At 38.5% G+C, this 506,158-nt stretch overlaps 6 protein-coding genes across 14 annotated transcripts; 4 read left to right on the forward strand and 2 right to left on the reverse strand.

The window, feature by feature from the left end:
• Nucleotides 1–11,815: 11,815 nt before the first annotated feature.
• yipf5 (Yip1 domain family, member 5) lies at nt 11,816–19,088 on the forward strand. Its single transcript, XM_041800527.1, has 6 exons — nt 11,816–11,917; nt 12,638–12,755; nt 13,079–13,251; nt 15,334–15,479; nt 17,568–17,749; nt 17,956–19,088. The coding sequence occupies exons 2-6, from the start codon at nt 12,646–12,648 to the stop codon at nt 18,116–18,118; spliced, it is 774 nt and encodes a 257-aa protein (XP_041656461.1). The 5' UTR covers nt 11,816–11,917; nt 12,638–12,645; the 3' UTR covers nt 18,119–19,088.
• Nucleotides 19,089–76,385: 57,297 nt separating this feature from the next.
• LOC121518770 (glucocorticoid receptor-like) lies at nt 76,386–186,278 on the forward strand. 2 transcript variants are annotated; one of them, XM_041801356.1, is made up of 10 exons: nt 76,386–76,867; nt 78,685–79,940; nt 140,250–140,419; nt 143,741–143,767; nt 158,814–158,930; nt 166,754–167,026; nt 172,087–172,231; nt 175,923–176,053; nt 181,389–181,546; nt 181,967–186,278. In XM_041801356.1, exons 2-10 carry the CDS (start codon nt 78,694–78,696, stop codon nt 182,117–182,119), a joined length of 2,421 nt encoding a protein of 806 aa, XP_041657290.1. In that variant the 5' UTR covers nt 76,386–76,867; nt 78,685–78,693; the 3' UTR covers nt 182,120–186,278. The 2 variants fall into 2 exon arrangements, with proteins under 2 accessions (XP_041657290.1, XP_041657291.1); XM_041801357.1 differs by lacking the exon at nt 143,741–143,767.
• Nucleotides 186,279–191,871: 5,593 nt separating this feature from the next.
• LOC121518787 (rho GTPase-activating protein 26-like) lies at nt 191,872–324,030 on the reverse strand. 3 transcript variants are annotated; one of them, XM_041801387.1, is made up of 25 exons: nt 323,091–324,030; nt 322,719–323,014; nt 262,599–262,694; nt 259,430–259,491; nt 258,990–259,061; nt 254,545–254,646; nt 252,346–252,456; nt 250,357–250,461; nt 249,580–249,709; nt 247,762–247,862; nt 245,440–245,534; nt 244,220–244,298; nt 239,853–239,889; nt 239,631–239,696; nt 231,876–231,950; nt 231,690–231,774; nt 230,902–230,960; nt 216,296–216,401; nt 213,555–213,714; nt 211,800–211,944; nt 211,483–211,669; nt 197,454–197,489; nt 197,212–197,322; nt 195,611–195,702; nt 191,872–193,842 (listed from the first exon to the last, which is right to left on the reverse strand). In XM_041801387.1, the coding sequence occupies exons 2-25, from the start codon at nt 322,870–322,872 to the stop codon at nt 193,754–193,756; spliced, it is 2,355 nt and encodes a 784-aa protein (XP_041657321.1). In that variant the 5' UTR covers nt 322,873–323,014; nt 323,091–324,030; the 3' UTR covers nt 191,872–193,753. The 3 variants fall into 3 exon arrangements, 2 of the variants coding, with proteins under 2 accessions (XP_041657321.1, XP_041657323.1); XM_041801389.1 differs by lacking the exon at nt 323,091–324,030 and adding an exon at nt 276,322–276,446 and having other exon boundaries at nt 322,719–322,809; XR_005992672.1 differs by having other exon boundaries at nt 193,786–193,842; nt 195,611–196,519; nt 322,719–324,030.
• Nucleotides 324,031–324,541: 511 nt separating this feature from the next.
• Nucleotides 324,542–337,910, forward strand: LOC121518905 (putative fibroblast growth factor 1). 4 transcript variants are annotated; one of them, XM_041801593.1, is made up of 5 exons: nt 324,542–324,632; nt 328,891–328,999; nt 331,459–331,660; nt 333,999–334,102; nt 334,539–337,910. In XM_041801593.1, exons 3-5 carry the CDS (start codon nt 331,507–331,509, stop codon nt 334,722–334,724), a joined length of 444 nt encoding a protein of 147 aa, XP_041657527.1. In that variant the 5' UTR covers nt 324,542–324,632; nt 328,891–328,999; nt 331,459–331,506; the 3' UTR covers nt 334,725–337,910. The 4 variants fall into 4 exon arrangements, with proteins under 4 accessions (XP_041657527.1, XP_041657526.1, XP_041657525.1 ...); XM_041801592.1 differs by lacking the exons at nt 324,542–324,632; nt 328,891–328,999 and adding an exon at nt 329,381–329,533; XM_041801591.1 differs by lacking the exons at nt 324,542–324,632; nt 328,891–328,999 and adding an exon at nt 330,227–331,141.
• A 69,581-nt stretch (nt 337,911–407,491) lies between these two features.
• spry4 (sprouty homolog 4 (Drosophila)) lies at nt 407,492–414,476 on the forward strand. Its single transcript, XM_041801813.1, has 2 exons — nt 407,492–407,716; nt 410,133–414,476. Exon 2 carries the CDS (start codon nt 410,184–410,186, stop codon nt 411,309–411,311), a length of 1,128 nt encoding a protein of 375 aa, XP_041657747.1. The 5' UTR covers nt 407,492–407,716; nt 410,133–410,183; the 3' UTR covers nt 411,312–414,476.
• A 78,466-nt stretch (nt 414,477–492,942) lies between these two features.
• On the reverse strand, nt 492,943–504,551 carry LOC121519199 (NEDD4 family-interacting protein 1-like). 3 transcript variants are annotated; one of them, XM_041802031.1, is made up of 8 exons: nt 504,372–504,551; nt 502,456–502,543; nt 500,002–500,132; nt 497,644–497,703; nt 496,982–497,069; nt 496,690–496,814; nt 496,359–496,425; nt 492,943–494,458 (listed from the first exon to the last, which is right to left on the reverse strand). In XM_041802031.1, the coding sequence occupies exons 1-8, from the start codon at nt 504,399–504,401 to the stop codon at nt 494,355–494,357; spliced, it is 693 nt and encodes a 230-aa protein (XP_041657965.1). In that variant the 5' UTR covers nt 504,402–504,551; the 3' UTR covers nt 492,943–494,354. The 3 variants fall into 3 exon arrangements, with proteins under 3 accessions (XP_041657965.1, XP_041657964.1, XP_041657967.1); XM_041802030.1 differs by having other exon boundaries at nt 497,644–497,706; XM_041802033.1 differs by lacking the exon at nt 497,644–497,703.
• Between the last annotated feature and the right edge of the window lie 1,607 nt (nt 504,552–506,158).

A 506,158-nucleotide genomic window follows, 5' to 3' on the forward strand; every position in this document is an offset into this window, starting at 1 on the left:
CAAAGCCTTAATTTTTTGCTGCTTTTCTGTCCCCCTCCCTCCAGTACTTCTCCTGCTTTAAACCCTCTCCCATGGGATTAAAGGGTGCTTTCCACAGGTCCTCAGTGTGTGACAAATCTCCTGATAGGACCAAATCTCCAGAATCCTTAGAAGTGTGAAACCCATTTAAAGGTGTAGTATCCAATTTTACTCTTCAGCTAGCACCATCAGAATTTGCTATAAATGCTCCAAGTGATGTTTATTATACTGTATAATTAGTAGCTGCAAATGTGTCGCTAAGATACAGGAAATGTTTCAGTCATTAACTCCTCAACGGACACACACACTATTAGACTTTTGAAAGCAAACTTTCCTTCAGCGAGGATTTAAAGTCAGAAAAACTATGTGAAGTGATGAAGCTCTCTGTGTGTACAGTGACAATGAACAATTCTGTCATTCTGAGGAAGTGAAAGCACATAGTGAGTACAGCTGAACATTTGGAGGATCCCTTTCACTTCTGTGATTTCACTAAGGAACCAGTAAGTCCAGTGAGCAGTCACCCAGATGAAGTACGAGCCACATCTCACAAGTTTTGGTTTCTTTTAGCATCTCCATTTTCAGTGACACATCTCCCTTTCTTTTAGTGCAGCGTATGGCTGCGGGAAATTTTCATCAAATAAGTGAGATATACAGAGTATAATACCCATTTCATACTATTAGGCAATTTCAAGAAGAATCAATTATTTGTAGCAGATACTTAGCCATTTTATATCAGCTCAAGATACGCACATCTCAGTTAGTTCCTTTTTTCACATTAAACTACACCGTGAAAACATTTCTATACCCAATAATTCTGTTTGGATCCAACTAGACAACATGTTTAAGTGCTTTCCGCATATTATGGCTGATGTCTCGCAGGCAGGACTTCTGTAACTGAGTCAGTAACTTCACTCATGGTGCAAAGGTGTCTATTGCTGAAATGCATTTTGTGAAATCTATGCAGAATAAGGGATGACTGTCAAATTATTTGAGTCTTGAAGAGAACAGAAATCTCCAGCAACACTTGTAGTTTAGCAAACAACTTTATTAGGCCGATGTGTTCCAGCATGTTTCGGCATGTAGCCTTCATCAGGGTGACCCTGACCAGAGAAATCATTCCCTTCCACCCCCTCTTTCTCCAACTTTCAGAAAATGTGTGCTGAAACAAGCGTTCTAAGATTTTCCTCTCATGATGTCATGTGGGGAGTTAGCCCCACCCCAAGGTTCGGTTGGCCCTCCCCGCTTGGAAGAAAGTCCCGCCCTCCATTAAGAGCTACATCCATTAAGCCACATCCATTTCCTGTGAGGTGCGGAGTCAAACAGCTAAGTCATTTAAAACCACAGCCAAACAGCTTGTTCTGAGCAGGGCTGAAACAGAGGGGGTTTTAGACATGCATAAATCCAATACTGGAGTGTTTTTTCGGCAACAAACTTCGCAGACATGTGAACACCAATATAAACTTGTCTTAAAAGGGTAAAATATGTGACCTTTAACATAAAACTAGGGGTATGATGACATCTTGGGCCATGAGATCTCGCAAGACTAAAACATCAAGACATCTTGTTGCAGTGAAAAATTATCTTGCAAGATTGGCAGGCTGGACAACTTCATTCACAGCTGGTCTTTGAAGTAGCCCATCTGAAGAGGAATATGTGTTGCTATTGCTTGTGACACTTTGAAATAATTTGTGTGGCAGACCTGTCTGAATCCCCGTTGACGTTCCCCTCTGCGCTTTCCTTTGAGCTGCAAGTTATTGGTGGACTGAGGAAAATGAATCATCTAGGAAATAAAGCCACTGTTGCTAAATTCCTGTGCATAGTTACAGTGAGAAGAATATAATGTTTAGTTAGTGCATTTATGCACACAGAAACAGCTTCCAAAGTGATGAAGTCGCTTTCTCTCCTCTCCTGCTGCTGCTTCAGTCTTTCCAAGTTCATCTCACCACAACTGTCATTCATCTATCAGCAGCTGGCTGCACGTCCCATCAATCAGAAACTCATCATAGGTTACATAACAGCCTGTTATACGATGCAGCGGTAAACTTAATAGAACTAACAATACCGTAGAGCCAAAAACCAAATATATGGTTGCTAATAAACAATTTCTGACACACACACAGTCTTCGCTGAATGAACTAAATGTGTGTCTTATCTGTCCAATGCTGTCAGACACAATGAAATGACCACAGAATGATTTCAGACAAAAAATATCTTACACTTTATAGCAAAGTGTTATTAACAAGCAGATTTCTTAAGGTATATGGTTGTATCCCTGATAGAGGATTAGAAATAGCTGATATGAATGAAACAACTTTTTTTTAAATTCAAGTCTTTTTTAACTCACATTTTAAAATAGTTTTCAATGTCTAAAGATAATTCAGATTCATCAAATTACTTATCTTTATTTTTATTGGAACTGCAGCAAAAGGAAGTTAAGTAATTAGGATTTTAGACACTATTAACATGAATAGTTGTTATGAAGTTCTGTTAAAGAGTCATGGCTGGATGAGAGAATTTCAAGGAGTGATATTTAGTAAATGAGGATTAATTCATTGCATTTTGTGTCTTTAATTTTAATTAGAGAAAAAAATTCTAGTCATTTGTTCTGTTATCAATGCAAAAATGATATATATTGTAAAATCATCATGTCTTGTTCTCGTGATGAAGGTGTTTCGCCACATCCCTACATTAAACTAAAAATGTTCTTTACCTCAGAAGAACGGAGCCAAAAATAGCTATTTGGATTTTAAACTCTTTTGTATCAACCCTTAACTGTTCAGTTTTACAGTGCCAGTTTCTTGAGTACAAGTTAAGGTAATTTAATGCATGGTTTCTTCTCTCTACACAGAAAAATCATCTAACTCCAAAAGAGTTAAATCAAACACCGTACCAGAGTTTAAGTTATATAATTCTCACTGGTTTCAAATTAAATTTACACTTTGAAATGTGTTCAAATTTTAACTCTTTAATAGTGTTTATTTTTAACAGTCAGTGTTGTTTTGTAACACATTAAATCATACTTTAACACAACAATGTGCTATTTCCTTTCAATATGGTGTGAATTTGAAGTTTTGCAATTTTGATAATTGACAGATTCCAATGCATTTTATCATACTTAAGGTTTAAGTAAACTCCCAGCTCAGAGCTATCACCGCCCACTTTGAGATTTAAAAAAACTAAAAATAAATAGATAAATAAATAAATAAATAATTCAATGCTACACCCTTTTTATGCCAGTTATTGTACACCATGTCACTGGTATTCTTTATGGTAGAAAACACAAAAACACCATAATTCCCACATAAAATGATCTAGAAAAAAAAACTTTTTTTTTTTCAATAAATACAGTCTTGGCCATGTTGATAATGAGTAGTAAAATTGATTTTGATGCATTGAGATTTTTTTGTAGAGCCAAATTTCATATTTTAGCTCCATCTGTCCTTGTTTGTCCAGAAAACGGACATGCAGAAAGGTGTTAATAAAATACTCTTTTTTCAATTATTTTTTAAACTTTCACTGCTTCAGATTTCTTCAACAACTTCAACCCTGACACTTTAAAAAAAAAAAAATGCAGTGCAGGTGCAGGAGAGGCTGGGAGTGGTCTCTGAATGGTAAAGCCAGATAGAGGCGGTAACATTCTACCTTTTATGTAAAGATTGATTGAACATAAGCACCGCCTTCTCAGAAAAGATTTCTCAAAGCAGATGTCCGTTTGGGCTTATTAAAAGACGTAAAATGCAGATTTTTATCAGTTTGGTGCAAATGTCAGAAATAACACCGGCATTGATGTGTTTTATCGTCATTCAGTAAGATACCTCAGTGTTCAGCTGAAAAAAAAATTTAAGATGTTCACTTTTTCTTTAAAGAGTGCCAGCTTTTTCGAACACCTAAAACAAAGTCACACATTAGAATATCAGTACACTACTCTGTACAGCATAAGTTGGGGGCAGGGGGGTGATTAACTTAGTGACAACTTCACTCATGATGCACTAAAGGTCTAACATCAAAAACAACAATAATACAGTCATCACTTTACAACAGGCTAACCTTGCAAAGCTGATGGATTTGCCCGCTTCCGTGTTTCTCACTGGTGAATCCATCTTGCAAAGCTTCCATCTGAATCATTTCGGCCTGGTTAGAAAGCGACAGGACCAATCAGCGTTGAGGGGCAGTACTTTCGGGCATGGCAGAGTCCTGATGTATGCAGGCAGCGAGAAGAGGCGGGTGCAATTATGGCGGAAGACGTTAGCGTTGGATGCGGCTAAAGCACCAGTATTATCAGAACTTGATGACATTTCCTCGTTAAAAGAACAAAGAACAACACTGAATTGTTTTCTTTTCAAAAATGACAAAAGTCTTGTACTGACATATCTACAGTCACCATGGTTCACATCATGCAGCTATGGAGTCTATTCATTGGTAGCCACACACCTTGGTTTGGCGCTATTTCACGTGTTTTGTTGCTCTGGCCCATAAAGATGTAATAGACTGAACGTTCATCCAATCACCCTCCAAGTTTTTTTTGCAAAGGCTCTGATCTCTCCCAAACGCCATCAATAGAAGGTTTTCCAGATGGATGTGTTAAACAAATCCATCTGGTGTGTCAGGTTAACAACAGGCAACATCTAAACACATCTAAAACACTCAGCCCAAGGACATGCTGGGAAAACTCGGCTCAGATTTGAATTGGCAGTGGGCAGAGTTTAGATCAATTGACTCTCTACAGAGTTTGATTAACACTACTGATCAGCACTGTCAAACAACTGCAACACTGAAGTCCATTTCACTCAGAATGTTGTTAAAATTACACTCTGGGAGTTGAAGTCAATCCTGAAATGTTTAACACTGAGACTTCAACACTCCAGATTTCAGAACAGCCAAAGAAGGAAAATAAAAGTTTGTAATGCTCTGCCTATATGTGTGCAAAGAAAAACATGTTTTATTGTTTGTTTGTTTGTTTGTTGGTTGGTTGGTTTTTAGGATTTGCACAATATTACAAAGCTGCTGACTTCTTACAATAAGAGCAAAGATTCTAGGCCTTATAATTCTTACTCCTTACCTGATAATTCCAAAAACATCAATAGAGTCACACAAAAGTTGAAATCACAGAAATGTTGTTTTGTCCTCACTTCTGTTTATAGTGCAGGCAAACTTTGCTCAAACACATGCTTAGACAGCTCACGCTGTTAAATTTTCTCCTTGTTTGAGTGCTGTTTAAACCTGGTTACCACCACCTACCGGACAGTGGTGTGAATGGCAAACTGGCAGCCAAGCCCTTAGATGTTACCTGTTTACTTTGAGTCGACTTTACTTGAAACAGCAGACTCACACTTAATTTGTGTGAGTCTGGATAGCTATTAAGGTGCACAGTGTGCTTATGTACATTGACTGTTTAAAAATCATGGATTAATAGTGAAGGCTAGATGTAACCTGACACACCAGATGGATGTGTCCATCTGTGTTTCACACATCCATCTGAAAAACCACTGATAGACAGCGTTTGGGAAGGGGCAGAGCATTTGAAAAAAAAAACTTGGAAGGTGATTGGATGAACGTTCTGTTTGTCACATCTTCACGGGCCAATCAGAGCAAGAAAACATGTGACATCATAGCCACTACCAAGATGCATACACCGCTACTGAGAAATAGACTCCATATAGAAGAGCATAATGCGAACCATGGCAACTGAAGACATGAAGACTTTGGTCGTTTTTGAATAGATAACAATTCTGTGCCACTCTTTGTTCTTCTTTTAAAGAAGAAATGTTGTCAAGTTCACGCTAATCTCTTCCGCCATAACTGCACCGGCTTCTTGTTGCTGCTTGCTCACGTCACAACTCCACCATGCCCGAAAGTACTGCCCCTCGAGGCTAACGGGTGGAAACAATTCAGACGGGAGCTTTGCAAGATGAATTCGCCAGTGAGAAACATGGAAACAAGCGGATCCATCTGTTTTGCAAGGTTAGGCTAGATGTGTTTATTGGCAGAAAAACGTCGATTCATACAAAACAGAAAAGGTTACCTTTAGCTTCTCTGTCCACTCTGGATGTCATGAAAGGGGCTCCTCTTCAGACTCATCTTCAAGCAGTTATGTTAACAGTTACCATTAGAAATCCATCTATAAAGGACCCATATCCTTTTATTAATATTTATTAATGACTCTTACTTTGATAATGCATCAGTGCAACAGTGCATAAAGAAACTATATCTAGGCCTCTTCTTCTTCTTCTTTTTCATCTGATGTCAGACAAAGAAGGGAAACACAACTGAAAACATCATGACTGTTATTGAAGGCTTTTCTGAAGGCACTCTGTGCTTTATAGGGTGAAGTATATATGACAGTTTGAGGAAAAGAAGGCCTTATAGAAAACAGAAGAAATTGCAGCACTTCATCATAGCTTCAGAAACTTCAGAACTGCATTTAAAACCCTTAAGTGATGATATAAAACCCAGTGAGAGCATCTGAGGGAGGATTTTCTGGCATTGAGTGGCCAGACTGATGATCAGATAATGTGAGTTGGCAATTTCACAGAAGTCCCAAAAGGAATCTCTACTTCTCAGCCTCGGGCCCACTCTTAGTTCTGTCACAACAGTCAAAGGGAAGAGTGCACAAGCAGTGATGAGAGTTTCTGCCTCATGTTTGCCTCTATTTAACCTGCTCATAGTATTACTAACACTCTCACATACACTTTATAATTTGAAATAGTCCTACTTTTAATTTATCTGCACAAAATATTGCTTATCTGCTGCTCTCTATACAAACACATTGATCCTGGCAGCAACCCTGATGCTTTTATCAATCTCAATTGATCCTTATGTCAACAACTTAAGATCTGAACGATATGGGGTTTTAATTTTGAAATGTTGATCCTGCACTCTGGAAATGCAATAAACAGCAACTCCCAGGATGCTGTTATGTACAAAAAAATATATTGACTTTTTATCATTTGATCTGCACAAACAAAATACTGCTGTGTTAGCCTACAGGACTGAAATAATTTATGTCCGAATTAAATTATGTCAGAGCGATGAAAATTAGAACTGTCAAAGCAATCCTTATTTTGTCAACAACAAAGTAATTTTTAAAATACTACATTTTTTCACTCATGGCTTGATTAATTCTGTTCCTAATGACATCCAATGGCAGTGATTGCATTCGTAGCTGCATCATCGCATTTATATAAGTTGCATAGTATGTGTTGGCTGCACTCCATTACTGTCTACCAGTAGTAAAGTGCAGGATATATGCAGGATAGATAGAGGTGATCCACTTTTTTCTCTCTTTTGAGAGTATAACAACTCTTAAATCCTCTCTCCTGGATGGAAAAGGCAACATAAAAATAACCAGAATACACTTGTGCATTTCTTTGCGTGCATTACCCCTAACACTGCTGAGGAATACAGAGAAGTTAACTCAAAATGCATATCCATGAAGCTGGCTAGTAGAAGTCTTTGAGCAGTGGCGATGGTAAAATGTTGCTTGTCTACACTGTTAATTTCTCAATGATCCTTATTTCCAGTTAGCTGGAGTTAAATGCCAATGTACAAATTCCAAAGGCCCATTTTTTATAAGTGAACTAAATATGCAAGATTTTCTGACATATCTTTGTTTATAACACAGGGAGGTTATCCATTGCTGTATGGGCTGCTTTAAAATGTGAGAGATAATTAGCAGTTATTAGAGTATACCCACAACTACAAGCACCACTGTCAGCAAGGCCGCTCTTAAGGGGGATAAAGGGGAGAGTTTTCAGGGGGCCAGCCAAACTGAGGGTCTATTGCTGAGGTAGCACTATATTTAACAGTTTTAAACAATGGAGTTCACAGAATATGCAGTTTCAAGGTATCTACAACCTCTAAGTCAGAGCAGCAGTCATTTGAATAAAAATCTAGAAGTCATAAAGTTCATAGAGTCAGTTTCTTTGCATTGAGTTGAATCCTAAATCAAGAAACAAGTGAGAATCCCTTCAATACAAAATGACTGAAATTTTAACAGTAATTATTTTTAAAATTCATGAGGCAATAACAGGTTAAAATTTGATCCAATGACTGTATGCGTACACCATTTTCTTTAATAGCATGCTTCTTTACAGCCACCATTGTCAGAAAACTGATTCCAATAAAAAAAAAACAAAGCCTTGTCCAGTGTTATCAGGAGATTTAAAAATCTATTTTTTATAATAGCATTTCCTGCTTGGTATATTTTTCGGTAAACACTCTGGTCTGACCAGCCTCAACTCTAATTTTCAGAAGTAAATACGGTCTCATGATGACCATCATTTTGTCAGAAGCTATTAAATATTGAGTGGGTGGAAGTCTCGTTTTGGAAGAAACAAACTTCACAAACCCCTTCAGCTGCTAATTTTTAATTTAGTGCTTGTGTAACTTGCTCACAGAATGAAGATAGGCTGCGTCAGAGAAATGGACCCTGCAAGTGCCAGATGCCTACTAATTTATGATCTGTGCAGCAGTCATATCACAAGATGGCAGGAAATTGAATTAGATAAATTCAGGGAATTTAATCATGTAAATGTTCAGAGGAAATGTGCACATCTACTTCTTCTAAAAATAGAGTGGTGTGTGTGGTCACTCACATGTTCAGTGTGCAGATGGAGAAAATACTAATAATCTCCCATCTGCATACCAGTTAAACCTATCTTAAGCTCAGTCGTTTGTAAATTTCCTCTTGAATTAGACCAGAGAGGTGAAACAGAAAGCCTGATAGAGGGTGTTGTAGGTGGTTGCAGAAATTCAGTAGTTATAACTAATACACTCACCCATCCAGGCATTGAGAGCTGGATTAAAGCAGAGACTTCATAAAAGAAGGCAATTATGACAGCATATGGCAAATACACTGCCCTGAATTCAATTAGCCTCCATGGCACTTTTCAATTTTCTTTCATTAAGTGGATTAAGAAGAAAGGCATGTTCTTCAAGTGAAGAAATGATTAAAAGTCTTAAGGAGGATGAGAGGCTATGGAGTGGAGGCGACTCGTTTTTTTTTATTTCCTGCGATTAGTCACGGGTGTTTGCTGCAAGAATCCATGTACTGTATATCAAATTCTTTCAGTTCATCTTGAGGCAGAGACAGGATCCATGTCAGGCCTGCTGGGCACAAATGTTTCTTGGTGACTTTTAATGTCTTATGAGTGGTACTCAGTTTTTGCATCTTTCCAAAGAAAAAAGCAAATGCTGTAGTTTTTTGTTTGAACAAGTCATTCAAAAGTTTACTTTACGGGTAATGTGACTGAGGCACATGATGAAAGTTTTAAGGCAGAAAATTCCCTCTTACACAACCTCACTGAGGCAACCTCTTTATGCACCGTCTGAAATGTTTGTTTCTGTATTTATGCCCTAAGACCTATAACTCAATCAGCTTCTCTTTCAAAGATGTCTCAGGCTGTATAACGGCAGAGTTTCCCTACAGTGTTTTTTCCACTGCATTATTTTTTCAGTGTCTACCTCTGTAAAGAATTCTATAACTCAAGGCTGTAGGAGCCAGTCACACATCAAAATGCCAAGTCCATATGATTTAGTAACTTTCCAGACTGCTCCTAACCTGTGCCTGAAATCCAGCCAACTTTACTGTCATGATGGCTGGAGAGTTTGTGCATCAACACTGAGGTTGAATTTTTGATAAACTTTAATAGGCATAAATGATTTTATTCCTATGTTGTTTTTTTCCTTTCTCCATCCTCTCTCGAAAAGACTAAAAACTAGAGGATGTGATTCACTCATTTGTATTCTCTCTTCTTTGAGCTACAGGCCAGACTCCCATCTGTGATGCTCTCTGTCTCTCATTCACTTCTGTCTCTATTTCCTCTCTGCAGAGGTCATCAGCTTAATGTCCTACATTATCTGTCCTCTTACAGTATTTGGTTGCTGTGCAGATCCGCTGCAAAGGCAAAGTATTTGATCTGCTCCTCTGTCACCTAATGAAAGAGACTTTTGTTCTTGCTAGGAGCTCCGTGCCTGTCCCATTACATTATCCTTTACCCTCTGTCTTTCATGGCCCTGGTTTTACCAAATATGGTCCATTCATGCAATGTTTCATTCCCACCTGACATGGATAAAACAATAAAGTAGGCTTGTCTAACTAATTGTTTATGTTTGATTTGTTTTCTATAATGGTTTGATAGCCTTTCGTATGAAAATTGTGGCCTGAAACAAATAATGGTATTTACTACTGAAGTATGTGAAGCTTATTTAAAAACAAAAACAATAAAAACACATTGCTGTCATTGCAACAGAAATTGGATAACGTCATTAAAGAGCAATGTGAACAAATGATGAAAAGCATACCAAGGTAAGCTGTGACCGAAAATCAGGGTTACTCCATCAGATCTTAATTTTAGAAATACATGAACCCCTGGCACACTGTTTTTAAAATGAACATGAACTTTTTTTTGCATTTGTCAAAAAGTGAAAAAGTTGTATATTTTTGTTACCTTAACTAACCTCTTCTTTATAAAGACAAAATCTTAATCAGAAATTATCAAAAGTGGAAAAAGTACACAACCATTTTACTCAGGTTAAACTACAGATTCTCTTGTTAAAATTTACCCAAGTAAAGGTGAAAGTACTGGTCTATATATCTTATCAAGTATAAAGTATTTTTTAAGGTTTACTTTAAGTACTGAGTAGCTACTGAGGAGTTGTACAGTAAAATATGATATTTTCTTATTGGCAAGAACAACAACAGAATATGTATATCTCCAACCAGGTTGTTAAGGTAAAATTACACTTCTGAGTTAAAGTAAAATACATAACAAATTGACTATGGTTATGAGACTCATATAGAGTTAAATTTAACACTTAAAAAGCACCTACATTGGTCCAAAGTACATACAGTTAAACTTTTGAATGTGTTAAATATTTTACATTATGACAGAGCTGCAGAAAGACTTGAAAACATGTGGCAAGGTTGGTCTCCTCTGGCAAGAACAAAGCAGAGAGTCAACCTCATAGCAAGGCAATGTATACTGATAAAGAATATACACGATGCGTCCTTTAGGAACACCTAAAGTCACATGCGGGAACCCTAACGCAGCGGATAACTTCACTCGTGGTGCAAATGTGTCTCTCATCAAAAACAACAAAAATCCACCTGAAACATGGCCTAAAGAACCAAGCAGAGATTGCTGTATAGTCCAAGCATAACTAAACACACATTAAACATATCTATACACTCCACCCTCACATACCCCCAGACTTGAATCGCAGTGGTCAGAGCTTAGATCAATCCACTCTTTACAGAGTTGAACTAACACTGGTGGATCAAATAACTCCAACACACTCTGAAGTCTATTTCAGTCAACATGGAGTTAAAATTTGGGAACTATAATCAACCCTGAAACATTTAACTCTGAAATTTCAACACTCCAGTTTCTGCTGTGTACAACAGCTGTTTTGGGATGTGATGTGGAATCATTCGGTACGTGCTACTCTGGTTAAAACTTTCTCAAGAAGAAGTAAAAGTACCACTTTCAAAATGTACTCAAAAAGTACAACTACCTTAAAACTACTTTTTTACTCTCATTTGAGTAAATATAAATGGCTACTTTCTGCCCCTGGAAAATGTATCTGGAAGTTGGGATAAATGTATGATGGAATACAACAGAGGCCTATTGATTTTACTCAAACACAACCCTTTCAAAAATAAAGTTGAAGAAAAATAATTTTTCCAGTCTACAGTAGCCAAGACTGTATTTCCATTTAGTCAATATTTTGTGATACCACCAGTAATCACTAGAGTGCGCCACATTGTTTCCAGTAACTATTTTGTTCCTCTCAGCTTCCCGTTGCCAACGTATCATCCCGGAAGATTTACCTTTCTCCTGACACGTAGCAGCCGCAACCAAGTTGGCAGGGCTCTGGGAAGATTTGTCAGACATCACAGGTAGGTTTGAAAAATCCACAATGTATTTAAGACTTTTGAAGAAGAGTTTAATGAAGAAAAAAGAGATGGAATACCAACCCGACCAGTGCTAGTTGCATGATATGTAAACGAGGTGGCTGAACACATACAGCTAGCATTAGCTAGCCTGCTACCTGCAGAGTCAACGGTGGGTTAGCCTCCCAAAGAGTTAAAGCTTCTGCTTTAATATTCAAAACATAGGTCATATGTCCTTCAGGCGAGCTTTTGTCTTATTTTATAGTTGTTTTTGAGAATACGCCCATAGTATTGTAGCATCGTTCAATCATATCTCGGTTTTGTTTAAACTGAATAAATCAGCTACGCTAGCTGTTTTGGCTCTCATCTTTCTTCTCTCTGTAGTTACCGTTATCTTTAGCCTCATATCAGTGGCACAGCCAAGGTTTACTTTAGTCATGTAAGGTATTTGTACTGTATGGTTAAATGAAGTGTTGGACAGGACTTACACTGTCTATGTGGAGTTAATAGAAATGTATGTTAAACTAATGTGACCACGACCAGATGTGAAGTCGACACCATTTCACAAACAGCATAGCTGCAGTCGTTTATAGCTTTTCTAGCTGTCTTTGCAGTACTTAGTCATTGGATTAAGCACAGTTTATACTATTTTTAAACACTCAGTGTTACTGCTCACTGTGTTTGATAAGCGTTGTTCCTCTTTTTTCTACCTTGTGTTTCTGCCAGATTGAAAGATGTCTGGGTTTGACAATTTCAACACAGACTTCTACCAGTCTAGCTACAGTGTAGATGACCAAAACCAAGGCGGCTATGGCTACGGCAACACGGACAACCCCTACAACAAGTAAGAGAAGAAAGCTCATCTTACCTGATGCCACCCTGGATGTCAAGATATTAAAGTCAAAACATGTCATTGTTTTTTTTTTTATTTTTCATTTTAGCTGTTTAAACTACAAGTTTAATTATTGACTGAGCAAACTATGTAGCTGTATTCAGTTTTATCTGAAGGTCTGTTTAAAGAGGAAATATTTAAATAATGATCATCCATCTAATTCAAACACCTTATGGAAAATTTGTGATATTTTAGGTACAAGCTGTTGCTAGAACATTCACTGGGGTTTTTTTCTCACAGTGTACCTTTGACCTTTATTGTTTTGTCTTTTACAGGCAATACGGTCAGTATGACTACTCCCAGCCCATGGGTTATCCTTCCCCAGGAATGATGCAGCCCCAGCAGCCATACACAGGACAAATATTTCAGCCCACACAGACCTACACCCCATCCCCATCACAATCCATGTACAGTAGCAGTTTCGATGATGAACCTCCTCTGCTAGAAGGTGAGTGAAGCGTAACTTGGAGAGTGTGTATTTTACCTGCTTCCTTTGTTTACAGCTACTTTTTATTTTATTTATATATAGTCTTTGACATTTGGAAGTATAGAAATATAATTTATAGGAGTGTGATGAGATCTTCGCCAGAACTTCAATGAGTATCATTCTAATCTCACCATTTCTATCAGTTGTTTGCTGCACTTAACATCAGTCATAATCTTTTTTAACAGTATGTTGCGCAGCAAGCTGGTGTATACTTTAGTGGTAAATTTAACTAAACAAACTACATTTAAACACCATATAGCACATTTTTCACTCCAAAAAATGAAGATTTAGTCCCTAATGAATGTGGCCTGTTTGTAGTCTCTCACAGGCAGAGCAGAGACACACACATGTGCTAACACACACATTAACATTGTCAAAGCTCTTTTGAGAAAAAACAACAAAAATCTTTACAATAATGATTTATTTAAGTGTTTGCAATATGGTTGTCCATAAAAGAGGATGAAGAGTAGCCAATACAGAACAATCATTGTTACACATCACATGTATATCCAAACTTTTTAAAGTGCAGATTTGCTTCCAAAAAAATAAATACCTTTCTTTGCTCAGGTATTTAAGACTAAACTAGTGGCACAATTTACTGGCTTTTGGCAACAATTTAATTCTGTCAAAGATGCTCAGGTCCTGCTGAAATTCATCCGTTACCTTAGCCTTTTGTTTTAAATTCCTAATACCTTTGGCCAAGCACAGTTGTTAGCAGTGTTGGAGAAATTCACAACTGTAATTAAGTTCAAACTTCAGACGTAGCATATTACAGGCCAGTCTCTTTGCATGAACATACAGATCTGCAGACCAGGCTTGTGTGTGATACGCACATAAGCCAGCACTGTGAAAGGGATTTATATTTAAAATTGAAGGGGTCATTAACGTCAATTAAATATCACAGGAATATCACACTGTTATATTGAATTTGTTTTTTAGGGCTGCAGTAGTCTTTGATTTTGGAGGTCTAGCCTCAGTTTACAGTCATGCCTCAAAGACATTTTTTGATCGCTTTATGACTTATGAACCATATGATCTTGATGAAAATATCTTTGTTTAGCACTTTCTCTGAATGGGCAGCGGTTTCATTTAAAATAATTTAAGCAGTCGAAGTACATGCTCCAAATTTCACTTGACTTGTAAAGTTTGGTTTGGATAGCACGTTGAGCATTAGTGGTAGTGAGGGACAAAGCTGTTTCTTTCTTTCTTTATTTATTTATTTATTTAACCTTATGTTGCATGTAGAGATTTTTCTAAGTTTTGAACGGAGCTTGTAATGGGATGTAATTACCAAATTGTTATTTAAGAGTGAAGAATTGTACATTTGACTCTAAAATATTAACTCTAACAGCCTTTTGTGATTATCAGCAGTTTAAGCTGTACTCTGTGGTCCATCAAGTAATTTTTTAAAAAACCTCTTAAATGTCACAGTCTGACATTTGGAAGGAAAGATGGATTGGTTAATCCTGATAAAAGCAAACAGATCAATCTTAATGACAAAGTCAAAACTTTGGAATTACTGTCAGCTTTGTAACATTTGCAAAAAAATTACTGATAATAACTTCTTTCACCACCTTTTATTATGTGCACAAGCCTTGAATCATTCTTTAAAACACTAAGTAACAGAAGGTTTCTTTTTTTATTTTGCACCAAACAGCTGCTACATTTCTACATGTTAAATTGACAGTGGATACATGGTTGATGAACTCAGTCAATAAAAAAGGTGATAGTACTGTATTAACCTAAGTGGCACTTTTAAGACTAAAATAATTTGCCTTGAAGGGTAAGGATGCACACAAATACAGATTGAAAGTGCAATGCTGCCACAAAATATTTTGAAATGAAGATTTTTCTTTGTTTGTTCCTCCACATGCTAGGCATTTATAAAGCACCCCACTCCTATGCATGTCTTTATTTGAGGTATCATCATCATCCATTTTATTCCCTAGTCTTCTTGTCTGACCTTGTGTCCTGTTTTCCTGAGGATTGTTTGAGTTTAGTTAAACTGTCCAACATATGTGATGCTTGTTTTCTCTGTCTTAGAATTAGGGATCAACTTTGACCACATCTGGCAGAAGACTTTGACGGTGCTCCATCCTATGAAGGCAGCAGACGGCAGCATCATGAATGAGACAGACCTGGCTGGCCCCATGGTCTTCTGTTTGGCCTTTGGAGCAACACTTCTCCTGGTAGACTATATTTTATGGATTTCTATGTGATAATACCACAGATTGTAAATCACTGTAAAATCCAGAGTAGAAGATGCACTCAAAGCTTTTTTTCATTTCAGAAGTTAGCTGCATCCCAAATAGTGGTATGAGAAATCTACCAGTAAAAATGTTAAGTAGGGTTGTAACTGTATTGAAATCTTACAGTAAAATGATACCTTGGTAACAAGTCTACAGTACAGTACTTATTGCATTATCCAAAAAAAATCTAAAAATGATGAATGAAAACTTGGAAAACAGTGATTTCTGCATTAATTAAACAACAATTGCTCTTTGAATATTACAATATGTGTTAAAAGAAGTGCTGTAGGTGTGCATTAGGCTTAAAAATATATACTTATACTTTGGCTTTAGTGTGTTTACCAACCTAAAAGCTTTGTTGTCCACCATCAAAATAGCTGTTGGTCTTTATATATATATATATGTGTGTGTGTGTGTGTATATTCATTGTGTACATTCATTCATCGTGTGTATATAGCCCTTGCATTGTTGTGTGGAAGTGAGATTGTAAAGTCTTCCCGAAGAGTCTTTTAGCCTTGCCAGATTCAACTCCTCACATCTTCACAAATCTTTGCAGGGTTATGATTTGCCAAGTGGCCCCTTGTGCCACTCGTATGCCCCATCAAGTGTGTCACCACAGTCTGGCAGTGTCCACAGATCGTATTATGTTTGTCCGTCACCTTTTCTCCCTGACCATTCCTTTACACTGAGAAACCAAAATGGTCAAAAGTTGCTGGAGCCTCCACAATCTCAAAAACTTTGTCACTCGGTTTTCCCTCGCCATTTGTAGCATCCACCATTTTCACGCTGTTAGAGCCAGCAACTGGCACACAAAGGTTGATGGGTTTGCAAGGGCAGATGGTAACTTTAGCTCCCACTTCTCTTCACTCTACTCCAATAAAAAAAAACTACACTTTCTGCCCTGAAGACCTATCATTTGAAACAGTCACTTGTCCATGACGGTATTGAGGTAGTCCTTGATTTGTAGTCCTTTAATTAGGACTACAACATTTTTTGGTCATTCAGATGGCACAATGTCAGACTATGCAACAAAAATCTTGTCCCGACTTGGGTGATGGCCTGGCCACACTACATAGTATGCCTATGTCACTATTGTCTCTGTGATTGTGTGTGACTTCACAGGTCTTCTGGGAGGCAGGTCAAAGAGTGTCAATCAGTTTACAACAGAAGCACAAGTGATTTTAACAGTCTTTAATTCATAAAAGAAGAAAAAAAACAAGAAACTATTATGGATTATGAATAACAATTATAGATGTATCAAGAGGAGGACAGTATGGACTGGCTCTCCTTCAGATAGAACTTAAGGTATGCATGTGATAACATGAAGAAAAGAAAATGTACACACTAGTTCCCCAGAGGGAGAAAAAGTAGGGACTACTTGTAAATGATGATGCATCGATGGTAAGAAACAAGTGCTCTCCTGTTGCGTCAGGATTCGCGTGGTTGACATCAGGTCAGGATGTCAGATGGTGTTGTAAGAAGATTTCTGACATGCTAGTCTTGTCCAGTTGTGGTCATGGGGTGTCTTGGATGAGTTGTTAATTATGTCATACTACAAAACCATTTGACATTCCCAACGCTCAAAATCGGGCCGCCTGAGTTCTGACGATGAGCTGCGACGTTGCAGTCGAGCCAAAATCTGGCTGAATCTGTGTGGTCTGAGCCAGGCTAAAGTCAACAGGTGACAAGTGATAGTGCTCAACTACTGTACCAGTAGCAAGCAGGACTACAAACTCTGCTGTCTGATGAAAAATACAGTACCACAAAGACAGAGCTGCACAGAGTTTGTGTTCTGTGGGCCTTGTTGAACACAATGGAAAACATCACACCATTTAAACATTTTTTGCTGCATCTTATACACTAGTGTAGATTTCTATTCTGGATTTTACTGTGGTTAAAACTGTCAAAAAAAAAAACACTTGGGGTAAAAAAAAAACACATGGCTCTCTTCCTAGGGCTGTCTAAGTCTTAACTGTGCCAATCTTTGTCTGAATGTATGGATTTTTATTTTTCTCTGTTTTGTCACAGTCGGGGAAAATCCAGTTCGGCTACGTGTACGGTATCAGCGCAATCGGCTGTCTCGGCATGTACTGCCTACTCAACCTAATGAGCATGACGGGCGTCTCCTTTGGCTGTGTGGCCAGCGTGCTGGGATACTGCCTCCTTCCCATGATCCTCCTTTCCAGCTTTGGAGTCCTCTTCTCTTTACAGTGAGTACACAGATGGAAAAGTTATATCAATTGAGTATGTGATTTGTTTATATTTGCTATCTTAGGTGATCATCAGTGTTACTAGTGGATCAATTCCTTTTGATTTTTTGTGCTGGTTTCAGAAATAGCTAAATACTCTCTGATTTCTTTAAGTATAGTTTTGAACAATCAAAGCTAACTTCCTGCTTCCTCCTTGTCCTCTTTAGGGGCATGATGGGAATTATAATAACAGCAGCAATCATAGGCTGGTGCAGTTTCTCAGCCTCAAAGATCTTCATCTCAGCGTTGGCCATGGATGGGCAGCAGCTATTGGTTGCCTACCCTTGTGCTCTTCTATACGGGGTCTTTGCTCTCATCTCTGTCTTCTAATAAAACCATTCAGTAACACTTGAAAAAAAAAAAACGCTCCCCGGTCTCTGTAATTTCAGTCTAATTAGCTTCACTGTAATTTTGTCCAATTTTACTGTTATTACAGAAGAATGGGAGTTTCTGTCTAAAGTGGCACCAAGGGTTCTTTTTTTTTTTTCATTCCTTTTATAAGCCTCCACTTCTCACAACGTTCTGACTCAGCCACCCGTAGACTGGAGGATTTTATTTCACTCATGCCGCCACCGTCTTACATGTTAAAGGAGCGGACTGTCAAATTAACCTGGTGAAAAATAATTCTTCTGTGGACCACGCTGAGTCTTTGACTTCCAAGTACTGTGTAAAGAATTAAAGGACATGAAGAGGAAGGGAGTGAGAAATTAGTACACACAATGGAAACCAAAAAGGACCAACAACAAACCCTCAGCAAACCCTGCAGACCAATTTTGAGCCCATGGAAATGCTTCTATCCTGACGATGTGAGCCTACAGATACTAAAGCTGCAATATTAAAGGAAACATCCTCTTTTCTTCTAAACAAGGATACAAATGCTCAGTCTACTTCTACAACTATAAAGGGCAGAGGAGAACAGGGGGTCTCCTCTTGTCTTTTCTCTTCCTGCAGGATAAAGAAGCCCACATTTTCCCTCATTGCAAACAGAGCAGCTGTGCATTATCTTTTCATGTATGGATTTATTATATTTCCCTTAAATTCATTTGACTTTGGACGCTTTTCAAGAAGATGTAAATCAAGTTTGCACAGAAACATTGTTCAGAGTACATAAAGCAAACATAATTGATTGGAGAGTAAAAAGCCAGAGAGAGACTGTATATTTCTAGGCAAAGGCATGTCTGTATTAAGTTGTTGCCATAGTTTGCATTTCTTAAATTTTCATTTTAGCGTTGACTCACTTTGTACACTTTGATGTGTCATCTGTTCATGTTTTCACACATTAAAGTTGTCTTTGAAGGTTGATGTGCTTCGTGATATTGCATCACACGGACCAGTATTTAAAGAGATACAGGAGATGATGAATTAAGAGAATTAGAGGAGATTAACACAGCAGGATTGTAGATCAAAATCAACATCCATTGATCCAAAAGGCTGTCAGTTTGATGGCCTATAGGTCAGAGAGACTTTCGTTCTGTGTCACAAAAACGTCTTTTCCTCTGGTTCTTTAATCAGGTCAAATTACTTAAATGGCTGATTACTCCTCACATGATTAGTGCGGTGTCAGAGCTGCGATTTCCTTTGAGCAATTGTTACATTTTCTTTCTTATTTTACAACCCTGGACTACAAATTTAAATTTTCTGCCTGTTTGCCTTTGAAAGCATGACCGTTTTTAGACCCTGTTGTAAGAAAACACAAGAGCTGTACATTCACAAGCCAAACTGACAATTTCACAAGTATAGGTATTAAACTAAGTAATAAGACTAACAATCATTCATCAGGCGATGCTGGATGTAAAAATTTGACACATGCATCAGCACCGCCACAGATGACTGGAGAAATGGTCCTTTGTTTTTATAACAACCTCGATCACTGACTTATTTTAAGATAAGCAGGAAAATAAATGCAGGAATCTGCTGTACATAATCTAAACAGGAGGTGAGAAGAGAATAAAAGTTTACTTCTATTCATCCTTCCTTTGTCATCTTGAAGTTTCTTTGCACTACTGTACTTACTTATTTTATTTATTTATTACAAGGGACAATGGACATTAATGAACATGGACATGCAAAAGTGCCACACTGTAGCCATAGGCTTATTTTCATCTGTAGCCCCCGGCAGGTTGATGGTATAAACAGCAAAAAGTACATTAAACATGTGCATGATGAAAATAAAAAAATTAAATCTACATAAAATCAGACAACATAAACAGGACAATAAAATCAAAAGACCCAAATATAACAACATAAAATGCATTCACAGTGGGCCTCTTTAAATACATGCTAAACCACTTAGAAGAATGAATAATTTAATGATAAAAATGGAGTGACTTGAACAAATCCAACACCAAGGCTATACTTTGCATTTCTAGTAAATGTGACTGGAGAAGTCGGCTCTTACAGGCTGCTCTTAGATAGCAAAGTAAACGTGCACTAAAGTCTGTGTATTGTTTCGAGAAAGAGGTCAGATCACACTGAGCTTTAAGTGTAGCACTGCCCTTATAAGTTGCAAATGCTTTTTCAAACTTACTTCAGGCACAAATGGCACAGCTCTAAATGTCTCTAGTTGTAAAGTGTTCTGCACAACAGCAGAAGACATTTTAACAGTACTTGTGATCAGGATGTTGACATTTACACACGGCATGTTTGTACTCCTGGTTTCAGTCAGCTGACTCGTGTTTAAATGTCCTGCTGTATTCGGATTCATTCAGTGAAGTTTTACTTTCTCCATCACACATTTAAAGCAGGAATTTAATCTAAACTATTACATTTTTTCTGTCTTTATATGTCCTTTACACATTAATGAAGGAAGACAGGAATTTCCCCTGCATCCTGACAGGAAATTATCTTGAACAACTTAGTGTTTTGCTTGCCAAAATGTAATATTGAGATATTTGTAACATGTTGCCAAACTTAAACAATTCTGGTAGGACACTAGCTCCAGTTCTAATGATTTTAGGGGTGCTGGGATTAAATCTAATGGCAGCATTCCTAAAAGATAGTCCAGCACTGATCTGCTATTGTTCGACTTCATTATTGTGATCATAAGACAAAGCACCTGCTAAAATAACAAATAGCCACACCTGCAAAAACTCGGACATCAGTCTATCTTATTTCTAGTCAGAAATACTTCTGAACACTTACTTTAGGCCTCATTCACCTGATAAATCTAGGTAAACATCTCATAAGCACCTACAGCCGGTGGGGAGGAGGCAGTGACAGCATTGTGCAAGAAGGCGAAAGCGGGGCAAACAAGCCAGGCTGCAGGCTAGGCTAAGAGCAGTCCCACACAGACCTGTCGTACTGAGAATCTTTGTCCCGGATGCCTGCTCCCTTGCCAGCAGGATGAATAACGAGAGGCTTCTAGCCACCCCTTGGGCCAGCGTGTTTGCTGCTACAGAGGAGACTGCCAAAGGTAATTTCGTTGTGTTTTTACAATGCAACGACAAACTATCTGTCTGTATGTCTGTCTGTCTGTCTATCTATCTATCTATCTATCTATCTAAAATAATTATAATAATTCCAGACCTGTCAGTGGCTTTTAACTACATACAAGAATTTGTTTTTTAATGGAGGTTACTTGAACAAATTTGTTAAGATTTGAGATTGTTGCATGTTGTGCTTTGAAAGAGTTGCAGACACCTTGTTTGTACCTGTCAAATTTATTAAAAAGAAAACCCAAATTAAAGAGAGATTGCTCTTTAACTGTTCAACCTTGTCATGGTTTTTTAAAATTGATTTTTATGGTCTCGGTCTTGTCTTGGTCTCGGTGGACTCTGGTCTCGGGCGAGTCTTGGTCTCGGATCGTGTGGTCTTGAGTCCAACACTACTCGATAGCCTTTGATGACTTTAAAGGTAGAGGGTAAAATGAATGTGGCAAATTATACAAAAATCCTGCAGGACAATCTTATTCAGTCTGCAAGAGAACTAGGTCTTTGGAGAGGATTGATTTTCTGGCAAGACAATGACAAGAAGCATACAGCAAACGCTACAAAGACGTGCTTTAAAGAAAACAAGGTGAATGTTCTGGAGGGGCTGATTCAAAGTCCAGACCTAAATCCAATAGAGATGTGGTGGCTGTTTGCACCCTTGACTTGAAGGGGATGATTATTTATGCAGTCACTTAATTTGCATTACATACTTTTTTAGATTGACATTAAATCTGGTTTCACTTTGATGTTTAATTTTTTTTTTTTTTTTTTTTTTTTTTTTTTTTGGTCAAAAAGGCTGGATTATATTGACCTCGACTTTTTTATCAAGTCAATAAAAGGATAAAACATCCAAGAGGGTGTATACATTTTACAGGCACTGTATATCATGTATTAGCATCAAGCTCAATTTTCTCAAACCAAACAGTCTCATCCTTCTTCCCTTTCACTGTCAAATCTTTCACTTAGAACCTCTGAGTTATTTCTAAAGTCAATATATTGTGTAAGCCTTACCCTGCAGTAGCATTTTGCACAATGAAAACTGATATACAGAGATTATCTTTATTCTGAAGGTCTTCTTTTTGCATTTGAAGGTAATAAAGGCCCCTTTATTAACTATATAACCAACTCAAGATTTCTCACTGGAACTTTAAACTGAATAAAAAATATGTTTTAGCTAATGTGATTGTCAGAATTATTGGGAAACTTTTCTCATCTTCACAGTTATTGCAGCTCTGGAAACTGTCATTTTGATCTTGATGAAGTAAAGGAAGCTTTAGAAAGTCAACTTGAATGCTTCATCTGTTTGGGATGTTCTTTCCTTTTCCTACATAGAACCATTTCTCTAGTTGGAAAATCTGGGGGCCAGATGGCTGCAAAATCAGCACCTATCTACAATAAAACAGCCCTCTCTTATTTTTATTCTGAAAAAATTACACCTAATCTCCTGCAGATGTCGGTGTTGAGTCATGTATAGTTTCCCGTCTTGGCTGACTAAGTGTTATTTTTATTGCGTTCACTCGATGCAGCCTGGCATTTCCCCCAGAGTGATGACTGCATCTCTGCTTCTTCTTTCAAACTCTCTTATAATCACTATCTGCAAATTTATGGCTCCTTCTGGGCTCTATCAGTATTTTATGACTGGTGTGGGTCAGCCTGACCTGCATAGACCTCACCCCTCACCCTGTTTATGTGTTATTTATTTACTCATGCTTTAGTATGGTTCCTGCTTTGGTTACCTTACGTAACATAGGGGTGGATGCCTCTTAGCGGATTTATTTAGCTACTTCAAATATCATGGATACACATACTTAACTTTGAAACTACAGCATAAGAAATATATATGTCTTAGTGGTATGAAATATTTTTATTTTTGCAGGAAATAGTTACTGTGATATGCTGCATGTTTACTGTCATCGTCTTTGCAGCGATATCTCCCTAACTGACCCGCCTGATTGTGTCTGGGCAATGAGGACCACCGTACCACTGTGTTATCTAAAGGAGGATAATCTCACCTCCATCTGGCCGCCCTGAGCCACAGTCTGTTCTGCCCAGCAAGCCGGCCAGGCTGACTAGTGAGAGGCAGCTAGCAGTGAAAACCCTCTGAGTTCTAGTAAATACACACAGCAATACAAGCTATGGAGGCATAAACAGAGGAGAAGAGGAGGGAGAGAGGCATGAGATGATCAACTTATTAAATAATGAAAAAACACAACAGAATTTTCTAGTTAAAGATCTCATTAATCAAGGCATGCACAATAACTGCATCAGAAATTCTGTTTTTTATTAAATGATCTGAACAAATCGCTGTATGCTATCATGCCTGAGATTGTTAATGTGCTGTAACTTTAATTAGCCTAGGCTTATATTTACTTAGATTTGTTGTCTTTGAACATTTTCTGTGTAGCTTTCTCTGTATGCTTTGGGTCATTGTCTCTCCGGAAAATAAATCTTCTCCCAAGCTGTGGTTCTCTTGCAGACTAAATAAGATTGTCTTTGAGGATTTTTCTTCATTTTGCTGCATTAATTTTACCCTCTACCTTTAAAAGCCTTCCGGGTCCAGCTGCTGAGCAGCATCCCGACAGCATGATGCTGCCACCACCATGTTTCACAGTCAGGTGTGTTTGTGGTGATGTGCAGTGTTTGGTGACTGCCAAACATAGTGTCTTGTCTGATGGTAAAAAAGCACCATTTTGGTGTCATCAGACCAAAGAACTTTCTTCCACTTGTCCATGGAGTCTCTCACATGCCATTTGGCAAACTGTAGTCAAGATTTAATATGAGGGTCTTCTTCAACAGTGGCTCTCTCTTTGCCACTCTCCCATAAAGCCTGGCAAAGAACCCAGGCAACAGTTGTATGCAGAGGCTCTTCCATCTCAGCTGCTGAAGCTTGTATAAACCATTTCAGAGCAGTCATAGGTGTCTTGGTGGCCTTCATTGTGCCCATCCACATTGTCAACATTTACCAATAATTCTGTTTTAAGAAAATGGGTTTACATTTTGAAAAATAAGCAAAAATTTACACCTCGAAAACTGAAGCTTATGCATCTGAACAGCACTGACCTTTGTTGGCACTGTAACAAAGAGAAAGGCACATACCTCCACATGATTTGGAAATGCTCCAGAATGCAACTTTTTTGAAAGCAAATTTTGCTATGTCTATCTAGAATTATTCAAGAGAACATCCCTTTAGACCCCAAGTTATGTATTCTGAACTACATGGATGACAAAAGCTGGCCTAACTTTAAGAAAAAGATTGTATCTGTGGGGTTTATGAGCGCTAAAAGAATTATTGTCATGAAAAAGCGTCTGCTAAATGACATTGTAACTGGAAAATTACTGATAACATCAATCAGAGATCCTGGCTTCAAACTTTTGAAACTTTACTAGGTTTAGAGCAAATGTCTAACTGTATTTATACTTTGACTGATAACACATGGAATCTGATCAACTCACAGGTCTTCAGTAACATTACCTGTCCTGAATGAAAAACAAACATATGGACAACTATGATGACTCAATGTCAAACATTTAAACATACATTATTTCCCTCCCTTTAATGTTATTCTAGATCATACATTCATCACTACTTTTGTGTCCACTGTTAAAGGGTTCCTATACTTAGTTATTCACTTATTTTTATGTATTTTTCCTTTTCAACCTTTAACAGAGATGGTGCAGTCAACCAAAATTAATTACATTTAACTATAGGCTCTCTGATGAATATATTTTAATTTATTACATTTATAATCTAAGAGTCGCTCTGCAGACAGATCTCTTGCATTTCTTACGTTTTAGAATAGCTGTTTATAGGATATACGTAGATAGTTAAACATAGCAGAAGTCCAGATTTTTCCTCTTACTTCTCACCAAGATTTCCTTATTTCCTTTTTTTTTTCGTGCTGTGGTAGACTTTTTGAAATTGATGAGCCTGCTGAAAGCACAAATGATTGTCATTATTATTTTTTTTCTTCTTCTTTTCTTTTAAATTCTATTTTCTTCTCTATTAACCTGGGAGGACATAGCTAATACTCCCTGTGTCCTCTCTTGTAGGATGTTCTCTGTTGTAATTTATTCAACCATCCCCTTTTTCCTCCCCCCTTGTGAAACATTTATGTTAATGACCCAAAATGATGTAAGTTGTTATCAATTGTAAACCCTGAGCATCAAATAAAATTATTAAAAACAAAAAAAAGCAAAAATAATTAAAATTCATTGTTTGTTGCTTTGATAAGAGTGGTTATTATTCTGGTTATTATTCCATATTTGTCTTTATTTCCCCTTATGGGCAGCCTTAGTCATATGTACAATCATATGTCCAGTACACATGGGTTTACAGTTGCAGAAAAAAATATGTAAATCCTTTGAGATACTCTAGTTTTCTGCATTAATTGATCATCAAATGTGACCTGATCTGCTTCTAAGTCATAGACAAATACACTTAGAAGCAGACTTAGAAGCAGCAGCAGATCAGATCACGTTTGATAACCAATTAATGCAGAAAACTGGATGATCTAAAAAAGTTCACATGAAGGTATATCTCGAATAATTGGAATATCATAAAAAAATTCAATATTTTTTGTCACTCATTTCAGAAAGTGAAACCCATATATTATATGGTTCCATTACACATAGAGTGAAATATTTCAAGCCTTTATTTCTTGAAATGCTGATGATTATGGCTTACAGATAATAAAACCCCAAAGTTCAGCATCTCAGAAAATTAGAATATTACATAAGATCAATTTTAAAAAAGGATGCCGCATTGATGCAGTAATTCAGTGGTTCCCAAACTTTTTTTGTCGGGCCCCCCCTTTAACAGATGAAAATATTTTCGCCCCCCCACCCCCCACCCCACCCCTCCCTACATATCATATTGTAAAAACATGTAAATGTACGGCAAACACATTGGTATTTACAGTGCTTAACAAATTTATTAGACCACCCTAACCCTAACCAAAGTAAGGTTTATGCCACAGCTGCCCTAAATTAACAGCATTGGTAATTACCAAAATCATTTTTTGTGTTTCTGCAATGGTTAATACACCAATATGTAGAAGCTCTTTAACCCAAATGATACTTTTAATGCTAAAATATAATTTTTTATTGTTATCCATGAATTTTCAAACTTACTGATTAACAAAAAAACTGAAAAAATAGTAAAGCAAATTAATATTTCTTGATTAATATGTTAAATTATAGTTATTTACTTGCATTCCTGAACAGAGAAATAAGTTTTAGTGGTTGAATGTTATGCTTGATTCATTTCTGACTTCACAGAGAAGCCCAGTGAGCCGGCTCAAATTTGGGTGAATTCAGTAGAAAAGGAGTGTGGAGTCTAAAGATGAATTAATTAGTTAAATAAAGCATCTTATCTGCTTTTCCAGGGTTTTGAGGCAAAATGCACAAGTTTAAACACATTAAATGCAAACAGCCATTCTCCCAGTTCTCTCATCAGGCAACTAAAGAATTTCAGTGAGTTGACAAGTCATTTCATGAAACAATACTTCTCTTAGGTCATCATATAAGGTATAGTGAAAGAGAAATGGGACACACTTTCCATTTCTGCTAAATCACACAACTCACAGAGTCTGGGAATATTTTTTAAACTATTGTTCTCGATGGCCAGAAGAAGAATCCCAGATCTTAACTGTGCTACCAATTCTAGATCATCAAGATGTAACATGTAATTGAGGCATGCATTTCTGTATGCTTACAAAGATATATAGTATCTAAATATTTTAACACAATCAAAATCAGAATCATTTTGGAGTTGTTCTTATAACAAAATGAAACCATACATCTTACCAGGTGTTGTGTTTGCAATACTAATACATACAAATGCTGTGATTTGTATTAATTGCTCAGTAAAAGGTGAGACTGTGTTTCTGTGTTTGGATAGCAGGCAGCAGCAGGTGTAGCCTGATAGGATAATAGACGTGGCCAGTGTGCGGGCTGCGTTCCAAAAAGCCTTGCAGCACTGAGTCTGATTAGGGTGTTATCTCCACTGAGGGAGCAGATGAGCGACAGGTGGAAATGTAACGATTGGTATTCAGCAAAGCAGCGCCGCCTTCTAATGCATCCGCAAAGCCAACAGCACATGAATATTCACTGAACAACTGTTAGCACAGCACTGAGTGTGATTTGCTCTCGCGCTTCATTAGGCTAATTGTCTCCCCTCATTGCACTGCCGACTCCTCTAACAGTTGATTCAGAACTCAATGAACTAACCCAAACACCGTCAGGCATGATCAGCAGAGTCCAGCTAAGGGAACCGGTGTTTTGTGTGTGGTTACATGGATGCACACTCCTGTATTCATAGGTGAGATTGCAGGTAATGGATGTGTGTGTGTGTGTGTGTATTACTGCACTAGCAGTAAACTGATGTATGTGCTTATGTGTACATGCAGTATGGTTGTCTCTTTCTGCTGGGGAATCACATCAGATAGCCTACAAGGATGCTCAGCTTGCCATGTTTGAGGGCATTGATTTAATTCATGCATAAATAAACAGGATAGAAGGTGAAAATAAACTCATAGACATACACATGATTTACACTTTCATTTCAATGGTGGAAAACTGACCATGCAGAAATACAGTAGCAGGGATCTGTACTGGGAAATAATGGTTATTTTAATACATGTTGACTTTTAGTACTTTTACAAACAAAGGGCTTCACAAATGGTACAGAAAAAGAAAGCAGTTTGAAAACAACACAGAAAAAAGACACATATATGTAACACAATATGATACCTAAACACGATATGATACGATTTGATATAATAAAATATGAGATGAGACGAGATCTCAATATGATATGTTACCATATATTTATGTTCCCTTTTGGGGAAGTTTAAGATTGTAAGTCAAAAAAATGAAATAAAGGGCACTGTTTGCTCACTTGGTAAAGCTGACACCTGTCCACCATGGATTTGAGTTCCAATCCTGGTACAGTTTGGTGTGTGTCTCCGTCAGCTCCTCCTCCCAATATCTCCTGTCTTTCTTCAGGCTGATCTTTCTAATAAGGGCAACAACACAGATAATTCTGAGATATAAAAAAATTCTTACAACTACATTATATTTGCAAATGCTAAGTGACTGGCATAGTGCACAGAAACATTTGTGCAGGATCGAGATAGAAGACACCCCCCCAAAGGGGAATATCTGTGCTACGTTGGACTGCCATATCCAAATTCTCAAACTGGAGGTGGCGAATTAACTGGACATGGTGGTAGTCAAAACAACAGAAAAAGGCAGTGATGATAGATCTGGCCTTCACTGGAGATAAGGGGCCTTGCCCAAACCTTTAAAAACAGCCGCATACCATTATCTCTCCTCCTCCAAACTTCACAGTTGATACCATGCAGTCAGGCAGGTAACATCTCCCAGCATCCTCCAAACCCAGACTGCCGAAAAAGGAAGCATGTTTCTTCACTCCACATTTCCAGAGTCTTGTGTTGGTGTGCTTTACCCCACTCCATTTGATGATTGGCATTGGACTTGGTGATGTGAGGCTTGCATGCAGCACAGTTTTTAATGCTTACATTAATGCCAGTGAAAGTTAGAATTTCCTTAGCTATAAAATCAGCAGAGTGTTGGTGACTTTAACACACAATACGCCATAGCAATCGCTGATCCCCCACTGTGATTTTATGTGGTCTTTTGCTTCATGGCTGAGTTGCTGTTGTTCCTAAATGCTTCCATTTTCTGAAAATATCACTTACAGTTGACTGTGGAATATCCAGCAGGGATGAAATTTGACTAACCATTCAATGGCAATGGTGGCATCCATCACAGTACCACTCTTGAAGTCACTGAGCTCTTCAGAACAACCCACTTTGTATGACAAATGTGTGCAAATGGAGACTACATGGCTAGGTGCTTGATTTTATACTCCTATGGCAACAGGTAAATTTATGTTCCATTGATTTTCAATAAAAAAAGCCAATCCTTAATCTCTTCCCAAGATAAATCGTATCAAAAAAAAAAATGCTTTCACATAAGCCCCTAAAGTATACACATCATTATTCAAAAGTTTAATGCCACTGACCGATGGACCAGTTGGCATGCTCAGATTACAATTCAGTTCAGTTTTATTTATATAGCACATTTCATACGGATGTAAACTTAATGTCCTTAACAGAGGATAAAAACAGACGCAAAACAAACAGACAAACAGCAACAAGATACACCGCTGAGTCAAGAAAAACAGAAATTTTTGGCAAAATAATTAATGATCTTGGACACACCTTTCACCAATCTGTACAACATTTTGCATATACTAACGTTGGCATCTCCTATAAGGAGCTTTTTCTCTGGGAGAGAAAGGAGAATTCACTCTTGATACACTATTCCACATTTTAATAAAAAAAACTACTTTCTCTTTGAACTCCTTGAGACACCTGCAGCAGCTGCTGCAGTCGAGGAGAGTTACTTCACAGCTTCAGTCAATTCCCCGTCCAACACTTCTGCTGCCTCCTCTTCATTCTTCACAAATGCTTGTCTGTGGTTAGGTGTGTATTTCTTTATGTGCGGCAAAAAAAATCTTGTCCAAACTATGAGACTTTTATTTACTGCAGCAAAGTAAAGAAAAAACAGCAGAATGAAAAGTAGATTATAATAAAAACCCAGAGAGTTAAAGCCCATTATCACATCATATGTGTATTTAAAGCTTCATTTTGTAAAATTTTGACTGATTTCTCTTTGACAAACACATTTCTAAGATTGTCATGTGTTACAAGAGGATTGTGTTGTTTTGAGTATCTGTCTCCCTCTTTTGGTTATTTGAGGTAATTTAATGTCTGTAGTGTAGTTTTGCCATTTTGGTTGGTTTGGTCATGTGACTTGGCTGAGTCCCAGTAGAAGCTGTAGTTGGGAGACATTGCCATGTGGTCAGCCTGCATCATCAGTTGCCTTTCTTTCCCTCCCCCAACTGTGAAAGCATCGCTTGTAAGTTTATTTTCACTTGTGGCTGGTTATAGTGATGCATGATTGTTGTTTGTTTTACATTGACGTAAACTCAAGATGTAGAAACAAGCTAACACTGCTCACAGAGATAGCCGTGCATGATGTTAGTTTTTTCTTATGCTAGTTTTGATAGCTTTAATTGTGCATTTATACAGTACAGCGACTAATTTTGTATTGCATTCATGATTGATATACTTGTACAGCATATTAATGCAGCAGCATTTTTATATGCATGTATGATGTGTAATGTTTAGCTTTACCCTGAACAGCTACAAAGGCTGGAAACCCATCTGGTCTCATGCTGTGGGCATTCTTATACAATATGTATGCATGATGGACACACAATAACACAGAACATCAGCTTACCATGGCAAACAGCTACTTCAGCTGACATCAATCAGTATCACTGTTTTCATGAACAGAAATGTAAGTCATTATATTGATAATATTGTGATGTTTTTTTTCTATGAACTTTCACTGCTTTGTTATTTGCCCTCACACAGATAGCACTCGTTTCTTCAACATATTGATTTCATAGGTCAACTATCTGTGATTATTTACCCCTCTTTGTCCTCTTGCAGAACTCAGTGTAATATAAATTATATTTATTCAATTATTTTGCCTTTTTATTTATTGATGAACACCATTGCACCCTATTTAAAGGCGGGGTTATTTTTCTCTGTTCATTATGTAACAATCTGATACTCTTTCAGCTGAATGATCCAACTTCTAGACATAATTGCACAAAGAGATGATGGAGAGGTACATGTCTACGCTGTATGACTCTCCACTTATGCACTTGAACTCAGTTTTTAAAACAATCTATGTATGCTATGATACATTTTCAACATACTACATATATGAAAAACATATTGACCATTATTCTTGCTTATTTTTACATTGTCCTCATTGGATCATCAGATTATTGCTGCATTAGTCTAAGTTTATCCCTGCAACATATTGTATGTAATAATGGACCATGCTTTTATGGTCGTCAATGGTTCATGAATGTGGTTGAGCACAGAGGACACTTGTAGTGCATTGAAGGCTATGTCTTCAGAGAGCATATTCCACATTTATTATGCAAGCATGCACATTTCATGAGGCTCTGCAGTAAATAGAGAGCACTGAGTTTATTTTTATTCTCTGCATGGATTTCTTCTGGCCCAAGGAGTGAATTATAAAATAATTTTGTGCAATTTCCTTTTCTTATCACTATTATTGTCACTGCGTTCCAATTTTCTGCAAATTGTATTTTTCTACACTGCTCAGTGGGGTAAGGATAACATCATGATTATTTCAGGATTATATCAGGTCAGTGGTTAAAATAGCACATGCAAAGGCGGCAGCAGTAGTCTCAGCCAATCCCTCTCCCCTCCAGGAACTTGGAGGTTCTATGCAGCCTGTCGGAGATCTGCAGAGGGATCCATGAAACCTCATAGCGATTCAAAGGAAAGCGCTCAAGCAGAAGAAATAAATACAGGCAGAGCCTTGTAAAGACTTGAATGACTTTTAAATGTTCATGAAAATGACAAAAAGCTGCAGAATTTAAGAGAAAAGACAAAATAAGTGAGAGTAAAGCCTTTGCATTGCTTATACCCAACAAGTTTTTTAAGAAACAGACTTAGACACTTCTGTAGTTTGTGATATATATACAGTCCATACACAAAGTATTCACAAAGTAACCTCCCTAGGATGTTTAACCCTGTAATTGATTTTATATATCAATCATGGTCAATATAATTTGGCTTTTTTGGCAAAATATTCCAAAAAATATCTTTGATGTGAAAGTGAAAGAAATTTCTATGAGGTAATGTCAATCAAACCAAAATATATGTCAGATTTGTGACTACAGAAATGTTCACCCCCTTTAAAGTGACTGACTGAATCCAACAGAGGTCCAACCAATTGCTGCTAGTAGACTCATAATAAGTGAAATGGGGATCACCTGAGTGCAGTGAATATGTATCAGTGGTTGTAGTATAAAGACACCTGTGTCCAGTCACTGGTTAATCATTATTCCTGGCTACCATTACACCATGAAGACAAACAACACTCCAAGCAACTCAGAGAAAAAGCCATTGAAAAGTATAAATCAGGGGATGGATACAGTTCTGTTAAATCCATCATAAAGAAATGGAAGGCTCCTGGCTCCGACTCCATGGTCAAATGGAGAAAGTTCTTAGGTCTTATGAGATCAAATGGGCTTTTTGGACACCAGACAAGACGCTATGATTGGCAGACACCAAACACCACAAACACACCATCCCCACTGTGAAGCACAGTGGTGGCAAAATGAATGTGTTCTATCCACAGTCGCCCTTCTGCCAATAAAGGCACAAAAAAAAAAATAAATGAAAAGTTTTTTTTTTCCTTGATTATACAAGGTAAAATTAACCTGTGTTCATTTTAAGAGAATTAACTGATTAACTACTATTAAATTTAACATCTTTGTTCATGGATAGGTGAAGTTATTTTTTAAAATAACTGTGCCTCTGCATTCAAGCATAATATCCATCAACTATTTTAGTTTTGTTGCTCCATAGATATTACACTATGAATGGAGAATTTCAAAAATGTAGTGAGAAAGCTCAATTAGCCAAGCTTGTGGATTCTTTTCCTGAATACAAATATTGGTATGAATAGGAAATATGACACTGAAAAATGTGACAGCTGAAAACAATTAATTTTTAAATATCATCATATTTCAGTCAGACTGAGTTACATTGTAGTTGTAGGGTAGGAATTTGGAGTAAAAGTTCACAATTGTAACAATTAAATTTTAAAAAAGGACAAAAAACATGAGGTTTCAGATGTCATTTTATTCATGAAAATACTTAATATTTTAGATTTACAACCATGTTAACAGTACATTTATTCTGCACTGCAACTTTTTAATGGTAAAAAAAAAATGTTTCTAAGTTTGGCTTTAAGAATTTCACTTCCATGATGTGATCAGCAAGGCACAATTGTTAATATTTTATTTCTTTTTGCAGATTTCGATCAAAACAAATAGAAACATCATACTTTAAACCATCCTGAAGTATTCTGGGTTTGAGAAAACATTTGTGACTTAAGCACAATCATCAACCCCCCTCACTACAAACTACACGTTGTAGTTTTTCTGCTTAAACTTCCCAAAATATTTGCCACAGTGATATTACTGTGAGTACTGAAAACAGCCTCTCTAATCTTTAAAGCAGCGGCCACCAGCCTTTCCAAAATAATGATCCCTTATGATAAGCAGAGAAAGATAAATTTACTCTCTAAAAATGGAGGAAAAACCCAAGGATATATTTTAAATTCAACAACACCAGTTGTTTAATGTAAAACAAAACACATTGCTAAACTAGAAAAGCACTCATAAAGAACAGACCTCCGCCATTAGCCCTCTCTCCCAACAGTGAAGAATCCTTTAAAAATTCCTGGATCCATCCTCATGTGCCCCCCACCATGGCATTTGCCGATTACTCCCTCCCCGATGGGGTGGAAACTCTGTGAGGCAAAGCATTGGCTTCGCTACGGATGGACTGTCATGGCGAAAGCATTGCCTGCAGGTGCCAACAGAAGCACTGACAGTCTCATCCATGGTCTCACTGGATGACTGACAGTCATGGCAGGGGGTGAATATTCCTCTATTCCTCCCAGCATTGTGAGTATTCTTGCTACAATTCGCTGTCTTTCTCTCTTTTACTCTCCGACTCGTCTCCTCGACCGGGCGGGCATCTTTCAAACTCTATAAACTCCAAAACTTTGACTAGAAACACACCCAAAATGCTGCTGGGATTGAAGTTACTCGTGTCCACCATCTCCTGGTGTAAAAAAAAACAGCGCAGACCTCCGCCATTAGCCCTATCTCCCAATAGTACAGAATCCTTAAAAAAAATTCCTGAATCCAGACGGTGATCCGGATCACTCCCAAAATCTAATCAGTTCTCCCTTATGCTATTTCTGACATGTCCTGAAAATTTCATGAAAATCCGTCCACAATACTGAAATACTGAAAACTAAAAGAGAGGAGGAAAATCAATTAAAAGTTTGACCAAATGCACATTTAGTGTTATAGATCTACCAGTGGATCATGATCTACAGATTGGTGGTCTCTGCTTTAAAGTGAATCAAAAAAACCAAAACACTCATTTACCAAATATAACCTACAATGAAGAAATCCCCTGAGCAGTTACAAAAGCAGCATAGTCAATAGTGATATGTAGAGTGATGATAAAGACATTTTGAATGACATAACTGATCTAAAAATTAATCTGTGAGCTTCTATCTGTCTGACTAAACAGACACTGTCCTGCTATGATCTAATAATTCTCTGGCAAAGCCAGATTTACTGTACTGCACTCCAACATCACAGTTGCATCTCATGTTTGTTTATTTTTATCATAGTGGACTACTGAGGCCCTGGTTCTGGGCTTTAAGTGTATCTTCTGCTTACCTACAGACTGAACAATGCTGCATGTTCATAGAAATGACTGTTTCATGTACATTTTATAGAAAAAGACCAATATGTCTATTTATCCTGTAATATATCTAACTGCACAAAGGTCTATTTTCCATTCTCTGTATTTGTGTGCATTTGAACAGATTGTAAACACCCAGTACCTCAGTGAAATCAATTATCAAGTTCTATTAAAAGGCAGATTTCATTGCTATCAGGCCAAGGTGAGCATCTCAGTCAGTGTGTGCAAGGTCATTCGCTGATTTGTGGAGGAAAAGCTGTGATAGATTGTGAGTCATATTGTGAACAAAATACAAACTAATTGCATCTCATGCACAGCAGGTTTCATGCCTGTGAGGATCCTTGCAACCATGTAGCAGAAAACTGGATAGCTAATCAAGCTGCTACTGTAAGTGTGCATTTCACATTTAAACATTTAGAGTAGAATGGGTCTAATTAGATATTTTATAAACTAAATACAGACTGAAACAAGTTTTGTGACAAGGACTGTTTACAAGAGTTGAACCAACCTGAAATGGCAATTAGGTGGTAGCCATTTTTGGAAAAGTTATGCATAAAGTTGCAGGTGAGAATGATCAGACAGACATGTGTGAGCTTTATGCCAGGAAGCTTCAGGCCTGCCCCAAGTCCAACTCTGCCTGTGAATTCAATAACATTAGAGATGTTTCATGCAGAAACTTCAAGAACTGCAAAAATAAGTGAAACAAGGCTCAACTCCCCTTGGATGTAATCTTTAGTGCAAGCCTGGCAGAGTGGCTAGAGCATTTCTGGTTGGGAGCTCCATTGAATCAAAATCTCAGGATCTAGGCTTTGAGTGTATACTCTGCTCACCTTCAATGACATTAAAAATCAAGAAGCTGCAGGAATTATGAGCCAGCTTTGTCAAAAAGCCAGCACATAGAAGTGGTGACTATGGAAAAGAGGCCTTTATATTTTAAATCAATGGTGGACTCAGAAGAGGTGCAGGGAGGGAAATCAAAGGATGCCCTACTAGGAGGAAATAAGTTGTAGTGCCCCCTAGGTTGCTTTCAAGTGGAAAAAGCTGTAGACAACCTGTAGAGTGCTCTACCAGTGGGCAAAATGTGATAAAGTGCCCTCTTAAATGCCAGTATGATAGATTATCACAGCATGATGAAGTGCCTTCCAGGGTCAGATCAGGTATTGGAGCACATGCTGGTACAGCACTTCACCGCTTTAACCTTGGTCCTGCTCTGGCCTCCTGAAGGCCATCCCCCACAGCTGCCCCCTCCACAGTTGTCCCTTGCGCCTGGAACAGCCCACCAGATCCTGTGCACCCAGTATGCAGAAGCTCGATCAGGCCTGGGTCAGTGCCAGGTGCCCGTAAAGGCACAGCTGCTATCCTGTATCAGGCAGCTGACCCTTACCATCCCTGCTCTCCTGTCATCATTAGGCACATGCCAAAGATACTCAAAGATGCGCTGAAGAGAAGTTGTCCCAAAGGGGTCCAGCCGGCACCTTTGGCCGTCAGTCAAGGTCTAGGCCACACAAGAGTATGATAAGACCAGAAGGACCAAACAAGTCTGACTTTTGTTCACATGCTTAGATACCAGGAATGCCACACTGTCAGCCTCGCAATCAGCAGATTGATGGGTTATGCTTCCAAGGCAGGTGAGCTGCTCTACAACTTCCACACTTACCATTAGAAGACATAGATTTGATGACAGTGTCCAAGGCATCCCCAAATGATCAGATCTTTGTTTAGGAGACGTGCATTTCCAACACTTCAGCATCCTCACTCAGCAAGTTGAGGACATCTACAGTCTTATGTCAGTGATCTGGACATCGCCAAATGACACTTCGCCAACTGAAACTCCAAAGGTTGCCCTATACCAGTGGATAAAATGTTGTAAAGTGCCCAATAAAATGCCTTCCAATGGGCAAAACTTGATAATGTGCCCTGTAAGTGCCCTTCCTACCCTGACCTGAGCTCCCTAAAATACGTTATACGCCACATTGCCAGTGACAACTGCTTCAGTAAAGCAATATCCAAACTGAACTTAGTCAAGACCCTGACCAGGAGGTAGAGTTCATTATCACTGATATCCTCTCTTGTGAATCTTTTTGAAATGAATGGCTAAATAGTCAATAATTCCTCATCTGTCTTATTACAGAGGTGTAGTAGGCATAATCATTTACATGCACTCTTTTGGTCACATTGTCTGTAAACATGGTCTCACTTTTCATTTGTATGCAAATTATATATAGCTTTATTTAAATACCATACCATTCACTCAGACCCCAACTCACTGGTGAACTGTCTGCAAGAAATCCAAACCTATATGTCAAACAAAAAAACAAACTCTGACTGAGCAACAGCAAAATAGATCTCATGACTGTGGCACCTAACGAAAGGTCGGAGCTTGATGTGGACGGTAGTCCCATCTGCCCATCCTCTGAGGTCCAAAACCTTGGGATCATCCTTGACACCCTGTCCTTCCAGTCCTTTATCAAATCTGTGACCAAAACTGCCTTTATCCACCTCAAAAATATCTACAGACTCAGACCATCACTCTCAGATTCAGTGGTGGAAAACCCTCATCCATTTGTTCATCACCTCCTGTCTGGACGACTGCAAAGGAATCCTGTCAGGTTACCCAGGAAAGCCACGGACAGGCTCCAGGACATCCAGAACTCTGCTTCCAGGGTTCTCATTGGCACAAATGATGCGTCTTTATTAGAGCTCTTCAAGCATCCTGAATCAGCCACTGGAGTGTACATTTATTGTACATTAAAGTATTGTTTTTATAATAAAGACTGAGGCATAATGATAGATTTACATATAAATTATATACATCTGCTGTGCCTGCTGGCTTGCCTCAGTGCTTTGACATGCCAGTCTCAGTATGCCATCTCTCGGCTCTTTGTTACTCCTTACTAGATCACCATGGCGACCATCATAGGTTTCATAATGCCTTTTCATGACCACTGAGACTTACACAGTCTATGGACTTGCCTCTGTTTTTGGCATGTTTTAATTTGCTTCAGCTTTGGAGTAAGTGTTTGATATGCATTGCAAATCTTTGTAGAGTAATACCTGTAATACTTTCTAAATTATGAACCACCATCTTTAAAAAACTGCAAAAAGAACACTTCTTAATAAACTTCCAAACTGAAAAGTATATTTTACAGGTGTTTTCCACTTTAGATTTCAAAATTACTCACAGCATCTGGATACTGATTGGTGCTGAAGTGAAGGCATTAAAACTCAACATTACACACTGATAAAATTATAGCAATTTCCATTTGACTTTCACTTCCTCTCTCTCTCTTGTCCAGATGTGGGTAGTAACACATTACATTTACTCTGTTACATGTACTTGAGTAGTTTTTTTGAAAAATCCTACTTCTGAGAGTAGTTTTTGAGCAGAGTACTTTTTACTCCTACTCCGTTATATTTGTGATGAAAAAACTATAATTTTATTCTGTTAGATTGGGCAATACACTGGTCGCTACTTTTACTTGTCTATAATTTATTTTCACTGAGTATTTTTTTACACTCAGCTGAGCTCTCACAGCAGCATGAGGTAAAATCCTCAGCACCACAGAGTAAACAGAGGGGTGACCGCTCCCCCTTAACTATCAACAGTTGGAGATAATGGCTGCGTCTCCTTCAGAGGAGCATGTTTATCCTGGTCCAACATCAAGACTCTTTGCCTTTCAAACAACAAGAAACAACAGCCACATAATGTGCTGCCTACTGTGTCGACCTAAAACGGTGGAAATCTCAAGTTTCAAAAATATCCTGTCAAATCTAAGAAAGCATGCTATGGTAAGTAAGCTAAAAAAGTTAACGACTGCATGGCTAGTTAGCTTAAAATATAAGTTCAAATCTCTGTTTTAACTTGCAGACTGCAAAGTTGTGTTAGTGATAAATGGTGTCACGTGTCCAAGCACCTCTGCAACTCTGCCACGTTAACATCGTAGGTGAAACTATTATCATGTGTGTGTGGCATATCTCTCATATCAGTGATTTTACCTAACATGGTTATAACGTGGGGCTAGTGGGCCAAAGTTGTCTTTGGTTTTGATAAATTTCAGTTTGACTCGCTGAGTTTGTTGTGTGATAATCAGGATAAAAATTCATAAATTGGAGCTTAAAAGTAAAAGTTAAATAATAAAAGACGAAAATTCAGAAATGAGGACGATTCATAAGATTGAGTTCATAAATATGAGCCAAAAATCACTAATACATGATAATATAAATATAATGTGATTAAAAAGTAAGAAATGCAAGGTACAAATTCATGTATGAGAGATTAAAATCATCTTGTAGAAATAACATAACTACAATTAGACAGTCTGTTTTTTTCTCATTTTAATGAATTTTTCATTTCATAGTTGTGATTAACAAACATAACTCTACTGCTGCTTTGAGTATTAAGTTACATTTTTTATTTTTTTAAGTATTTTGGCAAGTTCATGACAATGTGCAGTTTACATTACTACCCCTGAATAATATGTCATAATGCAATACATTTTAATAAACTGCACAAAATGAAGTTACTCACTACTGGAGTAGTCTTTTAATAAGGTACTTATTTACTCTTACTCAATTACTTATTTTTATGAGTACTTCTGCTTCTTCTTGAGTAATTATTATTGCTAAGTAATAGTACTTTTACTTGATTACTGTAACTGTGTACTCCACCCACCACTGCTCTTGTCATAGTACTGTACACGTAGTGCCTGTCTCTGTCTTCAGCCATGCATACATGATGCACAGCATAATCACAAATTAGATCATTGTGCTCTGATTGTCAGTGCACTAATCACCTACACCAGAAAATACTGTCTCTCTAAGAGCAAAGTAGGCTATCACATGTGACAGTAGACCACATGATGTACTATCAACAGTACTACTGTACATAGTCCTGACTCTTGATCTAGTGATACACTTATATTCTGATTTTTATTGGACTGTTTTTTAGGCTGTTTCTATGTGAGTTCTGTTGTAACACTGCTGCTTTTGAATACGTGTAGCATTTCATGACAAGCTCTACTGCTAGAGTCTGATCATATCGCCTGAAGGACATTGAAGAAAAATATTCATGATTAGACTCAGCTGCTTTTTTCTTTCTATAAGCCACCAGTCTGAAAATTATCTTGGAGCAATGTAAGGAACAGTTTTCTGATTCTGCTGTTGGCAGTATGGGCCTGCAGTGAAGATCCACCAATCATGCGGTTTCCAACCAAAGTCCTTACAGACTGAGCTACTGCCAATAATGTGCATGACAGCTGCTGTCAATAATGGTCTTCAACTGTTGCTGGCTGTATTTTTTTTTTTTTTTAAGTCAAGGCCCCCACTTATTTTCTTATGTTATGTTCAGAATCATCTAGATTTACTTCCAAAATTATCAGTCAGCTGCATTTTTCCAAGTGTTAATAAATTAAAACATTCCTAAAATGTCTCCCTTTCATTTGTTTTGACTTTTATGGAGAATTATGAATCATAGAGATTGTTTGTTTTATATTTGATATTGCTGATTGATTAATGAAAGACTTGCCCCCCTGTTCTTGTTTCCTTTCATTTGTGCTGTATAATGTTTAAATATTTTACCCTTTTATTGATTTTATACATAAATCATGGTCAATGTATTTGGTGTTTTTTTTTTAAACTCTCTTTAATGTCAAAGTGAAAAAAGATTTCTATGAAGTAATGTTAATTAAACAAAAATATGTAGGGTAAAATGAGTATTTGCATCAATATTTACTCCCATTGAAGTGACTGGCCTAATTCAACAGAGGTCCAGCCAAATAGTGCTAGTTGTCTCACTACTAGGGAAATGGGGATTACCTGAGTGCAGTGAATGTGTCTCAAGTGATTGTAGTTTAAAAACATGTGTCTGGAAAGTCCAGTTACTGGTTAATCAATATTCCTGGCTACCATTACACCATGAAGACAAAAAAACACTCCAAGCAACTCAGAGAAAATATCATTGAAAAGTGTAAGTCAGGGGACGGCTACAAAAAAATCAGCCGGTGGAAGGCTTGTAAAAGTAGAGGGTAAAAGGAATGTGGCAAAATGAAAGAAAATCCTGGAGGTCAATCTTATTAAGTCTGCAAGAGAACTACAGCTTGGGAGACATATTTTCAAGCAGGACAATGACCCGAAACATAAAACTTCAAACACAACAAGGTGAATGTTCTGGAGTGGATGAGTCAAACCCAGACCTCAATCCAAAAGAGAATTTGTGGCTGGACATAAAAAGTCTGTTCATGCCTGACCCCCAGGCAACCGGGCAGAGCTTGAGAGATTTCGCAAAGAATGGAGTAAATTGCAGTGTCCAGATCTGCAAGCCTGATTGAGACCTAAACACTCAGACTCAGTGCTATGACTGCAGCCAAAAGTGCATCAACTAAAAATTGACTTCAAGGGGGTGAATATTCATGCTGTCACTTATTTTACATTACATGTTTTTATCTAATTGGCATTGCTTTATAGAAATCTGTTTTCCCTTTGGCATTACACAACTTTCTTTGTATTTGTTTTAGTCTACAAAGCCAAATTATATTGACCATGTTTAATTCATGAAATCAATAATATAGGCACTTTACATTGCAGTCCCACAGTGAACTACAGTGTCATCCTTAAGTGTCATTTGGGACTAACAATGGACTACTGTACAACTGTATGAATGTTGTGGTGGAAAGTCAGCTCAAACTTCATGACTGAATCTTTTATGACACATGATTTGTATTTCCTAACTGTAAGGCCTTCTTGTTATCAGGCATGAGTGCTCACTCTGTGTGAGTGAAATCAGGATGTAGCATTCACAATTGTCGATGAAGATTCCTTCAAAACTCCCTTGAGTTGGTACACACTAAAAATGTTTTAGAAGCCCCACAGATAGGAACATAAAATGGCAGATTTAACCATTTTGGTTGCATAAAGCTAAAAAACTTCAGAGTAAATAAGCTAATGTGGCTAGATGTAAGCGTCTGCTTCATCTATTGCCCAGTTTTGGCCCAGTTCTCTGGGCTCCTCTTTTGGCATGTTTTACAGTAAACATTTTATAAACTCTTGTGTTGGTATTACAAATCAACAAGCCATTTGTTAATTTCTGATGTCCATCTTACTAATGCTTCACATTTACTGTTGTTGCCATTGCTGTTTGTTGTGCTTCCTCCTTCACTCAGCTTTCTGTTGTTTTGTTTCATGTAACCATCATAAATTTTGAACTTGTTTAATATATGATCTTAATCTGGATCAGTTCCACTTGTCTTCCAAGGAGATTGGAGAGGGAAATATGGCTGTCCACACACCTGACACCTTTGGAAAATCTGGCAAGACAACCTTCAGAACCATTCAGTAATGGGGCCTTTGCTGACTTCAGTCAGAAGTGGGGAATCAGGCCCTAAATTGGTAAGGTTATCTTGTAGTGCGTGCCAGGCTTTAGAAGGAGGTCAAAGTCAGATTTAGTCACGTTGTCTCAAACAACCAAAAAGTTGAAATATTTTTCTTTAAAAGCCGTAAATTTACATGAACAAAAACTCTGAATTTTTGACATAGCCGATTGTGTGGAATGATGCTTTTCACTGGAAATGATCACTAGGAAGTATTTGTGGTTTTAGCCTCGATTTATAACATTGTTATTATTATTATTATATTATTATTATTATTATTATTATCTGGGCTAAGAAGAGACTCTTCTGTAAACTGGGTTTATCCAACCACTGTTGGATAATGATGTTTAAAAAGCTAAACATATTATTCTTTATATTTTTCTTGTTTATAATGTCAACATTTACAACATTTTAATCTCAGAAATCCTTAGTTTGGTTTTCTTTACATATACAACTTTTGTCCTTAAAAATTTATACTTTTTTCTTTTTCTTTTAGGGTGCCCTTTGTTTCCACTGAACTATCAGACAAAAAAGTCCAGATACCTAGAAAACAAACAAACAGAAAAAATTAGATCAATAAAATGTATGGAGGAATCACCACTTTGGACTCTTTTACTCAGCAAATTCAGCCACAGTATCATTCAACTGAACTTATGCCTTCATGGGAAATTAGTAAGAATCTTTGTCACACACCATGTGATATAAGTATATAAAATATGATTAGAGACAGTCTGCTGTTATATATGATCTTCTCTCATGACCTTAATCCAAAGACATCAGGCCATTTAGGGAGCGATACTGAGCTCAAATCAAAAGTTTTTTGTTCCCTTTTATTGCTGGAGAAAGGGGAAGAGGATACAACACTCTGTAGCTGGTATTGTAGAAATGTGCTCACCCTAACCATATGAACTTTCTACAACAACTATGGTGATGCTCTGCATTTATTCATTTTTTTCACACAGATGCTTATAGTTGGCATTTCTAAATGTCTCTCGTGAAAAGATCAGAAAGGCAAGAAGGTGAGCGACCAAAGTCTAAAAATCAACTCTAATCACATGATAACCTATAGTCACACATCACTTCCAAAATCTATGTTATTATTTGGACAAATACATCCTTTCTGTCCATTTAACACTTTGTATAAGTGCTATCATCCTTTGTATCTTGAGGCAAATTGTGCAACACATTCTTCCTAATAGCTGTGTCCAACCTGGAGTAGAACTAGGAACATCAACTCTGGCTGCATCCTAATGGCAGATTAAAACACCACAGCTCTAATTGTTACTAATTGGCACGTCCAATTACTCCTTCTAGATAAACAAGCTTCTCATTAGGGTGATAATTAGTCAGATAATGAAATCCTTGTTTTTGGATGACTTCTCAGTGTCATAACTGATGAAAGGTAAAGGGACTGTTGAAGCTAAAATACAATAATAAAACAAATAGGAAACAGGGACATCTGTGAACAAAGGGCGCATGAGGAAAATGTCTCGACTCAGTCATTCTTTGGCATTTTCAGTACCCAGTCTGAGATTCTAGGTGATATAATCCACCCAGGCAAAAGTTCCGCCTCCTCAGAAATACACTGAGGTCCACAAATATTTCAGGAAAACTTGTTTTGTCTGAGATTTTATGTATTTTACCCTGACTGCCATGATGCTTAGACAAGTGGGATGACTGACATCTAGCTGTGCGATAAGTCATGATGCACTCATTTTTTTGTGTTAAGAAGATCCTACTGTTTCATTATGTACTGCAACATGTGTCAGGATGTTTTAGAACAAAAAAAAGAAAAATAGAAAGTGCTTGTCAAGAAAAATTAAGATTTGTGCTTCCATATTTGCTAAAAAGAAGTTGTGTAATATTTTATAAAATGTTTTATAATTGACATTTTTTTGTGTTTTACATGAGTAATTCCATATTTTGGACAAAAAAAAACACTCCGATTCCCATCATGACAAATTGAAAACAAATTTTTAGATTGTATTAAAAATGTTTAAAAAATTAAATATCACATTGGCATAATTATTTAGATCCTTTGCAAAAACACTTGAAATTTAGCTCAGGTTTCTCCCATTTCTCTCAATCGTTGCTAAAATGTTTCTTCACCTTAACTGGAGTCCACTAGTGGTAAGTGAAATGGACTGGACATGATTTAGAACTGCACCCACCTCTCTACAGATGACCTCACAGCTGACAATGCATATCAGAGGAAAAACCAAGCCATGAGGTCAAAGGAACAGCCTGCAGATCTCAGAGACAGGATTGTTGCAAGGCACAGATCTTGATGAATGAATGAATGAATGAATGAATACAAGAATGAATGATGGAACTCGTGGTGCAGAGTGTCAGTCATTGTACATTTTAATGCTGCACAGGTTATCCAATCACATCAAAATCGCCCCACACAGTTTTCACATTTTGCAGTGAGGATGTGTGGGTCGGCCTATTTATGTGGCCACCTCCACTTCCTCACCAATATTCCCTTCCTCCAGCCTGAATCTTACTCACTTTCTGATGACTAATGTATGAGATGTGCACATTTATAATGCAGCACAGTGCACGGACAGCAAAGGGAGAAAAATCAGGACATGCAGAGAACAACGCAGTAAAAAAAAAAAAAAAAAAAAAAAAACATAGAAAAATGTAAAAGATGTTGGTGCCGTGCTACATGATGTTTAATGATGTTTTAAGAGAATCCACTCAAACCAGAATTGTGCAGAAATAAAAGAAGAAGAGAAGAGGATGCATTTAATTCATAAAGAGAAGGGCTGACTTCTTTGTCTGCTGATTGAAAGCTTACACATAAAACAAATTTCACATTGATGTCACTAAATGAACCAACAGTCATTACAGTATTTATCAATGGATCCTTCAGTTGCATGTTATTTCAACAGTTTCTGATCCTTCAATCATTCTGGAGGGAAATTATGAGAAATGAGTCGTGAATTAGGCATAAAGAATTCAAAGTGCTTTGCAAATGAAGCATGAATAACATTGTAAATAGTGTGAAAAGATATGACTTTAAGGGAAAAAAGGCAGGGCAATATGAAGTATGAAAGTTAAATACAAAAACGTTCAAGTAGAAGATATGAAAAGAAATGGCAAAATAAAACCAGTTTATCTCAAGAGGTTAAAGCAGGTCCATAAAACCAGTCTTCAGTAAAGCAGGGAACCCTTGAATGAAAATGATGCAGACTATAGGAGAATGTGAGCCACTATCCTCTGATTCAGAGATTTCCTACGGTAGTGCTGGGACTAATGCTGCTGTTTTTTTACACAAAGTTTTTTCTCTTCTGTTTTCAAAATTACTCCAGTCCACATATGTTGTACATTTACAAAACACATTTGTCCTCATGTAATGCAAAAATTCACATACTGTGAAGAGTACTCCATGTCTGTTCTTCACCAATTCACCAAGAGACGGCAACAAAATCCATGAAAAATCCCCTCTATTACCTTGCAATGACCGTTTTGATTTCAGAGTAGTCCCTTCAACTGGTCTTGTCATGAATGATCCTTCACAAAACCTTTACTGTGGAATTTAACTGTCCTTCATCGTTTTGTAGTTTTATTGGTGAGGTTCCTACATGGATGTGGCATAAACAGAGCTTAGGTTAGTCTGGACCATCAGTACTACTGTCACTTCACTCATCATACCTTTACTTGTAGGGCTGGATCCACTTTATACTTTTATCTTTGGGAAAAAAAACGGTATTAATTTTTTTCAGTATTTCCCCTTGTATTTAAAGTTATCTTGTGTTACTCATCTTTTGAACTGTAACATTGGGGCAACATGACACAAGGACTTCCTTTTTGATCGATAATGTTCCATCTTATTTTAACTTATTATTTCAATAAAAGTAATGTCAACTGACTGTAACAGCCCTAACACCTTACCTAAAAGGGAAAATTGATATTTATTTTAACATCTCAGTGCAGAAGTTATTGAGTGTCTGCTGTTGAATGGATATTGTTTTTCAAACTCATGTTATGATTGCAGATATGGTTATAATCCCAAATGCATCCAAGAAACATTATTTTTGCTCTTTGAGTGTATACACAGTGTTAATTTCTTGAAAGAATTACCATTTAACATTAACAAATAGTTAATGCGACAACTCTTGAACTCTACAGAGTGACAGAGTGATTAAATCATAAGCTTAGGCTGAATGGTGTGCAAGGTCTGATTATTTAAAGGGAAAATTTAAAAAATCACAGGCAAAAATGTTAAATTGCCAGAAGGGGGTGCTTTGACAAAGTAATGATATTGATATATTAATGTATTCAGGATCAATGTCTGATCATCCCTGTGAAGTTTGGTGACAACTGACATAAGCATTAAAAAGGTATACGGCCTTACTGGTGAATTTTCACTACAAAAAAAAAAAAAAAAAAAAAAGTAGTTCAAGTTTGGGCTCCGGTCATAGCCCTACTCTACGGTGAAAAGTCACCGTTCGCACAACTTTAGATCTCCAGGTCCTCTAGTATAAGCAAAAATATTCTGAAGTTAATTGGATTAAATCCCTCGGACTAGTTTGTTAAAAAACTGAAAGTTGTGAATCATCCAAAAACGTCAAATTTGATCTGTTTGTTGTGTGCTTCCTGTACATGTTAGAAGATGGTCCCAAGAGACTTCTTATTTTTTTCATCTAGACCTGATACATATGTGTACTGATTTAACAGTCCCCTACCTCATGTTTGGGGCCACTGTGGGTTTCTTTGCACAATTCCACCAAAATACAAAAAATTGCACTGGAAGACAATTTTTTGTAAAGTGTGGTGAGTTTTTGAGCAAGCTAAAGCCCCCAAATTAGCGATTTATATGCTGGAAGAAGAAAAAATAATAATTCATGCATTTCAATACTGTCCTTGCTCTGAGGTCAGTGCTCAAACCCTAATCAAAGCAACACTGCTGCTTGAGCTGTGACTTTCTGGATCTCTAGTCTTGATGCTTTCATATAGGTCTTGTATTTTTGAAACTTGTTCCCAGTAACAGCGTATCACTGGTCAAGATATCCCTGAGACCCCAGTCTTCTACTTAATTGACTGGCCTGCATTCAGTCGCCACCTATTTCGTGAGCTCTGTAGTTAACCTCATGGATTCAGTTTCATCCATAGCGGTTCACATAGTCCATTATAGAGTTCCTCCCACTTTGGTGATGGAATCAGCAGCCTAAATCACTCTTATCAGCCGCACCAGTATGTTTTGTTGTTTCCAACCAGTCCAACTGGAATCATTATGGTAAACATGGATGGGGTTTAAACGCTGAAATGCTGCTGAAGTGTCATGGTTTAAGCATACACTGCTAAAAAAAATCACAGTTGCAGCCTGGCTGTCTGTGCCCTGTGTGTTGCCTTGTGTGCATATAACTTGTCACTAAGCTGCGTCCTCAGCGCTTCGCATTTCCCAACCACTTAGCACATGATAGTTCGACCCCTAAAGGTCACGGGCACAGCATATAACCATGGTGACAGCTTTGCCAGTAGAAAACCAAGCTCAGGATCAGAGCTGCAAACTGAGCTAAATCAGCTGCAACCAAATAAACAAGCACACACTCAGCGGGTTTACCAGGGATATTAAAAAGTAGGAGGAGTTAAGATGGAGAAAAAATGGTGAGGGAAAGGCGTTGAAGACCCATCTGGGATTTTTTTTATTGAGTCTTTATGTTTGCCCTAATGCTCAGAGAAAAAGGACAGGAAGTTGTGCACTTCTTAGCTTTGTCTTTATACACTTGGGCATTTGAGAGAACGGGTAAATCATTTCCTTAAACTCTCTCCTAAAAACGTTCCTTTTTCTCTTCTTCCTCCTCGACAATAATGATGTGCAAACTGGATCAACATGAAAATTGGTGTTAAAACACAGACTAAAATAGAGACTCATTTCTAAAGCTTGCTTTCGCCATGAACCTGCATTATGTTGTCATGGTTGCAATTAACTGCTTGGCTTTTAAGTGTCCAATCCAATCCACCTCAGGGAAAAAAGGATGAGGATTTGCTTGTATGTCTTTTTTCTCCAGAATCATTTTAAACCTTTTCTCTGTTCTGTATACTCATTAAAATGTTTATTCTATAAGATACGGGCACACTCCATGAGATTTGGATCAAAACAAACCACTTCATTTATTATGAGATGAAAAGAAGATGTTTTTAAAAATACATTTGTTGCATAAATATATAATCTCAGACAGGAAATGCTTGATCTAATGCCAACATTTTTCCCCTTAGGTCAAAACATAAAGAACTACTTTAAAGGAAGGCAACAAAGCACCTGATTTTATTTGCTCTTTATTCTTAAAATAGTTAAATACAAATCACACTTTCTCTCCCTCTTAATAAATGCGAATTGGGCTTAAAAGCAAAACCTGAAAACAAGCATCCTTTTTATAGACGCAGTGGCTGTGAGACCTCGATAATCCATTTACATCGAACTGAGGATTTGTTACCTGATCCTGTTTCACTCTCGCTCTCTTGCATAAAAGAACAAGAGAGTGGGATCTCTCCCTCCCTCCTATGTCTGTGTCTGTGATTGCCAGGTGAGTGAGTCATACTGTGAAATCCAACATCTGTGTGCCATATATCAGCTGTGAAAACAACAGCTGGATAATCTCTGAAACAAAATAAGCAAATATCCCAATGTGGGCTGCAAAAAGAAGACAGGAGTCTCATCCCAACTTGTCTGAGTGAATAGAAAATGTACTGAACAACATCTCAATTAAAGTAAATGGTTCCTTTCTGTGCTTCTGTTGAAAGCCCAATGTCCATTACTGATATGTTTTGGTCTGTTTGTTGTTACACAATGCCATCTTGTTTAATTTCAAACCAGAGTATCTCATTATTCCACACAGCGCTCTTGTCTACTGACTGATGACAAATTAATTTGTTCCACTGTTCAGTTTGCATTACATCAGACAGAATGCTTTGTCCCTATTGTGCTGTGTTGTGTGTTTTTGTTCCCTTGTAACACCCCTAATAAATACTTAATGTTGAAAAAAATACAGTGTCTCAACACTTCTGTCAAACTTAAACTTGAACAAAAAAAATAATATGACTTCTTACATTAAACTTTACTTGTTTATACAGTACAGAGACTAAAAACGACCTAGTTACAATAGTTTTGTAATCATTTTAAAACTTGGTTTTAAAACTTTTGAAAACAGTCAAACTGACGAAAAAGAGGTGTTTGCCCCCAAAGTTTGTACTAGGGAAATTATTGCTTTTTTGCAGATGATGTAGTTCCTTTGGCCTCTTCAGCCCTGGACCTCCAACATGTGCTCGGGCGGTTTGTAGCTGAGTGCAACACTGTCTGGATGAGGGTTAGCACCTCCAAGTCTGAGGCCATGCTTTTATGCTGGAAGGCTTCCTCAAGGTGGGGAGAGAGTCCTCAGCCTAAGTGAAGGAGTTCAAGTATCGCAGGGTCTTGTTCACAGGTAAGGGTAGAAGGGATTGTAAGATTGACAGATTAGTGCAGCATCAGCAGTTTTCCAGACTGAGCTGGAAGGCAAGGCTCTCATTTTACTGGACGATCTTTGTTCCATCCCTCACCAATGGTCTTGGCTCTGCCTTAGAGATAGGGTGAGGAGCTCTGACATATAGAGGGGGCTCAAAGATGGGGCCGCTGCTCCTTCACCTTGCAAGGAGCCAACTAAGGTGATTCGGGTCTGATTAGGATGCATCCTGGTCGACTCCCTGTGGAGGTCTTCCAAGCACGGCCTCAGGGTAGACCCAGGACTCACTGGAGGGATTGTGTATCTCATCTGACCTGGAAACATCTTGGAATTCCCCATGAAGAGCAGTAAAATGTTGTTGGAGAGAGAGATGTCTGGGTGGACTTGATAGGCCTGCTGCCACCATGACCCAGCCCCAGACAAGTGTTAGAAAATGTACGGATGGAAAATGATTGATGTAAAATTTAAAGAGAATACATTCTTAAGTTTTCTTACCATTGTTTTGTAGATGATTTACAAGTCTATCTGCAGGCCCTTGATTAACATTACACAGATTATTCGCTGTGAATAAATATCTGTTGGAGGCCTCATTTTGCACAGGTGTTTCCCCTTTGTTCTGACTCAGACAGGTGTCTGAAAGAAATATTTTATCAAGGCTACACATTAACTTCTGCCATTGTTCTGCTAAGACTGTTAAATGTTTTTACAAATGGCCGGAGTGAGACTCATATTCAACCCTGGAATGTCATGGCTCAGACCAACCCACTTCACTTCACAAGCTTTAACTCAAGATATATAATTGTGAATTTAGTATATTCATCATAATAATTTTCAATTTTCAATCATTAAATAAAAAAAGTCCTTTGTGGGTGCAGCCTGTTCAATGTCACTGTACACCAGCCCACCCAGTCCTAAAGCAGCCTGGCCCACTGGGAATTCTCTCAGCTCCTGGTCTGTTTGACACAGGATGATATAAACATCAAAATCTGATCAGAGGTGAGAACTAGATATTGAATAATTATGTTTTAAAGGGATTTAATACAAGACTGAGAAAGTACAGCAACTCACGCAAGTACAGAGAGGGAGAAATGGAGGAAGGAGCTGGTGCAGCTAGAGATATAATCTACTGAGTATAGCACTTGTATCAAGTATTAAATCTCTGTGGTCATTGTTAAAGGGGACATATTTTACCCTTTTAAGACAAGTTTTTATTGGTCTCAGAGGTCCCCAAAATAAGCCTGTGAAGTTTGTTGCTGAAAAAACTCTCTAGTATTGGATTTTTGTATGTCCTAAAACCCCTCTGTTTCAGCCCTGCTCAGAACGAGTGGTTTCTATGTCTGTGGCTTTAAATATTTATGGACGGTCTGACTCCGCCCCTGACCACACCCCTCTCAGGAAATGGATGTGGCTTAATGGATGTGGCTCTCTTAATCTTCTTATCAGCTTGCAGCTAAGACGGAGATCAGGAGAGGAGGGTGGAACTTTCTTCCAAGCAGGGAGGGCCAACCGAACCTGGGGGCGGGTGCTCACTCCCCACGTGAAGTCATGAGGGTAAAATCTGAGAACGGCTTGTTTCAGCACACATTTTCTGAAAGGTTGAGAAAGGGGAGGGGAATTTTTTTGGTACTTGAAGGGATCGTGAACAGGCCAGGGGCACATATTTTTGTTAGAAAAGCCTGAAAAAGTGATTTTGCATAATGTGTCCCCTTTAAGATGCATTAGATCAGACTTAGGTTAGTTTTTTTTTTTTTTTTTTTTTTTTTTTTTACAAACAATGGCCTGTTGTTGAAGTATTTCATCCGTTAGCCTAATTGATGACCTTTTTATGATTCTGAATTACTTCTTTCATATGTATAAGTTACAAAGTTGCACAGTCTTTGTATTTATTGTTGAAAAAGGCTTATGCTCTGATTTGTAGTCTCATACAGTTTAATCATGAATGAACTTCAGCTTCATCAATCTCATCAAAAAGACAATAGACATCACAATATTTTGGAAGTTTTAATGGTTTTAATGGTGTTCTCTGCACCTTAGCCTCCTACAATCACCTGTCCATCACAAATAATTTCTAGATTTTTAGGTTACACTTTATAATAAATAAACACTTCTAGTTTGAACTGTTTCATGCTCCAAATGGAGCAATGTTTGTGCAACACAACAGATGCTTTTAGTTTTTCCCAGGAGACTCAAAACCTGTGGAGACAAAGGCTTTGTCTTAGCAGCTCCTAGTCTGTGGAATAATAATTTTTTCACTTTTTAAATCATCGCTCACAGAACTCACATTGCACTGGCTTTTAATATAAGGTCAGTGTGCCAACTGGTGATTTTTATTATATAACAATATATAATATTTTATTCTTACTTTGATATTTACTTTAGTATTTATTATCTACTTACTTGTAATTCAACTGATATTGTGTTTTAAACCTGTTCAGCACTTTGGCTGACTGTGGTTGTTTACCATTGCTTTGTAAACACACTTTGACTAAAGTGTTCAAATGTGTCCCAGGGTTTTAATCCAGACTGTCTGGTCCAAATAAATAATGAGGTCAACGAAACAAAAACAAGAGAGTAAAGTTACTGAAGCTATAGAACAGGGTCGAAATTTAAAGAGAGTTCAGCTGAGATCAGGTTTCATGGCTTCATTCATTGTTGATCACAAAGAGCTTTAAGCTACAACCAAGTAGATCAAATAACCCATTTGAAGAAAATTTCCACAAGTATTCACATGTGCTTTACACTCATACATGTCACCAAGTTTAGCTTCTGTTATTATAGGTGAACGCTTATGATCTAATGGTCACACTTTGTATGATCTGTTTGGGGATTTTGATAAAATATTAACATTTTTAAACCTTTGCTTGTGGGTCGCATGTCAATGCCAGAAGTCTAACTGGTGTTGTGTCCTTGCTGATTGTGTTGCAAGAAGAAGAAGCAAGCTTGAGAGTCCTATACGGATGCTATTGTCAATGGAGATGGAACCCATTATAGTATTAATAAAAAAGAAAAGAATAAAGGCTGATCTTAGTTCAAATCACCTGAATCAGGAACAGTTGAGGAGAGCTAGTTATAATGTAGCCTAGTCTGAACATAATGTCTTACTAAAAACAGAGTTTAAACTAACATGTCAGGTTAATGGTTTCATACTGAGAAGAGCTGTGGCTCTTTCACCTCTTTAAAAACACTGGGTCCATCCATTCTGACAGATTTTCAAATGGCACAAGTTTGAGGCCTCATATCATCAAGTCAAGTTTTAAAAGATAGGGCGCACCTTTTCAATTTAGTCTTTGTTATATGGCTGTGACTACATGATGTTTTTTTCATAGACTGGAAAAGTCTCAGGGTTATTCATCCAGAGAACAAGTACCACCAATGGATCTGGGAAGCCATAGAGATTTGGGACTTTGAACTGGGATGAGGGGGGTTTACATGTTGACCCACACTTGGGATGCTGTCCTCAAGAAGCTGCCAAACAGCAGGGGGCAAAAAAATCAGCTGTTAAGACACCTCACAGCAGCATCACGTGACTCTTTTGAGGAAGACTGCAGGAACTTAGCAGTTGTCTAGATAATGCAAAAATATACTCAGTAAGAAAACAGAAAAAAATATATAGTTTGTGAAGACAGTATAAACTTATTTGGATTAATAAGATTATTATTCTTTTTTAAGTGTCAGCAATTTTGGATAAAAAAAAATATGCTCAGGGCTTTACACCTACCTCCCAGTAGGTGAGTAGGTGCAGTCCTCCTTAAAATCTGGTTGTCTTGGCAATGGTTTTTTAAGGTGGGAGAGGATTTTACCGGCTGTTTAGTGTCAGCGATGTGTTCTCTATGTCAAATTGATTTCAGTGTGTGGAGATAATTTCCGCCTTACAAACAATAACATGCCAATGACATGTTGTGTAATAATTGCCAAATTGACTTGTTTTATTACATCAGCTGTAGGTTTAGGCTTTAGTTATCACCCAATCACAATGCTTTGTCATATTGTTCATTCATTTTCAGTGCTGCTTGAAGATTTATGACAGAAGTTATGATCATTCATTAGCCCATCTAGAGTCTCTCAATCAGGAGAGGCCCCACAACAAGAAATACATTAAAAATGCTTCTCACTAGTTGGTCAAATAAGGAGAAAATGTTTTTTCTGCCACAGAATTTTGGTTAGCTTGGACGTTACGCTCTACTATTAAAGATTTTCTTTACATCTCCTTTCTGCAATAGAACAACGACACAACTTAAGTTGCAGCTTAAGTTGTTTTAAAGTATGGTTTAGTGTGGCCTTCACACAATAACTTTTGACGTAACTTACACATAGCTGGTGTGACAGGCTGCAGGCCGTTAGTGTTAGCCCACATGAGCCAATACCAGAGACTATGAATGTGGTCTCTGAAACACTGGCATCTGGAGTGTAGTTTTGAAGGCCGCCAGTGGTTGTCAGCATACTAGAAATGCTGTGTCACACTAATTTGGCCAGTGTTAGTATTGCAAACATAAATCTTTGACTCATTTGTCCTCTTTCAAGCTTAATGTCAGTGACCAAACACTGATAAGGAAGCATAAGTGAGCAGGAAATAAAAGAATCAACAAAAATACGATGGGCTTTTATTTGCAGTGTTTTTATAAAATGGAGAAAACTTTTACAGGTGAATTAATGTGACAATCTGCAAAGATTTAATAGTATCATAATAATCTGTCATTAATCAATCACTGTGTAGCAACATTCTTGTTATCTTTCATTTGTTTGTTGATTTTTTTGTCATTTGGAAAACCCCCCCAACAGTCCTTTCATTAAAATTACCAAGAATAAGAGGGATTTTGAGCCATTTTCTTGTTTGAGTTATTATATAAACCTTAAACACTTAACATTAGTCTTCTTTATCATTACCAATGGGACGAGCAGACTGACACCATTATTTTCCCTCTGATCATGTGACAGTCCTCCTTTCAAACTACCCGACACTTCCACTTCTTAGCCGTACAGTACATCTGATTAGAAGTCACACTATAGCACTAAATTCAATGGTATGATCATGGAGAATGTAAACAGCTCATCCACCTCAGGTGACCTCCATACAGTGAACTCCTGACTGGATGTCCCAGTTAACCTCATGAAGATAAGCTATATAACCACATGTCCTGAACATAGCTTGCACAAATAGCAGATAAATAGTTGTATTTGTTTTGCACACAGAGAAAGTCAAAAAATGGCCCATGAATTTATGATGGGAATCTTTGCAATCCTCATGATGTCAACTTCAAATATGGTTATTGTTAAATCTCCATTGTGCAGAATTTACTGTGTCCTTAGTGCGTTTAGGACTGCAGCAATCATTTCAAAAATCCTTAAGTCATGAGTCATGAAACATCCATCTTTCAAAAGCTGATACATGTGTGAGCATTTTCCACTAAATGTACTTTATTTTTATTGGTTTTAGCACCTAGCTGGTAAAAATAAAGTTGCAAGTGGCAAACACTTGATTTAAAAGTCTTTTAATGGCAAATCATTTATTGTCTGGTTGTGTTAAGGATATTCATTCTATATACCAAACCTCCTTTTCCAGTAAATTACTATTATGTTATATTTTTCACATGTCACTCATGTCTGGAACAGCTCACCTGCTGGGCGTAAAAGCTGTGCTACCTTTATGTTTTCACAGTTTCTATATATTGTTTTTTTTATGAAAGGAAGGTGTTATTTGCTTGGATACCCTCGTAGGAACCGTGAGATCACCATCCTGCAGAGAAAGATCGACGATGTGCCGAGCCAGGCTGAGCTGACCCAGTACCAGAAGAGATTTATTGAACTTTACAGCCAGGTTTCTGCAACGCACAAAGAAACCAAACAGTTCTTCACTCTTAACAAGAAATAGTAAGCCCAGACAGTGCTTCTACAGAGCTCCATCTGAAAAGAAAACCCAGGTAGGCAGAGATGGTGGATTAGTACTCTTAGTCACTCAGCTGTTCATTAAGGTGACAAGACTATAGATTTTAACAAATCCAAAATGTAATGATAACTTTGACAAGAAAATGCAAAGCATATATGTATTTTTGGTTGCACTTTAGTGCGTTCTAGTAATTTTATTGTGATTTGTATAGTATCTCGTAATTTTATAGGAATAAGGTGGTAATTACCTTATAATAAGTTGGCATTTTATAAAGTAATAATTCAGAAATATGGAATATTAAGGAAGTGTTTACCCAGTGATAATGTTATTATCAAGTAAATCCTTGTAATACTGTGGCAAATCTCTGGTAATATGGTGGTATTTTACCCTTACCCCGTCCCCTACCCCTTGACCCTTGCCTTTAACCCTACCCCTAACCCTTACCCTAAAAATTCTTGAAAACTACTCAGGAAGGACTCACTTTAATTTATTGGGCCAAACAAAGCAATGTTAATTATCAAGCAACTTACATAGAAAAATATAATCCTATTTCTAAGAAAATACTTTGTAAATTACCACTCAATTTAAAGGCAATTGCAACATTATTATGCATGTTAGGGTAAAACAGTACCTAATTACTGGAGAATTGTAATCACATTATGAGGATTTACTTAATATGTGATAACCTAGTAATAGGATGGCATTTTACCAAGCAATAATTTGACAATTTTAAGGAAGTATTTCCCTGTAAAAATGTAGAAGTCATCAAGTAATTCCTAGTAATATCATCGTGGTTCTCTATGTGCTATTTTACCCTAACCCTAACCCTCATACTATTGTGGCAATTCTATGATAAATAGGTGGTATTTCACCAAGTAATTTCTCAGAAATAGGATGGTAATTTTCCATTTAAGTTGATGATAATTCCCAAGTAATGTCTTTAATTTGGCCAACTAAATGAAAGTGAGTCCTCCCTTAATAATTTGATAGTATTTTTAGGGGTTAGGGTTTGGGGTTAAGGTTAGGGGTTAGGATTAGGGTAAGGGGTAAGGGCAAGGGTTAGGCTGTAAGGAATCCGTGTCAGGGAAAATACCACCTAAAAATACCAGAGAATTCCCACAATATTAGCTAAATACTCCCTTAATATTCTATATTTCTGAGAGATTACTTGGTAAACTGCCAACTAGTTACACTGTAATAATTACCACTCATTTCTATAAAATAACTTGGTCATTAGGGACCACTTAGATAAGATGTTAAAGAATTTTTCACTCTTCACAGAGTATACCCACCTCTAAATCCTTTCTCATATGATGGAAAAGGAAACAAAAAATGGCATGCTTTATTGTACTCTTAGCTACTTTGTTATGCCACTGCAGCATCTCCCTGGAGCAACAGTGATGTGAAGTAAGGACACATGTACACCTTAATGTCACATTTCACTTTTTAAAAACCAAAAGAACAAACTGAGAATGAACCTGAACCTTGTGTAATCAAACTTTTACCTTTCTATTCTCTTATTTCCTCTTCAGTCCATAACAAGTTCCTTTTTCCATGGTTAATTTTATGCCATAATCTTCAATCTATGCAAATTTCCTAATTTCCTTTTAAATAAAAGCAGGTCAGTACATACTGTAGAGTACATACTGTAGAGTACATTTCCTCTCGTGTCCATTTAAAGAGGAGACGTGAAACGGTGGTAATGAAGGATGATGCTTGCCCATTTGGAATATGACTGGTATGCTAGATTACCAGTCCAGCCCTGAACGTCACTGCAGTGAGGTTCCGGTATGGATTTAGCTTCTGAGTGATTGAAATGTTGTCCCAGTTGTCATGTGATGTAAACAAACATTGTTGTGCAGAAATGGAAAGCTAAGAAGACTGTGCTGCAGCTCCACAGTGTTCAGTGGTGGCCACCTTTTTCCTGAGCTCCTTCTGCCCTTCAGGCCTCTGCACCACACACCTGACTAAAAACTTGCATTCCCTAAATTCATTCTGGCAATTAAACTTGAGTGTCATTTTGAAAGAGTTTTGGTCTGTTTTTATTTCAGCTCTTACAAAAGCACAGCTTTGTTTTGGATCAACTACTAGTAAATAACAAACCAGAGTGCATAAAAAAAATGTATTTAATTTATTTAATTTTAAACAGTATTTTTTCCTGTGTAGCAGATGACTAATTTTTCATCGTTTTCTTAGTTTTATAGCAGTGGAAAGCTGGTGAATCAGGCTGTGGGTGGTACACCTGTCTACTTTGCTCCCACTCTGTTGTCAGCTAATTGGTGTTTGTGCGGCTGATCTCCTCTAAAAGCCTTCTCTGCTGCTGATAGATCATATTGCCTCATCAAGCATTGAATCCAAAGGTCATTGTGGTCAGCTGACTTGAAGGTTAGCTCGATGGCTTGCTTGCTGAACAGATACTGATTCGGACAATCGAAATCTTAAGTTGTTTATTTGTCCTGAAAATCAGCTGCTGTGTATAAAACATCTTTAGTTAATTGTGCTTATTTTTTAACTAGAGCTTGTTGCATCACATGATCTTCAAATGCCACTGAAGTTCCTGCTAGGAAGAGCTTTTACATTTGTATAGAAAGGCTTTCTTAATGTAGACTCTTAATGAGGGACAAAAGAAACTACCACCATCAGCAACAAGACTGATTATTTTGGTGTTGTTATTTTTGAAGATAAAGCTCTTTGTCCTTCTTTGACACACCACACATGTCTTTCTTTGTTTTGGTCTGCAAGCTTCAAAAGAGACAACAAATACAACCAAACTGAAAAAAAAATATGAATGACATTGTGCATGTCATTTATTGTAGGTTCTCCAGTCAGTCTCTTACTAAATGGGGTGAGCAGGCTAGCATCTCTTGTGGATAATACACTTACTATTGGAAAGTACATCATATAACCTTACTTCAAAAAAATAAAAATTTCCCTTTAGTGAGAGGAAGCACTGCAAGACGGTTGGTATGATACAAGGTGACTAGCTGCCACCTTACCATGACACCAACAGCTATAACAGACTCTTCTCTGTTTCCACAAGATTTTGGAGTGTTATGGGAAATTTGGGTCCATTTATTTTGTACATCGTTTATGTGGTCAGGCACTGATGTTGGACAATAAGGCCTAGCAATCATCCCAAAGGTATTCAATGGGGTTGAGGTCAGGGCTCTGTGCAGGCCAGTCAAGTTCTTCCACTCCAAACTTACCAAGCCATGTCTTTATAACCCTTTCTTTGTGCTTTGGGAACAGTCATGTTGGAACAGAAAAAGGCCTTCCACAAACTGTTGCCACAAAGTTAGAAGCATAGCTTTCTCCAAAATGTCTTGCTATGCTGAAGCATTAAGATTGTCCTTCACTGAAATAAGGAGCATTGATGAAACACTAAAAAACCAGCCACATATTATTATCCCTCCCCCTCCAAACTTCACAGCTGGCACAGTCAGGCAGGTAATGTTCTTCCAGGATCCGCCAAACCCAGACTGGCCCATCTTACTGCCAAACAGAGACACGTCCTTCCTCCACAGAACATGTTTCCACTGCTCCACTGTCTGTTTGCTTTACAGCACTCCACTCCTTGGCATTTGACTTGGTGACGTGAGAAATGCATGCAGCTGCTTGTCCATGGAAACCACTTCTATGAAGCTCCTGCTGCACAGTTTTTGTGCTTACATTAATGCCAGTGGAAGTTCAGAACTCTTCATGGGTGGAATCAGCAGAGCATTGGCGACTTTTAGCAGTCGTTGACCCCCTCTGTGATTTTACATGGTCTTCTGCTTTGTGGCTTAGTTGCTGTTGTTCCTACACACTTCCACTTTCCACTAATATCACTTATAGTTGGTGGTGGAATATCCAGCAGGGATTCGATTTCATGAACCATCTTATAGCAGAGTTGACATCCATCACAGTACAATGCTTAAAGCCGCTGAGCTCTTCACAACAACCCATCTCATACCACAAATGTTTGCAAATGGAGACTGCATGGTTTATTGATTGATTCTATATAACTGTGGCAACAGGTCTGATTAAAACAGCTGAATCCAATAATTTAAACGTGCGGCCAAATACTTTTGTCCATGTAGTGTATGTTGCATTTTTGTGCAACTTAGGCCGGCCACACACTAGACGACTTTTTAATCTGAAACGATTTTAAAACCGTGAGAGACCACAGACTTCAGGACAATTTCCAAAGATTTTTCATCTTTAATCCTCTGAACACACACACTAGACGACTCAGCCAGACTGTCGGATCACTGGAGACCACACACCTGCCCACCTGCCTACGACCTCATGTCTGCCGATACCGTCTTGCTGTCTCTCCACAACAGGCTGTCCAGGCGTATGTTACAGGTGCAGCAACAATCATAAAACAGAGGAAAGACTTAGGATGAAATCCTGGCTGGAATTAAGATACAGTTGTGTTTATGGTTGTGAGTGGTGAAAGTATGTATGATTCGTCTGGTGACGCTACCCGGTGTGCTTCGCTCACATTGGTTGTAGAGGGTACTACGTCAGCGGCACAGCGACCTGGACTCGTAAATATCAAACATGTTTGATATTTACAATTCAGGGTCTGGGAGGCTACTACGCGATTTGTAGCAGTAAATGAATCGTGTTGACACCACACACATGCAGACAACTCAGACAAATAATCGTTCAGGACAAGGCTCCAGTCAGTATATGCCCTCACGATCGTCGGGGGAGTCAAATCTTGGCTAAAATCAGGCTCAAAATCCTGTAGTGTGTGGCCGGCCTAAGCAATGTTGATGTCAGCGTTCGCTCAAATCTGCAAAAGTTGTCCTAAATTCCTTTTATTTTTATTTTGCATTCCTCCATAGACACATCCAGGATAGTTGTGATTAATTATTAAACTACAAATGCTGGAAGCAATTTGACTGTCTAAATTTTTACAGGTAGCAAACCCTTTCTGCTGCCCTGGCTTGTTGCTAAAACAAGGTGTGGAGAAGAATCCAGCTCTGTGGCTTCACTAACTTCTTACATGCCAAGTGCATTTGAACACTGAAGCCAAAAACACCTTCATCAAGCTAGTCAGACACCTGTTGCAGCTGTATAAATGTGTGCAATGTAAACACTAAAACACAAACTTGAGCATAAGCACTTACTTTGTGTAGTGGGACAGTGGAAGATGGACATGTTCCAAGCACAATCCAGACATGGTAAGTTATCAGACAGATTTCCTGTCTGATAGAAGCATTGAATGTATGGAACAGTATGTGCTCTACAGTCTTCTAAATACACAAGCAAATAAAGTCTCAATTTTTCTGTGATTTCATGCATGTAAACGACACTCCTGATGTGCAAGTTTTGGAATAGCATGTGTGATCTTTATGATGTGTGCTCAGTTGTGTGTGTTCCAGGCCTTGGTAAGTTTTTATATCCACATTTCAGTTTATTCTTAAATCAGACATGTGGCTGACACAATATATCATCCTGTATATATAAGAGCTCAGCGCTTGGATCACTTCTCATAAGGCCTTGATTATATTTGGGTCATATGAGTGCCAGACATTCTCTGTCTAGCTGGAACTCTCTCAGATGATCTCTGAACTATGGTTGCTTCTGCTTCTGGGTTGTTTGGGCAGTTTGCCCACACAAACACACACTCGTCGCACACAGGGCAATAACGTGTTTGTTTGCAGTCTGTCTGGAAATCCTTCCTCATGTTATTTCCATCCGTCCTTTAAATGTGTTCTATTCTTTGTCCAACCCAACTAAAGACATGCCAAAGGGTGTGAACTGCCTGTTCAAGTCCTTCCTTCCTTTCTGGACTTCCCTCTCAGAAGAAATTCTCTCTTCCTCTGCTTTGCTTCCTCCTCCACAATTGTGTTGGATTAGTCCTGCTGTGTGTGGCTGCTCTAAATGGAGAGATGGTAAAATGGACCTTTCACTTATTTAGTGAGTTAATTTTCCTTTTGACTGGAGAAGCTGATTCAATGATGTGTGTGGCATCAAATCAAAAACAAGTTCAGGGTGACCCAGTTATTTTTATCTGATGGTTCACTCATGGATACCCTTTGGGACAGATTTTTAAAACAATTATATATATGTATAATTTTTTTGTAAATAAAACTTTTTGATGAGCATGCTTTACATTGACATTGTGCAAACTAAATAATGAACAGAAACTGTGCAAAATTTTCAGGTTGAGTCAGTTTCAGTGCCCCCCTGTTGACAAATTAAATGTCTTTCTTCTTTGCATATCTGTCTTATAAATACTGTATGGAATAAAGTATTTGGCCACACCTGTTAATTATTGAATTCAGGTGTTTTAATCAGACCCATTGCCACAGATGTATAAATTAAGCACCTTGCCATGCAGTCTACATTTCCAAACATTTGTGGTCTCCATTTGGGTTGTTGTGAAGAGTGCAGGGATTTTTTAGCGTGGTACTGTGATGGATGCCACCTTTGCAATAAGGTGGTTTGTGAAATTTCATCCCTGCTGGGTATTCCACAGCCAACTCTAAGTGATATTATTAGAAAGTGGAAGCGTTTAGGAACAACAGCAACTCAGCCATGAAGCAGAAGACCATGTAAAATCACTGCTAAGGCACATGGCGCATACATGTCGCCAATGCCCTGCTGATTCCATCCATGAAGAGTTCTGAACTTCCACTGGCGTCAATGTAAACACAAAAACTGTGTGGCAGGAGCTTCATGGAAGTGGTTTCCATGGACAAGCAGCTGCATGCATGCCTCACATCACCAAGTCAAATGCCAAGTGTCAGACAGAGTGGTGTAAAGCACACCAACACTGGACAGTGAAGCAGTGGAAATGTGTTCTGTGGAGTGACGAATCACATTCCTCTGTTTGGCGAGTCTGGGTTGTTTAGATGTTAGGAGAACATTACCTGCATTGTGCCAGCTGTGAAGTTTGGAGGGGGAGGGATAATGGTAAGGTTTTTTTTTTTTTTTCAGGGTTTGGGCCAGGCCAAAAAGGACTCCAATTGTCCAAAAGGACAATCTTAATGCTTCAGCATACCAAGACATTTTAGACAATGCTATGCTTCCAACTTTGTGGCAACTAGGGTTGTAACGGAGTTTGTGTTTGTCCCGAACCATCATGGTACGGCCGTCACGGTTTGGTGCACGCAGTAATACGACGAATACGTCTGAGTGAGTATTAAAAAGTAACTTCTCTCTTTAATCTAGGTGGCGGCAATGAGCCTAAAAGCTGCCAGCAACCGTCATTACAGAAGAAGGAGCAGTTATAAAAACAAATGAAGAAGAGTGATGGCGCTGTGGAGTTAGAAGAGCCGCCGGCTTCATTTAAATCACCCATATAGCAATGGTACTCTGGCTCTATGAATCATATTAACTTTACCTTCAGCTATCAGCCTCACTCTGCAGCTGTGTCATAGGTAGTTATCTTCAGATGTCACATGGCTTTAACCTCTTTATCCTCCAAGATGGGCTGTGAAAAGTTCTTCCAAACTTTGTAGTAGGTCCCACTGGTTAAAACAATAGTCCAGTGCTGAAGTCCGTGTTGAAATTGGCAAAAAAGATGCTAATTTGCATACTTCACAGGCTAACTTGTGGTTGTGTGATGATGCGTTCAAGTTAGCTGGGAAATTTTAGTGTTTAAAGAATGGGTATAAATATGTCAATATATCAATGAAAATAACCTAGTTATTCAAAAAAAATGTATTTATTTATTAATATTTTTAATCATTGAAGAACTTTTGGAGGGAGGTCGCAACATTATTTATAATTTAAATGTAATTTATTTAGCCTATTTATTTTAATACAATTTAATTTAAAAAATTTAAATGAAATTTTATTTATCTGCTTCAATCACCATACCAAAAACGTACAGAACCATGACTTCAAAACTAAGGTACGTACTGAACCGAAATTTCTCTGTATCGTTATACCCCTAGTAGCAACAGTTTGGGGAAGGCCCTTTTCTGTTCCAATATGACTGTGATCCACTGCACAAAGCAAGGACTATAAAGACATGATTTGATGAGTTTAGAGTGGAAGAACTTGACTAGCCTGCACAGAGAACTGACCTCAACCCCATTGAGCACTTTTTGGATTAACAAGAATGGTCTGACATTTTGGCAGAGGTCAAAATGGAAGTAAATATGAGTCTGGCCACTAACAGGACAGCTTTGTCTGCACTTGTTTAATCAGATTACCTTCACTGACATTCACACTAGTTGGTTACATCAAGGAAAAATGTAATGATACTTTCAACATCACCTACATTTAATTTTCAGATATGTGTATGTTCAGGACTCTGTAGATGATGTTTCACTGGTTAAGGGATAGTTCAGTTTCAATGAAATGCGGGTGTCTGAAGTACTTGTCAATATAAGCCACATGATATACTAGTCAGCTTGGCTCATTAACTTAAAAACCAGTTGGAGTGCCAGCATGGAGGCTAGGCTATATGACTCGGTGTACCATATGGTTTAGCTAATTTAGAACAAAAAACTGAGCTTAAAATCAATGAGGATGTAGTGTACACAGCAACAACTCAAATCCAAGTAAATGTGATTTTCTAAATTCTTGTCATAAATATCCGTTAACACTTAACAGGAATTGTTCATTTTTACCTCCACCAAGGAGGTTATGTGATTGGGAGGGTTTGTTTGTTTGTTAGTTTGTTTGTTAGCAACATACCTCAAAAAGTTATGGACTGATTTTGATGACATTTTCAGGAAATGTCAGAAATGGCACAAGGAAAAACTGGTTAGATTTTGGGAGTGATCCAGATCACCGGAATTTTTTAAAGGATTCTGTACTATTGGGAGTTAGGGCTAATGGCTTTTCTAGTTTAAAATGTGTGGTTAACAGATATAGATTTATTTATGTAAATGATGAAAATATTACAATTACAGTGCCACGGGTATTTGTTTATACAGCAGTGTGTGGATAGTGTGATTAATTTATAGTGTTGAGTCTACATTAAGCCAGAGCTAAAAGGCTTACAGTTACATTTATTTCATAGCTTTGTTGTCATGGTTGATTTTCTTTTCTTCTGTTTTTTATATGACTCTTTGTGTTTATATTGCTGGTTTTGTGTTGGAGAGGTATCTGTTTGTCTCTCTCTTTTGCTGCAGGTCTGTTGATGAAGGCAGGAGCACTGGGAAGTCACGGCTGCAGCTTGCCAGGCATTGCAGCTGCAGCTAATCCTTGGCAATCAAGATCTCCTCACCTAGTGTTAAACTGCCAGACAGCAGTGTGTACTACAGCTTCCTATCAGGTAACCTGGTCCTTCTTCAGCCTTTGAATAGAGTGATTTTCAGTGAGTTTTTTGCCTTGTCTTACTCCATTTTGTCCTCTTTTATCCAGTGCTACTGCCAACAACCAGCCAGTGCACTCAGGCTTAATGAACAAGCATCTTATACAACCCCACTTCAAAAAATACAAAACTATCCCTTTAAATGGAAAACTCTGTTTTTAATAAATGAATGAATAAATCTACTTTCATCACATTGTATTTGTCCTGTTATTTAGGTAGCCTGTATTTTTACTAAAACAAAGGGGCAGCCCACAGTTTGCATCAGTGCATACACATGAACTTGTCTGCTTAGGTGCTGTAAATCGAGCATAGTGTTTTCTTTTTTAAATTGAAGGACAATTTAAAGCTAAGCGTTGGCCTGTATTTGTTCTTAGCACATGCAAATGTACATTAATCAGTGAATATTCACACGTCTTTGCAGCGGCACACTCCCTGAATTTATTGTAACCTACTATGAATACAGAGCAAGGTGTATTACACAACCACACTAACATACTTTGTATTTCCAGTTGCACATATATGCACATGCAGGACCACATGTCCCGTGTTTTGATTATTTATTGGTAAATAGGATCACCCATTGTTACCCGGCATTAAGAAATTCACAGTGTTCCTTGTGATGTTTTGAGAACAGTGTGGTTTTCTCAGGCCCATGGGGAGCTCCTGCCTCTCTCCAGCCATACTAGCTCCTAATGAGACATACACATGCACAGGACACACTCTGCTCCTTCTAATCGAATGACTTGCATGGAGGGCCACACCTGCCCCCTCCTTTCTTTTCCTCCACATCTTTTCCTTTTGCTTCTCTCTTAGCTGTGGTTTTTGCATCTGCACATCCCACTTTCATTTTAGACCGATTAAAGCAGCATGGGGTGCTGTACCTTTCTCTAGTCTCGTTTTTCTCTTTCTCACTTCCTTTTCCTCTTCCTCCTCACCCTGAGCTGACTCTGCTGAACACATAACTCAAATTAGTCCCTGTCCTGGACCCCTAAAGTGCTATCAGAAAAATTTCCCTCTAACGAGAAACCTTGTCTGGTGAAGGTGAACAACAGAGTTATAGTCAATGAAAGGTCACTGTCCTGTTGTCGTCGTGCTCAAGTAGGCCCTTTAAATGCATTAAGGGTATGACACTGTTTAAATTATCCTAAAATATTAGAACTGAACTTGTAAGGTCTTTTTTCAAATAAAACAATGTTTCATCTTTCATGGCCTATTATGTGTACAAAAAAAAAACCCTACAATTTCCTTTATGTCTCATAGAACTGAAGCAGATTGAAGCTCATATGTGTACTATAATCAGACTGATGCCTCTTTATGAGCTAGAAAAGCAAATGGGACAATCAACAAACAAAATGAGTATTACTGTAGACATTTCTATAGTAATTTTAATGCCTTAATGATGTCAGAAAATACACTATTTTTGCTGGAAAAGCTTAGAAAGCGGTGCCAAAATCAAAGAAATTTCTCTCACAGGAGCTTTGTTTTCAACAAAGAGGAGAATATTAATATTTCTACAGCTCGGTCTACAGTTTTTCACAATTTCTAAAATATTATTTCCCATTCTCTGAATCAGTCAGTTGCCTAGACTGATCTATCAAATCAGCCCTCCTGTTGGTAAAATCTGAAACACTTTTCCTGGTTAGGCACAATTTGCAAAATTCATTTTCTCTTTTTTTCCAAAAAATTTAAACACAATCTCATACTCTAAAACAAACATTTTGCATTGTAATGCACTTGGGATGCATCATGGTAGCCACTGGTGACAGAAGACACAATTTAAGCACAGTTGTAAAAAGTTGAAATCAAAAATGGATGGAGACAATCTGAGAGTCTGAGGAGGAGTCTGTGTGGGTGAGACGTGGCAAATTTGAGCAGGAGGAGGATCCCTATTATAAAAGTATTGACAGATGTTAGTTAAGTAAAAGGTGAATTATCATATGGTCAGATTTGATCATTTCTACACTTTGGCTTTAAAAGTCTGTCCATATCAGCTGTAAATATTGGCTGTACAAACAAATAAGTTACAGTGTCTCTGGAAAGTACTCATAGTGCTTTACTTTTACAGCCTTATTTCAAAATGCATTAGGTTCATTTCTTATCTCAAAATTCTACATGATACCCCATATTGACAGAGTGAAAAAAGTTTGATTTTTTTTGCAAATATATTAAAAATTAAAAACAAAACAGAACCATATTACACTGAGTATTTGTTTGCCATGACCCTCAGATTCTGAATTAAGGTCTAACCTGAGGGCCTTACAGGGTCCACTTTTAACCAAACTGTCAACCTCATTTTCGTCGGTAATGCATTATGGGGAAAAATAAACACTGATGATAAATGATTTTGAGATTTAATAAGTCAAAATAATACGTTAAAAGACTTACAACCTGAGATAAAAAGTCAAACTTATTAGTTCAAGAGGTCAAAACATGAAATTAGATGTTAAAATAATGACTTTAAAAGGTAAATATAGAAAAAAGAAAGTCACAATCATGTTTTTAAGGCAAAAAATATGACTTAAAATTTAAAATGGTGCACCTGAAAGGTCAAAATATGAGATAAAGGTCAATATAATAAATTGAAAAGCTCAAATATGAGATGAAAAGAGAAAATAATACATTAACAAAGTCAAAATATGAGATAAAAAGTCAAAATTATAAGTTGAAAGGGTCAAAATATGAGATAAAAAGGGAAAATAATACATTAACAAAGTCAAAATATGAGATAAAAAGTCAAAATTATTAGTTGAAAAGGTCAAAATATGAGACAAAAGTCAAAATAATAAATGTTAATGTCAAAATATGAAATAAAAGTCCAAATAATAGATTTAAGTGTAACTGTACCAAGGGGCCGGATTCAGCCCCGGGGCCTTGAGTTTCACATCCCTGCTCTAAATTGCACTCAGGTGCATCCTGTTTCCACTGATCATCCTCTAGATGTTTCTACAACTTGATTGGAGTCCACCTGTGGTAAATTTAGTTGATTGGACATGATTTGGAAAGGCACACACCTGTCTATATAATGTCCCATAGTTGACAGTGCATGTCAGAGCACAAACCAAGCAATGAAGTCAAAGGAATTGTCTGTAGACCTACGAGACAGGATTGTATCGAGGCACAGATCTGGGGGAGAATACAGAAACATTTCTGCTGCGTTGGAGGTCCCAATGAACACAGAGGCCTCCATCATTCGTAAATGGAAGAAGTTTGGAACCAGAACTCTTTCTAGAGCTGACTGCTCTATACACCTGTAGAGAGAAGAGAACCTTCCAGAAGGACATCCATTTATGCAGCACCCGATCAATCAGGGCTGTATGGTAGAGTGGCCAGATGGAAGCCACGCCTCAATAAAAGGCACATGACAGCCTGCCTGGAGTTTGTCAAAAGCCACTTGAAGGACTCTCAGACCATGAGAAACAAAATTTTATGGTCAAACTAGAAAAGCACTTGGAGAACGCAAACCTCCGCCATTAGCCCTATCTCCCAATTGATAGAATCCTTAAAAAATTTCCTGGATCCAGATGGTGATCCAGATCACTCCCAAAATCTAATCAGTTCTTCCTTATGCCGTTTCTGACATTTCCTGAAAATGTCATCAAAATCCATTGTCAACTTTTTGAGTTAAGTTGCTAACAAACAAACTAACAAACCCACCCAATCACATAACCTCCCTGGCGGAGGTAATAAAACATAATTTGAACATCTGGCCTGAATGCCAAGCACCATGTCTGGAGGAAACAAGGCACCGCTCATCACCTGGCCACTACCATCCCTACAGTGAAGCCTTGTGGTGGCAGCACCATGCTGTAGGGATGTTTTTTGGCAGCAGGAACTGGGAGAATAGTCAGGGTTGAAGGAAAGATACTTGTAGCAATGTACAAAGACGTCCTTGATGATAACCTGCTCCAGAGCGCTCTGGACCTCTAACTGGATCCAAGGTTCATATTCCAACAGGACAACGACCCTAAGCGCACGGCCAAGATAACAAAGGAGTGACTTCGGGACAACTCTGTGAATGTCCCAGAGGGGCCCAGCCAGAACCCAGACTAAAACCCGGTGGAACATCCCTGGAAAGAGCTGAAAAGGCTGTGCACCAACACTTCCCATCCAACCTGATGGAGCTTGTGAGGTTCTGCAAAGAAGAATGAGAGAAACTTCCCAAAAGTATGTGTGCCAAGCTTGTAGCACTGTACTTGATTGGACTTGAGGCTGTAATTGCTGCAAAGGTGCTTCAACAAAGTACTGAGCAAAGGCTGTGTAGAATTTTGAGGTAGAAAATGAATTTGATTCATTATTATCATTCACAACATATGAAAAATGCTGTGAATACTTTACAGATGCCCTGTAATGGTGCTTTAGGCTGGGCCACCTGATCTACTTCAGCTTGCTGTAAGTCTTTGTCATCAGTCCTTGAACTTAAGGTGTGTTTGAAGTACTGAAATTTGCTAATTCTTTCCTCTTCAAATTTTACATTTGTTTTTAAGGACTAATAAGACAATAAATCAGGAGCTGTAGAGGCACAAGAAAGAAGAAGAAGACCAGGAATCAATCCCACATCAAGTGCATTGAGAACTATAGCCTCAGTATGTGGGCGTCTGCTCTACCAACTGAGCTAAACTGGTTCCCAGCAATTCTAATTCTAACTTAGAGCAGCCACACCTCCATGGGCCCGGACCCCGGGTTGGAAGTCAGTGGTATAATCTATGAGGATTATAAAACCGTATTTCCCATATAGGCAATACTTGGGTGGGCTGACCCATTTTATTTACAGCCATCAAAGTATATTTACCATCCATTAGAAGCTTTTTTTGAAAAAAATTGTCTCACCATCTGCACATGAAGAGAGACATCCACTAATACATCCCTTACATTAATGCATGGGTTGAGTTGTAATGTCTCATGTTAGAAAATAATCTTTGTATGTTGTTTTGACCAATTTTTTGCAGCTTTTTTGCTGTCAATATTATTCCATACTCCTCTGCTCCTTGCTCAGTCTGAGGTCCTCAATCCCTCAGAGAAAGATTCAGCCTGGAAATAACTAATGCCTTCATCTGAAACATCCATAGGAAGGTTCTCTTTCTTTACAGGGGTTGTTGTTTTGCCTCTAATGTTTGCATATGAGGGGGGGTAATTTCAACTTTTGACTGGCTATGCTTGGAGCCTGATTTCCTCCTTTCTGTTTATATTCCTGCATGCAGCCTGTCTCAGAGTGATTCTTGGTGCTGGCTGAGTTTACACTGCTCAGTTCTGACTTTTTTTTCTCTATTTTTAGGGCCAGAGCATTGAACCTCGGTGCGAGGACCTATTTGTAATTTGAAGGATTCTCGTTTGTTATTCTTATTATTATATTCTGTATTTAATTGGAGATTTCAACATCTAAACATGTTTAAAAAATCCTGATTTTTGGCATGTGCATCAGGTCTGGTGAAAAATTTGATCATTTATAGGACTTCACAAAAAAATATGGGAATTGCCTCGATAGTGTCCCTAACAGTTTTCAAAGTTAAAGCCCCCTCCATTAACTTTGTGCAATATCTTTGAAATTTTGTGTACTGATGCAGCTTGGGGAGGTCTACAAAAAAGCCTCTTGTGTCCTTCCCCTATCTCCAACAGGATATCCGCCATTTTTATTAACTAGCAAAATTAGGGGGTTTTTGGCCATAGCTAGGGGTCCTTTGAAAATTAACTCCTCCGACAGCGTTCATCCAGCCAAGCTGAATTTTGATATACTGCTAGAAGAGACATTAATGATCAAAAGTTATTCAGAAATTTCTCATTAGTCTTAAAGTGTGGCTATGGCAAGCCCTCAAATTTGCATATTTTTCAAGAAGCAGGAAGTCAATAACTCAGCCGTGCATAGTCCAATCTGACTCAAACTTCCTGTGTATAATGAAGAACAAACCTTGTACACATTGGCATGGCTAAACTTTGTACAGACTATAGCGCCTCCCTGTCATGACAGTAATTTTCATGTTTTACATTAGAAACTAATGTTCTTAAAGACCCTGTAAAGTGAAATCCAAAGTTTTTGTCTTAACACTCTAGAAATGTTGGAATCTGGTTGCTGTAAACATGTGAAACCTCTGAGATCTACATGTGACTGAATTCTGGATTTAGACTGTTAGAAAGTTTTTCACCTCATTCCTGGCAGGGTTTCATGTGGGCGGGGCCAAAATGTGGGCTCATGATGTCATGAGCCCACAGTAGATGATGACCCTGCCCCTCTGACACTTTTTGGGTATTTTCTTGAATTTGAGAGCAATGTATTTCTCCTGAGTGGGCGTGGCTTCAGCTCATTCAACAGACATGCCACACCATCCTGGAGCAGATTCTACTGCCTCATTTTTCATGATGTTAAAGCTTAATTTTATAAACTTGGAGATGTTTTATTTGACTGAAATTTGACCTGGAGGTTCATAACACAGTGAGCTATCATACAAAAAACCTAAATACAAATTTATTTTCACTTTACAGGGTCTTTAAATGATTAAAGGTTTTCCCCTTAAATTAGTGTCAGGAAGGCATTAAGACTTGGTGCAGCACTGTACAAAAATCTGTTAGTTTTAGAAAGAGGGCGTTATGGCAAACATCAAAATGGCAAAATGGCAGACATCAAAGTTGATTTTTTTGCCTTAAATTTTGAACAATCATAACTCAGCTGAATTTAATCATGCCTGAACAAGATTTCATGTGCTTGATGAGAGCAAGCACCCAAACACATTGGCAAATGTACTTTTCAAAAAATATACAGCACCACCTTGTGGTAATAGAAAGAAAACTGCTTCTTGTAAATCATTGCCCATTTCACTCTGGTTGACCAAATCTCACTCAAATTCTCTCAGACACATCCTATTATCTGTACCTTCATTTTTGTAGAGTATTAAAAATGTATGTCTAGGGAGCGCGGATGGTCGAGTGGTTTAAGGCGCTACCCATGTACGCGGGTGGCCCGGGTCGAATCCAGCCTGTGGACCTTTACCGCATGTCTCCCCCCACTCTCTTCCCTGTTTCCGAGTCTATCCACTGTCCTTCCTCTATCAAATAAAGGCATGAAAAGGCCCAAAAATAAATCTTTAAAAGTGTATGTCTAACTGTGACGCCATAGCGACATTTTGTTCAGCAGAAAACAGTAAGGAGTTTTTTTCATGTGCTTTATGTACTTGTAAAGACATGAAAATTGGGATATCAAATGCCCAGAGGAGGCTGAGATGAATGATATGAATTTGTTTGGTGGACATGGCTAGATGACTCAGTGGTGACCCCTCCAATATTTGAAAAAAGCAGCTCTTATGGCACACTGTGTTGATCCAATCAACTTCATCTTGGTGTACTATAAGCTGAGCCCTGAAAGATTGAAAGTTGGCAAAATGATGTACCAAACTCAAAGGGCGTGGCCATAGCAGTTCATGAAATTTAGATGTCTTTCCATGTCATAATAGTGGCTGTCCCTCACAAATGAATTCTATTTATTACAACATTTGCAAAATCCTGCTGGAATTTGCACACAGAGCTCCAAAGATGTTGACCTTACATATTTATGAAGGTAAAAAGTTCATCTGAAAAGCGTGGCCATGAGGATTTTTTTGTTCATCTTGAAACAGGAAGTAGTTAATTTTATATGCTTTACATATTAGCACAGACATGAAACTTGATGAACAAACTCCCTGTGAGAAACTGGAAAGAATGATATGGCTTAAACTGGGGGGTGTGGCACATTGGCTCACTGGCGCCCCATAGAAAATTTTTAAATAATCAGCCACTGCATGCCTTTTAAGGTAGGATATTGAAAAATGGTATGCATATGTATCAAGCCAGGATCTACAAAAAAGCAATTTGGACCTATGTTGTAAAAACTACCTTAAGTCCACCATTTTGAATTTTTGTACAGATATTGGTCAAGGTTGTCATTTCCAGGGGTCATTGTGGCATTATCTCAGCTGAGTAATTCTTCCAATATGCTTCATCTTTGGTGTGAAACAAGAAGAGCCTTCCAGGATTAAAAGTCAGCAAATTTTTGTACCAAGCTCAGAGGGTGTGGCCATGGCGGCTCATCAAAATCATGTGTTTCACCATGTCATTAAAGTGTCTGGTCCCCACAGAAAAAAGTCATCAATTACAAGATTAGACAAATCCTGCTGAGATAATCCTAGGCATTTCCCAAGATGTTGACCTTACACATATATGAAGGTCAAAAGTCAACATCAAAAGACATGGTCATGATGATTTATTTGTTCACCATGAAACAGGAAGTAGTTTATTCCATCCGCTTAACATACTTGTACAGCCATGAAACTTGGTAGCAAAAATCCCTGTGAGATCTCAGGAAGAATGATATGGCTTAAGTGTGTGGGTGTGGCCTATTAGCTCAGTGGTGCACCCTAGAAGAGTTTTAATAATCAGCCTCTGCATAACTTTTATTCTGAGATTTGGAAATTTGGTATGCATATCATGTCAAAATCTTTTTAAAAAGCCTCTTGGACCCTTATTGTAAAATCTAGAGGAAATCTGCCATTTTGATTTTTATTTATTTTTTTGTACAGATATTGGTCAAAGTAATCATCTCCATGGGGCATTCTAGCATCATCTCCTTTGAGGAATTCATCAAATCATTTTTTTTTTTTTTTTTTGGTTTCCAATAAAAAGAGTCTTGGAGGATTAAAAGTTTGCCAAATGTTCTACCAAACTCAAAGGGTGTGGCCATGGTGGCTTATCAAATTTAGATGTGTCTTATGTCAAAAAAGTAGCAGGTCTTGATGAAAAAATTTCATTCATTACAAGGTTGGCCAAATCCTGCTGAAATAAATCAAGGCAGTTCCCAAGATGTTTACCAAGAGCTTTAAAATAGTTTGGCTGAAAAGTCTATTCATCCACGAATATAGAGATGAGATATGAAAGCACTGAAGAAAATAATGAAACCAACTTGTACACATCTGTATTTCTGTATTTGCTCCTCTGCTCTTTCTTCATCACCAATGAGTGCAGCATTCAGAAGACTATCAGTTAATGCTTTTAGCCACTCCTTCATTTTTCTCCTGTGGAGTGAGCGTGCACATGAGGGAGAGAGAGTGAGGCTGCAAGCATGCAAGAGTGAGAGAAAGAGAAAGAGTGGCTGAGCCAAGCAGAGCAGAAAGAGGAGCTGTGAAGTTGACAGTACAGTGATTTGTTCATATTTTGGAGCTGCATTCAAAATTTTCAGGACTCATGCCTCCTGCCCATTTGTTTTAACTGCTAAAGTAAAGGCAAGCTCTAGATATTAATGAGGGCTGTTACCCTCCGTTTCTATGAAAGTGTGAGTGTTGCAATGCCAACATACCCCATGGGTGCAGAACACCTTGTTGCTAGCAACAATGGTTGCTACACATCCACGGTCACGACACATCCCGACATGCAACGTGTATCAAACTATAAGTGGTTTTGATGTTTAAACTATTTATTCATGTTAATTTTAACCCCTTATTTCCACTTCTCCCTAATTTTTTGCTACTTAATTTTTCTACTACTGTTTGTATACTTTTTGACGCTTTTTTTGTTGATGCAACTTTCACTCATTTTCACAGCTTTCTGTCCATCTTAACTGCATTCTGACCACCCATGTCACTTCTTTCTGGCACTTTCATTCAATTTTTAGCCCATTTTTACTACTATTTTTCCGCTTTTTACCTATTTTTGTCCATTTTTGCCCATTTTTTCAAATTTCTGTCAATTTTTAACCACTTTTTTTTAGGCATTTTGCTGCTTTTAATGGTTTTCCTTCCACTATTTTTGCCTTCTTTCTTTAATTTTTTGACACTTCTCGTAGGCATTTTTATCCCACTTTTGGCACTTTTCTCCTATTTTTTCCATTTTTGACCATTTTTTTCCTCATCCAATTTTTACCTATATTTACTACTTCCTGCCAATTTTTGCCACTTCCTCTTGGCACTTTTATTTAATTTTTGCCAAATTTTGCCCATTTTTACCAGTATTTTGCAGCTTTTTGCTTGTTTTTCCTAATTTTTTTTTGGTACTTCTATCCAGTCTTTGATGCTTTTCTCCCTTTTGGTATCTTTAAACCAAATTTTGCCACCCTTTTACCCATTATTACTGCTTTCTGCCCATTTTTGCAACTTTTTTTTTAATAGCAATTTACTCTGTTGTCCGCCCCCCCAAATTATTATCATTACTTTTATTTTTTTTTAACTCATTTTCACTTCCAGTTCTTGGCACTTCTATCCCCTTTGTTTCCCATTTTAACCAATTTTGTTTTTGTTTTGTTTTTTTTAACCACTTTTTCACCACTTTTCACCTGTTTTTTCCATTTTCTTTTTTGGCACTTTGTTTTATCCCATTTTTGTCCATTTCTAGCCATTTTTCCCACCACTTTTTTACCTGTTTTTTTTTTTCACTTTCTTTTTGGCACTTTTATCCCATTTTTTGCAGCTTTTCACCCACTGTTGCCACAATTTTTACCACCTTACTTATTTCTGATGATTTCTACCCATTTTTGCCACTTTTTGCTCACTCCACTTCTTTTTGCCAATTTATTTTTACCCACATATAGCCTACTGTGTGTTGTTGTTTCCTGTTTCTCTTTCTTGCATCCTGATGTTTGTGCACATTTTGGCCTATCTATGAAGTCCTACATTACTTCCTAATCATTTAGTTCAGCGTTCCCATCCACATTGTCAACATCCCCAATATAAAGGTAATTCTGTTTTAAGAAAACTGGTTTACATTTGGAAAAAGGCTATGTTGAGGCTATGATATTGTCGTTATCACTGCTTAACCTTACAGTGGACCGTGATTTTGCTGACCTCCATGGTCCCCCAGTGTGGCTGTTATCCCCCTTTTGTATTGTTCCTGTGTGTAGCCTGTCTCAGAGTGACTCTTGGTGCCTGCTGCATTCACACTGTAACCCTGTTCAATTCAGATTTTTTCTGATAGTTTTTCTGTCTTTGTTCATCTGCTCTTGTGTGGCCTGTACCAGACTTGTGTCTTCAATTCAAAAGATCCATAGATGAAAATGGCCCAAATCTGATTCGAAAAGAACAGTTTCCATTCAACTTGAGATGGTCAAACTGTCACATAGAATCAGATAAGATTCAAGAAGAAAAACAATGAAAACATAAATAAATCGGTCACTTCCTGCGGTGAGAATGCAGCCAAGAGTCCATACTTACGGACACAGCAGCGGATCATGAAAGCTAATCGTCTAATGTGACTACATAGGGGGGGTAAATGGGTTCTCCTCCTTTGCTTGCAACCTCGTTTGACCCTTAAAGGACCCCTGATGAGATTTGTAGCCTGTTAGCTCACTGTCCTTGCCTGGATGTTATGGAGGATGTGGCAAAGCATAAGTTACTGCATATAATGGCTCCTCGCTCCCTCCATGCCTGGAAGTTTGCGGTGGCCGACGAAGACACGTTTTGACAGATTCCCCAGCACAGAGTTTCAGTGGGGAAAGGGGCGTTCACCGGCAAGTGTCAAACCAAGAGCTGCTTCAAGCTAGCACACAGAAGCAGGAAGTGATGAGACGCTGAGCTAGAATCTTTTTAAATCAAGCGAAACAGAACAGTTGAATCCAACGTCTGAAATAGGAAATGGATCACAGCTTTGTTGTCGTTTACGTCGAATATCGTGTACTTTTCACTTTCTCATATGTAGGATAATAATACGAACATTGCTGTGAAAAATGTGGTAAACAACGCCTTTACTTTGAAAGGAAACAAAGGGAAAAGCGCGCCCTGACTTACATAACTTGACATCGTTTCACAAACTGTCCGCCATGCTCTGCCTGAGTTTGCAGTTGAGTGCACCAGGGCAGCGCGGCCGTCTTATATAACTTTAATACACTCACGAGTTTAATTGGCGCAGCAGCGGACTTATGCGCGGCAGATTTGTCTTTTCAGTGCGGATTTATCGTGAAAATTTCGAGTGACATTTTTGTCGATCACTTTTTTCTTCCGCTGGAGACGTGCGTTAAAAGTTACCGACTGATCGGCGCTCACGGTGGAACACGGCAACCCCAGCTATTCCAGCGACGGTGTTGTCTTAAGTGAGAAATTAGTTGATAATTCGGACGATGTTTTTCAACCAAACGGGGGGAGAAGCAGCAACACATCCAGCTGACGTTTCACCACGCATCGTCATCGCAAGGAAGGGGTTTTATTTGAGTGCTTGACTGTTAGGACATTGCGTTATTTCTCCTATTTTTTTCTAACTTGGACCGACAGGAGATGACCTAACCGGTGCATCGCATCCCTTTTTCACCACAGGTACAGTCTACGTTTAGATATCAGAACTTGTCTTGTTGTAATAATGCAGCAAAGAAATGTCGTTTAATAGAAAAGAGCGTAAACTGTCTGTGCCCCTGAGCAAGGCCGACGACGAGCGTCCCCGGCGCGTTGACAGCCGTGTGCCATTTGGCATACTGGCGTAATGGCAATTTCACAGTCAGCGCTCTGAGAAAACGCCAAATTCATCTGATATAAATAGACAACATTGCAAAAACTTAACTATAGTGGCTGCTATTTAGCCTCTCCGTTCGTAGGCGGGGGATCGGTGCAATGTCCCTTCACAGCCAACAGGTTGCACTAATACTGTAATGATATGCTGTGATGTGCAGTAGGAAAAGTACAGCAAGGCAAAGAAAGCCAGAACTTTTTTGTTACTTATGAACCCTCGACGCCTATATTTATTCTCATTATAAGAAATTAACCTTTTTTGTCACATGTCGACTAAACGCACGGTAGAGAGCCCTTGTGCTGTGCAGTGGGTGGGGAAAGTGCTTAAATCCTTGACCAAAACAATATTTTTAATCCTCAAACAGTAGAAACATTTAAAAAATAAAACCCACTCTTCATACTTGCAGACGTCTCGTTATATGCTATCTCTGCAGGACCCCCACACGTGCTGGGACCTCACTTTTAGCACCACAGTGCAAGCCTTATAATTGCAGGGGAAGTGTTGTAAACAGCTGCCCATATAGCGCCATATACTGTATCTGCTGTGTGCTGTATGGAGTGTCTTCTAGGAAGAGTGTCACGACTGCAGGTTGAGGGAATACACTGTTAAAATATGGCCGATCGGCTTGCTTTGATCAGAAAAAAATAATCCATAGGGGTTTTTTTACAGTTATTTCAATCTACGTCTTGAACGACAAGTAGAAGCACAGAATGCGCAGATCAGCGTTGGTCTGTGCGTGAATGGTGCGTGCATATTTATAATATCCAGACGCACTTACTTAGTGACACACTGAGCTTCCTTGGCTTCAGCTCTACATTTCTTCCCTTTTATCTTTGATCAACAGATCATTTGTGAGATGCAGAGCCCTGGCATGCACAAAGCTTTCCTTTGCAAGAGCTGGCTTCCACATGAGTTTTTTTTCCCAATGAAATCAATTCCATCACATCATATTTTATTTAATTTCCAATCTTTTAAATGAAGTTTTGAGTGATTATTTAATTTGCTCTCGCTCACCAAAACGGGATTGACAGTTACTGGTGACTACTGCAAATGCCCAGAGGCCCATTGTGGGTTAATCTCTCTCGACAGATGTATGTTTCTGCACACATGCTTAGCTGTTTGAGGGCCTGTCAGTTGCACGGCTTGTAACACAAGTTATGCCTGGGCATGTCTTGCACTGACAAGAGGGCACAGTTCAAACAAATAACATGAAGATTATAGTCATGTATGTAGTCATGTAGGCTGTGTTATGTAATAGCTATGGCCGCCTTATTATCTCTGGATTTGGGCCATTTGTACCTCTGCCATGTTGTTCCAGTGTGGGTGTGAGAGGAGGAGATGACCTGTTTGATACAGCTGCTGTCCTGTCTTGAAAAATAAAATAATAAGTGGCGTGGGCAGAGGCACAGCAAGCTTTGATTTTTATGCAGCACAACACATTTTTAGTGCAGATGTTTGAAGAGCTAAGTGTTTTGAAAGAAAACGTCTATTTAGTCTTACTGGACTTGTTTCAGCATATTGATCATTTTCTCCATCATTAATTCTATTTTTAAGCCTGAACTTGTCTATTTCTCTCTCTCTGTCTTTGTGTTGTGCTCTCTTTGACTCACATTCACTGTCCTGTCAGGATAAAGCAATGGATCAGGGTGGACTGAAGCGCAACGGTAATCGAGACGACAGCCTGACATTTGGGGAGACAGGAGTAGGAATAAGCAGAGGCACAGGTGACACGGCTGGTTCACTGCTCCACTCTTCTATTCACCTCCCCGGCTCAGGATCCCTGCCCCAGTCCTCAGTCGCCCCCAACCTCCAAGGAGGAACCAAAGACCAGGGTGATCTTGGAGGCCTCTTTGAACCCCTGCAGCGTCATATCCTGGGTGAAGGGCCAGACATGAAGGAGGGTAAAATGATCAGAATGCAGAAGCATCAGCACCAACAGGATATCGGCATATTCAACATGGAGGATGACTTGTCGTTTTTGAAACAGAGCATTTCTGATCTTGACCGGACGCCCACCTCTGTCATCAACACCTCGGACACCTCTGTTTTGGGAAACCTCCCTCTGCCTGACCTTTTCCCCTCACACATCAAACAGGAGAGGAATTTTTCTCCAGATAAAGACTTGGAAAGTTACGGCGGACCTACGAGTGCTGGTCCGTGCGATTTGGATGGCAACAGCAGTCGCCCAATTGAGGATACCGAGATTTGGCAAGACCTGGTCCTTCCTAGCTCTCTGTCAGAAATCAATGATTTTGATTTTGAGGTGGCACACTTGGATACCATCCCTCATGACTGCAGGGCTGGTGGCGGTCCTGTCAGCGGCTTTCTAAAGGAAACAAAGCCTCTCATGGGAAACGGAGTTAACTGCACCAATGTGAATGGCACAGACCAGCAGCACCACCCAATGCACCATCATCACCAGCAGCAGCAACACCACCAACTTCTACAGCACCAGCAACAACAGCTTCACCTTCCACAGCAACCGCTTCTTTCAAGCGTCATGATCAAGGAAGAGAAAAATCTGGATGACTCTTTCATCCACAACCGCACTCCTGGTGTGGTCAAACAGGAGAAGCAGGACGGCGCAGGTTACGTTCAGTCGCAGTGCCTCCAGAGCAGCATGAGTTCCCTTCATGGAGGAGGCCCCATGTCCTCGTCTATGGGTGTCGGAGCAGGACCTGGCTACCACTACAGAGCCAGTGTGTCCTCCACTGTGGGTCTACAAGATCAGAAGCCGTTTGGCACCTACTCTAACCTGCCTCTGGTTGGGGAGAGCTGGGCCAGAGGTGGCAGGTATGGAGAGTCATCTGGGATACAGAGAGGTGATGATGGGCTCCCCTCTGCCACAAGCATGCCAACTTTTTCTATCTCCAGCTTCACCAGGTAGGATGCTCAGAATTACCTTGTGCCATGCTTTTTTTTCTTTCAAGATATATTTTTGGGGGTTTTATGCCTTTTTTTTTATAGAGGAAGAGTTGGAAACAGTGATGAGAGAGTGGGGGAGAGACATGCAGCAAAGTAGCCACAGGCTGAACTCGAACCTGGGCTGCGTGTTCATGGGGCGCCTTAAACCACTAGGCCAGCTTTGCCTCAACTTTTATTTTTTTTTTTACTAGATATTAAAAGGTCATTTGAATAGTTTTGTCGGATTTTCAGAATGAAAGTTGGCATCCACATTTTCCCAAAGTAGCAAACAACTTCTAATGCAACTTCTCAGTAAAACTTTTCACATTATAGTCGTATCAAATTCTGTGAAAGTTCAAGTAAATCCTCACATTATTTATATTGATTACTAAAAAGTGGTGATGAGTGATACTGGTGCTTCAAGCTTAGGTGCAATGGAAAAAGACCAGTCTCCCCATTTTAAAAGCTAAACCAGTTTGCTTGTGGCTCTGCCACCTCAAAAATGTTGTATAATCCTCTGGTGAGAAGCCTTGAACCCCCAAAAAGTTAATAGTGATGCATTAGGATATTTAACTCCATGCTTTACACTGCGTTATAAGTTTTGTCAACATTTTCCCTGAGTAATTGATAGTATTCAAAAGGTCAATACTTAAAAAAGTAACTTTTTAAAAGTTTAAATCTACCAAGAGCAAAAGAGGGAGACTACTATCAAAATGTTGCCAGTGTATTTGAGCAATTTTTGAAGTTTTTCTGCATTTTTGGTATTTAAAACAAAATTTTAAAAAATCCTATATTTAATGCCTTAGCCAGTGATCATAAACTACCGGCCACATCAGGATCTCCAGAAGATGATGAAAAATATATATTGTGGTGTTTTTTCCTTTTAATTCTTACCGCTATTTAAGCAACCCCAAAGGCAACTGAGATTGAAGCAATTTTATCAGTGATAACTTAGCGGTGTATGAGTTTTATATAAGTTCACCTATTAGTGAATACTAGTAAATATTTAACTAAGAGTATGAGAGCATTTGAACACTGTCAAACCCAGTGATGGAGAACATGACAGCCCCAAAATACAGTGGTTAAAATATTATTATTTTCCCCTTTTAGCTGCGGTGTAGGCGATAGGGAAACTAAAGATATGATCATTTGACAAAAGTATTTAGTTTATTTTGATTTATCTATAAATTTGGCCTCTACTGTGTCTGCCATAAGAAAAACTAGCCTTTTTACAAAAGTAGTTGATGACCCCTGCCTTAGACTTTTGCTTTTGTTGCAATGGCATCAAAAACAGGCACTGATTTTGCTTATCAAAACTCTCTCTCTGATCTTTAACTGATCATGAAGCCCCTACTGTCTGGAGTGTTTAGTTTTGGAAAACTTAAACAGCTCTCCAGTTTTATTCTTTTATAACAGACACACAAGTACCATATAAAAGGGCACACATGTGTTATCATCTGTTTGTGTATGACTTTTGTTGTGAGGGAAGAGCTAGCACCCTTAGGGCAGAGGGCATCTAACACTTTTCATCTTGTAACAGACAGACAAAGCAGTGCGAACATTCCTCCAAATCATTCGCATCATATCACAATGTAGGAATGCCAAGGCAAATTAAAGAATTTGCTAGACGGCGCTTAATTTAGATGATTATTGTCAGAGGAGGCTGATAGGGAAGAAGGTTTTGTATCAGTTGAAGACATTTGAGGTCATGGGGAGTTGGGCGGGAACAGAAATACTGTTGTGTAATGAAGTGAAGAGATTTGATTGTGCTGACATGATGAAAATCACCATTATAAGACATAATTGTGGCAAAAATATTTCCAATCATGTGTTTTCTAAGTGTTGCAGTTCTGGTGATTCCATTTCCAGGAGTGTTATTTAATAGGGGAGATATTGTTGATTAAGGGGGCCAAGCAGATACTGGATCTTGTTAGCATGATATGAGTATTTCTGAGGTCAAATCCTGTGTTATATAAAGTTGTGAGAATTTATCCTATTCTGCTTTCTGGTATATTTTCAAAATTGTGCTGTTATTGTAGAGATATAACAAAGTTACATAAATCCTGCCATCCCACAGGAAATGATTCATCATGAAAACACAGTATGTGCATTTCTGCAGTGGTGTTTAACATGAGGGGAAATGAGTCCAGCTAGGGAGTAAGTCCAGCAAGAGAGTGCTGTATGTGAAGCGCAGTAAAAGAGAGAAAGTGTGTGCTGGACACGCCTCACTTCAGCTTGGAAGTACTATCAGATAACTGAACAGAGAGAAACGTTGAAAGAGAGAGCATTTATTTGCCCATTCAAGTCCTGTTTCTTTGTAAACAAGATCTGAATGGGCAGATCAGAAGACGGTGGTTGAATAAAGTGGAGTAATAATGCGAGTCAGTCAGTCCCTCTGAAGAGCTGCTGATGTGTTTGTCTCAGGCTGCTGCTTTGTTGATAAGCCAAACATGAACATGGATGTCTGCTTCTGTTATCTCTCTGCTGTTACACTGACACACATGCTCCTGGATGTTGTGCTATTATTAAGTTTGGACTGTGAAATCACCCCTCATTTGTCATAAGTACTTGCTTTGTAGACTGTCAAAAAATTGGTATTACTTTACTGACTACAAAAGCTTTAAAAACTGCATTTTGTGTCACGTGCCACAAGCTACAGTGCATTTGTTGTATTCAAGCTATTTCCTGGTAGATACACCAGCATGGAGTGTGCTTCTGAAGCTTTTACCCACAATAAACTCTTGACAGTAGATGGAGGGGTCACAAGAGGCAAAACAAGATCTTAAAAGAACAACATGGAAAAGGCAGATCAAGAAACATAACAGTTTATATCAAAGCTATGTGTAGTTTGACACACTTAATAGTGACCCGCTTTCTCATGGTACATTTTCCTTAAGAGTACCTACTGTGTTCTCACATCAGGTCACCCCAGTGTGATGTGCACAATTTACTTTGGATCTAGCAAGAAAAAGTCACTGTCAAGTTGGAAAGTCAGCTGTTTTACTGCATGTTACTCAAATAAATAAATGAAAAGAGCAGACCATTGGACTGAATAAGATGCCTCAAAATGATCATAATGCCTCATGATGATAAATAATGAGAATGAAAATGATATACTGATTAATATCAAACTAAATAAGATTACTCAGAGATGAAACACCGATCGCTCTTAATGATACTGTGCAAGTTCAGTTTATGCTAAGGCAGATTTTGAGGAATATTTTTAGGATTTTGTCTTTATTTGACTGGACAGCTGAAGAAGCACAGGAAACCTTTTGGAAAGAGAGTGGACCAAACATGTGCCAAGACTGGAAATGGACCCAGCTACCAGTGCATTGGGGACTATAGCCTCAGTATATGGGCATCTGCTCTACCAACTGAGCTAAACGGGTGCAACCAAAGCCTTATTCACTTCCTTATTCACACAACTCCTAAAAACTTAGTTTAAATGGGATTAGCTAATACTGAGGGCCAATTCTCCAAAGCCTCTGCCATCAGTGTGTGAATGTGGAGTGAATGGGTAGGTGTGATCTGCGGTGTAAAAGCACTTTGAATAGTCATGACTAGAAAAATGCTATACAAGCTCAGGTCCTATTCCATTTGAAAAAAAAAAAGTCTTCTTTGTATCAGCAGTTAGATGTACTTTTTGATTTTAAGATTAGGGTGGGCTGATGTGAGAACGTAGCAGGAAATAATCAGAAAGGTTCACAGTGAGTAAGTGGAAATGGGTGATGACATTTATAACGTGACCGGTGTGTCAGCATAGACAGTTCAGTGAATGACTGATGCAATCTCCATGCTCATAATGAAACCACTTCAGTATTTTTCCTGTTTGCTAGCATGTAAGTCTCTGTTCATTTGTTGATACCGTAATACTGCATAAAGAAAGTATTTTTCTGATGTTGCAGCCTGATGCTACAGTAAAAAACACACTTTTTTCTTATCAGCCTACACTCATCACCCCATTGTGACCAAGTGAAAACAGAGTTTTGAATATTTTTGCATTAAAAATACAAAATAAAAACTAAAATACCAAATTTACAGAAGTATTCAGACTCTTTGCAAAAACACTTGAAATTTATCTCCGGTGCCTCCCATTTATCTCTGTCTTTGCTGGAATGTTTCAACACCTTGAGTCCACCTGTGGTAAATTAAATTGATTGGACATGATTTGGAAAGGCACACACCTTGTTGCAAGGCACAGATCTGGGGAGGCAAGAAGTTTTTGTTGCACTGAAGGTTCCCAAGAGCACACTGGCCTCCATATTTCTCAAATGGAAGAAGTTTGGCTACCAGGACTCTTCCAAGAAGCTGGTTGCCTGGCCAAACTGAGGACCTTAGTGAGAGAGGTGACCAAGAATCGGATGGTCACTCTGACTGAGCTCAAGACATCCTGTGAGGAGATGGGAGAAAGTTATAGAAGGACCATCGATGCAGCTCTCCATCAATCTGGGCTTTATGGCAGAATGGCTAGACAGAAGCCTCTACTCACTGGAATATTTAGACTGTTTAATAATTACTGTACATGTTATATTTTAGTGTTTTATTTTACATATTTAAAAAGAAAAATCTGTTTTCACTTTGTCATGATGGGGTACTGAGTTTAGAATCGGGAGAAATAATAATGATATATTTCAACTGCAGCATCAGGCTGCAACATAAGAAAAACTAAAAAAGTAAGGGACTGAATGCACTGTATGTCAAATGACATGCAGAATTAATATAGCTAAAACTGTCATCAGCTGCTATGGCTTAATGGACTTCTTCCATGCTGTTCTTTTTTGTCATATTGTGTTACAAAATAATTATGCAATTCCTTTTTTTTCTTTCCAAAACGTCCCAGAATTGTGGAAAATCTCAATGTCCTTTTTTTTCTAAGAAAAAGAAACAGAATGGCACAAAACTGAAATTGTGTCAGTTTGTTGTTAATAATGCATTTTACTAGAAAATGCTCAGGATTTGGCTGAAAAACTCACCACTGATGTGTTATTCATATAATGTAAGATGATTTTTCTTTTGGACTAAAACTATGCATGCTTGTATGTTTTCAGTAATTACTTTGATTATAGTCAGTTCAGCTGGGTTATGGTACATTCCACATTAATGTAGCTTTTATGATTTCTTAAGGGAGATCCACATCAGCTTTACAGGATATAATGCAATTCAAACTGTAACATCTGGATAAGACCCATGAATGTGCTTGTCAATGTCTCTGTCATTACCATAAAAAGTAAAGAAGCTGCCCTGTGGATTACATGCTGTTTTCTCACGCTGTTGTGTTGGATTGCTTTGTATCAGGTCTATGTGTGATGCTGGGTTTATCTCAAAGTATGAATGAAAGCAGATAAATGACTGGCTGCCTGACTACCATGCGAGTTTCCTTAGCAACCAGCTTCATATACTGTATTGAACTGTAGGTGTTTTATCAGCCCCACCTCGCTGTTCTTTGGGAAGTTGGAGCACAGTTTGGCTTGATCACGTTGCCTGGCTCTGCCTCAGAGTTATATAACTGATCATCAAATAGACAAATGCTGTTGCTTCATGCCCAGGGTGAAATGAGGCCCTCCAAGGATTCTTTAACATTCTTGGAATAGCAATAAACTTGATTTCTTTTTTTATTTTTCTTCTGATTTATTGTGGGGACTTTTTTTTTTTGCAACGTCACATCTTTTTTACACAGAGAGTAGATAACATCAACTTCACAGTGTATTTTTCTTTCTTACACACATTAATCAAATGATTTCCATATGAACTGAATAACCTCCTCAGACAGTTCAAAGAGTTGCATATATGCTTGTTCCTCTTACTGATGTGCTGCATTCATCATTGTGTGCATGAGCAGGAAGACAGACCATGGCATGTGTGTGGCATGTGCATGAAAACACAAGGATGCTTGGAGGCCAGGTGTACAGATCTGCCTCTCTCTGCTGTCATTCAGTGACTTTGCTGCTCCTCATCTTCTCACCCTTGTTGGGCCTCTCAGAGTTCTCCTTATTTCACTGAGACATGCACAAACTGTATGCACAAAGATGTCATGCAAGCCAACACAGGCATGCTCTTATCATGCTGGACATATTGCTGATTCTGCATGTCAGTGCTGCAGAGGCACTCACATAAAAGCACTCATTTGTTTCCATGAAAATTATGTTTTTGACACCTTGGTTGTATTGAAATGAGTTCCACATGCTAAGTGGTTTATTTTGCATTATGAAATGCTTAAGCTAGGCTAGGCTTTCTGATGCTCCCTTATAAAATTTCCTTGGTTCAGTGAACCTTATGCTTCTATTCAAATACCTTTTTAGTGTATGTAAACTTTGCTGATATTTACATTCCCTGAAGGGCTGCCAAGTGTTTGATTTCTCCCTCTCTCCATCTCTTCAAATTACACAGACCACACAACAATGCTGTGCATGCAGATAGTCTGGCATTTTGAATATCTACTAAAGTTTAGATAGTCAGAACTTCAGCAAATTATTTTGAAGACTTTTCTTCCCACAGAACAAAGCAAAAGGCTCACAGATTTACAGACTGGTCCAAGGGGCCGGTAGAAGGGGGGAGTTATGCAGCAGAAACATAAACATGAGTTATTGTGATTGTAGACCAATGGGGCGTGTTTCTTTAATGAGAATTAGCGAGTAAATAATAATGGTGGTTACAGTGACGCATTAGAGGTGGATTTTATTGTGATCCGAATCCTCCACTTTGCTACACTCAAGGCTCAGATTGGATTTAGCACATTGGTTGTCTTCATTAGTTTCCTATTGCACGATCTTGCATGTGAAAGTAAAAGTTTCCCTAAGATATCAGTGATGTTCACAACAGTTGCAACTGTATTGCAGTGTTATACTCAAGGGTGCAAGCCTATGGAAGTAAAAAATACCCTAAGGCAAACGTGGGAACTGACATGAGTAGAGTTGTGTTCTGTCACTTACGTCAGCATTAGAAAAGATATTTCAAAAGCAATGCACTGAGATTCTCTGATAAGTCAACATTAAAGTTAAATGGCTTTCACTGGAATTGCATGAGGATGATTACATCAGTTCACAGAACTCTGATATCCAAGTAAATGATTCAGGACAAATCAAACTAAAAAATAAACAAATAGAATTAACTCGACAAGGTTTTCTTTTATTGGTGTGAATTAATTCGACTGATAAATCACAACCTTTATCATTATCAAGAAATGCTTTGTTGCTCAGTATGTCTACATTTTATGCACTCTGACACCACTTTTTGGCAGTCAGATGAAACTCTAGTTTTAAACAGGTTTTTTACGCAACATGCAACTTTAATGTTAGCTCTAAATTTGGTGACATGACTTTGTGTTTGGGAGAATATAGGGATTTATTCATATACATTATAAACATTAGTCGGGACCAAATGTAATTCTGCAATATGGATGTTCTTCTCTTACAGTTTTTATTGCATATTTGTAATATTATTGTTGACATGAGCAGCATTAATTTTATGAACTATTATTCTTCTAAACAGTCTTGCTGAAGTCCATTTCTTACGGCCACTCTCACTGATGGTCCATCTGAGCTGCCGTAAATCTCAGAATGGAAATGCATGCTAAACTTTCAAAATAAAATCAGATTCAACTTTTGTTTAGGGTTAGGGCAAGGATACCAAAAGTTAGAAGTTAAAACCTGACCTGCATAACCTGAATAAAAATGTTTAAAAAAGCAGAGTCAACGTTCAACTAACAGGATAAAAAACATTGTCCTCCATTAAAACATTTTAACACAGCACGCATTGTTTAGGTTCATTAGCTATATAAATAACGGCGCAACATAGCTAACAGAGCTAAACCTAAGCTCACAAAGTAGCGCTGTATACTACATCTCTATGAAGCTACATTAGCTTAAGCTTAGTTTTCAAAAGCCCATGTTGCTAAAGATAACTTAGTTATAGATAACATAGCTACGTAGCTAACATAGCTAAAGCTAAGCTCACAGGGCACCTAAATATAGAGGGAGAGGACTCTAACTAAGTGTGTATTATTTTTACAAAATCATGACAAGTATTTGTCAGGGGAGGACCACAGAATAACTCATAACACAGAATGGGATGTAACAGAGCTACAACTTCTTAATGTGTTTTGCTTCTTCCTCTTCTTCATTGGCTCTTTAAAAGTGGTTAGCAAACACTTTACACGCCTTACTGCCTCTTAGATTGGCGGGAAATACTGCTATTTGTGATTGTAGTTTTTCTCCATTTAGACTCCGGACTGTAGAAAGAATTCAGACGTACTTGTTGCAGGATTACGTGCACAGAACCGTGGCCCCTGAACTGTGACGGTTCAGGACAAATATAGATACGGTTAATCCCCTAATTAAAACCACAAGAGACTGAAATTGATGAGCAATAAGAGAATTATACCCATCCCCTGTACCTGGTACTTTGTTATATCGGCAGAAAATGAAATGTTAATAATTTAAAATACTTCCTAATTGCTGTTAATGTTTGTGTCATGTTGATTTCCTATGGACAAATAAAGAAAGCCTTTATCTGAAAACAGTTATTATTAAAGTTTGGATTGTGTGCACTGTATGAAAATAGACTTACAATCAAAATACTTGAAATATGATTGTCAGGATCAAATATTTTGTTTGTTATATTAATTTAGTCTAGAGAAACTCAATGAATGTATTTGGAATGCCCTTGTCAATTTTTTAAAATATATTTTATAACATATACTCGCTGATCACTTTATTAGGTATAGCTGCTCATTAATGCAAATATGAACTCATGGCAACAACCAATGCATTTAGACATAGATATGTTCAAAGTGATGTACTGAAGTTCAAACAGATGCTTGGTTTGAACTTAAGCTGATCATCTTGATCTTGTCTACATTTCTAACTGCGTTGGTTGCTGCCATTTGATTGGATATTTGCATTACGGAGCAGTAAAAGAGTTACATCCAATAAAGTGGTTTTGAGTGTCTATCACAAAGAGAAAAGATCTCACAATGTCCATTTTTCCAATCAATTTCAACTCATATTGAAAGCACTTTGGATGATGCAAATGTACATTTCTGTACTGAAGTAAATACCAAGATTAAAAGAAAAAAATCAGCTCGAATTTGGATAACTCTGACCAATCCTAGAACATATTTCGGTGAAATTCACATCCCCTCTGAACTCAGTCACCTTCCACACACAGTCCGTCTTCCTTTTCAGGTTCACATTAGATTAACTCAGCGTGCAGGCCTGCATGTACATTAAATAGAGTGCACACAGGGAATTTCATGTCCTACTGTAAGTGTCCTCAATAGTCATTTCACAACAGGTAGCCAGGCAGAAGGCAGATAAAATGAGCCAAACTAGGTCAGACTCATGTCTGTTGACTCAGTTTCCTGTACTTGTAATCTCTAAGATTATGCCAACCTCAATCCTTGTTGTTTGTACGAGTTCCTGCTGCTTAACAAGCTTAACCTTTGCTGTATGCAAGACTGCGCTTTGCTTTTCTTTTCCTTTCACTGTGCAATGACCATTTTCTAGTCCAAGGTTCTTTTGTCACACTCAATCGGCCAGCCTCACATGTTCTCATGGTTCATAAACATCCTTACATACAGATCATGTTAGCTCTGATCTGTAACCAAAAACAAGTTTCCCAACAAGATGCTCTTTCTTTGTGATGCTCCTTCCTTGGTTACTCCCCTCCCCTCCTTCCTTTCACCACACCTTCTCCCCACCTTCTCTAGGGTCTACTGTACCAAGTGTCTCATGTTGGCTTTGGTTGGGGTAACTGTAGTGCAGAGCCAAAGGAGGTCTGGTCCTCTTAGCAGCCAAGCTGTTTCTTTTTAAAGGCCGTTTTGGTGTCTGCTGGTATGTTTACGCCAGTGTTAGGTGTCATGTACATAAACGCTGCCTGTGTTACCAGTCACATGATGGATTTAACCTCTTTTTGCAAAACAAGCCTTTTAATTTATTTTAGATATAGACAAAAAAGGAAGGTACAACCTTAGATAGCCCTCAGTTATTCACTTTTATTTATTTTTTTGCCACTGAGCTGTTCAGTCAGTGAACTTGTTATAACTTTGAAACATGAAATATATATTATTATTCATGCTACATAACCACAGCCTCTGACACTTTCATGGCAAGAATAAAGCTAAACTAAACTAAAACTAAGGCTGTCAGCATTAATGCATTAATTGTTGTGCTACTAAGGTCTAGCTGCTATCCTGCTTCAACCATATTTTTATAATTTAACATGAGACTGCGGACTACAATCAGTGTATCAATGGAAGCATGAAGCAGTGGACTCTCCCTCTCTGTTTATCTGTAGAGCCTATATCAGACACCACTTGCACTAATTCAGCCATAACCAGTGGAGAGAGGTTTCTATACATACAGCAAATGCTCTCATAAGGTGGTTGTATATGGATAAAAATGGAGACATAGCTGGCAAAATAAGGCAAGAGGCCTACCCTGGTGTCGTCTCTGTCTGAAATTTGTCCATAAAGCTGAGGGAGTAGTGTATATTCTGTTTTTTTTTTCTGAATAGCAGATCACTTTGGATGAAAATGGACTGTTGTTGTGGATGCAGTTAAAGAATTTTTTTTTTTGAGGAGAATACAAAAATAATCAGTGTCATTCTTAACTTACTTTGCTTGCTGTATATTTTCCTTGGTTAAAATTTTCTAATCATGCACAATGTGTAACTGTTGATGTAACCTTATTGATAGTGATTTTAAATTGTTTTTGAAAAAAGTTGAAAATATGTATTTTTTTCTAATTCAACTTCATTTGTAAACATGCATAAATAAAACAGAGAAAAATATCAGAGGTCTAATCTGAGATTAAATTATGTAAAGACCTGTTTCAGAAGTGGTTATGCAAATGGTGGCTTTCTTTATCTTTGTTAGCTTTAGCTAAAGCTAACATAGCTACTGCATAAGCCAGCGTAGCTAAGTTAGCTTTAGTATTGTGAGCTTTAGCAAACGTAACTTTAGCAAACATAGCTACACAGAGAAGATACCTACATAGCTTACACAGCTGCTTTGTGAGCTTAGTTTTAATTACATTAGCTATGTGGCTTATGCAGCTAACAGAGCTACGTGAGCTATGCTTGCTGTGTTAGAATGTTTTCATGGAGGACAAGCTTTTCTTTCCTGTAAGAAGACTGTTTACTCAGCTTAATTAAACATTTTGTAACCAGGTTTTGTTGGTCAGGTTTTTAACTTTTTACTTTTGGTATTGTAACCATTACCATAACCCTTAATGGAAGTTTAATCCAATTTTATTGCGAAAGTTTTGGTGCATATTTCTGTTTTGAAAGTGATGGCATCACGGATAAACTGTCTGTAAGAGTTGCCTTAAGAGATGTACGATCTGCAGCCAGACTCCTCTCAGAAAAGTTGGGAACTTAATCTTGTACCAGCATTTTACAAAAAAAGCAAACAAAAACCAGAAAAGAACTGGAAACATAAATCTCAAAAAGGACATTCAGTGTAATTTGCCTGCTTAAAGCAGCCAGAGTTGCATTGTAATTACTGGAGATACATGTGCTTTGGCTGATAGCCAAACTGGCTGATTATTAACCTGTTTGGCTGTGACCTGTGGCCAGCAGGTCCCATTCTGAGCAGAATACAGGCTTACACAGCAGAGACACTTGATGTCTGACCACATGCCAGCTCCTAGGTACAGAGGCTACAGCCCTGGAGGCAAGTGACCCAGGTTCATTTCTGACCAGCAGCTCCTTTCTACCCCATCATTCCTCACTTTCTCTGCTTAGTTCCTTCCCCTCCCCACTGCCCTCTCCAAATTAAGCCTAAAAAATGAAATTACATTAAATAGTTTAAGTGTTTTATGTCCTACATTCGATGGGCAGGGGGTCATAATGGGGTGGCAGCCCACCACCCCAAACAAATGGTAGGGAGCTTTACAGTCATTAAGCATGGACTGAACAGACAAACATATGCTCACACAAATGCCTCAGTGCACATCATGTGATAGCTGTACAGTCGGGAAGCTAGCTGGGAGGCAAATTCTTCATATAGTCGACCAAGTAAGAAGAGTATGAGAGCTCCAGCAGGATTCTTTCTGAACATATCCTTGTCTAATGAATTATGTGATGGCCATCGGCACGAGGCTTTAAACTTCCTGTGAGGGTTCTTATATGCCTATGTCATAAATTCTTGAGCTTACTTACCAAAGAAACATAGCTCAGTGTTCAACCAGAAATTGGACTACAAACTGACAGTATGGAGTCAGTAATAGGGTCTGTTTGTGACGGCAGCAGTCTATTTCTTTCTTGCTATGCTCACATGAACAATTCTTTGGGCCAACTGTGCTCAGACATGTCAGCGGTGAGCATAAATATATCCTTGACTGAACTGATTCACTGTACTCAATGAAGAGAGGATTGTTTGGTTATAACTCTTTTAGGAAACAGGAACTATAAAGTTGTGTTGCTATAATGGGTTTAGACCTCTTCCCCTCATGACCTTTATAGACTAAGTGCAATCTTGCTTTTTTTTTAGGTATCTTTCCCTGATGTTTTTTCATTGTTTTGCCTGTATTTCTGAATGTTTTCTATTTTTGAGGCCAAATTCATTGTTATAGAAAATGTCTGTGTATGATATTTAGCACAACACAAACAAAAATACTCATCTTCGTTCAGAGAACGCTACATAGAAAAAAAGTTTCAGCTACACTGAACAAGCAGAATCAAACCAAAACAAAGCAACATGTGATGAAAATTAGCATACAGTTGAAACTGCAACATGTCTTTGGGTTTTCCCCAGGAAATAGGTAAGCGGAGGTGGTGGGCTATGTCCCCACCACTAACCGTGACATAACAATGAGAAAAAAACACAGTTTTTATCTGCATTTGTTTCCTGAATGCGCCCTTATTGGAACATAATGTTGGTTGATAAATGAAAGAAAACTAACAGCCTTAAGGCAGCATCAGAACTGGTGATAGTGAGGTTTAAGCCTCTTTTACACACTGATTTAGAGGCTCCCATAGGTCTGATGCCTGCAGTGCCAAAGCACATGACTCATATCATTTTCATACTAATCAAACCATTCAATGACCCCATGTGCCCTGTACGCAGGAATCTGCATTTCCCAGGTCTCTCATATAATTTAGGACCCCAAGAACTGCATTAATAATTATTTTTGTGACTCTCAGGCTGAATCAGGCACCTCTCAAGCTGGACCTGAATAATAACACCTTGCACACCTGGCCAAAATATACAGCTTGGCTATGTAATATAGAGATATATATTAGCTGTCACTGTGCTGTAATGACCTACAGGAATCTCTCACTCCGATGTCAGATTAGACAGATTTTAGATTAATCTGGCCATTAAATAGGGTTCTATTCTATTACTTTAAATTCATATAACTTTATCATTAATGACCTTCTTTGTTGAAATACATATTTTTGAATGGTAGGATTAAATTCCCTTTTATGTGTGATATTTTCCATGTTGTTTAGAGCTTCTGCTCTGAGTTTTCATCTGGTTATGAAACAGGGTAATTTTACTGCATTTTACTTTTCTGGGATAATTTTTAACTTGTTGGTTTCATTATTTTTTCATAGCAGATGTGTGACATCTTTGAATAGTTAAAGAAAGCAGGGTTTGATAAAGTACACATCTATTTGACAAAATTAGCAAAGAGATGAGAGGTAGCTTCATCCAAAGGGAGCACCGGATCAGCGCACTATGAAAGTTGCTTACTGGAGCTTTAAGGGTGTTAAGATGTTTTTTCTGTAGTAGTGCAGAGGTGAATTCAAGTTTCCTGTGAGGAACAAACATTAAAACAAGACTTGAGTGAGGGATGAATTTCCCACTGAGTCTTGTAAATTCTCTGATGTGTTGCAACTTGTCCTTTTTTGATTGGTGAATCAAGTGAGTGGAATTTCCTGACTTCACTGCTTTGAAGTGCTAGCCTGTTACTGTAAAAAACCCTCAGAGGGATTGAGCATAAATTTTCAGTATCTTTCTCTACCCTTTTCTCATCGTTATAAACAAATGCTGGGATACTTTGTGGTGTTTGTTTTTGTTGTAAAGTGCTTCTGCTAGTTGGTTACTTAACCCTTTTCTATTTAATCTGTAGTATAAATAGAGCAACACTTTCTGTCTTCCTTTCTTTTTAGATGAATTTCATTGAATTTAAGTATCAGTGCAATCCTAAGTTTGCAACCAGTGGTTCAGAGTTAAATGTTAGCTAGCTTCCTTATTAGTCCTTATTAATCATTAGAAGTAGAAAACTTTAGACTGCGTCTGAGTTGAACCCTAGTCTACCTAGAAAGACCATTAAAGTAGACTGAATGTGATTCCTTTACAGGGTAATGTTTTAAGAACCTCTGGTGAGGAGTTTTTTCCTTCACCTCAGCGGGGTGTCAGAGTAACCACGGAGACGTTCAGCAGGAGGCCAAAGGTTCAGCCCCCTTCAAGTGTGAGCAACTAGATAAAATCATGCAGGGCCCGGGCTTCTCTTCTTTAGTTGCTGCTGTTGGGAAATACTACTGACATGCCTCATTCTGAATCCTGAAAAGCACACCTTCCTGGTTGTATGTTTGTTTCTTCTGAAAAGTTGGACATATTTATTATAAGATGTACCTGAAAGTCTTTAAAATAATGAGTTTGAAAGTTCCAAGTTTTGTCTTTGCAGCATTCAAGGACATGCCCCTCCCAGAAGAGAAAATATACCAGGGCATTACAGAGGGCGTCTTTAAGAGGTAGAAGGTTAAATAAACTGTTTAAGACAGAAGCTGAATAGGGTGTAAATGAAGTAAATGAGGAGTTTAATGTGCTGGAAATCATTTCTTGATAGGCTTCACAGCGTTACATCATTAAAGGTGAAACTGAGTGTATTATTCCTCCTTAAAGGCTTCCATTTCCTGTTGTGAATGGCAATCATGTGCAAGCAATTGAATTTCTGGTGCAAAATTGGGTAAAAAATACATCTAGGGGGGAACTCAGAAGTTAATGTGTCATTTTCAGATTTTTGTGCTTTTAAGGTGTTTGAACATCTTTCCTGCCAGTTCAACAGCCTGTGGCTAAACTTTCAGCCGAACACGGGCTCCATTGCTGCCTGTGTTCAGCTGGCTCTGTCATAGGTTGCCACCAGACAACCCAGAGGACCTTGTGCCAAAGAGCAGTCAATAATTTACCTGACCAAGGTTACTGTACATGTGGAGGCAAACATATAAGCCACGAAGCAGCTGTTGTGTAATCTTGTGATTTATAGAGGGAAAACTTGATAATGGCCTCATTTTGTCTTGGTCAAAGTACTATTCATTGGCTTCAGTTCAGCTCTCACCAGTGCACCTCTCGGCCCCTCCATAACATGTGTGGGCCCTCATTCCAGCTGTAATCAGACTCTTTAAAAAAATGAGCATTACAAGATGAAAATGCTCATTTTACTACTATAATTGTCTGTGTCTGTGTCCATTTGAACACCACACTGTTGCTCCAGTTGTCCATGGTACCTCTTAGAAGGCTTCATATGTGTACTGGTTGAAAACTGGAACCATTAAGAAAATCATAGATATGTACCGTTTTTCTGTAAATCCTGAAATGTTGGGCAGAGTCATCATTTGGGTACTTCTGTTGCGTTCCATTTACCTCGCAAGTCAGATGTCGACTCCTGGAATGAGTTAAATGCATTCCATTTGCTACTAGCTAAAAGAATAAGTGAAAGAGTGACATGTTTGAATATGGGTCTGTCTCCACGTAGCCACCATCACACAGCAGGTGGGCTTTGTGATGCTATGCTTTGTTAAAGCTCCACAAAAAAGTATGTGCACTACAACTTTGTAAATAAGTCAAAAGGCACAGCTTTAATGCTCCCCTTATTGTGCTGGTGGTCTATCACCAAACATACATACTGGTGCGCAGAAACACTGATCCATTATGCAGTTATTTGAGGCAAAACGCCGCTTTCCATGCAAATTGGCCATAGTGCATTAAGTATGTAATGATAAGGGTGGTAATAACATCACATTCAATAGAGTAAGTATAAGTCTAATGTCTGAAAGAGAGCTGATGGAAGTGCGCTGCAGTTTTTATATCACACAAACTTTCTAGAGATCAGGAAACAGTTCCACCTCTGTATGACTTTAAATAAATGTGTAAACAAGGTTGGTAAATATTTCTTTGGCAATGCTATTACAAAGCCATAACCAGGATTCAAATCAGTCTAAGACTGCCAGCAGCTTTTTCTATCAATGATTAGAAACGTTAAGCATGACAAGGATGTGGTTGTTTTCTTAGGCTTCATAGTTGGTTAATGAGCATATTAATATTACCTTGAATTAAACACACTGTTATTCTGAATATTTAACATGGACTTCCAGGATCCATTTGGGATGTGGGCGGGGTTTGACACACCTGTTGCTGGTGGGAGTGGGTGGTAATGGTCAGAAATCCAGTGAAAGTGGCATTACGAAAAGAGCCCTGCACAGGACTCTAGTTTTCTCTAATCACTGTTCATCATTCACTAAAGCAGTGGTTTCCAACCCTTTTCAGCAAGGCAGTCCTTTGATAGCAGATGAAAATATTTCAAACTCCCCCAACCCCTAACTATACACATCGGCACATGAACATACTGCATATGGATGCACACTGAAAATCCTATCTCACATTATAAGGATGTGGTAAACGATGGAGTGTGGCTCTCTATTGAACACTCATCGTCATACAGGTGAAGCCAAGAACAAGATATGACTCATTTTCTTGCCTTTGTCTTTTTAGTAGCAATGCCAGGCGTCGATTTATTGTTACCCTTACATTTACCTAGAGGTTGTCTCAGATAAATGCTAGCTTTGAAAAGCAGTAGGGCTGTTTGATATGGAAGACAACATCATCTCAATTGTCAATTGAGCAGCTGAATATTTTCACACAGATATATCCCAGACAAGATATGGCTGTACAAGGTTTTTCTGTTATTGTTCAGCCATAGTTTTTTTGGAATAGAAAGCATTATTGTGTCCATTGTTAAGTCAATACAAATTAATTCTAAAGCTACTAAATATCATTGCTAAGGCTTCTGCCGTGCAGTGTTCTGATGGACATGCAGGCTACATTTTGGTTTCCAAAGTCAACACTGGAAAGCAATTTAGATGTTGTGGTTTGCTGTTTCTGAAAGCACCTCTCATTTTCCCCCTGGATTTTTATGTACCATGCCTCTCCAGTGACTGTGCACAGTGTAGACTTCATCTTACCACTTTATGAGGCATTTGAAGTCAGTCCTTTAAAAGGAAGCTTTAGCAACAGGAGAGTGCATAAACAGATTTCTTCTGTAAAACAAGATCTTTATGTTTGCCCAGCAATTGTGGTAGTGTGGTGTTTGCAATGGGATGAGGGCTTGAATTGATTGGATGGGTGTTGCCACATGGTCCTGCATACATTTGTATCAACACATCCTGAAGCAGAAACAGGCGTAAACAGTGTTAATCAGCTGAGTAAGAGGTTGGTTGGCTGCTGTGTTTATCACCTTGTCTGTACAGGACACATGAGGTTAACTGCACGCATGATAGTGTGGTCGATGTGTCTGTCTATGCTTTTTATCTTTCTCTATGTTCTATGTGTCGATTCCTCCCTCATCCTCTTTCTCTTTTTGTGGTCAGCTTAGTTTAAACTGAATCTTAAAAAAAAAAGAATAATGCTAACAGTTGTTGAGCTCTTATCGTGGATGATCACATATTTTGGTAGAATAACTGCAGACTGATGTTCTTTTTCTGCACTGACTGGTGTGAAACTGCATTCAACATGGCTCTTTACATTTTTAATGTTCATTTGTTTTAGAATATTGACCCTCTTTGCAGCCGCCATGCCGTCATTTTTTTTAAAATAGAATCCCCACTGTGTCTGAAGTATGTCTATTTTCATCACCCCCCGAGCTGAGGCCTGCTCCTATTTTTAAAAGCACTTTAGCTTGGGGTGTTAATATGTTGCTCTGAGTTTCACCGTGCCAATTTTTGCCCTGCCAATGCAGCGTTGGAAATAGACCTGTGAGCTGTGAGAAGCAATGTGTCAGCCAGATTATTTTTATTGCTTATTTATTGACACGAATTGGCCATTATTCAAACGTGTGGAAAACACTGGTGGCGTCCAAGGCATGTGATCTTTAAGGTTGTTGTTGGGGCTCGGGTTGCCGCTGATACTAAACACAGGGCAGCTGAGGTCAGCACTTTTGGCCCACATTAATTTTTAAAGAAGAACACCTTGCTCATCATGAGGTTAAACATCATTGTGTAGATTGGAATGGATCCTCGTTTGTTGACGCAATCTCATGTTTTTTTTTTTCTGTACAGAGTGTAAAACTGATGTGCTGCACAGAGAGTCTACAGCTATCGCCAATGTGCAACTCTAGTCCCACTTTGGGCCTTTGACTATAGAATATACAACACAGGGTAGCATGAAACTTCTTAACACTATATCACATTAGATCAAACTCTCTAACCAACTAGAGATCATACATTTTAAAAGGATTACTGAAAGGATGAGAATTTGCATCACATTGGTATGAATAACTTTGGATGGAATGTGTTTGAATCTGCCCAGCTTATACCGAGATAAATATTTGACCCACACACTTCATCCAGTATTGCTGAAATTTTCTTTTTCCCACTCATACATTGAACTTTCAGAAGACGAAGGCAACGGATGATAGTTCAGAGGCAAAGTCCGAATGAATGGCAAAAGCCATGTATAGGGTATAAGTACACCACATTCCACATCATCAGCCGTTAGAGCATAATTCAAATGTTTTTGAACAAACTTCATAATCATAACCATTATTTTTTTTTAAATAAAAACCTCAAAATGCACTTTTCCACATGTTCCACATTATTAAGCAGGCCACAGGTTTCAAGCAATATAGGAACAAAAAAGGATCTCTCTGCTGCTGAAAAGTGTCAAATAGTGTAATGCCTTGAACAAGGAATGAAAACATTAGATATTTCATGAAAAATTAATCGTGATCATCATACTGTGAGGGAATTTGTGGCTGATTCAGAGCATAGATGGGTTCCTGCAGATAAAGGCATAATGAGGAAGGTTTCTGACGGACAAATACATCAGATTAAGAGAGTAGATGCTAAAATGCCATTACAAAGCAGCAAACAGTGTGATGTCAGCAAGGAGGGGGTGGAGTCCTGTTTTGGGCCAGATTCATAAGAAGAGAGCTGGTAGGCCCCTTTAGGGTCCCTGAAGGTGTGAAAATGACCTCGGCAAAGTATACAGAGTTTCTGACTAACCACTTTCTGCCATGGTAAAAAAAAAAAAAGTGACTGACTACTTTCTGCCATGGTAAAAAAAAGAAGAGCAGTTCCTTCTGTAGCAAAATTTTCTTCATGCAAACAAATTTAGGCAGAAACTCTCCACAGACTCACAAGTTCAATGGATGCAAGAATTGTGAAGGTGATATCAAAGAAGGGCTCCTATGTTAACATGGAACTTGGCCTGTTAAGATGTTTTTGATTGAAATAGCTTTTGATTTCAGTAAATATGACTTCCTAATGCTGTAAATTCAAAAAATGCCCATTTTCAGTTCTTTACAAGCTATTAAATGTTTTAAAACTCTGTCGTGCTTAATAATGTTGAACAGTACATTTTGAGGTTTTTATTTTTTTTTAAATAATTGTTATCATTATGAAGTTTGTTCAAAACATTTGAATTATGCTCTAACGGCTGATGACTTGAAAAATACTCTGTCGTTTGCATTAATATTTGGGGAAATAAGAGAAAAATGTAATTTGCTTCATAATGTGGAAAGCGGTGTATGATGTCAAGAAAAGTCTCTGTCTCCTCTTCTGTCCACACATGTTGTCTCAGAGTGAACTGGTCATGTGACACTGTATGTTACATCCTGTGACTTGTAAATGCGGAAAAAGTTATTACATTGCACTTTTGTGGTATATTTCTATATTGAAATGTCTGAAAAACCTACTCATGAGAGCGTAAAAGCTTTTCAGCGATATTTGAGTTTTTTTGCAATTCAGGTTTCCATTACCAGTTTTTTATTGTGCTATTTAGTTTTTGCACATTTCTAAGTATTTGCTTCTTTTCCTCTACCATTGTGTAATTGTTAGGGATGCACCCATACCACTTTCTTTCAGACCAGGCACAAGTATGAGTACTTTCATTTGGGTAATCACACATACTGAGAACGGACACAAATTTATTAAGTCTTCAAAATAATTTCAAAGGCAATTTTTAGCTTTTTATTATATGTTCCTCAACCCTTCACTTTACAGAATAAAAGTGTATAGTGTGCTTCAATTTTGTAATTTTTATTTACAGTGCCTATAAAATGTTTTCACTCCCTTTGATGTTTTAGCTGAGTAAAAGATGAATTTGAAAAAGGTAGGTGAAATAAGCGAAGGCTTCAGCCTTCGGTCCTGTTTTCTTATTTGTTTTGTTGTTGTTGTTGTTTTTTTTTGTTGTTGTTGATTGTTTGGTGTTAATGCAGAAATAGCATTAACCCAACGTTTGTTCACTTGTAAGTTTTCACTCTATGTTGTGTAACTGAGTCTTCATGTTTAAGTGACCAAAATTAACTAAACTAAACTTTTACCCTTTTATTGATTTTATAAACCAATCATGGTCATATAATTTGGCTTTTTTGACAAAATTACAGAAAAAAAGTCTTTTATGTCAAGGTGAAAAAAGATTTCTTCAAAGTAATGTCAATTAGATAAAAATATGTAATGTTTAATAAGTGACTGAATATATTCACCCTCTTCAAGTCAGTTTATAGTAAATGCACCTTTGGCTGCAATAGCAGCACTGAGTCTGTGTGGATAGGTCTCTGTCAGGCTTGCTCATCTGGACACAGCAATTTTACTCCATGCTTCTTTGCGAAACTGCTCAAACTCTCTGTGTTTGCACTGGATCAAGCGTAAACGATCATCTTCAAGTCCAGCCACAAATACTCTATTGGATTTAAGTCTGGGCTTTGTCTTGGCCGCTCCAGAACATCCACCTTGTTGTCTTTAAACCATTTCTCTGTAGCTTTCGCTTTATGCTCTGGGTCACTGTCTTGCTGGAAAATAAATCTTCTCCTAAGCCGTAGTTCTTTTGAAGACTGAATGAGATTTTCCTCCTATGTTTTGCCACATCCATTTTTACCTCTACCTTCACAAGCCTTCCAGGACCAGCTGCTGTGAAGCATCCCCACAGCAAGATGCTACCACCACCATGCTTCACAGTGGGGATGGTGTGTTTGTTGTGATTTTCAGTGTTTGGTGTCCACCAAACATAGCGTCTTGTCTTGGTCTTGATCTCTGTTTTTTACTTGTCCCCCACTGCACTATTTCACTGTGTGCTTGTGGAGGGAAACAGGCACATTTTAACTGATTTTCTCCCTCATTATCCAAAAATCTACATTTAAATATAATAGTTTAGTTAATACCACTCGGAGTGTAGTTTGAAATGACTTCTTCGTTCAAGAAACATGGCCAACAGACCATGGTGGCGCATTTTGTAATAAAGGCAGTGGAAGAAATAAGAAAACGAAGAAATAAGAAACAAACCCCCCCAAAACAGAATATACCACTGGTTGGATCCAGTGCAGGGTTGTAGGGCTGTTCGGGGTCTCTGGCAGACAGTCATTCATGATGCACTTCTTTTCTCTTCACTGACTCCAGAGATGCTTGTAAGCCTGTATATCGACTGTTTGTGAATATACAGAATTAGAGATCTGTACAAACTTTATGTAGAAGTCAATAAAAAAATTGAGCTAGGGGCGCAGGTGGCCTAGTGGTTTGAGGCGCACCCCATATACGCTGTCGGCCCAGGTTCAAATCCGGTCTTTGGCACTTTCCCCAGCTCTCTCATCCCTGTTTCCGATTCTGTCAACCATCCTCCTCTGTCAATAAAGGCATAAAAAGCCAAAAATTAATAAGTAGAAAATTACGATTTTTCTCATTAGCCTACTGGTCCTTGGCCAAGCTGGTCAAGGCAGATGGTTATGCTCTAATGAGTTTGGGTCTGTTTGAAGTTTCTGTAGAAAGAATGGTTTTCTTTGCTGGCTGCTCTTTATGTAAAGTGTTGTGAGATAAATTGTGCTTTGATTCATTGCTGTGTCAAAAAAATAATTGAAACTTTGTGAGCATGTAAAGATTATATCTGCCATAGCATGTTAGTTTATAAATTTTCCTCACTTAAGAGGCTTTAGGCTCTTTGTCTAATAAAATGGTAGTAAGACAAAATGCCTGATTTTAATATGCATCGCTCTAAAAATGTGTGCAAGGCTTTTTGAAATTTCAAAGACTTTTACAAATAATTAATAAATATAAAGGATTTATTCTAGCCCTAGTTAATTGGCCGAAGCACTAAATGTCAACAGTGTCCTGCTCTATTTAAGTTTCAAGCAAATCATTTTAGGATTAGAGGCCCTTATGCAAGAGCTGCATACCTGCCCCATCCTCCACACTGACTGTGAGTCTGTCAGAAACACAGAGTGATTAACACAAACAACTACCCACATCTTACCTTCTTCCTTTTCCTCCATACTCGCTCTTCCTTCTCTGATGTTTCTTCCTTAGACTGCCTTCCTTTCTATGAGTGTCCTTCACCTCGCTCAGTCTTTCTGCTTCAGTTCCCTCATGCTCTCCATCTTTTTCTGCTCAGCCCAGGCAGTGTGCTATAAATCCTCCATGGCTAGTAGTGAAAAGAAGAAACGTCCTTGCTCTATCAGTGAACTCATTTTCAGTTATGAAATGGTAAATATCAGTATCATAGTAGAGGGAAGGTTAATGGTCGACGTGGAAAAAAACAGCATTGAAAAGTGTGTTGGACACTTTACAGGAGGCACAGAATGCAGCAGCAGACTCACTTAGCACTTTATTTCGGTCAAACCGAGGAGTAGGTTGACTTACATGTGGCTGTACACTAACCATATAACCCTTTCTACAACATAAACATATGGGCAACTTACCTTTTCTGCCATCTATTTTTCACCCCTTTAATTTTAGGTGGTTAAAAGAAGAAAACAGGCTTTAATGTTAGTTTCACTTTAGAGGACTTTTAAATAGGACATAGCTGAATATGGGATTTGGGTCAGAGAACAAATTCAGTCAAATAATATCCTAATTTCCCTGTTGATTCATAATCATCTTAGATACGAAGCCAAAATTTAACATGTTCTTTTTTTATATCATGCAATAGAGGAGGTCATTGTGTAAATGATTTGGTAAAAATATCCAAAAGCTGGTTTGAAATAGTGCCCTTCTCTGCACCAAAAAAGTCGACACAGTAACACTTTCATTCAAAGATATATCATCAGCTGTTGAGTCAAACACCACCTTCAAATCTGGCCCCAGGCTTCCTAGGCACAGCGATTCAAGTTATTTAATTTCAACTGGGCAACTGGACATCAGAACTGTGAGTCTTTTAATATCTTTCTCTCTTCTTAGCCTCTTGCTTTGAGAAAGGGTATCCTGGTTTGGATTGCAGCCAAGCATGTGTGGCCTGGTGCTGTGAAACCCTGGCACATGTCAGGCATCCAGCAGCTAAATTGACATTTGCTGCCCAGAAAGCCTGTGTCCCCAATGGACCCCACATTATGATAAGAATCATCTTCACCGCCACTCTCTAAAGAGTTTTGAGTGAAGGCTACACGTGTTCTTGAATGAAATGATAATGCAATACATTTCTTTGATCCATGCATCCATATTGATACAATAATGCCTCTAGATAGTGAGAACCTTATCAGTATTTGTGTAAGTATGAGGGGGGTACTAGGGATGTGATGAGATCTTGTGAGATGGAATCGTCATGAGATTTGTCGTGGATCTGAAAAACATCTTCTGAGACTAATAGCCTGGACAGACGTAGAGCCCCACCTCCCATGAAGTAGTCCAACTGAACTGGAAATTGCCCCTGCCATTGCAATTAATTCTTTGAAATAATTTGTGTAACACACACAGCTGATCCTCTGTGACTTGTTTGAATCACCACCGACAACCCCAACCCCCCGCTTGCACACACCCACCGATCGAACTGTGAGTAATCCATAGACCAATTCATCAGAAATATGTGCTATTGCTAAATACCTGTGCAGAGTCAGAATTAGAAGCATACAGTGCCTACTTAGTGCACATATGCACTCTGATTCTCATCCAAAAGTGATGTTTATTACTTCGTACTTAGTTATGTAGCAACTTTCTTATCTACTTTAGAGCAAAGTTAGCACTTTGTTTAATCTGAAAACTTTAGTGACAAAATAAGACAAAATAAAAAAGAATTGCATAGACTCAACGGAGAAATCTGTCCACAAGTCTGAAGTAACAGTCACTTTATCATTGAAAGAACTCAGTTCTGCTGATCTTTCCCCCTTACACCTGTCACAGGCCTGTTGGCCTCTCTGTTGGCTTGCTGAAGCCTTCTCTTACTGAACGTGAGCATATTTGAAGCCCAGAGTTTCATTACTATTAGGCTAATCTTCTCCTTTCTGATATCATCACAAACAGTGCGTGCTATCAGGTGCTAACAGGGCTAACTGTAAACTTGCCTTTTGATTCCAGTCCTTTGAGAGTGACTGTAGCTGTCAAGCAGTTGCTGTTGCTGTAATTTGGCTTCCTGTGCTATGAAAGTCAGTAACATGGTGTAATTTATAAGCAGCTATTAAATGAGCCCTGTGAATGTGAGAGCACTGATGCTAGCACTAAGAAAGCTTTGCTTAATGCTGTGTGCTAGCTCCTCGCTGTTAGCTATAGCTTAAAAGGTGAAATTTGTAAGAAGCAGCTATTAAATGAGCCCTGTGAATGTGAGAGCACTGATGCTAACAATAAGCTAGCTTTGCTTAATGTCCTTTGCTAGCTCCTCACTGTTAGCTATAGCTAAAAAGTTACATTTATAAGAAACAGCTATTAAATGAGCCCTGTGAATGTGAGAGCACTGATGCTAACAATAGGTTAGCTTTGCTTGATGTTCTTTGCTAGCTCCACACTGTTAGCTGTAGCTAAAAAAAAAAGTTAAATTTATAAGAAACAGCTATTTAATGAGCCCTGTGAATGTGAGAGCACTGATGCTAGCACTAAGCTAGCTTTGCTTGATGTTATTTGCTAGCTCCTCATTGTTAGCTAGCTAAAAAGGCTACTTTACAGTCAGCCAGATCATTCTTGCTTTTTCATGCGCTGTAGTCGAGAGTGGCAGCCGTAACGAATACTCCTGTTTAGGCTATTGTTTTTGAGAAGAAACATTTCAAGGGCTAACCGTGGATTTAATGGATTTTAGGTAATCTGTTGCAGTCTCACATCTTAGCATAGCTTACTGTCTGCTTACAGAAGTTTACTGGGGTGTTTTAGTATAGGTATGTGAAAGATTAGTTAACATTTATGTTATTCTGTGTTTGCTAACATGCTGCTAAAGTTAGCTTCACAAAAATAGGAGACAAGTGCAGTAAAAAAAAAAAAAAAAATTGTGCTTGTGCTTAGGATAGTTCATTGGCTTCCCAACCAGGTAACCTTATGTTTGATCTCCTTTCATGTCACTGTCATAATTACTAACACATTTAGATATAGCTACTGGTATTTTAAATCTTTGTAGATACACCTTATCTGACTGAAACATATTCAAAGGAATTTATTGCCATTGTAATAAGGAACCCTTAAAACAGCGATTACTGATTGGTTGGACCTGTTTGTAAAGAATTTGGTCACAGATAATTTAAGGCTTTTCCAAATCTGTTTTTATGTCCCTGTTCTCAGGCTTGGAAGCGAGCCAGCCGGTTGTGTAACGAACTCTACAGCTGTATTTTAAGCAGATGGAGGCAGCATAGGAGGTCTTGAGAGATGGTCTGTTAGGAATACCTTGAATGCACCACACAAGGCCATCATTTAGCTTCACTGAGTCAGGAGGCAGCTGAAACCACTGCATACCTGCCTGTGATTGGCAGTTAAGAGTTTGGCCCCTAATAAGCTCTCAGCTAGTTTAAAAAACAACATGCTTCTCCAAGGTCAGGGTGCAGCCTGAAGCAGACCAGTCTCCATGTCTAAATGTAAAGTTTAAATCTTAAAGAGGCATTTAGTGTTGTAGTGAAAATATTGTCAGTGCAGCCCTGGGTTTTTTGAACGTCTTTTGCAGTTGGCTCTCATTACTTGTGTTTGTCACACATTTTTCCAAATTAAAGCAGAGCCTGTAGCTGTTTGTGTGAGTCAGAGCCTGCAGATGCAGAATAGACTGAACAGACTCTGTTAGTCAGTAAAACAAAAAAGGAGACATAACATACCTATTTTCAAACACTGTAGTAAGACTATTTTTTAATATAATGATTTAAGATTGTGATTGAGAAAGTCATGATTTTATGGGATTCAAGTAGGGATGCACCGAAAATTCAGCCACTGAAAACTTTCGAAAGACTTTTTATTAGCATAACAACAAGGCCAAAACATGATGATGCAAGCAAAAAACGCGGACAGCACGTGCTTGGATTAGGGCTGTGATACACTGATATTGACGATAATAATGGTATTAAAGAATAAAATTTCAATATCATGTTAAAAATGTGCATATAATAATATCATGTAAATGATCCAGTGCCACTTGAACACAGTTTGTTTTCTACATCCGCCCCTGTTTTCTTCCGCCCTGCTTCGTCCCCCTTCCTCCTCACACACAAACACTGACCCTCTGCAGCTGCAGTACCTCCTTAGACAGGTATTTTGAGTGTAATTCATCTGCCAAAAGGGAGGACACAACATAAATAAAGTTCAAGATAAATTTGATTCATTGTCCCATTATTATTTAATTTTTTAAATTGAAATCGTGATAATATCATTATCGTGACATTTTTTTGCCCACGATAATCGTGAAGTAAAAATCTGATATCGTGACAGCCCTAGTTTACAGTAATTTTGTTTGGTTTTCAAGTTTTATTGTTTTAGTGATGTGTGCATGTAAATGAGAGGTAAAAGGAGGTTGGAGGAAAGATGTTTGAGCTGAGGCTGGGGCGGATACTTGTTAACATCTAACAGGATTTTGCAAATAAAGTGAAGTTTTTGCCAGGTGAAATACTAGCATATAGTCTCTTAATGTTAGCAACACTAGCATCTAAAAGAAAGCTTTATTTACATAGTATATTAACAAATACTCTGCATTTTTCTGACAGTGTTTTCACATTTTTATGTAACAGCACAAAACATGCATATTGTAACTGTGTTACCAATGTAACTAAGTCTTGAAATACACTCCCTTCCAAAAGTTTTTGAACAGTGAGGCCGATTCCAATATTTTTGCTGTAGACTGAAAACATCTGGGAGATGAGATGTCAACATTTCAGCTTTTGTTTCCAGGTTTAACATCTGGATCTGATACACAACTTAGAAGATCGCCCCTTTTTTTCGAACCCACCCGTTTTTCATGTGAGCAGAAGTATTGGAACATGTAACTGATAGGTGGGTTTTATTCCCCAGGCGTGTCCCAATACATTGATTATTTATAGCATTTATAGTTAAAGGTGTAACCAACATGAAAACCAGAGAACTGTCTATGGGTTAAAAATCAAGCAATTGTGAATCCAAGGGAAGATGGAAAATCAGTAAGACTGTGTAGAAAGAAAGGATCTGTTCATGATCCCAAACATTCAAGCTCATCAGTGAAACACAGTGGAGGTAATGTCATGGTTCGGGCTTGCATGTCTTCTTCTGGGACGGGCTCATTCATCTTCATTGATGATGTAACACATGAAGGCAGCAGCTAAGTGAACTCAGAAGTCTACAGAAACATTTTGTCTACCAATTTAAAGAAAGCTGCAACCAAACTGATTGGGAGATTTTTCATCATGCAGCAAGATAATGACTCAAAACACACTGCCAGAACAACAAAGGAGTCCATCAGGGGCAAGAAGTGGAAGACTGGCCAAGTCAGTCTCCAGTCCTAAACCCTATACACCATGCATTTTACCTGCTAAAGAGGAGACAAAAGGAAGTAACCCCCTAAAACAAACAACAACTGACAGATGCTGCGGTGAAAGCCTGGAAAAGCATCACAAAAGAAGAATGCAAAAGTTTGGTAATGTCAGTGGGTCTCAACCTTGATGCAGTTATTGCAAGCATGCAACTTAATATTAAGTTTTATTCACTTTAATCTGTTTTAATTCTGTCTGTTCTAATCTGCAGTATTCTAAGATGTGTATCAGATCCAGATGTAAATACCTGGAAATAAAAGTTGAAATGTCTATCTCTTGTCTTGTATTCATCTTTTGATGTCAAACCCACATTTTTTTAGTCTACAGCAGAAATTGAGGAATTGGCCTCACCATTCCAGTACTTCTGGAGAGAAGTGTATATTGAGAGGATCTTTAAAAAGTATTAAAGAATATTAAATTGGATGTCATATTATCTGTATATACTCTGAAAGGAGCAATCCTACTTCACTAACATGAACTTTAGTTACAATACCTCCATCTTTAGTGCTTTGGTGTGTATAATGAGCTCACAATATATTACTATACTCACAACTGTTTTCCATTAAACCGAGTATTATTAGGGTTTAAGAATAATTCTTATGTGTCAAAATGACAATAATGAGACATAAGAACAGTGGACATTGACAATGAACCATTTGAACTGAACCTGTTTATTTCCCATGAAGATTGGTGCCTCTTAAAATACTTATCTAAATGGTTGGAATACCCCTCTTCAACTGTTGACATTTTTACAACCAAAAAGTCACAATGACTTTGTTTTTCCAAATTTACCACTTTAATCTTGTTAGTTTGCGACATTAATCTTGTTAATTCCCTGCTTTAATCACTTGAATTCATGACTTTGATCATGTAATATTACCACTTTTTTCTTGAATGCATCTAATCTCGCACATTTATGGCTTCTTTCTTGTAAAACTGCAACTTTAATCTCAAAATCCCCATTTCAATTGTTTTTGTTATACGGTTTGGGCTATAATTCTTAAAGCTTACAGATTGAATTTCTCCTCTGATGTAGCATGAAAAACAAAATCAAAGCCCCTGTAGGCTGCCTGATGCTTTTTAATGGCAAATAAAGCACTGCCAAGTTCCTTGATTTGCTAATTGTCACATGCATACTGAAGTCAGGCTTTGAGGCTTTCATAATATGACACCACTGACTACAAAAACACATTAGGAACGAATTTAGCTCTGACACTCTTCTCAGTTTGTGTCTCCTCATCACAATGAATGAAAACAAATCAATCGCACAAAAGCACTTTGTTTTTTTAGTTGTAAAGATCCAGTGATACCAGATTAGTCTGACTACTCGATCATGGGACTTGTAGAAAACCGCAGCTCTTACATGGATGATTGCAAAGATTTTTACAGTTATACTTTTATTAACAATTAATTCTGCTGAACTAAACTGAGGATTTTTTTTTGGAAAAGAAATCAAATTGATGTTGAAGATGTTGAGGAGACTAAAGTGCATGGTGCTCAAGGAAACAAGTAGCTTCAGACGGTGAGTGTAGTGAAGGTTGTCCTGCCCTAAACCCTGCCTACTCTGCCTTTGCAAAAACCAGGACGAGATATAAAGGGATGCAAAGTGGATTGAGTGGTTTAAATGATTTATTTTAGGCCTCACAGCTCCATGACACCAAACCCAGTAGGCCCCACTCGTTTCCACTTCTATGGAGTTGCTTTGCTGAATTTTAGTCAACAATCAAATATAAGGGAAGCCATAAAAGTGTTCTAACCATCCTATGTATAATCATATATATATATAATGATATACGTGCACATATATACATATATATAGATATAGTTGCCCAGCCAGTGGTCAGAGCTTTCTGGCTGACTTTTCTGGCTCTAACATAGACAAATTCTTTCTTGTTCCCTCTTCCCAGTCCAGGAGGGGAGGAAAAGGGGGAGGAGATGGAGGAGGAGGAGTCCCACACACTCTACTGTAAATGGGCTGTAATCCAGCTGGGCCAGAGTCTGTCTCTATATGTGTCTCTGGCTGCAGCTTTCTCCCCTCACTTTTTCTCATTCTTGTAGAATTCACCACCCCTTGTACTATACCCATTTTTTTAAAATCCTGCTTTGTTTTCTCTGTTCAGTAGCTCACAGTCAGCTCAAACTGCCCTAGGTTTTATTTGTGTACTGCAGTATTGTGCCTTCATGTTTGTTATTGTTCTGAAGCTGCAGACCTGACCCGCTAATGCTGAATTCCTGACAGGCTTCCTTTTGCAGGAATCAGGTCACCAGATGCTTCTTGGGTCCGGCCAGCATGGGGGAAAATTACTTCTCTGTTTAGAAGATTAATCCCAAACATTAACACAAACTTACAAGACCTTGAGAATATTAATGTATGTGTTTACTGTTTTATTTTTTATGTGTAATTTTTGCTTGGAATGTTAGAAAATTGTGAAAATGTTTGTTGAAGTTAATGTTTTGGTGTGGTTAATACTCAAAGATAGCACTTTTTAATGACATACGCCAAAAATCACTTTCATTTCCGCAGTTTTATTCTGCCTCACAAATTGAGAAGTTGTTCACAAACTATTCTTAGTCTTAGTTCATTTGTGTATAAGTAAACAGAATAAAACAAGCAAGCCAAGATCGCCAAAAGAGGTGGTTCCAGCCCGCTTCCCACCGAACCCAGGATTGCTTCATTTGCAATGAGAATGCAGTCAATGCTGCAACCAGGGAAAACATGGCTGACTCATCACTCTCCAGTAGTCAAATCAGAACAGCTGATCATTAGAACTAGCGCTAGGCCGACATCATTCACTGTCTTTATCCAAATTAACATCAGCATGGCATCCAGTGACTCAACAGCGTCTTCTAGTTCAATAACCGGTGTAATTCCGATGCTTTCGTTCAGCTATCCTTCTCATCACCCCCACTTTTGCCAAGCTGGACTCATACTTATTTTACTAACCTTACAAAGCCAGTGGAGTGGCCAGATTCTATGTCATCTGTCTTGCAAAACTCGCGAAAGAAACAGTTTTGTTAATACTGCGGTAGGTCTTAAGTGTAGTTTTTTAGTGGATCAGGGCAAAGGGAAGTGAGAAATACAGTTACGATTTGTCCTTGCATACCCATCATCCTTTACACTCCACTTGGCTTAATCTAATAGCATGAAAATGGTGGATGCTATGAGTGGCAAGGGAGAACCAGTCTATCTGGAGAGATTGTGGGGGGTCCAGCCACTTTTAACAGCAGTCCAAAAATTCTATAAAACCATTAGCTGAGAAATTTCATCTCAGCTGTACACTACTTTTACTTTCGATTTCCTCCCTTTTAGTTGCTTTTTTGCATGCTAAATGAGTTGAACAATTTCTTGAGTCAGTCAGAAGCTTCGTTATGTCTGCTGTTGTCTCTTTCTCCTCATCTCCCTCTTTACTGGTGAATCAACCTTGTAGCTGTTAAGTACAGCTGACACTTGCTCTCCTCTACTATATCTGCTCTCTGCTGTGCTTCTATTTCCTCCCTCTTATACAAAAAGCTTTAAACAGAGTTTGTAAACATGTTTAAGGCTTTTCTCCACTCTAGTCTGTTGAATATTTTAGTTGTTAATTCTTACTGAGCATTTAAATGTTTTAGTTTGTTTAATAAAAGAGTTGTGCCATATTTAAAACTGGAGTCAGCATCTCAGTTGTTGAAGTTAACCCTTCTCTTCAGAGTGTCTCAGTGAGAAATATAACTGAGGAAGGTAAACGAGTGACACTAATAAGAGATGATGGATGGGGCAGGCAGGAGTATAAGAATGGCCTGTTTTTCCTTGCAGGCTGCTGTTGGTGTAAAACATAGCACTGTTAGTGAGAGAGCTTTACTGCACTTAGTCACACTGTTCTTTCCGTGCTGTTGCTATGGAGCCATATTCTAAGGCCTAGTCACAATTTTCAAACTGAAATAGGATTTTAGAGCTGAAGAGAGCCTTTAACACATCCACTGTGAAAGTTCTTGCACAGTTTTTTTTTTTTTATCTCCAAAGAGAAGTTTGGGTCTTCAGATGATGGACAGTTAAGTCCATCTTTGCATGATGAATAATGAGCTACAAAGGCCCTGGAGATAATAGTGCTCAGATAGCATGATTTAATCTGGAGCTATGAGCCAACTGTTAGAAAATTGCAATTTTTAGATATTAAAGCAAATTTTTCTTAACACAGAAAATAAGATTTCCCTATATAATGTACCTTAAGGATGTGCATGATTAAAGTCAACACCATTACTAGTTAGCAACTAATTTATAAATCAGTTAAAGTGATGATTCTTGTTTCTTAACAAGTGAGGCCTGCTGTCCTAGTCAAATATCATGTCTAAACTGCAATGGAGCAGTTAATAGCTACAGCAATACCTTTTAATCAGCCCAGATCTAAACAACATTTAAAGGATTGCGTTGATGGCATCTTCTAGGAGTGGTACAGTTTGGCAGATTTTTATCTGGATTACGGAGATTAAGTTGTATGTACTGTCATTTGTGTTAGCTTTCACTCACATATTGCCAACACTAATCAATTTCATGTTGTTTTCCCAAAGAGTTTTATTTCACACTAGTCAAATTAAATGTTATCAGTTTGACATTAGTTGACCAGGATTATCCCCTAGTACCACTGCTGATTTTAATTATTTCTCATAGTTAACTTTATTTCTCAAAAACAACATTTTTCCTTCATTGAAGGTGGACAGTATAACCTGAAAAAAAAACCCTGGTATTCTTTTGCCTTCTGCTGTGGTGAAATTTTATTGTATTACAAAATAAGAAGGGATTTTTCATACAAGCATACAGTATTTGCACTATGCCCCCTTTCTTCCACTCAAACAAGGTGGTGATGCTCTTTATAAATCATGCACATGAAAAAGTCACTGTGCATTGTATTATGTTACAGCTTTTGACTGATAGTGTGCTTTTTGATCGTTTTATTGCTCTACTAGAAAGCCATGTTAAGCTGCTTCTAAAAACACCACCCTGCCTGGTATGACAGGTCATAAAAAAAGCACAACAGTTATATTATAATCGAGGACTTTAATAAAGAAGAGATCATCAGTAATAAAGTTTATCATCAAATTTATGTAGCTTTTTTGAGATACAATAATCACAAGGTGAGTAGTATAGTATTTACAACCGTTCCTTTGACCACCAATCAGAGCTAAAGCCCCTTCTTTAAATCATTTTGGACTTAAAAGGAACTTACATGATCTTATTGGAAAGACATTTGTATCTCTTATATGTGTATTTAACAAAAAAAACCTCACTAACTATCTGCATTTTGAGGTGGCCATGGTCTGGCCCGTGCCGGTGGTGTGACGTCATGTGGCCACAGTGCTCCTCAGCCCATACTATTTCTGTGAAGCTGTCTCTGACTGGTAGCATTAGACGTGTTTATTTGCCATGTCACGGCTTGATTTTCAGTTTTTTTTTAACATGTTAACAAGTTGGGGCTTTCAGACCGCATGTCTCATGCATGCAGAATTTAGCTACAAAACACTGCCAGTCTTAAACAGCCGTAATTGAGGCCACACCTATTTTTTTCTGTGCACTGCAAGAGCCGTTATCGGCCCAAACTACAGGAGAACCGTTAATACAGAGGAATATATTCCTCGGTGCAAATATGTACTTCTACGCCTAGTAGAATATGTTTGCAATCTATTTCTTGATGGCCATGATGAAGACCATGAGCTAAAATCTGTTCAATGAAGTTCTTCTCTACACTTCTACTATTCATGAAGCTTTCTATTTCAGCACAAGTGCAATATGTCACAGGATGGATAAACACAGTACGAGTACACTTCCAGTTTGCCTCCCTTCACTCGTACTGAATGCTTTTATTTTGAAAGGCTCTCACTTTACACTGAATCAAGTCATTGTTGGGAGTCACTTGTTTAGGGTTTATCAAGGTAAAACTTGAAAATGCAAATTTTTAGTGAGTTTCTTTGTTCAGTATACATATAAGAGATACAAATGTTTTTTTTTATTATTATGCAGGGCTCCTTTTAAGACAAGTGAGTCATCTGTTGACACACACCTTTAAGCAGGGAGACCTATCCGGTGCAGTAGCCTAAACACTAACACCTGCCCTGCCAAAAGGAAGGGGCAGTGTCATGTAAAGGTTGAACATGTAGGTCCACCTGGCTCTGCTCGCTCAGTCTGAGCTGTTAATTGTCACAAATCACCTTGTTACATAACTTAATTATACTCAGACACTACCATGGCAGCTTCATTCTTTCAGTGCCATTGTTGTTGCCTCATGAGTGCACTTTAATTAAATGCAAATGCAGCATGACAGTATTACAGAACCATGTCATGGCAGAACATATCACCAGTGCTGGTACTGAAACTCAACACTTATTGGCAGTTTGGTGTCCCGAGTGTAAGTTAAAACATTCAAAGTATTGTGATCCCTGCCTTTTAAGCTATCAATAAGAGCAACTACAAAAATAACAGGGAGTTCAATTAGCAGAGGTTGCTGTTTCATCGTGCATCAGGAATGGCTTGTTTTCCTGAATTTTCTTGTCCATTCTTGTGTGGTTCAAACAACAAATACCTTTGAGCAAGGATTATCACAAGGGAAAAACACTGGCTCATACATATTGAAGTCATTACAGAAGAATCCAGATATGCAGATCATGTGTTATGGTTGAGTAAAATCTTTAGTATTGACCAATTGTCAGTACCACATGTTGAGAAATGCACCTTAAGAGATTTGTTTCATTTCTTTACGCAAGTGTTCATGTCTTTTGCCTTGTTTATATGTCTTCTTACACAGTTCTCCATCTGTAGCACCGACAATCAAGCTTCTTAATAAATATATGCCATACTTTGTCATGTCAAGATTAAGGCTAATATTGTTTCAGTTTTAAACCAGGAAAGACGCATTTGAAGTAAAGTTGGGTTGTTTATGTTGAACTACACAGGAATTTGGAATTTGGACATTTACCAGCCCTTGGTCGTGCTCAGTTAGTGTTGTTAGTGCAAGGAGGCTTCGGTGGCTGTGTTGAACAAATTACTTTGGCTTTCCATAGGTGACGTCTTTGATTTCCTTTTTGAGTAAGAACATTTGCGTCTGCCAAGTAATGTAAGCAGAGAGCTCTCTTATCTTGAGGCGCCCATATGTGAAAAAAGAAGTCAGCAGCTGTACTTTTAACGTCTGGAATAACAGAAATAAATCTGGCATTGATAATAACGGTATTGCACAGTTTGAAGAAGAGTTTTTGTCATTTGCTAAAAGGACTTTCATGGTTATGTAATGTTGTGGAGCACTTTGAGCTGCACTCTGACATGAACTGTGGGATTAATGATTGACTGTGAATGGAGTATTGACCTGTCCCCAACAGATGACAACTAGCTGTGTAGGAAGATGGCTGACTCATATTGTATCATTATTTATTTTTTTCTACTGGAGTTTAACTCCTAAATGTTTCAGTTTTTATACCTGAAGAGTGAAGGGTGGCGTCTGTTATCCAGTGGAAAGGTTGTCGATGACTACACTGCCTTGCCTCTCATTACTCTTTAATTCATTCTACTGTCAAAAATGGTGCACTGAGGAAGTGCATCATGAAATAAACTTTTATTAGCAGCCTGTTGTTCTTGTCATCAAAGATTACACCGTACACATCCGGCACAGTTTTCAGTTCACTCTAAAGACTCTGTTTAGTCTCTGTAATGGTTTCAGCATATGGGTTACATTAGCCATTTGTGTTTTTAATTGCATGGTGGCTTCTTTGTGATCTATTTAAAAGGTACAATGTCATCCCAGAAAACACAACAAAGCTATCTGACACTGCAGCCGCCCATGCCAATCCTAGGTCAGCAGACATCTGATTACAAGGTGCAGTTTAAAAGAAGAATGTGCTTAACCTTCTTTCCATCTCTCATGTTAAAAGTTAAAGTCAAAGCATAATCCATGTGCATGAAACTTGGTGAGATTTCCATGAAATATATGGGTACAGTTTGGTACTGTCTTGATTTCATCAATTATAGTTCTGGTTCCATTTATCCATTCTGGTTCTTGTTGCAGCTTGATTAAGATGATAATTTGTGGGACATTTAGGTTGTCAACAATGAACTGTGAACTGCGACAGGGTTTTTTATTTCATTTATGGTGCCTCCAAAAGTATTCCCATCCTTAGATGTTTAACTCCTTGATTGATTTTGTAAATCAATCATGGTTGATATAGTTACGCTTTTTGACAAATAAACCCCACCTGAGGGCACTGAATGTTTCTCAAGTGATTGTATCATCAAGACACCTGTGTCTTGAAGGTCCAGTCATTGGTTAATCGGTACTCCTGCCTACCATTAAACCACAAAGATAAAAGAAAACTCTAAGCTACTCAGAGACAAGGTTATTGAAAAGTACAAGTAAGGGGATGGATATGAAAACATTTCCAAGGCATTTAACATCCTTTAGATTTCATACATGCATGGCTTCTCTTTGGGTTCTCCAGCTTCCTCCCACAGTCCACAGACATACTTGTTAGGTTAACTGGTGCCTCTAAATGATCTGAAAGTGTGAGTGTGACTTTTTCTGTATGGGCCCGATGATTGACTGGCGACCTGTCCAGGGTGTATTTCTCTCTCCTGCCTGCTGATGATTGGGATTGGCTTCAAACCCTTGAGGAAATAAGTAGTGTGGATAATGGATTAGAGATGCACCAATATTGAAAATTAGGGCTAATACCAATGTCACACAAATCTAGCCAGACATCCTCTCTCTAGCTCTGCAGCACTACTTTGTGGAGTCCTTGCTTTATTGTGGTTCCTCCATTAAAGCTGGCTCATGCTGTTCACCTCTAATGTTTTTGTTTGCCACCATTAGATCAATACTCTGGATGCCATTTTCAGCTCTGAATTGTCAGGAGGAAGTCTGTAGACAGCTAATATAGAGATCATATTTCCGCTCTGAATTATTTCAGAGCAGATCTTAAACCACAAGCATTATTTGTTAGCTTCCTCCCCCTGCAGTACTTGCTCACTGTAATTAGTTCTTTCCAACAAGAGCTGACCTTTTGGAGTGTTTTTCAATAAAAGAAGAATGTTTTTATTCAGTTCCAGCAAACATGGGCTGCCCTCAGCGCTCTCAACAGAGATAAAGGTAATTTCCCCCCTACAAGCTGTGAGCATATTGTTGCAGCTATATGTGCTTGTGTGGATTACAATAATTAGAGCAGGGCTAACTCAGCGACCTCTCTTATCAAACTCTTTATCTTTATCTAATGTTTTATATCAGTCAATGAGTTCATCTGAGTGAAAGCTAACATCTGGAGGATTCCTCTCTATATTAGACAGGATAATAAGTCAGCTAAGAGGCGATTATGTCTTTCCTTTTTTAATTTACATGTTGCCTTGCCACAGACCTGTTAAAGCGATCTTGATTTGTGTGTATTTGCATCTTTGTATTTAAATGTGCATATCTAATGTTTGCTTAGTAGGTGTGATTTCAGCTAAGAGAGGAAAGACGGCTGCACAGAGTGACATTTGGCAAACTTCTCTTGGTTAATGATTGGCCACGATTCATAGCATGCACTTCCATGTGCATGCGTGGGTGTGTCCCTTGTGTTGATGTGATACAGAGAGGGCAGTTTTATGTGCATGAACCCTATGCATTGGATGGCCAGTTAAAAGCAGTGTTGTGCCCTCATGGACTCTGGGTAAAAGTCTGTTTTTTTCTCTCTGATGCTAACCACAGAAATATAGCAGGAGAGTAGAGTCATACCAGCAGTGGCAGCAGGATCAGAACTGGAAAACTATTCATATGAAGCTATCATCTATGTGTGCATAGCTTACTTTTTAGAACGGATTTGTTTTAACCCATTTTCTAGAGTTTCATTAACCTGTGAGACTTCATTAAAGGTCTGCATGGTGGTATAGTGGTTAAGTTTGCTGGTTAAGCTGTTGTGTTTCTAGTCCACACTGAGCAGTGAGTGGAATCTGTCAATACGCACTGACTTTGTCATATTTTATTTTATGTCTGACCTTATCTGATTTTGCTCATATTTATCTATTTCAAGAGTTTTTTTTTCTCTCTCCACACATCTTTGCCCACAGGGTGGTTTGGCCGAGCAGCTCTGCTTTGTTTTGTTTCTCTTTTCTGTTTCTGGCTCAGCTGCTGCATCACTCCGGCCTGCTTTGTTGTCACTTTAGAACAAATCTACTACAGATGAGACATTAGTACAGATTAAATCCAGGATTAGTCATGAATAAGCCACGCTGCCTGAAGGAAAGGAAACTCATTGATGGAGATGAAAGCATACCTTGTAAGACCGCTAAAAAAGGTACAAATAAGGGACGATTTCAATCTGCAAAGTGAAATATCACTAAGAGTGAACTTTTTAACTCCTCTTTGTCTGAGGTCCTCATGCTTCTTACATCTAGTCAGAACCAAATAAACATGAACGCAACATGCATGCAGACTTTGCGGAAGCTGACGCATCAACAGTGTTCCCCACAACAAAAATGAATTAGATTTACTTGTGCTGAAGTACAATATATTCAATAAATCACAACTGAAGAGGGCCCATTATTTCACTTTTTCAGGAGTCCAGCCAAGTCTGTGGGCAGGCCTGCAGAGAGTGAAAATAAATTCAACATAAATAAATCAGATTGTTACGCCAAAATGGATGAATTTGAATTATGCCTTGAAGTGTGTCGTGCCACATCTGTAAAGGTATTGAGAAAAATGTGACAGTTTTGGTTGAGATAGTACATAGTGATTTTATCAATGCTTACCGTAGAGTATGTCGTTTTCTTTGTTTTCAAACACACATTTCATAAACATTTCATTAAAAATTATTGTGCCCAATGCTGTATGTAATACTCTGTCGAAAATGTACACATGTACAGTATGTTATTTTATATTGTGTGCACATTGCAACCTTAAGTAGGCTGCATGGTGATACACTGCTTCACAAAATGAAGCTGCTGGGGTCAAATCTACGTGGGACAGGATCTTTTTTGTGTAGAGTTTGTGGTTTCTCCCCATATATGGAAAGATTCTCTCCAGGACTTCCTGCCACAATCCAGAAACATGCTCGTTAGGTTAATTGGTGACTTTGAATTACACATTGGTGTGCATGGGGCTGCTTGTTTGTCTGTGTATGTCAGCCCTGTCATTGACTTGTGACTGTTACATAGTGTAGCCTATACCCGCCTAGCATGTTGGCTAGGATAGGCTCCAGCCCCCTCCTGCAGTCCCAAATGGGATGGATGGATGGATGGATAGATGGATAGATAGATTTTTTTTTAAATGCTCTTTTTTTAAACAGTGTTGTCATTCACATGCATGAAACATACTGACGTAGGTCCACACACAGAATGTTTTCAGTGAGTTAAAGATAAAATGTGTTTTTGACTTTCTTGGGCTCCATGCTGGTAATGGAATAACAGTCCAGAAGTCTTATGAACAACATGGTCCCAACATTTCTGACTCTGCTGTTCATGTTTGCGTGCATGACTTCATGCTGTTTGTGGACTTTGAGGCGTTGCCAACAACAGTCTGGTCAATCAAGGTAACTGTACAAAAGTAATCTGACACATCCACAGCCACGGAAGTTACACCTCAGTGGAAACTCTTTCTCAACAGAAGGCTTTATGGTGTGGTGAAGTGGTTCTCAACTTGTGGAAAAAAGTGGGTCACAGAACTATTTTCAGGGGGTCTTCAATGTGTGCCTTGACAAAAATGTATCAAAAAGTCTAAAACAAATGGAGCCAGTTCATTTTGCTTTACTCACAAGTTATGTAAATCTTGGCTGTTTTTTTAAGGTGTGTATTTATGTCCTTTTCTCAGGCTAACAAAGCAGAATTGCTGTGTTACTTTAAAATAACCACAGTTTACAAGTTAAATTGTATGCATAAATGTCTTTATTACAGTGAATCTGTAATGTTACACTGTCAAACTTTTTTTTGTTCCTTTTTTCAGTCATCTTTTCTCCATGTACGAACCTAGCTTAATTTCCATTAAAATCATTTGAGTAGTTGAAAATAATTCCTGAAAAATCAATTGTGATTTCTCATAAAGGAGTTAATGGTGTGTCCTGAGGCGTTACCATTGATTGAGTGGTATTTCTGCAGTACTGTGTGCAGACTGAAAACTCTCAGAGAAAACCTATTTCTCTGGCCATCTGTCTTGTGAATCACAATTTCTCAAGAACTGGGAATGATGTTCAGAATAATGCAGTCACTGTGATTATTTTGCTCATATTCTTTATTAGATTCAGCCTCTCTTGATGCCTTTTAAATGAAGTACTAGTAAAAACAAATACTAAAGTGCACCATAATTGATTACATAGAGAAGCCTTTAGTAGTTTTTGTGCATATTAAAGCAGTAATCTTGCACATGGACTTGAATCTTTGATGCCCATAAGGAAACATGCACTTCCATAAAGCAAATATGCAGTGCATCTATGCACAGTATGTCATCTGCTGTGACCTACTTTTAGGAACCACACAGCTGCTCCCATGAGCTGACAAGCTAAGTACAGTACTGTGTACACTTGGTACATTGAAAATACTGTACTTGAGAATTGGCAACTAAACAGAAATGCATTTCCATGTTTACGTCCGATAGCCATTTCAGAAAGAAGTACAGTTGAAAGGTGGTACTTTTTCAGTCCAGAGCTTTAATGGAAGCCTCTTTTAAAGGAAACTTTGAAATCAGCCATGCTCTTTTAACCTTCCCTGGTGGTCTCAGTATAGTCAACAAACAAGAGAATTTGGTGTATTCAGTCATCTTAAAAAAATCAATATTCCATGTCAGTCCATGCTAAACTTTTCTGACATCATTAGCTGGCATTACTTGCCTGTGAGTTGTCTGACTGCTGTAATGCTGTGTTTACATTCCACACTTCAATAAATGGTCCTGTCATCTTAGAGAGACTCCCAAGGGACAGGACACTTTAGTTTGACAGAGTGATTTCATCTCACAGTAGCTCTGTTCAAAGATATACTCGTATGCATTTGCACTGCTCAACCTTGTCATTCACACTGGCTGCAAATTTTTGATGGATTTTTCCACTTTGAAGAACATGTCTGATGGAATAGATACATTTTCACATCAGTCTATCAATTCATTGTCTACACTGCTTATTCTTGTTGGGGTCATGTACTTTCAACACATAATTATTAAAATAAGAGGAACTTTTTCTTATAGCACTATGCGAGGTGTCCTGATATCTGAATTTTGATAGCATCCAAAGTGATGCAGTTGGTCACATTGGATCTGGACCATTTGTGATCTGCAGACAATTGCAACATTTATCTTTTGGTGTTGAATAAAATAAGTGTAAAGAGTAAAGGTAGAAAGAAAGCAGCCCTCAAGAAAGCCTGTTGTTCCATGAAGATCTGCAGCACAAACAAGAAGACAGTGTAGTCTTTTTAAATATTCAACATGTTTTGCTCTGATTTCACACAGGAAAGGATCAAAAGGTGTTTCTTGTGTTGGTAGCTTTATATCAAACCATGCTTTGAATTTTCTGCTCTCACTTTCCCTGTGTCTGTGTTTATCATGCCGGTATCAGCAGATTGCTGCATGTGACAACAATCAGTAGTGTAACCTTACTTATCCCATAGCCTGCTGTACTCTGCAGCTGTAAACTAAGCTGAACAAACTTTGTTATACAGCGCTGTGCTTTCTCCAAAAACTGAGAGTAAAGCCCGACAATGGACACTGCTTTTCAGCATGCTCCGCAGCAGCAACACATACGACTCTGCTTAATGAATAACCTGTCTGTGATACAGGCTAAGGATGGAGAATGATTTTTAAATATCTTTATTTTGTTAAAATCAAGGATTAAGTTTGACTATTGTCTCATCAGAGTATTTTTACCATTTTTTTACTGGCAGATAGTTGCAATGTGGTACTATGTGGTCAATGATAATAAGATAGATCATACTTTATTGTCTGATTGCTCAGAAATGTGACTTGCATATCCAGCTTAGTGATCATTACGATACAACCACATCACTGGTAACAGACTGGGCCTCCATACTGCAAGACACTTTGGATGGTGGAGCAGAAGAACAGGTGTAGAATCTTCCTACTGGCACCAAAAGGCCTGAGTCTTCTCAGAAAATAGATCCTCTGTTGGACCTCATTGCAGATAAAACCCACATGGGGTGTCCAAGGAAGAGTGTTATCCACGTACACTCCCAGATATTTAAAAGAAGATGACTGTTTGATGGGTTTGTTGTTAATAATGACTGAAGCAAATGCACTGTTAGCATTTCCAAAACATAACCTCCTTTGTTTTCATAGGGGTTCGATATAAAGGTGATCCGGTCACACCACTGGACCATGATTTCCACTCTGTGGTAGTACAGGTCTGGCTGCTGCCCTTCTCTTTCATCAGTGCTACGAGTGCAGTGTTTGATGGGGTGGTGATCAGGCACACATGTGAAATAAGAATAAGAAAACCGTCATTGATATCATAAAATACAGTTAAAACTGTAGAGGTCAATAAAAATGGCATCACTTCTATTGAACTATTTTCATCATATTTCCTTTATGAATGATCAGTTGGACAGTCCATTTAATTTGGTATTTTCAAGTTAATTTTAGTTAAAATTATTATAACAGAATGCAAAATCTGTTAGCCTGTGGGGCAATTTCCATTATTTGTTAGCATCAAGCTAATAAACTTGGATGTAAATTCCAATTTCAGTAGAAATTAGAGTGTTTTTTCCTTGAAACGCATGTGCTTAGTAAGTGTTCAACTAATATATCTTATTTGAGATATTATTGTACGCTTGTAATGGTGATTTCCTTACTTAGGAAGGTATCTTACTGGTATATGACTGAAGCAGCTTTTGGCATGACAGTCTGGCTACAGACTGTAGATCTCAGATGCCCCCTCTCACAGACCGTTAATGTGAGACACCATCTCTGTGAGAACAGAAGTGCCAATAATTAGTTAATAGAGTGTTTCCAATTTTAGATTTTTTCTTTATTCAATGTTATTCTTAAAGGGGAGATAATATGCAAAAATCACTTTTTCAGGCTTTTCTATCAAAAATATATCCCCACTATCCCCTCAAGTACCAGCTCCTATACTGGAGTGTTTTTTCAACAATTGACTTCACAGGCATGTTTTGGGACCTCTGAGACCAATATAAACTTGTCTTGAAAAGGTCAAATATGTCCTCTTTAAAGTTTGGCTGTTACATTCATGAAATATTCCTATTGCAAACATTACAGACAAATCAAAAGTTCATATAAAGAGAAAAAAGGTCAGAGGTCTAACAAGGGTATATTATGTATGGACCTGTTTAAGAAGTAGATATAATTTAGTAGTTCACTTAAGCTACGTTAGCTTTAGCTAAAGCTAACATGGCTACGCTAGCTAAGTAGGAAGTATTAGTACATAAGCGAATGTACCTTAGTTAGCTTTAGCTGTGTGAGCTTTACGTAAGCTATGTAGATAATGTAGCTACGTTGCTTATGTAGCTAGCGTCTGCTTCATAGCTTTGTTAGCATGGACATCCATGAGCTTTAGCTTTCAGCTAAGTAGCTTATGTAACAACTTTTGCTATGTAGCTACTTAGCTCAATTTTTTACATAACTTACACAGCTTACAGAGCTGTTGCCATGTTAGAACATTTTAAAGGAGGACAAGCTTTTTTACTGTAAGTAGACACTTTACTCTGCTTTATTAATCAAATGTTTGAAATTAGGTTTTGCTGGTCAGGCTTTTAACTTTTGGCAACCTAACTGTCACCTTAACTCTTACCCTAAACTGACAAATAGTTAACTAGTTAACTATTTTTATTTTTGAACTTTTTAACATGTACTTCTGCTCTGACAGATGCGGCGTCTCACAGTAATGTTCTGCAGCCAGGCCCCTCTCACTTTTTGTATCACAGTTTGTTAATTTGTAGATGTAAAAAAGCATTAGCTATAGGAAATGTTAAAAAAAAACTTGCATCTAATGAAGAAAGTTGAGGACGTGAACAGTTATCAAGATTCATGATTCATGCCTTGTGATTTTGCTGTTGAAATGCTCTGTCTGGCTAACTGAGAAGTGTATAACATTTTTGGCAATGGACACAAAATGTTTCCATCCATGACACAAATAGCTTCCAAGATTTGTCATCCATTGCACCCTTTACCATGTACAACACCTTGAGCTCTCTCACCATCAGTCAGCATCATTCACTATGTTCTTCAACTTCATTAATTTTTTTTGCAGACAGAGATGGTGGGCGTATGTAAATTTAACCCTCACTTAGTCAGCCGTCACTGCTGCTCCGTCCTGCTGCTTCTGCTGCTGAATATTTCCTCTGCATTCCTGACTACTGACTCTGCTAGCCTGACTGTGTGCGTGACCTGCTTTTCACCATCACTCAGTATGTTGGCAGCAGAGAGCACAATGTTAGCCTGCTACAGTAAGGGTGAGACTAAAAGAAGACTTTCAGAGCTGCAGATTGCTGCTATATAAATTTGCTCTGTCAGTGTTTGAAATACTTTGAAAGATAATCACTGAAAGACTCGAGGCTTTAGGCCTGTCTACACACTGACCCCTATAGGAATCCCTGAAATGTAGCATCATTGTTGGTCATGATCTCAGCACAGGGGATCAGTTTTACAGCTACAATACTTTGCTCGCAGTCAATGCCAATTCTAGTCAATGGTTGCCTTTCCAGCAGAGATATAACAACAATTCAATTATAGGAATCAATGATGCTCAATAGTAGCAGCCTGAAATGTTAGCCTGCTGTCAGCTCCTTCTCCATTTTCTAAGACCCGAACGCTTATTTGCAGAAGCTTTGTCAGCCATGACCTCAGGGTGAAGTTGGGTGCATGGATTTGGTTTCAGCTCCTTCTGTATTTAGTGTATAGCTGGGCTGACATTCAACACTTTGTCGGGCCAGCCCGCACTCTGTGCTGTGTTGTGTTCAAACCTCAACAGTAAATGTAGGCCATCTCACCACTTTCACCACTCCCTTTTTCCTTATTTAGACTCCATGGCAGTTATCCAAGTATCTTAAGCTGTTTTCATTGACATATTTACTGAGGAAGTTATGCATTTTAAATTTGTCAAATATCTGAAAACCAGAGCAGCCTTGCACAATATAGTTAACTAAAAGAGAGAGTCTGGTCTAGTGCTTACAGCTAGACTAATTAAATAACACCCCACACTTCTGGGCTTCAAAATAGCTTTTTATGCCATTGGGCATAAGAATTAGACATTGGGCAGAGAATGAACAATGCAAGCCCACACTTAAATCTATACTGTTCCACTTTTAATAGCATTATTGTAACATAATAATAGGGCTTTAATTCTTTATTTTAAAAAGCTGCATTAATTATATTAAGAGGGTTAATTATGGCATAGAAAATGTTTAATCTGTATGAGTGGGAAGGAAAAAACAAGAAGTGGAAGAAAGAAAAGAACTTCAGGCACAAGAGGGTGGAATTCTTTCTCATTGGAAATCTGCAGCATTGGGGGAAGCATTAAGGTGCTAAATGAAAGCTAATTACATAAGGGCACCAGGGGAAATGGGTGCTGTGCTCCCTCAGGCCCTGGCCATCTATCTGATTTAAGATACACAATGTGTCAGCAGCAAATCGAATCTGCTGGGAGCAATTGAAGGTTCCCTCTCACACACACACGCAAACACACACGGCTTTGTTACAGCTGTGTTATAATCATCCCCCTCAGCGATGGAAAAGTCCACAGCTAAGACTCCTCCACCAATCTGAAATCCAGAAGTTTAGTTTGGTGTGTTGGGCTGTGGTTTAGTTTGGTTTAGTTTACTTTAGTTTGGTGTGTGCTGTGGTGAGGTTTGGTTTGGTTTAGTTTAGTATAAGTCAGTTCATTCTAGTTAAGCTTAGTTCAGTTCAGTTTAGTTTAGTCTGGTTTAGTGTTGTTGAGTTGGTTTATATTAGTTCAGTTTGTTTAAGTTTACTTTACTTAGAATTTGTTTGGTTTGGTTTAGTCTGGTTCAGTTAAGTTGAGAATGATTTAGTTCAGTTTAGTTGAGTTTGTTCTGGTTTGGTTTAGTTTAGTTCAGTTAATTCTGGATTAGTTCAGTTTTGTTAACATAGTTCTGTTGTGCAGTACCTCCTTAGACAGGTATTTTGAGTGTAATTCATCTGCCAAAAGAGAGAACACATCATAAATAAAGTTAAAGATAAATTTGATTAATTGCCCCATTATTATTCCGTTTTTTTAATAGAAATTGTGATAATATTGTTTCCGTGACATTTTTTTGCCCACGATAATCGTGAAGTAAAAATCTGATATCGTGACGGCCCTAGTTTACAGTAATTTTGTTTGGTTTTCAAGTTTTAGTGTTTTATAGTTGAATATGGTTTGGTTTGGTTTGGTTTGGTTTAGTTTAGCTTAGTTAAGATTGTTCTCTTCAGTTTTATTTGATCCTATTTAATTTAGTTTAGTTTAGTTATTCCAGATTAATTTATTTTACTTTGGTTTAATCTGTTTTAGTCTGGTTTGGTTTATATTAGTTCAGCTTGTTTCAGTTTAGTTTATTTTTTTTAGTTTGGTTTGTTATGGTTTAGTTTAATTGAGTATGGGTTATTTTGTTTTCTTTTTTTTTAGATTGGTTTGGTTAAATTTAATTTAGTTAACCTAGTTCTGCTTTGTTTTGTCCAGTCATGTTTAGTTTTATATATTTTTGGTTTAGTATAGTTTAGTTGAGTATTGTTTAGTTGTGTTAGGTTTAGTACAGTTTGATTTGGTTTTGTTTAGTTTGGTTAAGTTTAGTTTGGTCTTGTTTTGTTCATTGTTGTTGCATATTTATAAGTATATAGTGAGTTAGATGTAGGTAAAAAATCCCCCCTTCTTCTCATCATCTGCTCTCTTCCCTTTGACTGATTTTCCATAAATCTTACATCAACTTTCTTTGGTATGCTGATGACACTCAGCTCTACCTGTCCTCCAATCATAGCTCCACCCATCCACCCAACTCCCTCCCTAAAAGTCTTCAGCAAATCAGCTGTGGTTCTCACCACTTTCTAAAATCTATCATCAGTTGATAATCTCAGTCCATCTCCACCATAAGTCTCTTTTCCTGACTCCAGTGATCTTGGATCAGACCTTAAAAATGTTATCCAGGCTGTTTCTGCCCATTAAGTCAAGATATAAAATAAATGATGAAAGCCTTTCAATAAATAAAGAATAACAATTACTCATTCACAGAGAAATATGAATCAAAAGTTTTGGCATAAGCATCTCCAAAACTGCATTAAAACAGATCTAATTATAGAAAACGTTGCAGCCAAATGTTCTAGTTGAACAGTAATTTGATTACATGAACACGGTTTCAATTTCTAACAATGTCTCTCTTATTCCTTTTCCTAGAAAATCCAGCTAGTCAAGATTTTTTTTTATTGCATTAAAAACATATTAATCATTATTTGATGGTTATTAGAAAGGAAATAATTCAGCCCTATTTATACTATTTTATCTATATTGAAAGAACACTGGAGTAGACAGCAGGTTATGATACCCAGTAGACTTCAGCAATGGCAATGAATGAAGGATGCAGGATGAGCTGCAGAGCTGAACCTTGGGACTCATGAGATGATGGGAGGTGATTGGGAGGAGCAGGGTCACTACCATCCATGCTGAAATGACAAACTGACAGCAGCAGGGAAGAGAACACATTTAATTTTGACAGCAGTAGGATAAATGGTCCACAGAGGTTTTGGTGAAACCTGCTCAGTTTGATATTGAAACAGCTGATCAGAGAGGCAGGAGAGAGACAGATTTGAGTAAAAGATTAGTTATGACAGAAAGGAGAATAAAACTTTCTACCTGCTTGAACTTGTGCTGAGCTTCATAACACCTAGACAGTACTGATCATCTATATTCCTGCTCAAATAAACCTGCTATTGTTTTTTTCCCTTTTTTTTTGTTGAAAGGACTCATTTAAGCAAGAATAAGCTTGATAAATCATGACATTGTCCTTCATCGTGCTCCCTGTGGTCTTCACCATGTGGCCCAATTTCCTGCAAAAGCTCCACATTCCAGCAGAGCATAGTTACCCTCCAGGGATTCAACATGTGACCTCATGTAGCCTGAACCAATCTCCTCTCCCCTTTAGAGAAACAGTAGAAGTTGTGTTTATCTGCATTGAACCATTGGCTACTGTTCTCCACATTATCGTCTACATCAAAGTGATAGAGAAAAGGCTGGACTGTTGGTCTGATTATCACACTTTACAGTGAATTGTCTCTCCATAGTGATCTCTTCTCTCTGCCCACACAGACTTGTCTCTATTTATAATATAAGATTGGTAAGGAGAAGCTGTATGTTTCAAATTAATATCACAGCGTGACCTTTCTATTATGAATGTCCAGAAACATATAGGACAGTAAAGGGCAAGATGATGTTAAAGGAGATGCTTAACAACCCTCAAATGTTCCTTATCTTGTAGGAAAACTTAATTTAATCATTTTTCATCATCTTTTTTGAAACGCTGAAGCCTGACTGCCGCTGACACTGTGAGCATATGACATCACTTCCTGTTTTCCTGCTTCTATTGTGTTGTTCTGGGCTGTTTCTCATAGAGCTAGAGCTATTTTTTCATTTTCCATCAATTTGATATGCAGATTTACTTTTGCCACATTGATTACATTTTTAATGTCATAATAAATGCATCCAGATATTGGTTATTGGTCTCACAAACTACCAATAATTGCTGTTGGTATCAGCCCTGAAAAACTATATGGGTCAGCCCCCTAGCGAGTACACCTGGTGCTTGGCCTGCAACACAACAGTGGTGATATTCAGCACAACATCATTCCCCATTGTGTGACATGTCCTAAATACTAATAAAAATGATGCCAGGGAGGTGATATGATTATAAAAATCATGAGATCAAAATAATAAGATGACCAAGATTAAAAATAACCAAAACTTTGTGAGGCTTGGCTCTGAGAGTTATGCCGAATCATATACCATATGATTAATGCAAACGGATTTGTTTTTTACTTATGGTTGTGACTCTTCCAAATCTTCTAAAACCTAAAAATAAGCCCTTCTTTTCTTTTATTATCATTTATTCAGCCATGGTCATGTAATAAAGATAATATTAAGAAGAATAAGAAGAAGAATCTTTATTTATAGAGCACTTTTCAAAACACAGTTACAAAGTGCTTCACAAGCAACATAAATTACAATGCAAAAAAAAAAAAAAACAGTAATCAGGCTGCAAAGTAGAAACAGGTAGAAAGATCAAGACATTTCAAACTCAAATAAAATCAGGTAAATAAAGGCAGTTAAAATTCAAGAAAATTCTTTGATAAAAGTATGTCTTAAGAATAGATTTAAAAAAAGTCACTGACTCAGCCAATCTGATTTCCTCAGGCAGGGGCCCTGACTGAAAAAGCCCTGTCCCCTTTAAATTTTAGTTGGGCCCCTCAGACAGCTGAGAGACCCCTGCCCTAGGATCTCAGGGTATGTGCTGGCTCATAAAGGGTTAAAATATCTAAAATGTAGGTATGAGGCAGGCGATTAAGAGCTTTAAAAGTTATCAGTAAAAATCTTAAAAACAATTCTGCAACATACTGGGAGCCAGTGAAGAGAAGATGAAATTGGAGTGATGGGTTCAGATCTTCTACTTTTAGTTAAAAGCCTGGCTGCTGAGTTCTGAAGCAACTGCAGGCGGTGAATATCTTTTTTGCTCAGGTAAGTATAAACGCTGTTACAATACTCTAGGCATGAGAATATAAAAGCATGAAAAACTGTTTCTGTGTCTTCAAAATTTAAAACTGATCTCATTGTTAAAATATTTCTTAAATCATAAAAACATGATTGCACAAGTTTAGTTACATGTTTCTCAAATTATGTAACATCAATACCTAAAGGTAAAGTGAGGAAAATAGTTCATCTCAATTAGAGCGGGGCAATTAATTACAAATTAGATTAAATCGCAGAATGTCCTGCTGCAATTTTCAAATTGCAGAAGTTGCAATATTTCTTTAACTTGAAATGTGTCAAAATACCTGTTTATTAAATTGTTTGTTGCAGTGGAAGAAATTTTATGCATATTGTCAAACATTCAAGTATTTTTTTTATAAGGGTTTACAAAATCCCTCCTTTTTGTGTTTTAGGTAACTTTTCAGTCATCAGAATGATTGACATAAAAATGATAACGCCCTTAAACAAAGCAAATGACATCACATTTACAATATGAAAAAACGTTAGCTCATTCTATCTAAAACTGATGAAGCCTAGCGTTACTTCACAAAAGTCATACCCCAGCTGCAATCAGCTGGTCAGCCATCCTCAACTCCTCCACCCTAGCTGCCTCCTTTATAGCTTGCATTCCCACATTCAGATTCATGCTACTATGGATTAATTGCTTTGGAAATAATTTAATTGTTTTCAATACAAACTGTCTTATTTATGGAATTATTTATTACTTGAATTTGTCAAAAAATACATAACATTAACCCAAGTATAATCACATATAAAATCGCAATCATAATATTTGGGGGAAAAAATTGCAATTAGATTATTTTTGCAAATCGTTCAGCCCTAATATCAATGAAAGTAATGTCTGGTTATGCAGTAAATACACCCAAAAATCCATAGAATTCATAGTGATTTTAAGGAAGTCATTCTGAACAGATACTTGAAGTTGCTGCTACATTTTTGGCCTGTAGTATAGCTTAGTTAGCTTTAGCTGAGTTTGCTAAAACTCATGTTGCTAAAGCTAATGTAGCTACATTTGCTTATGTAGTAGCAGTAATTACGTAGCTATTATAGCCATTTTAACTTTATGAAGCTAAAGCTAGCTATTGTTTGTGTAACTACTTCAACTAACTAACTAACTAACTAACTACTTTGTTGAATTAGAAAAAAAAGGAATCTAAAACTGGAAATATGATAACTGGCAAATTATAGCACTTTGATTTCAAAATAGATGGCGTTTGTGATAAAGTATTCGTGAGAGTGTCCGACAGAGAAATCTCACCTCTTTGACTGATTAAAAGTGCATTACAGCATGTCGTCATGACAGCAACATTAAATACAATGCGACAGCGTATGATTCTATGCCATACAAGGTTACATGATGAGATATGATTCGATAAGTTCTAGTGGTATTAGAAAATCAAAGGAAAAAAAAGCACCACGACCCACAAAGAGATCAGCAGTGAAGCTTTTAGAGTTATTCATCTGGATAGAAAAGTATGGGTAGAAGTGATAACTGAAGTGACAGCACTGTGTGGGAGAATCAGTCACTGAGATGTGAGTTGGGGCAGGCGGGTGGGTGAAAGAGAGGAGAAAACTGGGAGCCATCACAAAATCACATGATGATTTCTTATACAAAGGTAGCTTTATAGCTGTGCCCCTATGTTGCACCCGAAGGCTCAACTCACTAATTCAAAGACCAAATCATTGCACACAAACACACGCATGCACTCGTACACATTCAAGCTCTCTATTGGTGACACACAAACAGGAAAACACACATACACTCTGTGTATGCTTGTCTCCGGGTAGGTGAGTTGGATAATCCCATGACTCGCCTGACCTTCTCTGTACCTCCTGCCAGTAGTGATACCTGATTGGCTGAGAGGCTGAATACAAGGAGAGGGAGGGGGAGGGAGAGGAGGAGTCAGCCCCATGCAGCAGCAGTAAAATGTAGAATATTATATAACCCTTACAGACGAGGCGCGGCGAGGGAAAGGAGAAGGAAGAAGAAGAGTGGAAATGAGCAATGAGGGAGGACAACAGCAGAGAGTTATTGAGTGGGTGAGAGAGAGGTGAACACGATGGAAAGAGATAGAAGTGAGAGTAGTAAAAGGCGGGAAGGAAAAGTACAGTAAATCCTTGAAATCCTACACTTAGATTTAGAAATCAGTCAACAGAATATGTTTGGACTGGGGCTGCATTGTATTGAAATGACTTTATGTTCATTTTTATAAGATTTATAAAAAAATATTATGCAAATAAAGAGATTTGTGTAAAGTCTAACATTGTTGAGGACTTTTTAACATCTAAGTTGCCTGTTTTCTAATCTACACATCCATTGCATATAAAAAGAAAAACTGGTGGATTCTTTTAAATGTTTTAACTTAGATGTATATTTTCAGTGATTGGCTGTCATGTGTTTTAGCATAACATTAAATTGTTAGTTGCTCTAGAGCAGTGGAGACGCGTTCTCTGAAGTGACAAATCACGCTTCTCCATCTGGCCACCTTGCTTTTTACCCTCATATAGTGTGTGTCTATGATAAAATGAGAGGCTTTAAGCCCAAATAATAAAATTATGATTGTAAGATTCAAATGTTAATTGCTTATATCTAAGCCTAAAGAAGATGGCTTCAGAGCAGAGACACTCAGCAGCGCCACTTCAATACAAACAGCCTGCATCTTCGTATCAAGTTGAAGATGTGTTGTTTCTGAGTTATTTTGAGTTTAGAGAACATCTTTTTGAGCTCATGGCTTTCGCCAAGGTCATCAAGATTTCAATCATATCCTACCAATGTGGATGTACACATTTGCTACAACAAGATAAACTGTTTTTCTATTTATCGTTTTTCTGTCCATTTTGGCTGATAACCACGCATGGAAAGTAGGCAAGAAGTCTATTCTCTTGTTCTTCGTGCGTAAGGTTCTTCCTTTGCAATATGCATCCCTTTCCAGCTGAAAAAGGGTGGTTTGAGGATTTAATAACACTTCAAAGATGAAAAAACACCCTTAAAGATGCCAGAGGGCACCCTAAGATGTGTTGAGACAGGGCTGGTTTAGGCCAAGACTGATTATGCTTGTAACACCCACCAACATGGTTACAGCCCACAAAAAAACAAAACAAAACAAAACAAAACAAAAAAAAAAAACAACTGTAATACTGATCTGCAGCTTTTAATGTAACAATCCCACAAATGCATACATTTCTTAGAAACATAGTAGCTGTTGACTACTACTGCATTGTTTCCTGTAAATATAATATGCATCAGCTCAGTGTTCTTTAACTGTATGCTATGTCTAAAGGGTCCTTATAATAAGCTTAAGCTTAAACCTTCACGTCACAGTTAGTTGAATCCCTTTATTAATGTTTATCTTGTCTTCTGTTGCAAGGGTGTCCCAACTATGGCCCCCCAGAAATAATAAATATGGCCCTCAACAGAGCAATTCCTAGCATAGCTTAATCTGTATTAGATTTGTTTTACATACTTTAATATCAAGGTGAGGTATATGAAAGTGGCCCCACTACTAGTAATTTTTTTTTTGTTTGTTTGTTTGTTTTTTTGTTTGTTTTTTTTCCAAATATATTAACGTGTTTTCTTTAGGGGGATAGACTGTAAATGCTGATTGATTAAACTACTGCATTTAAAGGTGCAGATCAGTATTATGTTTGTTTGTTATTAATTATGTTTGTGGGTTGCACAAAGCTACTGAGAAGAACTCGTGTCTTTTTTGCATTCTAATATCAATGAATTGATATGTTGACAAAAAACATGCACACACATTCTAAAAAATATGAGCCCTGTCCTCTCCTTAAATCAAATGTTTCTATCTGCATGTGGAACTGAGGGTACAAGAATGTGTATATGCCAGATTTTGTCTCTTGAATAAGGTGTACATCCACTTCTCCATGGGTCTCTAATAAAGGAAAACCTTTCAGTGAACGCATTCAGAGTAGGAGGATGGAGGATGTTAGTTATGTGCAAATTTTAAACCAAAAAAAGGGGATTAAACTATTTTTTCCCACTGAACTGTAAAGAATGTGTGGTGAAAAAAAATTCAGTATGCTTAATTTCGGCCCACTCAGGCTCTCTGTACCAAAAACAGAAATCAGGGTCATAAGCAGAATGAATAGACTGACATCAGGAGAACTGATGTGTTAATCACCGTACGTATTTCAAGCTGGATTGTTAGTAATATGTGAGCCTTTAAGAACAGTTATCATAAAAAATGTAGGGTGTATTTCACTACCAAGAACAGTAAGACTTTTCTCCTAAAGCAGAGTTATAAACCATTAATGCACACATTTCTTTTCCCTTATTCCTATTAAAAGTGTTTTGCACTGCCGACCACGGTCCATATTTGCGTCAAAACTCTGCGTTGTAAATGCTCTCATTTCCGACATTCCTCCGCTCAAAGTAACCCACGGCACTCCTCCAACACATCTCGTTCTTTCTGGTCCCACACATTCCCCTGAAACGGCTTTGATCCTAAATGGAAAAACAATCCTCCGTGAGTTCCCACTGTATTTCCTTGGTATACGATTCCCCAGTGACAGAGCGGGTTAGCCCAGTTCAGTGGTTGCTACAGGCGCTGTGTTTGTTGTGGACTGTCATCGGGGCTGACCCTGTCTTTTCCACCACCTCATCATGTAACGTTATGGTGTTAGGAAAATGTATAGCCCATTTATGACTCTTATAGCTGCTCTGGTTTGATGATAACTTGACATAGATTACTTTAACAGTCGGTATGTTTTAGTGACTAAAATCAATACTGTAAAAACCAATGCATTGAATACTGACATCAATACTTCCTCTCAGTGCACTGCACACTTACACTATCTGTGTGAAGATGGAGAAAGATTGTGCTGCCTTAGTAAAATATTAGAGGCTGCACAGCCTGTTTTCTGCAGGATTGCTTTTAATTTATAGTGTCTGTTCTTCTGTCTTGTTGCCGAGGCCCTCCAATATTTCTCCACTTCACAGCCTCTCTGTATTGACACACATTGTTTGCATGTGTTAGCACTTGGAATGAGAGGTTATGAGATAGATGCACAAATAATAGAAGAAATGTTTGCTGGCATGTCTCTAGATGTCAATGCTGTCTGTCCAGCGTGTATAAATCATTGTTTCATTTGGCTTATTTAAAGCCTCTGTTAAATAACAGAGACACAAATTAATGTGTGTGCGCCCTGTGTGGGAGGAGGAAGAGCAGCAAAGTGCTGCAAAATGCATGCTGTTTGTATGTGTGCATGCAGGAGTGTTCCTTTTTTTTATATTAACTCTTCATCTTTTGCATACATTAGTCCATGTTTCTTCCTTATGTTTATCTGCATATATAAGATATTTTTTTCTGCGTCTGCAAGTGTGTTTGAGCAAGAGGGGGACCGAGAAAGTGCATGTTTATTCCTCTCTGGTCCAGTATGGAGGCGTTCCTAATGAGGCTTGAATCTGCGCTGCATGGCTCAGCGCCACACTTGTTGGCTCAGGGGAGGAGCATAGGAGTTGGAGCAGAAGTAAGGGGTTATAAATGTTTTATTCAAACACCACCCTGTGGTCATTTTGTTTTAACTTAAACATTTTTAAATATGAAATAAATGACACAATCTCAACTCTAAAGTAGGAGAGAGACTTCAGTCAAAGACTAGAACAATCTTAAAAAATGTCACATTAATTATACATTTACCGTTTAAATACCTGCACTTGATTCACTTGCTTGCTTTGTGCCATGTGATCTCCTGCTTTGCTGGCAGTCTGTCTTTTTTCCGGTAGCTGAGCAATCCAAGGAGAGCCATCGTAGGTCAAGCATGGCTCTGTAATTGGTGTTCACAGCATCTTCACTCAAATTCAGCCATGGCTACTTGAAGTGGACAAGTAATAAGAGAGCCAGAAAGATGAGCACACAAGCAGGATATCATACTCCTCTTAACATCATGAAGATGTTTATTAATACACTACTACTGCCAGACTGACTTTCCAAAGTTAGGGGCGGAACATGATAGAAAACTTCTGCCAGGATTAACTGAGTGCTAGAGTTGCAGATAAAGTCCAAACATAGTGTGTAAAAAAGGATCAGGTCGAACAGCTTTATTTCATTTCAGTGTCATGCTAAGTGCAAACAACTGTTATGGAGTTGTTGAGTTGTACATATGTTGTTTGAGTGAACCTTTATTTTCACCTTACGCAGCCGGTTTTGTCATTTTTGCTACTTTAATTCTCTTTAACCTCTCTAAACTGTCTCAGTCTGAATTTAAAGCATTTTTTAAAGAAAGACAAGCAGCTCTTTTTTTTTTATCAGTATGACTACATTTTACCTGTTTGACTAAGGTGAAAGTTCTTTATTTTACAAAAAGTACCAGCATGATGAAACTGATTTGTCTACATCCTTTATTGGGAGATAGAGATCTGTGTATAAAGGCCAGGTCTGCACTCAGAATTAACTGGGCCCAGTGAGTGTGCCCTCCCCAGTTGTGATTTTTTGATGATATCAATGCATGTGTGTTGGATAAGTAGTACTGGTGCTAACCCTAACCCTTTTGCTTTATTCTCATGTATCCTGAAGTTTTTGCACATGGTGGCTTAGCTATAAAGTGTAACATTACTTTCCAAATGTTTTAGATCAGTGTGACCATTGTTAATATTTCAACTGAAAATGTAATTCTGTTTTGAAAAATTAAGTTTACATTTTGAAAATGCCATGTTGTACTACAGTATAAATAAACAAAATTGCTTTGATAAGGGTAGTTATTCTTTGGGTAAATGTAAAATATGGTTATCACAGCTTAACTTTACAATGGACCATGTTTTTCCTGACACCTGTGAGCCTCCCCATTTAGCTGGTCCCCAGAAAGCCCCCCCACCGCTATGGGCAGCCTTAAAAAAGGCCATTCTGTTGCATTTAATTGAAACTCACTATACCTCTTTGCTCAAAGAAGATTAATTGGTGCCAATTGAGATATGAAAAAGTTCCTTTCTGGATTTAATTTGCATTCAAGAGGGGTATGGAGAAATGTTGGAAATGAGGGCATTTAAGAGGCTCAGTTTTGGCACAAATATGGAACATGGTCCACATTGTTAAACACATTTTAGAAGAATAAGGAAAAGAAATGTGTGCATTAACCTATGGAACCAAGTGGCAACCTTCAGCACATTGAGCACAAAAAAATACAGTTCCTTAAGTGTCCACTGGAGGAGGACTTCAAAAGCCCTAAAAGTCACAACCACATCCATGTTAAAATGCCCAGTCATATAGCAAAAATGAATATGTTTCAGGCCTAATTCAAAAAATAATTTTGGTCTGATTAGTTCATGTCTGTATTGGCACACACACTAGGGGGGGTGAATTTTCATAATTTGCGTGTTTTGATTTCATGAAAGATATGAGTTAGCAGTAGACCAATTTAGTTTAGTTTTGTTTTTGCCGACACAGATACCAATTACTTGTTGTTCATGAGACTGCCAATAACCAAAATTAACAACCAATATTGCCTTTATTATAGAAGACAAATGTGCTTGATGTGACAACAGAAAAATTGCATACAAATAAATAAACAAAGCAAAATGAACAGTTTAGTACTAGCTCTGTTGATAAGAGAAATGGCGCAGACCAACACAATAGCAGCAGCAAAACTAAAACTTACATTTAGACCCTGTGGTAGTCAGCACCAAAATTATGAGTTAGTTAAACCTATTCTTATAACTTTTTTTTTTTTTTTTTTAATCAGTTTAGGCCCATGCTTCTGGTAAAACTACTTCTGGTAAAACTCTATCTAAACTGTATTGCAGCTGCCTGGCACAAGTAGCTCCTGTAGATGTTCTTAATGATTACTACTTTGCGGCCACATTGCCCCATACCCTAATGTAAACAGCTGTGAACTGATAGCATAGATAGCATGTCATAGTAACAGCACAGTTTAGCACTATTTTGATTAAGACAATGGGGATAAAGTTGTCCAGAGGCTGTGTTAGGTTATGCTCGATATGGTGTGAAGTTTTTTTACATATTATGTTTACCTGTTTTTAGTGTAGTAGGCTAAATGAAGTTTTAACCTGCAGTAATCTGATGTGAAATTATTCGCCTAGGAACACAACCAAGCAAAACTGGAAGCCATACACTGACTTTATCAGTGGCACCCAGGCCTCAGTGTTGATTGGCTAACACTTGTGTGATGTCTAGCCAATCATATAGTATTGTGTTTGACTATCATTTTTAATCAACAGGGGCCTTAAACCCCATGAAAATGCTCTTTTAGAACTTTTTTAAGCAAGCAAATTAATCACATTAATCTGCAAAGGAGAATGAAGGCTGGCAATGCTAGCTGCTAACTTTAGCCAGCCTAACGGGCTCACACCATGTACCCACTGACACAGTGACCCAGTGATTAATTTAACGGTTTTAAATGAGTGCTTAGCCAAATAGGGAAATAGCTGCCTTGGAACATCCTTAGTGGAGAGTGAAAAACAAAACCAGAAGGGAAGACTCACCTCACAGCTGAACCAAAGCAGCACACTTTCTGTGATGAAATCATTAATGTTATCAGGGATCAGTAAAATAAACTGCAGATACAGATAACTGATCAATTGCCTTTTATTGGCCCCGATAATCAGCCAGGCCTAATAACAAGAGTTGTGGATAGCCTTCACGGTGATGATGTGACTGCGAGCAGTTGTAGTTCTCCAAGAGGCTCAATTCAGTGACATCCATTGATGAGTTTCAGAATGAAACCCATGGCTGTCACTGACATAAAAATTGAGCCATACAGTATATAGTCTCTAATTCAGTTGATTTAATTTTCAGCAAATTAACTGATTAATCATAATAACGCCATCTTAAAAAAAACAGTGGGCCTGTATTTTCAGAGATAACAGCCAACAAGCCCAATCCTCTCTTCATGTGCTGATAAGGATCTTTTAATTCAGTGTTGCTGAAGTTGAACTCCTTTGCTGAAGATTCACCACCTCCCCCTTTGGACTGACTCCAACTTGAATAAGCTAGTGTCGTCTTTCCAGCGACCATCAGGGCCCAGCCAGTTTAGGTCATGCTTGTTTAGAGAGACAAATACACTGGCTTACAGAGAGATACACACTATATTCCCACTGAAAAGTTTCATTTATATTCCCTCTCCACTCCTGTCTTGCAAACATGGCTGCTAAGTTTGAAAGCAAAGCAAGGAAATCAGTACAATGCATCATTAGGTGGAATAATGATGCAAACCAGGGCTAAGGTATTTATAGGCCTGAATGTAAAGTCATTATCAAGCTGTGCAAGCCAATGCTGTTATATAATGCCTATATACATTCCAACAAGTGTGCTGCCAAAACAAATAAGGGAGAGCAGATTTAAGCCCTTCTAATGCGGTAGAATTCCTGTCATGGATTACACAGCAGTATCAGTCTAACACTAGTCTGGATCCTGTTTGACTAAAACACACGTCTTAAACCTGACATTCCCTCAGTGCAAATGCTGACACTCAGCCTGCCATACATCTGACAAATTGGTGTCTGTGTCTAGTTGAGCTTCACGCTGCAGTTCAAGCATCTCAGTAACTTGAAGGGTAATTATAGACAGTGGATGATAATGACAACTCAACATGTGTGCATGTAAGTTTCTCTAGAGATTCAAACGTGGCTTTAATATGTACAGTCATTGGAGACTTGGAGGGAGATTTAGAGCTTAGGAGAGCTGTCTCTTTTGATAGGCTTGATCTAGTACATCTAACTTGTTGGCACATTAAACATAGATGGGAAAAAGGTCAGTGAGCCAATTAAAGAAACAAACCATCAGACATATTACAGGTTAAGTCAGAGGAGTTCATCTGAGGACAACCTCCCTGCCAGTCATTTCCAATTTAAAGATTTGTATCACATTCTGTGTCAGGGAAAGTCACTTTAATTTAAGTCTGTGGTGTTTTCATAGTTACACCCCTCTTTTGTTGTCAGATATTTCAGCAGGAAATGTTTGGAACCACTTAGGAGAATGATAATGTATAGTAAGGAAGCAATTGCTAGGCATAAATAGACAATCAGAATAATGTTAGTTAGCAAGTCGTCTCATATGAGTGAAAAGGGGAACACCTGAATTCAGTGAATGTGTCTCCAGTGATTGTAGTATAAAGATCCAATCACTGGTTAATCAGTATTCCTATCTACCATTACAACACAAGGACAATAAGAACACTCCAAGCAACTCAAAGAAACATTTATTGAAAAGCACAAGTCAGGGGATGAATGCAAAACCATTTCCAAGGTACTGAACATCCCCTTTGTAGAAATCTTCACTTTGACACAAGTTTTTTTTTTGTTTGTTTGTTTGTTTGTTTGTTTGTTTTTTTCAAAAAGCCAAATCATATTGGCCATGACTGGTTTATTAAATCAATAAAGGGGTTAAACATCCAAGGGGGTGTGTACTTTTTTGTAGGCACTCTACATGTGTTAAATGGTTTTCATAGAGGGACATGGATTATATGTGAATTATGTGATTATATGTATAAACTATAGAACACAGGCTTATTCATTAACTCCTTTACTTCAAATGTTCAAGCCTCTGTCCACACTGTGTTTTCATATGTATGTTGGAGTTATATCAGTGAAAGAAAAAGTGGCATTTTTGTTTGCTTTCTGTCCGAATACCGGCCCTTAGCTGCCGTCCTGCCTTGACCAACATTATCTTTTACGATAACATGCAGCTTTACGCACACTCCTTTACATAATGTCCTCACTTTTCCATCTCTTTTTCTCTTTTTGCAGCTCAACACAAAGAGCAGCAGAGACCAGCAGCTCTAACACCTCTACCCAATCCAAGCCCGGCGGTCAGACACACAAGATCTGTTTGGTGTGTTCAGACGAGGCCTCAGGATGCCACTACGGGGTCGTGACCTGTGGCAGCTGCAAAGTGTTCTTCAAGAGAGCCGTCGAAGGTTGGTCTGAAACACCTGACCTGAACTGTTCTACCTGCTTACACTACTGACATGATTCACAACACTCCAAACTAATGTTAGATTCAAGCAAGTATGTGAATTTAACAAAATGTGTCATCTTTTGAAGCTTCTCTTGCTTTGAACTGATCAATTGTTGCCAGGTTATAATCAGGTTTGCATATTCATGTCTGCGTATTCTTTATTAGCGCCGACATCCTCATATAAGTGCACCTAATAGCAATAGTTAGCATCCATTAACTTTGTACATTTTGTCCCTTAGATTTTCATTCATTTGAGTTGCGTAAGATCAGATCCCTGAGCTACTGCACAAAATACTTTGATGTTTCCCTTCATCTAGGCAGCAGAAAATTCAATTATTCTTCAAATTTTGAGGTCAGAGTAGAATAGTACAGCTCTTGTTGACCTTTATATGCACGTCATCTACATGCCTTTTGGTGGATTACAGTACTACTCCTGGCCTTGCATGTCAGCACCTACTCTTCTCGTCTGTCCTGTTTGTCCTGTATCTACGAAGAATTGACGTAGAACTAACTTTCAATGTCAGAGTCAAATTGCCAGTGGCTTACGAATTTTTATTAGATTGTTATTGCTGCCATGATACCTTTCTGATTTATTACTTTTATTTTTATTTTATTTTAGTATAGAGAGAAACATTATTATCATGAGCTTTTGCTACATTTATGCCTCTACTTGGATGTACAAACATTTGGTGCATTCATTGCAGCACTAGATTTCATCCCAGGAAAGCTGCGTGAGAACTTATCGCCTCGGCAAAATCTCGAGCTGGGAGTGTCAGGAATGCAAGTGATGAAGTAATTTGTGTGTCTATTTGTGCATTTTATCTCCCCTCTGTCTTCCACAATCTCTTCATTTCTGTCATTCAGTTGTCTCTATGGATGTGTTATAATTGTCTGAAAGGTTAATTGTTAATTGTTCATGGCATTCATAGGCATTGGGGAAGCAATGTGTAAAAACTCTGCTACTGGATGCACATAAATGAGCCGCACTAATCTCTTGTTTCAGTGCCAGCTGCGGACAAAAACTTGTTCTTTTTTTTTTTTTTCTTTTTTTTTTTCTTTTTTTTTTGCTTCAAGCTCACATTTGACTTCTGTTTAAGTGTTACTAATTTTTCTCTTGTTAAAATGCAGTTAGTGGCCAAACATGACAGGAATTTTTTCATATGAATGTACATTAATGCAGCTAATATTGACCACTTGGCTTCTGCTTCTCTTTAGCACTAAAACATTTCTAATTGATCATTTTTTCATATATATTTTGCCTCTAAAACACAATATTTGGGGCTTTAGAAAATAATCTTAAACATAGATATATGAACTTAGAAACAATTTACTTGAAGATATACAGTGCTTAACAAATTTATTAGACCACCACCCAAAGTAAGGTTTATGCCACAGCTGCCCTAAATTAACAGCATTGGTAATTACCAAAATCATTTTTTATGTTTCTGCAATGGTTTCTTTAGCCCAAATTATATTTTTAATGCTAAAATATAATTAGTGTGTTATCCATGAATTTTCAAATTTACTGATTTACAAAAAACTGAAAAAATAGTAAAGCACATTATTGTTTCTTGATTAATATGTCAAATTATGGTTATTTACTTGCATTCCTGAACAGAAAAATGAGTTTTAGTAGTTGGGTGTTATGCTTGATTCATTTCTGACTTCTCAGAGAAGCCCAGTGAGCCGGCTCAAATTTGGGTATAAAAGGGTGAATTCAGTTTGAAATTCCTCATTCCTGCTAAAAATGGTAAAACGGGGAGAGCTCACTGAAAATGAGAGAGTCCGCATTAAAGCACTTCATGATGCTGGATGGTCTCTGAGACAAATATGACAGGTGGTCTAATAAATTTGTTAAGCACTGTACATTTTGCTAAAATTCAATATTTATACTTTTTATTTGTGATCCAGTATATGAACTACAGAGCAATCAGAAAGTATTCAGACACCCTTTACTTTTCAATATTTTTATGTCACAGCCTGATGCTACTGTCGAAAAGATACATTTTTTAATCTCATTAATCTACATTTAGTACCTCATTACGACAGTGCGAAAACAGAATTTTAGAAATTTAGAAATTTTACAATGCACGGATCTGAGGAAGGCTCCCAAAATGTTTTGCTGCACTGAGGGTGCTTAGGATCATTGTCATGTTGGAAGGGGATCTTTCATCCCAGTCTGAGGTCCTGAGCACTTCAGAACAGGTTTTCATTTAGGATATCTCCGTAGTTTGCTCCATTCAGCTTTCCCTCAACCTTGACCAGTCTCCCAGTCCCTGCCGGTGAAAAACACCCCCACAGCATGATGCTTCCACCCCCATACTCATTTTGGGATGACATTGGGCAGGTGATGAGTGGTGCCTGGTTCCCTCCAGAAATAATGTGTAGAATTGAGGCCATACAGTTAAATCTTTTTCTCATCAGACGGCGAATCTTGTTTCTCGCAGTCTGAGAGTCCTTTGGTGTTTTTTTTATTTTATTTTTTATTTTTTTTGCAAAATCCAAACAGACTTCCCTGTGTTTTGCACTGAGGCGATGCTTCCCGCTAGCTACTCTGCCATAGGCCCTGATCAGTGAAAGGCTGCAGTGTTAGTTGTCCTTCTGGAACTTTGTCCCATCTACACACAGGACCTCTGGAGCTCAGGCAGAGTAACCATTGGGTTCCTGGTCACCTCTTTAACAAAGGCCCTTCTCCCCCAATTGCTCAGTTTCAGCAGACCACCAGTGCTTTGAAGAGTCCTGGTTGTGCCAAACTTCTTCCATTTGAGAATGGAACTGTGATTTTGGGAACCTTAAGTGCAGAAGAACTTTTTTTGTGGCCTTCCATAGATCAGTGCCTTGCAACAATCCTGTCTTTTGCTCTGATATGCATTGTCAGCTGTGAGGCCTTCTATAGAGAGGTGTGTGTCTTTACAAATCAGTTTAATTTTGCACTGGTGGACTCCAATCAAGGTGTAAACACAGCAACAGCAAAGACCAAGAGAAATGTGAAGCACCTGAGCCAGATTTCAAGTGTTGTTGCAAAGGGTCTGAATACTTGTGTCAGTGATCTTTTTTCAACTGTAGCATCAGGCTGCAACATTAAAAAATGAATAAAAAAGAGGGGGTCTGAATACTCTCTGAATGTCTTTATTGTTTCGTGCTGGTGTAAATACCATGCACTTAACATGGCTTTTATTTGAAAAAGGATGCCTGCAGAAGCACTGAAAAAGTCATATGTGTTATTTTTGTTTCTCTCCCCCTCACACTCCATTCTCCGGTCGTTGTCTCTGTGGTGAAGGATGGAGAGCACGACAAAACACAGATGGTAAATAAACGCACTTTCAACATTGACAATAATGATAATCAAACTGATGACTTACAATGATGATGGTAGAGCTGTCACTTCTGATTTCCCCATGTGCTTGTATTCCTTCAGCACTGATACTTTATATGACCAATCTACCAAGCCTTTCCTGCCAACTCTGTGTTAATGCATGCAAATGTTCTGATTTGGTAATTTAGTGTTAGCGTTAAATGCCTGTCATTGACTTATAATGTCTGCCTGGAATGTGTCACTGTAGCCACCTCACAGGAGGTGAATCCGACAATTGCAATCACACCCTGTCTCTAATTGGTCCTTTTCTCTTTTGCACTTGACCCACTTTTCAGAGGTCTGATGTCACAAATCATCTCTCAGCTTTTCTTTTTCTTTTTTTTTTTTTTATCCTTGTGCTGCTACTCTTTAATTTGGTCTACGTTTCACTGTCTCAGCTGATAGCATGTTCTCAGACCACATCCCACTTTTTTAACCCTTTAAAAACTTCCTGCTGGTCTGATATCAGTGAACCCTTACCTCAAATATGAATAGCAGTCAATCAGTTACATAATGCCCCTGTTAAAAGGGATAAAACACTCTAACTTTTTATGATTTGATTTCCTAATTCATTTCTTGGCTCAAACCTGGTCATAGTTTGCAGCATTGTAGGGTTGTGAGATTTTCCTCCATGCATAGAAATAAAAATAACAGCAAATGATAACATGACAAAAAAGGCAAATCTACATCACAGTTACTGGATTACATCATAAAGTAAAATACAAAGAATCAAAATACAAATAATATTGTAACTATCTACTTTTAGGATTTTATAAACCATACCGGAAAGAGCAGTTTATTTCATGAAGTAGGCCTGGGCGATGTGGCCTAAAAATCTAATCCCAGATTTTCTTTTAAAAAATTGATTTATGATTTTAAACTATTTTTTTCTTATCCTTGTTTAAAAACACACACAAGTGACCAAAAAAAGTAAAAGCATGTTTTTATTTTTTTCATGAATTAAATGTGACAAATACCAACTGAATTTTCCTCTTTGGTATGAGCAAGCTGTAATTTAGTCTCAAACATGCACCTTTTTACTGCAAGGAGAGTTTACATCAGTACAGAGAGGCTGGAGTTATTTGCAGAAACCTGTGATGGCATGCGGAATCCATGTCTGAGCATATCATGAAAATGAATGTTTTTTTTGTTTTTGTTTTTAATTTCTGTATGTTCAATATTGTGTTACTGCTCCTATAGATTTTGGTTTCACTTCTGTAATGCTGGGGTGAGTCAAGCTGCAATTGACTACACCTTATTTCCCATTGGGGGCGTTCACAATAAAAGCCCTTAATAAATATCAACAGCTACAAACTTTTATTGTGAAGGAATTGTCGGAAGTAGCGTTTTTATCATTCATCGTTCTACCAAGTTGTTGCAGCGGCACCGGCGACTTTCTGCAAAGTGCAGCGTTTACAGATGCATCTCTCCATACATTTCTGTCTCGTTTAATGCCACGGCTTGCTTCTAGGACTGAACATGGACTTACTGAGTGAGTCAGAAGTTTAAACACATTTCAAACTGTTGTTTAAGTGGAATCACTGCAAAGCTGAGCTGACTGGACTCAGAAAAAGTCATTTCCCATCTCTTTGCTAGCTAGGGGCTACGTCATGCCTAGCGTGGGCTCTACAGCTGAATGCACCCATTGAAAAACTGGTAATGGCAGCGATGCACAAGTCCATTCTGTGGCAGAATTTTTAAAATTGACAGTATTGATACTGGTTTACTGCCCAGTGCCAACCACTAGATTTCAGTGCTGTTGACTGCTTTAAGTGTGTGTTTGATGGATGAAGTGGTCCTGTCAATTCCATAGTGAGACACTCGGCTGCATGTCTTTGATTGAGATGTTGACACACGTTTGCCATGCTGCTTCCTTAAGTTGCCACAGCTTTTAAACAAATAATGCAGCATGTTGAGGTTTGTTCATGGTCCGACACTGCCAACCTGAACCAGGTCCAAACAGCCGACAAAAATATACAGTTCTTATGGGACGAAATTCAGGATTTGCACCGGCAGCCGTGCTGTTGTGTGTGCGTCTCTGTGGCGAAGGAGAGGGAGCGTGTAAACTACGGGAGCCCCAGCTGGAGAGAAAGACGAGCGCGGAGGAATATCGGAAAATCTAGATTTTTATTTTTTAATTTATCCTATACAAAAAAATTCAAATTAATCAATAAAACCAATATATCGCACAGGCCTACCATGAAGGTTTCAGTCTTTGCAGTAATTTGCATGAGCAACACGCATTAATCATTTTTATTGTACTGACATGATTATCTCATACCATCACAGTTAAAATGCTAACAATGCAGGATGTGTTTATTTTTATTTTTTATTCATCCTATGAAAGAGCTCTAGTGTTTTTCTCATTCTGAAAGGTCATCTTTCCAACTTACATTTTTTATAATCTGACAAAAGCTGTTTTTCACCCCTGTTTTCATGCATTTTTCAAATAACCCTCTGGGTATTTTCATAGAAAAAAACTGGTAAAATAAACTCACTAATCCTTGTTTAGCGGGGCAATCACTGAACTTTTTTAATGGCACTGTAATAAGGCTCCACTACTGTTTTGTCTTAAGAAATTCAGACTGTCACTAGACATCAGACTTTTTGACTGATTCTAGTAGCATGCCTTCTGAACATCAACATTTTCCACTAAAGAGAGTTGTATGCAGACTTCAGTCTGACATGAGTAGCAGGAGATATAATCCAGTTTGAACAGGTTTGCTGACACAAATCAAAAATGACTTCATGACACAGTAGAAAGACTATGCGTACCCTACCTTGAGCAGCTCTCTCTCTCACACACTCTGCTCAACATTAGCGCATGTAATGTCATTCAGTCTATATGAAACTTACAATCCAAACATCCATATTTATTCTTATTCATACAACTGCAATTCCAGATAGATATAAGAACAATAAAAGTTTAATAAACTAACTTTCAAGTTGTGGCTCTTACACTGACATTAGGCATGTACTGGCATTCATACATTCATCCTGATATCCTGATGTCGTGATACTACGGGTCCCATTATGTCAATCCACATTCACCTTTATGTGAAAGCGAGATAGCATGGCACAGTGGCATGCACACACATTCGCACACACTTTGACACATTACTTTTGTTTTTTAATTTTTTGCTAGAAAGTGGATGCAATTTTTTAGAATACAATTGAGAATTTTGTGGTAAGATAAAATGTTGCTATTTTACATGGGTTGTATCACCTGACATGGAAAGTGTACCCACTCTCCTAAGCAAAACTGTAATGAATCTTTTTTATATATATCTGATGCCTCTTTTACATAATTTGCAGTTAAATTGATATTTTTAGAACATTAAATAATATTATTTTCATATATTGACACTTTATGCAGTTTCATCACCTGTAACACTGGTTTCACCACCTGACATTTGCAACTAATTTTAAATCAGACAGGTGATACTTATATGTATGTTGTTATTTTTGTTCTTGTTAGGAAGTGGACACATATTTAAATAAAATCAAAGGTTTGATGGTGAAATACATCTTTAGCAGTTTTACATTGGTTGTACTACTTGATGTTGAAAATGTACTCACCCATCTGTGACTGAATAGAAGTGTTTTTATCTTTTCTTGAAAAGGATCTGAACCAGTGTGTCATCTGGAGTCAAATATATGATAAGTTATGCAACAACAATCTGGGTTTTTTTTCTCCACTTAATGTACAAATAAAATACACATGATTACAGCTGCACCACCCTGACATTTAAGAACTTGCTAATTCTGGGATAAAAGTTTGTTGATGATCTTACTAAATTTATATTGATAGATTTGGATAACATTAATTTGATTAAATAATTTCAACCATAAAATCGTGCCATAACATTCTAACTTGAGTTTCCTGCAGTAATAACTCCATTTAATAGTTAATTAATATTTAATTTACTTGGATGGTTATACCACCTGACATTTTTAGGGTTTGAGATGCATAAAATATCGGATTGATTATTTTGTTCAAATGCTGAAACTGCATTCAAACACATTATGTTTTTAGAGCAAACTGAAATGTGCCATGAACTGATTAGTATTTTCAAAAGGAAATAATAGATCTTAACACAGAAATATGCATGTCATGCCATTGACTCTTTTTCATTTTAAGATGTCTATAACAGAGGTTTAAAGAGCTCACCATGCCACAGGTTTGCAGTTCCTAAATCTACACCACTTTTCACATTATTAAGCAAATGACATTTTTCTCTTATTTTCCAAAATATTTAGGCAAATGACAGTCAGAGTATTTTTCAAGTCATCAGCCTTTAGAGCATAATTCAAATGTTTTTGAACAAACTTCATAATGATAACTGTTATTATTATTATTATTTTTAAACTCAAAATGCAATTTTTCACATTATTAAGCATGACAGAGTTTTAAAACATTTTTTTGGTTTTAAAGAACTGAAAATTGTCATTTGTTGAATTTGCAGCATTAGGAGGTCATATTTACTGAAATCAAAAGCTATTTCAATCAAAAACATCTTAACAGGCAAAGTTACATGGTAATATAAAGACCACTTCTTTGATATCACCTATAAAAAATCATTTTATAACCAACACTATATCAGACAGATTAAAGTTATTGCAATTATTTGACTCATTTTGCAATGTGGATGTGAATAATTGTACTGCAGGGCATGATCATTTTATGTCATTCTCATTTTGATTAAAAAACATATAAAATAACATCTGTACTGCAAAAAAAAGAAGAAAAAATAAACTGGTATTTTGACACACATTTCATGTTAAAGAATTGTTCACCTTCTTCAATTACAAAATTGTTGGACATACTAAGATTTGATCTAAATTTTGATTAAAAGCCCAGCCTTAGTCAGAGCTTCATTGTCACTTTAAGTAAAATCAAAACTTCTTAAACTGCTCAAGCAGTCACAGTTTCAGGATTAGTTCATTTAGAAATATTTCAGAAAAGTGCTTGAATTGTTCCACTTACTGAATTTCATGCATGATTTGATTTTAATCTACTGTATACATATGAAAGAAAGATTTTAATGATTGACACATCATATCAGATTGAAGTTTTGTTGTTTTAAACTTGAAGCACTGAGGGATGAAATAAAATATAATGGTGACACTTGAGCAGTTTTTCCTATGTCAGGCCTGAAACAGACACCAAATAGGGTGAGTTTTTGTTCATGTTAATTAATTGTGCAATTAATTTGGATAAATAAAACTCCAAAAGGATCACTGCATGGTTTCCGATCCCCAGGCTTTCAAGTGGACTTGTCTGCTGCTTTCCCACATGTGAGTGGTTAGGTTAAATAACTCTGGACCTCTTTGCAGTGAGCTGACAGTGTTAACAACAAGCCCACTGTGCAGCACTCATTAGCTGCAGCCCTACATGCTAGAGCTAGCCATAAACCCAGCAAGTGGTGTCACCTAGCTGAATTGATGCAGGACTCTGTGAGCTGATCAGGGCAAGATAAGAGAGAAAGGATATCAGTGGGCTTCAGCTGGCGCTTTTGACACTCCATATGGCTGTTTACAGCATTTGCAATGACTTCCTGTGATATCAGCAATGGCTGCAACTGCCAGCGCTCAGGCTGTTATCTTGCCATCGCACCAGCAACCCTGCAGATAAAATTTGTACTTAGTTGAGCATGACTGCTGGGCCATGACTTACAAATTTTTAAATAGTTACGCATAACTATAGAATAATACATCTATAATAAGGTGATGACTTCATTCTGATTATGAGATTTTTAAGACTTCAGCAAAAATGGATGTAGGGCACTGCTGATGTGAAATGTCTATCAGCTGAGTTAATCATTAACTGAATGTCCCAGAACCACTGTTTACTGGTGACATAGTACAGGCAGGCTGCTGAATTAGGCCTCAGAGTCACTCACATTTAGGTATTCAGAGGGAAACTGGACCAATTTAAAACAAAAAATAGGCATATTATAACAAACAAAGACACAATCCAGTTCATAAAGGGATCAAACTCAAGATTGCTCATTTGAAGCCTCAGTGGACATAAAGATGATAATAATAAAACACCAGAAAATCAAAGAAAAACATCACTTCTATCCACAAAGTAAAATTAAGAATAAACATATTTAAGAATAAACATCGAGTAACAACAACAGTTATAATTAATAAATACCTGTATGTGTGTGGGTATGAAACATTGACTTTTTATATCTGTGTTGACACCAATAGACAGCATTGTAATAATACATAAAACTTAAAACTGTATGAAGATATCCTATAATACATAGATAAAACAGATGATAAGTTTGGTTAAAGGAAAACCATTTTAGTGGGGTTTATATAGTATATAGAATGCTTTTTTTAGATGAGAAATTCTTAAACTTGTTATTTTAAATTAAAGGCCATGAAAAGTCTTGAAACATCTTATTTTCAACAGTGATAGTCTTTGATTTTAGAAATGAGCTGTTTAGGATACGGTTACCACAGTGATGTAAAATAGGTCCAACACTACTATTTATGTCTCATTTCATTTAAAAAACTCACAGACAGCTAAGTGGACAACAGTGTTAATTTTAGCAGCTATGATTAGTTTTAGTTTAAGTTTTAGTCTTTAAATAAAATGCATTTTAGTTTTAGTCACATTTTAGTCATTTCTACCCTTTATAGTTTTAGTCTAGTTTTAGTCGATGAAAACTCAAAACATTTTAGTCTAGTTTTATTCTATAAAAATTCCTTGCATTTTAGTCCAAGCATTTATTTTCTTGCCCAAATCTGGTAATAAATCATGGTACTGTGTTCTCTGCACCCTGCCAAACCTGGGGGCCCTGTTTTTTACAGCTGAGAGGCAGAATAGATACAGATGCATTGCATTTTGACAGATTTACCCACAGTGGAGAAATATCACAGATTTTCAACGTCCGTTGAAAACTACATTACATTTTAGTCTAGTTTTACTCATTTTGACAAAAACTAAACTTAGTTTTTGTCAGTTTTAGTCATCACAGATCTACTTTTGTTAGTTTTTGTCTAGTTTTTGTCATGGAAAAAAAAGGCTGTTGACAAATATAATTTTAGTTATAGTTTTAGTCTACGAAATTAACACTGGTGGACAAGTCAGAAGACATCTAAACCTTGGGCCATCAAACATTTACATTTTACCTTCCCTTATTTCCTTTTCCATAACAAGTTCCTTCTTCCATGGTTAAGTTCATGTCATAATCTTCAATCTACCTGTCAAAGTAGGTTTGTATTCCAACAGGAAGTCAATTACTCTTACCCTAAGACATACAAAAATCCAAAACGACACAAAAAACATGTTAAATGCAAAATAGTGGAATTTTAAACTGTAATTAAAAGGACGGATTAAACACAATTAACTACAGAAATCATGAGATTAATCAAAATTAGAATTTTAAATTTTTTGGCAGCCAAAATTCACACCTTGTCCTTGTTTAGTTAATTAAAATGATAAAATTTCAGATGGTTTCTTTCCTTTTCTAAGAAGTGTAAATAGGTGATCTTCAGTGCAGTGTATTATGGTTTTAGAATGGCAAGAAAAATATCAGTTTGAGAATTTGAGAAAAATATCAGTAAAATAAATGTCAGCTGTAAAGAAGACTGTTTAAAGATGAAACGGCATCATGTTTTCCTAAAATGATGAATAGATTTGTTGGAGGTTTAAATCTTCATTCGTACTGAAGGTTGCTTAAGTATAGTAGACATAACTGCCTGATGGGGAAGCAAAAGCTGGACACCTCAATGATTCTCATTGCTGACTTAAATATTGGAGGTCAGGGGTTCAAATCTTGGTCAGGGCACAATCAGTATCCAGTGTGGATCTCTAACCCCATGAACACTTGTCTCAGATGTACATTGCTTTAGACTGACATTGTGGCATAACCATAAGTTTAGACTATCAAACAAATCTGGCTCTGCCCCAGGACTTAACCATGATCGTGTTAGACAGTGGTGTAGCAGTGCCTCAAGATGTTAGTATCACAGTTGTCATAGTTCACTAAAAGTAACAAAATAGCTAAAAGTAAAGCGGAAAAATCCTTTCAGTTAACTGGAACAAAAATTGGGAAACTTTCCCATAGTCCTTGGCTGTGTTGTTGAGGAATATGGAAAAGTTTCCTAACAATGTAGGACTGTACGTCACTAAGCAGCACACTACTCGTACTTGCCATCCTATGAGCGGGGATTTAGAAGTATACTTGAGGGAGGCTGAAAAAGAGGTCTGTGTACTTCGTATACCTGCATGTACCCTGCACTATACCACCAGCATTTACTCATATTAATGGCCCTGAGAAAGAATGAGCATATATTGTTTTCTACACTAAGGATGAAGTGGATTTATTCTTTTGGGATTTGTTGCTTTGGTGCATGCTCTTGCGACAGGTGTTAGATAGCAAGAAATATTCTCAGAAGTTTGGTTTACCAAAACCAAACAGATGCAAACAGTGGAGAATGCCAGTCTATAAATAAAACACAACCAGTCAACTTTTTATGAGTTGTTTTCTTTATTTCTCTGCTTGGTCATAAGAATCACAAGACATTTAATTGAACTCATTGGTGGAAACATAACTGAACATAGTGTTCAAGCCTGGTTTGACAACATTATAGGGATGTATATAATTAGTTTACTGAATACAAAGAAAGCTTTTGACGTACAGAAATACCGTAGTATACGCCTCTGGGATATATTATAAACAGGAAAAGAAATTACTCTCTGTGCAATGTTGTTCTGACATTCGCTTATATATTGCCAGCAGCAGAATTATTGAATGCCCTTTAGTTCAAAAAGCAGCATCAAACACATGATATTTCAAAGATCAGTAACTATGTTTTAGGTGCCAAAGGTTATTAGTCAAGGCACTGGTTTATGAAATATTATCTGTATTGCTGTCTGTATAAGAATTCAAACACATGAAGAGACTAAATGTACAGGAATCATTTTTTTTATTCTGCCTGTCTCTGCTTTGGCCTTTCTCACTCTAATACTCTTAATCTGTTTTTGGTGCTTGAAAACTTACATACAGTGCTTAACAAATTTATTAGACCACCTGTCATATTTGTCTCTAAGACCATCCAGCATCATGAAGTGCTTTAATGCGGACTCTTTCATTTTCAGTAAGCTCTCCACATTTTACCATTTTGAACAGGAATGAGGGATTTCAAACTGAATTCACCCAAATTTGAGCCGGCTCACTGGACTTCTCTGAGAAGTCAGAAATTAATCAAGCATAACATTCAACCACTAAAACTAATTTTTCTGTTCAGGAATGCAGGTAAATGACTGTAACTTGACATATTAATCAAGAAATAATAATGTGCTTTACTATTTTTTCAGTTTTTTTGTAAATCAGTAAATTTGAAAATTCATGGATAACAATAATAATTATATTTTAGCATTAAAAATATAATTTGGGTGAAAGAGCTTCTACATATTGGTGTATTAACCATTGCAGAAACATAGAAAATGATTTTGGTAATTACCAATGCTGTTAATTTAGGGCAGCTGTGGCATAAACCTTACCTTTGGTTAGGGTTAGGGTGGTCTAATAAATTTATTAAGCACTTTATATTAATTTCACCTAGGCTCCAAACCCTCAAACTTAATGTTTTAGAACATCCCCACAGTATTGTATTATTTTAAGGGGATATTAACTGTATTCTCTTGATGAAGAATGTCCAAGATGGATGAAACAAGTTTAGTTTTTATTGGCCAAAACAGATTTTATCTAAGTTTTTTTTTTTAATAAATGATTTAAACTGTGAGTAACTGACATGCATGACTTTTCTTCTGCTCTTTAATCTGCATTGATTGATCAGGAATACGGTATGCTATGGAGGAATCAGGGTTCCAGTAAACTCAGTAAACATCTGCCCAGTACACACAAGGGGCTGAAACAGTTTATTTCTGTGCCAATTGTTTGCAATTCAGCAATTATGTGTTATTCCTGAAAATAAGAAAAGATGTAAATACTATTTAAAAAACAGAAAAATTAAACTTATCAGGGAGCGAACCAAGTCAGAGGGAGTTTGATGGTTTGGATCCCAGTCAGTGCATAATCAATGTCTGTTTTGGGCCCTTGGGCAAGGTCCTTAACTCCTGAAACACCTGTCTACCTATAAGATGTATCGCTTTGGATAAAAGCGTCTGCTAAATAACATTGTAACATTGTGAAGGACCGGAGTTCTGAGTATAACTAGAGCTAGCTTATGACACTTTAGAATAATGTAGCGTTTTGTATTATTTCAAATACTTTGCCAGGTTACTCTTAGTAAAGCACCATGGCATGCACAAAATGATCCACATAATACCAATATCAGCAGGTATTAGCTTAAAAACCCACTTACTGGTATGACAGATGTGAACATTTCTGCCAATATTTACAACATATATGCTGGCAAAATCTATTATTAAGTTTGTGCAGTTTGAGCAGCATGGATGGACCCACCTTTTTGCTTAAACTTAAAGAGTGTCCTTAGGACTGCAGTCTTCTGAACTACAGCTAGTTTCAAGAATGTGTTCTTATTTTGTCATCCCAAGTCAGGATTGTCTCAGCAAACCACAATGCAAACCTGCTGTTTGACTACAAGAACTGAGTTCGGTAAGAGGTTCATTTTAGCACAGAAAATACTGTTTTACCAATATAAAGTTGTGTATATTAGTGTTGATATCAGTGCTGGCCAAAATGAGAAATATTTGCATATTGGTTATTGGCAAAAAAAAAACCATGCATCCTTTCTGTAAAGCTGTTGTTTCATTCACATATTTGATTTTAACTGTTAAGTATAAGTTGAATAAAATTGGCACATTTTTTGTATCGTCCACCACTGAAGTCACTTTTGGTCATTAGGCAATAACTGTTGGTTTAAATAATGTTTGTCTTCTTTATGTCTGTTAAAAAAACTAATTTCCAGTCCTAATAAGAGAAACAGCTCAATGCTAGTACAGGAGGGATATGATATTCAGTCTTCTGCATCTGTAATTTATTGCCGGCTGACCTTAAAAAAGCCATGAAGCCATCTGTAAAACCTGTGGGTGGTTGGAGATGATGTTTTATTTCAGTGTGATGTGCAACAAAATAATCATGTTTGATTTACATGTGAGTCTCTCACATGAATGCTTCAGTCTTTTAGTCTTTTTCCCAGCTGCGACTTCTGTAAAGAAAGAAAGAAATTCACAGACTGAAAACATTTAACATTCAATACTGCCCACAGTCTCCTTTGCCCTGTACAAAATGAGCTCTGCAGCCGTGGGAAGGTCTTTGTTGTATCAGTGACTCATCAAACACGTCAGAGATGATTCAAGTTCACCATAGCAGTTATATTTCACAGAGCAGCTGTCATCATGAAACTAAAATAAAGACATGCTTTCCATCATAGAGATACCCCCCCCCGTTAATTTTGTCCATTCGACTAATAATGTTTCAATTAAGCACAAAAGATTGAGTTGTTACTGGGGAGATCACACTCATGTGACACACCTCATGCTCTGCCAGACAAAATGACAGCAGGGTCCCGAAGTTAAAACCCACCAGTCACCAAATGTGGGTAAAAAAACAACGAGGATATTAAAATTAATGAGATCAGGCACCAGTTGCCTGAATAGGTGCCTGAATACATTCCCCTTTTTTTGTCCCCGCTTTTAGCCAGGTTGTCCCCCAACAGCTAACAGGAGCTGATCAACCACGGGGAGCTTTTGACTCATTATCTGTAGTGTATCAAATCCCTTATCCTTGCCACTATTTTGCCAAATAAACTAGATGAATAACCTCACTGTCCTTGTGAGAGGTGTAGGAGTAGCCCAACAAATCTAACAGGAGAGGGACTGTTAAACTATTAGCTTTATTATAGCATAACCAAGAAGCTTTTAAAAGGAGTATCAGAGACGAGAGCAATGAGAGCAACTAACGCTTTATCAGAGCAGCAGATAAATAAGTTAATCTTTCAGCACTGGGGGATGAAGTATCAAGACATTTATTGAATGAAAAGTAGTTATATCAAATAGATGATATGCTATGTTGCATACAAAATAAGAATTGTACCCTAAACAGTAAAACTTAAAAGTTGAAATCAATAATTTCTAATTATTTTTGCACTACCATTACTAAATATTCCCCAGTCGTGTAGAAGGTTCTGTGTCAGAATTAAATGAAGGATTATATGCATTATTGCAGGGATCCCAAGTGGTGACCTGTGGGACAGGCCCAGCCTGTAAATGCCGGTTATCAGGACCTCTATTTCACCATTTTAACACAATTATATTTGCATTAGTTTTATACAAATAGTGAAATAATGCAACCATGACGAAGTTTGCCTGTTCTACCTATTTTAAAAACCATCAGCATCTGCATCTTTCTGATTTTGTTACACTTTTTTCTTGTATGAACTAAATGATTCGTAAATTTTGAATTACTACTAGAGATTTCTGCATTAATTCAGATTAATTAGGTCCTTAATAATTGTTTTACTTTTTTTTCAATTAATTGCATGCTTTATTGTCCTGTTCAGTACACTTAGGTTAAGCCTGAGTTAATGTTATGATCTTAAATCTGCCAGGAGTTCCTTATTTTCTTTCAGAATAAAAAGTTGCTAGTTGACTTGTAAACTGAAAGTTTAGGACAAAAGAAAAATCCAAGATGAAACAAAAATAGCTTTAAATGCAAAATAGTGGAATTTCCACATTTGAAAACAAAAAGGCGATAAATTTTGATAAACTATAGTTCAGACAAGAACACCCTCCTCATGCATTAAACTATTTTATTACAAAATGGATATGCAGTCATACTTGGCAGCGAAGGCTTTGCTCTTGATGCTCCCTGGATTAGTCAGACATTATGATTTGTCTTTCCAGGGAGCACATAGCTAGAAACCGCCACATAGAGAAATACATTTATGATAATGGTGATTGAATACAGTAAAATTAGTTCAAAAGCAATTAATTCATAGTAGCATGAATTTGAATGAGAGTGCAACTAGCTTTATGCTATAAAGGAGGAGGCTGGGGTGGAGAGGGTCAGGTTTTGCCAGTAGCATCAGAATTAATGCAAGCAGGGATTAGTGAGAAGTACATCATATTCAAATGCACCGCTGTGTTAAGAGGAAGAGCTGGGAGGCGATAATTAGGATCAGCTTGCCATCAGCTGATCATAGCTGGGCGCATGACTACCATGTCCTACATGAACTATTGCTAGGCTTCATAAATTCTAAGATTAATCGCAATTAAAATTTGACAGCCCTGATTACTATACAAACTCCACTTCTGTGATTATTATAAATCATTTTTGTCACACAATAGCATGAGAAAAAAAAAAGCAAAATTGTGTATTGCAATCACTTTGTGTGGAAAGTGTGATTTTTAATCTCCCTTCAGTTTTTGTTTGATACTATTAGACCGAGTACAACAGGAAATATAATCATTTGTATTTGATATAAAGATTAATTTTACTTATGGGGCACAGGATTCCATACTGTACAGGACAGGTGCAGGTATATTCTCAACTTTATTTCATTTTTTAAAGGGAAATAAATCTTATATTTTTACTATCCTTCAGTCATTCCCTCTGTAAATATGCAATATGTGCATTTTATTTCCCCTTGTAATTGTGTTCACAAAATATTGTAAAATGGGACAGTAAAAATTGGGGAAACACCAGTTGTATTTTTCTGCATTTACTTTGGTTTTGCTTATTTTAAATTCTTTGTATGTTTAAATTTCACAGCTTGAGAATCCCTGACAGTCTTAAAATGCAAAGAATGCCATACTGTCTTCTGTATGCGTAAGTTTAAAAATTATTTCAAACTTGGGCATTGCTTAGTGGACCAAAAAAAAAACTGTCAAAAGAAAAGTTTTGACAAAATGTCAATAATAGCAAGTGGACTTCAAAAGGTTAATGGCAATCAAAGCAACAGTAACATCTTCAAAATGTTTGTGGATTTGTCAGCCCTCACCCTGATTGTTGATGTAATTTTGGCCCCTAGGAACAGCTAAATTGGTAACTGTGCATTAATGTTTGCATCACTTGTTGCAGCCTCTAACTGAAGTGCTGACTTTACCTACTTTATGTGCTGCCTGTGGTTTTGATCCTTAAACCAGTTCACTTAACAGACTACTATGTGTTGCAGTGGTAATCTTATACAGCAAAGTTACCGATCAAAGGTGCCATTTATCTTGACAAAAACACAACACATGTATCAAAACTAAAAGCCCATGAGCTTAGAACAAAGTTCTCAACATTTATTGCCACTATAAATACAGTTCGAGTGGAGCTGTGCCTGTGAGCTAGCTCAAGCAGAAAATTCAAGCTGTGCTGATTTCAGCACCTGATGTGTCATTATACAATCACTTGACAAATATCCTCTCTGTTGGCGGTCTATTTAAGCTGCAAGATTTACAGTCTCTCCCTCTGCTTTTCCATTGCCAGCTTTTCCCTTCTTCAGTACTGCACTCTTGCTTTCAACCCCAGCACCTGTAGCTGCTGCAAAAGACATTTTAACTGTTGTCTGACTGAAATGTATTCAACTCTTGAATGACATTGTATCTAAGTCTATGGCAGGTGAAAAAGTATTTTGGCAGGCTTACCAGCCATTTGTAGAAGAACCAAAAGTTGATAGTAGACCCTGTGTGACAGCATCAAATCCTGATGTGAAAACATGAAAATAAAACAAGAGTTTTGTCTGTAACACTGATGTTATGTTATGAATGCACCTTTATTACGCTTTAAAGATTGCTTTTGCATTGCTCAAATGGTTGTTGAGGTTATCCATCTGGACTACGTCTGCCCCCTTAATGCTGACTGTGACTAATTATTTGTCTGAAATAGATCTGTAAACAATCGCTGATTATGCTGAGTGTTCTAAGTACAGACTTAAGGAAGTGAAGCTGTAAACACCACTGGGATGCCACGGGCTTGTCAGGCTTACCATAGAATCAACAGGTGGTTATTGTGGTCATAATACACACTACTTAGTCTAATCCTTCTCCTTCCTCTCCTCTTTCCAGGTCAGCACAACTACCTGTGTGCAGGGAGAAATGACTGCATCATTGATAAGATCCGGAGGAAGAACTGTCCTGCCTGCCGCTTCAGGAAATGTCTTCAAGCCGGAATGAACTTGGAAGGTAAATAGTCAAAGCCATCTGTAAATCATGTCAGGTGTAATTGACACTGACGTTTGTGTGGTACTTTCAGCAGGAGTGGAAAATGTGGGATGTGGAGAAATTTAGCAAAGTGGCTTTCCAACACATTGCTCTGTTCCCGTTCAACATATGATGCAACCTGGCCCCAGAAACATTTTGACCATATAGACTCATTGGAAAGAGTAGCTATACAGCAGTAAATACCTTTTTAATGTCACAAATCCCATTGAGTGGCTCCCTTTTTTCATCTGAATTTAATTAGTTTAGCGTAGTGGCATTTGAAAGTCTGTATCTGTAGTTTTTTAATTACTGTTACATAATGTTACAATTACTGTTAGAAAAATTGCATTTTAAGAAACTACAGAACACAGGGACAAAGGAAACAGCTTTTTCTACATGAAAACTCGAAAGATTAAATATTAATCACAACCTTGACCAATGGTCATTTACATTTTTTTAAATATTACTAGTATTTTAGCTAGGTATGTGCTTGACTAGCTGGCAGAACTATTGAAGTTACTACTTAGTTAAAACAAGTATTAATGTTTTGAAAAATTAAGGCCAACAAATGTGGTAATACAGCTGTCATTAGCCAGGCTATGGATCTTGTCAAAGCCTACTACTATAATGCTCTTCTACAATGATGCAAACAAGCAAGTGAGAGTGTAGAATCTCATTGGAGCAATGCGGTTTGGTGTTTTTTCAGTCAAGAAAATTGAGATAATGTTTTACTTGGACTGTATCATGTCAAACCAGCATGTAATCACCAGACTTGAACAGTATGTAACCAATGTAAATGATTAGAAAGAAGGTAAGTTTCTGGCTACTGACAATACATTTCTTCTGTAATTATTATAAATCATTTTTGTCACACAACAGCATGAGAAGAAAGCAAAATTGTGTATTGCAATCACTTTGTATGGAAAGTGTGATTTTTAATCTTTCTTTCAGTTTTTGTTTGATGCCAGTAGACCAAGTTCAACAGGAAATATTATCATTTGTATTTGATATAAAGATTCATTTGACATATGGGGTACAGTATTAAATACTGTACGGGACAGGTGCAGGTATATTCTCAATTTTATTCAATTTTTTAAAGGGTAAAATTATTTTTATATTTTTACTATCCTTCAATCATTCCCTCTTTAAAAATGTAGTGATTTGCTGTTCACTTGAGAAGAGTCTGACTACTGACCGTACATTTCTGATGGCCACTCTAACAGACTGTTCATCTGAGACACCCTATATCTCGGAAAGGAATTGCAGTAATTCGGTTGTACAACATATTTCCAGTTTTAGATTTTGTTTTTTAATTGTAACTTAATTCATAAACAAAGTCAGGCAGTTGTATTCATGAAATAATCATGTTGCAGACATTTCAGACTAAAAAACATTTCATGAATAAAACCGAAGTCAAAGGTCAGGGGTCTAATCCGGGATTTAATTGTGTAAAGACCTGTTTTAGAAGAACTTATTTGAACAGTGGCTTGCTTTAGCTTCGTTAATTTTAGCTAAAGCTGACATAGCTACTAGATGTAGGAATCACTAGTGGCCCCATGATATGATATTATCACAATACTTGGGTATACTTGGATATTGTTGCGATTTTAAACATTTTACAATACACAGTATTATGAAACCATATATTGCCATATATTGTGATCTATACTTTTTTTTTCAACTGTTTAGCTTATTTAGCATTAGTCTTTCCCTCATGTTTGTCGTATTTCTGCAGTATTTTATTTTCATGCAGCATTTTTTACAAACTTTATGTTTTTTGTCCATCTCATTTGTGCCCTGCTTGCCTTCATAATGTCCTTCCCCCCCTGCTGCCATGTTTGTTGTACTAACTTTCTCCTGTTCTATGACCATCACCTCTGCCAACCTCACTGGACAAACAATTGTCCAAACAATAGATTTTATTTTTCCATTGTCATAGACTTCAGTTCACATTAGAAATTAATTTGAAAAAAAATCAATACTTGGTGGACAAGACGATACGATATATCACCAGACAAAATATCGCGATACTATGCTGTATCGATTTTTTCTCCCACCCTTAATAGCTACTCTAGCTACATAATTAACGTCACTACTTAAGCCAATGTAGCTAAGTTAGCTTTGGCAATCTGAGCTTTAGCAAGCAAAGCTACGAGCTACATAGCTATGTATAAAATGTACCTATGTAGTATATATTTTTTTTTAGCTTAGCTTGAAAAGATTTAGCATGTGTTTCCTTTCTAAGATATATATTGTGTCTCAGATGAATGGTCTTATGAGAGGGGCCATCAGAAATAAACTGTCTTGGTTCACTCTGGGATTTTTTTTTTTGCTTCTACCACGAGTCAGCACTACAAAGGCTTGTTTTCCAGCAAGGATGTGTTGTTTCATAAAAAAAATAATGGTTTTCCACCTCAGAAATGTACTTTTCTTTGTCCATTGCATCCTGTTACCCCTGTGACCCGCTGACTGACTGATGACCTGTGCCACAAGCCACAGCATGGGACGTAATGATGATAAAGTGATCTGATATAAATCAGGAGTTCCGACATTATGTTGTATTTTGAAGGTGACTGAATGTTTTTTAAGTTCTTCCTCTAGTGAATTTTGGCCTCCGTCGAAAATTGACCTGGCACATATTCAAGCAGAGCAGAGCAGAGTGTAGTGGCACACACCAGAACTGGAACAGAGCAAGAAATAAACAATATTGGATTTTCACAGGTATCTAATATGCTAATAATTAAAAAATAACTTTAGCCAACATATTTATATGTAGCTTAGAACTGAAACCTCAGTATTTAAAAACACAATTTAAAGTGTGAGCATGAACAAATGAACACATGTCCATCCTTAAAGCAGACTTTAAAGTCTAGGGGAATCATTGTCAAGACTGAGTATGTGGAATTTGATGGTTACATTACTGTTAAGTTGGTGTGCAAAAGGGGAGAAGAGGTGCTCAATTCCAGGCAGGCATCCATGGTAAGAGCCCTGTTATAAAGGTACAAGACCCAAAACCTGCAGTGCTAGAAATACCTGTGTTAACATCAGTGTTGTAGTCGAGTCACCAAATCTTGAGTCTGAGTCGAGTCCCGAGTCCCTAGTGTTGGAGTCCAAGTCACCAAAGAAAAATCGGAGTTGAGTCCTCTTTACCTGAGTCCGTGTCTGAGTCGAGTCCCCATTACCCGTGTTCGAGTCCTACACGAGTCTCCAGTACCTAAAACCTAGAGCCAAATTAAATTAATTCTTTTCAAGCCGTTCCAGCTTTCCAGCTGGGCTGCACTGATGTGTTTTATTAATATATTAATTTCTTCAACATTTTATGCTAAAGGGCTAGAGGAGCTGTTCATCTATAATATAAGTTATATTAACAGAATTATTTGTGTATTTAGGGTGGAAAAATGAGACGTGTTTTTTAACTGAACTCAGACTTTACATCTATCTTGCATTAAATATTCCTCTTTTCAAATGACAGAAATGACAATTCAGATTTCTAACTAAAAACTAAAATTCCATTTTTCTCCATGGGACATATGACCACATAATAAAAAGGTCTTAACTTTATCCCCCCCATTCGCTATTCTAAAGTCTGAGTTGTCATTAAACACATCATAATTTTAGCATATGCCACCTTGTTTAGATCACCGATGTTATCGCTGATTTCAAAGTTGGATTGAAATATTTTAACTTACGAGACTCACTACAAGGTTTGAGAGTTTTTATCACTCTGTCCAAGACTGAGGAGGATTACTGTACAGCAGCAACAACAGCTAATATGACGATTTCCCGCGATTCAAAGGTAGGCCAACAGAATTTTAGTTTCTTTTAGATTACCGCGGGAATACAGAGAAGAGCCACAGGTTTAAGCTAGCTATCAACCTATCAGCTCCTCTCTGTCACCCAGGCTCCCCTGCTCCTACTCTCTCCTCTGGTTGTTTTAACAGACAGCAGGTCAGATACACATGAACATGCATGCAGGTGAACGCACACACTGGGCACTGCATGAACACTGATCAGTTATGCTGGGTTTTCTCACACAAATTCAACAAATACTACAGCATAAAATAATCTTCAGCAAAAAAGGTTTGAGTCCTCCTCTTCACCTCTTCTCCTCTTCGAGTCCTGATGCAGTTAAAGCTCAAGTCCGAGTCCATTTTTGTCTTTTTAGTCTACTTGACGAAAACTAAATTTATTTTTCTTAAGTTTTTATCACCAAAGATCTATTTTTAGCTAATCTTTGTCTCACTTCCCAAATAATAAAGGTAGACAACAAACCTTTTTAGTCATAGTTTTAGTGGTCAAAATTATCACTGGTCACAAGGGGCATCCTGAATCCTAACTGTGAGGACAATCCATCTTAATGCACTTAATTATAGCCTTTCAATGACATCTTATGACATTAATTTAGCATACAATAGTCCCTTTATGTACCCTTTATATCTAAGTTATTATATCGCCACTGAACTCTTTGTCATTTGACCTTGCTTTTATTCTTTTGTCTTGTCTTCCATAGGAATATTTTCTTGGAATTTCTCTTTCTGTAAAAAAAAACCAATGCTTTATTCCTCAAGAAGTTACCTAGGGAAACTGAAAGCCTTTTTTTAGTGGTTGGTTCGATTGGTTTAGAGTTCTGTAGATTTGAACATTATGAATAAGATTTTTATGGCTTGAGAATTCTGCGCTCACAGCTTCTTTTGTTGTTTCATCTCTTCTTCAGATTTTCAACAACACATTTTCCTTAATAGGGCGCTAAAATGACTGTCAAACATCATTGCGAATGTTTTGTTCCTAGCAGGCTGCTAAAAGGCTCCGGTGTGGATCAGCTGGTGATAGTCACCATCTGTATGTGTTTGTCTCTGATGTTTTTCTCTACACATGTGCTGGTATGCAGGCAAGCTAAAATAATACACACATTGGTCAGTGCATAATCCACTGTTAAGTCCTGACTCATGGCCTTGGATCTTTCATCTGATTTTTCTTAATGGGCTAAAAGTGTAAGAACCAAAGTGCAGTTATAAAACTGAGGTGAGGTTTAGGAAAGAGCAACAGGTGAGGAGAGGAAGTGTTTTGGACCTTTGTTGTTGTTATTCTGAGAAATTGTAGCTTGTTGTTTAGATTAAAATCAGTATTTAGTGATGTAACATGTTAACAGACAAGTGTCATACAGATGTGGAAGCAGTTTCACACACAGAGGGGGAGGCAGACAGAGATTTGATGGACATCAGTGCATCAGCGGACACACTCCCACCAGAAAGGCTCTTAGTTGCCATGGAAACGGCAGAAGAGGAAATTAAAAAAGGAAGTGTAGGGAAAAAAACATGTTTTTTCATGGTAACCTCTCAAGTCCTGACATGCTTTTCACATTTAGAGTGAGGAAATGGCTAAATGATGCACGGACACACATTTTGTGCAAAAATACAGCAGTTTTCCATCAGTAGTGTCCAAATTATGTTAACTGTGTAATATACGAGCATTTTCTACAGGTACTTCTTTCATTTTGTGCTCTTATGTCTAGAAAACCTCATTTGAATGAATGACAACTATTTTTTGCCAGTAGGCGCATCTCTTATCCATACGAATATAACAGTGAAATGTGAATAAAGTACTAAAAATCATGTAAAGTTAAATATCTGTTATTTTCAAAAAAGCTTTTACTTATTTGGGAACAATTTTAGGAAACAGCGTCTGTGACAAAAAGTCATTTTGTCAACAAAGATATGGTTGTGAAATCTTTTTTATAGGCAAACAAATTTGCAACAAATTCATTTGTTTTAAAAATGATATTTGAAAGGGCTTAAAATATCCCAACATTTATATTTGCCGTCAAATAAAATGAAATTTAATTAAAAATATTAACATGCATAATTTTTGTTTTGTTTTGTTTTGTTTTGTTTTGTTTTGTTTTGTTTAAGTCAGGCATTTCTGCCCTCAAGCCACATTGTCATCATTGTCAAAAGTCTGTTTCATTGGTTTTTCCTCAGATTTTCACAACTGTTGTGGCTAAGATTGTTATAGAGGGATCATCTGTAAAGCAGGACTTCCAAAACACCTGCAAAGACAGACCTGATCAAACATTAATGAGCATACAGGTGGATAACTGGAGCTATTTAAAATAACAGGTTGTCATTGAGTGTCAAATGACATGTAAATACATCACTGTCTACATTTTAGTGTCTTAAATAATCTGCAAATTGTAAACATGGACATCACAACAAACATCTACGTATGTACAGAGTTACAGCAATAGCTGAAAAACACTTCAGCCTTTTCTCCCTGGTTTGTAAAATGCTCAGGAGTTAGCTCTCTCACCACAGGAACACAACTTGCACAGAACTTTTCTTTTTGTTGTTTGTTTAGAGCTCAGTTGTGATTCTAGACTTTTTTTCTCTTGCAATAGTTCCCTCCCTTTATTTGTCTATCCATTTTTTTAACAGTGTAATGCAGTCTGAGGTAAATTAAGCATCTTCAGTGCTAGTAGTTATAGCTATATACCACATTATCACTTAATCCCAGGCAATTAATCAGACCTTTAGTTATCTAAGGTTCATACGGCCACATTTCCACCCCAACTTGTACACATTTTTTATGTGTTTGCTAGCTGAAACTGCTGCTTTGCTTTCTGGGGTCATCCAGGAGGAAAGAAGCCTGAATAAAGAAATTGCTTTGAACACTGACATATTTAGTACCTCATAAATGGTTACACTCTCTGGTTAAATTTGAGCCATGATACATCAATCTTGCATTGAAAATGAGCACAATATTGGCAATCTTGCAGCCTGTGTTTTCACACCAGACTTTTTTGTTGACAAAACTTTGACTACAAATGTTAGTGAACAACCTTTTTCCATCAGGAAAATAAGACTAAGACTAATAAAAAAAGGTCTCTGGTCACAAAAACTCTGATGAAAAGTAATTTTAATTTTTGTCATGGAGACTTAAACCAGACCAAAATGTTCTTGGATGTTTGAAATCCATGATAATTCTGTACTTTGACTATACGATATGACTGTGATCTTATTAGCCAATTTTAAATCAATTTAAGTATTGATACTTCAGTTATATGAGTGTTTTACATTTTCTATTAATTAGAAAACTTGGTTGCTTAAATAATTACAAAAGGAATACCTTGACTAAAGGAAAATAATACAAATGTAAGGACTTTTTTATTGCCTGATGTTTGTGTTATTTGGGTTATACCAGAGACTGAGACTTTCATTATTAAGCTGATATATAATTATCAACCAAAAGTGTTATATATGGAAATGACATTTTCTTGTGAGAATTTATCAGTGTACTGCTCTTGGTTAAAGGTACAGGAATTCAATGACGTCATGTAAGAGGAAGTAGCCTAAATGGACACTTACTTTTTTTCCTCAAGGCTGTTTTCCTGGGTGTCTACTCACGCACGAGTATTCAAAATTGTTTTTATAGAAGGGAAATGAAAATCATGAACTTCAGCAGCTGTTGTTGCTGGTGGGCTTAAATGGGGAAAGAAAATTTAATTTAATGAAAGAAAAACCTAATGGACTTATTAACACGATTTTTTGACTCACTGGTTGTACATAAGACTGGACAACATGCCCCCTCCTTCCTCTCCTTGTTAAAAAAAAAAAGGAACTCTCCTCGATAGGCACTAACATATTATTTATTTTTGAACCAGAGGTGGCCAGCGACTGAGGCCACTCCTGCCAACCAACCCAAAAACCATGTTTGAGAAACATTTAATCATGAGTCAGATATGACATGATACACTTTACTTAAGTCTGAATTTCATGCTCTCCCTTCCTCTGTCCTGCCCTGTCCCACAGCGAGGAAAAACAAGAAACTAAACAAGATTAAAGTGCAACGACCTCCTGGATCGTCAGAGCCTCTCAACAACATGCCTGTTCCAGTCATCCCCAGGTGCATGCCTCAACTCGTGCCCACCATGCTGTCAGTGCTTAAGGCTATTGAACCAGAGATTCTCTACTCGGGATATGACAGCACTCTGCCTGACACCTCCTCGCGGCTCATGACCACTCTGAACAGACTTGGAGGACAGCAGGTCATCTCTGCAGTCAAGTGGGCAAAGTCCCTGCCAGGTAAGAAAAACCCTTCGAACAAAGCTTTTCATTTGGTTTAAACTACAGGCGTGCCACTGCCAAGACAAAGTGTGTCACTGGTGGTATTTCAAGCTTGTAATTGAGACTAATGTGGGAGAAAGTGGGCCAAGTCACTGATGAAAAATAGAGTAATTTGTTACTTTTTATACATGTGGCTGGTTGAGGAAGGTATGCCCTTTAGATCTTTTTAGTGTAATACAACACTGAAGTTTAGCTCAACTTCTTCTATACCAGGGCTTATTATTTTGCCTTCCAATAAGCCAATTATGCGAGGCAGTATTCAAAGCATGCAGAGCAAAGCATCAGAACCCAAACAGAGCATTAAGACAGCAAAACAGTATCAGATAACCCAAAAAAAATATCCTGAGAAACCTGAAGGTAAAATAACTGAAAGAAAACAAAACCCAAATCTACATATTAAACCCAAACAACATTACTACCCTGACAACATGAAACGTCATTAGTATCATGATATCACAAGGTGTCACAAGAAAAATACATTCTCAGACGTCATAGAGCTAAGACATCACAAGAACTACAACATCATGAGACATCATGAGAACCCAAGAGTACCTAGCCTGCACAGGAACCCAACTACAAAACGTGAGATGACAAGGACCAAAGTTTGAAGAAGTATTTAAACGAGAATTACTAAGACGTGAAAACATGTAGACAGCTAAAATGATAAAGGACAACCGGAAAGTAAAAGCACAAGTATGAGGAAGGGAAACACTAAAAGCAATAGAGGCATCCAAGGGATAAAGCAAAAACCAGTAAGATCAGCCTGGATTAAATTTAAGATAACAGTTACCGTAATTTCTGGTCTATGAGCTGCTACTTTTTTCCCATGCTTTGAACCCTGCGGCCTATACACCGATGCGGCTAATCTATGGATTTTTACATAGATTAGTTACAGCTAACGGCCACGAGGGGACCTTCTAAATCTATGAATTTTACAAGTTACGGTCCCCCACCTTTAAACTCTATGGGCTCTATGGCCGGTCCACGTCCCCCACCTTTAAGAGGCGGGCTCCAGCAGGAAATGCTGGAGGCCAGAAAAGAGTAATACAGGCAGTTTGCGCGAACAACTAAAGCAAAAGTGGAACCAAATGCAGTACGAGAGACAGAACGAGAGCAAGACAGACATTACGAGACAGTTTGCGCAAAGGAAGTTTTCATGCACAAACCTTCATTATGGAAAACAAACAAAGAAATGCATATGATGCAGCTTTTAAGTTAAAGGCAGTCGATCTGGCTGTCAAAGAGGGAAATAGAGCTGCTGCACGTACCCTTGGCATCAGTGAATCAATTGTGAGACGTTGGAGACGCCAGCGTGAAGAACTGGCTCAATGCAAAAAGACGAAAAAAGCTTTCAGAGGTAATAAAAGCAGATTGCCCGAACTTGAAGACTTTCTTGAAGATTGGCTGAACACACAGAGAGCAGACGGCCGAGGTGTTTCCACCGTGCTGCCGTTCGACCTGCGGCTTATAGTCCAGTGCGGCTTGTATATGTACACATTTGGTTTTTCCCCTAAATTTAGCTGGTGCGGCTTATATTCAGGTGCGCTTTATAGTCCGGAAATTATGGTAATAAGAAATTAAAACAGTAAGAAGAGTGAAATATATTGAAACAGGCTACTTTCACACTGCCTCTCTTTTCCGTGTCTGCTACACCTCCGTTCCGCAACGCCATTCTGTATGAAAGCCACCGTTCCACAATAGGGGGTCAACCCACCTCTGATCTGGATCGAGAGGTAGTATCAGAGCCGTAACAGACTTTTCCGCAGCAAGTGTGAAAGGACGTCATGGCATTCCGCAACGGCGAGTGTGTGCTGCTGTCTCCATAAACGGGAGATTTAAAAACCAGTGCGGTTTAATCGAGCAGCATTTCATCAGAGAAAACAACAGGGGGATAAAACAAAGAATAATGTGGATTAACTGGAGGGACTGCGAGGTTAGAGAGCCAATCACACTCTGTACAGGAGAGGAGAGAGCAGACACATTTCTACTCACAGCAGCGTCTGAAAAGTTCCATGATATGTTGATGTGAGCTCGGTACTCTGAAGTTTCCGACCTCCGACGTAAATACGTGCGCTGTGACACTGCTTAACGTCGGACCTCCAACTCCGAAACATGGAGGAAAAAAAGTCTATTGGATGTAATCGACCATAATGAATGTTCATGTTATTTTCCCCGTATTTCATTTAGAAAATACAAAGTTTTGAACCGAGAAATCCAGATTTTCAAGTTCCATTGAAAGCAGCAGCTTGGGCAGCGGCTGCCATCTGATAACAGGACGCTGGGGTGTGTGTGTAAGCTCAGGCGTGCACGGCTCTGTTACACCTTTGTGTGAATTGCTTGTTGCGGAACAGAGACGGGCATTCCTTTTCACCTTTATTGCGGAATCTCTGTGTAAAAACGGCTACAGAAAGTAAAGATGGGAGATAGGGAGGTAGCAAGATGAATAAAGGAATCAGAAGATGAATAAGAAGACAAAATCGACATATAGAAGCAAGGTCATAAAAATGTGTGTGAAGAATTGTTTTATAAGATTTCACTGATTCTACATGCCTTATTTTCTGAGGCAGGTTGTTCCAAAGTCAAGGGGCCCTGAAAGAAATGGCCCTATCACTTTAAGATTGAAGTCTCAACTTACGAATGATCAGGAGGCCCCCACCCTCTTAAGGTGTGGGCTGGCTCATAGGGGATTAATAACTCTGAAATGTGGCTTGGAGCCAGACCCTTTCATGCTTTAAAAGTAATTAGTAAGATCTTAAAAGATATCAATTCTGAATTAACGGGATGTAGGGAAGCTAAAACTAGGGTGATTGTTGGCAAAACTAAAGACAAAAATATTCTGCAAAATTATGGAAAGTATTTGATTTTACATTAAGGACACGAAACTTCCCATAACATTTTGACAGTCCTGTCTCACTGTGTTACCTCTAGAGATAAACAGAGGTTCAATTTCTTTCTTCAGTAAAAGCGAATCTAGTGGAATGATTTTTAAGAAGTGGTTTAAAAGATGCCACTGATTGTTCATGCCTTATCTCCTCAGGCAGATCATTCCAAAGTCAAGGGGCCCTGATGGAAAAGGCTCTGTCACCTTTAGTTTTAAGTCTTAACTTTGGAATGGCCAGGAGGCCCCACACCCAAGGATCTAAGGCAGAGGGCTGGCTCATAGGGAATCAACCACTCTGAAAAGTAGCTCAGAACCAGACCCTATAATGCTTTAAAAGAAATAAGTAAAATCGAAGAACTAGTTCTGAAACATTGGAAAGCCAGTGAAGCTAAAACTGGGGCGATCTTTAGCAAAACTTGAGACAAAAATAATCTGCAAAATTATGACAAGTATTTGATTTTCTATGAAACTGAACTTCCCATAGCATTTTGATAGCCCCACCACTCTATATTCCTTCTAGGGATTAATTAAGGTTTTAATACATTTCTTTAATTAGAATAATAAGGTCCTTTTGATTTAGCCTCAAGCCATTATAGGATTCAAATGATAATGAGATGCAATAAAGCATCTGTTATGTAGCCGAGTTTCATAAATGGGCTGATTTAATCATGGCTGACAGCCAGTTGTTTGCCTTAATTGGTGGCCATTGTGGAAAGTTTCACACCCCTTACTTAAAACTTCATATAAAAAGAACCTTCTTTTCTGCTTCTGAATCTCCCTGAAATCAGTAGAAAAAAACAACAGATGTTCAGTAACCTTATATTGACCTCTGTAAATGGAAGGATTGCCTTTTTACATGTAGAAGAGGAGATTAATTGTGACTTTATCAAGAATAATTCAATTTAGAATCACAGCTATTTCATATCGGTTTGATTTTCATTAGGTTGTGACCGAGGTTAAGCACCTTCATTATATGCATTTCCACAATCTTAAGATTTTCTTTTAAAGGGAGATCCTTCAGTAAAAGACTTTTGAAATCATAATAACAGAAAAATGGTTTTATTAATACATCTACTGTTTGGGAAGTAAGTTTTGGATAATCAAAAGTGAAGCAAGTCACCTTTTTGTGGCTATAGAAAGTGCATGCTCCAACCAAAGAATGACTTTCAAACCAGTTGATTCTTTCAGACTCAGTTCAGAGAGGAATAAAACATATATTTTACTTGCAACTTAAGGTGATTTTTTTAAAAGAAGAAACCCTGCTGAGAAGAAGAACTTGCCAGGTTTCACAAAAGCAGAACTGGAAGCTCAAAGAGGTTGGAATTCAAACCATCCATGCTAGTTTCTTATCCTGAGAAAGAAGGCACATGACTTGATAATCACGTTAAGTATTTGTGTAGAGATTTTTCCTTCTCACTCTAATTGTTGCTATTAGTCACAGTGAAGATTAAAGGTCAGGTTTCTCAAAGAAAATCCTTCAATGAAACCACGAAGTAGAAGTTGTTTTTTTTTTTCTCTTAGCCTTTGTTTGTGTGTGAGGTTGTGTGTGTGTAATGAGGGACAAATCTGGCTCACATCTTATGTGAGCATTGTCCACTACTGGCAACCTGCCAAAGTGATAGTGAGGGAAAGCTCCTCGTGGTTGGGGTGAGGGGTCTTTTACATAACAAAGCATGGTTTCAAACAAATGTAATGTGAAAGGACTTTTGTCATGTGCAGTTCCACTTTTGTAGTTCTGACAGTGTGGAAACCACTGAAGTCTAATTCAAGTCCAATTTGAACATTGGCTTAACTAGATTGGCCGATGTTGTTTTGTGTTACCCAGTGATGTAATTGAGTTTTAATGATGCATCTGACAATTACTCTCTTTTGTTCAGTGTTTTTTATATTTCTCTGAAAACAAGCAATTATTCTACGCATTGGGATAAAATTGAATTGGGGAGGCAGACAGTAAATCTTCTCCAAACTGCAGGAACACTGTTATCCTGCACCCTCATGGAAAATTGCCATCATCAAAGAATAATTCCTTTTTTCAACCAAAACATAAAGAGCAATTATCCCTTTAGAGTGTCATATAATTGGGTGTTTTTGATGTCTGTGACTATAAGTTTATGTGTGCACTTTATTACCCTCCTAGGCTTCCGTAACCTGCACCTGGATGATCAGATGACTTTGCTGCAGTGCTCCTGGCTCTTCCTCATGTCCTTCAGTCTCGGTTGGAGGTCATATGAGCAGTGTAACGGCAGCATGCTCTGCTTCGCCCCTGATCTCGTCATCAACAAGTGCGTATTACAGCCAGCTGTTCTATATTTATGCACAGCATTTTTTCAGCCAAATTTGTTTCGTGTTTGGTTATTTCGAGGTGTCAGTCTCACTTGGATTTCTTATCGCTCGGCTTACACAATCACCCATCTGCTGACATGAAATTGGAAATTCTGCAGTTTATCTGAGAGGAGATGTTAAATCAGGTGAAAAGAAGCAGCAGGCGACACCTTGTTTATCAGTGGAAACACATGGCAGGCTGCACCCTCCCCAGTCCAGCAGTGGAGATATCAGAGACAAAGACACTGGTACGGATGGGAATAAATATTGAACAGAGAACAGAAAGATGTCTTGCACACTACAGGGCTCCAAAAATATGATTATTTATTGCACCCACGTAACGTTTGGAGCAGAGTAGCTCTTTATCAGACTAAAATGACAAGTGTAGAGCACCTCATTATATACAGGTGAAGCTAATCACATAGACAATAACATGGTCTGATTTAAGAGTCATCACGTAAACATGTTTCAAGTTATGGATGGAAATAAACATTGCCCATGAGATGGCTGTGGGTAGTCCCCAAAATGAGGTTTAAATAATCCCAGGCTTAATATATCTTTCAACCCCTCTGTTAGGTAAACAGCATGAAAACTAAAAAAAAGTTGTATAGTACATATACATGGGGAGAAAACAGCTTATTTAACTCTGTCCAAAGTTTCAAAAAATCCTACAAGAACATTAAAACAAATTATTTACCATCTCATAGTTTTTTTGTACAATCATTGAAAAGGGATTATATAACATTGTTACAGTTTCTTGCATTAAGATACATATTTGCTAGGAAGAACTCCTTGATGCAATGCAATACACAATAAAGCACAACCTAGAAACCCATTTGTCAGAGACAGATGAGAAGTGCATTAATCACATACTGAGCTATATAGTAAATAACCCTCTGTGCCCTGGAGGCCTCAGGTAAAACAGCAGTATGTTAATTACAACGCCTAATTACTTCTACTATCACTGCCTGCTAAATTGATTTGTACTACAAACTCTCTGTACTTACAAAAGTCCTTGTAGTCTCTAGAGAAACAGGGTAATGTGGAGGATAATCTATTGTTAGCTTTTGTGTTTGCACTATTCTTAGCCTATAAAGGATCTGACTTTGAATAACCAGGGAAGAAGTCTGTTCTTTTGTATTGTTTATTTGTGTTACAGTTATCAAATCCCTTTGCATGGAATAAATTCCAAACTTGTGGTTACTGCCAAAGAAGCAGAAAGTCCTTCTGCCTCTGCTAGCTAGCCTGACTATTGCTAACATTTGCTCACTTGGCTCTGAACAGGCATGTTGGACTTAAAGTGTAAGGCTTTTGTGCCTTTATTTTTAAATTAAAGATTATGTTGTGTGTGCTAAGTAATTGCAGTTACTCAATTAATCATTTCACAAAAAAATATAGTTATTTCATTTCCATTTAGCAGTCTAAATGCACAGCATGTGAATATCACCACAAGTTGAAATGCACCATTAAACTATAAAAATCAAGAATTTCTCTGGGTTTAAAAACTGCTGAAGATATTTGAGGTAATCTTAGTACTCAGTTTGAGATAAACCTTGCCTTAAAAAAGTATTCACCCTCATGGATGTTTTACCCTTTTATTGATTGGCTCTTCAATGTCAAAGTGAGTAATGTAAATTGAATAAAAAATGTCAGCTAAAACAAGTGACTGCATAAAATTTCACCCTCTCTGTAGTGACTGACCTAATTCAACAGAGGTCCAACCAATCTGTGCTAGTTGTCTCACGATTAGTGAAATGGGGATTACCTGAGTGCAGTGAATGTGTCTCAAGTGATTGTAGTATAAAGACACCTGTGTCTGGAAGGTCCAGTCACTGGTTTACCAGTGTTCCTAGCTACCGTTACGCCATAAAGACAAAGGAAAATTCCAAGCAACTCAGAGAAAAATTTATTGAAAAGTACAAGTTAGGGGATGAATACAAAAAAATCCAAGGCACTAAACATCCTCCTAAGTTCAGTTGAATCCATTATCAAGAAATGGAAGGAATATGGCACTTGTGTGAATCCACCTAGGTCCGGCCTTCCTCACAAACTGAGTGACTGTGCAAGAAGGAGACTGGTGAGAGAGGTCACCAAGACACCTATGGCTACTCTGAAGGAGTTACAAACTTCAGCAGCTGAGCTGGGAGAGACTCTGCATACAACAACTGTTGGCCTAGTTCTTGACCAGTCAAAGCTTTATGGGGGAGTAACAAAGAGATAGTCACTGTTGAAGAAAACTCATATTAAATTTCAACTTGAGTTCAACCAAAGGCATGTGGGAGACTCCATGCTTCAGTGGAAGAAAGTGGTTTGATGAGACCAGAATGGTACTTTTTGACTGTCAGGCATGACACACTATGTTTGGTGGACACAGCACACTGCACATCATCACACCATCCCAAACGTGCAACACAGTAGTGGCAACATCATGCTATGGGGATGCTTCTCAGCAGCTGGCTCTGAAAAAAAAAGAAAAAAAAAAGAAAAAGAAAGTCCAGGAGGACAATCTTATTCAGTCGGTAAGAGAACTACAGCTAGGGAGAAGATTTATTTCCCAGTAAGACAATGATCCCAAGCATATAATCAAAGCTCCACAGAATTGGTTTGATGAAAGATGAATACTGGAGTGACTAAGTCAAAGCCCGGACCTCAGCCCAATAGAGAGAATTTGTGACTGGACTTGAAAAGGTCTGTTCATGCCTGTGCAACCTGACATAGCTTGAGTAGTTTTGATAAGAAGAATGGAGTTTGGGGTGTCCAAATGTGCTAGCCTGATTGAGTCCTATTCACACAGACTCAGTGTTGTGATATCAGCCAAAGGTGCATCTACTAAATACTGACTTGAAGGGTGTGAATATGTATGTAGTCTCTCATTTTATATTGCATATTTTCATTTAGTTGACATTAATTTTTTTTTCTTTTGTCAAAAAAGATTTATGTATAAAATCAGTTAAATGGTAAAACATCCAAGGGGGTGACTACTATTGTAGGACGAGCCTTTTTTTTAAATGTAGTTTCAGTGCGATAACTCTACATATTTTATTCATAAGCTTGAGCTGGATAGGTATTTTCAAATGTCAATATCTCTACTGATAAAAAAATATATTTTTATTATGACACATGTATGACTGAAATTCTTTATAGACATGGTAACAAATAAGAAACAGTTAAAAATCAACATTGCTATGGCAGCTCTTCCTCTACATAGAAGGAGAAGCTCAAGCTGTCAAGAGTCTCTCCCCATGGACACATAAAACTCAGAGCAGGTTAAAAATAGACATGAAAGGTCACTAAGTGCACTGCCAATAGCATTGTGGTTGGTCATAATGAATACACAGCCATAAACCCACCATAGTGTTTCACAAAATTTGCTATGTTTATTTTAGAAGTAGAAGGTAATATTGGCTGTGTGTTTGTAGACATAAGGTGTGGAGAGCCATCAATCCTGATTTCACTGTCTGCTGTCCTCTTGCCTGGCTGTAATACTTCCCTGCTGGGACCGTTCATCGGGAAGTGAATAACAGGATAAGTGAAAGAGCTTTAAGTCTAATCTGTCTGTCTTTCTTTCCTCCCACACCTGCCTCTACCTCCCATCTCTTTCCCTCCTTATCTCTCCTTCTGTCTCCCTCCCCTTCACTCGGCTGTTTTTAGAGAGCGGATGAAGCTGCCCTTCATGACCGACCAGTGCGAGCAGATGCTGAAGATCTGTAATGAGTTTGTCAGATTGCAGGTGTCCTATGATGAGTACCTGTGCATGAAGGTCCTGTTACTGCTCAGCACAGGTAATGGAAAACACTTCTCTTTGAAAAATCACCAGCGTATTTTGCCAGCTGCTGGTTACTGCAATTTTTCCATTGTATCAGCCATCACACACAACTAGTGCCTTTTCATCCTAGTGTCAAGTACTCTCAATGTGTCACTAAAGGATAGCATTAGACTGAGTTGAAGGGGACAAACTGCATCAGAAATGCATGTTTTTTACACAGCGGTATTGACACAAATGGGTGAGTGACTACATCTTGTTTGGTGAACCATCTGCAGACATTTTATTTATAGTATGAGAGCTGCTACAGGCAGATACCGAGGTTATAAATGTATAGAGGAACAAATCAAATAACTGAAACATTATTGCAGTGTTTCACTAGATTAATGAGGCAGATGATCAGGCAGTATTTGGAGTTGACTTATGTTTGCAGTACTTCAAGTTGAGCCTTTTCTTGAGTGTTTGAACTACTTATATTACTACTAGATATAGTAACACTCCCGAATAAATAAAGGGTTAAAAATCTGTCTACAGTATAAGAAAATGTTTCCACATTGGTTGAGTTAAAAGTAAAGCAAAAAGGTTGTTCTTAAATTTTCAAAATTAAAAAAAATGTTGCTAAATTTTGATTTAAAGATTACAGTACCTCACATTGACACTCTTGTAATTGCTTAATAGGATTGCTCTGCTTCTGCTTCCTTAAGAGTGAAACTACTCCATTGTTTTGCACCCACAGAGGTGTTTTTCACATTCAGGTGTTTGGTTGTAAAGCAAAAAGTGGTTAAAGATGTGTGATCATACTCTCAGACAGCAGAGTAAGATGGATAAGGTGATAAATGGGGGAAACAGCTGGTGCCAGTTCTGTCCTGCAAATCTTGATGCTATTGGCAGGCATAATCCAATCTTTGTTGATCTGGCCCTAAATTGTGTTTTTCTTATGAGATTAAGCTTAGAATTTAATACTTTAAAAATTTCCAAAACTTGCAGCTACTTTAGTGTTTTTTCTACAACCTACCATAGCAGTTCAGATGCTATGTACAATGTAAATAAAAATGTGATGCTGGCTTGAAAATTGCACTAAGTTTCCAAAAACACTGCTATAGCACATTGTTCCTCTTTTTGAAGCTCACAGTCGCTGTATCTTTCTGCTGAGGAAAAATCCTCATAAATATTTGTTAGCAATCAGATATCAAACATTACTTTTGAATGAAAAATCATACATCCATAAAGGACTGAACTGCAGCATTCATTCTCAGTGTTAGGCTATAACTGTCAAACGCTTATATAACAAGAAGAAGTTATTTTGTTGACAGCAGTTTGAGAAAAGTGTGTTTCAACACATCACAGATTGATGGTTTACAAAACTGCAAGAATGTCCTAAGGATGCTTTTTACTTAAAAAGCCTTTCATAACAACTTTATTACTATATACAGCTTCTAAGTTCCCCTGAAATCTGTGTTTCTGTGAAAGTACAGTCTGTTCATCTTCTGAAGTCACAGCTCAGTTGAGAAGATCTTTGAGTGTTTCACAGGTACTTACTCTTTGTAGAAAGCCCATTTTTTCTCCACATTAAAAGGAAATGTTGAAGCCTTGCCCTTTAACCCTAATTTACCCTCCAGAGTTTGATTAAAAATCATTACCATTTCTAAGTAAGCTTCAATGAGTACAACTCTGAGTTTCTCTTCTCAGAGGATAAATACATTTTTCTGTTGGTCTAAATTGCCTAAATGGGAGTGCATAACCAAAATACCTCATTACAATTAAACCTTTGCCTCTAATTTTGATCATTTTCTTTTGCTAGGGGAAAATTAAATTCAAATTAAGTTTGTCAAATCTATTCTAAATATATTTGGATTTGTTTGATTATCTAAAGGAAGGAATTAGTAAGAGTCATTAAATGAGGGACTCTGACTAGAGAGATTTCACTTTGCTGTGCAGAAAAGCATTCCTCGTTCCTCCTCCTCACTCTTGTTGAATGGCAGGGCAAAGGATGCACTTTAGACATGATATGCTGGTTATGCAGAGGAAATGGCATTTCCATCATGAGCCTTGGCTGCTTTTTTGTACCTGAGAGCTATTTCCATCTGTTTGCCTCAGGGGTGGAAATGCTATCAGTCAGCACAACTCAAGCTTCAGAGTGCAAATTAAAGGCACCTATGGGTCCACTTGAACTTACAGCCCTGTATGAGACACCTGTCTAGTTGAAACACTGTATTTCTGTGCCTCACTATTTTACCATAAGTGTAGAAATAATGGAGGTAGACGTTTTTCCACTTATGCCTAATAGAAAGTAACTTTATATCAAAAAGCTACAGTTCAGAGCAGCAAAAGCTGTCTTTAAACTGTCTTTACTGTCTTTAAAACAATTTCTTGACTGAAGCTGATCATGCTTAATGATGAGGCCAGAGATAGCGCTTACACAGTGGTATCTACCAATTATCTGATTATGTAAATCGGATAGTAATTCACCCCAACCCTGCTCTCTGTGGCTTTGCATTATCCCCGGGTCAGGTACTGTGGATTTGTCTGGGCCTGATGCCAGACACCAGACCGACACAGTCTGTTGACATAGTTGTATTCAAGGCTGCACACTGATTTCTGCTTTAGTGGTTTTTAACTTTTATTCTTCTACTGTTACTAGACATAACCCTCACCATTCGTGCAGTTATGGTTTTGTGATGTGTGTGTTCAAATCTTATCTGCTCCTTCAGATTCTTTTATCTGAGTCTCACTAAGGAAAAAACACTTCCAAGGAAAAACCACTTCCTGTTACCACTGGTTTTGCATATTTTCCACTACTTACTGCATTCTGGTTAGGAGGTGACTGCATGTATCAGCGTGTGTTTAGCATGCATCTCCTCAAGGTCCTTGCTGGGGTCCTAATCGGTGTGTTTTAGTACAGTTTTGATAGCAACAAATAGCAACATTGCTGATGGATTTTTAGTTGGGAGGTAAATGTTTTTTTATGTGCATGACCTGTTGGCGAGGTAACAGAGCAAATATTTATAATAGTGTCAAAGTTAATCTATTGGTGCAATCACTTCAACAGAGAGGAAATCCTTTCCATTTCCACAAAGCACCCTGCTCTCCTGCTTTCAGCTTTATGGAACTTTGGCTGTGAGGAACATGGCTTTTGAAAGAAATGTGTATGGATGCATGGTACTGGTTCATGCACCAGCCTTCTGCTATAAAGAAGCCACGTAGCACATCTGGCATGGATGTTGTAAGGCCTTTATGGGGGATTGTTCCTAAGCCCCACTTTCCAAACAATTATTAACAATAGTATAACAATAATATAAGAGAGTGTGTGGCTTGAAACCCCCATATGGATATGTACAGTCATGGACGAAAATATTGGCACCCCTGGAATTTTTCCTGAAAATACACCATTTCTCCCAGAAATTGTTGCAATTACAATTGTTTTTGGTATACACATGTTTATTTCTTTTATGTGCATTGGAACAACACAAAAAATCTGAAGTAAAATTACAAGATTGACATAATTTTACACAAAACTCAAAAAAATGGGTCAGACCAAATTATTGGCACCCTTTTAAAACCGTGGGTAAATCATTTTATTTCAAGCATGTGATGCTCATTTAAACTCACCTGTGGCAGTAACAGGTGCTGGCAATATAACAATCACACCTGAAGCCAGTTAAAATGTCTAAAAGTTGACTCAGCCTTTGTGTTGTGTGTCTGTGTGTCACACCACGCATGGAGAAGAGAAAGAGGAGCTGAGAATTGTCTGAGGACTTAAGAAGCAAAATTGTGGAAAAATATGAAAAATCTCAAGGTTTCAAGACCATTTCCAGAGATCTTGAAATTCCTTTGTCCACTGTGCGTAATATAATCAAGAAGTTTATAACCCATGGAACTGTGGCTGATCTCCCTGGATGTGGATGGAAGAGAAAAATTGACAAATGAATGCAACACAAGATAGTTGGAATGGTGGATAAACATCCTCAGTCAACTTCCACACAAATTCAGGCTGTCCTGCAGACTCAGGGTGCATAAGTGTCAGCTCGGACTATATGTCATCATCTGAATGAGATGAAGTGCTATGACAGGAGACCAGAGGAGAACCCCACTGCTGACAAAGAGACATAAAAAAGCCAGACTGGATTTTGCAAAAATGTACCTGAGTGGCCAGCAATGAGTCCAGATCTAAATCCCATTGAACACCTATGAAAAGATCTCAAAACTGCTGTTGCAATAAGCACCCTTCAAATCTGAGAGACCTGGAGCAGTTTGCAAAAGAAGAGTGGTCCAAAATTCCAGTTGAGAGGTGTAAGAAGCTTGTTGATGGTTATAGGAAGTGATTGGTTTCAGTTCTTTTTTCCGAGGTTGTGCAATCAAATATTAAGTTGAGGGTGCCAATAATTTTGTCCAGCCTATTTTTGAGTTTTGTGTCAAATTTGTCTTTTTCTTCAGATTTTTTGTGTTGTTCCAATGCACATAAAGGCAATAAACACATGTATACCAAAAACATTTGTGATTGCAACAATTTCTGGGAGAAATGGTATATTTTCTGGAAAAATTCCAGGGGTGCCAATATTTTCATCCATGACTGTATATTATGACAATACATATTGAATACAATTAGAAATAGTTCAAAAGCAATGAATCTGTAGTAGCATGAATTTGAATATGAAGGTGCAACAAGCTTTATGCTTTAAAGGAGGAGGCTGGGGTGGAGGAGGTTAAGCTTTGCCAGCTGCAGCAGCATGGAGCATCAGCATTGAGAAGTATGTCGTATTTAATTACACTGCTGTGTTGAGAGAAAGAACTGTGATTGGCTGTGAGAGCTGAGACACGGTAATTGGGATCAGCTGGCCTACATAAATTAACGCTAAGCTACATTTAACATGTATGGTCTAGAGCAGCCCTATTCATGAAGTGACTCAAGATAAGTAGTGAACTGGGGCTGTACAAATAAAGATTGACTGAACATGGTTCTTTGGCTTCTCATAATCTCTTTGATGATCGTGCACCCTCTTTTTGTCACCTAAAGCTCATTGTTTATGAATGGTAGGTAATAATTCATTGTGTAGGACAGTATGAGTCCTTTGGTGGGTGACAAAGCAAATCAGACTTCTTCTTACATAACGTTGCTTTAACCTTAGGTGTTGTTTTTCTCATTTAATTGATCATAAAATTATCAAAGGTATATCCTCATCTTAAACAGGTAATATGCAGGGCTGACACAGATCAGTGTTGTTGACCTTGTATGACTCGGTAGAAGTGATGATATAACTTAAAACTGATTTATCAGGGTTACATTTTTGTTGCTATTCTGTTGCTAACCTTTTTGTTTCTTTTGTGTTTTTTGTCAATGTTTCGTGTGTTTTTAGTACCAAAAGATGGTCTGAAAAGCCAGCCAGTGTTTGATGAGATCCGGATGACATACATCAAGGAGCTGGGGAAAGCCATTGTGAAGAGAGAGGAGAACACTAGTCAGAACTGGCAGCGCTTTTACCAGCTAACTAAGCTACTGGACTCCATGCAGGAGGTTAGAGATACACAAACACACACAATTACAGATAAAATATGTTCCCAATGCTTTATGTCTTTCTTCATTTTTACTTTATGTTGTCAATTGCTTAGACCATCCACCCTTAATTTTTCACATCTTACTTGTAGTTCAAGTGTATCAGTATCTTAAAGTTCAGTTTAGTTCCCTGTATCATGTTGATTAATGTAAAACCCTGAAGAATACACTCACAGATCCTTGTAAGTGCATAATGTTCCAGTCAAATCCGTTACACGCCGTCTCCACATAAAGCCTCTTTATTGAAGAATTAAAGAGCTCCTCCATATAGACCTGAGGCCTTTTTTGAGATAATCCTGCAAATGAGAAAAATAAGTGAAAGGTTTTTATTATCTCACTGACTCTGTCTGTCTTTCCTCCTCCACTGGATGTCTCCTCCAGATGGTTGAGGGTCTTCTCCAGATCTGTTTCTACACCTTTGTGAATAAAACCCTCAGTGTGGAATTCCCAGAGATGCTGGCAGAGATCATCAGCAACCAGATACCAAAATTCAAAGATGGGAGCGTCAAGCCTCTGCTGTTTCATCAGAAATGACTGCCTTAAACTGTGAAGCAATGCCTTAAATTGTGCCCTGCCCATGTACCTCTCTGGGGCCCTGAGTTTTTTTGCCCCTGAGCCTTTGCTAGTCCTGCCTCCCCCCATCACTCTGATTCTGTACCTCCAGCTTTCCTAGGCCCTCTCTAGGAATTCTGCCATCCCTCCAGCCATTCAGTCTGATTTTGGAGCACAATACCTGCCATCTAAGGCCTCCTAATCCTGTCCCAGGTCTGGCTAAACTATGCTAGGACACCCTTTAGCTGACCTAAAGCCCTTCTTCTTGACCAACAAGGAAGAATTTTTGTCCTCCAGCAGAAACATATAAGCTGGGATGTTGGCATGAGGCCCCTCACAACCCCACGCCCCCCTCCGTCCACAGCCCCTGTCCTCATGACTCTGATGCAGTTTCTTTGGTGGCTGCCTGCCTCTTTTCTCTCTCCTGCCACCAGTGTGTAATTTTTGATATCACTGACAAGCCAACACCTAGAAACACTTTCCCTCCCTCAACATGAATCCCACCCTGCTGTCCTCCTTGCCTGTTGAAGCTCCCCCCAAGTTCAGTCTCACCACTCCACTGCTCACCTGGCTAGCCCACCTGTGTTTGCCCCTCACAGCTCTTCTCCTCTCACAGAATGTAGAGTTTCGACAGTGACGGATATAAACAGAAAAATCAGAACTTACTCTGACACTGGAGAGTCTTTTCGTTTTTTCATTCGCACCCAAGGAATCAAGGATGAACCATTTTCACCAGTGAGTTAGTTATCTTCTTTGAATGACAGATAGGATCCGATTTAGATATCTGACCAATGGTAGAAAAAACAGCAAGAGGAACATTATTTTTTTTTTTTATTTCATGCATTTCTGAACACACACTTATACTAACATAGGAAATGTATGCGGACACGCATTCACTCAGCGAAATGTTTACACAGGATGTATCTGAGAAGGGAAAAACAGTGCCTTTTAGCTCTTAAAGCCATCCTATATAATCCTGTGTTGTTTTGCAAAATGTTCTACCCTTAGCATCCTTCTGCATATTTTACTTGCTTTAGTCTTTTTTTCTCTCTGGCAATTTCTGTTTTTTCTCCAAGCAGCCGTTTAGGTGTTTCTAATGTGGGCAGCTCTTTCTCTTCAGAACTTTAGGAAAATTTGGTACAAATAGGAAATACGTACATCAGTATACAACAGTAAAATCTTGATTATGAGGTTTGAGTCTTAAAGATTGAAAATCACATATAAAAAATAGATACTTTTATGTCCCAAAACACATTTCATGTGTTGCCCTTTTTTCCCATGGAAACTAAATTTGATGGTTGTACTGTATTTTTCTAATCAGTATTAAATAATTTAAGACTATCCAGATTGTTATAATATAAAGTAAAATTTTAATATAAAATATACCTTTTATCTTTGAAGCTTTGAAGAAGCTGCATCCAGCTTTGTACTAAATGGACACCACTGGAATCCATACAAGGCTGACTAATGTTGTGTAACATGTATCATTATCCAGTCTGAATAATCATTGAGTTTTTAATTGGAGTGACATTTGTCAACAAACTTTTGCAATTTATTGATAGGCAGTCCTATAATTGCAACCTTCTGGCTGCATGTTTCAGTTCAGTCATTGTTTTCATTCAACTTCACTTTCAAATTAGTTAACTGAAGCTCCACTGGAGCGACTTAGGCCCAATAGGACTGGAAAATATCTTAATGGAACCTTAAGGCTGGATCAGACTATATGAATTATCAGGTTTTGTCCTAATTGCACCTTTGCAGCCCATCGTCAAACACTGGATCGCTCTTATAGTATGAGATAAACAGCAAATGTCAAGGATGCCCCATGACAACAATTTGACAAGAGTGGCATGTTAAAATGTTTTTGCATCCTCTGTTTAGTTTGACACCCTGGCCTGACATCAGCACTGTGTGTCCTGTGTCTACCAATTGGTTAGCATTTTCTCTCTATTTTTGTATCATCTTCTTCCAGAGGGACCTTGTACAATTCCTCAAACTCAAACTTTTTTTCCCTTCTGTTTACAGCTAAGCTAGTAAACCTAGCTAAGGCTATGTTATGGTAAGTGGCTTTTTTCACAACAGCAGAATTGTATGATAAAAAAATAAAAAAAATTCTTGAGGGGATAAATCTAAATTTAGCACACCATAAATGGGAACCCAAAGAGGGTTAGGGTTAGGCACCAGAACCCTAATGATTAGGGGTTAGTAAGTTAGTAAGTCACTTCCTGCTCCACGGTCAAGGGCGCCCCAGTGTAGAAGTCTGCAACAGATGAAACCAAAACGCCCCACCATAGAGGTCTGCAGCCAGATGCCTCTCTTTTTGTTGACATGTTATCACATTGCTACCCCAAGTTCAGTTTGGGCCCACTCACAAAAACTGCGAAATTCAAATTTTTAAAAATGCCTCTGATCAAAATGCAGCTGCCTGGCTCTGGCCAGAGCAGACACAGAAGTAGGGGATTACAGTTGCTGTCTTCTGGTACAAATCTCTCTATTATGATACTTTTAATGACCTGTAGGCCACTGTGGCTGATAGATTTAGGAAATTTACTTCACAGTGAACAAAAACACAGCATGTAGCTGACTGCCATGTTTTAATGAAGACAGTAATATCAGCTAACAATAGCCAGTACTGAGTTGAACTGCTCAGTAAATTTTATGTGATTTTTGTGTGGGGCGGTGGGGTAATTCCCCATCAAGACCGATGATGTCATGGGCTCCTATTTTTGCCCTTCCTACTTTCTAAAGGTCTAAATTAATAATTTAGTCACATAGATCTCAGTTTATTCACATGTTTACAGCAACCTTATTCCAACATATCTAGGGTTAAGACTCAAAGTTTGGATTTCATTTTACAAAGGCTATGAAGACAGCATACAATGATTAATCAGGATTGCGCGTTGTGTTGCCAGTCTGTCAACTGAAGCAGGACAAGATTTTTGTAGCATAGTTTGACATGGTGCCATCTCAAAAGACTAAAAAGATATAGTCTGATCCAGGCTGAGCAGGAGTACTGGATTTCTGGTTAAAGTGACAGAATGATTATTTAGAAGCTCTAAATAGTCAAGAATGTATCAACCAAATCAAAACAACTCTTTAGCCAACATCCCAACAGGACTCCTAAAAAATATATTTAAAAAAGAAACATATTTTTAGTCACCTGTCAGTGAATGAACGTCATTCCAGATTAAATCCATCCTTAAATCAGGTTTATCTCAAAAGTATTTGCACAAATGGAGACTGAGGTATTTATTCTGTTGACCAGCCCAGCATGGCTATAAAGATAATTAAACAGAAATATATTTATTTTGTATATGAGATGTAAAATAGAAACACCCAAAATCGGTGGAACCTCTGTTCCCAGCACAGGATTTCATCTCTAAAGACAAAGTATTTTATTTTATTTTTCTTGAATTAAGATGCAGTTTGGTCCGTATGATTTGTGAATCAAAGCTCAGGCTGTGAGTGATGACATCACCTCGATGTGATCCACCAGTGCCAAATGTATTGGAGAGATTTTATGAGACAGTCATGATCAGATGGAAATCAATATTTGTTTTTGTAACTGTGCTTAACAGTGCTCTTTTGTTTCAGTTTCACACAGACACCAGCTTAAACATACTGATTGTTATTATCCGAGAAAGTGTATGATAGACTTTTTATGAAGATGCACAAACATGTTGTATTTTAAAGATTGCAAAGTAAGCAGAAATACCTGCTGCTGTCAAACAGGTGGTGGTCAACACTTGGTACATATGTACCAGTTTAAGTGACGGCCAAAATGAAACACTGACAGCACAGTTGTACAAACACAATCCTCCTCTCTCTCTCTCTAAGCAGATGTGGTCCTATTTTCCTCAGTGTTTCTTGTAACTGCCTCTATGCCTAAAATGTCGACCTTCTACATTCTCAGCTGTTTTCTTCTGAATGGTACTCATCCCTCCACGCATAATTCCAAATTGCAGTTAGCAGAGCAGGTAGCAGGTTGCCATGGAGACAGCTCATTTGTGTGTTACTTACAGCAAACAGCACAGCAGGCTCTGGACACATACGAGCCACTATTCAATAAGAGCCATCATGCTATTAATCAGCCATTCTGCCAAAAGAGGGTCCTGTACAGTCAGTGCAGGCTTTCAGCTTTCACCCGCTTACTCGCTCTCGTGGCCTTGTGCTGTAAAAATAAAAAAGAAAAGAGAGAAAAAAAAAAAGAAAAAACACGCTGCTCACTTCATTGTGAATTTTTCTGGGGGTAGAAGATCTGACAAGACTGTCTATTTGCTTGGATAACTTTTGCATACAGTATTACAGTCGTTTCCAGGTGGTGGTGCTTCAGAAAACCAGCTTTAACGTGTTGATGTAATCTAAACCCTGCTTGTTCCTAAATGGCCATAGGTGTTTATAGCAGCGCCGACATATCCAGTGCAATGTAAACGGTGTCTATTATTACAAACTATTTTTACATAGACATAACCTCTATACTCCTATACGCTTTTTCTCTTTTACCTTTCATGTCCAATTAAAGGCCTTGCGAAAGGGAGACAGAGAGCCATAGAAAACAGATTTCAGATCAGGAAATAGATTAACCCTTATCAAATATCAATACTTTTGGAGATCAATCTATTGTAAAAATAAGAAAATATATTCTGTGATTTTGAATACATCAGCTTGATCCTCTTTGATATGAATTATTTTACCCAATCCTTTTTGTACATTGAATGAGTTGCGAAAGTAAATATTTTTTTTTCCGTTTGTGTTTGATAAAGGTAGACGTGTTGGATACGTTAGAAAGTGTTAAACATGTTTGTCTTGTGAAGTAAATGTAAATTCTAAGAGTCAACGGGGAAAGTCCACATGAATGCTCACTGTGTTTTAGAGTTATAAGGAAGGGAAGGTGAGACGGACAAGAAGAGGTTTTTGTGTCGTGTAAGAGTGACCAAAGCAGAGGAGTAACTAGTAAAAAAATAAATAAATAAATAAACAGAAGTATTCAAGCAGTTACATTTTAAGTAGCACTTATTATCCAACTTCTAGTACTTATTTTGTTTTAAAAGGTATCTTTTGTAAAGGTCCAGGCTTTTGGCTCCCATGTATATTGCTGTGAGGATTTACTGGTCACAAAACAGAAAAACAACAAAAAAAAAAAAAGTTGAATCTCCATATGAAAGTAAATCTACCAGAGCCTGACAGAATTGCACTACCCTCATATTGGTTGATAAAGTCTATTTTGTATAAAATACATGCAAATATTATCTTTAAAGATTAAGGGCAGATCATGTTTCACTGGTACATATGGCTGTGGCTTTCATTGAAGTCTGTTTCATTCGTATTTTAGTTCTGTAAATGTAATCCGATGTAAAAACAACCAAAAAACATAAAACGTTTGTTTAAAAAAAACAATAGCTTGTTTTACTTCTGTAATACACCTCTTCTGTGTCAGTGTCGATATTTTCACCTAATGATTAAATGTTGAATTCAGTTATCTGTGTTGTTCTTTGACATTGGATTTGGCATTGTGTTGGAAACAACCTGGACAATGTTTTCTTCATAGCAGGTGGAAACGTGGAAATTCAGAACAGATTTCTCCTTCGTTCAAACATAATGCACAATAAAGTTCCCTGTTTTTAAAGGCTCAAATGTTTTATTTTTGCTCTCTGACTTTATTTATTAAGCACATGCTGAAGAATCAAAAGGAACATTTGATTAAATATTTGTATGCCTGTTAACTTTCTTTACGAGATAAATTTTTTTTTACGAACTATTATCTTTTAAAGTTAAGACTATCAAATTATTATTATTATTTTAAGCATAATTAATGTAATAATTGCACTGGTGCATTCTTTGAAATTCCAATATTTCACATCTGAAACTGTTTTTGAGTCATTCTGGATTTTTTTGTACTGTCTCAGACCTGCTTTAATTTTGACAGAAAATAAGAGGAGATCGAAAGTTTTTAACATGCACTTAACCTTAAAAAATATGTTATGTATTAAAAATATATATATCGGGCAACAGTCAGAAGAGAAATGTGTGATTACACAAGTTGCAGATTGCTTTTGGCTTAGCCACTGAGCAGCCTTTGAGTTGTTATTTTTAATACCAAAATGAGACATTTAGAGACATTTAGCTATCCTTATTTTTATCACTGAGGCTGCAGGAAGACATCACAGGGGTTTAACCGAGATGTGCTCAAAGGGACAATAAGGCATGCTGTTAAAAAATAATAATGCAGTTATTATGGATCTTAACCAGTCATGATCAATGCATTAATGCTGAAAGTCTCAATTGAGGTGCATACACTATGGACAAAAGTATTAGCCTGTCTGACCTTTACACCAACAGGGACTGTAATGACATTGTACTCAAATACATTTACTTTAATATGTAGTTGCCCCATACCATTATCCCTCCTTCAACAAAGCTCACAGTCGCACAGTGCAGTCAGGCAGGTAATGTTCTCCCAGCATCTGCCAACAGACTCGCCTATCTGACTGCCCAACAGAGACGCATGATTTTTCTCTCTACAGACTCAATTCCACTGCTCCATAGTCCAGTGTCATTGGCTTCACATCACTCTAGCTGATGCCTGGACTTAATGATTTGAGGCTTGCATGCAACTTCTTGGCCATGCGAAACCATGACATCAGGCTACTCAGTTTTTGTGCTTACATTAATGCCAGTGGAAGTTCAGAACATTTCAGCTCTGGAAGCAGAGCTTTGGGGACTTTTACGCACCGTGCACCTTAGCAGTCGCTGACCCACTCTGTGATCTAAGATCACCTTCAACTTCTTGGTGTTGTTTTCATACACACTTCCACTTTTTTTTTTTTAATAAATCACTATAAGTTGAATAGAATATCCATCCATTTTCTATACCACTTATCCCGTTGGGGCTCGCAGGGGGCTGTAGCCTATCCTAGCTAGGGCGAGAGGCAGGGTACATCCTGGCCTGGTCGCCAGTCAACTGCAGGGCTGACATATAGGGACAGGCAACCAGGCACACTCAGACCTGCGGCAAATTTAGAGTGATCACTGAACCTAACGAGCATGTTTTTGGTGGTGGGAGGAGGCCAGAGCACCCAGAGAGAACCCATGCATGCACGGGAAGAACATGCAAACTCCACACAGAAAGGCACTGACCTGGGAAGCGAACCAGGGACCTTCTTGCTGTGAGGCAACAGTGCTAACCCCTGTGCTGTCGTGCAGTCCCTGGAATAGCCAGCAGGGATGAAATTTCACAAAACATCTTATGGCAAATGTTGCATCCATCACAGCACCACACTTGAAGTCACTGAGCTCTTTAGAATGATCCATTTTGTATCACAAATGTTTGCAAATAGAAACTGCATGGCTAGGTGTTTGATTTTATTCACCTGTGGTAATGGTTCTGATTGAAACACCCGAATCCAATAATTAACAGGTGTGGCCAAATACTTTTGCCCATATAGTCTGTAACTAAAAAACAGAATAACTGTTGTCTATTAAAAAGACTAGTAGCCAAGAGAATCAGCTAGCCCCTGAATAACATCAGTGTTTTTACAACTTGTAGTCTTAAAGGCCAAAATAACAGGGTCTTCTTCCTCTTTGAAAGCGTCAGCATTTCCAGATGATTTCCCAGAGTTCTGTTAATATCATGACTGGAAATGCAACAAAGAAGCAATCAACCTTAAAATGATCTGATTTACAGCATCTAGTTCCATCTAAACCTTTTTGTTTAATTTCAAGATGTTTGAAATTACAAGAAACAAACTAATTTAAGATACCTAGAAAGCAAAAGGGCAATATTTTTATATTTTTTTAAATCTGACTTTGGGAAGAGGCAGTGAGTCTTCAGCAAAGGATTGGGGCTATAAGGCCAGAATAGATCAAGATGATAGAGGTCTCAATCATTGCTGCCCTGGGTCTTTTACTTTCAATGTTTACTGCTTGTCAGCTGGAGGTTGAATTTTAGTGCTTTTGGTAAAAAATGCCAACCAAATTCACATTAACCTTGAGAATCACCAGAAAAGCCATGTGAGCTCTGTTAGACACTTCTGTGTTGTCTAAGCCACACCTATGCTTTCCCTCAACCCTGACCATTCTCCCAGTCCCTGCTGCTGAAGAATACACCCACAGCATGATGCTACCACCACCGTGCTTCACTGGGCAGGGGATGAGAAGTGCGTGGCATCCTACAGACATAACGTTTAGAATTGAGGCCAAACAGTTTAATCTTGGTCTCATCAGACCAGAGAACCTTGTTTCTTTCAGTCTGAGAGTCTTTCAGGTGCTTTTAAAGCCAACTCCAAATGGGCTGTCATGTGTTTTGCACTCAGGAGAGGCTTTTGTCTAGCCACTCTGCCATAAACCCCCAGATCAGTGCAGGGATGGTTTTCCTGATGGAACTTTGTCCCAGTTCCAAACAAGACTATAAGGTTCTTGATCACCTTTCTTTCTAAGGCCCTTCTCCTCCAATAGTTTGACTCAAGGACCAGCTCGTAAGAGAATTATGGAGACCACTGTGGTCTTAGGAACTTCCAGTGCAGCAGACACTCGTGTAGTCTTCCCAAGATCTGTGCCTTACAACAATCCTGTCTGAGTTTAGCATGCATGTCCTCTGACTTCATGTCCAACCAATTTAAATTACCACTTCCGGATGGATCAATCAAGATGTAGAAACATTCCAGCAACAATCCAGAGAAATAAGGGGAACCTCAGCTAAATTTCATATAAAGTGTTCTTGAAAAGGGTCTGAATACTTATGACATTATAATATTTCAGTTTTTTATATTTAATAAATTTGCAGAAAATTCTAGAATTATGTTTTACTTTGTCATGCTGGGGTACTGAGTGTAGATTAATGAGAATAAAAATGATTTTTTTGGACTGTGGGATCAGGCTGCAACACAACAAAATAGAAAAAAGTGAAGTGGGTCTGAATGCTTTCTGGATGCACTATAAAGGACAAGTGCCTCATACAAACATCACTTCAGCCTGATATGTGTGTCAAAGTTTCAGAGCTAAACCCCACTGTAAAAATCTACTTGACTTCCCCTGGTGATGAATCCATTTATTGCTCTGATTCTGTAACACTTGATCTTGGTCCAAAATGTCTTCAGCACTCTAGGAACAAAGAAAAAACACACAAAGCACTGCAACATGTTCTCTGAATAAAAACAACATATTATGTGCCTTTTCTCCAGCTGCTTCTTCCTCCTCCTCCACTCACAGTCCTGCAGGGAGTAAAGTCAAAGTGACGTCATGAATGCAGCTCTGGGATGAACTCCATTTACTGCCAATGACACAGGAACTTTATGTAGCATTTTATGCCACAAATAAGCATGTGAATAATGTAAGGTAGGCTCTTTAAAATCACAATATGGAAAAAAAAAGCTACATATTTGATGTTTTTTTTACATTTTATAAATTCAATAAAATTCCAATATGGATGATACTGTTATTTTTAACTCCTTTAGATGCATTAAAACTTGTCAACTTTAATGTACGTAGCATGATGAACAATGAAAGCTGTAACACCTGTCCAGTAAATCAGCATTGCTGCAACCTCACTGTCAGGGTTTGACTGCCCACTCTCACTCCATTCTCCAAGGTTTTGGACGGCACGCAATGCAGCAGGCCTTCCACAGAAATGTGCAGAGTGAGACTGTGTAGGGGGACGATGTGGGAAGAGCTTTGAGAAAGGCCCAAACACTGTTTTTAAGCAAAGTATTACACCGAGAAGAACAATCAAGAAACAGTTGAACATTTACCTCCTTTAATTCTGCACAATTTCTCATCAATTCGCCAAAACATCTGAAAGAATATTTAAGGCTGTGGATAGACTTAAATGATACAAAAATCTGGGCAACAAAGATGGAATCAAGAAATTAAGTTAGTAGGCTAAAAATACAAAATATAAAATTTCATACTTAAAAAAATTATACCTTATCAAATGCTGTTTATGTATTTACAATGTCAATAAAACACCACAGAATGAATACAGTTCAGGATTACACCTTCAAGAAACTCTCATAAATAAGAAGTTCAGATATGAACAAAGTAGTCTCATTTCACATTTCTTTTTTTTAACTCTCCCAATATGTTTTTTTATTCAAATGCTAAAATGTTCTTTTTTTATTCAGTCCTAAAAAAGAAAAGTACAAATAACTTGATACAGACGTTCTCCTAGTGGCGCAAGTGAAAGTACTGTAATTTCAGCTGTGACTCTTGAATGAAGAAAGTCCCCAGAGCAGACCGTGAACAAAACTAAATCACTCACAGAATTGTCAAATTTTAATTTTTAGTTCACTTTGGTTAAGGATAAAGCATCTGCTGTAATTGAATTAATATGATGATTCAAGCTAAATTCAAATATTTGCATCATTTATGTGTATTTTGGAAATTTACAGAAGCATTAAGTGGACTTTTATTTATTTACCTCTTAGTCTTCTTCTCTATAAATTAAGTTTTCAAGATCTTGAGAAAATGACTGAAAAGAGGTGACTATTACAGAGTAAGAATACTGGTTTTCCCATGATAAGGTCATTTCTCCTAATCTCATACTAACATAAAAACCGAGTAAAATAAATGTATAAATGTGTGTCTTTAAGGGCTTCATTAGAAATGACACTTCTATGATCTATGAGACCTGCAAAATTAATTAAAATTGTGCAAACATGACACAACACAGAACTCAATATTGGATCCAGTTATTCGCAACAATCAAATAAATATCAGGGAGCAACGTAAGCTGTTAGAGCTGGCTCATTTTTAACAGCAGGATTCAGATGTTACTTCTACGTTGCTTTGTAGACCACGGATCTGCTCCCGGAGCTTGTTTGAAAATTGTTTACATTTTTGGTGAGGGCTCTGCAGGGAGAGGCATTAAACCAAATGCTGACCTCCTGTCAATCTCATTCTGTGCTGATCTGCCCTGAGGCTCCTGCTGCTGAACTGTGAGCTCAGAAACATTAGCCAGGTTGAGTCTTGTCCAGGGGAATTACCAGACTGCCACAGCAAGTGCTCAAAAACACATTTACAGCTGTACAACAGAACTCAACCAGTAAAAAAAAAAAAAAAAAAAAAAAAAAGAAATAAATCAGCTTTAAAAAGCTCATCCCAATGAGATTAGCAACCGTTCAGACACAGTAAAGAGGAGAACAAGCAAGTCCAAAGTTGAAGGCCACTTGCTTTGGATTTTGTTCCCTGTTATCTTTTCAAACATCTCCATGGGAAGATCTTTCTGTTTCTGACTGATAAAAAGGAGATGCTGTAGCAGTGGCAGTGCAGTTCAAAGTGATAAAGCAAGGGCTGAAACCCAACACACTTCACACACTCTCTCTTCCACACACGCGCATTTCAGGCTCATTATCACATCATTTTCACCAGGATTTCAGAAGTCATTCACACCAGTTCAATAACAGTCAGAACCACAGTTGGACGCATCTTTTTTCCAGTGCAATTTATGGGTCGCCCTCAAGTTTGCTCCTCTTCTTTCCATCATCATATTTATTCAAGAAGGTTCTGCTCAGACCAGCTTCAAGTCTCTGTCTACTGCCTTATCAGTATTGAACCTGAACAGTCCGATTTGGTCAACTCCAGCACAGAATCATCCAGGTTAAGTCTTTTCCTGGCCCTGGACTATAAAAACTCCACATAGTTTTCTGGTATCAGTCCTGTTCGGCCATCCAAAGTCCCCTCAAGCCAGCCGGGCTCCCTGGAAGCATGAACTGCAATTGAAAAAAAAAAAAAAAAGTTTGAACAACTCAAAATAGGGGGAAAACCTCAATGTATCAATGCTTCACACAAATGAATCATATTTCATAAAAAGAGATACTCCTCTGTTCTGTGTAGTAAACTCAGACTACAGTGTGAATGTGGGATGTGAACATTATCACCTCCCTCTTATGAACATGCAGAAACTATAATGTTGCCATAATGAGTAATTATCACAGTCTAATTCAGCTCCTTAACCTACAGAACATTGTAATTTTCACATTAAGAACCCATTAATAAGGAAGACATCTGGCTAGATGTGGCTAAAAAGACAGGAAGTTAAAGAGAACATAGCAGATGTGAATCGCAACCAAAATCTTCCCTTCATTTTATCCTGACAGTAAATCAAACTCCCTCGCAGAGTTACATCAAAGACAGAAAAAAACAAATGTGAACTGAATGCAAGACAGAGCAAAGGCTTTCTCTCTGGCTTTTATCTTCACGCTTCTGCTTTCTCTAAATTCAGCTTGTGTAACAGACTGAATTAAAACCATGCTAATCTTCTGTAAAACAGCTTAGATAAAACATGTATGTGTTGTTATTGTATCCTTATGACCACTAAAGAAGCATTATGAGCTCCATGGGGACAGCTGGGATGCTTCATCCTTGGCTAGCCATCAAAACGCTTGCTAGCTGAACATACCTCAGTAGAGATTACATGTCCACAAGGTCACATTTTGACCCAAATGGCTCCGATGACACTGCTCTGCTTTACATAAGCAGCAATAGCCTTAGCCCAGCTAACGCTATTTAGGTTCTGTGAGTTTAACAGGCCATGTGGGTCTGTTTTCCCTGCAGGGATTTACACCGTTATGCCATGAAAACCCTTCAGTTTAACTGTTTTCTGCCTGACGGCCAGTGGAGCTGCATAAATATTTTATAAACATTTCATATTTTGCAAATCTGGTCTCTATTAAGAGAGTGAAGCCAAAGAAAACTACTGGGAGACAAAGTGATTTACAGTTTTGGCAGCTTGTGGTTGGAAAGGCTGAAATTAGGCTGGGGAGGGCCAAATGTTTTCATCATGATTCCTGAGCAGAGGGGGAGACAGTGGGGAATACAAAGAGACAAAGAAGAAGGCTATTTTAAAAAAAAAATACCTTCAATACTTTTCAGAATCATTTTTTGAGTCTGTGGTTACTTTCATACATTACTGATTTTTGCTGCCAACAAAGATCGCAACTCCTTACGTTTTAAATTTATTCAGAGCATGCAAGAGCAATACAAGCATTCTGCTTCACTGAATATGTAATACCAGCCAAAGTCTATAAAGAGGAAATGCACATCCAAGACTTTTTTAAAATCAGGGTTTCAATTAAAACATATTTAACTAACAGAATAATGTATCAGAGTATATAGATTCAGTCTCCTGTTAATTTAATGCAAAAGGGCAATCACAAAGCTTCGTCATGCACTTCACTGTATTTTCTTTTTCAAACATAATCACCACTTTAAAAAGACAGATTTTTAGAAAGAAATGACAAATAGCCTTTTAATTACAATAAGAAATGATGAGCAAGATGATTGTGGTTCAAGTAATACCTTATAGCCAAAATCTTTGGACTACTTAAAATAAACCAAAAATAAAATATAACACTAATGCTAAACAATCAGAAAGACAAATTTTTCCTCTTTATTTTCCCTTCTTTTTAATCGATATAGAAACACACCCACATTCTTTCCTTTTTTCCTCTCTGCCAGTGGGGGCAGAGCCTGACTCACCATTTTCAAAGATGGTCCCAGCGATGAAGGACAGCTCAGAGTCATGCTCTGCCTTGCAGGCATACAGTGCTCGAGCCTTCCTGCCCACAATACTGGAGAGAAGCAGAAAGGTAATTTCAGCAGGAAACCAACAGCTTCAATTTGGAGCAAATATTATAGAATTATTACAGAAACTTATCAAGGAATGTTCAAACCTTTGGTGGGACGGACTAGAGACAGCATCGAGTCATCAAAGATGCTTAATAACTGAGTTTGAAAAGGTCATTGCACGTATTTTATGTCAATTTTTTAAAGAGACTTCAGAATTAATCTTTTTTGTTCCTGAATCTAATTTTTCTATGAACATATGCTGACACAAAATCTATAGTTTCACATTTGAGGAGAGCTAGCATTAGATTTCTTGGCATGTGGGGCTTCATGTATTAGCAGTGTTTCCCTTTTAAGAACAATTACCCAGACCATGGCGCTCTGCCACAGTCTAATTTGCCAAAACAAAGTCACATTTTCATAAAGCCGACATCTTCTCAGCCTGCTCAGCAGAGAACCTGTACATGCATCTTTGTTCCTCTCCATCTTTTGTCCATATAAGATTTGTGTATCTGTATGGATTCAACCGTTCCCGCCATATCTCTCACACGGGCATGGACCGCATAGCACCCTATCTTAATGTCTAAAAATGTAATATTTATTCCTCTAACATTCTGATTTTAAGTGACAAACCCAAACGCATCAGCGTGTGACTTAGAAGACTGAAGCTTCAGTAAGATGAATCACTTTACAGGCAGCATATATAACATGTTTAAAACCATTTGCACGCACCAATAAGGCAGAGAGAGGGAAAGAGGCAGTCAGGTTTGGCTGAGTGAAACACTTTCTGATTTGAGTTGTTTGCTGGATGATTCCTATTTCCTTTAGGAGTTAGAGAGAAAACAGATGCTGTAAACATCACTTTTATGAAATAAAAGTAAACACTAACACATATCAATAAAGGGTGTGATACAGTTTTCAGGGGAAATTTAATTTAGTTTAAGTTAAAACCAGAGATGGTCATGTGACCTGCTGCAGTTTGGAAGATTTTTTTAAAAAACATTCATAGTGGATGTTTTATTATGAACATAAAAATAACAAAGACAAGGCCAAAAATAATCTTAAGATGTCAATAACAGATGTTTTAAGAAAAGAAACTCTGTATCATCCAAAATCTCTATAGTCAGGTCAGACCAGGAAAAATAGGAATTAGAATTAGCCAGCCAAATTCTAATTAATACAATTTATTTTGCCTCTTCTTTTTGCTCTTAAAATTCACAAGATAGGTGCATTCAACTTCAAAATGTCAAATTTTTCTCACAGATTGTCATGCCCCTAGACCCCCTTATAGGTTCTGGATATCCCTACCATGGTCTCCTAAAATCCAGTGGGAAATACTGATGTCAAATAAACTTCTTGTTCTTTCCTTGTCTCTTTTCATGGCCTCAGTTACACCATCTACACAGGGTCCATTTGACAGAGTCCCCCAGTGCTACATCAACTGTTCTCTTAGAAATCCCTGTGCTTAAGCTGTTGTTGCTCGCTAAACTATAACACCAACAATGAAAACAGACCTGACAGGAGAGGAGTCACTGGAGGCGGAGGACGTCGGCTGTGGACTTGACGGGGCTGAGAACATCGGCCAGGAGGGTGATCGAGGCGAGGTGGGGCTGGGCGATGTTGCACTGGTGGACACAAACACACAAAAAAGTGTAATTTATGGTGTCGGCAGTATTAGAGAAATAAAACTGTATCCATAAAGGTGTTGACATTTTCAGCTTTGTTAAGTTTGACATTTTAAAATCACTTTTCCTACCTGGCTGGTATGCTGCTGCGACTCTTTGGGTTCAGCCTGGAAACACAAGACATGAGAGAAAAAGATTGGATAGAAGGAAAAATACAGAGGAAAGCTATTTAAATCAATCAAATATTAATTCAGACATTATGCCTGAAAAGAGACTAAGTAAGTAAGAGTTTTCAGTTCTTGTCCTCAATGGTCTCACAAGAGCTCTAGAAAAAGAGGCAAGAAAAGGTTATGAAGAATCTACTATGACTCACTCAGGGTGAAAGCGCCCCAGAGTGGATTAAAATGACAAACAAAGATGAAGGATGACTCTTTGTGAAATCCTGTGAACTTTCCAAAGTTAAAACAAATGGTGGATTGATACTATGCCACTTTTTATACACATAGCAGCAACATAATTACGGTCCCTTGTCAGCTTATGAGCAGATTTCTGCTTCTGACAGTCTTCATAGAAAAGTGTAAAATCAAATCAACAAGGCTGTCACACTTAGAACCAAATTATATTTAGATTTGGTCAATTTGTCAAGATAAAACACAGACTTGTAGAACAACTCCTTCATTGCAGCTCACATCTACTGTTCAGTAATTTTTTAAACAGGCATATGACATGATGCTGACAACGTTGTTTCATGCTTTATGAACACATTTGTTATTCCTCTCATAAAGCCACAAACACACAATAAACATACAATCTAATGACAAGCGGTTTCTTCAAGTTTCTCGTCCATGAATGACACATAGGCTGGCACCCACCACAGGATGCTCTTAAAGCTAAAAGATGATCTGAAATTAACCATTTTAAAGACAGAGAAGGAAGGATAACATTCACACTTCAGTAGGTTACGCAGAAGCAAGGTCAGTTGCGTAACATACTTTAAGATAATTTATTTTGACAGTTTTTTGTAGTGAATAACATAAACGTAGGTAATTATGCATATAAATTTGTCATGAGCAAGGCCAGCAGAGCAATAAAGAAACACAACACCCACCACTTTACACTCGCGAAGCAACGCTTACGAAACTCAGCTGTGTTGGTGCCCACACATGTCACACTCAAAGAGAGGAGTTTTTTTTTTCTCCTGCTGCCTCTGCCTCTCCATTATTATACAGATTTGCCTCAGATGAACTGAAGAGCTCCTGAAAAAGGCTTAAAAGCTGGTTTATAACAAATCTATCATTATCTGGATCCAAAGGCTTCAATTTTTTCTTCCTAATTTGACCCCTATAGGAAAATGTAAATTCAGTGGTAGTCCTACATTTAGAAAGATGAACCCTATTAAATTTAAAAAATAGTTAATAGCACTAGAGAACACCTTCAAAATCGCTGAACTTTTCTTTAAAAAATGCTGGTAAATGGCACTGATGCTCACTTGTATCAACTGAGTATAAAAATTGTAGAAGAAAAAGGCTCTCCAGGAGCAGGGTGCAGACTGTTTTTTAGACCTAAGGGCTGTATTTCACCATGATAGGAAAATAACTAGAAGAGATTACAATTTCAAAGTTTTGGGTTATTTTCAACCTCTTCAAACAATGTCTAAACTTTCAAAAATGGTTGGAAGCTTAGTCCAAAGCACAGTAGAAGGAGCATCAAACAAAGTGTGGTGGCACAAGAATCCAAGCTGTAATTTAAATTCTAGTCAGTTCTGAAGGATCCCGCAAAATGTGGTTAAGCTTTAAAAACAGTGACTTAGCAAGCATTTCTCTCTAATGTAATAATTTATCAAAAAAAATAGGAAAACATTCTTGGTTGAAAATTTAAGACAGTTTAGAAGTATTTAAAAACAGATACCCAAAAGGCTGTGATAATATACAGATGTTTTCCATAGAGGCATAATGTCTGCACTGATGGCAAACCAGTCGACATTGACAGGATTCTTACTTGTCTCCATTAACATATATTTGCTGCGAAGTACAGCTAACAATCCAAACAAAACTATTCTTATATTAAATATTCAATATCTAGGATGTTTTACCCTTTTCTTGATGTTATAAATCAATCATAGTCAATTCAGTTTGGCTTTTTTAACAAAGAATTTTCAAAAACTTCTCTAATGTCAAACTGAAAACAGATTTCTACAAAGTAATGTCAGTTAATATATGTGAGGTAAACTGTAAATTAAACTGTTAAACCAGAGCCACACATCCATACAAGGGTGCACTAAAAGAGTTGAGCTCTCTAGTCAGACCAAAGATGAGATGAAACTCAAATCTGCTCTGCAACTTTCTGAAGTTCAGTCAGTTAACACCGCTGCAACTGAGGCAGACAATGCATCATTCCCATTGTTACTGCACCTTAAATCTGCCTCTACAAGGGCAGCATTTCACATTAACTGATTCCTCCTGTATCTTTATCATCCTGATAATGGGTAGCATCAGACTACAGGATTACTACTCATCACTAAGGTCATTTTCACACCTGATAGTCTGGGGGACTCGGTTCATTTTGGAACTGCAATTGCAACATTTTTGCACTTTCCTATGGTTTGGTTCGCATTCACATTACCCGTGGTCAAATGGACCAGACCAGACATTTGTGGCACTGTTGTCCCAAACAATGAGCGGCGATGAAGAAAAGAGGACAAAATCAGAAATCCATCTCCTTCTGCCGGTCTTTTTTTCCACATAAGCAACAAAAAATCCCAGAAGTTACGCTGTCTTGGAGTTTCTACTTTTGCATTGGGGCATTATGAGCATTATGTTGCTATGGCTACACAGACGCCAAGTGAGGTACCGACATGTATTTGAGTGTATTAAATCCCATATATAAATCTGTAAATCATTACGCTTATGCAACTTGGCCCGCTGTGCTTTCACACCTCAACAAACCACACCAGGGTTTGTTTTTAAGCGTTATTAAGTGGACCAGAGTCCACTTGTTTAGTCAGCACCAGAGTTTGTGTGACCTTTCAAATGAACTGGACTTTCTGGTAAAATGGGCCAGAGTTCATTTGTCACCCCCATCATGTCATGGCGGTGAATCTTCACAGGACATATGGCCCCGAAATTGTCTCTGTAGCTTAATCTTGTTATAACTAAGAGCTGAGGTGTATATTTTTCTACAGGTAAATTTCGCTACTGCAGCCTTGAATTTCTTATGTATTAGCTCATATAGCACTGTTTGGGGCTGAACTTCAATGATGGAGACGCAGACTTTAAACCAAATCAAGTTTTTTGTTGTTGTTGTTGTTTTTGTACTGTATTTGTGGTTTTGCTGTCTGGAACAATATTACCTTTCTGTTTCAACATGAAAACAGAGGTGCTCGCAGGTTTATTGTTTGCAGAAAACAAGGTAAACAAGGTATTGTGTATGCACATGATTAGCCAAAGAAGGAAATGATTTCTCCTCCACACTCACTCCCCATCATTGTTTTTAATGCAAAGCAGTGAGTCAGGGCATTAGTGGCTTTTCCTCTTATCTTCCGCTCTGCACAAACATCAACTCATTTATGTCAGGGAATGTTTCTTTATATATACCGTAGACCTTCCCTTTTTGATGATGTAAAATGTGGTTGCCATAGTGATGGTGCAAAAGGCAAGCGAAAGAGAACTCTGGATAATCATGCTCAGCCTCTTTTTAAGCAAACCTGTTCAATAAACACCCTCTGTGTTGTCACTCATTCAGTTACATGTGTGATTAATGTTTCAGTACTACCTGCTGATGCCAACAAAGCACTCCAACAGATAAAATTGGCTCTGACTCTGCAAGTAAATCACATTGCTAAGAGACAAATATGGAAGAGTGATGGATTTACAAAGAAAAGTTTAATTTTAACCTTGAAAAAAGTTGGGATTTGGAGCTCATTGTACCCAACAAATATTGGTGGTTTGAGTCTAAAGCATTTTTTGAAGCTTGGAAAGATTTAAAGTCTAAAGACTTAAAGCTACATAAACTACCTCTGCAAAATTATTCTTTAGGTTTATACACTTTGGTATTTTAACAGGTAGTGGGAGTCACTATTTGTCAAATTGCTGAAAAAGCTTTCTTAGTACAATGTGGGCATTTTGAACTGTTGTGCACCAGATTTTAGCAAAAAACAGAAGGAAGAATAATGAATTTGTTATGACTGTCATTCATAATTTATTGTATTGTTCATTTGTAGTATTTGTATCGTGTGAAGGAGTGGTGTTTCCTTTTGCACTTGGGTCATCTTTGGAGTGAGTCTGGTATCCCTAGTAGCTGTAATCTAGTACAATTTTCTCCTCCCACAGCAGAGCCGTTGAAATTGCCATAATAAAATGCATGTCAATTTTATCTCATCTAATAATTTACAGAGAAAGATGAAAAATACAAGGATTATTAGCAGGCATGTTGCAAAAAAGGTTAAATATTATATTTTTCAAAGTGAACCATCTTGTTTGAGATGAATGATTCTTCCAATCACACTCTCACAGCACACTTGACAGCTGATTTATTTGTGTCTCTCCAGCCTCCACCTGACAGGCAATCAATTCACAAACACATGAGAAAGACACCTGCAATGGCAGCACATGCAGGCAGCATTCATTGAAGGTTTTGTAGTGTTGATACTCAAAAAGAAAAAAACACTCTCAAAATGAAGCATAAAGATTTGGTGTCGGCAGTATTAGACCGATTGGAGAAATAAAACTGTATCCATAAAGGATAATAGAAAACAATTTTTCCAGGCAACCTGAGTAGTTGGCAGCAAGAAAGATGCACTCTTGAGTTATATCTTGGACTTGTAGTGTTTTTTCATAATTAAGTTGACAACATATGTTGAAACCTATGAAAACAAAGAAGATGGATGGTCCAGGACACCTCTGAGAGAAAGAACGGGAAATTTCCATCAAGGAAAACCCAAAAAAGGTGAAAAAGAAGACCTTAGTCTCAACTACAACTACTGGCTAGCTTAAAAGCTAACAACAACTCCCAGTAACTGCCACAGAACACTGCCTGATCAACAGGATCCCCATGCTACCTACTGAGGTAGGATGGGGTGCGCATACGAACGTAGCGGCCCGGCACTCCATCACTGGCAGCAAAACAAAGCCCTACACTTACACCAGAACTGACAGTGTGCCCAAGGAGTTTATATCTTTACCAACGGAGATTATCTGGAGAATAGGGTGCTCGGAGACTGAAAGGAGAAGGACGCGGAGCTGCACGACACCTACAGCCAGTGGGGAGGAGGCAGCAACGGCATCGTGTGAGAAGGCAGAAGCTGGGCAACAAGCTGGGCTGCAGGCTAGGCTAAGAGCAGCCCCACACAAACCTGTTGTACTGAGCATCTTTCTCTCGGGTGCCTGCTCCCTCGCCAGCAGGATGGATGACGTGAGGCTGCAGAATTTTCTAACCACCGCTTGGACGTCTGGGTTTGCTGCTACAGAGGAGACTTCCAGATGTAATTTCATTGTGTTTTTACAGTGCAATAACAATAAATGACTATCCATCTATCCATCTACAGTTGCAAGAAAAAGTATGTGAACCCTTTGGGATTTCTTGGATTTCTGCATAAATTGGTCATAAATGTGTTCTGATCTTCATCTAAATTCACATACTTTTTCTTGCACCTGTATCTATCCAAAGATATAAGGGCTGTTATGACACAAAGTTCTGGTATTAGGTGAAACCGCCAAGAAAAAAAAAAGAAAAAAAAAAGAAAAAAAAAAAAAGAGAAAAAACATAGTACCATTTTTTTTTCCTTTAAATGCACAATTAGGGGAGAAAAGCTGTCCAATAGTGTCATCGCTAGCTTGGTCTTTGTGTCCCAGCATGTTTTGAGCAGTGAAGCAGCTGCTTGCAATACACGATGACTGGGTGCCAATAACATTCCTCCAGGTTGCGTGTGGTGTGTGATGTTGGCAGCTGCACTTGCAGTAATTACAGTGAATGTCTCAACTTAATGTAAAGCTATTTTGGCTGCACTGGTATATATGACGAAGCCCACTTTTTGATTAAAAAAAAGGTACTAAAAGTGTCTAATACACCAGATTTTGTGATATTGACTGTACTTACTAATTTTTTATTTTTTTTTAACTTTACATCTTGATGCATTTATTAATAGGTAATCTTACAGCAGAGGCAGGGCATTATTCTAAACTTGAAATATTCCAGCTCTAGGGTGAAGACTTTGCCATCATTAAAAAAAAAAAAGAAAACAGTCATTCAGCTGGAATAACAATGCCCACCCATTACCTCCGCCAAGGAGGTTATGTGATTGGCAGGGTTTGTTAGTTAGTTTGTTAGCGACATAACTCAAAAAGTAATGGACGGATTTTGATGACATTTTCAGGAAATGTCAGAAATGGCATAGGGAAGAACTGATTAGATTTTGGGAGTGATCTGGATCACCGTCTGGATCCAGGAATTTTTTAAAGGATTCTTTACTATTGGGAGATAGGGCTAATGGCGGAGGTCTGCGCTCTCAGAGTGCTTTTCTAGTTTAATTATGTGCTTATTTTCTGCTTATTGATTTTATTTTGTCCACACAAGGACTTTTTCCCTTCAGTATCATCTTTGAGATGCTGGTAAGTGACAGGAACTCATAACTGATGTATTATATGAAAATAGTGCAGGCAGAGAGGAGAAACTGAAACAGAGAGGAAGTCCATATTAAACTTTCTCTGATCCTAATGCCTCAGGCGATTTAAAAATATCTAGTGTTATCGGGGGTTGCTGCTTTGAGATCTAATTCAATACTGAAGTTGATTCCCTCATGACATTGCTCATTTTACTATCTGAAGATCGGAGAGCGTGAGAGAGAGAGACATTCTGTGTTGTGCTCAAGGCAAAAATATGGAAGAATGAGCATATATCAAGAAGCGGCTCATCAGTACAGCAGCAGCACACAAGTGTAAACTGAAAACTATATGTGAGAGTATGCGTGTGTCTATGTTAAGCTCAGAGAAGAAATATTTTTATGACAGGTTTCCTGGAAAACATTCTTGTCACACAAAATTTTCAGTTTGTCACTTGATGCCAGAGGGAGTAATTTTATTTTAAAGCTCTTCTTTGCTCTTCTCTCTAATCTCTCTCAATCACATTTTTCCATTTTTCCTCCTTTCAGGTGCCAGAAAAGACAGGGGAACTTAATTAAAAGTCGTTAACTTTCCTTAAGGGGTGCACTGAAGACATTTTGCCATTTGTGCTTTCTATCTTAGTGCATCAGGTTCAAGTTTAAGTTCATGGTGTCACTAATCATCAATCAAACAGACTATTTATGTCACACTGACAGGAAACTTCTGTTTTTAGTTACACTTCCTGTATTACTGGAGAGAATGATGGGTGTGTGATTTGTTTAAAAGATAACTTAAAAGGGATATTTTAAGAGGTTGACTGACATTTCAATGCACTGGAAACAAACAAACAAAAAAAAAGGCCAGAAGTCAAGGTGCCAGTACTGTGAACAATATTCTCTTCAGGGAAGGGTGGAGCATTTGGAAGTCCAGTGACTGCTCTTTGACCTTAGTTTCTCTTTCATGACAGTGACTGTGTTTACATAGCCTTGAGTATCCTGGTTTCTGTCAGGTTTTTTTGAGTATCCCAGCTTCTCTTTGTGCATGTAAACGAAAGCTGTAGACTACCTGCGCAGACGCAGCTTTGATCTAACATAATTTAACTTCAGATAGGCTACTTGTAAATACTGCATCTGAGTTACGAAGGAACAGCTGATCCGCTCTGCCCAGAGAGAGTGACAGTTGAGTGGTTGTGTCTGCAGCTGATCAGTTTGTGAACTGATGGCAGTTTTATGTCAAGACGTGCTCATATTTAGATAAAACGTGAACTAAACAGTTTCATATTTCAGCCATGAATGAAACGTGAGTGTAGTTTACTGTGGCAACAAAGAATGACCGCTAACACCAATAGTTACCAGGAATTAGAGCTATGTGAGCCGAAGGTGGAAAGACAGCACTTATCCTACACAGTCTGTCAACACCTCCCAGGGCTGACGTTTAGAAACGATGTCTCTTCTGGTGTATTTTTCAAAGTAAAAGCATAATCCTTTCCAAGTCCCACTTTGAGCTGCCCCCGTTTCCACGTGCTTTAATTTTGAAGTTGTTTCTGGGACAGTTATTTAGTGAGGTCAGTCAAACAAGTTGCTTAATTTGCTCTTTCTTGGCGTCTCTGCCAAACTTTCGTAGTGTTTAATAATAATTCTAATTGCCTAATAGTCATATTAATTTAAAATATAAAGTTATATTAAGCTTATTCATTTAAGATCTCCCTTGCTTGTCATCCACTCTGTCTCTTTTTTTCTGCTGATGTTTTATTACCTGTAAGCACACGTTCTTAAAATAAATGAGATTTAGTTTTCTCCTGAGGTTGGAATGGGGTGGATACCATTTCTGTAACTCACCTCATTTTGTGTTGTAAAATAACAGTACAGATGCCTGCACAGATATGATTCAGTGATCAGAAACTGGGATACTAGTTTTTCTCTATATACAGAGATATGAATAACCAGGTTTCTTTGAGCACATGTAAACACAGTATCCCAAATATGATTGAAACCGGGATATGACCCATAACCTTGATACTCATGTCCATATAAACACAGTCTGTGAGGAAATGTATTGACTGACTCTGGGGGATTTAAGACCTGTGTTCGCTGTGAAAAAAAGAAAATTACCCCCAAAACTTTTACAAAAAAAGGGGGGAAGTAAACACTATTCCTCCAATTCAATTACAAAAGTGAAACTTCCAGAAATTCTAGATTCATCTCAAACAAAGTAAAACATTTCAAGACTTTTTTTTGTCTTAGTCGTCATGATTGTGGCTTACAGCTTATGAAAATCAAAAATCCCCAATTTCAAAATATTAGAATATGTTGTAACATTCCATTTTGCAAAGGTTTCCTGAGCCTTTCATTCCATTACTTTAGTACAGTATACACAATCACAATCATGGGTAAGACTACTGACATGATAGTTGTCCAAAGGAATATCATCAACACCCTCTTCAACAGGAGTGTCCAAACTTTTTCCACCAAGGGCCAAATAAAGAAAATTTCAAGGATGGTGTGGCCACTTTCATATACCTCCCCTTTATGATATCAAAATAAGTCAATCCAGTCCAATTTAGGTAAAGATACACTAAGTGATTTGATTTGCTTTAAAGTTAAGTCACGAAAAAGTACATTAATGAACTGTTGAGTCAAAATGTTTGTTTACAGATTTAGCACAGTAGCCTTGCATAGTAAAACTAGAAAAGCACTCGGAGAGCACAGACCTCCGCCATTAGCCTTATCTCCCAATAATAAAGAATCATTTAAAAAACTCCTGGATCCAGACAGTGCTCTGGATCACTCCCAAAATCTAATTAGTTCTTCCTTATGCCATTTCCGACATTTCCTGAAGATGTCATCAAAATCCGTCCATAACTTTTTGAGTTATGTTGCTAACAAACTAACTAACTAACTAACTAACTAACAAACCCTGCCGATCACATAACCTCCTTGGCAGAGGTAGTCAAGATCCCAGAGTCTGGAGGAAAATCTGAAGGGCACAGAATTCAAGGGGCTTCCAGTCCAGTGTTTTCAGTTTTCGCAGTTAGTGATGGTCTGGGGGTACCATGTCATCTGCTGCTGTTGGTCCACTGTGCTTTCTCAAGTCCAGAGTCAATGCTGTCAGTCATCTACCAGGAGGTTTTAGAGCACATCATGGTTCCATCTCCTGAGAGGCTTTATGGAGATAATGATTTCCTTTTCCAGCAGGACTTGGCACCTGGTCACAGTGGAACCAAAACAACCAGAAACTGGTTTGCTTATCATGGCATTATTGTGCTTGATTGGTCAGCAAACTGTCCTGACCTTCCAAGGGGAAGATGAGAGATGCCAAACCCAACAATGCAGAAGAGCTGCTATCAGAACAACCAGGGCCTCATAACACCCAAGCAGTGTCATAGACTGATTGCCTCAATGCCATGTCGCAGTCCAGTGTGCAGAAATGAAAGGGATTTTCTAGAAGGTTGGCATTTCAGTATTATAAATCCTTTTTTGATTTGTAGTTTGTAAGATTTTTAAATAGTGGATTTTAGAATTAAATTAGAATGGCCGTCTGAGGCGGCAGACCCACGCCTAAGCAGCGCCACCGAGGAACTCATGCTCCCATTACTATGGTGTTCAAAATTTCGAAGTCCAAGAAAAACCAAACGGGTGCACAGATCATCACCAAAATCTAATCGATTCTTCCCTGTCACTATCCCAATATTCCCTGAAAGTTTGGTGAAGATCTGACTTTCTGTTCTCGAGTTATCTTGTACACATACAAACAAAGAAACAAACACACAAAGATACAGAACCTTTTACATAACCCTGCCGATTTCATCAGTGTGGGTAATGAGCTGCAAGCTGTTATCTTCAAGATTAAAACAAAAAAAAATCTTGAAATATTTCACTTTTTGAGTCATGAATACAGAAAATAGAAAAGTTTTACTTTTGAATTAAGTCACCCAAAAGAAAGCAATAAAAAGCTTTCTGGTTTCATCTCTCTTATGTTCTGACTCTGATTAAGATGATCATATTTTCTACAGCATGACTCTGTAGCTTTAAAAAAGACAAGCTTACACAATGATGACGATGTCATCATATCTATCTTGGCCCTGGCATCTTCTTCGAGATTCACACTTCACTCACTACTCCAGCCAGAGAGCTCTGAAATCCACATCTCATCTTTTCAGGGAGCAGCATTTTTACAGTGGGTAGTTTTGAGTAGCAGTAAAAGATATCAGCTTTTTATTTGAATGAAAATGCTGTGCTTTGGGTCAGTTCACACACAGCAAATGCTGCTGCTTTATTTTCAAGCATCAGAATAAAGAGTAGTCATAATCCATGTGCAAAGAGTGTAAAATTCAAATGCCTAAATTGTCTGGGGCAGAGTTAATGACAGGAAACATATATTAACTTGATCATGCATGCTTAATTAAAAAACATATGTAATGCAAATACAACAGTGCTGTTCTCCCTATGGGCATTACCTTCAAATGAGAGATGGCAGAAGCTTGCAAGCATACCATTTCAAATAGGATTAGGAGCTCTGTTATAGTTATGATCTGCGACAGGTTGTTTACCTCAGTCACTTAATGCCTCTCTATTGTGATTCAGAAAAATAACCCGCAAAAAACACTTCTGTCTCTCCTTTACTCTTTCTTTGGTCTATTTTTTTCTTTCCTCCTGCTTCCTTATATAACCAGCATTAATTATAAATGACATATCACTTTTAGGTTTTGCATAACACCCTGAGGTGGGCCCAGAGATTGATTCCTGAAATTCCAAAAGGTATGAATATGTGCAAATTAAAAAATATATATATTAACTGAATAAACTGCATCAATGCCTGACATTTTAAGTGCTTCATTTTCTCTGTCTTGTTCACACTTTGTGAGTCACACTTCAAGTATCCCACATGCCTCCCTTCAAATCGATGCTTAAAATTTTTAAGCTATGCGATTTTTATAACCTAAAAAAACTGAAATGACGTGTGAGGATAATTTTACTGCTCCTTAGAATTAAAAAAATTAAGCAATTAATAACGCAGCAGAAAGCTTTTCAGCGCAGCCTTTTCATTTGAGGTGTTAATGTTATATAACCTCTTTAGAGGATTTACTGACTCAAACAAAAGTCGTGACTAGGTATTTTGACATTTTATAATTTGTCTTAACTACTTAAATGCAGAGAATTTCAGTTTGTTGTCCCCATATTTTGCACTTTGATAACTGTCATTGAGAGGAATTTAGACACAAAGTCTAATTTTTAATATTTTAACTCTACTCTTGTTTGGGAGGCCCACATGCCCCTTAAGATAGAATTATGAGATGAGGTGATGAAAAATGTTCCCATGTAGTCCCTGATAGATCATGAGTAGTAGTCAACTGCTTTAATGTAAATAGACCAAATCAATGCATACATTCACTGTAAAAATGAAAGAATATGAAAATTTGACATTCAAGATACTGCATTATGTTGTTTTGGGCAATATCAAAGACCAGAAATGTCAATATAGGACCAGACCTCTCTGTGTCAAAGCTTGTAGAAAATTCTCAACTGGGCTGGATGCTCAGACGTTTTAACCTCAATGACCCCATCAGTCACAATACAGCTTAATGTTATTAGTGACATTGGGAATTTCCCTTTAGCTAGCTCTCATGCAGGACAAAAATAGACAAATAAATAAATAACAAGTAGTAAAACCATATTTAACTGTGGAGAAGAGAAGAAATACCAAGCAAAGGCGTTTGCATAGCGAGTCAGGATTTTCTGGGCGTATTCTTCAGCTCAGTGATCAAGTAAAAACATTACACACAGAGACCTTGCACACTCAGTCCAATTCATTTATTTCTCTATTATTTTTGAAATTTTTTTAGTGTAAGAGTGGTTGACTGGAAACACTAGAGACAATAAGAGATAGATGGAGGAAGCACTGCGACTCACAGGTTGTGATGAAACAGGTGTTAGTGTTAACGATAACCATGATAAATTTAACTTAGTTACCATATTTTTCATTTCTTAATTATCATGAAAACCACACAGCATGACATGTAGATTGTTTACTGAAGCGCATGGGGAAAAAAGATCGGGGAAAAGGAGATGTAACTGTTGCTCTCCTCTGCTCTGTCGCCCGCACCACTCACCGCCCCTGTCTGTTGGAGTGCCAAGACACAGACAGACAAGTGGCCCTAAGAAGCCACAGGCTAATCAATTCATAAGTTCAGAACATATTGGCATTATGAATCAAACAAAACCAAAGTGCAGTAGCCTACCTTTGTCTGTTGGCTTGACAAAATGAAAAAAAAAAAAGAAAAAAAAAAAAAAAAAACCTCAGAATGTGGGAGTAGTGTGGACGTTTTTGAGTGTGCCAGTATTATACTGCATTTGAATATACACATACTTCTCAGTGTGAACACAATTTGCGCACTAATGCAGTTTAGTATTTAGTACAGAAGTTTGCCATTAGGGGCACATTGATTGACACAAAATGAGAATGCTTTTCTATTAAAACGTGAAATTTTCAGATGAAATCAGACTCAATGTGCAAAGGCCTTTCTTGAAAACCATTGAGTTTGGGATTAAAGAAAGATGATGGACGTCGAGAAAGGGGAAAACATAGACATCTAATCGACATCTCAGTGACAGGCAGCACTTGAGGATCTGTCAGATGAGATGATTTGCAGCGTGTATGTCAACATGTCAAAATGTAAAAATAACATACTGACAGACAATCCCATGATAACGGACAGGCAGATGAGTGTGTGAGTGTGAATGCTTATGTGTGTCATTCCAAGTGTGCATCTGTGTTCAGCTTTCTGTGTGTTGCTACGCTACATGTGCAGGTAAGTGTGTTTACCTGTGAATGACCCCAGAGTGTGTGTGTGTATTGTTTATGGGAGGAGATTTGTGTTCCTACAGGTAAACCCCTATGTTTGATAGAGTTAAGGTTCTCAGGTGTGTTGAATGCTTATCTGATATTGTTGCACTATGCCAAATACATCTAGGATACTCTACTATGGGTACTATTTCCAATTTAATTAAATAGACAGCCTTTGAGAGGATTATTTGACTGCAACCCATTACAGTTATGGATTCCTGCATGTTAGTGGAATTTGTATCTTGACTTTATTTTAGATTTCCTTCATGCTTGGTAAGAAGACACAGTTTTTATATTCACTGCGACTAGAACTAAAGTCCAACGCCTGTTACACAGATGCCTTTGAGAGCTCAACCTGCCAACTAAGAAACTTGTTACTTAAGACCTCTGCTGCCTCATGTGTGTGCTGAAAAAAATGTGTATGTAATTTTTTTCTTTGTGTTAGAGCACTTGTAAAGTAATGCAGTATGTCTCTTTGCAGATACTTTGGGCTAAAACCTGAAAAACTTAAGGCTGTTGGCAGTTGATGAGACACAAGATGCTACTGTACCATGTACACTTTATTAATCTGGGTGTGGTTTTTGTGTAGTTTCTTATACCCTGGAAAAAATATGTACAAAGCCTTGTACATGTGGCTTCTTCTCTGTTTTTCAGTTGAAGACAAACATTCTTGAGGTAAACACAAGCTTAAGTTCTACTCATGTCTGTTTCTCCCACTCACAGTGAGCTGGGTCGGATCTGTCGGGCATCCTGTGAGTCTCCGTCGTTGCTGGTCAGGCTGTGTCTTGGAGTTCGACCTTGGCTGCCACTGTTGCTGCTGCTGCTGCTGCTGTTACAGTTTGTGGAGGTGGAGAGAGGCTGCTGCAGCTCAGATAAGTTTGTGTTGATTACACTGTTCCTCTTTTCACCTGCAGAGGTAAAACAAGAGTGTAAAAGACTAAAAACTCTTAAGCAAAAACAGAAAACTAAAATTGCTGTGGCTTTCATGCTGATCACTGTTTCCTCTCGCCTAGTCTGAATTAAGTGGTCTAAAATCACCTTTCTGGGAGTGTGTTGGTGTGTGGAAAAGCGTGAGAGGCCTCTCGCTGCAAGATGGGGCTTTGCTCTCTGTGCTTCTCCTCCTTGACATGTTGAGCTGCATATTGGTTGGACCACCAGCAGAACTCGGCACATCCTTAAATATCTGCAAAATAAGACAAACTGTAAGGTAAAGTACTACAAAGACAATATGGAAATTTACAAAACAAACTTGACTAAAGCTTAATTAAGCTTAATTACAACCTTGCAGATGTCTGCTTGGAAAATCCTAACACATGACAAAGTACTGCTAAACAAACAGCACCCCAGAAGCTCATTAAACGCCTGGATAAAAGTGTCAGAAAGTAAGATAGTGTAAAAGTTTGGCTAGTGTGATACATATAATATTAATTTCTGAACTGTTGGTGCTTTATTGTAACCTTCAGCTCAGTGCATCATACAAACCTATCACACATCTAATCTCTTACTACACACAGGTGTAGTAAATGCGTTCAACATTATATCGCCAAGATTCTGGGATCTGATTTGTTTGTTGCTATGGTAATATCTGAAAGCAGTTTGTCCACCATTAAGCTGCTTGGGTCTCAGAAAAAAGTGGCTTTAAAGTACTGTACAGCTTACATAAAGTATATATTGTACAATGTCTATAAAAGTATTCACTCAGTCTTTCCCCTCTACCTTTACAAGCCTTCCAGGGCTGAGAAACATCCACGCAGCATGATGCTACCACCATTATGCCTTACATTACCACAGTGGGGATAGTGTGTTTGTGGTGATGTCTGCCAAACAGAGTGTCTTGTCTTACTACCAAAAAGCACCATTTTGGTCTGTTTAGACCCAAGACATTTTTTCTACTCCTTTAAATATTTTCTTCAACATGCCACTCTCCCATTCAAGCTTTGACTGGTCAAAACCCAAACAACAGTTGTTGTTTCCCATCTCATCTGCTGAAGCTTGTAACTCCTTCGGAGTAGTCATAGGTGTCTCAGTGGCCTCTTTTACTAGTTTCCTTCTTGCATAGTCACTCAGTTTGATGGAGCAGTCTGATACAGGCAGATTTACACATGTGCCACATTCCTTCCATTTCTTGATGATGGATTTAACTACAGTGTGGGGAGTTTTCAGGGCCTTGAAAATTGTTTTGTATTCATCCCCTTTTCAATAAACTTTTCTCTGCATCGTTTTGGGTGTTCTTTTGTCTCCATGGTGTAATGGTAGCCAGGCATTCTGATTAACCAGTGACTGGACTTTCCAGACACAAATGTCTTTATACTGCAATCACATGAGACACACTGACTGCACGGTGATCCCCATTTCACTTACTGTTAGAATACTACCGCCAATTGGCTGGACCTCTGTTGGATTAGGTCAATTGCTTTAAAGGAGGTGAATAATTCTGCAGTCACTTATTTCCAATGACATATTTTTATGCAATTGGCATTACCTTGTAGAAATCTGTTGTCACTTTGACATTAAAGAGGCTTTTTTGTATTTTTCTTTGTCTAAAAACGCCAGATTATATTGATTGTGGATGTTTAAACAATCAATAAAAGGGTAAAACATCCAAGGAAGGGAATCCTTCATATAAGCACTGTATGTACATTGAAAAAATGCTTTACAAGAACAAGCTAATGAGTCACGTTCTGTTTTTTAAACATACAAATGAGTTAGAAATTTGGTATTTACAATTTTGTATTTTATACAAACACATTGGTAGATCCACATACAGTATATGCATACACATTACCCTCTTACCCTCTCATTGTGCTCTATTAGGATCTCCACTACAATGTTCTGGAACTTAATGTCCATGATAGCTGCGACTGTTTCCTCCTGTGGGCGGAGCAGAGTCGGACCGAAGACTACACCAAGGTTAGCAACAGTCATCAGGTTCTGCTGGTGGTGACTGGCCACACTGTTGAGAAGGAGGTGTAGACAGAAGAGGAGAAAGGCCAATTTAAGAAACTGTATAATGACTATTTATAAAGGAATAATACTCAATTTTACACATCAACAACGTGTGATATACAATGTACATTAAGAGAATTCAATATTGTATACTGATAACACCCATACAGGTACTGTATATCTCCAAACTTTGCAGAGGAAAGACTTTTAATGAATTTAAGCTCATTTTCTTGATTGTATAGAAAATTACTTTTTACATTTTTTACAGTGTGACTGACACTTTTTTCAGGAGCAGGCTTAGCTTTCTTGGTGTGGATAAAATCTACCTTACTAGCACAGCAGAATGTTAATGATAATGCATTATTTAATGGACTATGCAGAGAAGTATTTAAGATACTTTTCAAAATGTGATACAGAGTATTTACCATTTAAAAAAACTACTTACATTTCTATTCGTTTAATCAAATGCATTTAGCAATGCAAAGCTAATAATATGAGTTGATTTCCTGCAAAGGACAACATATACACAAGTGATCAAAAATTATCATGGAATTTTGTTTTTCATACCCTTCACAGTACATTTTGCCATGTTTTCTTCCTGTTTGCAATTTTCTGACATTTGAAAATGACTCGCTGGCTGCAATAAGTAAACAGAGGCGACACATGTTCCCCCAGGCTACCAGCTGCCCATGCTTGCTCTATTTAAACTGCAAAAGCAAACAAGACAATCAGTGACAAGACTGTCTTTTTCCTTTTGCTTTATTTTTAATCCTCTGTTCTGCTGCTCCCCTGCCTGTGTTGGACGAGGAGCGCAGTGCATACTTTTATCACTTCTTCAAAAACTAAAACTCCCATCACTTACATCCTGTATTTGACTTTATTTTTCATCAGAAAACATGGCTAAGATATGAACAGAATCAAATCAGCAACAAAACGAGATGAACTATTTCATCCATAGGAGGCTCCAAAGTTTCTCACTGGTGCTTTAACAGACATTTTTCCAATTGCATTTTGCAAAAAGTTGTCTTAACAGTGTGATGTCTCGTCCCATTTTTGAATCCCCATCTGGGATACTTTCTTTTGAAGCGTTACCACAAGGAGCATCCTAGTCTCTCTCTAAAGTGGCTGAGCTGTTAGAACATCCTGTTAGTTTCAGCACTTATCCTGACACCATTCAACACCTTAAGATCTCCAGTGGAACACCACAAAGACTCTTCAGCTTTAATAGAGTCTGTTTAGAGAGGTTGCTTTTATTGGCCGGTGTGGCTTTTATTTTGCTCATCTGATTTGTATCAATAAGGATTGGCTCACACCATAAATTGGTACTTCAAAGATGATAGCACAATTTTTTATTTCCTTTTTTTCTTCCAAGGAGGTACTGGTGCCAACAAACCTCATCTGGCACAACCTGAAGTTGCACGCAGGTGAATTGTGTTAGCTGTGATCCAGACATTTAAGATGTAAGTCAGGTGTAATCCACTAAAACCAGGTTAAGACGTGCATGTCCTCAGAATACCTGCATTCACACCTGACTGCATGCTGTGTAAGCATGGCTGATGTCCCATTTATCTCACTTTATGTCATGATGCTGCCATTCAACAAAGCCCTTTAAAGCCACATGGCTTAGGTGTGGGTTTAGAGTGAATTCACATTGCAGGTTGCCAGTATTAGCCTCATAATTACACATAAGCCAAGCCTTCTGTTTTTTTTCTCTCTTTATGGAGTGCAGCAGCCTTATGGTTATGAAACCAGACAATCTGTTCTTCCCCTGCAGTATAGGGTTGCCTATGTAAGGGAACAAATTAATTGTGATGGCAAAAGTTAGATTTAAAGTCCTGGAGGAAACATATGAAAAGCATTCATCAGGTGATGACTTTTAAAAAATATAGGTCTTTATAGAAGTCTTACAGCAGATTTGTTAAACTTAATTATCTGGAGTGCTCATCATCATCTGCCCTGCTGAAATAGCCTTCAGTGGGGGACTGATGTCCAACCAGCTCAATGGCATATTAACAGCCTATTACTGGTACTGATTTGGTGGATTGCAAGCCAAAAAAAATCTAGATACATAGGATAAAAGTAGAAAACATTTCATCGTCCATTCTCCCCTTTGTTTATAGTTACAGTTCCTCCAATAACTGTGTCTTCGTTTCTTCAATTTATTTAAATATGTTAAAACCAATGGATTAAAGTATAAAAACCTATCTAAAACCCAGTTCAATTCAGTTTTAACAGTTCTCGGCTGCAACCAGGTTTGCCATACATTTCCACAGATCCACAAAAACTCCTTTACCTGACTATTAACCCCTCTTTTTCCCTTCAAGGGATAATCCCAGGAAATAGATTTGTCCTGCTTGTGGCTGGGTGGGTTTCTATTTTCAGTGCACACGGCCTGAATACAAGTGGTCAAGAGATTACTTGATTCTGTAATCCTCCTCAAGGACTAACAACAACAATAATCAAGCTGAAGAGAATTACAGCAAGAGGATGCAGTTCAAATTTAAATACTGCTCTGTTTCTAAGGGAGCACAATGTCTGATAAATCATGGCAGTGAATGAATGCAAAAGTCCATGAGGTCTCCACCTACTTGTTCAGGTGTTTCATCAGAAGCTCCAACATCTGTCTGTTCTTCTCAGGCAGTCGGTGCACCAGAGCATGGATCTCTGTCACTCTGGCTTCTGGGTTATCCAATTCTAAAGACATAGAGAGATACGAAGACAGGAAGAGAGGGTCTGTTAAATGCATAAAGACTTCAACTTGGAGTTCATATTTTATGACTTTTGTAGGACAGAAACACATACAGAACAGGCAAATAAGTGAGTGTCATACTAGTCTGTTTAAAGGATGATCGATACCGTAACAATAAAGTTGAAAGAAAAAGTATGTGAACCCTTTGGGATTTCTTGGATTTCTGCATAAATTGGTCATAAAATGTGTTCTGATCTTCATCTAAGTCACAACAATAGACAAACACAGTCTGCTTAAACTAATACTGCACAAAAAATGATATGTTTCATGTTTTTTATTGAACAAACCATATAAACATTCACAGGCTAATTCACAGGTGAACCCCTAGGCTAATAACTTCTTCAAGAGCTAATTGGAGCCAGGAGTCAGCCAACCTGGAGTCCAATCAATGTGATGAGATTGGATGTGTTGGTTAAAGCCGCCCTGCCCTATAAAAAACACACACCAGTTTTGAGTTTGCTGTTCTCAAGAAGCATTGCCTGATGTGAACCATGCCTGGCACAAAAGAGCTCTCAGAAGACCTACGATCAAGAATTGTTGACTTGCATGAAGCTGGAAAGATTTACAAAAGTATCTCTAAAAGCCTTGATGTTCATGTGTCCACGGTAAAACAGACTGTCTACAAATGGAGAAAGTTCAGCACTGTTCCTACTCTCCCTAGGCGTGGTTGTCCTGTAAAGATGACTGCAAGAGCACAGCGCACAATGCTCAGTGAGGTGAAGAAGAATCCTAGAGTGTCAGCTAAAGACTTACATAAATCTCTGGCACATGCCAACATTTGTGTCAACAAATCTACAATAAGTAAAACATTAAACAAGAATGGAGTTCATGGGAGGACACCACGGAGGACGCCACTACTGTCCAAAAAAAATATTGCTGCACGTCAGAAGTTTGCAAAAGAGCACCTGTTCCACAGCACTACAGGCAAAATATTATGTGGGCAGATGAAACCAAAATTGAGTTGTTTGGAAGGAACACACAACGCTATGTGTGGAGGAAAAAAAAGGCATAGCACACCAACATCAAAACCTCCTCCCATCTGTGAAATACGGTGAAGGGGCCATCATGGTTTGGGGCTGATTTGCTGCCTCAGGGCCTGGACGGATTGCTGTCATTGACAGAAAAATGAATTCCCAAGTTTATCAAGACATTTTGCAGGAAAACTTAAGACCATCTGTCTGCCAACTGAAGCTCAACAGAGGATGGGTGATGCAACAGGACAACGACCCAAAGCATAGAAGTAAATCAACAACAGAATGGCTTCAACAGAAGAAAGTACACCTTCTGGAGTGGCCCAGTCAGAGTCCTGACCTCAGCCCGATTGAGATGCTGTGGCATGACCTCAAGAGAGCGATTCACACCAGACATCCCAATAATATTGATGCACTGAAACTGTTTTGTAAGGAGGAATGGTCTAAAATTTCTCCTGACGGTTGTGCAGGTCTGATCTGCAACTACAGGAAATGTTTGGTTGAGGTTATTGCTGCCAGAGGAGGGTCAACCAGTCATTAGCCTAGGGGTTCACATACTTTTTCCACCCTGCACTGTGAATGTTTACATGGTTTGTTCAAAAAAACATGAAACATATCATTTTTTGTGCGGCATTAGTTTAAGCAGACTGTGTTTGTCTATTGTTGTGACTTAGATGAAGATCAAAACAGATTTTATGACCAATTTATGCAGAAATTCAAGAAATCCCAAAGGGTTCACATACTTTTTCTTGCAACTGTATGTCTCTGTATATGGAGTACATGTTAGAGCACTCAAGCACATCTGGCCCCCAAAAGTCCAGCTTGTTTGACTACTGTGAATGCCCTGTACTCTGGGTACGTGACATGGTTGTGACATATAACGGGGCTGTATCCAACTCAAAAAAGCCACAAAGTCCATAATGTAACACTCATATTCCCTGTGTCTATTGTATGGATGCTGACACAGCGTTTTTACCTCCTTGCCTATTTATTCCATTAGCTCACGCTGATGGGACAAAGAGCAACGAAAGGGGAAGATGGCAAGACATCAGGAGTGTCTGACAGTAATTATCCTTATTTTATTTTTTTCCTCATTCAAAAGACCATGTTAGCTCGTATTAAAGTGGGTAACTGTAAATTAATAATTTCCACATTCGTGATTGAAATGTTATACTCTGACTTGTAACATTTTACCACTTCACCAAAATGGACAGTTCTGGGAGAGGCTGTTTAGAGCTGGTTTATAAAGGGTCAAAAACATCCTCTAGTACCTGATCCATATTATATTTTGACCAAAGCCTGGCTAAGATGTTTCCTTCAGATCACAGGGGGCTGTGTTAAAAGTTTGAAAATGGGTATGATACTCTATGTCACCTTGAGGTTTATCACTAGGAACTCCTTAGGCTAACATATAACTGACACAAAAAGGGTATAATATCAGAAATGGTTAAAAATGTTGAAAAGAGGCTGCATTTATCACCTTTTCAAACCCCCATTCACACACAGGGGGCTGGCCATTAGTACTGATACAATTCATACGCATCCAATTAATATGCATGCATTCCCACACTATTGGCTTAAATGCCAGATTTGGGAGTCATTGTTAACATGAGGACTGCTAGAGCTGGTATCAAACTGCCAAGTGTAACTTTAACTACATTGGCCTGAAATGGCCTTCAGTGATGGAGTTACCTTGCAATGTTGATGCATTCAGTGCAAACTGATCTAAGCTTTTTTCCCTGCCATTTCTAATTTAGGGGGATGGGGGTGCCCCATCATGTCCTTGGACAGAGTGTTTACGTGTGTCTCGATGTTGCCTGTTGTACAGTAATCACTGCTGAGATTCCTTTGCTCATGTTTCTAGCCGATTATGGATGTTTTTAATGTGAGACATTTCTCCATTTCACTTCTACATTTCTACATCATGAATGAAGTTACCCACAGAGTTACTGACTTCCTGCCTCTGGCCTAGGGTGGTCTGTAGGTAAGGTTGGTGAGCTCATTTTCATCAAAGGATAATGCCAAACTCTGCATTTTTCTTTTAGCTCCATCCTTACCAGAAAACACCTGACTTCAATACATAATGTCACTTTTTCAATTGTGGAAAGTGTGATGCAATGTGTCAATAGTTAAGATAGTAAAAACTTAAAACTGACACCCAAAATGAATGGAAATAACACACTGTGTTAAAATACATATTTTAGTAATACAACTTTTTCAAGCAACGAATTACCCAAATATTTACACCTTGCAGTGTTAATATGAGGTTTAAAAGATTTGAGTGTTAAGGTACTAACTCTCCAAAAAGAGTCAAATCAACCCATGGTGTGGACCCGTACACTGTTCAAGTGTTAGTATAGTCGTAGTAGTACTCTGACAGTGTTCATTTCAGTATGTAGGTTCTGCTGTGTATCAACACTTCACAGGAACTGTATTGGTCTATGACTGATTGTATCAACAATGTTACAAACATAAATAAATACCAGCCCTATGCTTAAAGTTCCCAGACTGCAGCTGCACTGTCATAAAACACACATTGCTGATGTCCCTCCTCATAAACAGCATGCATTTACTGACAAGCAGAGAGTGGTAAATGTGCCGTCCTGCACCTGATAGAGCTGCTAGGTACCAGACAACGATGACACCGACAATGATAAAGCCTAACATTACATCACAGTCTGTCATGAGTAAAATCTGCTGCTGTGTTCACATTATTGTCGGATCATTGCTTTCCCATTTGCTATGAGACATAGCATAGCACATACTTGCTGAGCATTACTGTGAACAGTTTGCTATCACTGAGTAGCAACATAGCCAGCTTGGCACCAGATTTGGAGCCTGCTGCATCACAAAACTCTTGCCAACATTTCAAAGCCTGTCCAGTATTTATTGTAGTCTGGCTTCTTGCTTTGTCACTGTCTTTTTCTTTCCTTAGCTTCATTTCTCACCATCCTCCTTGTCTCTTAGCTGAAGGCTGTTGTGTGAGCTTGTGTTGTTGAGCTGTACATACTCCTGACAAAAGAACAGTGGTCTACTGCCAATATTACATACAGTTCCTACAAACCCATTGGATGTTTTTAACCAGTCATAGTTTATCTAATTTGGCTTTTTTGTAAAAAATATATATATACATTATTATTATAGTGACCATGATTAATTAATAAAACCAATAAAGGGGTTAAACATCCAAGGGGTTACTTTGTATAGGCAATGTAGTGCTAGAAGTAGCTGAAAGGGTACTGTGTAGTGATGGGACCAATGACAATGACACTGCTGAAAATTATAGTCATGTTAGATCAACTTTGAAACTGTTGTTTTCAGGTAAAAAAGTTACAAATTGTGACTTTGAAAATTAAGTGCTGTACGGAAGCCCCAGAGATCACTTATCACCATATTACAAAAGCTCAAATCCCAGAAAAGGAAGGCACAGTGGCAGTAAAGGAAGTTTTAGTCATTCAGTGTTGCACACTGCTGAAAAGTGGGAAATCTCAGAGTCCTGTGATTAACAGGTAGACAGGCAGGCAGAGGAACCTGGTGTTGATAAATGTTTATAATAAGTCATGGTTGCAGAGCCAGTCGGAGGAGAGCTGACAGCAGACTCACACTAGATCAACCCCCAGGCCCTGTCAGCACCAGTCAATACATGCCCAACTAGCACAGACACAAACGAAAAGAGAAACCAATACTGTTTCCTACCAACCAACAGAGCTAACAACCTAATATAAACACATGTAAAACACATTCAAACAAAATGCTGGCTACACAGAAAGACAAATAAACATAGTTTAATTTCCTTTAGCATTTATATGTGCATGTCCATGCCTATTGCACACCCATATATCTCCAAACAGAGATGCACACTAAGATACTCACTGCTCCATTCCCTGGAGTCAAATACTTCACAAACATTATGCTGAAGCACACACTTGTGTAGCCCTCCAAACCTTGTGGTGCATATTTGGCAAGCAAAGTATGTTCATAAGAGAAGATTCCCCAAAATGTTGAGTGTACTGCAGCATTTACTTGCAGAGGAAATTGTTTATATGCCCTCAGTTACTTTTCTCATTATTCTGGGCACTTAATGAACGCCAACAAATGTCAACCAAACACCAGGAGGGCTACACAGGTAAGTGAAATATGATTCATCCATGAGGTTGATTTTAATTTACTTTCACTTTATCTTCCCTACCGTCTCTGTTATTAAAATGTGGTCAAAAATCTTCAGCCCTATTTTTCATGAATACTGCTGCAAGGCTTTAAGTTCAACAAAACAGTCAATTTACGGCTGTGATTGAAGTAAATAAAGATATGTGATTCATGCTGATTCATGCATCATGTTATGTCATTATATATGCCCAGCCCACAGGAAAGAACAGTTTATGTTTAATCTTAACAGTGTTGATTATAATGTAAAAATTAGTTATTGCTTTTGTTTGTTGAAAAATGCACAAGACGAGGAACTCAAAAAAAATATTTGCATGCCAAATTGCAAGGCAATATTGGAAAAAATAAATTCAAAAATCATTCTGCCCTTGTAGCAAGTCAGTCAGTCAGTACTTAAAATAAACTTTAAATGCAATACTAGCTCTATAGACCAGTACTTTTACTTTTACTGAAGTAAATTTTAACTAGAGAAACTGTACTTTTCTTGAGTACAAAAGTCATTTACTTTCACCACCTCTGGTTATAGAGTTCATATATTTAGCTCTCACATCTTTGTCACACCATATCATTAGAAAGCTTCAACATACCAAGGTTTAACAGAACAATACGTATTGACATTTAACTGAAGAAAACAACGATACTTGTTATAAATACAAAAGGTGACAAAGGCAGTAAGTGATAGAGAGGTAAAATTTTATAATTATACGGTAACAACTGCAACAACATCAAATCGGTTAACGAGATCTTAGGATGGACTTGAAAAGGTCTTTTTAAAAGTGGATCAACTGAGTTAAAACTTAAATGCAATAAAATTTAAAATTTGGGCACCCTATTATTAATAGATATTTCAAAGACTAATTCTGTAGAAATTTTCAAGTAAATTATTTTGATATATCATCATTTTAATATTGATTGTATAAATGAATTTATATTTCCAAAAATCACAGAATTCATTAATAAATAGAGCATGAAGATTTATAAGAAAATCAGAAACAAAGGGGTCAACATTTTCGGGAAACGGGAAAATCATTTGCACCAATAAAACTTTGCTTTCAATTGTGTAAATCAACAAATTATCATTTTAATTGCTCTAGGTTTAATCTAAATAGGCCCATGGCTTTCTCAACCATGCTACCATAAATGTTAGATTTACACAGTAATAAAATGTATTCACTTTTAATGCATAGATATAAATTGTTCATTTCTCTCGATCAGGAAAGTTTATTTGGGACCCATTGTATTTCCATTAGACCAATTCAATTCCCCACCTGGAGGTCCTGGAGACTCACTTCACTGAAAACCTAACTTTACTGCTTAAACAAAAACCAAAACAAAATATATACATGCACTAATAATGCCATCTGAAAGCTATTGCAACACTGACAGTGGTCAGTCATTGCATGCATCGTTGAGAGTCATTACACAATGTCATAATGTCCAAAGTCATGTATCACAACCTTTTTCAGATGGTCTATCTCCTAACAACAATATTTTTGCATTCATCTTTTGTATTTTTGCCCAAAAGTTCCTTTTTATGCAGATGATAATTTGAACTTACTTCTAATTCTTGGCAACATTTGCCAAGAAAAACCTTCTAAACAATTTTGGATGGGTACAGGTGGCCGGGTGGTTGGGGCGCGCCCCATGTGCGTAGACGACCCGGGTTTGAATCCGACCTGGGGCCCTTTACCACATGTCTCTCCCCCGCTCTCGTCCCTGTTTCTGGCTCTGTCCACTGTCCTCTATCGAGTGGAGGCACAAAATAAACATTAAAAAAAGAAAGAAAAACAAGTCTGGAGCACTTTGATCTGGAGCACTTTGATCAAAACTGTTGCTGAGCCTCTGTAGAGAGGGAAAATTTCTATAATACATGTACTACATATACTTCTACAGTTAAAGCCAGGGACACTAGCATACACACATCCACATGTAAATTAATTGTGTCTGACTTAAGGAAGCTTTCTACATCTTCTGAACATCTCCTGGAATTTCCTTACAACCTCAAATGGCTCCACCTGTGTAGTTTCTTATCATTATTATTAAGTATGGACATCTCAGTCTGTGCAGTGTAGGCAGTATGACCCACATCCCTGTTTAGCTTGTGGCTACAATTCAATATAGCAGCCAAGTTCCAGAAAAAACAAAACATTTTAAATAGGAATTCAAAGGCAAAACTTCTTACATCTTATGTTTCATTATACATGAAATTATGTGTTGCCTCTAGTGGAATTTATTGATTCTTTATTTAACTTGGCATCTTTCTAAGTGGTAAAATAAATCTCCACAAGCATTATGATGTCTATGTATACATGTCTGTAAAGCCTATTAAGATTTCTCTCTAAGCAGTGGGTGATGCATTGCCAAAATAAACAAATAAAATAGGAAAAAAATAAATTAAATTGAATTGAATTAAAGCCATAAGCTGTAATAAGGCCCTTGCACATATGGATCTGTGCATGTCAGGTTGTTGCACAACTGAAAAAGTGGCATGCTGCATTGATTTCTGTCAGAAACTGAGCTGTGAAATAGCTATGAACTTGTGCTACACAAGCACTCAGTGAAAATGTGATATTAAGTGACTGAGGTCACATGCAGGGAGTACTGTAGCTAACCAATACATAAATCTTCAACAAATATCCATTGTTACAATGAACATATGGAGAAACTGGTCAAGCAGCTGCAGGGCTTTCATTGTTGTCCAAAGTGCTAAATGACAACAAGCCCAATGCAAAGTTAAGTTTAATATTTAAAGAGCATTATGTATTTGTGAAAAAATAAGCAAAGTGTGGGAGGTGTCATGAGTTAACATGTCTTAGCAAATCCTCAGTCATAGTTTTCTGTCTGATTTCCAGGGTTTCTGTGTGGTTGCGAAAGATTCTGTGAACAATCAGACCATCATTGGCAGGATTGGTTGCACCACTACACAGTATAAATAGATTTTTCTGGGAACCATGTCAGGATAACAAAAAAGCAGAAGTTTCAGCATGATGATCAAATGGAGACTCATCACTACATTAAAGTATCTAAAAGAAGTAATAGTTTTGCACATTTTTACCAGGCTTATTGATTACAGTGGTTAGTTAGAAATGTCATTTCACAGAAAGAAGGTTGCTGGTTTGACTTCCCTTTGGACATGGCCATTCTGTGTGAAGTTTGCACGTCAAGTACCTCAAGTACCCCAACTTCCTCCCACAGTCCATAAACACGGCTGTTAGATTAATTGGTGGCTCTAAGTTGTCCCTTGATGTAAATGTTAGTGCTTTTGTCAGCCCTGTGAATGACTGGCCAGTCACAAAAGTACTGTCATGGTAAACACAACCCTGGGAATCAGTTACACCTGTCTAGGGCTTTTAGGCATGTGCTGTCTGTGCCAAGCTCACAGCAAGGAGGGCAGACCTTACCTGCCGCAGCATCTCTTAAAAGATATAATGCCATGCCACCTCAACCAGATCCTTTGGTCTGACACATCCACGGTCCATTTTTTCTCTCAACAAAAACTTAAAATAAACGTACTCTTTTGCTCACTCCAAAAAATTCCTCAAAAGATATCTCACAGTCTTACTGTCATTCTCTCCCGCCACATCTGCCTGCCTCGGCTAATCGACATAGTGACCTCTCTGCCTCTCTTCTCATCTGCCACTGGCCGTGAGAACCAGAAGGCACGCCCCACCTCTCTTGACAAACATGCCACACAACCCATCAGGGATGGTGTTGCCATACCAGTATAAACTTAAGCATACAAATGGCAGTTATTCACACGTGTACCGCCTCAGGAAAGACAAAAAAACTATCATAATTTTGTTTTTTAACTAGTCTCCAGGAAGGCCAATCGGATTCCTGAATCTACCTCTGTGCCAAGGTAAAAGATGAAAAGTTTGAACAATCAGACACTGTCCAACCAAAAAATTATCTGGAGTGCATGAGGGCTTAAGCCTTCTATCCTCAGTAGCATGAGAAGATGCAGGAAGTGAAAGGCTGAAAACTGAAGTGAAAAAAGACAACATGTATTGTCCAAATGAGGGTAAACTTTCAAAAAAAAAACCTCCTGTTACACCTTTTGTTTCAAAATATCAGAAAAATATCAGAAAAATAAAGATTAAAGGCTTGAAGGCTATTAAGATTAAAGAGTTTTCATCATTAGTCCACACAAGCCAAACGCAGAATCCCACGAGGTAACACTTAAGTCTGAACTTTTTACTTTTGTTTTGTTTGCAGAGCCACTGAACTGGTGAGCTAAGAACAACAGGATGAAAAGACAGATCAATCCTAATTAAAGAAAAACTGATAGGTTATGAGGTATAATACTACACATTATTTTTATCAAATTACCCTGGTTACCTTGCTTTTAATAGAATGATGCTTCAGTGTCTGTAAGGCCCTATAGGTAGACTCTCAATGTGAAACTGTACATCAGTGATAAACTTGACTCATGGCCATCTTCTTGTATCATCTCTCAGCCTTTCATGTCTTTTTTTGTGAACAAGGTTATGAAACAAGCACTCCGGTGATGAAACTGATGTGTAAATACCTTTACGTAACACCTTCACCTTACACTACCTTCGACTCAAAGAAAATGAATGGAAGAAATCCAGACACATGACACGAGATCAGGTGTTGTTGGAGATTAAAGAAAGACAATAAAGGCTGTCAAATGTGAAATGTGAGTAGCAGACAATAAATTAAAGAGAACAAGATACTGCAAACAAAACCTAAGGACAGCAGATAGGGTAACGACTGTATTTGTGTTTCAGTGCCTATAGCCTAAGGCAGGAATCTGAAATCAAGGTGGCACTCCACGTCTTTCATTCTTGTCCTTCTCTTAGAGTCTCTATTTCATGTTTTAAATCATTAAGTACATGGTGCAAAACTTTGTTTTGTAGTGTAGGGGCCATATGAGAAGCATCATTTCAGCAAGAGTACACTGAGATGATTGTAGTGAAAGCTGGGATTAAGGTAATCCATCTTTTAGACAGCCGAGTGTTTTTGAAAGTAAAATTCTTCCTTCTGATCCAAAACACCACACCCATCAGGTGCTGGCGAAAAAAATTAATGGAAAATTTAGCAGCTGCAATTTGACCCAACAAACCTCTAAACACTTCTGTTTAAATCTGATACTTTAAACCAGAGCAGGATGGGATGGAAGAGAGCAAGCTGAAACTGGAGGAGGAGGAGTGACGAGGGATGAGTTGGAGAGAAAAGAGGAAGAGGAAGGGAGGAGCTGAAAGAGTTCAATTGAGGACGCTGTCCTGAAATCACCCCGCTTTGTCTTTGAAATACTGCTTTACAAAAAAAAAAAAAAAGAAGAAGCACTCACACCAGCAAACATGCATTTTTCCACATGTGCATTCACACACCAAACTATTGCATGCAGTTTAAGACTGGGTGATAAATGTCTGACTTCTAATAGAAGGAAAACTGTGGCGAGACGTTGCAATCTGTAAATAATAAGCTTGCAAGCATCTGGTACTTTGTGATTCTGACAAACTCATGAATACATTATGTCAGATGTTGTGATCAAACCAGTTCAGTTGGTATTCTTCACTACCACACTCCTTTCTCCTTCCTACTAATACAACTGTCAACACATTTTCTCTCTGGCTGGCCTCATATTGAGCCATTTCCTGGTAGTGTTGCCAGATACAGTCATTTCCTTAAGTTCCTTCCCTTGTCAGCTTAGTTTTCTAAAGGCAAAGCTACTGACAAAAGAAGAAAACAGGTCAATGAGGCATCCTGAAGGACAGCAGAAGTCTGTGGGTTGGGCTAAAAGACACATATGGCTGCTAGAAAAGGGCCTGTTTGATAAAAGGTTAGAAGAAGGTAAGTAGACAGGAACGAAATAAAAACTAGATTATGTTGAGAGGAGTCCCGCATACCATTGGTATAGACCATGTGGGGACAACCTGGGGCCCGTGACCCCTTTGGCGGTGCGCCAGAGATTTCAGGGAGGGCATGAGGAACTGTGTGCTTTGAGGCTGCCAAAATTCAATTAACTCGTACCAACTAAAATCATGATAAAACACTTATGAATAGTTAATGCAGAGGTCTCTTGATAAGAAAATCTCTGTGTGGGGCTATTTTATATGGATTTGAAGAATGTCCAAGAATGTTTTTGCTTGTATGGGTCCTCAGCTCTTCTATGACACAAGTAAGGGGGACTCATAGGAAAGAAGGTCAGGAACCACTGGTCTATACTGCCGCATATTTTCTAACAAAGAAAAAAAAATCGATTTTTGAGCTCCTGCTTGACAGAACAAACCTCAAACCACAGAGCTTTAACCAGGCTGTACTGAGTAATTCAACTCCCCAGGGTTCTGATCTTCATGCATGAAAACAACACACAGCAGGTCAGCAACTTACTGAGTGCCACTGTCAACATAAAGCATCACAGCTGGAGGCTAGTTACTTGAGCATAATACGGTAGAGGTGGCACAGTGGGTACACTTGTTTCTCAGCAGGTGAACTTCCCATTTGTAAAAGCAAGGCATGACCTCATTCATGGGGTAGGAGCATAAATGTTCACATTTTTTGCAAATAATGTTTTGGGCATGCAGAGTCCATAAGAAAATCTATTCAACGAAAAAAGGGGCAAAGAGTCTGTTTAAGTAAGGTGCCGCAAGCACACTGTAAACCTGGATTTTGTTTCTAATTAAACTTTTGAGCAATCATTAATTATTCTTTCATGTTTTGTAAAAAAAACATTGACATTACTAAATGAAATTAGTCATCTGTATTATTCAGCTGAAAGATGCAATGCAATGATAATGTTAAGCTGAGATAACTTAGTATGTTTAGTTCTTTGGGGGGGGGCATGGGTGAGACTGTCAGTGCATCTGTTGGTACCAGCAGGCAATGCTTCCACCATGACAGTCCACACGTAGTGAAGCTAATGCTTTGCCTTACCGTGTCTCAACCCCACTGGAGGGGAAGTAATCAGCGAATTAGATTTTGGGAGAGATCCGGATCACCGTCTGGATCCAGGAATGTTTTTAAAGGATTGTTCACTATTGGGAGATAGGGCTAATGGTGGAGGTCCGTGCTCTCTGAGTGCTTTTCTAGTTTAATATATTTTTATGTAAGTTTAACTTAGCATTGTTATTTCATACAACTTAGACTTTGTTTATGTGAACTAATGATTTTTAGTAAAGACTACTAATATACACTTAATATGCCTACTGCATAAAACTAAGGTTCTATGTTAATACAACTTGACCTCTTTAGTATCAGGTTGTGTAAAAACTAAAGTGGTATAAGGCAATCAGTTTACTCGTGCTTATTAGTAATGTCAACTAATTCGGGTTTGGAGTGCTCTAAAAGATGGTATGTCTTTTTTAAATTCAAAATTAGTTTAGTCCAGTGTTTTCAGCACTTACCATCCAGAGCGCAAAGCACCCTCAGTGTCAGCTGTTCTTTAAAAACAGTAATTTTTGAGATAGTGCCAAACTCGCCATTGTCTCTTATTGATCAGTCAAAATCAGGAACATATATGCCTTGTTAACGACGATGGTGGAGGGGAAACCAGATCAGACCCACCTTTTCAAGGCAACTATTTCCAGGTCTACAGCTGCTATTAATGCCTCATAATTCCTTCACCTTGTTTTCATGATGACATTTCCTTGGATAAAGAGAATATAAGGCACAAAGACTAATTCATACAGATCATATTAATTGTACCAAGGGAAGCAGAAGACAACTTTTGCAACCTAGCAACATTAAACACCAGTAAGAAGTGCTCTGGAACTAAGGCTATTAGCTTCACCAGTGCATAAAGCAGCACATGCAGGACAAAGGCCCTTATTCATCTGTAATTTATAAAACATGCATGTTGTCATTACACAGCTCAAGAGGATTGCATCATAAATGAGAGGGGTCTCGCTGCAGACTGTACGTTTCTCACAGACTCTCACAGACACATCTGAGACACTGAAAATCTCTAAAAGTAAGTGCTGTAATTTGCTGGTACAATCTTTTTTCAGTTGCAATTTTTTTCCCAACTTCATTCAAAAACAAAATCTTGCAGTAACATTCATAAACTAACCACACTGCAAACATAACAGACCAAGAATCATTTCATGAATAAAAACAGAAGGTTAGTAGTCTTATCTGGGATTAAATCGTGTATAGAGCTGTTTAAGAAGTAGGTACACAAACAGTGGCTCACTTTAGCTTTGTTAGCTGTACCTAAAGCTTATTTAGCTGTGCTAGCTACGCGATTAATGTTACTGTATAAGCCAGTGCAGCTAAATTAGCTTAAGCAACTTGAGCATTAGCAAATCTAAAGAAAGCTCAGTATGAACACGGGTAATGTATCTACTTAGCTGCTTTGTGCGATTAGCATGAGCTACGTTAGCTATGTTTGCTCCGTAGCTACATTATCTATAGCTCAGTTAGCTTTAGCAAAAGTGGCTAAAGCTAACTTAGTTATGCAGATACATCGCTTACATAGCTGCTTTGTGAGCTTTGCTTAAGCTACACAGCTAACGCAGCTAACAGAGCTACGTAAGCTACGCTGGCTGCATTAGAATGTTTGCATGGAGGACAAGCTTTGTTCCTATAAGCAGACTGTTTACTTTGCTTCATTAAATGTTGTGTAGCTACCTTTGCAGGTCAGGTTTTAACTTATAACTTTTGGTATCCTAACTGCTATCTTAACCCTTACCCTAACCCTAAACAGAAGTTTGATCTGATTCCATTTTGAAAGTTTTAGCATGCATTTCTGTTCTGGGATATATGGTGTCTCAGATGAACAGTTTGTGAGAGTGGCTGTCAGAAATACCATAAATTCCAAACAAAACCAGGGTCCTTCATATGGACTTGAGCTTATAGCACTTTTCTAGTCTTCTGACTACTCAAAGCACTTTTACACTGCAGGCCACACCTACCCATTCACACCAGTTAACTCCATATTCAGACACTGATGGAAGAGGTTGGTATGGACAATTGGCTATCAGTATTGAATTATCCCATCCATATGCATCTACACAAGTGGGAGCAAAGTGGAGTTAAGTGTCTTGCCCAAGGGCACACTGAAATTTGACTGCAGGAGCTGGGGATTGAACCCACAACCTTCTGATTGTGTGGCACCTGACTCTACCTGGCTCTGCACAATCTATGTAAAAACTGTGGCCCTTTTCAGAACAATGCAAGTTATTTATAATCAAATGGGGTCTTGGAATAGCTCTTAGCAGTAACTATATATGAAGAACCTCAGTGGGAATTGAACAACCTCTAATTGCAGCAGAGTCTGTACTGTTCTGCAGACTGCACTCACATTTAAGAGAATAATAAAACACACAAAAAGGTTAACACTTACTTGCCGCTTTGATGAAGCTTCTCTGGTACTGGTACGTCATGAGAGGAGCAGGGAGCATTCTGGGAAGACAAAAGACAAAAGAATATCATACTGGAGAAAATGGAGCAGAAGTTTGGGGTTGTCTGCTTTGCTATCAATAAATGTGAACAGTTCTGGATGGTCACTCCTCTGACTATGTTCTTCTTTTTGTCCTTATCTCTAACATGCCAGCATGCACTGTCGGACATCCACTAATACGAGCTGCCTGAGGAGGGTAATAGCTGGTTCTCAATGAGGCCTGGCCTGATGTGTTCATGCTATAAATGTGGTGTGTGGTCTAACAACTATCTACTTGTATGCTAATGAGTGAATGTCTACTTTTGTGTTGTGTGTGTGTGCTGTGTATGGTGTAGGTTCATTTAGGAACGGCAGACTGAGCACAGCTTGAACACCACTTTTCCCTCGATTTCCCTTCATGCTTTTCTGCATCCATTTAGCCCCCTGTTCCTGATCCCTCTCTAGTTACAAATGTCTAGATACTCTTGAGCAAACTATTTAACCATTTAACTGCTAACTGGTAAAGCCACTGTAAGAAAATAAAGTAGAACACAGCTTTGTTTCTTCAACCCCTAAATAGGTAAATACAGATGTTAAGGACCAGCAAGTTGAGAAAATAATGTGTGAATGAGAGATTTTCTGCGTTAAATTCAGAAAAAACAAGGTTAACATTGCTGTAATTTCAGAACAAGTTTAATAATTTAGTGCTGATAGCTGTTATGTTCAATAGCATATCCTTTTTTAACACAAACCTGAGATAGTGCTTTATAGCACTCGTAATGGTCTTGATCTCCCACTCTGGGCTTTCTAGCTCCACGTCTGCACATGTCTTAGGATCTGGTGGACAAAAACATAAAAATAAAACCTAAAAATAAAACAAAGTGGAGTAAGGTGCTTTTATGTTCCAAAACATTCTATGTATGTGTTTCTTTGCTCACCCATAGCAAGGCCCAGTAGTTTTTGTACTTTGGAGCTGACGCCAACTATTCTGTACAAGCCCTGCTCATTGATGCCTAGAAGAGAAGAGAGAAGGGAATTGTTTTAATGGTCAGATCTTCATTTTACAACATACAAACAAAAAAATTCAAAAGTTTAGGAAAATACAGGCTGTGTCAGGGTGAAGACAATAAACAGAGATGGTGTTAATTGTATTGAGGTGATACCCTATCAGTCTGGTGTACAACTAAAAGAGTTTCTATGTTCCACAAGCTTCAACACTTAAGCACATATCAGTCAGCCTTGCTGTAGTTAACCCTTTATAGGGCTCTCATTGAAATACTTTGATATTCAAAATTTAAGATCTAAAATATTACTGGTGGGCAGCCAATGATTTTTTTAACCGTCACTTTTCTACATATTTTACATTATTATAGTGAAAATCAAGGTCAGTGAAGTGACCTTATATGAGTCCTTGCCTGTTTATGGAAAAAAAAAAAAAAAACAAAAAAAAAAAAAAACAAAGAGTGTATGCATACAAAAATGTTGTATATGGGAAAAATGAGCCCACATCAAGTCAAATGAGAAATTAATTTAACATTAAAAATATCTAAAAACAAAAAAATATTTTATAAATATAATTGAAATAATATAATTAATAATAATAATAATAATAATAACAACGACAACAACAACAACAACAACAATAATAATAATAATAATAATAATAATAAATTATAAATTTAATTGAAAAGATTTATATCATTTTACATTGTTTATTTGTGAAATTATTAATTATTATGCAAATTTATGTATGTTTAAATATTTAATGCATTTCTTTTTTACATTGCTTTGGCAGTAACTGATCTGTTCATGCCAATAAAGCAAATTGAAACTGAAAGGAAAAAAAAAATCTTTTGAGGTACATAATGACACTTCAAAGATAAACTGCTGCTTTTCCATAAAACTTAGGACAATGAACAGGGACAGGTTAAACCACACAGAGTCATTTGGGATGGCTGCAGTGTCTACTGAGAGACATCAGTGTGTGAGGTTGACTTTAGATTCTGACCTCTTATAGAGGCAAAACATGACTGGCTACAGAATACTATGTAAGTGATCTAGGTACAATCAATTTCATCTTAGAATTCTAAACGATAAATAAATCAATAATAAAGAAAAAATATCAAATGACTGAGTGAATTTTCGCTGTGACGAGACAATAAAATAAAAAAATGATTCATGTCATTTAAGTACAACAAAAGTAAAACAAAACAGTTCAACTAACTCAAATCACATGTATTTCACAATTTCTATCATTTATTTTTCCTTATGATTCCATCAGAAAACCTAAAAATATCACCAAATTAAAAGTCTTAATTAACTTAATCAGAAGTAAAGCTCACAGTAAAAATAAAAAACGATATAAAGTATAATAATCAGTACAATAAAAACTACTATAATGCTATAAAAAATTACCAAAAACCACTCCTATATGAATAATTATTCCTTGGAAATGTACAGTGCTTAACACATTTATTAGACCACCCTAAGCCTAACCAAAGTAAGGTTTATGCCACAGCTGCCCTAAATTAACAGCATTGGTAATTACCAAAATCATTTTTTTATGTTTCTGCAATGGTTAATACGCCAATATATAGAACCTCTTTAACCCAAATGATATTTTTTATGCTAAAATATAATCATTATTGTTATCCATGAATTTTCAAATTTACTGATTTACAAAAAAAACTGAAAAAAGTAAAGCACATAATTATTTCTAGATTAATATGTCAAATTATGGTTATTTATTTGTATTCCTGAACAGAAAAATGAGTTTTAGTGGTTGAATGCTATGCTTGATTCATTTCTGACTTCTCAGAGAAGCCCAGTGAGCTGGCTCAAATTTGGGGGAATTCAGTTTGAAATCCCTCACTCCTGTTCAAAATGGTAAAATGTGGAGAGCTCACTGAAAATGAAAGACTCCACATTAAAGCACTTCATGATGCTGGATGGTCTTTGAGACAAATATGACAGGTGGTTTAATAAATTTGTTAAGCACTGTACCTAAATGTGTTAGATTTACCATGGGATCCTTCTTTTTACAAACCTGTGGCAACATCTAACTACACTCTAGAGTATTACCATCCTATATGTATAATGAGTTATTTGTCAAGAAGATACCCTTAGTATGGGATAGATGAATTAGCCTTATTTTACAGACATCATTTGACCATTTAGCACTTCTATCTGCCTTTGTGTGAGTTTCATCATCTTGGTTAGTTATAATGTTAGAGTTGTTTATTTGATACCAAAAGAGCTTTAAAACTGCATAATGTGAGTTCTGGAGGCAACGGGAAGTTTGAGATGCTCTGGGCCACTGCTTATTGGTCAGGTGCTGTGATGTCACATTCTGTGATGTTGACAGATCTCCACTGGTTGGCTGGGAAAAAAAATTCTGGTTTTACTGTATCACAGAGAGTGGGGGGGGGGGCTTGAGGCAGACGGCCCATTTGGGTTCAAGTCTGGCCCATGATTCTTTCCGACGTGTCGTTCTCCAAAATCACTATTCGTAGTTTCCAGTTCTACTCTCTGTCCTATCCAATTCAAAGGGCCTAAGCCCAAAATTAATCAAACAAAAATGACTTTTGCTATGAAACCTGTTAAATTTGAGTCTGTTGTATGATTCTGATATATAGCCTACTTTTTCCTGCAAAAAGTGGACTAAAGGTAAACTAAAAGCTTTCCTTTAAGTTGATTAGTCTGTGCTTTTTTCTGCTCTATTTGTCTCTATCCATCTCTTCTTTCTGTATTTCATCTCATTTTCAAGCACAACAGAGATGGAGCAGAAGGCTGTTCAATACGGGTCTAGTTCCCAAGGTTTCTGCCTGTTGAAGGGAAGGTCTTCCTCACCATTGTTACCTTAATATACGTTGCCAAGTCCTGCTCTCATGGTGGATTAATGTTGGGTCTTCAAAAATAATAGAAAAGACTGGATCTGCTCTTTTTGTGAAGTTTCTTGAGAGATTGTTTGGGAATGGAAGATTTACAAATCAAGATCTACATCTGTTTTTTAACATCCATTACCATTTTATTATACAAGAGCCTTATGCAAGAACATATTCCAAAATGCCCCAGAGGGATAAAAACCAAAGAGCTTGCTGTTAGAACATATGAAAGAAAAAGATACTGATGTGTTATTGTGGACCTCTACAGTGATGATTCAGAAATTATATAAGACGGTTAAATACTGAAAAGATGGAGCATACCAATCCAGCTGATCACAGCAAAAGTTTGTGTACTGCACAGTTCTGAGAATACTATAGCTGATAATATTCGCACTTCAATATACCTAAAATGCTATAAATCTGTTATTCAGTTCAACAGGAAGTCTTTTGAAAGACATTTTTTCAAAGAATCAAGTGTGTGCTATATTTATCCACATCCTCTGTGTTTCAGTCGAACATTCTGTTGCTAGTAGCAACCACGACTGGCATGGTTCTGTAGCATCTTAACAGACATCTTTAAAGACATCTCATCTAGGACCAAGAAAACATGGAGCAAGACTAGGTTCAAACTTAGTATATGGCTGACAGAAACTATCTGGGATGTCTGTTGAAATGCCTGACTGAATTGTGCGTTCTGGCAGAGTGATTGGTTTTTGGGGTCTGTAATTGTGCTGTCCCTAATGTCTGTGGGTTGAGAATTGAAGGATCCCAAAAATGTAAAACATAAAGCTATGCCGGCAGTAAATAGTTGATCTGACACACCAGATAGACTATTTCATATATGCGTTGCATTAGTCACAATCGTCTATAGAAAGCATTTGGGAAGGGCAGGACTTTTCAAAAAAATCTTGAAAGGAAAATAGGAGAATAGGAAATACCAGATGGAACATTGAGCAGAGTGGAAACACTAAAAACGATAGTACTCCCAAGATTTTTGTTTTAGGCAATACCCACACCAATACTAAAGTCAAAGTTTGATAAATGGAATAAAATTATGTATAACTTAAATGGAATAACAGAAGGCAGATAATAAAATTTAAAACTTTACTACAGCAGAAAGAAGAATGAGGATTAAGTGTTCCTAATCTGCAAAATTACATCTATGCTATACAGATTCTCAAAATAATGCAGTGGATGAAAGGGGAAACAGAGGTCAAAATGATTAATTTAGATGAAGAAATGGCCAAGTTATCAATAGGGACATTACCATTTAAAAGTAAAAAAAGAAGCTCTGGAAAGACTTGGTGGACAGAATCTATGTATTTTAAACACCATTTAAAACTGGAAGCAAGCTTGTAAAATATTAAAGATAAGTAGTGAGTGTACTCCTCAGGGAAATGGCACACGACCCTGACTTTATACCAAATAAGACTGACAAAATATTAAATTTGTGGGCCAGCAAAGGGCTAAAAACATACTCACAATTAATTACAAACAATACAGTAGCCTTATTTGAAACAATAGCTGCAATAAATGAACTTCACATTACAGTTACACATCATATTTTTACAGTTAAGAGGTTACCTTATGCAACATCTAGAAGTGAATGAAACAACAAATGAATTATTAGAGTATTTGGTCCAAAATAGAAATAAAGCTAAAGGAAATCTCTCCAATATTTATAAAAAATTGCAAAAACAAAGTTTAAAAACAAGGTAAGAGAAAATTGGGCAAATGAATTAATATTGAGGCAAAAGAGTGGAAAAAGTTCCTGCATAGAAATTCAAAGACATTTTCTAAATATTGGAAAGAATTTGCATGAAAGATGAGCACGAGGTATTTCATTACACCCTGCCAATATGGGAAGTACTCCATCCAAGGCACCAATTGTTGTAGAGGGCGTGGTGACCAAAAAGCAAACTATATACATTTGCTTTTTACTAGCCCTATAGTGAGCAAATTTGAAAAGAGGTTGAGAAGGTATTAATATTTTTTAACTTAATGGAAATCTGAAACCAGAAAACCTTTTGGGCATTAATTCACCAATGACAATGAACAAAGCTGATATCCCTCGCTTTAACGTTCTCTGTGTTACAGCCATGAAGCAGGTGACAAGGACATGGAAACAACAAAATTCATCCAAAATAAATATTTAATTTAAAACAGTAGAACACACCTTGGATGTTGAAAAAACAACATGAAAAATAAGAGATAACTTTCAAAAAATGAATAAGATTTATCCTGAAAATTGACTAGATAGACTGTATACCATAAATGCATTAAAAGATATTTAAGAAAAAGGCACTCACCCCCTTTACCCATCCCCATTTCCTTTTATGTATTCATTTAACCTTTTCCTTTGTTCTTTTTCTTTTCTCTTTGTCTCTCTTTTTGTATACAAGTGGGTCTGTATGTTTTTTTTAGTTTTTTCTCTCTTTAATTAATATATATTTTTAAAAATGCAGTGTACTCTTAATGGCAGCTGTCTACTACAATGATTTTTTAACCATTATAATTAAGTAGAAAAAAAAAAGAAGAAGAGTAATAGGAGAAACGTTCTCTGTCACAATCAGAGCAACAAGGCAAAATAACATTGTATGCATGCGCTTCTGTTGAGCTGACAGGCTACCGCTCCCATAGATTGCTAATGGCAGAGCTTCTTAGTGAATAAAATTGATGCCAAGGCCAGTTGGGGGACGTTCAAAAACATCTTCTCTCCAAAGACAAGCTTTCGGTGTGGATCTATGCTCTTGTTTTAAAAAGAAATGTGGTCCAGTTCCCATTAAACTGCCGCTTTCCTACAGCTAAATCTGAGCTAACAGCTATCACAGCAGCAGCCATTGAATTTGGGGTTTACATGGCAAATGCCACCCGTAACTAGGGCTTTACATTACTTTTTTGCTCACCAGCCACAGTGGCTAGTGGTTTTGCAAACTTACTAGCCACTCGGTATTTCCACTAGTCACAATTTTGATGTTGGAAACTATGAGCTATATGCCAAATTTGGTATGATACAGTATGACACCTGTGCTCTACTTCTCCTGTCCTCTGCTCTTTTCTCCTTTAAAATTCATGGGGGAAATTTCTTCAAATGTGTGTCTAAAATTAATTAAATACATGTTTAAATAATAGATGACTTACATTTGGTGCATGAAGCTTACACTTGAAGAAAATTAAACAACTTTACTGTCTGTTGTTTAATGATAGAAGCAAAAAAATCCCTGTTTAGTTTAATTACCTTTGACTCCAAAGTGAACAGTTAAAAACTTTTATCCTTCTGCCTCTGTTTTTCACTGCCTCAGTGAACTTATTTAAAGTTTCAGAGTTTCTCTCATCTTTTATATGCGTTAATGGTCGATATAGGGCAAATCATTAAACATAACAAAGGTATTAATAACATTTAAATTATGCATGCATTTGCAGAGATTTTATAATTTAGAACGCCCTCAACAAACTAAGAATATAGATGGAGCAGGCTATTAATCAAACGATAATCAGACACACTGCACACCCTGGCGCGCACAAGCGACAGAGACACACAGCTTGAGCACACACACACAAACACATGACATGACATGCTGATCCTCCATGGATAGAGAGGCGCTTTAAAACAGAAGGAGAAAGTTCAGGTCTGAGTTTATCCTCCAACATTATGAAACTTTTTCCCTAAACAGATAGAAGCCTTCAGTCTAAATTACCAACACATCAGTGCCAGTGTGTGTCCATATATGTGTGTGAGTGTCATGTTTATGTGTGTCATACAGCATGAAAGCCCTTGGCACTGCGTAAAAATGCACAAATGGATGACGAGACCAGCCACTTTTCAGCTTGTATGCGCCAAAAACGCCTATCCGTAACAAGCCTAAATCATAAGGGCTAACTGACAAGCACTTTCTGAGTGAAGCGTAAGTTGTGACACTGATAAATTCAACCCGCCATCGTAGCTAGTTAGAGTCACACTGCTACCCGCCACGGCTGAAATCCACCCACATTTGGCTAGTTGGCGGGTGTAAATGTCAAGCCCTGCCTGTAACGATCACAAACCTTTGCTGAAGCAGACCCAGGGGGGAGCGAAAACATATTTTCTGTCACGAAAAGCTTTCAGTGTTGTTCTCTGTAATAAAGACACGCTGTCAAATTCTAACTAAACTGCTGCTGTGGCTAAGTCCAGGCTAATCATTCAACTAAAAGCCACTGTATACAACCACTCACACAACAACTAAACCTTTCCCCTGTAACTATTGCATACTCATGCTGAGGCAGGTTGGCAGAAGAGCAAAAACATCTTTGACATCATTAAAAGCTTTTAGTGTTGTTTTTATTCTCTATTTCATACAGAAATGTGGTCCAGCTCTAGTAAATCTGACACTACAATAAAGTTACATTCAGGTAATCACTGCAGTAGAGGCACTCATTACAAGCAGCTTTGAGTATAAAAAACCCCACCCATAGAACAACTCTGTATGTAAGGCTCTGAAAGAGTAGTCAGTCAGTCAGTCAGTCAGTCAGTCAGTCAGTCAGTCAGTCAGTCAGTCAGTCAGTCAGTCAGGCAGGCAGGCAGGCAGGCAGGCAAGCAGTCACTAAGTCACATACAGACCCATGTGTGGGGCTGATCATGGCAGTCAGCCAAAAAGCATTTGTATTGTTTACACTTTTCCCTTTTCTATTCCTTGTTAACTTAATGATTTTTACTTATCAAGTGAGCTACTACACTACAAGTCTGCTAATAGGTCCTTCAAGCAACAAGTATGACTCAAGTAAAAATAATGGAAGTAAAAACAATTTAATTGCACAGTGATATCATTTTACCTCGAGTCTCCACTGCATAGATGAATTTCTTCATCACATTGAAGCCAATCACATCAAGCTGGGCCACTGAAGGAAAGCGACACAGAAAGAGTCAGTGTGAGGCATCAAAGTGAAAGCAACTGAATAAAATATATTTAATCATTCTCATCATTTTTGGGGTCAAAACAAAACACAGAGATTTAAAATACAGTAATGCATTTTGAAATAATAAGATCTACTTACTGCCTTCAGACTGTTTGTCCTTGTTTAGATTGTATACCTGTTAATATAAAATAAAAGCAACATTTTAATCTATCTCCAAAAATTGGCATTCTGATGAGAGGTAGCAAAGTAATACAAACATGTTATAGTTGGAATTGACCCCAATAACATATCTGTTGCAGCTCAGTTTCAGTATCAGCTGCCTTTAAAAAAGCAATTACACAGTAGCACCTGGTGGTTGAATACATGCACCCAGTGAGCATCCAGTTCACAATCCAGTATGTGGCGTCTTGCTCGCATGTCATTCCTCACTCTTTTTCTCCTCTGTCTCTCACTCTATCCACTGTGATACCTCAATATCGACATGAAGGCATACACTAAAATGTTTCAAATCTCACACAGAGATTGACTTGGCAGTTGTTATTAAAGATGGCATTTAAGGTGTGGAGGTAATAACAATTTCAGTACTGAAGATAGGACATTTTTTTTAAATAGGTGGATCAGGTTTACCTTAAGAAGAGTTAACTCGGCCAGCATGAAGTTCACTGACATTGCGTTTAATCAGAGTAGAAGTATGGGATGGACAGACATCCTGTTGTTTGTTCTTGCTGTGTTGTGTTGTGTTGTACTGTGCTGTGCTGTGCTGTGTTGTGTTGTGCTTTGTTGTATTGTTAGTATGTTTGTTTACAAAAAGTACAGCATAAAAACACAGGCTGTATTTGAACCTGCCCCCAATAGTTTGCACTTATTTGGCCATAATGTAATTTCTAATGCCATGTTTAACGTTTGGGTAATGTGTTACAAATCAACCTAATACAGTCCAGTACTCAAGATACTTTTTTACAATGAGTTACTTAGTTTTGCAACTCAAGTAATTTGTTATTGGTCACCCCTTTAATTGAAATAATACTGAATAAAACCTCACCTATTTCCCTCAACTTCTGTAGTCACAAAAAAAGAAGACAGCAAAAAAGGCACTTCACAAAGCATCAGCACCATTTCTGTTTCTCTCTTTAATATCCGCATGTTGACATGTAGTTGTGTGCCAGCTGAAGGTAAACAAAGACTGTGAATGCATGCACTGCTTCATCTAAATTAGTTAAGCAGGCACCCATATACAAAAGCTGGAAACCTCCACTCTCTCTCCCCATATTTCCTGTCTCCCTTCCCCGGTTCTATCAAAATAAAGGCAAAAAAGCCCCAAAAAATATCTTACAAAAAAGCTAAATCAACTGTGTAGCTGTTATAATTAAACACAATTATTCTGCACAACCTTTGTGTTATACCGTATGCCTCTGCCAATTTTTTTGTGAGATTGTGAGCATATTTAAAAGGTGTTAAGGTTTTTTTCTCTGTTAGTGATGCTATCAGGCCCCAGAGTTACTGGTTATTGGCTGTTCACTCAGCTGTTGAGCGACAGTAGATTCCACACATTCAAAGGCAGACAAACTGCAGGCTATAAATACTTATTTTCTAATGCAAGCATTCATTAAAGCAGGCTATATTTGCCATTTTAATGAGCAATAAGTGGAATGAGTGGTTAAAGGGTTTTAATTTCTGGTAACAAAGAACTACTCTAATGTGTTGCTTTTCTCAGTAGGTCACACTGTAGTGTAACAAGTTACGTTTCTAGGTATGTAACACAGTCATCAAACGAGTTATGTTCTAAGTAATGCCACCCAATAATGGTGGGAAGTGGGTGAACAAATGCAAGATTGGCAATATGCCAGAAATGTCTAGATGGTGTATAATTTAGAGAAAAAATCTATAGTATGCAAAAGACTGGTCTACTCTGTGTAGGGATGGAAAGTATCTAATTAAATTACCTCATACTGTTAATGTAACTAAATACTGTAATTGAGACCTTTTTTGAGTACTTGTGCTTTTTGAGTACATTTTAAAATCCATATTTTTACTTCAACTTAAGTTAGTTTTAATAAGAGTAACTGTTCTTTTACTGAGGGAAATATTCCTGTACTTTTTTTCACCTCTGTTGACTAGCACATAAAGAGAGAATGATTCCACATCAATCAATCTATCAATCAATTAATCTGTGTTTGTATGGTGCCATTTGTTAACCAAAGTTATCTGAAGACGTAGCATCACATCACATCCTAAAACAGCTGTTGTACATAGAAAAAACTGGAGTATTGAGTTCTCAGTGTTAAACATTTCTGAGCTGTTTTTACTCCAACAGTGTAATTTCATAAATCTCCATTCTGAGTGAATTTAAAGTCTCCAACTGGGACTTTAAGTGCTCCTAAAGTATGCATAGTACGTATTCTTCATCAGTATGAACTACCTTGCTGTGAGGTTGACTCTCTGCTTTGTTATTACCAGGGGAGACCCTCCTTGCCACAGATTTTCAAGAGTTACTGCAGATTTGTCATATTGTAAAAAATTTAATATTTTCAAAAGTGACATTCACATTGTGACAATTTATGTTATCTGTTGCAAGACCTAAATAAAAAAATATTTTTCTTCCTGTTAAAATAGAACACAGGCTTTAAAACAAATTTTAATTTGCATGTTATTGTGTGTTTTTACATGGTTCTATTTTATCCATTTTTCCGTGCTTGTCAAGAATAAAGCACTTTTAGTAAGGTTGCATTTAGTTGCGGTGGTTATCTGTGACTTTAGACTGACTCTGTAGATAGAGTTACAGAGTCAATATAACCGTTCATTAACGCTTGTACCATCTTCATGGATGCTGGTTAGGAGAAAAGAGGTGTCTGGACATGAATGTGAGTAAATATGAGCGTGTGGAAATCAGCACCATGACACCATCCAGCATCAAAGCAAGATAAATGATATATTATGATGGCATACACCAAGTATGGAGGAATCTGGCAACAATAATCTGAGTAATTATGTCTCTTAGTCATTGTTTATTGATTCTTCAACCTTTAAAGTCCCTGTAAAGTTAAATCCAAAATTTGTGTCTAAACAATCTAGATATGTTGGAATACAGTTGCTGTAAACATGTGAAAACACTGAGTGGAACACTAAGTGAGTCTGAGTTTTGGATTCCTGCATTTCCTTCAAATGTTTTTCATCACTTTCATATCAAGGTTTAATTTGGGCAGGGCAAATGTAGCGTCACATGATGTCACAGGGCCCTGAGTGAATTACTCCACCCCCTTGATGCTACAATGATATAAAATCACCAAGCAGTTTATCCAAAAAGAGTCTGTTATTAGCTGATTTCACTGCCTTCATTTAAAATTAACAGCTAGCTAAATGCAGTATTGCTGTACATTGTGAGGTATATTTGCCAAATCTATCAGCTATGGGGGTCTATGGGTCATTAAAAGCATCATAACAGGGTGATTCATCAAAGACTGTAATATTAATCCCTGACTTCCATCTCTGTTCTGGCACAGAGTCCAGCAGCTGTGCTTTGGCCATAGTTTACTGGAAGGTCAGGGGGGCAGGCTGATTGTTGTAGTGCTTGTCTATTTTTCACTTGAAGGAACTAACATCTTACCTGCCAAAGTATTTCACTTGTCTTTAGCCCTGAATGATAAAAAGAAGCAGACAGTGGCTTTGTCTCGCTCAAAGCAGCAACAGTTAAATCCCTCAAGTCTGTTAGTATCACGATGCTAAAAATAGGTAAAGTATCCCATTCCTGCCAAGACTGTCACAATAAAAGCCTCCCATTCTAATCATCACTGAAGACTTTTATTTTTAAGTAAATATCACTTATATATCAGGAATACTTGGAGTGTTAATTGCAGGATGAGAAAATGAAATAGACTTTTTATCTCGAAACTGTCTGCCTGTCATGATTTTTTCGTTGCTGGCTTGAAGAAAGAGTTGTAACATAGCAGCACTGCAAAAAGATGATTCCTCCAGTCAGGTTGTAGCACCATTTTTTTTATTATTTGAGAGGATCGTATTACTTGTGAGTGGGCACAGCTTCAGCTCGTTTAACCAACATACCCACACTGTCCTAGAGCAGATTTTATGGCCTTGTGATTTTGAAGCTTAATTTTATAAACTTAGAGATATTCTTCATGACTGACATTTGGTCTGATGGTTCATAACACAGTAGCCTGTCATACATCAAAGGCAACAGAACAGTGTGGAATTAGACTAATAACTTTAGCAGAAAAAAAAATGCAATTTTCTTTCTTTTCCTTCATTTTTTGCCCCTTGAGATGAATTCCAGGGCTCTTGAGAGAAATCATCGTTTTTTGTTTATGGGTAAATTTATGCTTTGAGTGTACAGACAACATACAGTTTAGACCAGTGCCACAAAAATGAGCTCTAATGATGGAGCAGCTGTTTTGCTTAGCCTACATGTTGTCCCCCCACTCTCTCTTTCTGTCTCGCTCGCTCTTTGTCACTGTCACATAAGAACAAAACTGGTAACCGTGGTAACCTACCGGTTCTCTCCCATCCATGGCCTCCATCCACAGCCTGCGGTCTTCTTCTGAAAGAGCCTGCATGGTGATCACGCCCGACCTTCAGATGCACACACAAACAAACATAGAACTACATTGAATTATTTCAATATAATGATCAATACCTTCTTAGATCAATATCTTCTGAGCAAATAAGTAAACGTACAACATAAACACATCAGTATGTGTCTTCAAAACACCTGTTGAAATAAGCCGACTTAATAATTCCTTCTTTTTCACATTCAAAGAAGGCCTTTAGTTGATCATACAGTTGAGAAAGTTGTCCAGAGATTAGAGTTAAAAAAGACCTGATTTAAAAAATGATTAAAAATGCTTCTCTCGCCCCTTAAATAAACACAGCTGTTTTAGAAGGATCTCTGCAATAATTTTTAGAGTTATATAACAGCAAAAAATATCCATTATGAGGCACCAGAGGTCTGACATCTGTATAGCAATCAACGGCTTCATCACCATAAAAGGATCAAATGAGGACAAGGCATAAAAAAAGGATTCATTTCACTTAGATACAAGCATAAACACATATACAAAGACCCCTTTATAGGTTTCCAGCTCACCTTCAGCTGTCAACACTGCTGCACACATAACACACACACCTTTCTACACACTGTCCTTCAATTCTGAAACAGCACCTGACATAAATTCACACACTCTCAAACACACGTTTCCAAAAGTGATATATGTTAAGGCCTTCACCAAAACTGCTCTGGATGCATGCAAACACACAACAACAGATGCACACCACACACAACAGGATATAAATAAACGCACAATAAGGCAAAGTGGACAGAGGAGGATGGCATGATGACAGGGTGGGTTGATTTGATGGGGGCAGATTGAAGTTGAGGACGAGGCAGCAGAGAGGGGAGGGGGAGAAAAGGGAGAGAAAGAGGAGGAGGAGGAAGAGCCTGTGAGTCAACTGAGTCAAGTGTTTCGGTCTAAATCATCAGAGCTCCCCCGTGTGTCTATCATTGCAATTACACCTACCAGTCACTGAACTGATGGAGCTGTAAATTCACTAGAAAAACCTTCAGCAGTGCTACGTAACATGTAACTTCCATGAAATCTATGACATCTTCAATCTTTTAGGATGAAGAACTCATTTATTTAATGTGTGAAATATTTGTTAGAGGTGGATCATCAGATGATTCTGTAAACAGGCAAAAATTTAAAAAGTGACTGACCTATCCACAGCCTCCACGTCAAAACAAAACCTCTTTTCTATTGAGTCCGTCTTCCTCCTTGTGCATGATTTTAGGATGAAGCTTTCCTCTTCTCCCTGAAAAGATGGAAAATGAGACAGAAGAAACAGAGTTCATTACACACATTTTGACATATGCATTAACAGCAAATTAGGGGATGACATGGTGATGGAAACAAAAAGGTATTTTGACTGTTTTTTTCACAAAAGGAAACAAATCCTTGAAAACCAACTATTAAACAATGTATTAACATCAGCCAGGGATGGAAAGCGATGAAACCTAAAGAAAACTAATTTCATCCCTAGTCAAAGTTAAGCAGCTATTTTGACCCAAGTGTCTTTAGGATGACTGAAAGTTATCTTTCCATATCCGAGTAGCAAAAATCCAACTGATGGCCTTGTTTGAAATAGAAAAAAAAAATCCTTTAAAAATGGAAGAGTATTATTCAAAAAAGCACCAAGATTATAAATAACTTTTGTTTTTGTTTTTTTTTGAAAAAGGAAAATTAATTTAACCATAGAGGGGGTTTAGATAATACTTTGGTAGAAATCTTTCTCTGTAACTCAATATGGCGAATTCAATCATCATTACAGAGAGTACAAATCCTTTAGTTTATGTCCAGCTTTTTATATCTCCCAGTGACCTCAGGAAAATAACAGATAACTTGTCTATACTTTTGGCTTCCAGATAAAAAAATACTTCTCCAGTTTGACCTCTAGTTTAAATTCAGGGTATATACAGTAAATCTGACATTAAATTGAATACTTTTTTTAAGACTCTTCAGGGATTTTAAGACCCTACTGCACCCTCAATTTCTTACCTGTTTCATAAGCAACCCAGTAACACACTGTATCTGTTATGTGCTGATTGTAAGATAAACATATTACAATATAGAAAGAAAAACACAAGAAGTATTTCTTGTTGTAGCTTGCAAATTCAGCTCCCTAGGTGCATTTTCAGATCAGACTATGAGAAAAATGGCTTCTGTTTGATACCATAAAGTAGCTGGCAATAGAAGATCTGACATTTTCCATAAGTCTTGGCTGGTTGTGAAGTCTTAAGTATGTATATATAAAAACAAAAGCAGAAAAAACCCTACACCCATGTTTGATGAATCTATAAATGAAATGCTATGAATGAATGAAAGCATTCAAATCAGAATCTGTATACACAGATTTTTACCAGGAAGGTTTAAATAATAATTCTTGTCCTTTCTGTGCATAGCACACATCCCAAGATATGAAACCTAGAAAACACAGGTACTCATTCTACTGAGCTAAACTTCAGTGTTTTTATTCTTCACATAGTAAAGGCATTGTGAAAGCTCCAAGAACTGCTCCAACTTTCTATCCTTTATAAGAATGAAAAGTTCTTTTTTTATGTGTTTTCAGATCTATTTGAGCTCAATTTATTGAATTTTCTACCAATATTTTGTGCACTCACTATTCAAACTAAGCAAAGCATACCAAGTAGATACAATTAAATTCATTAAGTCATTAAAAGGCCTAGGTTTGGGTCCATTTTTGGCTTTCTGATTAACATTTATGAATTTTGTCATGTGGCTGTGTTGCATTAAAATGCTTCTGGGATTCTCACTGTTTCCACGTTGGCTCCATTTAAACGCTAAGTCAAAAAACTTCAACATCCTTCTAAGCACAGGCCTGAACATGCATCAGCTTTTGGTTCTTGAGTATGTAGGTGGAGAGGGTGATAACACTTTGAGAAAATAGTCAGAGTCATGCTGCCTTCTCTAAACACTGCACTCTAATCTATTGAGGCAGCTGCTGAGGAAAAGAGGTGGTTATTTTTCACTCTCTGCAAAAGTGTGAAATGGTACCATGGGTCAAAAACAGTCTGACTGTGGAGGACTACCACAAGCCTTGACATTTTCTACGGATGCTTTATAATAACCGAAAAGCGTTCTGCCCTTAAAATGCACATGCAGTTTCATGGAAAATAATCATTGACGTGTTTTGTATGTGTTTAGGAATAAAGCAGATATTTCCCAAACACACAATAAGAGCTTGTTGAGCTCTGCTGGGAAGAGAACGCGTTAATGAGACTTGAAGAGCATCCCACTGGAATAAACAGGGCAGGAAGTGAGAGCAAATAATCAAAGGTTTAGGTTATAGAAAGTTGTGTTTCTGTCCCTTTATGAGGGTTTGTGTGCAGTTCACTGTGTATGATGCTGTTGCCATAAAAGCCCTCCTATTTTGATATTTACTGGTATACAGTTACAGAAATCAAGCCTGAATATCCACGTACATTGTCCCTGTATTTTTTTAAATGGCGAAGGATACTCACCATTTTCCCTCCAGATTTAGGATCAAACAGGACCATAGTGACCCTCTTGGGCTCACGGTGGTATGTGCAGTAGTATTTCACCCAGGTAGATACAAAAGAGCCTGAGGGTGTGATAAAAAGAATTGAAAGTCAGGTGAGGACAGAGAGGAGTAAAAAGAAAATAGAAAGGTCACATGGTCATGAAAAACTAGGCGCAGAGAAACGGAATGACATGACGTAAAACAAAAGGATAGACTTAATTATGTCTGGGTTAGACTTTGATACATTGCCATGGTAACAGAATGTGGTCAGTGTTGCTGTCAGCATCTCAAACCATCTGAATTGGATGTCATCACTGTCAGGGTTAGTCACACTATGCAGTCACACTATGCCTTTTTTAAGTGTGTGTGATCACATGTTTTCTATCCTCTGGGATGTTTTACCCTTTCATAAAGCAATCATGGTCAATAAAATCTGGCATTCCTGACAAAAAAAAAAAAATACAGTGAAAGCTCTTTAACGTGTAAGTGAAAACAGATTTCTACAAGGTAATGTCAATTAAATAAAAATATGTAATAAAAAATATTTTAAAAATAATTGACAGCAAAAATATTCAACCCCCTCAAGTCAGTATTGAGCAGACACACATTTGGCTGTAATCACAGCACTGAGTCTGTGTGGATAGGTCTAAATCAGGCTTGCACATCTGGACACTGCAATTTAACTCTATTCTTTAAAAAAAAAAAAAAAAAAAAAAAAAAAAAAATCAAGCTCTGCCAGGTTACTCAGGGATCCAGTGTTTTCAAGTCCAGCCATGAATTCTTTAGTGATGTGCAGTGTCTCATCAAACCAATGTACTTTCTTCCACTTGACCATGGAGTCTCCCACATTCCTTTTGGCAAACTCTAGTCCAAATTTAATATGAGTGTCCTTCAAGGGTGGCTTTCTCTTTGCCATTCTCCCATAAAGCTTTGTCTGGTCAAGAACAAGGGCAACAGTTGTTTTATACAGAGTCTAGTCTCTTCTACCTCACCTGCTGAGGCTTGTAACTCCCTCAGAGGAGTCATAGGTGTCTTGGTGGCCTCCCTAATTAGTCTCCTTCTTGTACAGTCACTCAGTTTGTGAGGACAGCCTGATCTAGGCAGGTTTACATATATGCAACATTCCTTTCATTTCCTGATGATGGATTTAACCGAACTCTAAGGGATGTTCAGTGCATGGGAAATTTTTTGCATCATCCCCTTGCTTACACTTTTCAATAACCTTTTCACTGAGTTGTTTGGAATGGTTTTTTTGTCTTCATGGTGCAATGGTAGCTAGGACCACTGATTAATCAGTGACTGGACCTTCCAGACATAGGTGTCTTTGTACCACAATCACTTGAGACATGCTCACTGAACTCAGGTGATCCTCATTTCCCTGATTCTGAGATTACTAGCACCAGTTGCCTAGACCTCTGTTGGATTTGTTCAGTCACTGTAAAGGCAAAAATGCAAAAGGCACTGTATGGTGGAGTCAGCAGTATGTATTTTGTCTTTCAAATGTAGTGGAGTAAAAGTATTATGTTTCCACAAATAATAATATACAGGTAAAGAACAAACACTCAAACATTGTATGAAACTAAAGTATTCAAGTATATTTTACCTTTTTATGTCCATCACTTGTTTTGAATTTTTGGAAGCTCTCATCTTGTCTATGTTTTTTACAGTATGGCTTCTACTCTGTCAAATTAGCCAGCGCAGACATACTCATTCTTGCTGTAGCAGTATTGTAACACTGTAAATCAGGTGGAAATTTGCCTTCATTTTAAACTGTAACCAGAAGTGGACTGATACTCACGCTTCTCCTGTACAAACAGATATCCCTCCATGGTGTGCTGGCTCACACTTTTGTGTTCATGTGGATTCTCCTTCATTTTCCTCATCAGACTTTCTACCTCTGACCGTGTGCTCTCAAAACGATTCCTCGTCTGTCAGCATGAGAAGAGAAGAGCAAACATCTATTGTCAGATCCTAATTAAGCTTAATTTGGAACAACAGCAAATGTCATGTAAACCTATCAAGCAAATTGTTACAAAGATGCAATAGAGAAAAAAACACACAACTGGTCTTCAAACATTCTTGTAGAATTAGTCCCTGTAGAAATAGATGTGTGATTGATGTGTATCAGTGTTGTAAAAAGGATTTTGTGTTCTTCAGATGCAAACATGATTTCAGAAGAACCACTAAGTCCCTGTAACCTTTGGACTTTAAGCATTTAGACAATTTATTTTTCTTCAACATTTATTATCTTCTAAAATGTTCCTCTGTGCAGCTTTGCTTGGCATTGACTAATTCAATGTGCTCTGGACTCTAAAGTGAAAGAGGTTTTCAACTAAAGACCTAATAAAGAGTGAAGTCATTTCAAATCTGCACCTGTGGCTGGAAAAAGTAGGAAAAAATCAGACACTGATGAACAAAAGCAACACATCAACTACTCTGCAAGTTACTGAAAATGTTTCCGTTTTTTGTTCCTTTTTCCCCTAACCATTTCTTTATCATTTCATGAATGTGTTTTTATAATTGTGCAGAAACTCTGACCCTGTTCTCTGTATTTGAAGTGTATGTGTGACCTTACATTTTGTATGCTGATGGTGAGGTCAGTCTTGAAGTGGTTGAAGTCCTTTGCCAGCTCATAGCCATGGTGATAATAGGTGAACAGCCCTTGGAGAAAGGCCAACAGCTGAGGGTGAAAAACACAGAGAGAAGGTGAAGCAGATAAAGGAGAAGAAGTAAAAAAGACAGGAGGGCAGGTGGGGTAGATGTGGAATAATTGAAGATTTATGGTGAGAGGAAAAAACAAAGGACAAGAGGAAAAATAAAAGAATGTGAAGTAGGAATGAAGGGTAGAGGGTTAGGAAAAAGACAGAATCAAATAGCAAAAGAAATTTGAAGTGGAAAAAAACACAGGTGTGTTTTTTGAGAGGGTGATGACTGAAAGGAGATTCAAACAGAGAATTAGAAAGAAACTGAAGAAGTCTGTGAAAAAGTACAGTCTCTATAAACCATAGAAAAAGACTTAAGCTGAGGTCAGAATACACACTTTGTGCACAGTTACTGCCAGATCTGTTAGTTGGTTTTGGGACCAGTCAGCCCCAAAAATTCTGCTTTCATCATGTGTGTATCATCATGAACAACATTCAACAACATGTGTGAGACACCTCCTGACCTCCCAACAGGAAGTCAGGTCAGGTCAGGCATGGGAGCATATGCTGGTTCTGCATTTCGTCACGTCAGAGTTGGTCTTGTACTGCTCTGTCCTGAAGGGTCATCCACCAGGCCCAGTCCCATCTCTCGAGGTGCCTTTCCAGCTGCCCTCTCCACGACACATGTGGTCGTCCCAGCGTGTGGGCTGGCCCACCAGGTCCTGGACACACAGTTTGTTCCTCTATCAAGCCGCTGACCCTTCCCATCCCCACATTCCTGAGCATGCTAGCATTAGAAACACAGTCTTCCCAAAGAGACCCAAAAATGTGCCAAAGAGCCATCAACATCCAGGCCTCACAAGCGTATTGAAAGACATAGAGGACTAAAGACCTATGGGGCTTTTACATTACATTGAGTAGCTTGACTCTACTTGTATTGTTCATTGTATTGTTCAAGAGTTTCCCATTGTTTCACCTCAAAGTCTCTTCTTCTTCTATTGGTTATGCGGCAGGTACTTCAAAGTTTGGTTGCAAACATGTTTGAGAGGCGTCCCTGAATGCTGACGAACCACTGTGACGTCACTGCGGAGTGCTTGGAAGTGGGACGGGCACACTTGGACCCTGCTCCAGAGCAGAACCATTCTGGGCACAGCTTGGCGTAGCCCAACATGGCCAAACGGGTGATGGAAAAGTAAATCTGCATGGCTTGGTCTGGGATTGGTGTGGCAAAAAATTGGAAAAGCCCTACAAAGGACTCTGAGCCAACAGGAAGTCTAACATTTCATTTGGTCCTGCCTTCTGCAAGTTGTTTTGTGAAGTCAGTGATGCAGACCAATGAGAGCAGTGAGTCTGCACATGCAACTGATGAAGAGAAATGTTGTCAAGAAATAGCAGACTGGTGAGTCACTGCCTTTAGCATTAGCATCAAGCTAGCACATCCTTCACCATAATGTTTGGATGGACAAACAATCACAGTATAGAACTGTAAACATAGTTTGTTTATAGACAGTCTTCTTTACAGTATGTCATTCTTTCAGTGACTCTGTGATTGCCTAATCTGCCATTGTTACCATCAGCAAAAAAAAATCATGTAGTCTGACTTCACCTTTACATATGTCACCCATGGTGAATTTTGCTATTCAGCTATTCAGACCAAAATCCTTTGTTGTACCAGCCTATTAACATGTATTTCTATTAAACTGCAGCATTATGTATTGTCTCCACTGGAGGTTGCCAATAGGGCATTTTCTACATATTTAGTTAAATGGATTCAAGAATATAAACTATGGAGATTTTTTGATCAAGAAAGAATTACCAAATAAAAGTCCAACAAGAGTACCATAAGAAGAGTAGTTGAAAAAGTGATGAGTGCAAAGCAAATGAAGGGAAAAGAATTAAAAAGGAGAGATGTGTCCACTTACAGGCTCCACAAAGTCAAACATCTTCCTCTCCTGGACCTCCTGAACCTTGAAGACGTACTCCAGAGAAACCTCGTAGAAATGCTGCCGGACATTATCTACCTGGTTATCGGCCTACAATAGGGAAGGAAATTAAAACAGACATATTCTGATTCGCTTAGAAATAATTTTAGAGTGGTAGAATACACTTGCCTGACTTAAACAAATGATTTACAACAAATACTTCACCCCTCTTATAGCTAGGCCTTAGAACTGCTCAGATAGAAGGATACTGTCCTGTCCACATGCTCAGTGTTTAAGGGAGTCTTATTTAAGCCTTGTAAAGATGAAAGGCTACTCACTTCAGCAAATAATGTTAACATGATTTTGTACCTTCAGAGGCTTCAGAAGCACTCTCAAAGAAGAAGCCAAATAAAATAATGGATATATGTCTGCTTAGGGCTTCTGTAAATCAAACTTTTTGCTATCATTTTTTTCCAGGCACACTTTTACAACCCACTGAAAATAAATAAATAAATAAATAAATAAATAAATAAAAATCCCACTGAGAACCACTGCTTTATTACTATCCAAGTCCTTTCCTAACCACATTTCCTTGACAATAAATGAAAACCATCACAGGGTCAATGAAAGGTGTGAAGTATACTAGGTGGATGCTCCAGATGTCTGCTGAGTAAAAACTGTAATTTTACAGCTACAAAATGTGCATCTGTGGCCCTGCGTGTTATCATTTTGTTAAATGCAGTAAATGTAATGTGAAAACCTGATGATAATATTGTAGGGGTGCACCGATCGATCAGCCAAAATCGGTATCGGCGCCAATTTCCTTAATTTGGGGGGATTCGTGACCGGCCGATACTTACATATGAAACCGATCTTATCCACCGATCTTATCACCTCTACTTACTAAAATGAGAAAAATGAAAGACTAAAGGAGCTGATATAATTTAATAGTTTGGACAGCAATGCTCTAAACTTTTCATTTATATTTGAGAGAACTACCTCGTGCAGTTAAAACACCAAGTTTGTGCTGTTTCACGGGTATTGTTCAATGTTTTTCAATAAAATAAGATTGGAACATTGAAGGTGTACGCTGTCAGTTATTTAAAAAAAAATCGGTATCGGCCAAAATCGGAATTGGCAGGTCAGGCTTTTTAAAGATCAATGATCGGTGATCGGCCAGAAAATTGCAATGGGTGCACCCCTATAATATAGGCTTATAGAGTTTTTTCAATGGCTATAATGTTTCCTCAGGATGAGGCTGCTTTGGGGTTTATAATGAAGCTTAAGTCCTGAACTCATCATTGTATCCTGTATGATTGAGTTGGTTGACCTTCTTTGACCACTCATAGGCTAAATCAGTGGAATATCCTTATTTATAAGGCTTTACTTAATCTGCTTCCATCATTCTTGTGTGACTTTATTCATATGAAAAGTGCTGGGAGCTCCAGTCTTCGCTCTTTTGCTGTACGCTGCTTCTGCAGCCTGAAATCTGTTACATGAGACCTTATTTCTTGAGGAGGTGGTCTCAAATCTTTTTAAAGGTAGATCAGAGGAAAATGCATCAGGTTGTGGATGTTTCACTGATGACTTTCTGGTCTGTGACACAGCATTTGTTTTTTCCGTGATTTGTTTTTTTAAGTTATTGCTGTCCATCTTGGCCAGGACCCTTTTGTAAATGCGATTCCTAATTTCTTAATGAAGTCTTCCTGGTGCAATAAATGTAAATAAATAGTAAATAGATAAATAATTCATTGCTTTCATAAAGGTTGAGATAAATGACACTTAAATATAGTTTATTTAAAGAATTTTAGGTAATATTTTCATCTTTCCCTTTTAAAGATTGTTTCAGTGTATCCTATGCCAAAGAAGATAATAAAGGAAGCAATGAAGCCCCTCTCATTATCTTTTAGATAATATGAACAGCTCTTATCTTTGCTGGCACTGAAATACTTCCAAGTCATTTCCTAACCCAAAACCACTAAGCATACCCACTGTCTCTATGTATGTGTATATTCTTTCGTTACACAAGTATTTTTTTCATTTATTTAATCATTTCGCTTATTTTTTTTAGCCACCCTCTTATTCATGATTAACACAAAACCCAACTTTTAGCCCCTGCCTGAGTTAAAGTATTTCAAGTAGTGAAGTATAGAGGGAGGCTGAAGACGACATATGAACATATAAGCACAATCGTCTTACCTCATGTAGGTGTGACTCTTTCTTCCTAGCTGAAAGGCTGAGGTGTTTCTCCAGAACTGCACAATACTTCTCCGTCTCTTTGTCATACTTCTTCTTTGCTTCCTGTAACAGATGGAAAATAAAAGGTCATCCCTGGGTGGAAGGCAGATAATCAAGTGTCATTTTATCTCACTAAGTAAAAGTCCAAAATTTTATTTCAGCTCCTATTACATTTACTTGGTCACTATAATTTTATAGCTTTCACAAAACATTTGCCATTTTTCAGGGAGTCTGGTCTGCAATTGTTCCTCCAGGGAGAACAGCTGCTTATTAAACAAAAGACTGTTTCACATCATCTGAGATAACTGTCATATGAGACAGACGGATAGATCGATGATAAACCAGGGATAGATAGAGCAGGGTGTGTGTTTCTGTAAACTGGACTGAAAAACTGCTGTGAAGATCAAGAGACAGAAAAAACAAGAGCCAGATGTTTCTTTTCTGAGCAGTTTCTAATGATTTCATAGTAAACATTTATAACGTTAGGATTATATAGCTATCAAACTGACGCCAGTATTAAGGAGAAGCTACAGACAATGAAGAGAAGCAGGGAGGGAAACAAGAGGAGAGAAGTGGACACATAAACAGAGGAGAGGCCGATCAGGGTGGGTCTCCCACTGTCAGAGAGGCCCCAAGGTGTTTTTACAGTCCATCTGTCCGGGTCCCTTTATGTTTTTGTATTTCTTTATCCAAAATTCAAAACATGACCAGGCAGGAGCTCCAGAAATTATATCAGACATGTGGAAATACAAAGGGTATTGATTTTTGAGACATCATTTTTTAAAAATAATCAAATTATACATTTAAGATAGAGATCCACCCCTTACTGTGCACTAAAGGTGTGGACTTAGTTATTTTTTAAACAGATTATTTTCCACATTAGCATTAACGCTATTAGAAAAAAAGTTACATATCAAGATTTTAAAGAAGGAATGGTTAAACAATATTTTGGTACAACCTAAGTTGAGGATATATTCAAATTAAGTATGGTTATTGCACTGAGTTTTATGAATAATAAGTCAGAGATCTTTGAGATCTTTCTTTGGCTCTTGAAGTTGGCAGGTTAAAAAAACATCCCAGAGGAGAAGAGGCTGTGAAATTTGTGACTTACGAGAAGTTAAGATTGAATTTCATTTTCTTTTGTGTTGTCCTTTCTTTGATGGATTTGAATCCTGAAATATTTTGGAGCAATGATGATGACAGGATGGAACAGTTGTTCACTTTCAGTGTTAATAAGTTGACCTCTTTTGTAGCAAAAGCCTGGAAGAAATATCAGGATGGTTTATTTCATTTGTCTACTATACTACTATTACTACTACTAGTAATAGTACTACTACTAAGCATCTGTTTTTGGCTTCTGGTCTTTTAAGCCTGTTTGGGCTTGTTTATGCATGACACACAAAACAATTTAATCAATCATAAGCTTGAAAAATGTGATTCAGGCTTAACATTTTTCAATTAAGTTCACCTATCTTTTACAGCTTTACCAGATAGTTTAGGAAGACAGGAGAGTGAGGGGTGACATTTTTAAAATAGCATCATAATTGGAAGTCAAACCTCCTACCAGTGCAACAAGTCACTTTAAATGATCTGTCTGTACAACACACTGAGCTACACCAACCCCCCAAGTGTTATATTTTGAATTGTGAAAACACCAATGTATGGATGGTTTTTTTTTAGGAATCTTTAAGTTGATTTAATCTTCATACTCCTCTAAAAACCTTCATCCACCTTGTAAGTCTAAACTCAGATGATGTCAGCCCCTGCAGCAGTCATATGACACAGATGTTTCCCTGCTAAGCCAGTTTGAACAGAAAGAATCAGGACTCTGGGCCAGAGGAGGAACAGACAGCAGCTGCAGAATGCATCAGAGATGATGAGCGTCCCTCTTAACAACAAGGCCTCTGTTCTGTGTCTTCCTCTTTGACTTTCTCACATTAACTGAGGAAATCATGTCAAAAATAACTAGCTGCAGCTGTATCTACTATTATGTGACACAGAGCTTATCTGGTACCTTTAAGAAATAATTAATTGTCCTATTTCCTGTTTAAATAAAACATCCAGTGTGATTCAGTGTGTCATCTTTTCTATCATTTACTGCTTGACTGTCTTCCAAAATCATCATAAAAACCAATAGATATCAAAACTGATTTATTTAGATGTACTTCTACTGGAAGCCAGCAGATGGCAGTCTCTGTCCAGCATGATTGTTAAGTAATGTATTCTAATCTTGATCTATTTCCAGCCCTGCCACCAGTCTGACTCATCACACACAACTAAGTTTGACCACACACACCACTGCTTTGTCATGTCAACACTCACAAGGAAGTCCCAGTGGAACATGACACGGCAGGACGCATTATCTCACCCAGCCTGTTTCTGCAAACAGCTCACAGTGTGAAACTTTTCAAAATTAGTCATTTAATGTAAAGACTAAATGTATGTTGTGTGTTTTATGTTAACAAAAAAGTATGACTGACCAACATACTCTGATCCAATCTATTCTTTAAAACTTAAAATAATTATTGCAGCAGGCTCTTCTTTATGTCACTTCATCCTGAACTTATTTCCTAAGATTTTTTTTGTATTTGGTAGTTAGAATCATGTCTGCATAAATTCAAAAAAGGCCCTATTTAACCAGCTCCTTGCTATTAAAAGTGCAAGCTTTCCAGCAGCATGTTAGTGCTAGAAGGAGTGTAGAACTATTTATACTTGTAATGCATGTTGAAGAAACTGAGCTACTTCCTTTAAATCCTCTGCCACAATGACATTTTATGAATTAAATCGTGAATGAGATAACAACCCTTATTTTTTGTCTTTAAATAAACAGTCTAGGATTTCTACTAAATCCTTTCACTAGGGTTTTCCAAAAACTCCTCATGTGTCCCAGGACTGCCAGCTCTGGCGCAAAAGGTGAAACTGTGCCAGGCGAAGATGTGATCACTTCTTTTAGGGCTAAACTGGGATTAGTACATCACTCATGCTGACCTAACTGTGCAGATTATGCGTTCACTTCTTTTAATCCAGCCATCATGTCAAAATCAAACAATGACCTTCCATAAAAGGACGGATTAGAAGAAAATACACCGATTAACATGTTTAATGCTGCATGTATCTGGGGACCCCCCTGTGGCTTCTAATCCAGATCCTACTGTTAATGACTCCATCATGACCTACAGCCAACAGATGTGAATCATGGCATATATGATGCATTTGTCAGAGATTAGCCAAAATATACAGTATACTACTGATGTTTTCACCTGACATCATAGAGCACAAGGAGCAAAAAATGAAACTGAAGCATTAAATTAAGACAATATTTAAGCAGTGAATATTGAGTTAACATCTTCATGTTTAGTTATGTGATTCAGTGTTTCTAAAGCCTCCTGTATGTTCAGTCAAGATTTACACACACTCAAACACTAAAACAACACAAGCTGTGCCATGAGGGAGCCCTGCTGGCCTGTGTAACCCCCCATAGCTGAAGTTAGTGATTTATAGCAGGATTATGTTTTCCTCTAATCTCCTATTCAGGTCATTTAGCCGAGCTTCAGACCTTGATAGAGATTCATGGACAATCTTTGCAGGGAAGGGGGGCTCTGGGACATGCTGTAAATATTCTGTAATATAAAACAGCTTTGCATTACAAGCCTGTCGTTAAGGGACTTTCCCAAAGTGTCTCAGTGCAAGCTCACTGTTGACTGCACAGTCCTGACTGCTGACACAGGTAATTGCAGAGATTTATGATAAATTCAGAACACTGAAGATATCATTGAAAGTTTGAGGCCTGCAAAATGTTGTCTGATTTATTGTCACATAGTACTTGTTTCTAAAAAAAATAATTTACAATTGTGTATAAATGTCACAGTATGTAACTAAAACACAGCTTAAAAATTAAAGAAGTAATTTTAGTGACTTTTTATGTAATAGCACAGGATTTAAATACTATATATTTTTGTAATTAATGATGGTCCTGTCAACATGTTAACGGGCATTTATGTTGATTTAAAACATGTAAAAATCTAGCTGAGCAAACATTTTAATATTATTTTCAAGATGTATGGATACAATAAATTTTTAGTTTTCAAGAATAAGAAAAACTGCAGTAACAAAATCTGACTTGATCAGATGATATTGTGAATACCTGTCATTGTAGAAAAGTAATATGTTGAAATAAGTACAATAACTCAATTAAAGAACTGCTTTATATTATTAATAACTGTATGTTTTAGGTTGGTGTTGTGTCTAATGGTGCGCCCCTAACAGCTGCAAAAGCACTAAAAGGATTTTTATTGATTTGCCAATCAATGTTTTCCTGTCAGCATATCAATACTGCTGCACAACACCAGTCTGGCTAAAGACATTCCAGACACCAGTTCAGTCGGTGTGCAGAAGTGCATCCTTACCTTCGCTGCACTGATCTGTTCTTTCCTGAACCGCTCCAGAGGCATGATGAGCACATCGTTGGCATTCTCAATCTGTGGGAGAAAGACATAACATTATAGACAAGCATGTATGATAGATATCTCTCAACTTGAAATTCTTTTTATATTATTTTTGTGAAATTTTAACTACCTTTCATGTCTCTTTTTTAACTGACACTTAGAGAAACCTACAAACTCAGAGGTTAGAAAAAGTTAACTGGGTTTATATCACCTGTTTATGAATATTATTTGATGCCAGGATTGACTTTGTTTTGTCAGAATGAAAAAGTAATCCTGGTACATTTATTTATGAAACCAGGTTTCAACCTTATGTATCTTAGTTAATTCTAGTAGGCCAATACCAGGCTGTACCAGGCAGAGTTTTGCACACACATATCCTTGTAGTGTTTCCCAACACTCACCATTCGTGTCCTCTCGTCCTCCAGGTTCTGTAGGACAGCTGCAAACTCCTGAAGAGACTTGGCTGAGGACAGGAGGAGACATAAAAGACAAGAGAAAGGAGAGGGAGATAGTTTGCTTTTGTCCCTGCTCTTGGACCTCTCACAAATGTGTCCAAACTCATGACACAGCAGAGTAATTAACTGGAAATGAAACCGCAATTTAGAGGGTTTGTTTCTATGGTGCTTTGACAGCAAGCACAGCTCACTGCTTGTTTCCCCGCTTGCTGGCAGGAGAGGCCTGGTTACATTGTTTTGGGTCAGAGTTTCCACTTCAATAGCCTCCATCACTGTCCAACACTTTACACACACACAAAAACCCACACTTGGCTTCACTGAGCCACACATACAAAGTGAGCACGTGCACCTTGTTGAAATGACACATGCAAACAAACAGATTACGCAGATTTTACCTTAATCATTTCATTCTCACAAACACACTTAAACCCATTCAGTGATTCAAAATCAAATTTACAGCTTCAGGCTTTGGCTCATAAAAGTTAGATTAAACTAACAAGGAGGCGATTTAGCAGGACTATGCAAGGAATGCAATGAAAAGAGTGCAGAGCTTTAATAAAACCCATAAATGCAGTCAAAACTCTGTGTAAGCTCAAGCAAATATTCACTGATGATGTGGGTAAAAGTTCATGTAAGTTATCCTTTAGCTAGTTTTTTGCCTTGTTGTGCAAGATATTACTTATATCATTAAATGTAAATGTTTTCAAGCTTTTAGGAGTTCCCTGTAAGAGAGGGTAAAATGAATTTTGACGTGAGTATAACTATGAATACCCTAAAAACAACAGTGCAGGGGTGCAGCCCAGTTGGGCTGCAAGCTGTTCAGGAAAGATAGCCCGGGTTAGTTAAACACCATTAAAGGGTGGGTCAGGCCAGTGAGAAGCTGCAGCCTACATAGACATGGCCGGGCAGAGGGAGAGGGTGTGGCAGCTGCAGCATGTTTCAATGAGAGCTGACAGGCCAGGATGAGTTCATAGAGTGAATGGTTGCTTATTGTTCACCAGTAATATATAAATGTATCACGTAACAGGAGTTACAATATAGTAGTAAAAGAATACAGAGCAGTTGAAATACATCTAGTGCAGGATCTTAAAAAATGGGTCAATCACCTTTTTCAGAGCTATAAAAATGTCGCTTCAAGTTGAACACTTAATTCTGTTTTTACAGTGGTTTACATCCATGACTGTGACGCTTTGAAGTTCTCATTAAACATGTACACGGATATTATGCTATCAACAGAACAGCATGGTGACTTCTTGGATTTAAACATTTAATTCAAACGCTTATCTACAGATCATTAATTTTTATGACTATGTTGTGCTTTGAGGATTACAAACATGAAAATTACAAAACAGTAATTCTATCATAGAAGGTGAATAATAAAAATCTAACAAGATATTTATTACGACTTATGGTTGATGCATTTTTTTGCACTGCAGCCTTGCCAAAAAACTCTTAGTTACAGAAACGATCATAATTATAAGTTTCCCCATTTTTCTACTACAGGTGCATCTCAAAAACATTAGAATACCATGTAAAAGTTCTTTGTTTTAATCTTGGTGATTACAGCTTACAGCTTACAGCTCACATATCTCAGTACGCAGAACTACAAATATGGTGATAGTGGCTACGTCACGTGTTTTGTTGCTCTGATTGGCCCACAGAGATGTGACAGACAGAACGTTCACCCAATCACCCCCCAAGTTTTTTTTCAAAGCCTCTGCCTTTTCTCAAACGTTTCCTATTGAAGCTTTCCCGGATGGATGTGTGAAACACATCCATCTGGCGTGTCAGGTTAAAGCCACAGAGGGTCACTGCAGAAAGGGCAGGCTCTTCTCAGAGGCTGTATCAAAGCATATTCAAGTTCAAAGTTAGCTGGAAGAGGAAAGTATGGTAAGAAAAGGGGAACAAGTGACAGGGATAAGCTCAGCCTTCAAAGGAGCCTTCAAACAAAACAGATTCAAGAACTCAGGGGAGCTTCACAAGGAGTGGACTGAGACTTGAGTCAGTGGGTTAAGAGCCACCACATGCAGACAGGACCAGGAAATGGACTACAAGTATCGTGTTCCTGGTGTTAAACCAATCCTGAACCACAGATGTCATAAGCTTCTCACCTTGGCTAAGGAGAAAAATAAACTGGATTCTTTTCTCAGTGGTCCAAAGTCCTGTTTTTAGTTTTAGGTAAATTTGGAATTTAATTTTGAAATCAAGGACCCCAAATCTGGGGATGGATCAGAGATGCACAGAATCCAAGGACTATGAAGTTTCCACATCTAGTGATGATTTGAGGTGCCATGTAATCAGCTGCTGTTGGTCCACTGTACTTCATCAAGTTCAGAGTCAACACTTGTCAGCAATCTATCAGGAGATTTTACCAGGAGCACTTCATGTTTCCATCTGATGAGAAGATACTGAGGAGATACTGATTTCCTTTTCCAGAGGGACTTGGCACCTGCCCACACGGGTAGCCAAAACTACTAGAAACTGGTTTGCTGATCATGATATTACTGTGCTTAATTGGCCAGTCAATGTGCCTGACCTCAACACCTGAGCAAGCAAGACTGATTGGCTCCATGCCACATCACATAGATACAGTAATTTGTGGAAAAGGAGCTCCAAACAATTACTGAGAGTATAAATACAATTTTCCAGAGGGATAACATTTTAGTATTTACTTGGACTGGTGTTTTGTGATATACTAATATTTTAGACAGTGGAGTTTTTACAAACTCTTGAAATACTTCACTTTGTATGAGATGAATCTAGAATATATGAAAGTTTCACTTCTAGAACACCAGAAAAATGACTTTTCACAATATTCAAATTTTTCGAGATGCACCTGTATATTTTGGATGCCAGTGGTTGAAATGATGAGCATTCAAATTGACAAGCATTACTATCAGTTTTCAAACTTGTTAATGATTCCTATTCATCTCATCAGATGCCTATTCTGTGAGTGATTTTTTGCTCTGAAAACCAATCTTGCTTTTATATCAGTGCTGATAAAACTGTTCTATTTCAGGCACAATAAATGACAGAGCAGTGTCTAGCATCTATTTACAGGCGATCCTCTGCAGGGAGAGTAGACTTAGATTGGATTTCATTTTAGAAAGCTTACCTATGCATATCTCATCATCTGTCTCGGCATCTCCAATGCACTGGAATTTAAACTCGTTGAGAGAGTCTGCAAACTTCCTCTTGGCTGTTGAGAGACCTAAAATAGAAGGAAAAAAGGCTGTTAGATTTGCTTAAGTAACACTTAAGAAACAGCTTTGTTAAACTATAATTAGTCAACTAAAACGAGTCAAACAGTGAGAACGTAATGCCCTTACAGGAGTTGTTTTTTTTTTCATTCTGTCCTGTTTGCACATTGTTACAGAAAGTAAGATACATACTGTAGAGGTTAAATGCAGTCAGGTGGACACTGTAAGTAGATTCCCTGAGGTGTTTGGTGATGAAAGTTGACAGCTATTGCATAGGGGTGTACTTTTGTGAATGTTTGTGCACATAAGTGTGTGCTGAATAGTGCAAAAAGTTCCATTAAAGAGGGGGCACATGAGCCATGTGAGGCGGTGAAAAGCCTCGGACAGACAGATGCCTTTCAAATAATAAATGAGGCGCTAAGAGCTCCTAGGAGACAGACGCTCACGGCCAGTTTGGCTTCAACTCCATTTAAACTGGAGGCAGGGTAACATATAAGGCTATATTTCCTGATGCTAGACAGGCAGGGGTAAGCTGTTGAGTGAAAGACAAGAGGGAGAAAGTGGAGCAAAGAAACAATTCTGATAACTCCCCTTGTGAAATTGCTTGCTAAGAGGAACATGGTTCTAGCAAACTATTTCTTAACTTTCATGGCCTAAAGAAAGAAAAAAATCGCAGTGCAATGATGTCAACCCCGGCAGAGAACAGAAAAACACACTCAAACGCTATGGGGTGAGGGTGAATGAAAAGAGAGGTTGGCTAATGAGTTTTATTAAAAGACAGAGTGGAGTCAGGGAAAGGACAGTAAGTGAAGAGAGGAGACAGATGGGTTTAATTGGCCATGTTTATGTCAACACCACAGACCTTTCTTGCATTTTCTCAGAGTGTGTGTAAAAGTTTGGAAGATCCTCTGCTGTTTGCCAGTTGCACAAAGAAAACACAGGCCTAACAGCTCCAGCAACTGCTGCCAGAAATATACACACACACACACATACACACACAACTGGCACACACAAACTATCTCACTTGGGACTGACTGAGAGGACATCGTAGGAAGCCAGTCATCATTGAGTCACAGCAGCTCTGAAGCATCAAAATAACTTAAGTATGACCACACTAAGACCACACTCTGACCGTAAGGGATAAACTGTGGTTTTACAGATCAAGAGGACTGGACAAGAAAAAATGAAGCTTTTACAGTTGACTCCTAATAAAATTATTTCTCCTTTCTCCTTTCATAACTAGGAGATATAAAAAGTTGCAAAATGTTAATGCAAGTAAATGCTATCTAAGACCACTCTTTGTGATGGAGGGATGTTTTTTTTCACCCCTCAGCAGTGGACAAAATAGTGTGTTAGTGCAAGAAATAATTAGAAATTATGACTTATGTTATAAATACCTGATTTGCAACCAATACATTTACATTAATTGAAGCTGTTGAAATGTTTAATTTTGAATGATCTTAGATATTTTTTGTGAATATTGGTATTGGTATTAGCTAAAATGAGAAAACATTGAAAACATGAAAAAACAGTATATCAGGTATCAGAACAGATAACCACAAGTCATCAGCATATTACATAAAAGCATTTTATTCTTCAATAGTTATAGAGCATTTGTAAAAGACCTTCATAACAGCTGAATAAATGACATGAATGCCACATCCCTTTATTATCAAATGTGATATTTCCTAAACTTCACCACCCCTTCTAATAGATTTTTCTCACTAGTCTTTTTTTTTTCAGACCTTTATTGTTTCTGTTTGGTAGCACACAACTGTGTCTTTTACAGCCTGCATGGCCTCAGTTTTCCTGATGTCAGGCTACATGTCCACCAAGCTAAACCTCTTTCTACTGTAGCCCTCTCCTTCTGGCTCCTCTGCTCCCTTATTTTTGGCCTCCCTCTCCTCTCAGCCACTGACAGGTCCTCTCAGCACCTTGTGAGTGAAGCCTGCCTGTCTTTGTGGATTTCTTCATACTGGCTTCTACCACACAGTGCACGCTCTCCTTGATAAAAATCAAAACCAACCACAGGAAAGAGACTAGAAACATAAGAATCTTAAGAAAGCATTGGCTATAATAAAAATCTTATATTGCTCTATGATTAAAAGAGTCCCTGATTTTGACTTTGCTATAGTATTTCAGTCATCTAAACAAAGTTCTGCTAACAGCAGTGGCTTTCATTGAGGTCTGACACTGCTGCCCCTATAGGCACAGTTCAGCACCAACAGGGGTCACTTTGATTAGGTCTTGAATAGGAATCCAAATAACTGATGTTCTTAAGATAAGGTTTTAAACACTTAAGAGTGTTATATATTATTGTAATGACAATAAGCAATACTAACTACAATCTATGTGTGCAAAACATATGATTAATGTCAAAAATGTTGGTGAGTTTTTTTCACAAGGAATTTTGGACTTGCAAGAATGAACTTTTGTTCTCAACTTCTCAAGCTTTATCCAGTAGGTGGCAAATGTGTGCAAGTGTAAAAATATGGCAAAAGTACCATGTGCCGAAGCTCAAAATGGATATACAGTAAATTAATAAATCTATTTTTTAAATTTCCTATGATGGCAAGTAAAATTCAGTACTCACCTCAAATTTCTACTTAAGTATCTCTTTTTCCTTGGATAACAAAGCTCATTTTCCTAAGATAAGAGAAAATTCCTTAAGAAATTATCAAATTTTTACCAAATGGGGTAATATGAGGTGTATGCAAGCCTGCTCTTCAGTATGATTTACTTTTTAATCATGTTTTTGCTCTCCATTTTGTCTAGTGTTTTGTTTTGTTCCATTTAGGGTCCAAAATACAGCACTCTTAAATAAGGATGGATTTTTTTTTTAATTTGGGATTCAACTTCTCTTTAGGAGGTGGTGGTGGATCCTGATGCCCCACCAGCTGAGAACCACTGCTTTAGAGAAGTAAATTAAAATGTACACTGGTGTATGTGCACTCTAACGTGGGCCTTTGAAGGAGTGCACCACTAATAGTGTGCACGGGCAACTTCACTTTTAACATTTTACACCAGTAATTATAGGCTTGAAATTCTGCACCTGTTAGAGTGCACATAAAGGTATGCACTTGAAAGTGAGCGTTGATAAATGCACGCTTTACGTGTGCACTAGTGTGCTCTTTAAAGGTTGCACATGTCAGTATACACATTGTTTGCTCCCAAAAGTGCATACTAGTCAGGATGCACTCTAACATTTCATTTTTTAAAGTCCAAGAGTCATAAAACACCACAGGCACTTTCAACACTCATCTGTACTGATAAAAACACAGTGATGACTATAAAGTCTGACTGTAGTTTAGAAATAATGTCTTCAAAACTGATTGAATCAATCTCACATGCTCTCATTTGTGTTTAGCTTACTGGCCCTTGGGGGAAGTCCGACTGTAAGTTCTGGCACACATTATGATGAGGTAACTTGAGAATATTTTCTGGCTCATGTATGCAGATACATCATGCATGTCATACTGCTCCCCCTTGCCATGCATCCTTAGATTCTGGCAACTGTAGTAAATTGGACAAATGCAAACATGCATGCAGGTTCCCATCTGTGCACACCCACACATCAAGCCAGAGTGGGGCTCTCAGTACAAACTATTTCTGTAAATTTAAAACACATTGTTGGCCCTTATAATCCCAGTTCTTTCCAAAACAAATAAATTACTACAAAATAAGAAGGTGCATACCCCCACGTGTACATTGTCCAGAGAAGCTTTCATGTAAAAGAATGTCTACTAACAGATGGTGTGCGTGCTGATGCTTTCCATTTATGGTTACTTTTTCAGTGTATAGGTTTGCATGTACAACACCCAGGTTAAAACAATTTCAACTACTGCAGGTAGTCATAAGAACACATTACAGTTGGTTTGTGGTGACGCTGTTCATCCAAATCCTAAAAAATAACATTTGTTGATTTTAGAGACAAACAAAGTAAATTACACTAAATTAAATCAGTCCTTCTGCATAAGCAGTCCTGCATCATAGGCACTGCTGTGTTGGTTTGCTGTTAAAGTGATAAAGATCAACCATGGCGAGCACCTGGTGGCTGGGCCTTTACCCATGGGGCCTGGTCTGGCCCAGCCCGAATGGGTGACATGGGTTTATCCTCCTGTAGGCTCTCCACCTGCAGGAGGAATCAGTGAGGTCCAGTGCAATGTGGATTGGGCAGCAGCCAAAGGCAGAGACCTTGGCGTTCCAATCCCTGGTTACGGAAACTGGCTTTTGGAACATGGAACTCTGGGTGAATCTCATCCACCCCCAGGGCCCTGCTGCGGAGCTGTTTAATTGCCATCCCTCACCTCTCTGGTGGGGAAGGAACCTGAGCTGGTGCAAGAAGTTTAGAGATACTGGCTAGATATAGTCGGGCTCACCTCAACGCACAGCACGGGTTCTGGAACCAAACTACTCGAGAGGGGTTGGACTCTCTTCTTTGCTGGAGTTGCTCTGGGTGGGAGGCGGAGGGCATGTGTGAGTTTACTTATAGCTCCTCTACCTGTGTGTTGGAGATATCTCCAGTGGACAAAAGGATTGCTTCCTTGTGCCTTTGGGTCGGGGAATGGGTCCTGACTGTTGTTTGTGCTGACACGCCAAACAGCAGTTCAGAGTACCCACCCTTTTTGGAGTCCTTGGGATGGGTGCTGGAAGGTACCCCTACTGGGGGGTCCATTGTTCTGCTGGGCGACTTCAACACTCACATGGGCAATGACAGCATGACCTGGAAGGGCATGATTGGGAGGAATGATCTGCCTGATCTAAACCCAAGCAGTGTTCAGTTATTGGACTTCTGTGCTGGTCACAGTTTGTCCATAACTAACACCATGTTCGAACATAAGGGTGTTCATAAGTGCACTTGGCACCAGGACACCCTGGGTGGCAGATCAATGATCGACTTTGTGGTTGTATCAGCTGACATGCGGCCGTATGTTCTGGACATTCATGTGAAGAGAGGAGCAGAGCTGTCAACTGATCACCACCTGGCGGTGAGTTGGATCAAGTGGCAGGGGAAGAAGCAAGTCAGACCTGGTAGACCTAAACAAACAGTGAGGGTTTGCTGGGAATGTCTGGCTGAGGACCCTGTCAGGATGGTCTTCAACTCCCACCTCCAGCGGAGCTTCGACCACATTATGAGGGTGGCAGGGGACATAGATGCCGTAGAGCAAGGTTGCTGGTGCAAGGTTGCTGGTGCTTGTCATGGCGGTAATCCCCGAACCTGTTGGTGGACACCAGAGGTGAAGGGTGCCGTCAAGCTGAAGAAGGAGTCCCACAGGGCATGGTTGACTTGTGGGAGTCCTGAGGCACCTGAAAAGTACCAGCAAACCAAGCACCATGCTGCTTCAGCAGTTGCTGAGGCAAAAACTCGGGTGTGGGAGAAGTTCGGTGAGGCCATGGAACAAAACTTTCAGTCGGCCCAAAAAAAATTCTGGCAAACTGTCCGGCAGCTTGGGAGGGGAAAGTGACTCTCTGTCTGCACATTTTACAGTGGGGATGGGGAGCTCCCAACCTCAACTGAGAGTGTGGTTGGGCGGTAAAACGAATACTTCGAGGATCTCCTCAATCACACTGACATGCATTCCGTGGAGGAAGCAGAGCTGGAGGACTCAGGGATGGCAATTAAACAGCTCCGCAGCAGGGCCCTGGGGGTGGATGAGATTCACCCAGAGTTCCTTAAGGCTTCAGATATTGTAGGGCTGTCCTGGTTAACACGCCTCTGCAACACTGCATAGACATTGGGGGAAGTGCCTCTGGAGTAGCAGACTGGTGTGGTGGTCCCCCCTTTTAAAAAGGGGGACCAGAGGGCATGCTCCAAATACAGGGGGATCACACTCAACAGCCTCCCTGGTAAAACCTACTCCAGGGTGCTGGAGAGGAGAGTCTGGCTGTTGGTCGAACCTCGGATTCAGAAGGAACAATGTGGTTTTTGTCTTGGCCTTGGAACACTGGGCCAACTCTATACCCTCGCGAAGGTGCTGGCGGGGGCATCGGAGTTTGCCCAACCAGTTCACATGTGCTTTGTGGATCTGGAAAAGACTTAAGACTATGTTCCCCCAGGTATCTTGTGGGGGGTGCTCCGGGAATATGGGGTTGATGGCCCATTGCTATGAGGTATTCCATCTCTGTATTGTTGAAGTGAGAGTCTGGTTCGCATTACTGGCAGTAAGTTGAACTCATTCCCAGTTAGGGTTGGACTCCGCCAGGGTTACCCTTTGTCACCGGTTCTGTTCATAACTTTTATGGACAGAATTTCTAGGTGCAGTCAAGTGGTGGAGGGTGTCAGGTTTGGTAGCCTAAGGATTGTATCTCTGCTTTTTGCAGATGATGTAGTCCTGTTGGCCTCATCGAACACTGACCTCCAGCTCGCTCTGGGATGGTTTGCAGCCGAGTGTGAAGCAGTTGGGATGAGGATTAGCACCTCTAAGTCTGAGGCCATGGTTCTCAGCCGGAAAAGGGTGCCCAATCCAGGTCAGAGGAGAGTCTCTGCCCCAAGTGGAGGAGTTCAAGTATCTCGGGGTCTTGTTCACGAGTGAAGGAAAGATGGAGTGGGAGACTGACAGATCGGTTCAGTGTCTGCAGTGATGTGGGCGTTATACCAGTCCGTTGTGGTGAAGAGACAGCTGAGCCAGAAGGCAAAGCTCTCAATTTACCGGTCAATCTACATTCCAACCCTCACCTATGGTCACAAGCTGTGGGTACTGACAAAAAGAACAAGATCGCGGATACAAGTGGCTGAAATGAGCTTTCTCCGCAGGGTGTCTGGGCTCAGCCTTAGAGACAGGGTAAGGAGCTCAGACATCCAGAAGAGACTCAAAGTAGAGCCTCTGCTCCTCTGCATTGAAAGGAGCCAGATGAGGTGGTTTGGGCATCTTATAAGGGTGCCTCCAGGATGTCTTCCTTGGGAGTTGTTTCAGGAATGTCCATCTGGGAGGAGACCCCAGGGCAGACCCAGGACACGTTGGAGAGATTACATCTCCCAGCTGGCCTGGGAATGCCTTGGTATCCTCCTAGAGGAGCTGGTGGAAGTGGCCAGGGAGAGGAGTGTCTGGGCCCTTCCGCTGAGACTGCTGCCCTGGCGACCCGGACCCGGATAAGCAGAAGAAGATGGATGGATGGATGAATATGCAATATCAGATTAACAGCTGAAGGGGAGAAAAAAAAAAAAGAAAACACATTTTGCAGGCCCAGAGATGCAAAATGCCGGAGGGATGCTATGGTGTCACTGCTATCTTGCATTTGAGTAAGTGTGTGTTTCCAAGGCTGCGTCCAGGCAGGAAGGCCAACAGAGGACAGTGACAGCTAAAAATAGGTGACCCTGTTGACACATGCTTCTCTGTCCTCTTTCCCTCTTCTCACACTTGTACAATAGAATTCCCCCCATTCTTCTCTCTTTCACTTCCTTTAAAGCTCAAAACCCAGAGGACACATGGAAAATACACAAACAGTATCAAGTAATGACAACACATGAACCCAGGCCTTTTACTAGAATGGATGTAATGTTTAAAAAAGTAGTATCACATGAAATAAATTAATAAATGATTACGTTTTATGTTTAAGTTTGTATTGACACAAATCTGATTTTATTGTATAGTGCCAATAAAAAGTATGTCAAAATAAACATGGATTTCTACAAAGTAATGTTTCATCAAATAAAACAATATAAAAGGAAAATAACTGACTGCATAAATATGCATCTCCATTAAAGTGACTGACATAATTTGGCACTAGTAGTCTCACAATACTAAAATGGAAATCACCTAAGTGCAGTGAATGTGTCTCAAGTGACTGTAGTATAAAGACACCTGTGTCTGGAAGGTCAAGTCATTGGGTTATCAGTATTCCTTGCTACCATTACATCATGAACACAAAAGAACACTCCAAGCAACTCAGAGAAAAGGTTATTGAAAAGTATAAGTCAGGAGACTGACAAAAAAAATCCAAGGCTGAAATGGAAGGAATATGGCACATGTGTAAATCTGCCTAAATTAGGCTGTCAAACTGAGTGACTGGCAAAAAGGAGACTAGTGATAGAGGCCACTAAGACACAGACGACTACTCTGAAGTGGCTACAAGCTTCAGCAGCTGAGATGGGAGCAATTGTGCATACGACAACTGTTACCCAGGTTCTTTACCAGTCAAAGCTTAATGGGAGATTGGCAAAGAAAAAGCCACCGTTGAGGAAAACTCACATTACATCTTTTCTTGAGATCCCCAAAAGGTATGTGGGAGAGTACATGATCAAGTAGAATGAAGTTCTTTGGTCTGATGAGACAAAAATGGTGCCTTTTTGGCCATCAGACAAGACACTTTGTTTGGAGGACACCAAAAACTGCACATCACTACAAACACATCTGTCCCCACTGTGAAGAACGGTGGTGGCAACATCATGCTGTGGGGATTTTTCTCAGCAGGCGGCCCTGGAATGCTGGTAAAAGATATAGGGAAAAAATTGAATGTGGCAAAATATAGGAAAATCCTGTAGGACAATCTTATTCAGTCTTCAAGAGATCTGTGTATGGACTTGAAAAGGGTTCATGCCTGATCTCCATGCAACCTGACAGTGCTTGAGCAGTTTTGCAAAGAAGAATGCCGTAACATTTCAGTGTCCAGATGTGCAAGCCTGATTGAGACCTATACAAACAGACTCAGTGCTGTGGTTACAGCCAAAGGTACATCTACCAAATACTGACTTGAAGAGGGTGAATATTTAGCCTAACTGGTCACTTATTTCAAATTACATATTCTTATTCAATTACCATTACTTTAAAAAAATGTTTTCACTTTGATATTAAAGATTTGTTATTTTTGTTTTCTAATAAGCCAAATTATATTGACCCTGATTGATTTATAAAATAAACAAAAGGATAAACATCCAAGGGGTGAATACTTTTATTGGCACTTTGTATTTACATGACATGACATTACTCCACAGAATTATAAACTGTCTTGATCAGATTGGAAATTTTTTGCCCAGGAATTAGTATTAACATCACATGTGACATGTGGCAGATCAGTGCCAAAGAGCACCCAGACAGGGACACAACACTGATGCCCACTTTTAGTTATCCAGCATCTGGCCATTTGTAGGATAAATGCTGAGAAGAATCCTGTCAGCCTAAATATGACAGTTACATGCTTTGTCTGCAGTGTGATGACAGATGACGTTTGCAAGACAGAGGCTGGGATACTGTTGGAAAGAGGCATCCTGCTCACAATAACAGTGGAGGAACACACAGACACTTACTCACAGTACTGTAAGCAACAGAAAAAGAATTTGTAACTAACCACAACCATGCAGCAGCCCTGCACAACGGCTGCTATGTGTATTAACTCACAAACACACATACACAGCTGAAAGAATGGGCCTGTGTGATATCAACAGGATATCCAGCAGTAGCCTGAACTCTGCAGTAGCTTTGTTCCACCAGCATGTGAATAGAAACGCCATTCATCAAGTGGGACAAAAACACACACACACACACACACTTGCACACTATTCATGTGTGAAGACAATGAAAGATTTCAGTCTCCTCGTCAGACTCTGACATTACAGCAGTCCACTTAGGAGAGGAATAGTTAGATTTCATCATTTATTGTAAAATCATGCTACACACTCGACTGGGACATTTTCTTTAGATAAGATTGTTTCTTCATTAAAACCTCTGGATTTAACATGACTTTTGGACTGGCTGCATCTAAATCACAATGGACTGGCAAATTCAAGTGTCCTGGCAAAGTGAAATGACCTACATAGGGTTTTCCTCTGGATACTTTGATTCTAAAGAAATTTATGGCACAGTGTAAATATTGCTTTGTGGTTGGCATTGTTCTAAGACCAACAGAAACATGTGGCATTTGACTTTAATTTACTTCCACATGTGGCTTCACTGGTACAGTATTTATAGAGATGTACCAATTGGTAGTCCAGTTTAAGCAAAGCTGTGTTTCATGTTGAATTCCAGCTCTGTTAGGAAAAATGTATAAGTATGAGTGTTATTGTAAGAAAAGGCTGAGCATGTTATGATAAGAACAAAACATGTCTTTGGGAAAAGTAACTGTCTTAAAAAAACATATCTGAGTCTGCACAAAAGACAAATAAAGAAGGTTTGGTCTATGTCACAAACAACAAGTAAACGGGTAAATCATTCATTAAAAGTATGGGCAGAGGTAGTCAAAAATTTTCAACTCCAAAATGAGATTAAGCTACTTCGATGGCCAGCGTATGATCCAGACTTTACACCGGCATCGCAAGATCTTAGATTTAGAGAATGGGTTTATAAAGGTATCTCTTCACTGTGTAAGATTGTTAAAAAAGGGGGAATTTAACAGTTTTGATACCATATGTCGGTCATTTGGACTAGTTGGGGCTGACTTTTTTAGATATTTACAGCTCCGTGATTACTTTTGTAAAAAGGTGAAAGGCCCTGGTACAAGAGAACCACCAATACTTGTTCAGCTGTTTATTGATGCTTATAACTCCAGTAGCAACAAAGGCCTCATAGGTAAATTGTACAAAGGTATTTTATTACTTAAAAATGATAATACGGATTACGTTAAACAAAGATGGGAAAAAGAACTGGACATTACAATAACAGAGGAAATGTTGCTAAAAGCGTGGGAGACACGGTCATCTTCAACAAACTCCTGGACATGGAGGGACTTCTGTTGGAAGAATTTGATACGTTTTTTCCTCACTCCTAAACAGAAATCCAAGCAAACAGGCAACCAGCTTCCCTGCTGAAGGGATTGTGGAGAGACTGAAGTTGACCACGCTCATGTGTTTTGGACTTGTCCCCTCATTCAGTCCTTCTGGAAGGAGGTGGCAGCAATTATTTCAAAAACTTGGGGTTTTACTATCAGTACAACATTAACATCCCTCTATCTTGGACATCTTCCTAATGGTCTCAATAGTATTGATACCTATCTTCTAAAAATCTTGCTTGTTGCAAGCAAAAAAGCCATTACAAAGTGCTGGTTACAGGAAAATTGTCCATCGGCTGGTCTCTTTGTTAGCATTGTAAAACAGTTGCATATTTTGGAACAGATGACTCATTCTATACGACTTCACAAAGAGCTTGGAGAGAAACGATGGGAAAAATGGAACTTTTATTTGGCCAATTAATGCTTTACTGGTGTTTTGATAACTGTCACGTGTTTGTATGTTTGTACGGATATGTATATCAGTGTATGTGTTTACATATATAGATATGTGTATATTGTAACCACAAGGTTTTGCACTCTGCATGTGAATGAGGCAGTTTTGCTGCCCTTTAGTTTGGACCAACCCAAGACCTCATGATTATCTGTCTTTTTTTTTTTTTACTGTTATGTTTTACCACACCTGCCTTTTGTTCTATTTAAAAAAAAAAACTATAAATAAAAAGTTTAAAAAAAAAGAAGGTTTGGTCCATTTGGATCAGCAAAAAGAAGACAATTATGCAATTTCTGGACAACTCCGTCTGAAGCCATGATGTTTACTGGTATTTGCCAGTTATACGTTTGTACAGGCAGTTGTTATGAATGGGACATCTCAAAATAGCCAATGCATGTTTATCTCTTACTCTGCAAAGCCAATGGCCTGGCCATATTCCATTTCTGCCATTAGGTGGCAGGAATGGAAAGCTTTAAGTTGAAAAGCGTGTTCAAGGTTAGATAATGAGCAGACTAATCATCATCATTGAGAAGAGCAAGGTGGTAGGTATGGTTGTGGTTCAGATTTGCTGCAAACTGGTAAACAAAGGTAAATGAGATTACAAAAGAGATTATCATTAATGCAGTTACTGATGCAGGTCTTTAGTCAGTTTCACAGGCGGAGATCAAGCACATAAAAATATCAATATCAATTGTGTTACCTAGAAGATATATAGCAAGAATCCTTTAATATAAACTCAAAATATTTTTACTACGACCCAACTAAGGAGGTTCCTTAGTGTCCCATTCAAATTTAATTTAACCTACTCGTCTAAAGAACAGAAAATCCCAACAACAGTCAAATTCCTCCCAAGGTCATTGTGTCACCGGGTGTGATATTAGCCTGATATACTCTACAACGTGCTAACATTAGCAGCAAGCGCCACCAGCCTTCATTCCTGTTTGCAGATTAATATTGTGCTCTGATGTGTTGCATCTTTTCACTTCAGGTGAGTAGTTATACATGAGTTACACCCTCAACAGCCTACATACCACTTTATTTCCGCTTACTTACTCCTACATGCTAACCGCTAAACCACCACTGAGCTTCTCATATTTACATCCGGTGAAGTGCCAGACAGGAAGGTAGCGGCCATTAACTGAAGCTACAGTGGCCTGTAGTGGCGGGAGGATCATTATAGTTTAAAAGAGCATTATAGGCCTGTGTTTATAAAAAAAAATGATAGGTAATTAGTTAGACTGACTAGTAAATCCTGAATTTAACCGTTTTACCGATTAACTGCGTGCATCCCTACTTGAATCCCTACTTTCAACTGGCCTTGGCAAGTGTTTGATTTACTTACAGGCTCCACTGATAGTGAACAATAGTGGCTGCCTATCTAGCTCATATTATGTTGTTTACTCCCTGAGGCGGCACAGACCTATGACATCATGTACTTTGCAGCTCTGATTGGCCTGTAATGAATGTGACAGACATACAGTTCATCAATCACCCTTTGAGGTGTTTCCCTAAACATCGTATATGGACTGCTGCTCAGATGGATGCGGAATATATCCCTTGCAATAGATTTATGGAACAATATACCCTCTGTGTCAGGTTGGGTCATCCCTTGTTTAGAAGATTTCTACGAATCACACAACCAACAGAAATCTTGCCAGCCATTCCCCTTGACCTGTGTGTAAAATATATACCTCAAAGAGGCAGCTTTAGTTTTAATTAACCTTAAGCAGAACACCTGTCTGAGGCAGAGTGATGTACAGTTTGAAAAGTCCTGTGTTGTAATCTGTATCAGTACTGGTGGAATACCTCTTGTCCAGTCAGATTACTTGGGTTGGAACTCACTGTTGTATAACTGATGACCATATAATGAACATATGGGCAGTTGCCATTTGTCTCAACCATAAAGACATTACCCAAAAAGTAAATAAACATTTCTTCATTCACTCAGTTATATACTTGTTAAGATGAACATACATAGTGACAATTTCCACCATATACTCTATTTTATACCTATGTGAATATCACCATGCAGCCAAATCCCTTCACTTCTTCAAGTAAATTTGTGCAAAACTAACCCCAACACTTGGCAGGTAACAACTTCCCCTCAGCCAAGTATAATACAGCAGTTTCCCTATGTGTATACATGTATTTCATGAGTGTGTGTATTAGGGAACTAGTCAAGATATAAGACCAAGAAAGACTGACATGCAAAGAATTTAAGCAGCTGCTACAGGAAGGGTCAGTATGTGCAAACCTACATAGGGCATCAGGATGGTTTTACTCCAAAAGAGACAAACTCTAATATCTGTGATATAAGTTAACACATTTGCTGTGCATTAACTGGGAGTGCATAGCCAAGCTTTTCTGCAGGCAATACAAGGTTGGTTGTCGTTTACAGGGAAGGAAGCATTACTTGAACAGTAACAATAAGACACAAGCAGGGAAAGTGTTGGAAGAAGAAAAGGAAAGGAAGTGTGGATGGCTACTTTCAGGCGCTGCCATTGCCATGGTAAGTTGCCCTTCGTCTGTCCATTCTGCTCAGTCAGCTGCACAGGAAGCACACTGGGTCGATGCACACTGACGAACAGCATTTACTGTTTCATCGCTCTTCCTGTGCCCAAAGAGAAGTGTATATTGGTGATTAAGGTCAAATCTGGCCATGAATGTAGATCCTGTAACAGACCCACATTTTAGCTCCATCATCTGCCTGTAATATGATACGCTAACACAGCTGGAGAGCAGAGAAAAAAGCTCAGTGATGTCCGGTAACATTTAGTCTAAACTAAAACCTCATCATACTGTGCTCTCAAGCTTATAAAAGGGTTGATGTTTCAGCCTCTATATGCAGCATAAGTCATCTTAATTCTTGAATCGACTTGAGAAATACTTTGTGAGATTGTTTTTTCACTGCACACAAACACAAAGTCAGTTTTAATGGTTTGTTATAACAGAGGTCCAGCCCAAGACTGTGTAAGTTTGAATTGGATGCAACAGCCATAACGTCATTATAGAGATTCAAAAGAGAGAGTGAGGGATTGGCAGAGACAAGGAGAGGAGGGGGAAAACAGCTTAGAGTTGTATTTTATCTCGTCACCTTCCTGGGGCGAGCTGGCTGATGGTATTGTAAACATGTCATCAGTCCAAACTGCTGCCAAGAGGTTGAAGACAGCCTTGCAGCTTACTCGTATCAAAAATGAGTCTCCTGGATGGTGTGAGCAAACACACACATGACCATAATAAACAGGGTTGAATTAAAAACACATTCTTATACTGTTACCTTTATGTCAGAAAACACCCAAACATAAACACAACTTCCTAACCACAACCAGGCTGGGAGCATGCTAACATTCTAACCAGGCTAAATTAGCGATTAGCACGTTGTTGAGCTGGTTTGCCGCAAGAAGGAACCACAAGTTGTGAAAAAGAAGCTAAAGCAGAAGTGTACAAAAATTGTAGTTCTTAAAATTCCACTTCAGGCCGGCTGAAAAAGGCTTACAAGTCCCATACAGATCAATATTAAAATGCTCCTTTTGACAGTAGAAATAAACTTCAAATTATTTATTTGTATTAATTATATTAACCCTTAAAGAGGCAAAAGTTACTGCAGATGGCATTACCAGTGCCTTCAAAACTCCTCTTCAGAAACCCATGATTGACATCACCACCTATAATTTTATGTCACTGGCTATCTTTCAGTGTTTTACATATTAATGTTTGGTCAATAGTGTTAGCACAATGATAGTGAAGAAAAATGGTCTTTATTTCGTCATTTGTTTTAAACTCCTCCATCCCAGCATCCTCATATGAGGACATGATGGGTGCCCTGTACCATTACTCTTAAGTTTGCTCAACATAGACCTGTTGACCTCATTCATGGACACTTTGTCTGTCATCTTGTGGTCACAAAAGAAAATTACAGTTATCGGTGTCTGTTCAAGATGGCTTCCATTACAACCAAAATGTTCTACACTAACTCATTACCCAATACTGTTCAAGGTAGAAAAAAAAGGTTAAAAACAATATGGCATTAACTAAAAAAATTCATATATATGTATTAATATTCTGTATGTAGATTTAATTCAAATCTAAAAAGCTTTTTAAGATATTTTGTACTTGCTTAGTTTTTATCAGTACGTAGGGATAGATAATATTTAGGGAATAAATACTTTTATTCCCTAAATATTATATATATTTACAACTTTATTTTTGCACCAATTTGGTAGAATTGCCCATACTGTGTTACACAATGGTGTAACTGTTATACAGTAAAATAGACCGACTGTCCTCATATGAGTACATCCATTTTTTTGAAAACCACTTGTTCTTGAAATACAATGTTTAGCTATTATACGTACCAGGTCTGTCTAATCCCAAATAAGTAGGAAGGATCAAAAATGCATAACAAATGGAAGCCAGGTTCTAGTGAGTTTAAGGCATTCATTCATAGATTTCCAGGGAAAATGTATTAAATAGTTTGCTATACACCTAGCATTTGATATATTTACCTCAAGTGAACAAATCTGAGAATCAATGAAGCTCCTGTCTCTTTTTTGTTTGGTTTTTTTCTACTAAAAATGACTTACTATGTCTTAAGCAAATTTCAAGGCCATTCATTCAACGATTTTTGAGGTATTTTAGTTTACAGCAAAAACCAGACAAAACCTAGGACATTTTATATCTATTTGCCCAAGTATATATTTCCAAATTTTGTTTCGATTTATTTAAACAGCATGCATTTTTAATTGTATTAATTTCATTTTCAAATTTTTTTTTGTTTTTGTTGGTATTTTTTGCCTTATTTGACAGGTTAGTTAAAAATAGCCTCTGTAAACTGGCTCCTGCTCTACTACAGAGATAAGCCCTTGTATTTTTTTATTCCTAAAATGGTAAAATTGATTTCCATTTTTAGACTCTGAACATCAAAGATGATGCCTTTAAATTAAAAACAACCGTAATCAAAAACTACAGATTCAGGTGATTTCAGATGCAGTTATATTTGCCACATACTTTGCTTCTATAATCAGCACAGTGAAAACAGACATATTCTCCAGAATGCACTTGAATTCAAAAGACTAAATGTAACAACACACATGCATATGTGCTCACCCACAGTTTCTACATACCTCTCAATCACATGCTAATTGCCGCCACTTGTATAAATATCCCTGCTGGTGGGATAACTACAGGCTGACACACAAACCTGCAGTCAAATAGCTCAGTCATAAATCCCACCAGCTCTGTACACCAGCCAATCACTGTCATAAGCACTTAAACACTGACAGATATAAAGGAGGAAATGGATACTAATACCAAAGACACAATTTAGTGCTTAAACTTGATGCCGCTTCTAAATATTGGTGCAAATTTTAAAGAGTGTCTTAAACTTCACAGCTGTTTGCTTTGCAGTGTGTTAAGTCATATCTATGTCATTTGATGAAGTAAAGAACACAGAATAAAAATGCCTGATCAGGGCCCTTTAAATAAAATTTTCAATGATAATATAAAAACAAACAAAAAATGCAATGGAAACATCATTTTTTTACATCTCTTCTATATTGTAAAGACCTTTATGTGTACACCAGCATCAGCTCTCTGGATCATAAACACTGTTTAACTGTGTTGGAACAACTTTACATGTGGGAGTCATGACAGTAAACACACACACCAGGGTGGGGGGGGCTAACGGGGCACTGACAGTCCCGCATTTGGAAGCATTTACAAAAAGCAAACATGGGCCAACACATGACACAGCACTGGAGTTGACAAAGCAGACCCAGCGTACACAGACTCTGGAAACACTCCCTTTGTCTATCTCAGCAGATGGCTTTCATCTCATCTGAATGTGTCAGTGCAGCCACTGAAGGGGCAAGTGTTTGTGTGTGTATTGGAGAAAAAAAAAGTTCACTGTAATTAGCCAAGAACAGTCAGAACCCTCTCATTTACCAGATACACTCAGTCTAATCTTTATTGGAGCTAAAAACAGGACACACACACCCCAATTGCATCTTCATTCCTGTTTTATGAGCGTCAAACTGCCCATCCCAGGGACAAACCTCATGGAAGGAATTTACAGAAGGATCAACATTTTCCTGATCTCAGGGAGAATAAAAGCTAATGAAGGTCTTTTGTTAGTTTATGTTCATCTTTCTGTTTTTCTGCCCTGCAGTAGCACTAAGTTCATCAGAAACCTGCTGAATGGCAGTCAGAGGCCAACAAAGTGGCCAACAATGGCCAAATAAAGCCTGCAAACAAAAAGGACCAAACAATGACACACAGTCCTAACTAGAATGGGCTGAGGGTCTAGAGAGGGGCAGGAAGAACTGAGGGAAACATGGAAAAGACTGAAGAGTCATATGGTTAAAGAGGGAATGCAGCTAAAAAACAGCTCAAGAAGAAGCTGTAAATTTCTCCTGGCTAGATTTAGTTGAACAGATTACAGTCACTATGTGAACACATTAGTTCACAGTTATTCATACCACACCTGACTGATTTCACTACTTTCTGAGATGTTTACTGTAAGATACTCCTGTTCCAGTAATGTGTAGTAATGTGTTTAAGACAGTGAAAGTTCAATAATGAATGGTAGGCTGATGCTTTCAAATCAGTGAGTAATCATGTTACATAATTGTGATCTCATTAGCAATCAAAAATGGTTGTGATTATGATTTTTGTTAAAATCAAGCAGACCTATACTCAATTATTTAAGTTCTTATCTCAAGTGTGTCAGACTTGATGTTCTTGTGTTGTAAATACATGGGCCAGACGCAGCCATCGAAGAGGCCGGGTGGATCTGACACCATGTAGTTCCTAGAGCACCTCCTCTTTTACATTTGGGATGGAAATAAAGTAACGTTGGTTTAGCACGTGGATCAAAAGTTCATGGGTGTAAAGCAGAAAGCCTTCCACAACACTTGAAAGCCCAGTCCCCTGGAAGCGCAAAAGCAGGCGCAGTAAAGTATGGGTTCACCTGATCAGACAAGCATGATGGTGCAAAGCCATTCACTATTGTATAAGTTAGCAGCAGCACCTTAAAGTCTGCTCTAACCTGCTCTAACCTCTATTTACTCGCTCTGGTCAAACCTGAGCTGCTGCCTTCTATACCAACTGCTCTTTTTTGGGCAAACCTGACTGAGGGATATTACAATAATCTAATTGTGACAAAAAAATTGTGAATAAGGACATCAGCATCATGAAACAATAGAAGCGATCAAATTGAGGTGAGATTTCTGAGTTGAAAAAGTCTGTCACCTCTTTTACATGAAAACCAAACAAAAGGGTCTGATCAAAAAGCACACCTAGATCCTTAACTCTGTCTTTGCAACATGAGATAGTCAACCAAAGACAGAGGTAAATTATTAAACTGATGATTAAGTCTAGCTTAATCTAGTCTAAGTCTGGCTTAGAAGCAGGAAACAAGTTTATGTGTTTAGAAGCCCCGTTGCAGGACTACTGACATACACATTTGTACATCATCTGAATTCCAATAAAAATCAATCCCAAATGAGCACAGAATTTCAACCCGAAGATGTCAAATAAAGTGTAAACAGCAGAGGACCCAGTATAGACCCATGTGGCACCCTATGCCTAACAGCACAGGACTCAGAGAACACATTGTTAAAGGTCATATATTTTACCCTTTTAAGACAAGTTTATATTGGTCTCAGAGGTCCCCAAAACATGTCTGTAAAGTTTGTTGCTGAAAAAAACACTCCAGTATTGGATTTTTGCATGTCTAAAAAAACCCAGTTGTTCCAGCCCTGCTCAGAACGAGCTGTTTCTATGTCTGTAGCTTTAAATGTTGATGAGCTGTCTGACTCCAAACCCCCTCTCAGGAAATTGATGTGTGGTAGTATAGAGTGGTCCACAGCGTCAAAAGCAGAGTTGGTATCCGTATAACTGCGTAGGATGCAATGGGATTCATGCAATTCAAGACTAGAGTCATGGCCTATGATTACAGCGGTTCTGTGATAACTAAAGTACTGATTGTGAGAAAACAATATATTATCATTTCATGATGCCTAATGTGCTGAGAAATAAAAATGCCTCTTACAAGTCAAGTGCAGGATTAATCTCTGCTGATTTTTTTAAATCAAAATATTACCATCTGGAACCAGTGATCCCATTATAGTGACACACAAAAAAAAGTTTTAGTATAATGTTGTATAGATAGTTTGTCCCACCATTAACATATACCGTATTTTACCTTTAGTACATGATCCATACAAAAACACAAAGACATTTGATAACATCTATATTAATACATATAAATTGACCAGAGTAAGACAGAAAAGGAAGTATTAACAAAATTGAAATAAACCAACATATTAATCAAATCCTCTCAAAATCTAATTTCTAGCTTGCTCTAATGCAAGCAGTGCAGAAACTTAACATCTCATCAGCAAGTCACTTTACATCTTCACACACACCAAAAAAAAAAAAAGCACAACTCTTTCCTGCGTCTGTGTGAATAAAACTGTACAGCTGACAGTATAATTGAGAGTAATGGTTGATTATCTGTGTAACTTTGAGAATAAAAGAGGGAAACACTGTACATCATTGAGGCTTTTTATATGCTCCCCCTCTTTTGACCCAGGACACATAGCGATGGTGTCCTAGCAACAGGGACAAAGAAGTAGGGTGACCCAAAGGAGCAGGAAGTCCAGTTTCTGTCTTTTTTTAAATCTCATTCAGTACTTCGATCACTATCACATTTTTCTCTTCACATATATTCCTCTTCACATTTTCTGTTCAGTTTCTGCTGAACAGTCTGCTAATGTTACCCCCTTCCTTTACTTCCTTACTGTAACCCTCTTTTAGCCTCTCTCTCTTTCGCTTTCTCTCTTTTTCCCGCTCTTATTGGCGCTGCCACGCCTGTTGCTGACACAGCGAACACAGACAACCAGGGGAGGTTTTCCTCTCTCCCTCATTTTTTAAAAGAGTGTCTGTGGGGTGAAATCATCCTGTGGACTTTCTGCTGCTGAGGGACAAATCCACAGCAGGAATGTGGGGCAATCTGACTTGGTATCCAAATGGAGGACACTGGGCCAGAAAATGCCCGGCTCTGGCCAAGACTGACCTCATAATTCATATGAAAACACAAAGTTCTCCCTCAGTTGTATAAATTCTTGCAAAGTGAAGGAAACACAAACGCCACAAACATCCCTGTGTCCTCAGGATCCTTTGGTGCAAGTCTGGATGTTGAAATCATTTGAAAAGACTGAAAACTGGGATTTTGACTGTTGTTTGAAGATTTTTACAATGAGAGGTAAAATGAGAGGAGAAAAAAGCAAAGCATCTCAAAATAATCATAATTCAGTTTGCATTAATATGTATTTTTAGACTGCTTTTGTCACATCTGAACTGAAATGTGGCTGCACACATTTAGTCACTCTATTTTTCAGACTGGTTGTTTCTTTTAAAACATTGTCCAGTTTGTTCAGTCTATTGTCATAGAAATATTTTTTAGAAAATTTCTAAACTCAATAATGGTAAGCATGTTTATCCAACATATTATTGAGTATTCTTTGGTGTCTAGCTTTCACAAATGTGAGTCTATGCTGCATTTTTGTTTTCTGTCTTTGCTGACTGATCACTTTGGATTTGGGACTGAAACGTCAAAGATACAACTCAGAGTGGTTCCTGGTCTCCTGCAATCATTTTTATAATGTAATAATTACAAAATGTGAAACGAATAGTAAGAATTCATCATTGTAATTAGTTAAAGCCAAGTGGCAACCTCTAAAAGGAAGCCAGGTTTTTACGAAAATGCAGTACCTTCAGTGTCCACTTGAGGCTGGCTCTGAATACTAACAAATACACATTAATACCCTTATCTAAATGCCCATTCTGACATCAGAAATAAACATCTCTACAGCCCAATTTAAAAGGGTCTTATTGGATCATGTCTACCATGGTTTACACATGAAAGGGATGCAACAATTGTCCAAACAACATTGAACCTTTCGGTGTCCATTATTCAACATGGAATATGTATTGCATCTTTTTTCAGTTTTGCATACAACTAACTCCCATGGGTTACATATTTCTTTGAAATAAGTCAGTTTTTGTGCTCAAAGCTAGAAGAAAGAAACTATAAAGACCCAAACCAGGGTCTAATATCCACACCAGCCATGCACCAAATAAAGGTCATTTTTTCCGTTTGGTGGGTTAAGGTCTGCACCTCATGGTGGGTAGATACTTTTACAACAATATAAGGGGCTTTTCCATTACATTGAGTGACTTGGCTCTACTTGGTTTGAATCGTCATGGCAGCCCAGCGCAGCAGGGGATTTGCTTTTCCACCATAACTCAGGTATCCGTTTGAGTGCACATCTAGAGTAGAGCTGATGTCACAGCATTTTGAGTCAATCTTTCTTCTCCCTCTGTTGGTAATCCAGCAAATATTTTAGGGTTTGTCGAAACAGTTGCTACTTTGACACGTCTACCAGGCGTCCCAAAGTGATGACAAAACGCTGTGATGTCACCACAACATGTTTGGAGATGGAGTGCCTGTACTTAGGCCCTGCTCCAGAGCAGGATCATTGTGGTTGCAGCTAGACTATTGATGAAAAAGTACATCAGCACGGCTTGGTTTGGATGGACGCGGCAAAAAGTCATAGTGGAAAAGGCCCAAGAGACTAGCAGGTCTGTCTCCTGCTCGCATGCTCACTGCTGTCTACACACAAGTGCATGGATACAGTTCAAAGACCTCTCATCTCTTACTCACCACTCTCCAGGTGAAAATGACCAAATCACACTCAAGTCTATGCAATTTTAGAAAATGTAGCATGTGATGTTAAATAAATTTACTGCCAATAAATCCAGCTTTGAGCATTTCTCCTTCCTTTCTCGTTATGTCTGCATCATGCAGGTAGCTGATAAGTCTCAGCCTGATGGTACTCAACAGCTGGGGCCATCAGAACTGAACTAATCTAAAAACCATCTGAACAATGGGCTCTGTGCATGGGGCATGGGTCCTAACCACCAGGCTACTGGCAACCCTGAGACAGCACTTCCAATGTGGCGACCACTACCATTGGGCTTCAGTGCTCCATTTCAGAAACCAGTGGGGGATTTCACAGAGACAGCATCCACGTTCCAGTCTATGGTTTAAGCCCTTAATGATAGTGTAGTAAAGTTCAAAGCATCTACTTAAACCATCTTTTGCATACCAAATGTAAATCTTTAACCACAAACTATATTTGTCATGATTACAACCTGGTTTGAAATGACTAAATATTAAAACTTTAGCCTGATTGTTGGCCAGCTCTAGCAAATAAAAGCATTTTGAGATTAAAACAATCATCTAAGGTACTTTTCTTTATTTTCAGACATCATATTAAATTAAATGTAAAGGCATATGACTGGCAGGTTAAAGGTTGATGAAAAAATGCTGCTGATTTAGGCTGACTAATGGTCCAACACTCCCCCAAAACATCTCCTCTAAAAACTTCCCCTGATGTGACAACCATGACTTGACTCAGAGCCAAGATGTCCTCTAAAAAACAGGAAACATAAGAGAATATATGACCTTCCCTTTACACAGAGCTGACAGCAAATGTGAAGAGCACAGGATGGTAGAAACACACAAGGATACATAAACAGTCAAAGACAAGGTGAAACACTCAAGGGAAACGAGAACCAGAGGATGACAGAGTAGTTTTCCGTCTGTTCAGGCTTGTTGTCTGAGCTGCCCTGGAGGCCTTGTCCTCCTGTTGAATGCCATCACTGGTACAACACAACAGTGGAAAAAGAAGACTTAGTCTTTCATTTAATTGATTCAGGAAGCATTTTATACTAAAGCAATACTGTGAGGCAACTTTGGTCTTTCACCAACTTTGCCAGAAAACACTCAACTCAAAAGAGTTTGGCAAATAAGGAACTGGCATAAATACACACAAAGCGATAACAGGTTATAACATATAAAAGCTATACTCTATACACCCAAAGTTTAAGGGTCTGTTGGGTGGATGATAGATGTTACCAGTGTAGCTGAAGTGGTGATAGGAAAGTTAGAAAGGAGAGAGGGAGGAAACCACACTAACCAGATTAGTGTTAGTCTCCAAATAGCCTCCATCCACTTCCTCCCTCTCCTCCCATGACCCAAACCATCTCCTCTCTAAAGCTGTGACCTTATGAACTCACCTATACTACAGGTTTCCCCTTTGGTTCACCTTACTCTAAAACAGCATACTGACAGCACTGGCAACAGCCCAGGAAAAGAGATATAGTCCTTAAAAACAGCATTTCCTTATTATTTGTGACTGGACAAAATTAATGTGGTTGTAAATTAAATTATTTGTAACCGTTACACTGCATGCTTTGTCATTTTACCTAGAATATTTAGACAGCCACCTTTACATGACAATTGCTAGCTTATATTTAGCTCTTGTAATGATAAAAATAGTACACCAATTCAAATCAAGGCTTTGCAACTTAGTAAAACTGTAGCACCTACTTAAAGGTCCTTGTTGCTATGATGTCAGTGGTTTCACTTAAGTGTTGTCTAGCTGAACTAGCGCGTTAAATTACAATGCAACACAATCATATCATCACAAAGGTTCAGACCCTTTCCTACCTTTTACTCCTACTGCTTGGTTTTACTTTTTCCCTTGCCCCTTGATACAGAGTTAGAACAGGCAGAGGTGAAATCTTCCCCTACTGAATGGGATGACCCTTCAAGTTCCTGACACGGCATAGTTGTCCGCAGCATTTATGTAAACAGATGCCAAGTCTAAGTTTCTACTCTCCTTTGAACTAAAAAATGATGTGATGATATTAGATCATTTTCATAAATTTCAAATCTTGCAGATGATTTACAAGGCATTCTGGGATAATCCACATAACTTTCGGTTTTTAAGGGAATCTGCAAAATGTCATGATCAGGCCATCCTTACAAACTGAGTGACTGCATGAAAGAGACTAGAGAGAGAGGCCACCAAGACACCGATGACTACTCTGAAGGAGTTACAAGCTTCAACAGATGAGATGGGAGAGACTGTGCATACAACAACTGCTTCCTGGGCTCTTCTCCAGTTAAAGCTTTATTGTAGAGTGGCAAAGAGAAAGCCACTGTTTAAGAAAACTCATATTAAATCTTGACTAGAGTTCGCCAAAAGGCATGTAGGAGAGTACATGGTAAAATGGAAGACGGTTCTTTGGTCTGATGAGACCAAAATGGTGCTTTTTGGCCATAAGGCAGGACACCATGTTTGAAGGACACCAAACACTTCAAATCAACACAAACACACCCAACTGTGAAGCAGTGGTGGTATCATCATGCTGTGGGGATTCTTCTCAGCAGCCAGCCCTAGACGGCTTATAAAGGTAGAGGGTAAAATTAAACTTGCAAAATGTAGGAAAATCCTGGTGGACGATCTTATTTAGTCTTCAAGAGAACTATGGCTTGGAAGAAGATTTATTTTCCATCAAGACAATGACCTAGCGCATACAGTGAAAGCTACATAGAAATTGTTTTATAGACAGCACGGTGAACGTTTTGGAGTGGCCAAGTCAAAGCCTAGACCTCAATCCAAAAGAGAATTAGGCTACGTTCACACTGCAGTCAAAAGTGACCTGAATCTGACTTTTTTGCTCACATGTGACTCGTATCTGATTCTTTTTTCTTTTTGACAGTGTGAACAGCACAAGTCACATTGAACCTGACCTTTCTGAATCCGAATCAGGCCACTCTGAATGTGGTTCTAAATCAGATACATATCTGATCTTTTGGAAGTTGACTGCAGTGTGAACAGGCAAACAAAAAATAAGATCTGAGAAAAGATCAGAATTGAGCATTAAGGCCATTAAGGCAGTGTGAACGTAACCTTAGTGGCTGGACTTGAGAAGGGCTGTTCATGCCTGATCAACCTATACACACAGACTGAGAGCTGTAAATGCAGTCAGAGGTTCATCTACTAAATGTTGACTTGAAAGGGGTGAATAATTAAGTAATTACTTATCGACAATTCATATTTGTATTTAATTGACATTACTTTGTAGAAGTTTGTTTTGACTTTGACATTAAAAAGGGGTTTTTTTGTAAATTTATTTGTCAAAAAAGCCAAAATTATATTTACCAAAACTCATTTATAAAATCAATAGAAGGGAAAAACATCCAAGGGGCTGAATACTTTTTTAGGCACTGCAAGTGGTAGGAGCAAGAGGTGTTTTGGGAGTGAGCCAAATACAGAAGATTTACATCAATTTGATAAAAATATATATTTCAATGCTGTTTTCAACCAGCAGAGGGTGCTGGTTTTGGCTTCTCATAACTGACACAAATAGCTGAAGTAGTAGCACTCATCAGTGTCACTTTTTATAAGAAGAAAATATTCACTGATCCATCAGCAACCTAACCTTGCAAAGCAGATGGATACGCCGGTTTCCGTGTTTCTCACTGGTGAATCCATCTTGCAAAGCTCCCATCTGAACCATTTGGGCCCGGATAGAAAGTGACAGGACCAATCAGCGACGAAGGTAAGTACTGTCAGGCGCGTCAGAGTTGTGACAAAGCAAGCAGCAACAAGAGGGCAGTGCAATTATTGCGGAAGACATTAGCGTGGATACTGCTAAAGCACAAGTTTAATCAGAACTTGACAACATTTCTTCATTAAAAGAAGAACAAAGAACAGCAGTGAGTTGTTTATTAATGACCAAAGTCGTGTTCTGGCATGTCTATAGTCGCCATGGTCCGTGCTAGTCCTTGGTAGCTACATGCGCACCTCCGACGCAGCTACGTGACGTGTTTTGTTGCCCTGATTGTGACGGAATATTCATCCAATCACACATCCATCTGGCGTGTCAGGTGATCAGCAACCATAAAACTGCAAAATCAAAAATGTTGCTTGTAATTATGAAGAAAAATATGGACAAGGAAATTTTTGTGTTCCAGTTTTAAAAGATTGTAAATAAAAGAAACATATTTCATTACAAATTGTCTTTGATCTTTTCTTTGTAAAAAATTGCAGCCATGAAATCGGGGTAAAACTGTATTGTGAACCCAGTTGTGCAGGTAATGTATTGTGGGTTTATTTTAGCATTGTATCCTTATTTGAACTTAAAAAGCTATCATATCAGTCTTAAACACATGACTGATGGAATATCTTTCTTTAGGTGCCAGCTCTACAGCAAAGCTGCATCTGAATGCCAGTTTCACAGAAGCTTGGATAAAACGCCAGCACATCATCTGCCAACATGCAGCCTGAGGGCCAATGCTGACTTCACTGTACAAATTAGTGTACGTGCCAATCTTCTCTGTCTAGAACAACACAGGACAGCAGCTTCGAGCAAGGACTCTTCTGCCATTAACCACGAAATAAATCAGCAGTCTCTAACAGGATTGGCTGAAATCCTCCTTGACCTTATTCCTTCCACTCTTTGGAGCCAGACGGACGAGAGAATTCAGCTAGAAGACCAAGAAGAGTGAAAGTCAGAAACAGAGCAGAAAAGGGATGCATAAAAGCTAAGTTCATGTTCTGGTAATTGCCAAGTTTGTCCAATGTACCCACTAAGGCAGATAGTTAGTCTTGTCAAACTTTATTCCTTTTCCGAAATAAAATGGTTTGTAAAATAGTGATATGTGGCAGCAAATTAGAGGAATTTACAGTATGGGTAGAGATCATAAAATGGAAGCTCCACATCATAAGAGAGAGCAGGAAAAATAAACTGGAGGACGAGTTCAAATTTTTTAATGTGAGGACCAATAAGCCACACGTTCTCCAAGAATGAACCATAAAACAATCTTTTTAGTAGTAGTTAAAACATAACACTTGAGTGACATGATTATAAATGAGCATCATACTCTCTTCACTTAAGAGTAGCTGGACTGTGCCATATGTAGTCGGTCATGTCTGTTGGTTGAGTCATGGCACTATTCTATGGCTCTGTGATCACCAAAATCTGACAAAAGAACAATCTTAACAGACAAAAAATTGGTGTAGTCTGACATCAGTTTGAGAGTTGTATTACTTTGGTCAGGCCACTGAAGTTGTTGTCATGAAACCTGGAACACTGAAGTCACAACTTTTTTGTATAGCAATTTTTACTCAAACAATGATTTAGAGCAATTTTTGTGACTCCTTGAGACAAGATGGCCTAATTATTGCTACGTTTCAATGGTAAAACAAGGACATATGACTGAATCAAACTCAGAGATTTCTCTCAGTGGTGCTAGATGTCAGGCTCATGCCATCTAAGGCAGTTACATTATTAGAAAATGCCTCTCTGAGACATTTCTGAACTATTCATAAACAATGTCTGGCAGTTACATTCATGAAATAACCACATCGCAAACATTACAGACTAGGAAACATTTCATGAATAAAATAGAGAAAAAGTCAGGGGTCTAATCCGGGATTAAGTTATGTAAAGACCAGCTTCAGAAGTAGTTACACAAAGAGTGGCTCGCTTTTGCAATGTTAGTTTAGCTAAAGCTAACATAACTACTCTGCCTACATAATTAACATTAGTACATAAGCCAATGTAGCTAAGTTAACTTTAGCAACATGTGCCTTAACAAACCTACATAGATAACGTAGACATGTAGCTTTCATAGCTGTTTTGTGTGTTTAGCTTTAGCTATGTTGGCTGTGTAGCTAAATTAGCTTAAGCAATGTTAGCTTTAGTTACTGTAGCTAAAGCTAACTTTACATACATTACGTAGCTGCTTTCTGAGGTTATCTTTGGCTATGCTGGCTTTGTTAGCTACATTACTTACATAGCTATTTTAGTTACATATGCAGCTAACTGACCTACATAAGCTACGCTTGCTGCATTCGAGTGATTTCACAGAGAACAAGCTTTTTTACTGCAAGCAGACTGCTTAACAGCATTATGAAGCCTTTTTTTAATCAGGTTTTGCAGATCAAGCTTTTAACATTTAACCTTTTGGTATCCCAGCCGTTACCCTCACCATAAACAGAAGTTTAATCCAATTTTTGGGTCACTCTCAAAGAACATTTTTTGAGAGTGGCCATCAGATATATCTCTGATACCCACGTAGTAGCTTTACATGGTTTACAGCTCAAAAAACTCCTCATGTTTCTCACACTGGCATCCTGAAAAACCCTTATTTTAACCTCCTTCTAAAACACTTAGTTTTCGCTGCTGTCTCTTTAACACCCCTTGCTCCACAGACCTGCTTTCCTCCGACTGACCGATTTTCCAGAGGCTGGCCGGCAGCAGGACTCAATGTTTTGTGCCCGCCCCCCCAATGTGGCTAATGTTGTTATGCTATTAGTTGAAAACTTTGAATGAACCGGTCCGACTGAGTAAAATATGGCGAATTTTGATATATGGGCGTACGTGTTACACCCAGAGTCTGATCCTGATAGTTTGGAGAGAGGGGGGAAGAAAACCAGCAGCAGCGAAGGATAGAGGAGGACGTATCTGTTTGGTAAGTGTTTAATTACTGTGTTGCTAAATGGCTAAATGGCTAAAAGGTCTTGTAGGGGCGGTCTGTTCCACTTTGCCGGCAGCACGGATGAACCATGAGCCAGTCAGGGGATCCTGATCTAATCTAAGGCATGGTTTCTCATAATTTACCCAGAAAAAGCATATATAGGGTGAAAAGAAAAGGCCCAATCAAAGAATCTTGACAGACAGAGGCACAGCTTTGGTATATGTAGAAGACTTATCATAAACATGTACAAACTGAGATCTATCTGAAAGATATGATTTAAACCAGCTTAAGGCAGCTCCTTTAATTCCAAGCAATTGCTCAAGTCTCTATAACCTGATCTGCCTTTATAAAACAACAATGTTCAGTGAAACTGATCCCCAGAATGTTAAAAATCAACATAAAACATCCATACAATGTGACCATACACAGATTTTGCACTTTTAGAAAAAGGCACTTCAATATTTTCCCAGGAACCAGTGACCACCCTCCTACTCTCGTTGTCATAGGTCTGGGAGGTTCAAAATGAGAAGTGCCAAACAAGAACAGGAAGAGGAAGTAAGTTCTCCATCCAGTTTTCCATCCTGAAAATGTGAACTCAGACAGTGGCATAGGAACATTCTGTTATAGTACAGGAAATATATTGTGTGCTGTTGTGTCAAAGCATATTTTAGAAAAATATGAAATCAGTCAGCAGTCCATGGACTACTTTTGATTCCTGTATTACAAATTGGACTGTTTTTGAGAACAGCAAAAAATGTAGTTACTGTATGTACTGCAATTTAAAACTACTTTACACACAGGATCTTTAAGGGTTGTAAAAAAAACCCAAAACCCTCATATTTTTATTTATATTTATAGGGTCACAAACTTAAACCCTCAAATGAAAGAACTTGCAACACCATAATAGAAGCCTGCACTGAACACAGCTTGGTGTCATGAGCCGAACATATAACCTTTACTGCTTAGTTATAAAAACAGCGTGATCCCATTACATTTTTCTGCCTGGATGAACACATACACACTCTCTCAATGGACAACCTTTAATTTGGCCACAGACCAGTTCTCCGCTGAGCAGATACAGAGAAGTCATCTCCTTGTGTATCCAATGCCATCTGACATTCGACAGCCAGCCAGCCAGCCAGCCTAGCAACATCCCCAACCCCCTCATCCTCCTCCTTGCTCCCCACTGCTTTTTATGAGCTGAGGCAGCAGAGGATTCGCTGGAGGTACTCGTAGAAATCCAGCTTCAAACAGAATTTGGAAGAAGGAATAAAGAACTGCAGTTTGATCTTGCTCTGGATGTCTTGTCTGCTTTTCAGTGTCTCTTAAAAAACCCTTCTCTTGCTCTGGCTAAGTCTCCCCAGACACCTTCTTCCTCTCCCTAAAGGCACAGAAATATACATTTGAATTAATATTCTTTTTAGTGGCATGAATGAGCCTCGAAGCAATACACACCAACACCCAACCCCCAACCCCCAACCAACCCCGCCACCACAACTAAAACCTCAACCTTGAGCAAACCAAACCCTATGCAAAAAAAAAAACACACCTCCGAGCTGTAATCTCTCCCTTCCCTCTCTGCTTCTTCTCTTTTTAATCCCTCCTTCTCCTGTTAAGAAGTAAACAAGTTATCAGAGCAATCCTATTAATTCACCAAGTCTTAAGTGTTGAATTTGACCCTGTGAGCGTTAATTTCCTTTCATGCATCCTCGCTTGAAGAGAAGACAACTCAGTGTGTCATTTGCAAATCTGTCGATGTGCTGAATTGTGTGTGACCATAGCTACAAGGTAAACTAATGCTGCAAATGTGTGTGTCTCAGCACGTATGGGTTTTCATGCTGCTGTGCGTACTCATGCATGTGTGAGCAAGCTGTCTTTGACACCTGCTGCAGCCTCCAGCAAGCTGCTGCAAGGTTAACAAAGGCCAAAAGTTGAGCTGTACCATAATGGTCAAGAGACGTTGCATTTGTACCCAATTATATGGAATTAAATGGACCTTCAATGGGAACCGGAAGGCTGATTTGGTTTAGATATGGAGAAGGCAGTGCATATTGTCTGACTGAAAGGTTTTGCACAATGTATTTGGTTGTTCACATGAAAGGCGACAGAAATAGTTGTGTCAAATTAAACAAAGGAGAGCTACAGACAGATCTTCAAACACTCTCATATCTTAGCTCTGAGCAGCAGTATGCAGGCGTGACTGCTGGAATTTATTTACAGAAATTTACAGAAATGCTCAGATACAACCCTCCCTGATCAAACATTGTAAGGGTGTGGGGGTTTTACACACTAGTAGCCTATTAGACCAGCTCTTGTGTGAAGGCATATTAGCAGTCTAGTCTTACATACACCTACAGCAAAATCTAGGCCAAATGCAGACACATCAAAGCAGAGTTGGACTTTTTCCTGTGAACACTTACACAGCACTTAACATTCCACTGTTACTGTATTAATGCATTACTGTACGATCACATTCAGTTAATGAAACAAAGGCTGTTTTCATTTGTGCTTAACGATTTAATTATTTAAAAAATGTGTGAAATTCCACCCTAACAAGCCTCCATGTTAGCCACTCTGTTTATTCACTCTTGGTGTTTTATTTCAACCTCCCTTTCTCTGTCGTCCTTCTCCCTAAGGCTGCATCAAACTGCAAATATGTTATTGTTGCAATATGAACATGAGCAATAAAAACATCACAAAATGAAACATTTATAACCTGACACGCCAGATGGATGTGTGAAGCTTCAATAGGAAATGTTTGGGAAAAGGCAGAGGATTTAAAAAAAAAAAAACTCTGTGTGTGATTGGACAAACATACTGTCTGTCACATCTCTACGGGCCAGTCAGTTCAACAAAACTCATGACGTAGCTGCTATCGAGCTGTACATGCGCAGCTAACGAGGAATAACGCGAAACATGGCGACTATAGACATGTAAGTACTTGACTTTTGTCGTTGTCCTCGGTTGTGCTCTGGATGTCCTTGTATTTTACCAGGGAAAATAGAAAGCTGAAAAACATACCAAGTCCACACTTTTAGAGTGGAGTAAGGGGTTGATGCAGTGAGTAAGCATGGCCTGGGCAGTGGTTCCCGAAGTTCTCAAAGGGGTCATGAGACACTGAGAAGGGGTCACGTAACGCCCTACAAAAACAATGAATATTTTCAAATGGTTTAAAATTATATATTTCACTCATTCATGCATAAAGGTTATTAAATTTACAATAAAAACATGGCAATGTGGTGAGATTTACGCTCAAATCAATGTAGTGTTTAAATAATATTTTAAATGTAAGTCTGCACATGCCTTGTTCTTGAAAGTGCAAAGCTGTGTTCAACTGTAGTTCAACCACTTTCTTGTACAGTGGGATGCCCAGTCTCTGCTGCCATTATTTTTGGGGATCATGGGCTGAATAGTTTGGAGACCCCTGGCCTAGGGTACCACCTGGGTGGGTAGTAGGGTTACCATGAGCTCCTGATCTTGCTGTGAGGGCCCGCCACCAGAAGTCTCCAGGCATACTACCAGGGCTGGACAAAATTGATGCTGTCAAGCTTGACCTTCACTGTCCAGAGACCCACGTGTCGACATGTGTCAAGCTTGACTCTGGCCGCCTTCTACCCCCTCTCCAGGCCCAGGTTGTGGCACATTGGACCCCATGATGAATCCTTAGTGCCCTACATGCCTAAGACGTACACACATGACTGTATATATGCAAATAAGCGGTGCTTACTGCCTTACTTTTACACCATCTACTGCAGTCACATGCTAAATTTATTTTATGGTGCGAACACAGATATTGTGTGAAACATGACAAACGACAAAGATAAAAGATAGAGATGAACCAGTATGAATATAGTGCTGATACAGATACCAATGTCAAAATCAATTTCTTCATCTCTTCTTAGATTCAGCAGTTAAGTGTGCAAAGATGTTTGCATTAAATTGATTGGACACAACATTTGCTACTGACAATGGTTCATGCTGCATTTTTTCAAGATGGTCAGTGTTTGGGCTGGTACTGGTGCATTCCTAATAAAAAAACTGTGAGTTATTCCAAATATAGACTCTTAAATATCTATTTACTTATCACACTTACATGTTTATCACATTATCTTACAATGAGAATGAATATTCTTCATTTTTCTCATAAGATGCAGTGAAATAGACAGTGTGGTAGTTGTTTTATATTTGTGGCTTCATTTAAAATGTTCAGGCCTCGTGTCGAGCCCCCTTTAGTGTGTGGCAATCCTACGCAAACACCTATAACTGATGGTACACTTGTACATTTTGCTGATATTTAAGGCCAATATATGAATTATTTATGATTTACCCAGCTGTAATATTCCTACAAACTAAATAATCTATTCACACCCTTATCTTCTCTCGATTCGACTTTTGTAACTCCTACTACTTTGGCATAACTCAGTCCTCATTAGCACATCTACAGTTGGTGCAAAATGCTGCTAGGTCACTGTCCAATTCTAGTTGTTACTCCCTTATCACTACAATCTTGCATCCGTCCATAGGCTTCCGGTATAATAAAGAATACAGTTCAAAATAACTGTTTCAACTATACTTTTGTGGTCTTTAAAACATCAAGTCTGCAAAACATGAGCACATTTTTATTTTTGAGGTTCAGGATGCTTTCTAACATTTAGCAATCAGACAGAACTGACAGAAACAATCTTTCACTTACATATCATCAGATATAATCACAGTGCAAGTATCTATCAAGCTGATAGATTGAGCTGACTGATTGATGACAAGATATATGACAGAGAAGATTCCATCTCTTTATAATTGCAGTGATAAAAGCACCACTTATTATGTTGTCTTTTATTAGAGTCTGATTTATTATAGAAAATGTGGATGTTAACAACCCCCCTCCTTCCCATTATTCCCTCTCCCAGTCAGAGACTAAAAGCTGCCCTGAAGGCACCATCATACGCTCTATTAGCACCCAATCTCAGACACAGACTCATTTTCTGTTTATTGGCTTTTACAGTGTGCAAAGATAAAGAGAGAGTGCATGTTTCTGTCCTCTGAGCCTGTTTCAGTCTTTTGTTAGTGAAGCCATTAAGTCCTCCCTCTCTGCCAGTTTTCTCTGGCTCTTTCTTTCTCCCTTTCTGTCAGTACGGATCATAGCAGCCTGGGGGATGATCGGCCAAGTAGCTGCTGCTCGGTGGCCTGTCAGTTTGAGTCCTTCCTCGGAGGCCACCGTGACACAGAGAGAGACAGAGATGAGAGAGACTCAAAAGAAGATGAGATTGGAGGTTCAAAAATGTCTAAAGACCTGCCACCCTGCTAATACACTCACACAGAATCTGGCAAAAACAAGTTTAAGTCTAAAGCCCAAACTTTGAAGAATTTATATCCGCTTTTTGCCTTGAGGCAGCAAAGAAGATTACAACAAACTCTTTCCTGCTTTTTCTTGGGCTGGTTCATGCCCCGTGAATGTCTATCTGATTTTCCATGAAGCGTGCCTTGTTCAATACACTCTAAGCTCTTTAAGGCATTCCTTACACTTGATATCAAATGCTGATGGCAGAACAAACATCATCACTAAAGTAGCTATTTTTTTATCATATAAGGTAGTGAACTTATAGAGGAAGCTTACATGAAGTGGGTGTCTGTATGTAGGCAGGTTTTATCAGCATGAAACATAACCCTAAAAGAGTAGAAAACACTCAATGTTCTTCCTGGCCATAGGCGGTTTTACCATTAAGCAAATGTAGGCAATTGCCTGGGGCCTCGTCCATAAGGGGGCCTCAAGAATTTGACAAGGTTTGTTTTTCTACAATTATAGCTTACTTGTGTTTTTGCCACTCCCAGGACAAAGAAAATTATTCATAGTTTAACATTTAGAGCAGGAAGGAACATCTTAAAAAAAAAAGAGGCAGAGCGCACAGCAGCATCACTTCTGCTCTCTCAGTGAGTCTTGTCCTGTCCACACCTCTGACTAGTTTTTTGCACAAAGGCCAGAGGTTTTTGCCTTGTAGAACCAAACTTCTTCCTCTGAGTGGGTTTAAAACAGCTGCTTTCAGGATAACAAATACTTTCTCTGCATAATTGTCCCTCAACCACAAACGCGGACATTGTTTCTTACTTTGGTGAGCAACTCGGTGCAATCTGAAGCCTGATTTAATCCCACATTATAATAAATCTGTAATGCCAAACTATTGTCAACTAATTTTATTTACCTTTAATTTGATTTTATGTCATCAAGAAGTGAAATTATGGCCTTGATTACTTTAGTTTAAACAGGACATTATAAATCCTGTGGCATGTAACTCCAGTTCTCATTAAATGGTAGAAATTCCTCCCATATCGGTTAAATGACTTAATAACTGAACATTCAATCCTAAGCTGGACACAGGCTGTCCTATGACGGGAGAGGTCAGCATGTCTGATACTGGCGTAGTGCTAAAATGCATCCAAAATACGGACGGAAATGCCTCTGTTCATCAGGGATGTCATAACCTTGCAAAGCAGATGGATACGCCCTTTTCCTTGTTTTTCACTGGCAAATCCATCTTGCAAAGCTCCCATCTGAACTGTTTGAGCCCGGTTAGAAAGTGACAGGACCAATCGGCGACGAGGGGCAGTACTTTCAGGCACTGCAGAGTTGTGACGTAAACAAGCAGGATCAAGAGGGGGAACAATTATGGCGGAAGAGCTTAGCGTGGACGCTGCTAAAGCATAAGTTTTATCAGAACTTGATGACATTTTTTCATTAACAAAGAACAGCAGTGAGTTGTTTTTCTTTTCAAAAACGACAAAAGTCAAGTACTTACATGTCTATGGTATAGTCGCCATGGTTTGCGTTATTCCTAGGTAGCTGCACACGCGCACCTCCGACGCGGCTACGTCATGTGTTTTGTTGCTCTGATTGGCCCGTAAAGACGTGACAGAGCGTTCATCCAATCACACTCCAAGTTTTTTTCAAATCCTCTGCCTTTTCCCAAACGTTTCCTATTGAAGCTTTCCCAGATGGATGTGTGAAACACATCCATCTGGTGTGTCAGGTTAGGGATGTCGGGTATTCAGACAGAGTGGACATGAAGAAGAATGACTCTAGGGGCACAGGCGTGCTTAAAAGTCAAGTTTTCACTAGTGCTTAGCAGGTGAGGGTTTGCAGCTATATAAGAAGTAACAGCACAACAGTGCGATAAATCTCGAAGGACCCTCGTCTCTGTCGCTCTCTTTCTCCCACTCGTCTCCTCTCTGGAGTCTTTGCACTCATCCCAGGTCAGGTGAAATAATCTCAGGTTCAGATCAAATATTGTGGACAACAGGTTGTTGTTTTAAATCCAGAAACAGTCATGTTAAATGTATATTTATAATAAATATTCCAGTCATGGAAATTCATCATCAGTGGGTCCTAAAAACATTACAATCTGTAAAAACTGTCATGTTACAAGGACAGCATATTTTTGCCTGACCTTTATAGATTACCTGCAGGTAAATTCTCTTTCTAAAGTAGCTAATTAACCCTTTAGTGTGCAAACATGCAGCACTCATTAAATGGTACCTGCATTTAATATTGGATCATACCTCTTTATAAACATTACAGCAGCATTTAAGCTTTGGTCATATAGATGTTGCTAAAAAATTGCCCAGCCCACAGGACGTCTCATTGGAGCAAATCCGTCCCCCAACCCAAAATGAGCTTAACATCCCTGTTTTGCTGCAGTACAGTATGATCCGGATGAATACTGAAAATAGAGCCTATTGTATTTTTCTCTTAATAAAATAATAAAAACTCATGTAATACAGCTGATTTGATGCAGAAATACAAATTAACTGCATTTAGTTGTTAATGGGAGCTTGGGCCAGATACACTTATTAAGATATTGTACCTGAAGACATGAAACCCTAAGAAAAGAAGAATACATGAACTTCAGAAAATGATGAAGAAAAGCCACAAGTTTGTGCACAACAATCTTTTAAGTACAGAGAGTCTTATTTTGATATCTCTGTGGATGAGACATTACATTTACGTTTGTTTTTTTGTTCTCTGTCTAAGGTGGATGCAGTTTGTCCAGCTTGATATAACCAAGTATTCACTAATACTTAACCTAACAAATGTTAGTTATAATGCAGATGATATTACACTGAATGGAGTTAAATGTGTTTTTAGTGGCGCACTGCACACTGTGCTGCTTCTGTTAAATCACATTCGTATGGCGGTCATCAAAAAAGTTGAGGTGAGGCGAGTGAGGTGAGTTGAGGGGGCCTCACACTGACCTTTGCCTAGGGCCTCCAAGTCACTAAAACCGTCCTGTTCCTGGCACTTCCTTTTTGCAATAAGTGTTGCAGATCTCTATCACCTTAGTACCAGGAAATACCCGTGACCATGATGTTGCCAGATTTCACACATTTGTTCTGCAGCAGAATTGAACTAACAGGGTTCATTGTTAAGAGGAACTGAAATTCTGAGAAAAACCTCCTGCAGAACTCAAAACCATTATTTCTTAACTTCTTGCAATGGACTCAAGTGGCTTAGGCTTAGTTTATTGTGCAAAACATGTTCCATGAAATGTAGTTGATGGGAATATTTTAGTTGGCTGCAAATATGACAATGAATGACCCCCTCCACAAATGTAGCAGAAAAGCATTTAATAATATTTCTTAATTCAGGTTAAAAAGATCTTGATAAAAGACTTAATGATATTAAACTTGACCACCTTTCCAATCTTTACAGTTTAAACTTTTTTTGTACTTACTCTAAAGTATGAATAATTCCCACTACCACTGCAGCTGTAAATCAGATAAGGACTCCAGCATGTGTTGATCTCTTGACAGAGGATGGAAAAACCAATGTTGTCCAACGTATGACCGTTATATTGTGTTCTTAGGTGTTTTTTTCTGTGCTAGAAAAAGTGCTTTTATCATCATTAATCTTCTGCAGCTTCTCTGCAGTCAGGCTTTCATTTCAAATCTTCCGCTGTCAAAATTACAGTTCATGTTAATGTCAGCTGTGTGACAAAGGATGGTAATAACACGCGATTTTGACCTGTATAATGAGCACCATTGTGATCAAATGACAACCCCAGTCTTATTCAGTGTTGAGCATGTTACCAGCATCCACTAATCAGGAGAATAACGACGAAAGTATTGGCACCCCTGGATTTTTTCCAGAAAATACACAATTTCTCCCAGAAATTGTTGTGATTACAAATGTTTTTGGTATACACGTTTATTTGAGTTTTGTGTAAAATAGTGTCAATTTAGTCTTTTTTCTTTGCATTTTTTATATTGTTCCAATGTACATAAAGGCAATAAACACATGTATACCAAAAAAATTTGTAATTGCAACAATTTCTGGGAGAAATGGTGTATTTTCTGGAAAAATTCCAGGGGTGCAGAGCTTTGTCACAGCTTTAAGAGGCCTGCCCACTGCCACCAGCATCAATCACCAGCCAGCCCATAAGTGGTCTATGTTTCCTATAATTTTCCACAGGGATAGACATTAATTCCTACCCCTCAAACTCAATCTTCTCCCACATTTACCGCCCCCCATTGGTACTAATCTTGGGGCTTACCCTCCTGACCCCCAGTCCCATCTCTGCATGATCTGATCATGCAGGGTTAGATCCAGACCAAAGGGGTGAAGAACTAAAATGTAGCTAAACAGGTGAGGAAGAAAACAAAATAGCAATAACTATAAATAATACTCCTTTGTCCAACAGTACTCTTTATGATAATGCTCGAGCAAACACCACTTTATCCCTGACAATGACAGCAGACACAAGAGAAACAGAAGGAAATAAAGCAACACCAACCAGATTACCCCCACTAAGCCCAGCTGGCTTTACACCAAAAGACCCAACCCCCCCAGAAAATAGCCCTCGCATGTGTGTTAGCGTGTGTACAGTAGTCACATCAAATGTGTGAGGGTGTGATAAAGAACAAGAAATAAAGGGAAGAGAGCGCTAACCTGGGGATTAAATATTCTTAGCAGGGGGTTATTTTAGGAGCAGGATGGGAGCTGAACGCAGACACGCACTCTGTGTAACACACACAGACATACACACTCCTTCCCTAACTCACCATGCCAGTGGACTGTGGTTTGTTTGGGTTGGCTCTCAGTGGTAGAGGAGACAAGTCTTCCCCTCAGCCCACCGTGCACGTGCTGAGTCTCTTCTACTCACACACAAACTAGGAAATTTCTTTCTCTCTATGAAAGATTACTAAAGTGTAACAGTGGGACAGTGTGTTGAATTATTTAATTACACATAAAAGGTTGTCACTGGAGCGCTGCCTGCTCAAATCCTTCAACCTGCTGGGAAAATGTGGGTGGCGGAAGTCGAGCAGTAGTACGCTTCCTTTCCCCAACAAACACGGCAGCAGTGATCTAGTGCTGGAGATGAAAGATTAGGAGTGTAATACATTAAATTGTAGTTTAATGTTAATGTGGGAGAATTTAAGAGTTCTTGTATTACAAGGAGCTGCTCAAGTAAAACAAGATACATTTGGAGGCAGTGGTGCAGGAAAACATTGATCACTTACAAAAATCAACATGCTCAAATTTGTGGAAATGTCCCTGTCTAGTTAGTTTAAAACTCCTGCCTAAAGAACAACAGTGCTATCTTTAGAGGTAGTGGGCAGTAAACTTGTGTCAATATCATCACCTGTATCAATTTTTTGCTATGGAATAGGTTATTGCAACAACATCATCACCAGTTTAAATGCATGGGTTGTACTGTAGTGCAATACAAACCAATGCCACCGTTAGCATAACAGACAAAAACTCAGCTTGAGTCCATTCATCAGCATGTTTTTCTACGGCACTGAAGAGCAGCCAGGTAAAGTGCTAAACATCACTTGTTAGTGTCAGGGTAGCTACTTGCAGCAAAGTAATAAGGTAAAACGTGTGTTCTCTCCTCCATAGTTTTGATGTATTGTAAAAAAAAGTGACATACAGCCAGTGTGCTCATCTTGCAGTGTCTTTGTCGCACTGCCTGGGGCTTCAACACTAGCTGTGAGCTGGATGACCCAGCTCTGCAGCTATTGTTAAAATAATGGCTTGAAACTATTTCGACCTTTGGCTCATGACTCGTACATTTTATGTCCAAGATGATTTTAAAAAAACAGGTTGTGGCATTAAAGTAAGAGAAGCAGCAGTAAGGATTGCTTCATACACTCACTAGCACCTCTGCTAAAGCTAAAACTAAGGATAAATACCATATTTCTAACAAATTCTTCCCAAAATGCTTGTGTTTATTATTTTGCTTGAGTGCTTCTATTGTGAATGCCCACATCAGGAAATGTGTTTTCAGTAGCAGCTTGACAGCAGGAGAGAAATGAAACTTAAAACTACAAGTGCAGAAGTTTCAAAAATGTGACCAGAGAGAGACTTTTATTTTTGGAATGAATATTGTTCATTTTTATCAATATTGATACCATTATCAATACAGCACTGAGTAGTGCCTGAGTTAAAAAATATGATTCAGCCTGTTACATTTATTTTATATCCCCTAAAATACAAACACATTCCTCATATTCAAATATCTGGATTTAAAGATAAAAGGTGAGCTGACTGATGCAGTTTAATGCAATGTTAATGAAATGTCAATTGGTATAGGACAAAGACATTTTTTGTCATTAATACCCCTATTTTGACACATTTAAAGCTTCAATTCTATTAATATAACATCATCACAACATATGCTACAGGATTATATGCTAAAAAGAATTACTAAAAATTATTTAAAAAGTTACCCTGATTAATCTGAAAGGATGCAACTGCTGCTAATAAAGAGCTTCTATAACGTGATCTAACCTGTCTCTTATCACTCAATGAGTCTACAACTCTTTTTACATGTGTCACTGTGCTTTGTTGTAGCATTTTACATCTCCTTCTGCCTCCACATCACAACTTATTACTCATTTACCTACAGAAACAGTCAAAAAAACAGCACATCTTAGCTAGAGTCTCTCTCATTTTGAGATTAACAAATGTCCTTTTAATCATCACCATAGACTGTCTACAGGGTGAATTAACATAACGTTCTGTACTTAATTACAGTCCTGCTGTTCACAAAAACATGTTCATGTTTTATAAACTCATAGACTTAAAGTCCAACAACCGCTGTAGTTCTTTGAGTCCTAGTATTACACTGGCCTTCTGTATTTGCTTCGGACTGATGCCCGGTATGATTACTTCACCACATTGGGGCTTTTGCTCACGTCTGGTTGGTATAAAAATAACACAACCCCTGGCAAAATGCATCACAAAACTCGGCCAGCGAGCATGTCTGCTACGATACAAACTGAAGAGTGAGAGCGTAAGAGACTTCTGCACTTCATTTAAGACAAACTCCCTCACTCATCCGCCAGCCAGTTTCCAATAACGGTCCAGTCAGGTTTCTGCGTAAGCACTTATCCTATTTTAATAACATGAAACAGAGCAACATCAGCCAGGGGGACAGGATGAGGAGACTGGAGGGAAGAGGAAGGGTATTTCCATGTCGGATTGACAAAAGGAAATGAGGAGGGATGGGAGGATGAGAGACAGAAGGTGAAGGAGGGTGAGGTTAGTATGTTTATAATGAAGGATGCACAAACAGCAGAGGGGAAGGGGAACGGGGGGGAAGAGGAAGAGGAGGAGAAAGTGGAAGCATTGTTCTGGAAGGACGACTGTCTCCTCAATGCCAGTCTGACTAAACACCATGACAGACTCATTCACAACTTTTTTATACAGTATCCTGGATGCAGATTGAGAGCTCTGTCAAGGCCACAGGGTTTAGCTGCACTTAATAATACATACATCAAGCTTCCAGTTTAATAAAGACATATATCTGTTTCAAATGATTTTTTTTCTCAAGTCTTTATAGATATATTCACCATGTTGTATGTCCACATCCATGTAAAGTCTGGGAAAAAGGGAATGAATTATAAGGTCTTGTTTTCTTTCTTAAACAACAAAACAAATCAGTTTGTGATACTGGGATCAATCTTCTCTTGTGAATGCTTAACAGAAGAAAAACAGCTTAACTTTTCCTGTTTATGAAAAGAATTTAATACGAAAAACACCCAGAGCCTAATAAGAAACTTTGACAAAGACAGGCTTGTGTTAAAGGCTTGTGATATCTCAGCAGGGTTTTAACACAAACCATAATCTCACAACTTATCAAGATCACACTTAGCATAACCCCGGTGCCATCAGACTCTTTTCTTATCTGAGTGTGATGCCTACATACTTCTTAATAGTTTTACAATAAAATCTTGAATGATCAATATCAGATCTTTACAGGAGCATCTTTTTGCAAACTTGGTGATGCTTTATTCGATTCTAAGCCTTGACTGATATCCAGTATTTCCCAGAATACATCTTCACAACCTCATATGCAAGGATTTCCTAGTTTTTCATCCAGATCCTACTACACTGAGCAGAGTTTATAGACAAGATCAAATTGAAATATAGTTCTCCTATTGGGAAATTTGTAGTTTCACACTGCTGTAACAGAAGTAATCCAGAGCCATGGTTCTCAACTGGTGGGTTGGGACCCAAAAATAAGTTACAGTGTTTTGTTTCTAAGTTTTTTAGAGGCTAACCACTGTAAACAATCGGAAAATAACACATTTCTGCTGTGTTTGTATGCCACCACTCTAGCATTGGAGTGGAGCGGTACTAAAACAAGGCACCAAAATCTGTGTTTTTGGTTCAATTCAGTAGGTATCAGACATGTAGGTACCAGATTTAGGAACTCAATCCTAACACCAAGTACAGTATTTTGCTAAATTAAGTTTGTTAAGTTTTTTTGAGCAAATGCTGTTCCTGCCTCTGATCTAAGCATTAAATCAATGGGTTACAAGAAACTCAAAGTTGTTTTTCACTCCTTGCCTTTAAGGAAGTGAACTTTTTCCCATCTGACTGAAACTAAACTTCAAACTGAAACTCTGGAGCTTAACATGAAGCCCTCTTAAGCAGCACAAAGAGGGATTGTTCTCTCTGAAATTAAAGACAACATTCTGTCTCTTTGACAAAGCTACCTGCTAACAGCACTCCTGAAGACAGGCAGGAAAAAAACTTCACTCTGAATCACTTTAAGATCGCTGATGATGTAAGAGAAAAACATATCAGAGTGTGAATGTGAGTGAAAGTATTCATGTGTGGGCATTTTTTTTTTTTGTATTTCTGCCTCAGTTGAGCCACACCTGTCGAGATCAACCCTTCCGTCTGTGTTTCTGGTGCCATTTCAACACAAGAGCACAAACCTGCTGAATGATACAAGTCTGGGCAACATGTTGTACAGTGTTAAGATTTGTTGTTAGAGGTAAGCGTCTCGCAGCCACACCTTTTCTCCACTGCAGGCTTCAAGTTCATTATCACACACATTTTGAATTTGCTACTGATATCTTGACACCGCAGGCTGAGAAGAGAGAGACAGCCACGGGGGCTGAAGATTCACTTTTACAAGTCGGAGAGTGAAATTAATCTGCTTGTCTCCATGTGACATTTCTTGTAACTGCAAGACAGAAAAAAATAGCTTAATTTCTTTGTTTTCCATAGTAAAGATGAGTCTGTGCACAAACTGGTGACATTATTTAACACATTCACATTTTCCTCCAGTTATCCCCAGTGTGGGAAGTTCAAATAGTGGTTAAACAGTTATCATACTGATGTTTCATTTAGTATTTACAGGATATGACCCTGACAGAAATCCCAATAAAACAATAAGGAAAAGGTGGTGATGACAGGCATTAAAGAGACAGCATATTCAAACATGATGCATATTAAACCTAATAAAAAAGAAAGACTAGCACAAGGTGGGCAGATTGATGCTAAAATGTGGACATTAATCCAAATCCTCTTTGAGCGGAGTGCAGACTTTTATCCTGCAACAGGAATGAGGACAAACATTTTTCCTAACTTTTATTTGATGTATTAGAAGTTGCAAATAATCTTCTATCCTCAACATGACATCAAACTCTTGTCTGAGTCCGAGTTTGTACAAACTTGATATCGTTGCTTGTTTTACTTTTAGCAGAATGAGGTGGCTGTGGCAGGTACATTAATAAAACCAGCCCCCATCTGCTGTTTAAACAGCTCCAATTAAATTATTTGCCTGCGTAACCACCTGCAGGTTTTTAAAAGTGCAGCTGTCTGGTTTATGAGCTAACAGAAGCGATCAGGTAGCTGAGTGCAGAAAGTTAAAGAGCATTCCTCAGAGTTCACTTTCCCTCCTCTCTTCCTGCTCCGTTCCTGGCTCTTCATGATCTCAAGAGTTCAGTAATGTGATCAAATTAAGTGTGGAGTCAGCAGAACTGCGCTTGTCCCTGAGTGTCAAATGTACTCCTGGTTTTATTTCTTTAAATCAATCATAGTTAGTAAAGTTTTCCAGAACTTTTCTATCTCGGAGAGGGAATCAGGCCGACAGCTGCAGCAAGGAGAAGAAACTGAAGCAATATTTAGGAATGTTCTCAAATAAAGTTGGTTTTCAATAAATTACAAGAAATGACGATATCTCTTCTTAATGGCAGCCTGCTTCTTTTAGCCTGCTGTAGTACTGAGAACACACAGGTGGAACAAGGTGTAGTCAGGTTACTTAAACATTTTATTTTCCCACATAAGTTTTTCTTTCTTTCACTTAAACTGCCTGGATGACAAAACAATATCAGGGCAGCACAGACCAAGAATTTTACTAAAGCTTTAAAGGCTTGCATGATTTGTTTAGCTAATGTAGCTAACATAGCTAACTTAGCTAAAGCTAAGCTCACAAAGCAGCTACGTAAACTACAAAGGTTTGTTATCTATGCAGCTACATTAGCTTTAGCTACATTTGCTAAAGCTCCCATCACATAGTTACATTATCTGTGTAGCTACATGAGCTTAAGCTACGTTTGCTTAAGCCAACTTAGCTACATTGGCTTATGTAGTAACATTAATTACGGAGCTAGCATAGCTATGTTAGGTTTAGCTAAATCAAGCAACTGGAGAAAGTGAGCTCGACTCAGCAGAATGCAGAAATATCGGTGCTGGACCTCATCTGCAACTCATCGCCCGAACAGTCCAATAGGGAATGTATCATTTGGGTTCCCTATTGGACAGTTCTGGCTATGACTTACCACCTGGTGTTGATTGTCTATAGAGAAGTGTCACACCCACAGGTGTTGTGGAAACGCTGATGAAAGCCTGGGGCTGAAACGCCTCCATTTACGTTTGCTGCTTTCATTTTCTTTTAATTAAAAGTGTAAAACTTCATGACAAGTGCCTATCGTTTTTTTTTTTTTGTTTGTTTGTTTAGCTGAAGCAAGCAACTGTTTGTGTAATTATTTTCCAGGAATCTCTGCATAATGAAATCCCAGACCTCTGACCTTTTTTCTGTTTTATTTATGAATTTTTTTCTGTGTATTATGTTTGCAATGTGGTTATTTTTTTCATGAATGTAATTGCAAGACTTTCTTTATGGATACAATTGAACCAAAAAAAAAAGTCTAAAATAAGAAATACATTCTACTGGCAAATTATAGAATTTCCTTGCTGATATAAATTGTGTCTCAGATGAACAGCCTCTGAGAGAGGCTGTCAGAAATGTATGGTCCACAGCCAGTTCCCTCTCTCCAAATATGCCTTCAGGGTAAGCTGTTTTTCTTTTTTGCTCCACTTCTTTTTATCTGCTCTTAGTTCAGAATAGTTCAACTTTGGGAGGACCGCTTATCAGCAATATCCAGAATCATATTGATAATGATATTAACTCTGTCAACAACAATGGCAAAGGAGATATTAATCTGAATCTCTTTTTAAGGGTACATTCCCAAGATAAGAGCTGCTGCTAATCCCAGGACAGGATTCCTTTACATTGTTTTTGTTTTTTATACATATATATTTCCTGGAATAAAAGCAAAAAGTAAGCATAGAGAGCAATTTAAAGCAGACTTAGCAACCTCTACCAGTGGAAGCAGAGGTGCGGTGAGACAATTTTCATAGTACAGAAACAGTAGGTGCTGTTAGAAAGCCCTCTAAACCTGAGGTCGAGTGCACTGCCAGAACGAAAGCTGGACACAGGCCCAAACCTCAGTTCAAGCTGTGAATTTAGTTCTTGCCATTAACTTTGTGGGTTGAAAGACAACATAAAGAATGTGGGTTAAGCAGCAGATTAAATTTTACAAGTAAAAATAATATTCAATGAATAGAAGCCATTATCATAAATATTTTATTGTTTGAACCAGGGTATTTTTATGTTCATCACACATACAAAGAGAACCTTAAAAAATGACTCCCTCAATTGAGTTGTGTTTCCACATTCTGGCAAGCGACTGCATCTTCAGAGTTAGAAGACTTAAGAGTGTGGCCAGGTGATGCTCTTTGACTTGATTAGTTTGAATAAAAATGTGACGATCAAGGATGTTCACAACAGCAGTCTTGTTTAAAGACAGTCATTTTTCAGTTCCTCTGAGCACATGCTGATCAATGTAAGATTCTTTTGACTGTAGATGTAATCTGGTCCAAGTAATGCTGTTGTGTAGAAACATCTCTATTTTAGTAACAGCGAGTATTATCTCTAAACAGAAGTAAGACTTTGTGGCTAAGCAGATATGCAACATCAGGCATCTGTTTGCACACTCACAGGTACACCACAGATACTGCTAACAGTTCTGCAAAAATAACTTACTGCAAGTGTCAAAAAAGCACCTCTAGTAACTGCTGAAGTTGAAGCAGAAGTTTGCTGAAATGTGTGAATTACACTTCTTTTTTTTTACAGTTTCATGTACCCTTAAAAGTTGACACAAGTAATCAATTTATTGAGTGTCATTTCAGTTCTTTTTTCAGTTCCTAAGGTGACAGATTTTTCTATTTAACCCTGTAAATCTGTGTTATAATCCTGAATCTTCTGAAATCAAAATCATATCTCTTAAATGTGTCACAAGCAAAGATCACTTAAAACCTTACATGCATTTCAGACTCTATATATAAGGACTTTTCAACAGAGTAGTCTAAGGCAAGTTATCACTCAGAAGAGTTAGCATGTGTGAATGTTAACACCTCTAAGTGGTTGAAACAGTAAAATCATGCCAAACACAGGAAGTATGTCATCTTGTTACAGCTGCATGTTGCATGCATCTCTGAGGCCTAAAGTGGAGGAGGTCTACCAGCAAAGTAAGCCCCACACTGTCACAAGAGAAATGTACAAGTAAAACAACACCACAGTGCATTGACGGGCCATGTCAATGTATAATAGCTGGGCAGTGTAACTGAAGAAGTCCTCCAGCTAAAATATTCAGCAGCGTCAGTCCAGCTGGAGTACAGGGCCAAATCCACATCAAACATTCAGATAATGAGATAAAGCAGCACGCTGGCTGGCTACGTCTCTGGTCATTTTTATCAGCAACACAAGCTTGGGATCAGTGTTTATAAATGTCCTTTCAACAGGAATTTATTGGCTTGGCTGTGCATTAAAAAAACATTTAAAAACTAATACACTGTATGACCTTCATGGACAGTCATTAATAGAGATGTTTCAATACCATATTTCCTTCCCGATACCAGTTCTGATACCAAAGCATAGGGTATCGACCAATACAGAGTACCAATCCAGTACCAGTGTAAACTTTCCCAATATGCTGTGGAAAACTAGCACTCAGAACTCAGAAAATGGCTCAACAAAATAGACACAGTAGTTTTTCCTTCTAATTATTGTGGGTTAAACTGCTAAATATCAAAATATTATGCTATATTCAGGTCGTGCCCATAGTGACCTGCAGGTTGAAATGTGTGCAGTTTAACAAAGCATGATGGAACAGCCTGCCATTGGTTGACAACCTAAATGAAAGACAATGTATTAAAATGGATAAAAAGATGTTCAATATCAGAGTTACCAGTGTGGATTTAATCTTTAAAGACACTGGAAAGTAAACCTAGTTCCAGGCTTGCTAGAAAAGCTTCCGCAAAGGCTACAAAAGCATGGATGACATCAATGTAACAGCACAACAGCTAGCCTCAAGAGGAAAAAACTAAAGGGCTATGATTCATGGTTCCAAAGTTATTTGACTTTAAATAACCTGTGCTATCTTGTCATGTATGACAACACCAGTCTGACAGGGTTTTAACAAACACATACAGAGAATAATGAATGTCATGCTGCCATCAAACTTTGTCGCTGCAGTGGGTGTTTTCCTGCATTGTTTGGCTCTTCTTCATTCCTCTAGAAATGATAACTTATGCACTAGGAAGTATTTTTGAAGAAGCAAAAATAGTTGATTTCCGGTTTATAATGCTAACGTATTAACCTTGCAAATAAGATGGCGTATCCATCTTGCTAAGCTCCCGTCTGAATCATTTGGGCCTGGTTAGAAAGTGACAGGACCAACAAGCGACGAGGGGCAGAACTTCCGGGTGCAGCAGAGTCATGATGTAAGCAAGCAGCGACAAGAGGCCGGTGCAGATTGGTGCAGATATGGTGAGGACTTAAGCACGGATGCTGCTGAAGTAACTTTTTATTTTTTTATTTTTTTTAGAAATTGACATTGCTTCATTAAAATAAGAACAGCATTGGGTTGTTTCTTTTCAAAAAGGACAAAAGTCGTGTACTGACATGTCTAGTTGCCATGTTTCGCGTTATGCATGTATGGAGTCTACTTCTCGATAGCGGCTACATCACGTGTTTTGTTGCTCTGATTGGCCCAAAAAGATATGACAGAACATTCATCCAATCATCCTCTGAATTTTTTTCAAAGCCTCTGCCCTTTCCCAAACACTGAGTATGAGAGGTTTTCCAGATAAATGTGTGAAACAAATCCATCTGGCGTGCCAGATTACTAACGTATAGCACAGCTAAGTGAAGCAAACACATGTACTCATTGATACCAATACCCACATTTCAAGCTGTGTCAGAAGTATTTCCGATACTGGTATCAGAACAACTCTAGTTGGAATTTCCCACTGTGGGACTGATAAAGGAATATCTTATCTTATCTAAGTTATTAATAAGAGGTGTACTAGGCTAGACAGTAGGGCCCAACTGATTAGTTTTATATATTCTTATTTTTGGGCTTTGGACTGTTGCCAAGACTCATTCATGGCATCACTATAAGCGCTTTTGGTTGGTAATTTTCTGACATTATAACAAATAATACTTTACACTGTGCACTTTATTTACATTAGCCGCAGCTCTTATCTGCAGCACCACTCAGCACATATGGAGTTTAAGTGCATGACTGCAAATATCAAAATGTGCTGCAGCTGTACTCGCTGTTATGATTCTTCTTCTGTCCAATCAGAAGTGGCAATAAAAATGTGTTTAGCTGTTCCTTGTGTTGGTGTCAGCGCTCCTCCATTTTTTATAAGGTTAAAATTTGATCCGGTATGATGTTAAAAGTTAATGACTGCATGCAGGGTTGCAGGTTTAGTGTGTGTCAGCATGTGTGTGTGTCAGACAGTCTGCCCTAACAAAAGCAAGGCAACAATAGCACCAGTGCTTGGCTGAGTCGTGCCCTAATTTCCTTCTCTTCCACTCTACGTCACAGCCAGAGGAAGACCCCCAACCCCCACTGTGCTTTCCTGCTGTGGCAAAATACACACCCTCAAACATATACAATCATGCATATTTTCACTGAGCACATGCATACCTCTCTAAAATGGGTATAGTGGAAAAGGTAAATGTTTTATGATTGAAATCTGGACTATCATTAATAACTGCAGACACAATGCTGAAAGCAGGCTCACAGACCTTCTTCTTCTCTTTGTCAAAGTGGGCGATGCATGCAAAGGAATGCTGTTAGACAGTGACACCTATTCTTGTTATTTCTTTCTATTTCTTGCATCTTAACTCATCCCTCTTTTACCTCTTCCTCTTTTCATCTCTACAGAACCTTCATTGCTGTGCTGCATCCTCTCTATGAAAGCATGTTAGGCTTTAAACACTATTGTTAAAGACAACGACACCCCCACCTCCTCTTTCTCTCACACTCTCTTTTTCTTTCTTTTCCCCCTCGGCGTATACTCTCCCTCAGCTCTGGACCTTTTATAAAGAGGGCCCGCTCCCTCCATCAGCCATAATTGAGAATTAGTTATGGTGTGGTGTGCGTTTGTGTCTGTGTGACCCTCATCTATCAGCACAGTTGACAGTTGAGCCCCTGAATGACGGCTATTAACCCTTCTTTTTCCTCACAAACAACAAAGTGGGTGGCGACAGAGAAAAACAAAGACAGAAGGTAAAGAGAGAAAACGATTGAGAGAGACTTTGGGTTGCAGCAGCAGTGGGTTGTCCGTCCACGGGAATTCCCACTTCTCTTCTTCTGTGGGACATTAACACACGTCTTCACCCTCAGCAGCTTGTTTGTGAGGCTGCTTGGGGCAGTAAAAGGTTCAGTTTGAAGTCACAGTAAGACCCTGAAAACAGAGCTATTATCAAGACAGCAGTAAGGGTTGGAGGGCCATTTTTAACCTGAAACAGTTCATGCACATGCCTGAACAATGTGTGTGTTCTTAGGGCTAAGCCTTTGATAAATATATTGTACTTGTCCATTCAGTAAAACAAGTCTTTCAGGGTCAATACAGTGCAATGGCTTTTTGAGTGTACTTTTAGTTTTTGGCTAAAAGATTAGTCAACTTTACTCCGGAAAACCTATGTCTACAGGCATTGTTATACTGGCTAAATCTGGACAATTATAAAGGGCTGAAACAGCCGCTGAAAATGTTATGGTTCAGCCAGCCTTTTGTGTGCAAATATATCCAGGACTAAACTTCCTTTGCAAATCCCAGCTTTTGAGAATTTTAGACAAGTTCCCACCAATTTTAAGTTTACTTTGCTTTGTTATCTGCGTCAATAAACCCTTGATTTTAAATACTGCAACTTTGGATTTGCCTAAACAGTAATTTGAAAAATATTAATTCAAGTCTAAACTAAATACAGACTAAATACATACCCATCAGCTTTTTGACTGTAGACAAGATTTAATGTTTTCTTCAACAGTGTCTTTCTCTTTGCCACTCTCCCATAAAGCTTGGACTGGTGAAGAACCCAAACAACAGTTGTTGTATGCAGAGTCTCTCCCATCTCAGCTGCTGAAGCTTGTAACTCCTTAAGAGTAGTCAAAGGTGTCTTGGTGGCCTCTCTCACTAGTCTCCTTCTTGCATCAGTTTGTGAGGACGGCTGACCTGGGCACATTTTACACATCCACTATATTCCTTCCATTTCTTGATGATGGATTTAACTGAATCTGGGGAACATTTGTTGCTTTGGAATTTTTTTGTATCCGTCCCCTGAATAATACTTTTCTATAACCTTTTCTCTGACTTGCTTTGAGTGTTCTTTTGTCTTCATGGTGTAATGGTAGCCAGGAATACTGATTGGCTGGACCTTTTAGACACAGGTGTCTTTAAACTCCAATCACTTGAGACACATGACTGCACACAGGTGATCCCTCACTAATTGTGAGACTACTAGCATCAATAGGCTCTGTTGAATTAGGTCAGTCACTTTAAAGGGGGATAATTAATGCCACCACTTATTTTACCTTACATGTGTGTTTAAATGGCTTTACTTTGAAGAAGTCTGTTGTCATTTTGACATTAAAGAGGTTTTTTTTAAATATATTTTTGTCAAAAAATGCAAAAGAAATGTATTGAGCATGACTGATTTATAAAATCAATAAAATGTCCAAGAGGGTGAATACTTTTTATAGGAACTCTAAATGTCTAATTTTGATGAATATATCATATATTGATGTCTATAAACTGCATCTTTGACCATCTATGCAGTAAATTATGCAGAAACCTATTATCCATAACTAACAGAGACTGTTGGTGACAAGCTGCCTTCTCTGGTTTCAGACATTCTGATACTAAAAGCTCTATCAAATCATTAGGAAAACAAGAATGGTATGTCATGTTATACTTACATGTGTTTGTATGTGTAAACAGTGCATGATGATGTGATCATTACATGTCCTCATGGTAAGATGACTCTCAAACTCAAACATTCCAGGAAGCAGCGCTGTCAGAGCCATGGACAATGACCTCATTGTTAAAAACTAGTTCATGACAGCTGAGCTCTGGGACTCTAAGCCAGTAATAGGCATTCAACATGTATGGTTGCATGGTTTAGCATTGTTTTAATACAGAATTGATTGGTTAATCAAATAATATTCTTGTAAATTATCTCCTGGCATGACTTGTAGTTCACTGGCATGTCCAAACATTTAGGAAAAGGGAGGTCCAACTGGGGCACTGACTTGCACTGGGGTGGCCTGAAGTTTGCAGCTACAAACACACAAATAAAAAGCACTTACTTTTAACCTCAAATAGTAGTGGACAATACACCAGTGTCAATACCATCAACAGGAAATTTTCTGCCACAAAATGAATTTTTGGAACATTGTCATCACATGAGGCATAACTGATGCTACTGTTAGTGTAACAGAGTGATATGTGACAGACAACAGCTCAGCCAGGGAACAAGCCAAACCTCACCCCATCGTGTCAGTGTGATTAACGCGCAGCAGATACAGTGAGTGTACTTGCTTTGCAAAGCATCTGTGTAAGTCTGTCTGAGGCTTTGGTTCGTCTGGAGCCCAACACTTTAGCAGTTCATATAAAAATGGCTCAAGCAACTCTTTAAATGTGTTTTAACTGATGACTCACATGTTTTAAGTCCATGATGACGCAAATCAGTGGGCTGTGGTGTCGAACAAGATTGAAAAAGCAGCTGTAAGCACAGTAGCTCCGTGCACTCACTGGCACCGCTGCTAAAGTAAAGTTAAAAAATTAAATTGAAATCGAATTAAATTGAATTAAAAACATGCTATTCCTGACATGTTCTTCACAATAAAAGTCAGTAGTTATTTTGTTTGAGGGCTTTTATTTTGAATGCCCACATCAGGAAATGTATTATTGACAGCAGCAGCTTGACACACCTCAGCAGGAGAGAGATAAAACTTGAAACTGCGGATGCATCAACAAAAAAGTGAAAGCAGAGACACTTATAAAAACATCTTTCTGTGATCTTCCATACAGACATTAGTTGAGTTTCCATTGCAGGTTTGATTAGGGGGAGATAAGGGTTTTGACACCTGAATAAGCATTTAAATACATTATCTCTTAATTTTGTTTAACCGCAATACATCTGTGATACAGATTTCATGTCATATTGCCCAGCTCTAATCTTGTCTAATCATATCTACTGTTAACATTAAATCATCAGAAATATTTTGTTTTTTGAATCAACTCAAATGTAATACTTAAAAGTGTTCAAATGAAGCTAAAACACAATGTGATTAATGTGCAGCACAGTACAAACACAGTAGAACACAATAAAAACCTGGAACAAAAATTACAGTAGTCAGTAAAAGTTTAGTATCTAATAGTAAAGCAGTTGTGGATTTTGTCACATATCTAATGAAAAATTCAACAATGTTGGATTCCTAAATGTCAACTCTGGAAATGTCAGGTTTTTAAAGAATATACAGTTGCAAGTAAAGGTATGTAAACCCTTTGGGATTTCTTGGATTTCTGCATGAATTGGGCATAAAATGTGTTCTGATCTTCATCTAAGTCCCAACATTAGACAAACACAGTCTGCTTAAACTAATACCGCCCAAAAAATTATATGTTTTCATGTTTTTATGGAACAAAACATGTAAACATTCACAGTGCAGGGTGGAAAAAGTATGTGAACCCCTAGGCTAACAACTTCTACAAGAGCTAATAGGAGCCAGGAGTCAGCAGACCTGGAGTCCAATCAATGTGATGAGATTGGATGTGTTGGTTAAAGCTGCCCTGCCCTATAAAAAACACACCAGTTTTGAATTTGCTGTTCTCAAGAAGCATTGCCTGATGTGAACCATGCCTTGCACAAAAGAGCTCTCAGAAGACCTACGATCAAGAATTGTTGACTTGCATGAAGCTGGAAAAAGTAAAAGTATCTCTAAAAGCCTTAATGTTCATGTGTCCATGGTAAGACAGACTGTCTACAAATGAAGAAAGTTCAGCACTGTTGCTACTCTCCCTAGGCATGGTCGTCCTGTAAAGCTGACCGCAAGAGCACAGCGCAGAATGCTCAATGAGGTGAAGAAGACTCCTGGAGTGTCAGCTAAAGACTTACAGAAATCTCTGGCACATGCTAACATTTGTGTTGACAAATCTACAATAAGTAAAACATTAAACAAGAATGGAGTTCATGAGAGGACACCACAGAGGAAGCCACTGCTGTCCACAAAAAAAACATTGCTGAAGTTTGCAAAAGAGCACCTGGATGTTCCACAGCACTACTGGCAAAATATTCTGTGGACAGATGAAACCAAAATTGAGTTGTTCAGAACACACAACGCTATGTGTGAAGAAATAAAGGCACAGCACACCAACATCAAAACCTCATCCAAACTGTGAAATATGGTGGAGGGGCCATCATGGTTTGGGGCTGATTTGCTGCCTCAGGGCCTGGACGGATTGTTATCACTGACGGAAAAATGAATTCCCAAGTTTATCAAGAAATTTTGCAGGAAAACTTAAGACCATCTGTCTGCCAGCTGAAGCTCAACAGAGGATGGGTGATGCAACAGGACAACAACCCAAAGCATAGAAGTAAATCAACAACAGAATGGCTTCAACAGAAGAAAATACGCCTTCTGGAGTGGCCCAGTCAGAGTCCTGACCTCAACCCGACTGAGATGCTGTGGCATGACCTCAAGAGAGTGATTCACACCAGACATCCCAAGAATATTGCTGAACTGAAACAGTTTTGTAAAGAGGAATGGTCCAAAATTCCTCCTGACCATTGTGCAGGTCTGATCTGCAACTACAGGACATGTTTGGTTGAGGTTATTGCTGCTAGAGGAGGGTCAACCAGTTATTAGCCTAGGGGTTCACATACTTTTTCCACCCTGCACTATGAAAGTTTACATTTTTTGTTCAATAAAAACATATTTTTTGTGCAGTATTAGTTAAGCAGACTGTGTTTGTCCATTGTTGTGACTTAGATGAAGATCAGAGCACATTTATGACCAAATTATGCAGAAATCCAAGAAATCCCAAAGGGTTCACATACTTTTTCTTGCAACTGTACATAAAATCTGCTTTATAACATTTCTGCAACAAAACAAAGTGATGATGGCATGCTGTAAACAAAACTTTATGTGTCAACCACAAATCAGTGTTAACTATGGCATTTCAGAAACATGACAGACACCATTCATGACTGAACCAACTTAAAAAATAACTTGAGTTGAAAACATGTCAACATCATGTGTTCGCATCACATAAACTGTCTAAACATGGTGTCTCATTTCCGTCACAGCACCCAGCTGGTAGTTAGGGTATGTTTGGCTGATTGAGCCGTGTCATGTTAGAGGTGGAGCAGAGAGCCAAACATTTCTACAGGCCCCATAATGACAAACTACATCGGCCCTGAAATGACATCTGGCCAACACACATTTACACTCGCACACATCTGTGACCGTTCATACACATATCCCTTCTTCATTTGTGTAAGTCTTTAAAGTGCTCACTAAAGAGAATCTTTGTGGTTTATGCTGACGCAGACTTTGTGAATGTCTGTGTCCGACATATATCTGCATGTGTCTACAAGTTTAATTACAAAAACCAATGTGAAACCCACAAACAGGACAGAGCTGCTGTAAATCTGAAGAAGTGGTGAGTCCTTGTTCTTTATGTAATGTTACACTAATGAGCCAAGACACAACAGAGCATGTGTTTCTCATACAAGAGGAAAAAGAAAGAAGATAATAATAGTGTCTGGGAAGCTTGAAATAAAAACATAAATTAAATTAAATTAAAATGTCTACACTGTCTTCACAAAAGGCTTGAAGTGTTGCTATACATACATAGGCACCTGCCTCAAATCAAATTGTTTAATGGTGTACCACCTGTTATCACTGCTATTACATAGGGATGATACACAACACTTCTACAGCAATATACTATGGTTCCACATTCATCCTGCACTTTACCTTTTTAGGGGCATTGCTATTCTTCAGTTATTGATTGTCTTGCCAAAAATTAATAGTTGCAGAATTGCTGTATCTTGATATTATTACTATTGTTATGGGCCTCACATCATTTATCATATATCATGACTTACCTGGCCATTCCCATCCCTACTAATAAGGACCAACAGACTGGGCCAACTGCACCTATAAGACTACTATCATCTACATCAGTGGTTTTCACCTGGTTTAGCCACAGGATGCATCACTACCTCCTTGGTAAGAAATAGTGGCCCATTACAGATGTCTTAGAAGGACATGCATGCATAATTTCTACCTTACTGCACTTACTGTGAAAACACATTTTGGTTGTCTTCTAGAGATCTTCAAAAATTAAAATACTACCAAGGAAAAAGCAATTTATTAATCCACAATATTATAAGATCAACAAAGCAAGAGCTTGAGAAAACACACAAATTTTACTCTTTGACATCACAGGTTGTCACAGAAATACCTGGCATGTACAGTCATGTGCATAAATTTTAGGCATGTTGGGTGCTAAGGATTCACCCAACATGCCACACTGGACACATCAGGCCCACTGGACATTCAGAGCACGAGCAGGGGCTCGTGGCAACCCTGCTACCCACCCGGACCCTCGCCTAGGCCATGCTTACTTGCCAAATCCGCTCCTCGTGTGGACTTTCTTGGAGACTATTTCCCCATGCCCCTGGTAATATGCAAAGACATCCAGAGCACAACTGGGGTCAATCCTCCTTCCCACCCAATGGTGCTTTCAGGCAGCTTACTTGCCAAATCTACGACTTACTGCAACATCAGTTTTTTTGGCATAAACATGCTGAAAACTTGTGCCATAAATACAGGTAGTTACACTATACTAACAGCATGATGACAATGGCAAACTTGGAGGAAGAAGTAGCCCGCCACTTCAAATCTTCTAACAACAGATATGGCTATTCAATGGGCAAACTGAATCTGAATCCATCAATTACAATGAATGCACCAGATAGGATTACCTTATGACAGCATCACTGTTTTTTTCATACTTAAGAAAGCCTGACTGTTGTTGTTGTGGTAAGGATGTTTCACATAATCTCTACTGTGACCTCCATTGCTAATGTCATTAGACATTATTCATTGAACCAAGTGTGATTTATTCAATAAACAAAATGCTCTCTACACTGTGACATCAATTATTTACAGAGAAAACAACAGCAAAAGACTGTGTGCTTCAGGCTTCACACTGTATACAAAGTTAATCATGAACAGAAATGTGCTGTACTGACTTCAGCTAGTGACATAGCATAGACACATTACACTCATTTGTCCTTACATTGATGGATTAGCATGTTTTATAGTCCAATGCAAAAATCAACCTGCATGAGGGTTAAGTGATCACTTCCTTAAATCATTTGGATCTGTCAGTACTGAGGTTGTAGTCTGTAGTTTTGAAAGCTTTTGAGTGGTTGCTTTACGTGTTTACATTACAACATTCACACCAGTAACAGTCGACTAATATAATTTCTCTCTGTCTCTGGACTGAACAATAGTAAAGTGTACACAGTATATCCATGCATTATTATACAAAATGAAACAGTAGATATTTTGGTAATTTTGAGATTTGATACTTGATGGAGATGTTTGTTGTGGATAAGAGCAGCCCAAAAATCCCAAAGCCAGTCCTACTCTCACTTGTTAAAACTTGTAATATACAAAGGAACCCTCACGCTTTAAATTTCCACTGGTCTGCTGCCTAATGTTTATTATTACAGATAACAGAAACAGAACAACAGGCCTCAGTAAGCCCACAGAACAGTATACTAACTATGAATATCATGTCACATGTTCAAGTAAATGTTTCATTTTTTTCCGCCTTTGGAAACATGCATGAAGTGATTACAACAAAAACATGTGAAAGCTGTCAGCAGACTTTGACTCTCGTCTTCCAGCAGCAATTAGTAATTGAAGTGATCTTTAGGGGTCTTCCCAGGACACGCACACATCCTTTAAATGCTTCAGGAAGAGCACAGGGGGGTCAGAGTGCAACCAAAGATCCAGCAGAAAAGATTAACAGCTGCACAGAAGACCTCAGAGTGCTGTTAGAGTACACCTTTGTAATTGATTGATCTTGAGTGCCAGGCCAGCAAACACAGGCAACACAGTGTAGTGGGGCTGTACAGTATTACTGGCATGAATATCAGCATTATTTTTAACAAGTTCATGATCCATATTTGCAAATATGAAAATTTCTGTTGATATCAGCTGTACGTATGAATACATTTGAGGAGTTTCATGCAGGACTGGCAAAAATCCACTATTTTGCATCCCTACAGTGTAGTACAGGTATAAAAAGATTAACTGGTATGATTTGCTGACTTGCTCTTTGAAAGGCAACAATGGCGCCAAACAAATAACTGACTCTCACTGCAGCCTCAGTGAATCAGAACCATGCTGTTTGATTTCTAGACCTCACCAGTGGACAAAAGCCGAATTGTCTTTATAGCTGCACATCAGCTGACAGAGCTTTGTTTAGGCCAACCACTGAACAAGTTTGTCTTTTTAAAGGTACAGATGATAACGCCGGCCTGGAAAGCTCCAGTTAAACAGGGGGCTGCTCTGGACTGTCCAGGATTTACATATCTTTCTGAGCATTGTTATACTGCATTGTAATCTGAATACACAACTAAATCAGCTGCTTATTTGTAGCTAGCAAGAGAAATAATGCTGTTAAAAATATAAGGATCACTGATGCCTGGATGTAGCATCTTCTTCAGCTGGAGAGTTCTCCAAGGGCAGATTTTGATTACAGTTTATTTACTAACAGGAATTTTTGCCTACTACTAAATAATTGATCTATACTGTTTTTTTTTTATTTAAAAATTATCTGTGGACATTTTTATTAGTGTTCAACCCACCAATTTCTACACAGTCCATCCACACAGCATTCCAGCCACACTCTGGAGCAAACTGCTCCTTTTTATAGTCAATCTTTCAGTTTCTACGGCGCAGTACAGTACAGTCTGTCTCCAATACGTGTCAGAAGTGCCACTCCACTCTGCTCCACTCAAGAGTCACAGCAAGTCCTCTTCCAGCAGAGCCTGCAGCCAATAGGCATCAATTTGCGAGTTACTGTGTAGATAGACCCATACAGAAATAAACAAGGAAAGGTGCAGAGCATCCAATCATTTTCAAAATAAAACACCAGTTATAAACTGCAGATTGTATATCCCATCACTATATCAACACCAGTCATCAGTCAGTGGGTCACAGTAACACAATGCCACGGTGGGAAACCACTGGATTTTAAACCACACATCCTTTCTTGAAAGCATTAAACTTTTAACTTCCTTATCTATCAAAGCAATTAACTATGGAATAATACCAAAATGAAAAGGAAATCAACCCGAGAAAGGCGAGGCAACCCCAGTGCTTACATGCTACCTTCACATTGGCCTCATTATCACATGATCTCACAAATCCCGCGTGAACTCGTAGTTTGCCAGTAATTTCGTAATCTTGCATTCCCCAGCTGCTCAGGGCTGCATGCTACTTCACATTGCAAGGGAGCACACCAGGTCAGGGGAAAAACTGCTCTGCACATGCACCACTGCAGACATGGAGGATGTAGCATTTGCAGGTAAAACATAAAAAGCAATAAAGTAACACATTAATCCTGCAATGTTACTTTTAAGGGGCATTTTATATTCCTAAGTTAATCAGATATTATGATGATTCATTATATCATTGGCTTGTACTATATCAATTTTGCAGACTTGCTGCATCCTCTTACATTTGTTGTCTTGTTAGTCATTTATTAGGCATAATATATCACACTGCAACATGTATAACACTGAATGTTATCGATTCATGGTCTATCCTGTGATGCCCACCCCTTTAACTTAATATGACACACAAAATGTAAGGCACTTGACAATACAATTGTCAATTCCTGCAGAAGTCTCTTCTTTGTACTGAAACAGAAGTATACTTCTTCAGTTTACTGTACAAGTCTGCTACAGGTTTTTACTCACACCATCAAAAAATAAAATGATCAAACTTGTGGTGTTTCACTTTCTAACTAGCCATATCAAAAGGTCATCACAAGTCACTCCCACAAGTCAGTTATATCAGCTGTTTTCTTTGGGATGGATAGGAATATCTTATCAACATTAAACAGCATCATACACACACTACACCCTCATGATTGTGTGTATAACAGTTCACACACCCTCTCTGCCTCTTAATGCCTGCTAATATAAGCTGATGGGAACAAATGTGTTGACAGCATCAGAGGACAGTGCACTGAACACTCAAATTCACCCGCCTTGTCTTTAAGCTGCCTTATCAGGAGCACGCATACAGCCACAGAGAGAGCAAACAAGCTTTTTACTAGAGACTTGTGTTGGTGGAACTCATCTTTAAGATAGATTCAGATCCGCCTCTGACACATAGCCTACTCACACCTGCAGGCATCTCAAGTGTGTCAGAGCTCCTGTCAAAGCACGTGCACCAAACTGGATCTATGTCAATCAAAAAGACCTCGTTAAGAAACCTCTAGAACAAACATTTACTCACATTTCAGAGCCTGGATGAGTGCCTTGCCGTCTTTGATCAGCTCTTTGATGAACTTGTTGGTCTTGTCCAGCTCTAACTCGTGGGACTTGAGTCTCTCCCTGAACTGTGGGCTGTCCAGGTAACAGTCACTGAACTCCAGAGCAGGTAGTCCCATCTTCTTCTGCTGCTGCTATTCCACCACAGCAACCTGCGTGACCCGGTAAAGAGCTCCGACCAAGAGGAAAGAGGAACAAGAGGAGGAGGAGGCTGAAGAGGAGGGAGGGAACCCTGAGCTACTGCTGCTGCTTCTGCCGCTGCTACAAATGATGGAAAATCCAATTACAACATGTAAACAACAGGGCGGAGGTATATCCGAAAGAAATATCTACCTACATAACCTTGTTTGTCCAATATTTACGGTAAAGTTAAATGGCAGCAGCCCGACGCGCCATCCAATTCAATGAGATAAAAAGTAGCAGCAGAATAAGTGTTGATAGAAAACAAGTGTCCACTTGCTCAGGTAAACTGGTGCTGCATTCCTCTCGACCGACTCATTGTGGACCGGGCAGAGTCACCCAGAGGCGAGGAGGAGGAGGGAGAAAGAGAGGGAGGCAGTGAGAAAAAACAAAACTATCCTCGTAAAATGCGGTGTCTTCCCTGGGCGGTTTTAAATGTTCTGCTCCAACTCCACAGCCCCGCTCGGCTCAACGCGGCTCCTCAGTGTAATCAACCTACCCCGACACGGATAATCCTCTGACTGACGTCTCTCTCGGCCAATGAGAAGCCTAGGATGGAGTGCTGACCGCGAGGGGCGGGTTTGTGGGGAGCTACTCCAAAACGAAGATGGAATATAAGAGAGAAGAGGGCACACTCTTGAGAAAAGCTGTTTCTGAAACGATTTTTGACTTCATATCTGAATCTTACTATATTGCAGTGCATTAGCTCTAAAACACCCAGTATAAGTTTGAAGTACCTGTAGCTAAAGATTTGTATTTGTGTCACTTTAAGTACTAGAATATTTTTATGATGCATGTTCTGTACCATTTCCTAAAGCCTAAACTCAAGTAGCCGAATGTTAAGGTAAATGAAAGTTAAGGTTTTAAAGATTTTCTTGCATTTGCTATTTTTACTTAATCTGTAAAAATACTTACTCCACTATTTTACAGTTTTATACTTCTAGACTCACCATAACTAAGCCTATCCCTGTCCATGACAGGAACAGTTTACCCCCTGTCAATGCTGTTTACAGAGTCACGTTGCTTTGAGCAGAGTAAATGCTAACATTAGCTAGAAGGTCATTGTCACAGTGACTATGCTAGCAGACTGGAGGCTTGCAAACATGCAATTAACACTTGCCTGGAGGTACAGCTGGGGACAAAAGGTAAGAAACTCAGAATAATGTAATTGTTCCTCAGCATATAGGCTTTTATACACAAGTCTGGTGCGTTTAGTTAATGTTAAATGTTTATAGATAGGAGAAATCACAAACTTTGCATTAGCACTTAGGCAGACATCCAAGCAACTTGATAGCAACATATATGCCTTTTCAACTTATCTTTAAAAATGTGACAATATCTAGTGTCATTTCATTTAGGCTGGGGGTAGAGTGGCTACTATTTACTTTCAGATATTTTGGGTAAAGAGAAGTGGGGTCAATATGTTTTACACATCAGGGGAGAGCTAGATGAAGCTAGAAGTAATATTTATATTTGTTTGAAGCAGCTCAGAAGTAGACTTAACTCACCTGAGCAAATAGAGCCTAACATTTGTGGAGTGTTTCATCTCACATTGACGAGACAATCTTTGCATGCAGCGGGCAGTGAGCCTGACTCGTGGGAGGGGATGGTGATGTCATTTCAGGCAGAGCCGGGAATTTCTGTGGAGGGGAATCTGCCTTGGATTAAAGCCTCTGACACTCTCTGGCGTCCTCTGCTGGTATTATACATCATTGCAACACTGTTCTGATAGTTTGGTCAACTTTTACTGGCCCCTTTCTGAACATTAATGGCAGAGGGGGTTTTAGTGGGTTTTTTCAGTAGGCTACATGGTGCTTGTAAAAATGCAGTTAAGTACAATACACTGTAGAAACAAATATGTTGAGGGGCTGAACTTAACCCTTCATGTTGCCATTTAATTATCACAGCATTCTCATAGCTGAAAATGTTTAGTTGATAGAAATATACATATCAGTAAACAGCACCCAGAAAATGTTGGCTCAGCTTAACTCATATGCTCACTTGGTATATGTCTTATATTTCAAGAAACTCAACAATGTCTTGTATCAACTGGTTAGGTTATCAAGAGGAAGCCCTTTACTAATTTATTCACTCAACACAAATGAAGTTTTTTCAGTTTATACTTCCCCAAAAATATACTGAAGTAAAAGTAAAACTAGTAATTTTAGAAAGATCTCAAAAGTACAAGTACACAAATAAGCTATTCAATTACAGTAATTCGAGTAGCTAGTTTTCACCCCAGATTAATGGTTTATGTTTTAATTAATAGTAAATAGCCTTGTTATGAGAAATTCAATTAGATTAAGTTTAAAAAAATAAGTTATATTTTGTTCCCAGGGTAGGCAATTCAAGGATAGTATTCAATTTAATTTCACAAATACCAAATTATTTCTCTGCATTTTAAAAAGACACTCTAATAGCATAAGGCAAAGTCTGTTTAGTTACTCAGATAACATCCTAAATACCTGAAAATAGTTGGAAGGTGATTCTTACTGACTCCAACTGCACTAACTGTATATTGAAGTCATGGCACTGCTCCTCTGAATGATTAGGCTACTTGTGTAAATTTTCTTAACATAACTTAAATTTGCTAAAAAAAAAAAAATTTAAAAATCATGCTGTATAAGACAGTGTTTCCCAACCATTTTTCCTTGGAGACCCCCTAAACGTACCTAAGAAAAAGTGACACACTGCCGCCAAAAGTCAACATAGACTTTATTTCTTTCACTGATAAAACCCTAAAAAAGGCTGTGCATGCCTTTCTTATCTAAAGACCTTTGTATAAACTACTTAATAACTGTTTTTTCACGATTTCAGTCGATATTTCCAAATCTAATTTTGGCAGCCTGAGAGCAGACAATGTCTTGCGCCCCCCTAAGATCTTTGGGGGACCCCTGGACCTCAGGTTGGGAAGCAATGGCATAAGAAATAGCCAGCAGTGTAAAAAATAGTTAGGTGCATACTGTTTAAATTGCATAGTTGTTTAAATTACATTGTCTTAAATTTTGGTTTCTAAACTTTACTGATTTTACTGGAAAAAATCAAAAACTTAACTTAAAAATTTCAGTAACAACTGAACAATGAAGGTGTGAAAGGAGTCACTCATGCTAATAGAAACAACCCTTTTCTGTTGTGTTGTTTATGGGTTGTTGGTTTAGAAGAATCTATCTTGAAAGTAAGAAAAGAAAATTTTTTTATTTTTTGCTCTACAGTGGTACTAAGATTCTACACTCCTCATGTTTGGGGTATCTCTTATGCTATAGTCTAATTAATCAAGAGCACCAACTGCAAATCTTGATTATACTTATTGAATCACTCTGCCATCTCCTGGGTAAAACAAGGAACAGCAGATATTTGACAAACACTACAAGCTGAACAGGTTAGAGATAAGTAGATTAGGCTTTTTGGCTAAGTGACTTTTCTTTAATGCACTTTCTTGAAATAGACCGACCATTATAAAAGTTAAAAACAAGATACAAAAATGCAGATGTGGTGTCAGGGATGAAGTTTGGGGGGAAAAGAAGTGCAGATTTCCATTAGAAAAAGACAGAGATGATCTAACCGCTGTGAATAATTCACCTAGACTCCTGAACTTCCCTGCTGTTTATTATCGTAGACGTGCGAGACAGACAGTGAAAGCATCCAAAATAGATCTGAGATTCTTCGAAGCTATTTCCACAGCTTTGAGAAATGCCAAGAACCCAGAGTACACTTTGAAAAGCCCAGCTGAGTGCTTTTACTTAGAAAGATATGATAATGTAGAAAACAGAGCTTTTGCAATGATTTTGCAGCATTATGAATCATAAACCATTACCATCTTTCGTCATCTTTTGTGTTTGTGTTATCACAAAAATAGATTTATCTTCTAACATCAGCACTTCTGTGTTCTTTTTAATTTAATGTGTAAGTTTGGCCCCATTGTGCGATTATTTTTGAAGAGTTAAACTTTCCAGGAAATGTGTCAGAGTATTTTCTTGCTCCTGCTGAGGTTCAAATAACTAAACTGTAACCTGAGAGACAGAGTGAGTCTTCACTGATGACACCTCATTTTATTTTTAAATCACAAACAGATTCTGCTGCTTGTTTATGAAGAATTTTAGCAGTAATGACACCATCTTCCATGACTTCATATTTCTTATTAGTCCACCTTCATTCATGTACCGTTATGCTTGAGTACAGCTTTATTTTCTATGATTGAATGGTAAACCCCAATATGAGCTAACGTAGACAATTTTGGTAAACTCAATCATTTAAAACAAAAAGCAGTTGAAAATTAGATGAGTTAAATAAGTTCATTTTATCCAAATAAACTAAATACTAAGTTGATTTAACTTAAGCATACAAACTTAGTGCTGTCATTTTTTGCCTCATTTGAGAGGAGTTTCTTGTGAAGCTTAATTTGATGCATTAATCGGAAAGACACCTTGTTTGGTGATTGTAAATATCTGTGTTTCACACGGAACTATTAAAGCTCCTATGAGGAAATTTTAGTTCTTATCAATGTTGGTGCCCCCAAGTGGTAAAAGCCATGCATTTTTTCTCTCTCAAGCATTCAGCAGCCTGACCATTACACCATCAGGGTCTGTGATGACACATTGTATTAAAAAAACAAACAAACACTGTTGTGATGCTTTGTGCACTGTGGCACAGTCATGTTGGAATAGAAAAGGGCCTTTCCCAAACTGTTGCCACAAAGTTGGAAACATAGCATTGTCAGAAATGTCTCGGCATGTTTCCCTCCTCCACCAAACTTCACAGTTGGCACACTGTAGTCAGCCGTTCTCCCAGCATCCACCAGGATTGCCCATTTGGCAGCCAGACAGAGAAACATAATTCATCACTCTAAAGAACACACCTCTGGTACGACTTTATAGCAAAGTAACTTTACTCACCATTTAGAAAGCATTATTGTTTAATTTATCAATAATCACAATTATAGATGCCCCATCAATGGATTAAAAAAACCAAATACTAAACCCATTATCTGTAAAATATTGACTGTTATATTCCATTTATTAACAGTTTTACATGTTTCTGAATGATAGATACTTTCATTTAGAATGTGTTTAATCATTTTATTTTCATACTTTATAAACTGTGGATTCAAAATTCTAAATCATGTACTGGATCAGCTAATAACCAGCTATTGGATGCTACTTTCTAGATCATTTACACATCTTCTTTATTCTAACCCAACCCTTAATTGATGCATCAGTGAAAATATAAGCAGTATTTCTAGTTGACATTTAAATGAACTAATAATTCCCTATAGAGGATGTGTGTTATTAATGTTTTATCTTGTTTGGTCATTTTAAAGTGTTACTGAAAAATCTCCTGTCTTTCTATGGTAACACTTTATAATAACTACAAACTCTCAGTATTAGTAAAACATTAGTAAATACATAACTCATCATGTACACGCATCATTGATTGATCAATATGGCATTGAGAAACACAGCCAAAGATTTTGGGGGGGGGCGCAAGACTTTGTCTACTCTAAGGCTGCCAAAATTAGATTTGCAAATATTGACTAAACCCATGATAAAGTAGTTATTAAGTAGCTTATACAAATGTCTTTTGACTAGAAAAACATGCAGATGCCTTTCTTCCAGGGCTTTATCAGTAAAACAGTGAATATCTATGTTGATTTTTGGCAGCAGTGTCACTTTTTCTTCTCTTCTGGGTCCTGTGGGGGCTCCGTTTTTCCTAGGTACATGTAGAGGGTGCTCCAAGGAAAAATGGTTTGAAAACACTGGTTTAGAGGGTAAGGGTAAGGGCTTGATAATTACTGCTTAATATTATTGAGTTATTACTTTATTGTTAGAAATATTACTAGATAATTATGGCCCACTAGAATTAAGTGCTACCAAATGATCTAATAATGCTTCATAAATTTGGAGCAAACCGTTTACTAATACTTTACCGATTATTAATAGACATTTTCTCTTTTTTTACAGTCAAACTCATCATTCACCCGTGAATCTCGTCATACTCCAACTTCAATCTGACCCCCATCCCTAGGGTCGGGAACCCACAGCCTAATATACCCTCCAGCAGTGGTTACAGGTATGATGAAGAACTATAAAGAAAGTCTCAGTCTTGTTCCTGATTATCTCGGTTGCTTTTGTATTAATTTCAATCAGTTTCACAACCAACTAAAAACTCCTCACATTAGCTTTCATACTGTGTTGCTTTCAATGTCTTGAAATAGGCATGACTGTAAGCACGCATCAGTTTTCTGTCTAACGGACAGCTCTGATCATTTCCAGGCTGTATCTCACGGCCTGAATGCTTACATAGCCGTGTCTCAGTCTCTCCCACTCTATTCTCGTGTGGTAATTTTAGTCCTGACGTTAGGCTGTTAAAATGACTCCTCCGACGTTGTCAGAAGGGTGGTGAGGTAAGGAGGAGGGCTACAAATACAGACATGCCATCTGAAGTCTCTAAGGCCTGGTCACTTCTCTGGTGGAGACAAGAGTTGAATAAAAACACACAAGAAGACCAGAAAAGCTAGTTTCACTTCAAACAGCAAAAACAAAAAAGGAAAGGAAAGGAGAGGACATGCTGGCTCATCAGGGGCATTACATGACATTCTCACAGGTAGGTGACTGATTCAGTGCATTAGAGGAAGCTTGTTTTATAATGAAGTGGGATTGGCCAGTAACTAGTCATGATATATTTGATGACAAAAAGCATGCTGACTGTGTCTCTTTGTAAAGTTTATTTAGCATATTTTTCATTTAAGAAGTGTGAGTTTTTTAAAGCTGCTTTTGAAATGGACTGAAAGTAACATTGATGTCTCTAAGTGGCCGAAAAATGCAAACAAGACAATCAACGACAAGACTTTTTTCAAATTTATTTCTCATTATTTGTCATGCCTGAAACCAGTGCCACGGGGTAGGTGTCACACAAGTAAATGAACAGCGGGCTTGAGTTTTTTGTTTTGCTTTTTTCAAAACATTCAACATTCACAATTAGTAATATCTTAATTAGATATTTTGGCCAAGACACAATTTGCACATGTACTGGACACAATTAGCAGTGAGATAAAGAATAAGGAAGGCTGATCTAGATGAGCTAGCATGGCTTAACCCTGCCGTTCTTATCTAGTTGAGATGAGGAAATTATTCTTGATAGATGACAGCACATTATGGTTAGGAATTGTGGAAACTGGACCCGATAGTTACAAGAAAAAACATTTGATATCTCTAGTAAGCAGACTGTAGTACTGTAACTTTGTCTTCCATTGACTTTAGTACAAATAAAAGGTATCATGGCATGTCCTCTGGATTTGCTGATAATTTGGGCTTAATTAATTCAGCACACCAGTAATCAAGTTTTGACTTAGCATTAAACCAATAGGCTGCCATCACTAGTTAAGAAGCATCCCTTTGTCCACAGGAGGCACCAAAATCCACACAACCATGTTATACCCTGCAGAAATATACTCAGATTTTGCCCAGACATGATCCTCTTCAGCCTTCAACTATATCCCTCCCCACCAATCCAAACACACAAATGCACACACATGCTCTGCACCTGCACTCTGACTCTGTCAACCATTGCACTTTTGACGTCACCCCCACCAGCAGCTCCGTCCGAAGGTCCCTGTGGACCTATCTGGCACAAAATAACCTCACATCCCGAAATGCAACTGCTTTTATTCGTCATTTTCTCAGGAAAAACCTCAGTGAGTGGGTAGGCCTTACATTCCTTCTGTGGTTTTGCCCCGCTCATTCTTTCTCTCTCTCTCTTCCTCAATCTGTTTCTGATGCTTTTCCAAGACATTCCAGATGTGGGATAGAGCCCAGCCTGGCTCTGTTGCCGTCACTTTGTACCTTCACTCTGCTGCTGTGGGATTTCTTCTCTCCAGAAAAAACTGTGGCTTTAAAAATGGGCTTGATCGTTTTTGTTGGATGAAATTTCAGGAAGCAGACAGTCAAAAGATAAGACAAACAGGGCTGGATGGTTTCTAGTGTTTCAAGTGGAAAGATCTCAAGACTTTGGCTTGACAGCGAGATGATACTGAAGCAATGTGTGGAAAATAGCTAGTATGTCTCCCTTGTGGATTACAAAGTAATTTGTTAAACTGTTGCAAGCACTTGTTAGACTTTTGCTTCCACTTGCAACATTTCCAGCAGGGAGAAACAATTTATGCTCTTGTTGTGCCCACATGTCCCGTGTTGTCTGGCCTTGCACAGGTTTAAGGTAAAGTTACATCACTACCATCTGGAAATTATTTTCACATAGAAAACGTCTAAGTGATGTAAGAAAGGAAAACAAGTATGGTCATGTGGTTTGGCCTCAGTCCAGATCTGATTCCACCACATCAGGGAAAAAAAAGAAGTACCTTAAAAGGTTGACGGAGTGAAACGGAGACACAGACAGAGGGAGACTGAGATAGAGGGAGTATTTTCCGTAATCTTATCATGAAGTCGTCCTCCCCTTCCTGTATTCTGTCCTGTTTCAGACACAGTTCAGGGGACAGAAACAGTGAACACGCTGGATCTGCTCTGTCGTTACAGACACAGAGTCATCACTCTGTTACAGCCCAGCCTCAAACTCTGTGCAGGATGTCTGAAGGAGATGTTACAGTGCTGCCGTTCAATCTGTCCAGGCAGGAGAGCCGGACACTAACGAGGCTGTACAGCATGAATGGAGGGTACCACCTGAGGATTCTACCTGATGGGACTGTGAGCGGTGGGAGGCAGGAAAATGACCCATATGGTGAGAAGGACATTAACTTTTCTATTTTTTTTTTTTTTTTTTTTGTGTGATTTGATGTTGAATGCAAGAATCAGAAGCAAACTAAATATTATGAAGCTGCTTATTTGCTATGGTTAACCTGAGTAATGAGTGAACTGATTCAAATATTATAAATAAATGAAAAGACTTATAGTTAAAGCTCCTGTGAGGAGTTTGTAGCTGGTAATGAAACAGACTGAAAACTATATAGATCCTTCTATGTGACCTACAAAAGCAAACAAGACCATTTGCACCCAGAATGATGATTTCAGTATTTTATATTTCATTTTTTTACTGTGATGTTGTATCGGTGTCCAATGGATTGAGTGACTTTGTTTACATTTTCTTAAGCAGAGATTCCAAAGTGTAATATATTGGACTGTTAAAAGAAATCAGACAAAGTTTATTTATCTATTATTTATACATATCGTAGATACAGGATATGATCAGGAAAGAGAACAGATGTATTGCCCTGTCCACAGAAGGTGCTACAATTGACACAAATAAAATTTCCTACAGTTTTAAGATGTCTTGGTTACAAAGGATTTAACTAGGCCTATAAAAAGTTGAATAAGTAAGTTAATAGTCACTTAAATAAACTACAAAGCTCACATTAGTGTAGAGGTAGTTCAGTCTTCAACCTGTGTTCCTTAGCCTGTTGAAGGGACGGCCAACTCTCAGGGCCTCTGATGGTGTTGGAGGTTACCAAGACGGGACAGTGTAACTTGCAATTTGAAAACTAGAATAATGTTGTGGTTATGTGAACAATATGTGTCTTTTCATTCTAAAATAGTAGTTTCAAAGTCAATCTACTGAACAACAGAGGAGGAAGAAATACACAGCTGTCCACCCATCCATCCATTTTCTACACCGCTTATCCCGTTTGGGGTCACAGGGGGCCTGGAGCCTATCCCCGATGTCATTGGGAGAGAGGCGGGGTACACCCCGGACTGGTTGCCAGTCAATCGCAGGGCCGACATATAAAGTCAGACAACTACGCACACCTACAGCCAATTTAGAGTCACCAATTAATCTAACGAGCATGTCTTTGGTGGTGGGAGGAAGCCGGAGTACCCCAAAGAAAATCTATGCATGCACGGGGAGAACATGCAAATTCTGCACAGAAAGGCCCTGACCAGGAAGCGAACCAGGAACTTTCTCGCTGTGAGGCAACAGCACTAACCCCTGCGCCGCCATGCAGCCCAGCACACAACTGTAAAGGTTTAGATTTTACTTAAGTAAAAGTACCGGTCCATAAATCTACTCAAATATAATTAAAAAGTATCTAATATAAAGTTTATTTAAAGTACTGCATAGTGAGTAGGTACTGAAGAGTTTTACAGTAAAACATGATCTTTATTGGCAAGAACAAGTGAATAGATTTCCAACCAGGTAGTTCAGGGGACGTCACACCTCTAAAACAGAATACAGTTTTAATTAAAATCATACAGAGTTTAATTTAACACTTTGAAATGTCTTTATTGGTCCAAACTACCTGTAGTTAAACTGCACTTGTTGAAATATTTAACAATATGACAGAGCTGCAGGAGCTGTTGAAAATCTGCGGCAAGGTGGGTCTCCTCTGGCTGAACAAAGCAGAAATACAACTTCACTGAAAGGCAATGCTTACTGATGCTCTATGTGTCCTTTAGGAGCACCTAAAACCACATGCAGGAACACCAACTCAGTGGTCAACTTCACTCATGGTGCAAAAATGTCAAACAACAACAATCCACCAGAAAAATGACCAAAAACCCCAGCAGTCAACCTCCGAAAAACAACTAGCACATATGAAATACATCTAAACCCTTTGCCCAAGGGCATGATGGGAAACTCCACTCACACATCCCCCAGAATCCACAGCAGATAGACATTTTTGAAGAGATTAATAAAAGCTTAATTCTGGTCAGTTTACCAGGGATGTAATCTAGGCTTGTCAGATAAAAAGCGCCTTCCCGCCCTTTTACTGCCAACATGGACAGTTTTTCCTGCATAATAACCAGTGCCCGCTGAAATAATACTACTTAGACTTCAAATGTAAACAATAATGTTTTCAGCACCCAGTTATGTAGGCTATCATTTGCCTACAGATTCTGTACTCTTTCACAGAACCTCTAAATTCAGATTGGCTCTGTGGCGGCTGCTCAGTCACTATGGTGTGTCCCTGTTTGGTTGGTCCCTGACCACAGGGCCTGTTCTCCCTGAACTATGCTCAAATGTTTATCCCAGGAGAACAATATGGTTACCTTGTGTTTGGGTGGGTTTATCTTTCTCTTTGTCCTTGGGAAGGCAAAAAAAGTATCATGTTTGTGTGTTGCAGACATACTGAGCCTGAAAGCTGTGAGTGTAGGAGTGGTGGTCATCAAGGGGGAGTCGACAGGAAGATACCTGGCTATGAATAAAAAGGGGCGCCTTTATGGATCGGTGAGTTTGTTCTTTCTCAAAGGTTTGAAACAAAATCACAGCTTCATTTTGGCTAAACACAGTGTTGCTTTATCAAAACCAACTCCAGTGGATCAACATGATTTTTTAAATCTCTTTTTTATTCTAAAGAAAGAGAGCTGTTGGGTTATCATTTATATTTATTCAACTGTGCGTGCAAGATTAAGCTCTTTAATTCTTTTAGTTTTGTAATAGCCTAGTTATTTCCTAATCTGCATAAGATTGGAAAATCACAGTGCAAACTTTGATGTAGTAATCACACTGAGCAATGATTTGTCACTATTAATAACATATGAGTAACACACCTGTTAATACTTTCTGTTGCTGTGTTAGAATTAATTTACAAAAGAATCAGAAGCTTGCAACAAAACAATTTTTCATCTGCTCTTCTCTTTCTCCCCTCTCTTCGTGTCCACAGCAAGCACTGACCGATGAGTGCTACTTCCTGGAAAAGTACGAAGAAAACCACTACAACACATATCGTTCTCAGAAGTACAACTGGTACGTTGGGCTGAAGAGGAACGGCCAAGCCAAAGCAGGACCCGACACCCACCAGGGTCAGAAGGCCGTCTTTTTTCTGCCGAGGCCTGCAGGCAGCGTGTAAAGAGAGCCGTCAGTAGGAACCATGACCACGCTCGCTCAAGTCTTTATGTGCACATTAATGGATCCGTGCAAAGTTTCCCATTAAAAAGCCACAATATACCAGTACATCAGGGCAGTGAGGCCTGAGGTAAACGCATGCTGTTTTACAGGCTCTGCTTCACTGTGTACAGCTTAAATGTGTTTATTCCTCTTGTTTATACAGTCAGGCTAAGCCTCTTAGATTGTATTTTTTAATTGCTGGGACAGGAGCTTATATACGGCACACTTTCTTCTATGAGCACATATACTCCCTCTGACTTAAAAGTGGAACAGTGTGCAGTATCAACTCATGTCCCAGTTGATAAATAGATTTTCACTTTGAACCCTGCTATGAAATACCACGGCTGGGGGACAGCACAGCCTGTTTTACACAGAAATAGTTGGAACAGTTGATCATGTCTGGCATGAGGAGACCAACAAGGCAGTAAACATAAAAGGCAGACCATCTGGATTGAACTCAAACTTCATAAAGAAAACAAAGTCTCCAAAAACAGAGAATAAAAGTATTTATTGGTATAATTACTTCAGTGCCTTTTGAGTAATACTGCAGTAGAGTTCATATTTGCAGGGCTAATCTTGACTTGAACTACATTTGACTTCAAGACAGTTTTATGCCGGTTCTTTTACTCAGCAACGCAAAATGACTAATAACAAACAGATATGCAACATACAATAAAAGAACATGGCTAAGCTCTATTACATTTTTTAAAGCAGTGGTTCTCAAGTGGTGGATCAGGACCTAAAAATGGGAGATCTTTAAGGTGGGTCGTAAATGAGTACCTCAACTGTGGTACAAAGCCAATGGTGCATAGGAGCCCTGAGTGGAAATACATCCATACTTTTTTTTATTTTACTAGTACATTTCGGTCATTTCTCCAGATTTCTACTCACTTATCTCCCTTTCTTAGAATAAAAAAGATTTTTTTCCAAAGATAATGAGGTAACTCCTCAATAAACTACCAAAGTTTGTATATTATCTTGGAAAAAAAATGTTTGCATGCAAGCCCTTCTGTAACTAAGCACTTTATAAACATGCTTGTTTTGCTCATTCAAGCATGTACAAGTATTTTTCATTTATTTATTTCAGAAGTTGAAAAATTGGGTTATGATTTCTCATAAAAGAAGCAGTGGGTCCTGATGCCTGACCAGCTGAGAACCACTGATCAGAAAGATTACAGTTTTTAAGTTCACTTTGAAGCTCCTGTAATGAGTTTTTAAATTATTATCAATCAGGCTTAGATTAATTTTCATGCCTCTATATGGCCTACAAAAGCAAATCAGACCATCAGCGACAGATTCAGAATATTGGAAACTGCTGCAGCAGGGTAGCTGTCAGCCTGAAACATTTTTAAAAAATACACTCGATTAGAGCTGTCAGTCGAAAAAACCTGCCTAATTATAAGCTTTGCAATTAATTAATGGCAATTAATCGCATATGTCGATAATTGAGAAAGATTGCATTACTGGTAGATTTGATAATAATAGTAACAAAACATTTAGAAAGAAAATACTTTTGAATGGCATCAAAACTTTTTGTTAGCTTTTTGTACAGAAAAAATGGAGACCGATGACAGATTGTCCACTTTACTAGTTAATCCAGGATGATCAGAGTCTATAGAATATGGATTTAATCCATAAATGATAAAAATTAAAAGCACAGATAATTTTTACATGTTACACTTAAAGCTAAAAGCTTCTTTTGACAGCACTTCATTTTATACAACACGTTCTTTTTGATTCATAGATTTGAGTGCTAAAAAAGCAGAATGATATTACTGTGAAAGTGAGCATGCCTGGTTGTCTGTCTCTATATGTCAGCCCTGCGATTTAGTCCAGGGTGTACCCCCTTCTTGCCCGATGACAGCTGGGATAGGCTCCAGCCCTCCCCCACGACCCGGAATGGAATAAGTGGTATAGAAAATGGATGGATGGATGGATGGATATTACTGTGCAACACAAGATACCCAAGAGCTAAACATATTTCTCGTCCATAGGGGGGCCCCAAACTGACACAAGCTGATAGTTTCTTACAGGAGCTTTTACTGTTTTTATCTTAGGCCTGTTTTATGCCTGTTCTGTAACTACTTGTGTTCTTTTATAAATAGTGCAAAAGGATGTTTTAAGAATGAAAAAAAATTAGCAAATTTCACACTATTGAAACATCTCTGAACTTTATAAGATCTCACTGAGGGTAATAGTTTCAATGCTTATTTTAAAGGACCAGTGTTCAAGGGGTCTGGCGGGAGAGAGATCTACAAATGGAGCATTACATTGTGTACAGAATTCATGAGTTTTTTTCAAATGCTATCTTATAATGGATTTTTATAACTACAGAAAGTGAAGGTGTTTATGGAGGCTGCTGTGTTGCAGAGCTTTTTACATACTTAATACTAGTTTTCTGAGCTTTTGCAATAAAAAAAAAAAAGGTTTTCTTGCAAGCTGGTTGCAACATCAACAAAGTACCATTTATTCAAGGAAAATCTTTGTGTTATTACAATATTTTGTATATGAAAGGGTTTGCACTGACCAGAGTATATGAAGATATGAACAAGTGTTTCACCAGGATGTATTTTTTGTATTTTCACAATGTGATTGGGTGAATGTGAAACTTTTATAGTGACTGGTGAGTTATTTTTAAGTTTTTTTGTGTAAAAAAAAGAGGAAGAATAAGATGATGAAGAAGATGCAACCTCTTACTGACAATAACACTCAAGTATTGATTGTAAATCTGCATCAGCTTTTAATGTAAAGAAGAAAAAATGACCAGATGTGGACTATTCTTCTTCTCTGGACCACAGAAGTCATAAAAAGTTCCTTTTTACAGCCAGCTGACATTTCTGTAAACGTGTTTCTTTGTTCGTTTAAAACACCTGTTACTGCACCATTACTAAGGGGAAACTAACATTGTGAATTTTAATTTAAGTTTTAGAGTTTATTGCTAATATAAGCAAATATTACTGAATATTGATATAGAGGTTTTAAAAAATACAATTTGTACTTTCACAGAGTCAAAGATATTAGGATCACCTTTTGACATAGTTATATATATTATTGTATTAAGTGTAACAAAATGTATGATTTTAGTCTGTCATTAAGAATCATTAAATGAAAACTTTGAGTATCCTATATAAACAATAAAAATGGAACTATATTTTTAAACACAAGTGCTTTTTCTGGCATTCATTTAACCACTGGCTAACTCTGAGTTTGTGAAATTGCTTTGGATTGGTTGTTTTTACCATAAATAACAGATGCATTCTTCCTCTCAAGGCAAACACCAGAAATGGGGATTAACGGCCACAAGATGGCAGCATTGCTTTGATTCCAGTTTCTAGCAATCTGTGAAGACAAAGAAAATGTCTGTTGCAGTCTTAGTTTATTTTTGTTAAGCCTAAGCTTTTATCAATCATCAGAGAAAACAAGTATCAAAGAAATATCTAGATTATGGGAAAAAAAAAAAAAGCTGCCATAATGAATAATGATTGACCAGAGTTCTGTGTATCATTACAGGGAGAGACAAATCACTATGTAATGCTAATGCATCCCCTTTTTTCCCAGCTTTAATTACATATTTCTGCAATAAACTTTTGGGATTTACTAAAAAAATCTAATGAACAAATCTTATCTTAACGCAGTTTTACAGAAAAAGATATCAAAATATTTTTACAAATTGAGGCGAAAGTCAGAGAAAAACTTGACATGACATTTGCTGTAAACTGTAATGAACAGTTATAACAGTGTTTTTACTGGGTTATTTCCAAAAAGCACTCAATGCTTCCTTAAATACGTCATGTTAATGTTCAGTTTTGTTCAATTTTTGGGGGGAAAAAGTTTCAGTGAAGCCTCGCTGCTTTCTGTGCAGAGCTATGTGTTTATGACAGATGATTCCTCCTCACCCTGATCGAGTTTTCTCATCACATTTCTGGAAGTGATGGAATTATTTATCTAATCTCTCCTTAATATGTAACGGCTGAAACAGAACATAGAATGAAATGTGTTTTCTGAGGCTAACATGCCAGAAAAGAGAGCCTGTAGAAAACATATGTAGGATGACTGGAGTTGATTTTAATAATTTCCATGACACAAAAACAAGAGTGTGGCAAACACTATTTCGGAATGAGCGAAGTTTTCTGTTTCCAGCTAAGGGTTTTTCTTCACAGTGAGATTTTAAAGAGGATGGATGAGCTGAATTGTGTTACACCCTACTAACGATGTTTGCCTTATAATATTTTATTGTTTTGTTTTTGATTTCAACTTCAGCTGCTTGACTGAGCAGCAGCTCAGCGCAGCTATCTAAAATAATACTATCATTTCTATTGAACTACAAATCTGAGCAATATTATAATTGTTATTTACTTTGCTGCACTTTTCTCACTCTTTATTTGATCGCTTTACAAGCCACTTGACACTACATTTATTCAAAATAATTCCTCTGTTTATAAAACAGTGTAAATAATCAGGGCAGCAAAATGACCATAATAACCTAGTATTTTTAAATAAAGCATCAAGGATAATAAACAATTTTTCAGGGCTTAAATGATATTGTTTACATATATTGCCACATTTTTTTCTCATTGAGAGAGATTTGAATATACGTCAGGAGATTAAGTATTTTTACACTGCTGCAATGCTATTTAATTAAAAAAAAAAAAGTCAGAGTCCTTCGACCACCACTGAACCACTCATATTATTTTCTGCTTCAAGCAGTTCCTCTTACCTGTTTTTAAATTTAAAAAAGCAAAAATTAAATTTAAGGAGAAAAAATAAAGTTCCAAGTTTTCAGCCTCTTTAAGTGACCCCTTTGAGATTACATCAAACATCAATATTTACTTTTCACAATCACCTTGTACCAAAAAAAGGAAGTTTGTGAAATATGTACCAGGTTGAGGACACTGACCGGACACAGAGCTGCCGGTGGACAAACATTGACGATTACACAACCTGCAACCTCTCATTTACAGGACAGTCCCTCTCCTTCTTTCCACCAGGCCACCCTCTGAAGCTGCAAACGCTCATACAAACGCATGTACGAACCTGGTTGGCTGTTGGCCTGCAGGGCTGTGCAGGGCAGGAAGGGAATCATTCACTGTAAACTGAACAAGGACCGGCTTCCTCTGGGAGTCCCCGAGCCTGACAGCAGCCAAGATCCCTGCTACACAAACCACTTTAGAAAAAACACATTCACACACACACAGATCAACATGTACACACCCTGGAAGTGGGACATACTCTCATCTGTTACTCCTCTTCCCTCTTCCTGTCATGGTAACTATTTATCCTTCTTACAGTGCCTATGAAAAGTATTTATGCCCTTTGATGTTTCACCCTTTTACTGATTTTATAAATCAGTTATGGTCATTACAGTATAACACAGAACATTTTAAACATTATCATGGCAGAAATAAAACCTATTCTTATTTAAAACATAATTGAGTAATTATTTTTTAAAAGTGATGTCAGACTCCTGTTGGGTTTGTCATTCTCAGCTCTGTGTTCACACAAACTGGACAAAGCAAGACAAGAACGATCATACATTTTTTTCTTGTGCCCTCAAGAAAACTGCAACCCACATTTATGATTTTTTTAATTAAAATTACTATAGTTTGGACCACATACAGTCCCAAAACATGGGACAAATCAAAGAGAAAGGCCAAACAAAGCATGTTTTGAAAGAGTTTTACAGACTTTTTGCTTCCAGGAACACATTTGTGATCCACTAGAAAGGGCTCTGCAGCCCACTGTTGGATCCTGGTCTACTGTGCTCCTCCTTCACCTTCATCCTGTTGTAATGGCCTCATCATTAAACACAAATGCTTTGTCAGCATAACTGAGCACATGCTAATCTCTTCACCTTTCTCGTCAACTCACATTGACTGAAACGGAAACAGGGGATGCATAACCGTCAGCTGATCCAGCTGAAAATGCTAACACTGGTCTCCCCACACTCCTCTGCTGCTGCTGTCTAAGACGAGAGAGAGAGAGAGAGAGAGAGAGCGAGAGAGAGGAGGGAAACAAAGGGTAAGAAAGTCAGGGGACAGAGAGAATGAGAGGCAGCGCTTTGGCGACCCAGAGGATCGCCCGGATGCTTGTGGTTGGCCCTACAGTGACTGTTTTCCTAATAGATGATTTGTGCTGGATGGACACATTCTGCAGGGGCTGCAAACATGCAGCTTTCCCCCAGAGTGGGAGTCAATAGCATTTGTCAACCAAAAAAGTCTTTAGGATTTAGATTAAGGACATAGAGACCAACAGATTTTATTTCTGCATATAAAAGGACAGCAGTTTTTCTGTAATATAATACCTGAGAGATCCTTGGCCTTAAGTCTGGTGTTTTTGATCATTCATGGTGGCCTGGCTTGCTAGCATAAAAGCTAAGATTTGGCTCAATCTTTGGAAAATGTAAACAAAAAATCAAAAAGTTACTGTCTGGTACAGCTCTAAAGCCTGGGTTTCACTTTGTGTTGAAGCACTAAAGTCAGCAAGAAAATGTATAAATTTGAGATCTGGAGAGGTTTTAGTGAATAGATTTGGTGCAGAGAGCTGTCTCCTTCCACTTAGTCTTGGTGCTAGTTTATGCAAACAATAGGTTTGCTCTTTCTCTTGTGTTTGAAGGATGTGTACTATTCTTCAAAATCTTTTTCACACATTTGATCCATAAAATTAATAAGCAGTGCCAAAGACAATCTTGCTGCAGACCTCCAGGTTCAGGTCCCTTCACCACTGTCAGGCCTCCTTGTGAAACTTATATCCCAATAGACGCTTCGCTGCTATCACAGTCTGTCTGCAGACCTCCACTGTCAGGGCTGAAGTTAAACTTAACCTGTTTTACTACAGATGATGGTGATAGTGGGCCTGACATCTGATATGAGGGTCTGAGGGTTAGGACTAGAGTAGGGTTAGGCCAGCCCCAGGAATTGGCTCGGCCCCTGAAAACTGAATGAATGGGCCCTTTCCAGATGTGACTGAGTGATGATATCAATGTGTGTGTATGTGCTGGATCAGAAGTATTGCTGCTTGCATCCTGGCAAACAGTTACCTCATTTTAGGGCTGAAAAGTGTGTAAAGTTATCAATGGGTTCTGATGTTGGGATTTTTTATTCATTTATTTGTTATTTTTGCTCTTTTATGCCTATTTTTTCCAAAATTTTTGACCCATTTTTGCCACTTCCCTGCCCATTTTTGTCATTATTGCAACTTTGATGGCACTTCTTGCACATTTCTGCAAAATCTTCTCGCCAGTTTTGACCATTTCAGCTGTTTTTGTCTACTTTTGCGACTTATTTGCCAATGTTTTTTCACTTTCTTACCCCATTTTGTTTCCTTGTTGCCCATTTTTTCACTTTCCTCAAATTTCTGCAACCTCTTCAGCCACTTGTCCATATTTACATTTTTGTTGCCCTTTTTGCCAATTTCAACCACTTTTGCCTACTCTTGCAATTTTTTCCCATTTTCGCCCTTTTTTTGCCACAAATCTTTCCACTATTTACCCATTTTTTCAAATTATTCTTTTCTTCCCTCTCCAAAAAAAGTCTCCATTTCTTTGACATTCGTGTATATTATTGCCTAGCTATGAAGTCTGACATTATGTTCCTAGTTATTAAGTGCAATGTGCCTATCCACATTGTTAATACCACCAATAAAAAATCATTCTGATTTAAGGGAAGGGGTTTACATTTTGAAAATAGCTACATTTTACCATCGCAAAAATAAATAAAATTCATCTTTTGTTGCTTTGAAAAGACTGGTTAAAAATAACATTGTTATTACAGCACAACTTTTGGACCATGATTTTGCTGACATCCATGGGGCCCTCGGTTAAGCTGGGCCCCAGAAAGCATTCCCCTTTATCCCCCCTTATGGGCAGGGTTGTGTAGGGTCAGTTATGAATGCATTGGCAATGTGCTAAGGAAGCGTGATGTAGAAGAGTATTTCTTTAACTTTATTTAACCAGGAAAACCTCACTGAGATTAAAAAAGCTCATTTACAAGTGTGTCCTGGCCACTAGGAAGTATGACACAAATGGTCTCAAGGTGAGCAGCAACTATTGTCCTGACAGTGAAAAGGTGGCTCATTACAGTCATCAATTGGGGCACAACAGTAAAAATTTCACTTCCAGCCCGGAGAGAGGCCTGACAGTGGATAAGGGCCTGACATTTAAGAGGGGGCCTGACACAAGGCCAATGAATGTGCCATAAGGACAGCACAAAAGGACTTGAAATTTCACTTCAGTTCAGGTAAAGTTGTGGTGCAAAAAATCAGTCCTGAGCTGAAAGAAACTGTGTTTGATGACTGTACCAGTTTGTTTATCAAATCTCAGGTTATTGTCAAATGCTACTAGTAGGATTTTAACATAAGGTGTGTAAAAATGGTGGACAGTAAATCTAATGATTTTCTACTATCACACCAGCACTCAAGAACACAATTTCATTTCTCTCTGACACACACACTCATGCTTTACACCAGCGTCTCACACGTTTTGAGTGTGACTCTCTCAGTCACTGCTTGAACTTCCGAAATATGTGAGAACTGTCATCCATTGTTTAAGGCCAGAAGGCTCAGGCACACTTGAGACCGGAAGCTGGCCTGTCTTCTCAGCTGTGATGTCTCACACCCACAAATACACTCTCACACACAGACCCACTGCAGTGATGACGCCTGTGATGGTCAAAAATATCTTGAATGGGATGGTTAGCAGTGAAGTCATAGCTCTCTCTCTGCTGCTTTTATCACTTTAACATCCTGAGAATTTAATGACTCCAGAGATTATTTTAACAGTCACTCACGCCCACGTGTGCAGACACGCTGAAGTCTGGATATTGGCTCGCTCAAACCTTTGTAGACTCTGAGGCGGCTGATGTCTTGGCATGACCCATATTACTCAGCATCCCATAGGAAACTGTGCTCTGGTTCCTTCTGCTGAAAACAACTTTTATTAGCATCTCTTTCAGGGTCTCTGTGACGTTATAGACTTCCTGATGACGTTCAGGAGGCAGGAAAGGGCCTGCTGTTCAAATGTTCTGTATTGTTTAAAGGTATTATTCACTCCTGTGCTATCGTAACATCAAAACAAAGGCAAAGAAAAAAATAGGTATAAGAACATAAAGTCTACTGAAAGGAAGTTACTTGTCTTTAAATGATGATGTTGACTTTTGCTATGAACAGATAAAATGTGATGAGCATGAGACTCGAATCCCCCCCCCCTCCCCAAAAAAAAAGAAAAAAGAAAAACAATTGTGAAAAAGTAGAGTAATTTACATATTTGTGTTTTGGTGGGTAATATTCATGTTTTTTCATTAGAATGTATCTTTTATTGGTATGAGCTAGACTGTGAAATTGCAGATTTTGGGTACATGTGGATTATTGTTTCTATTTATTACTGTAGTGGCAGGAGTATGTGTGTAGCACATGGAGTCCAAGACAATTTTTCTCAAGAGGACAATAAATATTGGTATTGTAATATATCATGTCATCACCTTGTATCAGAATGTATCATGCCATATCATATCATATCAGTTGTATCATACCGTTGCGTGTTGTGTCGTATAGTATCTTATCGTGTCAAATCATATTGTGTCATATCAATCGTATCGTATCAATCAAATCATATTGTATCATATCATTTTGTGTTGTAAAGTATTCTGTCATGTTATCTTGTACTGTACTGTACTGTATCATACTGTACTGTATCTTATCTTATCATATCACACTGTAATGTACCATACCATCCTGTCCATGGCTGTATCATATCCTATCCTGGTGTATTGGATTGTGTCATGTTACCTCATACTGTACAGTATCGTATCTTACCAAACCCTACCATATTGTGTAGTATTGCACCATATCATAACATATTGCATCATATTGTATCGTATTGTGTCATATCATCTCGTACCATGTCGTATTCTATTGTGCCATATCGTATCATACCATTCCCTAACGTACTGTACTGTAAAATATGATGCAATATCTTGGCATACTGTTTCGTACCATCCCGCCAGTACCGTATCATATCCTATCATGTCATATTGCATTGTATCATTTTATACCATACCATGACATATCGTATTATATCCTACTGTTATCATGCCATATCATCTCATACTGTACTGTATCTTATCTTATCGTACTTCACTGTATCGTACCTTCATACTCATCGCTTTGAGTCATGTCACATCGCTCCTTACCCTATCATATCAAATCATATCTGACGTTTCTTACTGTATGTTATGGTATCTTACCATCCTGCATCGTATCGTAGCTAATCATATTGTATCGTACTACACCATACTGCACTTTATCATACTGTACCATATTATACTATACTGTATCATATCATACCGTACAGTGCAGTACCATACCTTACCATCCAATACTATATTGATTCATGACCCCTCATACTATTCTGAATCATATCATAATATATTGTATTTCATCGTATTGAATCGTATTGTATCAAGTTATTTCCTCTCACACCATACCATGTTGTATCATGTTGTATCAAATCTTACTTATTGTATCTTATTGTATGGTATCAAATGGTATCATAGTCAATAAAACATATTGTATCTAATGTTTTGTATAAGATCTACTGTATGATTGGTGTGTACCAATACACTGTTTTCAATATTAATATGTAATAGAAATACAGTTGGGGACAATTTAATACTGAATTCTTGGATTACATGAATTTTGAGGCAAACTCTTTCTAACTGACATCCAAATTGTGTGTGATGTTTGAATGCGTGCAGAAATCCCACACTGTTTGTGAAATGAAATTGAAGCATGATTACGTTTGGGTCAAGGACATGATGCAAAAGCCAATACATTATCCTCTCTCTTTATTTCCCTGGAAGTCGTCATGGAATAAGTCATATTCTGGCAATGACTGCGTAAGCAAAGCTATTACACCCACTCCTCTCTACGGCGCTGCCCAGTCTCCTTTCTGGGAAAGAAATGTCCGAGTTTAACCTCTTATCTCTTCCTCTTCCCTTTCCCCTTCCTGTCATTCAGAATGTAAAAATAGAAAAAGAAGAAAACTGAGGGCAAAACAGATCTTTAAAAAAACATTAGGGGCTATTCGTAGCGAATACCTCACTTTCCAAACAGCCCAGATATCTCACTGTGTTTGGTTGTGGCAGTGGCCATGTCATTGCAGGATACTGTGGCTTCCTCCCTCTTTCATTCAGTCTTACTCACTCCCACGTTTTATTCCGTCCCTGCTTCCGTTCCCTTCTGTTTTTAGGCTACATCCTTTTTTTGTATGTGCTCAGACCAGAGGCGTAGCTATAATTGTCCTCTCATTCTCCAGAAAGAATGTCCAAAGCAAACCGGCCTTTTGAAGTGGTCCATTGTCTGCTGACCTCAGAAGGTGAGGGGGAGGTGGATGGAGGAAGAGTGTGGGGGAGGGAGTGGTGGAAAAGCTGCGACTAATGGAAAGGTGTGCAACCAGGACAAGCAAGAAAGGGGTGGACGGAGCAATGACGTGACACAGTTGTGTAAAAAGAACAATATCATAGTCACATTTTTGAATAGGGCCAGGGCCATGACTTCACTGGCTTGTTTGTAAGATAAAAATCATCTTTTTACTCTTTTTTTTTTTTTTTTTAGATTGACCTCCACTTGAAGGGCAACACTGTTATGCTAAAACAATAATATATAGTGCTTAACAAATTTATTAGACCACCCTAACTCTAACCAAAGTAAGGTTTATGCCACAGCTGCCCTAAATTAACAGCATTGGTAATTACCAAAATCATTTTTGTTTTTCTGCAATGGTTATGTAGAAGCTCTTTAACCAAAATGATATTTTTAATGCTAAAATAAAATTATTGTTGTTATCCATGAATTTTCAAATTTACTGATTTACAAAAAAACTGAAAAAATAGTAAAGCACATTATTATTTCTTGATTAATATGTCAAGTTATAGTTATTCACTTGTATTCCTGAACAGAAAAATGAGTTTCAGTGGTTGAATGTTATGCTTGATTCATTTCTGACTTCTCAGAGAAGCCCAGTGAGCCGGCTCAAATTTGGGTGAATTCAGTTTGAAATTCCTCATTCCTGTTCAAAATGGTAAAACGTGGAGAGCTGACTGAAAATGAAAGAGTCGCATTAAAGCACTTCATGATGCTGGATGGTCTTTGAGACAAATATGACAGGTGGTCTAATAAATTTGTTAAGCACTGTATATACATATATACTACCTATATGTAAAATTGACTTAACCGGTAAATGGACTTTTACAGTGCTTTTACAATTTTCTGAATGGCAAAAGTCCTTTTACAACTCCATACTAAAATTACTAACAATGTCTTTATGCTGCTTGTAGAAATAAACAACATGATAATAAAAAATTTACATCAACAAATAATTTATGGACGTGTGCTCAGCTCTGACATGTTGCTTCAGATGTAGCATTAGTAATGCTGCCACAAACCATAATGTGTTAACTTCTTTTATGCCACTTAACCACACAGTAATCCACTATTTCAAAGATTCTATGTCTTTATACACACCTTTCCCATAAGATGATGAAATGAACACAGCATGGAGGTAAATACTCATCTTATAGAGGGTGTTGACAGTCTGATTTGTGAATTTGGCTGGCTGAAGATGTGAAGGATTGTGACCACATAGAACTTAACATTTGTCCCTTGAGTATTATTAATCTGCCTGCTATTGTGTTGTTGGCTTTAACTAGTAAGACAAAGCTTTTCATTTAAAGCCAAAAACTTGACTATGGTCACAAACATAACGCATCAAATTATTTGGTTTATTGGAAACCCATGCTCTGATGCTACACTGTATTTCAGTATATTATTATGATCTTGGACGGATGATCAGATTTAAATGTTAGTGGGGCTGCTGAGGTTTTCCTTTTTTACTTGATCTTTTTCTTTTCATGTGCATTAAGTTTGCTGAAATGTTAGTGTATTTGTTTTCTTATAAAAACAAGGAAAAATAAAAGTATTTCAATAGACTTGAAATAATATACTTGTGATTCATTACAACACAGAACACGTTTCTACTGCTCCACAGTCCAGTGTCTGCACTTTACATCACTCAGTGCAACGTTTGGCATTAGACTTGGTGAGTTCTTCCATGCAGCTGCTCAGCCATGAAAACCCATCCCATGAAGCGCCTGCCACACAGTTTCTGTGCTTACAGTAATGCCAGTGGAAGTTCAGACCTCTTCAGCTATGGAATCAACAGAGCGTTGACGACTTTTACACATCATGTGTCTTAACAGTTGATGGCTCTGCTCTGTGATTTTACATGGCCTTCCACTTCGTAGCTGGGTTGCTGTTGTTTCTGAACGCTTCCACTTCCTAATATCAGTTGACTTTGGAATATACAGCAGGGAGGCAAATTTCATGAACCGTCTTATTGCAAAGCTGGCATCCATCACAGCACCAAGCCTGAAGTCACTGAGTTCTTTATAGTGGCCAGTTTTGTATCACAAATGTTTGCAAATGGAGACAGGTGCTAGACTCTACACTCCTGTGGACACAGGTATGATTCAAACACCTGAATTCAATAATTAACATGTGTGGCCTAATACTTTTGTCCACAAGGAAGAGTTGAGAAAAAAGATCTATCAAGATTTTTTTTTCATGATTTTGAATAAACTAGTGGAGCTGGTAGGCTTTAATGCCACCCAAACTGTTAGCAAATAGCTTCCTCTTCTTTCCTGAACATGTCAGACACTTCAGCAATGTCACTGATCAGTACAAGCACACATTCACATGATGTTTTCCTTTGAAACACACCATCAGAGTTAAATGTGGCTCTGCTCTCATTTGAGGGGAAAGTTTCATGTGATCTTGGTCAAATGCTGCTCTGCGTGTAGATGTGCTGAAGCACAGGAGTGGTTTTTATGTTTGATTTATAAGAGAACGACTTTAAACACACCCCCACCATTGTTTTAGCTTCTTGTAGCTGTTTAGTGTACCTGCCCCTGACTCAGGGTGCAGACAGGTCTTCAAGGGACAAATTAAGGGGAACTCTCGCTTTTTCCAGTCCTTCAGTAATTTCCAGACTCTGATCCTGCTTGTTCTCTCCCCCTTCTCTATTTGGAGCTTTTGTCTGTATAATTTACCAGAAAAAGAACAGCAAGAAATTCTCACTCAGGGAAGTGCGTCTGCCTATATAACACGACAGTGGAAGTAACAACAAGGAGGGGCAAAATAAGTGTCCCTTCTGAAGCTGGCAATAACACATTCTTATAAAAAGGCTTTACAAAGTTTGTCATGGTTTAATTTATATATAAGCTGTTTGAAATCATAATAATACAATTATACAACATCATCAAGTATGAAACTTTTGCTAACAAAACTTGTTGATATTAATCAATAAGTACAGAGAGTAGTTTCCCACCCATGTAGCTGCAGCAGTATGACTGAAAATCTCAGCTATGAGCTATTCTATTGTTAAAATGTTAGCACACAAAAAGCAGTAAATTACAGTGAATAATAGCTGCTCTTTGCTTTTCCAGGGATAATCCTGGGAGGCAAAAACATTCAAGACTTGTGAGTCAGATGCTCCAAAATAACTTGCTCAACACATAAAACCAACATATTCACAAAATGTTTGACCATGATTGTGGTTTAGTGTTTTATGAGTGTGTTGTATTTTTCTGGGAAAACAGCATGGGAATGGTTTGTTAGACCGTGACTGTGAAAATGTTGGACATCAATATCTACTCGAGTGCATTTAACTGAGAAAACAGAAAATAGGCATCTTAACTGTACTCAAGCAAGTTTGACATTTTTCAGTTCTAGAAAGTTTCTTGTAAACTAGAGATTCTTAAAAACGTTACATACTTCAGATCCTGACAGCTACATGCAGCACATGCTATCTGGAGTCATCCAGAGACGGATTCAGTGCAAATTATTTTCATAAAATATTTAAGCCTCGATTTGGCATCATCAAAAGTAAAAAAAAAGTGGTTTAAAGGTAAACTACAACAGCTTTTCTGTTTCCTCTGCACACAGAGCAAGAAAAAAGCAGATGGATATGCCCGTTTCCTTGTTTTTCACTGGTGAATCCATCCTGCAAAGCTCCCATCTGAACCATCTGGGCCCGGTTAGAAAGTGACAGGACCAATCTGCGACGAGGGGCATTCAGGCGCAGCAGGGTCCTGATGTAAACAAGCAGCAGCAAGAGCTGGTACAGTTATGGAGGAAGAGATTAGCGTGGATGCTGCTAAAGCACCATTTTTATCAGAACTTAACAACATTTCTTCATTAAAAGAAGAATAAAGAACAGCAGTGAGTTGTTTTCTCTTCAAAAACAACAAAAGTCGAGTACTTACATGTCTATAGTCGCCATGTTATGCGTTATTCCTCAGTAGCTGCGCACGCACAGCTTGATAGCTGCTACGTCATGTGTTTTGTTGCTCTTATTGGCCTGTAATGATATGATAGACAGAACATTCATCCAATCACACTCTGAGTTTTTTTCAAATCCTATGCCTTTTCTCAAACGTTTCCTAATGAAGCTTTCCCAGATGGATGTGTGAAACAAATCCATCTGGCGTGTCAGGTTACGCATTTGTGGATCCCCTGTACAAATTTGCAAAACTTTGCACACATCTGCAAATCTTTACACAGATTTGCAGATGTGTACACACATTTGTGGATTTGTGCACACATTTGCAGATCTGTACACGCATTTGTGGATTTGTGCACGCATTTAAGGAATTGTGCCCAGATCTTTGTACGCATTTGCAAATACTTTTGCAACAATAATAGCTCCATAGAGAGCTCTAAATATCCCTGGCAGCTGTTTCTCAGCCCATCTTAATATACAATCTAAGGTTAAGAATGTCCTTTTACTTGATGTACTGATATTAAGCCTGAAACAGACACCTTAACGTGGACTTCTCTTTTTAATGCCAGATTCTGCCTCACCTAAACTAATCTGACACAGATAGTCTCCTGCTGTGTGGGTTATATACTGTATGAGAGGAAATGTGTGAAAGAGAATAAAGTAAGAGGGCTGTGAATCCTCTGAACCTGCTGTGTTCACACATGGACTCAATTTGACATTACACTAGCGTCATATTAGAGTGCTGGCAGTCTGTTTAATGTCCGGTTCAAGTGATTGGGGCACTTGCATCCTCCTCTGAGCTGTGTGTGGTATTTTCAGGGTTGCTGTGCATGTGTGAAAGAGATTGGATTACACACAAATTAGGTGCAAACATGCAATCAAAACTGTATTTATTGGAATATATTACAACACAGGAATGTTAAAAGTTAAGTATGTGTGTTGCAGACAAATGAATAGAGGGCTTGTAGCAATCATAGAGAAACATTTTGTCCAAGCAGCTTTTGCAATCATTTCCCCACTGACTCCCTCCTCCTCTTCTTCTTCTTCTTTTCTCTGTTAGTCTCTCTCTCTTATTCACAAACACAAACCCTCACACATTCTTACACACAAACACACTCCCTGACATGGCCCAAGGCACACAGTGTACAGTTACTCACATCCCCAGGAAGCGGAGGTATGACATCACCTTATCATCTCCTGCGGGCCCATGGGAATGCTGGAGGGGAGAGAGACTCAGAGAGAGAGAGAGAGAGAGAGAGAGAGAGAGAGAGGGTGAGAAAGAAAGCAGAGGAACAGAAAAGACTCCAAGAAAAGAAACGGAGCAAAAGGGATGAGAGGAAATTAGGAGAGAAAAAAGGAAGTAAAGCTAAAAAAAGAGGCGTTAGGGGAAAAGTGACACTGACATCACAGCAAAATATGATGAATGGGCTGTTTTTCCCTCTTGCACAACTGTTGTATTAAAGCAGTTACTGTCAATCACACATACGCACAAACACACAATGCTTTATGGCATGTGTTAAAGCAACAAGCTCTGAAAACAATCACTGTAATAACCCCAGTTATGCGTGCTCTGAAAAAGGTCAAGTTGAGGAAATAAACAATGTGCTTTATTATTCACACATGACCGAGAATCAAAATCATCAAGACTGACAGTGTATGCTGGGATACAATGCTAACATTTTGATTGCAGCCAAAGATTTACCTACTAAGTACTGACTTGAATATTTATGCAATCACTTATTTTATATTTCATGTTTATTCACTTGACATTACTTTGTAGAAATGTTTTCACTTTGACATTAAAGATTTTTTTTGTAATAGTTTGTTGGAAAAAGCCAAATTATATTGACCATGATTGATTTATATAATCACTAAAAGGGTAAAACATTGAAGGGTGTGAATACTTGTTATAGGCACTGTATGTAGCTACTGCCCTTTCCTGTTACAGACTATGAATTGTTTCTCAGAATTGCAATGGATATGTCTAAACTTATGGCAGTAATTTTGGTCAGCAATGTGATAAAATAGTGTCCTTTCAAAATAAAATGAATAAAAATATCTAGCATCTCTAGCATCATATCTAGTGCTCTGAGTGATGTTAGGAAAAAGCAAAAAATATATTAAAGACCTGTTTGATACACGTAGTGTATTTGACACCTCAGTATGGTACTGATGCTGTACAGGGCAATTACGTTGCTTGACATCTACATACTGTTACATTTCCATGTGTTTCTCAATTTTGAAGACAGATAGCTTGCACATTCTTTTATGTTGAACCTTTGAATAAAAGTTTTTCTCACTGCTCAGTTGTTGCATTTTTTTTTTTTTTTTTTTTTTGTAGTTTCTTTAAAGCCATTTCTGATTGCTGAGTGCCAAAGAAAATAGAAAGAAAAACCAATGGGAGTAGAAAGACGGGCAGCACAAATAAAGATAGATATTTGGACTTAAATGACTTGCAAACAGATTTGGTATTTTGTGAAATAAAGTTAAAATACTTTTGTTTAACCCACAATTGACAACACATCAATATTCAAAAATGTTTTGATTAATGTCATTTGGGTGTAATAAAAAAAAACCTTCCCCTGGAGTCAGTTGTTGGTCAGTGAGTGTTTAAATCATTTACAAAAAGAGGAAATAACAGTTTGAGCTCTGAGTCAGTCCAGCTCTATATCAGACAGGCTGTGAACAGACTTCTGAGTCTGTTATACCCTATGTTACCACTGTGCCTTTTTGTCAACCTCATAATAAAATCTGACACTTAAATGTTAATGTGATGAAGATTTTATGGCATAAGACTGCTTTCACCTCACACTGGGTGGTATAACTTTATCTAATCCACATATTTACATCTGTGTGCTTCTTAGGGTGCATAAGTTTTTGCATCACCTCGACTCATGATCACTTGCTTTGAACTGTTCCTTTTGGGTTAAGATCACTCTTTTTTTGTAGTTTCAGCTTCCTCAACATTATAAGTAAGCTTAAAAACTCAAAGGTAGAGGTTATTTACAACTGGCCCCTGATTGGCTAGTGATTTTCTGCAGTTCACTGATTGTATGGAGCACTTCAAGATGACATTGCTTGAGATAAGTGCTAAACTGAAAACCTAGCTCACAGTGGGCAGATATTATCTGTAGAGGAAAATTAAATCAACAAAACAGCAGTTCAAACTATGAAGAGATAAGTTTCTCAATTTTTTTCATCACTGTGTATGTGATTGAGGAACAAATGAGTCACACTGAGTTTATGTCAAGAACCACAGGAACTCTGTCAGAGCTGTGCATAGATCAAATCATCATGTGATCTAAGCTGGGGGATCACATAGGTTCATATTCACACAGAAAAAAACACCTAACACTTTTCACATAAGGGCTGATTTTTATGCTCAATTGAACTTGATTTTACATGGTAGCAAAAATAATATTCAAACTTGTATGATAAATCAACCTCCCACTACAACTTACCAGTATTGTGCACAGAGGTGTCAAGTAACCAAATACAAATACTTTGTTACCTTACTTAAGTAGAAATTTTGGGTATCTATACTTTACTGGAGTAATTATTTTTCAGCCTACTTTTTACTTCTACTCCTTACATTTTCATGCAATTATCTTTGCTTTCTACCCCTTACATTTTAAAAATAGCCTTGTCACTCCTATTTCATTTCAGCTTGTTTTCATTCCAGCTTGTCATCGCTTGTCACCAAAAAAAACCTATCCAGATAAATCGCGCCATCCATATAGAGTGAATTTGATTGCGGTTGGATGAGAAGTATAAACATAATACCATTCTGACACCCTATTGGTTTGCATGCGATTCATTGCACCTGCGCACATGACACAAATCATGTCACACTCCAGCAAGGAAATAGCAGACGTATGTAGCCTAGTACGAAGATGTCAGTGGCAGAGACTCAAGAGAACTTGAGCGAAATGTCCCTACAGTACACATATATGGTTCTTGAATGTATGTGCATTGTACTAAAATGTGTTCTATTCAATGGGCATAAATGCAGCTGAAACAGGTGCATCCCAAATTTTTCAGCATTAATATTTTAATATAACATCAAAGTCATTATGGCCTTTAGAAAAATGTTTTTTTGGGGAGGTGGGGTAGTGCACTATAGGCCCCTGTGGCGCAGCCTCAGCTTAGTCGTTAATGGTATTTTTTCCCCCTTACATTACTTTTACTTTTATACTTTAGTAGTTTTGAAACCAGTACTTTTATACTTTTACTTGAGTAAAAAACTTCAGTTAATACTTCAACCTCTACAGAAGTCTTTTTAAACCCTAGTATCTATACTTTTACTTCAGTAATGAATGTGAATACTTTTGACACCTCTGGTTGTGCATAAAGTAAATAACGCTAAATCAGCACTTCTGAGATGTTTGTTTTTTTGTAAGTATGCACAGTGAAGTTTGAACTTGATCTTCAGTCACCAACATTCATAACGGAAACTGTAAATGGAAATAATGTGACTTGTTAACATTAATTTTTGTTTGAAAATAAAAGAGCAGTGATCGTGATTAAAATCCCATCCCTATCCCAGGGTTGTCTTGGTTTTAACTTTAAATTTGATCTATTTAGCAGGACCTTTACAGAATTACTCAAAGCTCAAAATATGAATAAGCATGAAATAATCATTAAATTGGACAGTCTGGATGTAATAATCAGCCCAGTTCACTGTTTCACATAACTGTTTCACATAACCATAGTATGGGAAATATTTCACATCCTTCTGGGAAAGAGTCCATACGCAGGAAGGGCAGGACCCTAAAAAAGACTGGCGCCAGATGTGTTAAATATCCAGGGCCAAACCCAAACAAAGGACAGTCCAGGGGAAAACATTTGGGGCTGAAGCCCCATTAGGCAACCCCTCACTCTGCCTACGCTTTGAGGACTTGTGCCGCATTCATTACTGGCCAATCAAAGTGACATAACACATGACAGAGTAGGCCTGCACTGCCAAGGTGTAGTTAGCTTGACAGGCCATTGTCATGTCCATGTACTATTCTTCCACTATCAGTGGAACCAGTTGATAAATTTTAACTTAACTTAACTTTTTTGAAGCAAAAGCATCTTTTCCAACATAAAAAGCTTTCAGTGTGGGTCTGTGCTCTTCTTCCAAAAGAGAAATGTCCAGTTTTGATAACACTGCAAATTTAGGCTATGCAGGATGGACCCCCTTGATGACAGAATCAGAACAGGGTTCCTAAGACCTAATTAAGATAAAAATTAGATTTAAAATAAATACCTTTTTTTGTGCAGCAAGCGGTCAAAAATTAAAGGCGTGTGAGATTTCCCAGTCCAGTAGACAGAGCTGAATAATGGTTTAACAAAGACAAAGACATTTTTTGGTCATAAACACTAAAATTTAGCATAATTTATGGTGATATTTCTCAAATACAAAGTGTGCAAAAAATGGATAAAAATCAAATAACTGCATCTATAAAACAATGATTAGGTGAAGATATGTCTTAGTCAAAGTGCTTCCTTAATTTTAAGACTTCACACAAGTAAAATAAGACTTTTTAAGACATTTTATGGCCTTAAAAGTAAAATTAACTATTTGAAGACTTTTCAAGGATCCACAGGAACCCTGTAGAATCCAGCCAATCCATCAGCTTTACAAGGTTAAATTCACACATGCAGAAAACTACTGAACATTTCCTGAATTTCTTATGGTGAGCTGTCTGAATGCAAACAGCCAAATCTGTCACCTAGACTTTACCTAGAACATCACGCCAGTCCTTACTTTTCCCTTGGAAGCACAACGCTGCTAAAATTTTCCAGATATTTTCAGGAATGTGTGTGTGAAAACAGCTATAAAGGTCAACAATTAAATTAAACCTCATAAAATATTGATTATTTGTTCCTTGTTTGGCTTTGACCACAGCCACAAATAGAGATTTTCACCAGTAATTGAAAATGCACACATGTTTAACTCTTAAACAGCCAGAGTGAACAGCTAAGTGGCAAGAGGAATGCAAAGCAACAAAAATATAGCTTTGAAAATGTAGGTTAATGTTAAATATATCAAAAATATTTCTAGTATATTTGTTTACATTTACCTTAATAAGGAAAATATGACATATTTAAATGGTCCAGTTCTTGTATTGGCAGAGAGATGTCTTGAAATTGTAGAGAAAAAAAGCAGCTGTGAAGCGTCACGATGTGGCATGTGTCTATAAATGGCTCCTAGTCTATTTATAGATTAATGGATGGATGGATGGCTGTAATCCCGCTCAATGTCACCACAGCCAGATGACATAGCATAGAGCCAGTGTGCCACTGTCATTCTGCTATGTTAGCTATCTCTCCTATCATGTCCTGTGATATAATCGCTCTATTCTATCACTGCTGACTGTATTCAACATCAAAATGTTTCTAAGGGCAGGATCCAGCATTTCATTCAGCAGGATGTGCTTCTTTTGTCATGTTTGTGTGGGAGTTTTATGTCCACACTCATGCTTTTATGTGTGTGTGTTTTACTAAATATAGCTCTGTTTCCTTGGTAACACCTGAGGATCATGATTCCTCCAGAGCATCAGCTACCATAACATTTTTTGTCAATGAATGTGTAGTATTATGAATCCATTCAGAAAAATAGAGGTTAAAAAAGGCATTTCTTCTCTCTTGTCCTGTCATTTCTCTCACAATCAAAACATCTGCTCTCATAAACACTGACACAAACACACTACCCTCTATCTCCCATCATGCATTTGTGATCCCATAAAAGTCAGATACACTCAGGAGGGGGTGTGTGGAAGAGAGATCCATTATTTTAGCTTCTGCCTGCTGCTTTTGTGTGCAGCTCAGCAGCTGAAAGGGAGCGATCAGCCAACCATAACAATCCATAATGGTTTTTCTGCCTCATCCACAAGTCTAGAAGCGTGCCTCCGGTCAGGGCTATCCCCATGTGCCCCCCCCCCACTCCTCCCTCTACATCCCCTCCCTAACCCTGACCCCCCTGTCCCCCTGGCTCCAGCCTCCACCACCCCTGATGTCTGTGAGTGTGTGTGCACGTGCGAGTAGATGGTACAGACCGTTTGTGTGTGTGTGTCTATGGGAATTCAGGGCCATTGCTGTGACTGTGACAGCGGAAGACCCCACTGAAAAGGAGTGGAGTCAGCCAGGGCGAGTGGGGGCCCCTGAGCCTGTCTGATCACGCAACAACTGGGGCACCATGCTCAGGGAGGGTGCAGAGTCGGCTGGCTGGAGGTTCTCAGGATCAAGAGGTAGTGTGAGACAGAAATCACCATAAAGTTTATCAAACCAAAAGCAAAAATGGTCCATTTTCAATCACAATTAGGTATCACTTACTTGACTGATTGGGCCATAGCATATAATGCAATCACATAATGTGCTTTGGGTACCAGGTTCATACCTGACTGATTAAAAATGACCACATGAAGGACATCCTCATCACAGTACATCCACAGCAACATTTTCAGGCCTTTCCCTCACTCGTGGCACAGTGAAACCTAAGAAAAATGGTTAACTCTCATCTGTTTCCATTTTCCATCACACTCTTTACTTCATTGTTGCTCCCTGCTCTCCATCATCACTTCTTGTGTTTGAATTTCCTCAACCTTTATTGGTTTTATTTTGTTAATTCACATATTTCTTTCAATTTCTGTAGTCACATTCAAATCTGTTCAATCGCAAGCATTCTTTTCATCATCCACTCTGCAGGACACTTTTAAGAGCTTTGGTTAGAATAAGCTACAATAGTTGTATATTCAGACACATGAAGCTGTAGCCCAGACCATGCTTCTCTCAAGGTTACGCAAGTCCATGTGATATGTAGACATGTGCCTAGGCTGGGAGCTTTGGGCATCAAGGGGCCTCAGGTGTTTTCAGTGATTATTAAATTTATGCTTGATTACATATTTTCATTTCATGAAGTTAAAGTTGTGCTGAAAAAAAAAAGATACCAAACATGAGCATAGTAAACATTTAGTGAGTGATTTATATTGTCAAAAGAAAAATATTGACAAAACAGCAAAATAGCCTGTGGGCTTTAAGGGTTAATAACCTGTTTATTACTGCATATTCATAGCAAATTAGGAAGTTGTTTCACATTCATTGTAATCTTGATATCCTTGGCTTAGTATGGCCCTCCTAAGATAGTAGTATCACATAAATAGTTCTTATCTCTTCACCACTATGAATAAGTATGGACTATTCTCATGAAACATTTCTATTCTTAGTGACGTCCGAATAAGTCCTAATTAAACCATTTTGACTCTGAATATGTTCCCCAGACTAAAGTGAGGCCTTGTTCATTGTTTATTCACTAGTAGTTTCACATTTATTAACCAATTTATACCCCAGACTAAAGCAAGGAAACACTCTTAACAGCCTATTAGCCAAGCCTAGATTATGGTCTTTTAAAATAAGGTACTACTAAGATCTTAATAATGACTAATAAACAGTTAGTATGCTACTAACTAGTATGCAAATAAGCAGTTAATTAAAGGAAATAATCTTACCCTAAACTAAAGTGTTACCTCATTTTTTAAACATACTTGTGGCTCTCTAAACTCCTTCCTAGCACTGGTAAATTTTGTAATAAGGAAGCATGTGGTGTAGTAGAATCTTTGACTGAAAGTCAAGATATAATCCAACACCAGTTAAACCATGACACCAGTTCTGTACATCAGTTCGTTAAATCTTTTCAGAAAACATGAAAATTATTTTTTACTTTAATTATTATTTTTCAAAGCATAAAAATGCAACTATATACTCGTGAGTTTTTTTATGACTCTTGCTGTCCCATTGTAAGATATTTTATGAGCACATTAACAGAGAAGGAAATTACATGGACTGCATTTTTTCAGAATGAATGATAAGCAGATTTCCATTTAAAAATGACATAAATGCTGATATTATGAAAAAATTGCCAGTGCAAGTCTTGTACAGTATGAACCACTATCCCATATGTGTAAAATCATTTCTATATCAAATTTAAAATATGATATCCCTTGTTCTAAATGACCTATTGACACCAAAGAAAAATGGAGAAGAAAGCTTAAAAATCACACTTTCCACACAAAGTGATTGTAGTGTGACGTGTGGCATTGTTTGGGTGCTAAAAGACTTAATGTGGCAGAAGATCTGATACTAAAAATGCTGTGTGCATGTGTTGTCGGTGTTTGGGAGGATGTGGGGACTTTCAGTCATGTTGTTAGTCAAAGTTAGAGCAAGGTCGTCATGCTCACATTTAGTTATATCCTGGAGTCACCTGGTTATGTGACTGTTTTCATTGTCCTTCTCTAGCTAGGATTTTTTTAAGAAGGGTCTCACAGTGTGCTCTTTGCCTAGAGTCTCAATATGACCAAAACTGCCCCTGTAGGTGTAAAATAGCGTATTGTACTGTATTTATCGTCAGTTGAGTACACTCGCAAGCCTTTATCGGAGTATATAGCCTCAAATCAAGATGTTTTGCTTACAGTATAAAATACACATGAATCATATTTACATCATGACAAAATAAGGCCCCATGCTACGAATACTCAAGTGGATTTCTGGCTGAAATCAAAGAGTGAATACTGGAAACAAACTTTTATGGTTAGTTTAGAACATAAATTATGAAAGGCACACTTCCCCCCATAAATGTCTGCTTGAGTGCTGGCTAAGACCAAAATCCGGTTTCCATAAAAGATTTACCTGGTGAAAGCAAATGCCAAAGTTCCTGCAATCTTTAGAACTAGGACAAACATGGACGTTTTCATTTTTAGGTGAAGTTTAAAAACAGGCATTCAGGTATACGGGGAAGTAAACCTGTGTATGAGATGGGCTAGTATATATATTAAATGGATGGATGGTAGGGTGAGTTGTTGGCTGTATGCCTTGTGTTGGGTGGGAATATTAACATTTTTGATGAAATTACAAGCATGCATTGAAACCTCCCACACCTAATACCTCAGTGACTGACCTTGTTTTACATCAATGGTTAGGCACCAGTGCTGACTTTACAGCGAGTGCCTCCTCCTTCTGCTCTCTGCTGACCGCTCCCAGGGGAACAGCATCCATTTTAAGAAGGAAAAGAGCAATGGAAGAAAGGCAAGATGACGGAGGAGGACCGGGAGAATTAAGGTTATATGTGGTGGTGGGTGAGCTGGAGAGGAGGGAATGACAATGTGAAAATAAGAGGAGATGAGGGGAAGGGAGGAAAGGAGAGGAGACAGGGAAAAAGAGAGGGAAATCAAGTAGCCATCCGGTGATCATTTTACAGGCTGAGGGGAAGTGTTCCTGGAGCGGGGATGGAGCCAGACAAATGACTGAATGAGAGCTAAGTGGGTGGCAACACTGGCCTGTTACACAGCTACTGGCCTCCGTCAGTCCTGCAGGTAGACGAGAGGAACCACAGAGGGAAGCTGGGATCCACGGCAAAGTACAGAAGAAACAACACAGAAATATAACAGAAATAGCTTTACATTAACATAAAGTAAAACAGAGAGAGAAACATGCAGAAACTTCAATAGGTATATTATTTCATCATAAGATTTCTATTGAGCTGCACAAAATAAAATTTGAGAATAAATCAATAAAACATTGCAGCACTTCAGATATTATAAAAAGCCACATGATGGTTTTATCTCTGTGGTGGAATCTCAGAACCAGATTGTGATTCTATCAAGTTACAGATAGCACGAGTGTGAAGGCAGATCATCTTTGCATAGTTGTATAGTGGACTCTGAAGCTTGGTCCACCCTTCCACCCATAAGGGGAGAAAAAAAGCTTTCTGGGGCAAATGTGGAGCCTATGGAGGTCAAGAAAACCATGATCCATTTAAAAGTTAATTTATGATAACCATATTTTATATATAACCTAAATAATAACCAGTCTTATCAAAGCATCAAAAATAGAAATGGAACCCCTTTTCTTACAACAAATATTGTTGGTAATATTAACAATGTGGATTGGCACACTGATATACATCATTAGGAATGTTTTGTCGGACTTCATGGCTAAGCTGAGATGCACAAACAACATGCCAGAGAGTAAAGTATAAGGAACTAAAATAACTTTAAGGGAAAATTAATTTAATAATTGCAAACAGAGGCAAAAAAGCTGAAAATTGGGAAATGTGTGAAAAATTGGTAAAAAGTAGATAGAGAGTGGCAAAAATTGGTTAGAAATGGCATAAAAAAAATAAGATAACATGGCAAAATGGGCTAAGAATGGCAAAACAGCTCGAATATGGGCACGAAAAAAATGGTGAAAAGTAGTTAAAAAGTGGCAAATAAGGTTTATAGAGGAAAATATCACAGAAAGTGGCAATCAAGCAGCAAAATGAGTGTCTAAAGTTCTGAAAAGCATTGTTGATATAGTCGACTAAAACTATGATTAAAATGTTCATTCAACAGCCTTCATCACAGAGACTAAAACTAGACTAAAATGTATTTAGTGTTCATCACACATTCAAAATCCGTATTTCTCCACTGTTGGTAAATCTGTCAAATACAATGCAACCCCAGGTTTGGCAGGGTGCAGAAAACACACTACCATGATGTGGTACCAGATTCAGGCAAGAGAGTAAATGCTTGGACTAGAAGTTACGACTAAAATGTATGGAGTTTTATGGACAAAGACTAAACTAAAATGTTTTTGGGTTTTTGTCGACTATAAATAGACCAAAACCATAAAGGGTAGGAATGACTAAAATGTGACTAAAATGAGGGCCGGAGTTGGATTCATTTTTCATTGCCCACTTTGGTCCAAAATCTTTCACTAAAGCTATTCAATTAATGATTAAGGACATTGATTACATTACTGTTAAATTAGGCAATTAATATATATTTTTTAAAGCATTAAAGGTTACTTTTAGCATTTGGTTAGAGATATTCTGGAAACAATTTCACCACATGTAATTGTTCACACTGTACAACAGCTAACCTGGGCCTCGTGTGTTACTGACAGCAACAATCAAACTGAGCTCTTTACTGGGGCCTGCCACTGCTGCTGACACAAAAATTAACTTTAAAACTGTAAGAAATACTTAGTCAAAGGATCCCTAGTCAAAGAAAAGCCAGATCCCACAATCAAAAAATAATAAAAATCTATATTTTTATATTATAATTTTGACTGTTTCATTATTATGATCTTCTATGCCAGCAGGCTTTTGTTGTTTTAAATTTCTTACCTTCATAAAAACCTGTTTTTTCTAATAATTTGTTAATCAAGTTGTTTTATTTATGTACTATGTCAATACTGTACTCTTTATTTATCATTAACTGAATTATTAGTGAATTATTACTGAGTTATTGTTAGCCTTAGCCTTGCAAAGCTAATGGACCTAGCGGTTTCCATGTCTGTTATCAGGCATATAAATCTTGAAAAGCTCCAATCTGAAATAAATGTGCCTGGTCTGAAAATGCACGGACCACTTTAGTGTCATTTAAAGAGAACAAGGTTGTAGCTACAGGAGCTTCCTTGTACTGCAAGCCGGTAAACAATGGCAACAAGAGTAGAGATTAGCTTGTGAGTAGCTATGGTGGCAGTTTTATCAGAACTGGACATTTCTTTATTAAAAGAAGAGCAAAGAACTGCATGGAAAGCCTTTCTTAGTACAGAAGATGTTTTTTTCCTTCTCTTATCTGGCCTTGGCATGAGTTTGTTTCACCAACTAGCTCCACTATATAATAGTTCACAGCACAGCTACTGAGTCAAGCTCCGATGGCCTGTAATGAATGAGAACCAGTGTTTCTGCTGAGTCAGGTTAACTTAGCATTCTAGCTTGCTCATATCAGCTATGATGAACCTTTTAAAAAGCTAAACGCCCCTGATTTAATGCTGATGAAGTCAGAGGTTCTGCTTGAGATCACAAACATCTGTGCCCTCATATGAGTCATTATCACATTGTAGAACCCCCATGACTTGTCTTTTTTCCATTAATATAAAGTCTATAGACTTCCTCCATCAGGCTGTGTAAAACCAGGCCACTCAGCATTTCAAATGACTAATTTATATGCTGTTGTGATGACATGAATCATGAGCAAGAGAAATCTGAGAGTTTGCTGAAAAACTAAAAGTTGTAAACCAAAACGGCTCACATCAGTGTGAGCAAAAAGGCAGATGGCTGAGTAATGGAGGTGAGTTTGCATATGCGGGGAAAGAAGAATATGAGACAGATGGTCATTTGTTGACTAATCTGTCTCTAAGCACCTTTTGCACATTTACACTCTGGCCAGACACAGCTGAGTTAAGACCCAAATAACTTTCTCTGCATGAATCTGTCTCCTTGCATCCTTTTTTCCCGTATCGCCACACATGACCATATTTCTTAACACCATCAACAGGTTTCATTCTCCTGGGAGCATTATAAGTGTCAGATCCTTCTGACTGTGGTTGATATCTTCCACAGCTTTCCCTACAATCAAAATCAGACGAATTCAAATGAGGTGTGATGATGGTGAGAAAACTGAGCGCCAGGTGTCTCTGTCTTTCCTCTGTCTGCCCCCACTTGAAAACAGACACTCTCACCTCTCTTTTCTTCCTCCGTCTGCCCCCACATGGTCTGTTTTGGCAGCCTTGTATTCCTGGGAAGCGAGCGAGAGATGCTGGAGAGCATTTGGTTTCAGTGCTAACAGACACCATAAACTTCTGGAGAGAATCTAATAAGGAAAGTGCTCTCTTCCTCTGGCTTGGGAAGGCTGAATTTAGCAGGACTATACAAGAAATTATTATAGCCTGTCAACCTGTCAGTGTGTTGTGGAAACTTTTGGCTTATGTCTGAAGTTATGAGGGCTGTTAGTGAGCAATACGGACATGAAACAAAACCAAGATCCAAAATCAGATTTAAAAGCTGAACAAGTGTATCCGTTTGTTTCATTGCTTGTGATTGTGCCAAGGCTTGTTTGTATCTGTGGCTTTGCTTGTGTGCACTTTTGTGTGTATGTGAGTTCTGGAGTCCTGTAAGGCCCCTGGTATCCTGCAGAGGAATGCAGCAGTCTCTTGAAAAGTAGTTATCAGCTAATGAGAATTCCACTCGGAGCAGGAAGGAAGGGCTTAGAATGCGTGTCCCTCAGCGAATTGGGGCGAATGTTAATCACGATGCCTTTAAGTGCGCACACACATGCTCGCAGGCATGCACACACCGGAGTCTAGACCATGCAGAGAGCTGCAGACCCTGACACATGAATGGACGAGAGGGGAGAGAGAAAGAGAGGATGTTTTTAAAAACGAGGCTTGGTGTTGTCTTCGTGGTTTGGAACTAATTGGTTTCAGATGAAAATCAGGGCGAACAAACTCGAGAAGGTCTTAATGTTCCCTGACTTGCACTCCATCTCCCTTTCACAAAACAGCCTCCAACTCTCTGTCTTTCTTTCACTTTCTCCTCCTCCTCCTCCTTCTCCTGGCTTGCCGTCTTCCTGCTGTGCAAACCAGTTAATTCATCAAGCTTCATCATGCAAAAGCTGCAATGTCATGGAGGTCAAGATAGGTAAAAACCATCAAATAAACACTGAAACAACATGAAAAGATGAAAGGTTTTAGAAACAAAACCAACCGCCCCACTTGCTTAAAGTTTGCTTATCCTCTCCCTCTTTCTCCTTCAATCTCTCCTTCAATCCATCTCCCCATTTCACCCTCTCTGTCTTGCTCTCTATCTGTTTTGCCGTGAAGGACACCAGGCCTTTGGAGATCCTGTCCCTCAGGAAGAAAGCAAGCGTCCCCCTCCCTCCCACTGTTTTTTCATAACCTATTATTTATGTCTGACAGACCTCCTCCAGACAAATGGCTGCCATATGGAGAAAGAAAGGCAGAGGAGATGGAAGGAAGGACGGAAGGAAAGAAGGAAAAACTCTTTGTGTGTCTTTTTTTTTCCCCTGGCCTTGTGAGTTTCTTGTCAGGGCTTTGAAATTTCAATCATTTTTTTGAAGATGTGAGCTGTGTTAATATTTCCTGTTGGATGGCCTCATATTTCATGCCGCACAAATGGCAGAAAGGAAGCGAGAGCAGCCTGCTGTCTGACTGAGCTGATGAGGATATCAATCCTGTCTCATTGTAAAGAGATGTACAGCTTCTGTGTGCTGTAAACCACGACCACATTCACACTATGTCTGTGGTCTACAGGGACTCATTTCTCTGACATACACATGTGAAGCTTTAGATACAGCTACATGCTTAAGAGGACAGTCCAGACTGTTAGATAAGGTGCTATCATAACTTACCTCTTGTGACATTTGTTGCATTGATAATAATCTCTTTGAACCAACTGGATATTAAAGTGAAACAGAGTTAAATGACATCAGTGAGTTTTGCATGGGAAAGAAAGATGTGATAAGGTACAGAGTATTTTTTGTGGAGGAAGGGTGTTGGAGTCCAAGACAAATTTCCTCAAGTGGAAAATAAATCGTATGGTATGGTATGTATTGTAACATAATGTGTCCAATGATTATTACCTTAATGTACCAAATTGATTAATATTATACACCAGCATGGACTGTAATGAAATACATGTATATGGAGTTGGTCCCCTCTTGCAGCCATAACAGCTTCCACTCCACTTGGAAGGCTTTCAGCAAGATTTTTGAGTGTTTTGTGGGAATTTGTGTCCATTCAATCTTTTGAGCATTTATGTGGTCAGGCCTCTATTCCTGTAGAAGCCTGTAGACCCGCACAGCTGATCAGAGGATCAGTGCGCTACGGAAGGAGACAAAAAGGCAAAAGATGTATCGTAAACTAGTGCCTAACACAGAGGGGTTTTTTTGGGAGAAATTAAGTGCTTTGTACGTTTTGGACATGGCTCACAGGCAAGCCAACATATTTTATTGGCCCATTTTTATGTAAAACTTGTTAAACTATGCAGATTAAACGTTCCCATCTACAGCCACTATGTGCCTGGTCTCTGGCTGAAAGATCTGGAATTATTAGTGATTGGTTTTGCATAGAATATATGAAACTTCTCAGTTTTAAGTATTCAAAGAAGTGTGTCAAAGAAGAAGTGTACAACATGCTTAGTCAGCTTTCCAGCATGCTGGATGCGTGCTACTCCAGAAGAGATCCGTATGGAACAAGACAGCCCAGTCAGAAAGGTGAAAGTTGGTGGTCATGGAACCCTGGCATCAGGAGGAAGCTTCAAGGTGTGCTAAGGCCATGTCACAGGCCCAATGCAACCAATAGCTGGGTGAAGATCCTTCATGCCCCTTGCGCTCAACATCAGACACCCTTAGGCAAAGTGAGCCTTTCTCAAGGCAAGTACACATGGAAGCACAAGTTCTGAAATCCCTAGCCGCAGCCACCAATACTGTCCCCTTTATCCACAGTTCCCACAACATCATTCATCCGGAAAGGGGAACTAGGACACTGAAAGTCTCCTTTACAAACTAGAAATGAACATCTGGAAGGAGCACAGGACAGGGAAATGCCGGCTGATATAGGCCAGCAGCTCACAGTGCCAGCAGACATTGTTACCTCCACTTTAAGACCAGACCCGGTACTGGGGTCCAGCACTCTGTGTACCCTCTATTTTATGCATTTGACAGTACCCTGGGAGGATGCTACTGGTAAGACCAAAGAGAGGAAGAGGCTCTGGTATGCTGAGCTGAAGGTAGATGCAGAACAGTGAGGCCAAACCACAAAGGAGACATCAGGGACCGCTGAGTGCTGTAGCCAGTGGCTATGGATAAGGAGGAAAGACCCCGGCTGGGACACACACCCAGGTCTGATCGGCCTGTGGTGGGCCTACCTGGGCAGAGAATAAAAGACTGAAACACCTAATGACATTGGGGAACACAACTGATGATGTGTCCCTAACACCCTTGCAACATCCATCTTGCAAAGAGGGCCTTCAAAGATGTATGGGACTACTACCATCTTGTCCCATTTTCTGTAAAGAGGTCAAAGGTCAAGGTCAAAGGGCTCATGTTCAGAACTTCCTACAAACCATTCAAACACAGACAGATAAACTTCTGCTTCTTCTCTTCCCAGTGTCCTTCTATCTTTTCTTGTTTGTTTGTTTTTTAAATGTTTATCCTTCCTCGGTTTTTCTTCCTGCCTCTTCTTTACTGCTCTCCAGAGTTACTCTTCCTGTCAGAATAAAAGTGTCTCTCAAGTATGGTCCCTGAGGGAGCAGCTGGTCAGCTAATCCCCACTGGGGCCTTATTCTCCTCCTCCTCCTCCTCTGCCCCCTCCTGAATCTCCTTTCCTTCCTTCCTCCCTTCCTTCCTCCATCCCTCATGTAATAGCTCCCTTGTTCCCTGTCAGACAAAACTGGACCTTTGTTGCCTCTCCGCCTCTATCTAATCTCCCACCCCACCCCACCCATGTTTCTTTCTTGGAGTGCAGCAACATTTAAAGCAGGAACAGGGAAATTGTAAACAGCAGGTTTTTGGGCCTGGAGGCTGAGGCAGAGTCCGGCAGGGCTCAGAGTCCAGCAGAGCAGAGAAGCAGGCCTTTGTTATAGGGGGATTAGTTAGGGAGGTGAGGGGAGGGTTACCACCTCCAACACCATACCACACACCTCCGACTTTAATCACCAACACCAGCACAACACACCCATTTTCACACATACACACACTTAGAATTAAACAAAGGTCAGCTGCTTGTCTGACTGTGAGCTGGGCTTCCCAAAAATTCAAAAACCTTTCCTGTATTCAAAATAAAACCAAAAGGTAAACATGGGACTATTTCACTCTGCGTTCACAGATGTTTACTTCCTGCTTGACCTAATATGTGCAAATGAGTATTAGCTGTTGCATTAGCTCTTCATTATGTACTGAAACAAATACAGTCGTCTGGGGAAAGTGACCATCTGTGTTTACATCGTGATTCAATAAGGAAGGCAACATTTTTCTCCATAATGAATAATGAATGAACAATACCTGCCGTCTGTCTTCAATCTCTCACTCAGTCTTTGTTTCATTGCATTGATTAGTTTCTCTTTCTGAAGTTTCTGATGTCATTTGGACCGTGGTTACATGTTTAATGACAGCCAAAGGACAGCCTAACACCCCATTTGCACTTACACTTACAAACCTGAACATGCATGTGTAAATGTAAACAGCCAATTTTTCATTTTTGTGATTTCCCCTGGCAAGGCCATCCATAAGGGTGAATAAAGGGGGGAGCTTTCTGGGGCTCAGCCACACGGGGGGCCCATGGAGGTCAGACTTTGTAGATAAGCCATCATGCAGAAACGTCAGGATGCCAGAAAATAAAGTAGAAAAAAGGTGAAGAAAAAAAAACTGTAAGGGAAAAATATTCCAAAAAGATACAAAAACAGTGAAAATAACAAAATGGGTTAAAAGTGGCAAAAAATAGACAGGAAAAAAGTGGTGAAAAATGGTTTCAGAGTGGCAAGAAGTGTTCAAAGAAACAAAAATGGTGAACTGTGGCAACAATGGCTTACAGAGAAAAAATGGGTACACAGTGGGCAGGCTTAATCTTGCAAAGCAGATGTATACGCCCGTTTCCTTGTTTCTCACTGGCGAATCCATCTTGCAAAGCTCCCGTCTGAACCGTTTGGGCCCGGTTAGAAAGTGACAGGACCAATCAGCGACGAGGGGCAGTACTTTCAGGCACAGCAGAGTCCTGACGTAAACAAGCAGCAGCAAGAGCTGGTGCAGTTATGGAGGAGGAGATTAGCGTGGATGCTGCTAAAGCACCAGTTTTATCAGAACTTGACAACATTTCTTCAGTAAAAGAAGAACAAAGAACAGCAGTGAGTTGTTTTCTTTTCAAAAACGTCAAAAGTCGAGTACTTACATGTCTATAGTCGCCATGTTTTGCGTTATTCCTCACTAGCTGCGCACGCGCAGCTCGATAGCGGCTACGTCATGTGTTTTGTTGCTCTGATTGACCTGTAGAGATGTGACAGACAGGACATTCATCCAATTGCACTACAAGTTTTTTTAAAGCCTCTGCCTTTTCTCAAACATTTCCTATTGAAGCTTTCCCAGATGGATGTGTGAAACAAATCCATCTGGCGTGTCAGGTTAGGGCAGGCTTGCCCAATCGTACATCTTTGACATCTTTGAAGTTGGCGTGAGCCAATGTGTGAAATCAGAAAGAAATACTGATTAAAATTCATCATAGGTTGGTGCCAACGTAGCTCAGTGGGTTGAGCAGGTGGCCATGAGCAGAGACTTTAGTCCTAGTGCACTGGTCCCAGGATCAACTCCTGGTCTTGCACCATGTTTTTTGCATGTCTACACTGATTGTCTCTCCCCATGTGTCCTGTCTGTCTCAAACTGTCCTGTCAGAATAAAGGCAGAAGAACCCAAAAATAATCTTACAAAAAAATGACCATGGGCAGAGTGGATTTTGCTCATATAATGTGCCTGCATGGCACAAGACCAAAGACTGTATAGCAGTGGACCAGAGCTGTATCTAACTACACATAGCACTGATCTAAAGGCAAAAAATTTCATCACAACACTGCACAGCAGACTCTGTTGCTTCTTCCACCACTTCAAAATCATTCTTTTTGCATCCGGCCACCCCTCCCCTTTCTGAGAGGGTTGTCTCGTGCTGTGAGTTGAAATTTTTGAGACAGTGGTTGAGTGCATATTTGAAGCCAGTTTCATTTAAACGTGCACTCCTGAAAATATCAAGAATTATTTTTAGAGAAGGCTTCCCTGAAATCCTCCTGATATACCTGTTCACACATGCACCTCACAGTGGGAGGCTTTCATTGTCAGATGAGAGGGGGGTGTGGTCTCAGGAGGCACATGACATTAAAGGGGACATATTGTGCAAAAATCACTTTTTCAGGCTTTTCTATCAAAATATGTGCCCCTGGCCTGTCCACAATCAAAGGCTTATTGGTTTCTTCTGGCAGTCGCACGTATGTTAAAAACTTCAAGTTAAGCTTCCTTGAAAACAGCCTGTGACGAGCCAGGATTCAAGGCTTTACAAAATTTATGACTTTTTGCTTCTCTGAGCTTAAATTGGATAAAAAGGATGCGAATCATTGTGATCAAAATGTTAACCTTTTGACAGATTTTAAAGTCTTACATCAGCATCATAAAATTGTTGCCTGATCTGATTTTCTTCCATTGGGGAATGTTTTGGTTGACTGACTGCTGTTTTGGAGAGAAATTGCAGCTTAACAACCATGATTTGGAGTCACTAGTTAAAAACCTTGTAGTTGTCTGCCTTGATGCCAGACCTTTCATGTGTTGCTATAAATCATTGCTCTATGGCGGATGAGTGCACAAAAGGGCAGCCCATCAGCACTGACCATTGTTCCTACTTTAGCCATCCATCAATACCTCACTGTAAATCAGAAAAAGACATTTCCTGTCTTCTGAAGAATCCCCCAGCATGTGCCTGAAAGGTGTGTGCCCTAAAAACACACATGCAAACGTGTGAGATTGATCAAACGCCCCCACTGGAAGAGAACGAAGACCTCATGTTGAAGATTTAGCATCAAGCCTGAAATGCAGAGTAGGACAGGTTAGCACGGCTCTTTGATGAGAGATATCAAATGGCTTTTGAGGCCTTCCCTCTCGTCACCTTTTATGTTCTTCTCTCTTCCTCTTCCATACCCTGTCTCACTCCTGGTTTTGCGCTGAACTTTCCATCCGCAGCCTGCCTCTCCCTGTGTGTGTGCTTTGAACTCAAACTGCTCTTTTGAAGGGCAGAGTCATAAAACGTCCTTTTATGCAGGCCCGCTCTCTTTGATGGGGTTGTCACTTTGTACAATGCTCCGCTCTAAGCTTCGGAAACTTCAGACAGGCATGACCACACCCACAGAAACAGACAGACAGATAGAAAGACTGACCCTGGCAGATTTGATACTTTATACATTTAAATATTAGCTGTTGCCAGTGCTCAATTCAGGAATTTGAAAATTCGGCTAAGGATGTACATGATTTTGAAAAGGGTACATTCAAGATCCTTTACCAATTATTAAATGGTAAAGGATCAAATGTGAGCGTCATAATACATTTTAATTCAGCGTAAGCATGACATTACCAGTGGAAGGATCTAGCTCTTCTAAAACTCAACAACAGTCTAAGTTTGGCATCTTCAGCCATCTTATTGCATTTTTAATACTTCAATGTCCCGATGCCTGATATTTGAATACATACTGCTTTCTACTGGCCATTATGGGTGACCAAATTTTAGTTTAATCTTTGTTAACAAAAAAATCTATTAATTTTTTTATTTTTTTATCAAGATATAACTGGAGCTCACGGGTAAGCGGCATAGACACATCTGATGGCCTTTGTTTCACTCTTTTTTGGACTGACTACCTTGTGGTAAGAGCTGAGCATGGTGGACTCATCATTCCTCCAGAATTGTATAAAAGTATGCATTTACCTAAAAAAAACATCGCAGGCAGCATTCATTATACTTTTAAATTAAAAAATGTCTCAATTTAATATAAATGCTTACAATAATGAAATTACTGATTTATTGAGTACATTTAATGGAATAGTGAGGATAAACACAAATTTGATTTTAAATACTTAAAAAACTATTGTGCTTGATATTTATATCAATTTATATCAATTGATATTTCATGGTGCCACATATTTCTACTCCAATACATCCCATTAGTAAATGCTGTACTTTTTTAACAATTACAGCAGCAGTTTTTCTAAATTCATGATCACATACTTAAAATAAGAAATCAAAAAATGCTACATAGACTGGCATATGTGGTATCAGTACATTGGCAAATTTATCACAGGTAACATTTTATTCTACTATTAAAAAAAGTACTTAATATCAATGAAAATACTGGCAGAGGCCTACTTGTATGTAACCAGGATAAAATATGACTTCAGGACGTTTACTTATAGCCTAAAGAAGTATAGTAGAATGAAGAGATGTTATGATGAGAGGACTTAACCATCACTTCTTTCTTCAGATCACAGAAGAGTCACTGGTTTAATCTCAAAATGGGATTGGGTCACCTGTCATTATAAAGAGCAATCAATGGGCTGCTTCACCTGTTCTATGGGTGAGTGCTTATTGAAAGAAAATAAAACATACCAGCACCTAAGTGTGCCTGCCCACTGGTAAAATGCCTCATATGCCAGATTGCCAGTCCAGTCCAGGGTTTTGGCAGAAATACAAAATCTCAGAACAGGCAAAAGCAACCTGAAATCTCTTAGTGAACAAGTGCAGAACATTTAAGAGCAGATAAATCTTCCTATATGACAACTGTTGCATTAATATTAAAATAACATGTACTGCAATGCAAAATGCAAGAATGAAAAATTCTTGGATACCCAACTTTGGAGAGCAAAAAGAGTCTCAAGCAGCCAAACAAATGGTCCATCAAGGTACCCTTAAAAGGACATTGTTCTGCTTGTATGTTATGTAACAAATGGTTAATTTATTTGAAAATGTAAATGCTTTAATATGCCACTATAACAGCGTGCAGAGACAATGCATAAACTGAAAGCTTCTAGCCCAAAACCAGACAAGCAGATAGAGAGGTAATGCCGTGTAGCCTACACCATGGTTACTTTTTGGGTCTGAAAATTTGCCATTTACCCACTTGAGGCCTGAAAAATGCCATGAAAACAGTGACGGCACTTGGCAAAGATGAGCAGTAGGTAGTTTAAAGAACCTCATAAACATATAGCGTTCTTACATTCCCAAAGAGCTACTGCAAAACACATCCTACATCGTGCATGCTCACAGGAAGTCCCCACCAGAATAAAATGCTTAGACATGTCATTATTACCACAGGTGCAGTGATCAAAATAAAATACTGCACACAAGCTGACATGATTTAAAAATTAACCTCATTCATTGTGTATTACAAGTTGCTGCTTCATTGCTTAAAACATTCTGAGATACAAAGCAAAATAAAGACCAGATTTATCTACAGTTTTTCTCTCTAGTTAGGTTATCTTCCAGCAATGAAAGAAAACATTGGTATACTGTTAATCGAATAAACCTTGAAGAGTGCTGGTTTGTTCGAATAAACCCTTCAGTTCAAGACAAGAAGTAACCAGCAGAGGTGGGCAGCCTGACTTATGAGTTTCGGGTACATATTTCACAATCTCTAAAGGCTGGGAACTCAACTATGGAACAATAGTTTAAGCACAGAACCATTGTGGACATTGCTGAATGTACTGGGAATAGTCACACAAGAAGTCAGCTGTCCCTCTGAAACAGACTAAATCTTATATTGAAGCAAATTAAAACCTGGATTTCAGGGTACTTGATGAATGTGGGAATTTGTCTGTTGACATTACGCATTAGTTTCCATCTGCAGCTTTGATTCGACATCGTTCTTTAGTCCAGCAGACTCAAAAAATAAAAGGAGTCAACAAATAATCCGATGGCTGGACATGACATTCAGAAGTGGCTGAAAGTGTTCAGATGTCAGCAGCACAAGGCTGCTCACAGAAACTAGGTCGTAAACTAAAACTCAACCAAGACCGAGACAATCGTAAAAAGCATCAAACATACTAGAAAGACATTTCCTAATCAGTCTCAAGTCTGCGTATGAGCCACAAGGTGCTGCAAAAAAAGATGGAGACTTGTGTGTGTTGACATGTTTGGTTATGCAAACAAGAATAAGATCAGCTTTAGCCTGTTTACATGTCAACATCTTGCTGGATCTTGTTGAGTGTAAAAAGAAACTTAGTGATAATTACAGTAGACTACACTGCTGTATTGTTTGTAAATGGTGGGTTATTGTAGTATCATATTACTATCATACAGCAGACCTGAAGTGTTCTCTCTCCAGATATTGAACCTGAACCCTAGGATTTGTTTTTGCCCCCAAATGACTTCCAAACTCCTTGCATCATAGAATGAGAAGACAAAACATCTCTTTTAGTTTAAATGAGGTTGACTACCTTATCATTTTAGATTCAGTTCTTCACCTTGTTTGTGTTCAATCAACACCAGTAAACAAATAGATTCTTCTAAATGGTCAAGGTGTTAAAAACAAAGTTATATGTCTTGATCCTAACCATGGCTAAGACCCATTTCTGTTGTGCTTAGCTTATCAACACACTATGATATCAGAACTAGAGTGTACAGACATCATCTCCTGGGTCATACAGTAGACGTGTCCTGTCTCCATTCTCTTGTTAGTTTCCAGTTGTCAAACTGTGGCCATTACAGTCTGGGTTAGATTTCCCATAAGCATCCCAAAACTGAGACAATCTTTGTTCCATTGTAAGCCAGCAGCAATGAGAGGCTTTTGGGAAGCTGGAACCTGGCTGTTCCCAGGATCCCTTTCACCTGAGCAGGAGAACGACACAGGTACAAAGGGGTAACACAGATAAGGGGAGGCTGATGGAGACTCGGTGTAATGTGGTTTAGGACACGAATATGCACACATCATATAAATGGACAAAAGTATTCGGCCACCTGACTAATACACTGACAGGGACTCTAATGACATTGTATTCAAATAAATGTACTTTAATATGGAGTTGGCCCCTTTTTCATTGCTATATCCTCCACTCTTCAAGGAAGGTTTTCCACAAAAGTTTGGAGTGTTTCTGTGGTAATTTTTGCCCATTCATTCTGTACAGCATTTATGAGGTCAGGCCTTGATGTTGGACGAAAAGGTCTGGCTTGGAATCTCCGTTCCAGGTTATCCTAGAGGTGTTTGATGGGGTTGAGGTCAGGGATCTGTGTGGGTCAAGTTCTCATCAAACTCATCAAACCTTATAGTCCTTGCTTTGCACACTGGGGCATATTTACAGATTAAGAGCCCTCCCCAAACTGTTACCACAAAGTTGGAAGCATAGCATTTCCCAAAATGTTTTGGCATGCCAAAGCATTAAGATTGTCCTTCACTGGAGATATGGAGCCCAAACCCTGAAAAACAGCCCCATACCATTATCCCTTCTCCACCAAACTTCACAGTTGGCACAATGAAGTCAGGAAGGTAATGTTGTTCAGTCTGTTTTGTGACCACCTCTGACTGCCAACTTATTCTTGCTGTGTAAGAATATAGACAGTTCAAAATGACTGTTTATGCTGTACTTTATACCATTCTTCAACATATAAACTGCTTTACTTAAGACAATAAAAGAATAGCTTAAATGTGGCAAAAGTGGGTTACAAGTGAGAAAAATGAGATAACAGATGCAAAAAAATAGGTAGAAAGTGGCAAAAATGGGTGTAGGTTATTGTGAAATGTGGTTAAAATAGACAAAAATTGGCATAAAAAGTGGTGAAAAGGGGTTAGTAGTGGCAAAAATGGGTGAACAGCGACAATAGGTGGGAAGTGGCAAAAAACTGAATAAACTAGAATGGCCGTCTGAGGCGGCAGACCCACGCCTAAGCAGCGCCACCGAAGAACTTATGCTCCCATTGCTTACCATGGTGTTCAAAATTTCGAAGTCAGAGAAAAACCAAACTGATGCGCGGATTATCACCAAAATCGAATCGATTCTTCCCTGCCACTATACCAATATTCCCTGAAAGTTTGGTGAAGATTCGCCTTTCCGTTCTCGAGTTATCTTGTACACATACAAACAAACAAAGATACAGAACCCTTTCCATAACCCCCTGCCGATTTCATCGGTGTGGGTAAATAGTAGAAAAAGTGATGTACAGGGTTTAAAAATTGGCAAAAATGACATAAAAGTGGCAAAATAAGGCAGTAAAGGTGGTGAAATAGGATGGAAATAGGTAAGAATTTGTTAAAAGTGGCAAAAAATAGAAGAAAGTGTCAAAAGGTAGTGAATGGGATTTAAAAGTAGCAAAAAGGGGTTAAAAGGAGTAAAAGTCTGTTTAAAGTGGCACAAATTAAAGGGGACAGTGATGAAAATGGATTCAAATGCGACAAAATTGGTAAAACAGATAAAAAAGGCTAAAAGGTTAGCAAAACTGATGGCAAGTAGTGGTGGCAGTAATAGATAGAAAAAGTGGTTTGAAGGGGTTAAAAAGTGGCACAAATAAATAATTTTAACATCAGAAACCAATAATACTGTAGCTTGACACACTTTTCAGCTCCAAAAGGACCCAGCTGTTAGCCAGAATGCTAACACCAATGCTTCTGATCTAACACACATGCACTGGCATCATCAATCAATCCCAAATGGGGAAGGCCTATTCTCTGGGTTTGTCAGGGGTTCAGACAAATCAGTGGGGAGGCCTGCCTGGAGTTAACTAACTTTTTGTGTCACTGAGTCTGTATATAAGCAAACTTTTTCCTTTCCTTTCCTCTGATATCACTTTAAAATGTTGACAAAGCATACTCACATCTCAAGACAACTTTGTGGATCTGTGAGACTGTAGTGATTAATTTAAGTAACAGCTGGGGAACTGTGGTCAGGTTGGGGCCATACAACATATTCTGTGTAAAACACATTGATGGTGTTGTGACCTATTTGAAAAACGTAAACTGTCGAAGTGTCAGCATACAGTTATCATCATTTCCTCTTACACATTTAAGTCTTTAAAGGAAATTAACAGGCCAGAGAAGGTTGACATGTGTATCAGCTCACTTTTCTTATATTCTAGTCTCAAAACACCCACTGAACAGTTACTATCTGCATAATTTATGCCCACTCTCTCCTCTCTGCCTTTATCAAACTGGAAAAAATGAATGCATATTAAACTCCAGTAATGAGTTAACCTATTAATCTCTAATCTGAAACAACAAGAGTCAGAGTTTTATTATCGTTAGGTGTGCTTTCCACATGTATGTCCCTGTTATCAAAGCACATTTCCAACTCAAAGGCCATCATAACCCTGATGCCAGGAAGCCGTCTTTAAAGAAACAGAATATCTTGTGTGACAGGACCCAACTGACTCCTGAAATATCCATCACCCTCACGTCAGAGCGCAGCGGAAATGCTGTCAGGGTTGAGTATGTGAAACAGATTTCTAGGACAAGATCTCTGTACAAACATCAGATGAGCTCTGTTAAACCAGTTTGATCAGAAACCTGTTTTCTTGCTGAGCATGTCTTCCGCTCTTTGGTGTGTGCAGTGAGTGTGTTTTTGTGGCTTGTGTGTCTGTGTGTGGGTGTGTGTGTGTGTGTGCGTCAATAAGAAGGTCTTAAAAGATGTAAATCAGGCCGTCAAGAGTGAGCGTTGTGAAAACATCCTGAGTGCAGAGTGAGACAGCAGTACACGAACACAAGAGTTATCAGTGTGAGGATGGAGAGTGATAAATTAGCTAGTGGAGTAGTAAAGGCATGAAAAGTTTAATTGAATTTAAATATATTTAAGATCAAACTAAATATTACGTCTGCATTAAAGTCACTTTTCTGGATTTAAAGATGAGTCACTCTTGACACTCTTTTTTTTCTCAATAAGACATGAAATAAGTCAGCAAACCACTTGCAGGTCGCTCTTTACCTGATAACCTTTAAGTGTCAACCATCAAAGCTATTTAAAGACGTTTTTCTTAGAAGGTCTGAATGCTACAACTCTATAAATCATCAGCAAATCTGGCCACAAGCACAGCTTTGTTTCCATTTCCCTCACCTCGGAAACTTTTTTTTTGTCTCAGCAAAGATCAGAAAGTGTTGCTTCACCACAGAGCTAAATATAACACAGAAACATCTGTGGTAAGAAGAGTTTGAAAGCGTGCAGATAAGCCTTTTGCAGAGACATGAGCTGTGAAAATGTAAATTCCTCAGTTATTGTAGGACAGCTTCCAGACAGGACTATGAGTAAGGACAGTTTTGAGAGGATGTGTTATTTATATGAAGCATGTGAAGGTTCAAGAGTGTGAACCGTAATATTACGTTTCTCCTCATGATCATTACAGACCTGTAATTTGACTTATGATGGGTTAAGAATGTCCCTTAGACATATACCAAAGCATACACATGGAAAGGAATATTACATGAGTTCAGACCTATTTTAGATAGCCAAATAAATTTTAGGTTTTAACTTTAAACACCACATGAAAGTTGCTCTTTGTCCTCAACTCACTTCTTTATTTGAAGCCCATCTAAGCCATATATTGTCCTGAAATAAAAAGTGCTTTGATAGCTGTCAGAGTCCAGTCAAGTCATGGGTCACTGAGCCACACAGAAACAGAGGCAAAAGAGAGACACGGAGGAGGGAAAGGAAGGAACGCACAGACAAACGCTGATCGCATGAGCGCCCTCGTGTCAGCAGCGCTGTCCCTGACTGTCACCACCTTGAGTGACACACATCAGGGTTGAAGGGTTAGCAGGGGTGAGGAAGTGTGATGTATGTGGGAGTGTGTGTGTGAGGAGTTGTAAACTTCCTTGGAGAGGAACAATAAAAGAAGTGATTGCAGGACAAGTTTTGACCCCATTTGACCAAACATAGTGTCAGGAAGTAGAATCCAGGAACCTGTTTTCTTAAGCTGTGAAAAAAGGAACCAAAAAGAGGTTGAAAAGCAAAATAAAAATATCTTGGGTTCGTTCTTCTATTTTATAGCAGAGAAATAATGTGATGATTTCAGGTTTTTCACCTCTATCTTCCTTAAATCAGTGTTTCCCAAAATTTTTTCTGCTGACACTTTTTATAAGGTACATGCCATCACGACCTTGTTTTCCCTGATGCTAGCTTGAATAACTTTAATCCTGGACTCAATCTGATCCTGACTTGGCACTTTCTGTTTTACAAGCCTGGAAGAAGCCACTTCACCGCTGTCACACATGGGCCTTTGCAGACTGGCCCCCTGGCCCTTCAATGGCTGTCTGGTCCTCTTTCATGTGTACTGCAGACATATGTAAGTGTCTCATATTGTAGCAAAGAAATTATAAAAACCTATTTGGCAAACCAAAAAAATTTTTGTCCCCGCTGTCAGCAGTGAGAAAAGTTCCGGGAGCCAAAACCGTCAGACCTGGCCTCTTAGAAATTACTTGAAAATTTGTCTCTATAATATCTAAAACATAAGGCAATCTTTTCTGGCGTATATTAAGCAGTTCATAAAAACAACAAACTGATGTTGCTGGTGGTGCAGGACAAAATATAAGGACGGAGACACAAGAAAGAACGATTTGCATCCTATTTCCTGTATGTAGCACAAGTAGTTATTTTTAAAAGTTGTGTTTGAAGTCTTTGTAGACTCGTGTTTATAAAATCAGACAACACATTCTCCTTAAGTTAACTAAGCTCGCCTCATGTCAAGGATGGAAATCAAAACCTGCTTTCGTAAGGACCAGGTTCTGCATTTTTTCAAAACCTGGACCATTGGCTTATCTATACTGTGCTTAAGTCTAGTGGGTTTTCTGTGTAACGTCGTTGTTCAAAAACATACATCAGCTCCTGCAGGGGAAACATAAGCTCCAAGGACACTATTGTGAATCAGATTAAACCAAAGTTTGATGTCTTTTACTGCTGGGATGTAAAAAAACAAGAATGACTTGTAGTTGGCAGATATCCGATCAATTAAAAATGCTAATATCAGCTCTGATCTGATACATGAGATCAGGATCAGAACACCCCGATCATAAGATATTTGTTTACAACCATTATCTTTATCAGTTGCATTAATCATTACACACTCACAGAAATATTTAAGATTAAGAATGAGATTTATGTAATAATACCAATAAACCCAGTGTCTTTTAAATAAATAATGACAGATTTATGTATTCATTATTAATAAATCCAATTTGTTTCAAATACTTAAGAACAAGTGTATGTATTCAACATGCAGCACATAAAGTTTATTGGCCTGTTCATGTTAAATCTAAGTAATTCAAATGGATGGAAATGTTAAACGCAATTGAAAAACATAAATCTTAAGAATAGGCCTAAATACTTTTGTGAGTGTATGACATTTCTTCATTTTGTGTATTTTTAACTTCCTTATTATGTTAATAATTCACCATGAATTTTTAATTATGATAAAGCTCCAGTGAAGAACTTTTGTTTAGTGTTGATTTTAGCACCCCCTGTGGTCAAAGTGACATGTCTTATCTATTTGCTGATTTATCACACTTGCATGAACATTAAGCCCCCGCAGATGATGAAACTCCTCACATAACACTGCTTTCGGGTACAGACAGGGTCAGCCCTAGGACATGACTAAGATTAAAAAGGGCACAAGAGAAGACTCAGTGTCAGGTTTATAATGTATCAGAAACATGAGACAAAGCAGTGCCAGCGCAATGACAGCAATTTTTTGCTATATATTATTTCCATATTCTTTATATTAAGCAAACAGAAACAAGTACAATTTAGCTCTGGTTTCTTACCTTCTTACCAGCATCTCACCAACTTGCTCATAGTAAATTTTCTTATAATCTGCTACGTTCACACATTAGTTCAACCTGACATCCAGCAGACATTTTACAAGATGGCTGGCCAGAAAATTACAGTTAAAGTCTGAGTGCTAATTCAACAAAGTTTTCATAAAAGTATCCATCCATCCATTTTCTGAACAACTTATCCGGTCGAGGGTCGCCGGTGTGCTGGAGCCTATCCCAGCTGTCATTGGGCAAGAGGCAGGGTACACCCTGGACTGGTCGCCAGTCAATCGCAGGGCTGACACATAGAGACAGACACATTCACACCTACGGCCAATTTAGAGTCACCAATTAACCTAACGAGCATGTCTTTGGTGGTGGGAGGAAGCAGGAGTACCCAGAGAAAACCCACATGTACACAGGGAGAACATGCAAACTCCACAAAGACAGGCCCTGACCGGGAAGTGAACCCGGGACCTCCTTCCTGTGAGGCAACAGTGCTAACCCCTGCACCGCCATGCAGCCCTTCAAAAAAGTAGTACACATATAAAAGGAGCTTGGATTGCAGTTTACAGGGACAAGATGATGAAGGTGAATGGGGGAGGGTGAGAGTAGGTGGAGGAGTGACAGAATGGAGGATAGGTAGGGGGTGAGGAAGAAGGTGGGTGGTGATTTTAACATCCATGATGACAACCCCCAGGACAGAGGGGCTAAAGAACTGTACTGTACCCTTGACAGCTTTGGGCTGAGTCAGTATGTGTCAGAGCCCACACATAATAGAGGGCACACTCTGGACCTGCTTATCTCCAAGGGTCTGAACATACACAAGGTTCTTGTGAGTGATATGGCCCTGTCTGATCACTGCTGTGTTTTCTTTGAGAGCATGATCTCTGTGTAAACAAGTAATCTGAGAGAAGTTATCATGAAATGATGCATTACTGAAAACACCTGTGAAATATTTAACAAGCTTTTTTCTTCCACAGCCACCCTGCCCTGTAGTTCAGTGAGCTGGTAGATAACTTTACTTCTAAAATGTTAAATGTTATTGACTCCATTGCTCCCATTAAGTTGAAGGTTGTCTCTAGCAAGAAAAGAGGTCCATGGAGAAGTGCCATGGTGGTGAAAAAATGAATAAATCTAAATTATTTTCTAACAGTGAACAGCTGCTTTAACGTCTTCCAGTCAGGTTTTAGACCACATCACAGCACTAAGACAGCACTGGTCAAAGTGTTTAATGACATTTGCTTATACACAGATCATAGCAGAACTTCAGTTTTAGAGTTATTGGACCTCAGTGCTGCATTTGACACAATCGACCACAATATATTACTTGACCAACTGGAAAACTGGGTGGGAATGTCTGGCACAGGTCTTGATTGGTTTGCATCCTACTCAAAGGTGCAGTGTGTAAAACTGAATATCAACATCTAGAAGTGGTTCTAGATTGCATTTCTCTGCTGGAAACTGTGGCAACCAGTTGAATTTAACGTGTATCTGTAATGTGAATACAATACAATACAATACAATAACTTTATTTATCCTTTTTTCCTTTTTTCCTCTATGTTACCATGGAAACATGTAAAAATCCAAGATAGCGGCATCCATGGAGGGGACCCTCCCTATGTATGAATTAAAGGTTTATTCTGAGTTGTTTTTTTTTTTTTTTTAAATAGCTATTTTTTAATTAGGATGACTAAACACTTATTTAGATAGACCGTCTTAGAAATGTTTTGCTTTATTTTACCACTTTTGTTCAGCTAAATGCTACTAGGCTAAATATTACACACTGCACCTTTAAAGGACAGGGATTATTTTGTGTCAAAATATCCTGTTCTGAGGTCTCTACACTGGTTCCCTGTCTCTCGGAGAATAGACTTTAAGACACTCATGTTAGCTTATAAGGCACTGAATGGTTTAGGCTGAAAATAGCCATCATAGACCTTCTAGTCCAGTACGAACCATCCAGTCCACTCATGTCGTCTGGTGCAGGTCTGCTCTGAGTCCCCAGAGTCAGAACTAAACACGGAGAAGAAGCATTCAGTTTTTATGCTCCATATATCTGGAACAAACTCCCGGAACATCAGGTCTGCTGAAAGTCTGGGCTCTTTTAAATCAAGGTTGAAGACACACCTGTTCACTGCTGCCACTGACTAAAACACTTTAACACTTTTTAAATTTTCTATTTTCACTCCAACTCTACACTGTAACTTTTACTTTAATATCTTTGTTTTAATCTTTTAGGGGGTTTATTTGCAGTTTTTATCCCTTTTTACATTTTTCTTTTAAAATGCTTCCACTGTATTTCTTTTTCCCTTTGTCATTGTATTTTAATGTCCTGCGTGAAGCACTTTGAACTGCCTTGTTGCTGAAATGTGCCACATAAATAAACTTGCCTTGCCTTGGTGTGACCATTGTGATAGGGTAGACTACTGTTAGTTGGGTGGGAGCTGCAGATGAGATTGGTGGTGAGGCAAGGGTGTGACTGACACATGGATAGAGACAACTAGCAGGGGGTGGAAGGAGGTGGCAGACAGGGAATAATGGTGACAGGATGCGGGTGTGTGTATCTGTGTGTGTCTGTGAGAGAGTGTGTGTCACTGGAGGCTATGCGTGGTCTCCATGTTGTTTCAGGTGTCCATACACCCCCAGCCAACCAGCAGGCCCTGGAGGAGGACTGGCAGCTCATTAGCCTGATCAAAGACTCCACTTCCCCCTCTGGTTCAACTCTCTCTCTCTCTCTCTCTTTGCTGTGTTTACCTGGCTAATCCTCAGCTAATCTGCCTGATATGCAGGATGTGGGGATCAATTAAGGAAATGAAGGTGTGGTGATGAAGGGAGGGGTGGAAAAGAAGATAAAAGGAAGGGGAGCTCAATAATCAAATGTCACGTTTCCAGGTGCAGATCAATATGTTTTTACAGGGGAGTTTGTCTACTAAAGATGTGATTTTTTTTTTGTCAGAAAAGAAATTATCTTCAGTTGGACAGAGTTAATAATCGCTTTAAAGAAATACATTTGTAAAAACAACTACTAGGTGTGCATTTCATGTGCAGTAATATTATTGGTAATAAATATTTCTCATCATAAAGTGAAGCAGTGAAATAAGATGCCATAGGTTGCCTGGCTATGCAAATTCCACCAACATTTATTGGAGGACCAGAATGAAACATGAGGCCATGACGGAAATCTTTAGCCAGTCCTTGGACCATGGATGTTCATTTGCCCAAAAGTGATACAAAGAGTTGCTCATTTTATCATGTAGCATCACTTAAATCTCATGAGCATGATTTCCTGACACCAGAACATTTTAAGTATATTAAACTTTAACATTAACATTGTAAAGTGCAGTAATGCACCCATGATGAACTGCTTTTGGCTGGTATTCATAATCTACTATAGAGCAGCATTTAAGGCTTTAGAAAAGACACTATAGATGTGGACTGCTACATTAGTAAGCATTTAATGTTATCTGCTCTTTGATGATTTTGTCCCCCCTCCCCCCTCTCCCCCATACAGCTGAAAAAAATATGTATTTTGACTAAAAAGTCCACCCTTTCTTATTTAAAATGATTAACATACAACTCTCAATTGATCTTACATGCAGTTATAAAAAGTGGAATTGTTATGTTAGTCCAATTAAAAAGTGGACTTTTTAAAATTCACATAAATATGTTAGTCTGGGGGTAGATCAGCTAGTGTTAAGGTAATGCCCCGTGTAGAGAAGTTGGTCTTCCACACAAGCAGAGCTGCCCACAGAGTTGGCTAGGCCCCTTAAAAGAAACAGAAAATGGGCCCTCCCCAGTTGTGATTTATTGCTGATTCCAATGTATGCGTGTTGGATCAGTAGCATTTGTGCTAGCATCCTGGCTAACAGCTATCTCCATTTTGAATCAGAAAAGTGTGTCATACCATTACAGGGCTCTGATGTTGGAATTATTTAATCCAGCTACTTTTAACCCTCATTCCCCATTCATGTTCAGCCCATTTTTGCTACTTCTTTTTTTGCCACTTTTAACCCATTTTTGCTGCTTATCACCCACTTTTGCTACTTCTTTCTCTTTTACCCATAATTGCAGTGTTTCGCCCTTTTTTGCCATTGTTTGTGTTAGGTTTTCAAACATCAAGGTCATGGTTATCAAATTCGATATCCAAATCATGAAGGGGGCAACTCAATCAAGTCCAGTTGCCCCTTTCAAGAAGATTTTAATTTTTGCCACTTATAAGCCATCTTGCTGTCTTTCACCTATTTATGTCAAGGTTTTGCCATTTTTTACCGCTTTTAACCAACTTTTGCAGCTTTTCATTCATTCATATATTCCACTTTTTATCCAATTCCCACTAATTTATGCCACTTTCAAGCCATTTTCCGCCAGTTTTTTGTTGCTTTATTTGCATATTTTTGCCTTTTTCACAATATATAAACGTTTTCCATTAAAGTTGTCTCATTTGTCCATGTCATGGCTTAGTCTGACATTACTGTCAAAATGGTTTAGTTCAGTGTGTCTATCATCATTGTTAACAGCACCAATAAAAGGGTCATTCTGTTTTAAGAAAAGAGGTTTACATTTAGACTATGTAGAATATGTGCAAAATGATTAAAGTCTTAAAGTTTGCCCGTGTTTTCACTGTGCAACATACAGTCATTTAGCCGCTTGCTACCTTGTTAGCTTGGTTAACGGGAGAAAGACCCATATTAACAAGATGAATAGGACATATTTACACCTGTCATTGCAGAATTTGACCAAAAAAATGGGGTAAAATGTGTGTTTCATCCCTGATTCCACCTCATTTCTTGTTTAAGACTTACACTGAGTGACACTGCTGATCTGATGGTCTTTGCAGAGAGCAGTGACAGTCAGGATATAATGATTACAGCTGACTCAGCATGATTCATTTTAGTAACAACTGTGTAAAAATAGACCCTGCAGTGGAGAGCTGCTTTTGATTTTATTTTCATATTGAAATGGATCCTGATTCACATCCTGTATTGACTGAGCTTTAGTTCGGAAATCGACCTTCTCATCATCCATCACAACAAAAGAGACGGTGAGTCAATGCATCCCTCTCAAGCCACATCCTATCAGCTCAGGAGGAAACCTTGTTATTTTAATCAAAGGCTTGTGAAGCACACACACTGGATTCACATCTGGACACAAATACACACAAACACACAATCACAGGCTCTTTTCACACACCTCTGCAAACTGTTGTTTTTAAATGTTGTAATCCTACTTTATTCCTACTGACTAATGGTTTATTAGGCAACACAGAATCACTTAAGCTGGACTCATGAACTAAATTAACACCGTGCTTTATTTCTTTTGGTAGGTTTTCTTACTATCAAAAGAAAACTGCAAATCTTGTTAAATCAAGTAAGAAAGTTAATCATCTCCAAAATACTGAATTTTAAAGGTGAAAAAAATACAATAACCTATCATTTGAGTTAAATCAAATTAAAATGTCTAGCAAATTTGAGACATAGACTCAGGGAAAAAAAGGGGTGACTGCATGGACATAATTTAAAAGCAGATTTTGATGCTTTGGGAAACATTCTTAGTCTTTTCTGTGTCCTTAATGATGATCACATTTAATCATAGATAATGACAAAGGGGCAAATAATACATTGCACAAATGTGTAAAAAGTGGCAAAATGACAAAAATGAGCAAGAAAGTGGCAAAAATTGGTAAAAAAAAAAAAAAAAAAAAGCAAAAATGAGTCAAAAGGCTAAAATAAATTGCAAACATGGGCAAAAAATGGCTAAAAGGTAAAAAGCAGTTAAAAAAATAGCATATCAGGCAAAAAGTTCCAAAAATCTGGCAAAATCGGTGAATAGCAACAAAAAGAAGTTACAAAAATGTGAAAAAAGTTGCAAAAACAAATGGCATTAATAGATGGAAAAAGTGGTGAAACAGGTAGAAAAGTAGCATAATTGAACAATCCCAACATCAGAACCTAATAATTTCTTGACACACTTTTCAGCTCCAAAATTTGGTAACTGTTTGCCAGGATGTTATCACTAATGCGACTAATCCAACTCACATGCATTGACATCACCAATAAATCAAAACCCAGGAGGGCCCATTCTCCTAGTTGTTCAGGGGCCCAGCCAATTCTGCTGGCAGGCCTGCCATGCCTAAGTGGGTTTGATCCCCCAAGTCATATTTGTTTGACCAGTATGAGTGTTCCATGTGGTGCTCAACCATGGTACACCTTCTTGGCCCTGGCAAGGACAGAAGAGGTATGCTTCAGCATGGTTCAATTGCTCATGCACCCATGCAGCCCTGGGAATTCATTATGGATGTGATGTATAATTGACTCTTCCTCTCACAATAATTTTAAACAATGGAGGAGTGTGTAAGAGGGCTGTATTTGATCAAAAATACTCAAAATGAGTGATGTTCCTGCCATGTTGTGCTCCACAGTGCTTACTCTGACACTGCCGTCTTGTAAACTGGGTTATTTTAAGTCATGATGACGCATCATTGCTCAGGCCAGGCAGCAATAGGTTGTTTGCAGATGAAATAATGTCACAGTGAAGGAGTCCAGATGGGGATCAGGATGTTATTTCTGCATGGAGAAACACTGTCAACATGTCAGGGTTTATGGCACCACCAAATGTTCAAACTGTGTAGGAAAAAAAAAAAAAAAAAACAATTCAAGCTACTTTTTAAGCTTATAGGGAAATGGCAGCAGACATGAATTAAAATCCTCCATCTAAAGCTTTTTGGAGTGGAGTCAGACAGCTTGAGTATTCTTCAGTTTCTTACTAGCAATCTGTTTGGTTCAGTGCAGTCAGTCACGGTTTGCTTGGAGATGTGATCGTTTAGCTAAGCAATAAGAGTCGTTCTTTTGGCTACCAAATGGCTCTTCATTTATCTGTTTGGCTTTTTAAATACGTATGAATAATGACTAAAATGTAAGAAAGGAAACTGGCTGGACACAATATTTATCACTGACAAAGAAGCTAAAAATTCACCCCTTAAATTTGCTTATATTCTGTTTTCAGTTTTGAGCTTAGATGTGAGGAGATTTTAAGCTTTTTTCTTCTTCTGCCTGTTAGCTGACAGGATGTTCCAATGTTTGTTCCTCACTGTCCCCTCTCCTTGCCTCCCTCTCAACCTTTTCCTTCTAACTCTCCTTTTAAATATCCTTACTGTTCCCATCTGCCCTCACTTTATTCTTCCTTCTCCTCTTGTCCACTCACCCTATCTTGTTAGTTGTCCTCCACTACTCCTGCGGGTCTTCCTCTCTCTTTTCCCAACATCCATCTTCCAAGGACTTGAATTTTAGTTGGTCACTGCTGGTCCTTCCATCATCACCACTTCTGTTGTGCACAAAACACACCTGCAACACACAGGCTGACACTTGTAACTATTTCACTTCACAAAGTTACTATTTCTACCTGTCATGACACCATTTGAAGCAGAACATTTGGTTTACAGACACTCTAAAAATAGTCAACATGTTGTGGATTTTGTGCAGACTTTACCAAAGTGTTAACAGGCCCCGAGACAGGCTGGTTTCAAAATGAAACACAAAATAAGAAGTGCTAAATTTGTCTTGTTTCCTAAGATTATTTCTTTCTGTTTGGCTTTTTGGCTGTGACAGCCTAACACCTGATAATGAAAATAAAACACATACAGACAAAAAGAATGCCAAACAACAAAAACACAGCCCAAGACACAAACCAAGAGTCATTTTTAGATAATAATAAGAAAAACTCTAAAGGGAGAAGAGTAGGACACAGTTAAACATAAATTTACAATAAAATAAAACTGGGTTGAAACACTGTAACTGTTACTTTACAATACGTTCACATCTTGAGAGGGGTATGGCTTCAGCAAGCTCTCTGACAGCCCTCTTGCAGACCACTAGTGTGAAACTCACCACCACCATCAGGACAGGAGTGACATTATTTGCTTGTACAACATATTTCTATTTATTTCTATATTTGGAATTTCTCCTTGTGGGACTAATAAAGGAATATCTTATCTTTCCCGTTTGAGAAGTAGTTATGTGATCATGGGTCCGTTAGCTATGTAGCAACAGCTAACGTAGTAACTCTTGCTACATATTAATGTTAATATGTAAGGCAACATAGCAATGATAGCTTTCGCTATGAGACCTAATGTAGCTTCATTAGCTTTAGCTACAGCTGTAGATGCATGTGGAATGAGCAGTAGGGCAGAGTATGTGGGATGCATGAAAAATTTAACAAATGCATGTTTCTTACACATGTTGCATTGTGTAAAAGGGAAAAAAACAGGTTTTCTAACAGTTTAAGACTTAAAGCCAGGAAGCATTGTTACTACAAATAAATAATCTACCAAACACAAATTTCCTTACTTATTGTGCTATTATTGTCCTATTTTTTTTTTTATTATTTATCCCGCTCCCAGCATGACCAATGAGATTTTGTTTGGACTAGAGCTCATCGACCAACTAATCAACCAACAAACTGGAGAGTGTTAGCTTTGTAAACAGGCCTGGTCTAGTGAGTTTTGATTCCTAATGCAATATTTTAGTGGTAGGGTCAGACTTTGGCCTAAACACCAAGAAAGTCTGGACCACCAGCAATAATGGCATATGCAAAAGAGATCTGATCTCAGTGGGACTAACCTGGTTAAATAAAGGTTGAATACAATGTTCAAAATCCCTTCAATCACCTTTTTTCCTCATTTTGATGCCCAGTTTGAACTCCAGCACATCCCAGTTGCCATGTCTATATACCTGAATACATTGGTTGCTGCCATCTGATTGGCTGATTAGATCCAAATAGATATTTGTGTTAGTAAGCAGCTAAGTTGGTACACATAATAAAGTGATCAATTTGTGTATTTAAAGTAGATTTCACACATTAATAAGATGATATTAAAAAGATCAGCAACACACCAACTTCAAGGTTCAGCTATAACACCATTTCAGAAAGTGAAACATCATACTCTAAACATTTGAGTATCAAAAAAAAAATTATTTAGCTCTAGGACTTGGACTGGTATTACTTTTTTTACCTTGAACCATATGATTATATTTACCAACACTTCAAACTGAAAATCACTTTTTTAAAATACTTGATAATTCTGTAATTATCCTACAATGCAGTGTTTACACACATTAAGTGAAAAATTACCAGTTCCAACTTATTTACACTGCATAGTTTTGATAAAGTAAGGCTTTTTCTTCTTCTTTAGTTGGAAAAATTCCACACAGAAAAAAATAAAAGGGTTTGTTCTGGACTTCATGCCTCTCGTCTAAGCTGGAAGAACCCCGCTGGGCGAGGGGAGGACAGGAGAGCTCCGGTGGAAGTTGACCTTTGGCCTTTCTTCAGAGGAGTGACAGGACCCCGACTGCACTCCGACCTCCAGGGACCAACCAATCGCTGAAGCGTGACCTGTGGTGAGGGGCGTGGCCTCAGAGGACCTTGCTTCTCCTCTCCACCTCTCACATTCTGCACATTCCAAGTGTCGCTGTGAGCACATATCATCCAGGCAGCATGGGGATAAACACACATCCACACACAGATGCACATGTATAGGTGTACACATACATGTACCAAACAAGTTCAGAGCAGAAATGTGCTGTGAGTTCGTCTAAGATAGAACTGGATCAATCCCAGATAAATCCTGGTGCCAGCCTGTTTCAACATACCATACAAAATGAGTGACACATTAAATGTAAATAAAATTCAAAAGCATAGTGTAGTTTTAATTTTAATGCAGATAAAGGTTTTATTCAAATACTCCATGCCTTGAAAAAAAGATAAAAAGAAATAAAACCCCCAAAAAACAGATTAAAGGGGACATATTATGCAAAAATCACTTTTTTCAGGCTTTTCTACAAAAATGTGTGCCCTTGACCCTGGTCCACAATCCCCTCAAATACCAGAAAAATCCATTCCCTTCCCTCCCCTCTTTCTCCATCTTTCAGAAAATGTGTGCTAAAACAGGCCGTTTCAGATTTTACCCTCATGACCTCACATGGGGAATAAGCACTCGCCCCCAGGTTTGGTTAGTCCTCCCCGCTTGGAAGGACCTGAGCTTCCTCTCAGCTGCCAGCTGAGATGCTGGATAGCTCAGTGGGTTACCCCGCTGACTTTGATCTGGGAGAGTGATCGCTCGAATCCCAGCCAGGTCCTTAACGTTGGATAAAAGAGTCTGTAACATTGTAACATCAGGAGTGCCACATCCATTTCTTGAGAGGGGTGTGGTCAGGGGCAGAGTCAGACTGCTAATTTCCATTTAACGCCACAGACACAGAAACAGCTCGTTCTGAGAAGGGCTGAAACAGAGGGGTTTTAGACGTGCAAAAAAATCCTTTACTGGAGTTTTTTTTCAGCAACAAACTTCACAGGCATGTTTTGGGGACCTCTGAGACCAATATAAACTTGTCTTAAAAGGGTAAAATATGTCCCCTTTAAGCTAAGCACAACAGTAATGACATTACTGTACAGTGCCCATAAAAAGTGATCTGCCATTGAGTGTTCAAAGTTCAAAATATGCTTTAATGGCATGAATGGTTGACACCTTTGTTGCCAAAGCAGAGTACATCAAAAACACGAGTTGCTTGGAGTGCTCTTTTGTCTTCATGGTGTAATGGTAGCCAGGAATACTGATTAACTAGTGACTGGACCTTCCAGACACAGGTGTCTTTATACTACAATGACCTGAGGCACATTCACTATTTTCATGCTAGTCTTAGTACTGTTATGTAGTGAAGGATCTAAAAAAAAACCACTCTCCAAATTATTCCCAAATGTGTACTTTCTTCAAGTTTTAGGGCTTTACAGACCATGCAGTGTCTTTTCTCATTGAGTGTTAAATTCAAATTATGAACGGCACCAACCAAACTTCAAATTAAAAAAAGAAATAACGGCAAAAAGAAGAGTAAGATAATTCTCTTTCATGAAAATCCAGCAGAAATGTCTATATTAAATCTAAATAAAACATGTAACCTTTGTTTTAAAATGTATTAAGGGGTTTATAGTGGCGTGATTCTGGTGAAAAATGTCCATGTTGATGATTTTGGTTGTGGTTACTGCCAAGATCTGGATGGACCGCAATCACACAACTAGTACTAGCTGCCAACAAATTCAAAAGTCACATTGGGCTTTAAAAAATGTTCTTTTCTCTGTAATTACCCTGGATAATTAAAGATTTTCATCGTAACACTGGATACCTCAGACTTTCACAATTAGTTTCAGACGCACTTAAACCCACACATGCTGTTATTGTAAAAAATAGTATTTTGTCTTTGATGTACCTCATTACCACTGACCGGACACGGATCATTAGCATTCCAACTACATCTGAAAGTAAAAACCCTGCTGCTGTGTGTGAGTATGCTTAGTTTGGCACAATTCAGGGTTTTAATATGAGTAATGTGTATGTTTGTGGCTGCCTATTAAAAAGCTTTAGCCCCACATTGGTTGCTATTTAAGCTGCATGACAGCTTGTTATTGGCACAAGGGTACCAGGAAGACACCAACTCTGGCACTGTTTATTTTCTTATTCACCCTCCATGTGTGGTTAAGATTTAAGCGGCAAAATCTGTCCCATCTTACACTGGCCACAAAAGACCAAAAACACACACCCATGCAAATGCACATGAACACACAGCAGCGTCACTGACCCAGACAGAACCAGACCAGGCTACACACTAATTACATGCCCAGAATTAGACATAATATCAGCCAGCCACTTAAAAATGGAAACACAAATTTAAGGCCAAGTGGGCAGAGATGTATTTTCATGTGTGTGATTTCTGCAGGAGCTACACATTCTGCGTATGTCTTTCTACACATGTACCTTTCTTGTTTTTCTTACCACGAGTCAATTATGGAGCCTTAGAAATTAAAGACAAGAAAAAGTGCAGTTGGGAATATTTTCTCAATCCACTGTATTTCTAGCCTTGAAGATGCTTTGCATAAATTGTGGATGTGACTTCTGGTGTCTACTGTAAAACCATCTTTCTACAGAGTAATGAAACCCTGATTGCCCTGGACTTTTACCAGGCATGGAGACAATCAATATCACAAATACACAGTATCTACAGGCCTCCTAGCAGCTAATGTCATCTAGTCAAATGAAAAAAGAAAACAGACTAGAAGAGTCTGGCACTGAGCTAAGATAAGCCCCTAAGATGAACTGAGAGATGATGAGCCTTTCACGAATATGCTTGAGCTACGAAACAATGCTTTTAGTGTGTTAGCCACGGTAGCTAGCTCATGTTTGAGTACCACTTTCCTTTCCTCCTTCATTTGTCGTTATTTAATTCATATTTAAAAAGTGAAGAAAATGCATTTATGAAAGGAAATCTGTAATTTGCTGGTAGTTCCAATTTTAGTTGTTTTTTTTAAATTAAACTTTATACAGAAACAAATCTGGCAGTTACTTTCATAAAATAACCACATTATGCATTGCTTTGTTAGTCTTAGCTAGAGCTAGCATAGCTACAGTAGCCAAGCAATTAACACTTCTACATAAGCCAAAGTAGCTAAGTTAGCTTAAGCAACATTGGGGTTCAGTGAATGTCGCTAAAGCTAACTTAGCAACACAGATAATGTAGATATGTAGCTAACATAGCTCAATTAGCTGCTTTGTGAGCTCCATTACCATGTTGTTACTCATAAATACCAAGCTGCGACTTGGACATACTTCACCCTGAATTCAGAATTCTGACATGGACATCAGCTGAGGAAACATGAGAAAGATCAGAGTTTAATGGACTAATCCAAGACAAAACTGAACCAAACCAAAACGGACCGCTTTGTGCAGACCACACATAACTGTCGAGTGACACCGCATATCCAGGATTTAGATGGACGCCTTTTTAAATCCTGCCTGCTGACGTTTCTCTGAGACTTTTAAATGACGTTTTTGTTTAAATATTTCCCTACTTTCAGGACACAAAAGTAGCTAAAGACTTTCATTTTCACACTTTGAAAGCTTGGCATAATCACAAACAGCTCAAAACATGGCCTTTTTGGGGGCATTTCTTTAAGCAGAAATCATTAATTGCCCCCCAATGGCAGTTCTATGCTGCTGTGTGAAGTCACCCTCAAACAGCCTATCAGTGTAATTATTTGCATGGTTTCCTCTTCAGGCTAGTCAATCTGAAATTTCTTATCAATTTATAAAGAAATAGCTACACCTCTCATGCATTCAGACAGGGAACAGCATGAAGCTGCTTAGTGAACTGGGGATTTCTGTTTTTTCAAAACACCTGCTGGTAAGCTACAATAGTATGCCACTGGGAGAAATGTATATTTTTTATGGCTGCTGTATCACCAGAGTTCCACCCATAATCACATCTATAGTGGAGCCCTCAGGGATAAGATGAGTATCGTTAAAGCTCCTGTGAGGAACTTTTGGTTCCTCCCGTTGACAAAGTGGTACCTCCTATCACATGATGATCTTGTCCTGTACATTTCTGATGACTGGTTTCTTAACAAATATACATCCTGCAGTCTTTAGCTGTTAATCAGAAAATACTTTCCAAAAAGTTTGTTTCTTCAGCTCTCTGTAAATCAAATCTGACACCTACCCCATGGCAGCAGTCACAAGCATGAAAAGTAAATACAGAAAGCAGTCCATCTTTTCACTGGTAGTGTAATTTATTTTTTCAAAGGCCATAAAGAAGCATCAGCAATAGTTCTTAGTCTGTTTCATACAAGTCAAAAATTCCTCTCAGTGGCTTTAAGGAGCATTTTTGTGATAAACTAATTCATCGTCTGCTAACAGAAAAGATTTTCAGTATTTTTCTTCAATAATGTCAGTTTAAAAAAAAAATCAGATTTTTCCTGAGTTCTAACAAAGTATTCTTATTTTGCTCAAAGGTAAAAAGTGTTTTCTCTAAAGTTTTGTTTTGTCTAGTATAGTGTCCTGTAGTGCCACAGTATCCATGGTGATAGGAGTGTCAGTCTGCTGGGACAGGAAAATGTGGTGAAGGTTTGAACGGTGTCTTTCCAACCCCACAAAGAAAAAAACATTCTAAGTTTTGTTTCAAAGCAAGAATGACATTTTCAATTAGTACAAGTGGTGCACCAGTAAAATTGTAAAATCCTGGACCCAAAAGGCTGGAAATTGCTGAGGCAGGGGATGTAAAAAAAAATTAAAATAAATAAATAAACCCTAGGTTAAGGATTACGTGTCTGACCACCCGTGCTAAAAATGTATCAGTGTTTTAATGACATAGTTTTATTAATCCCTACAGGGAAATTCTTTCATCACTTTCCACCAACACAGGAAGTTCAGAGGTCAGCAACAGAGCAGCACCCCTGCTGCTGATGAGGAGTCAGGGTCTTGCTTTGGAGCATTTCAGTGAGACAGATGCTTGTCAACATGGACACTGTGTATAGGTCATCTACTGAAGTTATAGACTAAAGACCTCGAGGTCAGCAAGCTCAAACTACAGATATGCATGCTGTCCATGAGAGACAGCAATTTATGAAGGTTGATGTCCCATTTATTCCAAGCATATTTCACACATGTGGGGTATCTTTTAGTTTTATTAATTTAAATTAAGTTAAACACACAGTTTTGGGATTATTTTGTCCTCTACTATCATCCATTTGTTTTTGGAATTGGCAATGCCAAAATATGCTTTACTGGGGCTTTTTGTGCCTTTATTAATAGAGGAGGACAGTGGACAGAGTTGGAAAACAGGGATGAGGGAGTGGGAAGAGACATGCGGGAGAGGGCCACAGGCCAGATTCAAACCCAGGCCGCCCCCCTCAAACCACTAGGCCATCTGCGCCCCTGATATCACTTCTTTGAGGGCCTCTGCCATGTTTAGTTACTGGAAAATAATAACGGTGCTTCTTGAAGTTTACTTGAGACCTAACTCAGACAAGGTGAGACCACATTTACTGTCATGGGACAGCTGCCGGGAAAAACACAAAACTAAACACAACTGTGCTTTTGGTTCACTGAGCAGGCCGCTGCTGAGGGACCAGGGATTTTCTAACAATGGGTGTGACTATCTGCAACCACAAAAGCCATTTCCTGCTGCATAACCATGTCAAATTATCGGTCACAAGTTTTCCTTTTAAAATGTCAAATTCTCAGTAAAGTATATGGACTGACTTGGAATAAGGTTGGGTTAGAGCTGAGTATACAGACAAAAAAAAGGTTTGGTTGTGAGCAGAAGGAAATGAACTGTCATTCTGATGATTGAATTCACGTGTTTAAATTTATTATTTTCTGAAAACATCAGAAATAAGCTAAATTACATTTTTGACAAAGAAAATTGCAACCAACAACAACAGCTACGCCAAAAGCCTAAAGCAGTGCTTCCAAAAGTGTGGGTCAGGGTCCACTGATGGGCCCCAGAGTTAGCGTAGGTGGGCTGCAAGAGGTAATTTACAGTAAGAAAAAAATTATAGAAATTTTAAAACGATGTAAATCCCATTTAAAATTATCATAAAGTACTTGATAATGAATTATTTTAAAACTTGGAAGTAAAAAGAAATAAAAACAGCCTTTTAATCATTTATTTTGTCTGATGTATACAGCCGGTGTCACAGTTCAGCTTGTGTTGGATTAACTACTGACACTGTTAAACATTGTACCATACCACCTGCTTCCTGTTTTTAAGAATTTACCAGAATCTTCAGAGACATTACAGCTATTTGAAAAGAGTTTGCTGGGCCACATAATACATTTACAGATATCAATATTTCACAGTGACTTTGCAAATGCCTGATTAAAACAAAATAAACGGTGGTGGCTTATTAATTTTGTGAATCCCATAACACTTGAAAAGTAATATTAATGAAAGCAAATTGAAATTCTCTCTTTATGAAACAAAAATCCGATCAATAAAAGGAAAATATTTGAGTCCCATGTTACAGTTGTACAAGGATTTTCAGGTCTCAACTTGGGCCAAAGCATAATGAAATTTGGGGAATGCTGGTCTAGATCTAGGTCTGGCTATTACATTTGAGGAGGAAGGGCTGTGCAGTGGTTCAGTGGCTAGAGCTGCTACCTCAGTAAGAAGGTTCCTGGCTTAAATTCCCTCTCAGACAGGGCCTTTCTGTGTAAAGTTTATGTATTCTCAAGGTATTTAAATTGGTCGTAGAAGTGAGGGGGACTGCTTGTTTGTCTCTTATGTCATCCTTGCGGTTGACTGGTGACCAGTCCAGGTCAGATCCTACCTCTAACCTAATGGCAGCTTGGATCAGGTACCGCCCCCAGCAACCCAACACGAAAAGGGACAGAGATCACGGATGGTAGGAAGGACTTGAGGAAAATAAATGCTAAGACAAAATGGATGCACAAAAATTTGCTCAGTGTCCTATCACTTCACATTTCTGCAGCTTTGTTTATACATTTGTTCAGGAATGGGCGCATCTCAAAACATTTGAATATCATGAAAAGCTCATTTTCAATCAGTCTGTGGCACTGCTGGGTTGTTATGATGCCCAAAACAACCTGTTCCTGAGCAAAGATGCTGGTATAACTTATTTGGCTTTCTGTTGTTCGTTTACAGGAATTTCTGAACTCTCTAATGGCTTGGAGCGAATTAGGTCTAATATATCCTATTATGGTGCAATGAGGGCAGGCCAAAGTCATCAAACTCTTTATTTTGATGGATGTGGACACACAGACTCACACAACCACATGTACACGCGCCCTCACTCCCCCTTCCTACCTCTCTTACCACACACCTCTCCTGACTCCAAAGCACACAAACACACCTCCTGAGCAGGCGGGCAGGGAGAGAGGAAGTCAATATTTGAAGAGTTGAAGCTACCTAGCCTCGTGGTCCAGATCCGCCTCTTACTGTAGGTAAACTATAGAGTTTTACACAATGTAGCTCAGTCTGAGTGTTCATGTAGGTTAGGCTACAAGTCATTACCTTCATTTATTCTGTTACTGTTGGACCCAAGCCCACACATCTGTTTAAAAGAAAAGTTTCACCTTACAATGACACTTAACAAAAACACAATTTATGGAGGTGTGCTCTACTCTAGTGGATCTAAACCCCACTAGACCTTTAAATACATATGAACTCAACCTGAAGCAAACTTCATGCTCAGAATACTTCTCTATATATTCTGATTAAAAATGTAATATTAACTCTGCTCTTCACAGACCAAATACTTTTAAAGGGATACTTCAACATTTTAGCAAATTCACCCATTGCCATAATTCCTATAGTCTTAGTAATAGGTTCGTTACCTTTAGTTGTCCGTGCAAGCTATTTTTAGATCGGCGGAGCTGAGTAACCATGGAACATTACGAGACGGAGTTGTTTTAAAGGTAAATGCAAAGCTGGAACCAGTGGTTTACTTGGAAAGTAGTTCTGAGTATTTGCTTCATGTGTTGTGATTTTACATAATTATACGTTATTATTTCATAGCGTGGTGAATGTGCAGGTCACAACTTGTCCACAGGAGCGTCTTGGAGTTGTTGGATTGTGTATTTGATGAGTTTGATGAGGGAAAGCCAGGATACCATAAGACTCCATAGCACTGGCAGAGCAGCTAGTATCTCAGACCCCCATCTAAAAATAGCTTGCACTGACAACTAAAGGTAACAAACCTGTTACTAAGACTATAGGAATTATGGCAATGGGTGAATTTGCCAAAATGTTGAAGTCTCCCTTTTAAGTAAATAATGGCAGCTATGTCACACACCTAACTGTCAATGGCTTGTCACTTTAATAAAGTTGACATTTGAACTGCTCCTTAGCGGGGCAAAGCTGCAGATGCGACCAATAAACCTCTTTTAGAAATCATTTACTTTCAGTGAATTTCACAGTTTAACTCATTTTATAACTGTTTTAGCCAACAGATTTACATTGCTTCTATAACATCTTCATCTGGAAGAATCAGGAGAACTGGAAAGAGAGCTGGATGTGGGTTTGTGTTCATTTGAACTTGCTGATAATTGACATGAAACTAAAAGTGTTACACTAAATTAAGCAGCTCTTGTCCATAATTTACAGATGGCTGGACTCTTATAACTAATGCAAAGGAACAAAAACAAATTCTACATGGACTGACAGTCCAACTACAGTTAAACTGGCTAACATTTACCTCTTGATGATTCCCTAACCAGTCAACTATAGCCATTTATCCATAACTTTGAATCACAGTTCTATTGTCTTTATAATCTAATATAAAGTCTTAAAGACCTGCAGTTAATTTGATCATAGATGATGTGGAAGCATACTGATGTATTTCCAGAGAAGACCTAATGTGGCAAAATACAAATAAACAGAAACTATAAATGTCAGGTCTTGATGTTAACAGACATTGAAAAATATATCGAAGAGTGAGTGTCACTTACAATTTCTTTCCATCCATCTTTGCATCGACATCCTTTGGTAAATTTGACTAACAAATATTCTGCCCACAAGCCAAAAGGGTATCACCAGGACTGAGCAGTCTAATGAGTGGGAAAATTTATTATCCTGAATTCAACATGAGACCAACGCTCACAGGGAGAGTGTAGAGCAAGACTTCCCATAAAAACATTTTTTATCACTGAAAGCATGCCAAGAATACGTACAATCCCAGAGAAATGTTCAGGTTAGTCATTTTTTTAGTGCTGCTATTAGCATCGCAATGTTTTTTTTCCATTATAGGTTTTAAACAGTATTTTTAATGAATAACTTTTCCACATGTGCAAACATGATTCAAAATTATTCTGACACATTGTTCATAGCAAGAGTGGAAAGTAACTAATTAGGTTTAGTGAAGTTATTGTAATGGAGTAGCTTTTAAGTGTAAATCAGTAACCTTACTTTCACTCAATTATGTTTTGACGTGGTATTGTTCTTCACTACAGTTTAAAAGTCATATTTCACTGGACAAGCCTCTTGGGTAAAAAAGAAGCTACTCAGGACTCTGAGTAAACTTTAAATGACTTACTTTTGACTTTTACTTCTACTTAAGTACATTTTAATCAAAGTAACAGTACTTTTACTTGAGTGGGATAGTCTTGTACTTTTTCCACCTCTGTTTCGTAGTTATATGTATTCTGTAGGCCTCCGTCGGTCATGACTGGCCATGGATGATTCATCCTAGACATTGGCTAATTGACATTGGCAGCACTGCTCTAGCTGAGCAGTGCTGCCTGTGGCTGTGCAGACCAATGCGGGAGTGGCAGTCCCTGTCGCACAGGTCGCATCTGTGTGTGGTCCCAGGTCTGTCCGAATTGTTACGTTCCTTTATGCGTGCCCGCTTGTCTTCAGCAGCATACATCAGCTTGTCTTCCTCTGCCTTGAGATGTTTATTCAGGGTGCTTCTCCACCTTGTGCGGTCAGCTGCAAGGCCCTCCCAGGACTCTATGTCACTGTCCAGTGCCTTCATGTCTCTCTTACAGACATCTCTGAACCATAGTTTTGGGCGGCCGGTGGTCTTCTTCCCAGATGTCAACTCTCCATAGAGGAGGTCTTTGGGTATGCGGCAGACGTGACCCAGCCAGCGCGGCCTGCGCTGAGCAGTGTGTACATGCTGTGAAGGTTGGTGCTGGACAGGACCTCAGCATTGGACACTCTGTCTTGCCAGGATATGCCCAGGATGTGGCGGATGCTTCTCAGGTGAAAGGTGTTGAGTCTTCGCTCCTGTCTGGCATATGTAGTCCACGTCTCGCTGCCATAGAGCGGTGTGCTGATGACACAGGCGTTATACACAGCCATCTTTGTCTTCTCTGTCAACTTGGGGTTTGTCCACACTCGAGTTGTAAGGTGGGCAAGAGTTGTAGCTGCCTTCCCAATCCTCTTGTTGATCTCGCTATCCAAGGAGAGGTTGTCGCAGATGGTAGAGCCGAGGTAGGTAAACTGATGAACCACGTCAAGCTCATAGTCATCGATGGTGATGACTGGTGGTGTCTCTGTGTCTTGTCCCAGGACGTTCGTCTTCTTTAGACTGATGGTCAGTCCAAAGTCCTTGCAGGCCTGGGAGAAGCGGTCCATCAGTAACTGCAGTTCCTGCTGGGTGTGGGTCGCAACTGCAGCGTCATCAGAAAACAACATGTCTCTTATGAGGGCTTCACGAACCTTGGTCTTGGCTCTAAGGCGGGCGAGATTGAAAAGCCTGCCATCTGATCTGGTCCGCAGGTAGATTCCCTCTGTTGCTGTACCAAAGGCATGTTTCAGGAACAGTGCGAAGAAGATCCTGACGAGTGTGGGGGCGAGGACACAGCCTTGTTTGACGCCGCTGCGGATGTGAAAGGACTCGGAAGAACATTGAACCGGACTGTCCCCTTCATGTTGGTGTGAAAGGATTTGATCATGCTCTGCAGCTTTGGTGGGCGGCCAATCTTTGGGAGAATCTTGAAAAGGGCCGTCTCTGCTAACAAGATCGAACACTTTGGTGAGGTCGATGAAGGCCACGGACAGAGGCATCTGCTGTTCTCTGCATTTCTCCTGGAGTTGGCAAAGGGAGAAGACCATGTCTACTGTTTGACCTTTCAGCTCGAAAGCCACACTGAGATTCTGGGTAGACACGTTCTGCCAGCTTCAGGATGACCCGGGCAAAGACTTTGCCGACGATGCTGAGGAGGGAAATGCCCCTGTAGTTGCTGCAGTCGCTTCTCTCGCCCTTGTTCTTGTAGAGAGTGGTGATCTTGGCGTCTCTCATATCCTGAGGTACAGCTCCTTCATGCCAGCACTGGCAAAGGACATCATGCAGTGGGAGCAGTAGGGTAGTCTTGCAGTATATATTCTGCATTAATCATTATTAGACTAAGTCTATCATGGAAAAGATATTAAAGGCAGCAAAAGGCGCTGGCTTGGCTCTGTTAGGTTACCGTGTTTGAAGCGCTGGTTGCACGTTCACCTTTTGCTCCTCATGCCGTATCATGTATATCAACTTTTCTCTCACTCTCCCAAGATTTCATATCTATCTTCAGATGTCCTGTCAAAATAAAGGCAAAAGCCTCCAAAATGGCTACTTTTAATAAATTAATCTATGAGGGGATAAAGAAATACAAAGATACAGTATGGCAAAGAGTTTTTGTTTGACAGAACTTTAGGTTGGTTTTGTCCTGTTTTTAAAAAGTATTGTGTTACTTATCCATCTATGTATCTGTATGTATGTTTGACACTTCAAACAGCTTATTAGAAGAAAAATAATAAAAGTAACTATATTCATGTATTACTTTTTTAAAAAGTACCAAACTACTGTTAAAAAGGCAAACTAGTAACATGAAATAATGTTTCAGCTGTCATCTTTTAAGTGTAATATCTTTGGTTTTATGTAGTAACAAATCATACTGTTACTTTTCTAATTGTGCTGTACAACTTTTATGTGTAATCACCTTATTCCTAGCCCCCATGATTCTTTGCATGAAAAATGGGTGCAACTTCCACTCCGTTCGATCTAAATGGGACTCGCATAGAAACGAGACGCTAAACGTGATTATTAGAGCAATTTGGATACCAAAATATGTAAACTTCAACTGCTTCACCTCAAACAGGATAACATTATTATTTCACCGCCTTCTACTAGAGAGTACAAAGTCACATTACCTTGGATAACTCAGGCAAGCATATTTAGCTAACTTTATTAGCTTCATATTAGTATAGCAAGAGATGATCACGTTTTTTTTAATTAGTTTGGACACCACCTTCAGCTAATTGTTTAGTTTGCGGCGTTGCTGAATTCTTATTTCACAAACTAACCCCTCTTAAAATGTGGGAATTATATTGATAAAACTATCCATGACTCAAGTTGCCAGCTCTTCAGTTTGGCAAATTTCAAGTTTTGTATTAAAAATTAATTATAAATTAATATCGAAAGAATCACATCCCCGATGCACTTAGACAGTGAACAGCATGTTTAAAACACTGTTGTTAAAGACATATTTAACTTTGTCACAACTAGTACCACTAATGTAGAAACAGGTACTGAGCATTACAGAAAATATTATTTAAAACTTTCAGCTCATATTGATCTAACAAAAATGAAGCAGTAATCATTGGAGCAAATATTTATTTCAGAACAACCACTGTCGACACTAAATCACTTTAGTGAGCTCTTGGAAGATTTGCGTTTTTCTATATTACCTCTGCCAAGGAGGTTGTGTGGTTGGCAGGGTTGGTTAGTTAGTTGGTTGGTTGGTTGGTTGGTTGGTTAGTTAGTTAGTTGGTTAGTTTAGTTAGCTGTTAGTTGTTACTTGATTAGTTGGTTATTTAGTTAGTTAGTTTGTTTGTTAGCAACATCACTCAGAAAGCTATGGATGGATTTTGATGAAATTTTCAGGAAATGTCAGAAATGGCATAAGGAAGAACTGATAAGATTTTGGGAGTGATCCAGATCACCGTCTGGATCCAGGAATTTTTTAAAGGATTCTTTACTATTGGGAGATAGGGCTAATGGCGGAGGTCTGGGCTCTCAGAGTGCTTTTCTAGTTGTTACTTTACAGGAAGTCCGACCCATATTTATAGCTAAAGTAGACCCCCCCAGGAATAATGTGGCATCCACCTTATTTACTTACTTACAGCTTACAATAAAAACAAATGAAAAAAAAATCAATATTTACAAATTTGAGGAGAATTCATATCAAAACAACTGTTGTTGTTTGTTAGCATCTATCGTTAGCTGCTGTATTAGAATACATGTATTTAATGTACTTCTGCTTTAGCACCGGAAGTTTCGCCCATATTGAGATTTACAGTAGCGGCCCCAGGAATAAGGTGGATAGCTGAGAAAAATGTAACTCATTTTTTGGTCTTTTGGGTTTATCTTCTGCATTTGATACTGTTGACCACTTCATTTCATTACAATGTCTTAAACTCTGTGTGGGTTTTACTGGTACTGCATTTAATTGGTTTCATTCTTACTTAACTTGGAGGTAATTTAGCACTGCCATTGGATATGCACAATCCTCAAGTTTGAATTGATTATGTGGAGTACCTCAAGGGTCAATTCTGGGACCACTACTATATTCTATTCATATGCTGTCACTGGGAGTCATGATCCACAAATACAACATTAATTTCCATTTCAATGCAGACGACACTTGGATTCATCTTTCTATTAGCCCTAACAACCTGGATCACATTTTTTCACTCCTGAACTGTATAACAGATATCAAAAACTGGATGTCCCATAACTTTTAAAAACAGAATTTACCTCTGTCAGTCCAGAGACTGTAAATGCCCATATCGCCCAGCATATGGGTCCCCTGGCATCAAACATTTCCCTCACTTGCAAAAATCTTGGAGTGATTTTTGACAATAATCTCAATCTGTCAATTCAGTTGTGCAGTCATTTTTTTTTATCAGTTTAGGAAACTTTAAAAAATTAGTCACAGACTTCCCTGAAATCACCTTGCAATAATAATACATGCCTTCATTTTATACTTATTAGATAACTGTAATTCTCTTTACTCTTGCCTGTCACCACAAAGTCTACATAAACTTAAGTTAAACCAAAATGCACCAGCCAGACTCATCAAAACAAGAAAGGGAGACCATATCACTACCCTAACTGTTCCACCATCCAGGCTGAGGACAGAGGGAGGCCAACCTTTTAGTCAGGACCCCCATTCTCTGGGACAATCTACCTGAGGAGACCAGATTCGCAGGTTCCCTATCCCCCCTCAAAATCTCTTGAAAACACATTTTTCTAAGTGCAATTTCATTGATTCTGAGTTTTAACCCAGTTTAACTAGGTTTAAGTTTTAACTGATTTCTGTCTGGGTCTAACTGGTTTTAATTTATTTGATGTATTTCTTACCCTATTGTGTTTTAACCTATAACTTTGTGACTGGTTGCTTTAGTAATTTCATTGTTGTCCTGTTGCTGTAATTCGGTCACTCTTGATTTTATTACATGTCTGTTTTAATGCTTTGAGGAACTTTGAAAAGTGCTATATAAACAAAGTCACTATTTTTAATGTTCCTTACTTTTCTCAAAAAGAGTGCACATTGTGCCTCTGAGGAGAGCTGTGATCACACAGACATGCTGCCCTGGTGTGAACTCAGCTTTGAAGGTTACATTTTCAGCCTGTGTTTCTGCAGCCCAACACTGTTAATTGTTGAGAGATGTGTATTGTGATGTGTTGAAGGGGGGGTTGTGGTAAATGATGGCTTACCTGCAACAGGAAGCTTTTGATGTGAGCTGTGAGCACTCTGCAGAGCTTATTGCTGTGATTTACATTTAAGCACTGTGACCTAACACTCAGCTCAGACACACAAATACACACAGGGAACAATTAGCAGCTTCTGTCGACTCATTGTGTGTCAGGAAATACAAGATTGACAAAAAGCAATAGATTAGTGACACACATCAAGTGATAGACTTAAGTGAGAAGCTAAAAGAGCTGTTGAGATTTTAATTTGATTTACAGAAAAAAAGTCTGAGCAGGTGACAATAGCAGCAGCAACTTTTAAGTCTTTAAGGTTTTATATTATATAATGGAGAATCTATTTAGAAAAAAACTTTAGATGACCAAACTGCTGTGTAGGCACATGTGTCTATCCATTAGACTCAGCACTCACAGCAGTAGCCAGCAGATGTGGCAGGAAGGAAGGCTGAGAGGAAGGGAAAGACTCAGGAGAGAAATGTAGGCCTCTCCTTCCGTGCATGTATGCCTGGATGATCACACTGACAAGAAATCTACAATTCAACCAGCACTTCACAAAGGCCAATGCCTGCAAGCCATGCAGCTTCAGACAGAAGCCTGCAAGTACCCAAAGTGTGTGTCTATGTGCTTATATCCCACCCTGTTTGTGTAGGAGATGGGGGCAGATAATGATGAGAGGAAAAGGAAAGAGAAGCTGCCTTCTATGATTTATGTATTTGATTATTTCATTATGAATGCCTTTCTATGGTTTTAAATGGCTTCACCGAGATATTTAAAGGGATACTTCAACATTTTGGCAAATTCGCCCATGGCCATAATCCTATAGTCTTAGTAATAAGTTTGTTTCCTTTAGTTGTCGGTGCAAGCTGTTTCTAGATCTGCGGGGACTGTTAAACCAGCTGCACCGCGAACACTATTTTAGCAGATGGAATTTTTGCTTTCCCTCATCAAACTCATCAAATACACAATCCAACAACTCCAAAACGCTCTCGTGGACAAGTTGTGATCTGCACATTCACCACGCTATGAAATAATAAGGTATAATTATGTAACATTACGACACATGAAGCAAATACTCGGAACTATTTCTTGAGTGAACCACGGGGCGGAGTGACACAGTGCAGCAGCTATGTCTGGAGCGTAGTTCCGGCTTTGCATTTAACTTTAAAACATCTCCATCTAGTAATGTTCCATGATTATTTCATAGTGTGGACATGAGTCAAAAAGTGCTTTAAATAAACAGTGTACAATGGAAAAAAAACAGGGACAATGGCGTAATAGTCACACATGAACGTGCAACATAGTTTCTAAAATGCTGCAAACATTACAGTGCACAGTGAACATATGTGATTATGTGAATGTCTATCTAAACAGGTGCAACAATCAGAATCACTTCTGTTAGAATCTCAGGGGGGATATTATGTCATCATTGTTGCTTTTATATACAACACAGTAAAAATATAGAAATATAAGAAGAAATTGGAATGAAAGAATGAAAATAAAAGCGGACATAAAAAATGATATCAGTACAAAAATGTCCAAAATTTAAAGAAACAAAGCTCTGCCTCAAAAAAGGAGAAAATTAAAGGAATAAAGCCAAAGATGACTAAAGATAGACAAAAATTAAATTGCCCCTTCGAAGCAACATCTTAATTTGATAGCTTATTGTGGCAAAAATTAAAAATAAAATGATATAAAATGAAAAGACTAGGAAGAGTTAAAAAAAATCTTAAGTATGATTAAGTAAAATGTGTTAATGCAGTTATATAACAACAAATTATTACTTTATTTTTAGTGTTATTATTCTTACTATTATTATTTTCTTTTTGATTGATTTTTTTCTCTATTTTGTTATCATTTCTATTGTTTCTTGTTTTTCATATCATAAAGAAATGGTGAAAAAAAGAAAAAAAGAAAATCAATGGAGGGATAATATTGGAGGTCATTTTACCACTCATTGTACTAATGTTTATTTTTCTGTAATTTCATTTTTTTAAGTTGCATTTTTCTTTAGTCAATTATGTGACATATCCCAACCAAATAAATAAATAAATGAGGCTCCTTCCCCTCACTCCCTACTAAACAATTATCCTTATTTGGAGGTGTAGTGGTTGCCATGGTGATGTGTGCAAACGGATAATGGGGCAACTGTTAACCTTTGACTGGTTAAAGGCCCCAAGCTGAGGGAGGGGAGGGGAAACACGCACACACACACACACACACACACACACAGGGATGTCAGACAGAGAAAGGAAATTCACACTCATTTCCTCCGTGTGGTTTCGGTACAAATCAACAACATCCTGTCCTTTTGTGAATCCTGCCTGCCCTCATGCTGGTTTGCGTTTCAGAGTAGGCGTTATAAGCCCCCCCACCCCCAGCCCTCGCCTCCCCTCCTCCCTTCTCTCCTCTGTGTTTTTTACACTACCACAGAGGCTGTAGTCATACCTCACATTGTTGCAGAGGAAGGAAGGGCACGTCCTTGTTCGCAATAAACGGCTTTAGATAGAGCAGGACACACGGGGAGCGGACATTATTTAGCCCTAATAGAGCTGAGGCATGTGAGCGTCGAGGGTGCGCTGATTAAAGGGGGAAAATATTCCATAGATCATCCCCTGTGGTATTATTTACCAGCAGATTTACGGCTTTTCTGGGATGTTCTGCTCCCACTAATGTTTTTCATTACACATTTTGGCACTAAGTCATCACAATCAGACAAATATCAGCGAACATACTTGCCACCAATTAAAAACAGACGCTAATTCATTGCCGATTTAGCCCACTCGCATCTATTACACAATAGCGCCGCGATCAAGTCTCCTTAAACGCGGAGCAGGGAGCGGGAGCTGCATAAATAAATAAACTGGAGAGATAAATAAGAAAATAAATAAATAAAACTAGAACACAGCCGTTGAGTCGTCTCTTTATGCAAATCAGCCCTGACATTGCCCTTGTGACAAAAAAAATCCCCCACCTCCTCAATCCCCCCCTTCTCTCTCTCTCCCTCTCACACACGCCTCATTTGCCATTTCATCCCATTCATAAAAATCTCGGCATCGCGCTTGCGCAATACCACTCGGAGTCCTCCCCATTCATAAAAATGTAACCTCCGCATTTCAGCCCTCCCATTCACAAAAAAAAGGTAGAGAGAGGGAGAGAGAGAGAGAAAGAGAGAGAGGGGGAAAAAAACGCCGAGGCATCTGCGCAGTGCCGTCCCTCTCCTTTCCTCTACCCTCCCATTCATAAAAACTCACTTCCCTCCCCCTCGGTGGTTGCAACATCATATCCAAAGCCCTGCGTCCACAACCGCAGTCGCCTTTTACGCACCAGCGAGTGGAGAATATAGTGCAAGAGAGACGCCGTCCTTCCGCCTCTTATTACGCATTTGATTCCCTTGTATTTGGACTTACTTTAACTCAGTATTTGTGGAGATACACTCGCTTGCCTGGACCGGATTATCGCATGCGCGCAGACGTGGTGCGCAACGAAGAGATGAGAATTTTATCCTGAAACCACAGTAAGTGATCATGTCTGTCTCCTTGTCGTTTAATGTTTATCGATTGTGAGCTTGAGGCTGCAAAAACAGACAATTCAGCCCCTTCGCTGCGTTTACTGCCTACGCTCGACTGTTCCTCTCAATCCACTGGATCGCAGGCATGAAAACGCTTTTGCAAACTCTCTATTGCAACAAGCTGTTTCCCGACCCGTGTTTGCACTTTGAGTCAATATTTAACCATCAATTTCGTGCCAAAATCGAGGTTGAGGGCTCAGAGAGGAGAGACAGTACTGAGAACTAAAAATGGAACTTGTTCCTTTTATTTTTGACCGTAAATACGCATTTCAGCACCAATCCCGTCGCTATATGAGGCTTATTTTAAAGCGACTGTCACAGTAAAATGAAGCTAGATACTTCAGTTATCAGTCCAAATCTTCGGCCACTGAAGCCTGGGCATGCTGAAGTCTATCTCGGGCGGCTTGGCTGCTTTTCTCGTTCTAGCAATTTGCTGCGAACGCCGAGTTGGCGCACCATGGCAGTTGTGTCAGGTGTTTTTTTCATTAGCCTTTTCACTGAATACCAGGATAGCTTCAATTAAAATATCAAAAATGCTTTCATAGGCTTCACTTGGTTATCATGAGCCCTAACGCCCAGCATTAACGCATCAAACTACGCATTTAACAGCAGCCGATGAAAACTGCCACACAGCTGTGCATCTGCTGGCACAAAGTGTTCCAAATGCGTTATCAATGATATAATAATGTACGAATGCTCAGATATTAAGGCTATTATGTTAAATATGCTTTTACAACATCGATATAAACACGGTATCTGAGCATGCCGAGCGGCCGCCTCCGGTTAGTATGACTCAGTCCATTCACATATTGATGGGAGGGACGCGCGCACACGTGCACGCGCGCCTGCACACGAACTGTTCCGCCTTGGATCTCATAATAGTCAAGATTTGACGATCACAAGCGCTCGTGTCGGTGCCAGAAATGTCGCAACAGGTTTTCTCAAACAGGCTTTTGAAAATCAGGGGGAAAGGGAAATACCACGAGCAGACGGCCAAGCAAAGCTCTTATTGAGTAGTGGTATTTTTTTAATCTCTGAAAAGACAATTATTCAGCAATAACAAAACCACACAAGACAGATTGAGCTCTTTAGGACGGCCTTGACAAAATTATTACAAACAAATCATGCTTTCATGAGCTGGGTTTTTGCAGGGGGTTCTGCAAAAGCCTTATCTAAATAAGCATGTCTGATTTGGGTCAGTGGAAAGGTAGGATGTGCTCATTCGTTTATCTTCAAATATCTTTTTGTTTTTCAGTAAAGTAGGTTAGTTCTTTCTCTTAGAGTGCAGTGGAATAGAAAAAACTGAGGAAGCTGATTACATACAGGCTCGTGATAACTGGAGTGCACTGATTCATGTTTGCAACACCAAGTGCAGCCAGCAGCTTTCATTCACAAAAAGCTGCAGATCACAAACTGATCCATTCATTGATCCACAGTTTGGCCTGATTCTTTGATTCAAACTATAAACTGGGGCAAAAGAAATATGTTCCTAAACAATTTAATCTATTGCTCTTTTTTAAACTGTAATTCCACACTCATAAATGTTTTTTCTTAGCATCTTGTGCTCATTGTGGCCGTACTAAAGTCTTTTCTCTACTCTTTGCTCTGCCTTGTTTTGCATCTTTGAGTCTTTTGCATGCAAGCCCTGCTCCCTGGTGCTCCCTGCTCTTTGGAAAGGAGACGATGAGAGCCCAACTTCTATTGTTCTAATGTCAAAGATAGAAAGGAGGAGGTTTGAAACCCTGTTGGTATTCAGTTTAAAGATCAAGATAACTTGAAAACTCTACGTTTGGATGATTGCAGAGATGTGGCCTAGAGTGGGAATTTCAGAGACAGTGAAATGCTTTGGTTCAAAGATTTAATAGACTTTGTGAGTGAACTGTTTTACATGCTGCAAAAAAGATTAATTTAAATTCAGCACGCTTTTTAGTTCTATTTGTGTTATTTATGTTGCTAAACAAAATTCTACTTATGTCAGGAAAGTAGATTAATCGTAGAATAAAACAAAGGCTGGTCACAAATATAGCAATGCAAGGCAGCAAGAAATTGTGCCCAAGAGTATGAAAATCAGATTTTACAACCTCACCCTCAAGAAAGCATTAAAATCTATGGTTTAATGTTAGGTTAACAGCTTCCTCTTCTCACTTTAAGGAAAAAAGTGAAGGTTTTTATTTCCCTGGTAAGGATGAGAAAAGTTTGACTATGTGTAATCTGCCATCTTTATCATGTCAACCCTTTTCATACAGCGTTTTCTTTCACAGTGGTTTGGGATACTGTTATGATGGAAGAAAGAATCAAACAAGTAAAAGTACCAAGATAAGATCAAGCTAGTCGTAACAGTCTTCTTGTGTCTGTTTTGCAGCTCTCCTAAATGCTGCTTTAAAGTGAAGACGTGCGAGGCACAAGCCTACATATGGAGTCCAGGGTTCCCCACCACATCCCCGGAGTGTCCTCCTCCCTCATATCCCAGCCTCTGCTAGACAGCCGAGTGCCCTACGGCCGCCTGCAGCACCCTCTAACAATCTACCCCATCGACCAGATCAAGTCCTCGCACGTGGAGAACGACTACATCGACAGCCCTGCTGTCATCTCCCAGCAGCCCCCGAGCCAGAAGTCTGCGAACCGAAGAATCACCTGGCTTGGTCAGAATCAAGAGGCCTTCCTGGGGGCGAACCACAACCACCATCACAATCATCAGCACCAGCACCACCAGCAGGGCAGGTGCGAGCCCCACCCTCACCAGGACACCACCACCCACCCTTGGATTTCTTTCAGCGGGAGGCCGAGTTCTATCAGCAGTAGCAGCAGCACCTCGTCAGATCAGAGGCTGCTGGACCATGCTGCACCCAACCCAACAGTGGACCACCACCCAAACCTGCAACCCCACCAGGGCACCGTGAACACAATCACTACCCGAACTCCAGGCTGCTTCCCTTCTTCTGAATCAAAAGTCCTAACCTCCTCTTCTTCCTCTTCTAAGTCTCTAGACCTCAAGTCTGCAAAGTTGCCTGCAGGAGGGGTGTGCACCACTGGAGGCCAGCAGGGGTTGGCGCTGATCCCTTCCTCCCCGGCCGAGAAGAAGCACCTCCTTCTCTGCGAGAACTGTGGCAAGTGCCGATGCACAGAGTGTACTCTTCCCCGAACCTTACCCTCTTGCTGGGTCTGCAACCAGGAGTGCCTGTGCTCTGCTCAGAGTCTGGTAGATACAGCCACCTGCATGTGCCTGGTCAAAGGAATCTTCTACCACTGCACAGAGGATGAGGACGATGAGGGCTCGTGCGCAGACAAGCCCTGCTCATGCTCCCAGGCCAACTGCTGTGCACGCTGGTCTTTCATGGCTGCCCTTTCCGTTGTCCTGCCTTGCCTGGTGTGTTACCTGCCGGCTACGGGCCTGGCCAAACTTGGACAGAAGTGTTACGACAATGTTAGTAGGCCCGGCTGCCGCTGCAAGAACTCACAGGCCAGCGTGAGCATCCCTGTGTGTAAAAATGGTGGCGTGGAAGCAAAAGTCGGGACGCTAGAGAAGCAGCAGGGGTCATGATACTGGACCAAACTGGTTGACAGTGGCCTTGCTTAAATAAATGAACTGGACCACACAGTACTTGCTTGCTCTCTTTGGATAGGACAATCCAACACCAACCCCTTAAACTTCCCCATTAATCTGCTGGAAGAGGACTCATGTAAAACGAAGGTACTTAAATAGCTTGTTGGGCTATGTTTGATAGGGTGCATCAAAAGGGGCTTGATCTCATAGAGTTGCCTAATAGGAACAGATAACGGGCCTCTGTGGTGTTTTTTTTTTTTTGTAGGGGTGACACAAAAAGAAGAGACTAGATTGTGGGAAATGTGTTTTTGTTTTGCAAAGATGGCTGAAGGCACAAAGTCGTTGTACCTCTCTGCTGCTCTGTATTTTTCAGCTAATTTTGTAACTAACCAGAGCTGGTTGCTGGTTCTCGGATAAAGGTTATTTGATGGAGCTAAACACCTGTACACCAACCTCCCAGCCCCCCAAAAGCACAGCCCAGTGTCCCTCTGAGAAAAACAAGGGATCACCTAGACTGTGGCTTTATGATAGGCCACAGGGAGAGTGAAACTACTACTTACCTGCTCACTCTCTCCACTATTATGATGATTACCATCTTCTAGTGTTTTCCTCCTTTAAGATGCTAGCTTGGTAATGCTAACATTTGATCTCTGAGCTGTAAAAACAAAAAAGTTGAGAGTATTAAATTACTTCCCATAGTTTACTCTGTATGGAGTGTAAGCAGGTGAAGGAGGGATAGTTAATTTCCTGTTTTTGGGGGAATAAAGCCCAGAAATTTTAAGATTTGAATGCTGTTCACCAATCACCTCAGAGGTAATGCATGTCATGACTTGCATGCTCTAGTCTAATGGTTACCCACCGTGCTAAAAGTTGATGTGTCGTAGAGAAATGTGTAAAAAAAGTACACCCAACCTTCTCAGGGACTGTTACAGTAATCCTCTCTAGAACTTGGCCTACAGCATGTTAATCTCTAAACTGCCTAAAGAGCCTAAGAGTCTCCTTCCTCTTTGCACAAGATGGCAAAGAAACATTTAGGGGCAAAAAGGCAATAGTGAATAATTTAAAACGAGTAAGCTAAGTGAGAGACAAACTGGCCAGAAAATTGGAAAAGGGGACGCAAGTGCTAGAGAGTGGGGAGCGGGAGAGGGAGAAGGCATAGCAAAGTCGTTGTTGTGTTTGTATCTATACAGCCTTTGTCGAAATCAAAACCTGCCACTTGCACAACCTTTTTAGAAAGACGCAAACCCCTTAAAGGATGTACTAAAGCACAGTATTAACCACCTCAGCTATGTCACATTACATTTGCGTGCACTACACGACCCCAGCCCGCCTCTACACGCAGTGTCTTCATTAAATCATTATGCTGCATTGCTGCGTTAGTCAGATAGTACGTCTTTTACTCTGAATGTCTATTTTTGTGGCTTGCATGACATTCGTAGGACTTTGCCAAAGGAAGCTAGCATACAGTAGCTTGTTTTTGATCACAGTTGTTATGCACTCTCGCCACTCTGGAGTTGATGGCAGTTGGTTCTTAAAGGCACACTGCCCCTTTAATATAGACGGTCTTTTTCCGTTTGGTGTGCTGTCATTGTTCATCCATAACACACACCTCTCTTTCAACTTCCACTAAGGTTGCTAACTTTGCTCATAGTTTTCTTGTTGCACAACGCTGTTATCACACATGAAAAAAAGAGAACACACTGTCCTTAGTCTTGAATGTATGAGGCAATATTTTCAAAACCTAGCAATTCAGTCTGACAGAAAGGTGCCAAAACTTTGAATGATTGTGCGGCTGGGCGAAGGCCTAGTACCTGCAGGAGGGGCGACAAAAATCACAAATGTTTTGACAATATATTTAGGATTAGAGCTATGCAGGTGAAATGTTCTTTGCTGTAAATAGTTTCACAACATTTGTGTTCTTTAGAAGAGACTTTTAAATGTCCTTGAAAGATTGCATGGTACATTATAACTACAATTCAGTACAAAATATATAGAGAATATATTAGATATATATTTTGATGGGAAGATGTTTTTGAGGTTGTGAGAAAAATAAGAAAAAGAGGGAGGGCTGTGAGAGGGAGGTTTGAGACAAGGTTTCAAAAATGACAGGTCTTTCTATCACAAGCACTTGATTTAGAAAAAGTGTGCCCGGCAATAAAAAAAAAAGAGAGAGAAAAGCTCAGCTGTTTATGCTATCCATGGCTCATTAGCAGTCGAGAGGCTAAGCTAATTCCCCGGTTCCTCTCGGAGTCCTAAAGACTGTGGACTCATTGAATCCACACAGGGAACACAATCTCCCCCTATCCGGATCAACCCATTTCCTGCTGTTACTGCTCAGTGTCTCAGCTCTCTTTCCCCCCCTTTCTCTCCCTCTCTTGCTTTTTTTTTCTCTCCTTCCTCTCTTCCCTCCTTCCTCCCTGAGAAATTGTCCAACAAACACCCCTAGCCTTGATTGACAAACACAGCTGCTGTGCATAAACTTGTCATACCACAGAGACGGGAGAGAAAGACAAGTCTGTCTCTCTCTGTCTCTCCCCTTCTCGCTGTTTTCTCCCCCTCCTTCTGTCTTTGTTTTTCTCCTGTGCCATCTTTTTTAACCAGCAGGCCTCCTTTTTTAAAAAAAAAAAAGTCGTTGCCTTTATCTATCTCCTCTTTTAACGCCTCGGCTCTGTCACTGCAAGACTTCTTCACTTCATGTTAGCTTTATACTTTCAAATGTGCTCACTAGCATGTTCGAGGAAAAGTCTCCAACAATGAAAACTTAATTATTTACTCTTTTTTTTTTTTTTTTTTTTTTTTTTGCTACAATGCTGTGACCTTTACACACCCCTATGTGTCGCTCATTTCCAGGCACTACTTTTTTTTGTATTTTTAGCTCAAACAAGAGGGAAAATGTCTCATACAGCTGGTTGATGCTACTCCATTCCTTTATGCCTTTGCAATGTCATTGTTGGGGATTAAGAACGAGATCTGTGCTTTTGTTTTTGTTTAGATGTAACAAAAAGAAAAAAATCTCTCATATAAAAGGTTCCCTTTATAGATATATTTATTTTGAAGTTCTATTTTATATAGTATTTATTTAGATGCCAACTTTTTGTTTGTGAAGAAAGCTTATGTCAAAATGGAATGTACATTGACAATGGAAATATATATTGTTAAATATACCCGTGCGTTGTGTCGTTACTTTTACACACACACATATTAAACACTCAAAAACACACTTCCGAATTAAAGATAGATGTCTCAACTTTTACATAAGACAACAATTACTGCCCCTACTGAATGAAACAGCAAAATTTTGGGTAAAACTTGTAGTGACATTGGAGAAGCACAGAGCCGTTTTCAGTGCCTTTAGACCCCTAAACCCTTCTTATGAAGTGAAATTATAAATGAGAAATAAATGCTGCTAAATTGACATTTATCATTCTGTAAAAAAAGATAAGTTCAAGTTATTTAACATGAACAAAAACACTGTAAGACACCCTCTACTACCTGTGTTGCCATAAGAGGGAGAAAGAGATCCAGCATTTCCCAAATTTTGCCATGTATTTCTGCAGTGTGCATGAGATTTATAGATTTTTTTGGGTTATTTTAAAACAAGCTATTACCCCTGATTGGGTGCCTAGTTTTTTTGTTGTTGCAATGGTTTCATAACAGTTATAACAGCATACATCTCATCTTACAAGAATGCATTAATGCTTGATTCTAGTATCAAGGCAAAAACTACTCATAGGACACTGAAGGCCATAAAATGCGTTTTGACCTTAAAATCATTAAAGAATTATATTAGGACAAAGATAAGTCACTGACTTCCTGGAGTTGTCATAACATGAAACCCAAACCTGTCAGTTTGCTTCATATCAGAGCTTTAGCGTGTGCTGACTTTTAGTGTGTAAACTTGCAGGTTAAAGTGACTTCCTTTCAGTTTTTATAGGGGTGGTCTGTTATAATCTGGCTGTGTAACATTCCTTTCTCTCCAAAGCACCTCCTTATGAAGCCGGAGCACACACTCTTCCTGTCACACACCCACACTTGTCACCCCCCCACCCCCCAGCCCACCTGTGCTGCTGTAACCCCGAGGCGTTCTACCCCCCTCCCCTCTACGCTTGTTTCCTGGGTGTTTACATGGGAGCACCTGGGAGAGGAGGGGTGGAATAAAACAGAGCAAGAAAGAATGATAAAGGCAGAAAAGAGACAGAGAGAAAAGCAACAACAGGAGAAGAGACGACCTGGTTCCTGCAGCACATAAAGGACGTGTTTCCGCTGCAGAAGCCCTGCAGGCGCTGCAGTGTCTGCTCCAACAGGTGAGATCAGAGACCAACCTGCCTGTTTACCTGCCGGTCTGTCAGCACCCACCTGGGACAGCACACACACACACACCTGCATTTGACTTCCTCCACACCTACATTGTCATCTCCACCCCACCGGGCCACATACATATCATCAACACAGGAAGCTTTGGCACAGGCAGGTGAAGGAGAAACCATTTATTATGGGCTCTGGCAGACTGGATTCACAGAGGAACCAGTCCCCGGTCGGACACTCTGTGTATGCAAATAATTATTTGTGCTGTGGTTTGGCCTGCCATGCTTCTGAAATGGTTGGGTTTACCACAGGAGACAATGCAACAGAAATCAGCCAGAAAACTGTTGGAACTAATATTTGAACATTTTTGGAAACATATTGGGGGAGTTTATGCTAACTAAAAAACTTTTTATTTTTGATTTTTTTTAAATCAGCATAGCAGGACAGGATGCTAATAAGTCAGACTGCAGCTGCTGTATGTTTGTGTAGTGCTTAGATTGCAGCGGTGTTGTATAATGTCAGGAATAAGGTCGTCACACCCAGCACACATCAGCTGGTGTTACTACAAACTATTCCTTTTGTGCTTGTATTTTCTAACACAGTAATCCATGACTCTTAAAGAGAAAGTTACATTACAAATTATACATTCTGTATATATATATATATATATATATATATATATATATATATATATATATATATATAGTATATATATATAGTATATATTCATACAACCATGCTCCTTCATTTTTAAGAGGACAGAATATAAGCAGAGTAGAGGAGAGGGTGAAGGAAGGGTCATTCTTTGTTGAAATGTGTCACTGACCCTCAGGCTGGATGGGATATATTTCCCAGATGTGATCCTCTATGTGTCTGTGCATGACAGTGTTGGATTATGCATTATCATGAATGACTGAATTCTCACATAGAGGGTATGTTGCATTAATGCAAACAAAGGTATTATCAGGTAAAAGTCTAACAGATTTTATCTGACTTGACCTATCTCATGTTTGTCATCTAATCTGCTGCATTTCACAACCAGGAGAATAAATTCTGTTGAGTCACCAAATTGTAGTTCAGGGCTTTTCAATTACAAATTCAATTGGGCCAAATTTGAAAATCAAGAAATGTAGCCAAGCCAGACATGTTCAGCACCCAGTAAGCAGCTCGTATTGTCAAATTATGAACCAATACAGATCAATTTGATGAAAAATATGCACTTTTTATTCTTAGTCTCCCTTTTAAATTTGGCAACATGACAAAAGCACATCAAAAAGTGCGTAAAACCCAACAACAGAGCTGTATTTGAACATAACCTATGGTAGTAGAAATGTTTTCCCACTTGAATAGAAATAAAAGAAATAGAATGAAAAAAAAATGAAATTCTGTAAATAATAATTTTGGTCACATCTCTCACATCAGTATCTTGGGGCTACTTCTGTCAGCATTGCTAGCAACACTTCAAAACAACACAGTGTGCAGAAGGTAGACTGTTGCTAGGCTACGCGGAGTGATGCATTCATGGTCTGAAATACTGTGGGAATTTATGAAAACTTGCAAAACAGGTTCCCCTTTGCATCTCTGGCATGACCACAGGCCGGGCCACTTGGGGGTTGGTTCTGGGCTGCATGTGGCCCCTGGGCCACTAATTGAATAGGCCTGTTGTTGTTCATCCATATGACCTAAAATACCACTGGAAGAGGACAAACCGCCACTTTGAATATGCATAACATACTTTCAAAAAAACCACAGACCCACAGCTTCCAATAATAGATGTTTGCCCTCACCTGGTCTCAGGATCTGATTAAGTATCCAGAAGCTCATTACAGTTGTAACTTTCCAAAACTTATTTATTCTACATTCTATTTCACCCTGTTGCATGGTACATTTTAATGCATAATGAGAGAAATTTAAGGTTCAGTCTTTGACAATGATTTGGAGTAGCAAGGGCAAAACTAGTATGCAAGAAAGAAGCATGAAAATGCCGAAAAATGTTTTCAAAGCCCTGAACAAGGTCAAAATAACCAAACCAATAAATTTTGGGAATACTTTATGTTTTAGTTTGTACTGCCTGTCATAGTGGAGTAAGACTTTCTCTGTATGGCTCACAAGATACACATGCTGTATTTTTTGCCTTTTTGGCTAAAATTAGCCATGAAACCTTGCATATTGAGACATGTTGACTTTATAAATTAGTGTCTACAGTGCAGTGAAAAAGCATTTGCCCCCGTTCTGATTCAAGATTTTTTTTTTTTTTTTTTTTTTGTATACTTATCACACTTAAATGTTTCAGATCATGAAACCAATTTCAATATCTCACAAAGATATCCCAAGTAAATACAAACTGCAGTTTCTAAATGATGATTTTATTTTCAAAGGGGAAAAAAATCCAAACCTATCTGGCGCTGTGTGAAAAAGTAATTGCCCCCTGAACCCATTAACTGGTTGTGCCACCCTTGGCAGCAATAACTGAAACCAAACGTTTGCGATAACCTGGTGATAAGTCTTTTACATCACCGTGGAGGGATTTTGGCCCACTCATCTTTGTAGATTTGTTTTAACTCAGCCATATTGGAGGATTTTTGAGCATGAACTGCCCCTTTAGGCACACACCATGGCATCTCAATTGGATTTAAGTCCAGACTTTGACTTGGCCACTCCAAAACCTTAATATTTATTTTTATTTTTTTATTTTTTTTTTGAGCCATTCAGAGGTGGACTTGCTGGTATGTTTTGGGTCGTTGTCCTGCTACATAACCCAAGAGCGCTTGAGCTTGAGGTCAGACGTTGGCCTTCAGGATTTTCTGGTGGACAGCAGAATTCATTGTTCCATCAATCACAGCAAGTGGTCCAGGTCCTGAAACAGCAAAGCAGCCCCAGACCATCACACTTCCACCACTATGTTTGACTGTTGGCATGATGTTCTTTTTATCAAATGTTGTAATTTCTTGATTCAACAAATCTGGCGGTAATCAGGCCTGGGTGTGGCCAGTGAAACTGAACTTAGCTTTCCAAAAACTGTGGTTAATCACAGTTACCTCATGATTTAATAAAGGGGGCGGGGGGCAGATTGTCTTTTAAGATATCCTGTTGTTGTCAGTCAATTTGATAGCAACCGACAAAAAGTCTCGTTTTTCATAGCGTCTGAGTCAAACAAAAAAGAGATGCATCATCGGGGAGACTATTACAGAAGAAAGCCTTATGCAGAGCTTCTAGAGTAACAAAATTATCTAGAATATTAGAAAATCTAAATTTATCATCAACTGTTATAAACACAAGGCAGCTGTATGATCCACTCAGCAGAATTGGCTGGGCCCCTGACAAACCCAGTGAATGGGCCTTATCCCAGTTGTGATGTATTCATGATTTCAATGCATGTGTGTCAGATCTGTAGCATTGGTGCTAGCATCCTGGCTAAGAGTTGGAGCTGATAATTGTGTCAAGCTATTTTTGGGTTCTAATGGAATTATTCATTTATGCCCACTTTTAACCCCTTTAAACCATTTCTTCTGACCATTTTAGCCACTATTGTTTGCCATTATTCAGTTTTGTTTTGTTTTTGCAATTTTCACCAATTTTTGCCATACTTGAACCCCCTTAACTGCCCTTTTTCCCCAACCATTTTTGCCACTCTCTTCCCCCATGTTTGCCACTGTTCACCCATTTTAGCAACCTTTAAAATACACCCATTTTTCCACTTTAATCCCTTTAAGTCACTTTTTTTATTCCCATTTCACCACCTGTACTGCCAATTTCTAGTTTTTCAAAGCAATTTTTGCCACTTTTAAACCCTTTCCACCACTCTCTTTGCTCATTTTTGCCACTATCAACCCCTTTTTTAAACTATTCTCTTTGCCCATTTTGTCAATTAAACTGCATTTCACTATCGTGCCTATTTTTAAACCAACTTCAAACCCATGTTTGCCATTTGTAACCCCTTTACAACATATTTTCTGCCACTTCAGACCAATTTTTGCCACTTTCTACCTTTGTTTTGCCTCCGTTGACCCATTTTTTTTTTTGCCACATTTAACTAATTTCTGCTACTTTTTAAATACCATTTACAACCTTTTACACCAATTTTTGCAGTTTTAACCCATTTCAATTCTGTTTTAAGAAAAGAATCTTGGATTTTTGAGAAGGCTGTATACTACGGCATAAATAAATACAATAATTCCTTGCTTCAGTTATTTCCCAGGTAAAAAATAAAATAAGGTTATCACAGCTTCACTTTACTGTGGACCATGACTTTACTCTACATGGGCCACAGTAAAGTGAAGCTGTGATAACCTTATTTTATTTTTTCCAGTGTTCTTAGTTTTTTGTTTTGTTTTGTTTTTACAGAAATGTAATTTTAGTAATCTATAAAATAATCAACATGTAAAACATGTTACTACCTTCCTGCAGATGAGACCGAAGCATGATGATGATGGCAAGTGAGGAGGAATTAGTGTGTGTATTGGGAGGGGGTCATGCTCTTAAACACGAGATCTTTTGCAGGTCTGCAGGAATGCACACTCCCATATGAGGCAGACACTGCAAGTGCACGCTGGTCGGAAATGGAACCCCTGACATTTAGACTGGCTGATTGCAAAATCATGTCACCTCCCACCACACACACACGAAACCCCCTTTGCCTCCCCTGCTCTCTTTCCTCTTTGGAATTCAAAAGCAAAATGAACCTAAGTGTGACAGGACAGCTTCAGCTGCAGGAAAAACACACATTTCAACAGTTGGGTAGAAGGACAAACCAAGTGGAGAAGAGCAGAAGCTGTTGGGACAGTCAGAGAAAAACAGGGAGGCGTGAATGTTAAATTCTGGGAATCTTATCTGATTTAATGCACATCTGTCATAAAAATGACAAACTCAAACATTATTATAAAAACATATTACACTACTCCTACAGCTATTGGGAAACAACCAAATAGTTCTCACTTCCTGTACTTTAAAAAAGCAGTGTTGGTGGAGCACTTTTAATGGGACAAAATATTTCCCAGTTCACGGCTTAAGTTTTCTTTTGAGGCCAAGGAGGCGGAAGAGGAAGAAAGAGAAAAGAGAGATTAGCCACGATTTTTTTAGTGCAGCAGTTGCCAGTCTACCAGCAAGTCAGCCAGGCAGTCAGCCCGTCCACCATGAAGCTAGTCACCCAGCCAGCAAACAAGCCAACCGCTCCGTTTTCTTTCAGCGGGGCCACTGGCACGGGACCAAGTAATGCCACCAAACAAAGAGCTACTGTCTTGCATCACTTCCCCTCAGAGAGGCCATCCAGGCCGCAGCCTCTTATCACCAGGCACTGCCAGTCTACAGTGCACTGAGGCCTCCAGCACAGCGGCCTCTTTACTGCTCTCTGTGACGGCCCGCTCCCGTTATACCACCATTATACTGAGCCTGTATGCAGGGGAGGGGGGCATTTCAGCTTTCAGGAGGGTCGACAAAAGGGCCAGCACATAGAAAGAAAAACAAATTAAACCCATCAAATGATGGTTTTAATTGAATCTCATCTGACCTACATACATAAAGGAGAGCTTTGTTTCAGCTTGTTTTCAAGATGTGTGCATAAAATTCCAATATCAAAAGTTTTGGCATAAAACAGGAAAGCATAAGTCAGTTTTCCACTATAATTCAGTGAACTTCAACTTAAAGACCACAGACTTGGTTCTCAGATTATCAGCTGAGGTAGAAACATTTTTCAGATTTATAGCTGAATCAGTGTGGTTTTCGACATATTATTTTCCTCTTTTCTATTGTGATCCTCTTATTTTCTTATTGCAGAAGTTAAGCGGTGAAAGTCTGGAATCTTAATGGGCAGCTTTGCTCCTCAGTCTTGATAAGTATTCTGCCGGTGTAGTTTGATACTTCCTTTCATTCCACAACCTCTCAGTGTGTATGTGTGTGTGTGTGTGTGTGTGCCATGGATGCGTGTCTGTTTTCAACAGGCCCTGTGGCTGCCTAAGGGGGGCTGGACATGTGTATAGGAACAGTTGCATTCCTTTCAGATCCTCCTCTCAAAAGGAAAACACACACACACAAACACACTCATTCAAATCTATACAAACTAAGCTTACAAGAACACACAAACCAACAGTCCCCCCCATCCCCACCCCCCTCCTGCTTTCTCCCTCTTTCTGAACAACAGCGGAGCAGAACCATTTCCCCACCTCGAGGCGTCGGAGGGGCCAAAACTGAACCGACCAAACTTGGCTTCCGACCCCGGAGCAGCGACACGCCCACTTGGCGGCGGCCTGCAGTGCATTCCTGGTGAGAGCATTGTCAAAGCCAAGCACTTCCTCTGGAGCAGGGCCAGTCCTGCCACAATAACATTTCATACATTTATCTCTTGGCTTCAGTGTCTCACACTCAGCACTGACACAAACACACAGTAGATAAACATGCCTACATGCAGAAGGATTAATTACATGTACATGCATGCACACACATACAGAGATCAGAGTTAGAAAACACTGTTATGATTTCTATCTTTACTCTCCTCCTCTCTGTTCAAGTGTTTCTCTCTATGGTCAGTCTTTAATCTTGTTGTCTTTTTTCTGAATCTATTCTGATTTTGTCCCTGATACCCCCCCTCCACAGCCTCCCAGGTGGCCCAACATAGGACCTAAAAACATTTTCCTCTCAAAACAATTTTTGTATTGAGGAAAAATTTGCAACAATAAATCTGATAATGTATAGTACCCATAAAATGTTTTCACCCCCATGGATGTTTTACTTTTTTAGTGGTTTTATATTTTATTGATTTTATTTCAAAATAATGTTGTTTTTTCACCTTACAAAATAACCTCTTTGATACCAAAGTGAAAACAGATTTCTATAAAGTAATGTCAGTGAAATAAAAATCTGAAATGTATAATAAGTGGCTGCATGAATGCTTACGCTCAGTTTATAGTAGATGCATCTTTCATTGCAATTTTACTCCATTCTTCTTTGCAAAACTACTCAATCTCTATCAGGTTGCATTGGGATCAGACATGAAGAGCCCTTTTCAAGTTCAGTCACTACTTCTCTAAGTGATCGAGATGTGGACTTTGACTCAACCACTCCAGAACATCCACTTTGTTGCCTTTAAACCATTTCTGTGTAGCTTTCAATGTCTGCTTCAGGTCATTGTCTTGCTGGAAAATAAATGTTCTCCAAAGCCATATTCTCTTGCAGACTGAATAAGATTGTCCTCCAGGATTTTACTATATTTTCCACATTCATTTTACCCTCTACCTTTACAAGCCTCTAGGGCTGACTGCTGAGAAGCATCCCCACAGCATGATAGTGCCACCACCATGCTTCACATGTTGGATGGTATGGTGGAAATGTGCAGTGTGTAGTGGCCGCCAAACATAGCGTCTTGTCTGATGGTCAGAAAGCACCATTTTGGTTTCATCAGACCAAAGAACATTCTTCTACTTGATCATGGAGCCTCCCACGTCCCCTTTGAGAAACTTTAATAGGAGTTTTCTTCAATAAATGTCACACTCTCATAAAGCTTTGACTAGTGAAGAACGTGGACAACAGTTGTTGTTTGCAAAGTCTCTCCCATCTCAGCTGCTGAAACTTGTAACTCCTTCAGAGTAGTTGTAGGTGTCTTGGTGGCCTTTCTCACTAGTCTCCATCTTGTATGCTCGCTCAGTTTGACAGACTGATCTAGGCAGATTTACACATATGTCTATTCCTTCCATTTCTTGATGATGGATTTATCTAAACCCCAGGGGATGTTCCGTTCCTTGAATTTTTTTGTATCCATCCCCTGACATACTTTTAAATAACCTTTTCTCTGAGTTGCTTGGAGTGTTCTCTTGTCTTATTGGTGTAATGGCAGCCAGGAATAGTGACTAAGAAGTGACTGGATCTCCCAGACACTGGTGTCATTATTAAACAATCACTTGGAACACATTCACTGCACTCACATGATCCCCATTTCACAAACTGCTTTTTCACTAGCAGCAACTGGCTGCACTTCTGCTAAATAAGGTCAGTCATTTTAAAGGGGGAGAGTATATTTATGCAATCTCTTATTTGGCATTTCACTTTGACATTAAACAGGATCTTTGTTTTTTAGTGGGTTTTATTTTTGTAAAAGAAAAAAAAAAAGCCAAATTATTTTGACCATGATTGATTTATAAAATCAATTAAAGGGTGGCAGCATTTAAACATTAAGAACGGTTTAAAGGTTATCACTCTTGTCACTGGTGGCCACCTTTGCTTGGTAGGTCATTTCAGAGAAATCTGTTTTATTTTCTGTCAGTTTCTGATTTTTTCACACATGTCCAAGCCATTTAAATGTGTGATTGATTATCAGCACTCTCTCTCTCACACACTGAAACCTCACTTTAAACACTATGATTTGCCAGTGTATTATGTGGATATCATAACAGATAGAAGCCAAAATTTGTATTTACAGCCCCATAAAAAAGACCAAACCAAAAAGTTGTGCTTCATATTCTCAAATTTGCACAGAGTACGATGCAAGAGCTTGTGCCATTTGAAGATCTCTGTCAGGATGGATGAACCCACTGTGTTTGTCAACGAGTGAGACAGTCACAGAATCATCTTTGCTGCTTTTTTCTCTTCAAAGTACTAAACCATTTGCCACATTGAACAATTTTTTTGCAGTGAATAAAAATAAAACTCATTGGACTCACTGTGCAAGGGTTGAGTGCATGTTTATTTTATTTTTTTTAATGGATTATGGACCTGAAAAATCCAACTGAAAATAACAGACTGTAACAGTGCAAAGACCTATAAGATCCTCACTGGAGCTTTGATGCTCTTAATACATAAATGTGTGTCATCAGTTTACATGTGACATGTGAGTCTTTATGCAAGTTTACATTAAATTCACAAATAAACTGAATTGAAGATTGCTCCAAGATTTTAATAGGCATCTACTCGATCTCATTTATAGTATATCTAAAACATTCTCTGTAGATGAGGTTGAATTTGTCCAATATTTGCTTTAACTGGGTATTTTTGGGGTAAGATTTAGGATTTCTTGGGTAGGATTATGATTTTTGGATTAAAAATATTACCTAATAAAACCTTTTTGAAGCTGGCACCTTGTAATCTGCTTGAAAGAAAGTCAGACTCTGGGTGTCCCTACGAGCTTTTATGTTATTTTGATCCCTCTCAATAGTCAATAATCAATTTTATCATTGGATGTTAATCTGCTCTTGGAATTGTTTTTTTTTTTTTATTCTTGTCTTATTTGGTGTCAGTAAAGCCTCTTTGAATTCAGAGGACTTGAACCAACTCCCAGTTTGTTGAACTAAGTAAAATATACCAAGGCCTCCTCTTTCTGTACTTGTTACTGATTTGAAGCTGATTTTAGTCCTGATTTATCATTTCACCATTTTGTCAATTAAATGCGAAAAATTCCACTTAATGTGTTGCAAATTTCTTGAATCAGAGGATGCTGTATTCTAATGTCTTTTAGATATCTGCAGTATTTGCCAATGGCTTAAAAGCCACATATGCCTTTTTGTTCATTCCTTCTGATGTTGTTGGAGGTCAGCTCAGCCTCTTTTACACATTTCTGGACTATCTGTGCTTCCGCTTCTGTTCTGTAGGACAAACACAAACAGACGTAAACTCAGAGAGAGAGGGAGGGAGAGAGAGAGACAGAGAGAGAGTTATGTAACCATTATGACTTCACAGGAAGTCAGTGCCGTTGTGTTTGTTCGTGTGTGTTTGTTCTCTAGCTTGTGTATAACTTGTGCGATTTGTGTGAGTGTGTTGTGCTCCAGCCTCATGATCCACACTGAGGCTTTTTTGTTGTCGGACAAAGGAGGACAAATCAATATCCAGTATGACTCTGACTGTAACATGGTGATAGTGCTATACATGATAGAGCATCATGTTCTGTTATCAGTCGCTGTGCATGATATTTAGTGAGTTGTCTAGTCCATATGATAAAGTGTCTTTGCACAACTTCACAGGTGGAGAAAGATGTACCAAGAATGCACAGACTTTCTGTCAGTGGAACAAAGCTGCAACAGGCAGCTATTTCAGCTTTATTCTACATAATACTCCTCAAAGAACAATGCGGTCATAATGTTGCATGATTGCCAAGCCTTACTGTTATATGTAACTAGATGTATTCACAGTATAAGCAAAAAAAAGGGGAGTAAAAACCATTCTAGCGTGGCAAGCATTAAAAGGATGACTCAGTTCATTGCGTGCATGGTGAATGCACCAGTTGCTCATGGGTCACGTGATGTAAACTGATCACGCTCCCTTCCAAGCATGCCCTGAATACTCCTTATTATTACCTAATTTCCTAAATTTCAACTGGTGGCCTGAAGGAAATACTTTAATTTTGTGTAAAAAAAAAAAAAAAAAAAAAAAAGAAAACCTCTACTGTAAAAACCTCATTAAATACTAGGGGTGGGAGAAAAAATTGATGCAGCATAGTATCTCGATATCTTGTCTGGTGATATATCGTATCGTCTCGTTCACCAAGAATCAATTTTTTCAAATTCATTGCTAATATGAACCGAAGTATATGATAAAGGAAAAATAAAATCAATTGTCTGGACAATTGTTTGTCCACTGAGGTCGGCAGAGGTGACGGTCAAAGGGCAGGAGAAAGTTAGTACAACAATCGTGGCTGCACCAGGGGAAGGACATTAGGAATGTAGGCAGAGCACGAATAAGACAGTCATGACACATGAGGTTTGCAAAGAGTGCAATGTGAAAATAACATAAGGCAGAAATATGTCAAACATGAGGGCAAGACCAATGCTAAATCAGCTAAAAAGTTGAAAAAAAAAATGGTATAGATCGCAGTTTATTGCAATATATGGTATCGCAATACTCACTGTATTGCAAAATGTTTAAAATTACAATAACATCAAATCTTACCTAAATATCATGATAATATTATATTGTGGGGCCACTGGTGATTCCCACCCCTATCAAATATAAATGTATGGATAAAGGAAGACAGCTTGAGATGAACTAAACCCCCAAACACTATATCCCAGATAAATACAAGTCTATCTGGATATTTAACAGTACTGTCAATCAGTAGGTCAGACCAAATATTCTCAACAAAACAAGTTGAAACTCAGGAGGATTTGTCAAATCTCAGACAGCTAGTTCTTTTGGACATTGCAAGCAGATACATGCAAAATGGAAATCTGATTTCACAGGCCACAGAGGGCAACAAATTATTTGTTCAAACTGAGTCGTGGGTAGCGCCATCAGACAGCTTGATTTGTGCTGCACCGGCTCAGTTCACATTGCTGCAACTGTCCCCCGGGACATTCTGAAACAGTCTTGTTGCATCACAATATCCATAGTAACTGCGCTCTACAGGTTGAAAACTGGCTACTGCATTTAAAAAATTTAATTGGTTGGTCTGAAGACAGGCAATGTTTGGCAAGGCCACCCATAATGAGGGATAAAAAGGAGAGCTTTCAGGGGCCCTGCCAAATCTGGGGTACATGGAGGTCTGCAAAATCATGGAGCAGTGGGGTCTCCACCCCACTGGGGAGGGAGTAATCGGCGAATGTGATTTTGAGAGTGATCCGGATCACCGTCTGGATCCAGGAATATTTCTAAAGGATTCTTCACTATTGGAAGATATGGCTAATGGTGGAGGTCTGCGCTCTCTGATTGCTTTTCTAGTTCAAAATGTAAACCCCTTTTCTTCAAATAAAATTACCATTATTGGTGATGTTAACAATGTGGATGGATACACTAAACTCAGTTCAAAAGTGGTAAAACAGTTTAATAGTGGCAAAAATGAGTGGAAAGTTAAAAGTTAAAAGAAAGTAAAAAAAAATGGTTACATTTGGATTGAAAATGGCAAAAAAGGACAAAAATTTTGATAAAAAGGCGTTAAAAAGTGGCAATAATGGGTTCAAAGTGGCAAAACAGGTGAAAATAAGTTATTCCAACATCAAAACCCAATAATGGCTTGACACAATTTTCAGCCCCCAAATGAGGTAACTGTTAAACAGGATGCATGCTAGCACTAATGCTAGCTATCTTATCCAATATGCATGCATTGATACCATCAATACATCCCAACTGGGAAAGGCCCATTCTCAGTGTTTTTCTGGGGCCCAGCCAATTCTGTGGGTGGGCCTAACCTGTTGGGTAAACCTTTAACTGCACAGACCTGAATAGTTACTGCCCACTTTTTCCATGAATGTTAACTTCAGTAGTAGATGATAGCCAAAATTTGCAGGTAACAGGCAGGTAAGTGGGAAGTGTAGTTCTTTTTCCCTGAGATCACAAATAAACCTTGTTTTTTGTTTGTTTTTTGTTTATTTTTAATCAAAACAAGGATGAAAACACATGTGTCTTCTACAAAAGCACATACCATCATTTCACGTGCAGGTAGCTCATGGTAATTCTACCTTGGAAAAGTTTGACATTATGGCTAATAATTGCATCTGCAAAAGCAGCATAGACTGCTGTGTCTGATGTAGTGACAAAATTAATCATTCCTATGCAAATCTTTTATTTGAATCATAGTGAGACATCATATTCATTTTGTGTTATCCTATATTCTCTTGTATAACCTAATGATTATTTAGCCATGTGACCTGATAGTCTTGTGATTCAGTAAGATCCTTCAGTGGAGCAGAGCTGACTGTGTGCCCATAGGGAGTGAAGAGGTCCAAGGTCAAGGTTCATGCAGATCATGCTCTGTCCCTGGGGGATCAGCCCCTCTGTATCTGTGTCCTGTTTGATTTACATGAAAGAGGCACCATCAGGCCTGTTGTTGTTCCCAGAGGGAAACAAATTTTAATTAAAGAACAGTGGGGCACAGAGATTAGAGGTGCAGCTGGGGAGATACAATATAGATATTTATGCTATCCTCCCCTCTGGACACCTCATCCTTCATTGATCCTCTACTTTGGTAAAATTTCCAGGACACTGATGGAGGCAGGACAGGACAGGGCATCCCTTACTAACTCCCCCTAGCCCTATCCCAGCCCTGTCTATTATGTTCTAAAGGCATTTTTAATGATGCTGTACACATCTGTTTCTCCACTGACCCTGCTGGCTTTGTTTGTGGATGATAAAGGAGAGAACTCTTCCTGATGTTTTCCTCCGGTGAATTTCACAGGGTCAAATCTTCTGTACCTGATCACTAACTTCGCTCTACCTTGAGATGCCCCTTCTTCCTGTTAACACACATCTGTTTAGTGAGTATGATGAGAAACAAGGAATGTCACCATGGCAACCCATTACAAACAACCTACCACACACTACCTCTAACACTTGCACACCTGAAGGTAAAGAGAAAGGAGGTCAGAAATGTTTTCTCAGATATGTGAGAGTTGTGTGTATTTTTACGTATGTGTGTATGTGTATGTGTATTTAAGCACCTCATGGTGGGGTATCTTGGCATGTCTCACCAAAGTTCAATGTTTCCTTTTTAGCTCTGTTGGCACTCTCATGTTCCTGTTGGCTGACCTTTCCTCTTCCTGTGAAGCTCCCGTCATGCCCTGACATGTTCTTGAAGGTCACATATTTCCCTGTGAAGGAGCTGTGCTATATATTTATCAAGACAGATGTATATTATCCTTGATATAGATATTCACTTGAAATATTCTCCACTCAGTTTATTTTTCATTCCTTGAGTTGTAGTGGAATTTAAGTGAAAACAGGAACTAGCTGCCTGGAGCCGATATTGTTAAACATTATATCAAGAAAATAAATACTGATCCACCAGGGCAGCATGTTGTCTTTCCTATATTTCAATAAATTTATCACAGCTTGTTTAAGGGCAACAGTTATACAGTTGTAACTCAAGAAGGCCATTTAATTGGACTTCTGTCCTTGTCCCAGTATACAAACACTGGGGGACAAGGTTAGAGGAAGTGGCAAAACAAGCTGTTGGATTTTACCTTGTAAACAAGTTAGCAACTGGCCGTATGTTAATAGTGAAGACATGGGCAATGTTACAGCTCTGAACTTTTTATACGCATAGTACACTTTAGTTTTGGTACAAAGAAAATGAATGCTTCCCCCTAGCTGATGGTAATATCTGTCTTTACTCAGAGAAACTTCACAAGTCCCAGAGTTAGTAAAAGTCATTTAACTTTTTTGAAGGCAGACAACCATGTGATCCCTGCTTTGCTTTGTGTTTTTGCCCCTCGACTTCCAGATTAAACCCTGGTACAGAAACTGGTCCCATTGAGTTACAGCGAAAGATTGTCAGCAGGGATGTACACGATAGTAAATTTTTGCTGCTTTCTATAGGATGATGTTTCCAGATTAATTTTAGCTGATACTAATATCGATACCGATATTTAAATGTAGCTCAGGCCTAAAACTTTCATCCTTTAAACACACAATTTAAAGTTTGAGGTTGAATAAACTGGCAAATTTCAGTCCTTTAAACACACTTTATAGCAGTGTTTCTCAACTGGTCTACCCTCAGGACCCACAACCAACAACCTAATGAGCGATCATGACTCAAATTTCTGATTGTTTTCTCTGCCAGATTTATTTTATGAAATGTTGGGCTGTTTAGAACCCTGACAATACAAAACAAGACAAACAAAGAGGCTGAAGAAAACACTACAAAGCTTCTGGGAAAAGAATCACCTAAGATTAACAAAAGTTTGAGACAAATTCCAGATAAAATTCGAAAATGCTTCCAGGAAGGTTCCCCAAAATTCTCTAATGCTTCCAGTGAAAATTCCTCATCGTTCCTGGAAACCTCCTGGAAAAGACTGTTGAATTAATCATTCAACAATTTTCAAAATCTAAGAAGTTACTTGCTTCTGAGGAAATTTCTTAAGATTTACACAAATAGTCCCAGAGAATATCCCAAATGTTTTTTGGAAAATGCCCACATGAACTTCCCCAAAATTAAAGGACGTTTCCAAAACCTTTTTGTGGCAAGTTTCTTAAAAAAAAAAAAAAAAAAAAAGTTTACAGGGAAAATTCCTCAAAGATTTCAGGCAGATTCACAATTTGAATTCCCTGATAAAAATCAGTCAAGCACTTTTTTGGTTTCCTTTCTGCTGTCAGAAACTCAGACATCAGGAAAAAATTTCTCTCAAAGTGCTTCCAGCACACTTTCATGACCCTCTGGAAACAGCTCTGCAAGCCACTTTAGGGTCCTGACCCAACAGTTGAGAACTTCTGCTTTAAAGTATATGGAATGACGATGAATAAAGAATAAGACTTCAGATGACGTAGATCTCTCCTGGTTCCAGCCTAAAACCCCACTACTGTAACTTATGTGATCATACAGTCAATGTATGCAAGTCTGGTATGTGGTTCCTTTCCCACATGTCTCTCCCCCACTCTCTCATAACTGTTTCTGATTCTGTCCACTCTCTTCCCCTATCAATAAAAGACATAAAAAGCCCCAAATATGTCTAAAAATATATAAACTGTATACAGATTAATTGCCCTCTGATATCCTCACACAACTGCCAAAAGTAGCTTTAAAAATAGGATGAAAACACATGCTAAAAATTCCAGGTGTTCCTTATTTTTTATTATTTTGTTGATAAATACTCATCTTCACAGATCAGTACCATCAAAGATTGACAAATAGGTTGACAATCTGCCCTTGGCCTCCTCTTGTCCTATAGATGTCTGCCTCTAGCAACAGAGACTCTTCTTTTTGTTTGTTTGTTTGTTTTTGGGGTTTTTTTGTGTCTGATTGTATCTCGACATCATCGTAAATGAGGGAAACCTCAATGATTTTCAAGACTTAAATAAAGGTTACATGAAATGAAATGAAATGAAATGAAAAGAGACACACTCGCACACACAAAAAGAGGTGATAGAATTCATCCAAAGTACATCTACATTATACAGCTACTGATGTGAAATCTTTTACATTTTTTATAAATCTATGACATTGTTTACAAAGCCTGTAAAAAAAGTTTAATGCTATTCAGAAAAACATTCTTTGGATCATTTTGATGCTATTTAACTTCCAGTAATGCAGTCTTTCTCATATTATTGATTAATTAAACAAATCTCAATTAATTACAAAGCCTGTAATCAATTACATTCATTTTATTTTTTTAAACAGACAACATAGTCTGTCTTCCTGATCCAACACCGTGCTTTTACTGTCCACCAGTTGTATCTGTTTGAAGTTTGTGTATTGTGTAATGTGCACTGAGCAAAATACTATCAATACAGCTCAACAAAGTGCAGAATCCCACTGTCAATCAGAATGCCCTAAAATGGTTGGAGAGGGGGTGAACTGTCAACCCTCTGGGCTCAATTCTTGCCAGTCATTGTGAAAAATGATTTAGGTGATGGATTCTAGGAAAGGGAATCTCTAGGAACAACAGGAACTAGTTTAGTTGAACCACAATCTCTCTTGTGCGCACAACACACTAACACACATCAGCGCAGAGACACAAAAATACATCTGTATGTATATTAGGAGAAAGACTTGTAAATTTTGTGGCGGTAGTGTCGTCTGTGAGAAGTGGTCTGGCCTGCAGAGCCCTCTGGCCCGGAATTCTATTCCTGTAGCTCTGTGTGCATGTGTGTATTTGTGTGTGTTCATTTGTTTGTGCGGCTTAGCCAAGGATGTGGTTGGTCTCACCAAAATGCTTACAAGACGGATCCCTCTGACCCCCCTCTATGGTATCTTGCATGTGTGTCTTCTTGTACAAGTTTGTGTGTCTAGATATGTGTGTGGGTGGGGGTGTGTGTGTGTGTGTGTGTGAGAGAGAGAGAGAGAAAGAGAGAGAGAAAGAGAGAGAGAGAGAGAGAGAGAGAGAGAGAGAGAGAGGCATCATTCAACAGCCGCTCCTCCGTCCAGGAGCATCGGATATTGGATTAGTGTGCTAATCTCCCTCTCGTTCTTTTCTCACGTTCTTCTTTCCTGGGCCTGTGCATGTGTTTCTGTGTGTGTTTCTGTGTGTAGTTGCATACACTTGCCTTCTTCAATACTTTGTTGCAGTCTCAAACCATCCATTCCCTTTCCGCTCGTCTTAAGATTGTATGAACGGAGGCCAGTAAATCTACAGTATGTTCATCTTTGCTGCCTTAGTCCAACCCTGGCAGAGAAAGAGAAAAATACAAAGTGCATTAGTTTCAGTTGGTTATTTACTAAACTTTTGCACCTGACAGATTTTAGTCAAAGTCTGAGCCATTTAAGCTAAGATTTTGGGACGAGAATGTAATATGTTCTGGGTCAGGACCCAAAGCCATTTCAAGTGAGCCACAGATGATTTTCTGGAAAATGTGGCAAAAAGTCTACGTGCTGGTGTTTAAAGTTCTAAGCTGCTGCCTTTTTTCACCATAACTAGGTAAATAAACATTACATGCTGTCTGAGCAGGAACATGTGGTCATGTTAATAGTCACTGTTATGAATTAATAGAAAACAATTATCTGAGGTTAATGTGCAAGCTATATGCTGCAAGTTATACAGTTGCAAGTTATCGTGCTGTGATCACGCTGATTTTCTCTGAGTCTGTTGACATTCTACAATTAAATGATGTTAGAAATAATCAGTAATGCTTAATAAAGCTTGTTCTGTGCAGTGAGGAACCTTCCATGGATTAAACTGATCTGGAGTTCATAAAAAAAAAAAAAAAAAACATCCTGAACAACCAACTGATTGGTCAGTTTGTGGGTGTGATGTTACAGGTGACTGGGGTTTTGAAACCTGGTCAGAGCACGAGTATACAGTGTGGGCCCTTGGGCAACGCCAAGAACACTTGTCCCAGATGTATGTCGCTTTGGATAAAGCATCTGCTAAATAACATTATAACAAATGACATAGTAACATTGTAAAAAACCTGGTGTTCGGCATGGATGATTCAGGTTTGGTTACAATGAAGTCCGAGACCACAATCAAGACTTGACTGTTAATGAGGGTGCCCCTCAGTGATATCTCAAGTATAAATTAAGGTTGATTGATTGAATTTTCAGCTATTTAGACAAAGATTAAGTCTTTATCCATACAGTCATTCACAAACTTGTCACTTTTGTGTCTGTCTCTTTCCCTTTGTCATGTTGTGGCAACCCCAGGTCTAAATTCGCTTACAAGAAATGAGGTAACATGCAATGCACAATGTCACTGTCCACTATTGCGCCAAGGATTTGAAGTCAGATAAATAGGGTTGTGAACAGTAAAGAGTGAAGCTATCATATATTAGCTACTTAGTCACTTTGTCTTTCTGCCATTCTAAACATCTTAAACACCAACTGTACTGGCAAAACTGGCATCAGTAAATCGGAGGGAGCAACATGGCCTCTTCTCTCAGGCCAACAGGTAAGAAGTGCACATGCTAGGGCAGAAAGCATGAAATCATTCATTTTATTTATCGTGTGTGTGTGTGTGTGCAGTGGGGGTTGGCACCTCCTGACCTATCATATTCAATATGCAGGTCTGCAAAATAAAAGTGGAGTACTTCATTAGTGTGTCAAACGCCTCTGCTCACATTTTCTGCCACCACTAGAAGTTTAAGTAGTAAACACCAGTCGACAACCACTGACCAACACTTCAGGGCTCTACCAGCCATTTCTGAACTGACAAAATTTACAAGAGCAATCATCAGTCTCATTTCCAAATACAGTCTCTCCCACGGCTTTCGATTTATGATTGTGTAATTCTTCCACTGGCAAGTGTCTGACTGCTAGTTAGCTGGCCTCAGCGCACAGATTTTATTCATATGAGAGTATTTGCAAGTTAAGCATAAAAACATCTCATCTTTACTTTAGGTTTTCCTCAGTGGAATCATAATCCTCAGAACTGAATCATGAAATATATGTTTATTTCAAATTCTCACATAGCGATAACAATTTCATTAGGATTATTGAGAAGTCCTTAATCTCAGCAAACACAGTCATAAAATTATTCTTCAAAAACATACACACATAAATCAGTCTTTTTTAAATGATAAATGACTAAATGGACTGAATGAATTAATCATAACCATCTGTCCTATTGTTAGAAAAGCTCTCTGTTAATGACCAATATTGTTCCATTATTTTAGACTGATTTATAAGCTTCATATTTACTCTGTGTGCATGTTTATATGTTCATGTTGCCTGAGAGATATTTCACTGAAACATCCATAAAGTCAAAGTTTGCTGTCCATTTTTGTGATAGTCCTCTGTGTCTCTTCAATATCAGTAAGATACTGAAAAAGTAGCAAGTTTTATGTTTAATGTGCAGAATCAGTGAATGGAAACAAAGCTACTGATCTTTAGTGTGATTAGAGGCAAAAAGAGTCAGAGGGAGAGAGACTAAAGAGAGAGAGAGACAAACACTGAGGGAACAGAAACAGAGCACCTGCTTGGCCACCTCGGCCCACACAAAGACACTTCTGTCCCCTCAGTACAATGACGTCCGGGACACTGGAACTTCCTGTGTCTGCTGGGACGAGCAAACAGCACAGCAAGCTAGCTGTTTGTGCCGGCTGATTCTTTTCATACTTACACACACACCCACACACACAAACACTGCACAAATCAGTGGGTTATAGTAAGTAATCAGTGCTCATTCTCTCCAGAGACACAAACAATTGTGCTCAAGTTTTAGTTTGAAACAGTTTTACGTCACACTCTAAAGTAGCATTTTGCAGTTGGTGAAACAGCAGAGTTAATATAAATTTATTTTATTTATTTAACCTTTATTTAACCAGGAGAAAACCTCACTGAGATTAAAAATCTCTTTTTCAAGAGTGTCCTGGCCAAGACAGCAGCAGTGAACAGAAAAGAAGAGAAGACAGTTCATGTCACTGATTTGAAAAAGCCCGGATGCCCTGTTTGAAATTGTTGCTTATTAATGGTGTTTACTGGGGCTTATTAAAACAAATAAAGGCCTGGGTCTAGACAGGTACAGTGGTTAAAAATGTCCACACCCCTGTTGAAATTCAACATTAAAAGGTGGAAAAAATTCTATAATAACATGTGTTAGCATTATTTTTTACATTACAATATATTTAATAAATTATATAATATATATAATTTAAATAGAGGTATACAGCCTTTCTAAAGCCACTGTGTGGGTTATTTAAGTTGACTTCTGCGTTCCTTAGGTGTACCAGTAAGGATATTTCAAATAGCTCCATGCACTTCATTTTTTCTTTGATTCAAAAATAACGCTAAAGAAATGGGACAAGAATGTAAAGGAATCCTGTTTTGGCATTTGCAAAAGCTACAGACCTGGAAATTGTTGTTAACAAAACTGGTATCAGAAGTCCTACACCTCTGGATCAGGTATCAGAAGTCCCGCCCTTCTGGATTTTAATTGGTCAGTGAGGGCTAGAGAAAATCAAGGCACAATTCTTGTGATCTGTTTCCTCTGCTTATAATGAAAAACAGTATTGTATTTTGACGACTGCAGCAGATGTGGCTTTAAATTACTTAGTCTTCCTATTAAGAGAAATATGATTCATATATAACCAACTCTTAAACAGATGAAAAAAGCAGTTTTATTCTCCATTTACAGCAGTTATTTCTGTTTAAAAGCAAGCAACTGATTTTCTGCTTGCTCTAAATGATGCATTTTATGACCTTACAACAAAAGGAAAACAAAGCATACTTCACTTTTTGCAAGCAAAAAAAAACAAACTGTAGTTTTTAAAGTAACAAGTATAAACATGTCCAAAGGGGAGGGAGAAAAGGACAAAAAGCACAATGAACTTAATGAGAGTCACTGAGCAGGCTTTTTTTTTTCAAATGTAACTTTTGTAAACTAATTGCATACATTCCAACTCAACCACAGGCTGTAGTAGCAGAGCGGTGTCACAGTCATTACAACTGAGATATACGGTGAAAGAACAGGGTACAAAGCCCAGCCGATAGCACGACGTGATTGAAGTTTGATCCTGGTTACCAATTATGTGGTTGCTATGTTTCCTCTGTTGCTACCCCGGTATCTTCTTTTCACACACCACAGAGGAGAGAGGAATGATATCACTAACACATGTTGGATATGTAGGTAGAATTAAGAAATATTATTTTGGTGGGGATAGAAGTCATTAATTTAAATCAGTTTTAACAACTGTTTTGTGATAAGTCCACATTTTTCTTTTTTGCTTTTGATAGCTTAAAAGTTTGTCACTGATTAATTTCATTACTGAAACAAGTTGCCTACACACTGCTGACATACAGCCCGACTTCACACATTAAACATGATAAGCTGTCCACGTCACATTTTAGTGCAGGAAAATACAACAAGCACCCATGTTAATTAACACTTTGAACTCCTTAGAATTCCCAGTAAAATTAGTCAAAAACAGCTTTTATGAAATACACAACATTTGAACCATTTGGAGTACAGGCACAAACAGGGTATCTCCAGAAAGGTAACAATCCGTAGTTTATTCCCAGACTGTCAGAATCAATGTAGCTACTAGTATTTATTAATACAAAAAAAAAAAACAACAACTATTTTTTCCTGTCTGAATTTGTATTGTGAAACAGAGGCCTGTAGTTGGGAGGTATTAGCTGGAAATCTCAACTGGACCAAGGCATGAAGCCTTAGCTAGTTCAGGTTTAAAGTTGATAACAACAGAACAGAAAATAAGTATTTAACACCAGTTTTTATAAGAGAGAGTCCAGATGTTTTCAAACTGGAGACAACTAAAAGAATCCTTGGTTAACATAGTAACCATAAACACCTAAAATAACAAGGCTGCTACTCCTGAATGCTTCGGGATACAGACATTATCTTGGTATCTATGGAAAGGTGCCTATAGTCCAGAATCCCAATCAGTGCTACTGGCACAGAAATAGAGGAAAAAATACAATAAAGAGCATTTTTGGTAATGCATAATTAATAAGTTTGAAAAGAACAACAACAACAAAAAAAAAAAAAACAAAGTAGCTGTTTTTGAGGAGAAATAGATACATGAATTTTACAATGACAGATCATCCTCCACTCATGTTTAAATTACTGCAGACATTTTTTTCAACAGATTTTACTATTCTCATGTTCCTGGCAGAATCTCAGTCCTTATATGGTTGGGGACATCACAAGGGAGGCGGGGACTTTGACCCAGGCACTCATTGGCTGTTGTAGGCACTAGACAGAGTAAGGAAGGTCCAAATTGGTCAAATCAGAAGTTAATCTAAGAGTTGGAGGTTAGCAGACATTTTGTCTATATATCATTGCTAATAACTGCCTAAAGAAAAAGACATTACCGAAAATACAGTGAACTACTGAGAACAACAACAGCAAATTTGAAATTATACACCTGTCCATGGATCTTTATTGATGAAATCCTGTTTCTGATCATAATATTTGACTGGATTTAGATAGTGGGAACCCTATCTGATGCAGCAGGATTGTTTTTAAATGAAATGTTATGATCAGGACAGGAGAGCTGCTGTTGGTGAGCTGTGTAACTTTTACTATTGTTTGTTTTTAGCCTTTCAAATGCATTATTGATGGTTGTGGAGGTGGTTCAATGTAAGAATGGTTTACATGGTCAGAATCCTGAGAATCAGAGCTTTCTGGTGATGTATAACAAGGCATACTCATGAATAGTATTTTTGTAAATAAATAAACAGTTAAAAAATATATCTGCCAGCCCGCTGGCAGGCCCTCAGAATTCTAAGGGGTTAGGATAATTTAAAGTTGCTGCAAAGTGATTTATTTGATGTACTTTTTTTATGAAGCTAAAGCTTTCAACATTCCAAGGTGATGCAAGAGATTTAGCTCACTTAGACAAACATGATTACTCCCTTTTGATTCCATCTTTGCAGTCTATTGTGATTTATTTGGACAACACAGCATTGTCTAACAATGCATTTCATGATCTAAAATATTAAAATGTTGTAAACCAGATAAGGAGAAAGAAGGCAAAGCTGAGACCTGTTTAAATCCACATAATTTTGTAGTTTGGTTTAGTGCTGATGGATGTCAGCCTGATCCCAACATTTCTTTCAAAGCTTGACTTGTGAAATTTTGTTTGGCTCAAAGAACCACAGATTTGCACAACAAATATTTCAAATTTCAGAGGCCTGCCCACTAGCCTGACATTTGCGTAGTTTACTCAGAAGTCTTCAGCTTCTTTGATTTGCTTGGGTTTCAGCTGCAGAATAGTGCAGTATTTCTAGCTGTTCTCAATGGAGGGACTGTTGTCATTCCTTAACCTTCTCTTCTGGATTAAAAGATGGCTATCCCTTTCATATTTGTATGCTGAATATAGGATCTTCAAACTGAAAAACCTGGTACTATAAATAGTATAACACTGGTAAACCTGGTATTTTTATAAGTTTAACCTTCAGGCCCTCCTATAGCCCTTTTAGGGCTTTATAATAGTATTTTTTGGTCTAACTTTGGCGATTATCATGCTAAGATGATGATATTTAACAAAGATGTTTATTTTTTAATGAATTTTGGAATTTCAGAATCCACACTGTGTTAAGAGAATTTTCCACTGTGTAGACAAAAAAAACTTAGACTCTTCCTCCTGGAGCCCTTTTAGGCCCCATTGACTTCCATTAAAATAACTTATTTTCATTCTACTCCCATTGCAATACAGAAATAAGAAATCCTGTTAATTCCTCTGTAATTAAGTCATTCAAAGGTAAAAATAATTGCTCACAAAAAATTGTAGCCAAATGTGTAATTTTTCCATGTTTGCAGAGAGGCATTGTGGGAGATAATAACCTTGTTTGAACTTATAGGATATAACAGTGACTGCAGGCCAGTGGAATAAATTATTTCAACTAAAACTACTTTCAGTGTTTGCTATGGATGCCAGAGTCTGGTGTGTATGCGTATATTAGTGTGTGAGTGTGTAGGTGCAGCCAAAACACACACTGAAAAAATGTACTGATGAAAACCAGGAAAACTGTTTGTTTTTTTTTTTTCATCTCATAACCATGGCATAAAAAAAAAAATTAATTTGATTATTTAAGGTATGCATCCTGGAGTTTTGCCTTCACAGTCGTAGTTTTTAGTGTTTTTCATCTGATTCATTCATTTCTTATATGATTGATGTGCAGAGACATTAAATGGTATTTACAGTAGGTTAAATTATATGGCGCAAAATGCTACTTTCAGGGTTATAGCAATTTAGAGTTTTAAAAACCAAGATTATTCATTTGAAAATAGCTTCTTTGTATTCCTACATTATTGAGCATTCAAGGTATGTGCACATGTGTGTACATGTGTGAGTGTTTGCACGCAAGAGAGATGTGGTCTGTATAATCAACGGTTCTCACGGCATTTTCTTTGATTTATGTCTTTAAAGTGAAAAGATAAAAGGTGATTAAAAGTCTACTTTCATCAACATGACCTTTGCAACCATGTCTGCATCAAAAGTTTTGGAGACAAGAAGTTTTTTAGTTTTTTAGTTTTTGTGTTGTTGACTGCCTATATTTTCTTCTTTTTTTCTTGTATATTATAATTATCTGTGCACTGCATGCATGTTGAGTGTACCTATTCTTCTATGTTTGCTATGCTGATCCTTTGCTGCTGTTAACAATGCAAACTTCCCCACTGTGGGATGAATAAAGGTTTATCTTATCTTATCTTATGTGCATCCACTTCTTTATGCAGGTGCACCTGCTCAAAAGTGGCATTATGTACATAAACTGGCATTTACAGGGTTAAAATTATGAACGTAAATTCACATTTGCTATATATGATGAGGACCGGGGTTAAGGACCAAAAAAAAAGGTTATTTTTGTTCATGTTTTATATTTTTACGTATATCCAATGTCCTAAAATGTCTTCAAGAGGAAAAGTGTGATTGTTTAAAAACATTTTTGTAATTGCACAAAATGTAATAGTGTGTCAAAAATCAATGATGTTGCTTATCATTGGCATATCCCAGACTGGTAATCCCTGCACAAAAAATCCACTTTGCATTTATCAAATAGAAAATAATTTAATTTTTTGTGTAAAAAAAGTGGCATTATGTACATAAACTGGCATTTATAGGGTTAAAATTATGAAAATGAATTCACATTTGCAATTAATGATGAGGACTGGAGTTAAGGAGCAAAAAAATGTTTTTTTCTATCATGTTTTACACTTTTACATATATCCAAGGTCCTAAAAGGTCTTTAAGAGGGAAAGTGTAATTGTTTTTAAAGGAGGGCCTGCTAAGCTATACAAATAAGCCTGACTCATAACGCTGAAACTTCAGTTTACCTTAAAAAATGAGGAGAAATTCTTTGTTTAATCGCTGGTTATCCATTTCCCTTTCCTAAACCAGAAGAAGACACCCCCTTCCCACAGTGGAAACCTCAGGACACAGAGTCCACCCCACAGGCCTCTCAGAGTGTTAGCTCATAATATCGCTGCTTAATGAGGGAAGAAATAGCGGTGGTTACCCGTTCGGTCTCAGTCCTCTTTCTTCAGAGTGAATGCTTGTGTTGGTATGTTTGCAACATGCACCACTGAATGCCTTAGTGCGTGTTTGTGTGTCTGTGTAGGGGTAAATGAATGTGATTGTGTTTATTTGCTGGCTGCGTGGAGGATACAGGAAGCCTCGGAGGCCCGGACCCTTGCTGTTTGTTATGGAGAGAGGAGGAGGTGTGTAAATTTATGCCTGTGTGCATGTGTGTGTGACAGAGAGAAGGTGGCAGTAGAAGTTAAAATCATGTCTGCGTCTATAACTGCTGGGCACAGAGTCTTAGCGGAGCCACACCATGGTGCAAGACTATACACATGCACACATAGTTACAACTGTTTGACTTAAAGCAGCTTAATGATCAACTTGTGTCTTAAGATAAATCCCATATGTCAAGTATTTAAACTTCAATAGCTGTCAAAAAAATTCCATAACATTTTGGAAAAACTATGCCTGACATCTTCCTTGGTTATTCACACATGCACTTCACTTAGATATGGGTACAGCTGAACTGTGTAATTTAGCAAGTTCTAGGTCAAATTGGGGCCAAAAACAATGATAGCTTAAATGAACACTAGGTTAAATATTTTTTAAGCTTTTTATTTTTCACCCAGAAAGCCTCTGTGTTAGGTGCTGATTTGCAATGCAAGCTATGGCTGCAGGTTCTTCCACCTCAACCTGTCAAAGATGATCAGTATAATACAATGCCTATAAAAACTATTCACCTCCTTGGATGTTTTACCTTTCCACTAATTTCAAAAGTCAATCATGGTCAAAATCATTTGGCTCTGTTTTTTTTTTGTTTGTTTGTTTGTTTGTTTGTTTGTTTTTACCAAAAAACATACACATAAAAACCCTGATCTTAATGTCAAAGTGAAAACGGATTTCTATAAATGTAATGTCAATTAAATAAAAATATGTCATGTAATATTAGTGATAGGTCTCAATCAGGCCTGCACATCTAGACGCTGCAATTTTACTCCATTTTTCTTTGCAAAACTGCTCAAGCTCAGCAGGTTGCACAGGGATCTGGCATGAACAGCCCTTTTCAAGTCCAGCCACAAATTCTCTTGTGCATTGAGGTCTAGGCTTTGACTCGCCTGTTTGCCTTTGAACATTTTCTGTGTAGCTTTCACTTTATGCCTCAGGTCATTGTCTTGCTGGAATATAAATCTTCTCCTGAGCCGTAGATCTCTAGCAGACAGATTAAGACTGTTCTCCATGAGTTTCCTATATATTTCCACATTCATTTTGCCCTCTACCTTAACAAGCCTTCTGGGGCCAGCTGCCAAGAAGCATCCCCACAGCATGATGCTTCCACCACCGTGCTTCACAGTGGAGATGTTGTGGTTGTGGTGATGCTTAGTGTTCGGTGTCTGCCAAACATAGCCTCTTGTCTGATGGCCGAAAAGCCCCATTTTGGTCTCATCAGACTAAAGAACTTTCTCCCACTTGACCACGGAGTCTCCCACATCCCTTTTGGTGAGCTAGTCCAGATTTAATGTGAGTTTTCTTCAACAGTGGCTTTCTCTTTGCCACTCTCCCATAAAACTTTGACTGGTGAAGAACCCTGGCAACAGTTGTTGTATGCAGAATTTCTCCCATCTCAGCTGCTGAAGCTTGTCACTCCTTCAGAGTAGTCATAGGTGTCTTGGTGCCCTCTCTCACTAGTCTCCATCTTGCACGGTCACTCAGTTTGATGGACTGATCTAGGCAGATTTATACATATGACAAATTCCTCACATTTCTTGATGATGGATTTTACTTAATCCTGAGGGATGTTCAGTTCCTTGATTTTTTTTTTTGTTTCCATCCCCTGACTTATACTTTTCAATAACCTTTTCTCTGAGTTGTTTGGAGTGTTCTTTTGTCTTCATGGTGTAATGGTAGCCAGGAATACTGTTTAACAAGACTGGACCTTCCAGACACATGTGTTTTTAAACTACAGTCACTTGAGACACATTCACTGCACTCAGGTGATCCCCATTTCACTGACTGTGAGACTACTAGGACCTCTGCTTGGGCTCTGTTGAATTAGGTCAGTCACTTTAAAGGGGGTGAATATTGATGCAATCACTTGTTCCACCTTTAAAATTTTCATTTAAATGGCATTACTTTGTGGATATCTGTTTTCACTTCAATATTAAAAGGTTTTTTTTATGTCAAAAAGCAAAACTATATTGATCATGACAGATTTAAAATAATAAATATCCAATGGGGTGGATACTTTTTATAAGCATTATATGCCAAAAAAGTAAAGATATGTTTACAAAGAAGACAAACAGCATCCACACACCCTTACATCCTCACAAGGAAACTCCCTAAAGCTTCATGTGGTATAAAATGTTACACTTCCAGCACAAGTATCAAAAAAGACTGCCACTAAACATACCCAAGTCATTAATTATGTATCCTCAAAAAAACAACAACCGGCAAAGCCAATTGGTATTGTACAAATGTAATTACTGAGGACGGTGTTGCAAATGGATTTGTTCTTGCTTCCTCTCTGTATAAACATTTATAATTAGAAAGCTCTGCAACATCTGAAATGTATCAGTTAGATTGAAACAAGCTTCATGTCTGTTATGTTCCAGCATTGTGATGGTTTTTAAGGTATGTCTTACCTTTTGGATAAAACTTTCAAAAAAGAAGTCAGGAAGTCAGTGTGATTTCTTTTGAATAGCTTGAAAGAATAAATCAAAACAATTGTACTCAAAAGTGGAACGCATTTGTATGGTTCATGTTTATATTTCAGTAATATAGGTATTTTGCAGAGTCAGAGCACTGACATGAAATAATGGCTGAATGCAACAAAGAGCCACAATGATAAGGATGAAACTTTTGGTTCACTAAGATGAATCAACCAACTACAAGTGCTCTGCAAAGCATCATGATCAAAGTTTTTCTGTTCTTAAAATTAATCTTTCTTTAAAAAAGTATAGTTGAAGGAGAAAGATGGAGCAAAATAACTGCAAAGTCTAAAAACAGGCCTCCTCATGGACAGCTCCTTAAAATGATGAATTTGTTTCTAAATACCATTTTTCTTTGCTTGTTTTGCAATGTAATAAAAGAAAAACTCTTCTCTTCCTCTCTGTTTTTCGCCTCTTGAGGTTTTGCTGCAGTTTCCTTAAGTAATTTGACAGTTTGACCACATCCAGTTCGGTTTCTGGCTGGTGTCTTGGCCGGGAGCGCCGACCGAGCTTTTTCTGGAGCCTTCCTCTCCTCCTTCTTCTTCTACTTCTACCCCCTGCTACAGCTGCAATGTGCGGTTTCATCTCTGAGGGCCTCAAAAACACATGGCTGACGTCCCAGAGGGAATGGAGGACAGAGAAAGAGAGAGGCAGAGGGGGTTGGACTAAATAAAGAGTGATAGAGAGAGGGAGAAGGAGATGTAGAAGGAGGTAGGAGAAGGAAAAAGGAGAAAGATAGAGGAATAAAAGAGAGGAGTGAGAGGAACCACATTAACGAATATTAGTGCAAAAAGGCCAGAGAAAGTGAAGGCCATTATTCTAACTTTCAGGTCTTCCTAACCTCCTCCCCTTATCCCTCCTTTCTTGGGAAAGAATGACCATAAACACAGGACAGGCAGAGAGTCAGACCTTAAAGGGAAGAAACATTTCATTTAGTAATTTGTCCTTGTGTTCCCTGACCTGCCCTAACCTAACCTAACCCTGTGCTCTACAATCTAACGCTGGACCAGAGACAGAAAACACTCCCTGCTGCTCCCACTGCAACAGCTCCTATTTGGAGCAAAGTTTTACTATCCAGTTTTCACATTGACAAAATCATGTCAGCAGAGGGATTATGATTGTGTTTAAAATAAATAATACCAAGAATGATGTTCCATATGTGCCTCGTTGAAATTTCCTTAAAGCAAATTCTTCCAGCAAATATTACATTTGGATGTTGTGGTTCAAAGCCTCGGCCCCACAGCATCAAATGACAACTCGACAATTTTTGGAACTATTACATTATTCACATTATTTCATACAAAACAATTCTAAAGGCACACATATTGCAGGATTCTTAGCTGGGAGTCATAGCCTGGGATCTCTGATCCTGGTATTTAAAAACTGTGTAATTGACTAATGGGTATATTTGACAATAGACTGATCCATGCATGGGGCAGATCTCAGTTCAGTTTTAGGCTTTATTTGTTGAAGGAAACGAAGGCTATGTTCACACTGTTCACACTTGGCTGTTCACTAGAGCCTGGGATTTTTGGAGCATACCGATACTGGGGGCTAAAAAAAACGATATCCAATATATCGGCCGAGATCTGATATATTGGCTGATATATGAAATAGAACATTGATATACACAGGATACATACGCGGACATGTGAATGAACGGTTGCATTTATCTTTGTTTATTTTACAAAGATGCAACTTACACGACGTTAAAACGCTGTAACATGCTCTCTAAAACTTACATAAAAAAACTAGCATGCCCTCCTTGACGTGCCCTAGCAGTGTGTTTCTGCGAGAACGTTATCATCATGGGGCACTAAAGTGTAGTATTATATTGTTTTCTAAAGTTACAGCTGACCATGGAGTAAAGTTTCTCTCACCATTTCTCTGGTCTTACTCCTCTTCTCTGCTGCAGCCGAGTTAGTCCAACTGCAGCTGAGAGGGACTGCTGCATGAGGACTGGGCTGCCTGTCAGTGCTTAGGGACGGGGAGGGGCCCACGGCAGCACCAGCTTTTCACTGAGAAGAGCAACAACGATACATGCTTTCACGTCAAAATCTCCAAAACTCTCCAGTAACACCAGAAAAAGTGACTAGATTTGTGGCAAGTCACTTTTTGAAAAGAGTCGCTAGAGGGGTCTCAAAGCTTGCTAAATATAGCGACAAAGCCGCTAAATTGGCAACACTGAGTAAGGGAGAGCTGCTGCTGCACTTTTGTGTGTGAGGAGGAGGGGCCAGGCACTCGGGCTGGGTTCAACAGGGACACACAGGAGCAGAGCGACAGAATCCCTGCGCAGCAAAATTGTTAATATATCAGCTACATATTGGCCAATGTTGATTAATCTGTGATACGCTATAATCTGCCCAATTAATCGGCCCGCCGATCAATTGGTCGGGCTTTACTGTTCACACTTGGCTGTTCACATTACATTTTTTCAATATTACCTGTTTGCAGACTGCCACGTAGACAGATCACTATCTTGAACAGCCGAAATGAACTGACAGCTGGTTTAATCGCCTAAAATGCAATCCAGCTTATTGTAAAACAGACACTTATTACAACAAGCTGGTCACTAGTCTTTAGCCTCTCAACTTTAGCTTAAGGCTGTCAGGCCACTTTCAGCCATTTTTTTCAAAAACACGTCAGTTATGATATGACGCCTCAAGCGTAAACGCCAATTCCCACGTCTAACATCTCACTGTCCATCTACTCCTTGAATCCATCACTGATGTCTTTCTATTTGTCTCCATTAATCACAAGACTCCTGTCTCCACAGGTTCTGCTTCTGCCGGCGCAGAACTGTGATGTGTGTCACTCCAGAATGACATCAGTAACATTCAGTGCAACCTCTCTGTTTAGACTGCAGTTGAATTTCAAAACATCAGATATGTGTCTGATTTAGTACCACATAAGAAAGTGGCCCAAATCTGAAGTGTAAATATCTGATTCAGTGTGAATAGTGCTGTTTACATTGTCAGAAAAAATTTGTATGAACATCACCTTAGTGTGTGAAGACTTCATCTTGTGTCATCAGGAGGCCAGTAAGCCTGTGCATACTGCTAGGTGGAGCCAACATAGCATGGAGGGTGCTAATAACAGAGGCTCCGCAGCTTGGAGCTCACAACATCTACTGCTACTCACAGTTAGCAGAAGAACAATCATTTCACCACTTAAAGAATGGAGATGAAGCAAACACTTGTAAGAAGAGTTAAAAATGTAAAAGGCAGTGGGTTTCACCATGGATATGATCTGGACTTCTGACCAGTGTCTGTTGTCACATTCAGTACACTGGTTAGAAATGAGGTGCACTCTGTACAGTTAAAACCTTTCACGAATCACACATCAAATGTGATGAGTGAAATGTGACTACCTTTAAGGAAGTACTTCAGCTCACCTAAGTGCATGACACGCTGAGAGGCAATGTTATCAACGTGATAAAAGCTACAGGCAACTAGGCTAAGACCACTTTCCACTACCATGCAGGTCACAGTCTACGAAGGTTTGTCACTCCAGACGGTGACTGACACTACTCTAAGTGGTCGACGGACTGTGGGGCAGGCTGTGGTAACATTAAATCATTTCATATGTATTTTTTGGCAGTTTCAACTTCACATATGTGTATTGACACAGTTCACCAGCAACCAAAACTATGGTTTTACATAGGGATTTCCCAATCATATTCAGTTGCTATCTATGCGGATCATCAGCCAGCCCTAACCCTACCCTCTGCCTATACAGTTATATTTTTTTGTTTTGATAGATCAGCTGATTGGCCAGTCTCCTGATAAAAGAAGCTCAAAAACAGGTCCTCATTCAGTCGACAACATGCTCTACTTGCTTGGGGAGCAGTGTAAAACCTCCAAGGAGCAATGCAACAAGTATCCAAGAGTAAGGATAACCAAAAAAAGTTGATGTGAAAACAGGGGTGCAGGTGGCCTAGTGGTTTAAGGCGTGCCCTACTTACGCAGACGGCCCTCCCTTTACAGCATGTCTCACCACTGTTCTTATCCCTGTTTCCGACTCTATCCACTGTCCTCCTCTATCAAATAAAGACACAAAAATGCCCCCAAAAAAAAAAAAAAACACGGGAAAACAAGCCTTTACAACAGGCCAAATAGTGCAAATATTCTAATAACAAAGGCATTAAGGTTCAGAACATTTACTTAATTGTATCATGTAACGTCTTGCCAAAACATAAATATTTTCTGAAATCTGAAACACTGTCATGACATTTTGTTTACCTTCACCTCATTTTGTGATAACCAAATGTTGCTCTGAAATTAAATACAGGATTTCTAATTCTTTAAGTGTAAGCTTCACATTTACCTAAAACTTTCTCCTTCAAATTATTTGATGTGGCAGCCTGTGATGATCAGCATAAATGGGCCAGGATTGTTTTACAGAGTTATGAAGTAGTGTTTCATGGAGTAGGACATTGGTTCAAAACATGGGGTCCAGGAACCTTTCAGGGGGGAACAGCAGAGATATCAGTAGGGGGCGCGAGGCTCCATCTGCTCTTAGTTTGTTAAAATTATATTTACTCATAATAACTAAAATCATGATTAAACGTGTTTATATTGTTTTGTTCTTAATGATAAAAACAAACCTGCTGTACATTTTGACAGATATATACGACTTCATTCCGTTTGGCTCCAGGGGGCCTCAGCTCTTCTTAGAATGAAGTTGGGGGTCTTAGAGGAAAAAGTTTAGGAACCACTAGAACAGGAGACACACAACTTTTAAAAGTTTGCTTTTCAGTTTTAAGGATAAAACTGAAATTCAACATATTTCATAATTGTAGTTTTATAAAAATACATTTCTCAAGTGCATGTTTTACTTTCACTGTGCATCTCTTTTAAGTTGTGCATTGCATTGTGGAACACAATTTTCCATCTACACCAATTTTCATCTATACTTTGCTGCCATTTTCATGATGAAAAAACAAATATCAATATTTTAAAAAAGGGTTAAAACACACTGAAACAAGCTTATGGATTGTACAAAACTACTGCAAAAGCATGTGATACATCACCAATAAATGCTGCTCAAAAAATCCAGTGACACTCTCATGATTTAGAGTAATGACATGACCCAGGAATGAGGGAGAGATGGAGGAGAGGGGAGGAAGAGAGATGAAGAGTGGGAGAGGAAGGGGCTGCGTAATTTACACCAGGAAGTAATTATGTAAATCTTAAGGCGAGTCTTCTAGTTTACAGTCCAGCCATAAACCCACTGTGAAGTCTGGCTGGCAATAAACATTATTTATTTCTTTGTTTATTAATGCTTCTACAGCCACTCCTCCCCCATGTTCCTGTGTGACTTTTTACAAGAAGCGAACTCGTAGGAAACCTTGTGGACTTAGAGGCCCAACTCAGCTTCATGATGAAATATTTGGTCCAAGTTTAAGGCAGAAAGAGGGAAGGGTATGTTAATGTCATTATTTTTTATGAAACAAACATGAGGCCTTGATGTGGTTTTGTTACATGTGGTTTGAAATGTTTTTTGTTTGTGGAAAGAAAAGTTGGAGTTTAAAGAGGGTATTAAGGACATTTAAAGGTCTCAGGATAAAGACAGCTCAAATCAGATGAGGTCAAACTTCTCTTGTAATGAACTGGGATGCCTAGGAAGTTTTTGGTCTTATCCTGCAATTTTCAGGTTATGTCCAAATGATGAGAAACATCAGTTATAATGCAGATCCTGTGTTACTGCCAGAGCTTTTGTAAATGCTTAATATCATTGGAATTTATCATAGACCCCTTATGAACCATAAAGACCAGTTTGTGAAAATGGAGACATTTGAGAGGGAAGTCTCAAATTACAGCGTGGAGTGGAACATGAAGCTTTAAGAAAACAATGATGTCAGCCTGCTGCGTGGCAGTAAAGTGTGTCTGTCTTTGTTTACTTGTGGTGTATTTACAGCCGAGTATGTTTACATAAAACAGGAGAAAATAACTCCTCATTTCATTTTTCTGCTATAATAAAATAAATCTAAACCAAGTTGCACATGTTTACCTGAAGGCTAGCCTTCTATAAAATCATAATCATTTCAGATTGGTCCAATATTTCATGCTCTACTTTTATAACATCCTCCTGTCATATCTAAACACCTCAGTCAGATGCCAACGAGCCGCCTGCTGAAAAAAACAGAGAGCAGAGGTTAAAGTCCACACAGAGCCAGAAGCTTGTTTTCAACTGTCAGAGAGGCAGGATTACTTAATGACATGTTGTATCCCATCCTAACTGTAACATCCTCCCCACAGGGTAAATAAAAGCTTTAAGTTTGTGCGTGTGAGCGTGTGTATATACGTGTGTGTCATCAGAAAAAGATATATGACCCGGTCTACTCAAAGACAAGAGTGAAGAACTGAGAGAAATGTCCATGTGCATGAATGCAAGAGTATGTGGAAGTATTTTTGTACATGCCTGCGTGTGCGTGTGTCAGTGCACATGTGCATACACAGCAGATAGCCTCTGTGTTTATTTAGTTTGAGGTGACAGCAGGAAGGAAGGCAGGTTAACGAGCTGCCGGCTCCAGGCACCGAGGCACATGGTGCTTATGCAACCGCAGCCAACTCCTCTTTCTCCCTTTCACACACACAGGCACACACACTTAGATAAAGCACTCACCTGTGTAAGTTAAAGGCTCTTATGCCAGCTGAGTGAGAGTTTGACTATACATAAAACTTACACAAATAAAATCATATGTCAAAAAATCCTCAGAGGTTCTGTCTTTAAAAAAATCCAGTAGGAAGAAGTATTACTAAAGTTTGTTTATGTAGACATATTTCTCCTGGCACCTAAGATACAAAGAAAATTGTAGCGCTTTGGCACTTCAGATTTACACAAAACTTGTAGCAGTCAATTTATCCAGCTTTTCTTTTGTATCTTAAATAATTTTTAAGTTTAGTAGTTTTAGTTTTTTTTTCTAATTCTGCTTGATTCATAGACAAAGTCTAGTAATTACATTCACAAAATTACTACACTGTAAACATTAAAGACCAAGCAACATTTCATGAATAAGATAGAAAAAAAGGTCAGAGGTCTATCTCTAGGATTAAATTGTGTATCGACCGTCTTTAGAAGTACTTACAAGAATGGTAGCATGCCTTAGCTAAAGCTAACAAAGCCATGCAAGCTACATAATAAAGTTTAGCACATAAGCCAATGTAGCTCAGTCAGTTTTAGTAATGTGAGCTTTGGCAAAATGAGCTTTAGCAAATGTTGATGAAGTTAATGTAACTACAAGGAGGATGTACCTACGTACCTCAGGCTGACTTTGTGCGCATAGCTTTAGCTAAGTTAGCTACATAGCTGCATTAGCTACAACGCTACGTATCTTACGCAGCTAAGAGAGCTACGTGAGCTACACTTGCTGTATTAGAATGTTTTCATGGAGGACGAGCTTTTTTCCTGTAAGCAGACTGTTAACTCAGCTTTACTGAAACGTTTTGTAATTAGGTTTTGTCAGTTGGGTTTTTAACTTTTGGTTTCCTAACTAATACTTTAACCCTTACCCCTTGATTCCACATACATATGGTTATGGAGGTAAGTCAACAGGAAGTTCATTCATTCCTAGGGGATTTTCTGTGATGTCCGACCTGCCTGCAAAACTTCTCTCCTCCGTAACATTATGGTCCTATAAGTACGTTAAAAAAATTGAACTTTTGCAGTAGATTTCATAGAGACCGCATGGCACTGTAGTAGCTGACTAAGCTACTAGATAACTAGATAACAGGCTATGTCAATTCAGCTCGATATGAAATGCGGTCAGGTAAACCACTTTGATACTTTGAACCACTCGTTCAGTCATTCATACTGTATGTCCGTATACAATATACATGCGTTTTCCTGCTTCACCGACTTCTGCAATTTTTCTTGATATGCAATATTAGTCCTGTTTTATCCCTGAGACTCCAGTAAACACATATTCCAAGCTTAATGGTGAAAAAACTGACAATATTATGCTCTCCAAAATGGCTACAGGTAGTTTTAGCTTTTATCCATCTGTAAAAAAAAAAAAAAAAGTGCAGTTCCTTGCATTGGACCCTAATTTTAAATAATTAATAACTTAATGTATAACATGCACACATGTAAGAGAGAACGTGTAGAATCGTTTCAGCCCTGTATACATACAAGGGTAAATCAGTCTCCAACTACCTTATCTTGTCGTGTTAGCTCAACCTTTAGAAATTTTATTTGGTACAATTTCAGTCAGTTAACACATTTCATTGCATTTTATATAATACATAAAAGTCCTGTTTTATTCAGATCAACAAAATAAAACTACATGTTGCACAGATAGCTTAGCTAAAAACTGAAATGTTCAAAGCTGGGCTAATCCTTCTGTCCTCATATGAACTATCCAATCATCATTTTATCATGTTTCATCTAATATATTGACATTTAGCCTCATTTTGACAGTCTTAGAGAAGCCCCCTGAGGTCTTTGGCATCCCCCAAGAGGGCTGGAGGTTTGAAACCAATGACGTATGGTATGGACCTGAAAACTACAGTACATTGTCTAAATTGCAAAAAACATTTGCAAAGTGCAATTTACACGGTGTTCAGGAGCTTCCCCACAATTCAAGGATCAAGGAGATCTTTATTATCCCTGAGGGGCGATTTGCTTTACAGCCAGCAGTACCATACAAACAATTCCTCACACCACAGGAATGAAATAAAAGTTCAGACGCATAAGAAATGTTCAGACACATAGGAAACGATAGCAATGGCATTAAAATAATTATACATCACAGAAAAATTTTACCTTAAATTATTCAAAAGGCTAATGGCAGGAATTTTAAAGGAATTTTTAAGTCTGTTTGTCTTACATGATTGAAGGACATATCTGGGTCCAGAGGGGAGCAGCATGAACTCCTTAAAGAGTGGATGGTCTGGTTCATCAAGGGTTCTGAATTTGAATAAGTCATTCAGATCACTCAGAGCAGCACCTGTGATTTTGCAGCATGTATTGACTAAGCCCAAGAGCCAGTCCCTGTTTTTTTAATTAAGTGAACCATAAAAACAAATGAAGGAGAATGTAAGAACAGACTCAATAAAACAACAATAAAACATTTTCAGAAAAACACCGTCCACCTTAAAATTCCTAAGCTTGCGATAAAAATACAATCTTTGATTTACTTTCCTGCAGACAGCATTTGTGTGAGGCTCAAAGCTCATTTTGTCATCCACACCAGTGCCCAGGTATATATACTGGCTCACTTTTCCCATGGACTGTCCATCAATCAACAAAGGAGAAATGGCAGTGGGATTCTTTCTAAAATCCACAGTCATTTCTTTTGTTTTAAAAACATTCATCTTAAAAAAGGGTTTCTCACACCATTCAATAAAATCTGTTCAAATGGGGTCATAGTCCGGGTCAACATTGGAGAGAAGCAACACCATCACTGAGTCATCTGCGAACTTGATGATGTGCTGCTCTTCATACCGACTCTGACATTCATCAGTATACAAAACAAATAAAAGCGGTGAAAGCCAGTGAGCCAGTAGAAGAAATAATAAAATCCGATAAAACACCAAACCCTCATATGTTGAGTACTTCCAGTCAAAAATTCCATCAGCAAGCTTATCAGACCAAGATCAATGTTATTGATGCTTCGTAATTTTTCAGCTAAATGTGAAGCTGAATACTGCTAACAGATGAAGAAAAATCAATAAAAAGTAAACATACAAAAGTCTTTGGTCCCTCGAGGTGAGTTAAAATCATATTAAGAAGTGTGGCAAGAGCATCCTCAACACCCTACCAGGTCTGTGTGCAAACTGAAGAGGATTCTAATGATCTGAAACAATAAACCACTTAATATTGGATGCCTAGGACTTAAATTTTTGTTTCTGTGGTACTGAAACTAGTCTTAATATCACCTGAATAATACTAAATTCATAACCAAGTTTAAAGTTCCAGTATTGTGCAGGAAAGATGCCAAATACTTAGCGACACAAACAATAACAGAAGTAATGCTAATAAAGGGGATCACCAGCTGGTGACTGTGCCCCTATATGCTCACATGTGTACACAAGGAGTTGCACATGTGCACATGCTCACTAACATGTCTACCAGGTGCAGCATCTGTGTTTGCATTTTGTATTGCGCTGAAACATCCGACCTGTGATTTACAGACCTGAAGGTAAAACAGAGAGAGAGAGAGAGAGAGAGAGAGAGAGAGAGGGATGGAAAGCGACACACTGATGTGGTAGAAGAGACGGAAGGACTCAAGTATGATTCATAAATATGTATGTGTTCTTTTACAGGTGTGTGGTGGTGCCTGTGTGTTCACATGGAAGTGATGGTCAGCCAAGCAGAAAAGACCCCCCACGTTACCCATTAACACACTGCCACCTTCTAACCCTGAGCCCAAACTCCACTGAATGGCTCTCTAATGGAGGCCAGACTTCGGAGAGAGTGTTTGTGTGTATGTGTGCGTTTCCACGTGCCCTCATACTTGGTTGCATGTGTCCGTCTGCACATGTGAGCGACAGACAGACACAGAGACAGAGAGGAGAGAGAGAGTTTGTGCCTACAAAGAAAAAACAACAGCAGAAAGTGGAGGAAGTTTACACAACCGACTGTGCAGAGCTCCAGGAGCTGCTCTATTTATAAAGACAGCAAAGCCTCACTACATATGTGTGTCTATGCGTACACAAGAGCATGTTTTCATGAGTAATCTGTTTGTGTTTGCCTGTGCACAACTGTATGAGTCTGCTTGAGTGCATGTGTGTGCTTTAAAATTAATAAATACGCACAATTGAAGGCTTCCTGTTATTTGGCGGTGAGGCCAGAGGAAGTTATTTTGTGGTACACTGATAATTTTGGTCAGAACACGGAGCTATAAATACTGTCAGCGCTACACTCCATCCCGCCTTCCTCTCCGCGCTCCATCCCTCCATCCCTCCTCTAAATGAAAAACTGGTGTGCTACAGGAAAACAAGAGAAAATGCAGCATGAAGGGAGTTGTTTTTAGATTTTTTACAACTTCCTTCACTGAAGTCTGGTCTGCTTTCAGACCCATCGTGGGGAAGAAAGTCTGTGTGGCATCATACAAAAACATCAAGATGAACATAATACTCCAAGAAAGACATTACATATGGATTCATATGGATTAATTTACTTGAGTAAACTTGAGTAAATAAAAAGATTCATCTGTGTATCATCATCCTGTTAAACTGTGTTTAACACAAAACAATTAACTCAAACAAATGAATGATTCTACAAAAAAGTTTAGCTTATAAAATGCAACTGATATGAAAGTATATTCACACATGAAATTATCACACTATGAATAATAGGTCAATTTTACCTCATTATTAGGAGCACTGGCACTTTAGTTCATTTTGTCTTAATCTCACCTGCAGCCTTCTGAAGCTAAATAACTGATCATAGCTCAGTGATCTGCAGCTGAAAATAGTTGCAAACCAATACAGTATCATTGATTACTGTTTTCTTTCCTGGAAAATGCTGAGCCTCTTTTTAAAATTAAATTCATAGTGGAAGCAAGTGGATTTGACGGATGACAGACATGGCAGGGAAGTCTCAAAATACTGAGCGGCAGACTGGTTTATATTTGGTGCTTGGCCTTTTCATAATAGTTGTTGACAGTAATAAACATTCAAAAATAGAGCAGCACCAGCCATTTCTATGAAGGCAAAAATATCAAAACAAATACAGAAAGAAATAGTAAAAACTCTGTCATTATGCAGAAATGTATCAAATCATTTTGACTGTCAAAAGTCTGCATTAATTAAAACAAATAATAATAGAGAAGCACCAGTGCACTGGTTTAACATCAGTGTTGACTATTCATCCATCCATCCAACTTCCTTTCAACTCCTTCTGGGGGAACCCGAGGTGTTCCCAGACCAGTTATATAAAACCTCCAGCGCATTTTGGGTCTCCCCACAGTCTCCTCCCAGCTACACATACCCAGAAGACCTCCAAAGGCAGGCCCAAGAGGCATCCTGATGCCCAAACCATCTCAGCTGGCTCCATTCAATGCAAAGGAGAGGCAGCTCTACTTCAAGCTCCCTTAGGATGTTCAAGATACTCACCCTATCTCTAAGGCTGAGCCCAGCCACCCCCCAGAGAAAACTAATTTTAGCTGCTTGTATCTGCAATCTTATTTTTTCTGTCATTACCCAGAGTTCATAGCTATAAGTGGGGATTAGGAGTTTGATTGACCAGTTAACTGAAAGCTTTGCCTTTCAGCTCAGCTCCCTCTTCACCACACCAGTCTGGCACAATGGCCACAGTGCTGCTGATGCTGTCTACTGACGCTCCCTTTTGACCCCAAATACTTGAAATCCTTCACCTGAGGCAGAGACTCACTCCCCACCCAGAGGACAGAGAACCATGGCCAACTGGGAACTGCTTTGCACTCAGCTTTAAATTGCCCCAGTGCCTACTGTAGGTCCCCAACAGCCAACAAAACCACATCATTTGCAAAAAAGCAGAGACTGAATTCTGAAGTCCCGAACTTTACAACCTCCTCCCCCCAGCTGTGCCTCAAGATCTGGTGCATGAAAATCACTAACAGATAAAAGATAAGGGGCAGCCCTGGCAGAGGCCATCACGCACCAGAAATGTGTCCAGCTTTGTGCTGAGAATAAGGACACAACTCTCACTTTGGTTAGGCAGGGACCTTATGGCTCGCTGCAGCAGCCCAGGGACCCCATGACCCCTAGGGGACACAACAGAAAGCCTTCTCCAACCATTTGAAAGTATGTAGCATGAACAGATATCAGTAGTCAAATATCTGTTGTGTCATATCCATCTAATGCTGCTATCTAAATTTAGTGAACCTAAGTAAGAGATTTTTTTACTGGGCAGAAGAAGTTAGCTGTGCTCTGTTCTGTGATCTGTTTTCATGGTGAAACACAAGGGAACATGTTGGCATGGTGGAAGTTTTACACTAAAAGAAGTGGTGAAAAAACACCACTATTGGCTAAATGGTTATTTTGATGGTTATTTTGAACATCATTATCTGCCCTAATTTTCACAATCAGTGCATCTCTACCTAATAGTAACATGATATAAAACCTATGTGGTCATATATGTAAAACACAAAATAGGAAAATATTCACCAGCTTACATAAACAAACTCACATGTCCCTGTAGGCATGCACACATTAGTACTAATGTGGCACTCCAACATGCATGTGGTCACTGCAGGAAATTCTTTCAGGAGCATGTTGATATTCCAGATGCTTCTGGATGTAAACAAGCATCTAAACTGGAGTGCGGATATTCAATTTGAACACAGGTCTGTGTGGCAAAACAGAGATGTTTATCCCTCCCGTCGTATCTCCGTAGCCGGATGGCTGAGTGGCCACTTAGTGTTTACCTATGATAAGGGCTCTCTGTTTGACTTCCAGTTGAGCAGAGAGGCCACAGTAGGGTATGTAGTTTTTTATAGAAAAACTTCACTCTTGCTCTCAGGGATTTGATTCAGGGCTTGTACTCTTTACAGGACCAAACAGGATGGGATAATTTGTTTCATTGTACGTCAGGCAAATGAGAGGAAATTTGTACAGACGATGACATCACACAGGAGGCACATAAAGTTTATGAGTAGATTTAAGATGGTTTAACATGAACTTTCCCTTTACCTGTTGGCATGAAGTCCTGACTTTTTTAGACTAAATTAACCGATAAAAAGTAGTTAAAACGTTTTTGAGCAATACTATTTAATGCAAAGATAAACATTTAATAAATACATTAACCAGAGAATATGACAGACCAAGCACATGTACACGAAGCAACACACTAAAAGAAGAAAAGGCTTCTTTTGAAAACAGGCCTTAGGCACACCTAGATCAAACCAAAATCAAAAGGTATGACACATTCATATCCATGCAAAATAGCTTCTTTAACTCATGCTACAGTAGTTGTTGTATAAATGTGTTAAAACACTTCCATGGCACACCTTGACATGCCATTCTGTCCATGTCCATGTCCTCTCTCTCTCTCCCACTCTCTTTCTTCCGCATTCGCACGTTATACATTTAATTATAAATTATTCAAAATTCAACAAACTGACGTCTTGATTGCAGCGTATTTTTCAAAAAGTTTGAGCATCCCTAATAATTTGATAAGACTTGTATTGATAATGAATTGACACCAATAAAATAGAAACATGCTTTATTTGTTGCTTTAATGGGAAATATTACAATGATGCATAAAGTAGAGGATGTTAAAATGATTTAGTGTCCCTTAACTTTAATGAGAATGGAAAATAAGTATAAACTATTGTTGAAGAAATAAAGTGTTGGCACCCAAAATTTCCTGGGAGAGGATCCCTAAAACCCCAAATATGGCACAATCTAATGCAATTATTTAACTTTCTTTCCTAGTTACTCTCAGAAATGTAAACTGTCATCAGAACTCCATTGCACTTTGTAGAATATATTTTCTTTTGAGAACCTGTTTATACCAATTTTTAATATAGAAGTAGTTCATTTAAGGGACCCAGGTTCTTTTCTCATTTGTCTTGTACTACTTCTTTTGAAAAAGCAAAAGTGACTGATTAATAAAATGCAATATTTATTATTAGAGTACTCGATTAGTCGTCAGAAGAATCGATAGAGTGCTCGATTACAAAAAGAGTCTGCATCTGCATCGATACATGTATCTGCAAAGTATGTGACAAAATATTGCCTTATCGATTTTTTGAGCACAGGCCTTGCTTGGGCATGGAAGAATAGCTCAAGTATGCACACAAGCATGGTGCTCAGTGTGCATGTGATGTGTAATCAATACAGCAGTAGAAGAAACACACATTATTTTCTTTTTAACTTTTCTCTTTATTAGCTGTTATTCATTTTCTGCACCAATTGCTTTAATTTATATTTGGCCATGTGGCTGTTCTGGGATGCCCCTTCCCTTCCCTTCCACCAGCCAATGTGGAAAGCATTTAGCAGAAACAGCGCACATTCCTGCCTTTCTTGTGCCTTGTAGCCTGATGCAGGAAGATTGGCTGCAAAAAGTAAAGACCAGAGCAACAGAACGGCATTAAGTCAGGAGCAGAATAAAGGAGAGGCTGGGGTGGAGGGGGGTTGCAAAAAGCAGCTTGTAGAGGGAGCAGCAAAGCTAGCTAGGCAAGAGCAGTTTAAACAAGGCAGCATAAGTGTAATTAGCAAATAGCGTGCTTAGAGAAAATCAGCTGGCCGTCAGCTAATGAGGGCTTGGGTGAGATCTGCTGATCTTCTTTTATATGGTTGCGCTTGACTCTGTGGCCAAACACTTTACGCTTGATTTTGGCAAAGTGTTAGAGAGCAGATCTGTCTAAAACAACTCAAGCATGCTTAAGCAGTATACAGGCCGACTCGGCCTAGTATTGAGTGCACACTAGAATTTTAGATAAAGGCAGTCCCATGTTCTCTCTTATGGAATCATCCTGCACGTTAAGCGGTTTGGGGTTAAGCTGTTTTGACAACTCAAAATCTGACCACAGCCATACTCTTACTGCTGATAGCTTGTAAATCTACACACTGAACTTTCTTAGTCTTGATGATACAATAAATCATGTCCTTAAAAAGACATTTAAAAACACGTAGATCTGTGAAAAGGAATCTGATGTAAAGCTAACATTTAAGAGCAGTCTCAATGTGTAGCTTTTTACTGCCCTACCCTGTATACAAGCTGTTACTATGAAAGGCTCTCATCATTAAGGATGAAGGAACGCAGTTCAGAGTTTACAGCAGAGTCGCTTAAATCAGCAATCCAAAGGATATAACCTTTCACTTACAGAGTTAAAGACAGTACCAACAAATGAATAGTAATAATGCAATGTACAAAAGTTTTTTTAATTAGGAATTGAATGCAAACCTATATGTGTAGTACTGCATTAGTTATTCAGGGTTTCCTAAAGTTTTGATCTTTAGAAAAACCTTTACTCTGTCCAGTCCTGTTCCTGCTCCTCCTCACATTCAACAAATGATATTTAGTTGTACCTGACAACAACTCACTGTGAGATGTCTCGTTCTTCTCAATCAACCCTGCTTGGTCACAGGACTTTATCCCCCGGCAACATCGAAACTTGCTGTTTACCCATCCCATAATAAGACTCATTCATCTGAGGACATCTTGATTAGTTCTGCCGAACGTCTGGTTCTCATTTAGCATGGAGGGTGGGACAGAGAGAAGGAAAGGAAGGAAGGAAAGAATTGGGTTAGCAAGGGACAAAGAAAGAGGTGAGTAAAAAAATGGGGTTATTCAAACAGAACATGATTAATTACTTAAAGGTTTGAAACATTTTGAAGAGTTATTTTGGATTGTAATAAAAGTTGGCGTGCTGTTGAGTTTGGGTTCATACATGGCCAGCTGAAAAAAACTTACTAGAGTGAAAAAGTGTTTTCACTGTGCATGACAAAAAACTCTACCCCAGTTAACCTCTGCTTCATCTCTATTTACAGATTAAACATAAAAATGTGGAATCTGTACACAGGATCAGACCTAGATATGAGACATATTCCTGTTTTCATTTGTTCTAAGTTTGTATTCAAAGCACCAGTGACAAGGAAACCAGCCCTTAAAAGGAAGCAAAGCAAGGAGAAAAAATGTTCCAAAATGACAGCCCCGCTTCCATCAACAGTAGTTACCTGATATCTGAATACAAGGATGACTAATATCAGTTCAATCTGATTAGCATAACAGCATATTAGGAGCATTATAAAACATAAAAATGATCTGTTAATTGTCTGGAAAACAAAAAGACAACTTTTGATAATATGAGTTAAGTCATAAAACCTGTGAATCAAGATTCAAACTGACTCATCTTGAGAAGGAGAGATTCACACCCCTACCTATTGCATGTTTGAAAATCATCAAATCAAGTACTGCTGTCAAGATCTTATTCAAATTATACAATATACTGGGAGTGAGCACTAAGAAAATATTGTGATAATCATATTATCATCAGTATCCAGACTTTAAAAAAAAAATTGACATGAACTGTGGCTATTCCAGAGAAAACAACTCACTGACAGCACCAGGGGGACAGCTCTGATCTCACCTGTGTTTTAAGTTTCGTTTCTCATAAATTTATTAAAATCAAAGACTTAAAAACAAAAATTCTAAGATGTTTAATTTTTTACAAAAGTTATAACTAAGGCTGTTAACATTAATGCATTAATGCTCATGATTCATCTTGAAACCTTGAAACCTCACTCATCTTCCAGTACTGCCTGCAACTTTTCTTCTAGCATATCATCATGCAAACAGAAAGGTGATACTGTGGGAAAATATGGATAGATATGCGCTAACAAATCTACTAAACTGTTTTATAGGAGAATAAGGACGCAGTAAGATATTTCCAAAATCCTCTCTTCATTAAAGTTGTAGTTAGGGATGTGGAATGCAAAGCAGTGAACCCAGCTGTGTGGTTGCATCAGAAAATGCTCCTGTTACATCTGGGTTCACTGTAGCTTTAATTCAAGGTCAGCTAAATACACACACACACACACAAACACACATACTGCCACACACCTCAGTAAACCAAGAGATACACAGACTGGTACACATGATCCTATTACTTGCACAGATTATTTATATGACAAGAATGTGCTAAATATGAAACACACACATACACTGAGCATGTTTATGTGACAGTGTAGAGGTCATCTGACCGATAAGGGATGGTAGAATCAACAGTACTGCTGATAGCCTGCTGATAAAGTGTTCTTTAGCTTCCGCTGCCTTTTGTTTAACTTACGATAAAGTCATCCTGTATTGAAGTGGATGTGTGTGTGCCCATGAACACGCGGGAATAAGTGGGTGTTTTCCAGTTTTCTCAGTCCTTCAGTCAGGTCATCTTAATATTTAGGAGTGTAGCAGTCACACAACGAATACATCTGAGAAGAGGAAAACGGATGTTACATATAGCAGTATCCACCCACAAAATGAGTTTTTGTGCAGTTTCAGGTGAATTTGCTCAATCTACCATTCATGGTGGACGGTGAAAGAAGCCTTCCATGGAGAAACTTTTTAAATCTTGCTTGTTCTGCTCTGATTTCACGAGAAGAACCAGATGACTCCACCTGCTCACTGACCAAAGAGCACTGCCTCCTTAGTACCCAGTAATCATTTTGTTGACACACCTTTATTTTGAAAGTCAAATTTAGGAAATGAGGTCTATTGGGAGTTACGATTCAACAAAACTCCAACATCTGAAAATGCAAATGCAGGAGAAAAACTAATCTCTAAACCACACAGACTGTGTAAGAAGCTACAATATAAGGAGAACTGAACACACAGTGACTTAAAAACATGACGGGAGATATGACAACGACCAGGAATAACTGCTGCACAGCAACACGGGGAGAGACCTCATGTGCACCAAGGCCGGAAACAGACTTGCTGTTGACTAAACGTACACCAAATATGTTCTGAACTGCTGCAAAACAAACATAATAGTAGCTTCATCCAAATATCCTCTACTGTTTTGTCATCTCAGTTAAGTTTGGTTTGAAGGGTTTAGACTGTGGCAATGAAAAGAATGTGCATTTTGAGAGACAACAAGGAGATGGAAGAAAACAGGATAAGATTATCAAAAACATGGTAGAAAAGATTCAGCAGGGCAAAAGAGGCCCAAAACAGAATAGAAAGAGACAGACAGGCAGTAGTCGTAGTGCCCTCTCTGCAGAGCAGAGGAGTCATGCATCAGCGAAGGAAATTGGGAATGTGAAACATGCTAGATTAGAGAAGCAATCTGAGGGCCTGCAGAAAAACTCAATGGATTCAACCATGGGAAAAACGCACTCACACAACCAGCCATACACACAAACATTAATGTGCACGCACACACACACACACATACACTACAGCACAGCCCATTCAGATTTTGAGCCACCTGCTGCATACCACAGTTGAAAAGTCAGCTACTTAAGGAGCCAGATTTTAATCAGCCAGTCAAAGAGCCAGGCAGGAAAGCAGCCATCCATACCAAGAGTTAATCAACAGACAACCAACCAGTCAATCTGCTAGATTTTTAGTCAGTTAGTGAGATTAACTGCTAAAAAGATAGTACGCTAGCAACTATTTGTGAGTGCAGCTTAACACTCAAAGTCAACAGAGGTAAACCAAACACAAAGACCAACTAGAAAAGCACTCAGAGAGAGCAGACCTCCGCCATTAGCCCTTTCTCCCAATAGTGAAGAATCCTTTAAAAACATTCCTGGATCCAGATGGTGATCCGGATCACTCCCAAAATCTAATTCGCTGATTACTCCCTCCCCGGTGGGGTGGAGACATGGTGAGGGAAAGCATTGGCTTCGCTACATGTGGACTGTCATGGTGGAAGCACCCATGGTCTCACCGGACAACTGAAAGTCATGGCAGAGGGTGAATATGCCTCTATTCCTCCCAGCATTGTGAATACTCTCGCTACAATTCGCTGTCTTTCTCTCTGTTATGCTCTGACTCATCTCCTCAACCCGGCATGCATCTTTCAAACTCTATTAACTCCAAAAGTTTGAATATAAACACCAAAAAATGCTGCTGGGATTGAAGTTACTCATGTCCACCATCTCCTGGTGTAAAGTGGTAACAGCGCAGACCTCCGCCATTAGCCCTATCTCCCAATAGTAAAAAATCCTTTAAAAAATTCCTGTATCCACACAGTGATCCAGATCAGTCCCCAAGTCTTCCTTATGCCATTTCTGAAATTTCCTGAAAATTTCCTGAAAATCCGTCCATGACTTTTTGGGTTATTGTAGCTAACAAACAAACAAACAAACAAACAAACAAGCCCACCTGATCACATAACCTTCTTGGCAGAGGTAATAAGGGGGGGGGCCAAGCCCAATTTAAGGGGAGGTTGCATTTGTAGACTGATTGTGTAATGGTGCATCGAACACCGTTTTATTTCAAAGTCTACTTAAAATGTGACCATCAAATGCATTCTTCTTTCCTTGGGGATCCATCCAGCGCAGCCTTTGTGTTCATGAATATCCCTAGGTATGTGCACCAATGTACGCCAATTCAAATGAGATGACAGACTCTTAAACAGCAGAGAGTAACACAGTTTAAATGTGCCCAACTGGTTTTAACTCAATTTAAATGGACAGTACCAATAATGGAAAAAGTGTGAAACTTCATTTTTTATTTGAATAATAGGTTAACTTACTTGACACTGATGTAATTAGCAAGTTGAGGTTGCTTGATGATGATGAGCCTAAGCAGTGCACAGAGGCTACAAATGCTGGGTCCACCGAAGATGCTTTACTCAAGTGTGACACATTCTTTTCTTCCCTATACTTCTTCCAGTAGCAAAACTAAATACAGCTGTAATACTTTGCAACTAATCAATCCATACAATAAAATCCAGTGTATACAGCTTAACATTAATACCTCAATTTTCATCTAAAAATATCAGTATTGTCTTAATACACGGGGTAACAAGCCTGTGTTTATAAAAAAATTCTGGGAAATTAGTCCAATTCCCATGTTAATTTTACCACCAGCTAATTTGATTAAAGAATTTAACCTTTTAACCATGCGCATCTCTAGTTGAAACCTTTTTACCTCTTGAGAGATTCCAAAAATTGACTTCAGCTTAAATTCCAGGGTGATTCGTATCCCAGATTTTTAGTATATACTTCAAGAAAAGAAAAATTTGCTTGCTTTGTCAAAGATTAAACTCTTCCAGCATCAAAGTCACTTTTTAACATCTTGATAATTTAGAGACTATTCAAATGTTTGCAAACTTATCAGTGAGTTATGAGCTGTAACAGAGGCCAATACCAATGAAAGTATTGATACAATTAACACTCTTAAGAATTGTATTTATTCATTTTAGTATTTTTATAATTTCAATTAGGAGGAGAATAGTCTCATTTGACAGTGACATACAAGACAAATTTCAACCAATGAAACAAAAGTTTGTTATACTACAAATGTTTGCTGGGAATTGGTCAGCCTGTCAGGTGGCCAGCCAGTCGCCCACACACAAGGCCAGCCAGCCAGGACAGGACAAGAGCAGAGGAAGCAGTTATTATGGAGGAAGCCAGGACGTCTTAAAGCCATTATATGCCCCTCAGAAAAAGGCAGTCAGAAGCAACACAGCTGACTGGAGCGCTTCAAAGCAGGAAGGAGCCCAGCCACCACCTCCACCAGCCTGCATGTTCAAGGGGAAGTGAGGAGTTTACAGGGTGAGACAGGGGTGACAAGGCAGGGTGGAGGAAGAGACACACAAGGGGATTTGGATGGGATAAGATAATTTTGCAGTTCTTTTGAACCGTGTCTATTGACAACAACCACAAGCTTAGTTTCAGAGCATGTCTTCTTTATTGTTGCTGGTTTACAAAAGTTGACTGCTGCTTTCCTTGGTAGCACCAGCAAGGTCATCTTTAAATAGCACTGTGGGCTTGAAATTCTCCTTTATCCAAGGGAATACCAACAACAAAAAACATGAAACCAATGTAAAGGAATCCTGTCCTTTGTCTCACCTCGACTTATTGTATTAAAAAGCTCATAAAACATCGACAATAATGACTGAGACATTTTTGCACAAACTTGTTGTCTAATCTCTTGGGGACCAAAAAGTGAAAAAAAAAAAATCATTCTGTGACAAAAACTCTTTAAAATATTCACATATTTATAAAAAAAAGGCCTACAATTCATTGTTTTGACTTTATTTGTGCTATTATTCAAAGTAGCTCCTGGAGTTAGAAAGTAGCACCCATCTGCAGTGACACAGAGAGCCACATTAAAGGCTCTCTGTCTCTCTTTCTCGCCATTATGAGTTATTCAGGCCGTCTCCTGCTTGACTGACATAATGATGCAACAAAGGAACAACCTGCCATTGGTTGTCACAGCCCAGTCACATTAAAAGTTAAAAAAGTAGGCTAATTGCGATTCAGGGTTTAGAAGTAATTCAACTTTTGGTAACCGATCTATTCTTGTCATATACGTTGGACTCAGAAGGTTAACATAGTACTCTGGGAAAGGCAAAATGGAATTGTTTTCCTTTGGAATTGTTGTTGACAAAGCTGATATCATAAACCCTGCTTCTTCTTTGTTTACTAGATAGCAAGGGAAAAACTGACATTTGCAAGCACATTCAACAAATTTAACTTATGTCAACTTGGAGTGCTGTAAATGCAGCAACAAAAAAAGCTAGCTTTTGCCAAGCAAAAAGAAAAAACTGCAGCTGTGAACACAGGCCCTATTTTTTATATCAGATATGTGATTTTATGCAGGTTTAAGAGGTGTTAAGCATTAGATTTGAGTAATCTGTCTTTGAACAGAGCTTGAAGTTGGAAGGTAGAATGCGAAAGACAAAAGAAGAGGCTTGATAAAGAGGGAAACAGCTTTGGCTTTGGAATAGTAAACATATTAACAAGAGAAAAAGTTAAACAGTTGAACGCTGCCTGGATAAAATGATGCACATATTTAAAACCTATTTGTCCTCCATTGTGGTGTGTTTTTTGGTTGTTGTTTTTTCTTGCTGTCTTTGCCCGTCTTCTTTTTTTTCCCTCAACGTTTCCTACCTTAACCCCTCCCTCCCTTCATTAACAGACTCCCACCCGGCCACCCTCCCTTCAGCACCTGTGCCCCTGAGGAGGGGGAGTTCCGGAGAAGAGGAAACCCCCGAGGCAGCCAGGCACCTCACAGATGGTTAGCAAATTACACCTTCATTACCTCTCCTCTGCTCTTCCTCTGACCAGCGCTTCACAATGACTCGCTGTTCCTGTGACACCTCACATCTGTCAGCAGCTGACCTGTCTGCTCATAAAAGTAGCACCTATTTAGGAAAGTTTTTTCTAAGTAAACTGCAATGTGACATTGATCTCACGTCTGCCATTTTTATAACTAAATCTCAATTCAGGTTACGACTCTCATTTTTACACTCAAAGGATAACTTACGCTGCAATATGTTATCAATTTGTTAAAGTTGTGGAAGTACAAGGGTTTGAATTCATAACCAGGGGGAAATTTTGCAAAGATTGGAGAGCAATTCATCACTGTACTCATAGAAAACCTTAAAAGAACCCTAAAATCTATTTTATCATCTACCTGTGCCAAAAACTCTTTTTTGTTGTATTATAAAAGGAAACTGTTTTGCTAATTCAAGCCTCTTGAACATGGTGAATTTATGATGAAGTATCATAGAAACAATGTCAGAAACATTTAACTGCATTACTGATATTGCCTACAAATGATTTTTATTTGTATGTGATGCAATTTCCTAAAATAAAGCTAAAAATAATGAAACTAATCCAAAAAAATATTTGCGCTGCACAGCATTCGCATCAAGACAACATAAAATTCTGCATAATTTTCATTCACCCACCATTTTGAAATCATTTTAAGGTAATGATTTATACAACCATACATATAATGACTTGATTTAACAGAGCAGTGATCAGCTCTGAGCTTTCTTTTGGCTCACTCTGAGGATTCAAGGTCCATTTCCAGTGAGATTTTTTACACATCCTGTGTGTTGGACAGGAAAAGGAATGTGTCAAAATGAAAGAGGGAGGTAAAATAATAAAACAGTCTGATAGAAAGCTCCTCATGGGAACTATAAACTGCTGCACTATTCATGATTGATTTGGGTCTAATGTGTACGACACATTAGTCAAAGGTGTGTCTGAAGTTAAAAAGGATGCAGGGTTCCTTTTAAACTTCAGACAAGTTCATCTTGTTGGATAGGTTTTTTAATCTCTTGTATGTACAGTGCTTAACAAATTTATTAGACCACCACCCAAAGTAAGGTTTATGCCACAGCTGCCCTAAATTAACAGCATTGTAGTTACCATAATCATTTTTATGTTTCTTCAATGGTTAATACACCAATACGCAGAAGCTCTTTAACCCAAATGATATTTTTAATGCTAAAATATAATTATTTTTGTTATCCATTAATTTTCAAATGAACTGATTTACAAAAATAATAAAAAAAAGTAAAGCACATTATTATTTTTTGATTAATATGTCAAATTATAGTTTTTTACCTGCATTCCTGAACTGAAAAATTAGTTTTAGTGGTTGAATGTTATGCTTGATTCATTTCTGACTTCTCAGAGAAGCCCAGTGAGCCGGCTCAAATTTGGGTATAAATAGGTGAATTCAGTTTGAAATTCCTCATTCCTGTTCAAAATGGTAAAACGTGGAGAGCTCACTGAAAACGAAAGAGTCCGCATTAAAACACTTCATTATGCTGGATGGTCTCTGAGACAAATATGACAGGTGGTCTAATAAATTTGTTAAGCACTGTATATTGAACTGAAAAACTCACTAGATATCTGCATTTTGAGTAATTTGAGTTTATAAACTCAGCAGGATGCCGCCATGTTTTGGTCTGAGCTAGCGCTGTAACGTCACAGTTCCGCAGCGCTCCTTGCCATTTTTATGCAGTAACCACTGTTTCAGACTGGCAGCCCATGAGGACTGCATCTTAGAAACGCAGCACGTCTTATGCAAGGAGAAATATAAAATTTGAGGTCTGTTCTATTTATTATTTGCACCATGAGTGGTTATCTATCCATATAGACAGGAAAATGATAAATACAGAGTCATATGTACCTTCTTGTAGCAAATATTTAGGTCCACATCGGTAGAATATGTTTGAAATCCATTTCTTGATGAACCAGATTAAGCCCACGTGCTAAAATGCTTCTGTTTAATAAAGTTGTTCCCCAAACGTCTACTGTTTATGAAGCTTTCTGTTTCCACTAGGTTCAGGTAAAGGTAAACACAGTACGAAAACACTTCCAGTGTGCGCTTTTCAAAGTAAAAGTCCTTTTTAGCATTTCTTTGGAAACTCCCTTCGTATGTACATAATACTTTCATTTTGAAAAGCACGTTTCCACTATACACTGAATCCAGTCACTTATAGGGAGGTTTATTGAGGTAACCTTAGGAGGAATGACGGAGCATTGACAGCAGGGAGACAACGCCAACACACAGCAAATTCGTGTCTGGCATGAAAGCTGTTATGGCAGCAACAGCTGCAAGCAGAAAAAAACGTCTGAAAAACTGTTACTGCATAGGAGCGCAGTGGCACTGTGACGCCACACTACCAGGGCGGACCAAAACGTGGCGGTCTCCTGGTGAGTTTATAAGCTCAATTTACTCAAAATGCAGATGTCTAATGAGTTTTTAAGTTCGATATACATACGAGAGATACAACTATCTATTGTTATGAATGCAACTTAGACAACCCCAATTAATGGATTTGCAGTCACTGCATCCAAACGTGAAAACACAACCATGAGCTGAGCAGTAAACCATAGGTGAATAAATCTTGACCTCAACCACGGCGTCCTTCCTCGGTCACCCGACAAGCACAGTCTTTGGCTCCCACGAGCTGCCAGCCTCGTCTGGTTGGATTCCTTCAGGTTTTGTTGTGTGGTGGTGGAGAGATGGTGGAAACAGTGGTGCAGGTTTAAAAATGCGTGGGCTAATCTCGTGCAGCTAAGCGAGCACGGTGTGAGCTGAACTACACAACTTCACGTTTGTCCATCAGATGTAAGAGAGAAGCAGTTCTTCACGGCGTCTCCATCATGGCTCCACAGCTGCTACAAATCCCCGCTGCTCTGTACAGGTGTACCCAATTTCAACCCTTACCCTATCAACCGGTTTTCAAACACACAGACTGGAAGTGACGTCTCCCAACACCGACCTGTGTCGCTGGAATTTGTTGTCTTTATTTCCCAGGCTTTACCGGACAATATATTGACACACAGCTGCTGCATCTCTGTTTAATACCAGCTCATAGTTTCAGGGGAAAAGAAAAGTGAGAAAGAGAAAAGACCCCAAACCTATCCGTAACACTATCCAACAAGATGAACTTGTCTGATCATGCAGGTTTCCTTTTAAGTTTGAATGTTCTGTGAGATTTCTGAAGAGTTTTAAGACAAATTACTCCAAACACAGAATCTTTAGGACAAAGTAAATCAATGATGGACAACTCAAACTCCTGCTGTTTAGGTTTTAAAAAGTCAGTGATAACTAAAGTAATGAGCTCATGACAACCTTGAAACAAGACCATGAAAAAATTCAATGTCAATAATAATACTGAAATTTCATCTGAAATGTCAAATTCTAATGAATACTATGACTAATGTGCTAATGATCTGAGAGCTAATATGAAGCTAAGTGCTGCTGTTTTCTCTAAGGGTGATTTTCTAATGAATTAATTGATGTGTAATCATTCAGTTGTCACAATTTGCAAGGCTTTTCTATGCTATTGTACAACATTTGCTCAGTTTCTAAAGTCTGATAAATGTTCATTTCACTTACTCATCAGAAGAAAAAAAACATTTGACAGATTATATAGTGTTAGTGTTTTTTGTGTATATTAGTTTTATTATTTGATGCATGTTGTAAACTGTATATGGTTATTCAAAGCATATGGCTGTTGTTCTATATGGCCATAATTCTGGGGAAGTGCTGGCAAAAATTTTCAGATTTATTTGTTTTGGTTGTAGAGTGTTGTTTTGTTTTTGTACTCGCTGAATTAACGTTGTTCCTACACCACACTTGTTTGTCGTCCTGAAATTCACACATCAAGTTGAAGATTTAACACACAGTTATTACTTATCAGCCATGGCTTGAATAGTAGACTAAACAGACCACATTAGTACAGTCCATCACTGTTCAGTGGCACTGTGGTTAACAGCTGAGCATTTGAAGATTCTAAATAAACATGTGGGCATGTGGGCTTATTCGCATGAAAGTTTGTATCAAAAGGAAAGTGTCCTGGATTAGCCTCTTGATCATGAGAGGCACCGAATCTGGGGCTAGCATCACCTTCTCTGAAGAAAACATTTAATGGGCAGTCTCAAGGTTCGTGGACAGAGTCCTGTCACACACCATTTTAAGCCCACAGATCACAGTAAACTAGCAAGCACAACACTTTCCATCTAAACAGAACACAGCTCAGACCACAACCAGCAAAATAAAAAGATGACAAAAACCACTGTTGCTCTAAACACAGTACTTTACTGTAAACAAAGCAAACCAAGAATACTTTATATTTCATGCCAGCGACACAAATGATTCCTCAACTGAAAGACTCCACAGATTCCAACAGTATTCCTCTTGTCACTCTAGGATCAAAACTCACAGAGTAAACAGCAGACAAACAGACCAAGCAAAAATCCCAATCATCAATCTAAACAAAATATTTCATCCTACCTTTGCTGTTTTTGTAATCAAACATAGTCCAAGTCAAATAAATCCACTTGTAATCGATACTCCAATGTCTTCCAGTCATTTTGAGTCTATCCAAGTTCTCTGTCTCCATTTTCACAGCATCACAAACAGGTTGAAGCAGAACACAGCGCAACACCCTCTCTAGAAAAATATGGTCTTTGCTGCCATCTAGCAGTTCACTGAATGTATTGATTTGTGTTTACAAGATTGTACGAGATTGTACGAGCTTTGAGCTTTAGAGAGGGGGGCTGGGCTTCAAGATTGACCAATGGAATGCTGAGATATCTCTCTGCGTATACGCAGAAATACACACAGCAGTTCTTGATCATCTAAAAGCTTCATGGGTACAAATATTTTATAATAAACCTAATTAGTTTAGATCCAGACTATTTCTCTCTCTAAATCATTCTTTGTAAGATTATTTTTTTCATTCTTTCAGTTACCCCCACCTGTAAAAAATGTGCTTAATATTTTCCAGGAGTCTCTCAGTTCCTGATAAACTCATTGTCTTTGTGGCTGCTTCCCATAAGGTATTTCCTTCATATAAAATCAGGGTTGTCGCGATCCCAATTGTATATCGGATCGGAGTCAATATAAGCATTTTTAATTGATCAGAGATCAGCAATTTGATCCGATCAGCCGAACCGATCATTTACCTCAGCTGTTGTAGACAGAGCACAATTTACGACAGGCCATAAACGCACCAGTAGCTGCAGAAACATTAGCATTCCTGTGTTTAAAATGTCAGCGGTGTGGAAAAACCTCAAATGTGAGAGTGAAAACAGCCCAGTGGCCATTTGCAGCATCTGTAACACGGCCGTTTAAGAGGTGGTAGCAGCAGAGCTGCGTTTAACTGTACGAATTTGATCCGTCATCTCCAAACTAAACATGCAGCAGAATGCAGTGACTTCACTATAGCAACAAACCCTTGACTTTAAGAGGAAAGACAAGTACCCTCAAGGGAGCGATAAGGCCAAAAAGATAACAGAAAAAGTTGTCTGATTAATTGCTTTGGACAACATCTCCATGGTGGAGAATTGGATTTTTGTCATCTTCTTGAGCTTTTGGACCCACGCTATGCCCTGCCATCTCAACATTACATTACTGACACTACCTTACTTGAGCTGTACAACAAAGTATGTGACAGTATACTAGAGAATCTAAAAGCAATGTCACTGTTATAAGCTTCACTACAGACATTTAGAGCTCTGATGTTTGCCCCATGTCAATGCTGAGCCTCACTGCAGTCCTCCACCTTTGAGTTAAAGCATGCAGTATTTCATGCATGCCAGTTTCATGGGTCTCAGACAGCAGGGCATGTACAGCAGGCCATCGAGGATGCCGGTTTTCCTAAACAAGAAGCTACACTTTATCTAAAGTAATAGTGGGCAAAGAAATTAAAGTGAGGGAGGAAAAAGTGATGTAGAAGCTCTAGTTGCACTTTAGAAATTGCACCGTAATAACAAGAGTGCCTTGTATCTTATTTGATATTTGGGTTTTATTGTAATGTTAATGTTTTGGTTCATGTCACAGATTAAGCTGCTACACTTTAATAGGTATTGCTGTTTTCAATCTGTATGATTCATATGTTTTTGATCCTATTCAAGTTAAACTGTTTACACCACTTTAAAGTGGAGTTAGGATGTTCTTAATTCATTTTTTGAGTTCAGTTTTTGTTGTGACTACAATAGTTAAGTTAATTACCGCTTCTAAGTGGAATTATAATGTTTCAAATTCATTTATTGAATTAATTTGTTATTGTAACTATTGACTCTGCTTCACCACCTCTAAGTGGAACTGAGGTTATTTGAGTTTACTTTTTTTGACTGCTAAGGTCTGTCAGCTGCTTTGACCACTTTTAGGTGGATTTTTGATTGTCTAATTCAAAAACTGCACTAAGTGAAAATGTAACTTCCTTTTTTTAACAAATAATTACAGCAAAACAGAGCTATTACACCATTCTGAGCAGAAATGTGATTTGATGTTTTTCACAACAATGTTGGCTGTACTGAGTTTAATGGAATAAGTTTAAGATATCTAGTAGTTATTCAGTTTACTTCAGTTATTTTTGCAAACGAAAAAAATGAAACTCTAATCTAGTTAATTATGAGTAACAGATCAGGACTCGATATCTGTAAATATTCAATATTGGAGGCCAAAAATGCTGATTGGGGCCACTCTATAGAAAATGTATATATCCCTCTCACTTGTCTGTCAAATGGAGAGATTTCTGCTTTTAGTGGACCAATTGAAAGAGTGAACAGTGATTCTTACTAATTAATTTAGAAGGAGGAGAATTTCCATGCTCCTCCACCAAAACAAAATGATGACTAAAAGGGTCAAGTTTAATTTTATATGACATGAAGACAATGAATTTTCATTTAAGCATGATGTGCGACTTGTCATATGTACCTTCACTTCTTACTGACTACTTTCTGAATGCACTGTACTAGGGATGGGTACCGAATTCGGTACTTTACCAACCGAATGTTGCCAGTACTACCAAGTATTGATTCATGTAAAATCAAACGATACCTAAACACATCCTCATGACTGTGAGAGTGGAAGAGTAAGAGATCTTCCATCTCAGATGCAAACACAGCATTTCACACACAAAAGCGTAATGACAAAGCAAGCAGGGCTGATAGGAAGAGGTCCAAAATCAAAGGAAAAGAAATTCAAAGGTAAGTGCTCTCCTCATAAGACAACAGCTCAGCACAATGGAAGTTTATAACAGTGCTCATTTGTATTCTTTTCCCTACAACATTCAGCATTTGCCTCTTGTGATGTAAGAAAACTGAGTGAAGTATGCTGCATCTTTAACAAATGGCCCATGGCTGTGCACAACACATGGCTGTGCATGTGGGTCCAAGGCTCAGCAGCAACCTACACACTCTACCAAAAGAGGCTGAAGACAGGAGATTACCTGAGTGCCAAAGTTAACTGTTTCAGCCAAGAAATGCTAGAATAATGACTGAAAAAGAGCATCAATGAGAGTTAGTGTACTGGGTTGAGTGGATTTTAAATGGTGTAAACCTGTAACAAAGTAGCAATGAGGATGAAGAGACAAACGGATGAGACAAAGTGACTGTAAAGTGATGGCAGAAGATGTTGTGAGGCAGACAGAGAGATGGAGATAAAGGAGGGAGAGCCCACAGCAGGCCAGAAGTCCTCCAAAGCTACTGCAGTGGAGTGACAATGAGAGAAGAGAGTATGACTCATACACAAGCCCCTCCCTCTCTCATTCTCTCTTTCTAACCCCCCCTCCTCAACAGTGTTGAAGCAGCCGGGTTACGTTGATCCTGACTCATTCATTCACAGCAGAGTCTTCAGCCTACTTTTGTTACACAGATGAAATCGTGCTACTTAAGAGACCAGCGCTCTCATTAAACCGCTCTGACATACTTTACCACTCTGGCTGCCTGAGCCCCATTCATAAAAATGCTCCAGTCTCCCAAGTGTGTGCAGACGAAGGCACATGCGCACAAACACACACACACAAATCCAATCCCTTATTTGGTCATCTTGTAAAGATGAATGAGTTGAAGATGAGCAGTGTGTCATTACCAGGGTTCGGTTGTTTTATCCACTGTGTGCACTCATAATATTGTTTTAAATTTTTATGAATGGGCTTCATCTGTCTCCTATCATATCATATGAAGATATACCTCTACTTAGTTAATTTTCCTCCACCTTCCAACCTTTTCCTCCCCTCTCTCTGAGCTACATCTACCTCCATGTGGTTAGCTCATCTCCTTCTCTTCCTCTCCTTCTCTCTCTGGTTAGCTCATCTCATCTCTAGGCAGTCAGCTTTGCGGGCAGCTAATTATAGGCCAGGCTGTGGAGCGCAGGGCCGGATGTGACAGCACGCTGTGATTGTGTATGCATGTCTGTGGACTGTATGTATGTGTGCTCATGTGTTTTAAGCAGGGTCATATATGTTTGTCTCCTTACATGTGTGCCTGTGGTAAAGTGTATTACACATCTCTATCAGCACACAGTATGCGTTCATAAGTCCATGTGCGTATATTTACAACAGATCCAGTTCAAATTCTCCACCTGTGTGGATATTTCTCTCAAAATGCTTGGGACTGAATTTTATGGTTTAGATTTCTTGCAAAAATCTAAAAATTTAAAAACCACGTGTGGGTACATGTGTGTGAGTGTGTGGACGAGCCACCAGCAGGAGATCCAATCGCAGCCCCTCCCACACTGTACTGCAGCTCTGACTCATACAAGGTGGAGGCAGAGAAAACCAGGGTCTGATGACTAGCAAAGAGCATGCACATGCACACGCACACGCATGCGGACAAGAGCATACATTCATACTAAGGGTCTATATGGTAAAATAAGCAGGTATTGGCATATTAAGTATTTAGAAAGATGCATACATGTACTGCACACACTGATATTTCTGTTAGACATAGAACTACTGATCTACTAAAATGAATAATACAGATCTCTGTCTAGCTTTTTACAGCAAGACAAATTTCTGATTTAATCCTTTTTGACCTTATTTAAAATTAAACTCGATCACACTAAGCTATAATATATGTCTCCATTTCTAGATTCAGGATAAGGTTGCCCACATTTTTTGTACTTTTACAATCCTATGTGTTTTAAAATGGTAGTCTTGTTTATTTAATATTAGTGTTGTAAAAGTGCAGAGGCTTTAGAAAACTATGAATCTCCAGTCATATTTCAACCCAAAGTTGCTCCGAGCAAGATATAGACGGAAACACTGACACTTTTCAGGTCCTTTTGGAGTCACAGATGTTTTCTTTTCTCTTGCTTATTAACAGAAAATACAGGTGAAGGTAGATCCCATTTAGACAGCATGCAGGAGTTGGCCTGCAAATTTTGTGAATCAAAAAGCTAATCAGTTCTGCATGCTTGTAGTTTAATTTTACAAGCGCAGTACTAAGGTTTAAATTGTGGTATCCTAACAATCCTTCAGCATGTTCATCCTTTACTTTGCACACTCAAATCTACATATTGTAGATTTTGCTATTTTTTCAGCCATGATTTTTTAATTTTGAAAAGCAATCAATATCTAAATAATAAGCATAAATAGTTTAAGTTCAAAGTAACCTCATTTAGAACAGAATCTGACAAAAATAAAAAAAGGCAGTCATTATCTGCAGGCAAAGTAAAAAACTTGAGACACTAATCCCTTTCAATTTTTTGATCTGAGAACAATGGGGTGTTCTCTATAAGTTTCAGCTGTTTCAACTAACACATGACTCTAAATTAGCTACATTTACTGTATGAAAATAACTTTAGTTTTGATGCACCTTTTAACCCAGGGTTACAAGGTTCTACACAGGCACACATTACAATACACAGAATAAAAGCAAGGCAGTGTTAAAATGTTAAATTGACTACAAAAAACAACAATAAACACTCCTAATTTGTTTATGATTTAAACTGTCTTGTTTGAAATTTGAAATTTATTTGAAATTCTTTTGACCTGATAGCCACTTGAGATGAATCATCACATTTTCAAGGGGGTCTAAAACAAAGATACAGACAAGAGGAACACTGCAAGACAACCAGCACAATACACACATTTAGAGAAACGTTACAACACAATCTTCATGGGTCTGCCTGCTGCATTTGGTTGAAATCTCAATCTGACTTCCACTGAAGACGATTTTAAAGAAAATATGTGCGTGTGTGATTGATCGATGGCAGGGAAGCAGCTTAAACACTACTCTTAGTCAGTGAGCATGATATATTAAATTGGTGGTAACCATAGCAACAACACTTGTGTGTTGTGCTACCATTAACTCTTACTGGTGAAACAGAGCTGCTGTATTTTAAACTTACTACTTAAAAATGCTGACATGTTTGAGTCTTTTGAAACACAAAATGTTGAAAACACAATTCTTTGGATCTATGCGTCACTTACACAAATAAAGGGCGTTGCAAATACAACCTTGATGAATCATCAATTAGTAAACGAAATGTGGCTTGTGTGCAGGTACATCGCACATTGAAAGTAGAAAAAATGTCATGTGTCAATAATCAAAACAACTTCCATGTCTGTAGATGTCTCAGTTTGGATTTTGGGATCCACAATGCTATCAGCATGATATTGGCATCAGCAGACATACACATTTTTTGTAAATATCTCATGGTTTCCCTCCTTGTGTTGTGTTCCTTGTATTACATTTGGTTGTAGTTTGTTGTTGCCTTTGTATCCTCCTGTGTTTGCAGTGTTTCCTTAGTTTTTATTTTCCAGTGTACTGTTTTGTCTGTCAGTCCTTGTGTGTTTCTGTGTAACGGTCTTGTAAAGTGTTCCGTGTCTCCTGCCTCTCTTGTGTGATTTCTTTTTTTCTTCCTGCCTTGGTTTACACTGATTGTCCTCACCTGTTTCACCTGTCTTGTGTGCCACACCTCTTCCTGTGTCTAATCACTCCCAGTCTATTTCATTTCTGTGTTTCCCTTTGTCTTTGTAAGTTCGTTGAATGTCTTTCTGCCTCCAGTCATTTTTCTGGTGAGACTTTTGTATTTAGGCCCAATCCCATTTCTCCCCTTAACCCTCAATCTTACCCTCAAGCTCAACCCTCAGTCTTAACTTGCCCCTCAAAACCAAGTGTAAGGGCCATCTCATGACTGAGACGTGGGACACCCCTTATTAGCAGTTGCAATTACAGACTGTAGAGGGCAGTAATGTGCCAAAACGGTGTAGTCTGTCGATTCAAAGGAAGAAGAAGAAGAATGAGAACATGTTGATATTCAACCAAATAACATATATAAACACCACAACCATGGACATGTTCAGCCGAAAGTCACCGTATAACACGGCCATTAGCTAATGCCAAACACTAGTTGTAACTATGGTGGCCATTTCCACAACACAAGAAAGGAGGACACTTTGCAGACATTAGAATAATCAAAACAATTAGGACTCTAGTGTATTCCCCACTACTGTATAATTTTGTCCATGATACTGATGGTACCATGATACAGTGATTCTGAGATACTCTACTCATTGAAGGACAATTAGATCCAGGACCACCCCTGGCCAAAGGCCCTAAGCAGACTCTGATATGAGGCCCCCCACTATCGCCCAAACATGCTCACTGAACAATACTCAAAAGTATCTTAAAGTAACTAAAGGATATATTACTACAATAATGAGAAATAGAAAGTCTTTGCAATTTAGCCCCAGTTAGTAGCATATAAAAGACACAGTTCTTGGTTAAAAAAAAATTATCATTGATTTTAATGATCATATTCCTTGTTTCAATAATAAGGATATGTATAATTTCCATCTGTCTAAAAAAGTAGTTACTATGGGTTAATTATTTTCATCATAGTATTAATCCCCCTTTATTAGCTCTCTATTGGGGTCTTCTCCTCAAAATAAAAATAATATTAACCAGATGATCTTGCCCCCCTTACACCCCCCTCACACACACACCCCTGCACATCTCCTCTTCCCTCACACACAGCAGCTCATCTGTTTTGCTTCTTTCCCTTCCTCTCTATGTTTCTGCTTCAGTGTTATCATCTTTTGTTAAATCACCTTTAAATATACATTGTCTTCATTTAGGCCTACTTTCACCTGCAATCTGATTTTTAAAACAGCTGATCTGCACAAGGACGTTTGACAACATCAATTAATCCCTGATCAGAACCAGCACAGGACCTTCACAGAGTTTTATCATAAATTCACAAACTAAACAATGATAAAAGTTGACGTTTGCCAAGAGAGGTCGCAGAATAAGGGGTGAATTTACTGGACAGACGTGATGAAAGTTTCTGAGCAGCAAGTATAAGGAGAGAGAGAGAGAGAGAGGGAGAGTGAGCGGATGCATGCACTTTATTGATCACTAATAGCACAAATTTCCAAAAACATATAACTAATGTGTGACGGCCAGGTAAAGTTTATGTTATGTCAATGCTGTATATACATTACCAGGATCATATTTAACATACAAACACCGGACTGATGTGCAGAGAAAGAGAGCAATGGACAATATGCTGCATTACATTATCCAAAGGAGGGCAAATAAGGGTCCGGCTTGAGGTTGTGCCAGACACAGGGTATTGAAACTCCGGACACCCTCGTAGGTCTGTGACGGCACAGTTACCAGCTTATGATCGTAAAAATAAAAGTAAATGTTACACTACAAAAAGGCAAATAATCCATAAAATATTATCAAACTAAGATATTGGAGTGGTTTTTATAATTTTTAGATCTCTATTAAGACAGAAATTTACATTTGTAGCTCGATTTCTTCCCCGCATTTGCCGCCATCTTTCTTTGAGTGATAACCAAGAAAGGTCCAGGAACAGCTCAAAACTGAGGGAGATAATGCCCTCAATCTCACCCCTTAGACTCAACTCACGGGAGTATTGGGACAGCCCTCGCACTTCACGGGATCACGCATTTTGAGACTGAGGGTTAAGATTGAGGGTTAAGGGGAGAAATGGGATTCAGCCCTTGTAGGGTTTTTGTGGACAAAGTAAGGGAGTGTTTTTTCAGTTTGTTGACTTAATATTATCAAACTTTTGTTTGGATTTGGGTTCTCCTTTTGTTTAGTTCATTTTTGAAACCTGACAGAGCAAACTGACCATAATATGGACCCAGCAGATGCACTCATAGATGATTGGCTCTTTTGTTTAATTGACTCTTTAGTTCCCCTTTACAGCCTCTGGAAGAACAAGAACAATCACCCTTGGAACAAGGGAGCGGCTTCCAGTAGAGCCAAGAAGGAAGCCAAGAAGAAGCCTGTACTCAAGTGTTCCCTGCCTGAGTGGCCGTTGGGTTTTGTCGTCCCCCAGAGCCAGAGCCGCCACTCCAGGAGCTTCCGCAGCCTATCTCCCAGCCCAGGCCTCAGGCTTCCTGTGCTCCTGAGCATCAAGCTTTTCAGTGCCCCAGAGCCTCCTGTTTCCAGTGCCACAGAGCCTCAGCCTTCCTCTGCTGCAGAGCACCATCAGTCTCCTGTCTCTGCTAAGCGTCCTCTGCCTCCTGTCCCTGTTGAGCGCCTCCTGCGTCCTGTCCACCCTTGTTCCCCAGGCTAAGCAATGGAGGACATCCCAACCCTGGCTCTAGCCAGAGACTTGGCTGGTCCTCACTTCTGGCCTTACGTCAGAGGTTCAGTTGGTTCTCGATCCAAGCCCCTCACTGGAGGTCTGGTCGGTCCCAGTTCCTGGCAGTCCACCAGAACCCTTGTGCCCGTCTGGGCTGCCCCATGGTGGGCCCACAAGAACTCTCATGCCTATCTGGGCTGCCCCCTGGTTGCCCACTATAACTCTTGTGCCTGTCTGGGCTGGCTCCCAGCCGCCCCCTGAGCCCTCCTGCCCATCAGAGCTGTCCGTTTGCCACCCTCCTTAACTTTTATGATTTTTGTCATCTCCTCTACATTGTTAACAACATATACAAAGTCATACATTTGCTAAAGTAGAATTCATGGTCGAGATGTTGTTAGTGGTGTGCATTACATTACACAGATGTGTCTAATGAGGTGGTCAGTGTGTGTATTTATAACTGATGAATTCATCATTATCTGTAGTTTAAAAGTAAGTGGATAGGCATCGTCATAAAACTCACTGGTAGACGAGTGACAAATTTGAAATGGCCCTCTCTGATGTCTTCTAAACATGCATCCACATTTTTCTTCTCTATCTTTATTCTGGTTTTACCTGGCAGCATGCAGCTGCCCAGAGTGAGCGTAGCATTGACAGACACAGCACAACAGGGCATGTCAGTACTGGTGGTCAAGAGGATTGAATTGAAACAGGAAACTTATGGAGTTATTGTTTTTTTTACAAACTAGTTATTAACTTACCATTGAGGAAAATTGTTCGCTTCATTAAATTTGATGCTCTGGGCCCTTGTCACACTGATGTAAGGAGGTTTATGGAGGGGCCAACTTGTGGCCGATTAACAATTATTTTCAATAAACTCTAATATCAGCCGATTAATCGGTCATGTAAAATGTTTGTGTTTCTTTTTTTATGTCTTTTTGTAAATGTAGACAAATTGACTTTCACAACAGGCCTAACAATCAACCCAGCACAATAAAGCCTTTGTGGTCTTTACAATAAAAGGTATGTATTGATATGAATATTGTCATCAGCTAAAATAAAATTGGAAGTATCAGATATCAGCATGAATCTAGCAAAGCTGAAAAAGGGGGACATGGGGACACAAAAAGAAAGTACTGAAATAAAGAACTAAGACGTAATTTATATTTTGACTTGTGCATGGTAAAACATGCATGGTTCTTTAGCAGCTTAACATTCCTATATTTTCATTAGCTCCTCAAATGCTTAGAATCTCTACCCTGTAAGTCCATGTTTATTATTAATATCATAAGGTGTTCTTCATCATGGTCTTATTCCATTTATTTGTATATTGGGAAAGCAGAGGGTATGACTGCTTGTTCAGGTTGTAGTTCGGTAAATTCGTCCTTGCTCATAGGTCTTGTGGAACACAAAAATGTTTGACGGACAGACTACAGATGGACAAATGAATGGATGCTATCTAGCGGGAAATTCAATCAGGTACGTTAGAAAATATACAGATAAGGTACGAGGCTATCATCTGATAGTAGGATATCAAAGTTAACTGGCAGGGATAGCAATGGCTTTAGAAAGTTTGGTTGTGCCCCTTGTACTGAGGCAAATGGGGTTTTTCTATTACACTAAGTGGCTTTGCATTATTTTGTTTGACTTGACACTGCAGCCCAGTTCAGCAAGGGATTCGCTTTTCCACCACAACTGAGCTACCAGTTTGAGGGTGCATCTAAAGCAGATGACGCATTGTTTTGAATGACATTAAATAGCTGCCCTTAAGTAAGTATTGTTTTGTTCCACCAGAAGAAGAAGAACCCATTGTTTGTTCTTCTTCTATTGGTAATTTGGCAGGTATTTCAAAGTTTGTTGCTAGAACTGCTATTTTAACATGTCTGCGAAGCGAACCTGAATGATGACGAACTGCTGTGACATCACCGCTTGGAGGAGGGGTGGGCACACATGGGCACTGCTCCAGAGCAGGGCCATTCTGGGCAAGGCTCAGTGTTGTCCTGTAAGGCCTAAATGCAAATGGAAAAGTAAATCAGCACTGCTTGGTTTGGATCGGCGCAGCCAAAGGTCATAGTTGAAAAGCCTCATAAAGCATCCAAGTGGGCAGCCCAGGTTCAAAACCAACTTGAGGCTCCTTTCCTGCACCCCCTGCCCTCCCCCCACTGATATTGTACTGTATCCACTGTCCTTTAGAATTAAAGGCCCAAAAATAAATCTTAAAAAAATTGCATGCCACAAACTACCTTTACTTTTTAAAAGGCATCTTTTATTTAAGCTAAACTAGAACACAGACTTGCTGCAAAAGCGAAGAAATGATTAAACGATTTATACCTAATCCGTTAGAATCATACTGACATTGACCAAATTATCAGCCAATATTTGCCAATATTCTGTCATACTCTCTGTGAAGCAGATTAAGGTGACACAGTGAGAAAGACTTTGTGTTTCCAGACAATGTGCGCATGGATTTCTTCATTAATGAAGCAAGGTTACTTCCACTCATACATTATGCGCACAGACGCCTTTCCCTGCACATATAGATGGACTGACAATGGCAGCAGCTTCAAACGTAAAGGATGAGATCAGCAGTCAGTGTATATCTGTTCAGATGCCATGGGAACTCTGTCTTCTTCATCACTCGTCTCTCCACCTCCTCTCTTCTGCGTCTGGCTCACTGCTTCCTGTGTCCTCCCCTCCCCCATCGTAATAAAAAGGAGAGAGGCCCGTTCATTCATGTATTCAGCTAGTCAGCTGAGCGAAGAGAGGGAAAGCAGGGAGGAGAGAAAGAGATAAAGTGAGGTGAGAGGAGAGGAGAGGAGAGGAGAGGAGAGATGAAAAGGTCACCTGTATTACATCACTGACAGGGGATGGAGTGCTAGGGAAGAAAAAGGGGGAGCAAAAAAATCCAAACCCTCTATTACCTCTCCCTTTCTCTCTCTCTCTCACACCCCCCCTCCCTTTCCCATCCTGACAGTATGAGTCACAGACAGACCGGTTCCCTTGATGCACTGCGGAAACGTAATGTGACGTAGCCTCCATCCCTCCCTCCCCTTCCCTCCACCACGTACGTCTCCCTCATCCTTCCCATTCATGCCTCCCGTCACAGCACAGCGAATCTCCATTCACAAAATAGCAGAGAGAGAGGGGGGGAGAGAGCAAGAGAGAGCAGGTGGATTCACAGTGACGGAACAAACACAATCTGTGTCATAGCAGTAGATTACCTATTTTAGCAGAGAACAGAGCAATCAAAGATCTAAATTTTGTTGCTTTTGCAAAAAACATCACCAAAAACTCTTAAAATCTAGGCATATATTTTAAGACTCTTTCGCTAAGACTTGAGTTACTTAATACTGTGCAAGGTTTATTGTTGCCATGGTTACAAAATATGAGCCAGAGAGCCAAGAGCAATGATTTGAAATATGATTTAAAGTATGGATAGGAAGTATGTTTGAGGTATTCCAGACAAATCTGATTCAGAGCAGAAACTCAAAATATGAAATTGAAATACAGTCAGTATTGCCAAACAAAACTCAATACATGATATCCTATTCTACACAGTTATATGATTAAAATAATAAATAAGATTATATATTGCACATTTTATTGTATAACCCTCACATAAAGTGCAATAGATTAAAAGTTATCAATTAACAATGTATTCCTCTGTGCATTAAAAGTAAGATAACAATAAGCTAACACTCAGTCTTAACCAATACTTATTCAGTATAGAAAAACTATGATTGGGCAGAGGCTCTCTCACCTCTGAAAACACTGCAGCATAATAATAATAAGAAGCATACTGCTTACCATCAGACACAGTAACCTCTACCAACATCATGCACAATCAGCCAGTCAAAGAATTACACAGATCACATCAGATTTGATTTTTATGATGTTGGGAAACTTTATCAGCTGTCTGATGACATAAGCAGTTCATTAAGAAACAGCAGTCTTTTTTCATATTACAGACCAAATAGTGCCACAGTTACAATACAACCATGCTGGAAAATTCTCTGACAGTAAAATGCTGATAGTAAAAAAGTCTGAGCATGATACAGTAACAGAAGATGCCAATATGAAAGGCTATGAAATCTATATATTGGTTATTTTTGTGTGTACATTCTTGCTTTCATCAGAGGACAAGACACATTTTTCTACTATAAATAACTCAATGTGATTAGATTAATAATAAAGGAAAGTTTAGAGTTAACAGCAATTTAGCCAAAGCCCTAAAGTTGGCCCTGGGAATTCAAGCAGATTCTTTCACAGTCATCATGGAAAGTGGGCTTATACTGTGTGACTGAATTAGTTATGAGTAAAATTAGGACTGACTATAACTAATGTCAGTGAGTCTCCTTTGAAAAGTCTCACACAGAGAGGTCTTTTATCTTACTTTCACATTTCAAATAGCTTTAAACAACAACACAACCCCTCTCTCCATCTCTCTCTCAGTTGCCTATAAACAGTACAGCCAGCAAACACAACTAGGAGCTAAAAAAATAAAAAAAATCCAGATTAGCTGTAGGTAGGTTTATTTCCTGCTTGTTTATTTAGTTTATTATGGTCAGGAAAAGCACATCAATAATATATTCTCATTGTTTTCATGGTGATTTAAGATGCTGACAGAAAGTTTACACAAGAAAAATTCCCCCAAAGTTCGGGAGTATGCATGTGTTAATGCTCTTAGGGTGCAAGTGTAGGACCAAAATATCAAACGTGCGAAAAAACCATCCAACCAGTCAAGAATAGCTGGCCAGGCATTGTTCCCCTGCATACTACCAAACAAACAAGATCAGGCTGAAAGTTGGCTCGACTGCCAAGTGAAATGTGCAAAAAATTTGTGCCTGGATTGGCTGAACAGTATACAGTGTACAACAGGATATGAATCTATTTATTTTATGTCATCCATTTTTCTGTGGAAAATTACAGGTACATTTTGGTTGTTTTCAAGATGTTGTCTTATTTATTTTCTTATCCCCGGATAACAGCACTGGTTTCCATGACATTTCAAGTTATAAACAGTAATTTTCACAAGCTCTCCACAGAAATGGCTTATATTCTGAAAAACCAGAACTGATAACCTGATAAAACAAGATAAGTCGAAATAGCAAGGAAACCAAAATGTACTCCTTATTATGGGGGGGAAAAAAGAGTAAAATTAAACTTATTGATGCATATCCTCTTAAGGCTTCAATCAGACCACTTAATCATGCATAAAATGAGGTCTTGGATGTACAGTATTTCTCTTATGTTCACATTCAAGGACAATTTTTGTTAAAACATGCCCTTTTTATGTAAGTTTCCTTGTTTGCTCTCTTCTTATCTTTTGTTTTTAGAGCTGCAAGACAGGCTTATATTAGCATTACAACATATACCAGGCTCATTTCTATTAGGAAAAATAGCTGTGTCACTTATACTCTAACAGCAGGTTGGTTGATGACTAAGTGAAATTAAAGGTGAGCATCTGAGCAGTGCCCTGTACCTTTAAATGTACCCTTGTCTCCCCATAACTAAGATAAGAGATGAGTCTTATCACTAAATGTGAGCTCAAACACAAAGGGGCACAACAACTGCATCTACGGTACTGACTTCTATAAGGACCATGCATATTTCCCCTGATATTGTACAACAAATTGTTTATTAATGAGAACAATTTCCCCAAAAAGGGACATTTCATCATGGTAGGCATGATGTCTGACTCATTACATGTCTCTCTGAGATAATCCAATAATTTTATTGCATCACAGTTTGTATGCTGTGATGGATTACTCACTAACGTACCAGCTAAAAGGATTGTAGTGGTCAGAGATAAGCGCCTCAGCATCATAAGTGTTTTTATGAATGAACGAGTGACATTCAGGTTCAGCCTGCTGGTTGGCTGAGACGGTGGCGGAGAAAATCTCAACGTACAGTATGATTCACCACAACAAAGTGTTAGGGAGGGGGCGGTGATGTCACTGGTGGTGGTGGGGGAGTCATCAGTGAGTCAGAGAGGAAAAAGAAGAGGAGGAGGATGAGGACGAAGAGCAGTAGGTAAAAAAAAAAAAAAATAAGGAGCACATGGGGAGGTGGGGAACCTGCTGTGTGTGACCCATGGTAACAAGCAACGTTGGCCTGCGTATGACTCACCACTGCTTTAACAACCTCACACACAAACTCCAAATGAAGGGATGCTGTGACACATATACATGTGAAAAACACATCATACATGAATACGCCACCTGTCAAATAGTGTCAGAAGCATCCACGCAACATAAACACGCATCGCCTACAGGAAAAGAACATAAATGTTGATGCACAAACACTTAGAGCGAAAACACGCATATCGGCACATGAAGCAGAGCAAGAGAAGGGGAGGGTCAGGATGACTCACACATCAATGACAACACCCCTCCCCCTGCCCCAATCACACACACACACACATTTTACACGAAAAGAAGAAGAAGGAAGTATCATTTGGATGCAACCCACATCCTCTTCACATCCTGGGGAAGCTCCCATTTGAATCTCAGACTGACAGCAGGAGGCTCTGACTGACTGCAGCTTGTCTGAGGTGACAGGAGTTCTCTCCCAAGATATTCTGACTTTAAATGTATGATAATTACAAAGTCAAAAATTGTGGAAAAAATTGTTTATCTGTGTTAGACCTGAAGTTTCTAATTATTTTAATCCTTGTCATTGGTCAAAACATTTTCAAACCTCTGTGGAACCCTATGCCTCCAAACCACACTATATCAGACATTTCCCAGAACCCATTGACTGTTGGCAGAATGAAGTGTTTTTTGAAAGCACAGGGTATCATGAGTCTGTGTAGTTAAAAGGTGGCAAATGTGTTACAGTGGATTTTCATCTGCTTTTCTAAGAGAACTCTTAACCCTCTAACTCAGTTTGTACTGATGAGTGCCCTCTGATAGCTTTACATCCCAGTGTTGTGCTTTTATACATTTTATTACATATATTTCTTGTTACTTCCTAACAAGAAATTTATAGCTATAATTTGCTTTTTAATCTTGCATGTTAAGTAATCATAAAGTGTGTTGTGTCTAAGGCTTATTGATAAAAATTAGGGAAGTGTTAAAAATTAGGAAAGACTTCGTCAGTGACTTACACTCGAACTTAAGGGCAGCTGTTGGATGCAGTCAGTCCGTGGAGTTTGATCCCAGCTCCTGCAATCACATATGGATGCGTCCTCTGAAGGGATGTGTCATCAATATAGGTCCTGTTGACAAACATCAGCCATCAGGAAACAACCTGGCATGAACAGATATCAGATGCCATAGTTGACACAGTTCACCTTATTGCTAAATCAATTTTTTTTTAATTTACTGGGTGGATGAAGTCACCTGTTGGGCAAACTGATTGGTTTTCATGGTTGAGAAAATGTTGGAAAAGTGGGACTGTTACACCAAAAATAGTGATGCAAAAACATCTGTATTAGTGTCAGCAACCAGCTTAATAGTCATCTAAACTTTGGTATCGATCAGCCCTAATTTTCACAATCGGTGCAACTCTCCTTTGGCTAGACACTTAACCCAAGTTTGTGCCCACTGCTGTGTCAGTGGCATTTGAGAGTACAAGATAGAAATAAATGTAATGGCTAGTACTGATGGTCACTTAACATAGCAGCTTAAACCATCATCAGTGTGTGAATGGGTAACTGTGACTAAAAGTAGTGTGTAAAGTTATATGAAAAGAAAAGTGCTACAAGCTCAAGTCCATAACACTTACCATGTAGATCGATAGTCACCCATATTTAATGTACTTAATTATTATTTAAATTTCTTATAAATCATAATCGAAATTACTGTGAATGATTTTGAGGTCACAATTATATCTCCAAATTTCACAGTGATTTAACAACATTTGCACTGCATGCTTTCATTGGACTTTAACACTATAAAATACTAAAAACAAAAAACAAGCAATCCAGAAAAAAATAATTGAAAAAATATAAATGTCTAATATTAATGAAATAAATAAATAAACTATGTTTTTGAAGTTGTGCTTTACTTCTTTCTTTGGTCTTACAAAACTATATTGTTTTTTTACTTTATTACCTCTGCCAAGGAGGTTATGTGATCGGCTGGGTTTGTTAGTTAGTTAGTTAGTTTGTTTGTTGGCAACATAACTCAAAAAGTTTTGGACGGATTTTGATGAAATTTTCAGGAAATGTCAGAAATGGCATAAGGAAGAACTGATTAGATTTTAGGAGTGATCCGGATCACTGTCTGGATCCAGACATTTTTTAAAGGATTCTTTACTATTGGGAGATAGGGCTGAGCTGCCTTGGCGGAGGTCTGCGCTCTCCGAGTGCTTTTCTAGTTGTCTAATGATTTTTGCTTTCTGTAAATTTCTTCTGCTTCTCTAAATACCATGATTTCTTTCTTCGGACATCAGAAACATGCCTTGCTTTGAGTAAAGTTGAATATTGTTTTTTTTTTCTGATACCAGTGCTAAATCAGTTCTTCTTAAACAGACTGGTGCCTAAATGGTACCTGAATCAATACTTTTGAGATTTAAAAAAAAAGTGTGTTCAAAGTCAGTAGAAGCTGTTCAGGAATCATAAATTATTGGCAGAAATATCTTTTTAAAAATCCAGAACATGGCCTAAGAAAAGGAAACCAGTGTAACTTCTTGATGTAAGACGCTCAGGCAAAATTCATACATTGCCGTTGTGTAAGAAACCAGCAATAAAGTAAATGTGTCAGTCAATGTGATTATGTCCTGAGTAGAGAAATGCAGAGCAGACATAACTCCAGACAGTAAAACAATTTGAAGACGTTCATGCTCTGCTGAAATAAAGTGAGGGTACACAAATCATAAAATTTCATATTGTAATTCTTGTCTTATGTTTGAGATGGAAGGAGGTTGCACTGGGTCAGAGGGGTATCAAAATGAAGTACTGATATGACTTTTGTAATTTGGCCCAGTAGGTGTCAGATATGTTGGTATCTGATGTTGTTACTCATCCCTAGCCTTGAGTATGTCCCACATGGTCTGGAAACTTTATGCTTTTTGAGAATGAGGGAATTGGTGTCCTAGATGTTCTGCTTTTCAACCGAGTATTGTAGTTGTTAGATCACTGGATTTTTAAAGCATGGGCTGTTGACTGATTAGGGCTGAACAATATTGCAATTTAATATGGAATCATTTCTAAGTTCCTCATTCTATGAATTTTGCAAAAAACACAAGCAATAAATCATCTTATTACAAACACAATAATAGATTAAATTAATGTTGAATCATTTTGAAAAATTGGAATTTTGACTCATTGAAAATTCAGTTTGAGTTGGGGAATGGTCATTTTTCTGTCATTCTCAGTTTAATGAGAAAACTACTGCAGAAAAATGTTTGCATGATGTGTAGAGCATGACATCTCTGCTGCAAAAAAATTATTAAACTGGTATTTTGACACACATTTCAGGTTACAGAAATCTATTGCCCCTTGTGTGATTTGCAGTAGGTCAAATTGCAAATTAAATCTAAATTTCAACCTCAACCTTACAAAGCAGAGGTTTTTTTAACCCCATGAATTGAGTCTGCAAACATAATTTTTTAAATGAAGAACTTGACCAATAGACTTACAAGGAGGTTTCTTTGAGTTGTCAGCTTCTATGAAAACCACACATTCAAATGAAAAGTCGCCATTTCACTGAACACTTGCTAGCTAGCAGCTAGCTAACCGTTAGCCCGAGGGCACAGCGCAACGACTCTACTACTCTACCTACCACCTAACCACCTAACCACTACCTACTCTACTTAACTACTTACATTTATAATGTAGAGCAGTTTTACAGTTCTTTTTCATTGTCATTGTACTGAAAATCCTCCAACCTGTGATCATTTTTTACCTGCGGGTTAGCTTCATATTTCACTTATCATAATTAGGTAAAACAAATAAATAAATTCCATTAACAACGGTTAACTTCTGTTTCCTGTTTATCCAACCTCTTCTGCAACACTAAATGTAACTGCCAGAAATTGCTAGGCTACTAATGTTTTCATAGACCTCTACCTGCTATTGGACTTGAAAAAACACAAATCGACCAACCAAAATTTCTCAAAAGCCAACGTCATCAGCAGTTGCCATTGCTTTTTTACTTCTTCACTGTCGCTTTTTTTTCTATGTTGTGGAGCTTCAAAACATCTAAGAGGTGCTAAAGGGTCTTGCTTATGTCATCCGAGCATCAAAATGTAGATCTAGGATTGTAAAAATAACACCTTTAACATTCATACATAACTTAAAGTGAAAAAAAATAACAGAATATAGACAAAATGAAGAGCTCATTAATTACTTTTGGAATGAAAACCATAAATGCAAAAATACATTGAAAAATTGTAAACAAAAACATTAAGCATAAAAGATCAATAATGACAATGGAGTAATAATGTAAACATAAAGGCAACGGTTTTCCTTTTACACTCACTCTCAAGTACTATAAAGGCAGCAGGCTACTTTACAAAATGATCAAACCTGGAATGTAGCCTGGAACAGGTTAAAGTAAACAAAAAGAGTGAGCTGATTGTAACTGAATTACTACAGTCACTTTACTTTTTCCATTGATTCCTCTTATGCTATCTTGCAGCAGCAATCAGTCTTTTGTCTTTCAGAGCTCTGAGCAAGAAATTCCTTAATTCAGGTGTCGATCAGCTCACTCTTCATAAGAGCAACAGAGCACTTGTTTGGACATCAGTCCATTTATGTTTTATGGACAAGAAAATCCTAACACAAGCATTTTAGCTTGGAACTTCTGGCAACTCTGTGAACATCAGCGGTGGGCAATTGGCAGTCTGAGGACCACATGTGGCCCTCCCCTTCACTCACTGTGCCCCTCAAGTTAATTAGAAGTATCTAGAAATTGTAGAAATGAGGAAAACATGATCAAATTAGCCATCAAAACATGAAAAATAAACATTTCTAGAATTATGATTGATCACTGGTGTATGTTAGCATGAAGACATAATTAGCTTTCATTGTCACTGTAAAAATCTACAAGTTTCTCTACAAGAATCTGTATGCATTATTGAAAGTGTCTGTATAAAATCTAGATATGAAAAAAAAAACATGAGATGATGAGGAAACCCATTAACTTTTATGTTCACTGCAGTAGAAAACACTTAATATGGGATTAAATTGATCAGTTCAATTTTCTGTTTTGAGACTTAAATGTGCAAAATTCAATAAATATGTATTTTCTATTATTGAGCAGTTAGTAACAATTTGGCCCTCTGTCAGTGAGAATAAAAATCACCAAAGTTGCCCATCCCTGATGTGCATTTTTAAGACTATATCTTTATACAGTCAGAGAGCAGAACAATGTTTAAACTTTCCATATATGTGGCCTTTAATAAGGGAAAGGGTTTAAATACTTCCTTCTACTGAGAAGAGGGCTCATTCAAATAATGCATCCAAATACCTGTGAAAAAAACGATTTTATGAATAACAAAAGACAGACCTAAATAAATACAAATTTCCTGCAGATTAACCTAGTCTGCAGTGTAATACGAGGGCCTACCTGTTAAGGAATACACGGGATAACACTTGTCTTTTTTAAAATGAATAGCATTTTATGGCTTCAGCATTGTTTCAGATAACCAACTTTATTGCCCTAAACATACCGCTGGCCTTTCTTCAATTACTATAGATCCAAATTTGGATGCACAAACCATCAAACACAAGCCAAATAAGTGAGAGATGTCCTTTGGAAAGATGGCTCACTCCCAGGCTTTGTAAATCAAAAAGTCTCCTCTTATCTTTTGATAGCTAAAACATGCAGGCAGCGCAGGCACTTGGCTAGCACACATTATTCCCATCAATTACTCCAAGAAATACTTCCGTCTCTGTAAATCGAGGGCAGCTGACAAGACACAGACAGCTCTTGGCACAATGGATTCATTTTTATGAATGACATCTGGATAACAAGAGAACCTGCACTGGGTGACCCTGCAGGATGAACTCAAGATGACCGAGGCTGAATTTGTGCAAGATGCAGATGATCAAGAATTCAGTTGTATGCGCTGCCAGAAGTTACAGCTGAAACACCGTCATAGAAAAAACTTGTTTGCACCTGGCAAAATGAGTGTTGTTTGTCCACATTTAACTGGTTTATGTTAGTTCAATGGGAAAATGTTGATGGTCTGGCCTGATTCTATTTTTCTAACTTTACTCTGTGTTAAATCAAAGGTAAGACAAAAACATCCTAAAACAGTCAACTTATGAACTTTTTAAAGTTCACATGTTCAGCCCAGAGCTACTGAACATCTGTCGTTTCTGACCAACAGCTGTTTCTATTTTTCCAAAGTGCAGCGCAAGAGACGAATTGACTTCAGGAAATCTGATTTCCAAAAAAAGCACCAGTGGTGTGGCAAGTCAGAGGTAAACAATGGAGGAAACATTTGTTAAAAATGTCAACATATATTTAGCAGTTCCCTTTTAGCAGTGAATTTGTATTAACTTCAACAGAGCTAACAAAAACTCCACTAAAAAAGGATATAACACATTAAGCATTGGAGCTGCTTTTAGTGTTCAGCTCTAGAAATGCTAAGCATGCCTTAAGACTGGATTTATGAGAGCATGAAAATCTGTTTTTTTTCCAACCTTCTATGTTCTACCTTTGGGAGCATTTGAATCATATGCCATAAAATAATAATTTTAGTGAATTAAGAGTGACATTCCTCCTGGGTCCTGTGAAATATGACCTGCATGGATTTAATATCAACCAAGTGCCACAAGAGGCCAATTTCCCGCCATGGCGAGGTGGAGTGGCTAGGCGTGGAGGTGATGTGACACTTTAGGACTGTAAAAGTTTGCAGTGAAACCAGAGACTGTTCAGTTGGTGTCTTCCAGGTGGGGTGACCTTCACTTCCTGTTCCAACTGCAAGAAAAAACATTGCTGACATGTATAATTAGCCACCGCCAGTAAATCATCTCTGCTCATGCACACACGTGTCTGGTGTTAAATTTAGCATGGCTAAAAGCACCTTCTCATCTCAGGAACTGTACATCATGGTCAGCTAGGCTTCCTCCTCTCTGTGGCTCAAAACTGCTGCTGCTGGATCTCCACCTTTCCCATGTTTATCTTTAGGAGCTATAAGATCAAGGTGAAGTTAAAGTCAAATGAAACATCATCTAAGTCTTACAATTTATTATCCACTGACAAGTCATTTATTGATATACATCTCCAATTTCAGTGTTTTGGAGAGGAAAAAAAAATACACATCATTGAAATTTCAAAGTCCCAAAGATCCTGAGAGACAGAAATAAAGCTTTTTTAATTATGTAATCCTTTTTAAATGCTTTCTTTTTTTATTTTTCTCCTAAAGTCAAGACACACCTGAGCCCAAAAACATCTTTCGAATGATTGGACTAAATCTTTGGCAGAACAAATGCTATGATCTCTGACTGCCATTTTAAGCCAACTGGAATTAACGTGAATAGCTAACAAAAGACTAATGTTATCTTTTTTTTTTGTCCAACTTGCAGCTTGTCACTACTTGATAATAGCTCAAAAATTTGCATTGTTTCCTAGAGCTATTCAAACAAAATCCTTAATAGAAAATAATTATTTCATCTACCCTGAAATGAAGATAAACAGAAGAACAATGAATTTTTAATACTTCATTAAAACGTAAAGGGATAAACTGTTCTGTATTGATATAAACCAGATAGCACATTCTTCCAATCAAACTGGGCATAAATATGTATCCGTCAAAAGACAAAACCTTAAAATCATTAAACTATTAGAACAGTCCTGCTTCTACATCCAAATCCATCTTCATTTTGCCCTTTTCCTGAGAAAGGGAATGCCTTTGCTCTGCTCCAGTCCACCCTGGAAATCCCAAAACATTTCCCTGCTGACACGTTTCAAACTCATCATAGCTTCTGTCCTGAACAGTGTTAACAAAAACTAAAGAAGGGAAAAAATCTTCAAACATAAGCCCTCATCCTCTATACAAGTATTAATAAACCTTTTTAGACTTAAAAAAAAAGCTAATTTATCCCTTTCAGTCTTGGTCAACCTGACTTAAAACACTCCTTCACAAGGGACTTAAAATAATAAAGGTTAAAAAAACACTTATTTAACAGGTGCATTAATATGTTTTTTTACACGGCTTAAATCCATCCATAGACCTAAAATAGCCCACTGACCCCTGTGCTGCAAACCACCCCATACCACACATGACTTCATCAAATAGTAGACTGATGAAAAATAACACAAACAAGACTGCCCCCTGGTGGCGAAACAGGAAAACAGCACATGCTGCTGCTACCAACAGATAATAAAACAGTAAAATAAGGCATTAATTTATACAACACACACTTCATAATCGCAAATAGCACTTAACAATTCACCACTAACAACTGAAGGTTTTTACAGATTTCTTAGCAATCACTATTTTACATCAAGAGGGGACAATAAGCTTTATACTGTCCTGATATTGTCAAGCAGAAGGGGGAAAAAAGTTCTTTTCTCCCTTTTTGATTTGATAAAGCCAGACTTTGTGTCCCACTGACAGGGAGAAAATCAAACTATAACGAAAAGTGATTGAGAGCTCAGTAGATGAAGAGGACTCGGGTGCGGGGCAGGGTGGACAAAGTGTCAGCCATCTTGCGGATTCTGGCATAGTTGATGAATCCTCGGAGGAAGAGCAAAAATCCTGAGGAGTAAAGAAAATAGAGAGAGAAAAAAGGGAAGTGGTTAAGCGAGTCCAAAAAAAGAAGATCTAAAGGAACTCAATGCTCAGTGCCAAACCAGTGTAGGTATATGGGGATTTAGAAGTAGATCCAAATCTCTACACTTTAGCATTGAGTATCTTAATTTTATATTTTGTGTAACAAATGTGCATAGCAACTGCCCTCTACAGGTTGACCCCATCGACTGCAACAGTTTGTTTTTTGGCAAAATTCTACTGGCTGACCTGGTGCTTTGTAAGATACAGAATGGGGACCATCTGAATCTACAGCTGACATCTGAAGCTTCACCAGTCAGAGATGCTGCTGTGAAACTCTAGGATTGTGGGTAGATTAATGCAGTTATCTCAGATAGTAAATGAACTGTACCTTTGTTAAAACGGGGCCAATAATAAACTTGCTTGTGTCTTCTACATGACTATGTATCTTAATTTCCTCATTTAAACTGTCTTTTTCTTTAGAGATAAATCTTGCTTTCCTTTGCATTGTAGAAAAACCCTGGTTGAGCCAACTTCTTTATCAGTACTGGACTACAGTGATAGTTTGTATTGGCATGCTTTAGCTGAGACTTTAAAACCCCTTGATGCAGTTTTCTATTCTGCACTCCAGTTATTACAGGTGATGCTTTTAACATCCTGCACATAAAGGTAGGATGGTCATCGCTCTCTGAGAGACGTGATCTGCATACTTAAATGTTCATATACAAAGGTCCTTATTAGGATGCTTCCTTCTTATATTTCCTACATTCTAGTCTGCTCTTCTGGAGCTCATAACACCCATTCTTATGACTGGCTTACACTCCAGGATCTTCTGGTACATTCTGAGCTTGGTAGATCTGCTTTTAGCTTCTTCGCACCATTTACTTGGTTTTCATTACAGAGCACTTAAAAAAATTGGGTTTCTTTGGGGAATTTCAGATCCTTGATTGTCAACTTATTATCCCCTCATTGCACCTGTTTTAATTGACTTTGCTGTTACATTTCTAATCAATTTTGTCTTTTTTAAATTAATACAGTGCTGTTACATTTTTAAATGTTTGATATATTCCAGATTTTTATTGTCTATAGTGCATTCTACTCTTTTATTTGTTCGTCATTGTAAACAAGGGATCGCCCTCAATGATTTTTGAGTCTAAATAAAGATCATTATGATTATGATTATGACTATCATTATGATTGTTATTATTATTTTATTTAAAATAGGGATGTATACATCAATTTAGATAGAGGGATAGATACTTTATTAATCCAGAGGGAAATTCAAGAAAGGATCACCCATGCTGCCTAAACCCAATATCCATATTGGCCAATATTTGACCTTTCTACTAACATCTGACACGTGATGTGGCAGTGACCACTGTTTATCTGCTGTGTCCAATCACTTTTATGCTGATATCTGGTATATCTAGCTGCTGACTTATAAAAAGATTTTTTACAGGACAGGAAAAGTGAAACATAGACAAACTCAGTTCTTATATTATGATCAAAATTAAGAGAAATTTTTTCATGCTAGGATTTGTACAACAGAAGAAGTAATGTAAAAAATATTATCTGAATTGGCTTCATTCAAATGATAAACACCTGTTTTTGCTCATATTTGACTTTCCCAAAACACTTGAAGTGCAGCACCTAAAGTTTCATTAGCATGATGCTCTCCAGCTGAACAATCTCTCATCCAGAAAATTTCAGTTACTCTAATGAAGCTTCTAAAGAAAAAACTTTGAAAATAAAAAATAAACATATATTGGTAATTTTACTTTTTGTCTTGTACTCTAAACATGCTTAGAACAGTCACATTAACATTGCTGGAGCAAAGACCTAGAGAGCAGAAGTCTTGCATGCAGGAAAAAAACTTTAAAATACTTACCCAAAACCAGGAAGACCCACCACAGCCAGTACTGCCCATCAAAATAACCAGGGAAGTATGTGGAGAACTGTGGAGAGCCCAACAGAACAACAGAAATGACTGGTTAGAATAACATAGCCTGAGCTGGTTTCCTTTAAACAGTCCTGCATTTTATAAGTAAGGGAATAAAGCGGCACAGGTCTCAAGAAATCCTTTGGGTAATCTTACAGCGCCAACAAGCCAACCACTAAAGAAGCAGCATTAAATGCCAGAGTGGGGCTTATGGGTTGTTTGTGCGTACATAAAACCACATTTTATTAGTCTTTTTGTGTGTGGTGTGTGTGTGACGTACTCTGACTATGAGGATCCATTTGATGAGAGAGAGCCCGAAGCCTGAGATGGCCCCGTAGCGACCGGCAGCTGAGGTGGTCAGACAGAAAGACAAGAAGAAACCGATCCAGTTGAACAGGAATGCCACTGGGAGAGGGACGGAGGGAAAAATGAGTGTTAGAAATTTCATCAGAGAAAAACAACTAATTCATTTGACTGGATCTCAAATAAAATAAGATTTAATATCTTCTAATAACATGGCTGAAAAGGGTAGAAGGAAGGAGATGGGTTTAATAGGAAAAGAGATGACTTACTGAAAAAAGTAAACATGAAAATGCCATCATTTCCTATCCTCAGCTGATCAGCATCTTCAAAGTCATCTCTGGTAACAAAATCTTCATCCTGTGATAGAGGAGAGAAAGACAGAAAAGAAAGACAGAGATTTTAACAATCAAACGAATACACCAAAGCACAATAACACAGTAGCATTCCAGGGCTGTATTTGGTCTGTATGAAACAGTTCCCAGCCTGCAGCTCATTCAAATCACTAAATTTTGATAAAGTTAGATTGAGTGAACTAATTAAAATGTGCACATTAGAAATTCTACCGGCGTATGTACTAATACAAAAAATATTTTAATTTAGCACAGGTAAGCGACTGCTTGCAGAAACCAAGGAAGTACGTTGACAACAGACAGAAAATACAACACAACAACAAAACAGACCATATGAGACCATCACAAGACAGAAAGCCAATCAAGGTACAACTCTGTAAACTTTTCACTAGGGTCTAAAGTCAAATTCAGTGTGGGACATCAGGAGAGCTAGTAGATTTTGTAGAACTACCAACTCATCACTTAAACTACACAAACACAATACAGGTGGGGGTGCTGCACACAAAAACAAAGTAGGTACTATAAACGGGTATTCACACACCAAACCATGACCAATTACACTTCCCACTTCTTTCAGTTACCTCGAGTGAACTGCGAATTACATCGTCAAAAGTCTCCAGGCGTTCCCTGTGCTGAGGCTGCTGCTGAGAGCATGGCAATGTGTGGCAGAGAAACACAACAGCAACAATCAAACAGGGTGGCCTGACATGCAGTAAAGCAACATAGTGACAACTTGAGGTCAGAGATGAGCTGTCAGTTATTAGTGAGCACATTTTTCTCCTTTCCTTTAACCCTTCAACAGAAATAGATGTAGCTATTAAAGTGATTTCACTTTTATCATAGTGTATATGTGAAATTACATCCTGGTGTCATTCTTCAGTCTCTTACACCTTGCATCCAAGTTCTTAACATCATGTCACAGAAGAGGATGTCAAAAAAGCAGACTCATGACACAGAGGGGGGTGGGGCATGTTATGTGTCTACGAAGACAGGAGAGGCGTATTTGTGTGCATATGTGTATGTTAAGTGTGTGAAAACTTGCAAGCATGTAGAGGTGGGCAGTAAACCGGTATTAAAACCGTCACCGGTAAAATTTTTGCCATGGAATGGATTTCTACACACCATCATGACCGGTTTAAATGCCTACGATGTGCTGTGATGCACATGCAAGGCATATCCCCTCCCACAGCTGGCGGAGCGAGTGATTCGTGACAGACAGCTCAGGCTGAATCCAGTTAATAGCATGTTTAGCTCTAGTATTATGTGTATCCAGGTAACTAAACGAATGTCACCCGCTCTTGCCATTGATACCAAGCAGGTTAGCAGGCAAAAACATGCGTTCTTTCCTCTCAAAGTTTGACGGCTGCAACGCAACAAAGTCAGTGTGCTGTCTCTGTCAGCCTGCCTGGGGCTTTAACACAAGTTAAGTGCTGCTTTGGCTGGTCTCAGTCTGTAGAGAGCCCAGCGCTGCAGGTCTTCATCTTACAACGGCTTAAACAACCGTTTAAAGGTCTTTTTTAACTTTTGACTTTTACACAGTCCACAGTGAATCAAAGATCCAGGCTGCAATGTTAAATGAGGTCAGAAGCTGCTGTAAACTAACTGCAAAAACTCTCCGGTACAGCAGCCAAAGCTAAGCTAACTCAATGCTAAACACACTACTTCCGTCAAGCTCTTCACAATAAATCTTATTTTTCTGAAACACTTTTATTGTGAACGCCTTCACCAGGAAACATGTTCAAGTTATTAGCAGCTTAACACACCTCATCAGGATAGAGATGAAATGTGAAACTTGGAGTGCAGTTCGACAGAAGTAAACCTAGAGAGACTTAAAAAAAAAAACTTAACAGGTTTTTCTATGCTTCCTATGCTTACACATAAATTGAGTGTGCCATCAAAGGTTATTTTAAGGGGAGCAGGGGGTTAATAACACTTGAATTTGGATTGAAAAGCATTATCTCTTTTCAATATTGTAATACCATGAAATAATACTGTTACTGTCAAAGGCAAGAAAAATACTGTGATATGATTTTTAGGCCATATCGCCCAGGCCTACAAGCAAACAAGACAAGCGATTTGATGTTGATGTATTTTTTATGGTCGACATCCCTGTCACCACCACAAAAGTTATAAAGTCATTTGGGGCACACTGAAGATAGATAAAAGAATAATTGATAAGAAAGGGTCTTAAGTCCTCCAAAACAGAAGAAATATCTAAATCTGTTTGAAAAAAACCTTTGTCCTTCTACAAAAAAACGTTACAATTTTTGTTTTTAAATACAACTAAAAAGTTTACATATTAACTCTACTTTTGTGTGGTGGCTATTAATGGGAGATCAAGAAGATGAAAAACAAAACTATTTCAGAGCATGTCTGGAATTAAAACTGATTACCTATACTTCTATTATAAAGACTACTGTAAATTGACTGATGTAAGGAGTTAGAAATGGTTGGCTTGTAGCAGTAAAACTGGCAACCAATAATACTACCATGGTTAACAATAACATCTTTGCCTCTCTACATCGCAGGTAAATACACCACCCTCCTGTTTCAGATGCCTTACCAATATTTACTCACATATTAGAGAACAAACACAGATGGAAAGTAATGATGGGGTAGTTCAGGGAGAAGTCCTGACAGAATAAGTAAGCACCTTTCTTAAGAGAATATAAAAATTATTTTCTTTACTTTTATGTAATATGTAATATGTAATATGTAAACTCAAACTAAATACCCAGCTGTTCATACAGAGTAAACATACAGTTTCATTTCGGAAGATTAAACAGAACAAGTTCCATATTGAAGTGCTAAGCACTTCCTGCCTTACAAACCTCACAGGAGGTGTTTGAGCAAAAGCTACAGAGCATGTCTGTGTGTGAGTGTGCAGTGAGATCAAATGTGACTGCGGCCAAAAAAGGGAAAAAAAGCAAGACACTCACTCTTCCAGTTACCAGGGGAACAGTCGTCTCAGCCTTGGTTCTTTCTGCTTCATCATAGGAAGGCAGTGTCGTGGCTACGTTGTATGATGGAGGCTTGGGGAAAACCCCTTCTTCTTTGTAGTCGAAGTGGGCTGAAGAAGAAGAAATATAACAGCTTTTAACACAACAGTAGAGTCTCCTGCTATCTTGTATTGACTTGTGCCAGGTATATGAGAAAGATCTCCAAGAGTAAACAGTTTATAGACATGCAAACATCCAAAGGAAAAAGAGTTTCCCGATAACTGAAAAAACTCTGAACATGGGATTGAATTGAAAGCACTGTGTTTAATGATTAAGAATACATTTCACTGGCTTGATAACCCAGTTCTGCTTTTAATTTTAAATAAGACTTCCTGTTCAGCATGAAAGCTTAACGCCTGAGTCAACTATGGAAAATAAACAGATATTCTGCAAACAATTGGCTCTACTACAGAGAATGAATCCTGCATGTGAATCATGCTAAAAGCTTGACGACAGAGAGGAACACTTTAGCTGGTTAAATTATAAAACTCTGCTGGCAGCAGTCATGTCAGTGGTCTATAATTAGAGCTAACGCTATGGCTTACTTGATGTTATGCCCAAATTTAACTTGGCTGTTGTGGGTTTGTGGGATAACTGCAAGCCGGTGTCAACATCCTTCCATGTTTGGTAAAAAAGGAGGTAAAATAAGTGTCAGCCCCAACCCCCGTTACTCCTGAAGAACAGCAGGTAGTCAGAGTGTAAATATGGCCATACTGACTTCAACAGTATAGAGGATCACTTCTTTTTGTTCATGTCAGGGGAAGGGTTCTTTCAGTGAAATTTCAGTGATATCTGCCAATATTTTGATTAAAATACTTGTTAAAAAGTGTGCCATGCTTTGTTAGTTGAACGAGTCAGATATTATGAGGACTTGGATCAAGATCAAGGCCAAAAGACTTCATCAGGATATGAGGTTGGGATGGTCATCTCAATTATGTCCACCACTCAGAGGAGCACATTCTTAACACCTGAAGCTTATGATTTATTTACCACGTGTTTATTTCATTTTCTCTTAAATATAACTGATGTGTGCTGTTGTATGGATTTATTGCTTTTACTCCATGTGCCCTTGCTTGTTTGCATTGTCTTTTATAGACAATACATTCTTTTTCTCTCGCCTTTTCTGTGAGTAATGATTACTTATCAATTTAATGCTTCTTTGAGAGATGTAAAGAGTATACTGTTTATGTTAAAACACCAATATTAACAGCCCTTATGATACCTTGTTGGGTTTGTGTTTAGTCCTCATTCATTAATTGCTGTAGAAATCCTATAGGGCCATAACTTGACACACCAGATGGATCCATCTGGAAAACCTCCCACAGACTGTGTTTGGGAAAGGGCAGAGCCTTTGAAAAAAAAACTCTGTGGATGATTGGATAATAGAGGTGGGAAAAAAAGCGATACAGCATGTTATCGCTATATTTTGTCTGGTGATATATCATATCGTATCGTCCATCAAGTATCGATTTTTTTCAAAGTAATTGCTAATATGAACTGAAGTCTATGATAGCGGAAAAATAAAATCGATTATTTGGACAATTGTTTTTCCAGTGAGGTCAGCAGAGGTGACAGTCATAGAGCAGGAGAAAGTTAGTACAACAAACATGGCAGCACCAGGGGAAGGACATTAGGAACGCAAGCAGGGCATAAATGAGATGGACATGACACATGAGGTTTACAAGAAGTGTTACATGAAAATAAAATACTATGAAAATATGACAAACATGAGGGCAAGGCTAATGGTAAATGAGCTAAACAGTTGAAAAAAATGGTATAGATCGAAATATATAGTATCGCAATACTCACTGTACTGCAAAATGTTTAAAATCGCAATAATAATGAATCGTGGCCCATGTATTGTGATAATATATCGTGGGGCCACTAGTGATTCCCACCCCTATTGGATAAACGTTCTGTCTGTCACATCTTTACGGGCCAGTCAGTCAGACATGTGACGATTAGACTCTTGCTGAATCCTGTTGGGAGAAGGCATAAACATTGTTTCCATAAAGAAAATAACTATAAACTGTTCTTTGATCTGCTTTAAACAAAGAAATGTTGCCAAGTTCTGATAAAACTGACGCTATAGCAGCATCCGGTAATCTCTTCTGCCATAACTGCACCGGCCTCTTGTCGCTGCTTGCTTATGTCCCGACTCCGCCTCGACTGAAAGTACTGGCTCTTACTCCTGATTGTTCCTGTCACTTTCTTACAAGGCCCAATCTGTTCAGATGGGAGCTTTGCAAGATGGATTCGCCAGTGAGAACCACGGCAAGGTTACAGAGGCATGTTTCCGCAGGTTTTTCCTAAGTGGACCAACACAAGTAAGACTTCCCAATATGCCACCGTAGCAAATGAGCTCAACATCAGGGAGGTGAGTTAGGGTCTTACCAGCATTATCTGCTGCGATGCTGCTGTAGGGGGGTGGGGCATCAGCTGCTACCTGTGGACTCTCCTCTGGGTCCTCCTCATTTGGCAGCTGTGAGTGAGAAAACAAAACAGCATCCTGGTTTATTTAAGGTTTCATCGCATGGGTGGCAGCCCTGACTGCTCTTTCCTTGATACACGTGCTTTAAGGAAAAGCTCAGACTGCATCTGTAATGTTAAAAGATCAAGTAAACACTATGACCTCCTTAAAAGAAATACTCCAAGAAAAAAAAGAATCTGTCACATGATCAGAGAAGAGGAATAGAAACTTTACACAGGAAATTCATGAGCAGAGGAACCATACTGGTTATAATATCGGATACAGGAGCCTGACTCACTTACTCCACTTTTATTCTAGTTATCAAGATTTGAGCCCTTCAGTCAATTCTCAGAAAAAGACTGAGGTAAAACTAAATACCAAGCAGTAAGTATACCTCACTGGCATTGCAAACAAAATTATACGGCCATAACATTTTTGTTCCCTGCAGCTATGTTTCCCTTTTTCTAGTACGATGATTGATCCTAAAAAACAACTACCATCCAGGTGTGATGGATACTATAGTTCTAGGTAGGGATGAGTATCGAAAACTGATTCTGACATGAACCAGTAACAATACGTCTGATATCTACTGTACGGAATTACATTAAAGATTTTTGTACTTCAATTCAGTATCCAGCCAACCTGACACAACCTCCTGCCACTCCAATGAAAGGCATGAAACTGACACTGAGTTTTTTCATTCTGTTTGTTTTGTTGTGACTGAAAAAAGCAAATAAAATATCCGTCTAAAAAAACGTATAAAATTGGCGCTAGTGTTGGGAAAAAAACACTATACCCAACTGGTGACTGGCTAATTGTGCAAATAATGTAGTACTTTTTACTACTACCAGGTAAATCTTCATATCTCTAAGCTAAGGTCACCTAAATATGTACAATTTTTTATTTTCTTTTGACAGCTGAGCTTAAATAGTATCTGATAAGTCAATCGGGGCTGAACAAATGAGTATTTACTTGAACTACAACAGCTTTTACAACATAGTTATGGAAAATATAAAAACTGAAAACATTTTTCTCAACTTATTGTTTCACTTTCAGCACTATTTCGCTGTGCAGTAACTTATTAAAGAAGCACCAACAATGAAAAGGAAACCTCAGTAAGCTATAATGATGTCGTACCCATCAAAACAGAGCTTAGCAGGTGTTTCTGCAGAGTGACCCTGTAACTTGTGACTCTCAGCCGAATGCGCCTATGGATGTCGAGGTCCGCGTGAATTCTTGAACAAATTTACTGCATACATGACTGATGAGTGTATTGTGCCATAACAACTGGAAACTATTCAAATACCTAAACACAGGTTAGCAAACAACGCTGACCGTTTAGCTAAATGATAACGACACACCCACTTCCCACAGTCATTTGCTGTCGAGATATTTCCATAAGCATACACAGAGATACACCAACAAGCCACACTTTGCCTTTTTACTTAAATAAGATGCCAATTGTTACACTGTTAGGTCAAGTAACTCAACGCTTGACATTCCGAAATACGCCAAAAACACAGATAAGTTCCTAATCATACGGTGATAGGTTGTTATTCAAGCCTGGCAAGCTAGCTAACTGGAATGCTTTAACATACGTTTGACGTTAGCTTATTGGCGTGCTGCTAACAGCCAGGTGAGCAGTCTACCAAAAAAGAATTAATTAGCTGACGACAATGACGTACATACTTAGCTAAGAGATGATATCGTTTATTCAGCGAAGACGGGAGCTTCTTCACTCGCAGCTGTCTCGATGTTAACAATACAAATCTGACGTCCTCGTTCTTTATTAAATCTTTATCGTGTTAGCTTGTACTTAACAGACCTTTTTTTTTCTTACCTGCTGATATCTGGCGCTCGGCTCGGCCATTCCGATGTGAACGGCTGATAATCAACGACAGAGAAGATTAACGCCGCCGAAACGACCAAGAAAGACCAAATTATATAACTGTACAAACTATAAACTCAGTACTCGCCACAATGAAACCTGTTTCACCCTCGACTGCTCAGTGATGATCACACCACCGTCAAGTTAGAGTTTGGTGATAATAAGACATAGGACTTCCTGTTAGACCTTCAGAATAAGATTCTCATTGCGTGTCGTACGTTGCATAGTTGCATGTTTTCTGACTTTTAAGAGGCACCTGCCATCAAATTTTTGTATCTATTTACTCATGCTTTTTTTACAAAGAGATGTTGAAATTGAGAGTTAAAAGAAAAATAATGGAGCTTTTATTTGGAAATCTAATAGGACCATTTCTTTCGTAAATCTGGTGCCATTGACGCAGACATTAATGTTCACTCGATTGACGTCAACGGACAAAACAAACCTTCTTCCGCCCTCATTTGAAGCAAACTAAACGATCCTGACTTATTGAAGCGCTAGGCCAATGAGTAAACTATTTTATCAAACCAGTGATGCTCAAAGCGTGGCTCTCGGGCCACACGTGGCTTCTTTGTGACGACTTGTGGCTCTTTTAAGTCGTACTTGGTAAAATGATTCCCCTTGAAAACCTTAAAAAAGGGAAGGGTTGAACTCAGAAACGATCCATTGCAAGTTACATCAACCAGTTTGCTTCACACACTTGTACAGTAGGCTTTAATAGTCAAATTAAATGTCAACCTTTTTTTTTGTGTTTATTTCTATCAGATTTGTGCAAGTGAGAACATGTTGACTAATTCTTGGAAAAGGGACAGAACATGTAAAAAAAAATTGAGTTTGTACATTGGTTTTACTATATTTTGGAGAATTTGTGTAGATTAAGGTCTAAAGTAGCAGTAGTATAAAGGAACATCAACAGCTTTTCCAAATTATGACTTTTTTGCCCATCTTATCATGTCTTTTGTCAACTCTGTCAAACACTAATTTTTTTTTTATTCAAGAAATATGTCACATTTTCAGTGACCTGACACTGATACTCAGCAATAATATTTAGTTATAAAATGTATTATTTTGTACTCTTTTTTTCATCTTAGGTATCTAAAATCAGAATTTCATGATTTTCTAGTTTAATCTTTAATATTAACCATGTTAAACTTATCTTTTCAAACCAGATAGTTATAAATGACATATAGATTAGCGGGTATTTTAACAACTAAACAAAATCAAATGAACAGAGAATGATGCTTTTTTTTGTAAAATGAGCAAAATTGTCATCTGACAGAGTTGATTAACATCTTATGGAGTGAATGAGTATGTAACAGAGTTAATGTGCATCTGACAGAGTTGACAGTTGACAAACATTTAAGGAGTGTACCAACCAGTAAGTGATGGAGTTGATGAGCATCTGATCGAGTTGACAATAGGGATAAAATGACATGCCTAAAACTAGCTTTTTAACCCAAATAATGATCTTAATTGATTATAAAGAAAATTATTATATGAAAGGGGACACATAGCTCTCTGCACGATCTGATTAATATGTTTTAATGTAGTAATTATTGGATTCTTTAACACTGTCGGCATTTTTACTCATACATATAATGTTATATATACACTCCCAGGTTTAGATTGTAGCTCTTCCAAAGATATTTTTAACAGTTCAGCTCTTTGGTTGACCAGGGTTGAGTACACACTTGACTGTCCTGTGGCACTGTAATGGGAGATAAATTCTAATTTGGACATTA

The sequence above is a fragment of the Cheilinus undulatus genome, linkage group 12, assembly GCF_018320785.1.
Source record: "Cheilinus undulatus linkage group 12, ASM1832078v1, whole genome shotgun sequence".
Taxonomy (NCBI): Eukaryota; Metazoa; Chordata; class Actinopteri; order Labriformes; family Labridae; genus Cheilinus; species Cheilinus undulatus.

Bases quoted from the DNA above. Each gene is read 5' to 3' on its own strand.
- yipf5 (XM_041800527.1), top strand. From the start codon at position 12,646: ATGTCTGGGTTTGACAATTTCAACACAGACTTCTACCAGTCTAGCTAC. The intron at 15,480-17,567 runs GTAGACTATATT...GTTTTGTCACAG, and splicing joins TTGGAGCAACACTTCTCCTG to TCGGGGAAAATCCAGTTCGG. The intron at 17,750-17,955 runs GTGAGTACACAG...TGTCCTCTTTAG, and splicing joins GGAGTCCTCTTCTCTTTACA to GGGCATGATGGGAATTATAA.
- LOC121518770 (XM_041801356.1), top strand. From the start codon at position 78,694: ATGGATCAGGGTGGACTGAAGCGCAACGGTAATCGAGACGACAGCCTG. The intron at 79,941-140,249 runs GTAGGATGCTCA...CTCTTTTTGCAG, and splicing joins TCTATCTCCAGCTTCACCAG to CTCAACACAAAGAGCAGCAG. The intron at 158,931-166,753 runs GTAAATAGTCAA...CCTGTCCCACAG, and splicing joins AGCCGGAATGAACTTGGAAG to CGAGGAAAAACAAGAAACTA.
- LOC121518787 (XM_041801387.1), bottom strand. From the start codon at position 322,872: ATGGGACTACCTGCTCTGGAGTTCAGTGACTGTTACCTGGACAGCCCA. The intron at 213,715-216,295 runs GTAGGTGGAGAC...CCTTCTCAACAG, and splicing joins CTGATGAAACACCTGAACAA to TGTGGCCAGTCACCACCAGC. The intron at 197,490-211,482 runs GTGAGTGGGAGA...TTGTGTTTCCAG, and splicing joins CAGATCCGACCCAGCTCACT to GCTGAACCCAAAGAGTCGCA.
- LOC121518905 (XM_041801590.1), top strand. From the start codon at position 331,363: ATGAAGTCGTCCTCCCCTTCCTGTATTCTGTCCTGTTTCAGACACAGT. The intron at 331,661-333,998 runs GTGAGAAGGACA...TGTGTGTTGCAG, and splicing joins GCAGGAAAATGACCCATATG to ACATACTGAGCCTGAAAGCT. The intron at 334,103-334,538 runs GTGAGTTTGTTC...TCGTGTCCACAG, and splicing joins AGGGGCGCCTTTATGGATCG to CAAGCACTGACCGATGAGTG.
- spry4 (XM_041801813.1), top strand. From the start codon at position 410,184: ATGGAGTCCAGGGTTCCCCACCACATCCCCGGAGTGTCCTCCTCCCTC.
- LOC121519199 (XM_041802030.1), bottom strand. From the start codon at position 504,401: ATGGCCGAGCCGAGCGCCAGATATCAGCAG. The intron at 500,133-502,455 runs GTAAGACCCTAA...CTTCTTCTTCAG, and splicing joins CATCGCAGCAGATAATGCTG to CCCACTTCGACTACAAAGAA. The intron at 497,707-500,001 runs GTGAGTGTCTTG...CCATGCTCTCAG, and splicing joins TTCCCCTGGTAACTGGAAGA to CAGCAGCCTCAGCACAGGGA.